A 576,716-nucleotide genomic window follows, 5' to 3' on the forward strand; every position below is an offset into this window, starting at 1 on the left:
CAGGAGCTTCATGGTATGGGTTTCCACGGCTCAGCGGCTCCTGTAGGTGTTATGATTAGACAGGCCAGTATTTTTTGTCTTTTATAGCAGCAGATATTGGCAGATCAGCCGAAAAGAGATCATGTTTATAGGTTTGAGGTTTGAGCATGAGTATTTAGAATTCTGTAGAGTACAAAAGAATGGGAGCATGAATGAATACAATAACATTGTGCATTTCTATTTGTACTCTATCCTTATATTTTACCCCACCTCCTTTGTTTTGTCTCTTGGCTGTATTGCCTTAGACATCGTCATACTATAGCACTTATAATTCAATACTTGAAATAACACAAATAGAAATGAAAAAATAAACAGATAAAAGATTTGCATGAAAAAGAGGAGCCTGTAGAGATGTAGCTGTTCTTGCAAAAGCAAAATGTGTGGCACCACAATGCATTTAGATCACAATCCTGATTGCAAAAGCGGCCAGACAGGATGGGATTAAAAAATAAATAAATACATTACATGTTGTCAAAAAGGCTGATTTATTTAGAGAAAGTAAAGCAGTCAGCAGACTGAGGAGAAAACTGCAGATACATTCTGTGGAGCCGATTGGTGTGAAGAAGTCTGCTGCGCTCAACCCTTTGGTTAGAAGTCAGGGTGAGGGTGTCGCCTCACACCAGGACAGATGGGTTTCCATGGAGGGATGAACATGTCTGGCCAAATCCACTTTTCCCCCTTATTAAAATGGATATTTCCGAGCTGTCAGAGGGTGAAGTCTGGTTTTGCAGAGTATCTTGCTTACTTCTCGCTGACAGTGGGCTTCCTTTCCCCATACGTTCAGCATCTCCTGAGGCTCTCGCTCCCATTATGTAGCACAGCAGCTTCCCTATGGGTCCCAAGCCAACACAGATCTGGCAAGTGGTTCACTTTTCACTTAGCGGCACACACTAATTTACTGAGACTCGACACTGTTTTGGGTCCGCGGTGCAATTCCCACGTTCCAGCTGAGAAAATATATCATTAGTCCCTCATCGTGTAATGCTTGCCACGTTACGTTATAAAAGCTGGGGTGTAAAGCGACATGGATAAAACAGGAGCAATTTCCAGTGTGCCTCATTTCGACCGCCTGCTTGGAATAAGTGGTAGGCGTTAAGAAATTTGAAAAGGGGACAAGATGCGGTGTTGAAAAGGCCATTTTGCTTACTAAATACTCCTGGGTGGCTGGAAGACTAAACATTTCCATTGCAAAAGTCTCCAATAACGTATTACAGCCATATGAGCGCAGGTCTTTACGAGCCTTCCTTGAAAGTTATGTGGATTAATTAACTTTCCAGCCAAATTAAGATTCCATGCTAATTTTAGTCGAAGTCATTTTAATGAGATCTGCACAGAAGATGGCCAATTCACAATTCCTTCCCTCAGTTATACACACTCGCTGTTCCAAGGGTTAATAAATAAATAATGAAAAGAAGTTTGTTTATGTGGCACCCCTGTGAGGGAATGACCACATTAATGTTATTTTGTGTAAAACACTCATGTAACGGGACATTTTTCATTGCTATATGTATTTATCTTCAGTTCTTTAAGAGGATAGAAAATCCATGTAATAGGGATTCATTTTATGTTAGAAAGCACTTTGGTGCTTGCTCCGGGGTTTGGGGGTGCAGTAAGTGGAGCCCACCTTCCGCTGCTTCCTCAGACACGTTCTGGAGGAAAGCAGAGACGCATCGTGTCTTCCTTACTCCGCTCTTCACCTGCTTTTACAGGTCGGTAAATGGTGCTCGCACCGAAAATGTTGTTTATTGTTACCATGGTTACCCACGTTAACGTGAATGAGAGAGTTAAGGCGGTCCGCCCGAGTTAATTACATGTAAACGCGGGAGAAAACCAGAGGAGTGTCCCGTGCGACCGCACCGCGAGCCCGCTCGTTAGGTGGAGCGCTCGTGAAGCAGAGTCAGTGCGCTCCTATGCTCGGTGCAAACGTGTTGTAATGCTCCAATCGAATCAGTTCTGTGAGATGTGAATGTTAATAGTTATGTTGAAAGTGACTGAGTAGATTAGCTAGTGTAACACAAGCACTCTGAGCAACTCTGTGTAGCTAACAGAGGCATTCACGGGTTAATTAAACAAGCTGTGTTTCATGATGCACTAAATAGTGATTTTGCCAGTAAATTACTGGAGGGAACAAATGTAATGTATTTACCAATGCTGTTATTGAATATAACTGTTTAGCCAGTAAGACACTGCAGAAGACAATGTGATGTGTTTATTGATATGATAAAAGAATGTAGTTGTTATGGAAAGAAGTGTGAACTTAAGAAACTGAACCAGTTAAAAAGAGTATATTTCACTGATGTTGTGAAATAAGTAAATGTAATTGATGTGAATGAGGAACCAGCTGAACAGTATATTGAAAGCTCATGTTTAGTGTTTTATAGCATTTATTTGTGTGAAATAAATCAGACTCAGACACGTTCTGGAGGAAAGCAGAGACGCATCGTGTCTTCCTTACTCCGCTCTTCACCTGCTTTTACAGGTAACATATTGTCATCGTGGTCTTCATCCTTGGGACCCGTAACAAATCTTGGGGGCTCGTCCGGGATCGGCGCCACCTTGTGGTCGGGGCTGATCCATAAATGACATCTGGGACCAGGACGCGAGCTGATGCTGGCTGAGCGAGCTGAGAGTTGGAGCCGAGACTGATCCATCGTCGTGCTGAGTGGCCCATTGAGAGGGACAGCAAGGAGTTGCAGCCATGGCCGAGGGAGGGAGGAAGAGCCTAGTGTGGGACATTAGGAGAAGCCTACTCACCCTGTCAGTGGGAGAACTCTACAAGATCGCTAAGAAGGTGGGTCCAGCGGACCCGGGTCAGCCAGAGCTCGACGCAACAGACCAGGAGGGCTGCTTTGACCACATCAGTTCTTTCAGACTGAGATTACCGAAAAGCACCACTGAACGACACAGGAAATCATTCCTGCCTGTGGCCATCTCCCTGTACAACGCATCCACTTAACACACTGTTTGCTGCTACAACTACACATGTTTCTTTTCCAAATATTTATTTATAAGTGACTTATGTATGTATGTATGTATATATATGTATATATTGTACTATTCTTAGTTAGCGTATTGTCTGTCTTGTCTTAATGTTGGTTTAAAATGGAGCACTGTAACAAAAAATAATTTCCCCAGGGATCAATAAAGTATTCTGATTCTGATTCTGATTCTGATTCATGTACAGTAAGCCACTGCTTGAGGCAGAAGATGGTGGGATGGTGGACTTGTTAATGTTAAAGGACTTCATTGATGATGTGATTGAAAATCGACAAGTATGTGATGATAGTGTGTACGCAGATTCACCTGTTACACAGACACTTACACAAACTCTGCAACCAGCTCACCCCTCAAGTGGCATGGGTGATAGTCCTACGCAACCACTTACACAAACTCTGCAACCAGCTCACCCCTCAAGTGGCATGGGTGATAGTCCTACGCAACCTGTTCCGGTGACCACGATAGCTAACATGGTTAACCGGCCGCCAGTTGCAGGTACAACTAGTCTTACTGGCCTAGCTAGCTCTATCTCTGATATCACTAACACTGAGCTGCAGAAGATGTTAAATAGCTATGAGGCGCTTGGTAAAAAACTGAGACAAAGTGTAATGGTCCCCACTGAACAGTCACCTCGACAGCCAACAGGTTTGCTAGTTCAAGCTAACCTAACACAGAGCGACCCATTTCAACCCAACCCACCCGGGCAGTCACGGGCCCAGCCCACTCGTGAGGGGATGATCTCTCTGAGAGACCTCTCTTATCTCCAGAGAAGAGAATTTAGAGTACAAGGGGGTCAAGTTGGTGACCATTCATCCGACATTAGCTACAACAACATTTGCAAACAGATGGATGAGGGGATTAGAGAAGGCTTCCCTGACGCAGAGATAGTTCGTGGAGTGCTCAGGATAATAAAGCCTGGAACTTTTAAAGATATGCTAATCAATAAAGACGATTTGACTGTACTTGAACTGAAGGGGTTCCTCCAGGCCCACCTGAGAGAGAAAAATAGTACAGAACTCTTTCAGGAATTAATGTGTGCCAGACAAGACGAGAGTGAGACACCACAGCAGTTTCTCTACCGGGTGATAGGGTTGAAGCAGCGGGTCCTCTTCACCTCCAAAATGTCTGATGCAGGCATAAAGTACAGTCCAGCTACTGTTCAGGATGTTTTCTTGCACTCAGTCTACCAGGGGCTTGGGTATAAGCACAGTGACATTAGGCGAGAGTTAAAACCTCTGTTGTCAAGCGGAGAGGTGAGTGATGAAACAATTTTGCGCCACATAATGAGAATCACTAGTGAGGAAAGTGAGAGGCAAAAGAGAATAGGCTCGTCCCGTCGACAGAACACAACTAACGCACATAGTGCTCAGTCTGAGATCAACACCATCCAGGAATGTAGTAAGCAAGACCGACCAGTTGACATAACTAAGACTGACCCGATTAAAGAACTCACAGCTAAAGTTAATGAGCTCGCTGGGCTGGTGGAGGCAATGAGACAACAGACTCTAGCACGAGCCTCAGACCTAGCGAACCCATACTCACAAAACAGGTCAAGAAACAGAAAAGACAAAACCTTTGGGTGTCCAAACTGTGTTGAACAGGACCGTCCAGATTGTTGCCATTGCTTCATCTGTGGGGAAGAGGGTCACAGGGCGGTTGGCTGCTTAAAAAAATCTAAGAACCAGGGAAACGTGAACCGGTCTCTGCAGCGGGGCGCCCAGTGACCGAGTCCAAAAGAGAGCCCCACAGTGAGCGCTTAAGGGAGGTGAGGACCCAACCTAGCCTTAACAGTAGCAAACCCAGTCTCCCCTCACCAGTCACATCAGGAGTTAACCGGCAGCAGGGTGAGGCACTCGCTACGTCTGGTGTTATGACACCCCACACTAAACGTGGGGCAGTTGCTAAGCTAATCGGTAAGAAAGCTCTCATACAGTGTAATTTGAATGGCTTAGCAGTGAAAGCACTACTTGACACAGGTGCTCAAGTTAGCATCATAAGTCGAGATTGGAAAGACAGATACTTGCCTGACTTAGTCATGCGACCTCTGTCAGAGATCATCGAGGAAATTGATGAGTTGAAAGTGTGCGCAGTCAATGGGGAAACCATACCATTTGATGGCTGGGTACCCATCATGATCAACTTACCGGGGGGTGAAGACCCCAGCCTCTCCGTCAGTACTCCGGTCCTCGTCAGTACTTTGCCAATGGACAAACCATTGATCGGTTTCAATGTCTTGGAACAGATCATTGAGGGGCAACCAGAGCGGTTGATACCTACTCTTGTTACCTTGCTGTGCAATGCCATCTGTCTTCCCCCTGAGAAAGCTGAGGTGGTCGTAAGCTTCATCCAGACAGCAGAGCCAAACATGAAGCAAGGGCGCTTGAGAACAGGTGAAAGGGATGTGATTATCCCTGCTGGACAGGTCACCTGGGTAAAGTGCCGGGTTCCATCATTCATGAATCCACCTGATTGTTTGGTGCTGTTTGAGGCTGATGAGGGTAATCAGGCCCTAGAGCAGTTGGATGTTTGGACGGGGTTAGTTGAAATACAGAATCCAGCTAAGCCGTACGTCGCCATTGCACTGAGTAACGACACCAAACATGATATCACCTTGACGAGGAAGACTGCCCTGGGCACCCTACAGCCGGTTGAACGTATTGTGGAGGCCGAGGCCCCAAACGAGTCCCAACCTACCGTAACAGTTCGCGAGGTAACGGTGGAGCCAGCTGAACCTCTCCCAACGTCATGGCATCCGCCAGTGAACCTTGAACATTTGGAGGAGGAACAAAAAGAGATTGTGGAGAGAATGTTGTTCGACGAGTGCAGGGCCTTTGCGAGGGATGGGAATGATATTGGTTGTAATCCTGATCTGAAAATGGTGATAAACCTAAAGGATGACATACCAGTGCAGAGAGCATATACTTCCATACCTAAGCCGCTGCTACGGGAGGTTAAAGAGTACGTGCAAGACCTCCTGGTGAAGGGATGGATAGTAAGATCCAAGTCCTCTTATGCTGCTCCCATCGTGTGTGTACGGAAGAAAGACGGTTCACTCCGTCTTTGCATAGACTACCGTCTATTGAACCAGAAAACTGTTCCGGACCGACACCCACTACCTCGGATACGCGACCTGCTTGACACCTTAGGGGGATACTCCTGGTTCAGCATCCTTGATCAAGGCAAGGCTTACCACCAGGGGTTTGTGGATGAAGGCTCCCGCCATCTCACCGCCTTCACCACACCCTGGGGCCTATACGAATGGGTGAGAATCCCGTTTGGGCTCACTAATGCACCCGCCGCCTTCCAGAGAAGTATGGAAGAGATCTTAGGTTCGCTGAGGGATGACTGTTGCGTACCATACCTTGACGACATCCTCTGTTACTCACAGTCTTTTGAAGCCCATGTCGAGGTGGTCCGCAAAGTTCTTCAGGTCCTACAGGTCCACGGTGTGAAGCTGCGGCCTGAGAAGTGTGAGCTTTTTAAAGCAGAAGTTCGTTACGTGGGGCGCTTAGTTAGCGCTGAGGGCGTCAGGATTGACCCAAAGGATCTGGAGGCTGTCTTGGCCCTGAAGACCAAGTCACCGCAGACGGTGGGTGATCTGAGGCGAGTCCTGGGCTTCCTTAGCTACTATCGCTCTTTCATACAGAACTTTTCGAGGATAGCTCAGCCACTGTACGAGCTACTCCAGAGCAAGTCTTCAGAACGGCACACTCGTAGCCATCAGAGTAAAACCAAAGGGCCTCAAATGCCATCAAGGGCGCCCATAGACTGGACTCCTGAGCATCAGAGGGTACTGGAACAACTGGTCGACATGCTAGTCCATCCTCCAGTGCTAGCATATCCAGACTTTGACCAACCCTTTGTTTTGCACACTGATGCATCCGAGCAGGGACTGGGCGCTGTACTCTACCAACAGCAGGGCGGGAAGTTGCGCGCCATTGGCTATGGGTCACGAACCCTGTCGCCTGCTGAACGGAACTACCACCTGCACAGTGGCAAGTTGGAGTTCCTGGCTCTTAAATGGGCGGTGTGTGAAAAGTTCAGAGATTATCTGTTCTATGCACCACACTTCACCATTTACACAGACAATAACCCGCTTACGTATATCATGAGCACAGCTAAGCTGAACGCAGTTGGTCATCGATGGGTTGGGGAATTGTCTGATTTCCGATTTAGCATCAAATACAGGCCAGGAAAAACAAACATAGATGCCGACACGCTGTCCCGCGTTCCTCTGGATGTGAACAACCTTGCGTCAGTGTGCACCGAAGAGTTGTCACATGAGGTGGTGAGAGCGGCTTGGGAGGGAGCAAGAGTAGCCCAGCAGAAAGAAGTTGCGTGGGCGGCTGTCCTTTTAGCTTCCTCCCAGGATGTCATGCTGCAGCCAGGCGCGGCTCTCCAGGAAGTCAAACCTGATGACCTGATGCAGGCACAAAGGGATGACCCCACGATGAAGGAGGTCATCAGACTTAAAGAGTCTAATGTCAGACTCAGTGAGAGTATCAGGAGGTCGTTAGAAGGATCTGCTTGTAAACTCCTCCGCGAGTGGGACCGATTACACCTCGAAAGTGGAATCTTGTACAGACGAACACCCGAACGGAAACAACTAGTCCTACCTCTCCTGTACCAGCCTATGGTCTTGAAACATCTTCATGACCAGATGGGTCATGTCGGTACTGAGAGGGTCCTTCATCTCGCACGAGAGAGGTTCTATTGGCCTCACATGAAGAGGTGCATAGAGGACTACGTCACTAAGAAATGCTGTTGCATTAAACAAAAGAAACCCACAGTTCATGTGCGTGCACCCATGGGCAACCTGAAGTCCAACTCACCACTTGAACTTGTCTGTATAGACTACCTACATCTTGAGAAAAGCAAAGGCGGGTATGAATACATTTTGGTGGTGGTCGACCACTTTACACGGTTCGCTCAGGCCTACCCGACCAAGAACAAATCCGGGCGGACTGCAGCCGAGCGGATCTACAATGATTTTATACCTCGCTTCGGGTTCCCCAACAAACTCCATCACGATCAGGGGCGAGAGTTCGAAAATGAGCTCTTCCGAACTCTTGGGCAGCTCTCAGGGGTTGGTCATTCTCGGACATCCCCATACCACCCCCAGGGTAATCCTGCAGAACGATTCAACCGCACCTTGCTGCAGATGTTGCGTACCCTGACAGACAAAGAAAAGGAAACATGGAAAGATCATCTCCCACAGGTTGTACACGCATATAACTGTACTCGTCATGAGTCCACTGGTTATTCCCCACATTTCTTGCTTTTTGGCTGTCACCCCCGCCTTCCGGTCGATCTGCTGTTCGGCCTGGTTGAGGAAACTGAACCAGTGTCGCACGGGGGGTATGCTGAAAAGTGGCGTAAGAGAATGACAGAGGCCTATCAGGTTGCCACCAAAAATAGCCTTTCGGCTAGTGCTAAGGGGAAGTCGTACTATGATCAGAAGGTGAGGGGAGTGGTACTGAAACCAGGGGACAGAGTGTTGGTGAGGAACTTAGGCGAGCGGGGTGGACCTGGCAAATTACGCTCCTACTGGGAGAACAGGATATATGTGGTCAAGGAACAGGCTTCGGATAACCCAGTGTATGTCGTCCATCCAGAGGGTAATGACCAGGGAAGGACTCGGACCCTGCACCGGAACTTGCTCCTCTTGGTCAATGATTTGCCAGTAGAGTTCCCACCACAACCAACTAAACTAACCTTAAGATCGACTCACAAACAGACCAATGCTCGAGTGAGGGGTAAAGACAGGGAAGGACGGATAGAAAATGCTGAGACCTCTGATTCAGATGATGACCCGGGTAGTGGCTACTGGCTGAGGGTACCACCAATCCAGGCTGAGTTCAGAACAACCGTCCCTTCCGGGAAACAGGCTGTCAGCCAGGACAGATTGGAACCGGGTAGGCAGACGCAGGCTCAGTTTGAAGGAGGATCTGTTCTGAGCCCGAGAGATCTTGAAGAGCCAGGACGAAGGACACCTGTGATAGATGCCGAGGACATTGTTGAGAATCTGTCAGAGGTGGCTGGAGCCCACGAAGGAGGTCCATTAGGAAGAGGGGGTCCCATGGCACCTGAGAATGGAGATGAAGTTGAGACTCACCAGTGTGACCGCGAGGGGAGTAACAGTTCGGCAGCCCTTAGCTTGCCTCAGTCAGAAGTGGAACCTGAGTTACCTCGACATGAGTGCTGTGATGAGCAGGTAGGAGACTCTCAGTCTAGCTCACCTGCCCCACTGAGGCGATCCACCCGACAGAGGCGTCCAGGCCAAATGCTCACCTATTCATCTCTAGGTCATCCAACATACCAGTCACGGCCCACTGTAAACATGGTAGATACTTACCTCGTGCCTTCGGCCACCCTGTGGCCCCCACAACCAAGCCTATCTTCATTCCAAGGCCCACCGGTCGTCCAGGTCCCATATATCTCTCTTCTCTACCCCATATGTAGTTATTAGGAAGAAGCCCTAAACTATGGTGGTTGCTTAATCCTAGAGAACCAAACATTCCTAAGTGCTTGAAGTTTTAATTTAAGGGTTTGATTATTCACTGTCCGAGATTTGACGAGAATACAGAGATTGGGAGTGTAAATTTGTTTCAAGTGTCAGGAGCCACTTTTGTTGTAGGGGAGTGTGTGGCACCCCTGTGAGGGAATGACCACATTAATGTTATTTTGTGTAAAACACTCATGTAACGGGACATTTTTCATTGCTATATGTATTTATCTTCAGTTCTTTAAGAGGATAGAAAATCCATGTAATAGGGATTCATTTTATGTTAGAAAGCAGTGAGGGCGGAACTTTGGTGCTTGCTCCGGGGTTTGGGGGTGCAGTAAGTGGAGCCCACCTTCCGCTGCTTCCTCAGACACGTTCTGGAGGAAAGCAGAGACGCATCGTGTCTTCCTTACTCCGCTCTTCACCTGCTTTTACAGGTCGGTAAATGGTGCTCGCACCGAAAATGTTGTTTATTGTTACCATGGTTACCCACGTTAACGTGAATGAGAGAGTTAAGGCGGTCCGCCCGAGTTAATTACATGTAAACGCGGGAGAAAACCAGAGGAGTGTCCCGTGCGACCGCACCGCGAGCCCGCTCGTTAGGTGGAGCGCTCGTGAAGCAGAGTCAGTGCGCTCCTATGCTCGGTGCAAACGTGTTGTAATGCTCCAATCGAATCAGTTCTGTGAGATGTGAATGTTAATAGTTATGTTGAAAGTGACTGAGTAGATTAGCTAGTGTAACACAAGCACTCTGAGCAACTCTGTGTAGCTAACAGAGGCATTCACGGGTTAATTAAACAAGCTGTGTTTCATGATGCACTAAATAGTGATTTTGCCAGTAAATTACTGGAGGGAACAAATGTAATGTATTTACCAATGCTGTTATTGAATATAACTGTTTAGCCAGTAAGACACTGCAGAAGACAATGTGATGTGTTTATTGATATGATAAAAGAATGTAGTTGTTATGGAAAGAAGTGTGAACTTAAGAAACTGAACCAGTTAAAAAGAGTATATTTCACTGATGTTGTGAAATAAGTAAATGTAATTGATGTGAATGAGGAACCAGCTGAACAGTATATTGAAAGCTCATGTTTAGTGTTTTATAGCATTTATTTGTGTGAAATAAATCAGACTCAGACACGTTCTGGAGGAAAGCAGAGATGCATCGTGTCTTCCTTACTCCGCTCTTCACCTGCTTTTACAGGTAACATATTGTCATCGTGGTCTTCATCCTTGGGACCCGTAACATTTACAACACTGAGGCCAAGTTACTTCATAGTAGACCAACATCCACAGGACTGTCACCAAGTGCAACCTTGCTCTGTCATTACATACTCAGTGAATGAAGACCCGTTTTTGGCACAAGACCACAGCTTTCTGGGCTTTTCGCTTCACAAACATTTTTACAGGCGTAACAGGCTGCGACCGAGCACGCCGCAACAGACCTGTCACCTCAAGGCCACCCCGCAGGGCCACACGAGACAGCTAAATATATCGCCTCCCAGGAAGCACCAGAGAAACTCTTGGTTCTGACCGGCTATCGTTCGGCTTAATTAACAAACACAGGTCAGAGCCAAAGCAAATTAGAGGCCAGGGCATGCTTTGTAGGCACTACCACACTGAAACCACAATACAAACCAGCTCCTCATATCGTATCAATCATCGATGCCCTTTTGTACACCCAGCTACCTCACTTCATATTTGCTCCCTGTTTACCCTTCTACTTTGTGCTTCTACCTATCCAGACCAGTTAGAAACCCTCTTCTACATCTTCGTCCTTCTATTTTCTTTTTAATCACACATGCACAACTCATTCATGTGGCAATGGTTTAGGTCGGCCGACACCCAGTGGCAAATGTGCCTGACCCCCTTTCTGCCCCCTCGAGCCTCCCTCCCCAACACCCTCTGGAAAAGCCACATCTATCGCTGGAGCTTTGTGGGCCCTGACTGGGAGCCTGAGCCCATTAAAGCCACGCTGAACTGTGTGTGTCTGCATCTCCGAAGTGAAGGGATTACAGCTTACAAAATGTTGTTCTGGGCCTCTCTGGGACGAGTAATGAGCGTGGCAGTCTCCTGTGCTGTATTAAACACTTCAGAAGCTCTGTTATCCTGTTTAACCAGCCTCACTGAGCAATTTATGGAAGTTTCTAACAAGCATCAGAGATTTAATGAAAGTTATAAGCATCCGTGTTATTTAGCAGATAATTAAAGAAAATTAAACGAGAATGTCACTGCAGTGGAATTCTGTTATTTATATCGTTTATAAGTGCGAGTGAAACATGATGAAAAGAACTTAAATTTAAGCGCAATTCATCAATAAATTTATTGCATCCTCACGTTAGGAAATAGCGATGCCGTTTCACTTCCTTTTTTCTCTCTCTCTTCTACGGTAGCAGAACATAGGGTTTTGTTGGTGCAAAGGCTCCTGTTAAATTGTTTCACTGGCACAGAAAAGCAGCGCCCTTTGACTCTGTGCAGAAGACATCATCCGCTTACAAGCTCTCGCTATTAAACCCATGCGTGTCGTAATAAGCCCCGCTTTGTTTCTAATACATCCGAGTGAAAACATTTATTGGACTAATTACAATGGTCTCGCGTTGGATTTTCTTCCTGTGTTACACATGCTTTGGCACAGTTCCCAGCATTGTATTGAAATGTCTCACTACTCATGAATGTGGTATTAACTGCCAGGCAGGCAGCAGAAAGGAAAGAGGGAAAAGCACCTTGGAGGGAAACAAGGAGTAGGGGACTACATTTTTTGACCAAGACATCCTCTCTGATGGCGTTTCTTAAGACTCGCAAAGTCCATTTGCTTTATGATGGATTATGTTGCAGTCGAGGATGTATGAAATTACATTTACATGGGAAAGTTGATGAGACGTGGTTAGAGTCAGAAAAACAATGATAAAGTGGCAAACATGGTAAAGTTAAAATGGACCAATCTGTCAGCTGAGGCTCCAGTATCTTTGTTTAGCCAAAATTCTGTTAGGACTCTAAGGTCGAAGTTCTTTCCAGCATTTTTGCTGCGAAAACATGAGCCAGTTTTTGTGGCCTACTAGAAGGGAGTAGTGTTCCATCCTTGCAGGAGTCCACTCTGCAGGTGGGGGAGAGTTATAGGAGAGGTGGAGAATAAACTTAACCTGGTTGTCTACTGTCTTGTGCAGTCTGGGAGATGATTGAATGTTAGGGTGGGTACAGTTTCCTCTGTGGTGGGGTCGGGTGGGCTGTTCTGGGTCCTGTGGGGCTGGTCGGTCGTGCTGCCATAGGCCCCCAGTCTGGATGAGCCTGGGCTCCCTTGCCTTGGTGGGTGCCGAAGGACAGGGGTGCCTACTGGGGTCAGCGGGGGAGCTGGCCCCAGGGAGGGGCATCTTGCTCCTTCCTTCTTTTCCTCCCCATCCCCGGCTGCCTCCCTCTTCCCGCTCAACACACCCACCCACACAAGTAGGACCTTGGGGTGCGGGTGTGTCACCAGGGTGCAGGGGAGGCTTCCCCCCCCCTCTGTCCCCTTCTGGCCACCTGTGCCTCAATTTTATTCCACAACTTAGACATCCACATTACTCACACTCTCATAACACATACATGTAGGGCCTTGAGGGTGGGCACGTTAACGGCGTCCAGTGTATTCAACCCCACCTCTGGCGCCGGTGCCCACCTCTCAATTTTAAATCCATGTAGACATTGAGGGTTCTCGGGAGGGGCCGTGCTAACACCTGCTGCTCTCTGGCAGCAGCACCATGCTGTCCCATGTTTTAAATGCACCTTAGAACAACACGCAGCAACACTACACAATAGCAAGAGGAGGGAGGTTTGGGGTCTTCACACACCCCTGTTCTCTGCTTGCCATCAGGGCGGGGGGCTGGAAGGTGTTGGCCGTCCGATTGGGATCTGGGATGCGGGGCCTCCCTGCTGCTGCGGAGCCTGGGGCGGTCTGCTTGCCTCCACCCCGGGGGAAAGGGTAACATCCCCTGGGTCTAGGTGCCGTTTCCCCCTCCAGGGGCGAGGGTACCTGGACCCGGGGTATAGAGTTTGTTTGGGGAGTGTGATTGTGTGTACAGTGTCCATGTATATCTATCCCTACATGGGGTGAGTGCTGAGTATTTGTATATGTGTGCATGAGGGTGGGAATGCATGTTTGTGTCTGTGTCTATATGTCAGGTCGGGTCTTGCACTCCACCTCTCTGGGAACTCCCAGGCCCTCCCTGCTTGCTAAACAACAACGTTCAATATTTAGTATTTACTGCTGTTTACACTTAGCTAGATTAATGTGATTTTGTTATGTTTAGTATGTTGCTCTGGGTTTTTTTTGCTTGTTTTCTCTTCTTTTTCTCTCAACAGGTGATCCAGGAGATTTTTTTTTCTTCTTTCTCTTTTTAAGTGCCCTTTCTCACTGTCCCTCTTCCGTTCTGTTTTTCTTTTCCTTCATCTTTCTTTCTACCTTTCCTATCCCCCAGTCATGTCTGTCCCGTCTGTAACAACTGAAAATAAAATAAAATAAATAATAACAACAAAGGTCGATCAAATGGACCAATACGGCAAGGCCGTGATGATCCATTTGGCAAAGTAAATCCATTGGGTATCCTTGTTGGTCTTCAGACAACAATTTTGACGACTAAAGAACCAAATGGGACAGGCAAAAAAAAAGAAGGGAAAAATGACATTATAATCACTTTTTTCATAAGCAGTATTATAAGACTAGAAATGGAACACTGTTCCACCAAAGATTAGCAGAATTGCACAATCGTGCGATAGTGGCAGGATGATGTAAAACTGGAAAAAACAAAACAAACAAGCAAACAAAAATCCCTGTTGATTTAAACCCTGTGGGAGTATTACCCTCAAGAGGGACAAAAGGACCCCCTAATGATCCTCTACCTAAGCACATGAGCCAAGGTGTGAAAATGGGTCTAGGTCACAATCAGCCACCTTGGCTCATGTGCTTAGGTAGAGGATCATTAGGGGGTCATTTTGTCCCTCTTTGGGGGATACTCCCACAGGGTTTAAATCTGGGACTCTCCACCATTTGACCCTAGAAATGAAGAAGCTTCTTGGATAAGAGGTGAAACGTCTTCAAGCAACTTTAACCCTCTCGAGGCAGGCGTTGCCGATTTGCAACAGTTAAAAACTAACAACCTGATTACCCCACATACATATTTTATGATTTTTTTTTTTACTCAGAAGTACCACTGCAGGACTTGGTTGTGCATTAACAACAAAAAGTTTAATTTGAGAGTGAGAGGGTTAAGAAGTCCAGACGCTTTTCTAAGCTCCTTAGACTACCATGAGCTGGATGACTGAGAACCTTCACAGACGGATGGATGGAAGCCATTTTTAAACAGTTTCCTGTTTTCAGACTCAAACATGATTGTGCAATTGATTGACAAGCAGTTCTGTGGCCAGCCGAGGCGGATCCCCTGATTACTCCATAACAAATTAAGCAGATAAACGAGCTGTGATTGATTCCAAGTGTTGAGCTTTCATTTAATATCTTTTCTCTGGAGCTTTCAATATGAAGTCCAAAGAGATGTCAGTACTAGCGAACGAAGCCATTGTTAGGTTTATTTGGGCTTTGCAGACTATCAGACAAGCAGCAAAAACTGTGGCCAAATCAATAATCTGGTGCATCCTTAACAATGCAACGACCAGGTCAACAACACCAAAAGGCTTGAAAGACCACATAAGACAAATACAGCAGATTACTGGTCAAGAAAAACCCTTTCACAACATCTGTCTAAGTCAAGGACAGTCTGAAAGATATAGTCTAGGTTAGACTTAAACAATATAATTATTGTAAATACAGAGAGTTTACTGAGCAAGAATTGTGTCACTACCCAAATACCATTGCACCAACACTGTAGCAGTCCCTCGGACCAAGGAAGAAATAGAGAGAGCCTCGACGGGTGCAGTAATTTTTACTTTGAGATTCATTCAGAATCTAACAGTGCTGAGGTGCACCAATGCACCGTGAAAACTAAACAGAAACACAAAATACATTTTCTTAGACGCTTATTACAAATATGAACTCAAATAATGCAGAAAATACAACAAAATATCAGTTAAGCAAACAAATACAACTTAAAACATGTACCTCGCTCCGCATTCCAAGGGCTGCAAATTGTTAATTTTGCTAGAGTCCGGTATCACGCTGCTTCACGCTTCATTGAGAGCTGCCTACTGGGACATGTGCGCCACAAAAACCGGTCTGAGCTGGAAGTGCAGCTTGCCGCTAACTAAACAACAGAGCCCTCTACTGGACACTACGCGTAGCTGTTCAGGCTTAGATCAATAAACAAAACTGGACATTTACACTCCCACCAAATCATGTATAGCAAACAACATTCTTTACATGATTTCCAGCTTTAACATATGGACATTACTACAAGAACGAACACAATTTCAAATACATCATCAATAAACTTTCGCAAAATACGCCTGATGTGAAAGTATTGATTGAAACATCAATTAGTTATTTTCTAATAGAACTACAAGCTTTTGAACAGGTCGCTCAACTACGTGAGGTTTGTGTGCTGTTCCCTGCTTCTTTATTAAGCCTCGATCGCCAACTTGAAGCTTGACTCTGCGGACCAAACCGTCATCTTCTTCTGGTGCTTCAACCACTCGAGCCAGTTGCCACTGATTTCTGGGAAGCATGTCTTCTTTGATAATGACTATGTCATTGACTTTAAGATTTCGACGTGGTAGGTGCCATTTCTGTCTCATAGATATGTTCAGAAGGTACTCTCTTTTCCATCTACTCCAAAACTGCTCAGTGAGATACTGGACTCTGCGCCAACGTTTCCTTGCATATAAGTCCTCTTTCACAAACTTTCCTGGTGGAGGCAGTGCAACCTTTGATTTCATCAATATGAGGTGATTTGGAGTTAGAGGTTCAGGAGATTTAGGATCATTGATTCCATCGACGCTCAGTGGTCGACCATTAACTATAAACATCGCCTCATAGAATAGAGTTCTTAGAGAGCTGTCATCCAGCCTGCCTTGGCATTGAGCAATGGTGGCATTGAGAACATTGCGGATGGTTCGAATCTGTCGTTCCCACACACCTCCGGCATGGCTAGCAGATGGGGCATTGAAGACGAACTCACACTGTTTATTGGCAAGGAATGCTTCTAAGGCATCCATGTCACATTGTTTAAGAGACTCTCTTAGCTCATTTTTGGCTCCAATAAAGTTTGTACCCTGGTCACTGTACAACTTACAAACAGCTCCTCTTAAGCTGATGAAACATCTCAGAGCGTTGATGAAAGAGTCAGTAGAAAGATCCTCAAGCATCTCAATGTGGACTGCACGTGAGGAAAGACACGTAAAGAGGAGTCCGTATCTTTTATGCTCTTTGCGACCTTGTTTTGTGACAAATGGTCCGAAACAGTCCATTCCACAATACATGAAAGGATCTGAGATTTCAACTCGTTCCTTTGGAAGTTCAGACATGCGTTGTTCTTCTGGTGAACGTCTTAGTTTTCGACATTGAACACATTTACTTATTAGTTTTGCAACTTCCTTGCTCCCACCAATCACCCAAAATCCGTTCGATCTGATTTCCATGAGAGTTTGGCTTCTACCTTGATGACAAATCTGTGCATGAAAATGAGCAATGATCAACTTTGTAATGTGATGGTCTTTTGGGAGGATGATGGGGTGCTTAAGTCCCTGACAGAGTGTTGACTTCTTCAGTCTTCCTCCAACACGGAGAAGTCCTTGATCTAGTACTGGATCTACTCTAAACAGGGGACTTGAACTCGGAAGGTTATCTCCCACCTTCAACACTTCCATCTCTTGAGAAAAGGCCTGCTGCTGAAGGAGCTTTATTACTGTGTCAGCAGCTGTTTTCCGTTCATCTACTGTTACAAAGTTTCCATACTGGGCTTTGTTGGATCTCAATCTTTTTATCCTTGCAACCACTTTAAGGAGCATTGACCAGCTTGAAAACCTTGACAAACGGCTGAGGATATTGTCTTGTTCATTTGTTTGAGTTGTGAGAGCTTTGACTGCTTTGACTTCTGGATCCCCTACTAACAACACAGCTGAGGGGCTGGGTGCATATGAAATGTCATGTTCCCACAGAAACTTTGGACCAGACAACCAACATGTTGACATGATTTCTGATGCACTGAGCCCTCTAGAGGCGTAATCTGCAGGATTCTGAGCTGTGTCAATGTAGTGCCACTGTCTGGGATCTGTAGTTTGCCTAATTAACTGAACACGGTTGGCAACGAAGACGTGGAACCGTCGTGCCTCATTGTTAATATAAGCTAAGACTACTTGGGAGTCAGTCCAAAAGAACTCTTCATTAATGCACATCTGAAGCTCTGCTTTTAGCATGCTGCTCATTCTAGCTGATGTGACTGCGGCTGAGAGTTCTAATCGCGGGATACTTGTGACCTTGGTAGGTGCGACTCTTGCCTTAGCCATAACAAGACTACAGTGGACCTTCTCGTTGCTGAGGTACCTAATATAGGAGCATGCACCATATCCTAAATCACTAGCATCACAAAAGTGGTGCAGTTCCACCTTTACAATGTCTGTTAGTTCTGGTGGGTGGTAACATCTAGGCACTGCAACCGATTTTAGTCTTTCCAACCCATCTTTCCAGTCCTCCCACCGTGAACGTAAGTTGTCAGGAAGGGGGTCATCCCATTCAATGCCTCTGCGACACAGTTCCTGTAGGATACCTTTGCCTCTTAAGGTGAAGGGAGCTACGAACCCTAGTGGGTCGTACAGGGATGAGATCACTGACAGTATGCTCCGGCGAGTAGGAGGTTGGTCCTTAGTGTTTATTTTGAAACTGAAAGTGTCATTTTTGATTGACCACTGGATGCCGAGCACATGGCCTTCAGCTGTTGTGTCAGGTTTGAAATCGAGCGGTTCTGTGGTGTCTGCTCTGTCTGAGGGTTCCAGCTGGGAAAGCGCATCACTTTGGTTTGAGTTGAACTTGTGCAGATGTAGACCGCCAAGTCTACAAAGTGCTTGTGTTTCGGTGATGAGTTCTTGTGCCTCTTTAACTGATGGGACACTAGTTAGACCATCGTCTACATAAAAGTTCTGTTCAACAAACTCTGAGGCCTTAGGATAGTCTGCTCTGTACTGTTGTGCCAAATATTTCAGGCCGAAATTAGCACATCCAGGGGATGAACTGGCACCGAATAGATGTACAGCCATTCTGTATTCTCTGGGTTCTTTGTCTAATTGTCCATCCTGCCACCACAGAAATCTCAGATAGTTGCGCATGTCTGGACAAACAGAGAACTGGTGGAACATTCTCTCGATATCACAGATTATGGCTACATTTTCCTTTCTGAAACGACAGAGTACCCCCACCAATGAGTTGATCATATCTGGACCTGTGAGAAGAGTGTCGTTTAATGAGACACCGAGAAATTTTGCTGAACAGTCAAAGACGACTCTTAGCTTGGCTGGTTTTTTCGGGTGATATACCCCATGGTGTGGGATGTACCATGCAGTCTTGCCTTCAGACAAAGGAGGTGCTAATTCTGCATCACCACTGCTGATAATGTCTCTCATAAAGGAACAGTAATGTTCATGATACTGTTTATCAGCCTTTAGCTTTTTCTTCAGGTGTTGCAGTCGGACTGTGGCTAGCTTCTTATTGTTGGGAAGCGCTGGTGGATCATTGCCCTTGAAGGGAAGCGGCATCTCATAGTGCCCATCTGGTCTTTGTTTTATTGTATCACTGAGGATTTGTATGAAGCGAACATCATCCTGTGATACATACTTATCCTCATAGTTTCTCTCATTAAAGTCAGTCTCTAGGACTTTGAGTACTTCTGTGGCTGATGGTATGGGCATTTCTTTGACTGTGATCCTGTGCACATAACTCTGGTTACCTTCTCTGTCTAGGTGAGGATTACCAGAACCAATAATACTCCATCCTAGTAGGGTTCTTTGTGCGAAAGGTTCGTTTATTTTGCCTGTGACGATCTCTAGGGGGGCTAGTGCTGATGGGCAGTCATAACCAATCAATAGACCTACTTCACAGTTCTGTAATGGCTGTAACTTGTTAGCTAAGCCTTCAAGGTGTGGCCACTGAAGTGCCGTTTCCTTGGTAGGGATATGAGACTTGTCAACTGGGATAAAGTCACGAGAGTAGGCTTGTTCTATTTGGACACGAGTCTCAGAATCAAACCCACGCACCTGTAAGTTGTTGGCAAGTTTACTTGCAACGACTGTGTCGACGGAAGTCATGGTGCTAAGCTTTAACTGCACTGGTTGGGCGTCTACATTTAGTTCTGAGGCCAAATCCTCTAAAATAAAGGATGAGTCACTCTGGGTATCAAGCAGGGCATATGTAAGTATTTCTTTCTCAGGCTCAGATGCAACTGACACAAATACTGGTACTATGCTGGATGTGGAAGATGGTTTCCTTGTTAGTACATGAGTCATAACATTATGCACTTCCTTGTTTGCACCTTCATCTGGGGATTTAGAATCCTCAGTTTTCCTTTCTTTAGGTTCATTCACTCTTTCTGTGTGTAGACAGGTGGGGTGACGCCGACCACACTTACTACAGGAGTGACGTCCTCTGCATTCTTTGGTTACATGACCCCTTCTCAAACACCCGAAGCAGAGACGATTTTCTTGAATGAAAACTTTCTTGTCATCACTAGTTTTCGCTGCAAAAGCAGGACACTTAGCTATGCCGTGCGATTCTTCTTTGCAAAACAAACATGGGGGTTTAGGTCTAGAAATAGATACTGGGATTGGTGGAGACTTTGGTTGGATGGTAGTACTGAGTGCCTTCGCTCTTTTAACGTGCCGCTCTTCTGATGCCCTTTCGTTTATTAGGAATGGTGAGGCAACAGGATTGCAAACTACTTTAGCTTCATTTTGTATGAACTTTGTAAAGCGAGCGAAGTTGGGGTAGTCTTGGCTTTTGTCTAGCTCCTCCACCACAATGCGGCTCCATCTCTGCACTATCCACTCAGGCAGTTTTCTTAGAAGCTTGTGATTTTCCTCACAATCATTAAGGATCTCTAGGCCTTTGACTTGAGGGATAGCCTCTGCACAGCTTTGGAGAAAATCTGCAAACTCCCTCAGTGCTTTAGGATCATTGGCAGCTATTTTAGGCCATTTTGTGAGTTTAGCCCTAAAGGCTCTTTGAATAACAAATGGGCTGCCATACCTTTCCTCTAAAACGCTCCAAATGCCTGCGTATGCCTGCTCACTGTTGCGGAAGAAATATCCCTCTACTGCCTTTCGTGCTTCACCTGCAAGATAGCTCTTTAGATACAACATTTTCTCACACACAGGTAAAGGTTTGTCACCAATTAGTGCCATAAAGGATACCTTCCAATCCATAAACTTTAGGGGGTCGCCACTAAAGATGGTGGGCTCAGGTACAGGAAGCCTGTTTAGGGTAAGAGAGCTGGCGAGGGCTTGAACTAAGCTAAGTTCTTCACGTTCTGGAGTAGTATTGTGAGGTCTAAATGTTGGTGCTTGTGGATTTAAAGAGAGCCGTGGTGCGATGTTGGGGAGATTTGCGGAATTTTCTAAGTTGTAGCAGGACACTTGATCATGGCTTTCAATGTCATTTTGAGCGCTAAGGGCTCTTACTCGTGCAGCTGCTACTTTCACTTCGCTGTCTGCCTTTAACTGTTGAAGTTTAGTCTTTTCCTCCTCCAACTTTGCCTTTGTTTCCACTTCCTTTATTTTCCACTCATTTTCCATTTGGCTGATCTTGGTTTCCTGTGCCAATATTTCTTGTGTGGCCTTTGCTTGTTCCACTTTGGCTGCAAGTTCAGCTTCTGCTTCCACCTCACGACTGCCAGTAGAATCTGCCTTTGAGCGTGCAACTGAACCCTCTGGGAACGACGTTTCAGTTTTTGTATCACCAAACACAGAACCATAGTCCCTTTTGTTTAACATCACTCGTACTCTTTCCTTTTCAAGGCGATCGTTAAAGAGCTGATCGATATTTTCCTGTCGTTTAGCAACAACTTCACAAATGTCAGTTGTAAGCACTGCACAAGCATCCATTCGCTTAACAATGTCTGGCGTCATGGATTGGCTGCGGCGAATGGGTTCATAATGCTGTTGTACTACAGCGTGCTTGTCTCTTATGTCATGACTGGCATTGTTTAGCTCTTCAGGTGAGCAGAAAGTTTTCAGCTTTGTTCTGATTTCTTTAGCTGCCTTCTTCCAAGTGTCATAAGCTTTGTTAAATGCCTTCTCATTTTTCTTTGCCTCATATTCCTGCATTTCTTTACCCTTTTCAGTTAAATGCCTTTCACGATTGCTGGATCTTACTCCTTGTTGCTCTGAGTCGTCGGCTTCTTCAGCAGGGTTCAACATTTTGTTACTGCAATGTGTATGTTGCTCTATGCGATAACGTCTGGACTTAAACTTACGTGAGTGTTACTTTTGGAAACAATGCTCACATCAGACGTTTACATCACATAAATAAACAGATTAGCACCCACATATTAGACAAAATGTAACTGTAAATACCGCTGATATACGTTACTTTCAAGAAGAATAAACCCATACAATTTAAAGATTGTAATTACTCAGTGCAATGCAGTATACCTTTAAGGCTGTAACCACAAAAATATTTAAGGCAAGTAACTCTGAATTAGTGTGCAGACATTTTAACTTTGTTATCAGCAAAGTCCTTAATGGGCATAATACCTGCACCTTCGTAAAGTAACCATCAGAGTTCAAAGGGGAGGTAGGCGACGAAGCAAAGATGATCTTGACTGGTGTAGAAATATCTCACAGCTGACACACGGACCCACCTCGTGGCACGGACTGCACTCATCTGGCATGGGAGCTAGCAAGTAGCCTTCACTCAGCGATCGAGTTTTCACTGTAGCAGTCCCTCGGACCAAGGAAGAAATAGAGAGAGCCTCGACGGGTGCAGTAATTTTTACTTTGAGATTCATTCAGAATCTAACAGTGCTGAGGTGCACCAATGCACCGTGAAAACTAAACAGAAACACAAAATACATTTTCTTAGACGCTTATTACAAATATGAACTCAAATAATGCAGAAAATACAACAAAATATCAGTTAAGCAAACAAATACAACTTAAAACATGTACCTCGCTCCGCATTCCAAGGGCTGCAAATTGTTAATTTTGCTAGAGTCCGGTATCACGCTGCTTCACGCTTCATTGAGAGCTGCCTACTGGGACATGTGCGCCACAAAAACCGGTCTGAGCTGGAAGTGCAGCTTGCCGCTAACTAAACAACAGAGCCCTCTACTGGACACTACGCGTAGCTGTTCAGGCTTAGATCAATAAACAAAACTGGACATTTACAAACACTAAATTGGCTGTGTGAATAGGTGTCTCGGAGTGTTGGCCATTTGATGGGCTGGTGACCTGATTTCACCTCATACCCCACGCCAGCTGCACCACTGAATTACACAAACAATTAAGAATTAAGTTAAATAGAAATTTCTGTCTCAAGGTGATTTTTGTGATTTATCTGTAGGTAATATGCAAAGGTGGTGAAAATTCTGTTCCATTTTAGTGCCTGTAAAGCCCCCTTTTCCTAAGCAAAAGATATTACCTTTCTCTGGAGCAGGACTTTCCATTGACTGTATAGTGACAAAACCATACAATCCGGTCACCATACTGTGGAGTTTAGCTCTTTTTGTCACAGGTAAACACGCAGTTACTGAAAATAAATGTCATGGTTGATGTAGTGGAATAGGAAATATAGCCAAAAGTCAAAAGCATCAGTGTCATTCGGGAAGCATGCAGGTTCTGCCAGTGATGACGCAGCATGAACTTAACAGACCAGCTGTTTGTTTGAAACAAACAGGCAGAACTCAAAACTGCTCTGAAAATAAAGACGTTCAGGGTTGCAGCTGCAGTGGCTGCCATCCTAACATTTGTCTACAATTAGAAGGGTTCTGCTTTTCCATTTCTTGGAGTGAGATTACATTACATTACAAAGTTTTTTTTACAATGCTAAAAGGAAAATTATGTTTCGGCTGTGGTAGCCCATTAGCAGTCCGCTGGCAGCTTCAGACCGTCCATCTACCTGCAGAGAGTATCTGTTGTCAAATGGGGGCAGTGTCCAAAATAAGTGCTTGCGTTGTTGTAAATTAGCCAGCCATGGAGAACAACTAATTTATAACATACAAAGAACTGAAGTGAAACCGAGTGTGCACTGCAGCTACTGTCTGTACTTTTCATGTCGTATTCTTGGTCTTTGCCGCTGTCACTCCTTTCCTTGTTCCAGCTCGATTGTTAACCAATTAGCATTTGGCTAATGCACCACATCATACACGTTGTGCAGGAGTCTCTGTAGGCAAAACTACAACTGCAGTACCATAAATACAAAATATTGGGTATATGCAAAATTGTTTGATGGACACATGAGGGGGAACCAGTGAAACCTTCAAAGGTACATACAAGTAGCTTGGAGAAAGCACGAGAGCTGAAATAGTTCATGGTGTTTCTGTTAATCTGAGATTATTTAATATTGCATCTGAACGATATGAACCTCCAGTGAAAAACTGGAGCAATAAAAAAATAGAAAACTGTAGTAGGTCAGCTTGATGAGGAATTTTTGCATCAGTGTAGAGCAGCTATGCAACACCTGATCTAGTGCTGGCTTGCTCTTTGCTGAGTTGTAACAGATGTGAACTTTATTCTTTATGTCATGCTGTTAATGTCAGAGATGTGGTAAAAGCTTTATTATGTGGCTGATAGTATATTCAGCAGAGGTTCAAAGATAAGTCAAGCTCCTGCTTTATCAAAAAACATTTCATCATTTGTTGACCATGACATTGTAGTCAAGCACACAGGTCAAAAGGCTTTGACACAGTGAAGCCAGGGATTTTAATCATTGCAAAAACTGCAGTAATTGTTAAGATAGCAGTCCAATGAACAGAGTCTGCAGTTAGGTTCATTTTTCACAGACATGACAGTCAGAAAGAAGTTAATGATTGAGCAGACACGAGTAAAACATGAAGAAATTCCAAATTTACCAGTCTTTGGAAATTTTTCACCCATTTTCCCGAGCGTCTCGTGTATGGTGCCAGTTATGAGGCAACAAAAGCCTGAGGGGATATAAATACTGGCACTTTTTCTATACTCAGCCATCGGATCAGAAAATCTCAAAGAGCTGACAACAAGAGACATCAAAACATCAGAGAAGAGCAAGAAGTTTAAGCTAAAACCTCTTAAGATGAAGACACTGACAGCTGCAGTTACAGTAGCCATTGTGGTCACAATTATGTGTATTCTGAGGAGCTCTGCTGTCCCTGTTGTTGAAGTAAGAAATTAACCTTTACTATTACAGTATTAATAACTCTATTGTGTAGTAAATTTTCTCGCTCTAAACATGACAACTCATTAATAGGAGCAATTGCTGGTGGAGCTAATGAACACTGACAATCCAGCTGCAGAACCTGAAGAGATATCAGTGAACTCGTGGAAGGTGAGCAGGGATATTTGAATGAATCATTGGGCTAATTTAAAAGTGCCCAGCAGGGAGCTACAGAGCACAAACAAGAGTGAGCTGTAAGGCTGAAGATGAACACTGTGCTCATGTTTCTTGTCTTTTACATAGATGCTGCATAATGGAAGACAAAAGCGTGGTATCTTTTGCGGCAGGTGCTGTAATGGCAAAGTCTGCTGGAGGTGCTGCTATGCCTAACTTGATTTGGTTTTACTCCTTTTATCAGCTGACAACTTTAAATTGTTAAAAAAAAATGCAGCTGTTTTTACCCATGCACAACTGTCTATCTATGCACAACTGTGTAACATGAATTGCTTGCAAAAATAAATGCCTGAATAATAAAATGTAGCATTACTATAATACATTTCAGTGTTATTTTGTATGTCTACAGAATTTTTTCTATAACGTATATGTTAAAAAAAAAGAGTTACCTCACTGATAAACACCTTAAATAAATTAGTTAAATATTTAAACTCCAGTTAAGGTACGTAGTTTGGAATAATTGGAAAAATATAGCAGCTATAGCTAAAAACAAAATTATATAAGCAATAGCTTAACAAAGCATCTTCAGCTAGCTATACTTCTCCAAGTCTCGCAGAAAGTCAGTTATACAGTAATTAATTGATCTGTTTGTTTTTGTATTAGTCAGCTCGAGCTTGTAGTACAAAATAATATATAATTTCAGGAACACTAGCTTAAAGCAAACTCTGTATTAACTAATTAGCAAGCTAGCATGCTAAGCAAGCAGGTAATATCAGAATATCAGACTATCAAAACAATATCAGTATCAGTTAGATTCAAAACAAATTTGCTACACCAAATTGAAACAACTACCTGAACGTACTTTTTTCAGGTCACTACTGCTGAATGCTGATAAAAACTGTTTTATTTTTCAGCAAAAGAAGAATTAGCATTGGTGTAATGGCTCTTGGTGACAGTTATTTGACTAATAAGGTATGTAAGGGTGAACGTGTAACCCAGGGTATTTTCTGCAAAACACAGCAAATTTACAGATACCCCATAAAAAACTCACATGCAGACATTCAACTGTAAGAGTACAGTCACTGCAAGCATGACTGCTCATAAAAATAGCACACATAAAGGGAACCTGAGCAGCAGCTAATGCTAACTAAGGAAGTCTTTGCAGGAATGGAATGAACTAGGTCAATGAACATAGCACAAAGATAGTTCAACAAAGAGAGTGAACATGATTTTTTTGATATACAGAATTTAGACAGAGGTATTTGGCAGTCAGACTCCGATGGCCCGTCGCCACAGAACAGAACCCCAGCGGTAGTAGGAATTAGAGCAGGACCCCTGGAGTCTAGACCCTGGTAGTGGAGATTAAGATGGAGGCTTCAGAGGACCCTGAGTGATGAGAGGTGGGGATGAGGAGGAGGTGGACTGGACAAAGGCATCTGCCAATGAGAACGACTAACGCACAATGAGATTTAAAGTACGCGCCATGAATGCTGATTGGCCTGTGGATTGGAGTAGACCAGTTATGTCACAAACATCAGATACCATAAATCATCCTAAGGGAATTTATGCATAAGCTTCTTTAATACATACGTGTGTGTGTGTGTGTGTGTGTGTGTGTGTGTGTGTGTGTGTGTGTGTGTGTGTGTGTGTGTGTAAGGAAATTTGAGAAAAACAAAAAACCTTGATCCAAAATATGACACTAATGGTTCATTCCATCTCAAATTAACATGGAAAAAAGTACGAGCACAGTTTCACATATTTGAGATGAAAATGAAGACTGATAAATGACATGATAGTCCAAAAAAGAGTTATTTTGAAAATGTTGGAAAAAATATTTGTAGTCGGTAATGCAATGAGAGGTATAAAGGTATAAAGATAAAGATAAATTGTGAATGTATACATAGTACAGTTTGTTGTTTCTGAGACAAGCACAGAATTCAGAAGGCTTTTCAGTAAACGTGACTGTAGTTTGGGATTTGAGTTATTGCAAAAGATGCAATATTTGTAAGCACAGCAGTGAAACAGCTACAGTAAGAATGTAGAAAGCCCACAGTGCTTATAATCCTTTGTAGTGGTATGTGAAGGGGCATTTACAATGACAGATCAATTCATGCCACATTGTTAAAATTCTTTTAAAATAAAATTTTAAAAAAGCCAGTTGTCATTTTCTTTTGACGTGTAAAATGTACTTTCATAGACAAGAAATTAAAAAGTATGATTGAAGAGCCACTGTTCATGGTATGTAAACTTTTGCAGATGTTTCCGGCTTTGGTTAATTTTGCAGTCTGTGATCTATTTACAATCGTGTAACTGCATCATCCAAATATTTTCTTAATAAATGTGCAGATCTTTCCCGTCTATAAATAACAAACTTACTAACTAAACATTACTACAATATAATGCTTAAATATATTTGTGTTATTTGTGCTTGCTTTATATATAAATGTTATTTAACTTGAATAACTAAAATGTGGAGATAAACATATACCTGTGGCGACTGCAGGCCTAGTTAAGTTACTAAATAATATTTCAGTCATCATCATTAGGCCAAAAACAATTTAGGCCCGTTCCTCATGTACAAGGTATTTTGGAAAACATAATGAAAGCAGAAAATCTTCATTTTAAAGAAAGGCCGATGTACAAAGTCTAATAAGCATATCTTACCATTGGACTGCACACTGAATTCCCCATTCAAGCATTGGCACTTAAGTACATCAGCAGATCTTGCTGAAAGTAAGTCATATACTAATTAATTAGTAGTGCACATGTTTAAACCCAACAGTAGCTATAGCAACTAACAAATTATCATTAAATAGCAAGTAAACTGAATGAAATTAGCTAACAATTATCATAGTGATAAACAACAGAATATGGTTATATGGTCCCATCTCGTCATTGCTGATGGAAATACACGTGAAGGCAATTTTGCCCTGCACAACAGGACTTCCTGAGCAGTAACAAACTTGGTTTGGTGGGTTTCCTTGACATTTATATACTCAAAAGTCTGTGGTCCTTCAGAAAATACTAGAATTTTTATCATGATTTGACTCAAACTAATAATAATCTTTCAGACTTTGCTATCTTAAAGAACCTTAAGCAGACCTGCAGATCTTTGGCATTCTAGCTGTCAGTTTGTTGAGGTCATCTGGAGAAATTCTACTCCATGCATCCTGAACCAGCTCTGACCCCTCCCCCACATTGGACAATCGGACCATCTCTCCCTGTTCCTCACACCTCGGTATTCATCAGGAGATGCACACGCCTACAGCACAGCCAGGGCTAATCTAAAGAAGGGCATCAAAAAAGCCAAACACCATTACAAAAAGAAGGTAGAAGAACACTTCTCCAACTCCAACCCCCGACGCATGTGGCAAGGACTCCAGACCATCACAGACTACAGGACCACCAAACCCTCCCCTGCATCCTCTGATGTCTCCTTCCTCAACGAGCTCAACAACTTTTATGCTCGTTTTGAGCGAGGGAACCCCACAACCACAACCAAAGCAGACATGACGCCAGACCACCAACCTCTGACTCTCTCCCCCACCGATGTAGGAGCGGTGCTGAGCAGGATCAATGTCCACAAGGCTGCAGGCCCTGATGGCATCCCCGGGCGTGTTCTCAGAGCGTGTTCTGGGGAGCTTGCAGGAATGCTCACAGACATATTCAATCTGTCCTTGGCCCACGCTGTGGTACCGGCCTGCTTCAAATCCACCTCCATCGTCCCGATACCCAAAAACTCCAACCCATCTTGCCTCAATGATTACCGCCCAGTAGCACTCACCCCCATCATCACTAAGTGCTTAGAGCGACTGGTCCTAGCACACTTCAAATCCTGTCTCCCCCCCACCCTGGACCCCCACCAATTCGCATACCGCCAGAACAGGAGCACAGAGGATGCAGTCTCCATCGCAATGCACTCTGTCCTCTCACACCTGGACAACAACAACACCTACGCCAGAATGCTGTTTATAGACTTCAGTTCAGCATTCAATACAATCCACCCCTCACAACTCATCAGGAAACTGACAGACCTGGGCATCAGTTCCCTCATCTGCAAATGGTTACTGGACTTCCTGACCAACCGCCCCCAACATGTCCGGCTGGATAACCGCTGCTCATCTACCATCACAATGAACACCGGTGTACCACAAGGCTGTGTGATGAGCCCTTTCCTCTACTCCCTCTTCACCCACGACTGCAGACCTGCTGATGGTTCCAACACCATCATTAAGTTTGCAGATGACACCACGGTGATTGGCCTCATCAGTGACAACGATGAGGCCGCCTACAGGGAGGAGGTGGATCGTCTGGCTGAGTGGTGCGACAGAAACAACCTGCTGCTTAACACCGAGAAGACCAAGGAGCTCATCGTGGACTACAGGAGGAATGCTGACCCACATCCACCCATCCACATTAAGGGGACGGCTGTGGAGCGTGTGAGCAGCTTCAAGTTCCTGGGAGTCCACATCTCCGAGGATCTCACCTGGACGACCAACTGCTCCAAGCTGGTCAAGAAGGCTCACCAGCGCCTCTTCTTCTTGAGGACTCTGAGGAAGAACCACCTGTCCTCAGACATCCTGGTGAACTTCTATCGCTGCACCATCGAGAGCATCCTGACCAACTGTATAACAGTCTGGTACGGGAACTGCTCTGCCTCGGACCGGAAGGGGTTGCAGAGGGTCGTGAAAACTGCCCAGCGCATCGCCGGAGCACCACTTCCTGCCATAAAAGACATCTACAGGAAGCGGTGTCTGAAAAGGGCTGGGAAAATCATCAAAGACCCCAGTCACCCATCGCATGGACTCTTCACCCTCCTGCCCTCTGGGAGGCGCCACAGGAGCCTCCGGACTAAGACCACCAGGTACCGGAACAGCTTCTTCCCCACAGCTGTCAGACTCCTGAACTCTGCCTCCTGACATCTGACCCACGTTAAACTCATGGACTGAACATACACACACCCACAATGGACAACTGTACCCTCAAACACACAATAATAACATGGACTGAACCACCACTCACAACCACTAGCACTTTATATAGCCTCTGTAGAAACTATCTACACCCTCACTTATCTTAACTGCACTACTGTATAGCTCTGTGTAAACAATCATTCTGTACATTCGATAATCTTTAATCCTACAACTGTTTACAACTTGCATAGTTCCCATTCTGTATAGCTGTATATCTCAGATTCTGTAAAGTTATTTATTTCATATTCTGTATAGTTTTTCATATTTATATCCTGTTCATAGCCTGTACATAGCTTGTACTCACTACAGCCTGTACATACTTATAGTTATAGAATATTCACAACATACTTCATACCGTGTACATTATAACATACCATAATAGACCCATTTCTGTAATATACTCACATATCTATATTATTGCTAATATATATTGTAATATATCTATATCACTAAAGCACTTCTGGATGGATGCAAACTGCATTTCGTTGCCCTGTACCTGTGCATGTGCAATGACAATAAAGTTGAATTCTATTCTATTCTATTCTATAAGTTGGACAGCTTTGATTGACATGTTTTGGTTACCTTATCATTCTGTTCCCACAACAGCTCAAGAGGGATGAGATCCAGTCGCAGTCCAGTCATGTTAGCTAAACGCTTCTTTTCTAAACATGTCTTATATTTTTAGTTTTTCTGTGATGTCACGTCATTAGACTAACAAGACTTTCCTTTGGTGCTTCTCATGTATTTTTAACATTTTTGTTTATCCAAAATTACAAAATATAAAACAGGTGCACGAAGGAATATCTATCTTTTGCTTTTTTTTCACTTCCCTGCTTCACAGGGTTCAGATGACCAACCACTGTCCAGGTTGTCAGTAGTTGGTCATCTGAACTAGGATGAGAAATAAGTTTTAAATTGATTAATATAATTAAAAAATTGTAAACATTTCAATTTTCAAAATATTAGGGCCTGCCTAATACTGTCCCAAAAACTGAGAATCTAATGATAGATTTCTTAGCTAGCTAAAATCAATTATTTGAATATTACTTTTGCTTTAAAAATAAGTTTCTTGTCCTTCACTTCCTAAGCAGTAGCATTAGGGACAAAGCTACACTTTAATTCTGGAGGCAGTGTATAAGGAGAGATTACCCTCAACAAAATGCATTGTGTTAGCTAGTTGGTGAAACAACTTGATCAGCTGTCTTATTGTGTCCTGTGATACTTTCTCTTTATTGCACGTGGATGTAACCATCAGTATCCTTGCATATGTCCACTTCCAGCTGTTTCATTTTGTACAAATCCAGCCAACATTTCCGAGTTTGTGTGGTTTATCCGTCTGACTTGATGCACCTCTCTGCACCATCTTTTCAACAACCTTATACTTATCACCACACTGTGTTTATGTGCTAAGAGAGAAATCATTTAATTGCAACTCAAACTGATTCTAAAGTACGATTTCTCTAACTCATCTATGCAAGACATTTTATATAGGGTATAGTGTTGGAGAAAGTGGCATGGTGAAATATGTCTGCCAGCTATTTGGAGTTGAGTACAGGGAGTAGTTGATTGATGATGATTTGAGCCCTTCTCTATAAAGGGGAGAGAAAGAGGAACTGAGAGAGAGAAACAGGAAGGGAGAAGGTTGTAGGACACAGTTGTAGCAGGGAAGCTGGTTAAACTTGGAGACTCTGGTGAGGGAAAATGACATTTTAAAAGAAAATAGTTTTAACCTGGCCCGAATGGTTTTGCTTTTGAAGTTGTACCGGAAGGAGGATTCATTTTAATTAAGATTTACGTGGATTTGTTGTACTTAAAGCCTGGATTGGAAACTGTTGGACCGGTGGATTTAGGGAGTTGTAATGGAAAGTCTCAAGCGCAGCCATTCGGAGCAAACTCACATGTTACTACAGTCATAAAAGAACAAAAACAAAGCTATCCTTTTTCTGGTTTCTTATTCCACCCCCGTATCCATGTCTAAGCTTTCTCCTGAACGCCGCACAGCGACATCTGCAGATTGGAATGAAGACTGCACATCACAGGATTTTAAGGAGGAAAAGCCTACTTGGTAATTAGGAAGTGAGCAACCAGAAGAAGTCACTTGAATCTGGAGAGGAAGAGCTCTAGAGTGGTATTCGCAGGATCTGGTGTAGAATCACTCCGTACTGACGCAAGGCAGGTTAAGGTGGGTGAAAAGCCTTTCTCGGGAAGATGCAAGACTGATATGTGATTGCCTGCTTGTTCTTCTGAGTGACCACCTTTTCCTGTTTGTAACCAAGTACATTACTTTGACTGTGGTGGCTTCAGAACTACGCCTTCAGCCCACTAGTCTGCTTCAAAGAAAAATAAGGCTTGTGTAGCCTATTTTCAGTGTGAGTGTGGTGGTTTTCTACTGGTCACTATTAGAACTTATTTCTTGCACTGAGGCCGTTTGTTTCCCACTTTCAAACAACAACTTTGATCTCCACATTTCGACTTATTTTTCAAAATAGTATTGAGCTTAATATCATAATTTTGACTTTATTTGCAAACTGAACAAATACATTTTTTTCTTAATGTGGCCCTAATACTTCTTCATAGAAAGAATGTCTGTAACACACCGATATTTAACCAATCAATCACTCACCTCAGCACTCTGACATTCACTTAACTTATTGTGGTCTGACCTGTGTGATATGCAGCAATAATAAACACCAGCTGTAAATGTTGTATCAGTTATGATCTTGATAGGCACTTGAATTTTGTCTAACTTCCAACAAACACAGAACATTTATTGAAGTATTTTTCTTACAGATGGATCAAATTAGAAGTCTGGCGTTAAGTCAAAGAATACACTCTTTAGTAAGCTAATGGCTTTCTTCCAATAGGCTATTAAAATTGGATCGACATCGTTTAGAAAATAACCAAGAAGCTAATGTGATCGTTGAAAAAACACTTTCTTTCTTTCTGTTTTTCCAATTTTTAAATATTGTGGCTTTCGATCACAGCTAGAATTTGGCATACATAATGGCATGTAATCACTGTGACTGGTAAAGATGTTCTGGCGAACATGGCTGAAACCCTGATGTCAACTGGTCAAAACTAAAGTATGACTGCAAAAACTGAACCGCAGTTTGGACAGATGTTGATGTCTCCACAAACAACATAGGTCCTACAAAGTGAGAAGTCTAGATGTGGTTATTACAGTGAAGGGAATAATGCATCCGTCTTCATATAGTCTTTAAACAATGACAACTTAATTGGTTAGTATACCTTTGTGAACAGGAAACCACACACCATCTTCTCAGTGTTAACAAAGTTCAAAAAGAGTTCCATCAACCACTAAAATATAGTTGTACATGTGTTCTTTAATATGTTGTAATAAAAAAGCTGTTTAGCGATGACATTTATTTGTTATTATTTAAAAAAATCATCTGACTGCTACAGTCACCTGGAATAAAGTCATACAGTTGGTTTGTAGATAAGATAAGATAAGATAAGATAAGATAACTCTTTATTGTCATTGCACAGTCATACATAGTACAGTAGTACAATGAAATTGGAAAAACTGTCCTACGTCGGCACTACATATAACACAACACGACACGATATGACACATCACAACGTAACAAACAACACAACACAGTATATTAACTTAGTATAAAAAAGAAGAATAAGTGTATGTGTATTGCACACTGTTATTATTGCACATTAATTATTATTGCACCTTGTTATAAATATAAATATTATTGTTATCGTTTTAAACATTGTTACCTCCCCCTAAAAAGTCCAGGTAGGTATCCAGTCAGGTCAGCTAGTTACATTGATCAGGGCTATTGCCCTGTTGTAAAAGCTGTCCTTGAGTCTATTTGTTCGGGACCTCAGCAGCCTGAACCTCCTGCCAGACGGCAGCAGCTTAAACACCCGGTGTCCTGGGTGTGTGCAGTCCCGTAGGATGCTGCGTGCCCTCTTGAGACAGCGAGTGCTGTACAGGTCCTTCAGGGAGGGAAGAGGATGTCCAATGATTTTTTGGGCCATGTTGATGACCCTCTGGAGTGCCTTTCTGTGTGCTGTGGTGCAGCTGGAGAACCACACACCGATGCAATATGTCAGCACACTTTCAATGGAGCAGCGGTAGATGACGGTCAGCAGCTCCTTCTTCAGGTCCATTTTTCTGAGGATTCTCAGAAAGTGGAGACGCTGTTGGGCCTTCTTTAAGACCGCAGAGGTGTTAGAGCTCCATTGGAGGTCTGTGTCTATGTGCACACCCAGAAACTTGAAACTGGAGACCCTTTCCACGCACTCCCCGTTGATGCTGACAGGCTGCAGCTCGGACTTCCTCCTTCTGAAGTCAACTACCAGTTCTTTTGTTTTGGTGGTATTGAGGTCCAGGTTGTTGTCTGCACACCAATCTGACAGCCTCTGAACTTCAGCTCTGTATGCAGTCTCATCTCCCCCTGAGATGAGCCCCACCACAGTGGTATCATCTGCAAACTTGATGACTGTGTTGTCTGGGTGGGAACTAACACAGTCATGTGTGTACAGAGTGTACAGTAGGGGACTCAGTACACAGCCTTGTGGAGAGCCGGTGTTGAGGCTGAGGGCTGAGGAAAGATGAGGCCCCACTCTAACTCTCTGTACACGGTCTGAGAGGAAGTCTCTGATCCAGCGGCAGGTGGTGGAAGGAAGTCCAATTTCCAGCAGTTTATCTATTAGTCTGTCCGGGAGTATCGTATTGAAAGCAGAGCTAAAGTCAACAAAGAGCAGCCTGGCGTAACGGCCCTGCACTTCCAGGTGAGAGATGGTGGTGTGGAGCGTTGTAGCAATGGCATCTTCAGTTGATCTGTTAGCTCTGTATGCAAACTGGAGCGGGTCGAGTGTGGGTGGCAGGCAGGACATGATGTGACGTCGGACCAGTTTCTCAAAGCACTTCATTATAACAGGTGTTAGAGCAACTGGTCGGTAGTCGTTGAGGCTGCTAATGTTAGTACGCTTTGGCAGTGGGACAATTGTGGCTGACTTTAGGCACGGCGGGATGCAGGACTGGGACAGTGAAGTGTTGAAGATCTTAGTGAAGACCCCAGCCAGCTGGTCTGCACACTCTTTTAGGACCTTTGCGGTTACCCCATCTGGTCCGGTGGCCTTCCTGGGGTTCACTGCCCTCAGTGTGCGCCTCACCTCATATTCCTGCACTATGAGGCTTGGGCTGCTGCTGTCCGATGTTTTTGCTGCTGCTGCCTCAGTCAACGTGGTATTGCCAGGTTTGTAGTTGGTTAAGTGCTGAACTCCCTGCCATACCTGTCGTAAGTTGTTGGTGGTGAAGTGGTCTTCGATCCTTCTCTTGTACGCTGCCTTGGCCTCTCTGATGCCTCTTTTCAACTGAGATCTGGCTGCACTGTACTGCATACCATCACCGATGGTATGCCACTCAACATCCAAATGTCTTAGTTTTTAGTTAGCCAAGAAGCGCAGTCAATATCAGATCTCTGCTTTTCTTACAAAAACTTTTAAAAAATCAACATTAAAAAGGAAAAGTCTTAAAGCAAAATGCTGAAAGTGGTTCAGACATAGACATGTGGTCAGAGTGCTTTATTCTAATGTGCTATTTTCATGGAAATGCTTAATTTAGAAGCATCTACTGCTGAATAATTAGATGCTTGTAAATTAGATGTTAATTTTAACTCTAAATAAAACGTTTTGGGGGGTTTTTAACTGGAAGGACCTTAACAGGAACTTGATCTACTTGAGGTTTTAAAGTGGTGAATGACACTACTTATCATGAGAAAATCAAACGTCAGTAATATCAAGAGTGAGCATCACTGTCAACAGTGGTAGACTCAGTAATAATTCCCAGGTTACTATAATAACCTATACCAGGGAGAGAGGAGGGAAGCTTTTGATGTTACTGCATATGTGAATCTGTTAGGATCTATTTAGGTTCAAGTGATGCCAATTTTGTTATTGGATGCTGAACGCAAGGGTCGGGGAAGACATCTGCATACCAACCAAATGTTTGTGACTGTGCAGACTTGACTGCAGGGACTACATTACAATCCACTGACTGTGAATGTGCTCGAGACAGTGAACTTCAAATAGTATAACAGCAGTGACTAACAGGGTGTGGTGTCTTCTGCTGTTCGTGTCAACAACAGAGTAGAATCAACCTTATAGTGCCAGCTTAAACTCTAAGCTAAGGCAAAAGCAGGCTTGTTGAAATGACATGCTAAAATTCTGCCTTTTGTAGCACAAACTGTGGTCATAGTTAATGTTTTATATATGAATTTGAGCCAATGAGCATTTGAAATAGTCTTTTAGTCTTTTTTCTGCTGACATAAAAAAAATACTGGATAGCTCAGCTGAACTACCTTCTTCCCTATGTGCTCATGAACAGATGCAGACAGATCTTTGGATTTTAAAAGAAAAAAAAATTGTTCAATTTAAGCAGGAATTCCCTTCAGATGAATTCTGAGGAGACTTTTTTTTAAGAAGGGTCATCATTGTAAGGTTACAATAATTACAAAATTCATCATGTCAAAAACAGACACGGAATGATAAAAATACGGAAAGTCAAAACAAACAAGGAACATAATGCAAAGTCTAGTTTAGCAACAGAAGCTTTGCTCTAAAAGTATGAAGAGCGTTAAATTCTCCCAGAGAGACAAAAGCTTTCAGTTTTTTTCTGAAGGTTTTTTGTGACTGAGGTGCAAAATAACACGACTCTGTTCTACCTAGTTCAGAAAACATCCTGGGTACCCCAAAAGAGGAACCACCTGGAGGAGTGAATGTCATACCAGCTGTTGGAGAGCGATAAGAGATCACACACATAAGTTGCTGGGTTCACAGTATGCCCTGGTGGATAAAAATATATCAACGCTTTTGTGTCCTTAGGCTAAATGAAGGCCACGAAATCACATCATAACATAAACAGCGATGTGTTCCGACTCTAATTTTACCTTCAGATTTACTGCTGACCCTCCAGTTCACATGCGTTTTTGCCCACAGACAGTCCAGTTTTTTCAAATGTTTAAACATGTTTCCAGAAACTGCAGCTTAGTTTGGTGAAGTTTTTAAAATGTTGTCTATTTCACACAATATGTAACAAAACTCTGTCATTTCAGCCTGGTAATTTAAGTACAGTAAAAGAAAGAAAATCAATGCAGAGATACAAAAAGGTAACAGGAAATATTTGTTTGTTACTGTAATACAAATGATGCAGTTGAACTGACAATGAATAAATATGTAATAACTACCTTCTGCCTCCTAAGCCCCCCCGTGCTCTTACTCTCACTTTTCTTCTTTCTCTCTGTTCTTGCTCACCCATCTTCTTGCCTAATATTACAAACTTTAGTGAAAAAAAAAAACATATGAAAACTGACAAAATGTGACTTGTTGACCTGTAGCAGCCAGTTTGAACAAAGCTTTTTTCATAGAAATGTTATTACTTTATGCAAATGCAAATGTTTCTTTACGATTATTTATCCTCTTTTTATCTGATATATCTGAATTAAGTGTAGTAAATGGTGCAGTAATTCTGCATGGTTTTCTTTGTTGAAATGGTTGCACAGATGCTCAAATATCTTCTGACTGCATTTTGAACAAACCTGATGGAAGTCGATGAAAGATCATGTCCTGATTTGTTGCAGTATTATTATTCTCTGACTCTCACTACATGTGCTAAAAAGACTTGTACTGTACTCCTTTCAAAAAAATTTACAGCCTCCTCCAGAGTAAATAGACGTGGACTCCAGCTAACACAGTACACCGACAGCATGCACTCATTATAGACAGTGTTGGGTAAGTTACTTTAAATTAGTAACTTAGTTACATTACTAGTTACTTCTATCAAAAGTAACTCAGTTACTTCAAGTTACTCGTTACTTTCAGAGTAACTAGTTACTAGGGAAAGTAACTTTGGTTTTACTCAGAATTCTCTTGTTAATGTGTTGCTTCCGTAACTGGATACCCAGCCAGACTGCCAGTATTCTAGCTTGCTTACTTGCCATAAGTGCACTGTGCCACTTACCAATAGAAAGGAAAAAATAATGTGCACATTTCCATAAGAGAAATCCCACGCCTGGACCGTCGTTGACCGCCGCATGATTCTAGCCTGCTTTTTACATCCAACACAAAAACTGCAGTCGTGGTGCTTTCGATGGTACTCAGAACTTGGAAATTCTGCCTTCTGAATAGGAAGATCTAGGTAACACCAGACTGCAGATGAGCTGCATACAGGGCTGGACTGGGACAAAAAAAAATCGTCCCGGGGGATTTGACTAGAGACCGGCCCACCATTATAGGAAAAATCATAAAGCCTTTGAATGAAAACAAACGCTGTTGTGACAGTGATGTACACTGTTCTGATGGTATATATGCATCAATTTATCAATCGTTTGTTGTAAGACTCAGATAATTATTTTTTTAAAAGCTAGACATTTTAAATGAGAATAAGAAAGAAAAGTATTTCCTTGTGCCCCCCTTTCCCTGTTAATGCCCTACCTGCCCCCCTGGCAACACTTTGCTAGACCCGCCCCTGCACAGTTACCAGCTATCAGCTAAGTAAAAAAAGGATCCTGGTGTTATTTGTCTCTCAGAAACAGTTCATAACTTCCCTTCAACTCATTCATGTCACCTAAAAGGTAAACCTGTTTCTCCATCACCTGTTCAGCTCTGATGATTCAGTAAGGACATCTCCTGGTTTCATCTTCATGTTTCCCTCTCACCACATATTCAAACCGACATCATGACCAGCAGGTTTACAGCTGTGGCTCCAGCAAACATCAGCTGATAGTAGAAAGTAATATTAAATAAATTCTAACAACAGCTGATCAAGCTTAAACGTACTGCTGTTGTTTAGCGCGACATCCGCTGGTTTCCTCTTTCTGGCGCAAAGTGAGCGATAAACAAACAAGAGAGAAAAGCCGATCAGCTGATCATTGATCAGTTTCATGATTGAAGTAGCAACAGGAGAGGGAGGGGGGAGAATGAGAAAAGAAGAGGCAGCTGTGCTTCCACCACTTGCTAATGTTATTGAATCTGTGGAAGCTCCGCGATAGCCACCACACGAAGTAACGAATAACGAGCCTATCTAAATCCCAGTAACGAGTAACGCGTTCCTGGTTTTGGCATAATAACTAGTTACCGTGCTCGTTACCACAATAATAACGTAGTTACTGTAACGCGTTACTTAATAACGCGTTAGTCCCAACACTGATTATAGATTAATGTGGTTGTTCTACAGCAACCACCAGAACTGGGATTATGCACTTGACTTGAGAGGAGTAAGAAAACAGAATTTAGTTGACTGCAATCTACAGTCTACTGACATCTAGTGGTGAGATTTTACAGACTGTGCCTTTAAACCCTGGAAAAATAAATAAATTTTTAAGACATGTTGCTAAAAAAGTCCAGCGTTCGTGTAGGTGAACAAAGCTTGCTAAATGATCCAGTCTGTGTTCAGAGATTAAACAGAATGATTTTTGAGTGAGACCAGTGGAAGTTGAATTGAAGTGTTACATTGACCATCATGCTTCCAGAATTGTGTTCACATTTCCACTTTCATTTCAGATCATTTTTTCTAATTTTTCTCTATTCTTAGTACACACCAAAGAGCAATGTTGTATTTATGTAGAAATATGTGCAAACCACCTCTTTACTGTTCCATGACTACAAGAGGAACATGAAGTATTCAAGGTGCTCCACCGAAAGATAAACATTTGCTTAATGACTGGGTGGATCAGTAAATTAAAACACACATTACACACATTTCCATTCACCTGCGCTGATGACAGATTAACTGTTTTAAATGAAACACACACTGGCAGTTTGGGTGAAATTTTATCGCATAATTGTTGAGTGTGTAAAGAGGCGTCCTGCTCTGACGTCTCCACTCCGCTGCAGATATAAGCAGTTACTCTGCAAGACTCTGACAGACCTTTTCCTCCATCCTCAGAGGAACCAAACTGCATCTTTTCTTTCAAAGCATGTTCAGTTCGACCTGCAGGTGAGTCCACACAGGTGAGTCTGCGACATCTCACGCAGCTCCTAAAGGCTATGTCGTTTTCATCTCAGTCTGAGTCTGTGGTATATTAAAGTAAGTGCCAGTAACATGTAAACTATTATCAAATAAATAATAAAACAAATGTAATCAATTGAACTCTATGTATTCTGTATATATATATATATATATATATATATATATATATATATATATATATATATATATATATATATATATATATATATTAGGGGTGCAACGATACACAAAATTCACGGTTCGGTTCGGTTCGATACTTTGGTGTCACGGTTCGATATTTTTTCGATACAAAAAAATGTTCATGCATTTTTAATTTGTCATTTATTAAAATTATAAATATATATTTTAACTCAAAAGTACAGTTTTTAAATTTAACCCTAACCCTTGTGCGTGTTTTTTATTTTGACAGCGAATGCGCACCTGCGGACCACTTATGTGCAGCCCGAATATCGTTGCACCCCTAGGGTGCAACGATATTCGTATCGATATTGAACCGTTCGATACAGTGCTTTCGGTTCGGTACGCATATGTATCGAACAATACAACATTTGTAATTTATTTTATCAATTTTCCTTCTGACGATGCTGTCTGTGTTGAGCGCTCAGTGAATCTGCGTTCGACTACTCCGCCTAGGCTGCACTGTCGAGCGCAGATCCACTGAGCGCTCAACACAGACAGCATAGTCAGAAGGAAGAGCGCAGGGCAAGCTAGCGAGACAGAAGTTAAGCTCTACTTGCAACAGGCAAATTGAACGTCATTCAGATCTGGTGTTTGGAATTATTTTGGTTTTCATGTGACGTATGACCCTGAAGGTAAGCGAGTCATGGACTAAAGTAAAACAGTATGTTGAATGTGCCATGCAATGCTCAATTACATTGGTGTGAACTAGTGTGTTAGCGCAGTTAGCTCGTTAACGTGTTGGCCGTCTAGCCCCATGCATGGAGTGATCGGCGGTAGCTCGTTAACGGAGATTTGCCGTGTTGTGGGGTTAAGGTCATTTCAACGAGATTAACCTGAAAGCACTAGTGGGAACACAACGAATATGACTGCACATTTACGCCGACATCATCGTAGTGCAAAGACAAGTGGAAGCAGACAAAAAAAAGCAAGCATGCTACTAACTTTAGCCGAGTCATTTAGACAGCTGTTAGCACATGATTCTCCTTATGCTGCTGAGAATATAGCCCAGAAGAAGCGGATAGTATAGCTTTTATTTTGGAAAGAGACATTTCTCTGTAATAAACTCTCTTTTCCAAAGATGAGTGATTCCTCAATCAGATACAGGGCTTGCAATATCGCTAGCCCGACGTCCCGGAGCTAGCGATTTTTTCAGTCGGGCTACCAAAATCTATCTCTTCCCTGCCCGTCGGGCTATTGTAGGAAAAATATATGTCAATGCTTTTGCATTCTTTCAGAAATGTAGCTGGGTAATTATGTCATTGGCATCGGTGAGCCACTGTCAATATGTGACATATTGAAATCGCGTTTGAATTTGCGCTTGTTTTTTTGCTTTCACTTTGCAATCGTGCGAACTGTGTATAGAGAGCGACAGCACTGATCTGTGAGTGATGATAATTTGTGCACCAATTCCTCTGACATCGTCTTATTAATCGTTAGCTTACTATGCAAACACGACAAGTGAAATCTCCCGCAGCAAGCTTAAACATGTGAGAGGTTGATCGCGCAGAGAATCGCTGAGCTTATGTGAGTGAGCGTGTAAAAGCAGCAGGATATATATTTCAGTTCTGCTGAGCCAAATAAGACAGGTCAGGGTGAAGAAGTGACAGCCAAAGAAAAGCTTACCACAAAACGGAGAAGTTATGACAAATCAGACTATAAGGCAAAAAGAAAGTGCAGCTTTATGGTTTCATGGACAAAAGAATTTCTGTGGCTGCGATATGATGAGCTAAATAACCAGGGCTGCACATAAGTGGTCCGCAGGTGCGCATTCGCTGTCAAAATAAAAAACACGCACAAGGGTTAGGGTTAAATTTAAAAACTGTACTTTTGAGTTAAAATATATATTTATAATTTTAATAAATGACAAATTAAAAAGGCATGAACATTTTTTTTGTATCGAAAAAATATCGAACCGTGACACCAAAGTATCGAACCGAACCGAACCGTGAATTTTGTGTATCGTTGCACCCCTAATATTTAATGTTAAAAAAAGTGAAACTTATAATCATCTGTCTGCTTCTGTCTGAAAGGTAACAGCAGCGCTTCAGTGTCAGATCAGAGGTGAGAGGAAAATTTAAAAAAAACCAAAGTTACATATCTCCAAAGTCATTAATATGTGTATCAATTTCTAACATCAATAAGTCATTGTTTTAAAGGTGCTTAGAAATATAGATTAAATAAATATAATTAACACACAAATTTATATTTGTGTGTCTTAATTCAATTCAGTTTTATTTAAACAGTGCCACAATCACAATAACAGTCGCATCTTTCTAGCATCGTTGTAAGGAAGAATGTAAGATACAATAATAATAATGCAGAGAAAAACCCAACAATCATATGACCCCCTTATGAGCAAGCATGTTGGCGACAGTGGAAGGAAAAACTCTCTTTTAACAGGAAGAAACCTCAAACAGAACCAGGCTCAGGGAGGGGCGGCCATCTGTTGGGGTGAGAGAAAGAAGACAGGACAAAAGGCATGTTGTCTCAGACATGTAGCACATTGTACAACAAGTGTTTAGAAATCATCGAGTACTAAAGATGCTAAGAAACTCTCCATTAATGTTACTGGAGTGGAGATATCAGGGATAGGCACGGTTGTGGCACTGATTCACTCTTTAAAAATATGGTCACCCCGGTGTGTCGGCCAGAACACCACCTAAGGCCAAATTGTCAAAAAGTATGGAAGAAGGAACTTGAGGTTTGGTTTGAAGCACTTTATACTTACAGCTCAATTCCTGTGGTTGTAATCACAGGGGGGGTGTGTGTGGCTTTTTATCATTCACGCACACATCACATCCCACAGGAATCAGTGCACCCCCACCGGACCAACACTGCTCGTCCGACATGAAACTGGCCATCTTACTAACTGGATGATGTCACCAGACAGTGGGCTGGATCAAACTAACAGAAGGTTAAATATTAAATGAACAGTTTATAAACTTATATAAACTTACAAACACCTGTATCAGAATTTAAATAGAATTGTCCTGTGAACTTTGGGCCCTTTTATACAGTTACAGATATATGAACATCATAAGAGGTGAAAAGGCTGTTATCTATTCAGTTTAAATTCTTTTTTTTCTTTTTAGAATATATATATATATTTTATAGCCAACGTAGACAGCTGAATGAAATTATACCACCCTGTTAGGTCAGACCTGAGCACTGCACAGCCTCCTGTACAACACTGCTGAAGGATACATGCTTTCAGAGCAAAACACTGCGCAGTTTAAGAGTACTGCTGATGTAAGCTGGTCGTGAAATGCTACACTGTGACTAATGAGGCACCTTGGACCAAATGAGTATAAATACCAGCACCTTTTACCGCAGCCAAGCATCACAAAGGAGCTGACAGAAGCCAGTCAGAGGATCTGACCAACATAAACCATTCAACCTTCCTGAAAATGAAGACATAACATGTTGCAGTTGCAGGGGCCCTTCAGGAGAGCTCTGCTACATTTGCCGAAACAGGCCGACTTAAATTCATGAATGAGCAGCCAAGACACTAACATCTGGTTTTCTTTAAGCAGCCACAAGAGCTATCGGGGGCAACAAGCAATGACAGTCCAGTTGTAACTGTGAGTCAGCTAACATAAGGAGATGTTAGCTGACTCACAGTTGGTGTGCTCAATTCATTCAATTAAAACAATGACTGTAAAATCACTCAAATATAAGTGTGTGCGTGCGTGTGTGTGTGTGTGTGTGTGTATGTGTGGTTCTTTTAAAACATATTTTCCCAATGCCTCTCTCCACAGGAGAAAAGGGGGGGCGGGGGAGGGGGGGTATGCTAAGGGATCGGATCATACTGCAGGCTCTTGACATTTTGCTCTTGTCTTTCGCACAAAATCAAACAGAATCCTGTTAGGTGTCAGGTGTTACTTTTGCTTCAGACAGTAGATTGTTTTATCCGTGCTTTTACTGACTACTGAAACTTATGGAAGCCAGTTTCTGCCACAAAAAAAAAAGTATCCATAACTTGGAATTTCAAGTTATCTTTCTCAAGATTTCGACTTATTAACTCAAAATTTTGACTCATTTTCTTGAAATTTCGACTTATAAATTCAAAATTTCAATGTATTAATTCCAAATTTTGAGAAAAGTAAGTCAAAATTTCGAGTTAGCTCTGCCAATCAACAATCTACGTGGAATGCACACTCAAAACCGGATCACAACTAATTGGCGCTTTCAGGAGTACGTTTGCTGATCGAAACGCCATGTGATTCCGCTAATAACTCAAGGATTTCATCATTTGTGAAGTCACGCTGAAAATAATCAGCAATTTGTGCATTCACGACTGGCTGTAACACTGGTAGCTTAGCTGTAGCATTTGTAGCTGAGGGCTTCAGCTTCCAGGTAACAAGGAAAAGACGTCATTCACGTAGATTACTGATTTCGACTTATTAATTAAAAATTTTGAGCTACATTTCGAGTTAATGAGTCGAAATTTTGAGTTATGAATACTTTATTTTTTGGCAGAAATGGGCTTCCATAGCACTAGCTTCTGTGGGGGTGAAAAAGTTGTAAACAGGAAAATAAACAAAGCGGGTGGCTTATGAATGCTCATATGATTTATCACATCATTGGACACTGCACTAGTACTGCTACTTTACAGTATACAGTATACACAAAAACACACACACAGATTCTTGGATTTATTCGCAAGGTGTTTCAGCACATAAATGAGCTGCTCCACTCACGGTTTGCAGGTGCACAGACCCCGAACCAAAAGGCAAAAGCCCTAAAATGAAACCCATTACACAGTAGTTACACAGCTATTCACAATGAATGGTCAACAATAAGCTAAATATAGGAACACCATAAGAGGGTGGATCGATTAATAGATGGAGGGATGGACTCAATAGTGAGCAACTGCAATACAAACAACTGCAGCACCATTATATATCCATCTTCTTTAAAAAAAATAATTTTGTGTGTTATGCGTGTTTGTCATTATATCTCAAAGAATCAGCATTACTTTCCTTTTGCTTTGGTATTTGAGGACAAACTATGGTGAACAAGCAAATGCAGGCTTGCCTTTCACTTGGAATTTCCAAGCTGCAGGCTCAAGCATAGATGCTGGGAATACAGAGTGTTGGAAGTTCACCCGTGAGAGCAGGCTGAACCATTGTGAGTTATGAGCGACAAAACGTGTCCTAGCTGCTTAAACAACATTGAGCAGCACACCAGACAGGTTTCAGAAAATAAATACAGCAGCCAAGGAAGAGTTAAGAGATAATAATTCTGTTTAGATGTAGGCCTTCTTTTGTTTTATGTACAGTAACTAAATGTTGCTTACACTATGGTTCTATGAGGCACTTTTACTGTGAGTCTGACAGGTTTTAGAAATTAGAACCAGCAACTAAGACAGAGTTAAGATGTAATATAACAACTTAGTTTATGCAAATGTAAGCCTGTCTTTGCTGGTTCACACACAGCTGTAAATCCAGTAGTAGTCCAGTGCCTAATACAAATCCAGTGCTTGTATTAGGCACTTTATACTGTGTATGAAATCTAAACATAGAAGAAAGAGTTTATAGCTTTTCTTTAACTCAACTACAGAAGCGCATTTTCTACAGGACTCAACACGTCATGCAGTGCTTTCAGAATATTGGTTATATGCTTATCTCATCATTCTTAAATGAACTCACAAATGACATCCACAGTTTGACGGATTGAATCTGAGCATTTAAAAAGTTATTATCTGCAGCAAATAAACATTCGAGATCCTGATCTGTTTTCATCCGTTTGGTTGGTTTAAAGAATTCTTTCATGAGCCATTAAAATTTTTGAAGTTATTATAGGGAAACAACGTATCAATGATAATGATATAAATAGTACATATTTTGGTTCTTCAATAAAAGTATCAGAATGATGCTTGAAAAAAGAAACTTGGAGTTGTAGAGCAAAGAAACAAACATGGATAATTTCCCATTTCCGATGCAGTGGAATTTCCCAGTCCCACTGATGCAAGACTGCTCCAGACATAGCTTTTGTACTTTGAGTGCTTGTTTCTCTGTGTGTGAACACTCTCCAGCCCACCCCACAAGAAAGTGGTTATGTAAATGGATAGATGGATGGATGGCCATTTTTAAAGGTCTAATAAAGGAAAAAGCTACATTTAAAATGACAACAAAAATGCACATTGCACTTAAATTAAAAGTTTATTGTGATAAACTGTGCAATACAAGCACGTGGTTGAGGCAGTAACTGAGGACACAATGTTACTAAAACAGTAGAATCTCACACATTAACTGTGACATACAGTTTGTTAATACTGAGTGGTTGTTGGAGCAGGAATCCTCAGAACCTGCAGCAAACTCCACAGATACCGGGGGTGCAGCAGCCACAGCAAAAGCAACACTTGATGCCACGCTTGTGTCTGCTGTTATACAGCGTCTGTGGGAAACACAAGAGACATGAGCACAGAGTTCATCTGCAGCAGCATCACTGCTCTTTATATTCACCTGCTCTAACAAACACTTTCATTTAGCTGAAGTAATTTGGCCACCTTCACTCAGTTAGTGTTACTTACCTTCCATGAGTCCACTGATGCCTCCTCATGTGCTGCTGCTGGATAGTCCATGCTCATTGGCTCCTCCAGCTCCTGCTCCTGTTAATGAATTGAGTGCAGTAGAAACCACATTGTAGCACTGAAACAAACATTTGCAGCTTGTAAGCTAATACACTTGGTTAAAGTCAAGTTCTTACTTCAGTGACTGGGACAGCAGAGCTCTGCTGAACACAAATGAATGTGAGCACGACGGCCACTGCAACTGCAACACTGAACGTCTTCATCTTAGGAAGCTTTGAGAGGCTCAAGTTCGACTCTTTCTCCTGGTCCGGATGATTGTTGTGAGCTGAGTCCTTCTGTCTGATGGTTAATGTGTGCAGAAGTGCTGATATTTATACTGATTTGGGCCCCTGCTGCCTCGTCACTCACAGCTCTTACTCTACCTGATTTCAGGAACATTGCAAAACTCCATATTTTCCTGTGCTATGAAATTGTAGGAATGGAAAATTCCTGAGGAAGGAGAAAATCTGTACTTTTCTCAGTCGGCATGAACTTTGACCTTCGGATGTTTAACTATATGGGTTTTCCCTGTCCTATTGATGCAAGCCTGTTCCCGACAATAGTTTCTGTACTTAATGATGTCACAAGACTTTAAACTTAACTATAACATAGATCATAGGTGTCAAACTCTGGCCCGCGGGATATTATCTGAAACAGCATTACACAGTGTTACACCTACTTTACTTTACTTGGTTTAACTTTCAAATAACCAATGAACCAGTCCATCAGCTCAAAGCTATTGTACATTACTGCATTTTTGTCATAATTAGTGGTAAAATTGATTGATGATGAGATGCTCCCTACAAATATGGGAAAATTCCACCAGATGTAAAACTCACTGTGGTTCTGTCCTCCTATTCAAAAATATTGTCGTCTTGAGTAACATATCTATAGAAATCTGAATAATGCTGTGAGTGTAAAACCTTAGCTTTTCATGAAAATGGTGAAATAATGAAAAAATGGTGAAAAACTTCATGAAACAACATCAGTTTAGAAAAACACCAAAGGATGTCTTCATGATGACTTAATTAAAGAGCACTAGTAATAATTGTTTTGACAGTTTTTGACAGTTTTGGACAGTTACTGTAAAGCTGCTCACTTTACTTTTGCTATCAATGGCTTGGCTCTATTAACAGGTTGTACCACATACGACATGGGCAAGAGTATGAGGCAACAACTCTTAACTGACATCAGCACAAAAACTGTACATCAGGAGCTTCATGTCACTGGTTTCCATTAATGTTTAATTCTTGTCAGACAGAAACAGAAACAGACAGCACATGTTGTAGTATAGTGACTCTGAACTTTTTAATATAATAACATACTGTAGTTCCAAATGCTTGGTACACTGTTCACTGATACAGCAGGATGACCAGATGAAGAAACACTGTCAGACTTTAACAAATGCTAAGCAGTCAAATCATTTCATGTATAACAGTCTATACTTAGTGGTTGATGTGAGAATCGCAGGTAGATATTCTCAGAATCTGCAGCACAATCCACAGACACCAGCATTGCAGCAGCCGCAGCAAAAGCGACACTTCATGCCACGCTTCTGTCTGTGGTACGGCATCTGTGTGAAAGAGGAGAAGAGCAGAGAGTTTATCTTCAGCTGCAAGTCACTTCATTGTTTCTAATTTTATGAAAAGTTGTGAGTGCACAGTTTATTTTAAACATCTCCCTGCATTTGAGAGATCTCACAATTACTGTCTTCATTCATTTATTGAAGTAAACTCACCACCCATGAGTCAGCTGATACCTCCTGATGTTCAGCAGCTGGACTGTCAGTGCTCACAGCCTCTTGTAGCTCTTGCAGTTCTCGTATCTGTAGAGAAAGAAAACAGATCTTAGCATCTTCACAACAAATTCGTGATCAAACACTGTCCAATAGAGACACATGAATGAAATGCAGTGTCGTTAAAAACACTGATGATTTTTTTTCATATTCTTCATTTTAAGAATTTAATATATTTACATCTGAATAAACTTTTAGGCATTACGCTGACTGATTGATGCAGAATTCCCATTGGACTGTTCCCATCACGACCCAGGTGATCAGTCTCTCGATAGCTTTTCCTCTGGTTCCTGCTCTCTGCTGACACTCCTAGCTGCAGCCACGTTCTCCATTCCATCTCTTTAAACAAATTCTTATAAATAGTTTAACCATGTGCATTTAGTTCAGTATTACCTGTTGCCTGTGTCCTTGTCTTTTGGGAAAATACTTTACACAAATAATGGCTCAAAAAGGATTCCTTTTTTTTACTGTGCTGCAATTGATTACTGGATTATTTGTACCATTAATTAGTGTCAACTAATTTTTATTCAGTCTCCACATAGGATATGCTTGTGAAGATGGAATATGGGGGAGAGCAGAAGTGCGTTGAAGTTCCACAAAGGGATGAATGAAGGACATGCATATTGTATTGAAGAAATAAGTAATGAGAATGCTGTTATTTGCATTTACCAGCTCACCTATGTCAGACCTTTTAATAAACAAAATTCTAATGAAAGTGAGAACATGTATACTGTTACATCTTTCAGAAAATGTTTTGAAATTGTGGTGCACAATTCAGAATAAATGTTTTTCAAAAACCATTGCGTCTTTTTAGTAAATGTTTATTTCCAAAAGAAATTTCTAGAAGTTCAGAACAGTAAAATTCCCGCTTTTTAGAATGAATTAGAAGATAACTCTTACGTAGTTAAACTAAAATACTCTTTTGAGAGTTAATATATAAACTCTTAACACCAAGTGTTAAATTATCAACTCCAGACAGATTTGGTGTTTAACACTAAATCAGAGTTAACGTACCAACTCTCCAAAAAGAGTTAAATTAACACTCTCTGGTGTGGACCCATATAGACACTTTAATAGTGTTGAAATCAAATCCGACAGTGTTAATTTGGACATGCTGGATTTGGAATCTACACAGTCACATCCATTCAAATTTTAAATTCAATTCAATTTTTTTATATAGTGCCAAATCACAGTAACAGTCACCTCAAGGTGCTTTATATTGTAAGGTATACTTACAAAGAAAAACCCAACAATCAAATGACCCCCTATGAGCAAGCACTTTGGCGACAGTGGGAAGGAAAAACTCCCTTTTAACAGGAAGAAACCTCCAGCAGAACCAGGCTCAGGGAGGGGCGGCCATCTGCTGCGACCGGTTGGGGAGGGGGAAGGAAAACAGGATAAAGACATTCTGTGGAAGAGAGCCAGAGGTTAACAACAAGTACAATTCAGTGCAGAGAGGTCTATTAACACATAGTGGGTGAAGAAGAAACACCCAGTGCATCATGGGAATCCCCCAGCAGCCTACGCCTAATGCTGGACATACACTGTGCGATTTTTGGCCCATTTTGAGCCGATTTTTCAGTCGTGCAACTGTTTTGGGGATCGACCCGAGTTTGGCCTTAATCGTGTGTCGTGCATCGTATACATGGGGTAACGAGAAGTGATTAACACCTCACGATCAGCTCCTGATCATCAGTCATTTGGTCGTAAGAAAATCAAACCTGTTTGAAATCCTGTCGGCCGTCGTGAGGGTGTCAACGCAGCGTCTCTCACTGCGCACGCGCAAACACAGAGATGAAAGCGAAAAGACAGAACAGCACGGCAGTGCAGCGTGTGATCCGGACACAAGCGATGGAGGCACAACTTGTAGAACTGCCAAGCTCATCCGAGCCTTTTCGATGTGACTTCACAAAATTATCGCGACCACAACAACCGTGAAAATAGTGTAAAATTTTGTGTCATAACCTTCATGCTATGGACGAACAGTGTGAGCACTCAGGTTGCACAGAGCATCGGGCCGTATAGTATGAGACCCTGTATCGTGACCTACGAACTTCTAACCCCTACGAGTCAATCGGACAGTTTGAACAGGAGCTGAATAACGCGACTGAAAAAATTGCACAGTGTATGCCCAACTTCTGGCAGCAAAACCAAGGGAGGATTCAGGGTCACCTGAGTAGGCCATCAGCCTACTAAAAGGATACAGAAAAATCCCGTTGAAATAGTGTTAGTTGTCATCACGGGTGCTGGTGGACTCATTTGAACACCTCCGAAATTTGCAAACGCGCAAGCATTCCTCTTCTTCTTCCAAATCCTCTCGGGACCTTTTCCTCGAGCCTCCAGTTTCATGGTTGTCAGTCTCTTCATGGGCATCTTCAAAGAGTTCATCACTACTGCTCTCAGAGTGATCATACACAATTGAGCTGGTCCCCGAATCAGAGTTTGCGAGCCTGGATCCTTTGCTATTAGGCTCTTCTTCATCTCCATCTTCCTTTCTGGACCTTTTCGTGGATCCAACAGACAGCGGTACCTCATCAGCAATATTACCAAGATGAGGACAGCCCTCGCTATCAGTATCACAGGCAGAGATGAAGTCAGAGTCATCATCAGAAAACTCCTCGCTCCATCTGATTCTTTTGTTGGGCTCCACATCTTCCACATCCATCTCTCTAGACCTCTTCCTGGATACACCTGGCTGAGGATCCTCTTCTGGGATGTACGGGTGAACATCCTCACAGTCTTCAAATGCCTCATCAGAATCGTCATTTTCAATGCCGACAACAACAACAGCATTATGATCATCATGCAGTTCATTGTTGTCAACATTGGCATCATTGTCTCTCACATTAATATTGTGATTGTTTACATTGTTGACATTGCCGTCATTGACATTGTGAAAGTCAATATATAAGACATCATATCGATCCTCTAATTCATCTAGTAGCTCAATCAGCCTCCAAAAAAAGATATCATAGAGAGTAACATAAAGTCTTTCCAGTAAACCCCAGATTCCACCAACAGGTTCGTAAGCTGGCTCCTGATCTCCTCTTGGAAACATTTCTGGGTTAACCTGTCGGCCTGCAAGATCATTTTATCTTTTAATTAGCATTCATAAACATCTGCTGAAAATCAGTTTTTCATCAATTTTACGACTGAGTGCATGTGCTTACCATTACGGTTATTTTGTGATCCATCTCCGCTTCCATTCATTTTGACTACAAGGAACAGAAAACAACAATGATCACTAAACAACTCAGAATGTTCAGCGAATTTGCTTTTTTTGTGATAACTTTAGGCTACGTCCACACGTACACGGGCACTTTTGTAAACGGAAATTTTCCTTTTTCGTTTAAAAACAACCCCGTCCACATGTGCAGTTTTGAAAAAATATCTCCTTCCACATGTAAACCCTAAAAACAAAGTCAGGAACATGCCAAATCCTAACCGTGTAGAAATGTTGGCCAATCAGAAGTCTAGAAGCCTGGGAGGAAAACCTCACAAAACCTTACATACTATACTTCTGAAAGGTTTTTGTCTTTTTCTGGAAAGGCAGCTAATGTTGTGTTACTTTCAAGTGCCTTCATCATTTCAAATGTTAATAGCTAAAGACAGCATTTTGGCTGGTATAGACTCACAACTTTGGAATGGACAAAATGCATATAGCATACATGAATGTAAATTTTTTAAATTACATTTATTGCAAACCGACGTCAGGATTTGTGTTGTGAGAGCGTCTGTGTTGAATGATGCTCACTCTGATGCCTCTGTCTTTCTAAATGGAGGGACAGTAACTGCGTGTGTTTATGTAAGCGTGTAAAAACTGCAGATACTAAGATTAACAGCAGAGCTTCTGTCACTCTAAGATATGATTAAGAACATTTTCTAATTTATGTATAATTTGTCAAATATTACAACAGCTGACAAATAGTTAAGTCTTCATTTGTTTTCCTGAATAATAGAGCCACATCATCCTCTCTATGATGTAAAATATAGTCTAGACTTGCACAATGTAAAGTACAGAAATACTGTCCTGGCAGGCAGGAAAATCAGGCTTTATATTTAAGTAAATGATCTTAAGTCTATAAAATGAAATTTGAACTTACTTTAGTTCTTGGTAAGTTACAGAGCAGTTAATCCTCAGGGAAATGTAGAAATTTCACTAAATAGTCGTCTTCCTTCATACGGTTGCAGTGTCTCTTCAGTTTTGTTTTCATATGCTGATGTTTTCATTCAAAACATGTTTAAATGCTGCGATGCCATTCTAGCATCATAGACTGCGGAATGTACATAGATTCTTTTTACATCAAGTTGTATGCACAGATTTTGATATCTTATATGGAGACAAAAAATACTTAAGACAGAAGTGAATCTTAAAAACTAAAGCAGTCAATGTGTGTTTTTTTTTTTATTCTAATAGTTACTGTAAAGTTCTACTCTAAGAGATTCATCTTGGCCTTTATGCAGGGTTAAAGCTCAATAATGAGGACACACACAAAATATAATACATTTCTTTATGATTGTTAGGCAAAAACAAAGAGAACCCAAAGCTATCAAAACATATATCCACAGTCTTATTCTTGCTCTGCTCCCTAATTTTCCCCTGGAGGCATCACTATGGCAACAAAACAACATGCATTAAATGACGTTCCAAACAACAACAACCAAACTGTTTTCAGTGCTTAATATTTAACATGTCTTCATTATAAACTGTATTTGTGCAAATCAGTGAGGTTGATGTGCACAAGCTGGGATTCAGACTTCGGAGGGTTAATCCAAAAATTAGGTTTACATTGTTGTTCATGACAGTGCAGATTTCTGACGTTTTGTGTGCTTTAAGCATTTAACAATTTGATTATTTTCTAACAAAAAACAGTGTGAAACTCAAGTTACACTTGTGTTTGTAAATGAACTGCCCCATGTCGTGTAGCTTTCTGGATTTTATACTTATTGGGCTACATGTTTATTTATTACACAGGCTATACAGTACATAACATCAAAACTCACATGTTTTATCTAACTAAAGTGTTTAATTATGTGGGCTACAGACAATAATCAAGTTATGGACTCTATTTATATGAAAAATGTATATATTTACTGCATTTGAATCATTTTAACCATATATAACCAACTGCGTATGTGTTTGAAATAAAAATAGAATATTTTGGAGAGTCTCCCCTCAAATGTCAGAACACTTTGGTGTTTGGTTAAATTGTGATTTTGAATCAGTTACAGGGGTTACTGTGATCACGAATGCTTTTCTCTCTATGTGTTAACACTGTCCAGGATATACCCTGCCTGTAGCCCTATGGCAGCTTTGATGGATGAATTGATGGATGGACGGTGCATAGCAGTCAGTTTTACAAATGTAACAAAGGAAAATACGACATTTAAAATGACAACAAAAATCCACATTATATCTAAATGACCATAAAGTTTATTGTGATAAACTGTGTAATACAAGCATGTAGTTGATGCAGTAACTGAGGACACAATGTTACTAAAACAGTAGAATCTCACACATTAACTGTGACATACAGTTTGTTAATGCTGAGTGGTTGTGGGAGCAGGAATCCTCAGAACCTGCAGCAAACTCCACAGATACCGGGGGTGCAGCAGCCACAGCAAAAGCGACACTTGATGCCACGCTTGTGTCTGCTGTTATACAGCATCTGTAGGAAACACAAGAGACATGAGCACAGAGTTCATCTGCAGCAGCATCACTGCTCTTTATATTCACCTGCTCTAACAAACACTTTCATTTAGCTGAAGTAATTTGGCCACCTTCACTCAGTTAGTGTTACTTACCTTCCATGAGTCCACTGATGCCTCCTCATGTGCTGCTGCTGGATAGTCCATGCTCATTGGCTCCTCCAGCTCCTGCTCCTGTTAATGAATTGAGTGCAGTAGAAACCACATTGTAGCACTGAAACAAACATTTGCAGCTTGTAAGCTAATACACTTGGTTAAAGTCAAGTTCTTACTTCAGTGACTGGGACAGCAGAGCTCTGCTGAACACAAATGAATGTGAGCACGACGGCCACTGCAACTGCAACACTGAACGTCTTCATCTTAGGAAGCTTTGAGAGGGTCAAGTTCGACTCTTTCTCCTGGTCCGGATGATTGTTGTGAGCTGAGTCCTTCTGTCTGATGGTTAATGTGTGCAGAAGTGCTGATATTTATACTGATTTGGGCCCCTGCTGCCTCGTCACTCACAGCTCTTACTCTACCTGATTTCAGGAACATTGCAAAACTCCGTATTTTCCTGTGCTATGAAATTGTAGGAATGGAAAATTCCTGAGGAAGGAGAAAATCTGTACTTTTCTCAGTCGGCATGAACTTTGACCTTCGGATGTTTAACTATATGGGTTTTCCCTGTCCTATTGATGCAAGCCTGTTCCCGACAGTAGTTTCTGTACTCTAAGTGACGAGGCAGCAGTGGAGCAAATGAGTATAAATACCAGCAACTTTTCCCTCAGTCAACCATCACGAAGGCGCTGACAAGAGTCAACGAGAGAGTCAAAGGATCTGACCACCTTAAACCACTCAAACCTCCTGAAGATGGAGACGTTCAGCGTTGCAGTTGCAGTGGCCGTTGCACTCATGTGTATTTGCATTCAGCAGAGCTCTGCCACATTTGCTGAGGTTACAGACTGTGTTAAATTCATGTAATGTGCTTCTTCTGCATGAATTTGTTGTGAAGATGCTAAGATCTGTTTTCTTTCTCTACAGATACGAGAACTGCAAGAGCTACAAGAGGCTGTGAGCACTGACAGTCCAGCTGCTGAACATCAGGAGGTATCAGCTGACTCATGGGTGGTGAGTTTACTTCAATAAATGAATGAAGACAGTAATTGTGAGATCTTTCAAATGCAGGGAGATGTTTAAAATAAACTGTGCACTCACAACTTTTCATAAAATTAGAAACAATGAAGTGACTTGCAGCTGAAGATAAACTCTCTGCTCTTCTCCTCTTTCACACAGATGCCGTACCACAGACAGAAGCGTGGCATGAAGTGTCGCTTTTGCTGCGGCTGCTGCAATGCTGGTGTCTGTGGATTGTGCTGCAGATTCTGAGAATATCTACCTGCAATTCTCACATCAACCACTAAGTATAGACTGTTATACATGAAATGATTTGACTGCTTAGCATTTGTTAAAGTCTGACAGTGTTTCTTCATCTGGTCATCCTGCTGTATCAGTGAACAGTGTACCAAGCATTTGGAACTACAGTATGTTATTATATTAAAAAGTTCAGAGTCACTATACTACAACATGTGCTGTCTGTTTCTGTTTCTGTCTGACAAGAATTAAACATTAATGGAAACCAGTGACATGAAGCTCCTGATGTACAGTTTTTGTGCTGATGTCAGTTAAGAGTTGTTGCCTCATACTCTTGCCCATGTCGTATGTGGTACAACCTGTTAATAGAGCCAAGCCATTGATAGCAAAAGTAAAGTGAGCATATTTTCCCATATTTGTAATTATATGAGTGGGGAGCATCTCATCATCATTCAGTTTTACCACTAATTATGACAAAAATGCAGTAATGTACAATAGCTTTGAGCTGATGGACTGGTTCATTGGTTATTTGAAAGTTAAACCAAGCATACTTTTTTTAAAGAATGTAGAAGTGTTAGATAATGTTTCCTAGAAACACTTTCTATACAAGTTCATTCATAAATGTTTTAGACAACCTTATCTCGACAACCTTTCACTGAATTTATTTGGAGGTGTTTTCACGGTGTGCATATGAAGTTTCTAAGCTGCATGATTAATGCAGGAATCCCTCACACAGAAGAAAAAGAGAGAATAGAAAGATTTGCGTACAGCAGAAATTTGATACTGGACATAATAATAGAAAACATCTCAACAATACTGAGAGACGTTGCACTGTGGTGAAACTGTAAAGTAGGTGTAACACTGTGTAATGCTGTTTCAGATAATATCTGTACTGTATGTGCGCTGCATCCGTTCTGCAGAACATTTAAGCAAAATATTTCACGACACTTCAAAAAAAGCTAGAGTAGCTGTATCATGTGGATGTAGCGTATCACAAACAGGCTCAAAGCCAGTACAACCAAACGTGATCAAACGTCAGGCCAAGGTGGAACTGATTCCTATCTCCTGTAATTTCTACAACACTGTCCAATAGAGACACATGAATGAAATGCAGTGTCGTTAAAAACACTGATGATTTTTTTTCATATTCTTCATTTTAAGAATTTAATATATTTACATCTGAATAAACTTTTAGGCATTACGCTGACTGATTGATGCAGAATTCCCATTGGACTGTTCCCATCACGACCCAGGTGATCAGTCTCTCGATAGCTTTTCCTCTGGTTCCTGCTCTCTGCTGACACTCCTAGCTGCAGCCACGTTCTCCATTCCATCTCTTTAAACAAATTCTTATAAATAGTTTAACCATGTGCATTTAGTTCAGTATTACCTGTTGCCTGTGTCCTTGTCTTTTGGGAAAATACTTTACACAAATAATGGCTCAAAAAGGATTCCTTTTTTTTACTGTGCTGCAATTGATTACTGGATTATTTGTACCATTAATTAGTGTCAACTAATTTTTATTCAGTCTCCACATAGGATATGCTTGTGAAGATGGAATATGGGGGAGAGCAGAAATGCGTTGAAGTTCCACAAAGGGATGAATGAAGGACATGCATATTGTATTGAAGAAATAAGTAATGAGAATGCTGTTATTTGCATTTACCAGCTCACCTATGTCAGACCTTTTAATAAACAAAATTCTAATGAAAGTGAGAACATGTACACTGTTACATCTTTCAGACAATGTTTTGAAATTGTGGTGCACAATTCAGAATAAATGTTTTTCAAAAACCATTGCGTCTTTTTAGTAAATGTTTATTTCCAAAAGAAATTTCTAGAAGTTCAGAACAGTAAAATTCCCGCTTTTTAGAATGAATTAGAAGATAACTCTTACGTAGTTAAACTAAAATACTCTTTTGAGAGTTAATATATAAACTCTTAACACCAAGTGTTAAATTATCAACTCCAGACAGATTTGGTGTTTAACACTAAATCAGAGTTAACGTACCAACTCTCCAAAAAGAGTTAAATTAACACTCTCTGGTGTGGACCCATATAGACACTTTAATAGTGTTGAAATCAAATCCGACAGTGTTAATTTGGACATGCTGGATTTGGAATCTACACAGTCACATCCATTCAAATTTTAAATTCAATTCAATTTTTTTTATATAGTGCCAAATCACAGTAACAGTCACCTCAAGGTGCTTTATATTGTAAGGTATACTTACAAAGAAAAACCCAACAATCAAATGACCCCCTATGAGCAAGCACTTTGGCGACAGTGGGAAGGAAAAACTCCCTTTTAACAGGAAGAAACCTCCAGCAGAACCAGGCTCAGGGAGGGGTGGCCATCTGCTGCGACCGGTTGGGGAGGGGGAAGGAAAACAGGATAAAGACATTCTGTGGAAGAGAGCCAGAGGTTAACAACAAGTACAATTCAGTGCAGAGAGGTCTATTAACACATAGTGGGTGAAGAAGAAACACCCAGTGCATCATGGGAATCCCCCAGCAGCCTACGCCTAATGCTGGACATACACTGTGCGATTTTTGGCCCATTTTGAGCCGATTTTTCAGTCGTGCAACTGTTTTGGGGATCGACCCGAGTTTGCCTTAATCGTGTGTCGTGCATCGTATACATGGGGTAACGAGAAGTGATTAACACCTCACGATCAGCTCCTGATCATCAGTCATTTGGTCGTAAGAAAATCAAACCTGTTTGAAATCCTGTCGGCTGTTGTGAGGGTGTCAACGCAGCGTCTCTCACTGCGCACGCGCAAACACAGAGATGAAAGCGAAAAGACAGAACAGCACGGCAGTGCAGCGTGTGATCCGGACACAAGCGATGGAGGCACAACTTGTAGAACTGCCAAGCTCATCCGAGCCTTTTCGATGTGACTTCACAAAATTATCGCAACTACAACAACCGTGAAAATAGTGTAAAATTTTGTGTTATAACCTTCATGCTATGGACGAACAGTGTGAGCACTCAGGTTGCACAGAGCATCGGGCCGTATAGTATGAGACCCTGTATCGTGACCTATGGACTTCTAACCCCTACGAGTCAATCGGACAGTTTGAACAGGAGCTGAATAACGCGACTGAAAAAATTGCACAGTGTATGCCCAACTTATGGCAGCAAAACCAAGGGAGGATTCAGGGTCACCTGAGTAGGCCATCAGCCTACTAAAAGGATACAGAAAAATCCCGTTGAAATAGTGTTAGTTGTCATCACGGGTGCTGGTGGACTCATTTGAACACCTCCGAAATTTGCAAACGCGCAAGCATTCCTCTTCTTCTTCCAAATCCTCTCTGGACCTTTTCCTCGAGCCTCCAGTTTCATGGTTGTCAGTCTCTTCATGGGCATCTTCAAAGAGTTCATCACTACTGCTCTCAGAGTGATCATACACAATTGAGCTGGTCCCCGAATCAGAGTTTGCAAGCCTGGATCTTTTGCTATTAGGCTCTTCTTCATCTCCATCTTCCTTTCTGGACCTTTTCGTGGATCCAACAGACAGCGGTACCTCATCAGCAATATTACCAAGATGAGGACAGCCCTCGCTATCAGTATCACAGGCAGAGATGAAGTCAGAGTCATCATCAGAAAACTCCTCGCTCCATCTGATTCTTTTGTTGGGCTCCACATCTTCCACATCCATCTCTCTAGACCTCTTCCTGGATACACCTGGCTGAGGATCCTCTTCTGGGATGTACGGGTGAACATCCTCACAGTCTTCAAATGCCTCATCAGAATCGTCATTTTCAATGCCGACAACAACAACAGCATTATGATCATCATGCAGTTCATTGTTGTCAACATTGGCATCATTGTCTCTCACATTAATATTGTGATTGTTTACATTGTTGACATTGCCGTCATTGACATTGTGAAAGTCAATATATAAGACATCATATCGATCCTCTAATTCATCTAGTAGCTCAGTCAGCCTCCAAAAAAAGATATCATAGAGAGTAACATAAAGTCTTTCCAGTAAACCCCAGATTCCACCAACAGGTTCGTAAGCTGGCTCCTGATCTCCTCTTGGAAACATTTCTGGGTTAACCTGTCGGCCTGCAAGATCATTTTATCTTTTAATTAGCATTCATAAACATCTGCTGAAAATCAGTTTTTCATCAATTTTACGACTGAGTGCATGTGCTTACCATTACGGTTATTTTGTGATCCATCTCCGCTTCCATTCATTTTGACTACAAGGAACAGAAAACAACAATGATCACTAAACAACTCAGAATGTTCAGCGAATTTGCTTTTTTTGTGATAACTTTAGGCTACGTCCACACGTACACGGGCACTTTAAACGGAAATTTTCCTTTTTCGTTTAAAAAAAACCCCGTCCACATGTGCAGTTTTGAAAAAATATCTCCTTCCACATGTAAACCCTAAAAACAAAGTCAGGAACATGCCAAATCCTAACCGTGTAGAAATGTTGGCCAATCAGAAGTCTAGAAGCCTGGGAGGAAAACCTCACAAAACCTTACATACTATACTTCTGAAAGGTTTTTGTCTTTTTCTGGAAAGGCAGCTAATGTTGTGTTACTTTCAAGTGCCTTCATCATTTCAAATGTTAATAGCTAAAGACAGCATTTTGGCTGGTATAGACTCACAACTTTGGAATGGACAAAATGCATATAGCATACATGAATGTAAATTTTTTAAATTACATTTATTGCAAACCGACGTCAGGATTTGTGTTGTGAGAGCGTCTGTGTTGAATGATGCTCACTCTGATGCCTCTGTCTTTCTAAATGGAGGGACAGTAACTGCGTGTGTTTGTGTAAGCGTGTAAAAACTGCAGATACTAAGATTAACAGCAGAGCTTCTGTCACTCTAAGATATGATTAAGAACATTTTCTAATTTATGTATAATTTGTCAAATATTACAACAGCTGACAAATAGTTAAGTCTTCATTTGTTTTCCTGAATAATAGAGCCACATCATCCTCTCTATGATGTAAAATATAGTCTAGACTTGCACAATGTAAAGTACAGAAATACTGTCCTGGCAGGCAGGAAAATCAGGCTTTATATTTAAGTAAATGATCTTAAGTCTATAAAATGAAATTTGAACTTACTTTAGTTCTTGGTAAGTTACAGAGCAGTTAATCCTCAGGGAAATGTAGAAATTTCACTAAATAGTCGTCTTCCTTCATACGGTTGCAGTGTCTCTTCAGTTTTGTTTTCATATGCTGATGTTTTCATTCAAAACATGTTTAAATGCTGCGATGCCATTCTAGCATCATAGACTGCGGAATGTACATAGATTCTTTTTACATCAAGTTGTATGCACAGATTTTGATATCTTATATGGAGACAAAAAATACTTAAGACAGAAGTGAATCTTAAAAACTAAAGCAGTCAATGTGTGTTTTTTTTTTATTCTAATAGTTACTGTAAAGTTCTACTCTAAGAGATTCATCTTGGCCTTTATGCAGGGTTAAAGCTCAATAATGAGGACACACACAAAATATAATACATTTCTTTATGATTGTTAGGCAAAAACAAAGAGAACCCAAAGCTATCAAAACATATATCCACAGTCTTATTCTTGCTCTGCTCCCTAATTTTCCCCTGGAGGCATCACTATGGCAACAAAACAACATGCATTAAATGACGTTCCAAACAACAACAACCAAACTGTTTTCAGTGCTTAATATTTAACATGTCTTCATTATAAACTGTATTTGTGCAAATCAGTGAGGTTGATGTGCACAAGCTGGGATTCAGACTTCGGAGGGTTAATCCAAAAATTAGGTTTACATTGTTGTTCATGACAGTGCAGATTTCTGACGTTTTGTGTACTTTAAGCATTTAACAATTTGATTATTTTCTAACAAAAAACAGTGTGAAACTCAAGTTACACTTGTGTTTGTAAATGAACTGCCCCATGTCGTGTAGCTTTCTGGATTTTATACTTATTGGGCTACATGTTTATTTATTACACAGGCTATACAGTACATAACATCAAAACTCACATGTTTTATCTAACTAAAGTGTTTAATTATGTGGGCTACAGACAATAATCAAGTTATGGACTCTATTTATATGAAAAATGTATATATTTACTGCATTTGAATCATTTTAACCATATATAACCAACTGCGTATGTGTTTGAAATAAAAATAGAATATTTTGGAGAGTCTCCCCTCAAAGTCAGAACACTTTGGTGTTTGGTTAAATTGTGATTTTGAATCAGTTACAGGGGTTACTGTGATCATGAATGCTTTTCTCTCTATGTGTTAACACTGTCCAGGATATACCCTGCCTGTAGCCCTATGGCAGCTTTGATGGATGAATTGATGGATGGACGGTGCATAGCAGTCAGTTTTACAAATGTAACAAAGGAAAATACGACATTTAAAATGACAACAAAAATCCACATTATATCTAAATGACCATAAAGTTTATTGTGATAAACTGTGTAATACAAGCATGTAGTTGATGCAGTAACTGAGGACACAATGTTACTAAAACAGCTGTGAGTGACGAGGCAGCAGGGGCCCAAATCAGTATAAATATCAGCACTTCTGCACACATTAACCATCAGACAGAAGGACTCAGCTCACAACAATCATCCGGACCAGGAGAAAGAGTCGAACTTGAGCCTCTCAAAGCTTCCTAAGATGAAGACGTTCAGTGTTGCAGTTGCAGTGGCCGTCGTGCTCACATTCATTTGTGTTCAGCAGAGCTCTGCTGTCCCAGTCACTGAAGTAAGAACTTGACTTTAACCAAGTGTATTAGCTTACAAGCTGCAAATGTTTGTTTCAATGCTACAATGTGGTTTCTACTGCACTCAATTCATTAACAGGAGCAGGAGCTGGAGGAGCCAATGAGCATGGACTATCCAGCAGCAGCACATGAGGAGGCATCAGTGGACTCATGGAAGGTAAGTAACACTAACTGAGTGAAGGTGGCCAAATTACTTCAGCTAAATGAAAGTGTTTTTTTAGAGCAGGTGAATATAAAGAGCAGTGATGCTGCTGCAGATGAACTCTGTGCTCATGTCTCTGGTGTTTCCCACAGAAGTTGTATAACACCATACACAGGCCTGGCATCAAGTGTCGCTTTTGCTGTGGCTGCTGCACCCCCGGTATCTGTGGAGTTTGCTGCAGGTTCTGAGGATTCCTGCTCCCACAACCACTCAATATTAACTTATGAAGCTTTAAAATAGTCAGTTTTAACTGTGTTCATAGGATGAAACATTTTGATTTGGTAAGGTTGTATTTTCTATGTCTTCAATGATGTGACTGTATCAACATATTTAATCACATGTGTGTACTCATTAATCAAGTCTGTCAAATAATAACATTAAACGGTACTTCAGAATAATTCTTTTGCTCTGAAAAACAGATTTTATTACACTGCAGCCGATAAAGAGCAGCTTTAAGTTCAACAGTAGTTAGACTAAACGTGAAGTAGAACATTACTTCACGTTACATTTTTACATGGATGGCCTATAACTTGAAGTCATTATGTGGCACTACATAACATTTTATATAAATATAACATAGACAGTTCAATCGTTACTCAGTAGTACTTCTCACTGTATAAGGACCCAATGGTATATGACAGCAAATGTGCTATGAAGTGTTGATTCATCCACTTTATGCAGCTATAACTACATTTATATAGATGGCAACAGCTGAAAGCAGTAACCAGCTAAACTGGTTCCTGCCAAGTCTGTATTTGTGCGTCAGCACTTTAGACTTTGGCCTCTCCATGCTTGGGACCTTATATTTATGGCATTGTTGTTTGGGTTTTTTGATTTAGAAGTTAATTTGTAAATTTAACATGGAAGTCTACGGGGACTGGCTTGTTTTTCAAGCAGAAAAATAGTACCAGCTAGTGGTTTTTGGCACTAACATCTTAGCTTTATTTTTTAGCCCTGGAGTTTGTTTGTTTTTTGTCAAACATTTATATAGACTCATTATGGACATAAATTGAATTTATATATTTATATACACAGGCTCTAATATATCAATAAATTCAAGCTTTTGCAACTAATTCTTGTTTTAAGGATATTTTCTGTACAATCATTCCACCCTGGAAAAACAACAGTTCAAAGAAAGCATTAAAAGCCCAAAGTTACCACGACATTCATGCCCATGATGAGTGCATGTAAACTTTAGACCACATCTTAATTTCCCGTACAGATCTTTTGATCTGATGATGGATTAGACTTTCTCGTTTTGTTTCCATTTGTTGTTCTTAACAAGTTGGTTAACAATTCACAGTGTAGGTTTGGCTGTTATGTAGCTGATCATTTTCAGTGATCATTTATTGGTGTGAAGTGTTCAAACTAAACTTGATCACGTTAAGTAATGCATAGGAGGGAGAAGAGGGGGACTACTTTTATCAGGACTTAGAGGAAAAAGGTAAACAAATCCCAGCTGTGTGATCTCCATTAATGACAACACTGCAAGAAGCTCTTATTTTTCTGCACAGGTACTTTAACACTGCACTCATTACTCCAGTGCTGAAAGCATTACTCCTCAGGGGCTGGAATCTTTTTAAAAATAATGAAATCATCCATCAATTCATCAATATATTCGAGGTGGATTTGTAGCTGCAGTGGTCCTTACAGCTACTATAAATGAGACCAAAAAATGAAGTAATTATTCCTTATAGTCCTAAAAAAAACAGTTAAAAAGGCAGAATGTATTCCTACAGAGCCAATAATCCTACTGTTGTTGTTGACACAGATGTGCTCATTAAGCTAAAGCTAACAGGTCAGCGAGGTCACGGTACATGAGACAGAGTGGAGATAAGGGATTTTGGTTATTGCACAAGATGTTTAGTAAAATTCAAAAGACCCTTTCAACCTTTATCAGAGTAAACACACCGTGCACTCCTGTCATTATTGATTTTGGTATTTCCCTACAATTTATTTCCTTGAACAGATTTACATTATTAAAGTGGTTGTAATAGAGTGACAAAATTTAAAGATAAGCCGTTTGCTCTGTGTTTAAGTTGACAGTTACATGACATTTGATACTGATCCATTTGAAACCCACTCAGTCTAGCATCTTCTTATAAGAAAGTTCCAAGCACTGGACACGTTGATTTGAAATAATAATTAGTGTATTAGTAGCATAGTGCAGAATATAGGTGACAAACTGTGTGCTGTATTAAACTGTTGCACTCATGAAAATTCAATACTATGGCTGAATTAAGGAATTAAGATTATTGAACAAATACTGTTCGCACCAGTGCAAAATACTTAACATTTTGTTGTTTGGGAATTTCCTATTACAATACCCAGCATCATTTAAGTAGTGTTGCAAGTCTTTCCCAAGAAGGAATAAAGTACTGCCAGTGACAAGGTAACACTGTATAAATAACAGCATGATCAGCAAACAGAGCCATTATGCTCAAAAGCGCTGATAGCAGAAATGAAAAATTCAACCTCTTTGACAAGTTAAACTGCTGAAAATGAAACCATTCGCGTCTGCAGTCATCTTGGCTGTCGCACTAACTATTTACATTGAGGGGAACGCTGCCTTCCCATTCACAACCGTGAGTAGCCTGCTTGATGTAAATTAAGATTTATTCCTTTTTATTCAATGCTCATCAGCTCTGTGTGTTTTACTGTGTTTCTGAATGTATGCAACTAATCAACAGGTAGAAGACATGGAGGAAGAAAAGAGCACTGATGATCCTGCTGCAATGCAAGAAGAGACGTCAGTAGAAACATGGATGGTATGCTGAGTTGATCAAATACTTAAAATAAGTCATGAAGCTTGAGTTCATTCAATTTCTAGTCTACAGTGTTTTCAAGTAGCACTTCAAAATACAGCCGACAACCCATCCTGTAATTTTACAGGGCAATTTTTTTATATTTAGGGTGCATTTTCAGTACCCAAAAAATACTTCAAAGAAGCAGAACAAAGCAGTAGCAAACTGAAGTTTTAAAGGATAAAAAGACAAAGAAAATATACGTCAAGTGTATTTGAGGAATTAATAACTGAGATATTTTAGAGGAAAGGACAAACGGTGTTGCCCAATCTTACATTGCAATTTTAGGGGAGAGGGCTGTATTACTGTATCATTACCCCAACCACCCTATATTACACTGCAATTACTCATTATTTTGGTGTCCACATTGTTGCTAGAAATATGTGCCAGTAAACATTGGATTTAAAGCCACTCACACTACATAAAAACACAGTAGAATTTCGGCTTCTTCTTTCCTTTAAAACCTCTAGTTGTCACAGCCTTGACGTACTGTACCCACACCAGTATCTGGGGAAAATTAAACTCTAGGTCAGGAAAATTCAATTCAATTCAGTTTATATAATGACATATCACAGCAACTGTCACCTCAAGATGGTTTATATTGTAAGGTAAAGACGATACAATAAGACAGAGAAAACCCAAACAATCAAACAACACTCTGTGAGAAATCACTTGGCAACAGTGGGAAGCAAAACTCCCTTTTAACAGGAAGAAACCTCTTTGATGTATTTATTGTTCAGACGTATTTCAATTTTTTTTCACAGATGCCGTTTGACATCGGGGAGAATCGCAACACTAGCCCCGTCAGATGCCATCATTGCTGTGACTGCTGCCTGTTCAGTGGCTGTGGCATATGTTGCCAGTGAGGCTCAGATTTGAGTAGCTTCCATCAAAAGCAGCTTTACTTTCTCATCTTCAGCTAAAAAAATATGATGTATGTATTTATCCATGCTGTATTTACTATTATGTACAATAAACAACTGTGATGATCAGAAAGAGGGAGTGTCTAGGGACAAACAACAGAGGCGGCTATATTTTCCGAGGGTGGTCTGCTGTCCAAGTGCAAACCAGGCTCAGCTCTGCAGTGGTTCACTTATTATCCAGTACAGAACATGGAGGTATGGCATCCAGCCATGGTGGTGTGCATGCTATTGTGTAACTTTCAGCATGGCTGGATCGTGCCTCACTATTATAATGACCACAAAGGTCAAATAAATGATGCGGTGTTAAACCGGTGTAGAAATAATTAGGGAACACACAGACGCAGGCAGTCTATCTGACAGAGTTGTGAATGGATGGAACAATATGCAAAGAAGTCAACAGATTGCAAGTGACATGCAGAACAATGGCAAACCCTGTGGTTGCTGTTTAAGCCTGTGTGATTACAATTTAATTACCCCCAATACACACAGAAGTGCAGATACACAAAGAAAAACACACACATTCGCTTACACGCATGCACAGACTACCAGTCTGGAGCCTGGTAGACTCCTGCTCTGATCCCACCCTCATTCAGCCTTGCAGGGGGCTGAGAGGCATGCCAGGCTTGCCTCACGTCCAGACGGATGCCCGTTGTACGCCCCCATACCGACAAAGCTGCTGCCAAACCACACAAGGAGATAGTAAATGAGTGCACAGAGCTCTGTTCAGCTTCCTTACACACACAGAGACACGCACACACACCATGTGGTTTATTTTATCTGACTCATACCCACATACACATATGAGGCACAGTGCAGGCAGGTAGCAATTAGGGCCCTGTTCATCGGTAAATGCAGTACACTACGTCTATAAATCTTTTAAACTAGTGATATTTAAGTGTGTAAACTAAACTTCTCGGGTGGTAAGATGAGGAAATCACACAGTGCTGCTTTTTGTTGGTGATTTGATTTGCAGGGGAAGGCGTTTAGCCAGAAAAATAATAATAATCATACAAAAGAAAGCCACTTTAGATCTTTAAGACAAACACAACTGGAACAAAGAGCTTTATGTAGCACATAATTACTGGGCTACAAACTCTTGACCTGATGGCAGCACTTGCTGAAATGTCTGGAAATAAACATAGGCATCAGAATTCAAAGGGGATGCCAGCCCATCTGATAGTAAATGTAATTTACAAATAGTCAGTAATTGTTATTTGAAGGTTATTGACCTGCCCGTGAGTCAGAAAGCTCCGCTTTCTGTGTCTGCACTGTTTTGTGTCTGCATCATTCAGTCTGCTGTTGCACTGTTTTTGCAATTTTTGCACACTTGCACTTTATGTAGTCCTGTAGCATGATCTTGGAGGAACGCTGTCTCGTTTCAGACTCTTAACTGACAAATCAGTTATCACTTTCTCCAGTTAATCACTTAAACCAGCAAAGAGCAGAGTGTCAGCCACTGACTCCACTGCAGGTCACGCTCGACAGCAAAGGCACGCACACACGCACGCTCAATCTGGGCTGGAAATGTCTGCGATGAGGTCAAGACCTCCCCTATAGCTGAGTTGATTAAACACGTTTCTACAACCCACACACTGCCCAATAAAATTTGCTGTGCTGAAGATGATGACTGTGCTGCCCTCACTGGGGGCATCACTGGCTCCAGTCTTCCCAAAGAGCCCAGCCCAGGGACTTACCCTCAACACCCTGCTTCAGCGGCTCCACTTCCACCTACTCACCACGGGCCTTAAGGGAGCAATCAACCTGGCTTCTTATTAGAAGGATAACAACCATTTGCACGTGTGTGTATATGTATGAATGAATATTCCTTCCACAGACCCTCCAAGTGGAGCCAAAGGTTGCTTCTGAAGCATGCTACTGCATAATCCATCCCTGAATCAAGGAGGGGTTGGGGATAAACATTCCTGGACAATGAGAGCCTGCTTTACCCCCTGCTGTATTCATACCCACTTAAAATCTGCTTACCCACAATGCAATACCTGGCTTAAGCGAATAGCCCCCCAGGAAGGAATGCAGTGCCACTACAGAACAACATATCCCTACACGTAGAAGCCACTAGTGTCAGCTATGGCTCACATAAAGCCCCTCTGGGCTCTGACTGAGTACATTATATCCCATTCAACTGGTCTTAATATACTTTAATAAGACCTGTTTTTGATTAATTCTCCCTTGAAACCAGTAGTAACGCAGCTACTAGGCAGTGGGCACATATAAAAATTGAATGAATGGAGCAGGGCTGCCAGAGAGTCAGAAGAGGGAAAATAGGAATCCTTGTGGATTTGTCCTCACCAGCTGGCTCTTGAGTCCAATATAATGGTTATGCCCATGGCTCTCAAAGCACCAGTTAGAGGAAATGTTTGCCCAGCCTGTAATGCGTTTAAGGTGTGCAGTATGATTCATTTCAGGTCATAAAGCCCTTGCGTGTCACATCCTGAGTGGTATGAGCGAGTTGCTCTGCCTATGACTGAGCAGGGACAATGGCTTTGTGTTGCATTTGAATCCCAGTGAAAAAGAAACAGCTAGGTATTCCAGAAGAACGCGGGGTTGAATCGGCCAGGAAAAACAATAGTTACGGCACCCTTAGGAATCGCCACGCCGGGTAGGTATAGAAATGCCTGTCTGCTCCATGTAATGGATGGTGATAAAAATGTCCCATGTTCACTTCTGCACCTGCTGCAATGAAGCTCAACTGAAACACTACCAGCGCAAGTGACTCATAAATATCCCCATTTGTCATCCAGAAATTTAAACAAAAATATATGTGTGTCAAAGCATGGCAATATTAATGCACAAGGTGAGCATTATGACAAAGGGCCTACGTTTCCTGTCCCGCAGGTGAGGCCGACATAACGGGGCTACACGACTGCGATCATCCACGCAGGCTTAACTGGTGCACCGCTACTCCAACTTTGAATCTTTTTACAGTTTCCCATTTTGAATGTTTCTGCAGCAAAGCAAATGACTGTCACAGACAATTAGCTTTTATTGAAGACTGTATTTATTCTAGGGATTAACGTGTTCCCTAGCAACTCCAAATGAAGCGAGTTCCTGCTTTGAGAGTTGACTTTGGATTGCATTGTTGCAATTAGGAGCGAGTTTAGTAATAAAAGTCACCCATTAATGCCACCATTTCGCAGCCTTGTACACATCATGATGTCTAACATATGGCAAACTTGTTCAAAATATTAAGATCTGCTTGTCCTTTGACACCAGTATGTTCCTACTCAGTGCTGTTTCAGCCCGTGCCAAACACCATGGCTAACCCACCAGAAGATTAATGATTCCAGATTTCCGTCAACTCGCAGGGCAAAGCGATGGCTCATTATACAGTTATTAAAAACAGCAAATTATTGCAACATTTATTATCCAGGGCAATCTTATTTGCCCCACCAATGTCATAACTTCCACTTCTGCCATGCACATTGGAACAAATGTGTCACATATGCCACAACTGCTTACTCGCATTAAGCTGCAGCATGTTTAATATAGGGCAGAGGTCTCAGCACCCCTCCTGTTATCCTCCTACTGTCTTGTGAGCTCCATACATGGCCGACAGCAGATACGCTTAAACGCCATCCCAACCTGCTTTAAAAGCACTGATCTATCCGAATTCAAGCCCACTGGGTCATTTCCTGTTAGTGGTTTCACTTGTTGTGCCTTTGAAGCAGGCTTTAATAATAGGACCCAACAGAACTAATGAAAATGCTCTCTGTCAGATTAAAAGGGAGCTTCAGTCTCAGCCACCTAACCGCATTCAGCACAAACATTAAAAAAATGCGCACAAAGGAAGGCATACACACACTCACACACTTTACAGAAGTGGTTTGCACAGGGAGGACCATTCCTTCTGATGTGTGCATGACTGTTAACCTCCTCAACAATACTGAGAATTGCAGCAATGTCCTTTTTCTCACAGTCACAGAAAAACAAATGAGTGGAAAGGGACAGACCGATATTAAAGAATAACTATAAGAGTTTGATCGCATCGCATCAAATGTGCGATGTGATTCTTTGTACTTTCTTTTTTCCACTGTGGATGCTGCAATGTGTGCTTTAGTGGTGGTCTTGTGCTTAATGAATCCACTTCAGTGGAGTTCCTCTCCGTAAGCTGTAAGGTTTAATCCCCAAGTCTGGAGTAGTGATAGTCTGGCCCGGGAGATGACATCTGTGAATCGTTCATTAACTTGGAACCAGCAGCAGATGTCTTTAAAAACAACTTACTCAACCTCTATGACATGTTTAATTCCTTTCAAAAATTTATTTCATTTTTGCTTTGTTTCATTTATTCATTGGCCCAACTGGTTGTTTATGGGCTCCCTTTTGCCATCTTTAAATACATTTTTTAGAAAGTAAAATTTTACGACAGCTCTAGATGGAGGCCTAAAACTACTTAATACTACTTGTCTGTCAAATAAAGGCTTGCATCTGGGTAAGTTTGTTAGCTAGAGTTAAAGTTAGCTACCTTTAGACGTGCATTAAATTACATATAAGGTATTAAAGGCCATGGGTTGGCCATTGATGTTATTCCCCCCAAAATTTGGCTGCTTCCAAAAGCCCAAATAACAAGACAGAAAATGTGGATTTTAAAAAAAAAAAACTAAAGGAAAGATCTCAATGGGAAAAAAATCATGCTAGAAATCTATACTGATACGGACTGGGTAATGTCTTTGGAACAAAAGGATGCCACACTGTTTGCTTGAAATGAAAATAATCAAACTACAAAGTGCAGATTTGAAAGTCGCTCTTAAAATCAGAGTGAAAAAATGATGAGGCAGGCTAGTCCATTATACTGGAATTTCACTGCAGCAGCTCACTAGTTTGTATGGCTCCCTAATGTTCTTGTACACATGCTTGACAACATCAGGGCATGCTCCTAATGTAACGACAGGTTCCTGGAGATCTACTGCCAGATCTGGAACAGGCTCAGTGAGCCCTATCAGTGACCTGGCAGCACCTGATCTGGATCCTCTTTGTGAACTTAACATGCTAGCCAAAAATGATTTCTTTGCTATAGCCATACAGGGCTTATTTAAACAATTCTGACATTTTGTATTGCATTTGATTAAATGTTTCTATTCTCATTGTTCTAATGTCATGGTAACTAAAATAACCAAACGTGTTAGCTATTCTTTTGACTTGATAACCTTTTACTACATGTTGGTTTTGCGGCTCCACTGTTAAGCTTTGAAAAGCCTCCTGGGTAAAGTCTGCCGTGTCACTTGGAACACCTGTGAAAGATGTTCAGGCACTTAAAGCTGCATATTTGGCCTTAAGATAGACATGGAGCCCATAAACTGAGGGGTATTTCAACACTGACAGGCTCCCTGTGGAAATATCATTTGTGATTTCAGGGGAGGTTAAGCAGAGCAGGAAGACTGTGGTCTCTTTCTCCCAGGATGATATATGTATGTGACACAGCGCGATTCATCTGCTACTGGGCATCCATAAGCTGTCTGGCAGATTTGAATTTTTTTTTCTTTCCTTCATTTTTTGGGATGGTGATTACGCAGCGTGGACCTCGGGTTAAATTAGCCATGACTTGCATTAGAACATGCTCTCTTCACCCATATACCAGATAGATTTAGCATAAAGCTAAATTTCTCTGTGATTATTTAATGTTTTGAAGATCACAGAAGTAAGTGCGACGTGCATCACTTAAGTTGGTGATCGATTGTGTGTCGCATGACAAAAGACACAGCCAAACGCAAGTTGTTAGGAAATTATAGTGTAATGCTGGAGATGGATGAGCCACCAATGACATCCGCTGGTTTTGTAGCTTTCACGAGGCTACGTCATAGTGAATTACAAACCCTTAACGGTGCTGTCATGCCGTTAAGGCCTAGTGGACCATATCCAATCCTTTGGCTGGAGATACCACTTGTCTCATGCAGTATGACATGACGGATTTCACAAATGTTTTTGAAATCACTCAATGGTACTCGGAAAAAAAAGACAAGAAAACTACAGTTTCAGAGTTTAGCCACATATATTATAGCCACAGACAATAATGAAAGGCTTCATCATACAGTCACATGAAATGTTTTTTAATAAAACACAACGTACACATATGCAGTCCTATGACCATACATTTGCTGGATCCTAATCAATAAACCTAGAATATGTCAAAGCATAGTTTTATTAGTCTTGTTTTTTTTTTCTTCTTTAAAACATCAAAATCAGTAGATGAGGTCAAATGAAAGGAATACAACACCTGCGTGACAGACGAGAAAGCGTTTCCACGTGTTAAAGATATGCACTGTTATAAGGAACGCAAAGAATATTTCAGCATATAAGAGTAACAGTATGAGGCAAAAATTCTCACTGAACCAAAAAAAAGTACAAAACAGAATTAATAAATAAATCAAATATATACCATATAAATGAAATAGCTATATGGTGGCTATGTTTATTATTTGTTTTTAATCATTTTAATCTGTAGCTTGTATTACAACCTTTTTTTCTCTAAAACATTTAGAACGATAAACGAGTCAATACTGAAAATACAGTAATAAGCTTTCAATATTAGATCAACTATGTACACGAGTCTGTTGCCATGCTAGTTGAACAACTAAATTTATTCTTTTCTTCTTCTTCTTTTTTAGTTTTTTAACCACACTATACAGTTAGAGCATAAAGCGGTCTGAACGTAAACAGTTTGTGCTGAGAATAAAATACTTTGCAACTATGCATGGTAATTTCTTTTAATATTACTCTCAAAAATGTACATAACATAAAGGCCACAATGGGAACACTTGTCTCCATGAATAAGGAAGGTAAGGATAGCTTTGACATAAATATAGGGAACAAAAAAATAGTCTCTCTCTCAGGTCAAGATGCCATTTTCTTGTCCATCAGCATCATTTTGCTTCCTCGAGCGTATTTTTAAATCTCTCCCGAACAGTTTATGTCGCCAACTCCCTCACAACCTCACCGTCCCCTTCCTGGCTCCTCCGCCTCCGCGGTACCTCTGGTGGCTCCTCCGTCTTCCGTCACCCCAGACGTTGAATGACATGGTTAATGACGATGAAATGAGTTCGGTAATGTCAACTGTAAAGATCCACAAGGTAACAAGGCTGGGAGAACAGAGTCACCTGGCTGGTCACTGCAGCTCGGGGAGAATTAGCAGGAGGCAGAGGCATGAAAGCATGTGTTTGGTGTGGTTGTGGTTTAGTGTTGTACTTATATCACACATTATATGCTGTATATTGTTGGACTGGCAGATTTATGAGTCCTGGTTGGCAGGGCGAAGGTGGGATAGGGCTGGGCAGCAGGACGGGAGGTGGCGGGGTTCGTGATAGTCGTCAGTCAGAATATAGGTGCAGCAGCGGCTAGCAGCTTTGCGTTGGTTCTTTGTTCACTGGGTAGTTTCAGTCCTCACTGGCTGGAGCGTTTAGAGGCCAAGTGGTCACTGTGCTGGTTCTGAGCTCGAAACCGCAGCCTCTGCTTGTTCTTCTTCTTTGGCTCTTTGGATCGATGCTTTCCTGAACCACCTGAGCAGAAACAAGAGAGAGAAAAGATTTTTCATTTTAATCATTACCGTCAGGTGTGAGATTCTCTGAGTGAGAGCGATTTTGTATTTTACACTGCCTCATGTCAAACTCGTTCTCTTCTTTAGCCTAAGGTTGGCAGGTCATTTCAGTTAATTTTATTATTATTAACCTCCGGCTCTCTTCCACAATGTGTATTTTCTCTCGTGTTTGCTGACAATTGGCTTGTGAGGGCCTTAAAAAGGTACGTATGTGAACTTTTGCCAAAGCCTGCATTATGTAAAAAGTGAGTCCTACGTTAGGAAACATCACAAATGAGGTCTTAGCTTGCTCCAGCCCTCAGAACTGAACCCCAATTTTAAACAAACGTCTGTACAGCCCAACACTTCACTGTCACTGCAATAGAGAGCAGCAATAAGTATGGGAAGTTGCATAACTCTTTTCCAAGTTGGAAAGGTCCCCCAGCCCAAGGTTAATCCATCCCAGGTTTCACTGGGATGGGCAAAGCATGCTGGGAACTGACTTCCTGCTCTCATGGAAGCGTGTGTGGTGAAGGATCTGCACCCAAGGCTCTCTGTGACAGAGAAAACTGGCTACTGAACCACAAGGCAACCAATCTGGCTGCCAAGGCCACAAATAAGATAACGAGGTGTGTGTGCAAGATGTATGTGTGCAGAGGGAGGAGAGGGGAGGCGGGTGAGTGTGAGGGAATTTAGGGGGAAAGAAAATCTAATGGGGGGAAAAGTGGAGTAAGGCTTGGATGATGAGAAAGATATCTGGATCCTGATCTAGAACACAAAGAAACAAGCCACGCTCTGGTTCGCTGACATGGGAAACACAGGAGGAAAGTGCTACAGAAAAACAAGTCTCATATGGTGGCCTTCACCGCTTCGACATCTTATTACAGCAGTTGTTTAAGCTTTTGTCTTGAAAGGAAGGTAACGGTGTGTAAAATGTGGCCCCATCTCTAATTGCCTTCTCATACTGTATGTGCTGGTGTTGCGTTGGCCCTTCAACGCACCCATACAAAAGACTGTTTTCCCGTTCTCAGGGCTGCTCTGTGAGGTAGATTTGAAAATATTCACTCATTTAAGCTGACACGCATGAGAAAGCAAGATATTGCTCTAGTAACAGGGTTTCCCAATGAATAATACAGATGCATGCAAACATCAAACCATCTCTGAGTTATTTCCTGCAATTAATCTAATCTTGTTATTTTCAGTCACTTTGCCAATCTGAAACATGGCAATAAAGTTTCTTGCACACAGCTCCTAGTTAACATCACCCTTTGAAAACAACTTTCACATCTCTTCCATCAAACTCTCATGCCCTTCAATTGAAAATATTGCCAGGGGACTTTGTACACTTGCTTAGCTGATTCTACTCTAGATTTTCTGCGTGACTTAATGTAGAATAATATTAAAGTAAGTCTGGAGCTCAAAGGCATTTGGCCTATAGGTTCATTTTCCTAATTGCTCTTTAAAGAGGTAATTTTCATTCAAAACAGTGTTGCTAGGTGCCTGATAAACATGGCTTTCAGTGCAATCAAGTCAGGATAAATTACATTTGACAGCAATAAAGTACACGGTGCTGCATTAAACTCCTTCAGTAACGGGCAAAGCCCTCGTGGGCCATTCCTTGGACGCAAGGCTGCATTTAAACTGAAAAAGCCTGCATTTACAGCAATTGCTTAAAACAAATAAATATGTGAGAGTTAAGTTAAAAGGCTCTTTTCCTGGCTAGTTCAGGACTGGGCAGGGGATCTGTAATCCAAAGAGTTTTACGCTCACAAAACACACACACTGAAACAAACTCAGCAGCTGCACAAGCAGGCTGACTTATAGAAAATCAAAACAAAAATTCACAAATTAATAGTTACGCTAATTAATTACAACCTGAAATGCCTGATTAGTACCTCTTCTACATCATGCACTGCTACTATCACATATTTTATTGAGCAAACTTGAATTTTTTTATTGTTTTAAATGATTGTGAAGAGAATGAAAATTAAAATTTTTAGTGACAACAAAACTGAGCTACAATCAAAGGCAAAACAGAACCTGCAGTGTAATTCTACATGTAATGCCTAAAGCTAGTTTTCTTAGCATTATTTTTTCCGCTCGCTGTGCCCCTGACCACATTTTCACTTGCGCTTCTCTTGAGTGCTTATTGTTGCCTGGTTACAAAAAAACATCGCCTGCCCAGTTTTTCTTCTCCTCCTGCTTGATTTTGATTAGTTAGTGTGAACACTGGCATTGTTCTGAAAGTTTAAGTGTTGAGGCCAACTGAGTAAAGACAGTAAACACACACACAGACAGACAGACACTGATTGCATTTATTTCCCACAAAGAAACAGCTAACTAGCTAAACAATGGGAATGGTAGATACGGCGCTAAATAGGGCTAAAGCTAAGTTTGCTTATTACATTCCTGTTGCAAATTAGGAATTTGCCATCCTTAATATCATTATAAATTTTTACATGGTATAAAAAATGTCATATCACAATACCAATGATATTAGCAACACCATGCATTTACATTCCCAAGCTGGCACAACAGCACAAGCCCAGACATGTCTGACAGCGAGAGCCACATGTCAGTCTAGTAGTGATGGGTCGTTCGCGAACGAAATGGCTCTTAGAGCCGGCTCCTTATCGCGAGCCGTCACGTGGGTTTTTTTTTTTTTTCTTTCTCTCAGCCTCTCTCTCGCACTTTTTTTCCGCTTCACTCTGCACGCGAGCCTTGTGCTTTACCTGGGCAGAGGGGGGAGGGGCGGTAGTTACACTCAGTAGCACAGGAACAGAGCCAGAGAGAGAGAAAGAGAGGCAGGGACAACAACATTAGAAAGGTATAGTAATCATCCACAACTATTTTCAGTTGCAGATGATAAAGGATTGAGAAAGTTTATTCATGCAGGTCCATATGACAGAGAATATGCATGTTCTTTTAGTTTTCATATTATAATTTATATTTAATTGTGTTGTGGTTTGCAGTGTTTTGTGTTCTTTTCACTTTAAATTTGTGAAAGGAAAAAGCTGAAAATTTAAATAGTTAAAACTTGAAATGTGAATAGTTGATTTTTGTATTATATGATTTATTTATTACATTTTATGTGGAGTGAATAAATAAAAGTATATTTACGGTGGCCCCTAGAGACAAAGCACATACAAACTTCAAATCACGTACGAACTCTGAAGCATGTACAAACTCCAAAACACGCAAAAACACGTACAAACTCCAAAACACGTAAAAACTCCAAAACACGTAAAAACACGTACAAACTCCGAAGCACATAAAAACTCAGAAGCATATAAAAACTCAAAACACGTACAAAAGACAACAGAAGTGCTCCAGGATGCTGGGCGCAGTGTTGAGCCTTTGTTATCTTGTGGCTACACAAGCCAGCAAGTACCAACGACCGGATTTGGTGTGTGGTAATAACAGGTAAATGAACTTTTTTTTAAATTATTTGAATATATATATGAGTGCCTGTGTATAAATACACAAACAATACACACATGCTTTCAATTGTGTAATTTAAGTGATCTAGTAGCTCTGCTTTGGAAGTTCAGTTCATGCTAGAAATGTGTTTTGGAGTTTGTACGTGTTTTGTCTCTAGGGGCCACCGCATATATTTATATATAAACATATATAAATAAAACCACTTGTTTTTATGTTAGTAATTCCTTTTGTGCATAATTTTATATTATTGTTAATAATAAATTAATTAAAGCAACAAAACAACCTGAAGAGCCGGTTCGGAGCCGAAAGAGCCGGCTCTTTTTAGTGAGCCGAACCGAAAGAGCCGGATCTCTAAAAAGAGCCGGAAATCCCATCACTACAGTCTAGGGAGGAAAAGGGAGGTACTCCAATAAAGCTTTGCAAAATATGCAAGAAAACTGTTCTCGCTAAAGGAGGAAACAACAAATTGTTTTGCCACTTGAGGCACGCCATCAAGTACAACCACGCAGTAAAGGCAAGAGAGCTGGAGATATGCCACCCAGAAGTAAACAACTGGACCCCATATGACATGATGGAAATTACTGACTCGGTTACACGGTGGTAAAGGCAGGCTTTGAGCAAATGGTTAAAAAACCCGGCCCAGGTTACAGCATCCCAGATAGGAAATATTTTTTTAATTTCGATTTATTACGTGACATTGTGGCAGGTTCCTGAAGAGCTCCATTATTAGATCATTTCAGTCCCTGCTATTGTAAACTAAAGAGTTAAACAGTTGTGTTACAATTTTACTTAAAATTTACACAGAAAACACTATCTAGGCTACTTTACTGTGTCACTGGATATAATGCCGTGTCAGTATGGCTGCATTGCTAATGCTGGCACCTTGTTGCAATATGTTCAGACTTTGAATTAAATAGTCTATCATCAATGACAGTAGCTCGCAAAGGATGAAAAGAAAAGAAGGAAAAGAAGGATGGAAAATTCAATCCATTTTGTTTGCACTAATAAATGCTGCTACCTATAAGCTCCAATCACTGATATAATCACCAGTTGCACACTTCCAATATAACTTTGGATGAATTGACATTCACTGTGCGTTTATACACCACTGTGCACTGAATAATTAGTTATTATTAATCTGAATGCTTATTTAATAGAACTTATTCTTTATGGTTGGTAACCTTTGCATTCAAAGTCTCAAAACAGTGCCTCCATCGTTAGCACCCTCTTGCAACGTTGTTTCAAAAGCTTTTTTTCCTGTTCAGTCTTTTGGTGTGTGGCTGTGGCAAGTTGATGACAGCCATCAACAATGAGTACAAGCAAAATCATCATCCTCCATATGGAACACAGGAAGTAAAATAAACATGGGGGCCTTCACAGCAGAAACCAAATACACTGCCTTCTAGCCTGTTCCCTAGCTTTGGTACCCAAAAAACTTTACTTTAGCATTTGCATGAATCCTGACTCTGTCCACTGGCTCCTTGTTGTTTTTATTATTAATTGAAAGGCTCTCCTCTCACTTTCTTTGTTTTCAATATTTTACCTGTCTGTGTTCCCATGTTTTCATCCCAAATGTTTCTTTTGGGGGGTTTTTGGTTTTTATCTCGCAGATATTGACAAGTTCAGACTTTTCCAAGCCACTAGTGACTCCTTCCAATCATACTCCTTCACATCAACATTACCAGTACATTTCAAAGCTAAGCTCACACCCCCAAGCTAACTGATAGTGCTTCATAAACACACCTCAACAGAAAATTAGGACCATATTTCATAATCCAGTCTCAACGCTGACAGCTAGAGGGCAACCACTCCCCACATAAGCCCCTTCCCCCCTGCATCTGGTGCAGTCCCAGTGTGATGTTTTATCATATCTACCCTATGAACTCCCATTTAGCCTTTCCTCAGGGTACAGTGCACACTGAGCTTTCATCATCTCATATTTACGACCGATGTAATCACTTAAGCTGATTACTAGGGTTCACAGAGGAAACAGTTTAATTTGCATCAATTGCTTTCAAAACCAAAAACAATTCATAAATCTTACAGCATGTAAAGAAAATTTTCTCTTGGAAGGCACAGTGGCCTTCAAATCATTCTCCGTCTTTGTTTTGCATTGAAACTGGCACAGCAAGGATCAAATCAAAAGAACACGACTTTTATAAGAAAATTATCTCCATTTAAAAAAAAATAAAAAATTCTCTTTCCATTCTGGCTGCATTTACTATCAGTAGAGCAAAACCGCAACTTCACCAATGTTTGGTTCTCCTCCATAGATACAGTCTTCTTTGCCAACTTGACGTTCGCATTCGGGTTTGAACTGAAAAGTGAATCAAACAAACAAACAAAGCTCTCAAGAGCAAATCAAAATGTTTTTGCATTTCGGAATCAGAAGCAGAGCCTGCGGTGGGATTGTTATTTACCGCTGTCAAAAGTGACCTTTGTGGAATTCTTTTGTGTATCAGTCAGCATGCGAGCACATGTGCGAATGATGTGCGGCATATGCCCTGTACGCTTGCGAGTCCATGATCGTGAGCTTCTATATCACCTTTGTGAGCTTGAGAAATACTTTGCGTCATTTCCAATTTTTTCAGCTGCCAAACCAATGAGCAAAGAGATATTAAACCTCTCCACAAGCACCGTAGAGGACATTCCTCAATAACCTCTTAAAGCCATTGAGGATCTGCTACTTTTTCTTTTTCTTCCCTATCCTTGCTGTTTCCCCTCTCCATGTCCCCGACTTTCTATTTGAGGCTCTCAGTATGGTACAGCTCCAACTAAGAGTTAAGTGCTATTAGACGTATCATATTATTAGGATCACACTCCAGAATAATATCTTCTTGCGGAATGGCAATATGACTACTTGTCCAACTGATGCACTGAAAGATAATCAGTCAAATCCATATCCAAGGGGAAGGGGGCCAAAGCCAAAGCTCCCTTCATCTATGTCAAAGCCAATATGTTTGTTTTGGAAAGGGGAAGCAAATTGAAGAACATGTATAAGTTTACATGAGAGAAATCAGACTTTTGTTTACTTTTGTCACCATAAAGAGATTTTCCCGTTAAAGTAAAAAAAACAAACAAAAACTACTTTTTCACTGTTTGCTCACGCGTTATTGTGAGGCTACTGCTATCTTACCCTATCGTCACAGAGGCCGCAACCTCCTAAAAAGAAGCAACACACCAACCAATGGGCAGGCCAAGTGATTTCATCCACTCACGGCTCCGGCAGCAGTGCAGGAATCAAAGGCCTAATCTTATCTCCTTTGCTTTGCGGTTTGAGAACAAAAATCGATGGCTGACCTCGAGAAGGCATTAAGACATACGGTAAATGGGATCCTACGCTGCTGAAAACTTGCCCCTGCTCTTCTGTTACCCCATCCTTTCACTCGACACAGACGGTCAATTAATAAGTTTCGAAAAACATGGAATAGGGACTGGGGGCAGAACAAAGAAGAAAAACAACAACAAAACAACAACAAAAACATTCAAACAGTTTTGAAGAAGATTCAATGGGACTCAAGGAAGGTAAAGCCGGAATTTTTGGCGGCTCGTCTTTTTCATAAACAGGCCAAAGCGGAGGCCATTATTTGTGAGGGAAGGAGAGAACTACTGGCGCCAGTGAGATTTGATTTCAGTGGCAGAAATTGGATTAGCAGCCATTAAGGGCCTCCTCACACATACATTTATAATGCTGTGAAGGGGAAAGGATCTGCAGCCAGCCAGTACTCACACACCGACAACTCCTCTGTCTGGGAAAAGGTTACGGACTGACACTGCCCTATATTGCCACTGAACTCAGTTTGCAGTTGATTTATAGGTGGGACATAGCCATGTGACCTCAGCTGACCCGTGGTTCATTAAGGCGTGGGCCTGATAGGTAAGCCAAAACTTTTAATGGCGCTTTGTGCTGTTTGTGTCCGCCTGTGGGGGAAACGCTGCAGAAGGGTGATTTGACATTGGAAAACAAGGAGAGCGTGCTACAGGATGAAATTATGTATAAAAAGAGGCCACAGTTTGTAACAGATACAGATGCGAAAGGAGAAAAAGCTCCAGTATTTGAAGTACTGTGGCAGAGACACAGAAGTCAGATAGTAGGAAAAAAGAAATCAGCCCCTTGACAGAGAGGACAATCATTTACAAGATGCTCATCTTGCCAGCCAACTGACAAAAGGCCCTCTGCACAGCGTCACTTAGCCCTAACAAGGTTATTCTGGATCACACTCTTTCATTCACTTTCGTTCCGTCCTCCTTCCCTTTCACCCCATGCTCTGCTTACTATCACCACGCTGCTGGCAGAGAATGATTTAAAACATACGCATTCCGATTTAAAAAGCTAATGTTGGGATTAGGTCGCTCATTATTTTCTCATCCATGACCACGGCAGAGGATAAGCGCAGAGATTTTAAAAAGCAGGTTAGCTCTCTGCTCTGCTCTTTGATGCCTTATTTCACTGACAGTAAGTTAAAGCGAAAACCGGACTCGGAGATTAGCGTCTCTAAGCAGAGAAGTCCTGGCAAAATATGCATGACTGACACGGTGATTAATGCGCCCGATGGTCAGCACAGACAGTTTTGTTTTTCCCCCTTGGGAGATGAACGATAACACCAGCAAGATGCAGCCGCAACCTGCACAGGTCGGCTACAGAAGCAATGAAGTTCTCCTCCATCAGTCTACTCAGGGTTCAAAGTCATGCTCAACTTTGCCCAATACACTAACTGTTCCCCCGGGTTACGACTGCTGCTGGCTCGAGCACTCACAAACAAGTTATTAACAAGAGACCTTGACAGATGCTTAAATTAGACTATCTTCCAAAGAAACTCCAAAGTCAAATCTTGCCTTCCAGAGATCTTTCTTCACATTTACTCACTTAAAACATTCCAAAATGTTGGAAAGTCAGGAATTAGTTCTTCCTGCTGTACAAGAAAGCACACAGTGGATCGATTCCTTAGGCCAGATTTGAAAGTTGGAAAATTGGAGCACGTATCATTTCCCACGTTTCTGAGATACAGTTTACTGGCACAACATAACATGATAATCCTAGAGCTAAGGTAACTACTCAGGACAGAGAAATAACATGCCAATGAATATAATAGGAGCCAGCGTACAGTATATGCCCATATGAAATTTATCTTAAAAGATGTTTAGCTAATCATAGTAAAGTATGACTTTTCTAACTATTGTTTACGATGGAGGCTAATTACATTAGTTTACCAATTCATAAACAAATTGAATTAGATTTTTTACATTATGTGGCCCATTTACAAACAACTGCAAAGCCTTCAAAACTACACATCTTTATTCATTTGTAGAAAGAGAGGATGGGTGAAGTAGCCTGTTTAAAGCTGAAGGTGTTTTTATTACAGAAAATCAGCAGCTACTGTATCTCAGAGGCATGAGCCACCACCACCATTACTGTCTATTATGTCAAAATGTAATGTGTGTATATTTGTGTTCATCGTGTATTCATCATGCTGAGTGTGTAGCAGGGATTTATTAAATACAAGAGGATTATTTTGAAATGCATCAATTTGATCGATGTTTTGTTTGCTCTGTTAACTAGTCAGCTAAAGATGCCAAATACCACAACAGGAGCTGTTGACTGATGTATCCATGGTTTTATACAAAGGTTTCCCAATGTTGCACGACTGAGCACACCAAAAAAAAAACAAAAAAAAAAACGGTGGAACAAATGTATAATCTACAACCTTGAGAAGAATGCTATTTTCTCATCTGGCTACTGGGCTTAAGAACAGACATGATTTTGGCAGGTTGTGTTGACCGATAGAACATCAGTTCAAAAGAGGTTAAAGTGAACCACTAAAAGAGCAGGATGTTCTTTCACTTTAATACTGTATCACAAACACTCTTGATTGAAGAAAAGAGCCCCACGCAGGAGCAAGATGGTTCCTTACCAGTCCCTTTAAGAGCTAATTGTCTAAAGCTGATATTGAAAACTACACCTCGGTTCTTTGCCTCAGTTAGCATCCCGTCACTGGACAACAGGTCATATACACCGCACAAACACTTAACCTCAAACTATAAATGCTTCCTCTAAACTGCACTGAGCAGATGCCTCGTCAGTAGACAACCGAACACAGTGATACAGGGATAGATTTCCTCATCCTCAGTGGTAAAGCGGTTCAGTCATTATTTCTAATCGTTTGGTGAGCGTACCAGACACAGAAAAGGAGAAATTAGGTCTCAGGGGTTAAATTACATGACGTAATCTGGTTTCTGGTCTGTGACATCCTGCAAACTGTTACGGTTTTCCCACTTCCACTTGGGGTTGCCAAAATGTAACAACTTGGGAGCAGGGATCGTACGCACGCTGTCGCCCCCTGCAGCAATGAGAGGCTGTCTGAACATAGGCATGCCGCTAATGCGAATCAGCCTCCTCTCAACTCGGAAGACGTGCCTGCTAGAGAGGTACGATACTCACTCTTCATTTTTCTGTTTGAATTAGGGCTGTATAACTGATCATCATTGATTTTTTTTTTTCTTTTTCTTTCTGGTAAATGGAGCCTTGCTGTATTGCGGTAGCTTTACACGGCTCATGGTGTCATGAGGGTAACGTCAGCAGCCAGTCTGTGAACAGGCATTAAGACCAGCCTGCTGAGTCTGATGCCCCTGGAAACCGCAGGGCCCAGAGAGAAATGAGCAGCCCCCTCTGCGGTCTGCTATCTACCGACTGACTCATCGACACATCTGGGCCTAAGTATACGGGGGCTGCGCTGGCCCGTGGGCTCTTGGGTAAATGATGGATAATTAGCTCTAGTTGACTTTAATGAATGGCTTAATGTTGTGTTTCATTTCTGATGACAAAAATATAAAGCACAGCAGTTATCAAAGGGAGGCCCCTGCACCAATGTTCCTGAAGGCTTTGCCACTGGCGTGGTCTATTTGCTTTTGAATTTGTTGTGCGCATGGGGGAGTGAGCTAAAGCGAGCTACAGTGTTCAGCAGTGTAAAATATAAACATGGATCCAAAGATCGGGGAACTTGCTGGGATCTACAGTACAGTAGCAAATTCATTATTCTAGACAGTAAGCTATTACAGATGTCAACTCTGTTTGTCTTTACTCAAAGATAGGAAGAGCTACAGCACTCCAGTTTAATTTCCATGCCTTCTATATTAAGATGAGATCTCTATAGAGTCTTTGATCCGTCTTATAATTTCCACATGCGGTGATATAAAGCAGGAAATGTGCTGCAGAGTTATCATAGTCATCCATCTTAGTTTCCGATAAGTGCTTTACATCGAACTGATGAAATTAAGCTTTTTCAGCAAACACATGATCGAGCATGGATTCATTTATTCTACTGGACACTCGATAACAAGATTCTCAGAAGCTTGTGTAATATAACTGCCGTTTACATTTCTGTGTCTTTACAGTGATGTACTGCTGCTTGCTGCTGTAGCTCTTGATCTTATTTGACGGTTCGGTTTCATGCACTTGTACACCATCCACCTTGTCCTTGATACAGTTAATCAGACTTGCAATCCACAGGCAAAAGCAATAAAAAAACCACTCACTCCAAAGAACCTCAGCAATCTTCCTCTCTGTGCATAAACAGGCATGTCAGCAGAATTAAATGGGCACCTCTAAACGGATCTGGGCAAGAAAAGGAGATCAAACTATGGAGGTGATATAAGTATTTGGAGCATTTATTATTTGTCTGAGGGGGGGAATCTGCATCTCCAGGATTTGTTGAGAGTCTGGGGCTCATGTAACGCAGGGGGTCAACCCCCAATGAAGCATCCTGGCTGGGGGATTTACCTGGATCAGCCACCTCCTGTGAGCCTGGAAGGCCTGAGCAAGAATCTCTCTGCGTAACAGTTCCCCAGCCTCCTTTATAGACAGGAATAAAATGGGTGTTAGCATACGCACGAGGGGGCACACAATAAGGTGTATTAAGAGTGGAGAGGGCTTTCTGTATCCCTGTTTGCCAAGTAGCATTCATCCCAAGTGTTTCTAGGCTTAAACATGATAGCATAACCAGCTAACTAGCGTACGCTAAACAGCATTGCTTCCATCATAAAAATAAACAGTAATTTAAGGAATGTCTGATCTTGTATTTGTGCTTACTGTGCTTACAGTATTTATTGACTCTTTTCTTTATTTCTAAGTGTATCATCTGCTATTGAATTTGGCTTACAATCACCTTTTTAACAAGCCAGCTAATCATCTATGGTCAACTGTGTCATTGAGTGTTTTCCAATGTGTTTGAGTGCACATGCTCCTCTAATCAATACATCCTCCTGTCTCTCTAGGTCTGTAAGGGAATGGGGAAGGATATAGAAAGAAATTGTTCAGCAAGACTCCCTTTTTACATCTCAATTCTGCACAAGCCTTTTCATCCCCCACCCCTTCTCTCTACTGGGAAACTTCAGGAGGAAATCCCTCACATGTTTGGACATGGAGCACAACTGTCCCAAAAGAGGACCAGACCCTAACAAGCGGGGAGCCAAACTAAGTCAGATGGGCTTAGGCACAAAAACATAGACAGGGGCCATCAGGATCATGGTGCAATCCCTGTGCAATGGCCAGTGATGAGAGAATCAAGGCTGGCAGCCACTTTTTTGTTTTCCTTGATTGTTCACCTAACTCTCAAAGGGTGCTGTTGTTCAATCTCCTCCGGTGATCCCACAGACGGCACATATTTTTTGATAAAAATAGTTCATTAGTTCACAAAGGAAGGAAGGGGGGAGATGCGTTTGATGTTCGCTGAGCTCCTGTTGCACAGGGAGAGAGGTAAAGCCAATTCAGGAAGGGCTTGATCCTCTCTAAGGCCTGTGCTGCATCAAACACTTGTCAAACACCAGACAGACAGACAGCTGAGTGGCTCTGACAGATCCGATCACAGACACGAGCAATAAGAGTCACTGCCGGCTCAGCTCCTCTATCCAGGCACCACTCACTCCCTTGTCAATAATCCCCCTTAAATTCACAAGAACACAAACAGAGGGCTTTTAGGCATATGGCAGACATTTTCTTGTTGTTTTTAGCTGTGCGTGATTACAGTGCAATTTCAACGGTCGTTTCATGGTCTCACCTCACCAGGGAGAGAGAGTTGTGTACTCCAGCATCTGTCATAGATGCAGCAGGGGCAAGAGAAAGGAATCGAATCAAAGAAAGACTTAAGCGCTCTCTAATCTGAAAGAACTGTCTCAAGGCCTGCTGGGATCATGGTCCTGAACCTTGCCACCCAGTGAGAAGGAGCATTTACATTTGAGGGGATTTGATATGGTACCTGGAATAGGTTGACTTTCGTTGAATGGCCCATTCAGTCATTTCTTGACATTTTCTTTGGAGCGCTATCATATTCTGTGCACTAAACGGACCATTTTTAACATGACAGAATATTCAAACTCTGAGAAAATGCCCTTTGCGCCACTAAAGCCAGTGTGCTAACACAGTCTAAAAGAGGTCTGGATAAGCTCTTCTGTAACTTCTCCAAGTTTCAAGAAATTCAGCCAGATCATTTCTGTTGTGTAATTTCAGTGACAGACAAGCAGACTAAGAGGACTGAGAATGTATTATGTGCAATCAAAAATGTAAATTTGCCCGTTATTCTCACCAGGATTGTCTCTGTGAGCTTTCCAGCTCTTCTATTGCACTTGGGTTGCTGACTGATAGTCCCATTCTGACCATCTGCATGTATGCATTAGCAAATTCACCATCCTTAGACCTCAAACTTGAGCTGAGAACAAACCTCAAATAACGTGTCAAATTGGCCCAACTTTCATGTCAAGGATCATCACCGATGATGAGATCTGGGTCACTGGCTATGACCCAGAGACCACACAACAGTTTTCAGTGGAATAATCTGAAATGTCCAAGCCCGGAGGCGGTGAATCAGATCAGGAGTACAACCAGAAAACACGTTCATCTTTATTTTCGATTTTGGACTCTGGGGTCAAACTGTCAACACGGAGTGCTAGTTTAATGTCCTAAGTCATCTGAGGGGAAGAAATTTGGCGCATGCCATCGTCTGACCAACGGCATAGCACTGATTAGGAAGACGTTTTTCAGTCACACAGACATAATTGTCATTCAACACCCACCCTGCTTGCCCTTAAAATGAAATCCAAGCAGTAGGATTGCTGTTTTGACACACTGGAGAAGACCTTAAATAACCTTAAAGTGTAATTTATGGTCCTGCAAATGCGTCCGTCTGCGTCCGTTTCCTTTTGGGCAGCAAGCGGAGAGGGGGTTTTCACCCACCGCAGACGTGCTCGCGTGCAGTACTCCAAAATCACAACTGCACGTCGCTGGACGCGGATGTCGTACGCATGTGCCAAATGCTGATTAGTTGAAAAGTGGGCCGAAACATGGAAGGGAGCCATAGAGGAGTTCCGTGCAAATAGGAAAACCACGGAAAAAACTTCAAAGATCAAAAAAATAAAGCACGAAAAGTACGTTGTGTATTCATTTTCAGTTCAGCTTTCATCTGTTGCAACTTTAATAAGACACTACTTAGTCAGTATTAGCTTATATTAGCTTACAGCTAGATCTGTCCTGGACAAGTGGCTAAAAATCAATCAAGTTAAATACCCTACCTGCCACTCGCTCCAAACTAAAAGCATGTAAGAAGCTAATAACTTCAGATTGGCTCGTGGAAGCTACTTTGTGCTTGTGTTTTTTGTTCTTAGTCTGAGCATGTCAGGGTCACTAACATCCTGCATTCACTCATTTAAGCTGACATTGTTAACCTGTGACATTACCCTGGCATTTTGCTTTTAGTTGTGTGCTGATGAGAGTGCAGTGTTCTTCAATGCTGGTACGCTGGGCTTGGCCTCTACTTACCACCGTAATGGCTGTGCTTTTAGTCTGCACCCCCTGTATTTGTCACTTAGTTCACACAGACACATAGAAAAACACCCCAGACATACACGCAGCCAACGGCCAGCAGGTCTATACTTGTTCTTTGTTGTGTCTACATGTCTCTGCGCTGGGTCCACGTTCATGGACATGAGTGGGTCAGAAGCCACAGCCTCTCTCTCTGAATCACTAGCTGTAATTAAACGCTGTGATGGCTCTATACAGACACTCGGCAGCAATGGAGAAATAAAGTGAAGGCGATGGAAAGAGGAGGAGAGGAGTTGAGTGGTGTGGAGTGGAGCTGAGTGGAGAGGGGTTCTTGGAGGCTGAGCCAGTGCAACTGTGGACCAGATGTTTTCAGGCTGTCCCGTTCGGCTCCTCGCCTGCCTTCTATTCTCCTCAAGCCAGACCGCTTAGAGAGTGAGGACCACAGAGTGCCGCTTCAAAACAATGTGCGCCACGTGAACACGTCCTCCTCCGTGGCATGCACTTTATTCCCGCACTGTGATATGTGATACACGAGCACTAGCGTGTCATTCGAGTGCGAGACAGGAAAAGAGAATGGAAAGAGGGACGAGGGAAAGAGTAGATAATGCGGTGACTTGTTCTGCCTGTGAGGTCTGTTTTACTGTTTATCGGTGTCTATTACACGTTTCTCACACTCGGGCGGTGTAAACGGGTGTGCGCACGTGTGCATACGCATCCTCATCTGTCTGGCGTGTTGTGGATGTGGAGATGAAAGCGTTCGTGGGCCCCACAGGAGAGCTGGCAGCAGCGGCGGACTAGAGGTCTGGCAGACAGAGAGGCGTTGCAGGGATGGGGCGCGATCAGACAGATCACTGTTTGACCAGTTCGGGTTATTTAAATATGAGGTGACAAACCCCAACACGGGCCTGCTTCAAGCTATGGGTGCTTCATATTTTCAGACTGGAGAAGAAATGATGGCTTTACATTTTGCCTTGTTTCAGCTTTAAGAAATTACAATAAATAACAGAGTTGACTCTTATACTCCTATAATTTCATGCTGGAAAAGCCTCTAAAACCATAGTAACCTCCAAATACATAGCAATGAACTTCAATAAACATTTTTTTAGAGGGCAAACAGGTTCCATATAGTCACATATTTTACAAAAGGCCAAGGAGTGCTACATATATGATCCATCACAACTTCAAAGATCAAATCAGAAGCTGTTTCCATCTATCCTTGTAAAGACTGTCTTGTCTGCAGTTAAAAAAATAATAATAAAAAAAAAAATCACAGGGTGTAACGGCACCAATCAAGGGGTCGTTGGTCGTTTTATGGTCATGACCGTTTCATGGGTAATATCAGCCCATACACTGCACAACGGGGGGGGGGGGGGGGGCATGAGAACATGAAAACATTCCACTACTGTAGAACATTTCCCCTCCTCCCCCTCTTCTACCACCTCCTTCTCTCCCCCCACCAGTTTGCTGCCACTTTGTTTGTTTGTGTACGTCTGTTTTTGATGGGGTTGTTGATGTCGGCCCATATGCCTCATTTCCTCAGCCAGAAGACGACAACGGAAGACGACAACGGAAGCCGCGCAACCGACGCAGCGTCCCCTCGTCCCCGACAGAGTTCCTCTCTGAAAACAGTGTGATTGCAGTGAAATGCTGTCTGCAGTCACGGGTGAGCGCAAGCATCAACTTTTGGCTGTCGCCATCAGCTAGCTCGCATCAATGGGAATAAGGACAGCAGTAATGCACATTTCAATAAGCCCAGTCAAACAAATAAGAGGACGTCTGTATCTAATGTGCGTACACGAGTCTACAAAAGGCAGTTCAGCAAAACCACAACTTAACTGGGCCAAAGAGTGTGAAAAAAAACAACAAAAAACCCTCACACCCCTCCTCTTTCTTCCTGCTTGGAAAAGACCAGATGACAATAATGTGGAGCACGGAGCCCCAGTGAGTGCCACTGACCCCTCCTCTTCCAACGCCCTCCCCTCCCTCCATCCCCCCGGTCTTTGAAAGGCCTCCACATGTTTATGGTTCATGCCTGTGGTATGACGATGGATTCTCCATATAAAAGCCAGCAGGATCATGGGTGTTTCAAATATTGCTCTCTGAAGACAGTTGCAGACAAAATGACAGCAGCCATATTTATTTTGGTCAAAGAGCAGGGACACTTAGTGGGAAGTTAATCAGAGACACCCCTGTTTCCCCGCAGGGTTCCAGCATCACCCCCACATGCCCTATAAGGAATGTACCCAGGGAAGAGAAGTCTCTAAGAAGACTACCGGTAATGACTTTCTCCTGCAGTGGAAGATTTAACACCACCACGAGAGGCCAGAAAAACAAACCCAAAGGTTCGGTTTGAGACCATCGGCATAAAGCACGTGTTGATGGTCTGTCCAGACAAGAGCCTAGACAATCAATTTTAGGGAGATATGAAACACAAGCGGAGAGATGGGGAGAAAATCATGGCACAAATGCGCACACGTGATAGATGAAGTGTTAATTTGTGCGTGTGACCGTGGTGGTGACCGTAACTGCCATTGGCACTGAGATGCCGGAGACCTGGCCAAGGCAGTGACAGGTTGATGTGTCTGTCCTCTTCACCCACGCTCTTATTCACTCCAGCACAGCGCAAAACTTCCAAAACACGCTCACCTCAGTTTTACAGAGCCACAGCAATGTGTGCAACACATGGAATTTGTCATGTTTAAATTAATTCGCTTTTTTTTTTTCTCGTCTTTCGTCTGCCCCAGATTTGGTAAGAATTTAATTAAATCAATGATTGATGAGTGTTTGTGCAGTGGGTGGTGGTGGCAGGTGGGCGTCATCACAGTCAGACACCAACTCAAGCCCATGTGACCGCAGCCAAACCATCAATGCTTTCCAAAGGAGGCAGAGTGCTCCTGAGGCCCCCTCACCAGCTACTGTGTCAGCCCCTATGGAGCAGCCTTATTAAATGTAGATTAAGCCGTGGCTCCATCAGTCACAACAGGCTGCACTGAGAGGCACAAATAATCACTATGACAGGGTGGCTGCCAATTAGGGCTCTCCTTCTGTCCTGGGAAAGCGCTCCTCACTCCACTCCCGCTGGCGGGAAGAACTGATCCAGATTGTCCGTGATGTTACCCGGGCCAGAGATCGCCATTAATCACCACCTGCCATTGTAGTGCGGTAGAAATCAGAGCGAAACTTGTCATCTGTGCACCAGCTCCACTGACTTCCTGTAGCGCACACCCGGCGAACATTAATTGGAATAATGAGATAAGTACACAAAGGGAGAGGAGTGCAAACCTTTACTGTTGAGAGCTTTGGGTAGAGTTTAGAGCGGTGTCTCGAGCAGAGCTCTGTCGTTGTTTGGCTTGGACCCACTGCGCTGTGAGCTTTTCTGCTGAGCCGAGAAGACCACGCTCCATCAATTAGGCTCAAGTTGAAAGTGTGCATCTGTTTTAGAAGCAAAAAAAAAAAAACAGGAAAAAAAAAAACTGGCCTCATAGTCGAAGGCTACATCCGACAAAAACACACACAGAAATGTGTTTGGATGTCGGGTTTCCAAGCCAAACACAGGCCAGACTCAGATGTGATCATGCTGAGTGCGTAACTCAAATACTCAGAAGTGAGTGGCATCTTTCGCCAGAGCTTAAACCCCTTGGCTCGGTGAGTATAAACACCAAAATTGTGTCTCACACGCTCATAGGCATACATATAAACTGCTCGCTTAAATGCGAGCGCTGGCAGAATCCAGAATTGTTTGGGGTCGTGAGCGGTGTTTGCCACAGACAAAGCAGGCTGAGCTGAGCTTCCTCCAGATTGGATTTAAGGCAATCACCATCCCTCTGTGCATCATTTTACAGGAGCAGAGACTTTCGAGCAGATGGTTCGCAGACGGTGAGGACTAGGGGGGTCCGCAGTACTGTGGATTCACCGCAGAACCAGACTGGGTTCAGACAGAACCTGGCATAAAATCCCACCAGTCAACCAAATCTTCCTGGAGTCTGGTCTATCCAGGGCGGATCTGCGTTCCTTTTAGTCTCGTACATCAGACTGTTGGTAGTGTGCCACTGCTCTGTCACGTCCAATGGCTTAAATGGAGACAAAGGACCTCAAAGGCCTAGAGATGTCACACTGCAGAGGAGTGATGAGGTGATACACTGATTCTAAGTGGGTTTATCCTCTTCTACACCCCTGCCTCAGAATGTATTAAAAAAAAACAACCCTCAAGGTTCAAATTGATGGCATTGGGAATGGACTGAGCAGCAGGAGCAGAAGAAGTAGTTATCACAGTTACAGTATAAACATAAACTGCACAGTTAAGTTATGACAGGCAGTATTAGTGGTGGCTGGATCCAAGCACTTAAATGACTGATGGGATGGAGGGCTTGGCCTCAGCTGAGCCCTACAGCAGAAAGGGTTTCTCTGGTTACACATACGAGAGATCAATACTCTCACTAAGGCCTGCAGCTCTCCCAAGTGCAGGTACATAATCCAATGGCCAAAGATAATCATTATATGCTCCTTCTCTCTTAGTCTTCCTCTCTCTGCCTCTTTCTGTTCCTCTCTTTTTCTTTCCATGAGGTCAGCGATGTGCCTGCGAGTCTTCACGGGCTCAGAGTAGCAGTCGTAGAAGCGTAACTGTACACTGAAGCACATTGTTCTAAAAAGCCAGATCCTAAATGTCTTTTGGTTATCACTTCCAAATATTTGCAAAGCTGTAAATTTTTACTATTTCATAATTTCATATTGTAAATTTTTTGTGCTTGTTCGCTTAACTTTGGCCTTGGCCGCAAATATCTACCTTTACCTAGAAACCTAATAAACACCTATGGAAATACAGCTCTGAGAGCTGATTTGCAGAAACGGTTGGACATGAGCCCGAATTACAATGGGCCATTTGTGTTGGATTTTACTCCCTCTTAAATGCCAAATCGGGGATAAGAGTTTTGAAGGCTTTAATACTTTATGTTGTTTACACAACATTTAATGTCACTGCCATCGCCGAAGCAGCCATTGTTCAAAGATTACAGTAACATGACTGGGGAAAGAGAGAAAGCTGAGGCAACTCCAAAGATGGTTTGATAGGCAGAAGGAAAATGAACTTCAAATGGGCATCAAACTCATCGCACACATCTGCTTGTAAACCAGTGAATCTGATGACAGGGGGCTGCTGGGAAATCTCTGTAGGGAATTCCTTAAAGACATCACCTATCCTCTATTCCCATCAACACACAAGTCAGGGAATGGGAGGAAGCCAGTGCTGATAGTGTCAGAGCTGCTATTAATAATGTCTCTTTATTGTTTCTAGCCTGGTCAGAGCAATGCTCCAGGGATCCAGGGGCTATAAGAGCATTTTACCATCTCAAAGGTACAATGCGTTGCCATGGTGGTCCAAATGTAGGTTATTTTTGCAACTTTTTTCCGTCATTCCCACCTGGAAATGACAGGATTTCACTGTTATTTCTTGTAAGTTTGGAGAACTACGTGAACGACAACCAAAATGTTCCTGGCTAAACAACGTGGCTCCGGATGCTGAAAATATACACTAATTATCTGTCTACTCATTCTATGTGTTGTCATGTATGCAGTACAGTTGTAATGCTGCAATAGCGTTTTCTTTAACAGAACCCTTCACCGCATGTTTTGTCTGTCCGTGCGCCACAAACCTGCGTAATCAGGATCCTGCTTTCCTAGCAAACACTGGCCCAAATGGATCCCAGCAGTGCGAATGATATACGGTGTTTACACTGATCGGCAACACGCACTGAAGACATCAGACGGTGCGTCATGTTCAATGTGAAAACTCACCTCTTCACTTTATCTGGGCTTTACTTTTTCCTCTTGTGCACATTTTACAGTGGGATTAAATCTCTGCAGACACAGAAAGGGAACGAAGATCGCTCGTGTAGCGTCTGTTTGTGCCCTGCCTGAGCTGGGAGACAGGGATCTGTCTGTGACGTCCAGTGTAATTTAAATACGTGGCTGTGTTGAAATGCATCCATAAATAGCATATAGATACATGCTTCCTATTATTTTCTGTCTCCATTTAATCCATAGCATCTTTACAATGTGCAGTTATACAATCCTGTGCTGATGTCTATGTGCTTTACGTATAAATAAAACATTGATTCCTGCATTGCAAGGTTTATCATGTGCATGTTTCTGACTAAACTGTCAGAGACATCCTTTAGTGGGACCTGTGACCAATTCTGGTATTCTTTGGTGAATGCCAATTGAGCTACATGGTGCTAAACTGACAGCACAGGTCCCACTGAAGGACATCACGCCCCCCTGTACATGAGTAGCCCAGGACACACTGGAAGTCATTTTGTTGGGCTCTGGCAGCCCTCCACTTGAGAACAAGAGAACAGATACTGGTCCTGTTTTTGATCGATGCCCTGTGCAGCTTTCTTTCTGCATCCTCCAAAATTTAGAGACTGCTGAAAGACAGCAAATCTTCTTGCAGCAGCACATATACAATGTGTTGTCCTGAAGGAGCTGGACTACCTGTGCTAACTGAATGTACTGGAGGTATTGTCTCACGCCACCAGTAGTGATAAGGATGCCAACAAAAAGAAGAACTTAAGAAAATTAGTCTGAAGAATGGAGAGAACAATGGACTGTTGTCACCATCTGTATTCAAGCAAGGTGAAATGATTTCAAAATTCTTTATGCTTCTTTACTGTACAGATTTATATCAATGATCATTAACAGACTTTTTGTTACACTTTGATGATCGAGTATCATTTTCTGAGCAATGTATTTTCTCAGATAATTGCATTAAAATCAGGCCAAGAAGAACAGGCACCATAAACTCTCTAAAGGTCCAAGTTCAGTGATTGAATCAATTTCAAGCATCCTCTGCCAGCACTGGTGAATGTGGCCGTGCCCTTAACTTTAAGCACTGATGCAGTTTAAAAGCGTTAGCTGAAACAGTCCGAAGATGTTTGGCAGTAAAAATTCTCTTTTTACGCCTGTAATGTTAGCTATTTTAACATGGGAAGCTATGTGGACTGAGCTGTATTTGGAGCCCCCCTCAAGTGGACACTTAAAAAACTGCAGTTTCCGCCTTCTTTTTCAGTCCCGGATGTCGCTGCTTGGATTTCACTCACGGACGTGATTATTTGCCGGCGTCTGTCGGCTGAGCTCCCAGGCAACAGTTCTAGATGTGTGCACTACTTCTCCTCCCATTTACTTCAGCAGCTTCCATTTTCACATTGTATTTATTTGAATTGTAGAGTGTTGCATTTCACCGGCCTTTGCCAAGAAGGGATTTTTCACAAGCAGTGAGGAATTAACAACACATGCCTAAGTCTGAAATTTGCCTTTATTTAACGGGCCACCGCAGCACTTCACAAGCCCAGAGAGCCCCAAGATGCACACACAGTGACACTTTAACACACGTTTTGTAACCACTAGAGATGTAACTCAAGTCACTGGAAAGGGAACTGTACTGAGAGGTTTACAAAGACTGGATCATCAGGGAGCAGTAACTAAGATGGACATGGGCAAGTCTGGTGTCGAGTTTTTAAAGAATCCAAAGGGGGGAAAAAAGCTTCTGCTACGCACTCCGCTCATAATTAACAACTCTCCATCACTGACTTCATGCTTGAGATAACTGACGACAGTAACCATGTACAAAAATGCCACATTTTAATTAAAGGAGGTCATAAAATTTCTTGGAAAAGGTCAAGCAGGCATGGCAAAGTCATGAAGAGGTGCGTGGGGGTTGGGAAGAATTTCCCTGACAAACAGCAGAGTGCTTTAGGAACTAAATGTGCCATGGAATCACAGTTTCCAACCCAGACAGCAGCAACCGCCTCGGTACTGCTGAAATATGAGAAACTATCAGGGTTTATTTCAAGTTTATTTACTCTTTCACCACTTCGCTAAATGACCCTCCCATTCAACGGTCTAGGCCAAAAATGGAGAAAAATCCTCAAGGTTAGAATATTTTCCTCTTTCTGTTAAACACTGTTTTGACAGGCTGAATGATATCTGCCACTATTTGGTGAATTAAATATTTACACTTGGCCTATTCTAATCCAAAGTTTATGAGAGACGTAAAAGCACATTAAGGGAAAAGACATTTATTTTAAAAGCACTACTAACTGAGGCCGTCACCCCAAATGGTGTGTTTGGACCATCTAAGAGAAAATGGTTTACTTTTTGAAAAAAAAATATTTCCTTTAGCTCTATTTGCACACTGAGAATTTCCAGATTTGACTTCTCATTTAATGGCCTGACATGCATGCAGCACGCACCGCAAATATCTCTCAAGTTGACGGGAGGAAACAGAGACGGCCATTGAGGAAACCTGCAGTTTGTACTTTGAAGAGTTCCACTGAGGAGATGGAAGAGAGGGGCGAGGAAATATACCCAAGAAAAAGAGCAGGCTATCTTATGGCCGCCATGGAAAAACTGTGATATTTCACGCAAGGAAATGTGACGGCACACCTCAAAAAAAAAACAGATTCTGAAAACACAGGTACAGGAGTTACATGAGACAGGTGGAACTCTGACAGGATGGGAAGAATTCTCCTTTGGGATAAGTGCACTGTTTTCTTTAATATTGGCCCGAGTAGAGCAAACCTTAAAGTGAGTGTGGATAAAATCGGGACTGACTGACAGAAAGCCTTTCTCATACACAAAAAGCAACACATGGCTGTGTAACTTCCTCACCGTTCCTGCAGTGCCGCTTGGCCATTTTGCACATCCTGGACTCGGCGATGGTGGGACAGGGTATTGTGTCCTTGGGTGGTTTCTTTACAATGTGCCGCGTTCGGGTCTCCAGACCCCACTTAAAGCCACAGGTTTTGTTTCTCCTGGTGCAGGCTCCCCATTCGCTCCACTGACCCACCTCGCAGCCCTCTGCAGAGAAAGACAGAAAAAAGTGATGTGCCGTGAAACCACAGCGCTATTAGGGGTCAACACAGATACCCCGGGGTCAAGATTAATGCAAGCTGAAGGAGCTTTTACTTGGATGCCATAACTTCTTTGTGTGTGGTCCCATTGTTTTTTCTTTAATAAGCAACTCACACTGAGAAGTTATAGAATACTGTTTACAGATAAAGAAAGGTGTAAAAGAGAAGGAGGCATTTCCATTTTTTTCTACATATTTGTTTCGCTTCACATACCTCCACACTCCATGGTATCTTCCAGCGGGGCAAAGCCCTCGGGGCACTTATCAAAGCAGCGCCCTTTGTGTAGGTAAAAACCCGATTTGCACTTGGTGCAGAAGTCTTTACTGAAGCAGGACTCGCAGTTCTCTATCCTGCACCCTGGAGGGAGAAGCAAAGAAAGAGGGAGAGTCATCAGCAAGCCTCTCATCTGGAGCTGATCGAGAGCTAAGGGGTTTTGGGGAAAGGGGGAGGCCTTGAAGGAATTATACTGTCTCTCCCACAAAAAAAAGAAAAAGTCGATAATGCTTTGTGATTCATTTCTCTACGGAGCTCTAGTCTATATCATAGGACTTGTTTTCCCTGACATCAATGTGTTTTCACCTTCGTGTTCTTGTTGCGCAGTGAGCGAGCAAACAGTGTGAAAACGCAGCAGCAGAGCCGGTGAGGAATTATGTCACGCTGACCTCTTTCAACAGGATGAACTGACATCCAGCACATGAGCGCACATGTTTTCAACTAATGCTCGTGCTGAAACAGGAAGAACACATCCCGCCGGAGCTCTGAACCTCTGAGTCCTTAATATGCTGTCGTATCACTTCACACGCTTCCGATCCGCGTGCGTTTCCATAGCTAAAGATCATTCGGAACTCGGGTTTTCATTAAACGGCGAATAGTGGCTCTTGATCACAAAAGCGGACGACTCTGTGTGGATGCTTTGGCTACAATATGAAAGGGTGGCAGTGCGTTTTTTGTTTTTATTTTTGGAGTGGAAGGTGGGACGGGGACGACAAGATTTTCTATTGCACAGCTAAATAAATGCTGAATCCTTTAGTCAGCAAAACCAACAGCGCACTTATCCTCCCACGCCACACCCTGGTGCTGCACATGACACCCTGTGCCGCGCTTGCAAAGAAAGGCAACGGCAATGTGTCATCAAGCTCTCTGCAAATAACACATCAGGCAGGGCGAAATTACAACAACCACACCAACGGGGCGACACACAGGCCCACATGATTAGTAGGAGCCTCCCCGGGGCTGTCTAATTTATGTTGCTACTCAGAAACATTATGTGGCTCTTTTGCCCAGTAAATTCAGAGTGAACCAAACCTTTAACCTGCAGGCACCATCCACCTCAGACTGGAAGGCTGGGTTCTTGTGTAGGGTGTCGTCTGCTCTGCTGATTGTGTCCTGTATGAGGATGCATAAGCTTACATGCTTTTTCTCTCACGTGTTAGTGGTGGAGGCTGAGGGCTGCTCTTTTATCTGTGACCCTTGCAGGGCCCAGAGATGGGAAGGTTCTCACAATCACACCCCTTAATTACACCATCTTCAGCTAACCATCAGGCCTCCTCCTCGACATTCCTCCAAAACAAGGGGGTCCCTCCCGCTCCACTTTGAACCCTAAAGTATGGCCTCTGCCCACTCACTCTGGTCTCACGCTTTCCCGACCAGTCTAAACAAACCATGGACACACACACACACACACATATGCACAAACACACACATACCAATAAGATAAGGCTAGTTATAAATGCGATTCCACAATAAAGCTGCACTCCACATTCTGAAAAATGAAGGTGGACTCATCATCAATCACTCGCTCCTTGAGCTATTTCCTGCTTTCACACATCGCTTTTGCTTTAATAATTCAATCATCTGATATTATTGTATTATTATTATTATTCATCTACATATTTTCTAGTTTCATTACGGATTTTCTGGCGTTGACCAGGCCAAGCGGTTCTGTTATAAATGCACTCTGCTGTTCTTTTTAAGTATCCTGCCTCTGTCTGGATAAGGAAGTTAAATCAGCAACGCTTGGGTCTGATACAAAACAAGCCCAATACAGGGAGCGAGCAAATAAATCACAGCGCTAATTGGAAAGCACAAAGCTGTCTTTTTACCCCTCACACTTCCCAGGCCTGTCATCACCTGAGAGACTTTTAGCTTTTGGACCAAAAAATAAAAGAGGGAGCGGGAGAACAAGAACATCTGGCAGCACTCTGAAGCACTGGGGCTGTTGTGCAATCCTTGGTTATTGACAGTAAATATGAGCAACCCAGATGTGCGGAGGTTTATGTCCTTGCAGAAGCAGCATAAGCACTTGACAAGGTTTTTGATTAAAACATCACTCTTGGTTTCAGTTTTTCAGATGTAGCCAGGCAAAGGCTCAAACACCCGGGTATCTAGTTTTCTAAATAGCAGATAAGCAATGATGTCATGCTGGGAAATGGATGAGGTGGACGACAACATCAATGCAACTGCATGGGAGTTAGAAATGAAAGTAGGCAAAGCCGGAGGGTCAGAGGTCATCGGCATGAGGGGCAGGTTAGGAAGGGAATCCCTGTGACAGACATTCAGAGTCCAGCTATCAGCCAAAAGGCTATCTGGAACAGCGTGGGCTATCTGAGGCACCGGAGAAGCCCCTATACTGACCACCGACCAGCTCAGCAGTGAGAAGGCTAGTCCAGCAGCTCCAGAAACAGATACAGGGGAGTGGGTTCACTCTCCCAGCGGGATTAACCTCTGGACCACCTTTAAAGTCTTCATCTAGGTGCCACAGGGAAACTAATGAGAAATAATGAGGTCATCAGATCCCAGAGAAGGCCCGGTGTTCCTGTGACTTAAACTTATTATCATCATTATCTCCCAGCCTGGTTCTGGCTGTGACTTATATGATGAACACTGGAAAGTGTGTGTGTGTGTGTGGTGGGGGGCAGTGGCTGAGGATGCTCAGTTTTGAAGAGATTTCGTCAGTGCTTCACCACTGTTACAATGTCACTGCTTCACTTTTCTTTTTTCTTTTTCATCTGATTTTGCACTTCAGTTGTACGCGGTTTGCACGCCAAGTGCTTTTGAAGTCAAGACATGAGTCACCGAGTGTCCCTTGTCATCTAATAGCACATGCTTGGCAGAAGGAAGTCCCTCAGCTGTGGTCTGGATGGGGAACCCACTGATTTGATCATGGACACTTGAAGCTCCGTGTCAGATTCTGTCAACTTGCTCCACTGGCTCACAGCAACATGTGTAATCACTTCATTTATTGACACGAATCCTCGCTGTGCAGAGAGAGATGGTGTTAAATCATATTGTTCCTCACAGGCTTATAGCTGAGCCCGGAGTTGGGCTGTCAGGCCAGTCATCAGTCTACTGAGAGAGCCACCTCCACAAAACTAACCAGACTTGATGATGCACAGCAGGAGTGTCCATGTTATAAAAAGGGCCTGGCAGAGTGAGGGGGAAAACAAGCCCTCTTTTTCCATCTTTCTTATCCAGCCTAAGTCGAACAGCTCTAACCTACTGTAGGGGCCCTGAATTTGGCTGACATGGAAGCTTTGGCTTGCCCGCTGCCACCCAGCCATGTCGTGTGGGGCTGCGGACGGCAGATGTTCGTGGCAACAGCCAGCGCTGCCATGTTCTTCCCGACACTCTCCGTGCGTTTTTTTCCCCACATGGCTGCACCTCCGCACACAAGCGCAGAGCAAGGTGGAGCAGAGGTGATGTTTCTGTCAGTCAGTATCTCCCAAAGAGAGATCAGGGATGACAGACATGTCAGCAGGTCCTCGTAGTTTCACTCCAAAAGGCACAATCTTGTGATATGCTAGGCTCCTATATTCCAGCATGTACTCGCAGACAGCTCAAGCTTCAGACGGTGGTCAAGCGTAGACAGCCCTTCCACTCTTGCACTTTGGCATGCATAATTATGCAGGTCTCTGAGAACAAACCCAATTCAACTCTGTGTCTGGGTGTAAGGTCCTGGGAGCGGGCTTGGTTTGGTGGGCCCGTTGTATTGTCTGGCAAATCTGAAAGTGCGGTTAGTAAAGCTGTGATGATTAAATGTCCCTTGGTGAAGCTCAAAGGCCAAAAGCAACTGGTCTTTTTGTTGGTTAGACTGCAATGGAAATACCCACATGCTCAGAAGCAGAGCGAGGAAAGGGGAGCTTAAAGGAAAGACTCCTGCCACTGTTGCCAGCTAAAGGCAGCAAAAACTTAAGTACCTTTACGCACACTTGTGCCCATATGGTTAACGATCATGATGCATAACGGATCTGCAACCCAACAAATTCCCAAAATGCACTTTAAAATTCAAATGATCTTGGAGAGGTTACATCCAATGAGCTTTTATTTTGACCCATAACAAAAAAGAAAGAAGTCTCTAGAGCACAACAGACTGGCACTAAATTAGGGGCAATTTTTAAATCACATTTCCAGGATACTGGATCTCAGGCCTTGATTTGACTGGTTGGTGGTTGGCAGTGAACGCAGCGTGGGGTTTTTAAAGCTGCTGCATTGGGGTAAGGCAACTGTGCTGGCAGCTAGAGTATGTCTAGCAGTGGGGGGTCTGTAATACACCCCGAGGGAGGAAGTCTTCAATGCAGCCCTGCACTCATGCTGACTCTCTCAACACTTTGTCTCATACAGAAGACAGCTCTGATAGTCGCCTTTCAGCTCATAATTCTTTCAGCCAGTGAGCTTGCTTGTGATAGCAAATGACAGAATATGCTTTGGATGAGGATTGTATATTAAAAGCAAAGTGATATGAAATGTGACTTTGCAGAGAGCGTGACTTCTCTACATTCATGCAGATTTGGCTGTACACAAAGCAGCGCACTGTGTGTCCGTTGCTACAAATCTTCCCTGCAGAGCGGTGGGCTGACACTCACAGACACCGGTGTGGGGCCTGTTCTGGGCGACTGATAAGAACTCCCGTGGATAACACTGGAGTTATAGCATATGGTTTATGGCTCATATCAACCCATTCATTAGCTGCTGAAAGGAATTTCAGGGGAGCAGAGGTCCAAGAACATAAAATATGGTCACACAGAAAGATATTATGCAACAAAAAGACATTACTGACGAACCAGCTCCATCTCCGTGATGGCAGTAAACACTGTGGCTCCCATGTCTCAAGCCTCTTTGGAACCTAGCTGAAGTGTAGCTGCAAATGGGCTTCCAGTTACGTTACGCCACAGAAAGCAGAGCTCCCATTGTTTCAGTCTCTAATTATGGTGTTATCTTCCCTGCAGTGAATGGGAAACCCCCCAGAAAAGTGTGCATTAAATTTAAAATTCATCATACGGCACAGTTTCTCAAGGTATTCAGAGGAAATTCAAGGAAACATTTTAGTAACAAGGAGCAGCAGTCAACGTTGAGTTCTTTGCGGATTTGCAAAGAGCAAAGATTTAAATGATCATACGTTAACCCTTTAAGACCTACCATAGAACCAAGTTCGCCAGAGCTTATATTATATTTTTACATGCTGTGGAGCCATTTTTGGGAGCATTTCAAGTTGCTATACATCAATACAACCATTATAGCCCAAACTTTAATAATATGTCTGCATTAGGTGCATAGTAATTACATAAATTGCAAAAAAGTGCAATAAACTACAAAAAAATTGAAAATCGTTTTTGTTTTTTTAACATATATTTCTAGTTAGAGAAATTTAAGAGGCTTATCCCTCAAAACTGTAAATACAAAAAAGTTACACAAACTAGTTTCCCACCACAGGAAATTTATTTTGAGTGTCTTCATAGTTTTATTTTTGAAATACACCAATTTTTATACACTGCAGGAAAAACGAAAATAAATATTATAGTGCAAATTTGCAAAATAACAGCATATGCATCAAAATAAACTATTTCCAGCAGTGCAATATGAGTCTTAAGCATCCCAGAAACGACACAGAAAGTCATAAAGTCAAACATAACTTTTTAAAACACATAACAAGTAAAACACAAGCTCATAAGGCCCCGATCGTAAAAAAACTACATTTCCGCAAAAAGACGTCACTTCCGGTTTCGGGCAGGTCATGCGGTCATGTGATAGTTCGCGCTGATGGACGTAGGAAGTGTTACAAACAGCTGATGGATCGGCGAAGCGTGTTTCTGGAATATCATGTTTTTGTTGCTGCAAGTGATTTTTATGCAGTTTTTGCAAAGCTATATGTGGAAGGAAACTGTGACCTAGGACAAGCTGATGGCATAAGATGTAAGTACAACTCCTCCCATTTCATATGCAAAAAAAATTATTGCGCTAGCTTACTTGGTTGCAGAGCTACCGGGATTTAAAAATAGTTACGCAAAACAGAGCGTGCCCGCTCCGATCGGCTGTAAAGGGTTAAAGTATTGCTGTTGGCTTCAATTTTAGTAGAACCGCATTATCACAGTTTTTGGCGAGCACTTTCCCAAGACATGCTAGTCAGGTGGACCAGACTGTCTGCAGTGCACAGAAGCTGGGTGAGAATGTGATCCTCTAAAGAATGAAACGCGTGAATGACGACCTGTTAGAAGACCAGAAAGCCACAAGAAACCTGCTTTCCAGATGAGCCAGCTGACCCTAATAGAGATCAACCATAATAGTGCATTTGGAGGATCTTTAACTAACAGTTGTAGTCAAGGATCTCTATATTTATGACCAGGAGCTTGACCCTGAACAGCAGAGAAAGTACATCTGACATCTAAATTTACAGTCTGAACCATGACTTGTTCAACATAACAGTATACATACGATTTTTGTATTTGTCTTAGATTCCATACCAGTGAAACTACATATTGCATAACAATGTCAGTTTACGGTTTTCCTTTAGAAAAAGTGAACATTAGATTTCAGAGAGAGTCCCCAATCCTATCGACCTCTTGCTTAGTAGAAGAATTTCAGAACAGCCCTCAAAAAAATTCTTGAATGTGATAAGATCACACAGACAAACTCGGATTTAATAATAAACAGCTGTCCTCTAAGTGATTTCAGAGGCAGTGCTTAAAAAACACCAAAGAAATAGGGCACAGAGAACCCCTCATCATCGCCCTTCATGTCCACTGTGTCTGAGTTCCAGTTGCCTGCATTAGCTCACAAATATTACCTTCCAAGTCGATAAAATGTCCGCAATAAAATGATCGGATGCCAGCTGTTTAGTGGAAATGACACACAGAGCGCAGTTGAGAGTGAGACTCGAATAGGAAACCGGATTAGAGAGCCACAGCTGAAGCAGCGATCACATCAAAGTAGTTCTCGCATTAAAGTCTGATGCTACATGACAATACAAGATGTTGTTCTATGAGCAGTTTGCATGGCCAGTGATCCAGATTAACTTCCCACACATCAGGATCCGTTAAAGTCAAAATTCAGCCTGTGTGGGGCGGTGCAGTCAGGAAAGCAGGGTTAAAAAGTAACGTTTTAAAAGACTTTTTTTTTCTCTTCGACCAAAAAACAAGATGTCTTTCACTTCTAGCTTTCTCTGAGTAATGAAAATGGGATAAAGTGACTTTGGAGCCTTTAGGATTTTGCCTCTAATGTGGGAAAACTGATGAACTATGAGCATGCAAAGAGCAAGGGTTTTGTTTGTGGGTATCCAATTGATACCAGCAGTCTGCTAAAAGAGACGTTCAAAGTTTCAAACTGCACTACAGGATATTTCTGCAAACCTTTTGTGATCTTGTTATCCTAAATCCAAAAAAACATCCTACAAAAAGGAAAAACCGCCCATTTCGAATAATCTCAATCTCAATGTATTTCCTCAATATTTTTAATTTTATTTAGTTAGTAAAGGTTTAGCTTTATGTTTGGTAAGAATGGGAACAGGCTGACCCACAAAACACTGTTAGTAATTAAGAAAAACGTTATTTTAAATTCATTCATGAATTTATATTTTGAACCTTTTATAGTACTAATTTCTGAACAGAGCCTCAAAGACTGATGAAGAATCACAACCTGACCAGGTAAAAATGAACATGCGCTGATGTTCCACTGCCAGATTTCTGGACACTGAAGTTTCACTTTCAATAGAGGCCGTTTATGGCTTGAAGAAAAAAGAAATTGGTAGTTTGGCTGTAATATGCTTTTATTTTAATATCAAAATGAGCCAATCTATATATTTGCATCTAGATGGGCTACGGTTGCTGCATGTCAGAGGCAAAGGTACGGACATCCTCATCTGGGACTTAATTTCAGTACGCCTGTCAGAAGTTTGGCCTAGGATTTAAGTTCCACTGTTTTTATATGAAACACTCAGCCAACACCTATAAAGGTCCTCTCTATTTCTCTCCGGCCATATTTCACGTTCGTAAAGGTTAAGTTACGAAAGTGAAACATGAAGAGGAGAAGGACATATTTGATTGACGAGCTATTGTTAATAGTATAATCTAGAGTATGTAAGACCAAAGGTGTGGTCCAAAACACTAATATGCCTAATGATGAGGGGATATTTAATATGGTTTCATTACTCAAACAGTAAATAAAAGTAAGTCAAGTTCTGAATTATATTGCCTTTCTCTAAATACTAAATACAATATTAGTCTAAGGTGTAGTGCCACTTTTATTGCTTTACTTTTCTTAATCAAACTCTCCAGTCAATGCACAATATATTGGTGGGTGGCCTGCTTTCTGTTCACAGGCAAAAAAAATTTCTTTGACTTCCAAGAAATTACACTGTCTAATGAAAACCTCAATCCACAAGCTCCGGCAATCAGTCGTTAAAACAAGTAAGTTTCCTTCCCTTATTCTAACATATAAACATCTTTCTCCATATTGCATAGTATCTCGAAAAGGACTGCTTTACCGTACTGCTGTTTAATGTGGCCCTAAAGCTAGTTTTGGCCTAATTGCATTTGCATTTTGGTTGCATTTGTGGTTCGATTTCATGCCTTCAGACAACCTCGCGTGACAGAGGCTGCTAAGACAAGGCTTCACCAGTTACATCCACCTGTGTGAACGGATGAGCCATTCAAATTGTCAGGCATGTGCGTCTCCTCTGAGTAAGTCGCAATAAATCATTCGCTGTGGGAAAATGGGAGGTGGTATTGTATGTCTGGCTAGGGAGCCAAGGGTGGAAGGAGATTTTGGGGAGTGAAGGTGGAGTGTATGAGGGATGCTGGGTAGGTTAAACTCGATAGGATCTTACTGGAGCACATGTTGAGTTCGGGGCTGCGCATGCCGTAGTATCCGGCCGGACAGTCGTGAAGACACTCCCCATACTGCCTCATCCTCTCCCTCCGCAGAAACAGGAACAGTTTGGGCTGGCAGTTCACACAGCCGTTATCCCTGGAGCACACCGAGCAGCCTTTACAGATGGGGTACGCACCATAGCTAGCTGCAGGAAGGACAAACGGGGGGGTGGGGGGAAGAAAGAGGGTGACATAGGAGCAAGAGTTGATTAGAATCCGGAAGAATCTGTCACTTTTTTTCGATCAAAGATTTTGTTCACACAAAACACACAGATTTATATTTCCTAAAAACTTTCTGAAATCAGCATTTGTGATCGATCCTTTATTGAACAGTGAATTTACCATCATCAATCAATGATCATCAGACACAAAAAATAATTTTTATTTTCAGTGCATGTGTGTGTGTGTGAGGTCAGTGCTTCTGTTAGCTCGACTACCGCTGGAAGATGTAACTTCCACGGTGGTTCAGATGGCTGTTTATTCTGAACCAGCAACAAAGAAGCAGGATTCCTTCAGATCCTTGTATCATTACTCATCTGCGGATGACCGTAAGTTCACCCTGTGACAGGGACGAGGTGAACAAGAGGCAACACACTCAACTGTGGGAGGGCTGACCGTTAGAATAATACCTAAGTACAAGAGTAAAAACCCAAACAACCATAATAGATATATCAGCAGGATATCCTTCAATTCATAGTAAATATGTCCAATTCAACAATTTGTCATTCATGCAAACTCTAGTTCGCCTCTCAGCGTTCGAATGCTGATTGGTTATGAATGTGAATATTGCATTAATTCTGGTCAGAGCTGGCCTCCTAAACGATTGTGTTGAGACAGCCGATGAAAGCCCCCAGAACCGCAGCAGCTCTAGCCTCAGCTCGAGTTGCCTGTGGAAGACAAAGGAGCCAGTAAAAAGACAGTCCTTTCTACAATAAGTGGCTTTCAATCTAAACTCCTTAGCATCCCGTTTACAGGAAAATATCCTCGGGCCATTCCAAACGAGAGACACTTCAGATGTTCTTCAAGCCAAGTCTTGAATATCACAGGCAGGGACTGGGTAACAGCGGTGCTTATACTGTGCGACCTACCACAACGCTTAATAAAACACTGTGTAGCAAGCTGGACAGCCTGAGAGACAGAGCAGAGCATGCCTGCATTACTGGCCATAGATCCACATATTAGATTTCTCTGAAGGGATTCAACCAGAAAAAGTGAGAGCTAAGTGGGCCCATTGCAAGCATCAGTTTGTAATCATGTAAAAAATAAGTCAGCGCATGTTTTTCATCTTTTTTTCATTTGTTTTGTTGGAGCGCTGGGAGACAGTCTTTAGAGAGGTATGCTGGCTCTGCCAAACTGTGCTCGTATTCCTGAAGCCAGAGTGGATGGAAGTAAGATTAAGTGCTAATCAGAATGTGTCTCTGATGGTCTTTAGGGATGAGGTTTACAGCGACACTCCATCGATCACAGCAGCGCCGTGATGTGCGCTCCAACTCCATTCATCACACAGACTGGGGATGGTTCATCTCCAGTCAGCACTTGCTCAGTAAGACATGAATGAAAACCCCAAATTAATACTAGCGTTGGCTCTTCCAATTCTCAGATGGAAAATCGTGTCTTATATTCAACTGTCAATCCAACGTTTTAGTTGTGCCAATGCAGCTCCAAGATGGCATCCTCAAAGTCATCTGGCGGATACAGGTGCGCCTTACCTAGCATCTAGTACAACTGGACAAATGTCAAGTGCTTTCCTTACCTTACAGAAAGTGCTATAATAACGTGCAGGAACTTAAAGCCGACTTCTATTTCCCGTCAGGTAACGCTATCGCTATCACGAGAATCACTCCCCCGAATATATCTCATATTTCATTCTGTCAATCCTTCCATTCTGTAAGACTAAACTGCATCATTAGACCCAACCTCAATACTCAACCATATATTCCTGTAGAATACACAATCTGGGTGCATTTACAGCAAACTGACATTCGCATTAAACCAGTCACATGTACTCCCGTCTGCCCTTGCTAAATCTGAGCATAGCACTGACAGAAAAGGAAAGCCAACTTGGCAAAGGTAAACCTGTCAGGCTGGAAAAAGTTTATTTCTGCAGCGCGTTTCAAGCGGGCTCAAACCTCTTAACACTATGCTAACAAAACTATCCTAACAAGAATGAAAGAAAAACACTATCCGGGCCTGTGGTCATCCCAGACCATTGGCAGGTCAATCAACAGAGAAATTATAGTTATTGAAAGGCCTTTTGATGAGCCTGGCTCAAAGTTCCCGCTCATTCTTTGCTCTCCGTTGTTTCTGCTTGCTGCTAATCTCACGGTGTCGGCAAGTGAGGACAGCGCAGTATACGTTGTTTGAATGAAGCATTTCCCGTGTCCTGGAATTACCATATGACTATGGGGAAAGTAGGGAAGGAAAGGCTGAAGGCAGTGGAGAGAAACTCTTTTGGTCCAGATCTTGGGGAGATTAGCTTGTGTGTGTGCGTTTGTGGAAAGGTTTGGAGGTTTAGGCCACAGGTATGTCAGGAAAGAGGCCACAATTCACAGTGTCTGGAGCTACGCTGTCCAACTCACGTCCCACACTACCGGCATAATGTCTAGTGCACTTTACATCAATCTGCCGACTGCCAGCAGGTTTCAGCCATTCTTAAGAAAAACATCCAAATGTACTTAGAGCAGAAGAAAAGATACTGAAAAGTAAATTAACAGACATCTCCATATATTACAGCAGTTTAATTTAATTTGGGAGGACCGTATAGTTAGTTTGCTAGAGAATATGTTCCAAATTGTAAATGTGGTCCCTTTTTCTTTTGGCATATTATGTCTTTCCTATTTTCAGACACCAGGTCTACTTAAACCCAGTCTATCTTAATGCTAAGTGTGTTCAGACACATGTTCCATGTTCTTCTTCTGTTCTTCACGCCCATGCTCTTCTTCTGTCAGTCACTTTGAAATTAAACTGACCCACAGATGTAGAACAAATGGACCGAGTGGTCAACATCTCATTATGGATACCAGGTTTAACGTATACGGTATGTATTTTGAGACTTCGGGAGAGGACTGCACATCATTAAAAGCACCACTCCTTTCACATGATAAAGTGATGTCGTTTACGATTTCAACCACAAAGTGCTTATTACGTGAAACAAAACAAATCCGCAGTTCCCACTTCTGACAGCTGAGTAAAGATCCCCCTGGGCTTCAAGTACTCTATTTACAAAAGCCCAAATCCATACGAACATCGCTGAAAAAGCCTCCACAAGGACATTTTAATACAAAAACTTAATAAGTGCCTCAATGTGTCATGTCTACAAGGCAGAGCGCTGTGCAAAGTTGCTGTTCTCATACAGGAACCACATGAAGGACCCCTCACATATCGTCTACCTCAGCCTTCACAAATGTACTGTGACAGCTAAACCCTGGTAAGTCCCGAGGGAGGAAAATACCTTGAAATCATTTGCATTTATAAAGAGAATTTACATAATGGGTACATTTTTAAAAGAAAATGCTGGCAGTTTGGAGAAGATTACGTCTGTGTGCAAGTTTAAAGCAGAAGCCAGTTAGCTTAGCAAGATCTAACTTTCCTCATTACAAAAACTGTCCAAAGTTTAAACACAGTACATGGCAAGTTAATTTATAAGTTTCTGGACAGATTATTGATATGGCTAGATTATGATTATGCTGTTTCCCTATGCCCCAATATTTATACTAAATTAAGTTAAAGACCTGCTAATTATAGCTACATATGTAGCTTACAATATGAGCGCAAGACTGGCCCAAACCTTATTTAACCTTTGTCAGAAAGTGTACTTTCCAGTGTGCCACTAAGCAGTGTCCTTTCAGCTAATTTACAGAGGATTTTCTTTTTCTTCATGCTTCATGCTTCTGTCCAACTAACTATCCAAAAACCCAACTGCACCTGGCATCTTGTGGGCTGTCTTCTCTAGAGTGAGATGGCAGCCAGTTTGGAAATACTCTCATGTTATAAAAATATAATAATCACCAAAATTAAAATTGATCATGTTACAGTGAAATATGCCATGCAGTTCCAACACCTGTTTTATTTTAGATCAATAGCAGGCAGTTAGCTTAAAGGTTTCTGAGAGTGACAAAGGCAGGGTGTTATTCTGGAATCCCCTTGAATTGCATTACTTAGACATCAACCTTCTCCAAATGAGGAATGACCAACTTGATGCCCCAACACAAAAATACAGTGCTGTGAAAATGTATTGAATGGTTGGTTACAATTACAGTGGAGATGACAGATCTTGTAACGCAAGTTTACATGTTTGGCTAGCATTAGCGCTGTCAATTTGCTCTAAAATCTGCCAAATCTATCTTTTAAATCTCATGTCAAAGTAGAAGAATCCACAAGATCAAGATTACCCTTCATTAAGATCCCATACAGGAAGTTTGGCCATAAAAGTAAATACATAGGAGTAGAAGCAGTAACAGCTAACTAGCGCAACTGACTCTTGACTTCATCCATCAGTTATGCATCTACTATAGGATGCCACTCACATATTCGACTGGGAAAGTACCCAGTCAAGAGTCATAGCTATGCTAATCAAGTGGTCAAGGCTGCAAGAGAACATGTTTTATAAACCTGCTATTAAGTATGTATGCTGTTCATCTTAAGTTTGTCGAACAACAGTTAGAGTCACAGCATAAGAATGACAGCGTGTTTGGAGCGCGGCAGCTTTCGTTTTGCAGCCTGGGAAATTTAACTGCATGCAGCTCAAGAGTAATTAGGGCTGCTTTAAGATCAAGTTGAAAAAAAAAAAAACACAAACTCCATTGCAGGTAGATTTTTATGAGTCCAAAGCCAGCGTGACAGATTATGCTCATGGCTGCCAAAACCATCAGCATACGCCATGAGGTTCCACCCACGGTCAGCTAACTTCCTGCCTTGCACTCACCTACCTACTGTTACCCATGAATACATTCATATTGAAAGATTCCAACTTTCTGCACTCCAAACCCCTAACAAGGCAAACTGCATATAATTTTTGTGTTTCTTCAAGAGCGGTGAACTTCACAAAAAGAACAAAAGACATGTTTTAGTAGGCTTCAGTGATGTAGGTCTTTTTTTTAGATTGACTTTGTTAACAAATCTTAGGTCATTACTGATGAAGACTGATTCTCTGTAACCATTTTCAGGCCCTTAAAGATATACATTTTATTTTCATTTCCTTTAATTTTCATAGGATCCTTGTATTTATGTTTTTTGGGATGTCATTTTCAGATGCAAGGATTTTTTTTGTTGTCTGTGGCCAACAACATTTAGAACAAAGCAGTAACATGATTCTGTTTCATGCCTCGGCTCCTCAGTTCAAGTCACAGTGTCATTCACTCAGCAAAAAGTAACAGACCATAGTTTACCTTGACACCTGTCATTTTAACCAAGCACTAAATAAAAAACTAGAGTGGGCTAGCAAAAAGCGTGTCCCGGTTAACTGCTGAGGTGATGCAGAAATGCTGCAGACTTGTATCGGTATCATAACACGGTGGTGAATTCCGAACTCAGCAAAACTGAAGACTGGTGCTTATATTAAAACACAACTCTTTCTATTCTCATAGTTCTGCTTCATTTCTCCAAGGGCCCCTGGTATGTAAATCTAATAATGCAGACTGTGAATGCAGCTATCCAGCACACTGTCCATTATTTGGAAAAGGCACTTTACAGTGCAGGACACATATATACATACGGGGAATCTTGACATCATCCAGTAACACGGCAAAAATATATCAGCCGCTTCATCTATATTATCCATAAATGTCACATGGTCAAGAGGCAGTGATGGAAAACCTCAGCTTTTGGAGTAGCAGCAGGTCACAAAGACTTGCACTCTCATGTGGAAAGCGCCACATTCACCAACAGAATTATACGCTTTCCTCGTGGCACTGGGACTATTATTGTTTATTGTCTACCTCACTTGTTCCCCTTAAATGCTGGTATAAGCTTACTGCTGTTCCACTTAAGGGGAAAAAAGAGAAAGCATGGGACAAGGAAAGGGCATATACAGGACAGCGCAGCAGCCTCCAGCTGACTGGCGGCGAATCGTACCAGAAGGAGCAAAGCAGCCACTTTCTGGATCTCTTCAAACCACCAAACTATCGAGGATTACGCTCCATAGCTGTAGCAGTGTCAACCCTCACAAGCGGTTGTAACATCTCAACATTGTTCGAGCATGGAAAATGACATCAAACGACCTGCTTTTCGGGCCCGTGACTTTGTCATGAATTTGGAAGTCGCACTTAGCTAAAAAATTGCGGAGTAAAAGCAGAAGGGGTAAAAGAGGGGGGTACTTTGGGCCTGTGTGCTGAAGGCGCATTTCTGTTCCAATTTAGCAGAAAATATATTGGACTTGCCTCTGACTCTGTTCCAGCTGGAAACAGTCAGGTTTTAGGATCTATGCCTTTTTCCCCCCGGTTTACTTTAACAGATCATACTGTAAGCACATGTTTATAATTTGGGACAGTCCTGCTGCTTATAATGATTTTGCAGCATGAGACTGAGCAAACACATTTTGCTGTCAGACATATTAGCCCCAGCCAAAGTGTTCTTGTGACACAGATCCACCGTGCGACGCAGGCAGCTCGGGGATTTGAACCCTCACTTAAAAGCGTGGTTGTTAATGTAATGGCGAATGGGTAAAACAGGCAGCTATGGTTCAAACAGGCAAGTGGAAAAATGGCAACATGAAGGCAACACTTTTTAGTGCGTAATAAAACAAAAAGTCAAACTAATTTAATTTGGTGTGACTCAACAGGTCGGGCCACAGTGCCATGCAGGTGAGAAAAATAGATTTGACTCACTGGATAACCACGGATGCAAATGAATGGAAGGAATAGTTTGACATTTTAACAATTTTTTGGAGTTTTTTTTTTCTGTTTGTGTTTTTTCTGAGAGTTAAATAACAAGATTGATACTGGTAGGGTTAATGTGTACATGAGAACTAACATGTTAGAGTCTCTGGTGGTTTCCCTATTTACTGCGCTCAGCCAAGACATACATAAGTTTCAAACTTCCCATAAAAAGACAATTTATTTGCTGTACACGCATAGATTCAACATGATTACACAAGATAAAACACATTAAATAGCCTAGTGAGCTTTCAAGGGAATGTTGGTTGTTTTGCAGCTTTAAAATTCAATGTGGCCTAGCTCTATGTCTCTATGTCTCTGTCACGTCAGAGTAAAAACAGGACAACAACCTCTTTGTGACTAGGAAAACTTGGTGGTTGATTTTTTTCTGCTGTTTGCAACCAAATGAGAGTATGAACAACAGGTCACCCAGAGATTGAGCAGTCAACATCCTCAAACATCATTTAACGACAAGTTGCCTGATGGGAGGCAACCTGTCTACAAACCATTGCGGCTCAACACAGACTAATTGCAACCACTCTTAGACTCTAAGTGAAGGTTTTGGTGAAGGGTTGCAAATAACTAACATCTAATTTATAAATGCAGATAGACAGAAACATGCTGTAATCAGTCTGAGTGAGTCTGCGTCAATGAGTTTAACTCCCCTGCAACACAACCCTTTGCAAAAGGAAGCTCAACACCTGCTGTTGTTCTGGTTATATTTCTACCGGTATATAAAAGCAAGGCTGCCAAGAATCTATGACTCCATCTACTACTGTTTTATCACCATTATTATGCACCAAAGTCACTGTGAACACAGTCTTCAAAGCAACATTTTTAATGCAACAAGGTTGCAAGTTCATTCAAAGTGTGATTTGAATGTCCTTCCTGATTTTGCAGCTGGTCAAATAGAGATACATTGAGAGTGCTTCCAAGATTATCTGGAAACACTCTGCACCTTTAGCCCATCTGTCCAGTCGAACTCTCAACCTTGCACTCCTTTCAAGTCTGTATGAAGACCCCAAGTTAGTTCACTTCCTAATATCTTTAAGACTTAAGTCCCTTATTCGGGTCAGACACAACATCTGGATTCCTTGATGTGAAAGAGACCTTGTAATTCCTGTTTGGAAATTCGTAATAAAAGATGAATCACTAACCTGCCTCTCGCAGTGTTTTCACACTTTCAACCACAGTGATGGACACTTACACCCTTCAGCCAGTGGAAAGCTGCTCAAAAGCTGGTCATATATGAGAGGGGGAAAAAACAGAATGACCTTGATGTGGTGGTCAACTAACGGCATCGCCTCTTCATTGTGGGTTGCGGTCCCATAAATGTTTTACAATTTTGCCTTGCCATGAAAACAGCAGAATATCTGTTTGCAGTCCGTGTCAGCATTATTTAAACAATGCAGTGAAACAATGCAAACCTCTAATCATGTTAAACTTTTGTTCCAGTGGAGTAAGAAAACAAAAAAAGTCAATTCTAAAAGAGTTGTGACACTTTAAAAAGCATTTGTTAGGAACGCTGCATTTATGGGCCTATTTTATTTTTGGTATATTTTATAGATTTACAGCACAGCTTTAAAGTGGTTTAGAAAAAAATGAACCAAAAACAACAGTGTTAATTGTAGCACTTTGACACTATTAAATGCACAAAATATTCCCTATTTAATGCACATGAAATCTGTTCTCTTTCTTGCCATTGTTTCAGTAAAAATGGACAAAAAAAAATAAAAAGTCAACCTGTCTGCTGCCTGTGATGGGTCATCATCTGTTTTTCATTCTCTTGGTGGTTAATACTTGTTTTATACATTTACACTAGGACTGGCCAGTGCAGGTGCAAAAGGATCTTGTCATATTTAATCACTGGGGCACTGCAGGAGTTAATTGATGAGTCACGAAGATGGACTTTATCACCCCCTAAACAGGCACCATGAGATGAACATGTGGTTTGCATTTCTTGCTGGCTCCATTGCTTCTTCTTGTCTATCTTTTTTCAAAATTTCAACAAAAGGTGATGATGTTCTTGTGAAACACCAGAGTTATTTCAACCCATTTTCAGTAACTCACACCAGACTAACGATGGTGCCAAGTGAAATCGACAGGTTCAGAGCACATTAACAAACAAGCAGTTGGATATTGGAGATTTTATCAATAGCAAACATGTTGTTTAAACCAGTGAGGTGATGGAATGTGGACATTTTTATGCTTTTTTTTTAAAAGGACTGGCCTGGATGAATTATGGACCTCTACGTAAATTTGTGCCAACACATTGACCTTTAGTTGCAAAACTACATGGAGTATAATAAATTGTTTTATGGTTTTTTATTCGTGAGACTCCAGAGGTGATGCATAGCACATTTGGAAAGGATTAGATCAATTGTCCAGGATGTGGTTGCAAAATACAGTTAAAAAAAAAAAATCTGCATCATTCAAACACGGCAAGGTATGTAGTAAGCTAATTGCAGATGATGGTCCATTTTCAGCCCTTGTACCAGATAATTCTCAGATCTGGTTTTTGCTTTTTGCGAAGCTACTTAACAATGACAAATTATTCGAGCATAAAAAAAACGCACCTAAATCAAGCGAGTGTGTCGATACATAACAGACAACTTAGCCAGGCGACAGTTTTAATAGTGTCCTTAAGGACTTTGTTACTAGCAGCTTGTCACAAAAACATATAATTTTTGTCCCACTTCTAAAGTAAAATCCAGAAATAAAACAGTATTTTTGATTCCCAAAGAGATTATAGCTGAAAATCTGGCATATCTCAGCATGGTGTGCAGAGATGCACTGGGCCCTTGAGTTGATCCATGTACTGTCCACTGAAGCCTCATCAGAAATGGTGTCAGTGGAAGTGTGGCTGTCAAGAAGCCATTATTAAAGAAGGCAAACAGAGAGGAAAAATCTGATTTTTTTTTTTTTTTTTTGCCAAATTAGAAAAGAACTGGACTGATAATCAGTGGAAACAGGTTTTTTGTAGTGATGATGTAGTGTTTTGATCAAATCATTGTATCAAATCACATCTATGGAGGACATCGGGAGAGAGGTACAACAGTGAGTGTCTACAGCCATCTGTCATGGTTTTGGGCTGCAGTTAAGCCAGTGATGTTTATCAAAATTGTTGGAATTATACATGCAGAAAAGTACAGTCGAACTTTGATCCACTATGCAAAAATCATCTGACAAGTGTCTGATTGGCAGCAAATCCCAAACACACTGCCAATGCAACACAAGCATACATGGATGGTAAAACATACAATGGTACACTATCAGTCATTGACTGGCCTCCCCAGAGCCCAGACCTAAACGTTAGTGAAGCAGTGAGAGATCCAAAGAAGAGCTTTGAATGTCTTTCAAGATCCCTGGGGAGTTATTCCTGAAGACTGCTTAAAGAAGTTCTAAGAAAGCTTGCCTAAGAGAGTTCAGGCTGTGCTGAAGAATAAAGATGGTCATACCATTGACTTTCAGGCTTGTTAGAACTGTACAAACTTTGTTTTTGTTTTACATTTCAGTGAATCACGGCACCCATTCCCCATTTTCCTAACAAAATATAAAGAAATGAGGAGAAGCTGATAACTGATAACCTAGTGTATATCTAGGCAGTCTGATATCAGGAATGTCAGTACATTAACAGTTTTTGACACTGACTGAAAGAGCATAAACTACTTATGAAGTATAAGACATGCAAAATAAGAAGTAATTCCCAAAAGAAAGAAACCCATTTGGAATTTGTATAGTTCAGTATTTACACTCCCTCAAATTCACTCAAGCTGTGGGAAAAATGTGTTCTCAGAACAGAAGGAAGAAATGGCTGAGGGGAAAAAGCTGGGTGGAGGGAAAGGTGGAGTGGCTGTGATTAGGCCACATGTTGGTAATTTATCACACATAAACCTCACACCTAATTTTCACACCTGTAGCTCACCGTGTGGGTAGTCTAGTAATTCACTCACACACGCACCTCCACACACAAATACACACTCTTACACCGCTGGGTGGGACTTGGCTGTGGGTTTTCCCAGTGCAGGAGGCGACCGAGGACATCACAGGGATCAGCAAAGTCATCGGGCATATTTGGCATATTTGCACCCCATGTAGCTTCTGCTCCATCTCTCCCGCCCTAACCCGTGCACACGCTCCCCTCCCCATGTGTCATCACCTTGACTAAACTCATCTCCACTTCTAGCTCACACATCTGAAAAACAAAAAAACTTGGACGTGACTTTTTCGTACTTGCCAGAAACATATTTTTGGAGCTCCAGATGGAAGATAATCATCTTTTGCTGAAGTGTCACGCAAAAACAGACCGTAAACTTAAGGTTTTGTTACTTCCTATCACTGGCTCACAAAGCTGGGAAAATAAATTATTTTTTTAAGTAGAAAAAGCTGGATGGATCACAATGAACTGCTAAACGTGGAACTCTGAAATAAAAATATAAGAAATTGCCATCAATGCTGTATTAAAAGCTCAGATTTTTACTTGAAAAAATTAGCTTACTTTCACGCTTTTTAAATGTTTAGCAATTACAGTAAATTGTGGAATTAGTGTTAGTGAATAGTAGCTGAAGGTAGGGCAAATTCCATCATTGTAAAATTTGATTACTTGGCTTTACTTTAAATTATACAAACTTACTCTCTCTCAAAAACATTTATTAGCCTCAACTTAAGATGGTCAAGATATGCTAACTTGGTTTTTTTTTGTGACCATTACTCAAGGTCAAAGGTGTAAAATAAAAGTTCTCCTATCAAGTTAAACACACTCTATGCAACTTCAGTTGGATATGAAATATTGATCAGATAATGATGACGATGACTTTAATATAAATGACGCACTGTGCCCCATACACCGCACAGTTTAAGAAATGCTGGTTATACGAAGATAAAGTACAAAAGTCACATATTCAGATTATAACAAAACAGGAGTTTTGTTTCCTCATGGATAATTGTGACTTTGTTTTAGTGTCAGAGCAGGTCGCAGGAGGGGTCATCTTAATATTCTATACAAATATAGGTTTTAATATTAAATTCTATACAGTGGAATCCCGACTTACGAAATGAATTCGTTCCCGAGGGTCTTCCGTAAGTCAAAAAGTTTCGTAAGTCGAAGCACCCATTGCGCCTTTTGAGTGAGGTGATGCTGAACGATAGGCTATAGGCTAATTGCTAACTAGAATAACAATATGTCGTTCAAGTGGAACAGCGAAGCGCAATTACGAAAGCCAAGGGGTTGTCACATCATTCGGAAGGCATTCTGGGCATTCTGGGCTCGGCCAATCAGAGCCAGCGGATTTCGTAACACGGACATTTTGCTGTAACACGGGCAGAAATATTGCCATTCAGTGCCTTCGTAACTTGAATTATTTCGTTCAATGGGGTATTCGTAAGTCGGGGTTCCACTGTATTGTGTAACTTAATCATGTTTTATATACAATTATTCTGCTAAGGAACTTTAAAAAAAAAAAAAACATACAGTATGTTTTATCTTAAATGAAAAAGAATGAAAGTTTAAAGGAACAGTGAAAAGAAACATACTGGTTTCTTTTCACTGGTTTTGGACGTTAAGAAAACACACTGAATGTTAGATCCAGGAAAAGACTGCCAATTGTGAGGACTCGCATAAATCAGCCAGTTACTAAAAGCTTTGACATTTTCTGTTCGCCTCACAGAGTTTCATTATTTATTTTCTTAGGGGTAGCCAAATTTTGGGAGACGGGAGCAGGAGCAAAGAGCTGCCACCTGATGGAATCTTCATTTTCACAGAATGTGTTTGAATCAAGTCATTTATCATTAAAAAAAAAAAGAGAAAAAAACGAAAAGAACATGAACAGCTGTTGAAAAATTATTCCTTATTAAGTGCTTAACAAGATACTACTTCACACTCGCACTTCACCCACTGAGGCCAAAAGGGAGATCTGACGTGCTTACCGGGGTCAAAAGTGGAGAGCACCACAGGGGGCAAATGGCAAAGACCTGGTCTCGCTTTCAGTTGTGGTGCCTGACACTGAAAAAAAAACCTAAAACTCCTAAACATCAAAGCCACACTTTTCTCTCTCTGTCAAAAAAAGAAAAACTGGACTGGATCCAATATCGACTTTTTCACGGGAAAATACCGCAACCTTGTTTGTTTTCTCACTTAACTGCCTGCTGCCAGCTTTTCGACGAGAGAAATGGTCACAGCACAGGTCATTAGAAGGCTGAGACTTATATTTCTTTCACTAAAGCTGCCATTATTTTGTTAAGTTCTCTTTAACTTAATTACCAGAAAGCGCACACATACACAAAGAATCTTTAAAGAGAAGTTCATCTGAGGTACTTCTCAAGTCTGCGATGTACAGTTTTGCGTAGAGCCGCCTGCTCCTGTAGCAGGTGCCTGGGTCACATCTGGCCTCGTGTTTTCACACCACCACAAACCGGCACCTGAATGGTTGGCACTGCCCAGATTTCTTAACAGAAACCGGCTTGTGTTGGCTCTGAGAGGCCAGGACTCAGCCCGCGGGAGGACATGTTTCTTTTCTTATATTGCCTTTTGAGAGAACCTTGGAATAAATGCTTTCATAACGCATGAAGGAGGGGGGCATTTTGCTGTAGCTGAATTTTCTTTCAGCCCGAATACTGCACGTGCTCTTCAGTATTTGACTACTGCACCCAAAAAAAAACAAAACAAAAAAAAGAACACAGGCTTCCAAGGTATGTGTTAGATGTTTCAATAAGATTTAAGAAGCCGATACTCGCATCCAAAACCCTCTGGGTGGTAGGAGGGTTGTCAAGTCTATCATTACATGCAATGGAGACAGATGAATGGATTGAATGGCTGTGCCCGCCTTTTACCTGCACGCCGCTGCGTTTGCTGCTACAGCTATGAGCAAATCAACTCAATAAAGATTCAGTATCTTCTTTGTTACATATATCAAATAAATGTTGAGGTGAGATCATTTATTTTTCTTATTCTATTTCACTAAGGCTTTCACCCTTTGAATACAAATGTGTGCACTCATCGTCATTGCTGATGCTAAGCAGCCCCATGCTGTCCATTACACTTCACTAGTGTTCATTACCGCACCAAGGCGGTACCATCTCTGAAGCCATTAGCTGGTAAACATATAAACTACACATGACCCTTGTCCACAGATACCTATTAGTTATGACTCCTGCTGGTGACAGCTGTTTACACAGCTAAGGCCGCATGCTCCTGAGCCCTGGCACTACTCCAAATCAAATAATATCCAGTTAAGGAGAAGTCAGCCAAGATGTAACACAAGTGCATAACTAGAAGGGGGTGGGGGGAGGGTGAAGGAATTTGACAAATGTTAATGGACCTCTTTCTTTCTTTTTTTTTTTTTTGTTCTTTTGAAGCTTATACTTCTCTGTCTAGCATTTGTCTCTACCACAGTCATGTCTCATTGTCTGCATCCTAAAACAAGATTAGTGAGAAACCCTAATGGAGAAAGAAAAGTCAAAGGGCAGTCACCACAATTGATGTGCTGTTTGACAAGGCGCAACATAAAAATGCGCTGCATTAAAATCATAACAGCTTAAAAATTTTCTCCCGCAATTAGACTTTCACTCGTGTGTGTGCGTGTGCATTTGTGTCCAAAGCCCATGTGGCATGCAGCCAGAGGAAAAAACAACAACAAGACAAACAGCGACAAAAATGTCCCCGACCACAAAATACAACGCTGCATACAATACAACAAAATGAACTGTATTACAGTGAACACAGCTGTGCCCATTCTGTGAAACAAATGGGACTGCATCTCATTCAGTGACGGACAGCGTTACCCAAAGTGTAGATTTGACTGAGAGGGGAGGAAACTACACCTAACTTGTCGTTCTCATATTAGTTCGGGGATAATCGAGAGCGCGCTCCAACAAACTGCTTCAAAATCTCAGAGACTTCACAATTTGCTCTAGTCATTTAAAGCATCAACCTATTCTGTGAGTCCCACATGGATGCATTTTCATTTGTTAATTTGTCAGTCATTCAGCCAGGTTTTTCCTAATATTTGTAAGCAATATCTAGGCCAATCACAGGAGGACATCCGGTCCAAGTGTAGCCCACTTAGACTGTCAGAAATAAACCTTACTGCTGCAGTGCTTACAATGAAGCGGCTTTAAGCAATATCTTTTAGACTAACAATGGACTGAATTGGTATTTGATGAAACAATCCCTATTTTTAAGCAAAGCGAAGAAGTAAACAACTAGAAACTTAGTGCGTAAAATCTGCCTGGCTTAAAAAATTTACAAGGACTGACATTAGCAGCTTAAGTGTTGCATATATTCTGTAGAAGTTTGCAGAGACCCCAGCACAGTAAAAAGAACTTGCTACTCTGGTATTTGTCACACGGTCAAAAACAAATCTCAAACGGATCACTAATGATTTAACCGGACAGCTGGAAAGTCTAGATAGCAAAAGTTAGTTTTGGTACTTCGATTGTTCAATCACACCTTAAACCAGATTTGTTCTGCACACGTGGGAAAATGCACATGCTTCCTCTTACTGCTTCAGTTTAAAATTAATTTGTTTTCTTTCTCACACTGGGTTAAAGTGTGTATGTCAATGACTTTTATTGTGAAATGCATGAAGAGGAAGAAGCCCACAACAGAGAGCATTTACAGAGAGCCTGTTGATTGCTAGTACTGGTGTTTCATGAAAAGCGGCAACTACTCGTGCTCGAAGGATAGTCAGTGAAAATGAGTGAATGAAGCTACAAGGCTAACATAATTATTTATATCTGCTTCTAGAGAAAACAGCTAAAAAATACTGTCGTTACATGACATCACACTATTACATTAGTGTAATATTTAGTGTAACTTTCTTTGTCTTTGGGCGTCATTCATAGACAGTTTAAAGGATGGATATCATCCACTGGTTTCTGAAGTCTTGTTTTAAAGCCTCAAGATTAGCATTTTCACTGTCATCGTCTTGGTTTAAAGAAATAAAAATCAGATGTGTTGAGGAGGTGCACACCTGACTGTGAAACTACTCTTTGGCATGTGAGTTGTCAATAATGAGTTGGCAGCCAATGAGCATGGATAATCCTTTTTTTTTAAACAAAGTATGACAAAGATTTGCAAATGAGACAGTTTTCTATTCAATACGCCCCAAAATGAGTGACTGAGCCCATAAACCCACCAGGAAAGTGTTTGCAGAGGTAAAGACAGAAAACGTAATTAAACTTAATTGTGACTGGAAGTCGTTTTGCAACCACAGCTATTGCCATCTTGTGGCCTTTAGATGGAATAAAAGTTTATGCTTCATTTAACCAAACCAATGTCTAGGGTTACTTTTACAGTAAAATACTAAATAAATAAATAAACAAATAAATAGTTTAATTATTGATTAAACCAATTTCATTCATTTTTATAGTTAATGAAAGTTTCTTTTTTCATTTTGTTTTCTTATTTTTCTTATTTTTTTTTCTTTTCACCAAAACAGTGTATAAGCAGAATTTTCTATGTAATTTGACATTCTTAATACAAATAAGGATCAAATTTATTCAGAAAAAATATTTTTCATAACTAGTCAAATAAAATATAAATTTTAATCCTAAAATGTTAAATGAGAGTGTAGCAATTTTATGTACATCAGTCACACAGTGTACGTGTTGGTGACTTTTATTGTGAAATTCACAGGAAGAAGCCAACTACAGATCCCATCTATAAAGAGCCCATTCATTGCTAGTATCACATGCTGCATGTTCCAAACCTGTCAATTCTGATAAAATAAGCACATATAAAAATAATAAAACACTGTTATTTGGGAAGGCTCGGGGGGATTTTATGTCGAAAACACATCCTTTTTCCAACAAATAACCAGCTCCCCATGGAGAGTCACACCTGCGGCACCAAAGAAACTCATTGAGCGAAAACTTAAAAAAAGCCAACACAGATGTTTTGTTTTTCCAAGCTCAAGGTTGGGAATGAGCTCAGATACTGAGCGTACATACTTTGACAGCTAGGATGCTAGCCGTTTAGCGAGGAGTTTAAAGACACACAGAGGTGCTCTGTTATCTCGGATATAATCTCACAGCTCATCAAGCTGAGTGACAAGTATTGGGGTGTGAGACTGAATAAATCTGACAGGAGAAGAAGTACACTTCACTGCCTTGAGGCTAATGTTGCTGTTACTATAGCTTCCATTACAAGATTGACCTACAATCTTGTTGCTTTGCTCTGATAAGAGACAGACCAGATCTTATCCAATCCTTCCTCTATCGTGCACTCTCTGTTCCCATCACTCCTTTTTGCTCCTTCTACCCCGACCTCATAAGTCTACAGGGTATGACCCTCTAAGACCTTTTTAAATCCGACACGCAGGCTACGTTGCTGTTGGTCTGTTTCCTCCTCCTCGTCCTCTGCCTTCCTTTCTCTCCACAGAGGGAGTCAAAGAGACAATGAGCTAAGCATCAAGGCCCAGTAATGACTCCCAGCCCTGTTTCTGATTAAAAACACACCGGGTGCTTCTGCACTCCACAGGCAGCTATGAGGCCTTCCTCTCCTCACACCATGAGGCTTGAGAGTTAGATGACAGAAGCACAGGCCAGCCTCAACACAGCTCCATGGCCAGGAACACAAAACCAAAAAATAAAATAAAAAATCCGGTCTAAGCATGACACGTTGTATCATTCAAAGCTCTTGTCTCAACTAGTCCAAGCCTAATTCCACAGGCAAGTCCTTATTTAGTCTGAGGGTGCCCAATTACCAACATTAACCTCAACCTCAGCCAAAACCATAACAAAGCCATAACAGAGGGTGCTTACAGTCCCCGCCAACGATGCATCAAGGGTGGGGGTAAAATATCTTGTCACGGTTATATGTAATTGAAAGTGCGTTGGTTTTGTCTTTCACACAGTATACAATGATACTGGCAAACCAAGATGGCAAGAAAAGCGGATTTTGTTGAGCGTTCTTCAATAAAGCACCTCAGTGCCACTCCATAGATGGCTGTACCGCACCACGCACTCAGCAGGCGGCAGTGGGGACTTCCCTACCTTTACCTCTCCGTGTCCATACTCAGGCCACCAAATTACAGACGTGCCGCAGAGAGACGCTTTATTGCATCTGACCAGCTCACTTCCTCTCCATACCAAAGGCATTACATGCTGAGCTTTATTTTGATGTGGCATGTAAGCATAATTAGAGGTCCCATAAAAGAAGGGAGGGGGGAGAAAAAAAAAGAAGGAGTCTTGTCCATCTGTCGAGTGTTAAGGGGTGGGCTGGGCACGGGGGTAGCAATCAGAGAGCCCCATGCCTCCTTCTTGTTAGAGCCATTCTAACAGGCATTGAAGCAGACCTTAGCACCAAACTCGAGTCAGTGTGTGTGTGTTTGTTTCTGTACATGCTGGTGTATTTTCTCAAGGGGCCTCCTTGAGTTTCAGATTTCCGGGCTTTGCAGATCAATGCAAAGTAGGTACTAGTCAACACGCACACAAAGGATCATATCAATATGGTAAACAAGAGCACATACTGAGTGTGGCTTTTTCTAGAAACACTATACATTAGCCTTCCTTCCAAAGGCTCTTGGGCTCTAAATGATCCACTAAACATTTAGAGCCAGCCGGCTATAAAGAAATGGAATATTCATAAAATATCTTAAGGAAAATTACATGTTATGTGTTGTGAAAACACATTTTTTGCTTTCTGGTTGTCATTTTATGCTGTGTAGTGTTGACTAAGGGCACCCTAACCCTGACCATTTCACATATTGGAGTGATAAAAGCACACGATGTGATAAATGTGCTCAATATTCTATTATGTATGCTATGTACGTTTTCCAAAAGTGACGATTTCTATCGATATACTTTTGATATCTGGACGTTTAACATAAAACTTATCATCAGACTCAAGCTAGCTTAAAGCTAGCTTGAAGCTAGCCTAATTCAATGGTTCTCAAAGTGTGTGTCGCACCCAGCTGGTGGGACCCACAGTTCTGGCAGGTGGGGCGCAAGTTACCTGGCAGAAAAGTCAGGTTTAACATCGGAATCCCTTTTACTGCGGAACAAAGAAATTTGCGGCAGTTACGTTAATAATATGCGCATCCGCTGAAAATCTGCACCCGCGTGTGTAAGTCGACAGCCGCAATAAAGAAGTGTACTGAAAAGTGCGAACATGTGGTCAGGTCTGTCGTGCATCATTTACAGTGGTGCCGAAACCCAGGATTGGAGCACAACAGACCCGGCCACATGTTCGCACTTTTCAGTACGCTTCTTTATTGCGGCTGTCGCCTTACGCACACAGCTGAAGCGTTTCGGCTACAGCCTACATACAACAACAACAGGACCCACTTAATTCTGTTTTAAGCCGCTCAGGTGCGTCTGCCTCCCCCGCAGCCGTGCCGCAGACCACGCCCCGCCACAGCTCTGCAGTCAAAAACAGGCTCACTGCAGCCACTAAGAGTGAAAAGTATTAAACTCTCACTAAATCCTTTATTTTTCATCTCTGTTCACAAGTTTCTGGATTTCTTTTTTATAAGGCTAAGACCCAACTTTATTTTTCCATGTTTGGGAATGTTGACATTCTGTTTAACTTGTTGCTTTTTTGAAGAAGTGGTGCAGACGAATGAAGCAGTCTAGTGACAAAAGTTACAGTTGTTTGTTTAAAACAAAAGTTACTGAAGGATTCATTGTGAATGAGTTGATCTTATGAATAAAGCTGCTTTTCTGTCATTGTTTTGTTTAGATGGGGCGTGAAAGTATTTCTTCCTGCCGTGTGAGGAATGATGTAAAAGTTCGAGCACCACTGGCCTAATTTCATGTAATAACTAGAAGAAGGAAAATAGGAAAATAATCAACATGTAAAGAAGGAAATGTATGTTTTTATACAAGTTTTTATACTTCTTAAAATGTGAAAGGACAGCTCAACACTCAACCTATTCCTTTTTTTCGTGGAGGTCATGAGAACATTAGGTATCACTGCTATGTGTATTATGTGAACATACAGCAGCAGTCTGTCAGCTAATAAAACAGTACATAAATATTTACACCATTTTACAATTTTATAATAATAATTACATTGTTGTAGAAACCTTAAAGAATACTGTATATACATATGTAATTGTAATAAACTAGAATAACTGCAAATAGCGAATCCAAGTGCAGTAGTTTACTGCAGTTTAACACAAACCGATGTGACAGGGAAAATATAAAATCCCACTAGTGTAAGTGTAGTTTTTACACTTTCTGTAGTGTGTTAAATTACATTGTGTTAATTAGTGAGCTTTGCGTGTGGTTTTGTTGCCTTTGGACAGAGTCAGACTGACTGTTTTCAGCGCTTACACTAAACTAAGCGAACTGGCTGCTGGCATAAGCATGATCTAACTCATGTGAATGAACACATTTCTTAAAATGTCCAGCTTTAAGCCTAATTTTAATGCTTTGTTTTGTGTAAAGCGAAAGGGGAAATGGCTCATTTTAACAATTCCCATGATTAGATTCATTGAGGAAAAAAAAAACACAATAGATGCCTATTGTGTTCACATCATTACCTCTAAACAGCTCTTCACTGGATTCTTTTAGAGGTGTGTATTAGTAACGTGAGAGGTAAGCAGCCTGGAAATGCATTCTGGTGTAAGCTCGAGGGGCTCCATCCCCAGCTCTGGGCAGCTCTCCCACCTGGAAGGACCTTGTATGTGTTTTTTTTTTTAAATACTCTTTTTGTTTTGTTGTTTTATGTGTGGCACTTAGAAATGATTCCCAACATTAGAATCTTTTATGGCCCAATAAACTTGAGAGAATTGGACCAAATTGGCTGCTCATATTTAGAAGCTTTATAAGGAAACGTATTAAGGTGTAATTGCTGCGAAGGAACAGGCATAGGTGAGGGATGCAAAAAAAAAAAAAAAAAGTCTTCACACTCTGGACAGACACTGTAGTTTTTGTCTGCTGCTGAGAGATTCCAGTCACCATGAGGAAACATGGAGTGTGTTCTAAGATTTTATATAATAGCTTTATTTTATTTCACATTTCCGAAAAAAAAAAAGAAAAAAAATTTACAGCGTGGTAACACATCGCCTAAAATTGAAAACATCTGTTTGGCATTTAGCTTTGCCAGTATATGGGATCCTCAGATGACAATAGTTGAAAGTTGGAAAGGAACATCCCCATGCGTATCCCCCTCCTAACCCTCCAACCCAGCCTCCCTATCAAAAAAAAAAAAAAAAAGCCAAAAAAGGTGGGGAGAGAATTTATGAAAGAGAGCCCGAATCTGGAGATGGAAGAAGTTGATAGACGAATATGAGTACATCTCCTACCTCACGATCACACGCTCATAAATAAAAAGGTTATTCAGCAAACTCAATTCATTCATTGGGATTTACTGAATTTTTCAGATGGTAAAACAGTGGAGAAAAAGCAGATCGGATCATCCTACTTTGTCGTGGAGCCCAATAAAGAATCCAGATCTGTGTCTCCCTACAGAAGAAAGTTCATGCCACTGCATGTTTTTTTCCTCTTGCTGGGGGTTTTTCAGCAGTGTAGCATGGCACGAACGCACTGAGGAGCCTTTCACCGGCTTCACCTGATACCGCTGGGACTTGAAGTGGGAGCTGCACTACAGGCCGGGATCGACGTGCAGGTCAGACGAGGAGCTAGTCTTTCGACAGAGTTCGGAGGCTGGGTCAGACTAATGTGATTTATCAATATAGTGCATAAGTGAATCATTGTCCTTAATGGCCACGATAATCCCCAAGACAGACCGTGAACATGATTAGTTGAAGAAGTTGGGGTGGGTGAAGGGAGAGGATGTGTGTTGTGGACCCTTGATCATCGGTAACATGCACCTGCAGGGTGTCCATGTATCTGCCAGTACTCTTCCTCTCTCGCTCACTCTCTCTCTCAGACACACACAAACACACACACACACACACACACACACACACAAAGATTTACACTTCTCGAAGCTTAGCTGACAGGGCCTGGGAGAAAAAAGACAGAGCTCTGTTCCTTGACGCTGGAGCTCGAGCTCAGGTCAAGACTCAGCCCGCTGTAATCCCTCTCAGGTGATGCTGTTCACATTCAGCCGCTTCCAAATACGCTTTTAAATATGCCTTCCTCATCCCCTAAAAAGCCCCCTCCTCTCTCTCCTTAGCACAACCTCCAAGGATGGTGGGTGAGAAGGACGGATCTCTGCTGAGATCAGATCCGATGGCTTTTCAGCATTTTCCGGAGACCAATCCCGTGCTTCACACGAATAAAACAAACACACTTTCAAGTGTTAGCTATGGAATAAGAAAGAAAAAAAAACAGACGAGTGAGGCTGCAGTGCTAACATCACCTGGAGTAGAGTGGCATCATGTGAGAAGGTCTTGTTAACAGACGTGCCATCAGGCTTTTTCCCTCCACACACACTTTTTTTCCAGACTAGCGAGGGTTGGTTTAAAAGCAGCTTCTTGGAGCGTTCCCTGTCATTCCCCTTAAACACTTAATCAACAGATTATATTGCGCTGAAGTGCTGTGTTCCAACATTAACACTTACACCCACAAACCTGGGACTTTGTGCAAGCTTTCAGCACACACAGGTCCACAGGCTGATGTGCAGGGCTCAGAAAAGAGAGCGCACTATGTGCAAGTAGCTAAGCTGCATCTAAAAAGAAAATCCACCAAACTTTTGCTGTATTATCAAAGTAAACCATAGAATCAGTTAAGAAGAGTCCACTACCTGAGAGTATCACGTTTTCACTCATTTTCAGTAACATCTTGTGATTTTTAGCACTAAAACCATATTCCCCCCCCACACACACACAAACACATCCATGCTGCAAGTGTCATGCATCTCTAGCCTCGCCCCCTCCAACTCTGCATTGGTTTAATCTAATCACTTTGGTCCTTCAACAGAAAACACGCAAAAAAACAAGCATCTGGGAACCCAGGTAACACAGTTGAGTAACAGATTCCACAGCTGAATCTGATCTGAACCATGCTATGACCTGCAGGGAATTCAAATTTGGGATTTCTGGCTTGATGCACAAAGGGTTAACAGTATCACATGGCAACTTTTCACCACTCTCGACTGCCATTACCTATTCATTACCAGTTAAAACGGCTTAGGGCCCCACTGTGTATCCCTGTTCCTTCAGGCAGCGCTCCTACTCGAGCCTGATTTTATGGAGTCAGCAGGTGGCATCATTAGCCAGAGAATAAAAATGAAAAGTAATACCCTTGTGTCTAGCTATGATATCATAGCAGGGCTCATTGGCATCATTTTCCTATTTCTAGTGGGCACGATAGGGGGTAAGGAGGTGTAAATTTAATATATTCTGTCATCTGTTTTACTTCTTTTTTTTTTTTTTTAAGTGTATATGCACAATTGCCACAGTCAAAACAAGAGGCTGGTTCATGCCATGCAGTGTGTGAGCAACACCAGACCAGCCCAGAAAACCACACAAAGATCCCAATCTTGACCGCGCGCCGGGGGTCACATGCAACGGCAGCGTTACTCCTTGACAAACCCGCCCGCCCCCATTCCCCTCATTATGATGGCATCTCCATTCCTTACACCTCGCTCAGTTATGCGGCTACGTGTGCCATAGCATGTCAGTGGCAAAAAAACTCTCTTTTCTTTTGTTTATACTCATCAGTGTTTGGTAAATTAAGCAGGATGTCTTTCATTCCACGTTACAGCAGTTTCGCCTGGGGGAGCCGAGCACGGCCAAACTGAGTTTTAAACGTGCCTGGGTCTCAACACTCCTGAAAGCTTTGGATAGCTTCCCCGTGCATGCCAGACAGGCTGTATATAAAACTGTCACAGGAACCTTGAGGGCTAGAAAAATATTCAAGCATTTCTAGGCCTATTGGACAATGATCTCTTACACATGCTTCTTTCAATATAACCGTGATAAATAAAGGAAGGAAACAAATACTGAAGACTTGGCTGACTGCCCACTGCTTGCTAGGATGGCAGTTTTGGCCCAAAGTGCTGTATATCCACCCCCCTCAATACAGACGCACACACAAACACACACGTATACTTTAAACATTACAATAAAGGCCAAACCTGTGCATATTTGCACGGGGTTAGCATGACAAGTGTAACATCCGCTCTGAGAGTGAGCGGTAACAGTGTGTAGCTTATCGTCCTCAGCCTGAAGCTGTTCTTGAGGTCAAATGTGTAAGTTAACCTTTTGATCTCGTCCCTGCTGGTTAGGCCACCCCCCAGCTCTCTTCCTTCTTTCTCTCTCCGAACTCTCCCTCACACACAAACAGACAGCAGCACAGATAAAGAGGCACCTAAAGACAAATGTGCACCGCTGGATTTGCTGCTTGACCATCCAACCCTGCAGATTACAGGCGCTCTTAAGGGCGAAACACTGCTCTTACCACATAAATGGCACTCCATATCTTGTGTGCTATCTAAAAGTTGCACGGTGCAATGAGAGAGAGAGATGCAGAGAGAAAGAGAGGGGCTGAAAAACGTGTGTGTGCCAGTACCCCGCAGTGATTGCCTGATTATTTGCAGATGGGCAGTGGAGGGCTTGCAGAGTGTGGAGGTTCCCCCTGGCACGCAGCGCATATGATTAAATATGTGATTGCCTTACAATTTACATGAACCCACCCCCCCACCACCACCACCCCCCTTTGACTTTAAATGAGTTTTTCAAGTGTCCTACCTTTAGACGTGGGTTGTTAGCGCCATGCGCAAACTGGACCACATTTCCTCTCACGGTCACCCTAAAAAGGATCTCGGCAATGTGTTATGTCACAGGTCTGAGGAGGGCTCCGCAGGGGCCACTTTCCTAATCCGGCTGGCTCCTCATTCATACAGAGTAGAGAGTGGTATTTACGAAGGTGCTGCTCTCCCCCTCCTGCCCCCGACCCCTCCTCACAGCTCCTGCGCCTCTGCAGGGTGATTGTTATGCGCTTTTCCTACCAACTGTTTAAAGTGGTTATGAGATCAATTAAAACCAGCTTAAGAGGTGGTAGGTGGGAGGGAGGGTGGAGTTGAGATGTGGCATCCATAAGTGTGAGGACGGGGATTCCGTATCTGTCCACTGAATAAGTCACCTCCTGCTCGCTACAGACCCAAAGCGCTATTTATTTATGTAGCGCTTTACGATTTATGTAGCGCTTTACGTGCCTCCAACACACTGCACCTTTTCTGGTACCAGAACATCCACAGATAGCCTGAATTAACGCTAATCCAGTTCGCTCTTTGTCATTTTGGATGCGCGTGGCCCATTTTGCGCACATTTTACGCACCAGTTACCGGCTCTGAAATCATTAAACAATGTGGAAAATCTTATTTTAGAGAGGTCAGTAGGTTACATGAGATGCTGTAAGAATGAGCTGTAGCTCAAACAACTATTCATTTTTTCTCCTTTTTGCATGGATTTCTGGAATGTTCTGGTTTGGATCGACGGCACTAAGTTACGTGCGTTGAAAACAAAATTCAGATTTAATTTCATTTTCTAAAAGAAAAACAACAACAACAAAACCCAACAACTTTCCGCCCGCGTTTAGTGCGCACAAAACAGGGGCTACAAGTAGGAGCGAAGAGGACTTTTTACAGAGTGTGTGAACAACCTTGTTTAGGCTAGTTACCTCCCCGGACACACACAAACTCTTTGCGAACCCTTAAAAGTGATGCTCCTGTAATACTGGAAGGTTTTAACCTTCTAGTTACCTCTTTTGTTTCTCCTCCAGCGGTGCGACGGCGCCTGACAGTTGCTGTACTCCATACAGTTCAATATGATCAGGGCAAATGAGAAGAGTCGAAACTGCATCTGGACGGCGGTGTGTAGCTCGGACTCCAGTTAAAATCTCGAAATCTGTGAAACGTCCTCCTCCACGTTTCTTTAGCTGGTCATCGGATGTGTCAAACATAAGACGAGATGTGACATCGTATCAAGTCGCCGACTGGGATCATTTTATGGAGCGCGCTGATCCTCACTGAGTAAAAGTGTCCGTGCGCTGAGGGGGAGAATGACAAAGGAGGTTACTGTGATAACAGTGTAACGAAATCAACACCTTCCCTAAACACTGATGCGTGGGGATGATAGAGGAGTGCACTGAAGCCCCCCCCAAAAAAACAAAAAAGCAGAGAAGCTTCTGTGTGTTAATGTGTCGGAACAATCGCAAATGTAAAGCTCAAAGGGCACCCCTCTCTAAAAATAAAAATAAAGGCAACTGTGCGTAGTGGTCGCCAAAAAATAAAAATAATAATAATAAATAATAATAACGCTCCGTGAGTAACGTGATGTTGTGTACCTTTCACAAGATTAAGTGCAATTCCGCTCCGGTTCCACTTTCAGCTTCCCACCTCTGAGTGCAAGTGCGAATGGGGAACGTGCAGCATCCCTCTGTGTGTGTGTGTGTGTGTGTGTGAGTGAGAGAGAGAGAGAGAGAGAAACTTGTGTCTCCAGAAGAGAACAGAGGTCCGAGGAGGAGGAAAAAGGTGGTAGCGGTAAAGAAGGGGAGGTGGTGGAGGAGAAAGAGGAGGAGGGGGTCCTTTCCTCCTCTCTGTAAAGAAAGGGGAAAAATTGGGGTGCTTAGATTCCGTTTACCTGCGTTTCCTCTCTCAGGCTCGTCCACTTGGCTTCCAGCAGAAACACATGTGTTGCTTGTTTGAGAGCGTAAAACGAGAGCCGGTGAAGTGAGTCTGCGTTTTGCGCGCTGCTCAGACTGAGCGGTGACTTGGAACTCCCGATCGGTCCTGATGCTCGCTGCTGCCTTTTGCCAGATATAAGCGCCGTGTCGCTGTCACGTGTGGAGACTCTTCGCGTTGTGTGTTGCTCCTTATTTCAGATGTTCGAGATGACATTTCTTGTATTCCCCCCACCCTCCCTCCTCTCCCCTCCTTCCCCTCCTTCCCCTAGCCCCCTAGCGCAAACTCGGCCACACTGGCCGATCAGAGGCTGCCTCTGGGTCCTAGTGAGCATTAAGAAAAAAGCTGGATCGTCATTCAAGAAGAAAAGAAAAAAGTTGATGTATTCGTTTCTGGATAATGGGATTGCAGTCCGTATACAATGGACTTTTTTTCTGCCAAACGACAAGATTATTTAGGACCCAAATCATCATCCAAACACGCCCCTTTGCCCTTCGGCAGAAGTTTCAAATCAAAGTTTTTGACTCCTCTCAACTGGAGATGTAATTGTTGCACAGCCAGTCTATCTCGGTTGAGCTTTATTCCACTGACGATGGCCCTATTTAATAATTAGAGGTTCACCCCACGAAAAAGAAAAATTATCTGCATAATTTATGGTAATAGCATGGGTAAAGTCAACCATATGGTCACGCCTATTTTACTCCAACCCCCACCCCCTCTCTGAAATTAATGCTAATCGTCGGAGAGGCTGTAATTGTGGAACTTGGATCAATCATTCAATCGTTTCTGGGAGTTTTTCCGCTTTTCCCCTCATGCCGGGCCTTCCAGGGTGACCCACGTGACCCCAAAGAAAGGACATATCCAAGTCGGTGAGCCTTCTCCTTCAGTCAGGAGCGTCTCACCTCGTGGGGAAAAGCTGGAGCTCGTCCACTACCCCCCCTCCCCCGACATTCAGACTGCCGGCTGACCTGCAGATGAGTGATTACAAAGGGCAATGAACGTATTAAAGTTGATGACGGAGGGCTTCAGGTAAAACAGCCACACACATAAACGTGGCCGTGTGCAGAATACCATTTTCTCCTGATGTTTTCTGACCCAGTGGAATCCAAGTTGTAAATGCTCTACCCCTTTCAGCCACTAGGTGTGGCACTTAATCTTTTATTTATTTCAGGAAATTATTTTCATGTGAGAGCAGCTCCGTTGTCCACGTCAGTGATCCTACAAGTGGGAGGTCAAGAAAAAGGAAAAAAACAAAACAAAACAGGGCAGATATATTTCTTACACTTCAACCAGCAGAGGAGCCAGGTAGTTTAAAAAAAAAAAAAAAAAAAAAAGAACACATTACTACTTAAAAACCCGGTGGTACAAGGCATGATTTGGTCACTAGAACCGAAAAAATGTGAGTGAGGGAAACCCTATGTTTAAAAAATAAATCCTGAAACTTATGGTGACCTTTGTCCTCACTTTGTTTATTTATTTATCCAGACATTGTGGTCAGGAGGCCTGTTAGCCACAGGCAGAGCTGCTGGTTTGGATTTGTCTCTAAAACAACATCTAAGAGTGCACGGTTAAGGTGAATGTGATAATTTAGGCCTCCGGCACTTTTATTTTCATGATGTGTCATGGAGAAGGGGGTCGGTAAACCAATCACTTTATTCTCTCCATCCCTCCCCTCCCGCTCCTTGCAGTGCACAGAAGTGGGGATGAGGGGGGGTGACGTCAGCATTTGGATGGTCTGGCTTAGAGCCCTCAGTGCCATAACAGCAATGAGGGGAGCTGCTGTTCACTCTGCTAATCAGAGATCCAGGCTAGATGGTCTCCATCGTGGGTTTTTTGTCACAGTTTATTTAGTTAGAAAAGGGAAAAAAAGCCACTCCACAGTGGTCATCTACAAATCGGAATATCCAAAATGTCCAGGGCAGGATGAGAGTGAGGCAAACTGAGAAAGTTCAATCTGTTTTTAGCAACTTTCCATGTTTGTGGCTCCAAATGGAAAGAGGGAAACTTCAATATCCCAAAATAATCCAACATGACATTCACAAACAGAGCTGAAACATTACAGTCCACTTGTGCAAACAGTTTTAGAATCACCATAAATCTAGAAAACAAAACCGTCTCCCCTCAGGGTTCACTTTAGGAGCTCTTCCATTAGATTTAACTGAAAACGTGAAATAATCTAAACAACTACAGTTCACCTGCTGGTGAAGATCGATGAAGTTTTGGAACAGCTGATAAACCTGACCTCTAAGGGAGACTGCGTTGAATAACATGATCCTATGTATGACAATGTGCCCACGTCTGATCAGACTTGTTTTGCATGTGTTTTATCTAGGGACGGATTGGTTTGTCATTAATCTTTTGTGTCCGTTTCTGTGGTGTTTCGAATTCCAGTTCCTTTTTTTAAATGAATAAACCCAAGCTCATTCAAAAACAATAATGAAGGGCTGAAATGCTTCAAAAGTGGGGGTTTTTCTGCAATGAAGACATTACATTTCCCTTTAATAAAATGGAAACAGACCAAAAATCCTTTTTTGAAAATCCCCCTGGCATCAGCTGTTGATTATCAACAGTCCTGTTAAAAATTAAGTGCATCCCTACTGTTTCCATAGGAAATGTGAGGGTTAGTAGCAGCCAGGTGCAACTAATCAGCTGCACCTAATTAACTGATCATCAGTTATAAAAGACGTTGTTGTGGCAGTTTGCCGGTCTGGTTTATTCTGTTGTGTTAATACAATGCCACAATCTTCACAGTAACGTCACCCAAAGGTGAGACTGTGCAGTGCTCATAGAAACATGTTAAATCTTACAATTCATGACACTACAATGGGAAAAAGACTGAACAAGTATGGCTTGTTTGCAAGGGTTGCAGGGAAAACCTCTTCTTTGTAAAAAGAACATGGCAGCATGACTTAGATTTTCAGATTTGCATGTGTTTGGAAAAAACTAAAAAAACTAAACAACCCCTCCAGCATATCAGCACATATACCTCATACCAACTGTCAAGCACAGTGGTGGAGGGGTGATGATTTGGGCTTGTTTTGCAGCCACAGGACCTGGACAGCCTGCAGTCATTGAATCAACGATACTAAATAGTGTCGTGAAGTAGACAATAATCCCGAGCACAGGAGAAAATCTACAACAGAACGACTACAAGAGGGGAAAAAAAAAAAAATCAAGGTGTTGCAATGGTCCAGTCAAAGTCCAGATGTCAACCTCAACGAAATCCTGTGGGGTGAGCCTGTGGCTCTGTATAAACAAATACCCACCGACCTCAATGAACTAAAGCAACACTGGAAAGAAGAGTGGGCCAAAATTCCTCCACCATGATATGAGAGAGCGATAAAGTCAGACAAAAATAATTAGTTCAAGTTATTCCTGCTAAAGGTGGTTCATGAGATTTTGTTTGTCTGCACGTACACATACATTAATACACACACACACACACACACACACACACACCTATCTATATATACAGACATGCAGACCCTTTCCAAAAAATTAGAATATCATGGAAAAGTTTATTTCCATACTTCCATTCAAAACATTAAATTTTCATTGATTATAGATTCATGACCCACAACTTAAATGATTTCAAGTACGTAGTTTTTTTATTGGTACATAATTTGGGCTTCCAGCTCATAAAACCCACAAAAACAGGAATTCAAAAAATTAGAAGCAAATTTTACAGGGCATGAATGTTTTAACAGTGTCACACACAAACTCATCTACTAAACTAAAAGCACCTGCACAGGTTTTCCCAGGTGTCATTAAATTGCTTCAGTTTATTTCAATTGTCTCAGTTAGGTTCAATATAGTGAAGACTGCAGACTTGACAACTGGCCAGAAGAGCATCACTGATACCCTCCATAGGATGGGTAAGCTACAAAAGTTCATAGCTAAGGAGGCTGGCTGTTCACAGAGTGCTGTGTCTGAGCATATCAATGGAAAGTCTAGTGGAAAAGCAAAATGTGGCAGAAGATGCACCAGCAGAAGAGATGACACTGGCCTTCGGCAGATTATCAAACAGAAGATTTAAGAATATGGCAGAGATCCAGCTTCAAAATCCACCACATTCAGATGCATCCAGGATATGGGCTATAACTGTCGGGTTCCTCGGGTCAAACCACTTCTGAGCCCGAGCCAACGTCGGAAGCGACTCAACTGGGCCAAGGAGGAGGACTGGACTGTTGGCCAGTGGTCCATGGTCCTCTTTTCCGATGAAAGTACAGTGTGCCTTTCATTTGGGAATCAAGGTCCAAGGGTTTGGAGGAAGACGGGTGAGGAACAGAACCCAAGCTGCTTGAGGTCCAGTGTGAAATATCCACAGTCAGTCATGATTTAGGGTGCAAAGTCCGGTGCAGGTGTTGGTAAACTCTTTTTTAAATCCAAGGTCACTGCAGCAGTCTACCAGGATGTTTTAGAAAACTTCACAATTCCTTCTGCTGAGGATCTGTACAGAGATGGAGATTTCATCTTCCAGCAGGACCTGGCCCCTGCCCATACCACCACAAGCTCCAAAACCTGGTTTGATGGCCATGCCATCACAGTCCTTCACTGGCCAGCCGGACCAAAACCCCATTGAGATCACCAGACCCAAAAACCTTTAGAGCTGACAGCAAGCATCAAGGAAATCTGGGCTTCCACGACTCCCAGGCAATGCCACGCCGCATCGAGGTAGTGATTAAGGCAAAGGGATTCCCAACCAAGTATTGAAGATTGACATATCATTTTGAAAGTACGCCATTTTTAATTGACTTGATGTGATCCTTTTTTTTTTTTTTTAAATGCAAAAACTGAGAAGTAAATGCTAATGTCTTCATGGTATTCTAATCTTTTGAATTCCGGTTTTTGTGGGTTTTATGAGCTGGAAGCCCAAATTATGTACAGATAAACAACTAAGTACTTGAAGTCATTTAAGCTGTGGGCCGTGAATCTATAATCAATGAAAATTTAACGTTTTGAATGGAATTATGGAAATAAACTTTTCCATGATATTCTAATTTTTTGGAAAGGGTCTGTATACATACACACACATACATATAGTTCAGTAGTCTTCACTTTACATGTTGGTGAATTTAAATGTGGCTTTAATAGACAGCTTTTTTTTTTATTTTATTTACCTTTTCATTTATTCTGTTTGTAACTGTGATAATCATTTCCAACCAAAGAAGATAAATCTACATTTTAGCAGATGTGTTTGTGTCTAAAACTTGAAGTATTTTTTAAATTCTGCTAGTTTTTTTTGTGTTTGTTTTGATGAGAACCATTTCAAAAGAAACAATTCAATCATAGTTAAATTCTGATATCACACCTTTTCCTGCAAAGCCCAGAAGGGATCTCAGTTAAAAATAGAACCGATTGTGAAACCCTGCTCCGATACCTATGTTTACAAAGCACGCTGAATAAATAAAATGGGACATGCTGTGTACTTTGAACAAACCCACTTAAAAAAAAAAAAGAACAAAAAAAGAAAAAACAGGTTTTCATATTTCACCTCTAAATGTACACAGTGCACTTGTGTTTGTCAACCGAGCTGGTCTGTGACGCATCATGAAAGAAAATAAAAAGAGGGAAAGCGCCTATTATCGGTCTGTCCTGCTGCTTCTTGGACAGGACAGTGTCACTCAAAAGGAGCACGTTTACGGGTGAAGCACACATACGGGTGATCAAACACTCGCTGCACTTTCTGGAAAGTGCAGGTGTATTTTTTTTTTCTTTTTAAACATAGAATTCCTTGTTTAGCAGTTCAGTTGCATGTAGGAAGAAAATTAAAGGCACATGAAGGATCGACACCCTGTTTGTGAGCAATAAAGAGGGAGTTAGGGAGAGTCAAAGGACTTGAGTTATGAGAAGGTCGAAAGCAGAGAAAAGTGGGGGTGGGGTGGGACATTAAAAAGATTGTGTCCGTCTGGCTAATGGTTCTTTATGGCTCCCTCATGTCCTCAGATGGACAGGATGACTGGCACACAGTATGACCACTGGTAACTGCACATCACCTCCATTGCCCCCCCCCCCCCCTCTTTCCTTCAGCTGACATCCCACTCAGGGAGGCTGCCTGCCACAGTGAAGTGAACCACTAAAAACACCATAAAACCAACAGACTAAACAGCCATTCATCATTACACACGCACTAGTCTTAACTGTCCCACTCGGTGACTCAATGCGAACATTAAAACTTCATCAAGTATTACCGGAGCAAAAAAAAAAAAAAAAACAAGGAAAGAGAGAGAGAAAAAAAACAAAGTTCTGACCACTCAAACCTCAAGTGCAGAATGTAATGTCCAGAAATAAGACAATCATGGGTGAAAATGGTTTTGTTGGTCACTTTTATTGAATTGGTGATGACTTGAACCAAGTGCAAAACAGTAATCTGCTCTTTGAGGGACAAGTGTGGGGGGAAAAAGATGCAACACCACAGGGCACGGGTGATCCATCAAAATCCGCTTTCCTGACCTGCCCAGCTCGGTGTCTGCAAGAGAAGCGTGAAGAAAACATCACATTTAGACCATTTGCACATCACTGTGAGCGATCAAAACAAATCTTTCTTGTTGACTGTGGGAAATGTAAAAAAAGTAACATACATGTGCAAGCAGTTATATGATGACGTTTTCCCCTTGTCGGGTGTGTGTAATGTGTGTGTTCTGTTGGTGAGTGCTGGGTGGCTGTGAGAGCTGACAGGGACCCTAAGCAGCTGGCCCACATGGTAGGGCTGTAAATGTTCCCTATATGCAAGTAATTTGTAGCCTTAAGGACAGCAGGATGCAATCGTGCTCTGTGAGTTGTTTGCAACCTCTCTTTTTTGGTCTAATTACAAAAACTCCTTAATGGGGGGGTGCTTTTTTTATAGGATAACTTTAGGGTTGCACTCCCGCTGCAGACATTCAAACAATAGGGAGGAGGCTAATTGAGCACATCAAAAAGATACTCAAGAGGCGCACGGTTATCATGAATGCTGTAACTGCCTGGTCTCGGTCGTGTCGGGCTGCCCGTCAATCCGCTCTGACAGATGTCAACTTTTCAGGGAGTTCGGAGCATCATTTTAGCATTGCGCGTAGTTGCAATGTTTGAACTGCCTACATAGCGCCATAACGTGCAAGGTCAACATCAAAAACAGACTTAAAGGGGATGACTGGACCCCGAGCCAGACATCTGTAACAGGTCCTAAGTGCAGAAAACTCCAGACTTTGACTAATGTTCACCAAAGCCAGAGTGAGGGTCCACCTTATTTACGCTGCTGAGCTGAGTCACTGAGCTCGGGCCTCGTTTTATGGTTGTTTGGAATCTACCTTGTCATTAGGCCTTTGAAGAGCAATGGAGGGATGAAAGCATTAGCTCTGTTAAACTTGCTCTTACTGACTTTATTCCGTGTAAAGAGAGCTTTTGTTGACGGTTGTTCATCAACATTCTTGAGCCTTGTTCTTCTGAGCTGATCATTTGAGGTGCTTTGAACTACCCTGAGTGCACGCTGACCTTCAGTCTGATCAGTTAAGTGAGTTTTGCTTCCCCTACAGCGACGAGCAGGGAGTGGAGATTTGTGTGAATTTTTTTTTAATGTACACTTTGTGCATTACTCACCTCGTTTCTGCTGCTCTGGGCCTGCTTTTTCTCAATGTTCATGGCCAGCATTTGGCTGCGGAACGAGAGGCTCTTAGTCTTCTCAATCACCTGCTGGTAAGGCGATATGGCGTTGTTCCCCATGACCACATGGCCCTAGAAGAATGGATAATAGCCTCACAATAATGCCAATAACTTTTAGTCTCACAGGCATGCTATTCTACAATGACCAACCAGAAGAATCACATAGGTCCTATTCGTTTCTACTGTAGGCACATCTAGATAATTCTATGTCATTCTGGTAGACTAAGCTATGATTTACTGATTACAGAGAACTGTTGCGATGGGTATGCCATAACATGTAGGATCAACATAGAGCCTCATAAGAGGATATGTAACAAGGCTCAGATACTGCGGTTACAATGTCCTTATAGCTACCCTTCCATTTTAAAAAAAAATAATAAAATTTTAAAAATGAGGATAGCGTTGGGCTCCTTTTCCCTCCTGAGGTTACACAGAAGTGGTTCTGAAACAGCCCCCAATTTGCTGAGATTTGTTTTAAAGGATTTGATTCATTACTTAAGCACAGAGCTGACTGATTGAGGAAGAAGACAGAGGGTCTCACCAGTTTGGAGTCTATCTTGGCATCCAGCCTGGCGTTGCGGATGAGGTTGACGATCCATCTCTCGGCTTCCTCGGGAGTCATGTTCAGTTTGTCTGCCAGCATGCTGTTGAGGAAAAGGAGACAGTGAGCTCTAACCTGGTTCGGTTGAAATAATTCAAAGTAACATTGATATTAAATGTTCTAGAGACATTAAAGAGTTCCCAGAGGATGTGTCTTTGGTCAGCAATCAAGTTAGAATTTTAATTTGACCAATACTTTTAGCCAATGACAGGATATCGGCAAAAATCAGCTGTTCTTGTACATTAGTGTACGTGTGTGGAATAGCACGTTCAATACCAATGTATGTAGATCGAACTGTCACGACTTCTGCATGAGTCTCAATTGTTGTAGCTTGAAGCACTATACTGAGCCACCAACAGTCTAGCAAAGTCTAAAAAACAGCTGATAAAATCTCACACTTTAAGAGGGATTTTAATATAAAGTCACGTGAAAAAGAACATTTTCACAGAATTCCAAGCAGACTTATATAGCAGTAAGTACACATTTACTGCTTCCATAGGAATTAAGAGGGTGCCAGGTGCTTCCGATCAAATACACTTGATTCAGCAAGTGTGAGCACCTCTATAAAAACAGAAGAAGAACACACGAGACTTCTGGAACAACATGCTTTGGACAGACGAGATCAAAGTGGAGATGTTCGTCCACACAGCTTGCACAGTGGCACCTTTAGCAAAAACCAAACACAGCATATCAGCACCAAGACCTCATGCCAACTGTCAAGCACAGTTGTGGAGCAGTGATGATTTGGGCTGATTTTCGGAGTCATGGGACTCATGGAGTTGAACATCAACAGTACAAAAGTATTGTAGAGTCAAATGTGAGGCCATCTGTCCAACAGCTAAAGCTTGGTCTGTATGGGGCCATGCAGCAAAAGAACGATTTCCTGCACTGCAGCAAATCTACAACAGAATGGCTGAAAAAGAAAAGAATCAAGGCGCTGCAATCGCCGAGTCAAAGTCCAGATCTCAACCTGATTGAAATGAGAGGACTTTAAGAGAGATGTGCATAAATGATTCCCCACAAAACTCAATGAAATGACGCAACGCTGTATAGAAGAGCAGGCCAAGACTACTATGCCAGAGACACAGACAATTTCATACAGAAAAGTGTTACTTCAAGTTACTTACACTAGGTGGTGAGTCTAATCTACTAAATCATGGCGCTATACTTAATTTTTGAAAACTGCCATTTTCAAATAAAATAAATAAAATACCCCAACTGAATTTTACTGTTAATTCTCAGGTAACATTTAGCTTCTGGAAACCCTGACTTCAATTAAATGTAGCTGCTGTGTGTGCTGATTCATGCATGAAATATGTTCTAGCACCCAGTAAATCGTATTTAATGCTACTCTATGTTATGACCGATGTTGCACATTAGGTCCCAAATGACTGGTTATTATTTCCATTTGACAAAGTTTATAAATGGCCAACACATTGCACTTCAGGCAAAAAATATATATAACACACCCAAACACTTCTAATGGTCCCCTGCTAATGGGAGCTTGATTTACAGACTTGTATGAACAACTCAATTTGAAGAATGGGTACTACCCCATGTTGTGAACCTCTGTAATTATTTAACTCTTTCTCTTTTTTGTCCAGGAAACACTCTTTGTCCACCTGACTGCTAAAGCTCATCAGACAACTCCAAACAGCAAATGTCCCCTGAAGTAAAAGCCAGGTAGGAGACCGGGCTGCTCTTTGATAGAGCTGGATGTAGATGTGTCACAGTATAAGGAGGGGGTTATGAGGGTGGCTGGCATTCTTTGATCCAAAGCTTTCCCCCATTGCAGCTGGCTTCCCTTGTGGCTTTCAAAATAACTAGACCCCCTCGATACCCCCTTCCCCCTACATTTCCTGCCTCTTTCCTCTTGTCTGACCCTCACCACCCTCCACGCCTACCACATTTCATATCAGGGCCCCAATAAATATTCCCGGCCGCTTTGAGCACTACTCAGAATGACTACAGCAACTCTCATCTCAAAACCATGAAACCAGCCCCTCCCTTGAGAAGCACAAATCCTGCTGGCACAAATGCGTGAAATCGGTATTCCTGCAAAAAAACAAAACAAAAAAAAAAGCAATAGCACAGGTTAAAAAGGCCTGTATTAAACAACTGACTTTGTTAATGATCGCTTCCTGGTCAATTAACCCCATTTCGCGAGACCCCTTCAATATAAGTAAGAATCTGCCCAGACAACACCACTTTTCACTCCATGCCTCAGCAAACAAATTCAACCACTAGTACAGATTTCAACTGTCTCTCAGAGGCTTATTTAAGACATTCTTTTAGTGGGAAGTAATCTTATTTTGTGATATGTCTGTCTTACCTCAAGGCTTAAAAACTTTAAAAAAAAGACTACCACTTTCTAACCCATGAATGTTGGTCAAATGGTGGCAAAACCACATAAAGAAGGGAAGTGAAATGATGTCAGTGTCTGGATGAGGCATTAAAAGCATAAACAACAAATAAAAGGCATTACCTCAGCATAATGAGAAAAATAGGGTTTGGTCTCCAAGTGACAGTGCACATCTCTCAACACTTACACCACAAGTGAAGTGATTGAGAAGGTGGATAACAGGACAGAAAAAAAGGCAGTTGCGAGGAGTTCCCAGCAGCCCAGAGGAGGGGAAAGGATATGAGGAGACTGATGAAGCTGTCACTCATAACAACAAACCTTGTAACATTAGCTCTGCCGGACAGCTGATTACACTTCAGCTCATCAAACCTGTGGAAAATGATCCATGACAGCAACATTGCTCTGATGGATCATTGTCTGGAACGTCACAAGTTTGTGTGTAGGCTGTCTAAAGACCCAAGTTTAGGTTTGATGGTTAACACATGTCGGTGATCGCACTGACACCATTTCACATCAGCAAGTGTTAATTTAAAGTAAATGATGCACTGATGAGTAGCTGCAGCTCACGCTGTCAACTCGGAAATTCAGGATTTCGATTTCATGCTCTGTGAGGCAATGTGTTGCAGGATCTTGAAGACAGTCCTTAATAACTCTGTATGTGGGATCATTAACGTGGTACAGGATGACTTATTCAGTAACATCAGGCAGGCAGACTGGAATATAAGGGGTACAACTGTAGGCATCAAAAGCACCTAAAACCTTTGAAGGGTACTATACATCGCACTCTATCAAGCTGACTGATATTAGTAACAATTCTTCAACTATTTATTTAACAATTAATCTAACGCAAATTCAAAAGTAAATTTGAAACTGGTTCTAATTTCACTCCAGTGAAGGTGATTGCTGCGCAGGAATAATGTGGGTGTTTTGTTTGACAATTCAGGAAAGTCGGGACGCATGTCAGTCAGGTCCAGGTCAGATATGGTGATCAAAACAAACATGATCTGGTTTCCTCGCTGGGGACTTGAGCTAATCCTTAACCCTTCTCGCTGTTGTCTTTGCAGTATAACACAGGAACACAAAGTGCCCCAAAAGGCCCAAGGCCTTGGCCTGTACGAGTCAAAGCCCTCTAATCTAATTTATAAAATAAAGTCTGGCAATGTTTTGCTCCCAGGAAGCACATTTGTATATCAGAGCAGGGTAACTTTATCTTATGTTCTAGTGACAGTGTTCTTCAACAGCTAGCCTTACTTATATCTCAGAGAGAAGGAAGATCAGAGGGAAGGGGAAAAAAGACAGAAAAGGACAGATGTGGGAGCATGCAGTGCGCAGGTCAGAGTTAACAACCCACACTATTGACATCTTTTGGCCTTAAAGCTGAACAGGCAGCTTCCACGCCTGGTTTTATTTTACACAACCATGATCCTGTTCCTTTGGGGAGAAGGATCACTTTCATTTCGACCCCTTACTCGCTCTGGCTCCTGAGCTTTCGACTTCAGGCTAGGGGACTCCTGTGAGTCTCAATACCAAGCTCACACTTGAACAGAGAGGTCAGGCATTGGGGTCTAATTCAGTTAAGGGAGAGAGGAGGATTTTGGGGGGGGGTTCTTCTCCAAAGTAGACCCCTTCTTAACATGGCTGGCCTAAAATGAATGCATTGTTAAACACTAACATATGATAGTGTTTAGGAGAGTCCAAGCCATTTGGAGCAACCTCGTTTTCGGCTTGGGGTAAAATTGATTTTTCGGAGAAACCGAAATGATTGTGTGGTCTTTTTAATGACTCACTTGTGAGGTGGAAAGCTCTTCAGTGTTACTTCCAAATACACACGACACCCCTTCCAAATACCAGTGAACTGTTGTGTACAACACAATCCAGTCATTGGGGGGGGGGGGGGGGGGGGGGGGACAAAACTTCCCCAAATGACCACGTCTCAAGCATTTACTCATAATGTCAAAGGACAAGTGTGCATTTGAGGTCACAGCAGGGTCTGAAACATTTATGGAAGGACTAAGGAAATAAAGCCTGTAAATCAAACAAGGAAAGCAAAGCTAAATTGGAAACACGCACGCACACGCACGCACTCTTGAGACACTGAAAAGTCTAGACAAAAAGACATGTGTGTGTGTGTGTGTGTGTGTGGGGGGGGGGGGGGGTTGCAAGTGTGGGCTAAATCACATTTTCAGTGCCTACAGTACACTTTACACAAGCATTTCTTGCATAAAAGAACTAAAATAAGCCAACTTCTGGTCTACTTTTGTATCTCAAGCTGTGGGCAAAAGGCAAGCTAAATATCTGTGAAACCATCATGGCCAGCAGCTATAAAAATGTCCTCATTAAAAACAGCCATCAAATTCATTTGAGTCCACGCTTGGGTGCAGAGGGCTTCTGGGTAGAGGACTAATGACTTGGAATTTAGTTGTCTGTCAAAAACAGACATGTTCTGTCCATCGTCACAACACCACCAAAAATAAACACGGAAATCCCTAAAACGACCCTTGGTTTGTGTTCCTGCTTCAGAAACCTCAACAAACAAGAGAGTTGAGGACACACAAAAAGGTGAAAAGTAGAAAAATCACTGTTCAACTTCCTCTTTCAATGTTACCACTAACCTTTTGTGGTCCTTAACAAGTAAATGGATCCAATTGCACTAAGTCTGCCAAAAAGAACCAGGACTCCTAATCAATTCCAGACAATCTGCAATTGGAGATTTCGACAGGGCCTGATCATGTTCCATAGTTCAACCTTGACTACAGACTTCCACAGCTCTATGTAGCAGTCAATGCAATCATTTTCGTGTCAGAAGAAGTAATTCATTCCCTCTTTCCACTGAGCATCACGTGTTTGTGAACCATACTTGGAAATGCAGCCTTTCCTTCAAATCTTTAGCAGTCACAATAGGCCTGAGGGACGGCATACTGCTGTGTGAAAGCAGTGGAAAATGTGTACTGTAAATTAGTCTGGAACAGTATGAACAACAGAATAACATATGCACTTCCTAACGTCAGAGATAACACTTACAAAGACAAGCGGGATTTCTCTTTATCTTTATAACTCTCTCAAATTGATGCCAAATCCTATAATTTTTCTTAATTACAAACAATTACTATAATCTTTTTTCTTTCTCGCCGCTAATGCTCACTATAATTAGCATTTACTAAATTTCTTGGTTTCGGGGATGGATCCAAGGTCAATTTTATTTTAATGTAACTAAATTGAATTTCAAGCTAACAGTCAAATTAAGACCTACAGAACCCCCTGACCTCCATTTACCCAGCCGAAGAGAGCTGAAATGTTTATGTGTACTGGAGCAGCTGGGAACATCTAAAGCAATCCAAACCCTGACCTCTTACTGGAAGACAACTTGTAGTGAACTGGCCTTGACAGGTGGTCTTAAAAGTTTAGTAAGCACAGCAACCTGTAGAGACCTGGAAGCAGTTAAACCCCATAATACTTATCCCCAAGATGTGTGGGGTTAGCATGGCTGTGCACGGAGAGGCCAATAAACACTCATTTCAGGAAAATTCCTTTAATCGCAAAGCAGCTGTTCTTACTTCCTGCATCTTGAAGTGTAGCGATATTAAACAGTATTTCCTGTTAATCATTAATGATGTCAGTCAGTTTTCCTGTCAAACATATTCTACGTAGCAGCACACAGGCATTCACAGCTTTCAAACCGGCCAGAAGTGGTTTTTGGTTACACATCCTCTTTGCAACTGACTTCATGTAGCAACTGCCAGCAACTTCCAGGAATTACTTGCCAACTAGTTGGGGAATACACATCCAATACAACAGACAACTATTGAGCAATGTGTGTTACTAACCTGATGCTAATGCACTGGTGAATTCTGCAGAAGGTCTCAAAGATGAAGAGCCGTGCGTTCTCGATGAAGTCCTCCAGGCAAGCAACCAGGAAGAAGTCATTCACAAGAACCTAAGAGACGGAAAGAAGTTCATGTTAGAGCACTGTACAACAGGTATGAAAGCAATGCTTATTTCTATCAATCTAGGACACTGGCCTAAAATACACACAACTCTGAGTTTGGACCAGACAGAGTGGAAAGTCATGAGTGCTTTGTCTGCCTCTTTTATTTAATGTCATATGTAATAAGGGGGAAAAGAATTCAGTTCACTTAAGCCCAATTCCAACTTGGTTTTTGCTGTAGTAAATAGGGTAGGAAGAACTACACTGTCTGCATTTTTGTTTCAGAATAAAGTTCCCTCTCTAAGTAATACACTTCAAAAACAACCACAAATCTTCAGATTCTACAACCACCACATTACACCATTCAGTAAGAACAGATGCAGCCACAGAGATGACCACCCTGTCAGCGACTTATCACCGGTCATCTAGGCTGTTGGTTCAGTGTCAACTCTCTCTCTCTCCTCTCTGTAGGATTGTCAAATTTCACAGCTACTGTCATCCAGCATCTGCAACACCACAAGCTAAATTCCATTCACAAATGACACTGATTTTTTTCAAAAATATGTACTGGGGGAAAAAAAAAAAAAAAAAAAAAAAAAAAAAATCACCTGTGGCCGGTTACAATAACAAATGCAGCCTCATTTTGACTCTTTCTTACTGCTGCATATGGCCTATTCATCCATTTATCTACTATAAATGTTCATGTTCCAACTACGGTCCCAGAGGTACTACTGTATGAAATGCTCCCATTTCCCAGTGCTTACTGCATTCCAATGCACCAGTGAGAGCTATTTCACATCACAGACCTCTATCATCAAAAGTTCTGTAAGGATTACCAGCTCTTTGTTTTCTTAAGCCTAGAAAGCTGCTATCTGCACAAAGTTCTGCTTGAATAAATCCCAACTACATGGCGCTATCAGGCAACACACGTTTTCAGCTATGACAATGCTTATCTAAGGCTGATAAACTTTGAACAGCTAAGTGCCCTAATTATTGTCATCTGGGATTCAGACCACAAAGCTTAAACAAATTCTGGAAGGGGCCCGAAGAGCCCATTTATGTGCAATCTGAGGGCCGGACTATAGGTAGCCCTATACTTTTCATTCTTTTGCCATGCAAGCATCTAACATCTGACAGCGATTCCAGATTTGGGTGGAGTGGGAAAGAAACAAATAACAACTTGTACAGCCTAACCAAGCTAAACTCCCTATTTGAAAGCACTTGGCTCATACTTTTGTACCGGCTGCAGTGAACTGAAGTTGGGAGAGCTGAAAACAATACGCATGTCGTGCTATTGTGGCAATCAGCAAATAAATGGGTGCCACTGTTCTCAGCGGATCAAATGTGAGGCACTACAAATGTTCATCAAGACAAAAACCAATTGCAGTGTGTAGTGGTTTACTTCAATCACTCCATGGTCTGTGAGATCCTTTAACCAATGAAACTATTCTCTTGCGTGTGACTTTTCTTTCCCCGCACAAATGTCTCACCGACTTCAAACAAGACCATTTTGGGAACAAACACATGTTTGCATAGCATCACAGTAATGCATTAGAGGTGCTGTTAAACACTTTGGAACCACCCAACTCGTTGTGAATTGGACAAGGTTAATAGAAGCCTTTTGTGCCAACTGGACATGCTCTGATAAGACTGACAGGTAAGCTAGTGTTAAAAGCACCTGGAATAACTTGGGCTCTGAGAGGAAATTGGGAGTGAGCATCTGTTTCAAGCACAGTCGAGTATGTAAACAAAACCCCACGAGGTGAGGTCAGGACCTACCCAGAGAGCTCCTAAAAAGAGCGTGCAAGTGTTTAACAAGGACGGCGGTGTCATATTTTAGTCAGTGTAGACCTTACAGAAAAAAAAATTTTTTCCCCACGTTGGATGTGTTCTTTTTTTTTAAGTACATAATCACATAAAAACAAATTTGGCTAATTAATTTCGTTTTAAATTTCTCTAAGTAGCGATATGGTGAGGCAGATGACTCCATATTAGAGAAAAGAGAATAAATCTAAATGAAACAGAACCTTAAGTATACCACTGACATGAGTTATAAACATTTTCTCCTAAGAAAGAGCCATTTGATCAGGCCACATGTTTTTCATTTATCTGCAAGAGGCAAAAGATGAAACGGGGGCCAAATAGCCCTAAGTTTAGTCTTTCAATCCTCTGCACCTCCAAATTAGCACGTCATCTGGGAAAGCCAAATTGCAGTGTGTATGCAGAGAATGAACTAAGAGATTAAGTTCTACTAAATAAACACACAATATGTACATAGCAAAACAATCAGGACACCTGCTCCGTCTTTAAATTTGATTACTTACCACAGAATGTGTCCAGAATATCCTTTAGAGTATCCATGTAGCTTATATACAAAGGTCACTAATGCAACAATCTTTGATAAACTGTGGCAACTGTCTAGTTTCAATGTACCTATTATTTTGTCTGTCACACACAAACCTGACAGAATTCAAATGTAAAAATTGCGCAAAATCTTGAATTAACCTTAAGAAAAAGAACACTGCTGGCAATATTTGAGATCAGAAGATACAAATTAAGCCAAATAACTCAATTATGCACCACAGTGCCCAAAATTAAATTAAATTGACCTTAAAGTGAAAAATGAGTCAGAAGAGCCATTATTTCTTATTCACCCAGTCTAATAACGCTTTCAAACAAAAACCTGTGGCATTTTTAAATCTCTAGTGGTAGAGTGGGGCCGTTTTTTAAGAGTGGGCTCCTGTTCTGCTCGTCTCACACTAAGCAGCAACCTCCAGAGCTAAAAAAAATGTAAACAATGCGAAAGTGCCCGAAAGAGAATTTCATGTTAAAACGATCAATTTTAAAGCGTTAGAACGCATGTTTACAATCTGGTGCTGGCCTCTATAGATGGTTTCCCCCTGTAAAAAATAAAAACAAAAAACAGGGGTGATTTTTTTTTTTTACTTTTTTGTTACTCCACCAGCCCAGACATTGGTGTGACCTCTTTGCATGACACGTGTCCCAGCAAAGGCAGCTGTAGCCAGTCTTTTGTATATAGTCAGTAATATAAAAAGACTGGACCAAGTTGTGTGCGTTTCTACTGCAAATTATTGAAATTGAGTGTATGACATGAAGGAGAACATGGACTAAATTAGCACTATTCTCTAGAAAAGACTGAACACAGACCTTGAATAGGTTTTGGGAAAAAAGAGGGCAGAATGTTATTTTTATTTTGCATCATGTCTTTGCGGGTTTCTTCCGCAAAGTGAGCTGTAAATCTTATCTTGTTCAAGGACAAGTTCTCAAATCATCATGCTGTTCAGTGTGTTAAGCTTTGTAGTCAACACACAAAGAAGACTTTTACTGTAAGCTACTCATATTTCATATTAAGTTACATTTCATCATTGCAAACCGAAATTGAAACAAATGCTCTGAACAGTGGTGTTATGACAGATCTCCCTCTTAAACCGAGTGTCTGCACGCCTCTGCAGAGACTTGTGCTTATAAAGCTTTTATTGTTAACGACTAGGCTGATGGGTCAATTACAGGACATAGCATAATCTGACTGAAGCCTGAGTCATACAGTGTCCAAGGAGACCTCTACATATCAGACAGTGAGATACAAGGCCCAGCCTATCACTGCTCTGCCTCACTGGACCCACGCAGAACTGTGGCGAAAAGAATCGCTGTGTGAACGTGCAGAAGGTCACACACAGATGACACGATTACTAACCATTAATACTATGATGCTCTGTGTGAAAGTTCAGGGGTCTGACCCACAAATCAGACGTCCTCAGAAGACCCCCATATTGTCACGCAGATGAACAAAAAAACCAAAACAACATTTCTTCTCCATTTGGGAGCAAAATGATGAATTTACTGTTGGTGAGATGACTGAAGTGGGTACTCACCGATTCACATTCCCTGAGCTTCTTCTGAGCACTGTCAAAGTCAAAGTTCACGTACAGGCACTCCACAAACTCTGTAATCGGATCTTTGTAGGTGTAAGATTCCTGAGAACATAAAAATCACAGGTACAAACATATTTGTGTGTCTAAGTTAGAAAGTTAGGGCTCATCGACAGTAAGGTGCAAGTAGTTTATACAGTTTATTTAGAAATAAATACGACAAATATAGCAAACGTAAATCACTATCTGTATATGAAGTTCAAGCGTTTTACAATGTAGTCAGAACCACCACCTGCTGGACACAATTGCTAAATAAATGAAACCATGCTCTGAACTCTGAAGGGCTCTAAATTTCTTAACTCACATAAGGCTATAGAGCAGACAGTACTGAGGACATCTTTTATTCATTACCAACAGCCAATCAAAACAGTGCTTAGATCTCTGAACCAGCTACTGTCATTGGTAGATAAGGCATGGGCACACAACAGTTAATCAGTTTACTGCCATTCATCAGGAGTTCAAGGCTTCTCTTGCTTGACTCAAACTATAATATATTTTGTGCTTAAAGTGAAGTGTTAGCAATGCTATTGGGTTACATGATCAGTTACCCACCCTTCAAAGCCAGTATGGCCAATAAGTAATGACCTAATAACTGTGCACTCTGTGACAGATTTTTTTGTGTGTTTTTTTTACCTGTTGTATGACCTTCACCAAATCCTTCAGAACTTGCCGACGTTTACGGACATCCTTGTTTGTAATGACCGCTGTAGTTAGGTAACGCAAGATGTGGGGGCACATAGTCTGGATAGCATTGAGGTATCTGGAGTGAGGTAGGATGAAAGCAATCACTTTTAAGACCAACGTAAGCATAGATGTGATCTTTACAAGGACACATAATATAACATTTTGGGATTCTTATCAGGCTCCTGGCATTTTCAACAGAGAAAATCCTTTTCAGCTAAACAGATAAATGTCCTAACGGGACCTTCATTGGGTCGGCCTGGGTTCAAGTTTTAGCCATTTCTTTCATTAGCATCTTAGGGGGGGATTCTGGCAAGAAGATACAGATCAGTGAGCAGGGACCTGCCCAGTAGCTGAAACTCAATCCAAGAGGGACTGATGCTCCAAGCACAGGTCAACTTGCTAAGGGCTGAACACGAGAGAGACAACACTGTTTCAGGCTCATTATAATCCCACACCAACTGTGGAGATACTGTTTCTGTAAAAACATGCTGCACGCACAACAACTGGACGCAATATTAAAACCACCTGCCTAGTATTTGTGACATCAAAACAAATCCAAATTAGAGACATGGACATTTAACTACACTTCTTTCTGATAGCACTTTGTGGTATTGAGGGAGTCGGGGGGGGGGGCTAGCATCAGGTCCTTTAAGTAATTTGAGTTGCAATGTTGAAACTACGTGGACTTGTTTTAACAACACAACCCACACATGAGATCAGGAGGGCTAGCTCTGTGGTCGGCATGAAGCTGGACACTCTGGTGACAGTGGCAGAGAAAAGGACATTAAAGAAACTGATGGACATTATGAACAATGCTGGGCATCCTCTGCACACGGCCATAAACAACCAGAAGAGTCTGTTCAGTGACAGGTTGCTTCTCCCCAAGACAAGAACTAACAGACTTAAAAACTCCTTTGTCCCACACGCCATCAAACTGTTTAACTCCTCTCTGGAGGGGAGAGGGAGGGGAAACAGGAGGACAAAGGAGGGGGGAACAACTAAGCTGTAGTGCCTCTTCACCTCACTGTACAATACCTTGTGCAATACTTTTTGTAAATAGTCAACAGTGCAATAGACTCAATACTTGAAATGTGCAATTCACTTGTATTTTTATTTTTTATTCCTATTTATTCTATTTATCCCCTTTGTATATTTTATTTATATTTGTCTCTGTATTTATATATATATATATATATATATATATATGTGTGTATGTGTGTGTGTGTGTGTGTGTGTATATATATATATATATAACAATTCTGTAACTGTAACTTCGGTCGTTGCTGTGCTTTTTGGAAGTCGAATTTCCCAGAGGAACCCACCCGAGGGATTAATAAAGTTCTATCTTATCTCTCTTATCTTAGATCTGGGAAATTTGGATGCCAAGACAACATGGTCATATTCCCAAAACCATTGTTGAAAAATGTTTGTGGCAGAATGTAATATCCTGCTGGAAGAGGCCATTTCCACCAGTGAATACCACTGCCATGAAGGGGTGAACATCTTCAGCAATGTTTAGGTAGGTGCTATGTGTCAAAGTAATCTTAACATGAGTTCCAGGACGCAAGGTTTCCCACCAAAACATTACTCCAAGCATCACACTACTTCTGCCAGCTTGTCAGCTTTCCATAGTGCATTGTGCTGCTGTCACTGCCTCAGGTTAAGGACCAGCAAGCTCTTTGCTGTTCACATGGTGTAAAAGTAAATTGTGATTTACCTTCTTTCATTACTCCATGGCTGAGTTCTGATCTGCTTGCATGCTCTTTATAAATAGTTTTGACAGTGGACTGGAGTCATCGTGTACTCTGCCCAGTCTGTGGCTATCCAAGAAAATATGCACCAAGTTGCAATTCACTGTGTGTTCTGACAGTTTTGTAATACCCAGTATTAAAATGCCCTTATCATGACTTTAAGAGGGTTTGCAATCCTTTAGTGTGCAGTTTAATTTTTTTTGTAAACGGTTAGCAGACTTTTGAAAGCCACGGTCCTTAGCCAACTGAATTCACCTAATTGTTTAGCCCAGGTAGGTTCCTTCAGTTCTCCATAGCTAAGGCCAAAGGAGCACATGTTACTCAGAGGAGCGGTTCTAAACCAGGCTTAATTATCAAAATCAATTAAAGGGACAGGGGAACCTGTGGCATTTGTGAAGTTCAGTCTAAAAATGGCAGTGGGCTACCTTTAAAAAGCCACTGTTGGCCTGGTTTTAGGAGAGCTCCCTTTCTTGCTTTGTAGTTGCTTGACTCCCGTGAAGAAGAAGGAGAAAAAAAAAAAACCCACAACGCTCCCTGCTGTGTTCCTGATTAACTTACACCTACTCATTCTCCTGGGGGCTCCAATAACAAGCAATCTTGCATGAATCACTGTACCATAGCCTTCTTGGTGCATTCACTCTAACCCACTTAGGAGACTTGTTTTTTTTTTTGAGTTTTCAGGCAACAAGCATCACTGCACTGGTTTACTGAAGATGCTACTGAGGCATGCAGCCAAGAAATCAACTATGAGTTCAGGTTTCCTCTATTTAAGAAGTCTGTGTGAGAACACAGGAACAGGTCCCGTTTTACAGCTTGTAGGAAAAAGAAAGTCATGTCAAACATCCCAAGGAGGGATTTCAACAATCAAGTAACACAGGGTGTACTACTGCAGTACTGTTTGACTATTTTGCACCAGTCTTATACTTTGTTACTGGATATTATTTCCCCTGAGGTCTGCGCACTCTGTCAATAGTACACAAACAAGGCTTTGGACCAACATTTGCTGACTGCAGGGGTAAGGGAGGTCAAATGTGGAGCTGAAGGCCAACCACTGGTCACCAACTTCAGCCAAAGGAAGTACTGGTCAAGAGATGGGAAACAAGAGCCAAGCCAAGCCTCAGCGGGGAAAACATGAGGTTTCAAGACTGTGAAACTGCAAAGCACACAAATCTACCTCAGTTTGTCCAAACAGATGGCTGGGTGAGCTTTTCATGAGTAATTATTGGGCAGGCCTCCTTAATCATCCACAATAAAATTAAAAACTGAGTAAAATTCAGGGAACCAGACATTTGAGTGTGCTGTGTTGTGGTCGCCTGTCATACTGTCTGTGGAGCCCAATCATCTGTACAATTATACAAGCCTGCAATCAGAACAGGGGAGGGAGCTAAGACATCAAAATAGGTGGTGTGCAAATTTTAACACAGTGTATAAAGTTTCCGATCTGCGATACATATGGCCTGGTTCTCGACTTGGAGAGTAAACAGACCACACGAAAACACACTTCAGAAACCACTTTGAAAAAACCAGCAGTGTTTCATGAGGAAGCCCACCACCAAAAAAAACGTGTCATGACAGAAAACAGTTTCCCTCTAAATCAAGTTCAGCGTGTAAAATGTTTTATGAAGCATTTTGATATATACAAGTCAGATAACACGTTAGAGGGTCAAAATATAACACTGTAACCACAGCATATCATTTTTTTTTAGTCACGGCCATTCTCAAAATGCAAAAAAAAAAAAAACAATTTCGAGACATTATCTCATTTTCATTTGCATTTGTAATGCTAAACCACAAAATGCCATTCTGAGTGTAGTTTAAACAGCCAACAGGGCCGAGTCTCAACCACACTGCAAAACTGTGCCTTTCTTCTTTTAGACATTGTTCAGGGGAAATGTATCTGATCTTTTCAACTACTTCCTGGGATTGTTTCAACAGTTTTCAAATTCCTCTCTAAAAGAATGATTGAAGTCAAAAGACTGAAAAAAAATATAATAAAAATGGTACTTACTGTGGCTGATACAGAAAGAGCTCAATGATATTGTCCCTGCCCTTGGGGTGGTTGAAGAAGACAAACAAAGACCAGTGAATGAGCCACGTCCTTTGCTGAAGAGACTGGAGAGGGGAGCTGACGGTCTGGACACAGCCAAGGCCAAGGCAGAAACCCAGTCGAGCATGAAGTCAGACACGAAAGAAGGTCCAAAAGAGACCACCAAAAGGCAAAGAGAAAAAAAAGAAAGTCATTTTATGTCACAAATATGTTTCAAGACAGTTCTATTAATGCTCTTCTCATCTTCAAAACAAAGAAATCACCTCGGCTTCCAAAGAAACACCGATAATGACTTAACACAAATCCAAGTTCTTAAGCAGTCAGATGAGTGTGTGTGGCAAGAAATAAAACGCCACAGCAGAGCTGTACTGCAAGTGAAATGTCAATACGGGAGTCTATGTAAGGGAATCTAAATGTGGTATCAAATTCTGAGAAGTGGGGCATTTACGTTGTTATCGATAGTCTCTCTCAGGCGGGTGAGATCCTCCATGGCTGCCTCCCAGTTCTGCATCAGGATCTCAGAGGCCAGTTTGCCCCACAGCGAGTTCAGGGCATTCCTGTCTGTAGATGGGACCTTGAAACGGACAACATGATACATTTGTTAAACTGATGACACAGTCCCACCTGCAAAACAAGTGTTTTTCCACATTACTTGACAGACCAAATACTAATTAAGGTTGTTCTCATACAGGCTGGCAGACCAAGCGGCAACATCTGCATCCATACGCAGCAAGCCAGGGCTTGTCACCATTTGCTTGGCTTCAGTAGCAGTGTTGTATGATACAGTAACTTTTCTCATTTATATCCTTCAAACCAATTAAATTATGTCATGGCAGGGGAATGGAGCTTGACAGACAAGAGAAATGAATTATGAAAGACTTTAATAGAACCACATTCAAAGCACTTTTGGGTAAATTGCCACATTAAGGACATATTTGAAGAATGTGTCACTGAAATTTCCTGAACAGTCCTACAGAATTATAGCATTTGGTTGGAGAGTTCATTTGACTGGGTAATGCCAATAAGGTCCTCAGGTTTAAAAACGCTTCAGCAAGATGAAACCATTGTTTAAAATTCGAATTGTATTTATTGCAAGGGGATACTTTTGACTTGTTTGCTATCAGAACTAATCCAAAGATTATATCTCATAGATTGATAAAATCAGGGCACAAATCGGAGACTGTTCTAAATGAATGTGGCACATAGGTCATGACTTTTTATTTGCTAGCATGGCTGTGTAGTTAGGATGTTGCTGAATCAAGATCGCACTGCCCAAGTCTGTGCAACAGAGCGGCACAGGAGTGATAAAATAAAGTCTTCATTAATATTTAAATGATCCAACTTCAAAATATCCAAGAAAATTGGAGTTGTTATTATTTCTTGCAAATATTGCTGCTCTTTAAACAAGAAATGAAAAGTGCCACCCATCACCTTCAATAAATCTGGACAACTCTGTCTTAATCACAAGGTAATTAGGCTGAAATATGAACCAAGGCTAACAAGACACATCTTTGAGAGGATAATTACTCTCAAACGTGTTGCAGGCTACAGTTTCTGATTCCCAGAACCCAGCTAAAACAAACAAACAAAAAAAAAGAAAGAAAGAAAAGAATCCTGTAATGAAACGCAGGTTGAGAATGCCTCTGAACCTCTGCGATGCAATCACTCTGTAGTGGACCACTGGACTACACCCTAGGGCTCATGGGAAACTGTGCGCCACAGTAGTCCACGATAACACCAAACACCAGACGCATTGACATGAGTCAAGCAGGAAGTCGGGGTGGGTGTCTGTGGAGCGTCCAGAGAAACCTAGATGCTAACCAAACGCCCCTGTACAACATCGGACAGCTGCTGTAGTAGACTGTGAGACACGACAGATGCACACACGCAGGAAACGCTTCAAACAAAAAGGAAAAATAAGAGAACAGGTTTCCGCTGAAACTGAAATTGGTGATTATTTGGCTATAAAGGGATTTCTTGCTTAGCAAAAAACAGCTACAGTCTGATAACATTTCATCAAGCTGTTATAATATGAGATGATGGCAGGTAAAGGGAAAATATTTGGAAAATCTCTTGTGGTATTCCCCCAAAGGAGAAAACAGTAAGATGCTGTGTGCATCCAACCAGTCGGAGCAGCGCTCTTTGATCACAGAGCACGTCTCTGGTCTATAATGAATGATTCTTTTGAAGGGGGGTTTGCAGAAGTCACAAGAAAGATCAGCATTGTAGCTCTGAGAAGAAACTGGCTATGCTGCCGATATAAAGGTCAGCGTTTCATCTGTTCTAGTGTTTTGTTTTGTTTGCTATTTTTTCTCTCTTGGAAGTCCCTGCCTGCTACGTTTGGCTGACCTCCAGGTCATTATGGCAGCTTTCTACACACACACACACAGTCTGGCTTTTCACTAGTCGCCACGCTAGAAAAGTTTCAATACCTGGGTTTTTCCAGCAGTTACCTTAAGTTTCCATTGGTTTGTGAAATGGGCACATTTTCGCTGACTGACCAGCAACAATAAATTTACTGTGCTGGGGATCCGTCGGGATACTCAATCTTTATTCTTAACATTCAATCCCTGCATTAAGTGATGATATGAATAAGTTGCTCTTTTCGGGCTAGGCCACACTGTAACAAGACCTGAGGCATGGATTTTGCAAGGCTGGCTTCTTTCGTTTAATTGACTGGGTTTCCCACGTTAAATGACTTTATGGAACCTCACCTCTCCCATACGGAAGGGGGGGGGCAGACAAGGGGCCTGTGAGGATGGGAGGTCCACAAAAACACAAAAAAAAGACAGGAGGAGGAGAGGGAGTAGTGCACAGAGTCTCACTAATGAAACCCATTTTTACCTATTCCCCTTTCTAAAAAGCCTCTCGCATTGTCAAGAGTAAGCAACAGATATCCAGTTACAGAGGCTGGAAATGAGGAAACTAACAATTTGAGGGTTAAAAAAAAAGGGACTCTGCTGGACTTTGAACAGCATACCTCAATTAGAGCAATTTTGGTTTATTTAGACTGAGTTGCAACGCCATAAACAACTGTTGTTGGGATAGTGGGTCATACGCCTTGCAAGCTTTTGAAGACTTTTCTTACACGCTATTGATTTGTCTCTTCCCTTAACAGATCTGAGCACATCAGTAAAATACCCAACTGTTTTGGGCTAAAAGAGTTGTTTGTAGGGAAGAATCGTTGCCAAGATTTTCAGGAGGGGAACAGAGATGTGCATGACTAGTAGGACTGCCACGATTAGTCGACTAGTCACGATTACGTCGACGAATGTAATAGTCGACGCGTCATTTGAAGCTTTGAAGCCAAGATCCCAAAAGACGCAGGAATAAGTAGTAGGATTTAAGAGTGTAATAACGGACTGAAACAGAAGACGGCAGCACTGCATGCACAAGGATGCCAGCTGCCGTTAAACCCCGAAGAAGAAGCCGTGTCCGGTATCGTAGCTGTGTCCAAATTCAGGAAGCGCATCTTCCTGTGCCTGCATTTGTAGGCCAATTACATTACAGCGACACAACGAAGACTGTCCAAATTCCAAGACTCCGACAAATGCGGCCTTCATTTCCCCAGATTGGGGATGGGTCGGGTGTATGCTTCATGGCCCAACCTATCGACCATCAAAATAATCGCTTGTGGCAGCCCTAATGACTAGGCAGAGTCACTGACATCCAAAAGACAGGATGCAGTGCCGTATCAAATGCTAATGAGGACAGAAACAACCAAAAATGGTCTTAATATTTTTCACTCTAATAAACAGACAAAATGTTGATATTATTCTGCCTGGCCTGCTTTAGCACAAGTCCTTGCTTTACCACACAGCTAAATGCTGAAACAAAAGAACAACAAAGCTAGAGGACAAGTGAGTGACACTGTGAAACCACCAACTATGCAGGCTGCTTCCATCGCTCATTATAGGACATTCAGCTCCAAGTTTAACTCACAAACACTTGATCTAAGATCACACACAAGGAGTAACAATAGAGTTTAATTTCTGCAGGGCATTTTGATTTATTCCAAATGACTTTAGTCAACAAATTGTACAAGCTTGGAGAGTCCCCTACGTGTCACAAAAACACCACGATCACTGATCATTGCACTTACCAAAACTTGGCAATTGTGATTTTTTTAATGCATCCAGGTGAGTCCACTCTCATTTTCTGATTCTATACACAATATGTCTTTGTGTTTGTAAAGTAGAGGCCACCCGATATGAGGTTGCTTTCTTTTTTTTTTTTTAAAGAAACAAGAGTGATACTAATATATCCTCCTGGGCATTTAAAAAAAATGTTTATGGATATTTTTTCTTTCAGACAAATTAAACATAATCAGATTTCCCAGGCATTTATTGGGTGTAGTTATAATTCCTTAATAAGATAACATGACATTGCCGTTTACCCCCCGCCTTTTTATTTTAATTGTCAGAACATCCAGTGGATTACTCATTTATGCTCTTGCCCAACTCAGCTAAGATCAACTGTTTGTGTTTCTGGCGTTCCAAACGTGTGTTGTGTTGCCAACAGGGAAGATGCAAAATTCCTTTCGCTGGACAAAATAAGCATCATCAAAATTCATAATATGGTTGAAGGGTGTTTCTCGTCTCTTTTTTACCTTTTTAATTTTCATTTATTAGCGGTTTTAAATACTGATACCACTACATTGGAAAAACAGCTAATATCAGCCAGTACATCAGCCTCACAAATATGTCAGTCAGGCTCCATTATAGAGAACATAGAGAGCGTGCATGTACATAAACTGAATACTGGCAGTGGTCTCGGTGAACAGTAATTATCTTTCTCTGCGAGACAATCACTGGACTTTGAAACATCTTGAAAACTACTTAATAAAACTTTGGCTTTGTCCTCCAGCTCATCACTCCAAATTCAAAATAGAAAGATAGCTGTATGATGAAGACAGCTATTAATTACGTACAGTTAATTTTCATCCCCCATGATAATCACACACCCTCTTAGAAACACCTTGCAAATTGCATGAAACCCTCTTAATGGTAACTGGGAGATGCCTTGCATAACTAAGTACATAAGCTCAGAAGTCGTGACTAGCGACTCTCTGGCCACAGCACTCAAATCAATAAGCTGTCTACTGAGTCCCGCCCCGTGAGAAGACTACAGACAGATTATGCAGTCCGCCACTGATCACTTGGCCCAGTAAAAGATCCTACTCAAGTCCTAGAGCAGCAGTCTCCTCCTAATACAGAAGACGTGCAGGGAATTGAACAGGCAATGACGTAAGCTTTTCACATTCAATTACTTCTAAGTGTTCTTTTCCTCTGCTATGCAAGCACTGGCATATGGAGGAATTAAAGCTATCTGGCAAACCTAATGTGACGTTCAATTTTAATATATCAGACGAACGCCTTGAGCTAGTATATAAATGAGGATAGAAAAATAGTACTGGCACTCTGTTAAGTGAAGGGGTACCGGTTATCAGCAAATGCCACCATTCATGTTCAATAGATTGTAAATGTGTTGAATGTGTGCGACCAAAGCTGAAAGCTTACCAAGACACGGAAGAAGTAGAGGTACTCTGCAGCACCAGAGTAGTTTCCACACTCGTACTGGAACTTGGCATACCTGTACAGGGTGTCCAAATACTCCTGACGAAACTGCAAGAGAAATACAGCATAAACACAAATGTTACAGAGACAACGTGAATTGCTGACAACGTGAAATGGTAAGACTAAAACTTTATAAATACCATTTCTAAAGGGGACATTGGTATGTATTGAGACCTTTTCTACAGTAAAAAAAAAGATGAAATCATTGAAATGTTGACCGATTATCAAAATTATATGATAATTCTTTACAGAACATTATTTGTACAGGCATTATACAGTTGTAAATTATGTTTATAAAGCTTTTGATCATATAAGTAAACAGGTGATGTGGTGATGGTGTCCCGTTTCACTCACTCGTTAGCATTTTCACCACTTGTTCTCTTTTACTTTCTCTAGTTGTTTGGTTCAACTGAGAAAACATTGTGGCTTGGGTTAAAATGAAACAAGTTAGGAGAGACCGTAGGCAAGGCCCCAGTTTCACTACTGCCACAAGCAGTGTGTCACAGGAATGTGCTCAAAGACAACTTCCATGTATCTCAGGTTTTAAAAAAATGGCCGCATTTCATGCTATTAGAATCATGATGTGAGCTTACGATCAGGAACAAAATAGCAATGTCAAGTTTTAAACCATCATTGCATTAAATAAAAAGTAAATAACATGAGCTGGTATCATCAGAATGTAATCAGCTGAAATACAATATATATATATATATATATTAACACATTATGGATAAAATTCTGATTTTGTTTTGTTAAAAGTAAAATAAACACAAAAGTTTAACAACAGTCATAACAAAAACTCCAGAGAAACACAAATGACCTATAAATTAAATCACAAATATGACAATATTCCATATTTATTTGTTGCATCTGAATAATTCCCTGCTGTGGTGGCACACTGCTAAGTCATTTTTTTCCCCCAATGAAAAGGAAGGGACTATTTAAATTAAAAAAAGCAAAACAAACCAAAACAAAATGCCTTCCAAGATGTGGTTATATGAACTATATATTATATATGGGGCTATCATTTCAAGCCTACATGTCTTCCTATATTTAAATGTCCTTCCTGTCCAGTATTTCAGAGCAGCGTGAGCTAACGTCAAGCCATTCAAGAAGATTCAGAACAACCGTGACAGGCAGCAAGCGCCTTTTGCCGCCCAAGCCTTTCCCAGTGCATACTGAGGGGCTCTGAGCTCGGGCTGTGTCGAGGTGCACTGAGGACAGCATGCAGGTCAGCGGGATACCGGAGTAGGAGGGGACCGATGGAGGGGAGGGTAAGAAGCCAAACATCACGGTAAATATAGAACCTCCGGCATTCTTGCGGCTCTATCCACGAGTCCCGAGCTACTCCGTTTATTCTTAACAATTCACCACAGAATGTAAATGTCCACAGAATTTGTGCAAGCCATACAAACCCCGAAAATGAGTTAAGGGTTTTGGGAAGTAATTTTGCATTTCCCTGCTCGGCCTGTCCCTCCCGCTTTGCCCCTAAAACAACCATGAGTTCACAAAAGAGCCATGGGAAATGCAGCGAAGAAGTGAGATGTCAGCAAATCAGGCCAACTTACGTTATGTTTCTCTGCCAAATAGTCAAAGAGCATTCGTCCATCTCTGGAAGACAGAAACAAAAAGAAGAAAGCAAGACAGTTCCTTTAGTTAGAGACCATTTAACTTGAGTTGCCGTTTGGCTAAGGAACTGGCATTTAGACCATCATTCAGGTATATTTTTCCACTTTTGGGCCAAATCAAGAACCATACATAAATGAAGACCATTTCACTTTTAAAATGGTGTGATAGGCTGTTTATTACATTTGGTTTGGCCAACATAAATCTATGTTAGCCATGTCAAACAAATGATGTCTGGTGAATAAAGTGAATACTGATTTTTCAGCACAGCCTCTGTGTCTCTATGGGTTTGCCAAAATAAAGGAATGCACTGGCTTCCCTTAACTGTTCTCTCCTGAATGCATTTTACAACTTTGCCTGTGACCTAAAATCTATTTATGTGAACACCACATAGAAACTATGCGTGTGCCTGGGTTGAGTTCGCTTTCACAGTGGGAATGAATGAGTGTGCATTTACTGGCACAAGTGTGATGTTTGTTAAATGAAGTTGATTTAGGCTCTGAAGCTAAAGATCCTTTATATCCACCCTCTACTGTGAAATTTCAGCCCGCTGTCCACGCTAGTAACACATATTGCGATCAATTAACACACCCACTAGCATGTGCAGTTCTTGCCACAAAACACAGTTTCTTAATAAGGTTCCACATAAGAAATATCCTGAGGCCAGAAAAGATTTACTCAGGTAAGACGACTGGCCAGTGGCTGGGGCTGATCAGGCTGAGGACAGTTATATCATTAGTGGGGATCCAGTTAACCCTCTATTAACCTTTATTTCCTGACAAGCAGTTTTCTTGTAGGGTTCTTGAAAAGACTGTTGTTGCTGTCAATTGGTGCGGCATAAATAAAATAGAAAACACAGTACACCTGAGTTGAGGACAGAGGCAAAGTAACAATTTCAATTTGCTGGTGATTAGAGTTATATAATTACCATGTACCAGGCAGACATCCTCCTACTCCCTGTCCAGTGGGCTACTTCACACTAACAAAACAGTCTGTGTTGACAAGTAGACATCTGAACAGCAGCTCAGATTGCATTTAAAAGCACATCCACAGCTTACTGATGGTTGCTTTTATACACTAATAACCCATGCTTGTATCATTTACTTAATTAAGTATGTCGTTTCTATATGCAACCCACGTGGGGGGAATAGACAGATCCATTTCTCCTACTACGTGTGATGTGATCTTACTAGATTTTTCCACATATTGCTCATGTTTGTGGTCTTACATGCAAAAGACTTGTTGCATATGTGGCAACAAGTGTGACTATACTCAAGTGTAACCACAGCTTTCCCAATCCTCACTAAGAGCAGGCTGTGTGTGTCTGTTGGATGGCGGTGCTGCTGCTCCTGCCCTTCACACAGAAGCTCCAAAAGAGAGATCTCTCTTCTGGATTGGGAACATGGAAAATGCATCATAGACAACCGTCTTAATCTTAACGTAAATTAGAAAAGAAATTGGTGAGATAAAATTTTCGAGATAAATTTAATGTAGTAAAGTTAAACAGGAAATGTCTTATTTATTTCTCCAGTATCAAGAGTAAAACTGACAACATTACAACTTCATGGCACTCCAGTGTTTAATCATTGAAACCCTAGGCTGTTTAACAGTGCTTAACAAACTGATGATGTAAAAGATCCAATCTGTCGCTTTGCACCCATCAGGAGATGTTAGCACACACACACAAAACCCCCCACCAAGCAATCAGTAGCTTGTCTACTCAAAAACCCCAAAGTGGTTTTCAGTGCTTTAACAACTCCAAACAAATGAGAACATAAATCACTGGTCATCCTAATGGTGATTATATTCCACAGAGTGTATCCAATAATGACAGATTGTTTATAGATATGGTAAAACATGATTTACTATGACAGCTGAGTTTGGATTACGGCTTCAGAAGAAGTCTTAAAAAAAAAAAAAAGCCTGGTAAGTGGTAACTTCAATACAAACTATAGGATGAGAGTTTTAATCTAACACACTTGGGGAAACTGTTTGATGTGAATCTTCTGTTAAACCATTTAACCCTTTATTTCCAGCACCAGGTGATCCTATAAACGAGGCATAACGTTAAAAACAAGCAACTGCATTAAGCAGAATTTAGTCCAGAATCGTGGGATAAAACTGTCATTTTTAATTAAAGACAACTAACCCCCGGTGAGTTTCCTATTGTTTTATAAACCAAGAAAAGATTGATGTAAAACATAAGACAGAAACTTTCTTCCTCACTTTGTGCTGACAGCAAACGAACAATAAAAAGACAAGCGCTAATACACTGTTGCCACTATCAGGCTTTGAATCTCACACAACAGTTTCTACAAGTATGTGGCTTAAATAAATAAGTGCAGCCAAAGCACAAACCAGAAAGACATTAAACTAGAAAATGATCTTGATAAACCCTACACACTCTTGCCAAGAAACAAATGAACAGATAAAGCTGGATATGACTGTTTTAATTGAAATTACCACAAAACAGTCCCGATAAAGTTAATCATAACATTATCCATCTGCCTTTTTTTTTTTTTAACTTATGTCTTCCTGAGAAGGCTAAGTACATTTTTTGTTCAATGTGCAGCTCCTTGGACTTCATAAAATCCATTAGCTATGCTGCTGTGCCGGTTTTACTAACCCAAGAGCCAGTAAATTTTACAAACTCCTCATGTTTGGCATAAAATCTGTTTTGGGACACTAATTAAATACAGCTGAATGATATGTTTAGAGTAGGAAATAACAGATTCTACCTGGTTGACTGCATCTGCCTTGTTGTCTCAGGGTCTTCAAACATCTTCACGATGGGTTCGGTCTCTGACTGCAGCTGCTTTAGCTGGGCCACAACCTCTGTCCTCTTCTCCTTCAGCGCTGACACAGGAAAGAGAAAGAAAGTCATTAGATGCAGCAACACTATAAACTAGCAATCAATACACCAGTACTAAAAATGGCTGTAAAACCAAGTTTACTGATAAATCAATTTTGAATAAGTGTGTAGAGTAGTGTATGTTTCAGCTCTGGAGAAACCGGGATAAGCCACTGAGCACCACCACTTACTATGGGGAATTTCCTTCTCAGCAAACAGGCTTCTGTACACATCCATAGCAAAGTCCACCATGTTTGTGTCACTGAGGAGGTCCAATTTCCCACGAAGTAATTCCTGCTCATTGTAGATCTAAAAAACATGTCAAATAATAGGAAACAGAACAGAGGACAGAGTGTTTTGTACATTAATTCAAACCCTGAGATTCAAAGTTACAAAGACTGATTTTCTTTTAAATTATTATAAAGCACAATGTACTGAATAAATTTAGCACATCTCCTCCATAACGTCGGGCAATACATTAACAAAAGCTGACAATTATTTTGTATTTGTAACAGCGCACTCTCTTTGTTGGCTATAGCCGATTCAACTAAAGGCGGCAACAGTTAAACCAATAACGTCTAGTATGCTATTTTCCGTAGATAAATAGTTTCAGACGACCGGGAAAAAACCTGCTCGTCTTATTAGCTTTCTGCATCAATCTGCTGGCCACAAACGTTGTATTAAGTGAACCAAAACGTCCAAACTAAATGACTATTTCAGCACTGGGCATGATTTTTTTTTCCAGTTGTTCGCTTTTTCAGGTTTTGGGGTTTAGCTTTACCGGAGAGAAAGAGGACTACAGTATGTTTCATCGCCCGGCACATTCACACGGCAATAACACTGAACCGAATAAGGACAAGTCTGGTACCACCGCCAAACAACTCTGTAAAACCAGCTGCTTCGAGTTTAGAAAACGTGGACTCATACACTTAGCTAAACTTAAAACTTGCATTTAAAACTTCAAAAAAAAAAGCGTGGTTTTACCAGTGTAAAGTGAATCACAGTCAAATGCACAACTTCCGACTCGGGTCTTTCAAATATGGAACAAATTGAATTCTTAAGTGTGACACTATAGCTCATAAAATCTTGTGTTATACGTTTTTCTTCAGCCATATACATAAATCTTTACGCTAAACGTTGATCTTCTCTTTTTAAAAACTCCTCGACGTTTACAGGCTTTGTTCAAACGGTAACTTTAACTTTATTTATTTATTTTACTTTGAATGTCGTTCCTACATTTCACACTTCCGGTTAAATGTCGTTTCTTTACAAAGCGGCAAACAATGTGGCTCGTGGAGTACATGGGTTTTTACAGCAGCTTAAACACCGACATCTGCTTGTTAAAACACCAAAAAAAATGTACCGAAATGTTAAAGTTTTCATCTACTTCGTACCTCTTTGACAGACAGGAATTCCAGCAGAGGAAAAACGAGATGTCGGTCTAAAAAGTGGGCAATTTTGGTAGTGAGGTCGTACTCCGCCATGTTTGCTCCGGGGGAAAGGGAAGTAGTAGAATGACGCAGCTGTTTGCTGAGAAACTAACCAATCAGCGATATCCTCACTGAGGGGGAAAAAATCTAGCAGTGGGTTTAGAAGTGTTTCCAAAGGCCAATATGATTTCGCGTAAAATTCTGTACATAGTATGAATTTATGTTACCAGTATACCATTTTGAGGAGAGATAGATAGACTGTTGAATTTTGTTGGTATTGTTTTACAGCAGCAGGATAAAGAATAAAAATAGTAGCTTATAATAATAATATTAATAATAATAATAATAATAATAATAATAATAATAATAATAATAATAAAACGTTAGAATGATATGTATGAATTTAAGACAAATCTTATTCCTGACAGGTGTGTTTACCTGTCACAGGAAGAAGCCTTATTATACAGTTTAATAAAGAATGGCAGGAATAAATTGCTGAAGCGTTCTTTATGGGTTGAATCAGTCTGAGGGAGAAGAAGTTCTGCTGCCTCAGAAGTGTGGAGTGGAGCAGCTGTGATGGATTGTTCATGATGGAGAGCAGTTGTCCTTCACTGACACAAACACCTCCACATACAGGCAAACGATGGTTCCTGCCTTGTGAATCCTTTTGTTGATCCTGCTGGCATCTCAGGCACTGATGCTTTATGATGATGAATAGCAAACAACAGGAAAGTAGATGGCACTTGCTACTACTGACAGGTAGTAGATCTCCAACATCTTGCTGCACAGATTAAAAGTTCTGAGCTTCCTTAGGAAATAGTCTACTCATCCCTTCTTGTACACTATACTGCCGGTCCTTCAGTCTGTCAGTCAGGTGAATGCCCAAATGTAAAGTCATGGTTCTCAACTATGTTCCCTAATGGCAAATACATTATTTCCAAGAAACGTGCATGATTTTTAAAGTGTAGTACTTCATTTTATTACTCCATGACAATATGGTTCTTTGTCATGGAGTATAGGACATGAGTTTTACATACATTTTTACCCTTTTACTGTGTTGTTGCTTATGTGTGGAAATGAGCAAGGTTTTTTTTTGTCTTTCCTTCACTGGTTTCTGAGAAGGATACATGACTGTGACCTGTAATACTTTCAGAATTCCAATAATTTCCTTGTGGTGTTTGTACAGTGAAACATTTCATTTATAAAGAGGGGTCCATGTGAACATATTGTTGAATGTGAAAACATGGGCTTTCCTCCAGACACCACCAATATTTCTGCTGTATGACTTCTTTATGGGACGAGAACGGTTTGAGGGCAAATAAAGTCATATTAACCACCACTTGCTTGCCGTCTAAATTTTAATGAAAACAACCGCATCATTTTCCAATTATTTTCCTTTTCCTAAAGGTTAGAATGTCTTCACTGTGCATCAAAACTATCCCTTGTCCACCTTCATTTCAGCAGCTGCCTCATAAAGGTGCCCATGTGTCTACCATACCCGGTCAACAACAGCCAATATCAGCTACTGAATGGCCCATCTCTAATGGGTTTCACTGCTACCTTGTTTTCCTGACAACCACACGGCGCTGTCTTGTATCCCCACACAATTCTCCCCTTGTTAGCGCCAGTCTCTCCCTCTTCCCCTTGCACTTCTCCCTGCCGCCTGACTGCAGGTAGAAATGAGTCATAAACAGACACCACTCACCGTGGCCAGTTTCTGTTTTACTGGGTGCTTCTGACACAGCCAGCTCTCGCTCAGTGGCAGCACGCTTTAAATGAAAAAGAAAAAAGAAAACACAGCTTCGACTCTCCTCAAACATCTTTTTTGTTGTCTGCTTGGTCTCACAAATGGTTGCAGTAAAAAAAAGGTATCCATGAAAATTATTCGGTCTGTTTGGCAAGTATGATTAGGGAATTTGTTACTGTTAGCTCATTCATAGATTTAATATGAGGCCAGTTTGGCTGCCACTTAGCTCGCTTTATAAGATCACAATAAAATACCTTCTGTGTTACAATATTCTTTACTAGATTTTGCTGATATAAGCAGGCAGCAATGCTTCTTTTCTTTTCTTTATTGCTGTATTCATATTTTTACATACTTCCGCTTGTACGCTTTTTTTTCTTGCAGGAGTTCTTCAGCTGTTTGAACTGATCTTTTGTTTAATCCTTAAGTCTATTTCACTTTTAGGAACAATAGACCTTACGCTTTTTTTAGAAACCACGCTTCCAGTAAATATTTTATTTTTCCTGTCAAAATGTTAGGGACTGCACACAAAAAGTGCAGGAGATGGGAGAACAGGTCATAAAGGGGGCAGGGGTAATTTTGGATCTTGAATTAATATTTTTATTTCAGCTTTCCTTTACATAGTAATGCTGCTATAAGTTCAATGTGAGGTACTCGATTAAACGTAATGTACCAGTATATGACAGAAGCAATATAGCATCATTATTCTGACATGTGAGAGTGGTTTTCTGTGTCTACAGGAGAGTTCAAAGAAGACCTTAATCGCCTCGAGAACAGGCTCACTTTTTCACAAAGTGAAGCGTGCCTTCTCACAGCCCTATTAATTTTCATCCAGTTACCGTGAAGGAAAAAACCTCCGTATGGTCTTCCAACCTAATTTATTGCAAAATGATCAAAACCCAGTAATTGCTCCTTCATTAAACATAAATATGTGGAATATATTGTCCATTTAAAGTGTAATGTGAGTTGTGTACTTGCATTTTATGTGCAGGCCATAATACTTGTTATTACACAATATTGAATTAGGAAGCAGTGGTGAAAAAAAAGTCTTCACTGGGGCAGACAAAGCCAATAAGCATTCTCGGATAGGTTAAATGATGTAGAAATGATGTATTTTAAACAGGGATTCAAGGGCCAAGTTGGATTGGTTTCTTTTGCTTCAACTAGCCAATCCTCACAAAAAAAGGTACTTGGGAGGTAGTATTTTGGGAAATGTGAAGGGGAATTCTCTTTCCTCTCTTTTGACTTTGTTTCAGTTTTCTTCTCCAAAGCCACAGTAATGTTATTTTGCTAATAACATATCGATCTCGCAAAAATATGTTAAACCGGTTCTTCCATCCAGACCTGAGAGTCTCTGAATGGTCATAGTATAGGGCATAAAAGAAAAAAAAGATTTTCTCTTTTACAGTGATCAGTTGCTATCATTTTTCTGTTGAACATAACCTCAACCATTGTTTTTTAATTTCAAACAGAAGTCTCAGAATACATAGCCGTGAGCATTAAACAGCCCAAGACAGTGAACACAGAGCTATGTTCAACTCATTTCTTTTCAAATGTCCACAAGTAATATCACCTTATAATGTGTGATCTACATCAGATGTACATCAGTCATAGGATAAGTAAACCTCAGTTAGACAACCAGAGACAATAGATGAAAATGTGCTGAAAAAGGGAGACAGGCATCAGATGTGAATCATAATCACAATCAGAAAGGGTTTTATTGCCAAATGTTGAGCAGGTTTAAGATAAGATAAGATAAGATAAGATAAAACGTTATTAATCCCTCGGGTGGGATAAATAAACTATACGAAGGGGATAAATAGAATAAATAGGAATAAAAATAAAAATACAAGTGAATTTCACATTTCAAGTATGGAGTCTATTGCACCGTTGACTATTAACAAAAGTATTGCACAAATGTTTACAACATTAGGAAATTGCTGCGGCACTTAGTGCGAAACGTGCTGTAAGACAAACACTTAAATAAACATGAAAATAAAAATTAAAAGTGCTAAGCAGATTGATGTATACATGTACGCAGGTGATGATCAGTGGAAAAATGGAACAGATGCAGAGAACACAGTGTAGGGTCATGTGTTTGTGGTGGGAATAAACTGTTCTTAAGGTGAGAGGTTCTGGTCCGAATGGACCAGAGCCTCCTGCCTGAGGGGAGCAGGTCCAACAGACTGTGTCCAGGGTGAGAAGGGTCAGCTGTGATCCGAGCTGCACGCCCCAGTGTCCTGGAGGTGTACAGGAGGTGTGAGCCACCGTCATGGCTGTCTACTGAATATTAAGCTGGAATTAGAGTTGACTATCTTAGCTTAGCTTAGTTTAAATGATCTTTGTTTCATTTAGCTCAACATGAGAACTACAAATGGGGAAAATGACTGTAATTGGCATAAATGATTATATCAAGCCACAGTTACTTCGCGGAAGTCATTGCTCAAGGAAAAAGGAAAATTCAACACAAACCGGTATGAAAGCTAGAGTTTTACACTTGAGCTCTGTATGAACTGAAGAAATAAGATACGTTGTGTTTATTGGTGGGACTTTAGCAGCTCTAGTAGGAAGATTTTATTACCTTGGCACAGAGGCTGGGTTGGCTAGGCGTTTCCCTGTTTTTTCCAATCATCAGCCAGAGCTAACCTAGCAGGCAGTTGGCCGTAGCTTCATATTTACCAAACAGATATTAGCCTGAATCTATAAAGCCTGAACCATGAAATAATTACCAAGAAATAAATCTAATCATTTTTAACCTTTAGTGTGTTTATTAATCTTTCTGATAAATAAAAAAATATATGAATTTACATTTATGAGTTTTAATTTCTATCATTTTTGCTACATCCACCACCTTTGTTCAATTTATGGTTTTAAAATTAAAAAACAGTGCAATTTATTTATTTATTTTCAGGAAAAAGGTCACAAAAACTAATTACAAAGTTAGAAATGTGTCATTCCCCTCATTGTTATTAACAAATGGAAAGGATTTCTTTTCTGAGGTTGAGGCTTGTTAATTGTTTTTGCACCCAGTCCTACTGTGATAGTTGTCTCTCAGATTTAATTCCGATCCTCTGTGTGGATATATTTCATGGTGGTCTGCTATCTAACTTAACTATGTCCTGCCAATGTTTCTTCAGCTTTGCCTTCTCCAAGCCAAGGTGCTTCACGGTCACCCCACCCAACAGAGTAACTAATGATTTTCTCCTGTCAGCTCTCAATGGTACACAACCAGGGGTAGTGAATGAAGAGGTCTGGGCTCAAAGGATTATCAAAACTTTAAACAAAGCCCATAAAATGTGGAGTAAATATAAACAGTCATCCACCATTTATGCCTCTGTAAATCAAAGCATGTGTGTTTTTGTAGGATGAAGCAGTTGCAGGCAGTGACGGGTTTGACCACACGTAACATCCAGGTTCAATACTGGGATGTTGTCAGGAACAGCAACACATTTCAGCATGCACACGTGCTATCTATCACTCTACATGTTTGTCTTGCAGAAAATACTTTTCGGCCTTAATGGGATAAACTCAAAGGGCGCTGGAGAGATGGGCCAAATATTCCATGAAAAACCTCAGCTCTTTGGTTCCCTGAAAGCTTTCTTGGTCAACAAATGAATCCAAGAGTGGGAGAGGAGATGACAGTGCCAAAGACACCCACCACTGGCCTCAGTCTAATATCTGTCAAAATATAAATCAATAAGATCTGAAGACAAATGACTCGGTGCTGGAGGTTGCAAAGCCAAGCATCCCTGAGCTGAATCTGAATTCCGGCATCTCATATGAATTTCAATGATTATTTTTGTAAACTTTTTAGATATGCATCACCTCGCTCTGTTTGCATGTCAGGTTATAAATCAGCAGCCCACACTCCTGATTCAGGGCCCAGTGCTGACTTCAGCACCGTCACACTCTATGGCAACGAGATGAAGGTTATCGACCAGGCCCATGGGCCAGAAAACGATACAAACTCCCAGTGTGCACCCAGTGGCACCGGGCAGAACATCTGTGCAACTGCACAAGTCACCTTGATTTGTTTTCAAAACACATCAGCAATAACACAGAGGATACACAAGGGAGCTGATCAGTTTTTGACCCGTGTAATCCTTCCTCAACAAGCACTGTTTCCATGTTTGCTCCTTTTGTTATGCACAGCTTCACTTTTCCTCTCTGTAATTTTCTTTGAAAACATGACATTAGAGAGAATGCGGCACTATCTCCAAATTTGCGGCCATGATTATTCTTACCAGAAAGAGAAAAAAGGGAAATCTGATAACTCCAGATTATGTTGTAAAGTTACAGGCATGTGCTGCACTTGGGCGATTTGAATTTCTTTTTTTTTTTCCGTGGATTTGAAATTCTGTAATAACTGCTATCATGTGTATTTGTGCACTAGACAAAAAAAATTCTCTTGCAGCCATGGAAAGAAAGTAATACTGGTGAACAATACCCGTGCCTTCCATGATTGGCAAACCTCAACTCATACCCCCTGGGAAGTTGTAGAAGTGCTTTATATTTCAAATTCTACCCACACACACAAAAAAAGAAAAGAAAATGCTGCTGGAATGGATGAGCTCCACCAGCTGCCGAGACTTAGAGTGAAGATGATGTGATTCTTGGATTGGACTGAGAAGACATTTTCAATATTTGGCTCGGAGGTGTCAAAATTGTCATGCCACTGCCAAATGCTCTCTTAGAGATCAAACATTCTCTTTAATAAGACTGCCCGAGGGTTATGTAAGCTTAAACTCAAATATAAAGTCTTCCAATATGACTTCTTTCATTATTATTATTACACATTTCAGGAGGAGCGGAGCTACATGCTCATTTGGAAGTGAATAGATGGAACTGTCAAGAGTTTGTAGAAATCACCTGCAGACTGAGTTGAAGTCTGCTGGAGGTAATCTCACGCACAGTAATGTGGATTTAGCAAGAAAGGATGATTGGATGTTAAACCAATCCAGCAATACATAATATACTACATGTGGTAATACTCCAATCCACAATGAGCAATCAGGCTACTACACAAGGTGTCAGGGGAGCAATACATCTTAAGGCCCGTGCTGTGTGAGCACCGTCAATTACCAGTGCAGTGCTGCTCTGACATGAGACTGAATATTGTTTTTGGCATCGAAGGCAAGAGGGAGAAGAGCAAGACAGTGAGCAAGCCTAATTGTGATGTGCCATAATTTCCCGCTCAGGGCCTCTCAGTCATATGGGTGAGGTCAAAGGTGCAATAGAGGGAGTCCATCAGAGGCAAGGCGTGCTGAAGTCATCTGTACAGAGTTATTCGGTGTGAGGTGAAGTCAACTTGGTCAGACAGGAGACCTAATCAGATTTCAAAGTAAATACAGTGCCGCCGGCTCCAGAAGACTGAGTCCAAACATTGCTGCTAATTGCATCTGTCTTCATTTTCCGCATCTCACTGTACAACAGCAGCGAAAGAGAAACCTAGATGGAACAGGGACTATTTCAAAACCGCAGAGAGCACCTCAACGTTACCTCAATTTTTAGGTCGTAACTGTTCATTTTAGAGATTGCCAACTCTGATTGCTTCTGTCAGAAATCAAAATATAATGCCTGTGAAGTGTTTCTACTGGAATATTTCTTTCTTCTTCTTCTTCTTCTTCTTTATACACGGAGACTGAAAAGGAAAATATATATAGTCTTGTCCCGTTTGCCTTATGTGGGACAGAGCATGGAAACCTACGTAAGCACAGTCAAGTAGCACAATTTGCTGCAACTGATCTCCTGTATTGTGACATTTCTGTACAGGAGAGCTGCTCCAAGTTAAACAGACGCCTTATGTCAAGAGGCTTTTTTTTTTTTTTACCATCACCACATCCAGCTGCATCTCAAAGTTATGGACGGCTTGTTCACAGAGTGCTTTTACCATCATGTCCTGAAAGTCCCAAGAGTTACGCCCGCCACATGGTGTTTATTGTAGGTCACCATTAGGGCCCTGGCCCTCAGTGACACCTTGGCAGACGGGGGAAGGCTTCCACCCCAGAGGAGCGTGAGTGACTGTTTTACTGTGGCGGTTTCGGTATTCTGTACTCCAGCAAAAACCCAACCACATATCAACTGACTGCCATATGCAGACTTGAAAATTACAAGTGCACAAATAGTCAGAGCTGAGTGTAATTTAAACTGTACATACAATGTTATTAATTGTGTCTCTGACAGGCATGATGACATTTCATTGTTGCCCTATACTGGTGAAGCCAGACTGTTTTTTTTTTTTAATCATATCAGTGTCCTACAAAAAAGAAGAAGTCATGGACAAATAATCATGTTGCCCTCTCACCGTTAGAGCATCGGCAAAGTATGCATAGCACTAGGCTATGGTCAGTGAGCAGCACTGGATATGACATCAAATCTCTGAAATGTCTCTGTAAGCAAGTTTGTGCTGAGTCCACATCAACAAGTGTGTAATGTGGTAAGAGAGAAGTGTGCGAGCAAGCATCCACAGCGAGGGGATGAGATTCACAGAGGCTCCTGAGGGAAATCAGAATAAAACGGTAGATTTGCTTGGAAAGCACATTTCATATTTTCAGAGGAAACCGAGATGCCGATTATCCTACCCGATACTTAAAAGGGAAACATAAAAACGGCAATGGAGCGCGAAAACGCCATCATCTGGATTGTAAATGCCTTCTGTACCTGCTATTTATTTTGGGATGTATTGCTGAATACTGCAATGCAAGAGAGGGACCTAATTTACGCTAAGGCTAAGTCTAGACAAAAACACTAAGGATTTTTTATTGTATGAATAAAAAATACGTAAGCTGTTTGGATGAATTATAGCACATCTCAAGCGTTATGAAAGACTTGGACTTAATAATAATAATGCATAATCGCAGCAGGCATGTCCATGACGTAAGCACGGCGTACGTTATCACAAAGGAAAAGATGGCGTCGGTAGCAGAAATGTACGATGTAGGATGGGAAGGTAAGATAAAATATAAAATAGCTACTCTTCAAGTGTCACACAGGCACGTGTTCTTACTTTTTGAAAGCTTCTGGCGTTATCTTGCGCACTGACATGACGTGGAGTCGTCGCTGTTCCAGACTTAATATACGAGCTCTCAAGCTACCCTTTAAAGTGGTTAGCTAAACATAGTTAGCAAAGTGTGCTACCCAGTCAGTTTTATGTTCGCAGTAGTCAGTAACCGCTTCATTGTCCCTAGCTTCAGCGTAATGATGGCGTGAAAGCACCGGGAGTGTGCAGTGGAAACCGACGTTTGTCTCTTTGAAGAAAAGACACAGGGCTTGTTATCATTTTAGCCCGGGTTGGCCTAATGCAGCGGCTAACGGTAGCCACCACAGACTACGCAGGTGTCGGGTCCTGTAAAAGAGCTGGAACACGGCGACAGTAACGCAGTACCGTACTAATGTTGATGCTGCCTTTTCTCCGCCTGCACTTGTGTGCATTCATAACGTCTCCTAGTTGCTCGAACATTTTCGTGTCATGCTGTCAAATCTGTTGAGCTAAATACATGCATAGTATATGAAGTTTGGTGTGTGTAATGGTCCTAATATCGTAAATCTCTTCAGCCACACCGGTTCAAATGCCGGACAGGTTTGAGTGCATTTATAGGTAATAAAGTGTGATTTAGAAAAGCTGTATGCCGCTCACACTTGACAATCGTGTGGTAGAGTGCTACAGAAGTGAAGGTCTTGAAATAGTGAATTGTGTTGCAATCTGTTAATTTTCTCATTTTGCAGTTGTCCTTATTTTTCATTGTCTCTGTCCAAAGAGATGAGAGATAAGCTGCGGAAATGGCGAGAAGATAACTACAGAAACAGTGAACAGATTGTGGATGTTGGTGAAGAACTCATCAGTGAACATGCATCTAAACTGGGAGATGACAGTAAGTGTGTCAAGGCTGAATAAATCTGAAGATTGTCATCTTATGTCATTATAGACATGTTTTTTGTGTGTATGGTTAGGTGGAGTGATAGACTTAAGAATACTGATTATATTATATTATTTGGTAGTATTAAAACAGGTAACAAAACATAAAAGCAGAGAAAATTTTGTCTTTGTATGACAAATTCAAAACAACAGGAAAAACTTTATACTTGTAATAAAACAGTGAGTTGTTTGTTCCTTTTCACTAGTGGCGACCTTCAAAACTGCAGTATTTAGGCAATAGTTTAGGATTTAGACTTTGTAGTGACTAAAACTACTTAATAACCCTCAGTAAAATTTGTCAGTAATAATTTTCTTGTTCTTAGAGAGAATCAAAACGTTGTGGACTTTTTAATTTCTGGACATGATCTTGAGCTTACTGTGATGTGGATCATGCAGATAAGCAAAGACAGTTCTGAGAATACAAGTCTGGACAGGGGATAATGCTTAAAATGAAAAAGGGTGAACAGAAACCAGTTCATATTTTAATGTCTTTGGTTTGATGAGTAAACGTCGATACAGAAATTAAATTGGTAGATTGTCAGGAAAAACACTAAAACATGATTATTTTCCAGAAATACAGTGAGCAGGAATACAGCCCTACACAGTTTAATAGTGTAAAGAAAAAAAGAATAAGGAGTGTATTCAGTTACCTTTCACAGTGCACACCATATTGTTATTCCTGCAGATTTTATTTATTGTTTTAGCTGCCCTGCTGCACTACTTCGTAAAACTCTCCCTTTTCCTCAAATCATAATGATTTACAAACCCCTTAAAAGAATCGGACGCACACTTGACATGCTATGCTTTTATTGAAACCAACTCCTAAATTGGCTGTGAAATGAGATGGCAATTATCAAAACATGAGTTGGAATCATTAAAGTGAAGAAAAACTAAGGGCATTTGTTTGTTTTGGCATAAAACCTTTTGGGTGGAGGCTGGGTGTATTTCATTTGGCTGAACATGTCTAGTTTATTTATCAAAGCTGCTGGCTTAACATGTTGCGCTGATTTCCATTAGTCGACTTGTGCAGGCACTCTGTTATGTGTTATAGAATGTTGTAATGTCACAGTTGACTTAAAGAAAAATTGTCAATAAACATTTCATATTTTTAAAGCTCACCACAGAGTTAAACATGTTAAAGGGTTAGTGCGTGTTATGTTGGTGAGGCTTAGCATGACTTGCTTCACAAGCAAATAAATATAACATGGAAGAAAATGCAGAAAGTGTTGTCATATAACCACCTATAACACCTATGTAAATTTCCATTAATAATTTTATTGGTGTTGAAAAGTGTTGCAATGTTTGGATTGTTTAAGAATTAGCGGTATAGTTATATAAATGTCACCCACTTATCAAAATAATTTTATATCTTATTTCTTTAGAAACTGATATGTACAATCTTTGTATTTGTAATGAAAACAGTCACAATATGTTGTTAACCCGACCACATTTAGCAGATCAAACTTGCTTTGGCACAAAAACTACAGTCTGTGTTATAACAGTCATACAACCCTGAGCGAAACATCTCAGCATGGAATCTACAGAATTGTTAGTTTAACTACTTTAGTTTCACAATGCGTCAGCACTGTTTTTAAGAATATTAGTAATATTTGCAGGATTTTTTCTTCAGAATATAGCTGCACCCTTACTAAACCGCCCAAATTGTGACTGTTGTTTTTTTCCCCTGATGCCTCAAGAGATAATTATATCCATACTAACACTTTGTATTGTATTATTAAAGTAGAATTTATTTGGAAACTGTAAACAGACTGGTTCTTATGTAGTGTTTTTCTACTTTACTTAAGCACTCAAAATGTTTTATGTCTCATTTCCCCATTCACAAATGCTTTTTCTATGCCTATGTGTTTTCTATCTAGCGTTCACACAGATTCACACTCTGTTAAATTGGAGTTCAATATTCTACCCGAGGATGCTTTTGGAATACAGATTTGAGCGGCTAGGGATTGAATCACTAACCTTATGATTAGTAGATGACCTGCTCTACCTCTTGAGCCATAGGCACCATTTCAACATAATGAGGAAAGCAAATTATGGGGTTGAGTGTAACTTTCAAACAGTCTAACTTAAGGACCACCCGGCACACAAAAATGAATTCACACAAAACCATATTAAGATGTTCCACCTGTGTTTATGGTTGTGTAAATGCTTTCAAAGTGATCTGCAAAGCTTCTGCATCTAATATGCATTTAAAATGATTGTTAGGACTAATAAAAACATAGTTTTAAATAAATATATTTATTTATATTTGTTGTACAGTCAAAGTTATTTTTAGGATCATTCCATCTAACATAGTAAAATCTGAGAAAATTCCCACTTGACCCCCATATAAGCTTTTTTCACTACTTGGAAATCTATAGTTCAGTTCCCGTCCAGATGTCAATTCCACATGTTGAAGTGTCCTTGAGCTAGATACTGAACCCCAAGTTGTCACTCTACTCACTGGAGTGTTGTGTGTCTGTGTGATAGTTATAAACCATGCAGTATAGTATAAACATAGGTAACATTTAGTACAAAGTACTTTTTTATGCTCAAAGTAAAAAAGCTGTTTAAGTAATAATCCATTCCCCACTTACTTACTTACAAAAATTAAATTCAAAATCTCACATTAAATCAGTGACATTTTTTGACACTCTGAAAATTGACTGAAATTGAATTAACTGAAACCAGTTGAATCCAGTTGTTATAAAAAAGTTTTATAATTTGAATGTACATGTGTGTTCCTGCTCTAAGAATCTTCCTTAAATGTAAAAGTAAAACTACTGAAATTGAATACATTTTATGACCAGTTCACTGCTAGCAAATCAATAGTATGCCTGTAAAATTTTTCAGAAGGGTGTTTATGGATGTTAGTAATACAGCATGGATGTTTTTAAGTAATAGTCAGTGTATGTCAAAAGGAAAATAATAAATGTTCCATGATGTATTAAATGAAACAGAACAGTTCTTTTAATAATAGTAATAATAATAAACTCTTGGTTCTCATTGTGGAAAGTGGGGAAAAAACATCCCATGCAGTTGTTGGGGACAGACTCTTAAGTCTCTATGTCAAGTGTATAGTTTAATATATCAAGTTTTAGATGTTATGACAGACAGTGGAATGGAAAGGGCGTCAACACTTTCTTCTTTGTCTGTGTGTTTTCTGCCCAGTATGGATTATTTATGAGCAGGTGATGATTGCAGCCCTGGACTGCAGTCGGGATGACTTGGCTCTGGTAAGTTTTCGTCGCACTTCCTCACACACCCAAAAGCTTCACTCTCTCACAACCATTACTACTTTGCAGCACCTGCGCTGCCAAATGTGAAAATCTGATTTTTATTTGGCCAAGTGGTCTTTACTTTGTCTGTACTTTGGAAAAACAGTTTAATAAGAACTGGAGTTAGTGGATGTAACAAATACATGGAGATGCACGCTTCAAGTGTTCACTGAACTTGGCATCTCTAACAAAGTTCCACCTTTTTTTTTCTCTTTAGGATTTATTTGTCACGTAGTGTCACGTAATTATTCAGAGTTTAGGTTCAGAAATATGAAAATGGTCAAATCTGCATGCAAAACTAGAAGGGGTGGGGGGGACAGTAATTCAAGTAGTTCATCTCCAATCAGTATGGATGTGACAGCTCCCTTTGGCTAAATGAGTGACTCACCGAGTACAGAGAAGGCTCGAACTCAATCATTAGAATTAGTTGTCTGTTGGCTATCCTCTCAGCACTTCTGCCAGAAAAAAAAAAGCAGAAGGACTAGACTTAAGCTGATGGATAGCAGATACGATCCAGGTCACACTGCAGACTTTTCCATCTCATTCATGATAATGCTGAATGCTATTGTTACTATTGTCTTCTCTTTCACAAATTCAAACTTTGTGTAGAAGAGGAAGAAAAGGTGGAAGTAGGAGAATCTGCACTTTTAAAAAATATATTTTTCTTTTTTTAAATATAGTGATGTGGCTGTCCCAATGTGTAACAGAGAAATAACAGTTCATTTAAGACAGTGAAGTTTGCCTTATGGGAGAATGTCTGTATTGTTGGTTGTTCAGTTAAGTCCCAAGACAGACCGTTTGTATCAAAGAAGCTTTGGTATTTGCGTGAGAGTCAGCGTAACATAAAGTTTAAATACTGCCATCTATAATTGGTCTCCCTTCTGCCCACATCCTTGCAGACCTGTCTACAGGAACTGAGGAAGCAGTTTCCAGATAGCCACAGAGTGAAGCGATTAACGGGCATGAGGCTGGAAGCTTTGGAAAGGTAAGCATTGGGAGAGAGGGCAGGCAGAAAAAAGCACGGCCTTACTGTTATGTATGGTACTTTGAGAGGCTTGGGGACAAGAAAATGTTAGCAGATCCTAAGTGGTACAATGGTCTGGGTATATGTAAGTACAGTGTGTGGGGTAATGTGTGTTTATGTTGGATCACCCAGCATTCCTTTTGGAGAAAGAAGGGAATGGAGTGGGGAAAGGTTCAGTGCTGGGTAGTCCTGTGGCCCTTTAGACTGAGGTAAGGATTCCCGGGAAGGAAGTGGTTAGATCCCACTGTTATTCTGGGGGTCTCTCAGCACTCTCTGGTTTCTATTCTGCTGTTGTTTCCTTATTTTGTTACTTCTTATTCGCCTCTTTTTTTTTTTTCTCTTTGCCTTCCCTGTTTTGATCTCAGTGCTTTAAGAGCGTCTTGGCTATGTAAATATTGAAATGCCACCACAATCAGAACAAGGAGTCTGAGGAAGGAAGATAAACAAGGGGGTATTTTAGTTTGTACTGATCTGAAGTCAGGGTAATTCAATCTGTTTACTACCTCACTCACATTCCCCACCCCGATTACCATTGCTGGTTTATCGGTTATGTCAGAGTTTATGTGATAATTGAGAGTGATTGCTTCAGCACTGTCAGATTAAATAAACTCCACACTGGGATCTAATTGGCAGCAGACAGAGCTACACTTCAATGACGCAGCTTCAAACAGTAAGGGCCTTCCCCTCCACACATGCATATGCTTGCCCACACATACACACACATGCTTGGTCCTTAAATAAATAAAGCAAATCAAAGTGGCTTGTGAGTGGTTGCCTGGTGCCATCTGAAGTCTCCCAAAGTGTGGCTGAGTAATAAAGTGAATGTGAGGGAAGCATCAGTGCTGGAAGTAGGGCTGCTCATTGCTAATGGGAACCAGAGGTGCTTCTGTCTGTTGCGGGATTAACCATTTGTGATCAAGGAACCATGCTGTTGTTTGCTAAAACATCAGTGCTGCAGATTACTCCTTACAAGCAAAAAAACATTCTTTGGCGCCTGGTTTCACATCATAAGTGAGGAGCACATGCATCCGATTGCAAGATTTTTATTTATTTGTAACCATGTATCCATTATTTATAGCTCATGTATTTGTTCTTGTTGGCCCTGTCCAACAGTCTGAAGCACACTCTTTGGGATGCAGCAGGCTATCAGGTTCATATGCATGTTTTGTGGTAATATGTGGGCCCAGAGAGAAAAAGACTGTTGCAGACACAGACAGATGTAAAGGCAGCATTTTAATTTTGTTTAAAGGTGAAAACAACTCTACACAATCAAATGAAAATACAATCTGAAAAACAGGGAGTTTTATTTGTATTGATGTCATGAGCCATTGTGAAATTATATAAGCCACCGTATGACCAATAACCTAAACTTAAATGAAGGTTTTTCTTTCTATAGATTAATACTGATTTCTGTACAGCCTCATTGTAATCCTAGAAACCTGCCATAATGTGTACAGAAACTTAATTGTTTTGAACTCTTTTTTTTTCCAAACCATCTAATTTTACTTGACTGGGAATAGGGATTGGTTTAATTTTTAATAAAATGTTTTTTCTTCCCCCCACTTTCCCATGCTGAAGGTACGATGAGGCCAACAAGCACTATGATGCCATTCTCCAAGACGACCCCACCAATACGGTAAGGAAAGAAAAAAAGAAAAGTCCCCTGCTTAGCGCTCTACTTTGCTTCACTTTGTGGTTTCAGCTTTTTGGAGGGCTTTAAATCTGTCGAGGCAATTCGGTGTTAGCAAGGGAGTAGCCAAGTTAAACTCCAGTTGGCCTCTGGCCTCAACCACACTGCTGATCAGCCTATCACCCACACAACTAAAAAGTGTTTAAGGGAGGGGGCTGGGTGGCTGGGGGGGTGATTCATAGTCTTAGTCAGTGGCGGACATGTTTGGTGGAAGTAAAGCGTAAATATAGCTCCGGTCTTTGAAGATGATGATTTACTGGGCCTTTTAGACCTCCACCCCAACTGAACAGGGATAAGCTCCCTTCCCTTCACCTTTGCTCTCTACTGGCTTCAGGTGCAAAGTGCTGCTGGATGTTAAGCTGGTAATACAAACAAGTCTGAAGTAATTCTCTGAAGCCCACTCCTTGCCATCTTTTCTTTTCAATTTACTATCCATCACTGTAAAATAACTTGCAGAAACTTGTCTAGCCAGTGTTCTGCCAAACCCACATACCTTAAACACAATGTACCTGCTGGTAATTGTTTCCATAAGGACATGTGGCCAAGCAAGAAAATAAATCTTTTAAAGGGTTTTCAGAAGAAAGCAGCTTGTTTATTTTGGCTGTAGCCTCCCCCCCCCCCCCCCCCCCAAAAAAAAAAAAAAAAAAAAAGATGTGCAAAAAGTCCTGTGCCATGGTGCCATATGGATTCCTTCAGATGCATTAGATATTTTCTTTCAGCAGGCAGTGTGCTAGAGACACATCATAGGTACTTTGGATTTCATTTCACAACATCAGCTTTGTGCTTTAAACAGGAATAAGCTTGTTCTCCGTGTGTCATGGAGAAATAGCCTCCCTATCTTTATCTTGCAAGAGCTGCTGCCTCCCATCAGTCTCTGTCTGTCTCGCACTCACTTTATAATTATTTGTCGCTGTTTTACACTGAGATTGTAAATCATTTTTGCTGGTTAGTATAAATATAATTTTGATTTCCATTACAATTATAAATATACATTTTTATTTATCCACCCTTATGCTGGATTCAGACTACATAACATTGACAGAAAAGCTACAGAAAAAATAACTTTAGCATTACATCTTCCTTTAAATCTTGCATAACAGTTCTGTAACTACTGTAAGGCTTACCAAGGTAAACATGGTGGATTCTGCCAGCTGCTGAGAACTTTTTACACCAGTCAGCTGTGTAGAGCTGTAAACATGACAAAACAAAAGAGAAATTATACTTCTGTTGCAATTGGTTTAACATTCTTTTCCTGGAAATTGTTAGCTGGCACCTCCTTCCTACCAGATGACATCATGCATATCAGAAACACTAGCTAGCATGATTGATTATGGAGCAGTGTGTTGTCTTTCAGTGTTCAGTGACTGACCGTGACTGTGTGTCATAACAGCTACTAGTTCAATGGTATTTTAACGAATACAAATTAAGCATCAGATCAAACGTCAAATTCAAAATGTTTTAGCTTTCATTAAGGCTAGAAATAACAAGAACTTGAAATTCAGTTTTTCCTCTCACTGTGATGATTTGTTGGTTGTTAGAAATAAAAATAAAAAAATGCAACTTTTTCAAGAGGTAGTGACAATTTATTTTAAAACCCGAAAACTACCCTGAAAATAAGACACTCAGCAGGAGTCATATAAGGTTTATTGTTGGATTGATAATAGTTTTGCCATACATAATGTAAAATATGGATATAGTGAAGTGCCTAAAATCCTGCATTCTATCTGAATGCCACCATATGGTGATAGCTGTGGTTGAGGAAAGAGAATTCAAGTCCAAGTCAAGTCTTTGGGAAAAATGTTTTTTGTTTTATTTTGTTTTGGGGTTTTTTTTTTGTCACGTGACATCTGTAAACATTTTATTGCTGAGTAAATCTTGGTCATACTATGTTTCAATTGAAGGATTATCTGTGGTATGAAGCTGCATGTTTACTGGCTAATGAGTTGTCAATCACAGGTCATTAGACAATCCCTCCTCCTTTTCAATACATCTGGTCTTTTGCAACCAAGATGGCAAAAAAAAAAAACTTATCACAAGGCTTCAGAACAGGACTTTATAAACCAATGGATGATGTTATGGTAGTGTTATACTGTCTATGGGTTGTTCTGAAAACAATGAAACAGATACACAGCTGTTGCTTGATTGAGCAGTAAGAAAGATAAAAAGTTTAATGAGAGGTTATTAGATTAGTGTCTGAGCTTAATGAGTGCAGTTATTGAACCAATCCGGAACCAGACCTGCTCTGGATCCAGCAATTGCAAGCATGGCTGCAACTAAAGCACAGAGCAAACATTTTAAAGATGGGTTACCAACAGTGATTAAATTTTTCAGTCATGATGCCTACCAATATTTGGTAGCACAAAAGTGTCATTGACATTTTTGTCATAGCCTGCTCTCCTGAATGACTCTGTCGGTCCGTTTCAAACAAGGAAATAAGACTCTGGTGATTGCAGTGAATATTCTGACACGCTAACGAAAATGAGATTCAAGTTGCAAATTCTGTGATTTTCTTCCAACGCTGTCATTGTCACGTACAGTGATTGGCACTCAGCCAACTTATGTTTGGTTATTAGAATGATCTGTAGTGAATTGTTTAAATATATCCACTGTTCTGATAATGTGAGTTGTAATTTCAGTGAGTCCCAGGACACCTCCCAGACATGGCACAGATCTAATGTAGATTGCAGGGACATACTCTGAAAGGGAATGGTCTGTTTCCTGGTCTCTGCGTGCTAGAGACTGCCACCCTTTCAAGCGTAGGCTGACATTCAAACCTGGGACTGGGAGTGGAACAAAACAGACAAATATGTCCTCTGTCTCTGAGATGTTAACCTTAAACCTTTTTCCCAAAATCCTTGTCCTCAATGGGTGTAGTGATGCAGGGTGGAGCGACGATTCAATGACATCACTTAGGTCACCTGTCTTATTGTGAGGGCTGCCTCCTCCCTACATGTTCTCCAACATGCTCTTAGGATTCGGGCAGGGGATGGGCCTGAGAAATGGCGGAAAATTGGCGACCACAAGGAAGACTTGCGAGGCATCCCAGCATGCGAAGCACAGATTGGAAACTGAGCTGTTGTAATTACAGGCTGTGGAATAGATGTGGTACCCATTAACCAAAATTGTTGAATCAACAAAAATTGCTCAAGGTTTTTTTTTTTTTGCCATGGCGCTGTCCAAAAAATGTTTCAAACTCTTAGCCCTTCCATTGCTTGCTATGTTCCAATACCTACAGCAATGAGCTGGCAAAATTCTTGTCTGCGTGCATAAATGCGATTTTTCCACCTTTTTATTTCTTCCTGTGAGTATTTTAGATTATGTGGTGCAAACAGCATTTGCAAAAAAGGATGTGCTAGTTTAGGATTTGTTTAAAAATGAGTGGACTTAGTGATTACGTTAATATTAAATTCCAACGCTCTCATTTCACCCTAATTGTTCAATATAAAAAGCTAGTATTTCTTAAATAAGCCGCTGAGGTCACACAGACGACTTCTGAGGTTGACCCACAATCATATGCAATTAGAGATTCATTGCTAGACAAGAGTTTATTTGTGCGGGAAAAGCAATGTGAAGTTTAAAGCCTCACGTCAATGTTTATTGACCACATAAATGTGAAGTATACTCTGAAAACTCTTGGAAGCGTTTGACTTTCAGACTTTAAAAAAGGATTCGATTGTAACTTAAACAATCTGCTGTGTATGGGTGCAAACATACCTGTGGGGAAAAAATAAATAAATAAATGCATAAAATACATTTTTAACCTGTTTCACACATGTCAAGTGTGCCACCTGTGTTGTGTGTTCATGTCTCATCATAGGGAACGAATGCTGTAGGTCAACTCATGGTGCAGTGTTGACACAAATATGCTAGTCTGTACTTTTTGAGTGTCCTCAGAGCATTAATTAAAAAAAAAAAAGTCATAACAACAGAGGGATCAGATAGTCAAATGCCAGGTTTTTGTTTTTTTTCTGGATCAGTAGCTAGAAAAGAACAGGGAGGAGTAGGTTGGAGTTACTTTATGTTTAATAAAGTGCTATGACATTTCAGAGCAACAAGTTCCATATGTTGTTTTGAGCCCAAAGATGTTCTTTATCCAAGAAAAAAAAAAAAAGGGGGGGGGGGGGAGGACAGAGAGAAGTGGGTGTGTGTTGAGGAAAGATCTTATTTGTGTCTTTAATTTGAAGTGAGTATAAATTCTAATTTCATGATAGACTGCAGATTAAATTGGCGCCCTCTTTGTTTTAATAGTCTGAATACAGGTAGGCAATAGAATTGTGATGTACAATGTTGCTGTATGGATACAAAGCGTGTCACTCCAACTCGAGAGAAGAGGCCCAGCCTTCTTATCTCTTCTCAGATTTTATTGGGAAAGTGCTGACCAGATGTAGTGAGCACATCTCTCTCCTTTGAAGAATTTCAGGACACTATTCTTCATCTGTCTTGTTAGCTTCTTGAACAATAAGTTGCAGCTCAAAGATGCGCAGTCCAGATCATCCAGGCTTATTAAAGAAGAAGGTATTAAAAGGAAATAATTAGCCATTCACGGTTCACTGCTGGTTGATAAATTCATGAAATGTTAATTTTCTCTCAACTTGCCTGCCTTCTGCTTATGTTAAAATATTCTTTCCTTTATGACGATGATGTCTTGTTGCACAGCGCTCCTTTTATTTATTTTTTTCGGTTAAAGCTGCTGTGTGTCAGCAGGTCTTTGTCCCAGCTTGATGGATAAGTGGATTTCTTACGATGGCATTGTCAGAGGAGACCCAGATTTACAGCCCCTAGACATGACTCATACACAGCCCTCAATGGCTTTGGTTATGAGAGGAAGCCCCACTCAATCAAGTGCCAGTCCATAAATAAAATAAGCTGTGGCAGGGCAGTGCACTCCTAATGGAGCAGCAGCCCCTGTTAAGGTTTTCACTTACTATCAAAAGAGAAGAAGGAGGTGGTCTGGGGGGAGTCTAACATTTGGAAAAGTCAGGGCAATACTTTCTAATTCAGATTGATGAGAATCTAATCCACCTTAAGGTCAATTCAACATCAAAATGAAGCGGAAAGCAATTTTCAGCTGATGTAAGTCAGGCTGGTGCAGCGCTAGATGCGTGCTGTGCCGGCAGGAAGACAGGCGTTGGGGTTTGGAGGAGTGTGCCATTTTCCCCACTTGGTTAGGGGATGACTCACCACTTTATCTCAGCCACTGAGCTCATTCCAACTTCCAAACATTGACTCATAATGTGTGTCCGTATCCCGTTGGACATGGTCGCTAACTATCTCCAATTATGATTAAAGTCCCGCAGTAATAATATGAATAAACTTAACAAAGTTAACTTGACAGAGTCTTGTCTTTTTGACTCTGTGGCTGTTACTTTGGAAAGAAAGTGCAGTTTTTTCTTATAGAAAATGATTCATTGTCATAATGGAACTTTAAGAAAGCTTGTGGTAAACTGAAAAGTGAAACACTTAGACTCACAACTCTTACACTCCCTCATGCTCTTTACCCTCTCAACCACTTGAGAAGCTGAGTTCCTAATCCTGTTTACACTCTGCTCTATAGGCAGCAAGGAAGCGCAAGATCTCCATACTGAAGGCCCAGGGGAAGAGCACTGAAGCCATCCGGGAGCTCAATGAGTATTTGGAGCAGTGAGTGTTTGTTACAAGGGGGGGATCAGCCACCCCTTCTCTTCATCTCCCCAGATTTTTATTTTAATTAAAAACGAACCTGCTTTCAAGAGTGCTGGCATGATTTGAGCATAAAATGCCAACAAATGCTGTCAGCTGCAAGACTGTCATTGTTATTATAATACACAGTGGTTGCTTAATCCTAATATTTTTTTTCTTTAATATGTTAGTTTCATTTATTGTTTTACTCCTCTGGAGGAAGAGAATTTAATGTCAGTATTTGTTTACAGGTTTGTTGGAGACCAGGAAGCATGGCATGAGCTGTCAGAGCTCTACATCAACGAACATGAGTAAATGCATTTTTATATTTTAACCAAAACTATTGTAGTATTCACTTCCCTGAAAGCAGAGCCAAATTTCCTTGTATATATACTTTTTCATCTGCCTGTTCTATGTACAGCTTTAAAAAGCTTGCATTCTTTGTGGTTATATTGGGACCCACCTTTGCAGTTACAATACCCAAATCCAAACACTATTCAAGTCAAACATTTGCTATGGTCATTATGATCAAACTGATGCATTGTTTTATACAGTTGGAGCATAAACAAACCCTTTTCTTTTAGATAAAGGATTCTCCAATATGTGATTTTGTAACAGTTAACACAGGGAACAGCATCACCATGTTCATCATAGTTTATTAACAAATGCACATGGATTGATCTAGACATCTTGTGTAGCAAAAATTTGGTATTTAATTGTTGTTTAAGTGTGAGTTGTCGTGTCAAGGTTATCAGACAAAAAGTGACTTGGTACAGCTGCTTCATGTTTAGGTTGCTTGTGTCAGGACTTCACATCATTCTGATGGCTTGATCTCCAAAGGGCCGTTGGATGGCCACAATGGAAGGCGTTGAGATGCCAAACTCAGCCAGGGGTCTGAATAGAACCCTGGCTGAGTTTGCCATATAAGACTGGTTTAATAGGATTTCAGGCTTAAGCCCCCACCCACTCCTACATATGAGAGCAGAAAGACTCCCCAGCCTGATATCTCAGTTGCCAGGGAGAACTGCCAGACAGACAAGAGCACTGTAAGACAAAAATAATTTTGTTTGTGTCACTGTTCATCCTTCCTTAATTGTCTGGGGCTCAGAAGTTAGTCAAGCGGTGTCTGTAGTTTAACAACATTTTTTTTAAAAAATATATATATATATGCGTGTGTGTGTGTGTGTGAGAGAGAGAGAGAGAGAGAGAGAGGGACTTGACTGTTGTTGCTCTGGTAGGAAGGCAGCAGCAGCAGGAATGTGTAGCACGGTGAGAAGGCTACTTATTGGATATTTCATGCTTTGTCTGGGAGGCTTTATTGCTGTAGTAGCCAGAGGAAATCCTAGGGTGAGCGGATTATCTCCAAGCTTATCCCAACACTTCTAATATCACACCATTCACTCCCACAGCCCTCTATCTACAGGCGTGTCAATTTCTTTTCTTTGTCTTCTTTATTTTGGGTTACAAACTCCCTGTTTCCCCTCCTCCTCCTCTTCCGGATAGTGAGGCATTATCACCACTCTTTTCCACAGGGATAGATCAGGAGGCAGAGGGAGAGGACACTTGCTGTGAAATTCCCAGGAGAAGGTGGTGGCACTTTAGCCGCCCCCCTGCCACTAGAGAAAACAGAAGTTGATGGAGAAGCAAAGCAAGAGAAATAAACTCTCCTCCTCTCACTGCACAACACCCTGGAAGCTTAAAATAAACAAAGCAGTCTGTCTCTGCCTTGCTGCTGTTAGGGTTGTAGTAGACAGCATTAACAGATTAAGAATGTAATTAATAGCCTCTGAGCTGACACTGTTAAAACAATCCGTATGCCGCTGATGTTTAGACAGGAGATTATTTTGTCTGTTGCAAGTATTGCTCATAGCCACTGTTGGAATCTGCTGCTGGCTCTCATTCTGACCCAAGTTATGAGCCTGTTCAACCAAATTGGACTGGTCATCCAAAATTGCAGGATAAATAGTAATAATTTTTTCAAGCATACTTTGAATCCAATTTTGTCCAATGCATAGTCAGAATGTGGTATTAAAATGGGGGGTACGCCACTGCTGATGGTTTTACTAACCTCCAAAAGAAATAAATACAGAGTCTCACACATGATGGTGACACTACCCTCGCTCAAGCACTGTGGTGTAGAGGGAGCTTAGAAGCTGCCATAAAGAGCACATTGGGTTAGAAGCTTTCGTTGAAGAGTAGAAGAGGTACAAATTTGGCTCCAGTACAAGACTGATGGAGCAGGCACTGGTGTAGGCCACAGCTATTGCACGAGCACATCTGAAAGTCTTTATAGAGAGGAAGTAGTAATTGTAAGCAGCCCCCAACCTCCCAAGCCCTCTGATCTCCCTTTCTACTCAGCCCCTTTTGCACTGTTTTTTTTTTCTTCTCCTTTCTGTGTCCCCACCTTTCTTTAGCTCCTATGCTCTTAATTTTTCAGCTAGTTACCATGGCAGACTTCAGGTATACTGATAAGTTTTTCATGTTATTTCAAGCATCAGTCGGATCATTTCATTTCTCACAAAAGCAATAAAAAAAGCAAAATGCGTCTTTGCATTTTGCTTTTTTTTTTATGAAGTGAGAAATTTGAGAAGTCTTTAACAGGGTAAAAGCCTGTTCACACAAGCAAGATTTTTGTTTTTCAGCTTATTCTTTGATAAAGTTTAAGTTATATGTAAAATCTTGAAAGGCAAATAAAAATACAGAATTCCTTAAGATATTAAGGCTTGACTACAAAACTTTGCCCATTTTCTGTTGATAGGTCTGCTCTCTGTCTCGGCTATGTGCCTATGTGCTAGCTTGCATTTGGTTAGGTGTGCAGACGTTTTATGGCTTTGTGTCCAATGATATACTGTATCTTAGCTTGTCTTGGCCTGGTCCTGTGAGGGGGGGGAAACTGTGTATTAGAAGTGGAGTGGCAGCAGATTAGTGTGAGGTCAACAGCTCAGCAGTCTGCTGCTGAGAAGTGATCTCATCTGAGTATAGGCACAGTGTGCCAGCTCTTACTGTAGTGCTGACCTCAGGAAGGTAGTTAACTACACATTAAAGACAGGAAAAACACACAGATGGACACAGTGTCCCCAGTGGAGAAAGAATCACCACACTAGATAGGCTTTTACCTTAGCAAGCTGTCTAGACCAAATACCCTTTATTGTAAGCGTCTGAATAAACCTCTCATCTGGTGGGCCTTTATATATTATAAGTCTGTCACCTGTGAAATGACGTGTACCCTGTGCAGTCTCATCTCAGACCTGTGAATTTACTGAGCGTACCCGTTGTGCTTCACAGTTGAACAACCTTAAGGATGACACATCCACAGCTGTATCAAGCTTACTGTTTTCTTTGTCGCTTCCACAGCTATGGAAAAGCTGCATTTTGCCTGGAGGAGCTGATGATGATCAATCCTCACAATCACTTGTACTGTGAGCAGTACGCTGAGGTAGGTAACCACCTGGATGTCTGTCACCAAATACAGAGCTGGTCATATGTTGTTTATTCAGATGTCATGTTGTCATTGCTTAAGCTGCCCTTTAACACAGCTTGTTGCTTGTGTTTAATGCCTCCTCACACAGGTGAAGTACACTCAGGGGGGGCTGGAAAACCTGGAGCTGTCCAGGAAGTATTTTGCCCAGGCGCTGAGGCTGAATAACCGAAACATGAGGGCATTGTTTGGTCTGTACATGGTGAGTGCTGCTTTGAATGAAGAGAAAGTGGGAAAGAAATACAACAGTGGTTGAGCCTTTTTTTGTAACGCTGTGGTTTTTCAAGGTTGAGGCTGGCCACAGTGTGTCAAGACTGTACTTTCTCTATCTGTATGTGTGTGTGTGTGTATGTTTTTGGGGAGAGCTCTCAGACGGGTCAGCTCGCTGCTGACTCAGACGGTGAACTCCAGCACTGGAAAAGCCTGCCCCTCTGGAGCCCTTTATTTTAGTAATAATACCCCCTTGGTGAGACTTTTTCATGTTTATGACTTGAATAAATAAAGTAGTTATGGGCTAAAAAGGAGAAAAGCATAAGGAAGAGAGCAGCACAGCTGTTGCCAGTATTTTGTGACTGCACTGGCAAATTATACAATCAGGTTCTAGTTTAATTGGAATATTGGCCAGATAGCCCATTCATCTACATATTTGTTTAAACAGGATATTGTGTGCTAGTGCCAGTGCATCATACGTAAGGGAGATCTGACATAAAAACACAAACAAAGCAATGCAGGGAGCAATAGGCAGAAAGTGGAAGCAGCTCTTTACGCAGCGAGCCCTGGTATTTTCCTGTTTTCTGGACTGGGATTCTTCATTTAGTCCAAACACCTCACAGCAACCCACACCCTCTGAAACATCACAGGTCTAGAAGAGGAGCAGTGAAGGTCAGATCCAAGACATTTAGTCCTGCTAATTCTCAAGTCTGACTGGCGAGAGAGCAGGTTTCTTTTTTCATGATTATTATTATTATTTTTTTTAATATATCGTCCAAAGACCCTTGGGTCTTTAAAGGATACTTCAGGTGGTTATTTATTATTGTAGTAGTTAAAGAACTGTCTTAATGTGTTTTGCACATTGTTAGCTAGCCTCGATGGTCCAAACAGTGACAGGTGCAAGTTCAACATAAGGGAAAACTTTCACCATCTTACACCATCTGAGTCAGTGTGGCACAAGACCTGGTAGCACTGACCACAGACTGGTTGTGGACTGGTAACTTACACCACTCACTTGGGGATTCCCCTCCACAGTTGTGCACACAGTTATTCAGGGATAGCCTGTCTGTGTTGACATCATCTAAATTGAGGTTTCTCTTGAGCTAAAAAAAATAGAAATAAAAAAAAAAGCTTACTAAAAAAATACAGAAGCCAAACCATTTTACAGAAAAAAAAATAGGGCCAGGTTGATTGGTGCGTAGCTAAAGTTTCAGCACACTGGTAGGTTGGGCTTTGAAGTGCAGGCAGGGTAAGCCCTCTGGGGTTTGCTGCGTGGAGATGATGGCAGGAACATGGGAAAGACATGGGATTTGTGGTTCGGAGGGGAGCTGTCGGGGCAGGCAGAGACCGTGATTCACATGGCGCTCCTTTCATTTCACGTCAGGCTTTTTTCAAAACATACAAGGTCCTTTCATCGGCGGGAATCAATGGTGTTGGAGAAATTAGGCCCTGTTAAGTGACAATTTACGTATGAAGCATTAAAATGCTCACTTTTTCCTCTCCGTAAATGATTTCCCCTGTGTCATCAGGCCAAGGTCTGTTTTTTCTCTTCATTCTGCCACAATGACTAGTGGAGTGGTAGATGGTAAGAGTGGTTGCACATTCATCTCCATTACGCTTTTATTGCTGTTTCACCAAGTTTTGATATAAGAACACCCCTTCCCCTGTTCTCTCCTTTGCATCTTCCTTCCATCTTGTTTTTTTCCTTCTAGTCTGCAAGTCACATCGCTGCCAGTCCTAAAGTTAGTGCCAAGGTGAAGAAGGACAACATGAAGTATGCTGCTTGGGCTGCCACTCAAATAAATAGAGCCTATAAGGTGAGTTACAAATAGACTTTAATCTAATGTGATGTGAGTGCACCTAGCTTTTAATTTTTCTTTCTTTGGTGTCTCTTTCCTGCTGAAAAACATTTTTCCCCCACATCAATCTTCACTCTACCAGACACTGAAAACCACCGATCAGAATTTTCTGCTATGTTGCAGCTTTCATGGAGTACTTGCACACAATATTCAGAGATCCTAAAATCCCCCTTATTTGCATAGAATGTGAAAAGTATTCCCTACCCAGTATTGACCCTTAAATGCACAGCAGTCCTGTAGGATGCCTTTGACTTGCATGGCTGTAATAACAGCCCTGACGTCTTTTACTGTGTCTGGGTACATTTACTGTTAATGTGTTGACTTAAGGCCACAGCGTCTGCTAAGACTTTATCCTGCAAACTGGCTTCACAGATGAGCTTCTTGCAGAGCCACAAGCTGATTCTCAGAGGACAACACTAAACTATAGCGTGAGAGTAGTCTACTTCAGTCTTTCTCAAAGTGGGATATAGTGACCCGTAGCTGGATTTGAGGAAAAATGTAGGAGGTTCATAGCAGTTCCAAAAACCGTTTACGTATGTTGTCTGATTTCTTCAGTTCCAGTGTTTAACTAGCTGCTGTTTTAATATTTTACAAACAGATTCAGTCTTCCCTGTGAGGCGGTCTTCCATTAAGTATTTGCTTTGCCCTATTACTGTAGAGAGCAAAATTTGGGAGAGAGAGAAAGATAAAAAGGAAGCCATAAATAAGGTTAATAAAGGATGGATGTGGACATGCATGCATGTATTTGCTGCTTTAGCAAGGAAGGGGCAAAAGTAAGGAGTTTGTCAGATGGTATCACTAAAATGGTTTACAGTGTCGTCCTGGCAACCAAAGTACGAAAGCATAAAGATTATTTGCCATACTTGCCAGATGTGTTGCTTATTTGGGCACCAAACGATTGTAATGTAATAAGTGGTTCCTCACTCAGCTTCTGTGGGTCCTACAGAAGCTGAGTGAGGCTTCCTGCTGAGCCTCTAAAGACCTTGTCTCACCACATTTGACTCTACTTGCCTTATAGGCACGTTTCACATGTTGAGCCCTCAGTCTGACAGTTCTGTTGGAAAAAGTGTGCATGTAACATGATGGTGAACTTTTTTGCAGAAGTGTCACAAAACGGCTCTAAGCTGTCACTTGCTCCTTTGATTTGAGTGAAAAAAGAATAGAAATAAAATAAAAATAGCAGAGCTGTCGTTGAAGTGGTACAGCTTATTTGGTTTAGATTAGCACTTTTATATTTGCAGAATGTCTTGATAAATTTAAAAAATGTTGAGCTGGCTTAGTCAATGCAGAATGTCTTCACTGAAGTCAAGTGCATACTACTTTTCACTTTGATTTTTGTGCCTACTGACCTTATCCTGTCTTAGAAAAGCTTTGATCTTAGCAGGGGAAAAGATGAATATCCCACACTGATAGCATTTTTTTCATATATCTAAGACTTAAAATAAGAAAACAGCCCTGATGGTTTTTTTGGTTAAAATAGTGAAACTGTATATTCTTGGAACTTCTCATTCCTAAGAAAAATAGCATCTTATTGGGCTTTACCAGAAAGTTTTTAAATGTTGTTACACAGTAGCATAACAGGGAGTGTGTTAAAGGCTTTAATCAGAGACAGAAAACACATCTGTAATATAACTAATGAAAGAAATTGATTGATACATGATACACTTTCATAGTGCCTAACTGTATAAAGTTTTTATTCTCATTAGTTTTATAGGAAGAAAAAAATCTTTGGTGTATTTTTTTCTGAATTGACCAGTTCTGCAACAATTTATATTTTTTCCCAGGGATTTAATGTGCTTGAAAAAATAATGGCCAAGATGAAAATACTCTGGGCCAAGTTGTAATAGCAGGCTAAAGTAGTAGCTACTCTTAAAGGCCATTGGACAAGTGTGTAAAAGCTAGATTATGTGTGATTTTGACCCTGTGCTGACGATAATGAAACACCTCAGTCAGTCACACCTTTATCCTCCAGGGAGCATGATGTGAGATTCATCGCAGCCCTCTGCTTCTGCCCTGCTCTGCAACCTCCTAGTATTTGTTTAGTTGCTTAGTGGAGTTGTGTGGATTTCAATTCAGCTGTGAGCGTGCGACCACATTACGGGTATGCATACCTGGCTGCCACCATGTGTCACGTGTGCTTCTTTTTTTCCCCCTTCTTCCCTTTGTTGTGTGAGATGAGTTAAATGACAAGGTGTGAGGTTGCCTCTTTTAGTTCTTCGATCTCACCTCGGGTAAAATGACTCTTGAGATGCCCTCCATCAGACAGCTGCTGGCTGCTGTGCGCTTGTGCTGGCTGATTGATTGCTCCTTTAAAGCGTCGCCCTTGTCAGTCGTCCACTTTTATTAGGCTCCGGTACCTGGTGATTGTCATACCTTTGTGTGAGGAAACTGTGGGCAGGTGAGTGTACGAGGGAGCAGACATTGGTGAGGGGTCATGACTGACAGGGTTGCATTTCAAAAGAGAAAAGAAAAAAAAGTAATTACTGTGGTGAAGTTGGATGTGCAGGAGACCTGGAGATGTGTGGGTTGTTGTTCCATCAGGGGTGAAAGTAGTACTACATAGCCTGGCCTCTTTTCCTAACTCTCTAAACAAATTCTCTGATTAGCTCTTCTGTCACGGACAGAGGCTCACACTGCGTCATGACTCCATTATCAGATGCTCTAAATAGATGTGGAGCTGTCTAGTCTGCTCCTACTTGTAGAGCAGAGCAGGAGTTAATGTGGTGGTCTCACCTCAGGCCGAGGAGATAATTGACTACTGGGCTCAGAGTAATGGCGCATTAGACAGCAAAGCAATGAAATGCACAGATCATTATAGCTACCCCACCACACAAACACACACACACACACACACACACCCTAAATCTAGAAGAATGAGTCACCCTTGGAAATTACACACCCAATTGTACACCTTAGCCAACTGCCCTCTCTAAGTTGGAGTTTGGCAAAAGGAGAAGGAAAAAGCTTTTACCATGGAAATACAGTATGGACTAGGTTAAGCCTACATTTATTTCCTGTTTGTAAAGGCTTGAGAAGGACCAAACGTTGAGTGACTAAATATGTCACAGCAATAAATCAGTGCTTTATGGTATATGTAGAATTTTAAATAATCTGCTTAGCGGTGTTATTCCTCAAACATCCCAAGCATCATTTTTTTTTGGTCACACCAGCCCTCTTCATGCCTTTCTTCACTACATCCATGAACCTCCTCTGTGGTCTTCCTTTTTTCCTCCTGCATGGCAGCACCATATTCACTGTTCTTTGTTCCTCCTCTGTACATATCCACACCATCTCAGGCTTACCTCTCTAACTTTGTTTTTAAACTGCTCAGACTGATTACAGCTGCATGTGTCAGCTCAACTGTCAGTAAAAGTGGCTTTGTGCTATTACCCAATGGATTAGCTATGAAAATATGAAATTAACCATCTTATAATTGTTATGAGACTGAGACCACCTCTAAACATGTTAATTTCATTACTGGAAACAAGACTCACTTTTAGGGATGGCGTTAAGTGGGCCCTTCAGGAACTGCAGTTCTTCAGCATGTGTTGGCATGCTAACATGCCAAATTTGATTGGCTGATTATTAGCATTTTGTTAATCTGATTTTGACTCTATTATTATGCTTTTACATTTTGCATGACCTCAACCTGCTGACTACATGAATATAGAGCCTTAGAACTGTTTACTCTGGATTTATTCACTGCATATATGTTGTAGTTTACTATACAGAATTGTCATAACATACAGTAACTACAATTAAGTGAAAATGAGCAGGGCACATAACTTTTATCAGCTGATATCATTTGCCATGTATGTCTTTCTTTAGACATGGTTACAGACAAAATTAAATCTATGCCTGTATAGGTAAAGTTAATTGAACTGACTCATTTTGGGCCCCTGGTTCCTTGCCGATGGTTAAGGAAGTCGCCTTCCGTAGTGGTATTTTTTGAGGGGGTGCCTTATCCATGGCAAAGTTAAATTGGGTAGAAAAAGTGTGTGCTTCTGTGTGTTTGCATGAGTAATCTGATACATGTCTGCGGATTATAATTTGCAGCACTTCCTGCAAAACCCTGTGGACACAGTGCAGAAATTAGAGTAGGGTGTTACATACTTCTATACTAGAGGCCATGGAAGAGGACTAATGTGGGCATCCTGTCTCGGAGCGCACTCAAAATGAAAATGGCACTTACGCAACAGTTGAGGAAAAATCCTGATTGGAGGTATTATTTTACTTTGCATGACCCATTTACCAATTCTATTTAATGACCACTGTTGCGTCTCTGATTATTTCTGCTTCTATGCTTCTCCATTCTAAATGGGGAAAAGGATGTTTTTGGTTAGTTGTTGAAGCATGCTACTGGGTGGATGAGGTTATCTCTGATTCTGTGAAGCTGTGTTTAAGTGTGTTTGGCTCTCCATTACGTTAGTTGGCAGAGAGATCTAATGAGTTGATGTCCTCTTATTCCCCCTTCTCTCCGCCCTTACTCTGTCTCTGCCACTCACCTTTGTTCTCTGACTTGCAGTTGGCTGGTCGTGGGACCAAGGAGAACAAATGCTCCATGAAGACGGTGGAGGAGATGCTGGAGTCGATGCAGATCACAATGTCCTAGACGCCCTTGTGTACATCGGTCCTTGGAGCAACATGGCAGCTCAAGTAGCCTTGCAATGTGACCAGAGTGGTTGTAGAAATTATTATTTTTTAATCAGGTTCGGTTCTGTAAGAGGACATTTGTTATGCTCAAACACATTGATTTTGCCACCTGCCTGGGAGTTAAATCCACATATTTCAAAATGACTAACAAACATACAAAGTGTCTCCTGGACTGTACTAACCCTCCCATTTCTAGGTTCTTTTAAGTTCAGCTAATATCACTAATTACTACATTTGCATTAATGATATGACTGTAACCAGGAGAAAAACAAGCTGTACAGTAAATGTTATTTTTAAGAGATCCCATGTCTGCACTGATGTCTGCTACTGTCTGTTTCCATTCTATCTGTAAATGAAAAAAAAAAAAACTAATTTAATAAACCAACTGTTCCCCCCCCTATTTTATTTGATTTTTGTTAAATCTTTTAACGTGTTTTCATAGAAGTTGAGTATAAATTTTCTACCCATCTGTGTCAGTTTAAGAGCAGGATACGTAGGTTGTTTTTGGATTTCTGTTTGTTGGCAAATTTGCACCTGCAATAATTGTCCTGGACGATTTAAGAAGGGCATCTGTCATTAAGGCAGCAGCAGGATCAGAGGTATGACATATTCCACTGCTTCTCAGTTACCCCTCTGAACAGCATTTGAAACAGCTTTAATACACTTGCGATTAACTCTGTCATTAACATGTGGCATCTTGTTAAAAACAAAAAACAAACTGTTCATAAAGAGAGTGCATTCATAAGAGGAAGGGAAGAAAAAACATCTTAGTTCTGGTAAGTTTTGTTACTTCTGCCGTTCACTCAGTTCACTCAGTTCACTCAGTTCTGTGATGGTTGAATGTGAATCCCATCCAAATGTGCACCTCAAGTTGTTGCTCACCCGTGCGGGGTCAGCTGTTACTTCCATTTCTTTTGTTTATTAAGTCAAGGCAATTGTCTCATAATTTCACTCTTCAGCGGATGGAAAACTTGAGTGTCGAGTTTATGGTCTTTTTTTGGACAGCGTTTAAGCTGAGAGAGTAACTAGCCCAGAGATGGGAGTGTGGAAAGCCATTTTCTCAAGTTTTTAATACTCTGACCTTGGTCAGTGGATGAACGTGTCTGCATTTGATTTTTCTCACCAATCTGATGGAATCGGTAAAAACCAAGGGACATTTGAGAAAATGCGGACATGAATTCTTTTTTACAGGAAAAGCACTGAGGCTAAATTGAACTCTTGTAGTTGCACAATTGGAGTAATTTGATTTGAAGCTCTGTGTGTGTGTGTGTGTGTGTGTGTGTGTGTGTGTGTGTGTGTGTGTGGGGTTTTTTTTTTTTTTTGGGGGGGGGGGTGTTATGTTTAATGCTCCCATGCACCCATGTAAATATTTCAGTACTTCAGAAGGTCATTTATGAACTTATAAAAGCTGAATAAAGGTTGTCAATCAGTGTGTTTGAAGTCATTATTATCATTATGAGATACAGGTCTTTAGGTCTAGCCACACTGAGGCAACAGTGCCATCTGTAGTCTAGATGAAGAATTTGGGTAAAGCCTTTGCAATACAGCAGTGAGTGACATACATTGGAAAGAGGCTGTGAATGTCATGCACTAACCTTAACCTGTATGTAATGTTATTTTTAGCCTGTCTGCAACCTTGATTTATAGAGGAAGAAAAACTGTGTTACACACCATTTAACAGTCTTGAATCTGATAAATCTTTTCCTTGTGTTCAGCTGTGCGGTCCAAACATATCCTTGTAGAGTCAAGGAAAACAGAATCTTGGCCTGTGCTTGTATTAAGTCAGACTAAATCTTAGCATCACTTCTACAGAAGCACCTGCTCATCAGTGTTTTCTCCCTGTGGTCTAGAGTCTAGGAGCATGACTTTAGTGCATACCTGATCCTAAAGCTTGAGGAGAGAACCTTCTAATCCCTCTAAGCTGCTGGCTCAGCCTGGTGTGTATAGTGAATTCACTGTTAGTGCTGCTCATAATCCTGGATTCTCTGGGAGATTAGCCCTTGGAAAGGGTTTGCTTGTCCTTGGCTGCTCTACAATGGTCAGGTTAGCTGAAAAAGGATGAGCCTGAGGATGAGGAGCTTATGAGGACTGGATAAGAACTGTGCCTGATCAGCCTATTCATCAAAAGCTGGGGTGATGACAGTGATTTACAATTAACACTTGCACTGAATGACAAAGATTGAATTAGGTTATTTCTCAAGTAATATTACTTTTATTACTGGACACGTTTTTTTATTTTGTGATCATCAAGTGCTTGGGCAAAGGCAAGATGCTTGCTGGTAAACCATTAAAGCACTGTCAGATATGAAAAATGTGCCCCCTAAGATTGAAAGATGCGCCTAAGAGTTTTAACAAAATTTCTTTTGGTAACCCAAGTGTATGACTCTGAATGGCAATGCTCATCAACTGCCCCCGCTTTGAACAATATATTTGTAAAACTCTTGGATGGATTTCAATGATAGACACTGGATGATTCCCACAAGTTTTTTTTAAAAACAAAAGCAGATAAAAATGTTGGGGTTTAGTTAGCTTTTTGGCTGTGACGTTTTCTTTTTCAAATATTCATCATACCCACACGATAAGCCCACTGACACAGGTGATCGCTGGCCTTTGCTACTGCAACACTGGGACTGACATAGTAACTGGCTGGAAGAACTGGAACAACATGTTGCAAAAACACGGAGAGTTCCCAGAGGATGAAGCTTAATGACATTGGGGATCCCTCGAGTTTTCCTGTAACACCATTATGAGGTTTACATTTTTGGTGTTTAGCCTGAGTCTTGACCACTTGAATGGATAGCCCCATTCATTTTGAAGTATCAGTTGTCACATACTTTCATTATAACTAAGCACTGATCTAATGATGTTCCCAACAGCTATACAATATATATGATGCTAACTAGCAAATGGAAATATGCCAGATAATGCTGCCAAATGTTCTTGATGCCATTCTTGTGCCCGTTGGCACAGGAGGCCACAGGCACACGTAGCAAGATTGACCCTTTTCTATTCTATTTTCAGTTGCAGTTTGGTTACGTTTACATAACAAAATTAAGTCAAAAAATGGTTTGAGCTAAAATGCAAGAATGTTAACTACATTTCTCTGGCAACAACCCGTAAAGAAAAGTTTTGACCATGCACAACTGTTTGAAGTTGTCTAGTATTTTAACAAGTTGAATAATATTATACTGCATCTAAAGGGCAAGGAGCTAGCCTGTGGAAAAGACCATGGGATTGGGACAAGAGTTTGTAAGAAGAGTGACTGTGCAAGATCAAAGTAGAGGAGACGAGAAAAAAATATGAGTGTAGGTAAGGGGCAGACAAATGCAAAAAGTGCAGCAGGGTAACTTCCCCAAGGTGAGGGAGTGAATGGAAAGAAGGAGTGAGGTTTCCTGAAAATTCATCCATCTTTGTCTGATTTAGGGAGAGAGACTGGAAGTGCCAAAGATGGATGAGGCATGCAGTGCTAAATCCAGCCCTGTCCAGTCACACAGCCGGGCTTGGCGATGAGATAGTGTTTTGGCCAAGAGCAGGGACGACCTGACCCGCTCCTTTTTTTCTTTTTGGGATGCAGAAGAAGTAAGTAGCTGGATTGCTTAAGATGGATCTGTCAAGTAGTACCTAACTTAAAGACCTGCAATGAGATGTCTTTCATGCAGTTGGCCCATCCGGGGCTCAGTTAGCAAATTTACAATAATCTGCAACTTTGAGCGCTTTGTTCCATCTCAGTTACCTTTGAATATTAACACGTGTACACTGCAATAAATGACTTTCCTTAATTCTGTGGTATTTGCATAGATCTGCTTGGCTTGTCATGTCAATATAATGCTGTTTTCGCAATGAAATTCATTTTGTGCACAATGTTTGACACGCGTATATTCATCAAAGCAGTTTTTATTTTTTTTACTTAGATCCAGCTGAAAGCATCTCATTCACCCATTTGCATAACATAGTCAAGAACTGCTTCAATACATGCTGATAAAGAGGTAAGATGGTTACATTTAAAACTGAAGGGATTGCAATACATAATACATTGCAAGCATTGCTTATGAACTAGTGGTGTAATCTGGAAAAACTTTTTTTCTCTGGCTCCTATTGCACAATGTCTCCTTGTTGGTTCTGTTTTATTTTTCCTGTACACAATTGCACAGGTATGAATGCAAAGTTAATTTTTTCTCCAAGGGCATCAATGCTGGGAAATAATTTCCTCTCAAGGCAAGAGAACATCCCTGAGAAAAGCATGTGAGTGTGTGAGAGAGGGAAAGAAGACGAGAATGTGTGGTTATGAAAGTGTAATTATGAATGTGTGGACAATGTGCAGGCATGCCTTTGTGTCAGCTTGAGTTTGCGCGCATATGCAAGCGAGACTATGTGGTAATTTCAACAATATGAGGAACTTTTGCCCGTGGAATTAAAACTATTGGCCTCAGGCGATGCTTGTACTCCAAAGCCTCTTGACCAGGAGGCTCCAGACTGCTGCTATCTTCTTCCAGAGGATATTCTGCGGCCTCCGCACTCCTTTCTGGTTGTTGCGCTGGCTTCTCAGCTCCAGGCTCTCTGGCAGAGGTCTCGACTGTGCACATGTTGAGGCTGTATCCTGTCTGCAAAGTCTGTCACAGTGTAGGGCATGTGTCAAATCGGAGAGGGGGCAAGTCGTTGGCTCCAGCAGACAGTTGTTCTTTCCAGCCCAGGCTTCCCAAACCACAAATCCCCTCTCAGCATGTCTTCTCAGCCAGAATGCACAAGCCTACCCCAAACAAGGCCTGGGGCCTAATTACAAAAAGGAGGGAAAACCAGAATTGGCTACTGATTGAGCTTCCTGGGTGAATGTTAATGGCAACCACAAAAGGATATTTTATACTCTGAGAGTGATGCAGCAGAGATTGGAAATATATGTGGAAGCTGGGGAGGCTGCACAGGCAAAGCTTTACATGCTTTTATGAATGCAAACAAGCAATAACATGTTCTTTGATTCCATAGGCATTGTGAGACATCATATTTGTGTCTGCGCTGCCATCCAGGAATGGTAAACATTACTGTGCTACAGTTCTGGTCTCAGAGGAGTTCCAAGGCACTTTGCCAAACCTCATTCCAACTGGGAACAATGGGACACACATATTCCTTCACATTGCAGCTTTAGTGGTGTTTGAGCACTTCCTTCTCTTGAGTTTGAGTACCTATATATCATGTCAACAGTGTAATGCCTGTCATTCAAATACTGCATTTTATCGCAGTCATGTATTGTATATTAGTAGAGCCTTAAACCAAACTTTATTGGACACTCATTGAAATACTTGGAAAGTTCAACCATATTACATATTACAAATTATTATCAAGAATTTATAGACTTTTTTCCAAAATGTTTCATTTTTATGTTGCAAATGGTTAGTTTGGGGGCAGGGAGGGGTTATATGCCATCTGTGACATAGCCTGATCTTCCCTAATTGCCTGTGAGAAACCCACGGGGCACTAGGAACTCATGGAAGCTGTTTTTTGTGTTTGTGCTAAGCTAGGATAACAGCCTTAGCTTTGCACAAACTTTAGGCTTCTATGGAGCACTATGGAAGTGGAATTCATGGCATATTAGCTTATAAATGACCCAGGTGCTTTCCTACTCATTGTAAATTAAGGACACAATAAATGATTTCTTCATGGGTCCTAAATGAATGCTCGACTGCTAACTGCTGTTACCTACCTACCTGTTGCATTATGATGCGCTAGGCCAAGGATCTTGCTTTAAGGCATGACCAGTAGTATCGTTCTTAATTACATCCATCTGAGCCCATAAGAGCTGCACTTGTGTGTGGTTTAATTTATTCTCATGATAGCTTGTCCATTCCACTGCTTATAGGGTGGCTGACCATCAGTCTTGGGGTCGTTACTCAAGAAATGTACTCTAATACGCAGTATTCATTACTTTTCTTAAAAGTAAATCCATATGTTGCTTACTCCTAAAATGACCTGAAATGCATTGTCAAATAATTACCAGTTAACAGTATAAACATTAGGCTACAGTTCCACACAATAAAACAAATGTGAATCCTAATGAGGACACACGTACAGTCTTTCTTTTAGTGTTTTTACATGTGAACACAAAGTTAAGCTGCAAACAAAGGAAATCAGATCTTGAACTTCTGAAACATGTAAAGGTAGAAATGGAGGCTACAAGCCTGACTACTCATCACTGCCTTTGTTACCTGTTGAAGATCAGGCTCTGCCCTGATGGCGCTTGCAGTTTCCTGATACATGCTATGCTAATTATGGCAGTGAGAAACTCAGAACCCCGACTGCAGGATATACTGATATGCAATGTGGTCCACTAACTCCCTTTGTATTATCTACTTCACACTATTTGCCTGAATCTCATTTTGTATTTTCTAAGGTTACAGTACATCTTCCTTTTACATCCATCCAGTCAAAACCCATCACACCCTTTCCCTGTGACAGGATTTGTAATAGACATGAAAACACACCAGTACACTCTTGTTTGTGGACAACAGGGGGAAATTTTGAGTAGGTTTTCACGATGAATAAAAATCAACTCTAGCATATTATTGCCGCGTACAATTTTATGTGTGGTCACGTACACATATGTACACCAATGGATACTTTGGTCACACAAACGCATTCTTGTCAGCACAAACTTGGCAGACTAGCAATGCTACCATCTGCTTGCAGAGAGAGAGGAGTATGGCAAATGGTTGACCTCAAACATTCAAGGTAATAGTGATGGGTTCCATTCAGTCTCTATCTCCCAGACAGCACTAGAAACCCTGTTCCACTGCAGTTGGATGTCATGCAACATGAGCCACAGCACAATGACAAAGTGCTTCTCCAGTTAGTTGGCAGTTACTGTGATATTTCTCAGACATTTACGTAGTTTTGTGTAAACCTGACAGACTCGTTTATTCATCCAGTTCTTACATATGTAAATTGTGGAGCCAGTTTCCAACAGTACTTTAAGGTAAGATTTTTTTTTAATGATAATTGGGAGTAAAGTTCTACTGGTGGAGGATTCTTTGTCCTTGAAAACAGCATAAAGTAAGTAACAGATCACAGAGAGAAAGCTTGAAGCAGTGGGGCGTTGCCAGCAGACTAATAGAAAAACTGAAAAACAAAATAAAAGTACTTGGTTTATGAGTTGGGTCCTCATCAAAAATGAATAGTTAGAATGCTTGCCAGAGTAAAAAAAAAAAAAATCCATTACCTATGGCAGCATTTTAATGGACTCTTTGTTCATCTGGACTTCGAACAGCCAAAAGTTTTAATTATGCATTTCTCCATTTCAGAAACACTAAAACATGCATATATTTTGGGAGTCACTAATAGTACTTGTTAAATCTGATTTCCAGTGGCCATGTTAAAGTTAAAAGTGTGCATGCAACTTTATGATTCTCCAAATCTAATAAACAGTAGGTGTAAATTCTTGCATATAAATCAGTACATTTCCTATATTAAATGACAAAGTTGATCAGCTAAATTGCACTTGCCCCCGTGACCTTCCCTCGGTATTAGTGTTGGCCAAAGTTTGAAGGTTTTTGGCAGAGCCAAACCACAGAGTCTAATTTCAGCACATATTCCTCTGAGGTCAAAGTGGGATCTTTCACATGAAAACAGATTATGGAGATACTTCTTCCACTGTCACATTTTACATTGCAAATTGTGTTGATCTGTGCAAAAAGCATAATGTATTTCAATCAGTACTGGCAGTGATCCGCTTTGTAAACTTTTAATTATTCATCAGTTATCAAACCTTGCAGAGGAAGTAACTCAACAAATATGCTGAAAGGCAACAAACAAACATAATAAACAATTGTTCTTGATCAAGAATGCTTCTATAGCTAGTAAGGCTGCGATGATGGTTTTAAGAACAACAGTTTATTCCACTAAATGCAATATAATTGTATAAATAATGTCAATAAACTCCCCAACATTTGTGAAACTATTGAAACTATTGTACTTTTGCATGTATCCACTATTACCTTTAAGATTGCACATTATAACCTTAACACAGCATTTGACAAACAAAAAAACATAGAAGAGGATTATGTTATGGCTTACTCACACTATATGAAAAATAGGACAGCAACCTCCCTGTCTATGACAAACTGGTGGTTGCCCAGTGATTGCGTTGAATTTTTTCCCATTTGGTGACTAGATTGTTTACATATTGCAATCAGTCTGAGCACAACCACAGCTCTGTTCTGGTTTTATTACTATATAAAAGCAAAGTACCTACACTGAAAAAAAAAAGACCATGTTGGATTTACTTAATTCAGTAGTACTCAGTTAAACTCGGTTAACTTATTCATATTCAATAAACCTGTGCATTTTGTGTTGATAAAACGTGATTGAAACATGTTTAGATGAAGTAAGTTGAGCTCTTGGAATATTTTAATCCTTCAATATTTTGTCATTTTATTCCAACACTATTCAATAACTTTTACCCCGATACTACTTGGTCATTTAAATACTACATACGTTCAACAAAGTCTAGGGTCTGGTTAACATAAAAATTGAATGGATTTACAACGACTACTATCTTTATCCAGGTTGCGGGGGCATAACCCTGAAGTGATCGGTTACGAGGCAGGGTACACTCTGGACAGCTCACCAGTCTATCACATAGAGACATACAACCATTTGCACTTACATTCATGGGCAATTTGGAATCACCAATTAACCTAACTCAAATAACTACATGACTTTTAACTGTGGGGAGAAGCCAGAATACCCACTGTCAACTAGCTAGATTGTGGATTTGAACCCAGGGCGTTCTTGCTGTGAGGCAACAGCACTAACCAACACGCCACCAATCCAGATGAAACTTGAGGCTTGAAATCTGTACGTTTTTGTCCTTGACAGGCTAAACCACATTAAAAGGCAAGGCGATAGCATACATGTGGTGTGTGTCTAGTTGTCTGCCTCTTATAACGCCAGTGATTTTCCTGCAGTTTGAAATCTCATGTGATCTTGTGAATTTCATGAGTCCAGCAACTAACCACTCTTACTAGATTGTATCATGTCATCTCAACAAGAACAAATTAAGTTGTTGAATTTCATATAGATCCTACATGATTTAATTACATTCAACATAGAAACATGAAATTATTTTGTTCAAATTACAAGTTAGACTTTTGTAAATGTAACAACCACCCAATTTTCTTTTTCTGGTATACCAAAAAAGTAAAGGCTGCTGCTCGAATTGACTGACATGGATGCCTTCCTCAAACCACGATCCAAAGCGTGAAATCATGTGCGGTGTTGCGAGATTTAACATTTCTATATTGTTGACTTACTTCACTCGAACATGATATGAACAATTTAATATTCCCTCTCTGCATATCATGTAGTTTCTGCACAATATAGTTACACTTAACTTTAAAGCATGAGGGAGTTGTGTTGAATACACGCAAGACGCTCACATAAATCCAAGAGATGGACAATCCCCTTTTTTTCAGTGTATGTCGCTATGCAGTTACTTCCCTGTCTTATAAATGCAGAATGTAACATCACACTCACAGTGGAATGATGTGTGTTCTTTGTGGATGAATGCATGCATTCAATGCATCGTTCCAGATGCTAACATGTGACTGGATCAGTGTTACAGCTGGAGAATTTATTGGTGAAATAATTCAGTTATAAAAGCCCCAAAACACACCAGCACCACCACTCATGTTTTAGCAGTTTGCTATTGCGAGTCAACGACAATCACACTATATCATCAAATAATGGTAAGCTAACATTTTGTGTAAGGCTTGAAGTGTGAAGATATTAAATTGTTACATTTTAATATAGTTGATCAACTTACTGTAAAATGTCTGGCATGTCCAATAATAGCTGACTGGCTCCTGCGACTAGCAACAAGCACTAATATTCAATATTTAAACTGAAATGTGACTCAGTATTTTATGATCAGATGGCATGTAACCCCTAACCCTGCCCCAAGCATAAATTATGCGTATGCTTATTTATGTATTGCCAGTCCATTTTTTGCAAAATGTCAGTTACTATTGTCATTGTTTTATCATTTCATATTGTCATATAATTTATAATTGATCAAGTCCAATTATAAGAGTATCCCTTTTTGCCTTTAACTGATTTTTTCTTGTTAAATTGCTGCTTTTCTGAGCAGTGGCTCTTTTTCCACCACTGAATAACACAGTGCAAAAGTTCAAACCACCTTCTTCAAATATCATCATCACACTGGCTTTAGGCAGAATTACTTAAATGACACCAGTCTGGATATTGTAGCTGTGTATCAGCATGTCCAGAGGAGCATCAACAACACCACAGCAGACAGAAAGGGCAGATCAAGTTCTTCTTTAAGCTATCAAATTTTGCAAGATCCAATAAAGTTTACCTTCTCTTTGGCAACTGAGACACTTTAGTACAGCTCAATAATCTCAATTGCCACTGCCTGCTCACATTAAGCCCACTGTATCATGCAGCAATGCAACACTCGTAAAGATTTGGATAAGTAATACATATCACATGCTGAACGCTGCATGCTCTTCAGAAGGGTTAGGTTACCTTTGTGGTGAAAGCTTGTCAATAATTGCTGTTTATACCTCTGGAAACTTTGTGCAAGAATTTTCTCTTCCCTTGGAAAATAATCATTGATGCAAATTTGATTTGTTGTGGAGGTAATGATTCAGTCCAAGATCAAGGCTGGTACGATTTCCTTTTAGCCCAAATTGGGCTATTTTTCCTTTTAGAGGTCTAAGCAACCGGGATAACAACCCAGAACTATTACGTTTCTCGACTCTTTTGCCCTCACGCCTCAACACTCTTATGGTTCTTATTTTGTTTTGATACATGGCTGGAATGGTATCAAATCCTTAAAGTAGCAGAGTCTGCAAGTCTACCTGAATGTTCTGAGGGTAAACCAGGAGAGACAAGAGGCCTGAATTACAATTAGACCAGTTGGTAGAAAAAAACTTGGACTGTGGTATATACATATTGGAAAAGCTGAGGTATTTGTAAGAAAAGGGGAAGTAAGTTGAACTTAATTGGTACAGAGGGAATGAGTAAGATTGTGGTTAATTTTCTTTCTTCCACCAATGAACCAAGCTCATATATGGTAAGTCATGAATGGACCCATTTCCATACCCAGATCCTTGTCCCTCAGGGCTAAGCATAGTCCCTGGAGATTAATAACCCTGGTTTGAGACTGCAGACATTAAACCACAGACACCACCATCATATAAGCTTCCAGATTGAGGGTTGGCACATTACATTTGAATAAATACCTATCCTTGGCGATACATTCCATCTCATTACCCATCCTCACTGTTACCACTGACGTCATTGCAAGCGTCATCCAATACTGCAGCCACAGCAAGGTCTACAGAGGTTAAATATGATGTCTTTAGGTTTGGATTGAACAGCTCCTGTCTGTTAGCAGTGGAATAAGGAAAGCAAATGGTCCGTCTTTAAAAAGGAGAGAAGCAGTGATTTGTTCGTGGCTGCAGAGTCGAGGCCTTTGCCTAAATCATCCAGAACAGATGCCCCGATCCAGCTAGCTGGCATCTCAGCCTGCACCCTCTTTTCCTCCTTGCTGGCCAGCTCTGGTGTCTGGGAATCTAGGATGCTGTAAGTCATCATCAGCCAGTCAAGTGGGAAGCCAGAGCTTTATATGGATGCCGAAGTGAGAGGGTTAGGATGATGTGCCAGCGCCTGTGAATTCAAAGCTGCTGGTAGTGTTATTTTTAGTAGTAGCAAAAAGTGCGCTGTGATGGTAGCAGCAGGAGTTGAGCCAGCAATAATGCTACTTCTGACAATATCAGGTTACAAGATCTTATTTACTACTGTGATTGTAAGCATATTTATGGTAATTTCATGTGCTTTCAAAAGTAGGGGCAAATAACACTATAATTTATTAAAGATTGAAGGCAGGATACATGGTGAGTTCCTGTGCTCTTTGGGACCGTGTGTACATAATTTCGTTCCACCTCATGTTAACATGTGATGCGAATGACAAATAAAGCTTCTTGAATCCTTGAATTCATAAAAACAAATGAAGCATAACCCTAGTAGTGCTTGATAACAACAACAGAACTAACTATATCCACCATGCTACTAGAATTACAGTTAGGTCCATAGATTTTTGGACAGAAACAACTTTTGTCTAATTTTGGTTCTGAACATTACCACAATGAATTTTAAATGAAACAACTCAGATGCAGCTGAAATGCAGACTTTCAGCTTTAATTCAGTGGGTTGAACAAAAGGACTGCATAAAAATGTGAAGAGCTAAAACATTTTTTAACAATCAATTTAACTGCATTTAGCTGGATTTGAGCTGACAGTATGTTTCCAAACACCTCAGAATTCATTCGGCTGCTTCTGTCCTGTGTCACACCACAGTAAACACTAGTGCCCACTGTGTCACACCACAGTAAACACTAGTGCCCAGTGCCACTGGCAGCCATCCACGCTCAAGCCAGCACACTGCCTCCGCCGTGTTTTACAGATGATGTGGTACACTTCGGATCATGAGCTGTTCCACACCTTCTTCATACTTTTTTCTTGCCATCATTCTGGAAGAGGTTGATCTTGGTTTCATCTGTCCAAAGAATGTATTTCCACAACTGTGCTGCCTTTTTAAAAAAAATGTTTTTAGCAAAGTCCAGTCTAGCCTTTCTATTCTTTGGTCGCACTGCACCTTGCAGAGAACCCTCTGTATTTATTTTCACGCAGTCTTCTCTTTATGGTAGACTTGAATATTGATATGCCTACATCCTGGAGAGTGTTGTTCACTTGGTTGGCTGTTGTGAACGGGTTTCTCTCCACCATGGAAATGATTCTGCAATCATCCACCACTGTTGTCTTCCGTGGACATCCAGGTGTGTTGCTGAGTTCACCTGTGCTCTATTTCTTTATCAGGATTTACCAAACTGTACATTTAAGGATGGCTTGTTTTACCTGCATGAAGATCTCCTTTGACTGGATGTTGTCTGTTCTCAGCAAAATCTTCCAAATTCAAACGCCACACCTCAAATCAATTCCAGGCCTTTATCTGCTGAACTGATAATGACATAATGAAGGAACTGCCCACACCTTCCCATGAAATAGCCTTTAAGTCATTCGACCATTTACTTTTGGTCCTTTTAACAAGAGGGTGGCACATGTTAAGTAGCTGAAACTCTTAAACTCTTCATTCAGTTTGAATGTGAATACCCTCATGTGACACACCATGGACCCACACAACATTCGGTTATAGTGCATCAGTTTATATTTACAGGGTGTCAACCACTAGATGCTTTTCTTCGTGGCAGCTCTGCCACAGAGCTTCCTGTTTGGCACCTTGACTGCTCTGGACAGCTTCCCAGCTGCCTCAGCAGACACACCCCTCCCTGGTCCTCAGCGTCACTTCAAAAAGAGGGACATTCCTTAGAGAAATCCCCTCCAATATTACTGTAAAATGTCCAATATATATGGACCTAACTGTATATAGTATAGCATATAGTATATAGTACAGTATAACTGAGTTTTCAAATGTTAAGATATTGAAAAGATCAATCGGTTACACCCAAAATAATATTTTAGATAATAGTAAGCTTATAAAATAAAAATTGCTTTCTCCAGTAATAATGTATTTTTTTAAAAATCGTATGAGGAATGTCACTACCAATCACTGATGTTCTGCACTTCAGCTAATTTGGTGAGCAAATTTAAAATGATCTAAAGTTGTGAATACAGGAAAAGCAATAATAAAAGAGTGACAAAGCGTTGTTTGTGACAAAACGGTTAGGTACAAGGACCTAAATTATAGTAAGTGAAAAAGCAGTCAATGTCCAAAAAAACTTTGAAAGACCTTCACATAATCTCTACAGCTATTGCTCAAGATCACTGGAAAATTTTAAGTCTGGCTTCTTGGAAACAAAATATAAAGAAATGAGGGATGGCTCAAGAACCTATTCCACAATAAAAATGTTTTTTTTTGGTAGTCAAAATTTTTCATGAGAGCCAAAAAAAGTGAAAAAAAAAAACCCAAAACAAAAATATACAAAAATATACAAATACAGATAAAAAAGATAAGATAAAAAACAAATAATAATATAAATTCTGAGTTGACTGTATAGCTACTTGAAACATTGCCCTGTGCATATTATGCTGAACAATTTTAGAATTTTTCAACAGAAGGGCAGATATAAAACTGCCACACACTTGACATAACAAGAAATAATTGATTAGGAGGTCCAGGCAGTGACTTAGGCTTGATGACTCCTGCATCACAAATTGTTTCTAATGACAATGAATATCACCATTTAGGTTACAGTTAGAATTAATGCATGTAAGCATTGCACAGTTCCTAGTAGAGATGGACCGATCCGATATTACGTATCGGTCCGATACTGACGTAAATTTTTTCTCAAAAATCGGCTCATATCCTAGTAAGCTGTAGTACTTTTTCCTTTGGGAAGGTACCATCTGTGCAGTCTGCAATTCTGTTGAAGAAAGATGTTGAATCTATTTAATTATTCTTGAAAAATAATTGATTTCTGTGCATTTTTTTCACACTGCATCAAATTATAGTTGATTATGTTGATTAAGCATCATGTTGATTATGTTGATTAAGCATCATGAGGTGGAGGGTGGGTGTTTCCCCATCTTTTTTTTTTTCTTTTGCTGGGAGTTTTAGAACCCTATTATTTAGGTTGCTTACTCTTTAAAATACCAGAATAGGGAGGATGGAGTAGGTTTGATCAGTATTGCTGAACTATGAAATATTTGGGTGCTGTGTATTTTTTGCATACAGGTATAACAGAATAGTTTTAGTGTTTTGTTTTGTTTTTTAACTTGAGTATGAACTTATACAAAAACAGCAAGATATTAAAAAAAAACAGTTTTATTGATTAAAAATACACTATATCGGCTTCATATCGGTATCGGCAGATATCCAAATTTATGGTATCGGTATCGGACATAAAAAAGTGGTATCGTGCCATCTCTAGTTCCTAGCACTAAATTCCTGGAGAGTGCCTGGACTCTTTTCAAGAATGGAACACATGAAGGTACAAGCTGGGTTTGGCCAGTAGTGTTCACAAACTCCCACTGTGTTTAGATACTTTCCTGAATATGAGAGAGTCATTTATGTGTGATTATATGGGGAGACTATGAATGCTGTATGTTCTTATAGACTGAACAGTACCTCAAAATATTTGGCCCCTGTGAAGTCTCGAGGCAGTGTTCTGGATGGAATTCAAAAAAGGAACTCTATTGTTCTGTTGAAAGACTTCAACACTTGTGGGTGATGACAGAAAAACCTGGAGTTGACTGAATAGGTGGAACAAGAAACAGAATGGTTCTCTCTAGCCTGTTAGAGTATTTATTGCTGGGGTCATTATGTGTACAAATGGGTTAAACTACTGTCAGCTTAAAAAAAAAATTAAACATGTGCTATAGTAGATTAAAAAAAAAACATACTGCTGTGATGACAAATTCTTTTTTCTGCAGCATGTAGTCTGCAGCATGTCGCTCCGCTTTTACTCCCGTCGGCAAATCTCCACACAGGAAATGAGGCTCTGTAGTGTGCTGGCAGGTGATGGTCAGGTTAGGATTAATGTTTTGAAACAGAAGTGTCTCTGTTCCTCTCTATCAGCTCATCGCAGCAGCTACAGTATTGGCAGCAAAGCCAGAAAACCATGTCTGTAACATTTCCTTGAAGAAATAGCAAGAGTTTCTGATTGCAGGATGCAAGACAGCAACCCTAAATAGCTGCAATTCTTAAGAAACTACAGATTGCATCTTTGAAGGGCATTCTGATGTAGGGTGATCAGCATATATACTCAGTAGGAGTGTTTTTGGTTAAAATCCTTTAAAATATGCTGATCTGACTCTGATCAATTTCTCTTGTTTGTTGGCTCGTTTGTTTTCATGTGGTGATGGTTTATTGAAAAGGTGGGTTGTAACTGAATCCAGGTCATCCCTTTAATGTAGTATCACCATTGGTGTAACTGGGCTGCAAACACTAAAAGTGTTGTTTGTGCTGTAGACAAGATGCAGTGCTGGCAGTCAGATGGGGCGAGTGTGTAGTGTAGTGTATATATTTTTCTTATCAATGAGGATACTTTTTTTTTTCCAAGTAAATCCAGCATGTCCAAATTAACACTGTCAGATTTGATTTCAACACTATTAAAGTGTCTATATGGGTCCACACCAGAGAGTGTTAATTTAACTCTTTTTGGAGAGTTGGTACGTTAACTCTGATTTAGTGTTAAACACGAAATCTGTCTGGAGTTGATAATTTAACACTTGGTGTTAAGAGTTTATATATTAACTCTCAAAGAGTATTTTAGTTTAACTACGTAAGAGTTATCTTCTAATTCATTCTAAAGAGCGGGAATTTTACTGTTCTGAACTTCTAGAAATTTCTTTTGGAAATAAACATTTACTAAAAGACGCAATGGTTTTTGAAAAACATTTATTCTGAACTGTGCACCACAATTTCAAAACATTTTCTGAAAGATGTAACAGTATACATGTTCTCACTTTCATTAGAATTTTGTTTATCAAAAGGTCTGACATAGGTGAGCTGGTAAATGCAAATAACAGCATTCTCAACACTTATTTCTTCAATACAATATGCATGTCCTTCATTCATCCCTTTGTGGAACTTCAACGCACTTCTGCTCTCCCCCATATTCCATCTTCACAAGCATATCCTGTGCGGCGATTGAATAAAAATTAGTTGACACTAATTAATGGCACAAATAATCCAGTAAACAATTGCAGCACAGTAAAAAAAAAAAAAAAGGAATCCTCTTTGAGCCATTACTTGTGTAAAGTATTTTCCCAAAAGACAAAGACACAGGCAACAGGTAATACTGAACTAAATGTAAAACCTCAACCTTTTTAATTTTTACCTAAACCGTGTGCACAAAACTCTGGAGGGATCTAAATGCTAACGTAGAATCCAGTCAGGACGTCTGCTACTGCTGTTTGCTCGTTTTTTTTTTTTGTTTTTTTTTTTTTAATGGGCGATCGTTTTCAGGCTTCAAGTAGCACCATTATACCAACATTTCACATTCTAGACATTGTTTTAGGTGTATTTGACCAAAGGTTTGACTGAAAATTCACATGCAAGCTTTTTTTCAAGGCTGTGGTATTTGCCCGCAAACAATACCTTTCAGCTAGCTAAGACAGAATATTATGCTATCACCAAGCAACATGGCTAATGCCTTTCACACAGCTTTGTCTCAACTCCAAAGAGCCACAGAAGTAAAAGCTCATAATAATAATTGAAACAATCTTTGAAAAAATGACTTACCAAGCATGGCAAACAACTCAAATATGTAGAGCAAAATGTTCTGAAACGGCTTCACTTCAGCTTCGATTGGAGCCTATGGTGCTGGGGGCGGAGTCTGTGAATTTACTCTGTTGGTGTCATAGCCCCTCTAGGAGTTCAGAGTTAAGAGGTCAAGAGTTAATGTTTCCATTGTAACACCTCCAGATTTGACAGAGAAACACTCATTTTTAACATTCGAGTTTAACTACTATCATTTTACACCTCAGAGTTACATTAAAAGAATGTGACTCTACTTAGAGTAAAATTAACTCTACTTTTGCAAGAAGACTATTAACACCAAAAAATTTAACACTTTTGAATTTGCTGTGATACATGCAAGTTTTTTTTGATGGGGGCAAAATTGTAATATTTTGTAATTTATTTATTTTTTAAATAGCAGAAGCATGGATGGTGGAATTTTCTTCATACCAGAAAACCACACCTTGTTTTGCTCATAGTAAGCTAAATCTTTGGTTACGATAAGGTGTGAGACAAGGCTGATAAAATCAGTGGCTGTCAGGGTCCTTCAGCAGATCTGTTGGCTCAAAACTGGAAGATATAAAGTTCTGTCTGTGGCTTCATTGTAGTTTTCCTGTAGTACTTTATGATGTCTTAATATAAAATCCCCAGTTATTCGTATTTGCACTCATCCTCAGAAAAGTATTTTATATTTCTAGGATTCAAAATATTGAGTTTTGCCCATATGAGCAAATATTTGCCTGCCTTAAGCAAGATATCAACTTGCTGGTATGTTGTACCAGAGAACAGTAGAGTTTAGCCGCATGTAAAAGTCTGTACAAAATTTTTGGGTTATCTATCCAGTGGACATCGAGATATTTACTTGCTAAGGAAAAACTTTGGGAGGAAAAAATAATCTGATCTCCAAAGTCAGATACCAATATACACGAATGCTTAGAAACATATAGATATCATGGCAGTTCAATCAATATGAACCATCCTTGAAAACAAACCTTGAAAATAAAACTATGCAAAAGTGAAATCAGCTGTTTTCAGCTCAACATCATGGTAAGAGCTAGTGGGAAACTACGGTTCATTTGAGTGGTCCCTGATTGTACCCCAGATCTACAGACCCCATATGAAGCCTTTTTAAGAACACAATGTATTTTAAGGTCCTACAAAACAATTAACTAGTGAATAAATAGAATGTGGTGGAGACAGATGCTGGTGTGATTTGACCTGTTGATGTTGTGGAATCTGTGAGAATGTGCTATGGGTCTCCATCAATGGCGTGTCCAGCGGGGTGGCCTGGGGGGGCACAGGCCACCCCCCAAACCAGACTGGCCACCCCAGGTGCCACCCCAAAGGCAAAACAATAAAATTCAATCAAATATCAAATGTCCGATTATGTTTTCACGGTGACGCTCAGATATGCGAGTGTAAGTGAATGCAGCATCGCTTCTGCGCTATGCGCATCACCTTAGCAAAGGTAGGAGAGCCAAGCACGAAAGATGGCACTGCAGGAAACAATTTTTCGGTGAAAGAAAATGAGGACAGAATAAATGTCCCGGTAAGTAATATCAAGTTTGCTGAATTTAGTAAACTTCGGTGAAATTAGAATACCAAGGAAAAAAATAACACTTAAAGAATTATTGCAGCTGTGGAATATTTCAGACAGTATGCTACTGAGGGCAGCTAACATAAGAGTTATGAGTTATAAGATATAATCTAAGTCGTAACATTGCTGTATGGAGCTGCAGATTTGGTTGCAGGTTAACATAGCTGGACTGGCCATCGGGCATACCGGGCATATCCCCAGTGACTTATTTTTTTTGTAATGGCATGAACAATGAGAGGTGGTGGATTGGCCAGATGCAGGTCGATGTGTAGAAATAACTCCGTTGTTTGGTGGTGGCTATGACGGGGCTTCCACAGAGGCAACAGGTGGATGAGGGAAGGGGAGGCAGGAGGAGAGACCCGAAGCAGCCGCCAGTCCGAGTGTCAGGTGAACTGAACTTCAGGTAAGAAGTTATGACCTGCAGTCTATCTGGGTCAGATATAAACCAAGTTTAGGTGGAGTTTATTTTCATGTTGCTGACTTTTTACTGTCAGTTGCAATAACTCATACTGCGTTCTAGCCAGTTTGACGGAGTTTTTATACAGCTGGGTGGGTGCTATGATGTTACTAATAGTGAACTTTATTTTATTCATAAGGTTAGTAGAGTTGCCAACGGCTCCTTAAAAATGGAATGGTCCCTCATTCAGAGAAAATATTACGCGTTTCGTATTGAGCTGAGAAGAGACGCAGTTTGTCCCGGACTTTAGCTAGAATGGAAAAAAGACACAAAGCTGGATTTATTCTGTCCTTACGCTGCACAGCTGGCTCTTCTTCTCTCATTCTCTCCCCTCCCTCTCCTGTTGCTACTTCAATCATGAAACTGATCAATGATCAGCTGATCGGCTTTTCTCTCTTGTTTGTTTATCGCTCACTTTGCGCCAGAAAGAGGAAACCAGCGGATATTGCGCTAAACAACAGCAGCACGTTTAAGCTTGATCAGCTGTTGTTAGAATGTATTTAATATTAATTTCTAGTATCAGCTGATGTTTGCTGGAGCCACAGCTGTAAAGCTGCTGGTCATGATGTCGGTTTAGATATGTGGTGAGAGGGAAACATGAAGATGAAACCAGGAGATGTCCTTACTGAACCATCAGAGCTGAACAGGTGATGGAGAAACAGGTTTACCTTTTAGGTGACATGAATGAGTTGAAGTTATGAACTGTTTCTGAGAGATAAATAACACCAGGATCCTTTTTTATGTAGCTGACAGCTGGTAACTGTGCAGGGGCGGGTCTAGCAAAGTTTTGCCAGGGGGCCAGGTAGGGCATTAACAGGGAAAGGTGGGCACAAAGAAATACTTTTCTTTCTTATTCTCATTTAAAATACCTAGTCTTTATTAAATAATTATCTAAATCTTACAACCAAAGTTTTTATCTGACGTAAAATGTATAGAAATCATACATATACCAACAAGACTGTACATCACTGTCACAACAGCATTTGTTTTCATTCAAAGGCTTTATGGCTTTAATACCTGGTGGGCCGGTCTGTAGTAAAAATGCCCAATTTTTTTGTCCCAGTCCAGCCCTGCAGGTTAATACTGGCAGTGTCACCATGCCAGCTGACTGTATTTTATCATCAGCCAGTGTTGTTCTTTATCAATATTACCAAAGTTTATCATAAGGCAGCATAGAAAGTATTTACTTGCTTTCAGGTTTTATTCAAATGTTAGTCTTTTCATTTGTTTCCCCACTTTTTTCCTGTTTCAAAATCAAACACCAGTTTGTGAGAAGATTATCTTCTTTTTTTAACAGGCAGATAAAGTTTTGCATTGGCATTGGCTAATTTGTCAATTGTTTGTTACAAATGTTCGTATTTTAATTTTCAAAAATGTTTTTGCCCAAAACATATGTGCACTATATGTCAGTAAAAATACTATGCAAATATTGCTGTCCTTGAATGCTGAGTAAACACTGACAAAGCACTGATTGTATCTCTTGTACTTTATCAACGCAGTATCTAAAAACTTTGCACCGTAGTGGTTAAAATCTCATTCTAATAAGAGTTAAAAGTGCATTTGGTTATTAGGTTTATAGGATTATTGAATTATGGTTAAGGGTTGGTAGAATTTTTTTTTTAAACATTATCTGCCAATTAAATCTGCCACCCTTCTCCAAATCTGTGCCCCTACCTGGCCCCCCCAACAAAAATTTTTTAGACACGCCACTGGTCTCCATGTCAAATTTGACTCCTGGAGAGTGCTTGGCAGAATAGCAAAAGGCTCTGAGTTACTAAACAGAGCCATTAGTGTTGGGTAGACCAGTGGTCTGGCCTGAGGGCCTGGTTGAGCGGCAGGGGTCCTGTGGTAGGAAGTTGTGGTCTGTAGAAGGCAGGCAAAGGGATTTGGAAGCGTGAAGCCCAATTCACATGGCCTACTGGCTGGACCAGGGTATGAAAGAGATAGGGTGTCTGGGAAAATATGTGGATATTTTGGATTCATCACATTTGGAGACCACAGAAGACACTGAATCTTACTATCTATCTTCATCCAGGCATCTTGTGACAAGCATAACCCTAGTATTACTTTTGTATAATATGCAAATGTTATTTCATCCCCAAACAACAGTAAATGTAGGTTGATACTGCAGATAATGTATGTACTGTGGTTCATCCACAGTACTGGGGAGTAACGGAATACATGTACCATTGTTACGTATTTAAAATACAAAAGACAAGTAACTGTATTCGGTTAAAGTTACCAGTTAAAAGGGTGATAATTAGAATACAGTTGCTTTGTTGAAATAAATGGATTACATGGTCTTTTACTGTTTATGTTAGGCTATCCCCTCTCTAATTTTGGTAATTTCACACATTGCTGGAGACCCAAACAAAACACGAAATAAGAGGCTCTAATGTAAGCGCCTTGTTAATGTTGGTGTCATCAGTTACACAATGGACCTGAAGCCAGCACAACAGAGCCAGCAGTGCATGGGCAGGAATACATTCCTTACTTGGAAATTCCACTTCGTATTTAAACAACAAAGGGATGGGCGAAATTTGACCGTTCAATGCGAACTCTGTTTGCCAGCAACCAAGCTGCTGTCAGCGTCAAAAAACTCCACCTCCAACCTAAGGGAAGTAAGTTATTTTTTTAAAAAAAAACTAATGTTAGCCTACTGCAACTACCTTGTTTTAGTTGTGGTAGCTACCTGGGTTATGTGCCACTTCAGTATCTTTGATGTACTATTGCTGTGTGATTTATTACTATTACTGAAGGCTACTTGCCACCAAGCTAACATTGTTAGCTGCCATTAACTGAGGTTAGTTCATAGACTGCAGACTGTTATACTTGATGGATAGCATTAACAACCTCCTACCCACAAATAATCATGTGCAATTCTGAAAGCAAAGTCTACAAACTTACCTCAGCTAACGCCAGCTTGGTGGCGAGCAGAGATGGACAGTAACGCGTAACGCGTTACTGTAATCTGATTACTTTTTTCAAGTAACGAGTAAAGTAAGGGATTACTATTGCAAAAACGGTAATTAGATTACCGTTACTTCCCGTAGGAACGCTGCGTTACTGCGTTACTAAAACCGTGATTTTTTTGCGAGAATGTCTCATGACAGTGACGTAAGCGAGTGCGCCGTTAGTGACAACAGCTGTGTGCAGATCAACAATGGATCACATATCGATTGTGAGAGAGAGTATGAGCGTGCAGCGTTTAAAGCGTGGAAGTACTGACCTTACTTTGAGTTTGATTCCATAAAAAGTGAAAAAAACATTAGCGTCCATTGTGCGTGGGAAGAAAACGTATTTTTACAGCGAAAAAAACCCCTAAACTTCCAAGCAAGCACCGAGTGCGCAACGACGTAATGCGCAACTGACCGCTGCACACCTGCACCAAGGTAAACCTCCGCCTACTGCAGTCCTGCTTTACAGGTGAAAATAGAGCAACAGGACCGCTGAGTCTTTGACTTTATTTATTTTCTGCTGTGTTTTACTTGCATCTATTTGAAAGAGTGAGTGTAAACACAAAAAGTATTTTATTTTATGTGCTGGAATGTGTAGAAAATAGGTTTAAATGTTAAACTAATTTATTCAAGTCAGAGAATGTTGCATATAATTAAATTTTTGCTTGATGCATAGAGTTAAAAGATTAAAACTGATAAAACAAGTTAAAAAAAGAGACTTTTCCATTTGATTACATTTTGTATGATGGATTATGCAGAAAAAGTAGAATTGGGCTAAAAGATTTATCGCTTTATCACCTATTCAGGTTGTAAATCGTGTTTTTAAAAAGTAACTAAGTAACTAAGTAATTAATTACTTTTGAAAATAAGTAATCAGTAAAGTAACGGGATTACTTTTTTGGGGAAGTAATCAGTAATTAGTTACTGATTACTTTTTTCAAGTAACTTGACCAACACTGGTGGCGAGTAGCCTTCAGTAATAGTAATAAATCACACAGAAATAGTATATTCATGTAGTTGTAAAAAGCATGACAATATATCCAAAGTATTCAGATTACGTAGGCACTTAACGGCAATATTTCTGCCCGTGTTACGTGTAACAAAATCCACTGGCTCTGATTTCCTGGGCCCAGAATACCTACAATGCCCACAATGCCTTCCGAATCATGTGACAACCCCTTTGGCTTTTGTACTTGCGCTTCGCTGTTCCACTTGAACGACGTACTGTTGTTGCAGTTAGCAATTAGCCTATAGCCTATTGTTCACTCAAAAGGCGCGATGGATGCTTCGACTTACGAAAATGTTCGACTTGCGAAAGAACCTCGGGAACAAATTAATTTTGTAAGTCGGGGTTCCACTGTATTAGTGTTACTAATTACTAATTACTAACTACTTAATCAATATTGTATTTAAAATACTTATCTAATTACTGTGTCTGAAAAGTAACTTAATTACTCAATAAGTTATTTAACTAAATACTTCTTAAAATCCCTATAAACCTTGAGTGGACAAACAATAGAAATTAAACTCTTTAAATAATAAATAAATTTTTTTTAAAGACGGAGACTCTACAGTACGCAGCGATAGCATCTCTTCCACAATGTAGTCTGCAATCATTTTTTAAGCTCACCTTCAGACGCTTTCTGTGCTGCTGAAGTAAAATCAGGTTTTGCCTGCTTAGCAGGAGTTGCCGCGGTGTTATCCATGGATGATGAGCAAGGATCACTCAGAAGTGTTCGTCTCTGCTTTCGTGTCAGGCGCTTCAGTAGATTACTTGTGCTATTAACAGCAGCCGATATTTTTTTCTCCCCAGGACATAGCTTACATATTACTGTAATGTTCTTGTCTGCTTGTTTCAGAAAAGTGAAGAGACGGGAATATGTCCATTTCATAAAACAGGCATCCGACATCTTCTGCTTTAGAATACGACTATGCAGCACCTGCACTACAGCGATGTTAAAGCGGCAGAGTTTACTTTTACCTTTAAGATAAATTATTGAAATTAAATAATGATATTCAGCGAGTTTAATTATTTTACAATGTAACGCAAGTACATTGTAAGTAACTGTAATTAAAATACCTAAAAATGAACAGTAATCAGTTACTCTACTTTTTCAGTGGAAAAGTAATTTAATTACTGTAGTAACGCGTTACACCCAACACTCCTCGAATGTGGGTTAAAGCTTTTATTTTAAATGTTGTTTTGGTCTCCAGTGTAGTGAATGTATGTCTGTCTCTCTAAAGCTGCTTTCAGTATAGCCCTTATTGACAAGAGATCAACACAGCAGATGGCTCCCCATGTTTAATTTGGCCAGTTTTTTATTTCTGTCTCCTGACAGAACTGCATGGATCACTACACTATGAAACCATTTGTTTTCTCTTCCTGTCTTTTACTCAGTAAAAACGTTATAAATAAATAAAAAAAAATTAAAATAAGGCTTTTAATCAATTCTGAGATATTGTTCTGGTCAGTTAAGTAGCACAGAGGGCTGTTAATAGGTTTGAGGTGCACTAGAGGGGCAACAATGACAAAACCCCTAAAACAGGAATGGTTTTATAGGTGGAGATTACTATATTTTTCCCTTTTTCTTTTTTGATTGTTTTTTCACTAGTTTTGCATTTGGCTAGGCTCAATGTCACTACTGGTAGCACGAAATCATACCTGGACCCTACAGAGGTTACACAGGTAGTCCAACTCCTCCACAAAGAAATCCTTGGACCCATTGTCAGACCCTTCACTGGTACAGTGGTTCCCGGGTGCCTCTTACTGTATGACAACATCTGGCTTCATGTAGTGAGAGTATGGAGGCAGTTCCTGAATGATCAAGAAATTTATACCATTGACTGACCCTCAAGCTTTCCCGACCTAAACCCAACAGAACACCTCTAAGACATCCATCCAATGCTCCCAGGTTGCACCTCAGACTGTCCAGGAGCTCAATAATGCCCTGGTCCATATCTGGGAGGAGATCCCCTGAGACACTATTCATCATCTTATTATGGTAAATGGTAAATGGCCTGTATTTATATAGCGCTTTACTAGTCCCTAAGGACCCCAAAGCACTTTACACATCCAGTCATCTACCCATTCACACACACATTCACACACTGGTGATGGCAAGCTACATTGTAGCCTGGGGCGCACTGACAGAGGCGAGGCTGCCAGACACTGGCGCCACCGGGCCTTCTTACCACCACCAGTAGGCAACTGGTGAAGTGTCTTGCCCAAGGACACAACGACCGAGACTGTCCAAGCCGGAGCTCGAACCAGCAACCTTCCGATTACAAGGCGAACTCCCAACTCTTGAGCCACAATAGCCCCACTTATGAGCATGTTCCACATTGTTCGGCATGTATAAAAGCACATGGGGACCATACAAACAACAGAGTACCATTTTGAGTTGCTGCTCATGACTTTATCAAGGCTTAAGACTTTTGCACAGTATACTAACTATATTCTGAGTAATTTTAAGAATGTAAATTTGACCCTTTGGGTTACACTTTAACAAAGCCACAGGGACAATGGGAATCCCATTTTGCTAGTAGACTATCCCATTCTTTGTGTTTGAGCTGTGGGTCTGGACATAGTGAGTTCTTGCTTTGCAGAGGGCCAGTGGTTATCACTTCAAACACATACCACATCATTCTCTATCCAGGACCCTTTTTACCTGTGGTTGCATGTTCTTCCAATACTAATTAAACTCCACAAACCTAAGGGCAACACAAAAAGCCAACTGCTAATTTGTTTACTTTCAACAGCTCCACTCCCTTTCATGTGATATGTGTCTTGGGGAGCTTCTGGCACCTGCCAGGGGCTTTCTTTAACGTAAGGGTGAGCCAGACTGTCCTCATGAACCCAGCAGCTCGTTTCAGTTGCAGTAGACTTGACGAGGAAAAAGAACTCAAACTGTGGTTGTGTTCAAGTCTTGAAGCACTGACACAGTGATATCTTTGAAATACTGGCTGTGGTGAGCAGAGAGATGGTGCTATCTGTCAAATCCTGATTGATTTTATGATTACATCAGTCTTCCTGATTGTCCATTGTCTTCTCAACCATTCACTCATACTCCCAAAGCGTGTACACACACACACACACACACACACACACACACACACACACACACACACACACACACACACACACACACACACACACACACATTTTTGCAATGATTCAAACTTTCTGAATAAAACAGTGCTAAAGAGAATCTCTACCTGAGACAAATTTTAATCAAATAAACTCAGGAAGTAGTGTATAAAGTGAATGACCCAGAGACTTTGATAGTTTCTGATTCTACTGGTTTCTTTTTCCATTCTCCACCCTTATTCTGCTGTCTCACTGTCTCCAGGGAAAGGGAAGAACATCTGAAGATGATCACAGAGGGCATGTTCATACGTAGTCTTTCAGGGCCCCAACTATTGAGAATATAGTGAAGCAGAGAAGGTCATCATATCTGTGGGCGCTTGGCAGGATGACTCATGCCGGGTTATATATTGGTCACAGCGGGGCTTCCGTTCTGGAGTTTACACACTTTTCACAGGATCATCTTTCCAACCACCATGGGGCTAAATTCCACATGTGCATGCTAACTTCTGTTACTTTTGCCTAAAGCAGGGGGTAAAGTGGACACGGACCAGCAGGTGTGATCTTTTACTTAAAAATGAAGGTAACATTCCCTCGCCACATGATGTAGGTAAATGATTTGGATCAGAAAGACAGCATTTACCAGGGTATAAACATTTGTGAGCTGGTCTATATGAAGAGGTTGAGAAGATAATTGTATACAAATGCATGCTAAATTGAAAACTTCAATATAACCCCAAGAATGTTTTTTTGCTGTTATGATTCAGCCAAACCCTGCACACATATTGATAACCATAAGCAAAGCTCACCCTTGTGGGTATTTTTTATTTCCAGTATGAGCATCAACTTTAACTGAGCTTTTGCTCTACTTCAAACTTCAGTTAGTTCTTGGATAGTATTAGTACAACTTTTTTCTTCTCAAGGGGAAGCACTTGCTTAAATCACGTCTAATTAGTTGATGCACCCCTTATGAATGTAATACAGAGATGTACTTTGGTCTGGTGTCCTCACTGCTGGAAAAGACTGCAGCCGATCGGATGAGTCACCCGTCAATAAAATCAATGGAACCTTCATTTTCCTAGTGGCATCAATGCGGCTGTTATTGCACGCATGCAAAAGAGATATTAGTTGTTACAGGACGTACTATGACTATAGCAACAAGGACATTTAGTTAGTGCATTGAATAGTAACAAAGATATCATACATATGTTTAAGTCAAATCTGAATAAGATAAGAATAAGATACTATATACAATAGAATGAAATACAATGTTGTCAGAAAAAGAGAATTGCAATTAGTGTTATTGCACATGTGTGGATGTGTGTGTTAGATCCTTGTTGTGGAGTCTGAGAGCAGCAGGAAGGAAAGACCTGCGGAATCTCTCTGTCCCACCATGCCTTGTAAACCTGCAGTCTCTCTCTTGCTATTACACATAGCCCTGACTCAGACCTGCGTAATGCAAATGTGTAACTTGAAATAACATATTTGCATTACTAGATCAGTAATTAGCAAAATAGCACCTTTGTTGTTATTTTTATTTCTCCCCTCTTTTCACCTCTTGTGATTAGACGCATCTCCTTTCTTATCTTCACCCTCTGTGAACTCTGTGTTGACTTTTGATCCATTTAGCAGCTCATTAGTTGACTGGTACTGCAGGCCAGGAGTGGAACCAATATGTATCAGGTTCCTGCAAGCCCCCAAATTGGAAGAAAATTAGATTTTACCTTTATAAAACTGATAAAGTTGATAACAGGTGCTCTTCAAACTCAAATTGATTGGGTTTGACATTAGGACTTTAACAGTATTGAACTGAGGTAGAGTTACTTACAGTTACTGGGTTTTAAAATGGAGTGAGGCTCTGGCTCCATTGATCTGGATACAAGTGCTTGGTGATGGAACATACAGTGTGATGTCATGACAGTGGGGTTGACAGCCTTTATCCTTGTGTCCCCTCTTGTGGCTAGTTGCACATGGACACATATTTTTGTCATTAGTTCTGGGTCTGCCATGAATGCATTCAGCACTTTGAATAATTTCTCTCCTGATGTTCTTTGATGCAGTTCTTTGGAGAAGACAAAGTCTCCCAGTATTTTAGCATCTCATATTAAATTATATAGTGAAAAAATGGTATGTACAGGACTGCATAAAGTCCTGTGAAAAACTAAGTACACCCTTACTAATCCCATAGAAATTTAGAGTATAACTAGCACCAGGTCCTAATAATCAAATGCACTTGATTGATTTTCTGCAAGTGTGATCACTTCTATAAAAGAAGAGGTTTAGCAGTTTGCTGGCAAAGGTGTTCGTTACCACAATGCCACAATCTTACCAGGAGTGAACATCCCAGCAAATTTACCCAAAGGTCAGATCATGCAATTCTCAGAGAAATTGCCCAAAACCCAAGAACTACGTGTCAGATAATCATTCCACTATACTACGTGTCAGTTAGCATGTTAAATGTTAAAATTCATGACAGTACAATAAGAAAAAGACTGAACAAGTATGACGTGTCTGAAAGGGTAGCAAGGAAAAAGCATCTAAAAAACATGGCGCATGACTTAGATTTAGAAAATTGCATCTGAACAAACAACAGGATTCCTGGAATAATGTCCTTTGGACAGACAAGACTGTTACACATTTGCAAAAACCAAACACAAAATATCAGCACAAACACCTCATACTGTAACAAAACACAGGTCCCATGTCTGTGTTTTGCAGCCACAGGACCTGCACTCATTGAAGCTTTCACTGAGTTGACCATGAACTCCTCTGTATGCCACTATGTTTTAGATTCAAATGTGAGGACATCTGTCTGAGAGCTAAAGCTTGGCCTGCATGGGGTCAACCGAACCAGATAATGATCCCAAGAACAGCAACAAATCTACAACAGAATGGCTGAAAAAAGAAAAGAGTCAAGGTGCTGCAATGACCCAGTCAAGGTCCAGACCTCAGCCTTATTGAAATGGCAGGATCTTAAAAGAGCTGTCCATAAACGAATGCCCACAAACCTCAATAAAGGCTGTAAAGCAAAGTGTGCCAAAATTCTTCCACAATGATGTGAGAGATTGATAGAATCATACTGAAAATGATTACTTCAATTCATTGCTGCTAAAGGTAGTTCTCAAGCCTCTGAATCATGTGTTTTAGTTTCACGGGACTACAAAGAGACGTGTGGAAACTCTCTTTTCACATCACTGTAGATAATGGTTCAGCTACATCTGTTAGTACAGTTTTGCTCTTAATCAAGTCAAGCCTTTCCTCCTTCCTCTTCCTTCTTCCTCTTTATTACAAATTTAAACAAATAAACACTAAAAACATGCTTTTTACTGGTACATATTTCACATTAAGAATTAATTTTGAGTTACAATTTAATATTCAAGATGTAAAGTAAACTGGACTGAAGAGAATTTCAGGCAATGATTTTGTCCTCACTTCGTTACAGACTGTAGTATATAGCATCATTCACACTCATTGACCTTTAGTTGCTTTAAAAATTGCCCGTACAGTTAAATCTCCAGCATGTGCAGGAGATTCCTCTGAACCTCTGCAGTTCCATACATTTTGTCACTCTTGTAGCTTTCACTTTAACGTCTGCCTTCAACACTTTAGGATTTATGGAGGAACCATTCTAACATCCATGAGAGGTTTATGAACCCCAGTAAAATGTTATTTTGTTCCGTCTCCCAAATGGTCAGACCACAAACCATTCAGTCGTGGCATTAACAGTCAGTATTGACCTGTTTTTCTGCTGCGGCCTGCTCCCATGGCATCCAGTCAAGACTGTGAAGACAGGCCTCCAGCCCAATCCTTTGCTCAGATGGAGAGAGCAAACTGAGCCAAGCACTTCTTATTCTACAATAGTCGGGAAAATTTGGATACTGTCCACAGCCTTTTATTGGTTCAGGCCCTCTGGGCTCTCGCCTTGATCACAGCATCAGACTTTTTCTGGGATGTTTTCGTGTGAACCAAGGATCACACAGGGTCAGACATTTTAAAGCATTGCATGTGGTGTTTGTCATTTGTGTTTGTCTGTGATCAAAATCAATGTTCAATATGGTTGCGCTGAATGGTTGTTTATTCTGACTGAAGTGAATATGGATGCCGACAGCCATCTTGGCTAACCCACTGTATTTTATGATTTTGACATTGAACAGAAGATTGAACTCTATAAAGTTCTCAGAATATTAGATTTCAGTAAGTATTAACTTCTGAATTGTCTATCATTATTTAATTATAATTCTGTGTTCTATCAGATTGGACAAAAGAAAATATTTAACTTGTCAGCTTCAAGTCCTGTGTGAGTTTTGTAGCTAAAGATCATTACTATTGGTCCATTATTTCTGCTTTACTGTCTCAGGTGATGTTTACTTTGAAACCACACATAATAATATCTTTACTCAACTGTGGCTCGTTCTTGTTATTCAAAACTGTATGACTGGAGACAAGCTAGTAATGCGCCCCCACTGAAACACATTCATTCATTCAGTTCATGTAGTTACTGACATATTTGACATTCCCCTTCAGATCATTGACATCTAACATGTCTATTGTAATTGTTTCATCATATTTTAGGACTGAGATTTGCTTTAACCCCAAGCCTATTTGGCTGTTTCAGATGCCACTGAGAGTGTCCAGCCTACCTATCTATTCCAATGAGCAATAAATCCTGTGACGAACCTATGAATGTGGTTTCCTGAAATTTGGTGGAAAGAGTGCATCTTAAACTGTACAAGGGAAAAATACATTTTCCCACCACAAAAGAATTACATGAAGGAGACATGACTAAAAACAGGCGGTGGTTTGACATAGGAATAGCACAGTGGAAAGTAAGGCTGTTGTGGTTGGAGCAGTGGAGAGCTAGGTACTATGCTATGTACTTTTGCCTGTAAACCAAAGGCTAAATTCACAACTCGTTATCATGGGGTGGGGTGGGGAGTGTGTGTTTGTGTGGTGGTGGTATGAGGGTCGACCATAAGTTTTAAAAAAGTTACTAGCCTTTTAGAGAAGCAGGTTCACCTTTACGAAATTATTATATGACTAACAGCATGTCATAGGTTTTATTTAAAGCGTTTTGCACAATTCTGACCTTAAATCTGTAGCTTCACTCACGTTTTTTTCACTCTCTCTGTTTTTATATTGCACTCCATATCCCTCCCCTCCCTGAGCCTGGTTCTGTCAGAGGTTTCTTCCTGTTAAAAGGTATTTTTTTCTTTCACACTGTCACCGAGTGTTGGTCATAGGGGGCTGTATCAACAGCAGATCAAATAACTGGACAATGTCAAAGGAGTCTTTCACATGAGGAATTCACGTCTTTGCAGTTTCTCACAGAATCAAAGATTTTAAAAGAAGCTGTCATTACCATGTAAAATCTGAATTGTGTAAGTAAAGTAAAGTAAAATTTTATTTATATAGCATCTTTCTAGATAAAAAGATCACAAAGTGCTTGTTGGAATTTAGCAAGAACACAGCCTTAAGGCACTTTGGATTCAAGCTCCAGCCTCCTTATGACAGTGCTAACAGCGCATCACCGTGCCGCTAACTCAGATAATATATAGTCAAAATGCAAGTTTAAAAAGGTGGAAAGATAGTATGTACAACTGGATGTAACTATGCAACTCGATCGCTATTGCTAGATTATTTACTTGATCATATTTAAGTTATTATTGTGACATTCATCGATTTACTTTGTTGAATATTACCACTGATTACCATCATTATTTGCATGTCACTAGACCTGTTGATAATATGTTTATCTTGTATATGTTCAGCTTTCCTGTCCTGCCCTCTGGCAATACGAATAAACGCCACTTTGACACTGGTCAGAGATTATGAATGTTAATACTGATAGAAACACTACATACTGGAAAACAAGCCTCAGCCCTCTATTTGTCAAAGTTGAATGTTTTGTCTTCTTTTTCTAATGCGATTGGATGCCTTGAGCATTTTTTCCTCATTCATTTCAGTTGACGTACATGTTAAATCTTTACATGATAGCTAGATATACGAGTCGCCTTTCTCGCTCGCTGTGTGTTAATAGACCTCTTTGCATTCAGTCATTACTTGTTATTAATCTCTGGCTCGCTTCCACAGCATGTCTTTTGTCCTGTCTTCCTTCTGTCACCCCAGCCAGTTGCAGCAGATGGCCCCTAGTTGACCCTGGTTCTGCTGGAGGTTTCTTCCTGTTAAAAGGGAGTTTTTCCTTCCCACGGTCGCCAAAGTGCTTGCTCATATGATTGTTGGATTTCTCTCTGTATGTATTACTGTATTACTGCCTTGAGGCAACTGTTGTTGTGATTTGGCTCTGTATAACTAAAACTGAATTGAATTGAACTAAATATATACTAATTCGAACAACAGAAAGGATAAATGTTGCCTTTTAACACAGTTGTTACATGCTGTGATGCCACTTGGCTGAATAAAAATGCGTGTTGTGTTTACTTGTGCACTTGTTATCCTGGTTATGATTTTTGAGGGACATGCACATATAAAATTACATCTTAATTCCTGTTACCTACTGGACTGATTTTGTGTCATAATGTCAGCTCAAAGCTATAACACAGGAATCTATATGTGAGCAGCCTCTGTGAAAAAGCTACCCAGCCGCTATGCAATCACAAATTTAAAATGCATGACATTTTAATACAAACTAAAAAAAAAATCACAGTAAGCTATATGCAGTCATTGTATACAATTTGCACCATCGGTACTACAACTTTTACCTCAATCTTAACCAAAATGCACATGTGGTACAGCAAGATGGAGGTTAATCTGTGGAAACTGTGCTGCCACAGTCACCAGCGCTGTGACAGGTATATTTCCACGTGTCCTCTTCTCAGGGCAGTTAATCAATCAAACCTACATGCAATAAAAGCAAAAAGGGGGTGTGATTATTATTCTACTAAATGTGATGCTGTCAGGGTGCCATTTTTTTCCTCCTTTGCTTCATTGCTTTTTTTTTTTTACAGCTGGTCATAGATGAATGTTTTATGGCCCCCCCAGCTCCTAGCACACGGGCGATTCGGTAATGGGGGCCTCATATTCCCGTAAGACTACTTTTTAAACAGACTGACATTGTAATTATTGCTGGAAAAGGGCTGTGATACAGCAAAAAAAAGGAGAGCGTATCTTTGTGTGGCCTGTGCAAAAAAGCTCTCCTGGAAGCCTGGGGCCATATGACTGCATGAAAAGACCTCGGCACCAAAAGCTCGCACGACCCTCACTGATGGCTCAGCCTGTGGAAACCATCCTGAATGTCTTATTTATTTATTTTTTGGGGTTCTGAAATAACAATGAGGAACAATGGAGGCGCCAGCCCGTAACCCATGCTAATCTCGACACACCTAGTTTAGTGTTTAACTGACGCTCGACGCACCACTCGGTATTAATGCAGCTATGTAGCGTTTTTGTGCTAAAGAGAGAAGGTTGACAAATAAAAAGAGTGTTAGAGAGTTATGGGGTGGCTTATTGGACCCAGGCTGAGGACCCTGGCCTGAGCAGAGGTCTGAGCTGTGAGGTCATCCAGACAGAAGATTAAGATTTTACACGTTAGCGGTTGTCGCTCTGTGGGTGGTGCGCAGCAAGGACAGGGGCCAACGTATTAGCTGTCATACTTGTACCCACATATTGGATTTCTGTGAAATAATATTTGGGTTTCTGGACTCCTCTGCCCCACATTTAGTCCAGACTGTTCACATAGCCTCAAAACCCCCGGAGAAGCATGTGAAAATCTAAAAGATAGCACTTCAAAACCAAGAAGAATGTGTAATAATACCCAGAGGCCAAACTCGTGTTTCCTTCCATATCATTCACTGCATTTCTCGTGTAGTCTGATTTATTTGTGTTTTTTTTTCTGAAATGACAGAAGTAAAATAAACCACATAAGACTGTCATGAAACTTTTGAATAAATTTCACAAAGAAGTTGTCTTGATAACATTTTAAAGTATGTCTGACTGCAGCGCTAATACAATTCTGAAAGACTCTCTCCATTTACGTTTAAAATTTTAATATGATACTCAGCTATGGCGTTCAGTTGTCTCTTAGCTTGGCTGAAGAATGTGGAGGGACTTGTCTGAAATACGTTTTCCTTTTTACTGCTTCCTAGAAACCACGGTGCATATCTTGTGGTCATTCTTTAATTAAGACAATTCAAAGAAAACTTTAAACTTTTTATTCTTCGTGCATCTGTCAGAGTAGCATCCCTCATGTGCCTGTTCTGAAAAAAAAAAAGTTAAATGGACAAATGTTAAATGCTATGAATGCAAGTACATGATATCGATTTTGTTCATTTTGGTTGAGTGAATTTAGTTTTTAGGTTATAATTATTATTATTATTATTATTATTGTTGTTGTTGTTGTTGTTGTTGTTGTTGTTGTTGTTGTTGTTGTTGTTGTTGTTAATAATATCGTTATTAATATTATATAATTAATTGAATATAATTATGCTCATATGCTTCCAAGTCAATCATTCCATCCTGCCTTTTATGCATAGGGCATCCTAATATAAAAGATGATGATTTCAGAACGAAGCTGATTGCTAATGCAAAAAAAGGGGGAAAAAAGAAAAAAATCATGAAAAAGTTATTTTTTTGTAATTAAATTCAAAAAGTTATATTTCAAATGTTTCAAGTCTTTTAAAAAAAAAGTTGTTCATAATTATGGCATATACCTCATAAAATCAGAAATCCACTGTCTCAATGTCTCAATGTATAGCTCTTAATCTAGTTTACTGCACATGAATACAGTCAGTGAAAAAGTGTTTTTTCTGCAAAGTCTGGCTGCTCACAGAGTGCCGTATCAAAGCATATCAAAAGAAAGAAAGATGACTGGAAAAACGTGAAGAGAAGAGGCGTAAAAACAGAAGGGATGACTACTGCCTGCAGACATCTTTAGGAAAGGGGCTACAAGGGACGATTATTGACTTGCCTTTCAGAACTCTGACCTTTCTGTGCTGTACTGTAAAAGTCTTTGTCATTGATCTTAGGAAATGTTCTAATCATTTAATTTGAGATGTTTCTGTAAGACAGAATCATAAAAAATGAAAGCAAAGAAAAGACTTGAAATATTTAAGTTAAGTCTGATGCACTAGCACATCAGTCTCTCACACCTTAGTTTAGAGGTTGCAGGCCCAGATAAGTTGATGGTGTTTCCTTTAGGTCTTTTTTAATGCACTGTTTTAACTTTGTGTTTGTGAATGCAGCAGTGACTGCAATGTTCTAGGTGTGTTTGCTGACATGAACTTCATAATGGATTCATATTCGTTTTTGATGAATTGCCAGCTGGGAGCTGAAAATCACAGGGGTTAACTGACTTTTTACAGATCTTTGGATTTCTCTGCAAGATTTCTCTGATAATTTGAATGTTCTCTAAATGATGAAAAAACCCAAATCTTTGCATTTTTAGGCTGAGATATGTTACTACTTTTTTGAACTATTTGTTCTCTTTGTCATTCTTAAAGGCTTATTGTAACAGGCTTTGTTTTTACCCAGTCATGTCACTCAATTGTTGCTAAACAGTGCTAAATAATTTTCGAGTGAGCAGCTGGGTCTTTCTTTAAGCATCACAAAACTCTTTCACATCCTTTCCTGAGTTTTAACATTAGTTCTCTTTGTATTACTTGCTAATAAATAGGTTATTTTATGATTTGCAAACTACAGTTACGTTCCACACATTCCACAATTGTAGGGATTTGGACAGACAGAATGGAGAATTCATACATTTTTTAGAAGCAAAAATGAAATAAGATACAGCCATCTTTCTACATATAAGATGTTTTTCCATCTTATTCTTAGGATCACATAGAACTGAAAGACAGGTAGAAACAGTGAAGCTTCACAGAGGAATTGCATAGACATTTTCTAGATTGCATGAACTTTAATGACAGATTTCATTTAGTTATTCACAATAGGGCTGCCACAATTAGTCGACTATCAAAATTGTCGACGACTAATTTAATAGTCGACGCGTCATGTGAAGCTTTGTAAGATCCCAAAAGGCGCAGGAATTAAGTATTAGGATTTAAGAGTGTAATAACGGATGTACAAGGATTCCAGCTGCCGTTAAACCCCGAAGAAGAAGAAGAAGAAGCTGTGTCCCAGATTTCATAGCGCGGCCCTGCTCAGTTTCCAGCAGCTAGTTAGTTTTAATATTACTGTTATTATTCTTCCTGGGTCACAAAATAAACGTTTAACATGTTTTCAGGCAAGAATGTAGCTGTGTAAACCTCAAATATCTGCTCAGTTTATCAAGACACCACATATTTTCAAAAGCGCTCCGATGTTTTTGGATACGTCTGTTACCCACTAGCTCGATAGCTAGCAAGGCTCACTGAAGCCCGTGAGAACACCGGACTCCGGGCAAATCGTTTTCAAACCCACCGCCGTCTTTTGCTATCCAGGTTAAACATGATATATAAGTCACTTAGATAACTTAAAAATTATATTGTTTGGCTTTTTTTTAGTGTTTTATTTGTTCCTGAGTAAATTGGTTTGGCTGAAATTAAAGTTATCGTTTTTACACAGCTGAATAAACGTCAAGCAGACAGCTGATTATCAGAAGTGTGAGCTGCTCAAGAATATACTCCGGTGTCCTGTTATATTTTAGATAGCAAGGAGCAGACGGCTGAGTTTATTAAACTTCACCGAAACAAACTGCAAATTTCATTAAAATTTAATAAACTATCATCTTGTCTTTATTTTTAGTTAGCACATACCTTAAACACTTAAAGCTGTAAGCTAATTATAGTTATAGAAGAGCAGGTGCATGCTGGTGCAATAAGCTGTATGTTTTACGTCCAATGGATGCATGATCTGATTAGCCGACTAATCGCAAAAATAATCGGTGACTAGTCGACTATCAAAATAATCGTTTGTGGCAGCCCTAATTCACAAAGGTGTAACAAAGTACACTCTAAAGAGAGCCAAAGACTGTTAGAATCAGTGGTTAAATCAGATGTCTGAGCCGTTTCCCTTTAATTATAGCTTCAGTTTTGATGAAAATTTCTGGTAGAAAGTCTGAAGCTGCCAGTAAGATGTACATTTTTAATGCCTTCTACTTTGAATCCTAGAGAACAATCCGGGTCTTGGAGAGCATGAATACATCCATGACTGGAGCCAACAGTAAGCTCCTGAATATTTTAACATATTTTCAGTCAATTTTCTGTTAATGCAGGCTAATTAGGAATTGCTTATTCGTTGCAAAAAAGAAAAGAAGTCACTCATTTGGACCACAACACCGTTGATAGACCTCACATTCCACCTAGTAATGATATAATGGGAATTACCACATTTTTGACTGCCTGACTGTGAAAACAGTCATGGTTAGCAGTCATAACAGAACAAGAGCAAACCTCCGCAGTCATAATTCTGCCTCAGAGGCAACGGAGTCACTGGCACGAACACAGCCACTGACGTTGAATAAAAACTGAACACCGTCAAGGTCACAGTGCCACAATCCTCTCAAGCACATTGCTTTGGGAAGTGGGAGATGTTGAAACACATGTTTTTCATATTGGCTTTGTGGCGTGGAGTTGATGAGTGCTCTGTTACATTAGCACAGCATGCAGCGCTGCTGTAGGAATCGCATTCAATTTCATCTCTCCCTAATTACTCGCAATAAGCTCTCACTCGATTTACACGAATCCCTCTCAGGAGCCGCACTGCCGTAAGAGTCATCAGCGACCTGGTATCCTTTTCAGTGGTAATATTAGTGTGTTTCAGTACCCTCGAAAGGTCCATTAAAAAGGCCCTTCAACAACATCATTAAGACAATTTACATTTGAGGATCAAGCAAAAGCAGCATGTGTTTCTTTTTTTTTTTAAAGCTTAAAGTTTTCCCATGAGAAATGGAAATGGAAACCAAACATTAAAGCCCTAAAACAAATAGCCTTTTATGATTTACTTTATTGACCTGAAGCAGAGGTGGGAATATTAAGGACTTTCCGACCTGGACACTGTCATAATCTCTCAGCCTTTGCTCGCCAGGATATTTTATATTTGCCCTGCCTTGCCCTCAGTGCACCTGGCTGTGTAAATAAGATGGGATTTGTGCTGGGCTTGTTAATGATGTTTGGAAGTATGTTATGGTCATGAAAGTAGTAGTAAAGTAATAAATAATGAGCAGATCTCGTCCAAAGTATGCACGCTCTCATGTGGATGGATTTGACATTGTTCAGAGCTGTCAGATTAATTTGTGTTTGTCCTGTCTCCTTTTCCTACCCTTTTCCCCGTACACACATGCACACACACACTGTACTATCCTCTTCTAGGAACAAATGAAAATGGACACATAGTTAATAATATTAAATATTAAAAGGAGTCCAACATTGGCTATCTTCAGTGCCCTATACCTCAGTCTCCTGCTTCGTCCGACCCATTGGTTTCAGTGATAAAGCAGGTCGTTTCCCAATTACACCGCTGCTGTCACTGCAGAGTAGCCAGAGAGCAGTTTCATGCACCCTCCTTCATTTGTCTCCATCAGAGTCAAGGGCACATATGTGTAACATTGCAGCATTTCACTGGCTCTTGATTCTAAAGTTCATGGCAAATGTCTGCTGTATGTACAGAAAGCAGTGCACCTATGCATTTGTCACATTTTATTCATTAAAAAAGCCCTTTGGCATTTCATGATACATGCATACACCTACTTGTCATGGCATATCGCCACTTTCTAGGGATTACCATGATCCATCGAAAGTGGAACAGTGAACCTAATCCTGTCCAGAGATAAGTAAACAATGCTAATCACCATTTAATATATTATCTCTTAAGTTGCACAATAACTGTGTATATTTATACACCCTGAAGAGTTTTATGCTGGTTATGTAGAAACTTTGTTCTATAACGCTGAGGCAAAAGGGAAAGACCCTGCATCCTTCCAAGTTATAGTCATACATAAACCCCTCTGACCTACTATAAAAGCCATAATAAATCACTTTTACATGTTGGTTGTTTTTGTAGATTTAACCAACACTTAGTGAACTTTAACTGTACTGGTTGGCGGATTTTTTTTCTTCTGCTTTCCTCTGTTTCTGGTTCTTGTATGGAGGATCAGAGCTGTGTCTTCAACTATAATGCAGCAGATTGTAGTTGAAGAGTCTGCAGTTTCCAAGCTCAAAGGCTTTGCATCAGGTCTGCAGTAGAATCGGTTCTGGAGTAGTCAATGTTTAGACCAGTGAGTGATCTCAAAAATAGCCTCGCTGGAAACCATCCAGACATGCATGAGAAGATGAGCTTCAACAGGAGATCAGCCAAATTTAAGAGATGAAGAGAAAATAATAATGGGAACAAACTAAAGAAAATAAAGGAAATAAAGGACAAATAAAGCAAATTTCCAATAACAACTTTGAGAGGTGCAGTGGAAAATGTGCTGTCTTTGGTATCATTTTCTGCAAACTCTCTGGCCAGTTTTTGGAGGGCCAATGGAAATAAGTGCTAGACTGGACTCCCAGAGATCACAATATTGCTGTGTTTTTCAAAATAAAACATGCCAAAGCTGCAACCAGCTACCCCATTATCTTCATATAAAGTTACACATTCTCTTTATCACATGCATTTTGCAGTAGTTGTGACTGACTCATCATTTTTATGGAAAGCATCCCCTGCAAACGTCAGAGTCCTCCTCTCCTGCCTCTCACCCTTTCACCCCAGAAGAGAGTTTATATTCTTGTTTACAGCAACATGCCAGCAGCCCTCTAGCCACACAAATGCTTCTTATTTTCACTGCAACCCTCTCTCTGTCTCTTTTTGTGAGGCTTTTGCCAGAGCAGGACGGCTCTTTGGGTTTAGGAAAGAAAAGGCCTGACAGCTGCCAACAACCATCGGTGGTTGAGAAACAATGGCACGCCCTGTGTGATTCTCACTGCTCCTCGAACCTAAGACGTCCTCCCTGCTGTAATCCTCTGTTTCTTTTATTCGTCAGATCACGGTTGCCTCCTCTGATTGGTTGTGTCAGCTTTGGCCCAGGAACACTGAGACGACCTGACCAACATGGTCAAGCCCCTTGCCAAGAGGACAGAAAAGAAAGAAAGGGGGAATGAGAGAAATGCTTTAATTGCTGCAAGAATCTAGACAGTTTGGGAGAATTTCCTTAAGAAATGTGTGGTTAATAAGACAGGCGAAAAGTGGCGGTGCGATCCAGCGGACTCGAATTTGCTCCACTTCCTGTTCTGCAACTTGTGTGGCAGATGCTCTTGGTTTTGGCCCGGCTGGGACAACGGCTGAAGAGTCATGAGCAATTTTTAAAGTGCGGCTGGGTGGGTGGGGTTAGGGGAGGGTTGTGTTTGTCACAGCAACAGAGGTGGTAGTGGTTATAGCGATGTAGGGGAAAGCCATGGGTAATAGATGTTGACAGATGCGGAATGGGTCGACATGTTCAAGATGCAAAGGGAAACAACTGAGGAAAGATGACTGAGCATGGGCGGTCCCCAAGTCCACACTTTGCAGCCGGCTGATAACAACTGCAATTCTGACATGTGTTTTTTCATCGATTTGAGATTTTTCTGAAATACCTCTACTATTTCCCGATATTGGAAGATTTGTTCACACAGTAGCTATTAGTCATTTCTGTGGATATGTGTAAAGCTTCTTCGAGCCCATTGCTTTGGCCTGATGCTTAGAACTGTGAAAGTGATCAGCGCTGCGGTTTCTGTCTGCATTTCAAACATCTCCGGCAGTTTAATTCAGTGTTTGATCCTGACAGAAAATATTTAAATAAAGCCCAAAATTGTGTCATCAAATACCAACACACACACAGTTCACTTTGGAGAGGTTTGGAGCAAAGACACGTTTAGGCCCATTTTAGTGAGTTTATTGGAGTGGACGCATGGGGAGAACAAGATTAATGGCTTCAGCTTTATCTTGGCAAATCAAATTCCAATAAAGCTTAAAGAAAAATTAAAATCTGGCCAGTGCGAGCACTAAACTGCCACTTGATTGATGCATGAGGCTAAAAGTAGTTCCAAAAAATCTGCAGGTGATTCTTTTACAGCCCAGACATCCAATCCAAACGCAGGAGTTTTTATTAGCGGCCGATTGTTGATACAGGGATGCTCATTTCCTAAATGAAATGCAGCTCATCTGTGCGTGCCTGTCAGAGAGAAAGATTTATAATGACCTGGTTGAACATTTAATTGCTGGACATTTAATTAGAACTCCTTATTCTTTGTTTAAAACCAATAATTCAAGTAAAATGAGTCCAACAACCTGCACTAAGGATCATATTCAGAGCTTCCTTTTGGCTGCCTATTACAATTCTTTTATGCTGTTACTTGAGATTGAGTCAGTCATACAAACCGAAATCCCGACGTGCTTTTGAGGAAAATGAAACAGTTTCTTATTCTAGATCGCTGCAGTCAAATAACATTTTTTCCCCTCACAGAGTTCACACAGTTCAGAGAAATTGAGAGACACTTCAACAGGGAGAATGCAAAAATACCATTGTGGGACTGGAGCTACAAGTTGGGTCTAACCAAACAGGACTTTGTTCCAAGGACTCGAGCTTTTCACAAAGAGAAGGCTTTGTTTTTATACTTTGATAGTTTGAAAAATCAGACATCTCTGAGTGAAGAAATTATCTCTTGCCATTGTGCAGAATCTCTGAGGGCAATTCTCCAGCAGAAGAATTTTAGAGATTCTCACTCTATAGCTGTTTTCACGGGTGAACTTCAGACAGTAATGGGAGGATATGTTGCAGCGTTTTCTGAAGTTGCCCTTTCTTATATGTAGCAAACAGCTGAAAATGGTACACTTTCAACTAAACATGTGTCCTTGTCCTTTGATTTAACCTCCTTTGGTTTACAACCACAAATCAAAAAAGTTGGGCCTCTATGTAACATATAAAATAACAACAAAGTGCAAAGATTTGCAAATGTATCAAACACATATCTCATTCACAATAAAACATAGAAAATATATCAAGTGTTTAAACTGAGTCATTTTACTATTTCAGGAAAAACAGTGACTCATTTTGACTGTAATGTCAGTAACACATTTCAATGAAGTAAAGGAGAGGAACATGTTTACTACTCTGTAGCATGCCCCCCTTGACAGTCCCTAAATACCTGGGAGACCATCTGTTGGACTTTTGGGAGAGGAATATTGTCCCATTCTCGTTGCTCAACAGTCCTGGGTCTTCTTTGCCATGTTTTCCATTTCACGATGCTCCAAATGTTGCAGCTGATGAATGGTCTACACTGAAGGCAGGTCAATTCAGTACCTGGACTGTTCCATTATGAAGCCGTGTTGTTTTAATAGATGCAGTGTCCAAGGCCACCCCTGAAAGCGCTGTTGTCTGGATGGGAGCATATGTTGCTCCAAAACCTGTGTATTCCTTTCAGCACCAGTAGCACCATTCTAGGTGTGCAAGTGCCCATTCTTTAGGCACCACCACACCATCAGAGATGCAGACTTTTGATAACACTGGTAACAAGCTGGATAGTCCCTCCCTTCCTTAGTTTAGGTGATGCAGTGCCCACTTTGTCTCAGTACATTTGAAATGAGTTTGGTCCAGAGTAGCCGGCAGCGTTCCTGGATCATGCTCACATACAGCTTCTTCTTTACATAATAGAGCTTTAACCTGGGACTCTCTGGCAATTTTCCTTATATGCAGTGTTTTCTGAAAACATTCTTGAACCCAAGCAGTGAAAACAGGGATGAGATCAAGGGCAATATTACTTTTCTGCCTTGTCCCTTGCACACAGACAGTTTTTTGATGATACTATGTAGCTGATGAGATATTCAAAGTCTTTTACCCTGAGAAACATCTGATAATGTCGCACAATTTGTAGACACAGTTTATTTTGTAGATTTGTCTGCTTCTTCACATCTTTACTTTCGAGAAACTGAGTGCCTAAACGCCTCAGTTAGATGTTTTTTCCTACACTTTATGCAGGATCCCAACCATGCTATCCTTACCTTGTCGCTAATGGCCATCACATCCAGTTTATACTTGGCTGGTTAGACGCAGCTGAATTTCCAACTGTGCTGCATCAGACATTTGCGTTCTCACATGAAACCCCTTTGGGAAATGAAACAAAACTTCAGGACTGCTGTGGATGTGGGAAAACAACTTATTTTTATTGCTGTGACTGTCTCATTTATTCTCTGCTCTCACTTTCATTCCTGCTGCCCTCCTAATATCAGTGCTGTCTAACATCCATCATTTGCATTTTGTACAATCATACAATAGATTAACTTCAGGCTATATCTCCTGTACCTCATTCACCGTAGGATACCCTCCTGACCTCAGGGTTCAGCATAGGGCCAACATATGGCGCTCTTACAGGTACTGAGAGCTGAGGCTGCTAGAGGGAGGCAAGATGGATGGAAACTATTATGGGTCAAGCGCTCCTTGAGGCCTGTGTCATAAAGCCTATCTGACTATCAGACTAGATATATATGGGTGACAGGACAGGAAAACATGATATCGTCTTCTGATATTTTGGACTCATTACACATTTTTTGCCACAATACAGGGCAAAAATGTGATACTTAAGCAAAGATTTGTAAAAAGAAGAACAAAGACACACACAACCACCCACACAAAACTTTTTTCTCTTTTAAATAAACATGACAATATTTTCTCGCTTCATACCATTAACTGTACTCCAGGATAATGCACATTAACACCAGTGTAGGGTCATGAGACAGAGCCAGGGGAATGTATGGGGCTGGTGTGGTGGCCTGTGGTCGTGTGCCAGTCAGGCCATCATCGAGAGAAGGCCATCCCCGCGAGAGAAGATATCACCATAGCCTGGTTGGCTGACAGTTTCAGGGCCCTTATTGAAAAATCAATGTCCATTTGTGCGTCCAGCTCACCTGGCCGTCTGCCAGCTCGGCTGAAGTCACCTAATGAAGCCTGATCCCGTTACCTGATTCCTGATTCACTGAGTCAAAGTGACTTTGCAGCTGAAGTCATCCACCCATCAGAGACCTCGGGGATGAGTTCAACGTGAACCAGGCAGCATGCTGTTGTTGTTGTTGTTTCAGTTTGTATCCTCCTGTTCTTTTTGGTGTAGAGCAGCGGGCAGACCTGCATATCTGCAGGCGACATGAATCATTCATAGTGAAAGCTGATGGTTAGCTTAATGCTTGTTAGAGCTTATCAGAGCATATTTTCATTAAATTAACACAAACATACTTTAAAATCACTTATCATTTACAGACATGAAAATATTCTTTTTCACAAAGTGAAAAGAAAAATTGATGTTTCAAACATCCACTCTTATGCTGCATCAATGGCATCTTGAAGTGACCATAATCACCAGTTTTCTGACTTGTAAATAGCATACACATCATGTGAGTTGAAATCATGAGCAGAAAATTCTTCTGAAAGTTCCACTTTTCTGACTTAATGATATAGTAACAATGCAGAAGTGCCCGAAAAAGCAGATGATGTCTCACATCAGCCAAATCCTGTCGTATGAGGTAATTAAACACAAATCTAATAGACAGAGCAGTATTATTGCGCATTATTCATGTCAGGAAACAACTTTACTGTACTGCCTTGATGTGAATACCGATGGGAATTTTACCAAACTTTACAATCCAACCTATATACCATGAATTTTAATGCTCATGCGTGAGCCAAATACTGCAAGAAATCAAATTCTTCTCATTCCTGCTTCTTTACAAGGCAGGAATCCTGGCTGCCCACTCACTGGCTACAAATACACTTAACAAACTTTCAGATCAGTTTATAGTTTAGAGGCAAGTGCGAGAACAGTTAGAAGGTGTTTAATTCGCCTATATTTGACCACATTTACAAATATTTGTAGGGATGAACGTAAGTGTGTTGTATATGGAGGGAGAGAAGCTGAGTACTAAATTATTAAACTGTTTCCTCAAAATAGATAAGGTAGGATGAGATACATTCCTGTAATCATCCTGCAATCATTCCTGTTTTAGCATTTGGAAAACTTGGGTAACCCTCTCTCTAATAGCATACCGTAAATGACTCACACCAGGATGGATGGCTAAAACCAAAATGCAGCCTGTTTCCTAGACTATACACTGTACAGTAGATTGTAGCTGTGGTCATCTTTTCAAACTCTGTGGATAGACCACTGTAATATCACAGCTGAGACTGAGGCTTTTCTTCCAGTCACTCCACTCACAGTTTACCATTAGATGGATAGAAGGACTACACTATGGTATTGTGCATTGTGATTCATTTTTAGCCCATGCAAGGACTGTGGTCTAATTGTGTCCGGGAAACCTTTCCTGTGTGTAAACGCTCGGCCACTCTGACTGATCATTATGTTAAATGTCAGCTGGCTCTAAAGTTGTGGCTGTGGCAGCTGAGCAGCAAAGCCACCCTACTTCGGTGGATTACTGCTCTCTGAAGTTTCATCTATCCGCGGATGAGTGGCCAACAGCGGCAGCAGGCTGTAATCCTTTGGGCCACAACAGCAGTGCCTGATCTAAGGTGGAATGAAACATCCAATCGTAAAACTCCAATCAGCAGGCTGGGGGCAGCAAGCTGATCTTGCAGCCGGTGACGCAGATGTACAATCCCTCCCCATTTGACTGGGCCCTGCGCTACTCTGTCCAACAATGGAGAAAAAAAAAACAAGCTGGGGGGGTTGATGATTAAGTGTTTCGAAGAGCATTCGTGATGTACCTTCGTGAAAGGTTGACTCGTGTTGGGCAGGACGAACGGCGGGAGGAGGAGTAAGGTCAGTGAGGATGGGGAGACGAGAATGATGAGGAGGAAGTTGTTGGAGTAGGAAAGGAGGAAGAGAAAGAGGGGAGGAAGGCACTGCCGAGGGCATTGCACATGATAAGAGACAACATCGTCCAGGAAGGAGAGTGCTCTGCCTTTAAAGCAGCCGATGCTCTCAATGTTGAGCTGGCATTCATTACCAGAATGACGTAGTCTGTCTGTGCGCCATGTCTGTCCCCAGTCTGACCCTGAATTCACACTGGCCCCTTCCTCCTCTCACTGAGTGGGAACCGACACTGCCTGGGCCTGTGCTGCACCAATTCTTTAACATACATGCATCAGAAGGTTTTCTCTAAAATTCCTTTAGATTTTGGGAATGCCCCCTCTTGGTAGTTCCACCACCCCAGATCAGCCACCCTCCAGTCCCCCTTTCTTCTGCGCCGCGGAGCCTCGTGGAGGAGGCAGTGTGTAATGCAATTTGGTTGATTAAAAGAAAACATTAAAGCACTACCTTATTGAATTTGACGGCACGTACGGATCCGGATCTCACCGGCCACTCTGTTTTATTGGCCGGAATAAAGGGGATCACGTCATTCCTTGTTGCCCCCCCTCCCTCCCTCCCACCTCCACACCGCCCTCCCCACCCTGTGGCCCCGCCTTCCCAGACAAACCTTGGCAGGAGGACGTCCTGGCAGGACAGAGATTTGTTTAGACCTCGTCTCCCTCTTTCCTAACTCCCCACCCTTTTCTCATTGCACCTTTCTAACCTTGCCACCGCGACAGAGAGAGTGGTGGTGGGAGTGGTGGAGGAGGGGGGTGATGGAGCTGGAGAGAAACACAGAAATGGAAAGACAAAGTGAGAGAAAGACCCTTGGCGTAAGCGAAGAGGAGTGATTTCATTTCTGTCAGTTCACAGGCTGATAGGTCATCAATCTCATGAGTGGCATGGGTTAGAGGTATTCACCTCCTTATCTCTCGGTGCAAGATGTCTTATTTGCTGTTCCTAACAAGTTACAAGTACTGTAGTCTATCATTTAGACTCTGAAGTGCAATTGTGTTAGGGAGATGGGATGGGTGGTGGTGGTAGGGGACAGAGATGCATGGGGTAAGCCTTCCGTGAATATCAAACACCTGCCAATCTCCTCAGTAAAGGCCAAGTACACTCTCAGCTTGCCATATCCAGTCCATTTATTAGAGTTATGGTGATGGGGCTAGTCTACCCGATCGTGTATGGGAGCAACAAAACAACTTCTGAATGGAAGTCCTCTGTTTAGATGACATCATCTGTGGCTGCTTCAATTACGCTGCAAGAAATGAATAACAGCACACAAGGGATGATGTAATGCATCGGCCCTGTGTGCAGCCACTGAATTTAGACTTTTAATCTATATCGGTCTCGATGCATTGTTGACTCCAAAACCCTTATTACATCATCCACAGTCTGTCTTCAGCAGAACACAAGAAAGAAACTTTTTTTAATCCAATAATGGTGCGACAGCATACTTAAATGAGCAGAATTTGGTGTCCACTGTAAACAAAGATGATGAATATATTGTTGCGTGAAGGTGATTCAGGCAAGTGCTTGTTGGATACCCCCTCTGCCCACGCCTTCGAGGAGTCACAACTAGAAGGGCAGCATCCAACAGTTTTTGCAAATTTAGTACTGGGACCTCAGCGGCAGAGCTGATATCAACCTCTGGATGCACAATACACAAACAGACTTATAACTTTTAAAGACATGAGTTTGTTTTAGATTCAGCGTTTGGCAGATTATCAAACAGCGTCTGGAACCCTCACCCCCAAACCACTCCAAAATTTGATCTGGATAGGCTGCTTCCTATAATTACAATGGACTAATTCCAGTAATTTTCCAACCCCCCTCAGTCCAGCAAGCATCCCCTCCTTTATGTAGCCATTAGCAAGGTAAGTAAGTGACTGCCCTTCCCCACGGAACTAATTCTGCATATATTTGTGTATCACCATGCCTTGCGCTTTATTCTAGGCTAATGTTGTTAGTGTCCAAACTTGATAAATCTGTCCTGTTTGAAACAACCAGTCTGTTGCCTTGTCTTTTCATAGTAGAGGGTATGTGAGGGGAATTGTGTCATTTTTTTTAAACAAAAACTAATCAAAAAGCAGAAACAGTGCAGGAAAAACTAAGCACACCCTAATATTCAGTAACATGTAGCTCCACCTTTAGCAGCAATTACTTGAAGTAATGGTTTTCTGTATGACTTTATCAGTCTCTCACATTGTTGTGGAGGAATTTTGGCCCCCTCTTCTTTAGAACCTCGTTTAAATTCATTGAGGTTTTCGTTCATGCACAGCTCTCTTAGGGTCCTGCTTCAGGAATTCGATCAGGTTGAGGTCTGGTTTTAACTGATTCTTTTCTTTTTCAGCCACTCTGCTGTAGATTTGGTGCTGTGCATGACCCAGTTTGGGCCAAACATTACCTGACAGCAGAGATGGGCAGTAACGCGTTACTGCAATCTGATTACTTTTTTCAAGTAACGAGTAAAGTAAGGGATTACTATTGCAAAAACGGTAATTAGATTACCGTTACTTTCCCGTAGGAACGCTGCGTTACTGCGTTACTAAAACCATGATTTTTTGCGAGAATGTCTCACGACAGTGACGTAAGCGAGTGCGCCGTTAGTGACAACAGCTGTGTGCAGATCAACAATGGATCACATATCTATTGTGGGAGAGAGTATGAGCGTGCAGCGTTTAAAGCGTGGAAGTACTGACCTTACTTTGAGTTTGATTCCATAAAAAGTGACAAAAACATTAGTGTCCATCGTGCGTGGGAAGAAAACTTCTTTTTACAGCGAAAAAAACCCCTAAACTTCCAAGCAAGCACCGAGTGCGCAACGACGTAATGGGAAACTCACAGAGACACTGCCGTATCCTTCCACTGACCGCTGCACACCTGCACCAGGGTAAACCTCCGCCTACCGCGGTCCTGCTTTACAGGTGAAAATAGAGCAACAGGACCGCTGAGTCTTTGACTTTATTTATTTTCTGCTGTATTTTACTTGGATCTATTTGAAAGAGTGAGTGTAAACACAAAAAGTATTTTATTTTATGTGCTGGAATGTGTAGAAAATAGCTTTAAATGTTAAACTAATTTATTCAAGTCAGAGAATGTTGGATATAATTAAATTTTTGCTTGATGCATAAAGTTAAAAGATTAAAACTGATAAAACAAGTTAAAAAAAGAGACTTTTCCATTTGATTACATTTTGTATGATGGATTATGTAGAAAAAGTAGAATTGGGCTAAAAGATCTATCGCTTTATCACCTATTCAGGTTGTAAATCGTGTTTTTAAAAAGTAACTAAGTAAGTAACTAAGTAACTAAGTAATTAATTACTTTTGAAAATAAGTAATTAGTAAAGTAACGGGATTACTTTTTTGGGGAAGTAATCAGTAATTAGTTACTGATCAGTAATTAGTTACTGATTACTTTTTTCAAGTAACTTGACCAACTGCCTGACAGACAGATAATTGATTTCAGGTGTTCCAATAATTTCCATGGTCACAGGTGCATAAAATCAAGCATCCAAGCCAAACATCACCAACCACAATGCAAAGTGTTGGATGCAGTGGCGCAAAGCACTCCAACACTGGACTCTAGAACACTTCTCCGTCTGGCAATCCAATGGAGGAATCTGGGTTTGTAGGTTCCCAAGACAACAGTACATGTCGGACTGCACTGTGCCAAGTGTAAAGTTTGGTGGAGGAGGGATTATGGTGTAAGGAACTCTTAATGTTTCAGCATATGAAGACATTTTGGACAATTTCATGCTCCCAACTTTGTGGAATAACTTTGCAGATGTCATCTTCTTGTTCCCACATGGCTGTGCACCAGTTCACAAAGCAAGCTCCATAAAAACAGTCAGCTTGGTGTGGAAGAACTTGACTGGCCTGCACAGAGTCCTGAGCTCAACCTGACAGAGCACCTTCAAGAGGAATTAAAGCAGAGCCTGTGAGACAGACCTTCTCATCTAACATCGGTGAATGACCTCAAAAATGTGCTTCTGGAAGAATGGTCAAAAATTCCCATAAACACTTAAACCTAAACCTGTGGAAAGCTTTCGCAGAGATTTGAAGCTGTTATAGCCAGGGCTGCACATAAGTGGTCCGCAGGTGAGCATTTGCTGTCAAAATAAAAGACGCGCACCAGATAAGAAGTTGGAACGCGCGTTTGCGTACATAAGTTGTTCTGGAGGAGGACAGACATTTGTTCAGAACTCTTAAAGATGTCGAAGAAGCAAGCTCCGTAAGCAATTACTTTGGTGTCCCTCCACCGCAAAAGAAGCTGGCCGACATCATATTAAACCCTATGGATTAAAAATGGGATGTCAATGAAGGCAGACGAGCAAATACTTTTGGCAACATATATCATTTGTCAATATAGATCAGTCTGTCTTACAGTATCTTGTTCTTTTCATCTAGCAAACCCCTGGTAAATTCAGAACTCTGCAGTGTGAATGCATGTAAACCTGCTCCTGACAGTTAAAGGCAGGAGTGCTAAAGAAGTGCAGGACTTGCTGGGATAAGCTAGCGGTTGGCCTACGGATGTTCCCAATGGTTGACTGGAAGCTTATTAGTCATCATACTAATAATCAAAATCACATTTCTTCTTCAGTGTTACACTCAGTCCTCCCCTGAATAGTTGCTTTTACTTGAATCACAAATTGATTGTTACAGGAACTTTGGATGTTGAGGCATTTCAGTATTAAACTTTGTCAGTGAGATATTTTCTGTTATGTAAAACAGGACTAACATCTGCTTCTCACTAAACCCACATGTTTTGAATTGACAAGAGTAAAAGAGAGGATGAAGCATTAATTAGCAAAGGATGAAAACTTTATAAAAGCAAAATTCCAAAGTCATAAGCACCACCTAGGAGTGGTTCACTCCTAGGTTTATATACCAGTTTTTAATGCATTTACTGGCCGTTTCTTAGGTCAGACCTGCGCATGCATGATTTCAAACTCTGGCTGTCACTTTTCACCATTTCAGCTGCATCATTGCAAGGTGGACCATGAAGTAGACAAATACAGGGAAGGGAAACATGAGAGGAAGAGAGAGGAGAGTTCCAGAAAAAGAGGGGGAGGATGAGATTGCAGTGGCGGTGAATGTAGAGGAGAAAAGCAAATTTGAAGGTTAGGATGATGAGAATGCACTGACTCACATCGGTGCGATGTGCCACTGAGAAACTCGAGATGCGAGCAGATACGATTGAATGCTAGAGTTTCCCGCAAAGAGCCCCCTTCACAGCAGAGCATTGAGGGAGGTGGGGGGGGGGGGGGGAGGTTAGGAGGGTGGAGGTATTATTGCGTTAAGACATCAGATCCAAGGCATCTTCATCTGTGTATCAGTTGCATCAAACTTTGAAATTGAAAAATGAGAGACATGGGAGATAGAAGAAGGAAAAAGGTGGATTAAAGTGAGGAAGTGCAAAGGGGTTGGAATCTTTACAGTGAGGTAGCAAAAAGCCATGAGCTTAAAATGGGAAAGACAATAAAAAAAAATGTAAGATCTTTGGGAGGTAAAGGAGCATTTTATAACCTCTCACCATTTCAGACTCGTGGTATTCTGAGGAGCCACAGGCCTGGATGAATTATTCAGTTTCTGGCTGGAGGATCTCCTCTGGGACTGCCGTTAGCTCTCCTCTAACGTTAGAGCACCACTTGACGGTAAATGCTCGCTGGGACAAACAAGAGGTCCTTAAAAAAAGACCTATGCACTTAACTCACACTACAGCAACCCTCCTCCCCCACAACACACACACACACACACTCACCCCCTCGTCTTGACCTCAGCCAAGATCAATACGCAGCCGGAGCCAGATGTTGCACAATACCTCGGCGGGGAAGGAAGGTTTCTAAGAGGAATCCTCCAGAGGAAGTTGTGTGCCTGCATTTATAAATGTACCGACGGGCATGCCAGTAGATTGTAGCGCTGTGAGAAAAGGTAGGGTGGCTCGCATTCAATTTTCACGTCACTTTTTATTTATTTATTTATTTATTTTTACAGAACAGCAGTGATTTGCAGAGCTCAGCGCTGTAATCCAGGGATTTCACACAGCCTATCCTCAGAAAGTCAGACCTTCGGTGCTGACAGGGCAATAAGTGCATGGGCTTTGGATTTCATTGAGAGGTCCAATGCTGCCATCTTCAGGCAATAAGGTGAAGCATCATCATCACTGACGGCAATATTACTGTATATGGGTGATTGTAATTCTAGCACAGCGATCCTTTTCTTGGTGCATGTAACTGATATCGCTCTGAGGACTCTATACTTATACTGGTACAAATGAACAAGATAAGCAGAAGTGACTGTTCATGAAGATAAACGTTTCCTCTGCTGTAACATCCTCCAACGATTTCCCCATCATAATGTTAATAATATTATTGGTAAATTGGTTCGCTGTTGAGCATTGGGTTTCAAACCAGCTGTATATTTTTTTCATGATGTCCAGTTTCAATAGGTTGCACAAACATTTTACTGTTCACAGGTTTCTCCAAACCTTTTTTGAGTTTGAACAGGTTCAGCCTAAAGTGCTCACATCATATCAGATCTGCTCGTGAAGTCCCAGCTCTGGCCTTCTTCGGCCTTTTAGGATAAATGTTTAAAATAAACAAAAATATAATAAATAAAAAGAAATGTTTAACTTTTTAACTTCCACACATGCACATGGTGTTTGGGATATTGGAATATTGGAATTTGGAGTTCAATTACCATGCCCATATATATAATTTTCACCAAGCATGTGGTTAAAAAATCTAAACGTACTTGTGGCATTGGTGACCTGGTGGAAAAAAGTGATACCACAAAAGTTATATCTTAGTAAAGGTTATATATTAGTAAAGAATTAGCATTGAGCTTGCAGCCAACTACTGAAGTTATATGACACAAGATATCCCCTCTAATGTCTTAAAGTATAGTATCAATCTCAATTTGAAGACAGAAAGATCGATTGTGGATTTGGAGTGTCAAACTATATATATATTCTCCTCTCACCCGCCACTGCAGGCAGTTTTTCTCTTTCAAGCTCGGGTCCTCTACCAGAGGCCTGGGAGCTTGAGGGTCCTGCGCGGTAACTTTGCTATTCCTAGGACTGCGCTCTTCTGGACAGAGAGCTCTGATGTTGTTCCTGTGATCTGCTGGAGCCACTCGCCTTGCTTGGGAGTCACTGCACCGAGACATTGCCATTCAATAATGGTAATATGGTAATGTCTGTTCTCCCCCCCACAGCCCCCCCTTTTTTGCCTTTTTAACTGTTTTCATTTTCTTTGTCCTCACAAGAAATAAATGAAAACAACAAGCTCATTATTTGGTCCTCTCTGTGTTTCAGTTTATCAAGCTGTCCTTTCTTTACATTTTGTTCAGCTTTGGAGAGCTTGTTGGCTGTGGATTCAAGCTAAGGCTCAATTCATTGGAAAGCTACCACTCATGCAATATTTGTTTTATAATTCTTTGAAAGCTTGTAATGCATAATTAACCCAGAGTAAGGCATTTTCACATAAGGCTTTTTAGTTTTTAATGTAATATATTTACTTACAAATTTGTAGCTTCACATTTATGTTATTGCAAATTCACTTAAAGTAAAGACTCTGAATACCTCTTGAAAAAAAAGGGAGCTCTTTTTATTATTTAGATTCTCTCTTTTTTTCTGGACCCGATCTATTTGCTGTTGAAATGACCGACTTTGCACAACATAATCAATAAAAGAGGTCTTATTTTAAGATTTCAAGGTGTATTCACCCTATCGACAACCTCCCTCCCTCCACCAGTCAGTATCATCTCTCAGCAGACTGATACCAATCAGTAACACAACACTGCAGGGAAAATGAAATGCAGTGCTGCAGTCAGCTTTGCATCGCCTGCTTTTGGTCTGGGCCTCAGACCAAACACTGCTGCTGACTCCCTCCAGAGTCTATCCTCTATCTGCTGCTGAATTCCAGATAATGCTGATTTCTGTTTTTCAAGCGGCATGTAGGAAGAGCTGAAACTGCAAATGAACAAATGAACACAAGGAGACTGGATTTATTCCTGGAGGTGGAAACAGTATTATTCTTTGAGTTAAACATCTGTGGATGTATCAGCAAGCTGCAGTTTTCATCCAAACATGGAAATGTAATTATATTGGCAGGCTTTTATGGCAATAGTTTTGCTGTCAGTAGAAGCAAAGACAACAAGCTTGCTGATTTGATCTTGAAAGGTCAGCTTCCTGATTTTTTTTCTTGCGATACTAGTCACTATGCTCTAGGGATAGACTGATTTTATGCACATACACATGCTCACCAGATCCTATTTCCATATCTTCTTGAGTTGCGTTTTATGTTTAACCCAAGCAGAATGCATGCTATCATAAGTATAATAAACACGATACTAGTTACACATCAGCATACATAGTAACTGTGCACATGCTAGAACTGGCATTTAGCTTAAAGCACAGCTGAAAAAATAGAAACACACAATCATTCGAGGCAGTATAGATGTAAATGTGCTGAATATTTCCATTGCATTGTTCCAACGTCGTAGAAGAAAAACAAACCGCTTTCTTGGCTTGGTGAAATTGTTCTCAAGGACACACTCTGCGCCACCTAGAAAATTTACTGCAGCAAACTTGCAAGCAATCATTATTTTCTATAATTAGAGGTAAATGCATAGGCATAATAGGGGGAAACAAGCATACATGGAGGCCATGCATGACAAATAACCACATTAGTAATTTGATACAAATTAAATCAATAGATCCCAGCAGTACTGTGTGATTTACAACAGAAGGGGCTAAACAGCGAGGTGATCAAGAGGTGAACAAATCCTATGATTTGTTGTGCAATACGTCTGCATTACAGGCATCTGCTAAGCTGAGGAGGCATTGAGCGCAATGCAAATCTCATGGTAATGGTATTGTTAAAGCAGCCACTGTGTAACCACATCACTGGCAGGGGCACAGCCTCTGCCATTGCAAACAGCGCATTAAAAATTCACTGTAGTGGATGATCAGAGAGGCTGAGAGAGACACAGGGAGAGAGATGTAACCTGCATTGCCTCCTTGCAGCGGCTGAGTGGTTTTACTGTAAGATTGATCTAACCGATCACCTCATTTCCTCTCTCATCCACCATAGCAGCCAAAGCACTGATAGTTTATCCGTCTGAGAAAGTGATTTTAAGGTGCCAAGTACAACACAGGAAATGGCCCTGCAGACGTTCTTGTATCTGGTTATGGCAAGCCTTATTGCCGACTGTGGGATGAGGCAGCTAAAGAGGCATCACTGAGGTTTGCCAGCGAGGGAGTGACAGAGCAATTCTGAGGACTGTTTCAGTGTCAGCCATGCAGAACACGGCTGACCAGAGACGTAAATCGATTTGACATGGAGCAGTAGTTGTGGTATTTTCTTGTAAGAATAGGGTTTTGTTCAGTCTTACTACACAGCATAGGAAACTGCTGAACCGCTGAGGCTTACAAAATGGTATGGCACAGGCGAAAGAAAGACAAGACAGTACTGAGTAGGAGGGACCATATGGTAATAAAGTTAGCTCAAGAAAAAACACACACAGGCAGCATAAAAGTATTTTTCAAAAGCTTTGATGTCATCTAAAAGTGAAACCGCGGGAAGGGGCTTGGATGAGCCTGAACAAGGATGTTCTTGGAGTCTAAATGTAAAACAGCCCAGCTAAGTGCATCCATAGCAGTGAGCTTTGCGGACAATGAGCTTTCCAAAAAATCCAATATGCATATTGACTAAAAATATCCTGTCTTAGTACGGTGGTGGAGGGAAGAACCAAGAATGAAGTCATATCCCCGAAGAGTTTGGCTTTAGCTTTCTCCTCCAAAGCAATCAATCAGAATGGAAATTTTTTTTGTGGGCCTCACTCTCCACTGATAGACAGAGAGCAGACACAGGATAGCCATGAATGTACAGTATCTAATATGTATGACCAATGAGAGCCAGTTGTTTCTGTTTTTTCGTTAAAAGACACAGAAACCACCAAAAATTTACACAGCCAACAATTGAAGAAGAATTAAACATTTTAGGAATTAGCAGTTTGATCACCAAGTTCTGTGACTTTGCCCATAAAAATCCCAAATCATATCCAATTTAAAGTTGGCTAATCTCCCCTTGTCCTTGTGGCCCTCTGGTCCGCTTCCAGTGCGGTGGGTGTGTTCTGATTGCTCAAACTTGCACACAAAACTGACCTCTCGTGCACGTTCTGTGTGGAGAATCTGATGTGTGGAGAGGCCAAAGAGCAGTCTTCAATGGAAAAGTCTCCAATACTGGAAGCTAGAGAAGGGGCATCGAGGCAGCGGGTGCATGCTTGTCATTTTGTTGACATTTACGATGTTTTATGGTGTTGTGCAGCATGAATTTGACCCTGCAGTTCAGACTGGTAAAATGTATTTCCACTATGACATCCTAATACATCTAAAGGAGAACATTTGATGATGGACAGACATAACCGAATATATATGTATACATAATATAGCTTTCTCATCCACTGCCTGCATTTAAAACCTCTGTAGACCATCTTTGGACTCTGTGTCCACAGAAACAGTTTGAAATGAAATTTTCAGGTCAGCAACTCTTTAATCTAGAAAAGGTGACATGTAACACCTATGCCAACTCATATAAATACACCCATACTCACACACATACGTGTAGTCTTAGCAATGACAGGATGGGGAGTGTAATATCACCTTTGGGAAATTAGCTGATGGCAGCAGTTTGACTGCACCTCAGCCTTACCCGAAAGGATCGACTTACGGAGAAGTCAACCAAATATCAATAAGGGTGATTTAGCTGTGCACTGCTGAAGGATAAAGAGCTTATGCATGAAACCTCTGGAAATACACTTGAGCTTGGCGTGTAAAATGCTGTCGCTTCAAGCAAATCCCCTGATTAAATCCCCCGAACACATTTAGTTGGCTGTATGAGGGGAAGCCCGGTGTTGGCTGTGAGGAGGAGGACAGAAAGAAGAATGGGAGATACAGAGGAAAAATGGGAGCAGGAAAAGAATAGTATGTGAAAACCTACAGCATAATGCATTATATACCACACATGATGCTCTTTGATGTGAGTTTGATGTGTGCCCCCCTCTGGGATTTATGGCCTTCTGTGTGTTACAAGAGTGACATTGTCACAGATGTTGCAACATTTGTAAATTAAAGGCAGTGCAGTGTTATATTTCTGGATTTTGATCCAATTGCTCAATAGTATCATTCAGAATTTTTGGCAGTGGCTCCGTTGGTGTTGACCTATCAGTGATGAACAGGTTTCATTTTATGTGGAATTACTGGGGAGTGTGAAAGAAAGAGGAAGTGGGAAGAAATGAGAATCTAGCAACCCAACTTGGATGTTGCACTTCACCTCCTCAGCCAACGAGACCAGGAAAGCCCTCTCATTGAAATATGATTAAGATTTACAGCTCCTATGAAGAGAACAGGACAATTTGCCTTATTTGGATCATTAATTTTTATTACCTTTCCTGGAAATGTCTGCATTTAGTGTTTTATTGCAATTTTGAAATGTAATGGTTGCTCTTCAGGGATGTACACACAGGAAATTAAATGCTCTAATAACAAAAACTTGCATTAGTCCATTGTTGACAAAATCCGGGCTCATACATAAATGTCTTTTGCTTAATCTTACCATCTCAGGCCATTTTTCCATCATCTCCCATCTTCCATCAACTGAATGTCATTCAGAATGCATGTATATGCTCTGACAGTATATAGAAGCAATACAACCGAACAAAAGCACAGCAACAGCCCCGAGCTGTTTACCATCGACTAATAAGCCTCCGCATCTCATTAATAGAGGCTGACTCATGTCGTTTTGAATGTAAGCCTTGAAATAGGGTCACACAGCCCGAGAAAAGAAAGGACAAGAAACTAAGGTAACAGTAAGAGTCACTTGAACTCGTCTTGCAGAATGCAACATTTGGCTGTTCATAAGAATATATGCAAATAAGAATTAGCGCTTCATGCATGATTTATGAGCCTTAAGTGCAAAAAATGACTTTTTTTTTTAAAGACAATTGTGTGAGATTTTTAATAGGTTTTTTTTCAGCCTGCATTAAAAACCATCAAGGAGAAACATAAGGTTATTTTAACTCAGACTAAGCCTAGACCAAAGTGAATTCCTCCTTAACCAAGAGACAGAAGCAGGTCTTCACCTTGTCAGGTCACTAGAGCATTAACATTTTTAGCAAGTCTGCACAGGATAAACCTCTTTTCCTAAGCTCTATGTGCTCACCTGCATTTCTTTTCTCTCTCTCTTTTTTAACTCAGCAAATCAGTGTGATAACATCAAACATAACCTTTTAAAAAAGAGTGAGACATCACTTAAGAGAGGTAATTAGCTCTTTGAAGTAGCGACAGCTTTCCGTTTGGGAAATAGGGCAGCGCTTTCATCTGTGATTAGCTGTTCTTAAGTCCATCCTCAGGTAGCAGAAGATGGAAAGAGACTGGTAAGCACAGGCTTGCTCAACCTTGAAACGTAACAGGCACTTGGGTTGTGGTCTTTTGGGACCCCTCCCGCAGGCGTGTAAGTCTAAAATATGCTGAAGGTCTGCAGGGGGAGGGGAAGTCTGCTGTGGCAGCGAGAAGGTGAGGCAAGAAGCTGAGAAAGAGGAGCAGGGCAGATCAACAGAGAGCAGAGGAAGGTGCAGAGTGGATGTGATGGCTGTCAACTGCAGTCAAATTTGTCATAACTATCAAATCAATGTGCAGCTTTGGCTTAGATGCATGAAGCCAGCCTTACTGGCTTACCTCAGCACTGCACCAGAGAGGGACTGTCACTGGATATTACCATGTGGACTGCTGAGCCTATTCGCCCATGTGACAGTAAACAGGGACAACGATACATCCCGTCTTACTCCCACTTTCCTGCTCTGGGGACACAAGCATCCCCCTACTTCCTGAAATGTGCCTATGTGCAATTTTGGTGTTTGCATTATATATGAATAACCAACGGAATAACCTTAGTAATAAATGGAAGCTCTCAGGGATTGTATCTTGAGCCAAAAATAAATAAATAAATACAATGTTTGTGGCACAAAGCTCTTAATGCTCTCCCTGCACTTTTTTTTCTAATAGTTTAGTCATAAAAAGATCATTTGGGAATAATTTAATTCCAAATAATAGATTTCTGGTAATAACTGCTTTGGATGCTTTTCTTGTTCACTCTTTTTGCCACGTGGAAATGTAACTGGAGGCTTGATCTGTTGCTACACTATTAGATAAAAATGTTGCAAACTTACAGTTTGAAATTATAAGTACAGTATATGTTAGAGAATGACAATGTGAATGGTATTATATCCCAGTTAATCACAATTATTTTATATGCAGAGCAGCAGCTTAGGTAATAGTTTCCTCCACTTCATCTTCTAAGGAATACTGCCCGGATGAGTGGCTGGGACTGGATCTAGTTTTCAGGTTGATCGAGCCGTACAGTTTGGCCGAACGCTTGGAATAAGCGATGACCTTTCTTCTATACATCTCTCCCTTCCACATGGAGATCATCAGCAGCGTGGAGAGCACCACGCCGCCCAGCGTGAGCAAGCAGAGTCCCGCGATGACGCAGCGATCCAGGTGGGCACCTATCCGGGCGCTTTCCATCTCCAGCTTCTCCATCTCTCTCGCCGACACGCTATCGCGGTCCACCACCACATCCCTGGGTACAGCGTAGGAGATGATCACCAACGAGATCCCGGTTACCAGGAACGTGACTGCACTGATAAAGCCGTAGTCAATAGAATTCCCGGAGCCCTCCCCGAAGGAGAGATCATCCTCGGACATAAAAGAAAACTCGGGGAGAGTCTCAGAGCAGGGCTCGCCGTTGCGCACGGCTCTGTGAGTACTTTTGCAACTAGACTCCGGGCTGGCCAGTCGCAGGTTGACATTCTCGTCGATATAGGTGAAAGATGTCTCTAATTCCTCGTCGCAACAAACTCGAATTTTTTCCTCACCGAGGTGACCAAGTTTAATCTCCGCGCCCGCCTTGCGCTGCGCTGTCCTTGGTGTTGAAAGACACCGGCCATGGCAGCTGCGGACCGGGTTACAGGCGCCCTCCCCCGGGATCGCTCCTCCTGTTGATCCACTCGACTTGCGGGCATGCAGCTTGGCCGAAACGCGGTCAAGGGCGTCGGAAATGTCGGGCTGTTTTCCTCCCTCCTTTGCGGGAAGCAGCTCTGGGGAAGCCATTCGTGTTTCACCACCCGCTGGTTCACTCTGAGCCTTCCTCCCACGATGTTTTCACTCCACAGCATCCCTATTAAGAACACACACCACGTCTAAGTTTAACGGTGCTTATAAATGAGATTCGTGTCATTGTAGATAGCATTCTTCTTTTTCTCATATTTCATAATTCACGAATGCGCTAAAACTTGTGCGTAAAATGAAGAATACACATATAGTTAAAATAGAGTAATGCTGACGAAAAAACCACTTTAAAGTTGATGAGATGGTTTAAGAATGGACCTTAAAAGGCGCTTATATGCCAGTGCTTAGCCAAATGACTCTTAATCCAATTAGGTAAGCAAAACGTACAAATCGAGATTAAGCTATCTATTTTAATTCTGTTTTAAAATATACAGTGCTTGATCCATAAACACCTTTGTGAAACTGAGCTATAACTAATCCCTGCAAGCAGAGAGATTCATAACCACTATCAGCCCGAGTGCATATACTTACAGTAAAAAAGCATCAGTAGCTTTAAATAAAAGCACCACTAAGATATACCCTAATCGTCCTGCACACTTAATTTGGATTCAGCGTAAGATATGAGATGCTCCTCTGCATAAGGGTTGGACCAGCGATGCATATTTTTTCTAATCCCTGACTAAAAAAAACACACACAAAAAAACCCTCAATCCTCCTCAAGCTGCATTAATAAACAGAAATAAACTCACCGCGTTACTTAAGCATCCCTTTCGACTTCTCTCCGTCACAGCGGATGATACCACACAACGGAGGCAGACAAAAAAAGCCTTATCGGTAGATATGCTTTGAATATATTCTGAGCTTGCTCAGTGCTTTGGCAGACCGGCTGCACTGAGGGGAGCTCTCCCCTTAGTCCCTCCCACACACACACAGCCTGCGACGCCCACGATGTGGCGCTGAAAGGAGCGCTGCTATCTGTGAGTCGATTGCGATCGCTGTCCGTCAACAGAAACCAAGACTTGAAGGGCTGAGGGAAATCCTTATGAATGGCACCGAAATGCCAGTTAATAGTTGTAAAGCGCACTATACTTGGAAATATCGTAAATAATGTATAAGCTCAAATGCCATCAACAAATTGAAAAAGAAAAGTCTCTTGGTGAAATTAGGAGTTTAGGAAAGATTCCCAAGGTCTCTATGAAGGCAATGTTAAACCCCCACAGAGACAATTCATACAGAGATGCTAATGCAGTAGAGATAAGGGAATTAAATTAGTTTACAGTGGGGACTCCTCGGCTTACTGGGATAGGTCTGGGCACTGGGTCAGTACTCTGGGCTTCTTGTTGTTGTTCTGCTGAGGGGAGCTGCTGTCTTTGGAAATAGCCTTTGCTGTGATGTGTGTATAACTGTTCTGCAAACAAAGGCTGGGAGGGTCAGACTTTTCAAAGTGTTACTGTTTTGTAACAATGATTGATGTCATTCATGTCACCTGCCAGTGCTTTTAATGTTGTGGGTGACCACTAATGATTTATATAAAAACAAAAGTTTTTTCTGTTTGCTTTGCTTTGGCAATAAGGCTCTAGTGATATTTCAGCTGATGTTCTGTCTGCTAATCATCTTTGCTTTCCAGCAGTGATGCATCCTTTTGCCAGGACATCTCTTTTTAAACCACACATTTCATGTGTTGACTTTTTTAAACTAGTGGCAGGCGAAATGTGGGATGGAAAGAGGGGGAATAAAATGCTGTAGAGTCCCACATAAGGTGGGGCACCTGGTCACTCTAGATCCCATGTAGCCTACTCTACAGGAAAAATACAGTACAGCATTTTAATATTTCTGTAGCCACACAACTGAAGATCATAGACAAACATAGAGTAATCTCTTCTGTATGTCAATTAATGGCATCATCATGCCAGAAAAAGCTATCCAGCTGTGTTTTGTATATCCATCTGTTCTTTTGAGCTCTCTCAGAAGATTACTGGTCACTATTTCAAAGCGCTCCTAATCCATGTTTAATCTAGACATATAATAGGTCCTCTGATCTGTGACCCTATGTAAATGTTTTGAAAGGTTTATGTCATTCATTCTACATCTTCCACGTACTCGTCTTGGTACCATACTCAAGGATTCATATTAATCAAATGACTCTTTGAGAGTGTCACTTTGTAAACGAAATGCTAAGTACGAACTACCAGCAACTGTTTAAGTGCCTAATCCTATTTTAAAACATATATTAATTTGCTGACTGTTCCACCTTATTTGGTGCAAGCAGACAGCAGCTATAAATATAGTTGCCACATTTTCCTTGGGTCCTGGTGGCTGGGTGAATCGCTTTGGCTCATTTCCCAACAAGACTTCCATTTAACAGATGAGTAAGGAGAAAGGGACAGGAGTGGGAGGGGGGGAGAAAGAATGGCAGGAAGAGGCAAAGATTTACTTTACCCTTTTTGTTCCAGAAATTAGTTTTCAGAGGGATGTGAAGCACAAATCCTCCCAGGTCACTGACTGATAGATCATAATGGTTTATCATAATGGTAGTCAGAGCCAGTCCTGTGCAGAGAATCAGAGGCAGCAAGCTGAAATCTGTAACACCAGCCAACATGAGATGCTATCTGTCTGCAACAGTGCACCACTTTTCCTGCTGGCAAGGACATCACGCCTGCAAGAGGAGGGGCAGCAGGGGATTCAGTGCTCCTAAAGGGTGCATATCCATATATCCTTGTAGCCTCTTCTACCAAAGGCACAGACCCGCACACAAGAGTAAAGACTATGAAAGATGGATGTTCTTTTCCTTTAGTCAGTAGTGGATGTCATGGTTGGGATAGAGGGGGCAGCAAGAGGGACAAGAAGAGCTAGACACATGTGGGTGTGTGAATTATGAAATGAATTCATGAATGAGAAAATAACTGAGTTCACCTTACTTGCAGCTGCTCCGGGAGCTCCTGGAGTTATTTAGTGTCCAGGAGCAGCAGACTGCAAAGCAACATAGTTAACAAAATCGCATGAGATGTGAAATAAGCTGCTACCAGAAAAAATGCCCAGAGGGTCTTTGTACCTTCTTGCAGGTTTAATCTAACAACGTTCTGCATAATGAAGTTAAAACAGACTAAAAAACAAACACGTTCCTAAAGAGAAATCATTTATTGCTGTATAATGATATAGGCTGTAGTGCAGCTTTTGTAGTTTACGCTCCAACACAGTACATGTCATCAGGAGTTGTCCAGGGCTGAGCTCGGGCATACTCTTCAAGAAATGTTCAGCCAAATGAGATTCCAAATAATAATTAAATGATTAGATTCAATCAGTCTAATACACTCACCTTTACACACCACTTGATTCAATTCAATAAGATACTATTTATACAGCTCCAAATCACAACATCCTCTGCCACAAGGCGTTTTATACTGTAAGGTTATTACCATGCAATAATACAGAGAAAACAGAGAAAACCCCAGCAATCAGATGACCCCCTATGAGCAAGAACTTGGTGACAATGGAAAGGAAAAACTCTTAAAAAACTGTTGAAAGTAAGAAACGTCTGGCAGAACCAGGCGCAGTGAGGGGCAGCCATCTGCTGTGACCGGTTGGGGGTGAGGAGAAGAAGACACTGTGTGGAAGAGAGACAGAAAATTATATTAACTAATGATTAAATGCAGAGTGGTACATAAACACACAGGGAGTGGAAAAGGTGAGTAAAGAAGAAATAGTGCATCATAGGAAGCCCCCAGCAGTCTAAACCTATTGCTCCCTAAGGGAGGGTTCAGGGTTACCTGATCCAGCCCTAGCTATAAAACAAAGTTTTAAGCCTAATCTTAAAAACAGACAGGGTGCTCCTCTCCTAAATCCAAACATGGAGCTGGTTCCACAGAAGAGGTGCCTGAGCCGAAGGCTCTGCCTCTCATTCCACTTCTAAATATCCTAGGAACCACAAGCCTGCAGACTGACAAAGAAGTGCTCTATTTGGGTGATATGGTACAATGAGGTCTTTAAGAAAAGATGAAGTCTGATTATTTAGGATCTTGTATGAGAGAGCTGTGAGCAAGGCCCACCACTTCAGCTGCTTTTTAATGCATATATCTTCTCAGCCAATCACGTGACAGCAAATCAGCGCATTTAGACGCTCAGACAAGATGACTTGTTGAAGTTCAAAGTAAACATCAGAATAGGAAAGAAAGCTGCCAGATGGACTGGACTAAGTATTTCAAAAACTGTTGATCTACTGGGAATTTCCCAGTACAAAACACAACATTTCAAACCTTGAAGCAGACAAGTCATAGCAGCAGAAGAACATATTGAACAGAAATGGGATGACAGTGGACTGGTCTGATGTGCCTTGATTTCTGGTGATGGTAGGGTCAGAATTTGGTGTAAAGAGCACGAAAGTATGGAAACATCTTGCCTTGTATCAACAGTTTAGATTGCTGTTGGTGGTGTAATGTTGTGGGAAATATTTTCTTGGCACATTTTGGGTCTCTTGGTGCCATCTAAGCATTGTTTAAATGCCGGAGCTTACCTGAGTTTTGTTACTGACCATGTTCATCTCTCTGTGATCACAGTGTGCCCATGTTCTGATTTCCAGCATTGCTTTGACTAAGGTGTACCGATAATATAGTCTCCATTAAGTGCATATAAAATATGTGAAACAAAGCAATTTGCTAGCATTAGCTTGCTAGCTTTAGCATGCTTTAAAAAAAAGTAGGCTTTCTCACAAATAATGATGGAAAGAAGATTGCCTTATAAATTACTTTTGCAGGCTGAAAATTTTTCCTGCTTTGTTTGACTTTAAATATTTTCCATAAATGTAACTTGTGTTGTGGCTGATGTTGTCTTGGAACAGTGACAGTCACAGTCGTATAAAGAAATTGTTAAAACTATAAAATGTTTAGAGATGGTTCTGATTATGGAAATATAATGTCAAGACTAACAAACTGGGTATTTTAGCTCTAGCCATCTGGACAAAAACATATTATTAATTTGATGCACCCTCATTAAATTATTTCCACTGAACTGCTCGAGTGTTACCGTGGGGCACAGCAGTTTGGCTCAACATGCAATCATTTGTGATGGGGAAGCGTTCAGCTGTTTGACAAATGTTTTACCTTTTCTGAGTAAAGTTCATTTTTATTTGTTAGCTTTATTGTATGATGGTAGTACTTCTTTACTCTTAACTGTAAGAAATAATATGAGTGCTGTATGTTGACCAGCAGTTGAGTATTTTTTGTTTTTGGTATTACTACATAATACTAAAAAAGAAAGAAAAAGCACAGTAAAGATGTAGAAACTGTGAACAGAGGAGAAGTTAGTGCAGTTTATGGAGGTGAGATCACAGGAGTTTGTTCCCAGAGTTCAAAACAGATTCAATGGTCGGAATCACAAGAACTGGAAAACCAAAATGCTCAGCTCTCTGCTGGGATATGAGCGCTCCTTACTTCATGGTTTATCTTTTGTTTTACTTTTTCTGCACATGATATCCAATGGAAAGTTCAATACCACCAGGAATTTATTCTACCAGCAAAGGGGTAACTTGGGCTAGGGCTATCCCTGGTTAAGCATGAGTAGATTCATTCTTAATAGACATTAGGTTGAATCTCAGACTACTTCTTTTTCATCATCATCTTGGTCATGAAACTTTTTCCAGTGAATTCGTCAATTACTTTTGAGCTTCTGAAAATCTGAGCTAATATAATACTTTTGTTAAACCCTTTGAATTAAAGCTGAAAGTCTGCACTTCAATCACATCCTAATTGTTTCGTTTAAAATCATCTCTGATGATGCACAGAGGCAAAATAATCAAAACAAAACCAAAAAAATAAATGTGTCTTCTCCCACTAGCTCTAGCCTTTCTGCATATGTATTTGAAGGTGTTTCTGTGTGTTTTTGTCAGATGGAGTTGTTAGCAGAACGACTGTTGGTGCAGGTGAACTTCTCACAGCTGTGAGCGCTGCACCAAATCTTTGGCCCCATCCTACTGCTCTTCACTGAGTCCTCACCCTGAAAAAAATTCTGGTAAGCTTTGCTACTATTTCTTATCTAACAAAACAGAGGTTAACTTGGGGAGTCGAGGATAGTTGCCCAACACAAGATCCTTTTACAGTGATCAGAGTGATCAAAACATTTATTAAAAACATTTATCTAAATACAAAGTTTCTATAGAGACAGCGTCCCATAATGAAAACTGCAGAGAGCACGAGAGCCTGTCTGTGTTTCGCTCAGCAGTACACACACAGAGCTCTGTAACATTACAAAATTGACTAATTTGCATCATTTTTAATCAACTTTTCTCCCATATTCCAAATATTCCAAATAGTATGTATAATATAATTCACCGGAGAAGTATGTCTGATTTAGTTATTCCTGTTTTAAGCTATTGTACTCTGATAAGGACTTGTGTTTCATGAAAGCTCCTGTAGTGTGTCTGATGTGAGATTTAGGGTTGTCTGTAGTTATAAAGTTTTCTGTTTAAGTGTTGATGTTGTTCATTGTTTTGGTTACCAGTGAATACTGGTAATAAAAAACCCCAACTCGGTTTAGACAGCAAGTCAGCATGAGGCATCATGGTTACATGTGTGATCAAGCACTTGTCACACTGCTTCTCAGTCTGATGGATAACTGAAGTATAAGCTGAAGAAAGATCTGGAGATATGGATTATTAAGGTAGATTATAAGTCCTGAATTTCTTAAGCTCAATACACTTTCTTTAACTGCATGAGGATTTGCCAGTAAATTAGCAAGGACAGCAACACACTCCCACTGCCTGCAGTGAAAACTTTGTTCCTGTAAGTGCAGAGAAAGGCATTGAAGTCTCTGTTCTCATATCAGCAAGGCCTGGAGGACTGGAGGGCTGCCCCAGCCTCAAGCAAAGACAGTTTTCCTGGAAACCTAGAGGGACTTGCAGGTGTCTGCTCTCAGAGTCAAGTGGCCCCCTCTATCCCACATCCTGTGGAAGACATGTTTTCCCCTCTCATGGGGGATCTGCTAGAGCTGAGAGCCTTTAAGCTTATCTTTCATACAGCCATGCTTTATAAAATCCCAGGGGGTAATGAGTAGAGCAGCATAAAACAGATTTGGCATAGATGAAATTACCGTTTTGAAATTGGTTGGCTGATTTATAACTGTTGAATGAAACTTCTGAAAAAAGTTAAAGAAAGCAGAACTTTCCTATAAATGTATGACCTACACTTAAAGTAAAACTCCAGTATTTATTGTATTTAACTCAAAGTCGTCTTTAAATTACAGTGTCCTCTCTCAACCATGTAAAAATGCAGATCACGCGATCCTAAACAACATCTTTCGTTTTCTAATCTGTTGTCCTTAGAATCAGAAACTAACATGTTCTTTGCAGTACAAGTATATTTACAGCCTAAAGCTATCCGGCAACTAAGATCTTACAAACGTCCTACAATTCAATCTTTAAGTTTATTAGAATCTTGCACTATTTAATAATCAGACAAGCTGGTCACACCGCTGAATTGGGCCCCTAAACTCCGGCTCCTAGAGTCAAAAATCACTAATGTATTCTGTCATATTGAACATATTCTGCAGGCCCTTCAGCACACCTCCGCTGACCTGTTTAGTGCAGTTCTTGTTCAGACCATAGCTCTTGGAGATGACGAGTCGCTCCATTATCTGAGCTACCCGACATCTGATGTGGGTGACACACTCGTCCTGCAGGCAGGCGTTGATACTGTGACACTTGGTCAGCACTCTCATCATGCCCTGGAATGTGCAGGGCTGGTTGAACTGATCCCTCCCGGCTGTGGCTTCAAAATTGTGGTCAGGCTGGTCATCAGTAGCTGTAATCTGTAAAACCACAATATTCAACATGCTTTACTGTGTTATGATTTCTACTTTTTGGTATGTGTCTGTCACTGAATGTTCACTGACTGTTCGTGGAGACAGCTTGAACTGTAAGAGCGATACAGCTCAGTGAGCCGTTGCTCATAAAAAACATATTTACATACAAGGAATATGGATGTTTATCTGCACTTATTTGTGAACTTTTTCCCCTCATCGATTGTATATTATTTTATATTCTTTTGTAGATTCATCGCCCCATGAATGCATGAGAACAATAAAGATCAATGAGCAAATACTGAGGCGGGGAATATTACGGTATATGAATCACACAATATGGTTCTGCAGCAGACAATCTTCTGCAAATTGCACCATTATTTAACACTCACAGAAAAGGATGTCTTTAATCATCTGCACCTGACGTCACTAGTGGGAGAGTATTTCACTCAACTAGTAATTGCTGCAGGTGGACGTCTCACAGCGTTGAGCAAAGTGCTAAGACAATGAATCCAACCTGTAGCTTATCACTGAGTCATCTCACCGTAGGATCACACATATGTCTGGGCTTTTACTGTTATATTAATGTTACAGAAGTTGAGTTGATGCATCTGATAGAGGGGAAGACTAGTTTCCCAATGCAAGACATATTCAAGTAATCCACGTATCACATGCAGTAAGTTACATTTTTGCAGTATGCTGAGCAGTTTTTCAGTTATTTAATCACATTTTTGCATAAAGATTGACCATCATATACTGCAGCTTAATGTGACTCACACAGAACTGAAGTGTCTTCCATTCATGCATGAATGTAGCAATACTGTTGTGTCAGTGAATGTAATTAGATTTAAAAAAAAAAAAAACCGTAAGTAGACCTACTGATGGCATGTTTGCTGTCCACAGCCGGATGGGTCATAGGTTTTTCCTTTGACTTTGATAAATACCTGCAGCATCAAAAATCAGTGTGGCATGCATGTTTATCCACATGTTTGCCTTGTTATCGGCTCTCAATTCCAAAGTCTGCATCTCTGATGGCATGGAGGTGCATCAGTGTGTATGGAACTGGCAGCTTGTACATATAGAAAGGTATCTACAGGTTTTAAAGCAACACGTTCTCATCCAGATTACAGCTTTTTCAGAGAAGGCTTTGCACATTTCAGCAAGACTGCTAACATGGCTTAGTAGTGGATGACTCGGGTGCTGAGCTGACCTGGCTGCAGGCGACACCTTTCATCAGTTGGAAACATTTGATAAATCATGAAAAATGCAAAATATGACAAAGAAGACACAGGAGTGTTGGCAAATGAGAATCTGATATCAACGAAAGACTGGGACAAGATATCTCTCCCAAAATTCCAGCAGCTGGTGTCCTCATTTCCCAGATGTTTAGGGTCTGTTGTTTAAAAACGAAGGGATGCTGCATAGTGGTAAACATGGCCAAGTGGGTCCAGGCGATGTGGGAAAGCAACAAAAAGTGTCCAGGTCGGAAAAAGGAGACAGGGAGGCAAAAGGGTTAAATAAAAGAGTTTTATTAAAGTTTCTATTAATAACTCAGCTAAAAGAGACGGGCAAGCCGCTATCACCATTTGAAGAAACAAACAAAGACTCAGGCATCGGTCAGTAAACTGAAAAGTAAGTTAAAAAAAGTTTAGTCAAGAAACACTCCTCTCCACAGAGCAGGAGTAAACCATCACCGAACACAGCTCACTAGCTGCAACCACCAACATGACTCTCTGGCACCAGAGCTCACTTTTCTCTGGCCTTAAATACCTTTAACTGCTGATGTGAGTCAGCTGTACAAAAGAAAAGGGTGGTAAATGGCCTGCATTTGTATAGCGCTTTTCTAGTCCTTAAGGACCCCAAAGCGCTTTACACTACATTCAGTCATTCACACACTGGCAATGGTAAGCTACGTTGTAGCCTAGGGCGCACTGACAGAGGCGAGGCTGCCGGACACTGACGCCACCAGGCCCTCTGACCACCACCAGTAGGCAAACATGGGGTTAGTATCTTGCCCAAGGATATTTGGCATGCAGCCAGGAGGAAGCCTGGGATCGAACCACCGACCTTCTGGTTAGTGGCTTTTTTTTTGGATCCGCGCTTGTAGGTTTTAAAGGTGCTGCAATAACAACCTTGAAAGATTCCCAATACATTTTCTGAAACAGTGGACAGAAATACAATTCACCCATGACAGAGGAAAGACATAAGTTTGAAAAAATGTTCATACTTTTTGTTTTCTTTCTTGTATTTCAACCCCATTCAGTAAATCACTGGTTTCAATGTCCACGTACATTTAGTAACCAGTTTAGGAAGAGCTCTTTCAGGCCATGTCCACACATTTCAAATATAAATGGCAGGAAAATCTTCTCAGTTATTGTGGGTGATTTTAGGAGCTGCCTCACAGCTTGAAAATAACAAGTACAGTCAAGTTGTAGGTCAAACTAAGCCATGAGTACCATATGCTTCCTGCAGCTAGAGGTCATGCTAAGGTCTCTTATGATGAAGTGTGCCACATGGCAGGGAACAGTAGATTATTAATAAGCAGGTGTACACAAGAGTTTGTTTGGGAAATCTGGCACGCAAACCCTCGAGCAGCTCTTAAAAGGCCTTCCAGAGAGGAGAGTGCTGGCAGACAGCGGGGTGACGAGGGAATTAAGTGGAAGGCCGACTGGGTTAGTTGGGATATTTTTTTATTTTATTTTGAATACTCGATGTAGTGGTGGCAGCAGACACTGTTATAAATTATTTAGCACTTTAGACCTTAAAGTAAATTTGCAGTGACTTTCTTAAATGACGCGGTGTGTCTGGTTTCAAGACAGACACTGTGGGATAATGGAAGGATAATAATGGCTTTCCTACTGGCTTGTATGTGTTTGTGTGTGTGTGTAGGCAAAGATTTATACTACATGCAAAGATTAGCCTTCATACACACACACACACACACACACACACACACACAAACAGCCTTTGTAATTAAGAAAGGCAACTCAGATAATTCATTAAATCCACCATTTCATCGACCCCTCTTCTCTTTATCGTCTCTTTATCATAATTAATGCGATGTTATCCCTTCACGCCACAGCTGCTTTTGCATTATAAAGCTCTCAGTGCTCTTGATGATAATGGTCTCTCCTGTCTTCTGCCTCTGTGTCTCCATCTGCGACACTGATTATCTCTCACAGCTATTATGCTGTGGCCTAATTAAAACACAACAAACCGCATGTTTTAGCGTCCGGATCGCATATTTCTTTTAACAAATACATAGTCAACGTCAGTTAAGCTCTGGGATCTCTGTGTGCAGGCAAAGTCACAATTGCTATTTAGTATGGGCAAGGCAAACATTTTTGAGAAAATTGAATGAGTTTTATTCATCGGGCAAATGGGAAAGCCTTGTGTTTGAGCCAAAGAACTCATTTATATTTGGTGAATACAGTGAGCCAAGCACTGAGTAGTCTACTGGCACCACTACCATCAGTACCGATTTTTGCTTCTCAAGTTTACCTTGAATTTTCGAGTTGGAACAAAAGGACCTCTTTCTTAAAAGCTGCAGCACATGAATAATGGATTGCATTAACACAGAAGCGATTGATGTGAATTTGCGAATGTGCCCAGTGATAAGATATTCAGATATCCGTAGCCACTCGCATAACAGTTCTTTTACCTCCTGGGCAAAAGTAGATAGAGAGACCCCTTTCACAGCATCAGATGGCTGGCTCTCCATCACGATTTGTTTTGTGTCCTGTAATCTTTCAGCAACAGCTATTCCTGGAGGTGAAACATCAACCCAAAGAAACACTGAAGGGATGCGTTTCATAAATATGAATTATGGAGACAAAGGAAAGAAAAGCATTTCTATGTAACCCAAAGGAAACTGTTAAAGGACTCTATAGCACAAAAACTGAATAGATATCAAATTCAAACAACATTAGGCCTTTGAACTTCTTTTAAAAAAACAAACAAATAATACAAAACTAGATAGCAGCCACTTGCTCACACTTTCAAGCATCCAAAATGCACTCACAGACCCTAAGTACATGTGCATAGATCTCTCTTATCTTTAGTTAATAGTCAGTCATCACACATTTCTGGCAGCTTAGCTCATCTTGTTCATTTAAAGGCAGTAGCACACTTTAACCACCAGGTGGCATTGCAGACCCACAATAAATGATGGTGAGAGTTGGAAACAGCATCAGGACATAGGTGAAAGTTATGAACTGGTTAGCTGTGAAAAGTACAGTTTGTTCAAGTACTGAACAATGTTTATTTCTATTTATGCCTTTATGGTATTTTCAGAGAAAAACTCTTTGACTTAGATTTATTTTTGAGTGAATGTGAATCATGATCACATGATCATATGATGCACAGAGCTGATGAACATGAACTTCACACTGTTATGACATTGTGCAGTAAAGAAAACAAACATCATTAGCCTGCTTTTACTTGAAGGGATAGTTTAAGATTTTGTTTGGCAATGAGTTATTGTTATTGTTTGTGTCTAATATGATGTTATGATCGTGAGAGGATTGTTGTTGTAGTTGGATGGCTATCTTCAGACTCTCTCTCCCATGGCCACCAGCTCATTCTTTGCATCAGAAATCAAATTCTCTAAAATGTCAAACCGTTGTTGCAAATAAGAAAGGGACTGACAGTAACATTTCCACTTCAGTGATAAATAAATAATCTCCCAGTTATGATCCTGAAATACCTACAACAGAAAACAAAAACAATGATCAGATTTGATTCACACATGCCTGACTAATGATGATTTGGTACGCAGTCAGCAGAATGCAGCTACATCACAGCGAGCATGATCTTGCACATTACTAGAATCAATATTCGTTAAATGCAAGCTTGTAGGCCTGGATGTGTTCTTCAGGGGAGTAATTACAAATTTTTTTTGCCCACCTGCAAATTGTGTGATTTTACCTCTTGACCCCTCTGCCGTGATGAGTGATGATCTGTCGCGGTCTCCCACCTGAACCGAAACACTTCACTTACCCGGTGGTGCAGCGTAATAGCACAGAGAAAATCAATACAGAGGTGACAGTGAATTAAAGCCACTGGATAAGGACACTGATATAAAACCTTTGCAAGGATGCTGGGATTATCCCAAGAAAGCCAACTGGCTAAAGACTGCGACAACTCAGGAAGCCTAAAACCAAGATAACTGCTGATCCTTTTACACTGTCTTGCTTTTTATCCATACATCCTGTGGACAATCTAGCCACGGTGTGGAAAGTAGCTCTTTTCCTACACGCCTTTCAGCTCTTGTTGCTGAACAGGCCTTCTGGGAAGGTTATCCACACAGTGATATAAACAGCTGCATTGCCTACTCTGCTAATATCTGAGTAATCCATCCTTCTTTTACTCAAGCCTGTGCAGCTTTCCTGGGAAAACAATCAGTATCACTGTAATCTGGACTAGTGATGAGCAACTGCCTCAGCTGGTTTGCTCATCCTTTTTTGTCTGCGGGGCCTAAAAACACCACAGGGATGAGAGGAAGAGCGCTAATCAAAAAGAGTTAAATCATGCCTGCGTCAGTTTGATAATCCACAGTGGATTTCCATGCAGATGGAGATAGAAGTAGACAGTAGAGGACTTTTTTCCCCCTCCTCTCCCTCTGAGAGGCACTTCACACACACGCACATACAACTCCACCTCAGCTCATGTTACAGGTGTTATCCCCTAGGAAAATTGTTGCTGGTGGGTTCCCGCCTTTCTCTCTGTCTACGTAGCAATGTAGACAGAGAGGTATAATGGAAAAGCAATGCTGAACAGCGTGAACCTTCAGCTCCTTTCCTTCTTGATGAGAAAATCATGTTGATGCAGGTAGACAACAGAGAGTGAGAAGGAAGCAGCGACAGCCCTTTCCCCTGCTACGCTGATCACAGAGTTCACCTGCAAGTCAATTTGAATAGAGACGCACTGTGTAATGCAAATCTCAGAGACATAAATGAGCTTAAAAACATGTAATATGGTACAGATATGCTGCTGTCAGACATTAGATAGCTCCGAGTCATGCTGCCAGTATTTTTGGAACTACCACAGATGACACAATATTGCACAATATTGCACTACGGAGATATTAAAGTCACCTTTTATATATTTGAAAATTTTATATCCTTATACTGCCATAACAGGTTTTCTTTGGTGCCTGCAGGACTCAATAACATGTTTAGTATTATCTTATTGCACTTTATGGGATTATGTTTTATCTTTTATTACATTACTATGTTCACGTGGTTCCAGGTATCTGGATATTGACACTCTGTGTAGCTTTTTTTACCCTCTCTCTTTATGAATATTACTAGGCGTAAGGAAAGGTAAGGCATAAATGAATAATGTGCTGCATGTATGTGTCAGTTTTCTGGTGGTGGTACTGATTGGCACTTGGCTTGTTCAATGATATACTGGGGTTTTTCCTGCACAAACACCTCTAAGATTAAGAGAGAAAATATATTTCCCAATGGGAATCAATTCCTTGGGCAAAAAGTGTATTCAGAAGTAAAGATGTCATCAGAGTATTGTCCCTGACTATGCCCATCCCTTTATGACCACAGTATACCCATCTTTTTTGGCTGCTTCCAGCAGGCTTACATCCCATGTCACACAGCTCAGATCATCTCAAGCTGGTGTCTTGAACATTGTGGTTTGTTCACTGTACTCAAATGATCCCCACACTCACCAGCTCTCACCACATCCCAAAGGTGCTCTTTGGGATGTGGTGTAATGGGAGTGTTTAATGAGAAACAAATCTGCAACAAGTATTTGATGCTGTCATGTCAATATGGAGCAAAATCTCGGAGTAATGTTTACAGCACCTTTCTTAAGCTACACCATTAATTAAGGCAGTCCTGAAGGCAAAAAGGGGGTTCAACCCACAAATTATCAAGGCATACCCAATAAAGTCCCTGGCAAACTTATATTTAATATGTAAAACCTCCAACGTTTCTGTACAAGGCTTAGCAGAAGCATTAAAATATTGTGAAATGCAAAAATGACACATTTCTCACTGAAATAATGAAATCAATTTGTTAATTACAGTAAATTTGCCGGTTTTCTTTTCATTTTTATGCAATTGCTGGTTGATTCAATATAGAACACTTACAGTGTAAAATGGGAGTTTAAAGGTGAAAAGGAGCTATTTATGAAAGAAACAAGGCTTTAGAGTATTAATGTATTAATGGCTTATAAGTGTGCTTTCCTCCTAATCATTAACAGTCAGGGTTATCTGTTCACTTGTTTAACTTTCTTTATTATATGCATTTTAAGGAGTACATAATTATAACACAGTACAATAATATTACAATTAGATATGACGGCATAAATAACTCTAGCAAATGAGTGCCTAACACAACTTGATCTTTATTATTATTAGATATAATAAATACATTTCAGTTCAATGTATCCCGTGAATGAGGTGTTTTATTTAAAAAAAAATCTGACTCTTCACTATGATTTGTTCATGTGCGAGAGCATTGATTGGCTGTTAGCTAATCAGCGGTACAAACATATAATAAACAGAAAATACATTAAACAAAGATGAAAAAGCATCATTGGCTTCTGGGCTTTAAAGAATAAAAAATATAAAAGAAAATTTACATGAGATTTGTGTGTGTGATGGGCCTAAGTTTGCCACATTAGGTTCAACATAGATGGGAATAATTAATTAGGCTTAAGAATATGGGGATTTTTCTCTCAGGTTAAAACTCTGGATATGTTAAAATAGCATAATTAAAACAAATTAAAAAACAAAACAAAAAATAACTGCGTCACATACACAGCAGAACACTTATTGTGGAGGTGATGATGAAACTGATCTAGTAAAGCAAAATCCGAGTTTAACTGGAAATCACTCTAAAACCTTTATTGGTTTTCCCTCTTATTAGAACTTTTGTCTTAGTTTTACTTTTTCTTGGAATATTACTTTCAAAATTAGCATGTATTTTTAGAACGGCCCCACGGGAGTCCCTGGTTTGAAAAAAAAAAATGTTCGTGGCTCCGGTGCGTCAGCCTGTGACTTCACTGGGCTGGAAGGAGCAGAGATGCTCTGCAGGAAGCTCCCAGTCATGACTGTGTGAGCGGTGAGACGAGAGCGAAGCGTGGAGCCTGCAGCACCTCCTCTCCTCTGGCTGCAAACTTCAGACCTCTTTATGATGTGTGAAGGGAAAAGCGCGCTGGAGTTTGATTTGATGGCTTTTCGATATCACAAAGTGGAATGGATTTCGCTGAGAAGAACAGACAATTTGACTGGATCCTGTGCGGATGAAATTAAGTTTTTAAAGGATTTATAGAAAGGGGCTCTTGGTGGATACAGTTCGTACTGTGGCCCTGCAGAGATTTTTCACTGTGTAATGCATGTTTCTGAAAGCTCGGTGTAATTTTCTTAAAACTCCAAAGAGCGACAGCTTCCTCTTGTCATGAAAAATCTCACCATGGATAACATGACTGTGGAAAATGACACTTCGGTGCACGACAACCAGACCCTTGGAGTGTGGACTGACTATTCATTTGAATACAAGGTGGCCAGCGTGTTTTTGGTGACTCTAATATGTGGGGTTGGGATCGTGGGGAATGTGATGGTCATACTGGTAGTCCTGACCACCAAACACATGCGGACTCCCACTAACTGTTACCTTGTGAGCCTGGCGGCGGCTGACCTAATGGTCCTTACGGCCGCCGGGCTGCCCAACATCACCGACGCCCTGCACGGGCAGTGGGTGTACGGCTACGCGGGCTGCTTGGGCATCACTTATTTCCAGTACCTGGGGATAAACGCGTCCTCCTGCTCCATAACCGCCTTCACAGTGGAGCGCTACATCGCCATCTGCCACCCTATTAAAGCGCAATTCTTGTGCACTCTATCCAGGGCTAAGAAAATCATCATGCTGGTGTGGGCGCTCACCTCTGTTTACTGCATCATGTGGCTCTTTCTGTCAGACACTAAAAAGTTGATCTATGACAACGTGGTGCTGCTCACCTGCGCCTACAAGGTGTCCAGGAGTCACTACCTGCCCATCTACTTCACGGATTTCACGGTGTTTTACGTGCTCCCTCTCATGCTGGCCACGGTTCTGTACGGACTGATCGCCAGGATACTTTTCATCAATCCACTGCCTTCGGATCCGAAGGACAGCACCAAGAAGTGGAAGAAGGAGACGACTCAGGGAGGGAGGATGATTAGCACCAGCTCCTCCAGCAGCACCACGGCTGCCTCCCGCAGACAGGTAGCTCATTATCGTCACCATCATCCCCGTAGCACTTTTCTGCGTGAGTTGGGTTGCGGAGGGACTGTATTTCGTTCCAATTAAAAACAAGTTAAATGTTTCATTTCCAGCAGATTTATTCTGCTTCTCTGCTTTTTCTTCTTCTTTTTAAATCCAGATAGATATTCTGACAATGAAATGTAGCCCTGCGTTCAGTTATGCTAGTCTAAGTTTATGGTGACAGGAAAAAACCTGTCTGTTTGGGATTTGGAAGATTTTGTACCGCATGAAACAGAATGAGAACACCCAACCTGGGTTCCTTGGCTTATAAGCGTTTCTTTAAAAAGAAAGAACGCTTTTTAAAAAGCCGTTTCTTTAGTGAAAGATCCACAGCTTCGTGGATTACAGACATTGAGAGAAATTAGACTATGTCTTCTCGTCCTTATCTCCGTGTGAGGGGGTAAAATTTTAAAAATCCTGCAAAAAACAAAAAAATCTCAAAAATCCTCAACTGCAATTCCATCAATGCTGCACCCATATCAGAGGCGGGGCTACATTCTTAATGGTTGTATTTCAGGCCGACATTGCAGGCACACACGTGTCTGCAGTCACGGTGCATGAGTAGTTGGTGGATTGTTGCGTTTCAGACACGTCTGCAGGGTGAGACCTCACCCTCTCCTGACGAATTTTCACTCGGACCCAAGCAGACCATGCAAATGCCTAAACTATACTGTCCCTCTAGCACAACAGGGAGGGCCTGTCTTAGTAAGGGGGTTTATGGAGGGGTTTAGGACAAATTCATATACCTAAACGCAGCTTCTGTTAATCTTATTTTATTCTGAAAACTTTCCATTAATCTTTAGTTCCTAAAGTACTGGTAACTGAGCCTGGTGGAGTGTAAAACCAGCCAGTTCATTTCCCTTTCTTTCTTTCTTTCTTTCTTTCTTTCTTTCTTTCTTTCTTTCTTTCTTTCTTTCTTCCTTCCTTCCTTCCTTCCTTCCTTCGTGGAACAGAGGAGATTCTATAGCTTAGGACTGAATAAGAAGCAGAAATTTTGAGATAGTCCATCCTAAATATAGGCCAAAAAATGAATTATCTTATCTTATCTATGTCTTTTGTTAAACACACGGCCACATGCAGTACTGCTAAACAGTCTAAAACAATTTCACTATCTATCTTCTGTTTAGTTTTTTCTTTTTAACATTTTAAAAACAGTTTTATGAATAAAACTGAATCCTCTAAAGGTAAGGACACCATGCCAGACACCTAGGTAGGCTGCAGGGAGAGATGTTTGTTTATCAGATCAGGGGAAGAAGCCTTCCTGGAATGACAAGGGGGTGTGGTAACCCTGAGGGAGCTCCATGCTCTGCTGGGTAGTCAGATCAGTTAACCCTAACTCAAATAGACTTTTAGTCCTTTTCTCCATCAGTGGGGTTTTTATTCTAACACATTTCTGCCAAAGCACAGCCAGATTTGCTTGTTATCGTCAGCATTCACAACTCAACACAGACACAACCAACAACCCCTCCCTCCTACCACATACCTTACCGAGTTACCTAAATGTCAACAGCAGCTAAGATTAGGCACTCCACTTGCTGATGGCACTTGCTCTGCCCCTATCCAAGTCAATTAGACTCACCTCACTGCAGCTGAGACAACATGTCATGAATATGGATACGGGTTGATTACATGCACGTTTAAACATCAAGATTTTTACCCGGCAACTAAATTAATAAATCCAATCTTTGTAAAGTTGTGATTAACGATTTGATCCAGTTACTTAATAAATTATATAAACATTAAATAGGTGTTCAAATAGGTCACTAATATTGACGAGAGACTTTCAAGCTGGAAAGATTTTTATCTCATCAAATCTTTTCATTTTTTTAACTGGATAGTTTGGTATGAGCCACTGATGTGTAGCATCAATGTTGCTTTGATTAAGTGATGCACCAATTGAGCAACAAGCTGATCAGCAGTATACTTGTCCCTCTTTCCCATGTTAGAATCATGGTAAAAACTATCCAGTCCCTGAGGGGTGTGCTTATGTAGCACACCCAAATTTTGTATAAATCCGCTGTAAAAAGGACCCATTTTCACTTTTGTTTTTTCTGATGTCATTATCCTCGGGTGACATAGGAACACACTGTACATGTAAACCTAATAAGCTTGCTTCACAGTACACCCATCTGGTGTGTGCTGCTAATTCAGGTGATTTTTGTACAATGCGAGTGACTCCACCCTAAAACACTTACCAGATAAATAATTGGCAAAACCCCAGTGCAGCAGTAAAAAGGTCAATCCACGCCTCGGTGCATGTGTAGCCATGTTATTTGTTGCAATGTTCGAGCAGACCTGCTGGCATTTTCACAGCTTTTACGATCAACAAAGTTCTCAATTCAAATTATACCCCTAGTATATACAAGTGCAATCAGGTGAACGAAGAAGAGTTTTTGGCTTGAAACAGGTGATTTTCTGGTACTATAGCATGCTGTATTATAAGTTAGACCATTTTTGGCAACCTTTTCATGAAAATGTCCAAAGGTTGTGACAGTGTCTTGGTTTGCTGGTTCCAGATGATCAAAGTTGAGCACAAAGGTCTAAAGACAAAAGCAGAGTTCTGTATTTGATAGGGACTCAGAATTTCCAATCACCAAACTGGAAAAGTCGAAGAAAACACCCACTTGATAACTTGGACACATTTACTCAGCTCTGACATTCAAATTTTGTTCATAACCACTATGGTCAAAGGAAACTCTTATTACTGTCCACAGTAATCCATGTTTGACAGTAAGGCTCAGCGCTGGCACCTTCCTGCCTTTGCATTTGCATGCGTGAAAAGCTTTAGGCTGAGAGGTGCAGCATGACCCCTAAGAACACAGATCCGAGCAGGCATCAATGGCATGACATTGATGAAGTCAGACACAGCATAAAAATGAGGAGCTAAGCTGGAGGTGGGTCACGTTGTATATGAGATTTGCAAGTGGGAAACACAGAAGTGTATCAGCTGAACCACCAGCTGTTTGCTTAGCTGTTATCAGCTCATATTGATACTGATATAAATAAATGGTCGTGACAAGTTTAAAATTTTTTAAAACAAGGTTTTTTGAAATTTAGTGTGGGGCAGCTTTCCTCTTCTGAGCTCAATATTGTTGTCTTTAAATATTGTAGTAACGCTCCACCATGTGGGAGCAGGTGAATGATGACCCCATATATGCTGCAGTTTTAAATCTTTGAACCCTGGTCAGAAGTTTTGTCATGAGTTTTTAAATCATGGCGTGCTGTTTTTAAGGACATTTTTTGTGCCATGAAAGCACATGTTGAGCTTTTTGTTTGCCATTTCAGGCTGTACCCATTGTAAAGAGATTAAATAACCAACACAGTGGCTGGGTGGAGGTGGCTTAAAGGCGGGAGAACAAAGGTTCATAAGGTCAGGAGGTAAACTGCTTATCCCCGCCTCAGGATTTGATTTTACCTTTTTTTTTCTTTAGAATTTTACATTTTGCCTATTCAATTTGGCAACACCACCAATTTTCAAATTATCCCAGTGCCTTCACATGAACCTTGAAATTAAAAAAACAACAACTTAGATTATCTGGTCAGTTGGTGACACCTGTGGTCACTAATAAGGATTTGTTTTGTTGTTGTTGTTGTTTTGTGTAGAGGTATTTTTAACACATTGTACTGTGCTCTGACATCTGAAACAAATAGGCTGTTTCACAGGAAAAGCCACTTCACCAGCTGAATGTTTCCAATGAGAAGCAGAAGTGTTTGATGTTCTGCAGCTGTATAATAGGGATGTTGATAGGCTGACCACACTGAGAACAAATTTGTAGATGAACTACAGAGTTGCATACATTAAATAAATTAAATCCCAAAGGAATCACAGTCAAAACTATGCAGAGTGTTAGTTACAGACAAAAACTAATATTAGCAAAAAAAAAAGTTAGGGGTGAAATTTCATACACCACATAAAGATGTTTTTTCATTTAACTGTGGGGAAGGCGCAGCTGCATGTAAAGACAATGTCGATGCATGATAGGGTGTTGGTTTTGTGCATGCTGGCTCATAGCTTACTGGGTAAAAAGCTGTTGAACAACCCTGTGCAGTAGTGCAATGTGTTGGGCTTCATTTACACCTGATGAGCATTTAAAAACTTTTTATTATGCTGTCCGAAACAGGTTCGTCTTGTAAATGAGTTATTGAATCTCAGTGAGATTACCTGTAAAAATAAAAGTTAAATAAAAAAAAAAGCTTCTTTAACACATGAATGAATTTTTTTCCCAGGTGACAAAGATGCTCGCTGTGGTGGTGATCCTGTTCGCCTTACTTTGGATGCCCTATCGTACCTTGGTGGTGGTCAACTCTTTCCTGGACAAGCCCTACCTTGACACCTGGTTCCTGCTCTTCTGCCGTCTCTGCATCTACCTAAACAGTGCCATCAACCCCATCATCTACAACGCCATGTCTCAGAAGTTTCGTGCCGCTTTTAAGAAATTGTGTCACTGTGGCCCTCAGCGCATGGAGAAGCCTGCTTCCTACAGCGTGGCCCTCACCTACAGTGTCATCAAGGAAACGTCCAACGGGGAAAGTCCTGACCACTTCACCACAGTTATGGATGAGCTCCACACACCGTCTGCTCAGTACCTACCTGCCAGCATCCTGCCAAATGCCAAAAAGATGGTATATGAAGAGCCTTCTCCGTCGAGCAGGGATGTCAAGGCCTGACTAGAAACAACCTTTCCACCTGAAGGTGGTATCAGAGATTCTGACAGCTCCAGTATTGATTCTGACATGTATTGAATATACAGGTTCCAGCTTTATTTCTCAAGATTTTTTCCTCTTGTAAATGTTTGTTTTATTTGACATCAACATTTGCCAGAAGACAAATAGGATGAGCTGCCCTGTGCTGTAGGCTTTCTTGCATTTTTGTGTGAAATGCAAGAAGAGAGAAAATATCATAAAATAGGAAGTCTTAATTATTAATGCAGGAAGTGATCCTCCTCAGCCCTATGATGTAATACAAAATCACCTTTTCTATTAACTTTACCATAAGCTTTATAGTATAAACTTGCATGGCACCGATTTGTTATAAGTTACTGTATAGCTGTATGACAAATTTGTCGGAAGTAGGGTGCCTTCTCATCTCATCTTTCTCCCACTAAACAAAACCAGACTGTTGAATAAGACATTAAAGTAGTAGTCACACTCAAAAGGAAATTTCATTAGTGGATGTCATAGGTCTTTGTGATAATAGCCTTGCCGTTAGAGACCTTTACGGCAAGTTTAAAATGATTTAGCTGTCTCGCTTAACTCTTTGTTTGTTCCCATTAGTCTGATAGTGCCACTCTCAGCTACAGCAGGCAGCTGTTTTCAACAAACAGCTCTCGCTCCATCCAGTACGAAACAGCAGACAGACAGATTTAGCAAACACTGCTGTGGATGTTGAGCAGATCAGATATTCCCCCGGGAGTCCCCATTTGGTCGAACATTTCATATTTAAATTCAATTTGCCAGCTAATCAGAAACATTTTCACTGCAAGTGAACAAAAAAAGGAGAAACTCCAGAGTGTGCCTGAAACACAGCTTAATCCCTAGTCCATTCCCTCATTATCAAACAATACTTAAATAGTCAGCTTCAGACAGAAGTATATACTAAATGGACGTTCACTCATTTTCATTTCATTTTCTTAACCGCTTGTTAACTTGGGTTTGCAAGCAGCTGGCGCCTATCCTAGCTATCATATGGTGAAAGGCAGGGTGCACCCTGGGAAGTTCGCCAGTCTCTTGCAAAGCAATCACACGGAGACAGACCACCATCCACGCTCACCTTTACAGCTAAGAGTAATTTAGAATCACCTGTTAGCACAACACACGTCCTAGAGGAGTACCCACAGTGACTCCATAGAGGCACAGCGAGAACATACAGTGGATTCAAACCTAGGAACTGGCTGTGTGATGAGACCTTGTTTATGTACAACTGTTCTTCATATTTATGGCTGATGTGACTGTTGAGCGATCACTTTCTATTCGCTTGACTCTGCCCAGCTTCCTCTCCCTGTTCTGGGAATGGAGCTCTTATTTTCCTTTGACCTAAAGTGGTTAGTAACAGTCAGACGATTACTTTTATCACCACAAGTATGCCATAAGCATACCACATTGCACACTGACAACTAATCATAGTAGTATTCTGTTACATCGACAGTTCGGTTGATGACTTTCTGTCAGTCTAAGGCAAGGCAAGGCAAGTTTATTTGTATAGCACAATTCAACAACAAGGTGATTCAAAGTGCTTTACAGAGACATTAGAAACAAGAACAAATAAAAAGCATGATTTAAAATTGATTAAAACAAGCAAATAACCTAACTAACTAATTAACAAACAAACAAACAAACAAACAAACAAACAAACAAACAAACAAACAAACAAACAAACAAACAAACAAACAAACAAACAAACAAAACAGTATATAAAATCAAAACAGATAAAATCAGAACAGTAGATAAAATCAGTAGTTAAATGTAAGTTTTGAAATTTAAGCTTAAAGTGTGGATTTGGTGCTTTATTCAAATGCAGCTGAGAACAGGTGAGTCTTCAACCTGGATTTAAATAAACTGAGTGTTTCAGCTGATCTGAGGCTTTCTGGGAGTTTGTTCCAGATATAAGGAGCATAAAAGCTGAATGCAGCTTCTCCGTGTCTGGTTCTGACTCTGGGAACTGATAAAAGACCGGATCCAGATGACCTGAGGGATCTGGATGGTTCATACTGGGTCAGGAGGTCATTGATGTATTTTGGTCCTAAACCATTCAGAGCTTTATAGGCCAGCATCAGAACTTTAAAGTCTATCCTCTGACGGACAGGCAGCCAGTGTAAGAACCTCAGAGCTGGACTGATGTGGTCCACTTTTTTGGTCTTAGTGAGGACTCGAGCAGCAGAGTTCTGAATGAGCTGTAGTTGTCTGACTGATTTTTTAGGTAGACCTGTAAAGATGCTGTTACAGTAATCAAGCCTACTAAAGATGAATGCATGGACTAGTTTTTCCAGGTCCTGTTGAGACATCAGATCTTTTATCCTTGATATATTCTTGAGGTGATAGTAAGCTGACTTTGTTATTGTCTTAATGTGTTTTTCTAAGTTTAGGTCTGCATCCATCACTACACCCAAATTTCTCGCCTGGTTTGTGGTTTTTAGATGTATAGATTGAAGTTCTCTGGTGACCTGTAATCGTTTTTCTTTGGCGCCAAAGACTATTACCTCAGTTTTGTTTTTGTTTAGCTGGAGAAAATTGTGGCACAACCAGTCAATGATTTCCTCAATGCATTTACCAAGAGCCTGTACAGGGCCTCGGTCTCCTGGTGACATTGTGATATATATTTGTGTGTCATCTGCATAGCTGTGATAGTTTATTTTGTTGTTGTTTATAATCTGTGCCAGTGGGAGCATGTAGATGTTAAACAGAAGGGGTCCCAAGATGGAACCTTGGGGAACTCCACATGTGATACTTGTCTGCTCAGATGTGAAGTTACCTATTGATACAAAGTATTTCCTGTTTTCTACGTATGTTTTGAACCAGTTTAGTACAGTTCCTGAAAGACCTGTCCAGTTCTCCAGTCGTTTGAGTAATATGTTGTGGTCAACTGTATCAAATGCTGCACTGAGATCCAGTAAAACTAGGACTGACATTTTTCCACTGTCTGTATTCAGACATATGTCATTAAACACTTTGGTCAGAGCGGTTTCAGTGCTGTGGTTCTGTCTAAAACCTGACTGGAAGGCATCGTAGCAATTATTCTGTTTTAAGAAGTAACTAATGACATTTTGATATAATTTCATTCTCTGGCCAGGTGTGTGTTAGCATGGAGCAGGTGCCCATGTTGTATTATTCCTTTTGTTAATCTTATTCACAGCACACGGCAACATTCATGAGTAGACCAAGAGGATGTGAACCCTCTACCATGACATGCTGTCACACTGGACTATAGTTGAAATAGCAACACACTAAACACACTAAAATAAAGATAAATTATTTCAGTGGGGTGGACAACTAGATGCTAGCGCAGGTGTTCAAGAGTTTACAGTGAACCTATAAATGAGGTTCATTTAGATGCGTCCCAGCAGATTCCTGGGTTCAAGTTTTCATTTTATTTATCATCAAGCATTTTATAAAGTTTATCTGTAATGTAACTAAGTGCTTTTGCTGTAAAGTAACATTTTACTTTCTTTTATGTTTACATTTTTGAGTGTTCTGTACAATATTAGACTTTTGTTTTGTTTCTGTGCTTGGACTGCATACACTGTATCACCTGTACATCAAAGCCTCTCATTTCTCAGTCGTTAAAATGTTCTGTCATGATAAATATTTATATTGTCTGCATTACGCAGCCCCATAGGATATCGTTTTACCAACCCTACCATACACAAAAGCAAATACAAAACTCTTTTTCCGTTGCTAATGTACCACTAGAAGGCTAGTACAGGATTTTACATAAATCCAATGCACATGACATTTTAGTCTTGCTACAGCACTACAGGGAAAACACAGATGTGGAATTATGTGACCTTTTAAAAATAGGTCTAAATATGAGAACAACTTTATCTTGCTTTCTCAATTTAAAATCCACTGATGTCTAACGATTTCTCTGTGGATTTCAAACTAAACAGTGACAAACACTAAAGTCTTCTGTTGGCTACTGTGACTATGACAGCTGTGGAATCAGAGCCCGTGGGGGGGGGGGGGGAGTGGCCGGTGTATCATAATGATAAGAGAAGAATGTGTAGCTCTGATGTGCAGAAAGAGAGGCTGTTTGTTAAAGGGTCTGGTAACAGTCGTGACAGTAATTCACTGAAACTGCAGATTGCAGCACTTTTGTGGGATTTATCCGCTCAGCAAAACCCAACAGAGCAATGATGGAAGGTGTAAATAGATCGCAACGACGTGCCATACTTGAGCTGGCGCAATCCACACTGTGTATATTGCTCACACCCCACTATTAAAGGATGAATTTTCTAGTGTTTCTTTGAGCTACATGTACAGTGTGTGTAAACTGAAGACGGCTCAAGGGGATAAATAAGTAAGGAGCTCAGTGAGAAGGGCCTTTTTTGTGTTAATCTAAAGGCTTTTTTCTGTCAATATTGTGAAGTTGCTTGAAATTGATTGTGCAGTGCAATGTGAAATTCAATTGGTATTGTGTTTTCAAACATGTGGCAGCAAAATGGAATTTGTATTTTTCATTTTTAAAAAAAATAATAGCTCATTTTGATCTATTGTTCCATCAGTGTGTTTACCATCATTTCACAACAGCGGGTGGGGGCTGAACTCCAAAGTGGAAGAAAAAGACCGTGGTTTGTAGTAGTTGTAGCGTAAAGTACCTCTTATTCGTACAAGTTTCAATTTCTTCCTTTGTTCTCGGTTGAAACATATTTCTTTGACAAACAGCTGCGATGGAGATTTTTTGTTCTGCACGGTGCACTGTCTGCAGCATGAACTCAGGCTTTTGTGAAGTACTACCTGATGAGTTTCCATCTGATGCAGTGTGGGGTTTTTTGTGCACTTTTCTTTCTGCAGGTGGCTTTTCTCTGCTTTATCAGTTTGATGGCTTGTTTTGTATTTTGTAACCTTCTTTGTCAATAATAAACACAGATGATAATTACACGACGCTGGAGATGGTGCATTATTGCTACGTCGATATACGCTCTTTTGTTCCCGATTCTCTACAGCTCCACCACTTCTGATCTATTACCAGCAGCCATTGAAGAAACTGCCTCATCCAAGATACCCTTATGAATCAGGCACAGATAGCTCTGCGAGCTGCGATCACACCGAGGACATCAATCACAGGTGTTGATTGCTTCGTTCTGAAACCACTCAGCATGTGGTGGCCTCGTCTCCTCTCGCTGAAAACTATCAGAACCCAAATGTGCTCAAAACAAATAATGTGACAACCGTGTGAAATTTATGTTTACTGTAGGTAATGTCACTAAATATCTGATCCGTCAAAGCTCCCTCAATTTTGTTAAGTGATAATGCCACCACTGGAGTCACACAGTAATTTCCCATGCACTGTGATGGAGCTGGAAAGAGCTTAATGTGCCAGGAGAGAATGTCCCTGGAACACGGAGGCATTGTTTGCCGACTGCATTTCATCAGCTGCACGCACTCTAGCTGTAATCTGACTGGCACACAATTGTTTTCACAAATGCATGTGAAGACACAGATTTTATTTTAATCCCCCTACTGTTTGTTGCTCTGTGTCTAATTTGTAAACTTATTTGGAAAGCTTTCCGCTTGTGGTGGAACTTGAATAATGAAAAAAAAAGGTCTTTTCAGCAACTCCCTTATTCAGAAAGCTCTGCATATTTGAGTTGGCAGGTTTTATACTGGATGCCATTCCTGAAGCAACCTTAAAGGGATTTGCGTCTTCTCAAAATAGCGATCTTTCACATCTTAAGTGAATGTGAAAAATGCTAAACTATGGAGCTACTAAAAGTAAGAATAATATTATCCATCAAATTCATCTGTAGCTTTCATTATTGTATCTTTTTTGATGAATGAAATTACATTCTGGTGGAAGCAGAGAGTGTTCTAACTGGACAAGCAGGAGGATGACAACTGATGCGTGAATTTTGAGATGTCTACCAGCTCATCCCTGCTTGTTATTTTATCACTGCTCCAGCTGGCTGTTCTTGTCAGGCTAAAATGACCCTCTGGCCACTGGTAAATGTCCCAGTGCTCCAGATAGGCAGTCTGCCACAGAATGTTTTAAACTATGGACTCAGGCTCACGTTCTTCAGTATGCAGATCTATTCCTTTTTAGCCTGACTTGTCAAACTGACTTGCTTTTCTTTTTTGATTGTTACCTGCAACGTGTTCTAACTAGAAACTGCAACTAAATATTTTTGGAAATGGGAGTATAAATATAAGCTAATCAGAATCAAACAAAGTGTGTCTCAAAGCTAAATGGTAAAATGGTAAATGGCCTGTATTTATATAGCGCTTTACTAGTCCCTAAGGACCCCAAAGTGCTTTACATATCCAGTCATCCACCCATTCACACACACATTCACACACTGGTGATGGCAAGCTACATTGTAGCCACAGCCACCCTGGGGCGCACTGACAGAGGCGAGGCTGCCGGACACTGGCGCCACCGGGCCCTCTGACCACCACCAGTAGGCAACGGGTGAAGTGTCTTGCCCAAGGACACAACGACCAAGGCTGTCCAAGCTGGGGCTCGAACCGGCAACCTTCCGATTACAAGGCGAACTCCCAACTCTTGAGCCACAATCGCCCCCCTACTCCAATGAGTGAACATGGCAAATAATTGCCAAACATTAGCATGTTAAAGATGAGAACATGCCACACAGATTTGAAGAGTTGTCTGTACCTAAGTATGGCTTAATAGCACAACCTTTAATCTTTACTCCTGCTTCTTTTTTTATGCTTGACACTCGTAGAACTTGTTCTTGCGCAATCAAAAACACGGTGATGGGAAAGCCGAATGTTTCACAAAATTTCAGTGAGTTCGTCATCTGTCGGGTTCAGATTTGAGGGTCGGGAGTATTATAACAGAGCTGATTACATATTCACACTGCCCACCCATTCGCCTAGTTTCTTTGAACTGGAATAAAAATGCAAAGCCCACCTTCACTGCCAAGTGATGGTGAAAGGTTCAGTTGTCATTTGTAAAACCATTTCAGCCATTGCTGCAGCTGAAAAGAAGAAACCATTGAACAGCACCTTCAGGGCTCTAACACAGGTCAAGGTGAAACCTGGAAAGTCAAAGAAACATGCAAACAAATAATTCCAAGAATATATGCACATAATCAGTGACCTCCTCAAAGAAGGAACACATACATAACTACCACGCAAAAAGGATGAAGCGCTAAAGAACTTGTCTGTCTTCTCATTCCCTCATTCAAACTCAAAGAGTTTGGGGAGTTTGCAAGTGAATTTCCAGTTTAGAATAAGCTTTCTGGCATAGAGGACAACCTAGATGTCTGTGAGGTGAGTCCAGTGGCAGAACCCCAAGCCAGGCAATGCAATGAGAGTGTGAGGTATTAATTCTGAGTCTATCTGACAGACATTTAATTTCCGTGGCTCAAACCTTTTCCATTACAAAACAAAGACCAAAAACTGATGATCAGCCAAGTTTGCAACTCATGCAGGTAGCACCACCAGCTGCAAAGTGACTTACTCTGCTCAGTGAACTCAGTGTACAGTTTTGAACTGCATTAAATTGTTTCTAATGAGAATACATTAAATCCGGTGCCCCAGTACCCAGATGCTGCTGTCTTTGAGTGCTTTCCACCTCATTTACATCACAATAATAGTAATTATGTTACAAGAAGGTCAGGATAATATTTCCATATTCATGGAGTTCAAATGTGAATGAATCTTACGGTGATTGAAATATCAACTGACATTAATTGGTGCTACCTTTTATACAGTTAGTCCCTAAGCATATTTCTCATGTGTGACCACTAAATCAAAGCTTCATTAGAGAAACAGCTGAGTAAACCCCAGCAGTTGATATACTGACATGCAACTAATTCAAGCTTGCCAAGACACCTGCCTTTGATTATACTCCTGTCAGAGTATTACACTACTAAATAGGAGTAAAAGCCACAGAGGTACCAGCTTTTTCCACCGACTGTTTCTAAACACATTTATTCAGTGAAAAGGAGTAATGATAATAAAGATGCACTGGCCTGGGAGAGCCACATTGCTTTGACAGAGTTTCAAACTATTGAAAAGTAGACAGGAAGTCAGACTGAAGTAGCCAAGAGGATTAAACGCCTCAGCAGTGGGCAGCTACACCGATGGCATGTTCCTGGCTTATTCCCTGCTCAGCTTTCTAGCCCTATTACATATTCAGTGCCGGGTAATTTTCATGTCCATTTTGAATATGAGGAGCAAGACGGGAAATTATGTTTCAACCCTGAGTAGAATGCCAAGAAAGAAATTTTAATGGGCAAAGAACACTGTTGTGATAATTTAGCTCTTATTCAAATTAGAAGAATAGAATAGAATAGAATAATCCTTTAATTGTCCCACAAGGGGAAATTTGGTTGTAACAGCAGCCAAAAAGACAAATATATAAACAAACAGTACACAGGACACGGAACAGAAACATACACAATTTTTCTTACATATTTACATTAAGATGTAAATACAATTACCATTGTAGGCTGGATGTGAAAGGATGTGAAATATTGTAAAAGTAAAAATAGTTGAAATACAACAGCACAAGTGTGCACATAGAAATATTGCTTTGACCACAGACAATATGAGAGAGTCAGAGTCAGATTGATTTCTAATTGAAATGAAAGGTTTTTTTTCATTTTCATCTTAATAATAATTTAAAAATAACTGTGCAAATATGTGTCCTGAGGCACTTCAAAAACATTTGCTTCTAGAAAGGCGTTGCTTTGACTTAAAGAGGAATTCACTGAGATGTATATGCTACTGCTAACTAGCTAGCAACAGTAGTTAGCCAAGACAAACTACACCTTATGTGATCCTGATCAAACTGTCAATAAGGATATTAATATAATAGAATAAAAGCAGAATTATAAATTCACTAATTTGTGTGTATCAACATTTTGAGATATGTGCACATAAATATTTGTTCTCACTTTAATTTACCTCTCATTTTCAGAGTGCAAATGATTAGCAAAACAACTATGGTGGCATTTTGAAAAAAAATAGGGATTCATCACATCACAACCAGGAATTAATTCCAAAAACATAAAAATACAAAGTTAAAGTGAAAAAAAAAGAGAACTATACAACTCAAATAGCAGACAGCAGTAGGATGGTCAAAGAGGTTGGAATTATGGCTGTTCTTTCCAATCCAGTAACTCCGCAAGTGGCAGTCATTATGTATCTGCTAATTGACTTTAAGAAACAAACTTTAACTGGTCCGTACACTGACTTTGTCTGACATCACACATTTGCCTCCTACTGATTCTGATGATCATCTTGGAAATTAGTAAAGGCTAAAAAAGTGGAAGAGCTTATCTGTTGCCATATGTGTCATGGTCCTGGGTTGTGTGACCCAGTGTTTGAGGGTTTTTTTTATATATCTTTGGTATTCATTTGTGCCCTAGTTTAGTTCATCTAGTTAATTTCTAGGTTGCTGTTTACTCCTTTGTTTCTTAGTTGTTTATGTCATCTCCTCCTGTACTCAGTCTCCCTGGTTCGTGCGTCTACCTGTCATGTGTCATGTCTGTGTGGTTATGTTAAGTTCATGTCATGTCTAATCTCCATGTTTCCTGTTTTACTTTGAAAGTCTGTGTCCAATGTCAGTGTATTTAGTTTCACTTCTCCTGTCCTGTCTTTAGGTTCATGTGTGTCAGCTGTGCTCCCATGTGTGGCCACTTCCCTTGATCATCCCTTGTGTGCATTTAGTCTCTGTGTTTCATTCAATCTGTGTTGCGTCGTCTGTGTTCCACACCCTATGTCATGTCAGATTCCAGGTTTAAAGTTTATTTTTCTGCTCATCTGTGTCCGCACCTGGGTCCCCCAAACACTCTCCACACGGTCAGCCACTGCGGACCATGACCCATATCTATGATATTGCTGATAAACAAACATCAGATTGCCTCTTGTCTTTCTGGTTTTTCTCTGAAGACTTTTAAAAACACACATTGCTTCTTGGAGTATTTATTAATGTCAAAGTATTTATTAATGTCACCTGTCTTTATCCTGCATGCAAATGACCAAATACATTCTAAAACCTATGTTAATATGTCCTCTGATGGGAGTCTATTTCCCCCTTGCAGACACCTTTTCAACACCACAATAAGATGGGCAACTTTATCAAACAGTGTGAGACTTAGTGCCTCACTCTGAATGTCTCTAAATGAAATGCTCCTTGATGCAGGGCAAGCTGTTGACTATACGCAAGAAGTTATGACAAGAAGTTATCAAAAAACAAATTGCCCCGAGATAATCCACACTTATACGGAGATAACATGCAAACTCCACCCCATCTAATGCTTTTTTCTTATTTTAGCCATATTGTATGTTTAAGCTTCTGGGTTGGATTATTATATGAAACACTGGTAAGGTTTCAAATTGCTCAGGCTTCAGACTGCTTTGAATTCCCCCTTTTTAATGTTTCTTTTCTACTGAAGCTGATTTACCTGTATGGTCATCTGTTCCCACAGCTGTTTAACCTTTAATCATTTCTTCTTAGCTTCCAGAGTGAGTTTGCTCATTTTGGTTTAGCTTTTACTGTTTAAAAATGTTTGATTTTAGTATCGTCAGTGTTTTAGTCTTTTTCATTATTAGGATATAATTTGTTTGAGTTGGGGGGGAGATACAGGGAGGGTTTTTTTTCCCTGCAAATCAAATACTAGAATAAAGATACAAAGGAGCACAAAAAACCCCAAACAGACAACATGCTTTTAAATTTAGTGGTCCTCATCTTAATGCTCTGACATTCAGAAAAAAACATCCACAGCATGCACAAAAAATGCAACAAAATGTTTCATTTTGTTTTAAGACACTTGAGGCTGTATGGGGTTAGGAGTTACATCATGTTGATGTGCTGTTGCAGAGTCCTAGAGGGCGACATCAGAGAAAGTAACCCGACAAAGCAAATGAAAAGCAGGACCACCAGCACAAAACAGCAATAAAGGTAATTGAAATGAAGGAACATAACCACTTATAGAGGCTGTTTTTGTTTGTTTTTATTTTGTCCCTTCATTAAGCTCCTGAACTCCAATGTTAAAGATTAGTAGAATATGGAAAGGCATATATGCTGGAACAATAAAGCAATTTGCAACACTACAAAAAATCCTTCTTTTCATCTTTCATGTTTTCATCTTTCCATGTATGTTTTCTATGATTTCTGTGGTTTTATTTATAGTCAGATACCAGATGTAAAGCAAGGAGTGGTGCCATACAGACTATAACTTTCTCAATATGCTGTTACTAAAAACCTTTATGGTATTTTGATGTGAAGTTTTGAGACAATATTTCCTAAGCTGGTGTAAAGTGGAAAGAGATTAGATAAGATTAGATTAAGATATAATAAAGTTGTGAATAAAATATACATGTTGCCGTTTTGTGAGAGCTAAGATCCTGTAGAATTTGTTTGTGGTTAAAATGAATCCCAGTGCTCCCTATTCGTCAGTAGCGCAGCTTCTGCAAAACTGCTCTAAGGCGTAAGCTACAAACCTTGATGGTGCATACAAGCATCAAGCGAGGCATGAAAAATCTGGACTGAAGAGGGGAAAATAAGACCATGCTGGCTAATGTTTCCATTACCTCAGCCAATCAAAATGTGAAGAGAAAGAGAATGACTGTGGTATGAAAGAAGCTGTGTAATCACAGCTAGGCGCCTCAGGAAATCTCTCAGGAGTGCAGCCTTTATGAAACAAGTCAGTGGACAATAAAAGTAGAGGGAGGATGCTGAAAACAATTTGCGACAGATGAGCTGGTCACCTGTAAGGTAGACTTCGTAGAAGACGACTTTACGCACTGTTATTCAGCACTTTTACACATATCTGTGAAATTAGCATTGGGATATGGAGTCTTTCCTCAAATTTAACGAACCCTTTCTACTTCAATTGCTAATTTCAATATCGTGTCAAGTCAGCCAATTTTACCTGTGTTTTAACTGTTTCCTCAGGTTAAAAATGTAGTGTTGGGTGTTTAACTGATCTGCATGCAGAGAGTCAGAGGATTAGGGCGGGATCCCCTGAGCACCTCACACGAGAGCTAGCTAGGGAGGATTCTTGGTTTGCTTCCCCCCCCCCCCCCCCCCCCCCCCCCCCGTGGAATTAGAAGGGACTGTTTTTGTTTGCAAATTGACTAGTCATACACTCACCGACCACCTTTTTAAGTAAACCTGTTCAACTGCCAATCAACCAATCACATGGAAGCAACCCAATGCATTTAGGCATGTAGACCTAGTCAAGACAACATCCTGAAGTTCAAAATGAGCCTCAAGAGTGGACAAGAAGTGATTTCAGTAACTTTGAACATGGCATGGTTGGTGATGCCAGATGGGCTGACCTGCTGCTGCTATCTGCTAGGATTTTCCTTCACAATCAGGTTCTCTATGGTCTAGACTCTAGACCATAGAGAACCTCTCTAGACTCTAGAGAGAATGAGCCAAAAAAGAGAGAAACTATTCAGTTCATGGATGACAATGTCTTGTTGAAGCTAGAAGTCAGAGTGAAATTGCTAGACTGCTCTGAGCACACTTTGGGCCCCTTAGTACCACCTGAGCATTGATTGAAAGCTAAGGTAAGGTATTCCCAGACCAGCTGAGAGATATAATCTCTCCAGTGTGTCCTAGGTCGGCCCCGGGGCCTCCTATATTTTTTACAATTTAAATTATTATTTTATAATGAAATTCTACAGAGATGACCCTACATAGTGCTTTCTGCCACCTGTTTGGGTGCATTAGCTGTTTTTGGGGCCAGCTGTGACCTGCCATTGGGCTGTTTCTGGCATACACACAAACCGTGTTAGCCAAACTTGAACAGAAAGCTGCATTTGTTAGACTAAAAGTTACACTTTAACAATAAAAACATACAGGTGTGTGTAGTATTTACAAATCAAAATACAGTTTGTCAAGCATGATCAACTGACGGTGTTTCCTGCCATGTAAAAACATACAATCCAATTGTGTAACAGATGACAGTATTGCAGTAATGATGACTAAAATCTGCCTAATTCACCATCACCTCATTAAATTGGAAATGTACTAATATTTCCAGTTTGATGGCATTTATATTACACATTTCTAGCCTGATTAATCACTGGACAAGCTACACACTGTGAGCCACGTTCAGTCATTTAGGCTTTCATACAGCTCTTTAGCAATTTTCTTTAATCACAGACATTGTAATCTAGGGTTGAAAATGGATAGATGGATACTACGACATTTAAATAAGGAGCTTGGGACTGAACCAGCAACTTACTAAATAATGATCATTCCCATCCACTGTCAATCTCCACCTGTGGAACTAGCAACAAGCATACATCACTGCTATCATTACCTCGCCAGGCACCAAGATCTCATGGAGCCACTATGATAAGGCCTAAATCTTCTCACGATTATCATAAACCCGCCGAGAGAGAGGAGGAGAAGATAGATGGAGAGCTTGCTAAAGTGATTGCCAGTGACCTCCAGACATTCAAAACTGTGGAAGGAATGGATTAAAGCAATACAGCAAGACTCTCAAAACTTTTCCATCAAAAGAATCATGGAAAGAAGGGCATCTGAAGTGTCTGCAGTTTGAACATCAAGGGCTAAAACATCATTTCAGTCAGTGCCTCTATTGTCAAAAGAAAATGTATATGTTGTGCAATAATTTGTATGGCTTTAATATGCACTGCACTGTTACAGACCTTCCTGCACTTCCATGTGCAAACATGGAACATCAGAGCTGGTGAACAGAGAACCCAGTCGTGATATTTGCTAAGTCTGAAAAAGCATGAAAGGATGAGTTGGGTTGGAAGTGGGTTGCAAAGCGACTTGCAGAAACTGGTGGTGGGATGTCTCTTACAGCCAAACTTTTTAGCCAACTCCCTGTCCCTCTGTGTGTGTGTGTGTGTGTGTGTGTTTAAGGATATATTCAATCTTCAGTGATGCAAAATACTGAAAAGCTCAGAGTGCCAATTAAACAATAGCTGGACAACATGCATCAACATTATGTTTACAGTCAGCATGAATCAGCAGATAAGATGCTTATATTTTTAGCTTTTTAAAATGGGTTTTCTTTTACAAAGAGGGCTGAAGTGTTTCCTCAGCTGGTGCTCCAGTTTCTTTCTTGTGTGTGAAAAGTTCCATATGGATGCGTATTGAGCTTAGGGTCATTTAGCTCATGTTTGCTGTGGGGTGGGGGGTTGTACAATTCAAACACCACAGACCTGAATGTAGTGCTTTGTAGTTATTTGCTCAAATTGTTGCTAACACTGTGTGTTAACACACACAGTGTTTGAAGGAAATCAGCCAGTTTGCTAAACAAAGAAAGATAATTGATTTAACTTTTTGTAGCAATCACTGAACATAAGAAAGGCAAAGAATAAATGATTTAAAAAGCAATGTGAACAGAAAAAAAATCTGAGAAAATATTTTGGTCAGTTGATGGGAACAAGGTCAGGTGTGTGTGTAAAGCGCAGCACATTTAATTTCCAGTTCGCATTCCCGTCACATTGCTGACGAGGTGAGCAACATGTAGCCTTGCTGACCTTGGTCCTGCCTTTCTTCTTCTGACAGATGATAGCAACGTTGCTGAGCAACAATGGCTAGCTGTACCTTCCAGCCAGGACATAAAACTGATTTTAGGAATTTAAATGACCATTTTGTTGAACTTTGTATTCATATCCTATACACCGTGCTAATAAAGAACACATTTTTTTCTAAACTTGTCAGAATAACTTTTTGTGAATCCCAACTCAGTGAATGCATAAAGCAGATTACATTTACCCTAACTTATTTATAAACTTTCCATTTAATCCAAAGGTTATTTCATCTTTTTTCCAAAGCACCGTCCAGTATTCAGAAACTAACAGTAAATGGTTTTGTAAATTTATAGCATATTGCTTCTATCTCTTTTTTAAATTATGATGATTGTGCATGCCATTTTGTTTACAGTTCCAGCTGAAGGTTTGCATACTATGCATATCTCTTGAGCTAGCACTGTTAAATTGTATCCCCAAAGGAGTGAAAATTAAGGGAGTGTACAGAAAAGGAAAGGGAATGTAATTTCATCAGTCAAGGTTGTCTAAAATATTCCAGATTAATTTCTGTTGTATTCTTACCTCGTGAAATTCACAGTAAAAGCTCAGATAAAGACAAACTTTTCCATAATATTGAGTTGCCCTGTTGTTGAAGCCACTTCAAGCAGCATAGGTTCTTAAAATGAAAAGACAGCAGTTGTTTACGGTCCATGCCTGAATCAAAGTACCAACAGGAGAATCATGACCCTGTCATGGCTCACCTTCACAGAAGAGCACCAGCACTGAGCTGAAGGAAGAAAGAAAAAAAACTTGGACCAATAACAGGTACACAGATATGACCTCCACCCTGCATCTTTATAGATTCAAAACCACATACCAGGTTCAATAAACCTTTTTGTGCATGCTGACATAAAAAGGACTTTAAAGATAAGGTTTGAAGTCACTCCTGGACATACGGATTTATGGAAGAGAGGGACATTTCCTTTTTGTGGTTAATTTTTACACTACTTGTGTTGGTAGGATTGTATTTTTTTTTATCAACTTTGGAGTAGAGAGTGTGCTTCAAATCTAGGCGCTGTCAGTAAAAATGATCAAGAAGCCAAAATGTTGCCAGGCAGTGCTTCTTTTTAAAACAAAAAGACAACCTTCACACAACCTCACAGTCAAAACCAGTAGATTTTTCTAAGCGCCTCACACATCTAAGCAGATTATAAAGACTACGCAAAGCCCCATCCTGGTTACAATTACAATGTCGGAAATGCATTGCAATTGTAGAAAGTGGTATTACTACTGTTTTCAGGGTAATCTTGTCTAAAAAAAAAAAAAGAAAAAGAAAAAAAAAGATTATGTTTTATATTTGGATTCTACTGAATATCAAGAATAGAAAACCTTTCAGGTCAGAGGCTAGACCTGAAAGTCCTAAGGTCATGCCTTTAGCATTTTAAGACTTAGTTGGGAAGTTGGTCTAATAGGTGGCTCATTGTGTAGTAGTTTACACATTTGCTTGGCAAGCAAAGAGATGCTGGTTGGGTTTTTGCTGAAGACACAAATCCCTTGAGGCCTATATATGGAAGGGCATCTGATGTAAAACTCTGCCAAGTCAAAACATGTGGGCCTACCTGCTGTGGCAACCATTGTGACAAGGGAGCAGCTAAAAGCTGCAAATTATTATCCAGTTAAAACTTCAACCCACAAGCCCACTACTTAAAGTCATCCATCCATCCATCCATCCATCCATCCGTCCAATTCAGGGTCAAGGTGGCTGTGAGACTATCCCAGCTACCATAGAGTAAGAGGAAGAGCAAACCCTGAACAGGTCATGTATCTGTCACAGGGCCAAACAGACAGAGAACCATTCACACTCACACTCATGAGCAATTTACAATCACTATATTAATCTAACCCCACAAACTGCCAACGCAGAAAAAACCCAGCCAAATGGTGGATTCAAATGCTACAGGACATCTTATTTCAGTGAATACAAAAGTCTTCTCTTTTTTTCAGTTTTAACACAGAAATTAACATTAACATTTTTCCAAAGAACATTTCTGTTTTCAGACAGAAAACAGACCTAATTTTCATGATTTGTACGTGTGTGTATTTTAACCTTATTTTGTATAAACCAGTTAAACTGTTACCTTTCCCTTTTCACAAATACATTTGAGCTGACATTTGGAGTATTTGCAATACTTCTACAAGGCTGTAACATTATCAAAACCCTGATATCTGTATGTGTGTAACAACACAAACAGTAGTACTTAATGGTCAAACAAAGACATGTTCTTTCATGAATCTTCTAAAACCTGCACGCTGGACACTTTATTAAAAAGGACAGGAGCTGGATCAAGTCTTTACATGCTGAATGCTGTCCAACACAAACTAAACCTGATATACCATCACCACCACCAGCAAGCACACACACACACACACACACACACACACACACACACACACACACACACACACACACACACACACTTCCAGAATAGCTTCCAATCATGCACTGAATTGGCAGATAATTGCATGGATGTCTGGAAGTCAGGCAGGTGGTGTCTCATCCAGAGTAATGTAAATAGCACTGAGAAGTGAATTTGGCTAGCTCTCCTGAAACCAAATCATTGATAGGGTTACTTCATGATATTCACATAGTGTTTGTCATTGCATGTGAGATGTAAATGGTAAATGGAGTTGGTCGTATATAGTACTCTTCTAGAGCATGGCTTATTCACCCAATCGCAAGAACTTTTTCTATGCTTAAGTGCTTTCTATCTAACATCCACAGTCCTATACATGAATCAGAGAGTAACTTGGGGTTAGTATCTTGCTGAAGGCATGCCCACTGGAGCATCCAGGAGTCAAACTACCAACATAATGATGAGAAGATGACCTGCACCACCTCCTGAGCTACAGCCATCCCCTATTTTTAATATGTGATTGAATCAGCCTTACACTATCATAGCAGTACTCTACATAGAGTTAATTTAAAGAAAACACACTCTGAGCCATGAATAAGGCAAAACTTATTAAACACTAATATTACATTTACAGTAGTTGGACCATCATAACAGATGAAATTTCATCTCAGAAATGACCTAGTCACGCTCCCAACATGAACTTTGGCTGAAATCTTTCTCATTTTTTTTAAGGATTTATAGCACGATCTGTTCAGAAAGTACTTACAGTTCTTCCTTGACTACAATTGATTACCTTTATAAAAGAGCTGGCATCTCTTAGTCTGTGGAGAGATTCACTTTTCCCATAAGCTGCTGCCTTCTTATTCAGCAGTAAAACAGGATGTGAAGGGAAATAGTGGCTGATTTGTGAGCCTTGTTACAGTTGGCGGGTAGCAGCTTCTGCCTGCCATGGAGCGCAATTAAAGCTGAAGGGAGAACTGGTCTGTCTAACTGGCTTTGCCCATAAATCACAAACTATATCTTGTATAATTGCATATATTACCAATGCAGACTGCATGCTTTCTGCACAGTATTATGAATTAGACAGCTTCATCGGAGACGCTGTAATAACTATTTGTTTTAATAGGATTCTCATGGACTCAACTACTCGCACAGTCAATGGATCTTTAAAGTTGCACCAATAGATGTTTTAAATAAAACATGAGCTGGAAATACCCTGTAAGGTTTCTTAAGTCTAAAATAGAGCACAGAGGAGAGGGTGTAAAGGATTTGGATCCATCTCATGGCCTGAAACATCTGTTTAAAATTTTAAAAATGTTTGCCAAAAAAAAAAAAAAGTGTACTACTTGCTAGACAAATATCTAATCAGCCACATGGCAGCATTTTTGCAAATAGACATGGTCCAGATGACCTGATGAAGTCCAAACCGAGAATCAGAATCAGGAAGAATAGTGATTTAAGTGCCTTTGAATGTGCCATGATGTTGCTGGCAGATGGGCTGGTCTGAGTGTTTCAGAAACTGCTGATATACTGGGATTTTTCCAAACAACCAACTGATAGGTTTACAGAGAATGGTCTAAGAAAAACACCCAAGAAACGGAAGTTCTCAGGCCGAAAATGCCTTGTTGAAGTCAGAGGTCAGAGAAGAATAGCCAGACTGCGTTGAGCTGATAGGAAGGCAACAACCAAGGTATGCAGAAGAGCATCTCTGCATGCCAAGCCATGAAGCGTATGGACTACAGAAGCAGAAGACCACACCAGATGCCAGTCTTGTTAGCTAAGAACAGGAAACTGAGAGTAGATAATCTCATATTGTGGTTAATTAAAACTTTGTGTCACTTTACCATCTAGCTGCCACAGTGCTGACCTTTATCCATTATATCCACAGTATACAAATCTTCTGATATCTGTTTCCAGCAGGATGCCATGTCACGAAGTTCAAATCATCTCAAGCTTGTTTCGTACACATTACACTTTGTTCTCAGATAGCCTCTACAGTCACCACATATCAATCCAATAGACCAAAAGGCCTTTGGGTTGCTGTGGAACTGGAGATTCTCATGAGAGCCAAATGTGCACCAACTCTATGAGCCTCTCATGTCAATATGGATCACTGAGAAATATTTCTATCACCTTTTTGGAATCTGTGCCATGAGGAAGCAAGACAGCCCTGGCAACTGGTAAATGGGATCAACCTGATACTAACAGGGTATACTTAATGAAGCGGCCAGTGAGTGTAGAACTGCAGTTAATTAGAAAACAAATTTGGTCCAAAATTACGCGTTGATGGTAAATAGGAGCAATTTTATTACAAACATTGCCTTTAGGGCAGCCTTATGAGTCATAAGGCCTGCGTGGTCACTTTGTAAACATTAAGTGTAACATCTAACATTGTACTGAACCTCACAGATGATGTGTAACTGAAAATGTAATTTCACAAACATGTTACGCAACATTACAATAATTGCCAACAATTCTTCCAATAGCATTTACGTATTCAGCATGGTGTCACTACAAAATCATGCCCGGTGTAGGCTTATTACCATGTCTGAATATGGCCCTGCCATTTCCTTTGGTGTTAAGGACCTTTTTTTTTCAATGACATCAAAGTAATAATTACCTAAGGAGAAGCCAGAGGAAAGGTCATATAAGTATGCAGCTCCGGACACGATTCTCCTAATCACGCTGTTTTTCTGTGAGTTGGCCAAGGCAACTTTGGAGTCGTTTTCCTCTTTTTTACTATTTCAAAAGCTAATTTATTTAATGATACTCATCACCCCATCACCATGGTGATGCCTGGGGACAATAGATACTCACCAATTTCTATGTTTTTCTGGAAAACAGGCAAACATAAGTGTCTTAATTCAGCCGTAACTCATCAATATGCTATTTTAATTTCAGTTATTTACATTTTTTGTTTTCTAACAACCTTTTCATTTTATTTTTACTTTTTTAATGCCTCTTATTTACATTGCTTTTGTGTCTTAAATGGTGCTCCTCAGTTTGTGACTTACCGTCTGGCATTTTATGTTACTGTCTTGCTCCGAGACATCGGAAGTTCTTTGTCTGATAAATGAGGCATTCACGCCTTTATACCAAACTTCATTTGAAATGATTAAGAGCTTCTCACACAAGCAAAATGCAATCCTTTCAATTTAAGGATTCAGCCACTGCATCACCGCTTTTCTCTCTGTTCCAGCTTCCCAGAGGAGTCGCCTGTCAGCTGCTCAGCACTGGCTCTTTTTCAGTATCTGGATGGGGGTGGGGAAGTCATTTGATAGCACAGTAACTGTTTTTTTTAGAGGAATTTTAAAAACCACACAGTTCAGTTAAAGCTACACTGTAATTCATCCTATGTCAAAAAAGCTATTTTGCACAAAACAAAAAGCTTAAATTCTCTTTCACTTTTATGTGGCATAAGGAAAGAATTCATCGTATAATCAAATCATTTTATAGATATGTGTGCTTGTTTATGTGTGCTTTTACATAAAAGCACAATGGTGAAAGCACATTTCAAGTATTTTAAATTAACACAGGTAAATGTCGGGGGTTTTATTGTTTTGTATAATTTAAATGTGGGAAAAACATTAGATTACATAAATGATCAGATTTGGACTTTTTCTTCAAACTGCAGTAAAGTTACAACATGAAGGGAAAAAAAGTCTTAAACACAGTGGTGCAGCCTGAACTAAAGGCATGCATTTCCTCACTCATATTGGCCAATGTACTCTGAACAAAATACGCTTTTATAGCAGTATTTTATGAACAGTTACATAAAAAATAGCACATCCAGGCTTGAACATTACCTGAAGAAAGTAGATCTGTGCTTAAAGGATAACAAATTTACCATCTGCTTGATAGTTCTCACTCACACCAATAAAGAAAATCTCTAGTCACCTATAATTAAACAAATGAGCTGGAGCCTGAAGCAACAGGTCACCAAATCTATAATCAGTTTAAATTCAGGTTGTTGTTTTTTCTGTCCACCATATACAACTATTTTAGGATGTGGATCCAATACTTTATATTTCTGAGCAGCATAGCAGATTTGACAGCCTGGTTACTAGTCGGTACAGGTAGCCCATCTGGGCTGTAGATAGAGAAGACTGACAGCTAGGATATGAAATAAATATCTTTTTCATTTTCCTTTTTAAAATGTGAGACTATACTATGATATTATTTATTTTTTCATTAAGGAAGCTTCTTTGTTTTTCAAATGACAAGCAGGTTCTTCCTAGATCTGACTGTTCCAAGTGGTGATTTTGATATAAGCTACAGCTACACAGAATGAATCAGTTTGCTCAGAGATCTCAGAGGCCTGCTATTGTGAAACAAGGCATCAGCATGAGCGCTGAGAAAAATGTCCTGACCTTTTTGAAAACCACTCACTTAACAGGCACCTGTGGCTTCATACAGAAACCTCTTAGTGGAGACTCAATATTTCTTGTTGCGATTAGAGAAAACCTCCTCCAATGAGAGCTCGACTGTGTCTGCATTAAGGTCAGTATTTAAGTGCATTTTCTATACTAAAAGAAAACTTCACAAACTAAACTTCATGTGGCTCTGTAAGAAGGTAGCATCACTCACTATATATGGGGAAAATTTATAAGGCTTTCCTATGATCTAAAAATTTTCCGTGACAAACAGCATGGTAACCTCAGGGGGAAATGCTACTCTCTTTTAATACAGAGACCAACATATAGAGGTGTGATCTGCCTTGACAGCCAGGAAAGGAAAATAACCTCAAACTCTCAGGTCTGTGGTTTACTCTCCGTGCTTCACCTGAGTCGTTATGCCCAGAGCAGCTTTCACTTACCTCACCCATCCATTCTCTTCAGTGGCTGAAGTGGTACCTGAAGGGATGAGACGAGTTATTTTGGGTTCATGCTGGCTTCTATTGGAGGAATGTGAGGCTCTCAGTTTGATTTCATACATTTAATTTGGACAAGCTCAGGCATGTCATTAGCCCCTCTGACACCTAATAAATGATTCCACAACTTATCATTTTATGGATTACACATGATTTTATTGCTTTCCAAGTTTCATGAGCTTGTTGTTTTCGATTAGCAGAAGTGACCAAGCAAAAGACCAAAGCTGAGATCAAATTGTTTGTCCTCAGACAGGAGGAGCGACTGAGGCAAGACCCCAGAGAAAGGTTGCACTTGTGTTCGCAGGTCTGACGTAAATGGACAGCAAAGCTCCATGTCAAAACCTCTGTCCTTTATGGCTCATTAAACCCTGCTGGTCTGTGGCCACCTACAGTCAAACTGGCAGACAGGAGGGGAGGCTTGCAGGTAGAAAGACGAGTAACCAGGCAGGCAAGCATGAGCACAGTGCAGCAGGCTCCTGACAGAGAACATTAACATACCCTTGTTCTTCATGCTGCCTACACGCTTGATTAATGAGGACAAACCCGATGGATGGCTGAGTGAGGTGGTGAGCATAGGCAGAAGGGGATAAGGAGACAAAGAGAGGGGGATAACTGAGAGGCAGAGGTAAAGAGAGTGAGGCAGTAAGAGGAGTTTGGAAATAGCAGACAGAAAATCAATTACAGAGCTTAGACACAGTGATCTTTCTTTCAGAGCTTCTCACTTCAGAAGTTTGAATACTCTAAGCTTTATTGTAGACAAGGTTTCTGTACCTAATGCCATCATAGATTCATTCATCAAAAAGCTTTTCCCCTTTTAATAATGGTGCTTTTAGCCTGAGTGATGGTGAAATGTTCATCCTTATTATACACGCCGGTCACACTGAAAAAGTATCACTGTCACCACACAATTACATGTCAGATCATTCCATAATTTAATTTTACACAATAACAGTGCGTGCGCTGAATTAGCTAAAAAAAAAGGGCTGAGGGGAAATCAGTCATGTATGCATTGTCATATGCTCTAACCTCGATGTCTGTAAAGTAAGGTGAACGATTAAGCAAAGATGTAGTTATGCATACTTGATGCTTAACATTTAGTATTCATTACCATATCTGTTACTGACGTCAAGTCCCATATGGAAATGATGCAGATCAATTTTCAGTCTTTCAAATGAAACTTGTAATAATAATCAAATTTGTGTAACATGAAACTTAATTCACAAACTTATGTCTACTACATCTGACACCAAAGCCACATCCCATTATACTAAATTATATGTTTATAGTAGATTTGTGTTGTATGAAAGTTAAAATTTTCTGACTTCTGCGTGTTATACTTGTATAACTATGCATGTGACGAATAAAGAATCTTGAATCTTGAAGGAGGCCTATGGTTTGAAGGCCCACATCTGGATCCTGGAATGGCTAGAATCTTACAAGATCAACAGGACCCTAAGAGGCTTCATCAGGAACTCAGTGGGGATGTGGCGTTCAACACTAGAGGCCAACTTCAAGCCCATGGCACAGGCCATCATCAAGTGTGGGGTCTAAAAAGGAGATGCTCAAGCAGTGTGCCAAGGGTAAATGAGACATCAATTCACTGATCCACACCACCAGAATCTACATCCTATAACTTTAATTGAAACCAGCTAACAGTTTTCTTTCATATTTCTGATGGAACAACACGGTTATACAGTCGAATGGAGGAGACTAACATCACGTAGCTAGCGCACAAACGTTACTAGTGGTACCCATGGATAACGTGAAAAAACTCTCATATTCGGTCACATTAAACATCTTATAAACAAGAATTACACTCCAAACATGTTAAATAAGTATCAGTTTTACATAAATGTACGTAGTGCTTGTATACTGCTCTCTGAGACTTGAACACATCTGAGACTTGTTCTTGATGCTCAAAATACTCAGGGTGCCACACAACTACCAAGTACCTCTGCAGGTACTTGGTAGTTGGAGCTTTCCTTGAAGCCTCTTTATGGTTCCGATTTGCCTGTGGGATCCCCAGGTATCTGTAGCTGTCTTCTATGTCTGCAGTGTTGCCTTTTGGTAGTTTGATATATACAGAAATGACTACCTTCCCTCTCTCCATTATCATCTGACTACACTTCTCTAGTCCGAACGACATTCCGATGTCATTGCTGTATATCCTGGTGGTGTGGATCAGTAAATCGATGTCTCGTTCACTCTTGGCATACAGCTTGATGTCATCCATGTACAGGAGCTGGCTGGCAACTGATCCATTCTGTAGTCAGTATCCGTAGCCAGTCTTGTTAAAGATCTCACCGAGGGGGTTCAAGCCTATGCAGAACAGCAGTAGGGACAGAGCATCTCCTTTGTAGATCCCGCACTTGATGGTAACGTGTGCTATGGGCTTGAAGTTGGCCTCTAGTGTTGTCCACCACATCCCCAATGATTTCCAGATGAAGGCTCTTAGGGTCCTGTTGATCTTCTATAGTTCTAGGCATTCCAGGATCCAGGTGTGGGGCATCGAGTCATAGGCCTTCTTGAAATCAATGCAGGCAATGCACAGGTTAGTCAGCAAGTAAGTCAGGAAGCTGGTCTGCAAGACTAGGCTGCTCAGTAGCTGGTGTTTTGCGCCTCTGGTATTCCTGCCAATCCCTTTCTGTCTCCCACTCATGTATTGAGCCATATGCCTGTTCATCTTAGCCACTATGATGCCTGACAGGAGCTTCCATGTGGTACTGAGGCAGGTTATTGGCCAGTAGTTGGATCGGACCGGTCCCTTCTGGGGGTACTTGAGGATCAGGACTGTCCGACCTTCAGTTAGCCATTCCGGGTGTCTCTCGTCAACTAGCAGCTGGTTCAGTTGTGCTGCCAGACACTCATGGAGTACAGTCAGCTTCTTCAGCCAGTAGGCATGAATTATGTTGGGGACTGGTGCTGTCCAAGTCTTCATACTGGAGACCAACTCTATACTGTGATGGTTACTGGACCCTGTTCAGGGAGGTTACTGCGGTCTGCCCTCAGATCCACTAGCCACTGAGCATTGCTTTTATGGGTTGCGTCGTTCACCCATATGCCCTTCCAGTATTGCTCCGTCTCCAGCCTTGGTGTTGCCCTTCTCATATTGTTCCCCTGCCACTGACAGTACACCTTGGCTGGTTCCGGGGAGAACCACTGTCTTATTCTACTGCCTTCGATCTCTCTGGTGTATCTTACACTGGAACTCCTTCCACCAGGGTTACTTGCGTAGTAGCATTCAAACAACGCCCTATTTTTGTCTCTTGCCCAACGATGCCTTCTTGTTCCAGTAGCCCATTTCTCATCAGGGTGAGGGAAAGGGAAAGTGAGAAAGCTAATCATACTCTTTTATTAGGTGGGTTGTATATTTTTGACTATAGAAATTTCATATTAAATTGTATACATTTGACCAAAAAATTGAAACTTTAGCATTAAAATGTAGAAAAAATCAATTCAAATTAGACACACTTAACATAAAAATGTAATGGCAGATATTTTTACTGAAAAATGGTCTTTAGTTATGAGTTATAAGCAGACATTTTTATGTATTGTAGTCAGGTCAGCTGTAATTTAAGAGGGAGGGCAGCTTGTCCACTAATTGCAGGGTTAGTCACTCCCTGACACCTCTGCTGCCACGAGTGTATGAATGAATAGGGGTGGTTAAAACATTGTAAAGTGCGTTACCATGGTGATAGCTGTATGTAAAAACATCATTTAAATATTTAATCAAAAAGTACAACTACTATATGGAAAATATATGGAAAAGATCATTTGCCTAATTTGCACTTACTCTCTAAACAGCATACATAACGTTTACTTAATTCTTGTTTACAGGTTTCTTTGATGACTGTGATGCTGGTCTGACATGAGAAACGTCATTCTCAAAACTCTTAATGCAGTTCTCAAATCAGTAACGCATTTCCTCTCCCACATTAAGATTTCTCATTATGTTTGTACACACTGCTTGTAAATGACCCAGATTATTTGTTTATTTGATATTTTTCAAACAGTTAAATCCCTGAACGAATTATACCTTATAATATAGATTAGACTCTTATTTTGAAATTCGGAACGGGCAACTTCCGGGAAGGAAGATCGTACCGCAACTGCTTGCCGTAGAAAGGATTAATGAGAAGGTTATCATTTTCCATCCATCTTAAAATTAGCATCTAGCTGGAAGGCGAACAGGTATGTTTGTGTGTTGTGCTTGTTGTTTACATTTCGGACAATTTGTAAATGTATTACTTGATTGTTAATAAGTTTATGAGCGATCTAGCAGGCTGATGCTAGCACCTCCTGTGCCTTTTCTGTGAATTGATTAGCATAACAGAAACGTGGTTATATCAAGTGAATGTTTATTTGTTTTATGTTATGATTACAGCTCTTACGATGTGTCTATGGCAATTTGTGAATAAATGGGTTGGAATACCCCACCATGGTCCATCCGTAATGATCATTGAGTGCATCGTCTGAATAAAGTCCGGCTGGAATGCTACAGTAAGAGCTGATCCCCCGCATCATCCTGCTGCCATCCTGCACCACGGAACCACGAGGACGAGTCACGGAGCTGTGTTGCTATTCGTCTGGGATTGACAAGACATTTCATGGAGCAACTCAGTGCCATTCTATGGGTCTTCTAGACAGAGACTTTATAATCATCATGCAGCTGGCTTAATGGTTTGATGTGACGGTCAGAAAAGGTATGGAACATTTCATTCTAATCGACAAGGAAAGGACATTCATTCTCATCAGTGGTGGTTAAAGGGAGAGAGAAGGTCGTCAACTACTGTGGACATCTGCTGCATTAAGACACAACGGACATGAAGTAATAACAAGTGAAGTAATTTTGTTTATTGGTATTTACCACCACTACTGTATATTTATCATTCTTTCTACTGACCAAAAAGGGGGTGAAAGTGTCACGGTCCTGGGTCTCCTGACCCAGCGTTTTTAGTTCTTTGTGATTTTCGTATTATTGTACTTGTGTGTGATTTATTCTATGGCTTCTAGTTTTGATCCCTTGCCCTTCATGTCTCCCTGTGTGCCCCTCTGTGTATCTGTGAGCCCTCGCCTCTCCTTATGTTTTATTCCATGCTTCCCCTGCCCATTATGTCTAAGTTCTCCCCGTGTTCTCTCTTCCCCCTGTGTGCCCTCTATGTATTTATGAGCCCTCGTCCCCTTTCGTGTTTATTCCGTGTCTCCCCTGCCCGTTACGTTGGTGTTCTACTCGTGCTCTCTCTCCTCTGTACTTCCTGTTTCACCTCTCCCGTCAGCGTTCAGTTCACCCCGCCCTGTCTCGTTATGATTATCAGTGTCACCTGTGTTCCCACTTCCCTCGTTAACCCTCTGTGTATTTCTGTCTGCGTCTCCCTCTGTTCAGTGTGACGTCGTCCCTCATGTTGTGTGGATCTCCCTGTGTCTCTTCGCGTATGTTAGTTTACTTTTCCCAGTTTAGTTTTGTATTTCCTATGTTCGGCCATTCCAGCATTAAAGCTGTGATTTTGAGTTCATCCCCGTGTCTGTGAGTTTTGCGTTTGGGTCCTCCTCCTGCCTGCCACACAGCCGAGCCTTGACAGTACGACGTCACCAGTAATGGACCCAGCAACTCACAACCCCTCCGCTGAGCTCCGGGAGGATTTGATCTATACGGTGGAGTACCACTGTCAGGAGTGGGAGGCGCTGCCAGGAGACGAACACCGGGAGGTCGTAGCTGCCCGTCTACAGCGGATGGTGTCCGGACTCCCGTGGCTGTTCGGCGCGCTGCACCCCCACATCCGGGACTTCCTTGTTTCCACCGTAGGCGTCCGCCCGGAGCTGCCTCTCCAGTGTGAGGGGTCGGAGGACGTTCAGCCCGGTCCGCTGGAGGATTCGCGGCCCGGCTCATCTCCTCCCCCCTCTCGGCGAAAACGGCGCTCACGCCGCCGCCGCCCTAACGTTTCTGAGCAAACTCCGGTGGTGAGTGACACTAACTGTTTCTTCCATACCACTTCCAAGTCGGACCAACTCGGACAATATTCTGCTCCTGAGTCCGCTGTTTTTCAGGTCCGTAACACATCAGAAACGAATAGCGAGTTTGAATATGACTGTGTTTCCAGGGCTCATAATGTTTCTAAGTTCACCTCCGCACCTTTTAAGCACGAGACTGAGTTCATTACCCCCCCAGAGACTGCTGTTCATGCTGAATTAAAGAATCCTGGCACTGTAAGCTCCATGCGCGTCATCCCAGAGGCCATTAACTCCGTGTCTGGTAATTCTGGGTCGGTTAATCCTGAACCTGCATTGCCTACCCTCACGCCCATGTTTCAGTGTGACTATTTTTCCTGTACTCCTCCCAGGTCAGCAGCAATTAACACACAGACTGATAATCTCACCTTAGAGAAGCAAAAGACTATTGTTGAGCTGCATACTCATGAACAACACCGTGAAGTTAGCAGTTCTGAGGTCCCTGTACCTGCTGAGTATAAGACTGTGAATGGTGTTTCTACACTCCTGGACTATGCTGCTCTCCAACCTATATATTTAGAAACCGTTTGTGTGAATGCTCCTGTGTCCGCAACGGATCCCTTTGTGCTCGGTATTACTGACTCTGCTAAACCTGGATCTTCCTGTGCTGAGACTGTTTTAGAGACTGCTACTCCTAACATGGACAGCGTAAGGCCTACAGAGTTGCCAGGAGTGACTCGCCATGAATCTCTGTTAGCCGCCCGGCCCGAAGCTCAGTCGCCACCTCCACCACATTCAGCCTCGCTTCCCATAGCACAGTCACATCCACAGCCTGACTTACTACAAACCTTATTTCAATCCTTAGCCCAGTCAATAGCTCAGTTGGTAGAGGAATCATCGGCCTTATCGTCAGCTCGGTTTCCAACTTTACAACCATCACTGCAGTCTCCAGTGTCCCCAGTGCAGTCTCCAGTGTCCCCAGTGCAGTCTCCAGTGTCCCCAGTGCAGTCTCCAGTGTCCCCAGTGCAGCCTCCTTTAGCACAGTCACCCACTCAACCACCAGCACCACAACCGTCACCACCTACTCCACTCTCACCACCACCGTTACAACAGACATCAGTTCAGTCCCCTGTGCCAGTGCAGACGCCCTCAGTTCAGTCCTCCGTGCAGTTATCCACTTCACCACCATCAGTAGCTCAGCTCCCACTCTCATCCGCCTCTCCAGTAGCTCAGCTCGCACCTGAACCATTGGCCCAGTCCCCGATAGCAATACGGTCTTCTGTTCGGCTTAACATTCAGCCAGGGGTCCCAAACCTCTCTGGCTCTACATCAGCTCCTGCTGGAAGCTCGGATGAGCTCATCCAGGACTCCGTGGCTCCCACGCCGCCATCTGCCTCATCCGCTGGGGGTTCCAGTGAGCCCGGCCAGCACCTCCTCGTCCCCGCTGGAGGGTCCGAGAGGCCCGTTCAGCCTCCTGTCTCCGCTGGAGGGTCCGAGAGGCCCGTTCAGCCTCCTGTCTCCGCTGGAGGGTCCGAGGGGCCCGTTCAGCCTCCTGTCTCCGCTGGAGGGTCCGAGGGGCCCGTTCAGCCTCCTGTCTCCGCTGGAGGGTCCGAGGGGCCCGTTCAGCCTCCTGTCTCCGCTGGAGGGTCCGAGGGGCCCGTTCAGCCTCCTGTCTCCGCTGGAGAGTCCGAAGGGCCTGTCCAGCCTCACGCCGCATCAGCTGGAGGGCCCGAGGAGCCTGTCCAGCCGCCATCTGCGACCGCTTCGTCATCGCCTGGGCCAGCCTCTGCCTGTGCTTCTGCTACGCCTGGTCCGGCCTCAGCCTCTGCAGCTCCGCCTGGTCCGGCCTCAGCCTCTGCAGCTCCGCCTGGTCCGGCCTCAGCCTCTGCAGCTCCGCCTGGCCCGGCCTCAGAGTCTTCGTCCTCGTCTGGCCCGGCCTCAGAGTCTTCGTCCTCGTCTGGCCCGGCCTCAGAGTCTTCGTCCTCGTCTGGCCCGGCCTCCTCAGAGTCTTCGTCCTCGTCTGGCCCGGCCTCCTCAGAGTCTTCGTCCTCGTCTGGCCCGGCCTCCTCAGAGTCTTCGTCCTCGTCTGGCCCGGCCTCCTCAGAGTCTTCGTCTGCTGCAGCCTCCTCAGAGTCTTCGTCTGCTGCAGCCTCCTCAGAGTCTTCGTCTGCTGCAGCCTCCTCAGAGTCTTCGTCTGCTGCAGCCTCCTCAGCCTGTGCTTCGCCTGGTCCTGTGCCCTCCGGGCCTCGGCCGGTGCGCCTGACACTGGAGAGCCGCCGCCGCTGCCTTCCGCGCGGCCGGCCCCCTGAACTGCACCGTCATCGCCTGAGTGGCCGCCGTCGCCTTCGGCACGGCCGGCCCCCGGACCAGCGCTGTCATCGTCGCCGCCGCCTCCCGCGCGGTCGGCCTCCTGAACTGCTCCGTCGTCTCCTTCACCGCCGCCGTTGCCTTGCGCACGGCCGGCCTCCTGAACTGTTTCCACGTCGCCGCCGTTGCCTTGCGCACGGCCGGCCTCCTGAACTGTTTCCACGTCTCCGCCGTTGCCTTCCGCATGGTCGGCCCCCTGAACTGCTCTGTGTTTGGGTTATTTTCTTGGGCTCCGGTGTTTGCTGTGCTCTTCTTTTGTTTTCTGTTCCGGGCCCTCCGTCCTGGGCCCCCGCCGCCCGCCCTGGGTTGTTTTCTGTTTGGTTTTGTTTTTCTGTGTTTGGGCTGTCTGGAGCCAGCCCTTGAGGGGGGGGTACTGTCACGGTCCTGGGTCTCCTGACCCAGCGTTTTTAGTTCTTTGTGATTTTCGTATTATTGTACTTGTGTGTGATTTATTCTATGGCTTCTAGTTTTGATCCCTTGCCCTTCATGTCTCCCTGTGTGCCCCTCTGTGTATCTGTGAGCCCTCGCCTCTCCTTATGTTTTATTCCATGCTTCCCCTGCCCATTATGTCTAAGTTCTCCCCGTGTTCTCTCTTCCCCCTGTGTGCCCTCTATGTATTTATGAGCCCTCGTCCCCTTTCGTGTTTATTCCGTGTCTCCCCTGCCCGTTACGTTGGTGTTCTACTCGTGCTCTCTCTCCTCTGTACTTCCTGTTTCACCTCTCCCGTCAGCGTTCAGTTCACCCCGCCCTGTCTCGTTATGATTATCAGTGTCACCTGTGTTCCCACTTCCCTCGTTAACCCTCTGTGTATTTCTGTCTGCGTCTCCCTCTGTTCAGTGTGACGTCGTCCCTCATGTTGTGTGGATCTCCCTGTGTCTCTTCGCGTATGTTAGTTTACTTTTCCCAGTTTAGTTTTGTATTTCCTATGTTCGGCCATTCCAGCATTAAAGCTGTGATTTTGAGTTCATCCCCGTGTCTGTGAGTTTTGCGTTTGGGTCCTCCTCCTGCCTGCCACACAGCCGAGCCTTGACAGAAAGAGGGGCATTTAGTTCAATTTGTAACTGTACAATAGTAATGGTGTATTGATCTGTGTTTAGCATAAGAGGTTTACTTTACCACATCAGTTTGCAACAGCTAGCAGGTTGCATTTATTATTTTATACATTTCTTCTCAATGTTGTGTTGGTTATCCGCTTCTATTTCAACTTGGTTTAAAGTGCAAAGATTCTCCTCCCTTCTGTTAATGCAGCCTGTAAGTTATAGTAACCACAAGCAGCTCATTAACTAAAGCCTGCAAATTAGATAAGTAAATAACATAAACATGAAGGAAATGGAGACTCCCTCCTCACAAACAGAACTAGAGCATCAGATAGTCGACCTGCAGAATAAAATCAAAGGGCTTAAGGCGTCTCTTGAAGACACATCAGAAACTACGGAAATAGAACTTTTGGAGAAGGAAATTCAACGCAGAGAAGAAACGTTGAACAACTTACAAGGTGAGCTTAAGGAAGGCCTCCGACGTTCCACTCGAACAAAAATCCCAACTCCAAAGGCGCTCGAAATGCAGCAGGAGGAAGCAAGAAAAAGGGAAAGAAAGTTCATCTCAACGTACGAAAGATGGAAGATTCGAGCCCGAGAGTCAAGAGAGCAGCTCAAGTCAGACATTAGTAAAGGCGAGCTGGCATCTTTGATGGATTCTTTGGAGAAAGAGAAAGAAACTGTGTTAAACACTTACCTTGAAATACGAAGTCACATTACACCTTCTCCAGAATTAAGACGTCACGTTGACAGTTGTGAGGCAGTTACAGCCGAAATTATGAAAGTTACCTACGAGAGAATGTCAGATCTCGATGGTGATTATGATGCAGAACAAGTACATTGCCGTCTCAGGGAGCTGCTTAAGAACAGCTACGCACGCTCCATCTATGGATCCACTGCATCTAGAGTGACAAAGTCAATCCGTAGTCACAAAGGCACTACTCTAACACTCAAACAGGCGGATGCAGCAGCAGAGCTAGCTGCTAAGGAAGTCGAATTTGAAGGGTTGCTGGAAGAAGAGAGACAAATGGAGAAGACAGAGGAACAGCACAGAAAAATGGAAGTAGAAAAGCGCAGACTTGAACGCCTTCAAGCAGAAAGGAATCTGAGGGCTGCTCGGGCCAAACTGCAAGTCTACAGCCAGGTAGCCTCGCAGGAAGGCAGTCCCCATTCCTCTAATAGTTCAGTGGGAAATCATCATGTTCCCCCTGCTATCAACCCTCCAACTCCCACCGTCACAGCATCGCCACCCGACCTAAACGTGTCATCCCTTGCCCAAGCCCTACAAGACAGTATGGCTCTAAATAGACTTCCAGTTCCAGAGCCGTCTGTATTTAGTGGGGACCCCATTCAGTTCATTGAGTGGAAAACTTCATTCATGTCACTTATTGACAAAAAGGCCATCTCCCCAGCAGACAAACTTTATTACTTGAGGAAGTATGTAGGCGGCCCAGCTCGTAAAACATTAGAAGGAACTTTCTATAGGAATGACAGCGACGCTTATAAGGATGCGTGGAACAAACTGGATAACAGATATGGCCAAACCTTTATTATACAGAAAGCCTTCAGAGATAAGCTCACAGATTGGCCAAAGATCCAACCAAGAGATGCAGAAGGATTAAGAGACTTCTCAGATTTCTTAAACGCTTGCCAAGATGCAATGACACATGTGAAGAGCCTCGAAATACTGAACGACTGTGAAGAGAATAAGAAGCTAATCCTTAAACTACCAGAGTGGATAGCATCTCACTGGAACAGGAAGGTTACTGAAGCCTTAAAGGGCAATAAGGAATTCCCCAGTTTTAAGGACTTCGCCGCATTTATGGCGACAGAGGCAGAGATTGCTTGCAATCCAATCACCTCAGCTTATGCCCTCCGCAGCTCTGAGTCGAGCACTGCAAAACAAGGCAGCAGAGACCCTAAGAGGAACAAGGCAAGCGTTCTAAACACACAGACTGAGGCTGACACCGAGAGGCTCAAGCCAGTTAAAGGAAAGGAAAGGTCTCCTTGTGCCTTCTGTCAAAATAATCAACACAGACTACATGGATGTCCCAAGTTTATTGCTAAAACTCTGGAGGAGCGTCGAGATTTTGTCAGAGAACATAAGCTCTGCTATGGCTGCACCAAACCTGGACATAGTGCAAAAGACTGTCGACATCGACACTCATGCAACACGTGCAAGGGTAAACATCCCACTTGTTTACACGATGACAACTATTTAAAGAAGGAAAGAGTTCTGCCACAGGAAACCACTATCCTGAGCAATGCCGGCCAAACGGAGGCTGCTGCAACTTCAATGTCAGTGATTACCGGACAGCCAACTAACACATCAATGATTGTGCCTGTGTGGGTGTCAAAAAAGGATACAGGAACTGAGAAACTGGTTTACGCCTTGCTGGACACGCAAAGCGACACGACGTTTGTTGACCAGGAACTGAGTGATGTATTAAAGGCAGATTCCTGTCCAGTTAAGCTGAAGTTAACTACTATGATTGGACGCGACGTGATCGTAAAGAGCCAAAGAGTCTCAGGGCTTTGTGTTCGGGGTTATCGCTCTTCCCTCCTCATCGACCTTCCTCCTGCTTATACCAAGGATTGCATACCAGTAAACAGAGCCCATATCCCAACATGCGAGACAGCTAAAAGGTGGAATCATCTCTCCAAGGTCATAGAAGAGATTCCACCTCTACAGGACTGTGAGGTTGGTTTATTGATAGGCTATAACTGCGCACGAGCAATGGCACCAAGAGACGTCATATCAGGAGGAGACGATGAGCCTTATGCAATTCGTACCGACTTAGGATGGAGCATAGTTGGTGGTACGTCGACATGCCCCGACACCTCAAGTACGGCGGGACAGTGCTTCCGAGTTGCAGTCAGGGAGCTCCCACCAGTCACTCCGGCAGATGCCATTCGCATTCTAGAGTCTGACTTTAAGGATGCTAAGGAAGACGGCAAGCCAGTGTCTCAGGAGGACATCCTGTTCCTGGACAAACTCAAGAACCACATCGAAAAGAACAGTCTAGGTCACTACGAGATGCCGTTGCCCTTTAAGGAGAGACCTACCTTACCTGACAACAAACAGCTTGCAGTCATACGTCTGAGCCATCTAAAGAGGAAGCTGTTAAAGGATGAAGGGTACAAAGAACAGTATATCAAGTTCATGGAGGAGGTCATAGAAAGGGGTGATGCAGAGGAAGTCCACGATGATGGGAAAGAGGGCGAAAAATGGTACATACCTCATCACGGTGTATTCCACGACAAGAAGCCAGGCAAACTGCGCGTGGTGTTCGACTGCTCTGCCAAGTACCAGGGAACCAGTTTGAATGATCATCTGCTCACTGGACCTGACCTGATGAACAATCTCAACGGTGTACTTCTTCGCTTCCGGTTGCACTCTACTGCATTGATGTGCGACATAGAGAAAATGTTTCACCAATTTCATGTGAAGAAGTCAGACCAGGATTACCTGCGCTTCCTTTGGTGGAAGAAAGGAGATCTCGGTGCACAGCCCCAAGAATACCGTATGAGGGTGCATATCTTTGGTGCAGCCTCATCGCCTGGCTGTGCGAACTACGGATTGAAGCATTTGGCTACAGAAAATAAGGACCGATACCCATTAGGCTCTCAGTTCATTCTGAGAAATTTCTATGTCGACGATGGAGTCACAAGTACAGACAGCTCAGAGAAGGCTATCAAGTTAGCAGAAGAAGCCAGAAAACTTTGTGCCCTGGGTGGTCTTAGGCTCCACAAGTTTGTGTCCAATGACAAAGCTGTCCTGGTAAGCATACCAGCAACTGAACGTGCATCAGACATTAAAGACCTCAACCTTGCCTTTGATAACTTACCTTCAGAGAGAGCGTTGGGTATCCAATGGCACGTCGAATCAGACTGCCTGAAGATCAGCACCAACCTTAAGGAACAGCCTGCAACACGTCGAGGCATATTGTCCATTGTTGCATCCCTGTACGATCCCTTGGGTCTCATAGCCCCCTTTTTGCTCATTGGAAAGGAAGTGCTGCAGCAGATGTGCTGCCATGGAACAGGTTGGGACGACCCTCTAACCAACGAACTTCGTCCACGGTGGGAGAAATGGAAAAACGACCTCAACAACTTGGAGAGGATAAATATACCCCGAAGTTATGCCCCGGCAGATTTCGGAAGGGTTATTAAACGTGAGTTACATCACTTCTCCGACGCAAGCACTACTGGCTATGGACAGTGTTCATATCTAAGGCTTAGCAATGAAGAAGGAGACATCCACTGTGCTTTAGTCATGGCCAAATCTCGCGTCGCCCCAACAAAGGTCACCACGATCCCAAGATTAGAGTTGACGGCTGCAGTCATCTCTGTGAAAACCAGCAATGTTTTGAAGGAAGAACTTGGATATGCGGACATTGAAGAGCATTTTTGGACCGATTCCAAGGTTGTACTAGGGTACATCAATAATGAGGCTCGACGTTTTCATACATTCGTAGCCAACCGTATCCAGAAGATACATCTCTACACGAATCAAAGGCAATGGAGATACGTCCCTACTGACCAGAATCCTGCGGATCGTGCTTCTAGAGGTTGTTTTGTCCATGAGCTAATATCATCGGACTGGTTTACCGGCCCTGCATTTCTATGGGAAAAGGGAGTTGACCTCTCAGAAGAGGTGGCTCCGGAACTGTCAGTCGGAGATCCAGAAGTTAAGGAAACACGGACTCTAAACACGGAAACTGTAGAACAAGATTCTCTTACTTATCGGCTGGCAAAGTTCTCATCCTGGACTCGCGCCATCGGTGCAGTGGCTCGCATTCTTCGAAGGATCAACAAGGATAAGTCAATCGGCCTCTCTACAGTGCAGGAAAGAGATGGCGCCACGTACAATATTTGGCCGAGCAGTTCTGGAGCCGTTGGCAGAAAGAGTACTTAGCCAACATTGCCTTTAGACAACGCTGGCACACCCCAAAGAGAAACCTGCAGATCGGGGATATAGTCATAATGAAGGATGAAGACTTGCCCAGAAATGAATGGAGGTTGGGAAGAGTCGTAGAGACTACAATGGACAGAGATGGACTGGTTAGGAGAGTGAAGCTCTGTCTAGGTGACAGGAAACTTGGCAAAAATGGTGAACGTCTTACTAAGCGGTCAGTGCTCGAACGGCCAGTTCAAAAACTAGTCTTATTGTTGGAAGGTGACTAGTCCATTCCTTGCATACTATGCTTCTGTTGTTTGGTCATTATTTGTATTATGAAATCATTGTGTTCTTTCTTCCTATGTTTATGGAGTTATGTTTTTGAACACTAATGATTTGGTGGGAGTGTAAATGACCCAGATTATTTGTTTATTTGATATTTTTCAAACAGTTAAATCCCTGAACGAATTATACCTTATAATATAGATTAGACTCTTATTTTGAAATTCGGAACGGGCAACTTCCGGGAAGGAAGATCGTACCGCAACTGCTTGCCGTAGAAAGGATTAATGAGAAGGTTATCATTTTCCATCCATCTTAAAATTAGCATCTAGCTGGAAGGCGAACAGGTATGTTTGTGTGTTGTACTTGTTGTTTACATTTCGGACAATTTGTAAATGTATTACTTGATTGTTAATAAGTTTATGAGCGATCTAGCAGGCTGATGCTAGCACCTCCTGTGCCTTTTCTGTGAATTGATTAGCATAACAGAAACGTGGTTATATCAAGTGAATGTTTATTTGTTTTATGTTATGATTACAGCTCTTACGATGTGTCTATGGCAATTTGTGAATAAATGGGTTGGAATACCCCACCATGGTCCATCCGTAATGATCATTGAGTGCATCGTCTGAATAAAGTCCGGCTGGAATGCTACACTGCTATTGTTTCTACACAGCACTACTAAAGATTTTTTCATCATTGTGTTGGTGCATTTCTCATCCTTCTCTGACAACTCATGAAAACAGTTTGTGCTTTTGTCAGTCAGAACTCTAAACTCTCAATTACCTTTATACTCTCCCATATTGCATCACTGTTTTCAGTCAATTCACTTTCTTTTTTTTTTAATATGCATAAAATAACAAGGCATCTAACACATTGTTAGTGCCAGTCTTGAAATTGTCCTTCAGTTGAAAACAAATAGACATGCTATCAGCCTTGTTTTATAGGTGCATATCATGACACTGCTAATTACACTGAAGCATATACTATACATTTACTATGCAGTGTGACTTTCCTGTACTATACTGTTGTTTGTGATATGTTCTACAGCAGGTTGTAAGTTTGTATACTTTGTTCTGATTTCTGATAGTGTGCACAGATAGTGTAAAAAATGGAAACCACTTGCTCTTTGGCTAACAATTTCAATCACAAGTTGATAGCCAATTAGTAGACCATAGATTATACTCCTTTTTGACTAATAGTATGACCACAATTTACAAAATAAACTTAAACTCTGTTTTCAATGTATAGAAACAAAAATGAATTCATTTAATGAGTTCAGTCACTCATTTTGTCTCACGTGTTATGTTTTTCTCAATCGCTTTGGCGCATTTCTCACAGAATAAAAATCATTCTGACTACTTGTAATGCAGTTCTCAAAACACAGAAACAGAAATCAAATTGGCCTTTCTCATTGTTTCATACACACTGCCATTATAATCTCTTTTGTTTACAGTAAATGTTCTGATAAAGAGAAAACATCCAGTGAGCAGCAGTTCTCCGGGTGTAAGTGCTTTGGTGATGTCGGTGGTCAGAGTAGGATGGCCAGACTTTTTTGAGCTGATAGGCAGACAACAGTATGCAGAACAGCTGTCAGCTAAAAATACGAAACCTAGGCTACATTTTGCACGGTTCACCATAATTGGGCAACAGAAGATTAGAAAAATGGTGTACTCCAGCAGCCTTCAAGCCACCACATCTCAGTCCAGTAGAGTACCTCTGGGATGTGGTGGAAGGGGAAATTTGGATGAGCAGATGATAAATCTGCAGCAACTGTGAGACGCTATCATGTCAATATGGATCATCTCAGGAGAATATTTCCAGCACAATGTTAAATCAGTGCAATGAGGAATTATGGGAGTTCTGAAGGCTATAGGCCTGTTTGTATGTAACTAGCATTGTCATGACGTGCACATGTGAAACAGTAGGATGTGTTTTCATTTGTTTCAACTTAACCTCTTCAAAGAACATGTGTTTAGATTTGCTTTCCATTGAAGAGCAGTTTCACTGCTACCACTGACAGTGTGTTACTGATCTTACTGTTCTTTCATACATATTTGAAAACATTTTTGAAGTAATTTCACTGAAAACACTAGTGCAATACTGGACAGTATTCAGGAAAGTGAGAGAACTAGAGTTCTGAGTGACAAAAGTGTAAGCTATTGTGATGACTGAGATGAATAGTGGATCAATACAACACCAAATACCAAATCTCCTCTACCAAATGTGGTAGGAAAATACATGTTTGAGAACTGCAATAGGATTAGTGAGACTGATGTTTCAGATGTGAAACCCGATCAGAAAGTGATTGCCCATTAACTGTAAAGCAAAGGCTAGGTCAAGAAGCTGTTGCTGTTCCTGTTGACTACCATAGAACTTTTTGCAATCACAGCTATTGCCATCTGGTGACCTTCAGATACAATGCAGCTTTAACAGTTTTCCAGATTTTATACACTCGTTAGCAAAAGTATCACTCACCCCTCCAAATTATTGAATTTAAGTGTTTCGGTCGCTTTCATGGTCACAGGTGAAAGCACCTAGGCATGGAGACTGCTACTGCAAACATTTGTGAAAGAATGGGTCGCTCTCAGGATGTCAATGAATTCCAGTGTGGTACTGTCATAAGATGCCCCCTGTGCAACAAGTCCAGTCATGAAATTTCCTTTCTGCTAAATATTCCCCAATCCACTGTTCCATTACAACAAAGTAGAAGTGATTGGGAACAACAGCAGTTCAGCCAGAAAGTGGTAGATAAAATCACACATAAACACATAAAATCACAGAGTAGGGCCAACGGAAGCTGAGGCACATAGTGCACAGAGGTCACCAACTTTCTATGGAGTCAGTTGCTTCAGACTTCCAAACTTCATGTGGTCTTGAGATTAGCTCAAGAACAGATGTCTTCTCTGGAGTGACAAATCCTGTTTCTCCATCCTGCAATCTTACTGATGATTCTGTGTTTGGTGGTTGCAAGGAGAACAGTCCTTGTCTGACTGCTTTGTGCCAAGTATAACATTTGGTGGATGGGGAATTATACTGTGGGGTTGTTTTTCAGGAGTTGGGCTCGGCCCCTTAGTTCCAGTGAAAAGAACTCCTAATGCTTCAGTACACCGAGACATTTTGGACAATTTCATGCTCACAACTTTGTAGGAGCAGTTTGGGGATGGCCCCTTCCTGTTCCAACATGACTGCACACCAGTGCAAAAAGCAAGGTCCATAAAAACATTGATGAGCAAGTTTGGTGTGGAAGAACTTGACTGGCCTGTGCAGAGTCCTGATTTCAACCTGATAGAAGACCTTTGGGATGAATTAGAGTGGAGACTGCAAGCCAGGCCTTCTCGTCCAGCAAACCTTGTGGAAAGCCGTCCCAGAAGAATTTAAGCTGTTATAGCTGCTAAGGATGGCTAGTATCATATTAAACCCTATGGAGTAAGAATGGGATGTCGCTCAAGTTCATATGTGTGTGAAGGCAGACAAGCAATTCATTTTGACAGTATAGTGTATCACCTTCCTTTATAATGTCTGCAAGTTTCACACCTATCATTTTTCAGCTTCAGCAACATATTGTGTAAGGTTTGATTGAAATTTAAATTATTTAAATAAGTGAGTAAATGTTTGATAAAAATATAAAAACATTAACCCTCTGATGCATAGTGGTCACTGGAGTGGACAGCTACTAAAACGTACATATCTCTTTAATGCATTGGTTTCTATGGTGGAACTGCATATTAGCCTCTAGAGTGCTCTCTGCTGCCATGCTCCATTGAGGTCAATTCAGTGTTCAGTTAGTGCAACTGCAAGTAAATTTCCTCTGAATCAAAGATGGCAGACAAACTGTCACCCCTGCCGACCACTGCTGGCATATCCTGTCAATCCTTCTATGCTAAAAGAGCCCAACAGGTAAAAAAAATATGATGATATGCAGTAACATCTAGGGAAGGATATTATCTGTTTGGAATAAGAAATTGTTATGTCTAATATGTAGAAAACTACGATTAACCATGTGTCCACTGTAGTGGACATCATGCATTACCCACTATATTTTTTTAACATAAGTCATAAATTGTCTCACTGTTTTTTGGGACTGTTTTGGTTATAAGTAAGCATATAATTGTTACATTTATAAGCTACTCATTTAAAATATATATTTCTGTGCAGATCAGCTGTAGTTTGAGTTACTATAATAATTATTTTATCATATTTTGTAGACTTCAAATGCAGCAAAGAATAAGGCAGCGTACAGAATAGTCCAGGAAATTCCATCCAGCTCCAGTGATGATGATTTCATTGATGAGTGCAGTGATGATGAGTTCAGTGATAAGTCCAGTGATGATGAGAGTGGCTGCCAGAGCAGAACAGAGACATAGGAACTACAGACAGCCTAGGTGTGATGAACACAGAAGTGTTTGGAGATGCAGAGACTAAGATGTCAGTTTGTGTTTTCTTCCAGCATGCTACTAAGGGCTTGGTAATACTGTCCTGCATCGTTATAGAACTGTGTAGACTCAAAAATGTTTCTCTTGTTGGAGATAGTTTGCCATATTCAGGTGTAGGATTCACAGCTAGGACTGTTGATTGGTTTTGTTATTTACGTCTAAACATTGGGGCCTTATGAGTTGAAAGTTCCAAAAAAATTGCTGAGATGTTTTTCAAAGGATACAAGCAAACAAGTGTTTGTATATTTACAATAGAACACAAGGTAATTAATTTTTATAGTAAATTCACAGTATTTCATGCTAAGTGCTCAGGCGCATGTAGTCCACTGGAGTGGACAAGTTTATAACTTTATAAAAAAACATATTTTTGGGAAAAAAAAGAGTTGAACATTTTTTTTCATGTCCTGAGAAGAATAAAAGCACTTAAGAAAAAAATCTTGACCAAGGCTTTCATAATTCATGCATCAGAGGGTTAATAAATGAACTGGTACTCCTCTACTAAGTGCTAAAAGCAATTACTACTACAAGTCTCATACAGCCTTTCATCCTCTCCTAAGCACTATATGTAACAGTCACATGCACACTCATGCTCTGATGAATCCATCATGGGCATCTCAGGGATTGGTATGTTGCCCAAGGACACGTCAACACCTGGACATAAATTGATTGGGAATTGGGCCACCGACCTTCTGATTGATGGACAACCTGCTCTAGCACCTGAGCCACAGCCACTTGCCTGCTTGTGTCACAATATTGTAACAACTTTTAGCACACTGCACTAGTCTGACTATCACCTTTTTATAAAAGGCATAGACATTTACACATCTTACATTCCTATTCAAATGTAGTGAGCAAACATTTTAAGGTAACCAAAAAGCAACCCTGTGTTGTGCACTTAATTTAAGACAAAGAGTGAATAAAGCAGTCAGGAGGGAATGCTTTCACATCTAGAACATAACCTATCTAATTCTAATAAAAGATGTAACACAGTGTCCCACCTGCCAGCGAGGCTTTCCAGCTGTGGATGGCGCTGGCATGTCTCAGCAGGTGGTGGCTGGATGTGGACTGCTTCCTCAGGCTCAGTTTAGACCAAACTACATAGCGTGACAGGAGAAATGTCAGCCACCGTTGAATCCCAGTGTGCTCACTGGCTGCAGTAGAAAAATATAGATCTCTAGTCACTACTATGAGAACAGACAATGGTCAAATGTTCATATCCCAAAGCTCTGAGCAAATGGAAAGACTGATCAATATGTGACCACCCATACAGAAAAAATTAACTTTTTTTTCTTGCGAAATATCAATATAGAGTAATACTGTAGTACATCCACTCCAAAACACACTCCAGTGTGTGAATGACGGTTTTTCAAAGCTTTTCAGGCCTATTTGCCATTACTATGTGAGGCACGCATTAACAAATACACATCTACATCTTAAGCAAATGTTTTCAAAAGAAGAAAATATGGCATTTAGTTTCTACATAACAAGAGCACATACACTACCACATGTAGTCCACCTGTTTGCCACGTACCATTTTTGCTGCAAATGAGCCGTCAGCCTCTTTCACCTGCACTTGAGAAGACATGGGCTTATCACAACAGTGCATGACAGAATAAAATGTTAATGGAGGGCAGGCCATGCAAAGGGAGGCTGCTGGAGCACTGATGAGCCTCTTGACGCTCCCTCACCGGGCAGAGCTGTCACGGTTAAGGCACAGTGTTGACAGAAATGTGCCTACTGACATTATCGCTCTTCTTTTGGCTTTCATAAGGATTATGAAAATGAACTCAGCAATCATAGCAACAGCTTTTCTCTGTTTACGTACTGATGGGCGGACTTAATGCAAGTCCTTCAGGGACTTGTAAAACAGTAGTTGCCAACAGTTTATAGCAGCTGGCAGTAGCTTTTGTTATTAAGAAGTAGCAGCAGTGGGATATTTTAGGTTGTTACTGCAAAAAGAGTAAATCGAGTAATACTTTGACATTATGGGGTACCGGTATATGCGGCAGCAGCAAACCTTTTTTTGAAAAATCAAATACTCTTCTATAATAAGATATGACAGATATAAAAATTTTAAGGAAATTTAGTGACCAGATAACAGAACTAACCTGGGCAAATTGGATCTTGATCAGCAGTGTTGAGATTTTGGGTTAAATCTAATCCGTCCGTGTTAAAGTAAATATTTCTAACTCTCTAATTGAACACAGAGTTCATGAATGTAAAACCAGAGTGAGTTTTTTGGTCACTTACAATTCTTTTTTTTTGTTTTTTTACCAATTTTATAAACATGCACAAGATTGCACAAAAATATGGAAAGTGTGATATGTAAGTGTGATGTGTAAACTAATTGTAACCTTTTGACCTACTCATGATGGGGGTGGGTTGCTTAGGGAATGTGGAACAGTCCACCTGTGTGGATGTCAAGGGTTACTTTGTCTTTTCCAAAACATTGCTAAGCCACCTTTTGTGGGATTCATATAGACTATCCTGTCTGTTTTTTCCCCCTTTTTGTTTAGTTTTTTTCTGTCATTTGCACCTTCTGAATACAACTTACTGTGCATTGTTGGCGGCACAGCTGAGGTCCATTATACTTTTCAAAAATTGATATTCCCCATTGGGCAACAACTACCTTTTCATACTCTGTCACAGTGGGAGCAAAAAACTGCAAAGGAAACTGATAATTGAAATTTCATGCTCTTGATTAAAATTTGGTTTGATTTATAAAAATATATTCAAAAGAGGCAAAATTTAAAAGAATTGTCTCCAACGCTTTATCTGGCGTGAAAACAACTCTATTGTAGTCCTTTGTCAACCTTACTTATCACTCAAAACCATTTTGACAGCAGTTGCATGCAAGCTGGATTACCCAAAGAAAACCACACAAAAGGGACAGGAAAAAATGCAAACAAGAGAGGTGACAAAGCTAGACAGGAAAGTCACACTGCAAAGAGGTGACAGTGAAGACACACCTACAGTCAACACCATAACTATTAATGTGAACATGTGTAACTGCTCCTGTATTCTCTGTGTACGGATGGCAGAGACAAAAAATGAAAGACCCAAGTTCCACGCAGCCCCAAGACCCACTGAGGTAACCTTACCAATAGAAACCAACCAAAATACAGCAACATACCTCCTTAACTAATATAAAATAGAGAAAGGTGTTCAAATTGAATGACAGCCTGCCACACAGCAATATATCATAGTTATTGGTGGCTGGAATGCCAAGTGAATAAATCCTCTGAAGAACTTGCTTCTTTAAGTACGGTGTGGTCATCAGTTTGGAGCCAATCATCTTCAAGCTGTATATTGCAGAGGGTAATTAACACTGCCCATCATCATCATTGGCTGCACTCTGCCAGCCCTGCCAAATCATCCTGTGTCAGGAAACACTCGCTGCGTGAATTCAATCACAAAGAGGGTGTTGCAGCCAAAACGTCCTTCAGATTCTTTGGTTACTAGCAGTTTGCTCATAGTTTGCAATAAAGATGCTGACTTGTCTGCAAACACCTGTAGTTTAACTTAAAAAAGTGAAATGAAACCCGAAGCTGAAAATGTTTGCCCTGAAGGTAAAAGCTGCAACCAACACATTTAAAACATCCAGTTTTTACTTTAAAGGCAACACGGTTTCTGGTTTGCGTCACACTTTATACGGTCCTGGTGAGTTGTTGCAATCACCCACCAACTGGTCATAGAATATACACTTTTCCCTGGCAGTTGGGTCACTGACTGTGTGAATGGGGCTTTAACATTTGCTTTCACAGCAACCTCCCGCAACCACTCTCTCAACCAGTGGTTGGCTGATGGTTGCCAAGAGGTCTCTGGGCCTTAAGCAAAACATCCAGACCTTTTTATGAGAATAAAAGAAAAATGCACTAATTATGAAATACAACAGCAGTTGCAACACCGGCCATAATAATAATAAAAAATTACCAGGAATGTGAACTAAATGGCTGTGTAAATGTGTTTGTTAGAGCTCAAAGATTGAAAAGTTTGGGGAAGAGGTCAGGGTTAAAAGATTATAAGAAAAAGAAATAACCCCAATAAACCCAAAGATATTCTTACATGTGTTTGTTTTGTTATTATCTTGTTTTTTTTTTTTTTATTAATGTTTTCTATCCACAAGGGCACAATTATAATCAAACTGCACAAACATTAATCATAAATGGTTTGACGTTCTGGATCAGACAGAGCGGTCTGAATAGTTTTCTCTATTATGTTTTTTTAGTCAATAAAAAATGTGAAAAGAACACATGTCTGTGTGTGCGTGTGAAAGGAAGCTGTTTTATGTTTATTTTTCTGTTTGTCTCTTGGTTTTTCCTTTTTGTTAAAAAACAAAACAAACAAAAAAAAAACATAGTGTTGGGAAAATTGCCATTCTTTTTCTTCTCTTCCCTTTCACCCTCCGTTATCTTACCCATCAATCCTGCTCTTTAAAGATGCATGAATTATATTTTTTGTTATTGCTAAAAAAGAAAAAAAAGTACAAAAAATTGACATTTTTGACGCAGAAATGACAAAGCATTCTGGATGGATCTGTGATCCACAGCTGCTTAATAAGGCAGATATGATAGAGCTTTTCCTTCAACATTTCCCCGGTCAACATGTTTCAGTGTCCCTGTGTTGCTGTGAAAGCACCGTGAAAGTGCTGTACAAATGTGTGCGTGTGAGTGGATGAATGTGGCTTGAAGTGTATTAACAATGAGCCATGGTCAACGATTGTAGAAGAGTGGAAAGGAGCAGGATGCAAGTGCTAGTAAATCTGCATCCTCTCTATCCTTAGATGTACTACATTGAAGGACAGTATATACCCAGATGCAACAATTTCACATTAAACCATATGCAAATGACACCATTCAGTTAAAACCTAGCCATATTCAATACTACACATATCACAGCGGCTCATTATTCATTACCCTGCATTCTGCATGAATAGCACATTATTAGCACATTATTGCTGTGTACCACTGCCTATTATTTCTCGAAAAAGTAGCATTATGTTCTTGAACTGCATAACACTGCAAATGCTGTTGTTATATATAATGTAACATTTTGATAGGCAAAAGCATCACAAATGCAACTGAAATAACCTAATCTTTCTACGTAGCACTCATAATTCTTATTCTCATGTATATATCTCATGTATATCTCATGCACATATCTTTCTTTCTACATAGCACTTTAATTCTTATTGTCTGCACTGAAGCACCGCAGCAATTTCCTAATGTTGTAAACCTCAACATCTGGCAATAAACCCATTCTGATTCTGATTCTGATTCTGATTCTAACTGGTTATGTAAAATATTTACTCCTATCATCATTGTGACAGTTCAATAAAACCCTGTAACATCTGCCTCTGGATGTGGATTTGAGGTGGTGGTGTGTGTTCAGGTCATGGTGTTCCACAACAGCACATTTTAGTTGAGACGCCCCTTTTCATGTGCTTACGTCACTCATACAGCTGTTGCACTGCAAAGAGACCAGCGATGCGATTGTGTGAGGGTGAATGTATTAATCACCAAACCATCCAATTTAAGGTCCACTTCATCCAGTTCTTTTTGCACTTTGCACTGCTGCACCTTCATTAGCCAAAATAGCAGCTGTACTTGGAGACGCCCACGCAGTCCATTCACCCGGTCCACTTTGAGCTTGTCGTTGAGCTTGCGTGGTTAACATCGAGCCCTACAATTTGCGCAGTTCGTGAGAGCCACTGCTTGGCAAAATTTGTTACATTTGGACAGAGGCAGGGTATCTGTTTATATATTTTCCCTCTATTTATATTGAGCTGAGCTTCAGACTGTATGCAAAGAATAAGAGCCGTATGATTCTCTTTTTGTTGTGCTCAGCAAGAAAGCAAAAAATTTCCCCAAATGTTCTTTATTTAAACATTGAAGTTTTCTCAAAATGAGACTGCTCTGAGAGAGTAAACACAAATGTGTTGAAGACTGATTTATTACAGCTAATATTTGTATTATTAACATTAGATATCATATAACAACCCTTGTTGACCCCCCGGCTACAAACCTGGTAGCAGACTGACTGCATCTTATTGACATTTTATTACCATCTTGTTGAAACAACATTGCTTTGCAATATTGTACTTGTACTCTGCAGTACATTATCTTGGCTCCACACACTTAAACACTGAGGATGATATTCATTCTTTTTTTTTTCTTTTTAAATCAAGACTGGAAAAGGCTATGAATGCCAGACGAGAGCAGCAAAGGAGGATCAAGAGTGTTATCAGCAGCAGAGGGAAATGAGATGCAAGAGAGGTGAATGTGGGTGATCTGCTGGAGTGGTGAAAAACAGCTGGCCATTGGGGATACTATCCTCTTTCTATGTAAACAAGACAGTTCCATCCCAATCCGTGTGACATATCAAAATCCTACTGGACAGCTTAAAAAAATGTTGTTTTAAGAGTGAAAGTGTGGCAGACATGCTTTTATGTGGGAGGTAAATTGCGCTCTCTGTGTGTAGCTGGACTACAGAATCTGGTTATTGGCCCGAGAGCTTCATCAGTGCTGCAGTGCCTTTTGCAGATGATAATTTTGTCCCAGCGTGTTATCTTGCAGAATTAGTAGTGATATACTTTAAAAGGCTTTAGACAGGGACATACAAATGGAAAATGTTTTTGGAGAGGGCAGACAGAGAACCAAAAATCAATGAGAAATGTCACACTGATACATTTTTTAGAAACCTTGGATCCCCAGCAGCTTTAATCTATCAGATTTCATCTCAGTCCTGGAGTTAAACACAGGCGGTGACACATATGAAACCATGTAAGAGAGCCACATTTTCCATCTTCAACTGCTTTTCTTTGATGGAAGACTTAAGATTAGAGAAAAGGGCAGTATGCACAGTGAGAGCACAGTAAGTAAGATCATTGTGTAGGAGTTGATCATTATGACAGCCATAAATGCTATTCCATAAACAGTGTGCCCTACTATCTCCTAATGCATTATTCATCAGTAAATTGACTCCCCTGTGATGCGTTATTAGGATTCCGTGAATGAAATGTCACCAGCAATATGCTTACATACTAACATTAGATGACACTATCAAATAAGGATATCATGCTTTTTAATGCGCAGGTAGTTTGCAGCTCAGATTGAGTTGGCACCATAAAATGATGTACTGCAGCTTAGCTGACAGTCGTCCAAATGAATTTCAAGAAGCTGAGATCAATATCAAGCGAGCTCAAGAAGTGAGCATCTAATCAGAGTCTTTAAGAGAGGCATAGTGGGATTTTATCACATCATAACAAGCGACAGAAATTGACTCAGTGCCAACTGGGATCACCTTATGCCTGAATGCAAACACATGGACACACACACAGTATATTATCAGATCCTGTGTAAGCAACCCTAGATTAACTCTGTCCACAGTCTGAAGAGCAGCTTCCATCCTACCACCTCACTACAAAACAGATGGGCCTCAGGCCACAACACAGACTGCTCTCTTTAACAATTTACCTGATTTACAACCTCTTATACCAGCTGCAGTTCAGGCTGAATAAACAAGGAGCAGATGGCCACTTGTAGGCACAAGTGTCAATCAAGGGAGATGGAGCCAACAGGGGATGCTGGAGAATCTTAAGACACCCATGTGTGAACATGCAAATGTATGCATGCACATACACACATGCTCAAATATTGTGAAGCATGCACGCACAAGGGTCATGCAAGTATTTCACACCTCTCGTAGCGAGCCAGCCTTCAGTGTTAGTATTTTTCTTTGTCACTTTAACTAGTTACTCACATTTAAATATGAGGGTACAAACTCTTGTTTTGATATCATCGTTTTCCAAGGCAGATGTTTTCTAATATGGGTATACACATTTAGTTGACAGTTCTGTCTTATTTTTCCCTCCCTTTTTTGTTAATAATGTACTTTTTGGGTTTCCCCCAGCTCCAAAGAACCAGTCAGCTGTGCGAGAGAACCTTTTATACAAGCAGGAAATGGAAGGATTCAACAAGCAGGGGACATGGCATTAAGTTAACCTTAATGGGGTTTTTGTTTAGTTGACCTTATCTTGACATGAGGCCTGTTTAGTAACTAATTTGGATTTTTTAACACTATTTTGGATTACATGGACACTGTTAATTATCTTTCATTCAATTAAAGTTTAAAAAAAAGAAGCTTTTTATTGTACACATTTGTCCTTGTGCCTTACTGCTTGGTCTCTGACACCACTCATTTAATAAATACAAACATAAATAAATACATAAAATAGAATAAAATCAATCCCACTATTTTTGGTTTTGAAGAAATGTCTTTCACTGGATTTACTGATCAAACAGTTTTGTTTTGTTTTTTGTTTACTTGAGTCATTTGTGTCTTTTAATTAAATACTGTGCACATTAAAAAAATTATGTGTTTTTTCCCTTGTGTTTTTTCCAAAATCTACTTTAAATATCAGGTGGTTCCAATCAATTGTGGTAAGCAACGTCTAAAAAATTAATAGTTTTTTTACTCTAAAATGTTCAACAAAAAGCCATTAACCCTCTCAAGGCAGGCGTTGCAGATTTGCAACAGTTAAAAACTAACAACCTGATTACCCCACATACATATTTTATGAGGTTTTTTTTTACTCAGAAGTACCACTGCAGGTATTCTTTTGTGCATTAGCAACAAAAACTTAATTTGAGCCTGAGAGGGTTAACTTAACCCACCAAAACACAAATGACACACATAATTCAAGTCAACTTAAATGTTTTTACAAATTGTGTGGAACCACTTGACTTAAGTTTTTTTTAACACTTTAAAGCCTGAAGATCTGAATAATAGCGAGAAAATGCACATTTTTTTAAGTGTTTATTGAACCTTCTGATACATTAAAATAAAAATTTGAGAGTTTACATTTTTAAATAACAATTGCTACATCTGCCTATTTTTTAAAAAAATGTATTGCTTAAATATGTATTGTACAATTTTTTTTTTAGTTTTTTGGGTGGAATGTACTGTTACATATTAACTGTACGAATGCATTGTTTTTAGGTAGCTATGCTGCCTGAAAACTCCCTTCCCTTCAAATCTCAACTGCATCATCAGTTAATTAAGCTAAAGTAAACATTACTTTCTCTTATAAAACACAGTACTATTAGAAAAAAGTCTTTCTAAGGACACTGGTGATGGATAAGGCAGAAGACCTTTATCAATCGGATCATGGTTGTGGGTTGAACAGCAAAATTTAAAAAAAAAAGTAAATTATATTTTAATGTTCTGTGTCTTTTCCTAAACACTTTATTTTGAGCTTAGCAGAAAAGGAAATGAAATGTGAAATTAAATTCAAAAGGAAAAAAAATCTCGAAGGATAGTGCTGAGGGAATCCAGCTGCAGTTACACTAGGCTGCATTATAATGCAATGGTTGATGTTGTTGAAATGTGCTTCTCAAAGTCAGACCAAACAGTATGTTCACTGCAAAACGAACAATCAACATGAAGAAAAGGGCAGTTCCTTTCTTCATCAGTTGCTCGAAGCTCTAAATAATTAACAACAGTCAAAGCTTCTCCACAGTTTTCTGGGTTACCAGGGTGACAGGTAGCTTCCTGTCTAATGCATCTACTGTAAGATAGATGATCAGAGAAAGACAGATGGCAGGAAAGCATGAAAATGAACTGTAAACACATTTTTGAAATGTATTTGTATTTACTTTCATATTTAAATTGTAGAAAGAAAATTCTTTGGAGACAGGGTTCTTTGGACATAATGTCCAAATGAAGCTGGTCAATAACATCTGTGATGCGGATCTGTAGCAGCTGTAGCAACGACTGTGTATCCTAAAATACTGACTCATTTATGATTGTTAGCTTCTTATTCCCTGTCAACGTTAAAGGATTTTTTTATTTGTTACTACAGCCAGAGGGTGATCAACAAGTCAGCGTGGATTCAGAAGTATTTGTATGCACGCATGATGACGCAAACCATCATAAAACGGCTGCTTTATAACACTGCTAGCATTCAAAATCTCTGCAGGGCATCTCTAATATTAAATTGTGTTAGATTTATTCTCTGGGCCCATTATTCTAATGCAACAGTGCCGCAATTAAAATTTCTGTATTTCATTATGGCTGAACTCCAAATTTAAAAAAAACAAACAAACAAGTTAATGACATTAAGGCATCGACTCACTGCCCAACCCTTTCCAATTCCTCTCCAAGATCTGCAAGATCTGACAAAAACAAAATGTTCAGTAATCCTTTAAAACTTTAGGTTTTCATATGAATACTAACTCCACACAGATAGCATTTGTTGATTAAAGGCTGAAAAAAGTAGGTCAATGTCAGTATCACTGGATGGTATGAGTTCTGTAAGTGGTGTTAATGATATTTCCTGTGCAGCTTCTCTGTGCTGCTCTTGTAACCTGTTTCATTGCAGTTATAATGTTTTTTTAATGCTCCTTAAGGAGAAAAGCATACATACACAAGGTGGACAATCACTATAGCACACAATGAATGGCTTGCCACAGCTCAGTCCAGTTCACACAGGTCACAGAGCCACCTAAATTATTTAAGGAAAACAAGCAGTTCATACATCATTAAAATGCACTTGTCACACTAGTCAACAGTTTTTTTCCTTTTATTGAATGTATTCTGACAGAAACATACACACACTGCCTTTGTAGACAGAAGAAGAAGGACAAAAAAGAAAAAAGTAGATTGTGTCCAGAGGGACTGCAGGCACTCAGGCAGTAACATAAATATATATATATATAAAAATACAAAGATAGTTGTGCATGGGGTGACAGTGAAATTAAAGCAATGGTTTTTACTTTACTGGCCTACTCTTCACTTTCTCTTTCTCTTTAATCTTCACTTTGTCATTTTCAAGTGTAAAACCTTCAGTCAGACCCCAAAAAAAGTAGCTGGTGTCGCTGGGCGGATCCTCACAACCTGGAGGTTAATTCTAAGTGCAAAATAGAAATAATAAACCCAGTATCAATCTGACAGTGAGCAATGTGTGGTCATTATTATGTCCATTTTTCTTCCACTAACTAACCATTAACATTCAAGTGCAACAAAGTTATAACTGTGTTTACAAAATAAATATTTTTATTCATGTTTTAATTTCTATTTTTCTTAGAAACTACTGAAACCCAAAACATAAAAAAATATACATTTATGATGGCAGCTCACTCATTTGAATTGTATTGAAAACATAAAAAAGAGGTCTTTACCTTTGGCGCTATATAAATAGAATTAAACTCAATTGAACTGAGAATGCAGAAATGAAGAAATTAAAAATGCAGAAGAAAATGAACACATGAACTATGCATAAATGAATTTAAAACATGAATGCATTCATACTACTTAGTAACAACAAATACAGAAGCAAATAAATAACAGAAATATGACTTGCCACATTTGTCTTTTGGGGGGGGTGTCCTCCATATTTTGCAGTAATGAACTGACTGTATCGACAAATTGTTTGATTTGCTTTGGAGACTTTGGGTTTACACACTAAGTTGGACAAAAAGTGTACATTTTTTGTCTTTTCCTAGGAAACATTTTGACATGTTATAGTATGAAAGACACAAGGGGAAATAATTACATTAACGGTGACATCCCAGTAGGTTGCAGTATTAATAATAATAATAATACATTTTATTTGAAAGCGCCTTTCAAAACACTCATGGTCACTGTACACAGTAGAATAAAAGCAACATAAAAGCAAGCAGTTTACAGAATCATAAAAGCACAAGACATAAACAAATAAAATAGCAGATATGGAGGAGAGAGATGATGAATAGCCTTTAATGTGTACAAGAGTATTTTGAAATTGATGCGACCGGGAGCCAATGAAGCTGCTGCAAGGCAGGAGTGATGTGGTGGACAGAAGGGGTCCTGGTGATGATACGGGCAGCAGAGTTCTGGACGCGTTGGAGCTTGTGGATGGATTTTTGAGTAAGGCCAAAAAGAAGTGAATTACAATAATCAATCTGGGAAGTAACAAGGCTACGGACAAGAATGGCAGTGGCATTGTAACAAACCTTTTGGGTTATAGCACCACTAGAGGGGGTTGCCCAACTATTGTAGTAGCTATGGGGGTCTCCTAGTGGGTGTGTGAGTTGTTAGCGGCAGCCATTCCATGCTGCTCATGTTCCATGCTCCAAGAAAACACCTTACTTACTGTTGTGACAAGCTGGCGCTGGCGGTACGAATCCCCGCACATGTAGGTTCGGACGAGTACAGCCGAGGAGACCTGGCTTATAAAGTGTAATGTTGCTGACGGCGAATAAAGGTCTGTTATTGGATTTAACTGACTGGCTCCGTGTTATCCGGCTAACCTCCAAACCACATGCCCGCTGGACCTGCTAACCGCTCCTTCCTCGCCAGACTGCTGTTACAGCATGTGGGGTGAGAAAAGGATGGAGACGATTAATGTTGCTTGGTTATTGGTTATTTTTTATAAGTGCTGTTTCAGTGCTATGGGAGGGACAAAAACCAGACTGGAACTGTTCATACAGATTATTATTAGTTAAATGTGAGTGGAGTTGTGTGGCAACTATTTTCTCAAGAATTTTTGAAAGGAATGGTAGATTGGAAATAGGCCGAAAATTCTCAAAAATATTGGGATCTAGACCAGTTTTTTTGAATCATTATGCTGAATGCAGACCTGCAGATCACACATTACCTGCATCTTTTTGTCCTCCCTCACAACACCAATGAATCCTTCACTTCTTTAAAGCATGTCTCAGGGCAGTCCTTCACGTTTTGGTTTCCGTCACTGTTGCTGTTGTTCCATCACGTTAATCTCTCACAAAAAAACACTTCTGTTGTGTTTGAGATTTTGTTGTTGTTGTTTTTCTACTTTTATTTAAATTTTATTCAACTTTTGCCTTTATTTATGTGCTTTTGCAGCGTTCTACTTGCTGATGTTCTTTTAAGTTACAGTGCATTTGACCTCTCAGGTCTACCATACATTCATTATCACACCAACCTTTAAAAAACATGGTTGTGTGGGAAAATGCCAGTATTTCAGTGGTTTGTAAAATACTCAGATCAGCCCATCTAGAATGAGAAATCATGGCATTTTCAAAGATACTTAAATCACCTTTCTTCACCAGTCTGTTGATCATCATGAACTTCAGCAGGCTGGTTACTGAAGGGTCTCTTTTGGACTCTTAACTAGAAAGTACAAATAGCCTTTTTCACATTTCAAGTGTTTGTTTTTATTATTTCTGGCTCTGCAGCTGTCTGCTGCTGCAGCCATTATGCTAATGACTGAATGTATAAATTCACTGAGATTTAGAAATAGAAGGGGCTGCTTAATTAATATGAACAGGTAAATTTTTTTAAAAGTATATAACATCCTTAAAGTGCAGCATAAAGTAGTGTTTGGTATTTCAGTCGTTTTAAAACACCTGTTTTTCCCCCCATAAAATGGAGACTGAAGTAATGACTTCATCACGTAGCCTTCTTAACTCTGCTTTAGCTGTTTTGTTTGTCATTTCTTTTCACATTGTTTTTAAATGCTGCTCTTAAGAGAATGTGTTAAAAGCTAGTCCATTAGAGTAAAAGAACAAAAGAGCAGAGCAATAATGATGTGTTGTGCACTGCAGTCTTGAGGTGAGGTAGCCTCTCTCCCTAAAATTCATTTTGTCTGTGTCCTGGTAAGGTTTAGTGGTTTTTGCCTTTTACAACTCATACTTTAAAGAAATATAAAGCTGTATGCTTTTCGGTCTATAGAGCTTTGGAAATGCTCCAGCGTATAGGCAGAATTGATGAGGAAGGCCACGTTTCATTAACAGAAAGGAAATCAGGGCAGTGGTAGAAAACGAAATGAGCCATAACAGCTCTGTTTGTTTGTGACATTAAAACCAGTCTCTTCAGCTCTCATGGCATAATAGGTCACTAAATGAAGATAAAGCGCGCGCTGGAAAAAGCTGGGGGAGGAGAATTATTAAGGCAGTACATTAACCTTTTCAGGGAATCCGAATAATGACAGATACTCACTGACCTCATTTCAGCGAGTGTACAATGCGCTGCACTGTACAACTTCCGGCACACCGCCATTTACAATCATACACTTGGCTGTAACTGTGGCAACCTGGTATACAGAGTAGTTAGACAGTTTTAAAGTGGCATGTTGTGGTTAAACAGGATGGTATTTGTGTATGGGTGCAGAGCTCAGTCTCTAAGCTTTGAGATAAGGAGGAGGAAATTTAGAAAATGTACTGACTGTAAAGGCTGTCTGCACCGGTGCTGTGATTAAATGTCATATTTCATACAGTTAAAAACATTAATCTCCTTTTTGCAAATTTCAGAAGGGGCACTGATTTGGGAAGCAATTACAATTACGTTTTCATCCACACATGGTGAAAAACTACGATGAAATGCAAAGCAGCAAGCTCACAGATGTCATCAGACTGGTCGAGCTGCCTAACTTAAAGTGAAGCAAGTCCTCTTTAATCAGACAATCACACTGTTTTGTTATGTTAAAACAGCATGTAAGCCACTGTTTACTTTTTGGGCTGATTGTGTCCTGCTGATTGTGTCAGAAACAGAGACTCGGGTTTGTTAAGAGGGTGTGCTAAACAAGATTACCTTTATCACAGTGAGCAGACACAAAAACTGTGTTCACACCAGTGTCAACTGTTATAATAATACCCAAATACTGCACGAAGTGGGCAAGAGCGTTCAGCCAAAAATAAACAAATTCTAAAATAATAAACACAGCAAGTTAGAAACTCTTCAAGGGAAACTTTCATCTCCTTGGGACCTTAATAGTTTCTCTAGATTTCATGGTAACTCATCAAGTGGTTATTTTTAGAGATATTATTGATGATTTTTAAGAGAGAGATATTTTAATCTGAACCAAACTAAGCTGCAACGCCAGAGACTGGCAAAAAGGAGAAACAATACTAATTAAGTGTCTAATTAATAGATTGTAAAACAAATAAACTGCTGAATCAAAATGAATAGATACTATACATACAGGACTGGGCCACCTACATATTATATCCTTAACTCTTTACTTTCTATGCTAGACTAATCAAATTATTAGGTGTGTTTTATTGCATGATTTGATGTTGTAGACATCAAATAAAATGATGTGTCATCTTTTTAAAAGTCTTGATGCCTAAACTGTCGTGCTAATGGCATGGGTACTATCCAGTGCTGGGGTAGCAATGTTCTTACCCAGATGTTTTTACCTGGTCTCTGTTTCTTAAAAATTAGAAGACACTGATGGTGCACAAACTACTCTCATGTTCATAAAGCTGAAATGTAACAGCAAGGCAAAACACAAAAGATCTCAGTCTCATTTTATAATTTTTTAATTTTAATAAATAACATGCCAGCTGAGTCGTGTAAAGTCTTAAAGGGCAGGTGTGTAGGAATGGATATGTATCAGCTAAACTGGAATGAAAGTGAAAGTGTTCATAATGCTATGTAATAATAGGATTGCTTAATAAGAGCCCTTTGTGTTTACTTGGTAGATGTACAGATAAATCAAACACTTTCTGTAGGGACTTTTACATTTTAATGTTGACACGAAATCTGACCTATACCATAGACCCATCCGTCAGTCCATCCATCAATTTTCTTCTGGTATTCCAGTTCAAGGTTAGAGTTTGTCCCAAGCTGTCATAGGGTGAGAGGCAGCGTACATCCTGCACACGTCGCCCTATAGTCTCATCTAAATGATTAAAAACAGCGAAGGAGGTACATTTAATTGGTCTCAGCCTGTAGCTTTACCAGATGTCACTGAATTCTACACAGCAGTTGTTTAAAGTGATCAGAACGTTTCGGGTGAAGAAATGTAAAAGGCTTTTACAGCACCAAGTTTGAGGGCACAGAATTCCAGGAGATGACCAGGTTGTCTTTATATTTTTAATTCAGTCTGTTCCTTATGTTGGATATCAACCTTTTCAGTTTCAGGGTGAATACCTCTGAACCCATGACCCAGCTCACAGAACAGCTCGGATATAGTATTTCAAGGAGAAGTGATTCTGAGCCCAATTCTGAAATGCACTCAAGTAGAAATCTGACCTATACCAAGAAGAAGGAGGGAATTAGATAAGGCTGACTGCACTTTTTAAATCACTAGTTATTCTTTAAAACCTCTACACAGCTGCGATCTCTGATGACGTTACATTTATATTTATAGTCACATGTCGCACGTTTTAGTGAAACAGGTGGCGTGAATTAAGAACATAATTTTCACTTAGAGTTCCCTGCAGCTTTCATCGTTATTTCTGCTCTTATGCAATTAGCTGCGTAAACAATTTCCTCATTCAAGAGGCTGTGATTACCACAAATACAGTGAGGAATCTTGTTTGGAAAGGAGAGTAGGAGCATTTTGATAAATATATAAGGGAGATGAGATTTTTGTTGCAATGATGAAATTTCTGTTTGCCAGGCATAATTTGAATATACTCTGTCTTTGCTGTGTCTTCCCATAAATCCACATCCAGGCATCCTAGACTTTAGCCTATCACATCAGATCTATTATGTCTGTCTCGAGGGAGATTTCCCAAACTTGTTACCAGCTACTGGCTAAAGATGGATATATTTCATGAAACTGTAATACTGCAGAAGAATATAGTAGACTATTAAGACTGAAATTTTCATCATCCTTGACAAAACAAAAGTGCTATTGACATTTAATTATTGAAGGAAAAGTGTTGATTCCATGTGATGGACTGGCAATATATCCAGTGTGTAGCCTGCATCTTGATGCAGGGAGGCCATGTGCCCGGCCCCCCACAAGGCTAAGGCGGATTAGCTGTTAAGAAAATGATGGATGGCCACATGTAAAAAATGCTGACGCACTCTAAAGTAAAAAAGCAATGCGACTGATCCTTATTTTTCATCCTCACACACATAGTGGTGTCGAAACGCTGAAGCACATCAATATGCAGTGATGAATACTGAGTTGTGACAACAAGTCCAAATACTTCAGCACTGCTCGTCCATCCCTGACACCATGATAACTGCTTCTGTCTCCCTGCAACAGTGATCATGACAGAACTGCTCTGTCAAAGCTCTGACTGCAGGTGATTGTTTTTCTTTACTCACCAGAAACAACATGAAGCCACATATCTGTGTGTCTGCATACATGTGTGTGTTAAGCCATGACTCCTTGACTGTGTGTTATATTGTAAGGTGACGAATGTTTCTCACAAAGCGAACAATCTATTAAGTGCGGCTGCCCTTCTGGTTAATGAAGTCAGGGAGCTTCAGAGCACACAGAGCACTCTTCACCACCAACAAGAACAAACAGGAACGCCTGAGCGATCACATCACTGTGACTGCTACCCCTCCCCCACCCCACCATACCAGTTCACCAAATACAACTAAAACTCAGCACCACATCATTTCGAAGAAGCACCTGTGCCGCACGCTGGCAGTTCAGTCGCTTCCAGATACAGCTGCTCAGTATAAACTCAATTTAGGGTTTTCTGAGCTCATTAAGGAGGAGAAAATAAGTACACCTTTGCAACATGAGTCACACTTCAGGGAAATGATTGGAGAAGTGGAGTCCAAGATTTAAAAAAAAAAAAAGACCTCCTGCCTTAATGCCCTGATCTGGAAATAATTACAAATGAGTTGAAGTTAGGTCTGTAGAGGCTATTAAGATTAATACATTTTAAAAAATGTGCATTAAGTGTTAGAAGTTGTGAGTTATTTCTTAATTTCTCTCAATATTTCTGTCTGACATATCAAAAATGTAAACAGGTGTTGGGCAGTAGCACATTGCAGAGCAATGTAATGACTTTTCCCAGTGCTGACTGGTCCAGGCAGGCTACGATGCGTCAAAGGTGTCCAGGTGTCCTGTGGTTTGCCATCTTACCAAACGATGAGATGCTTAACAAGGGTTCTTGTCTCCTGTCCATTGCACGGTTTATCGGTTACGCCCTCTGGCAGCTCCCCTTTGCAGCGCAGCTCAGCTGTAATTCACTTAGTGAAACTGGGCCTGGCTGCATGTGGTAATTTAACCATTGTCAACCTCAGCTCAGAGAAGAATCTAGTTTGGAAGAAAAAGAAGGGGTTCCATTGTAGGTAGAATTCTATTTTCTACTTACCTCCTCCCACATGGCAAAACCATCTGAGGGCACATGTCTTTCCCTGAAAATGCTTAGCTGCTTTCACAGGGATATGAGCATTTTCTTCCACTTCTAAACTGAAAATCAGAAATTTACAGGACGAGTCTCACTGGTCTGCAGATGTGAAACCTGCTTGTATTTTCAAATACTGTTCGAAGTTTTAGAACCACTCCCATTTCCTTCAAAGAAGAGTCATCTCCAGAACAAAACGATGCCCTTGCATGGCAACTAAACAGAGTCAGTTATACTTTTTTTGACACAAATCAAAGGTCACACTTCTGTTAAAAAGCTTTTAATAGTTTGTGTTCATCATGTCCTGACTATCCTTCGCTGCCCATATGGAAAAGATATATATAAATCTTATAAAGTTTGTATCTGTCTTGTGTGAAACTTGTATGAAAAGCATATAAGAGTGAAAACAGATATAAGATCCCTTGAAAAATTATATAAATGAAACTTGTATGTTTTGGATACTTACTAAAACAATGTATGAAAGTAATGAGAAAGTGGCCACTTGCATGAGTAAATCATGTAAGTTTTTACTATTTCTTTTCCATGTGGGTGGCTACCTTACTTTAGAATGAATTTACAAGATTTTCCACTTCACGCCTGAGTACGGCCCCAAACTATATAGCAGAAATTCTGACCCCATATAAGGCAGTTTAGCTTTAGATCCTCAGCCCTTCTGGCTGTTATAAAGTCAAGGGTTCAAGGGCCCTTTGTCACGGTTCTGGGTCATGTTGACCCAGCTTTTCTAGATTATGATTTATGTTCTGATTGATCAGTGATACTGTTTTGATTATGATTATTATTCAGTAGGTTTTGGTCAGTGTCAAGTCTGTCTCTGTCTAGTCCGTGTCTTAGTAAAGTGTGTTTTGTTTCCTGTTTTACTTTGAAGGTTTTTGTTCCTGTCTGATGTCAGTGTTCCAGCTCCCTGTCTCTTTAGGTCTTATTCCTCCCAGCTGTGTTCCCTTTCTGTCTCCAATTCCTTGATGACTCCCTCAGTGTATTTAAGCCCAGTGTGTTTCTGTGTCAGTGTTGCATCGTTAACGTCTACTCACCCTCACGTTAATTGTGCCGCCTGCCTGCCTAATTTCTGTATTCCCAGTTTAGTTAAGTTTATGTTCCTTTTCTGCCCAGCAATAAAGCTGAGTGTTTTGAGTTTACATCTGCCTCTGAGTCCTGCATTTTGGGTCCTTTCTCCCTGCCTGCCTGCACATAGCCATGACACCCTTAGGCTTTAGGAACTTGAGGATACAAAGCGTGACATATTTTTTTAAGTGTTCCTTAAAATTCACTTTCATAGGGTTGCATTTATGTGATGTTTTAAGGAGCTCGGAAAGAAAAGTGTCTGGACTTGTTTAAGTTGCTTGAAGACGTTTCACCTCTCATCCGAGAAGCTTCTTCAGTTCAAATGGTGGGGAGTCCCAGATTTAAGCCCTATGGGAGTGTCCCCAAAGAGGGATATGGACCCCTTAATGATCACACAAGGTGTGAGCCAAGGTTTTTCACACCTTGGCTCGTGTTTGAAACACAATCAGGAACAACTAATAATGAAATTGGGGAGATCATTAACTAGATGAAAAGATTAGCCAAGTACTTATGGCCTGTATTTATATAGCGCTTTACTAGTCCCTAAGGACCCCAAAGCGCTTTACATATCCAGTCATCCACCCATTCACGCACACATTCACACACTGGTGATGGCAAGCTACATTGTAGCCACAGCCACCCTGGGGCGCACTGACAGAGGCAACTTATGGAGTTGTTGTTAAGTGCCTGATTTGTTCACTGCTCATTTTTAGAGGAACATCAAAACCATGTGGTTTTAGCATATAGGTTTTGTGTAAAAAGTAGCAGTCTTACTATGTGAGATTGCATAAAATGAAAAAAAAATCCAGCAAAGTACATGTACCTCTAATTTTTGCGTACTTGAATATTTAAGGAAATGCATTTAGTTACATTCCAACACTTTTAATCAGTAAAAACATCAACATTCATGCCACAAAAGAAATAGCTGCTAAAAACCAGGATTTTAGAAGAGGATGCTGACTAAACATAAGCACCAGCACCGTATAGGCATAGAGCAATCTCTGATGTGATCAGTGGGCAGCACAGTGGAGCAGTGATTTGCACCATCACCTCATAGCTCATCCCACGATCCAAAGACATGCATGGGATTAGGTTAATTAGGGATTTTAAACTGGCCATATGTGTGAATATGTTTGTACATGGGTGTCTGTCTCTATCTGCGATAGACTGGTGTCATCCTGTGACAGCTGGGATGGTTTTCTCATTTTGGCTAGCCAAAATGAACATCATTAGCCACTCTGGTGGAAATCATAAATTCAATAATCAGCACGATGAAGTGAGTTCTCAATAAAGTTGTGTTGATATCCTAAGTAACAAATTTATGTATCTTACCTAGCTTGTGGGTTTTCTTTTGCAACAGTGAGTTACTTTTGCAAAACTACAGAAGAAAACTGCTTATTATGACAGACAGAAGTAGTGAAGGCCCTGGGAAATCACTGAGATGATGGAGCCCTGTCTCTCTCTAGACCTGACGCAGCACCAGCACAAACCCTCTTTTTGTTCTTTTGTTCTTTTGCATTAAAAAAACACTATTGGGATTTACTGAGGGTGCATAGTAACAACACAGTTAAATTTTTGTGGTGGGCTTATTTAATATCGATTTGTATGTCTTTCAAGATGTCAAACCCTTGGGGAGGAAAATCACCCCCCATCGGTGGGGGGCCCCCCACCGATTTAGGGCTGAAGATGCTGAAATATCACAGCAGCAAAATTCACTAACATCTGCATACATGAACATACAGCATGGGCGAGAAACGAAAAAGTAAGATAGTGACAAGTCAGTGTGAGCCAAGGACCATGGGGTCATTTTAATTTCCTATGTCACTGGCGTCAGTTGGAAGGAACGCAAAGTCCTAACGCATGAAAAATGAAATCACTTGTTATCATTATGTGTTTAGCTGCCTGACACTTAATAACTCGTTAACTGAACGTTGCAATGCAGTTCTGGTCCACTTTAACCCCTGAGGAGAACATGAATCATGCAAGGTGATTAACTATGGCTTGGGTAACCAGTTTTGTGCTGATTGCAACTGTTACTAATTGCTGAAAACTGTGAGTCATCACTGTGTCATCACCACACCTGTTTCAGGCTAAGTCACGTGTATTTCTGGTTTTCAGAGGGTGGTTTCAGGTAGTTTTGCTTATTTGAAGAGGTATGCTGGATTCAGATGAATAACAGGCATTTTTTAGAGAATGAAGTCGTTAGCTGTGTTCAGATTGTTCTGCAGAGTAAACCAAAGCCTCTATTTGGGTGTCTTTACTCAGTAACAGTACGCTCACACATATCTCCAGCATCTCAAATCAGCTTTCTCGTATTTTGTCTCTTTCACTTCTCTTATCAAACACTGACTCGTATCTTGTTGATCACATACTGTATCATGCTAAAATGTGTGTCAAAATACAGATATTATTCTTACCCAGGCAGATATTAAACATATTACATTACTGTCTGATTCTTACAGTGCTGTCATGCAGGTTTAATGAATGAAATTAAGAGTCTCACAGCAGTACTGATGCAGCTGGCTGTGTGGAAGATTCTTTTATTTGACTTTAATAAATGCATGCAGCATCACACAACATGCAGAAACAATAAGTACCTCTTTAAACTGATGCTGATGTGCATATTCAAGCATCTGGCACAGCTGCAACGGTTTATTAAAACTTTAATTGTGAAGTAACTATTTTTAAACATAACTTTATTGGGTCGTGATTTGACAGAAATAATGTTCTTTATTCTTCTACACATTCAAGAAGGTTTATATAAGTGAGCAGTTTGGATTGAAGTTAAAGCATTGTGGAAAAATCCCGAGCTCCATCATAACTGTCGGAATGAAGAGTTTGCCGGATTTTGGGACAAATGGATAAGATAAAGTGGTCAAAACAGCGATGATCCTCCGGGTTCAGAGACATGCAAAAGCAAGAGCAATTATGGCAGTTAATCTGCAACTGATGTGCCACCATGGGTGCTGAAAAAAACACAAGAGTCCACACACAGAACAGAGAAGATGACGTAAAAGAGACATTGGTGAGCAGAAGGAACATTAACCTGGAAATTTCTTTGATGCCTGTGCAGAAGAGTGACGAGGGGTACCGAACTGTAAGAGAGCTGTCATCTAGACTGTGCTGATGCTTGCTGTATGTCTTGGAAAATGTCTGAGAAGCAGATGGCAGCAGGAAATGATCTCTCGGAACTTGGGTCACACCAGAGGTGATTCGGTGAGTGATGGGAACAACGGAGACACTTCTGGCATCACTGCAAACGTCGAAAGACATTTTTATGAGTTCATCATTAAATTGGTTGTTCTGACTCTCTTACTACAGTTGTTCCCCCAATGCACTACTTTGCATTCCAAGCTAAAAGGACATCACAGAAAAAGACAGTCATGGTTCTCCTAGTCAAACTCAATATTCCACATAACATTTTGAACTTATTTTTAGTGGGCAAATGCAGATGGTTTCCACCCCTTTATTTCCTGTTGCATCTCGCAGCCTCTCCTTATGCCAAGCATGAAGTGCAGTACAACTATTATTAGCACACCCAACACTGAATTGACTTCTTGCGGTGGTGCAGGGTTGTCAGCTAGAAGGCAAAGCCATATAAACAGCTAATTTAATTCTGCACGCACAATTTTAGAGTTCTAGGACAGAGTCACGGGGCTTATGACCAGTAGCAGAGCTCAGGGAAGTATCTTCAGCTTTTCATTTAAAGAATTATCCAGTTTTAATGCCTTCTCTCCTGTGTGTCTGTGTAGATTCAGTGACCCAGGTCATGATAGTCTTGAGAGCTTGATAAAAGAAGGCTAGTGGACTTTGTTAGGTTTGCGAAGACATTTCCCATCTTATCCAAGAGGCTTCTTCAGTTCTAAAAATGACAGAGAGTCCCAGGTATTTTCCCCCAGGGGGAGGAGTCATCCCATTTGGAAGTGGTTCTGAGGGTCATTGGCTAGCATAGCACCTAGCCATTGTGGATGACACTGGGGTCTCACACACCCTTATGTAGCAGGTTTCCCAGAGAAACTCAGGAGACTTTTCTCCAAGCATGGCATCCCAGTGCCCCTATCAGCCACTTATACTACAGTCTTGAGATCTCTTCCCAGCTGCCTCAACCCCCACTCACGTCTTGCCTCAGGTGGCCTCAATAGGTCACATAATAAGGTGGGGCAAGGTTTCACAGTGGTTTCACCTTTAACCCCCGGTGATTGTAATGACCCATGCTTTTTTTTCACACCTTGGTTCATGTGGTGACTCACATGATCAGTAGTGGGTCAGTGACCCTCAGGATGCAGCACAATCATGTAGCGGGAGTTCTGACAACCAAGAAAATAATTATAGAATCACAATAAACTGAGCAAAGAACTATAAGTTCTTCAAAAAAGCCCAATACTGAACCACATCTTCTGACTTATGGTACCCAATTTAAAAAAAACAACAACTTTAAATCCCTGTAGGTCCTGTGCGTTGCTAGAAGCGAAGCACATCTCTTCAGCTACCTGTCCAGCGGCCCCAGGCTGCTCCAGCAGAGATAAGTGTGGTAATAGACCAACACTATGTCAGTATTAGAGGTGAGGAGGGAGAGAAGATAAAGAGTCTGAAAATCTCTGATTGGAAGGGAAAAAAAGTTATAACCAAGCTGTGGAGACTGGAGCTCTCCCCCTCTCAAGCTAAAGGCACATGTGCTTGTCTACAAACATAAACAGTAGTATGAACTCCTTATAGTGTCTTTGGGATGAAAAAAGGTCAACAGCAGCAATGAAACCCTCTCTATCTTTTCATTTTCTTTTCATCTCACTGACCAAATGTCAGCAGAGAAGAAGATAGTTAACCAAGGCTCCCCACACAGACAGACAGACAGACAGAGAGGTTTTCTCTGTCATGCAGTCCTGCATGCACACAGAAGACCATTACTCATCCCAAAGCAGGTACTGCATCAATCAGTCTGACATAAGGCAATGCAGGGGGAGGAATTTCCCACTCAAACAAGTAAGGGAGTCCTGCTAAATTCTCCCCTTAGACAGTTCTTGGTCAGAACTCAAAAGGCAGTCTCCCTCTGGGGCATAAGATTTCTACAGTCCTGCTCAGCCTTTGACATGAGGTCCTGTAGCTACCCTGTCATTTTATTAAAAAGGTTTCCAGACTTCTCACACCGTCTATCCTGCAATGAGAGTCTATCAGTTGTGGCTGAGTGTGACTCCCCTAAATTTGAGGAAACAGCAGCAGCAGTTAAACTTATGCAAGCAACTGAGCAGAACTGGAGTGGTAGCTGTGGTACAGTCTTTTATAATCATAAAGGAAAGAAAAATCTTTTTTTTTTTTTTTTTTTACATTTATCAGTTATTTTGAAGACATATCCTGACTAAAGTTCCAGCTTATTGACTGGGTAGGACAAGAACTGGTAACATCTTATCAGATTTGTGCAGTCTTCTTTTGGCATGAATCATGACCTTTGAATTTGCTTTATTTTCCTGTTTCTCCTCTCCCTCTCCATCCCCTGCCTTATTAAAAGACTTTGTATTCTACAAGTCTGCTTCATTAGCGTTGGAAAGTTAGATTTCTTCACTCATCTGTGCAAGGCATTTTGTGCCCTTAAAACTTCACTTTTACATTTCTTCTCAGTGGAGCTATATCTGCAGGCTTCTACTAACTTTTACATTAATAAAGCTAAATCCATTTATCATTCCTCTCTCATACAAAGAACTCTGGAGGTGGGGAGCACAGAAAAATGGCTGCAAAAGATTGAACTGCTTAGGAAAAGGAGCACTGCTTGTTGCAAATGAAGATGCTTTTCACTCCTGCATTAAAATGATTATCAAAAATAGAAGCTAGAGGTCTTTATGTGAGACAGAAAACTGAACATTTCTGCAGAAGTCTCTGGGGGAACCAAAAAAAAAGGTTTTCAAAGGCAATGCTTTTTTTTTTTTTTTTTTACAAATTATGAGAAGAAAAGGCAACACTGGATGCCCAGACCTTTAAAAAAAGTGTCATGTACCAGCCAAGTCACAGGTGGCTTTATTGCAATAGACAGATGCCCTATGTGCTAGTGTTTTGGGGGTATTTGGAGCACCACTTGTGCTCAGCAGAAAGAACGAACTAGGTATTCATTTTCGTTTTCAACTCTCTGCATGAAAGCATTTTTCTAGGCCCCACCATCTGAACTCTGATGTGTGCTCTCCAGGACACCAGTATTATTGCTTCCACGCCACTCCTGTGCAGCGCCAGCTTTGTTTCGCATTGTCATTTTACAGTGGCTGTTTCTGACTAACTCTCCAACTATTTTTTCCTTTTTCCCCCTTTTTAATATTACTCTTCGTCTCGCAAAGTAGAGGCAGTTTAATGTGAAGCTCAAAAAACTCAATTTGGCTGTTATCAAACCTTCATCTAGTTTTCAGAGTCTCTCAGGTGTTATCAAAGATGTAACAGCAGGCGAATATGTTCACTGTGGTATGTAATGAGTATATGAACAACATCAGACATGAATAAACAACCACCAGGCATCACTTACTGGGCTTCTGTGCACCATAAAAAAGCTGATCTGGAGAAGCCTCGTTCATTTTGCATCAAGTCACATTATCGAGCCCAAACTGAGAACACTCAGGCTTTGCTTTTGTTTACTATCCAGACCCTCCATCATCTGCATGCACCATTTTCCCTTAGATACTTTTCATTACTTGTTAATATGAATTTGATTAAGAATTGTATTTTTAATTTGCCCTGCTTAACATTAGCTCGTAGCTGGATGCACTTTCATCTGTAATCTAAAATCTGAACACTTGCACTTAGTATTTAAGCTTTAATATTTTCTATATATTGTATATATAGAAAAATATTGACTTTTTGTCTACTTTTTTAACTAATATGTATACACAAAACACACTGACATACAAAATAGTACTTGCAATGTTGAGTAGAGCCTATTTTGGAACTTTTGTTTACTACCATATCAGAACGTATACAGTGATAAAGATGTAGTGGGTTTTACAATTTCTGGATGTGTGATGTGACACGTGCAAACTCAGACCAGTAGTGTCTGAGTAGTGTGTGTGCTGTCTCTCACACACACATGAAAAAGCATCTAACTGCAGAGCATTAAAGCTTCTTTCTTTCTTTCTTTGGCATCCAATTTGAGACTGCTTTCCAGCAGCAGACCTCTTCTACAAGACCTGTGCTGAAGAGATGTTGTGGAAGAGTTAATGCTGCTCATAGAAACTAAATGAATAATACTTTATTTGCCCCATCTCAAAATACCACTGATTGTGCTTGCTTCAAACAATACTTTTAACTGCATTTCCAATACAACTACGAACTACAGTCAACCAGCTATCATGTTTTTAAGATAAACAGATGCTTAACTAAATTCCTTAAACTTGTAAATTCTTTTAGTGCTATTTCTTAAATTTGTAAATTCTGTAACTTATTGTATTATTTACTTAGTTTAGTCTGTTAATGTTACTGTCTTGGAGCAACTGTAACACACATAATTTCCTTCGGGAATAAAGTATTCTCATTCTGATTCTAATTAACCCATCCAAGTCATGTCTTGAAAAGCTGGTGACCAGGTCAAGCTAATAAAATGCATGTAAGGCACAGTATACAGCAGCAGGGACCAATAGCTGAGGAGCTCTAAAGGTCAAAGTGAGCTGCAGATTTCGATTAGAGTACATATCGTAATCAACACCGCCGCCGCGTGACCTATTAGAGTATTGCACTGCATGGTCTGCGAAGCGTAGGAACCATTGAACGCAGCTGTGTTTCCTCTCGGAGTGTAATACGTGATGGTTAAATCCGCGAAGTAAAAACAACTTGTGATTCTTTTCGTGGATCTCTTGTGGAATCGGATATTTGTTACTTAAAGCACAGCTTGTTAGCGCCGTATAGCGCCATTTCTATTTTTGATGTAGCGTATGCTTACCGAATCTGGTAAAGACTGAGACCTCTGTCATTCAACTTTCTCCGGAGTGTAAGTAAATGTTGACTTTTGACTTCGGTTGTGAAGCTCACATTTTTACTGGCTTTAAAGACCTGAATGCTGGGAATGGGAACTAATGTGGTTTAAAGTACTTTAGTAACGTGGGTGTAACGTGGTAACGCGCGCGCGCACACATTCACGTTCGGGTTACTGTTGTTAATGAACTAACATGGCTACATTAGCCCGATTTTCCTCTGGATTCACTATACGGTGTGTTCTTTGTTGTTCTTAGGAAATCAAAGATTATGAGTAGGGAGTCCAGAATGAGAGCAACAATAAACCAAAAGTTGACCGAGATGGGAGAAAGAGAGAGGTGAGTCGGTTATAGCCCTTTCTTAATAATGATATATTCGTATTTGTTCACTGTAACTAGCTGAATCCATGCATGTGTGACTGTAAAGCTTCTATAAAGCACAAGCTCTGTCACGTTTCAGTACGTCAGTAGTGCTCAGTGCATCAGTTGAGTTAAAGACATTACCAGCTATTGTAAAGCAAACATGTGGCTGCTACATGTTCACTAGGCACACATTTCATATAACAGTAAATACTCAACTCCGGTTGATGCTTCAAACTAGAAAGTATCTGCACTTATCACATCTTCATTTCAGTGGCACGCATCACTCTGAATAACATGTTTGTAAAGCTGACGGTGTTTATATGAAACAGTGGGATTTCCAGCTGTTATTCATAACTTCATAACATTAGGAGATAAGGGCGCAGTGTGATATGTGCTTGTATCTTATGGACAGATTGAAAGAGATACTGAGGGCTAGGCTCACTGAGTGCGGATGGAAGGACCAGATGAAGGCTCACTGCAAAGGTAAAGAGAACAGTGGTGTTGTTATCATAAATGTCACATCAATATGGTCAGGTTATAGGATTAAAAAAACAAAAACTGAACTTCAGGCGGTGTGATGTGGTTTTAAAGAGGCTGATATATTAACAAATGTAGATTACTGTATGAAAGTTGGAGCATATTTAAATATAGTTTTTCTGTAAATCTGACTGGTTAAACTATATTAATATGTAACCAGTGCCATCTCTACTATATTGACATTAAAGTGACCTTTAATGTCTGTTTTGAAGTTATTAAAGAAACCCTAAAATAACAGCGCCCAACAGCATGTGGTAATAAAGTTGCTAAATGTCAGCATTAGAATAAACATTTTATACCTGAGGTGGAAGCACCTGGGGTCGCTGCACAACCCAGCCAAAGCCCAGGCTTCACTGTGCCCAGCCTTAATGATGCACAGTAGTGCATGCCCTGTCTTAACAATTTATCCTTCTTAATTTGAAGCAGTTATGGATTATCGTATCAAAAGAAAAGACACATTAACTGAAATGAGATCATTGGATGTTGTCAATCTGCATGAAAACATCCTTCGTTCATAAAACAATGTGAGGAAAAGTCGAAAGACTTGATGAGATGAGCATAGAAATGTGTTCCCCTAGGCGAGACTAGCACCCTTGTCCTGTTGAAGCCAGTTGAAGACATGAAGACAGTGCACTCTTGGCATGCACATGGTTAGCTGCTGAAGCTAAAGTTTGACTGTAGAAACTCCTTTCATTAACTAGATGTTGGAACGAAGCTTGCGGTTGTGTTTTGTTGTAGACTGATGTGAGACTGACTCATCTTTTGCTTTTGTTCAATATGCAGAAGTCATCAAAGAAAAGGGCTTGGAGCACGTGACTGTGGACGACCTGGTTGTAGAAATCACTCCCAAAGGCAGAGGTACCTCACTTTCTCTATTCAAATGAAACCGTGTGTACTATAAGTATCAGTTCCTGTCTAGGCTCTCCTTTTTTCCCGTATTGTTTATATATGAAAACATAATAGTTTAGATGATCTAAATTGGCAAGGTTGTGTTTGTGTGAGTTTAGACACAGAGATCGTTCACAGCAACGGATATAATTTTTTTTGTCTTGCAGCCTTGGTGCCAGACAGCGTGAAGAAAGACCTTCTACACAGAATAAGAGGCTTCTTGGCTCAGCATGCCACATAATTTGGATTAATGTTTCATTACACCACTTGTCTATACTACCCTAATACAGATTTATATTTCTCATGAGTTTAATGCATTTCAGAGACAAATACCAGTCAGCCACAACATTAAAGCTACCTCCTTAATATTCTGCTTTGACAGCAGCCCACAGACACAGAACCTGCCTGTCTTGTCTGGCCCCAGGATGTTGGCAGTGCATACTTTTAAATCCTGTGCGTTGCGGGATTTGGCCTCGGGATTGTCCCAGCTCATTCCGAGGATGCTCTGTCAGATTGGCCGTTCTGTGCCTTGGTCAATGCCGTGGGCTTTCTGTCATTTTGTCAATCAGTGTTTGCAGTGTGGCAGAGTGGGGAGTAATGCTTGGTTTTCCACAATGTTTGGATGGCAACAAATGCATGCTGGGATTAAAGGGTTCCCATTAGAACATGGTAATGTCATGTAATGAAGTAATCAATGTTATATACGTCTCCTGTGAGTGGTTCTAATGTTGTGGCTGATCACACAAAGTACTGACAGATCTAGTTGTTTCTACCAATCCTATGCCTCCCGCTATTACAGTTATGTAAATACACCTACCTTGCTTATGTAGTCATCCTTTGTACATGAGATGTGCTGTTTAAATAAAGGTTTTTCTTCTTTGAACTGGAGAAAGTCATTTTTAGAACAAATTCCTTCAGATTGAAGCAGTTACTGTCCAGACTTGTTTTATGGGCACAAGGTGGAAACAGTTGCTGATATCATGATTGTATTTTATATCATGATGATGTAAACCATGAAGAAAATCATATCCACTCACTTTGATAACTTTGATTTAAAAAATTTTTTAAATCGAATTCTTGCATATTATCATTCCAACATCCAATTTTCATCTATGCCAGTGGTAAATGTATAACGCAATTTATCCTACTACTTTTATGTTATTATTTTAATACACAAAACGTCTGATATTTCTATTTCAGGCTTCTTGTGCAGTGGGATAAGTAAGAAGGCTTATGTACAGGCCCATCTGAAAGTTTGCCAGTGAATATGTAAACGACTCCAAAATTGAGCTCTTTGGGATCAACTCAACTGGCCGTGTTTAGAGAAAGAGAAATGCTGATTATGATCCAAAGAACACCACAGCCAAGCACGGAGGTGGAAGCATTATGTTTTTCTGTACAGGACAGCTTTACTGACTTGAGGGGCTCACGAACAGGGCCATATACCATAAAATGCTGGACGAGAACCTTCTCTCAGCCAGAGCACTGAAGATGGGTTATTGCTGGGTCTTCTAGCAAAACATACCACCAAAATAACAAAGCAGTGGCTAAAGAAGAAGAACATTAGAGTCACAAAATTCAATAGCAAGTCTCCAGACCAATAGAAAATCTGAGGAGGGAGTTGAAGCTTTGAGTGGCCGAGCAGCAGACAAGAAACCTGAAGGATTCAGAGAGTTTCTGTAAAGAGGAGTGGAACAAAATCCCTCCTTAGACATGAAAACCTGGTGACCAACTACAAGAAACATCTTACCGCTGTGCTTACCATCATGAGTTTCTCCTTCAAGTATTAAATCATGTTTTGCTGGGCAATCAAATACTTATTTCACTCAGTGAGATGCAAGTCAATTTCAAACTTTTATCTAATGTGTTATTTTCTATATTTTTGATTGATATTCTGTCCATCTCCATTAAAATTAAACTACCATAGAAATTAGAGAGTTTCTTTCTTTGTTCATGAGCAAACTTAACAAATTAAACAGGGGATCAAATAATGCTTTTCCCCACTGTACATTATAAATTAAACGTGACTGATGCAATGTCTTTATGTACCAAATCATTTCCTGACTTAAAGCCCATTGTTAACTTCAAATACACCTGCTATGCAGAGTCAAAGCCTGTCAGCCAGGTCTTGGTAAAGCTGCAGATTGTTCCTCTCATGCCCATTTTTAAGGTAGAAACAGGACATTTATCCAGATTTCTGTGTGAATGAACTAGATTTTGACTACATTTACATACGTTTATGGCCGAAACTAAGGTTTAAGTTTGGGTGGTACAACTGGTGACTGCTAGCCTAGCCTAGCACTCTTGTCTTCTACATGTAGGCACTTTATGAAGGAAATAAAATCAGTTTTTCAACCTATAAGATCACTGGACCTTCCAAAAAAATTGAGTTATGCTGCAAAAATAGTTTTGTGCTGTGAATTTCAGAAATCTTTTAACTTATATGGATGACATTTGATGTCGAGATGCTACCCATATCCCCAAAGAAGGTCAGGAGTTCTGTTTAATTGTTCAATTGTTTTTATAGTTTTTTCCCTCTGATTTTTGATTGCATTTTATAAGAGTGAAAGAATGACTTTTTTGCCTTTGGTATTCTGTCTGTATTTACTCTGTAGACAGTTATGCGAGAACAAAATGATATGCATTCCTAGGACATGTGCTTTCCATTGTATTCCAGTGTAAATGAGGGCCCAATTGTATGTGCAGTGTGTAATCCTTGGTATCAACACAGCAGGCAGCTTCACACCTGGCCCTTCAAAGATGGAACCAGAACAAAAATGTGACAAATGAGAGAACAGCTTGAAAATAGTTGACGGGGGAAAGAAAAAAGTTATTTCCCACAGCCGCACGAATCACACCCAGCTGGTGCTGTGAATTAACATTGTCCTTTGATTAAATGGACTTGGATGCGAAGAAGAGCCATGATCCTGTAATGACAAGCCTGGTGCTGCTTTACTTCCCAGAATAACAAACTGTTCCCAGCAGAGGGGAGAGATCCTGGAAGGATGAACAGGGGTGACCTTCTTCATGGAGGGGACATGTTTCCTTTACTAAAAACCTGGTTGTCAGGTCATTTCAAGGTCCTCGGAGGGTACCGGACAAAATGAACAAGTGTGCTCAAGTGTTTCAATGAGAGCTGGGGGGTGGGGGTATCCATAAAACATAAATTACCACAGTCTAAAAGAGAGCTCATTTCTGTTTTAGTTTAGATGTTGTCTTTGTTTTGTGGTTTTCCATCCACCGTATACTAAACCTTATCACGAGGGTTATTAAAATGCTTCTCTAGTTACACATGCACGACACCTAATTGGTTATGGATGCACTGTTGCACTGACATAGGCCATGAACTCCAAATGACCCGCCCCTAGTAGCACATTAGCGGGTGGAGAGTGACTCTGCGCTCGTCGCCCACGCAAGACAGAGAGTGTGTTTTCTTAGCCAAAGGACCTGCTGTGACATCAGCTCAGGTGACAACATGCTGATATACAGTGGTGCTGCAGAGGCCAAATGTAACGCACCCCTTCAACCCAGCACACACGCTCCGTTTTAATGGCCGGCATTAATCCCAATGTTATCAGCAGATCTCTCCGGGCCCTTGCATATACAGTAAAAGGGGGGTTAGGTGCACTGTGGCGCACTGCAGGCTGACATTGGACTGAATTCCCAATGATGCAATTTATTATCATATAGTTTTTTGTTTTTCAAATTTACATTCTCACCCTCTGTTCTCGGCTCAGGACCCAAACTGCTCTGCAGAGGAGCTGTACAGTAACCAGATGACTCTGCACATCAATAAAAAGAAGTTAAAGTTGTGAAAAACAATGAGTGAAACATGATTTAACAACTACCTCTTCTCATTCGCTGGTTCAGGTGGACGCATCTGTGGATATGGCAGAGATTTTTGCAGGTGCTGATGGTCAGAATGATTCGTGGCATCCTCCGAATGAGCCACAATCAGTCAGGCAACAACAAAGAGCAAAGTCAATATCAATCTGTGCACTTGACATTTGAAAGGAGAAGACAAACGTGTTATAGGTCTGTGTGTGTGTGTTACCATGTGCACTTATGTGCATGAAGGTTAAGTGTGTGCAGATACGTTCACCACTCCCAGAATCAGACCGCTACAGCACGACAGCAGCTGTGTCAATAGGTGAAAGAGCCAAATGTGTAGCCCCGTATGCTGAGCCCCAGTACTCGGCAGTGCTCGGCAGTGCTCGGCAGTACTCGGCAGTGCTCGGCAGTACTCAGCAGTGCTCTCTCGTTCTCTCTCTCTCCAGTGAAATTGGCAACATTCAAAGACCATAAACACTTCTCATACTGTACAAACTATCTGAAGAAAAGGGCAGCTCAGGGTGGAAACATGCGGCAGAAATGTGCTTGTATTATAAACACAATGTTGGGAAATGATGATGTTACAGTGCATCTCCTTATTTGGGATAACAGTGCACCTGCTTCAGTGGGGAACAGTTTAAGAAGTGCCCACGAAATCTTCCGTGCCAAGCAGTGTTCATAAATGACTCTCATGTTTACAACAGGATATCTAACCTTTCTTACGTATACAACACAGCTATAGGACTTTTTCTTAACGGAAAGGGCAAAGACAGTGCATAAAAGGCAAACGGTCAAAAAGGGTGTTTCAAAACCAAGAGAGAGAAAGGGAGAATGTGCACCTCCAAATTCTCAAGACCCGATGTGCAGTTGGCCCTCTTTACTGTCAACACATGTGAATGCCACGCTCGATAAATTTCTCTTTGAATTCCCCCACTAGAATTTATGAGACGTGCAACATGGGGTTGCAACTCTTTTGAAGCCTACACACTTGCAGCGCTTGGTGCTGTCTGCATTCACGTTTCGAGCGAGCCCAGAGGAGCAGAAATACGGAGGCGCTGGCATGCAGCATCCTGCGGCGAGAAGGGTTTTAAATGTATTTACATTCTGTTGAGTCTCCTGGGAACTGCACTGCTACAAGCTAATGAGGCTGCAGAGCAAGTTTCTTTCTGTTATTCCTGGCATCAGTGCGCCAGTCACAGGCATACCACTCTCACCCACCTCCCCTCCCTTTTCCCTCTCAGTAGCCCAGTGCAAATAATAAATAAGAGGAAATACATCATCCCCCTTTTTCAGTCCCAGAGCCAGAGTGGGTCTGCCAAAGTTAACACAAAGCAATCGTAGGTAATGATCAGCAAATGTGTATAAAGTTTCATAGAGCTTGACTTCACATAATTCTTGTTTAGATCATGTTGGCTGGCTGAAGCTCAACTGTGATGCTGGTGCAGTAGGAGCCACACATTCAAACCCAAGCACACACACACAAGCAATCGCTCGCACGGTTTTCTCTCATCATGCTTGTTTGTGTGTGATGCTTCGAAGCAGCACTTCTGTTTTATAAGTCGCTGTAACTGATTTGATATGGTATAACGCTGTGGCATGAATTAGCTACCAGTCATAAAATTGCAGAATTTTAACAGAGGCTTTGTGACACGCTCATACACATTCATTCTGCGCACGTGTTGTCAGATTTTCCATTCATTTACACACGTCGGTGGCTCGCGTACAAAACATTTCATCATGGCTCAATTGATGAAAATTATTTGCTCATTGTAAGAAAAAGAAGAAAAAAGAAGGGGGAAGAAAAAAAAGCTTTATTGAGTTGGTTTAGTGCTTTACCTACAGCACAGCCAGTGTGTAGAGGGAAAGCCGGGGGGTCTCTGTGCAACAACACGGAGGAAAGAAGCGAAACACAATCCAGACATTGTTTATCCTGTTTCTGATGTAAAGGCCACTTACTGTCGTGTCCAATGCCTAACCCTTAATTTGCTGCTCCAGCCTTTGAAGTGTGTGCATTTTTCTGTTTCCTGACACTACCTTTCCCCCTCTTGCGCTCTCTCTCTCTCTCTCTCTCTCTCTTGCTCTCGCACGCTCTCTCTCCTCCAAGCCCCAGCAGTTGATATTGCAACAGGATAGGCCATGTTTCCATGTAGGGGCTCCTTTTAGCCCTGCTCTGATGATAGAAAACACAAGTGGGGCAGGAGGGGGAGAAAGAAAAAGAGTGCTGGGCGCACAGATCCACAGAGAGGCCCCAGCCCCTGCCCCGGCCCAGACAACGCTGCAGGGGATTAGAGCACACCCTGGCAGCAGAATGGTTTCACTTAAGAATTTCAGTAATCACTTTTAGGAGTGTAATATATAGCTGACCTTCGGCAGTGCCACACGACCCCCCGCTCCCCCAGCCATTTGATCAAAGGAAGCGGCAGTGGCTGTGCAAACAGGCGCTATCAGTGGACTCCAATGGATTTACTGCCTGCTTCTTCTCTCTTGTCTCCCCTGAGTCGTGTGCTGATACAAGCCGAAACCCAGTTTCATCTTACAGAACCTATTTTTCTCCCAGCACTAATTTACGGGCCAGATCATGACTTAAGGGAACTTAAAGGAGGCAGAGGATGGAGGGAGGAAAGAGGGTGGCTCAGGAGGCCTCGGGGAAGGGGAGAGAGTGGATGTAGGAGCAGCTCGGGGCCCTTATCCATTGCCTGCTGGCTGGGCTGAGAAGAGTGGGGTTCTCATCATCATGGGAAAAGCCCAGTAGGGGTTCTCGTCTCAGCTGGAGCAACCAAACAGCATGGCTTGTGCACTGCAACAATAACTGCAAGCAAAAAGAAGCCAGAAGGCCAGCCCAGTAGGTTTTATATAGTGCCCTAAACCACAGGAGGCTCTGACAAAGAAATGAGAATAGAGGATGTGGGTATCATAGCAACTAATAATAATCTAGCACAGCCAAAGTGTTAAGATGGGTTTTTTTTATCTGCAGCTTAGCCTTTCCTTATTTTTAATTAAACTCATGTACACCTTTCCTCTTAACATACCAGGGCACATTCTGGCATTTTAATGGGCTATTTTATTGCTACAAGATTTCCATCAATCATAAACAGGTAATTACTGCAAACATTCCTCGATAAGGAGCAGACTATCAGCGAACAATGTCAACATGTTGACCTTTACGCTTTTATAAGGAAATATCTTTCAGCTGGTTAAATCTCCAGCAATTTGTAATTTGTGACTCAAACGCGCCCATTCGGTTTCATGCTCTTGTTAAAATGTTTCTCGGGGGCCTTTCTGGTTTCTGTTCATTTCAAAGCGGTTGTTTTTATTTTGACTCAGTTTAGCAGTGATTTATCTGCTCTCTTCGTTTCTATTTCGGCACGAACGCCGTGGTTTTTGCAGAGCAGCAAGTACCAATTGCGACCAGCTGAGGGAGCCGAAGAACAGATGACAGAGGGGGAAGTACAGTGAGCACTCTGCATGAGAAGACATAGCAGGTCATTTAAACTGCTGCTGATTCATTAAGAAAATTGGAAATACACATGGAATGTTTTGCTTTGATTTGAATTTTCTGTGTCCTTTGGATAAACTCTCTGTGGGACATCATTATAAGTCCCCTCCTTGCCTGTACTTATACGATCTCAATTTTCCCCACAGTTTTTCGGGTGCATAAAAGCACTTCATTCATAAAGAATTTAAAGCTAACGATAAACAGACATATCTTCTTTGGTTGGCATGTCATGGAGCATTTATGTGACTCAGCTGATGACAATGCATGCCATGTTATTACCTGACCACAGAAAGTCCTGTCCTTTTATGAGTTTCTCAGGCAAGCACTGGGAGTGAAATAAAGAAGAATGTTCCTTATTTTGAGCACCTGAAAGCAACTCAGCTGTATGTTTTGTTTGTCCCAGAAACAGCAGGGGAAGACCCAAGGAAAACCTGCTATGGCAAAGAGACATTACTCCTCATTTTCAAAGGCTGTGAGATATATAAAGACACAGATATTCGACTTCTTCAGTCTATACTGATGTGAATCTAGCCTGGTAGTTATGTAATTGCGGTATATAACAAGAAGTGATGAGAAGTAAGTGCAGGTGTAGCACATTTGTCCTGAAATGGTCCTGGATTCCACTCATTAGCTGATAAAGTTTGTTTGGAGAGCAAACAGGAGGAAAAAGTAAGTATTTTATGGTGTGACGCAGCTATGAGCAGACTGATAAGTGCAACGCCTGAGTGCTTGCCATTTCATTACCGTAATGCAGCTGGTTATTTTGATGCTAATTGGTGGTGAGTCAGTTTCAGTAAGAAATAATAACTCCTGGCTTTGCTTCATAGAAGTCATTTCGGACTGTGATAATGCAATCGCCTTATTAGTTTTGAGTTCAGAGCTAGCTACGTCAACATGTGGTCAACAGTTGCTTTTGGGAAAATGGGAGAACTCTGCTGACCTTCATGATTATTGCTAATTTTGTGGAAGACTGTGCAGCTTGCTGGGTGGGCAGATGTCATCCAGGGAAGGACGGATGTTGTTTTGCTGTGCTGTATTTTAATGTGAAGTGTACTTATTATTTTTTATATTGCATGTATTGGTTATATTTTGTGCAGTGTTTTATTTAGTTTGCATGTTTTAGTTATCGTCAAATTGTCCTGGAGAGACTCCGCCCTTTTCCCCGTTTTGACTAATTGGACACACCTGAAGAGGAAAGGAAAGGTAATTTACAGAGTGCTCAATGACACATAAAAGGGTTGGAGCCGGTGTTCAACAGAGGATGCAACACGAAGAATGCGAGACAGACTGAGGAAAGACACAGACGATCAGAGGGGAGAGCGAGAGACGATCAGAGAGTAGAGATGATCAGATGAAGCAGATGACCAGCGACTGGGGAGGAAAAGAGATTACCAGCGACTGGAGAGCGAGAGATGACCAGCGACTGGGGAGGAAAAGAGATTACCAGTGACTAGGGACGCGTAGCGGCAGTCAAGTGGCAATAACGACAAGAGCCAGCTCGTGCACTGCGGGAGAACAGAAGCAGTGAGACCGCGGTGCCGATTGCAGTTTAAGGAAGCGGCGGGCGGAGTTGAGAGCTCTGCCCTCCCAGGTAAGTCTTTGACTTATCCTTTTTTATAAAGTAAACTGCCAAAGGAATAGTGACTGCCGCTCCCTCCCTTTCTTCAGTGCACCAGGACGTGGAATGCGAGGAGGAAGGCGAGGACTCTGCTGGGTTTCCCTCTTTTATTACTACGCTGGATTTCTTAGTTTTTCTGTGACTTTTAGGCCGTGGTGGATTCCACTGGACTTTTAATGTTGTGTGTTATTGATTTTTATTGTGTCTTCCCTTGGCCAAGGTTGTTTTAATTCATTTTACCTTTTTAACTATTTAAATATAATAAATTATATTTTTAATTCTACAGTTTTTGTATCGTGTGCTTTTCCCTCGGCGGCTCCACTGCTCTGCCCGCTTTGAGGAAGGTTTCCTTCCTTTTAAAAAACACAAACCATCTTGGAAACATAATCAGCCTTTCCGCTCCGTTACACAAATAAGCTTTCAGGCTTAAAGATGATTAACAACAAGTCTATTCTAATTAGCATCAAGTTGTTAAAACCATTCCATCGGCTCTGTGCTTTATAATCATTATCATCCAGCCCCATCTATTTCACACACATTGTGTTTTGTCCCTCTGATCTTACTATAGATATGTATGGACAGGGAGGCCAGGCTGCCTGTGTGAATCAGTTGTGGGTGTGTGAATCAGCTGAGCCTCATGTGGCTGCTGTGGCCTTGCTCCCTTGCGACCCAGCAGGGCTCAGCCACCAGCTGCCTTTCACCCACTGCACATTCCTGCTTTATTCCCAAGCTCACCTCACTTCTACTGATAGGTTTGTAGCTTGTACCTATCCGCTGGAACGTTGAAGACAATATAATTACACTGCAAAGCAAGACACAAGCAGGCTGGTTTACTCATGCATGAGGGAAATCTGGCTGGGGCCGAGTGTCGTCCCACCACCTAGCCTCCGTCAGACTCTCAGCCAGGCTCCCCATAGCACTCCTTTTATTGTGGTTACATGAATATGCATAGGGTCATTAACATATGACATCTTACATAGGTGTGTGTGTGTGTGTGTGGTCCAGATGTGACCCTGTGAAGACTCCCCAAAGCTGGTGCCAGGAGTCTAGCGGTCCATCTGAACAAAGGGCTCTTATACTTAAACAGATATACGTGTGCTTGCTATACCATAAATCAACAAGAAAAGACACTTCTAAGCATATATGAGTAAATATTTCTAAGCATAAATGACAATCAACAATACAAATCTAACATCTACTACACCAGTCAGGACAAAATGTATACCAGCTGCAACATAATTAAGTAAATAGGATTCTTGCACAGTTGTTTAAGCCACCTTTATTGAAAAGGTAGCTGTGTAACATACAGGTGTATCTGCACCCAGGCACATGCACATAAATTCAGGCACTCAAAGGCTATGGCTATGGCTTTAAGCTGCACTAAAAGGACTCCAGGAATGTCAGTATTGATCTGTCACTTTGAGCACAGGTGTCAAAACATAAGGAACAGGGGCCAGAACTGGCCCAGCAAAGACTCAAATATGGCTCGCTAAACGGCCTTGGAAGTGTGAAGGAGGGCATAAATTTAGGACTTTTAACTGTAATTTTATGGTTTTTACTGCTTTTCCTAATATTAAAGAGCTACCCCATGGGCATCCATACCCCACCAAAGTAATTAAGTAACAGACAAAAAATTAATGACAGAAAGGCTTATTTTTACAGTAAGCCCACAAAAATAATAATTTAAATTTTTTAAAAAAAAAGCTCAAACAGTCATGCTGACACATTTCTGTCACTAACTACAGCAGCATTTTTTTTTATCATGTATATAAACGTCATGGTAAAATTCCTCTTCTTTTTTTACATTATGACATCACAGGGATCAAATGTGTAGTTAAACCTCTTTACACTGACAGAAAGTTTCACTAGTTTTGCCCACAGTGCATGGCCGCAGCCTAAAAAGTAACTTACTATTGGATGGATTGAGAGGAGCTTGTTTTCAAGGCATCCACTGTCCCGAGAGGATGAATTCTATGGTGACTGGTGACTCCCTTCCTTAAAATGAGGGTGAAAGACCTGCTCCGTTCTCCATCGGTGTAAATTGAATTGTATAATGTTAAGTAACACCAGATTTTAAAAAAACTACTTCAAACACCCCTGAGGTGAGTAGGCCAGTATTTCAGCAATTTCACTTATTATTTGCAGCCTTTGTCAAGACCAAATGTCACACAAGGTGTTTGTATGACAGTAGTTTATTATTTCTTATTCAACTAGCATGCTGAAAGTAGGTTGCGTAAAAAGCAAACAAACCCTGAGCTGCTCCTCTGCTTCAGTGAAGTGCAAGCACGCCTGGGGACTCTTTCTTTACAATTTGATTCTCTTCTGGCTGCATAATTACATCACATATCAAACTGGCGTTTAAAAAGCAAACTGAGCTGCATTATAGGTCCACAAGGTACTTCATAAATCAGATTTATTCTCTATCATCATCGCGTCTTCATCCAAAAGGATTACCCTCTAGAGATATACAAACACACACACACCAGTATTTGTGTACCAAGAAGCTGCACACTAGAGTGTCCGCATCCACTATAACTATCAGACACACACAGCTAGACATACACACCCTTCCCTCCAGACTGCTGTTACAGCACTCCAAGCACAGCTGTCAAAACTCAAGGACTTCCAACACAACAATAGCGAGATGGCTTGGGAGGACCAGAGACTGACAGAGAGAGATGAGAGGAAAAGAGATGTTGAAATGACACCTGTGGACAACTCAGGTCGGGCCCCCAGCCCCCACTGTTCCCTCTTTTCTGTCACTCATGTGATCCACCTCCTTCTCTTTCCGATCCCTCCCTCTAAATACACCTCCCTTTTGCTCCAGGCACGAACCACTGTTGTCTCACATCAGCTCTCATAACAGCTCCGGGAAGACCTCCCTCAACCTCACGCCTCGCATGTGAGTCCATACGTCCGAGAGGAGTAATAACACTGAAATCCTCCAAATCAGGTCATGTCAAATTAAGGGAGGTATTTCGGGAGCCCACCCAAGTCTCCGAAGGGGTCAGCTGAAAGCTTGCTCAGGGCCATATTTGCATGTCAAAATATGCTGAATGACTTACACTGCATCACAAACTGAGACTGGAACGTGGTCTCTGAGTGTCGTACAGTCTCTGAGATTTGTTTTTGCGAAGTCAGGTGCAGACACGGGTGAGAAATCCTCATGGCATGCAGGGACTGGCAAATCAAAACTTTTGACTTAATTGCAGCAAGCAAGTGCTTCTCGGTTGAATTGGCTGCAATAATATTTTTTCTCCATTTACATTCCAAATCCTTGGTAAGAAGAATAACTTGAGCGCTGTGTTTATTTTCACTGGTGATGCCACTTTTGGACACCAAAAACATGTGTTTCCTGAAGTTGAATCAAATGCAAAAATGCACACCTGGTGTTACAGCATGCAACAGGGGTGATTCCAGGAGTAGGTCATGAAAGTGACCTAAAACACTTTGCATGCATCCTGTGCACTACACTAGAGGGGTCATATTTAAGACACACACTAGTGGCATACAAGTTAACAATCATAACCAGAGCAGAACGCTTAGATATTTTTTTGCTGGGACAGCAACTGCCTATAGCAATCTATGTGACTAAGGTGGGATTCTCAAAGTTTTGATGCCTGACCATCATCTGAAGAGGGCCAACCTAAAAAATGTACAGAACTCAAGCACTATTAATTGTCAACCTGTTTCAGTCAGCTATAATAATAATAACTTCAACAGAAGAGTCCAAATGAAAGAGAAGTGCTCCCTTAGTTAAAGCTGATTTGCACCATAAATAGGTAGTATAGCGTGACGTAAACTCGATACGATACATAAAAGCATAAATTCTTTCCTTGTTACATCACTGGTCACACAAAATGTTACCGAGGGGTGCCATTGGCCCATGGGCCGTATTTTGAGAACCAGGGCTCTAGGAAAATTGCTTTTATCTCTGCTTCATTTGTGATTACACAGAGACGTGTTGGACACTGATAAGGTTTGGACCTTGCTTGGACTTACAATCATCTGCAGTCAACAAGCATTCCAAGGAAGTCCAGCTAACCCACTGATTTATTGCCGAGTGCAGAGTGCGTGGATTCCAGTTTTGAAGTAGCTGGTTGCACGGTAGTTCAGCGAGATAGCTGAGCTACATAGCAGTCTGGGACTTATTCAGGAAAACTCCCAAGGGGGCTGTTGACTGGAAGGAGGTGGTAAATTCCCAGTCTGAGGACTTTGTTTCTGCTGCTATTGTGCAGCAACTTGAGAGGAAATTTGAGCTCATCTAACTTCACAGTCTGCTGTGTGGAGTTTGGAAATGGAGGAAAGCATAAATGGTTGTAATTAGTATCTGTATACACAAACAAAACTGACACTTCTAATTTGCCCTTTTACTTCAAACTTACTTACTAAATGCTTTCTGTTATCACCAATTTATTAGATTTGGACAATGAATTTTTAGTGTAATTTGTGCACCCAGCACCTAAAATATCTTTGTTCTCTTTTTCATTAAATTTAATTGATCTAAAAATGTTTAAAAACACTACACGGACCATGAGTTCATGAGTTCAAATGGTTTTACTGTGGTAACATTTCTTACAGTGAGAACAAAGCCAGGGGCAGAACAGTGAGTCTCCATTCAAAGACAGCAGGTTCTGTCCATAATGCACAGAAAAATAACCAAAAAAACAGTTTATTGTATCCCAGCTCACCCAGCTTTGTTAACAGGACAAATATATAAACATGAAAATAAGAAACACTACAGATTCCAGTGGCTTCTGGTCAAGCAAACCTCCAGATATTGTAGATAAGGAATACTTTCACTTTGGTATGTTTGAACTGATGTGTTTTTAAATTATGCAGGACAAGCACTGCTTGCCTTGCTTGTCCTGACAAAATGGCACTTCAGTACAGTAGGTTTATAAGATCTTTTTAAAAAGATAAACCTTTTTGTTTCTGTTGAAATCAGGTTCCCCAGAACACTGACAGTGGCCAAACATTAAAGTTAGACTACATTAAAAAATGGGAAGATTAGCTGAAAAAACCCCAGCTTTGCCCAAGCCCCGCTACGACTATGTATTAAATAAGCAGAAGAAAATGAATTCAGTGCAGACAGGCAATGCAGAGTCCAGCAATAATTATCTGCGGGTTCGTCACATGAATTCATTATCCTGTCATTACTGGCAATAACGTTGATAAGTGCAGCTTTAGAATTCGAGTGTTAGCCTCCTCAAAGTGACAAACCATACATTATACTAAAAAGAACTGTTTATTCAGAGAAACCTGGACTTAACATTACATCTTTCAGTAGCTCTCTTTGGTGTTTGGCTTTGCTTTGAGAAAGTTAAGAGCCACCGCTCTTTGCTATTGACACAGCAGATAAAAAATGAAAAGCTACAACCACAATAACCTTTTTATCATCATCACTGCTTTCACATATTTACCACAGTGAAATAAAATAAGCATACTTTGTAAACTCATCTGCATGATTCATGTGAGCTGGTGTATACAGGCCCTTTGCAGCTGAAAAAGATGCCAAGCGCTTTTCAAGTGCAAGGAAACAGTGTGGTTTCACAATTCCTAGATTAGGACTGAAATCTGAACAACAGCAGTCCCCCCCCCCCCCCCACCTCTTTAAGTGGCTGTGGTGCACACACAAACCCACTGAGACCATAGAAACATACACAGTGGTTTAGTGTTGGGCACTGGCCAAGATAAATGACTACTTCAGGTGAAAACAAACTATGGCCCCAGCAGATTCTTTTTTCTTTTTTTTTCCATTTGAAGGTTTTGGGGCAGTTTTCTTTGTGTGCCAACTGTTCTTTCACATATGCTCTAGTTTGGCTCTTCAACCTTCTAACACTCTTCGGGCTTGTGAATTATTCAGAATGAAGAATTAAAGTTTAAATGGTGTTCTGCAGGCACAATGTTTCACATGTGGAGATGTGGTCAGAACTGAAGGTGGAGCAACCCTTTCAAATCGAAATTCAGGAAAATAAAGAGAAGTTGCAAATCTGTCATTCATGTGGTAGGTTGATAGCTGGAGAATAACTGATGCATGTTATGACCCACTGTAACAATGACTTAAATGCGGTCATTTCATGGATTGCACTATGCCAGAACAGCTGAATATGCAAACTGGATATTTAGGGGAGGACTGTTTTACACGCAAGTATAAATGATTTTCCCAGCTATTCGGTTACTCTTAAACCACTGCTGTTTTGAATTTACGGTGCTGTTTGTTGCTCTAAAAACATGAGCACAGTCTTGATTAACAATATAAAAACATCTTCTCTTTCAGTGCCTTATCACCTGAGTCCCACCTGAGGGTAGGGGGGGGGAGGACGCCACAGAAGACCCGAATGGCTTTAATTAAGAGAACAATTGCTTTAGTCACACTATTATGAGCTCAGGGTGACTAAATGCAAAAGGCCCTGAAGGAGCATTTCAGAAGATCTCTGGCATCCTATTCAATGTTGACCACCCACCCCCCATTGCTCATTACTAGGACCACCAGCTGGGAGCAACATTACCAAAATGAACAACAGCAAATGTCATGAGTGATTCAGCTTTAACTGTCACCCACGTTAGAAATGAGATACAGAAGTCACTAATTAATTACTATACAAAAACCCAGATTTATCCAAAAAAAAACCAACAACAACAACAACTCATGGATTAAATCAAAAAGTCCAGGATTTTGACCTGATCACCAAACAACTCAGAAGATCAAAAAGGATCTGAGGCTAGAGTCTATACCAGCAGAGAGACAGCCAATCAAGTACAGTCATATTCACAGCTACAGCCAAATTATAGTCACCAATCAACCTAACATGCAAGTCTTTGCACTTTGGGAGGAAGGAGAGGTACGCATGGAGAAACGCTCTCCATACAAAGGCCCCAGAGTTGATTGTCTCAAGTAACTAGTTGCCTAGATTTGAACACAGAACATTTTTGCAGTGAGGCGACTATGCTAACGATCGCACCACCATACAGTCCTACCATATATGTGTCAGATTAAAAAAACAAATATATATATTGTCAGCAAAAAAAATTATTTTGAGAAAAATCTTGATGCATGCTCAATCATCCAGGTAACTTAATCCCAAAAGGTTGATTCTGTTTGTCTGGACGTAACATTTCCAGTGGAGAAAATGTTTCATCACTCAGCCAAGTGACTCAACCTTATGGTTATATGGTTTCCTCAATATTATAAATGGTACATTTGCACAATAACTGAGTTTACTCCTAGTCTTGAATCAAATTGAATTAACCTGGCTAACATACTTTTATATGTGTGCCATCAGACAACTGATTTGAAAACTGTATTTTGTTTTAACAGTTCATAACATTACAATATATTATACAAAGGCCTCACTTTGATTTTCTTAAAGATGTATGAATCATCCCCAAACCCCTCAGAAGAATCTTTCTTCTGAGAAGAAGGATTCTTCTGAGGGGTTTAGGGAAGACGTACACACAGGAATATGTGCAGAGGCTACTGAGGTATTAGACTGAGATAATGGAAAAGTCCTAGATGAATGGCCTAATTATCATCTAAGATACTGGTATGTATACAGTTTGTGAAGAGCTTACCCATCAAATGAATCATTTGATGTATTCATGTTAGTGAAATCCCTGGGTCTCTCTCTGACATTCCAAAGGCCTCTCTTTTACCTTCCCTCTCCTGTTTCCTGGACGTAGCGTAAATGTTAATGTATACAAATATATAGATTTCATACATGAACTCCAAAGTCATCAGGTTCTAAATGAATCAGCAGCCATCTTGGGTACACTATTTAGATTTGTAACTCAGCAGAGCTGCACACTTCCACTGCGCTCAGGCTTTGCTTTGGCAACAGGATTTCTCCTTGGAGAGGAATGAATGTGCAAATGTGTTACAGGTGGGATTCATTAAACCGAGACCTGCACAGTTACCACGTTACAAAACCAAGAAGAGGCGAAACGCTAACATACAGCTGTAGCGTACAGAAGTGTGCGCTTCATGCACAAAAAGCTAGCAATGGAAAAATATATAAACACGAGCATATTGTGCATTAATAAGCACATCCATACACATTTGACATCCACAGCTGAGATTTAATAGCCTGATTTCATTGCTCTCCAATGAGCTCTTCAAAACAAAATAACCCATTAATAGAGCTGTTTGTGCCAGCATTATTTCACAGAGGATGAAAAAAGAAAACGTTTTGGGTTAATCCCTGTTCTGCTTCCATTTCCCTCGTCTCTGAGATAAAGATTAAACCTGTCAATACACCATATTTTCTGGATAAATACCATGTGTTCCAAAACTTAACACATGATGAGAAGCTTATCCTTCATCTTCTTCTCAATGTCAAAGCTGTGATATTAATTTCTATGAATAATGTATTTGAGCTGTGGTCACATCACAGAGCATGCTTACAGATTGTAACTTCCTTTGCCATATTTTTTTTTCTGTTGCACAGGGACCATTAAAGAACTAAAGGCATTTACTGAGCAGCGATACTGAATATGTAAGAGAGAGCTGGGTGGAAACTGAAGGTGTTCAACAGATCCTAATTATCACTGACTACTACAATGCGTGGAATTCGTTTACAGTGTTGGAAGCAATAAAGTCTTGGGTCTTACAGCACTAATGGGAACTGGCTTGCATAGTTGTGTGCTTTTGATTTGATTTCAGGCGTATTTGAAATTTTCTCTTGTAAACTCGTTGGCTGGCAGCTGTTTCTTGTCTCTCCACACATACGGTTCGTGCATTCTCTTTAATGTGTGTATATTTAAATGTCTTAAAAACTTCAGTGTGTATAGGTATTATATTACAACCAAGACTTTCTTACTTCTTGAAGGAAATAGCAGTCCTATTACAAATGAAAAATGGACTTTGTCAATTAGCTATAACAAAGAAGTTATGGTGTCTAATGTTGACTAGCGTTTAACAGATATTACTCTAGTGAGGTTCTGCAGTCATGGGACTGCTATCCACATGACGTTACCTTGTCCACCAGTTTGGATGTGTGATACAGGGTCAAGTGGTTAAGGTTACAGTTACACAAGCCTAGACATCATTTGGCAACCATCTGCCAGCCATAGTTCACTATGGAAAAAAGTATATTCCCCAGGTTACTTGAATTCTCTTCTCACAGATAGGTATATGTTGCTGCACTAAAAACCCTCCTTGCAGTTGCTTTGATTGCTAGCAGATTGCCCCCGGTCACCCATAGTTTGCATAGAAGATGCTGACTTGTCTGCAAACACTTGCAAATAATTCTTCGAGCTGTAATGAAACTGTGAAAAGTGAGACAAAAAGCGGAGAATCTTCTGTTCTGAACGGTGAACAAGATTAAAGAAAATCTGTTGATCAACACAGAAACCGTTTGCCTTTAGCATAAAAGTTGCACCTTTTAAAATGTACTGGATACAGCAGTAAGACAAATTTTGTTTAATCTTGCTTTTCATGTAAGTACATTTAGCTTTAAGTTTAATTTTTACAAGCCAAAATTAGCATCCAATTTAACATCACACTGAATCACACATAGAGCTTGCAAACTAAGCTAGCTAGTGCTAGCGTTAGCGTAAGAGCGCTAAACCCCAAAATCACAAAGTTAAGGTTTTCTACTGCTATCTGGCATATTTAGATTTATCTGTGAAGTTTGTTAGACCATTTCAAGTATTTTTGTCAATTGTTGGTCATTTCTAGAATAATACGGATTGGACTATGATGGCAATTCACAAATCCATTAAATGCATGTTTAAAGCAAAGAAAATATAATACATAGATATACAGCATCTTCTGGATTGGAAAAACACAGAAAGTGCAACTTTATGTGAAAGCCACCAGATGGCGAAAGCTGTGGTTGCTAAAAGAAATTCTAGCCATATAGAAGTCTATGAGAAAACAGCTTTCTCTCTTGACCTCTGTACACATCTTCCTGCTGACTTTATAGGTTCAGACAGTCATTTTAGGGCCGTATTTAATAAAATAATTAATCTGTTTTGTAAAGTTTGGTTATACTATGTTTCAAAAGGGAGTGATTATCTGTGGTGTGAGACCACATTGGTTAGTTGTTGCTTGTCAATCACAAATAATTGGCCAACAGGCGTGTGGTTTCACGTCACACCTTCACCATTGTTGCAACCAAAGATGGTGACTGCAGAAACCCTCAACTTGAGGTTTCAAAAGAGGACTTCAGCAAGCAGTGGGTGATGCAATGGTAGCTATGTCCATCTTTTATACTGTCTATGGTTTGAAATCTTACCTCAGTTATAACTGATAGTACAAACTCAATTTTAAAGAAGTGAGCAAATTGGATATCATCATAATTGAAATATACATGAAGTATTACCTTCTTGTAAATCTTGTAGATCTTATTAAGTTCAAACAAATGGCGACAGAACTTCCAGAGGCAACAGTTTTAATACAAACTCAGCTGCTCTTTATAAATGTAGGTGCTATCTCTGAATATTGAGGAATATTTAGATAATGTAACATTGTGATATATTTATCAAAATGCAATGTGGCATCTTTGCAGGTTACATTATTATTATATAGCATTTTGATCAGGCTTCATGTGGCAAATTTGTTAATTTTCAACTTACAAGTAATTTAAGTATTTTTCATCAAGTATCACTTCTAACACATTAATTTCACATATACACAGTTGTAGCTATAGGAATTCAGGTTTCTCTGCACTTGGACAGCCATGAATCAGTCACAACCACCCACCAACCATTTACACCTGGTGATCAGGGCAGGGTGCGTTCAAGTGACCCTCTGTACAAAGTCCACAGCCAGATAATTATTTCCAGTTGCAATTAGAATAACCGCAAGATTTTTTCTGTGTGAGCAAAGGGGATCAGCAAATATCCTTTTCCCTAGTTTTTGCTTTTTTGACATGCTTATATAAATACCCTCCACCTGGTCATGGGAGTGCCTTTAGGGGAGCTATCAAAGCATTCATAAAAATCAAGATGTATGTGACATCCAGTGGTTTTCCCCTGCGCTGCACACGGCAGGCCAACTCAGGAGGGCCAGAGTTGGGGTAAAGTTTCCCCTCTTTTACTCCCTGACTAGCAGCTGATCCCTGATTGACTGTGATGGGCTTTTTTAGGCCCTGCATGTATTTGTTTCACAACTCAGCCCTCACTTCGTCATCTCTCTTCTCAGCATGGTGTTTCAGTGGCCTCTGCTGCTGCTGTGTCTGTCAGTCCAGAACCTAACCTGAAATCATTTGCTTGGTTGTCCACTTCACATTTTGCTCTTAAACAACTCTTTCACCACAGAGCTCTCATTCCTCCCATGCTTCATTTACAGATTAGGGTCTGCCTTGGCATATGTAAAAGCATAAGAGGAGGCGGATATTAGGACTGCGAATGACTGCATCTGCATATGTACATCCGTCAGTATCAGTGAGCGCCATGACGTGCGTATAAAACGTTTACAAAATTGGGACTGATGACATGCACACTCATATCTTGTGATCAGAAACTCTGGGAAGGCAGCCATGATGGAGGTCTGCCTGACTTCTGTGTGTTCAGCTCTGTGAAGACTGATTGTTCTGTCTGAAAAAGGTTAATACGGGATGGAAAAGCTGAATGAAAAGCAAACAGATTTGTGGGGGGAATGGTGCAAAGCAGGGTCTCAGATGTGTTTGAATGGCTTAAAGAAAAACAGAAATACCTCAGATTTTCTGCAATGATTGACGAATGATGAAATGTGGTGTTAAAGCTGAGAAAACCCTTATTTGTATTAGTCATGCCAGGGTGTAGCTTTAAGCGTGGTGACATTTACCACTTTGGTCAAAAAAAGAAAGGAATTAAAAACCATCTGCTCTCTTACATCTTGTTTCCTTTCATTTTTATTGCAATGGTACTAACAAACCCGTAGGGGGCAGTGTTTATTTTACTCAGCTGGGTTGAACTCTGGCCATAACTGGGCATATATGGTGCAGGTGAGTGCTGTGGCCAGCCTGCAGAGATGGCCACATACTTTCCATTCTTTAATGAAGCCCTTCAATGACTGCTGGGCTACAGCACTTAAGACACACACATGCATTTGCACGTTCCACTGGTGGAAGGCCCCTGATGCTAGACTCTACATAGGGATGCTTACTGTATGAAGTATTCTGAAACATCAAACAGCCAACAGAATGTAGATGTCTGAAGGACAGTAAGACAAAAGCCGAGCCCTGACATAAACAGCATTATTCACATAAAAGGAATGGCCGCAATCACTGGGACATTTTTGGAGAGATGGCACTTTCCATTGTTGCCCTAACGCCTTTGGTTGTTTAACCATGCAGATCTGTTTAAATGCCTATTCCTTTGTAATCTCTCTCTTCAAACCAACCACTGTGGTGGTTATTATTATTATTCTGTCCAAGTCTTTATCAAAACCTTCAAACTTTTTTAAAAATATGTTCTTCTATATGGCTGTTATCCCGCATTAGCCATCAGAATTCTGCTGAAAAGAAACTATAGCAGCTGTTCAAATAGACTCCTCTCCATTGTGAAACTCACAATTACACCTTTTTTTTTCCATTTTGGATTCCTGTAACTTACAACCGCCTGGAGACTACAGCTGGCCAGCGCATCGGTTTCTCACAAAATTATTAATCCGAAAGACACGTCGGCCCACCATAAAGCTGCTCCACTCCAACATCTTGTGCGGCAAATGCACCAGACCCGACCACTGTCAGCAGCAGTATAACATGGCCATCCCACCGGCAGCAGATTGTAACACGAAGCAGAACAAAACATCCTTGTAATCTTTGAGGAAGATCCAATCGGACGAAGTGGGAAGGAACATACAGTAAAGGGGAGGCAAAGAGGATGAATAACACATTTCTTTTTTGGCTGCAATAGCCCACTCAGTAGGATATTAAACAAATGAGAGTTGTTTTTTTTTTCAAAGTCAAAGACAAAGAAGATCAATTAGATTTGAATTGCTCTCAGTAGACAGAAGAAATCAGCTGTCGTGACTTTTAGTCGCATGGTTTTGATCAGCGAGAGAGATGAGACAGCCAATTTGGTTGTTGTTCAGCTGGTCTTTCTTTCCACTCCACATACACCTTGTCAACACATTTACCCGCTTCCTCCTACAATGATGCATTTGCCAATATTTAGAGTCTAAACTGACAGGACACACATTTGAAGTCTTTGTTTGTTTCTTTATTTTACTCTGTTGTAAACCCAGTAAACATCACTCACAATGCAGCCAGTGCAGTCTTGCTTGCTTGCTTTTCTGCAGAAGTTCATACAATGTTATACCCCAGAAATATTCAAATCATGTTCATTTCAGGGTTTTTTTTGGCATGTTTGCCCTGTATAAAACCTAACACAGTTTTTAAAATCCTTTTCTCAGTACCACCCCGTGACCCAACCACTGGCCAGACCCATCAGAGATTAAAGGTGAATTCAGGGGCAAATCAGTTTTCAAGTCTGAAACACTCATCGTCAGCTTCCCACTGTGCCATTACTGCACAGGCATACACACACACGTATATATGCACACACATGGTCAACCCTCATCCTTCCTGCTATGGAGGTCATGACCCCATGTAACAGCACCACAAAAGGAATGAAGGAGCGGATGCATGACCCTTAAAGAGTAAGATGATCATTTTCAGAAGGCCAAGGATGACGTATGGGAAGTTTTACATATATGGATGAGGTATTTACAGGAAGAACTTTACCTTCTGTAACTGTTAAATGTGCGCAACATAAGTGGCAGCTCTGCCTAGTAAATTGTGAGATATTAAATGTAAGATTAACACTCCAAATGTTTTTTGCATTCTAACTTTTCCATGTCACAGGATATAATATTATTATGAGTCAGAAATATACACACACAGGCAGACACACAAAAAATCCTTTACTTTTGAATTGTTGCTTACAAAATTCTCTCGAAACAGATTAGACCAGTTATTTTTCCTTTGCAGCTTACCAGCTCAGTCTCAACACAATTACCTGCTTAATCTGTGTAATCTTGCTTGTTAGTCTGTGTGTGGTTTAGGACTGTATGTCCATGTCACCCAGGCACATTTGCAAAAATGAAAGGCATAAGCATTTAAAGTTTTTTTTTCTTTTTCTGAAAGCTAGATGAAAAGATTGACCGTGCTCATGAGCGTAAGCTCAAAGTATAAATTAGCTTAGTTAAAACACTATAAACAAGCAGTAAGAGCAAGCTTCATTTTCCCCAGATATTAGAGTGCCGGTGACTTAAAATCAGAACTGTCCAACAAAAAGAGTCCCATTTTTTCCTTTTCTTTTTTCCTTTTTTTGGTGAGCGTCTTTCAGCACTGCAAACACCACGAAATGTAGAGAAAAGAGGCCCAGTGAAACTGTAGGAGGCTAAACATGGATGGCCCATAATTGGATACTGACGAGTGACAATATGTATAAGTCTGATTTAGTCAGTGAGAAAAAGGAGGAAAGACAGAAACATAAAAGAACTCTGGCCTTTGTTTGACCAATAGGGAGTAGATGCTAGTGATTGACTGTGCAAGCTACTCACATCACCATCTTGTCACCATCTTGTTTTCATTCTTAAAACTTTATTTTTACACTTATATTACAAGAAGTATTTACATACTATGGTGATGTGATAAAGAGACTGTGGTATTTGTTTTGTTCTTGTTGAAGTGCTAAATCTGAAATGTCATTCACTGCGTATTCTGCCAGATGGACAGTACGGCTCTCCTGACGTGAGTTTTCACAGCAGTTGAAATGACAGATTGCTCTTTTTTCCTTTTAAAGTTCAGCTTAAATCACCCATGGAAGCACTGTAAACACTGGCTGTGTATTTGATCCAAGTATCCCAGTTTCCTGCTAATGCTAAGTTTGGCTAGTGAAAACCTTTTTTTTTTTTAGAAAAAGAAAAAAAAAACATATATGAACCACGCCAATAAATGCCAAAGCTTCTTGTCTACTGGATGTATAAACAGAGATATTTTGACATACACAAAATCCTGGCTTGAAATCTATGTGAAAATTTCACATTATTAAAGGTTTGGAATAAAGTAAAAACTTCCAGGTGTTAAAAAGCTTTTAGAAACTTATATTGGCATGACAGTAATGCAGTTTTTATGTTCCTGTGAGCACTGAAATACAAATTTATTTAGATAATTCTTTCAAACAACAGCACAAAAAGTCCCTATACTGCCAAAACAGGTGGCCATATTTCCTTTAAGAAGATCACTGAAGTTTCTGCTATGTTGACTGCTGCTTGCTGCTTGGTTTGCCCAAAATTACTCAATATATGGCTGATTTATTTACATTTATGAGGCAGTTTGATTAATGAGCTATGTATTAAGATACCTTTAGTTGTTGGCTATAACTGGCTTCTTCTTCATTTGAAATAGTCTATTATAATGTTTAGATTTTTAAGACAACATTTAGTCTATAGTTATGTATATAGTGTGTAAATAATCGTCTTATTACTGTCTTCCAATAACTTTAATGACTCCAAAGCAATCTTGATGACTTTAAAAAGTCACAGAGGGGCTTAGTTTATCTTAGCAATAAGTGGAAAAAACACAGCTGTAAAGACCTAATACAGCATTAGCTCAAATCGCCTCTACCCCCACTGTCATCCCCTGATAGTCCAGGCATCTCGTCAGTTATCTTTCTGTGAACCTGTTGCTCCTCAGTGTCTCAGGCCAACCACTGCAGCTTCCCCTTGCAGCGAATTTTCATACACACCGCTGACAGCTATCTCCCAGAGCAGTTGTTGGTAAACACAAATGAACTGCTTACCCCAACAACAGGTTTCCTCTAACCCCTAATCCAAGCCAGAGGAGACCCCCCTCTTACCCTTTTGACCTTTTCCTCAGACCAAGCTCCCTCCACTCCTCCTCATCCTCCTCTGTGGTGGTGGTGGCAGTCGATGGGCCGGTGAGATAAGCCTGAGTGGAATTCCTGTCTGGGTGTTCTTGGGAGTAGTCTGGGTGGCAAAGGAGCATCAGGGAAAATCACTCACCACTCTAGTCAATAAGGAACCAGTTTGAGCCACGGCTGCGTTTCACGTCGAGGTTTTTTCTGTCTCTCTTCTGACTGTGTTTGAAGTTTTACAGTAGCAAGGATAGATTTTTAGAGAGGAAACAGTGCTATATTAGTTGTGAGTCTGTGTGAACTTTTCACAACCTCTAACCTGAGGTAAAACAGCCATAAAAAGCCTTGGTGTGCATGAATCAAAGAATCAGCTTAGCACTGAAAAAGAGCACCAGGAATGTGATCTTATACAAATCGGATTTCTTAGAATTATGAAAGAAAAAAACATTTAGGTCATAGTTATTCTATCACCAGACATGTTTTTTTGTGTTTGGTTTTTTCGGTACAATGACATACGCAGAGTGATTTGTCAATATCTAAATGTAATATACTACTGCAGACCGGGGTCATATCGGCCATATTAACCATGCATCTAGCACTTCCTTAGAGACTGTAGGTCCATGGTAGGGGGCCACTCGTCTGGGAAAGAATGCTGGTGTCTAGAGTGGCCTGGGCTAGGCAGCGGCGTGGCCATTGTGCCCCAGGAGAAGGTAATTAGGAAGTGAAACCTTGACCAGTTGACAGCAGGCTTTGTTCAGGGGCGAGTGGGCCAAGAGAAATGCTTTTGAAAGCTTTTTCACTTTCTTTGCAGTGGCGACCTCAACTCCTTCCTCCAGACACATGCTGGGGGAGATCATATATGTTTATATATGTGGAATATATATATATGAGGGGGAGGGGGGTTAAGTGGTGGTATTTATTGAAAGAGAAGAAATCTATAGGCAGTCCGTTGTTTGACATGGGCAGCAAAACAAATATACAGAGTACAGTACCTGTTTAACAAAAATGTCACTCCTAATCCGAGTTGAAATATGGTTCAATTATTTGTTTCCTTACTTATCATACCCGCAATATATGTTACATTTGAAAGATTATTACAATTATGCTAATAACAGCCACATCCTGGGCAGAACAGCAGTCCATCCAGTTCAGGATGTTTCTGAGCTGCAGCTGCAGCTGGAGCCCATAATCAACTCTGCTGTTTACTTTTCCTGTACTGTACACTTGCTGTCCAGCATTAAACTTGTGGATGAGCCAAACAACCAGCATCACTCTAGTGAGGGCATCCAGCACTAGGAGCCCACGCCTGTCCTGTCCCTGTTGACCCCGGCATTTTGCTCTGGGCTCCTAATGTGACAGCAGAAGTGTGAACATAGCTTTGGCAAAGAGTAAGTTGCAGTAAGAGGAAACTACACACAGCTGGTATACAAGATCCTGGACTGTGTACTTGTATATATAGTCCTTAGCTCTATGTGCCTGGTTTTTATAACGATTTCGATTTCATACAGTACAAAGTGGAACTATCACATGTTTAACCTGAAAAGCCCTTGACCACAACAAACACATTCCTCTGTGCTTGAAATTGAGCACTAGCCCCGCAGCTAGTCTATAAACCACAAGAAGAATACGTGAGGAATCTCCCAAGTCCTTTGTTATCCTCTTTGTTCTCTACTTTATTATGGCAAGTCTTTCAGCAGGGTCCCTTTGTTACACAGTGGTCTCATTCAGCTCAGCCTCATGACTCGATTTCTGCCCCTCCACACCGGCTCCAACGGGTTAAATGATGCGTAGCTGCTGCCTGAGTAACTAAACCACGGTAGATGAACGTGAAGCCATCAAACAAACAGATCATTAAACTGTGTGCTGCGATCCTTATGATCCAAACAGCTTGAAGATTCAAAGACAAATAAGTTGATGCAAATTTGTCAAAAGCCCCCGTGTTTGCTTATTTAAACATTAAAATAGCCCCAAACATTTACAGTTTACAGTTTATAACTGTACAAACTCTGGTGTGGATCTTCAAGCACACCTCACCGTTGTGTTTTGGAAAAAAGTACATCACCTACTTAAAGTGGTTATTCTTACCATCACTCAGCTTTTATGAAGTTCTTAGGGAAAAGCTGCAACTTTATGGGTGGTTCTTGCGCTGCTTTTGTGCATTTACAGTGCTTACGTCTCTTAGCACAGGTGTCACAAACAGGCTTTTCCAAGTAAATGAAGTCAACTGATTGCTCTTGACTTTCTCCTGGAGACTGTGGAGCTCAGCTGGGACAGGGATCAGTCCTCTGTGACTGCAGTGATTAAAGTTTTATGTAGTTGACAGAGGAGTTAGAAAATGCCAGAGGACATTTTGCTTAATGATGCCATCCCCGAGGCCAGTATTATGTCACTCTGAATGAGGACTGAAGAGACAGAGGGATGACATTTTTACAGGTCGGGTTCTTATAAACACACTTGTGTGTGTCTGCAAAAGAAAGATGTGCCAAACACACACAAACACACACACAAACCTGCATGAACCACCACACAAACACACACATACAGGCACCTAAGTACATGCATACGCTTCTCAAGTGCGACACCATAACACAGTCACTCTGCTGCTGTTGTATCCCGTAAGTGTGTGTATACGTGTGTGGTGAGTGCCATAGTTGGCTGGTGGGCCAGTGTTTGATGATGAAGTCATCAGTTTAAGTAAACTCCAGATGGCCAGGCAAGAAAGTAAAACAAGTGCCATCTGCTTAGATTCAACTGCTGCTCAACTTCTCCCCTCCCCGTCTCCCCGTTTCCCCCTCCCCTTTAGTTGGCACAGCTAAGGACCCGAGCACTCAGAACATTAATGCCATTAGTGAAATGTTTCAGAAGAGGCAGCCAAGCACAATGCATTACACTAGCACTACATTACCACCAAGGCCCACGCTCGCTGCTGGCTCACTCGGTCACAAGGTAATGCACAACCTGTAAATCAACTGCGGTATTGTGCCTTGATTAAATGAACGTGTATCACATCGTGCATATTGTTAACACAGAAGACAGCACAAAGGAGCGTATTTTAGTGACTTTAGTCTGACTTACCGTGCACGTCAAGTGCTTGACCTTCAGATTTTAGCTCATAATTCAAAGAACGTTAGCAATAAATTTTCATTTTGTCGACAAAAAATAACAAAAGGAGTAAAAAGAAAAAAAAACTTGTAGGTGTTTAAAATGTAAATTCTTTCACCTTCAGGGGACCGTGGATCTGCTTGGGAAATTCCACAAGAACTGATCTGTAAGATTAGGACACATTTTGTATGCAAAGTTGCCATTTTTGCCTGAAGCTGGTTAGAGAGATCATTTGACTGGAACTACAATGCATACTTTGTGGTTTGTCATGCTAACGCAGTTGCTTATTTTTTAGGCCATTCATTCTAATGGTGAACACTAATTTAATATATACAAATATATACTTGTTAAATACAAATATTTAACAAGTATATACTGCAGTCTGTTTTTTCTAATACCTGATCAAATTACAGTTTCTGTGCACTAACCTTACTGCACAAAATATGTCCTGCCTTTCTACACAACTTCATTTTTCGTGAATAGATCTCATCTCGCCAAAACATTTTTATCTTATTTTTATTCATTGAAAAAATGTCAGTACATTTCATCATAGCTTTTTGGTGCTGGTACAGTAGTATGTCACTCAACAGATTGAAGGTGTGTATACCTTCAATCTACATGCAGAAATATAGACATACATATAGAAATATAGCATTTGTCTTATCATATTTAACAAGTGAATTTGTAGCCTTTTCATGAATTATTTCATCTGAATTACAACTACTTTGATGGTGTTGTTTTGCACCTAGCTACTTACCTATTGGGTCACCCAAAAAGTTGGGGACTTATGATGGCTTTACCAGTTATTTGATTGGCTTGTGTTGCAGTTATTGCCCTGTGTGATGAATAAGCTCAGGCAGGTTTGTTTTCTGTCCTCTCATTGATGCAGAACTCTCAGCGATGCCCTTCATCTGGTTTAACAACATTGGAGTCTACACATCGGTTAAGCTGTGAGTCCTAGAAGAAAAACAGGACCAATCTCCTTCACCACTCTGTGCTGTAATTAAGGCCACAGCTGGCAGTTCCCATTACGCCATCAGAGCACGTAGACTGACTATGTTCTGTGGCACTGCAGAGCCTTACCTCTCCATTTTCCCCCCTCTCCTCAGCACCTGTATATTGTAAAGAAGTGGGTCGGCCCAAACAGCCCTGCAGCGAACAGCCTGATGGCTTCGAGAGTGTTTGTTGTGAAACACTTTGGTGTAGCACATCATCTCTCCCCTGCTTCAGTGCACATTTTAGCATTCCGCCCCAGTTTAGCTGCGCCAGGTGGGGAAAAATGTCCACACGTGTTTTTAGGTTGAGTAAAATTCACACCAGCCTTTTTTTATATATTTGACAGGAAACTACATGGAATTGTGGCATAATGGAGAACAGGCAAGCGCCCTGACAATTGCTGTGGGGGCGACAACAATGAGGGCCACGAACAGCAACAAGCGAGGGTTTCATCACATCGGGCTACCCCCGAAGCCCCCCACCTCCTCTGTTCTCTCTCTCTCACTCACTCATTCTCGCCTCTTTCACGTCACTTTCGAGCAGGAATTTTAATGCTGTGCCGTCTTGAGTTTGCCCACACCAAATGCAGGCCTGTCCCCGTAGACCAGCTCTCTCCTGCCCAAGATCAGCTGTCTGACCGCAAAGCAGCCTGCTGCAAACACTAGCCAGACAACACAATCACACACACAAAGCGCTCCAAGAATTATCACACTGACAAAATTACAAGCAAACATTGTCAACAAAATAATTTGCTTCCAGCTGCATACCATATTGGTTTAGATGGAGGCAGTTAGAAAGATTACAACTGGATCAAGTAAAAACAGAACATTACCGTCCAAATCCATTTCAGATTGTGGGAAGTCTTATGTAACATGTAAGGGGAGGGAGGGGAAAAAAACGAATGATGTGCACATGATTGGCAATAGTTGGCTATTAAAATTCCCTTCCCCCTCAAAAAAACCTACTGCAGGTGCTGCAGCAGGACGATTAGAAGTAAAACTGAAAAACTAGAACCGACCAAAACACAGCGGCCCAAGGTCACTGCTGTTATTGTTCCAAGTGGCGCTGTCAAACATAAAAATGACCATGCATTTTTTTTGGTCAGTCTCTGCTTTGTTGATGTATGTTTATGTAAGAGTTTCTGTCAAAACACTGAAAAAAAAGATGAATGTGGCTAATTAAAAGAACATTTCTTTGGTAGTTGCTGTAATAGATACCTCATTGTGAGGTCCAGGGGCAAAAGCTCCCCTTTAACCAATCACGACCTCAGCTCATATTGAATTTGACTCTTGCAGAAGTACTTGATTTCTGGAGTCTTGCTTACCTACAACCCTCCCGTGCCTACACACACACACAAAGTCATATATGAGAAGTATATGTGCACACGCTATACTAGGGGAAAAAAAAGTCTTTGGTGTGTCACATCAGATTTGTACAAAGGTGAGATTGAGGTTCACACTTCGTATTAAAAAATATGAACTGGTGGAAAGACTGAGTCCCTGTGAGTCACGGCTCTGAAGCGAATTGGACCGAGATGCTACAACATGAGCACACCTGCTGCACCTTCACGCTGCCCTCAGAATGTCCTCTGAGTCCTGCTCTGCCGTGTCAGAAAGCAACATGTTCCAGCTGACTGCAATTAAACGGTAAACTGGAAATACTTACCATTGATTTAGTTGTACATAAATTGGTCGAAATGTGTTCCAGGGAGGAGACGCTTACCTCACCGCTCACCACCCAGGGCGGACACACATCTACCAAACCAGGGGGTTTCACAATTAAAGCCTCCACCGACCTCCTCCCTCTTATCTTACCTGTTTGGATTTTCGTTTGTGTGTGCTTGTGTCTGTGTGTTTCAAGGAAACATGAAGATCATCTGGGGGGGGGAGCGCACAGAAATTGCAGGCTTCACAATCAATCAAGGAAGAAAGCTGCTAGACAAAAAAAAACAATTTCATGAATTGTTTTTTTTCCTCTCTCTTTCTTTATTATTTGAGTCTGTTAAACATCATAAATCCTCTGGATGGGAGATAGACTGGAGAGCCTCTGTGAGAGATTTATATCCCTTGCCTTTTTCTAATCCAATATCCCCTCCTCTCCAGCCATTCCCAAAATGGTTTGGCTGTGAGGACGCTGTGGAGGCTCTGCTGAGGGGAAACACACACACACATGTTCACACACCCCGAGTGACCAGAGCAACAAGAGGAATGTAGCGAGTTGCGCCACATCCCAGCTGGACTGACAGTGTGCGCTAGTGGTGTCCTCCTTTCCACCGAGGAGGATGAAAGGACATCGGCTCGTCTAAGACGCTGAAGGAACGCCTGGAATTAAGAAAAGGGGAAGCTCTCCAACAGGGGCTTGCCTGGGAGACGACCTCGGTTCACTGCTAAAGCAAAGAAGAGGAAGAAGATGCGGGGGAGCAGGAGAAAGGGAGAAAGAAGAGAACTTCAAAAACAGTCCCCACGACACACCTGTGATCAATTATGATCTGCAAAATTAGAGAGTTACTAACAAAAACCCCAGCCTGTAATAATTCATAATTATCAAAAGAGCAGAGAGGGAGGGAGCCTGCAGGGTTCACAGGGACTTTGGAATATTTTTGGAGGATGGGGGGGTAAATTGTACAATGTCCTCAGTGTGGCGTCCCACCTTAGGCCCCTTTCAACCAAAGGGTCAAACGAATCTAATTGCGATTCAGTCCTATGCTCGCATGCCTGTTGTCAGTAAAAATATTTGCTTTGAGCAGTGCAACCAGAGTCATATTATTGTAGAACATCAATGTTAATCTCCTGTTCCAAAAGCTCTTTTGGATTTCCAACTTCTAAAACAAAACTGCACGGTAAAATAAATAGAGCGGCAATAAACACCTACTCCACCAGTTTGAGCCGTGCTGTTTGTGTAGCTGCAAGGAGCTGCTCTGTAACACATTTGTGAGTTAATCCTGCACATTATCCACTGATATGAAACAAGTGAGCAGAGCTATTGGGGTCCAAGAACTGTCGAGCGAGGCCATGACAAAGAGGATGACTCAGTAAGGTGAGAACCTGCTCATAAAGAGCGCTATAAAATGCGATCCTTTATCTCTATCTCTGGTTGTTATATTTGCAGACACTGCTCTTATCTTAACGAGGGATTAAGCGAGATAAATGCACACAACCCTCGTAACTGCCTTTTTTTTTTTTTTAGCACAATCATCGAGGCGAAATTTCTGCGAAATCTAAAACACAAGTGTGTAGATACTTCACTCAGAGGATTAAGGCAGGAAGAGATAGTATCAGTGTGAACTGCGATGCTCTAAACCAGGGGTGCTCAATCCCAGTCCTCGAGAGCTACTGTCCTGCAGCTTTTAGATGCATCCTTGTTCCGACACAGCTGAATCAAATGAATGGCTTGTTATCAGGCCTTCTCCAAACTTGATGGCATGCTGAAGAGGTGATCAAACATTTGATTCAGCTGTGTTGGAGTAGGGATGCATCTAAAAGCTGCAGGACAGTAGCTCTCGAGGACTGGGATTGAGCACCCCTGCTCTAAACCCATCCCTTGCTTATCACTGCTGCTGCTAAACCTGTCAGAGAATCCCAGCAGTAGGAATCAGATACCAGCAGACACTTCTGGGAGGAGTGTGGGTGTGGTGGAGGGAGGAGGAGGAGAGGGGAGCCAAATGACACTCCTTTCCAAACAATCCCAGTGCCAGTGAATATCCCAGAGAATACACTCCCCCTGAAAGAAAATAAATGGAATCTCCTGTTTGGGTTAGATCGCTGAGAAAAAAAAGAGAGAAAGAAAAAAAAAAGAGGCCAATTTGCTGAAACTGCTCAACATGCTGTGTTTTAGTCACTGGACTTAACTGGAGGAAAAATGTGACATGCGAGCCAAAATGGACAAGAATGATTGCTGTTCACTACGAGCTGGTAGTACACAGTGTTATCTTTTAAATTAAAGTTTAATTTGAACAAAGATCACTGCTGATGTGCTTATTTTAGATACATATAGCAGTTTGGGATGTTAAATTACAAGACTAAAAGTCTGAAAGGAGCAACAAAGTAAAACAGCTCAAGTCAAAACGTCAGCGAAACTGAACACCAAGTTTTCTCAGCTGCAGATATCCACAGTACGTATGTATCCACATCCATACATCACACTTGTGTTCAGTTTTAATTCTGTGAAAACATCAAACATTAAACATTTACACCGAGCATGTAAAGTGACGCTTATTAGCTGTTACGTGTTTGGCACAATAGACAGATAAGTGTAGGAGGCAGATACTGGAGGCAAACGATGTAATTAGATCACATTTAGTAGTCAAAAATTGTTTTTGTAAAGTGGTTGCGTGCATTTGAATAGGGAAAAGCTGATAAGGATGGATATTTTTCTAAATAATGCATGTCAGCAGTGGCTGCTGGGACAAAAATTATTACACTGCCATCAAGGGTAGGACGATTGATCAGTCTCTCCATTTAATTTGCAGTATTTGCAAAGAGTTTGCAAGTTTTTGACTGGTTTTCTGTGTATTTGTTTGAGTCTGTTGTGTCATGCGCCAAGGCAAATGGTGATGCCGTCAGATAAGAACCATGTTCAGTGATGGAAACTGAAAAATATTTTATTGAAATCACAAAGGGGCTCTGATATTACTCTACAGAGTACAGCTTGTTTGCCAGCAGTAAAAATGCTGTCGGAATGAGTGTTAACTATGATGAAAGATCTACAGTTAGTAACAGACAACTCTGCTTTATTCTCCAGTTCCTTTATAGGTTAAAAGAATCAGCAATACTAAAATAATTTTCTTGGTATCAGATTAATACCAAAATTTGTAGTATTGTACAGCACTAGTCTGTAACTCATCACATTCTCAAGGTTGGGTATTACAAAATAAAGCAAACCCTGTGACATGTGACATTTGTACATGTCTAGGATCTGGGATCATTTAATCAAAAACTACTGAGAGCTTGAAAAAGGAAATTGTGGTGATGGCAACCAAAAGACCAGAAGTGTAATAGCATTTCACGGTGAAATAGCATGGCTCTGCATGGCCTACAGCCCTGGGAACCACATCAAAGCCTCATCCATTTCCCCCACTCCCCTATTTCAGAACCACTGCTCTCCTTTACTATGTACACTATTTTTAAAAATCCTGATTAATTGTAATGAACCTTTTTAATACACATTCCTTTACTGAAAATGAATGGTCATCTTTAATTATTTAATCTACTGTATTTAGGGGTCACATTGCTCAAATGGTTTCCCTGGAGGGCTGCCTGGTGAGGTCCATGGTGTACCCAGTTAGCAGGAGGCCAAGTCGGTCTCCCAAAAACCTTCTGCGCTAGCATGCACCTCATTACGTTAACAGCTCGCTGTCAGCACGGAGACAGGAAGTCAGACTGTTGTGCCATGATGAATGCTCTCGTAAGCAATGCATGTCAGGATGGCAGTTCAACTGAGGTATTCAGATAAAGGGGAGGTGGAGTCATTGTGTTGTTAAGTTGTGAGAATCCAAATCTATTCTCGTAACGTTCACACACCTTTGTTATTTTCCCAGCTACCTCTGCAGTAAATTGCATAATAGTAAAGTTAATTTTTAGCTGGGCATTTTAAGATGAATACACTCGAAAAGTCATATAATCGATGTGATTTTTAAAATCATCGCCATCAACAAATTTCGAATCTCAGATATCTCAATCTTCTTCAGATTCCTCTGCTTCTGGCACTGTTGTATATCTTTGACACCTAAGGTAAACATTTAAGATATGATGAAGCAAATCTTGTCTGTCTCAAAAAAAGTGCATTCAAAAGATTTGTTAAATCAAATTGATCCGTGTTCGCTCAGAGTCTGCAGAAATGAGTGATGAATATCAGGTTGGCATTCATTTCAAACTTACTAACCCTGATTCCTGCAGTTTCAGACACTTATTTCCAATCGAGGCTCGCGATTAAGGTCTTGCCAATTTGTTGCATCAGTCACTGGACGTATGCGATTCCTACACAATGGATCTGAAGAAACACCGGTGAGTCTCCTTTAATATACGGAAGTCAACAAGAAGACATGAAGGTGTGAGAAATAAGGCTAATGGTTATCTTGTGCTAACTCCTAGCTATAATAGCTGCTAGCTTAGAGAAAAGATTGGCCTCTGCATGTTCATTAGCAACTGACTGAGACCCTAAGTGAACAGAGGAATGAACAAATAATTACAGGAGATGATTCGGTACAATCCATTTAGCAGGAAAACTCTTCATTTTGAAAATTAGCAAACACTTAGATTCCTGCCCCACATGTTTGAATACAAGCTGTTTGAAAACTGAACACAAGGCCAAATGTAAACAGTTTGACAAACAGCAGAGTTATGCCTGACAATGTAACTGACTCCATAATTATTTTAAAGCCCTAAAAGCCCATTTGTGATTGGCTTACCCAGCCCTAAATGGCCTGGAAGTCTTTAGTCCATGGCAGCCGTGTTTTAATGGGAATTGAGGCATAAAACACTCGCCTGACACACACGTATGCTTTTTTTTTTTTTTTTTTTTTTTTATTGATTTGCAAATAATACCCCAAGCACTTCATCTATAATAATTTTCTGGGAATAATTTGATTGCTCAGATGCTTGTTTGGGTCCCCTGTGTCAAACCCTCTTGCCCCAGTGTGCAATGTACACTATTTCAGCAATGAAAATAAACCTTGTAAATTCTGGGGTCTTTGCCAACAAGTACCCAGATGGTTCATTTAAAAACCATGAAAACAACACTACATGTTTCTACCCCCCTCAAACATATAATTCATATGTAATGTGTGTTGCAAATGCATCAGAATAGTATGTGTGTGTTTACATTAAAATTCATGGGCACCTACCTTCCATATGGTCATAGCCTTTAAAAAAAGGGGGGGGGAAATATTATACAAGCGGATGTGAGAACCAGAGCAACACTTAATTTTGGTTAAGTGTGTGGGGCGCCAAGGACTGCTGACTGATGCAAGTGCATAGATGTTGACAGTTAGATTTCATATAATCAGATAAAGTGTATGATTGCCCCCAAAATCAATCATGATCAGTTTTAAAATCTTCTTACATATAAAAATACAAGATAAATGAAAAAAAAAAGATTCATTATGTTATTGATCAGTAGCCCAGGTATATTATTTAGACAAAAAAAAAGCTAAAGACTGTCTAAATAACTTTTTAATACTACTATAAAAATATATTTAAAAATTGTATAAAAAGGATTTAATATTGTGCAAAACTCTTGAGCCACCCTTCATTTCTTCATATTGTTCCAGGAAAGTGAGAAGTAGGTGCAGTGAATTATTGAAACTTCTACTGAAATAAATGGTAAACTGATTCTTATATTGTCAAATTGAACACTCAAGGCACTTTATACAACATGCCATCACTTTTTTCTACCTAAGTGTTTCTAACATTGACACTGCAATGGCTGCATTGGAGAGCGACTTGAGGTTCAGTATCTTGCCCAAACATACTTTGGAATACAAGCTGGAACAGTCAGGAATCGAACCACCAGCCTTATGATGTAGTAGATGACCTGCTCTACTTCCTGAGATACAGCCACCCAGATTATACTGTATATGAGGCGAAAAGGAGAAGCTACTATTGGTGTATAAAAACCTTTTCTATGTTCATAATTGCGTCAATTTTGACAAGATCCCCAACACCACTGGCTGAAATGAAACCCCAAACCATGACAGAGCCTTTACTATGATATATACATGGCTGTAGACACCCACTGTTGTATCCATCTCCTGATCTTTTCCATACGTAATGATAACAATTTGAACAAAAATGCCAAATTTAGATTAATCTCTCAGACCTGTTGCCACTGATTTTCAGTCTACTTCTTGTATAGTTTGGCATTCCTCAGCCTTCTCTACTTCGAAATGACTTTCAGAAAATGTTGAGCTGCTGCAGATAGTTTTTTTGTGACTTCTTCTTTTGTCCTTTGTCCTTTGTTTTACTCCGTGGAGGCAAAATATAAAGAAATGGGGGGGTTTCTCAAGACTATTGCACATTGCTCTGCATTTCTGAGGTCATAAATTGCGCCACACATTTTTCCAATATACTTGGCATACCAATGGGCCAATTCCTGTAAAAAAAAAAATGCATGTAAAGTGCATATGTGAAAAGTTGTAGGGAATGTAGAAAAAAGACACCAGATATATGGCTGTCCTGTAAACCACAAACCTGATCATTTGAGTAGGAAATCCAGCTACGTCATCACGCTCTTATCAAGTGGTGGCAATAACTCACCTTTTCATGTAACCTAAATGAAGGGGAAAAACAGCTTGTCTGTTAAAGTGTTTCGGTGATGGCAATAAATCATCCAAAAAATGCTACATGTAAGTCACAGTGCAACATGTCGTTCCTGCCGAGCTTTGGTTTTTATAGCTGGGGACAAAAATGCCTGTCTATGGGGTGCCATTTCTATATGATATTTTTCACGTCAGTGTTATCATCTGCTTACAGTTGATTGTATTTGGTTTTGAAAACCAATTTAGGTGTTTATTTAACCCAACTACACTGTAACAGAAAAGAGTAAGTTTTCTAATAAATTCCATGGTGACAGGGCACTCCCAAAATGATGATCCCTCCTTCTTTCACCATCTCAAACCAAACCAACCCCCATCTTTGCTCCTCCGGCATCATTCCCGACCCCTGCCAGTCTCTGGGAAACTCCCAGCGTGCTCTCTGCTCCACCAGTAACCGCAGGAAATGAGTCTCGGAGAGTGCTGAAGTTTAATAAAAAATAAATGAATGGGGTGTCCCGGGGATCGACTGAATGAAGAGTGGGAAACAGAGAAAGAGTGAAGTTGCAGTGGGTGCCCTGCAGTGGAGAACAGACAAGGCAGGATACAGAGAAGGAAAAACAACGTATAAATTTGAGCCTTTTTACTCTGTACAGTCAAACACGGAAACCAAAACCAGCTGCAACGAGAGGTTCTCGCGGACAAGAATGGAAACTCGGATCAACTAGCGGATCATTTAAAACCATCTAACCTTCTCTTTACCCTTCTGTACAACAACCAGCGGGCATTGGGCCTACAAACATGGCACAAACACATACTCAAACACAAATACCTTGTGCATGTGTGCACGCAGACTTAGCTGCATAGATCCTTTTCTTCCCTCTCCTGACACAATAACTCTCATGCTCTGAATGGAGGGACAAACATTCCAGACATGCCACATGTCGGGCTGCTGGCGAATCATTAAACTGTGGAAGAGAAACTGCAGGATACCCTCTTTTTCTCCCATGTCTTCTCTAATTACCCTTATACCTTTAATTGATGTTAAACATGAAACAGGTATTAACTTAAAGAGAAGGAGTAAAATGGAAATCCGCTGGGCACTTGGAGGCAACCGGATGCACTTTATGCGCCGGTGAGGATATGTGATAACTCTATAAATTAGGAGTGGGTGTTATCTCCCTTCGGCTGCTGGTTGCTCCCAGGATTGCAGCTTACCTCTGGGCCTCCTGAGGGAAAGAAAGAAAGAAAAAACAGGCTTGCCACAACAAGGGAGTGAAGTGGAGAAGTGGAGAAACAGCTACAGTAATATACGTTTGTTCAGCAAATCCAACTCTGAGCTGGACAAAAAAGGGGATTCGGAAGTGCTAGTTGTTGGATATCCACTCAGAGCTCGCATATCCTCGGGGCCCCGCTTTGAAAGCGTGGCCCTCTAAGTGCCTGAAGTGTAACACCAAGCAGTCTATTGAGAGGCAGGTGATGTGCAGAACAAAGGCAGGATTCAGCACCTCAGTGACACAGTGGGAAAGAGATGAGTGATTATTAGCCCCACTGAGGGCCTTGACAGACCATTTAAAGGCAGCTTCCTTTGATTGTGACAGTGTAATTGTTTCACAGATACAATCACGTTGAGCACTTACCTGGGGCAGTGGAAACTGGACTTTCATTAAAGTGCGGGATTGTCTCCAGGCTGCTTTGTAATTGTGCCTGTTGTCTTGTTTTGTGCTGTTGCCCAGACTCCGTCCCCCGCTTCTGCACTGAGGTAATCCAAAGGTGTGTGGGTGTGAATGCGTGGGGATTTGACTGGAGGCTGTCAAGAATCTACGGCAGCCATGAATATGGCATTTTAAGACAATTGAATTCACTCTGCAGATTTAAAAGATTGCCAGCAACTAAGGAAACATTACAAAACTGCAAAAAAAAACTAGTCGGACTTGCATGAAACAGTGACAAGACATAGGAATAAATCAAACTCAAGGAGTGTAAACATGCTAAATAAACAGTGGAGGAGGGTGGGAAGGCCTCTCGCTTAATCCTGGTCTCCTCAAAACAGCGAGCAAGCCCCTGTGTTTGTTTTTGATTCAGCAGGCTGAGATGACACAGTCTGTTGGGTGCTCTATTGGCCATGTGGTCTGGGTCCATTGAGCGTGGCTGTGTGTCCAAGGGCCAAGCTGATTAGATAATAAACTGCAGAACGAAGAGAGAGGACGGAACGTTTGGGATGGTCACTCTGCGTTTTTTGAGGGCAGGGGGGGGTTAGCTCTTGCAGCTGCATCATCTGTCAGGACGCTAAAGAGCTTGATTACTGATAAAAACCTAAAAAAACAAAAAGGAAAACAGTGCTGCATAAACATTTTTAAAGATCTTTAATGTGTTGACATCCAGCATTCGCTGCCAGCTATTATTCTGTATCAGGAGTGGAATGAACAACTTTAAGACATTTATCTGCTTTGTAAACACAGGATGTTTACCCGTTAGCTTAAGAAATTACACAAGTTGAGAGCTGGCCATGGTTTGCAGATTTTGCAACTTGATAAGAACAACATACAAATCATTGGCGCTTTGATATTTCGTGGATGTTTGATTTGAGAAGATTAGTTCCGGGGTAATAACAGGGCCCCAGCATGCTGCCAACCATGATTTGGCAAGAAGAAATACACAAATGCAGAGCTGAGGGCTCGACATGAGAGCTCTCCCTCGCTTGTTTATTCCCCATGTCAAAAAGCGGTGTGAAGAATTTTTCATTAAAGAAAAATAAATTGATGTTATTATTAGTTGAATCAGTCACGCTTTCCACAGCGCATGTAACACAATCCCACTCCCCTTCCTCTTGGTTTTGTGTTCACGGCTCAATTTAAGTAATGCATTTTTGTTGTCAAATGACAAATGTACACTAACTAACATGGTGCAAGCCCCACTGACCCTTGTCCTCCATTTACATTTATGCGTGGATGGCCCACGGCTAATTTGAAATCTGTTGCTAGGCATTCAACCCATCCAGAGGAATTTAAGAGCTAGGCAAAATGTCTGCGAGGACACATGAGAGCAAGAGAAAAAAATGTGCGGAATCAAGTGAAGCAAAGACGCAAAGCAGGTTCAAAAAATGCCTACAACTGCCAAGGTTAAACACAAGAATTTGCAACTTTCATCACTCTGTGTAGATCATTACTAATCTAAAAAATGGATGCAAAATAGAAAACCAGAAAACAATTGAGAGAGGCAAGTGGAGGTCACAGTTAAATGACGTTTGAAATTTTTCTATTGACACAGCGGTGGACCAAAACTCGTAACTCGTTTTACTGTCATTGAAAAACATAAATAAAAATTCACTAATAGATATGATGCAATATTTTGCAATGTGGACTGCAGGAGTATTTGTTCTGTTGATTGTTTTATGTATATTTTAGAGCACATGATTCATTAGGTTTATTCATTTTTTTAAAATAGAGCTTTTCTCCCTTTTCTGTTTGTTTTATGCCAATCTCTTGTCATCCTTACTCCTTTCCTGCTAACTTCTTATTTATTCGTTTTTTACTTTAGAGGTGGCCTATTCGTTAGCTAAAGCATAGCTAACCTTATGCCAGGTTAGCTACAGTTTAATTTAGCATGCTAGACAACAGCCATTAATATAATGCTCATTTAAAGCAAAGTCTATTCACACTTTAGTGCATTAGATGATAAGCAGCAATGCAATGTTGCTAAAAATTTAAGAAAGAAATCAAACAGTGATCATAATGGATGACTTAATTAAAAAAAAAAAAAGAAAGCTCCACTTGTGGATTTGCTCTCATTTATTCTAATCACTGAGCGTCATGTGAACATCATGTGACTTGTGGTTCTAGCTGTGGCCTGTGTGTAGCACTCTTCCTTGGCAGGACATTTGCATAAAATATAAAAAATATTTATATGTATCGAATACACAAAAGTAAGATGCATATTAATGTTGCATATATGAATTTAGCTTTAGCCTTTATACTAATAAGGCCAGAAAAAGAATAACAAATCAGGGACATTTTATTTTTGCCATTGTAATTTTTTCCTGCTTTCTAGCCCCTTCCTTTTCTTTCTGTAACTGCCCTTTATTGTAGTCTCTTAGTATTGCTATTGCTAGCAACAATCTGCTCACCTGCAGCTCCATAGAGCCACTTAATCCATCTGTCATTATATTTATATCTGTATGTTAATATTTTTTTAATACGTTCCTGTAAAGTGACAGTTGACACCAATATTGCATCCCTTAGTGGTTTGGCGTGTGTCCACGAGTCCCAGCGCTATGCGTTCCACACAAGAGACTCATTTCTTAAGCCAGATCTCATTCCAAAGGGCTTAGGGGAGTGCTGTTAACGGGGCCCCCAGGAACAGAACCATAATGGGGATCCGATGGGCCCCGATCTCTGTGGAAAGATCAGTTCCTCTGCTTAATGAGACTCGGGGCCCCTTCATGCAGTCGACCTACCTCTCCTCATCATTTCTCACGTCTGTGAGATCAGATTCGCTTCTTTCTCACCATAAATCTGGAGAGCAGCGGCCCTGATCGACGTTAATTACCTGCACTCCTCCTCGAGGAAGTTCCCTCACTCGTCAGGTGACTGGATGGACCGTTAATGCGCGATGGAGTTTCTACGCACATGTCCGTGCATGTGTGAAACGGGGAAATTGAGTTATGATAACAGGAGATGAGCAAATTGAATTCTCACACCATATATCCACACAGTGGGACAGCCCGATCCCTCCCTCCCTCCTCTCCACCCGACCCCACATCCACCTACCCCCCCACCGCCTCCCTCCCTCCAACTGCGAGAGTCCCCAGCTCTCAGTTTTTAAGTGCCTGAGCTCCCAGAATTTAAAATAATACGATCAGGTTTCCAGGCAGGTAAGTGCATCCAGACTTGTTATCTGTGATATCACCCGTGCTTCAGCCTTCTTCCTCCTGCTCTCTCGTTTTCTCCCCGTCTTCCCCTCCATCTCTCTCTCTCTCTTTCTAAGGTATCTCCTGGTTTTCTTAAACTGTACAGTGAAACCCAATACTTTGCATTATATACTTTGTGAAAAGCGGTTTCTGCAGCATCTTGTCATCGTTTGGGTGACCGGCTGCTGTTTGAAGTGCTCTCAGGTTCAGGGCTCGGCGCATAACAGTGACGGCTCGGCTGCACAACAGCGTATTATTTACCCAGATGGGGTTAATTGCTGAATAAAAGAATGGTTCTTTTCAGTTGACCATTGTAAAGCTTCACCCACCCCTCTTCCAAGCCTTCTTCTACACAGACACACACACACACACACACACACGCACAACTGCACAGAAATATGAGCTAATATACTGAAAACACACACACAGGGATGTATACATGCGCATAGACTCTTAGACACAAACATGTGCACAGCAAGAAAACTATTACAAGGATGTAAGCAACTAAACGAAGCACCATTCTAAAGATGTGTATCTATTGTGTGAAGGGTAGAGGCAAAGGGGAAAGTGCAGGTCTGCACTGATGGGTGATTATCCACCAGCTTCCAGCATCAGATCAGAACTGAAGGCGATGGCATCATTCCACAAAAATGCACGCCTCCCTCTGATCACATACAGTACAGTTACTTATCTAAATAAAACTCACATTGCCTGCCTAATCAGATGACATATGATGGCATGCAGTAAGTATGAGAGGTAAAATTCATAATGCGTGAGACGGAAGAAAGAGAGAGAGGGAAAAAAAGAGCTAATGGAGGAACAGGAGGGGTGGGAGGCAGAAACAGGGAAAATGTGAGAAAGAGAGAGGAGGAGAGGTTAAATAGCTCCCACACTTCAGGGCAGGATGGCAGGTTGGACAGGGCTTGACAAGTCCCAGAACAGTAGCCTCTCCTGATCCCCATTAGCAACAGCCTGACAGTATTTCTCCTTTGAAGACCAGAAAGTCAACACTCCATTTGTGGAGATAAGGGGCAGGTGAAGGAGTGAGCAAGGCGGCGAGGAAAACAGTCTAAGCTATACTGACTTAGAAAAAAAAAAAGGTTAAATCATTTGAACTTCTGCGCTGTTTCGCTGAAACACCGTGCACATTACTCCAGTGCCCTTCATCTTTCTTCCAAAACTGTTTATCAACGCATTAAACTGCCTTCCTTCCTACATATTATACACAGATGTAGCGAGCCAAAGCCATTAGCGTTCTCGCTCTCTGTCTCGGTGACCTGCGCGTCTCTTACAGGGCTCACACTCTCATAGCCAAGACATCCCCCACCCACACCACCACCACCCCTTTTAGAAAAGCCAGTGTCCCATCTTAGCCCCGCTCTTCAAACAGGTCTGCATTGATTAACTCAGGGGGCTTTCTCGCCTATCCACCTATTAATTATATGGCCTTCATTAACACCGGGCTGATGAATGGGCTCTGCTGGAAAGGCAAGTTAAGAGGAGGTGTTAACACAGCACCTGCCTGCACTCATGTGGCCACTTATTAACCAACAATGACCTTCCACATCATAAACCCACTGGCCGGCTATTTGCTGTCTAATAAACAGAGCCCCTCTCTCGCTCTCGCTCTCTCTGCCTTCCCTCTTCCATGCACAGACCCCTTTGCTTTAGGCCTCTCAGAGTTTATTGTTCTGGAGGGGGAAAAAATAGATGCCTGTAAACTTTGGACACCTGGAATCAACTAAAATACAGATCCATGGGACCAAAAAGGAGTTAAGTAGCATAGGTGGTTAATGGACTGATGAAGAGCCTCTCCACAAGCCCTCTGAAGAGAAGACAGACGTAGCTATACATGTCTGAGCTTTTTCTCTCTCGACAATGTAGCTAATGGTAGCAGCTAGGCAGCACTCCAATGCTAATCTGTCATAATAGCAGGTCAGTATACAATGATCATACGCTGGGTAGATATAAGCCTATATATATGTGTGTGTATATATATAAGACACATTTGTCTTCCACATACAAGTTCATCAGGATTAATTCAGACATGACAGGAACATATGGACAATAACAATATCTCCCAATATTTGGACAGAAGGAAGAAACAAGAATTGTCTGCTATGGTGCCTCATTTTGTTTTGAAACCTTAATAAATCTCAACCTTTACTGCAGCAGGCACTGCACCATTACTCATACAGTGTATTCACTGATACAGTTCACACAAATGCGGCTAACTGGGACTCTTAATCTGTATTTGCTTGTATGCCGTAAAATGATTTTTCTTTCACAGTTTCATTCCTTAATAATCCCCTTTGACTCAACGCTGTACACTTTACAAAAACCACCTTACAGGGCTGGTGGATGGTTAATGCTAGTTTAGTGATTCTGTGCAGGTGCATGTTGGATGAGTAAAGGACCAAGAAGTGAGTCGATGCTTCTATAAGAAACTGGTTTGTATCTGAACCAGTCAACCTGTGTGAGCAGAAGCCTTCTCCGGGTGAACGTCTGTCTGATGAATATTGATTTTCAAATCAGTCTGACTGGATGTTGTTTTAATGTTTGTAGTAATAATAAATTTAATTTTACTTGTGGTTTGGTTAGGTTTAGCTCACTATTGTAGCTTGGATTAAAGTATGCTCTCTTGATTACCTCAACAGAAAGCATCTATATGCACACCTTGACACTATAACTCGAGGCCATGATATAACAGCTCGCATAAATGACCTCTCCAGATGTTTCAGGAAGATGGTCTCAAAAATGCTTTGGGTGATAAATGTTAAAATTGAAAGCGGGCTCTGATCTGATCCATGGTTTAACTGAACTGGTTCTAACTTTTTGATGTTGGCAGCCCACTTAGCAATACATGAGCACATCAGTTTAAATAGTGGTTTAAAAAAGACTGATGTAACCCCAGTAGATTGAGTTGGCTCTTGAATTGTGTCACAAAGCATCTGCTAGACTTGCCATTGGGATTTCCATGGTTATAGACAACATGTAGTAATCAAAATTTTGAAATATGCTTTTTGTTATTAAATGTTTAGCTGAGGAATGAATGAATAAAATAAGTTTAAATTCAGCCAAGTTAATAGTAAAGTTTAAAAAAAACTCTTCCATATAAATCAGTGATGACTGAGACTGTTGCAGGGATATATTTCTGTCAGTGTCAGAGTGAGTAGTTTTGGCCATTTACTCCGAGGTTAGAGTGCTTCATAGTGGTTGTGTGGATGGAGACCTCTCAACGGAGGCTATAGTTTGGTGCATGTCAGACAGACATAATGGTCTGGGGGCTGAGCCACCCGCTCAGTCCCTCTGCAGACCGGGGGAGAAATGGGAGAGAGAGTCCTGGTAATGGGCCCTAATGTGAGGACGTATTTATTTCATCCACTGGCCCAAGTAATTGGCTGTCTTTCAGTGTGGCCGAGGTTAAAACGCCGAGTGATGGATGGCAGTTTTGACAGAGGTTAGCTGGCTTCCGCTTTCACTGCTATTCTTCTCTCTGAGAGATGGATCCTGTCGCTGACTTTGGTGGAGCGATTCACTCTGAAGCCCTTTATCTCGGACCAAAACCTCAAGGCCAATTTTAGCCAAAACGCTAACTGTACATTGAATAAAACAAGAATTAAGGAAAACAAAAAAGCTATTAGCAATGAACAGAAACCTCATATTTACTCTGGACTGGAACATAATTCTCCCAGTTTGGGTTATAATGTCACATTGAAATTCCTTCATGTAGTACCAAAGTCACTATGGGAGTATGGGATAAATGGGCATGCCAGAGCTTTTAGCAACTAATCTTAATGAACGTAATGATGAGGGATGAATTTAGTGGGTAAAGCACAAACTGAACCAATTATAGAAAGCCACTGCTATGTTGGCATGAGAATATTTCCCTATTAGTACAGTAAATGTATCGTACAATAAACTCAAGCAATTCCCCAGTTGGGGAAAATAACAGAAAGAAACTGTGCAGACGGCTCTGATAATGTTTCAGTCGTTTATAGCCATTAGTGTTGAGACTTCATCTCTTTATTTATGTCAAAACTACACCAATGTTGATTGCCGAATGGATACACTTTGGACTTATCATCCACTGAAGTGTTTTTATTTGAACATTTCATCTGTTCTGAGGTCTGCCAAACCCGCAAAGAGCTAAATGTGTGAACTGATTCTTAAAAAATGGCTCCAAAAGAGACAGAAGCAAGTTTTCTTTTGTATTGTGAGAAACTATAAAAATATTTTAATGAAAGAGAAGCAAATACTTTGTACAATAATACCAAGAAAATACATGAATATAGACTAGCATGTGGTTACCTCACCTTTTGTATCTACCCATTTGCAGGTTTTAGCACCTGGCAGGTGTATTCAACCATCACAGGAAAATGGGTGGGGTGGGCATATTGAAATACCACAGAGTTTTCACTGGTGACTTCCAACTAAGCAAAAGTCATTTAATGCATCCTATAAATCTATTTTTTGTTATTGTTGTTCTTACCCCCCCTCTCATTAGTCCATGTGATTTAGCGTCCCTCTCTCATGCCATGTGTAGAGCACCATGCCAGGACAGCTGAAACCCCTGAAATGCAAAAACAAAATACAACAAAATACAACGATGAGGACACTTTAAAACCAGACGTGGACATGGTGCATGTTTTGCTTTTTCACTCTGAGGAGACTTGAAGAGTTATGTTCTCTGTTATCCTTCAGTTGATCCCTTGATTATAGTCATGCAGGTTATGCTGAAATTCTTAAGCAAGCTGGGAAAAGGGCTTTGTGCATGCAAAACATACTGCTTTATGGGAATGAATCAACCATGTGACAGCTTTTAAATTCCTCAGAGTCTCCCAAACAAATGTTACTCCTGATAGTCGGAAAGGAAGTCTTTGCCTCATCCAAAAGTAAATCAAATACATACTTACGTCTCTATTTTCTGTCTCACACACTTTTCTTGCCCCCTCCCTTCCTTCTGTGAAGCAGAGCCTGAAAAGAGAAGTTTCCCTGCTTCAGCAGACTAGGCCATAGGGATATTAGTCAAGACAGGCAATAGTGTTGATTACTCATTGGCCATTAGATTGCTTTCACTGCAGTGGCTAAGCCTCCTGCATCATGAGATCGCTTGGCTGAGTGCAAGATTAGAGAGCGTGCTTTGCTCAAATCCCCCCGCTCACCCCCCGCCCTCATGCCCACCACCCCTTCACCCCTTTAAGCCACCCTTCCCTTTCCTTTCCCTACCCTGAAAAAAAAGCTCATCTGGCTCCCCTCAGGTCAGCAAGGCAGTGCAGCAGCAAGACAGGTTGACTAGCTGTGCAGTCCTTATTACCTCATTTCCTGTGACCACAGTTTTACCCCCTTTTCTTTTTCTGCTGCTGGAACATGTTTTATGATGGTTATACATAGTTAATGGTCCCTATGACTTAATTGTTTTTAGGGTCAATTTAGAGTGACAAATTTAACTGAACCCAATTGTTTCGCTGGCTCCTCGGAACGCATATGGTGAGTGAGGAGGGAGCGGTAATGTTTATGATCTTTGCGAGACCTGTCATACACACATACAAAAAGCCAGGAAAAGTCCCTGTATGCTTAAAACACATGGATAAACATACTGCCACACATACTTGTACTTATGACACCCATGTGGACAGAATGAGGGATGGTAAGAGCTCGGCATTAAATAAAAGTCGTCTGACCTGTTTCAACCTGAGTTTTATCCCTCGGTCTCTAATGTTGGCTTCTAAAGCTCTGACGGGATTCAGTAAAAGCAACAAAAGATTTCCTTCTTAAAACAGAACAAGAAGGTGCGGGGGGGGGGGTCCATACGCGGCACTCCGCTGTCCAAAAGTTCTGTCAGAGTCGTTTGGCAAAGTGAAGCTAAAACTTACTATGAGGGTTTATAACTTTTGAGCCTCCTCTTCAAAATAAGCTTGGACTTGAAAGCTGGTGAAAGAAAAGCAGGGAAAGGCATAGCAGTGCAGCTTAAAGCTCATTACCTTCTCTCCCTGGCACCTTGCTGAGTTGAAAAGGCTTGGTTGCCTCTCATAGACACATCCACTGGTCGCTAATCAGGTCAACAACGGAATTAACCAATCTTTTAGATTTGGTCACTGATGCTTGCAGGTTGTAAAAATACTTGCTTTTGAGTGTCATTGTGGTTTACTGTGATATAGCTCTTGTCTGTCACTTAGAACAAAGAGGGATAGAGAGTTAAAAGATCAGGCTAAGGCTGAGGGAGTTTTTTGGGTACAAGAACTCAAAAACTCATGTCATGAATCACAGAGCCCCTGTAGTAGTGGAAAGTATCCGAGCACATTTAAATAGAGGGTGCTGTTGTGTTTTTTCTAACCTAATTCTACTCCATTGCAGTGGCTTAAGTGACAGCCACTGCACTTTTTCTCCTCTACATTTACCAACAGCTGTGACTATCTTCTAAATATAATGCTTGCATATCAAACTCATGAACAGTTATCTGGAAATAGCTTAGACTCAATCAGCTCCATTATTTATTTATTTTTAAAAGTTGCCTGTGTTTATGAATAATAATTCATTAAAAGCAGTTTTTGTTAGAGTTTTGCAGATATTAAATGCAGAGATGATGCATGCTGCAAATCATGACCCTGTGGATTTGAAAAAAAGTCACTCTTGCAAGATAGTAACCTATTAAGATTAACTGTTAGGTTGTGTCCTCTTGTAGCCACCCCCCAGCTATATCACTAAAAGTTAAAGTGGACTAGAAAATCAAGTTATATTGTTTTATATCTTTAATGATATTAATTTCTCTTTGAGGTTAAGTCAAAGGTGCTTGCTATACTGAAGCTTGTAAATTTATCCTGTCTTCCTCCTCTAACCCCCGATCCCAGCAGATGGCTGCCCCTCCCTGAGCCTGGCTCTGCCAGGGGTTTCTTCCTGTTAAAAGAGAGTTTTTCCTTCCCACTGTCACCAAGTGCTCACTCATAAGGAGTCACCTGATTCTTGGGTTTTCTCTCTATTATTGTAGGGTCTATACCTTACAAGGCTGTTGTTGGGATTTGCCACTTTAAATAAAATAAATTAGATTGAAGTTTCTAGTAAACAGATATAGGTAGCTAACATAACAGCTCAATTAAGCTTTTATAATTTTTTTCACAGTGAAGCACCTGCTAGATAGAAAATGGTAAAAGAAAATAGTTCCTATAAGCAAGTTCACAAAAGGACTTGTGGATTTTTTTAAGTGAATATATTATGATCCTTAATTTTTCTTTTTTTCTTTTTTCTTCTTTTTTGCAATCTTGGTATTATTTTGCTATTTGACCAGAAATGCTGTGCTGCACAAACAGAAACACTGCATTTCAGACCTAATTAACAAATAAATAAATAAAATGATTTTACTTCAAAGTATAACATTAAGTGTAATATTTGTCAATCAAAGTAGATTTTGTCTACTTGTTTTACCACTATACTACATTATAATATCAGTAAAATATCTGTAGCCTGTCTCAGGGGTTAATTTATTGTGGTTAATTTACAACTAGCTTTTATTACACATTTAAAGGACCAAACAACCCAAAAGATAGTAAGTGTTCAGAATCTTTATCTCTGCATTTCATCACTCACTACAGTTTCTGCTCTGCTGTTTGACACATGCACACACTTTAGGCCAGCTGGAGTGCACTAGCAGCCCTCCCTGACACAGACAGTTACCCGGCACATTGTCCTTGCTGAGAGGTACATCAATCACTCTGATGCAGCATGGTGCTAAACCTGGACCATAAAACTGCTAAAGCTGAGAGTGGCATGTGTGTGTTTTTCATTCAAAGAATTTTTACTGAGCTTTCTTTCTGAAATAACCCATCCTAACTTATTCTCTTTTCATTGCCACTTGTCCTCTCAACACCAACACAGAAACACACACACTGATAAACACTTCAATTTTAGACGGAAATAGGCTGAAGTTCAACTGGATGTTTTATCAAGTCTTTATTCAATGTGACAAAACAGCACCCGAAAATATTGAGGTTAAAATATGAGGTCGCACAGCTTTGACAGTTCCCACATTAAAGGTTATTGATCTCTCTTAGGGGACAGATGTAAATCTAAATGCAGTGAACCTCTGCAGCTGGCCCCCCTACACCTTAATCCTGTCTGCTGCTTCTCCCCTGCAGTCATGCTGCTTCTGGGAGCCAAGCGGGAGGATCATGAAGGAGGCTGGGAGGGTGAAGGGTTGGGTGGAAAGTGCTATAGCGGTGGAAGAGACCTGGGGTGAGGGCTACTGAGCTATGGGAATGTTACATCTCTGGTTAGATTACGGCTCCCAGATGTCCCTTCCCTACGTAGCCATGCACAAGGGCCTTTGCAGGACCAGGACTGGCCTTGTTCAACAGTGTTAGCATACATACATTGTTATTTAGTCACCGGTATTGCTAGTACGTAAGCTAGCATTTTAGCTTTAGCTCATTAGTGTTAATATGTTGAACATTTATATCTATCAAAAAAGGGGGGAAATGACAGAAGAAGTGATCTTCCAATCTAAGATAAAAAGGGTTTGCTTTCTTTGGAGAGAATAGCTGTCATCCAGTTCATTCCTCAGATTCCAGTGAGAAGCAAGAGCGAGACTCACCAGCAGCTCATTTGGCGTGATTGACATTATTTGCTACCATTAGCCACTAGTATGCAGTTGCCCTTTGACCCGCCAGCAACCATGTTGTTTGAAACAACTTTAAGCTGTACGATTTAATCTGCATGGGAAAAAAAGCTTGAGGAACCCACCTTTCCAGGGCCTCTCAGATCAATCAACAATTAGAGGTGAGATAATGGTGACCATATCTCCAGGGTCAGTGATCATATACTCTCCTCCCTGCCCAGCCTGCCTCAGCCGAATCCCTCCCACTCCATCACCAGAGTCAGAATAACAACCATGAAGGTTGCAGGTGTAGTGAGCTGTGCGTGTTTCTTTAACCACGGCAGTTTGACGTTAAGAAAAGCAGAAACTGACTTTTTTCACTTCTAAATGACAGTCACGGCGTGGAGGCAAAGAAACTGATGCCCTTGCCTAACCACACTGATGTTAAGTGTGAATCAGGCTGTGCGAGACAGAGGCAAAGCAGAACTGGTTTGTGCTGTGAGCTCTGTGTTGGAGCATTTTGACTGACAGTTTGATCGAGCAGTTGAAAGCTTGTTTACCATCTACTGTGCATGGTCTATGGCAGCGCTGAGACATTTATGCCCAATAAAATAAGTTACAGTAAGGCAATGGTATACAGTCCAATGAAAGATATGCCAGTGACTGTAACAAATTTACTCAGCCACAGTCAAAAGGTTTTATTACAGAAAGAACTTGTTTTTATATTTTGAAATAGGAGTAAGATTCATGATATGGTTTTGACTAACTGTGCAGCTTTGCTTCCAACAATAATTCAGTGTTTCAGGTAAAAAGTTATAAATGTGACCACATCTACGCTCAGCACCACTGCAGGAACTTAATGGTCATAGTGTTGCTAGTGTACGTCCACGTTAAAAAGGGCCAGTGGTGTTGAAAAATGAAGAACACCTGATGTATATTAAGTTTGCAACAGGCTGAACTGTGACCCTCCCATATTGAGCAGCTGGTGTGAAACAAGGGTTAACAACATCTACACCCAGTCCCCCCATTTCATACTCCCAGTGCCTCATCTTCAGCCCCCTCCCCAAAAAGACTGCAGGCCACGTGAGGCAAGGAAGGGGGAACTAAAAGCAGGGCAAAGAGGACCATGGGAGGCTTAAAAGCAAGCTAGATGCTTGCCGCTACTATTTATGCCATTTAAAAGTAACAAGCGGTGACTTCTCAAAATGTTCAAGTGTTTAAACTCAGGTGAAAAAGAATCAAAACAAAACAAAAAAAGAAAAAAACTACCAAGGTGAGCACTTGCTGTAATAGGACTTTCTCTGACATGTGATATTGATTTGCTCTTGCCTGTCAGTAAAGTGAGTCATTGTTTAACTTCCTCTTCAACACCCAAAACCATCACCTCTCTCCACGGGATGAGGAATGTTTGGATGTCGAAGGATCAGAGTTCTACTGTTGGTAATAATCCTGCTCGCTGTGTTGGGCTGCGCTAACACATTGGGTTTACACATGCATTGATTGCACCAATGACAGCTCAAAGCCAGAACTGAGAGTAAACACAAGATGGTTCGGTGCAAAAATTCAAACTATGTACTTGGATATTTTTAAATGTCTGAAGCAATTAGGGCATAGCAGTGCTTGATTGTAACAAAGGACATCTGCCTGAGTACTAGGCTGAAATGTAGTTTGTAGCTCCTCTTTTTGTGTTATTTTACAATTTTTCTCGACTACATTTAAGAGGCTGAATTATGTATGTACTTCACAGCCTCATATAGTTTGATTAATGACTGCACTAATACGTTTATAAAGATGTTCAATGCACTATGGTAAGCCTACAACAATTATATTGATATATATTTACTGTACTCTGATCCATAAAACAGACATGCTGCTCACTATTGTCAGAAACAAATCTGCGTGCATCTGTGTGACTTTTACAGTATTGTAATTGTCTGGGCTTTCTTTAGAAATTAACATATTTTCTCTAGGAGTTTGAACCAAACAGTGTACCATGTGTCTTTATGCTCCGTGGTAGCCTGTTAATTGCTTAAATGTGTTTGTTCTTTGCCTTCTGGTGTGTGTTTGACTACAAGGAGGTTAATAAAATAATGTTTCCTTACTTGGGGCAAAATTCCCCATCTAAGGAAGTGTTAAAACCATTGTGCTTTTACCAAGCAACGCCAACCAGTCGTTTAAGCCTTTGTGGTTACTTTTTGTTTATTAAAGAATGTCTGACATAGAAAATGTTTTTTAAGGAACTCTTCCCCCCCCAAAAAAGGAAAGCATCATCCTGACGCATGCAGCTGACATAAGGACTTGTGTACAGTAGTGGTTAGTTGTTGTGAACACACACGTGTCTGCCGGAGACCTGTTTGTCTCTTCTCTCTGCGCTGCCAGATGCTGCACTGGTGTGTTCTTCCATATGGAACCACTCGGTTGAACAAACATAGAGGAGCCTGATCACCGCAGTGGGAAGGGAACCATCCCTTTGAGTAATAATACTAAAAAGTAGGCTAACTATGCATCAGCTATCCCACTTTTACAGGAGTCTACTTGTCCCTAATCCTCTATCCTTCACTCACCTTCTGAAAATGTGTTTTTCACTGCTCATTTTGGTCCCATTTACACCTCAGGGGGCCCTGACCCTGTGCCAGTGACTAGCCTGTGACCATCTGGTAGCCATTGGCCACTATGGAAATAAAATGCATGTGCATAGTTTGCATGAAAGATACCAACTTGTCTGCAAACACTTGCCAACTATTCTCAGAATGGTCAGCTCCTGTGCTTAGCTGACTGAAGTGACACAGTGTGTTCTTCTGCTGCTGTAGCCCAGCTGCTTCAAGGTAAATAGTAAATGGACTGATTCTTATATAGCGTTTTTCTACTCTACATCAGAACGTAAAGTGCTCATGATGTCTAAAACTCATGATTTCTAAATTCGATTAAAAGAACAGTAAACAAAAAAAAAAGGTTTAGCTGCACTTCAGCTAATTTTCACACAATTGAAGTTAACAAGAAAGACAGGATAAAAAACACAAGTGGCTGAATGCTAACATCGCCACGTTGCCATGCTTATCCATCATTATCAAGAGGCAAATTTTCATAGAGGTTCCCCTTGCATAGCTAAAATCAACAATAGATAACTGTGTGATAACAATGAGGTTGAATGCAGTGACATCCAGCCTACAAACACAAATGCCTGCATGCATGTCTTCAAACATGTGAAAAATCTTAACACACTTTAATGGACCAGGTCACTCCCTTGGATGTCATTTTTCAGGAGGCAGGGTAGTCCAGCAGACTTTACCAAATGTTCTCTGCTGTGATACCAAAAATTGATGAAGAAGTGCTAAACTTTCCCAGTTACTTTTGTTACATGAATCTAATCATCCGGTGAGAGAAAAATAAACCAAAAAATCCTACACCGTTTAAAATCAGTCAAGTCAGCTGTTTCAGCTTCTTGTCAGTTATTATATTTATTATATAAATATTATATAAAGCCACAATATGACAGCTTAGAATTGGACATGCTTTAACTTGAATATCAGTTTTTTTCATTTTTTGTTGTTGTTTTATTTCTTGCTACAGGAACATTTAATCTTTTAACTGGTGTTAACATTCAAAAATCCTCTGAATCAGAGCTTTGATATTTAACATACACTAGACGTACGCCAGCGCACCACCAGCTATATCATAATGTCTGAAAACCTTATTCCCCATAGAAGCCCGTCTTTGATCATAGGATTGGCTTCTTTCAGCCCCTGATGACACATACTTTTGTGCGTGTGTGTGTGTGCGTCAGTCTGCCTTGGGATCCCCTGGGGTGAAAATGAGCCAGCCAGTGTCATATCAAGACACGCACGCCACTACACACCTCACCAGTGGTCCCCCTATCTGCCTAAATTACAAGATATGGTTTATAGCCACTAAAAACAGCCATGAGTTTCTTAAATAAGACAGTGAGCTTATAAAGACAGACGTGCAATTAAAAGAAAATCCCAGATCCTTCTGGGTCTATAAGGAGCATATCATGTTGTCAGGGATTGTGATTAGGGCTGGATGTGATAAGGACAGATGTACACTGGACCTGAAGGTATGGCAGTGAGATCCTTTGAGCTGTTGGAAACAATCCAGCCTGAACTGGAACCCTGCAGTGATCGTCCTCTAAGGGAGAAGATATTACAAAATAGAAAAGGAATTCTCCTTTTTCATCTCTGTTGTACGATTAAAGTGGTAGTATTTATTTACTGCTGTAATGAAAAAAGACATAGAATAATGCACATGGTCATGGTTTTCAACTAGACCGCTGAGAAATAACTAAAGCCTTTCTGCACGGCCCCTCGTGACAGAGCTGTTTAGAAACCGAGGCTGCGTTACTCTTCAGCAATTACATACCCTGCATGTGATGTGATCCAGGCTGCTCTTGCACTAATTGTGGCATTTTAGTCAAAGGGTGGGGTCTCTGGGATCCTCTGCAAGGCAAGAAATACATGCACACATTCATCTATTCGCTCCTCCTGCTCTATACCTTCATGGAACACAGTCGACTCTGGCTAGCGTGACAAAACCTGGTGGTCAAAGTTGTTGTAAAAGACAACAAACAGTTCAATCTCTGTAACTTAAATATACACCTTTTCAAAGTAGTTAACTGAAAAAAGAATAAAGATGTTATTATTTAGATTTACAGGACCTAAGTGTATATTTTGGTGTTTTAATAAATACGAATGCTGAAGTAGTAGAGTGGTTAAATGTACGGCTCTTTAAAAAACACGAGTAACGGCACATGTTTTCAGACAAAGAAAAAGGAGTGCTTATCATCCCCACACACCTAGCTAATGGGATTGTTGGTATCCCAAAGTTGCTGTAAATGGTTGGAACAGACGGTCCCTTTCCATTGTGTGGAGGCAACAACATCAAACCATTCAACATGCACTTTCTGAGCACTGCAATCAATTTCACCCAATAGAACAAGACCGTGTTTCTAGCAAATTTTTTAGGCTCACAGCCTTCTCTGAAAGGGTTTAAATAATGTATCTCATGCTGCAATGTTCTATTCTATTCACAAGTTTAGGACTGCAGTCATCTTGCATTTTTTATCAAAGAGCCCGATGCTAACACTTTAGGCTGTATATAAAGGATGGAAGTATCAAACATGGCATCACATATTTGTCTCTGGAGTCTATATGTTGATGCATCAACATCTTAATGCGTCAAAAGTGATGCACCAGTCAAACAAGTGTTGTTGTTTTGTTTTGTTTTTTAATTATTTGTTTTTGAGCCAAAAGGAGGAATCTATGGCGACCGACTCACCTTTGGAATCAGTTTCAAGTAGCCACTCCAGGGACTGCAGCTTTTGGCACCTCTGCAGTGACTTTAGGTTGGAGCTACAATTTAACTTGTAGCAGTGAAGGCAGGCAGTTTTACCTCATCATCCAGTCTCAGAGCGCTTTGTTTAATAACCTCTGCAAAAAGCTAGCACTTCTGAAGCCATCCAGTGGCACTCCAGTACATTTTGCAGATGTTTGACAGTGGGAGGACAGCAGTAATTTTTGACGTTTTCTCCTCTTTTTCAAACTATATAAGCAGAAAAAGGAGCTGTCATATTAAATAGGCCAGAGGGTTCTATGGTCAGCCATAACACGAATTAAACACAGTATCTATAATGTAAAGTCATCTATGCAGTGACACTTGCTTCTGCGCAAAAACAGCTCAGTTATGCCAATGTGAGAATTCACTGAAGTAATGACAAAAAGCATATCTGTAAAGCATTGTTCTACATGGGAGATTCTGTGAAATGAAAGATTATTATATGATGAGGATTTCACCAATTCACTTTAATCAATCAATTTAATCAATTTAATATTAAAATTTAGTCATGTAAAGATGTTGAAAACTGTTACCACAAAGCAAAATTTGAATTGCTCTGCTTCAGCTACTTTTTTAACTGCACGATCTGTCCTAGTTAAGCGCAGTCTGAGACTGTCCCTGCAGATCAGCTGTGAAACTGGGGAAGCCATTAGCATCAGCAAGACATCCCTCCAGGTCTGAGGGCTGCTGCAGTCCAGCCTTCGATTTGGAGTCAGCTGAGGCGTGTGGCGAGCGAGCAAGGTCTCATCATCACCACCACTCACAACCTCTCTCTCTCTCTGTGCGGGCCAAAGTGTTGACCATCTGGGAGAGATGGAGGAGGAAGACAGGGTCCCAATCCAACTAACTCTGTCAGCGAGGCAATGCATTTTCCTCCCGTCTGTGTGTGCAAAGGACAGAGCAAGTAACAGAGCAATATTAGAGAGGCAGAAACACACATAGCAGGAGAGAGGGAGAGAGCCTGTCCTCACTTCGACTAGTGTCTGCTCACTGCTAACCTCCCCAGGTTCTGCATTGCCTCATCCTATATGAGCTCAAAATGGGCTGGGACCCATGTGTCAGGGGTCGCACTGTGGGGACTAGGCTTGGCCTAAAAGCCTGGGAAACGTGTAGATATTTGGCCATATACATTGTCGCTGCCAAGAGCAAATACTGCATGCATGTTAGCTTTTGCACAAACATGGAAATAGACATATACACACATTTAAAAAACACACGGGCAAGTAAGTGGGTGTAAAGCTGTGAAAGAAAGAGAAGGAGGGACACTCTGTAGGTGAACAGGTTGAGAGCATCATGACTGTGCAGTAGGGAAAATCCCCCTGCAGGCTCCCATCCCCCTGTTGTCCTTCCACCACACACACACACGCGCACACACACCTCACAAATCATAGCAGCTTCTCACCAAAGTCCACATTCCTCAAGATTCAACTTCATGAGAAACATATGGCTGACGTGAATCACATTATTCCTGATTAAGTGAGTATTGGAGAAAAGCATCCATAATAAACATTTTGGATATTAGACATGAGTTCATTAGATTGCTGCAGTGCACTGTAGTGAAAATAATGCCCTGCCATGATTGGGAGTTTACATTTCTTGGCATTGTGTCAACGCAGCCTTCCAAAGATGGCTAAATAAATGCAAACACAACCATAATGAGCTATTTTCAACTCATTTCCTCATCATTCAAAATAAGCGAAGATCCTTTTTTTTCAAAACACCAGTGAAAGAAATGATTGTATTATTGTATATCCTTGTATTTAAACACATAAAGATGTGGTGACATTAGATTTCAGGTGCCATAGTCACGCTGCACTGCATTACAGGATATTTATGGCAGTGTAATGTTCTGTAGTTGCATACTCTTATATTCCCTTGGTGATTGTGTACATGTTTTTTAAAAAACAAATACCAGCTATTTTTGCACTCTGGTTATATACCTATATAAAGGCAAGGTTGCTGACCACCTATGCCACTTTGCAATAAGATTCCTGAAGTAACTATGTAACTTTTCTTTTCTAAGTGGACTCTGGATCTGAGTACTTAATGTGAATTTCTGTTTAATGAGAATTTATGTGTTTGTATATAAAAATAAATGTATAATAGAGGGCAATACATTTCAGAATTTTCCTTTTTATCATAGTTAATCATTGTATTATCACACTGTGTGACTATTGCACATAAATGCAAACTCAATCTTGCTATTTTATCACCTTAATCTTGATGCAGCACAGTCATTTTGAATCAAAGCAAATACTTCAAAGGCAACAAGAAGTCTGCAAGTTCACTGCACACGGTCGCAATGATTTTGGACATGCCAACCACAGTTTTCCTTCATTTGACTGTGGAAATATTGAAAACCAGTTGTTAACAATAGATGAATATCTTCTTTAAAGGAAACTTTACCGTAAAAACTTTAATACAAGATCAACAGCAATTTTAGAATATTTAAATCGTTGGTTAAGCCGATGGTTTGGGAAAGATGAAATAATTAAGATGAAACTGGTGCTCAGTTTTTTTTTTTTCTTCTGAAAACACAAACCAATGTAAGCTTTTCTCAGTTTTAGTTTGAATGAAACAGCTAACTACGTTACTATTCAAGGCTTGGAGTTCACTTGACTGTAAATTCTTCGTGTAGTGTTTAAAAGGTGAGTGCTTATGTTTTGACTTGTCAGATATGAATCACAGAGATTAAACAGTTTGAGGGCATAGGGTACAGTCTGGCCTGTGGGGACATGGCTGGAAGCTTTAAGAGTCATTACGTGAAGAAGAGAGTGGCGTGTCAGTGATGGTATGTCATTTGGTCATTGGATGCGCTGTACCCTCCAATTCACTCCATCCCACAATCAGCTGAGGACCCAGATGAAAGGAGCAAGACAGTGACAGCACAGCAAAGAGAGGGAAAATGTATAGAAAGAAAATAGACTGTAGGAGAAAAAAAAAGTGCTCCAGCAAACATTGGCGAGGGATAATTAAAGGGCAGGATCTAGTCATGCCATGCGATTACTCAATTCCTGCGATATCCTTGAGAAGTTCCAGACAGCTTGCTCTATAATCTAAAGCTCAACTGAAGATGCTGCAGAGGTGGAAGCGAAGGGCTAAGGTCACAGTGTCATGGCAAGGAGAGGCTTAAGGAAGATGCCATTCCTCTTATTTTCATGGATCTTGCAAAGTCTTGCATATTGCCATAAAAGATATAGAGTATGTGTATGATAGTGAGGAAATAAAACACTCAACAAAGGAGAAAATGAAGCCTGCAATGATAAAAAACAAAAAACCTGTTCACTGCGTGAGTCATTCTGCTCGAGGGAGTACGGGAGTATGAAACTTTATTAAGAGCCCTCCAAATCCAGGGCACCTAAATTACAGCTTTGATTATTAATTACCCAAAAAGAAGCCATCTATTACTGCAGCACGTCATCATGTTGTTGGCAAAGAAGCCAGCCAGTGATTCATAACTATGAAGCACAGGAAACTACTCTGGTAAATTACACACAGGGCAGGAAGAGTGTGAAGCATGCACCATAGAGGAAATGCTGAACAGCCTGCAGTCATAATGACTGGGGGGAAAGAATTGTCTGAAGAGTTCATCCCACAGTAAAATTGAGATTGATTTTAATTGATCTAATGAATGTTTCCCATATACACTGAACAAAAATATAAACGCAACACTATTGTTTTTGCTCCCATTCTCCATGGGATGGATGTAGAGACCTAAAATTCATTCCAGATACACAATATAACCATCCCTCCCAAACAGTGGTCACAAATCAGTCCAAATGTGTGGTAGTGGGCACATCTGCTATATTGAGATAATCCATCCCACGTCACAGGTGTGCCACATCAGGATGCTGATCTGACATCATGAGTAGTGCACAGGTGTACCTCAGACTGCCCACAACAAAAGGCCACCCTGGAATGTGCAGTTTTTTGCGCTATTGGGGGTCTGGGGACCCAGAACCGGTCAGTATCTGGTGTGACCACCATTTGCCTCATGCAGTGCAACACATCGTCGCGTGGAGTCTATCAGATTGTCAATTGTGGCCTGTGGAATGTTGGTCCACTCCACTTCAATGGCTGTGCGAGGTTGTTGGATATTCGTGGGAACTGGTACACGCTGTCGTATACGCCGGTCAAGCACATCCCGAACATGCTCAATGGGTGACATGAGTATGCTGGCCATGCAAGAACTGGGACATTCTCAGCTGCCATCTGCCCTGAACAATGTGAACCATGATTCATCCGTGAAGCGCACACCTCCCCAACGTGCCAGACGCCATCGAATGTGAGCATTTGCCCACACAAGTCTGTTACGGCGACGAGCTGGAGTCAGGTCAAGACCCCGATGAGGACGACGGGCATGCAGTTGAGCGTCCCTGAGACGGTTTCTGACAGTTTGTGCAGAAATTGTTTGGTTGTGCAAACCAATTGTTCCAGCAGCTGTCTGGGTGGCTGGTCTCAGACGATCTTGGAGGTGAACCTGCTGGATGTGGAGGTCCTGGGCTGGTGTGGTTACACGAGGTCTGCGGTTGTGAGGCCGGTTGGATGTGCTGCCATATTCTCTGAAACGCCTGTGGAGACGGCTTATGGTTGAGAAATGAACATTCAATGCACGGGCGACAGATCTGGTTGACATTCCTGCTGTCAGCATGCCAATTGCACGCTCCCTCATTGCTTGTGGCATCTGTGGCATTTTGCTGTGAGACAAAACTGCACATTCCAGGGTGGCCTTTTGTTGTGGGCAGTCTGAGGTACACCTGTGCACTACTCATGATGTCAGATCAGCATCCTGATGTGGCACACCTGTGAGGTGGGATGGATTATCTCAATATAGCAGATGTGCCCACTACCACACATTTGGACTGATTTGTGACCACTGTTTGGGAGGGATGGTTATATTGTGTATCTGGAATGAATTTTAGGTCTCTACGTCCATCCCATGGGGAATGGGAGCAGTAACAAAGGTGTTGCGTTTATATTTTTGTTGAGTGTATGTGACAAAGGAAGCATTTAATAATCTTGATCAGGAGTCTCTATATAAAATTATGGACAATGTTCTCCTGTGCATGCAGTGGTTCTCTCTGAGTACTCCGGGTCACACAATCCAAAAGTTATGCAAGTATGCAAGGTGATTCTCGATTTGCTATGGATGTGAATGTGATGTGTGTGGATGTATGGGATGTGCAAAAGTGTCAAGCCACCCCTTGTTTCTTTATATTTTCCTAGGAAAAATGGAAATAGGTGCAGTTATTCATTGTAGCATGGAGACGTGAATGGAATAACAGAACAAACAAAGATTATGCAATTCTAACTAACCTAAAAGTCAAAATTAGTTCTGAACACCTTTATTCTTCAACACATCTTTATCATGGTCTGGGCGGGTCTGAGTAACTTTCCACTGCATCGGTGCCCCTCCTTTAGGTGGAGTCCTTGTTGTTCCTCACCTGATGGCAATCACTTCGGCAGTATTTATGACCAGCGTGCACAACCAGTCTTGGCCAGATTGTCTGCTAGCCTTAGTTAGTTCCCGCCCTCTCGTCGTTTCCTTGGTGTATCATAGTGTGTTGCTTACTTCATTCTTCTGTCTTTTAGTTGGCATCTGGAGCTCACCTACCAAGCCTCACCGTTACAAGCTCTCCTGGATTCTGGTTGCAGCTACTGGTAACTTCTATCCTTCCAAACTGCCAGTCTCTCCTGCCTGCCTCCCTGCATCGCACTCTGTACTCACCTGGACCTTTGGCTCACGCCTTCCCCTCCAAACAGTCTCCACCTGCAAGCACATAGGGCGGCTCAGTGTTATAATTCTTGGATTAACTCACAACTTTCTTTTGGACCCCTCTGACAATTCGTTTTAGTGCCCTGGTCTGCCATATTTCTTCCCGCCCAGTCCCTGTGATCCGTCATATTTTAGTTATTGTCTCAGACGTCTAGTTTATGTTCCTCACTAAATATAGTCTGAGTTTTCAATTTGCTTAAGACTACAGACATTGTGAATAAAGATTTTTTGTTACACTGCACTTCAAGCCTCCGGTTTTGAATCTGAGCTTCAGCCCATCCCATTTTCACGGGCCACTGTGCCATTTTGAATTCTTTCAAACAGGTTTCTTATCATTTTCTGTGTAGTCTTCAGGAATAGTTTTCCAGACTTCTTGAAGGACATTCAAATCTCTTATTTGGATGTTGGCTGCCTTTTGATCCATTCCCTGTCAACATGATCCCGTACTGCTTCAATAACGCAGAGGTCTGGACCATATCGAGGCCAAGCCACGATTTATGCTGTTCCGTTCTGTGTTTTTCAATCCAGGTATTCTATCCATTGGCTGAATTGTAGCCCCAAACCATGACAGAACCTCCACCATGTCTTACAAATGACCACACACACTCACTGTTGAGCCTCTCTCCTGACCTCCCCTATATATACTGCTGACAATTTAAACCAAAATGTTCCCATTTGGATTCATCACTCCAATAAGCCCTGTTGTCCTTTTCAGTTCCGTTCTTGTGTAATTTGCCAAACCTCAGCTTTCCCCCCGTTTCTCGTCCTTAAAAATTGCTTCTTGACAGCCAGACTTCCACTGAGACCATTTTTCATTAGGTGATGATGATGTTTGATGATGTGTTTTTGTGACAGGCTGGTAGTAACAAAGGTAAAAAGACCCTAAAGATACAGTTTAAAATGTATTCTGTGCTAGGTTGTGTATATACAAACAGTTTCTCTTTCTTTTTTTGGTGTATTTATATTTGAGGGAAAACAACAGACATTCAGCAGCATCTTTGCTTGTGAAAACATTTTATATAAATCTGCCAGATTGGCCCAGAACTTTTTGACCTCAGTCGATTAATTAGCACTGCAGTAGCTGCATCCGCTCCGTCTGCCTGAAGATTTATGCCTGAAAGAAGGAGAGTGAAAAAAGAACACTCTCTGATTTCAACCTCTTATTTTTTTCCTTTTCTTGTCCTTCACACAGACCGTATCCCACCTTTTCTACCCACCTACCACCCTGCATAACAGCACTGATCTATAAAAACACACAAACATGACACTGAAACTATGATAAACACCAGGTCTGTATTTAGAGAGGAGAGGAAATCAACTCCAGTTCAGGATGTGACCACTACCTCTGCCCAGATCAATCATGCTCATGCTCCACATGCAGACATGCATGTGGGGGGCAACTCTATCAGTTGGGCTTTACCTTCACACACACACACACACACACACACACACACACACAAACTTAGAAATATGCACATACACACAAAGAAAAGCCGTTGTATACAAGTCTCAGTGCAATGCAACACACAGCACACAGAAAGTTAACAAGTCTCCCAAGCAGACAGGTAAAGAATGAGCCCACTGCAACTGGATTCCAGGGCCGTGGTGCTGGGTTTACACTTTCAACTCCCCCCTTCTTATCTCCCAGATTAGTTCGATAAGAGAATTATGAAGCCAGACGGACATCTAAAGCTTCCTGGGGGGTCAACGGTGTGATGAGAGACAGCATGGGAGGGGAGACGGCCACCTCTGAAACACTTAACCCTCCCAATACATATATATATATATATATATATATATACACACACACACACACAGTTGTGCGTGTGCATGCACAGTCCCCTCAACACAAGGGTTTTCCTTATTCCTTTGCTCCATCATCCCTTCTCTCCTTTATCAGAAAGAGAACAAGCGCGAAACAAAGGAGGAGGGAAGTGAAGGAAAGCGCTGAGTACAGATAGCCTTGCTTCTGCAACTTCCTTCCTTCTGTGCATTCCAGGTTTTGTGACCCTCCTTCAAGGACAAAGAGCTTCCCTCCTTTTCTTAAAATTCAGGGTTGGGGGGGAGACTCCTGTGCAAGTCGCAGGATGTAAAGGATGATAAATTATAGAGGTCAGCAAGTCACCTGGTTACAAGAGTGACTCAGCACTGTGCAGGTACAAACATCTGGACTTGGAATGTCTCTGAAATATATGCAACACAATGAGAAAAATGCCTTTAGTTTGAAAATTTTGAGGTTTTTTTTAAATATAGTAAGAACAAATGAAAGCAAATAAAAGAGATATGGATTGTAAAAGACTTTAAAATACCAACAACCTTCATAACATAAAATATATCTGCAAAGCTAGTCTGCAAAGTATTATGTGTCACAGCATCAATGAGAGCACCAAAAAAGCATCAATGGAGCTAAAACACTAACTAATTTGAAGTGACAGGTGAAGGTTTCAGTTCATAGCGTGTACACATTGATAGCTAGCTCTGTCTCAAACTGAACATTTTTGAACATTTACACCCTCTGAATATGAACTGAGCAACTGAGTTGTAGGTGCTTTTCTACACTGTGCAATTTTTACAATATTTGTTTTTTTTTGTTGTTGTTTTTTTGTTTTGTCTTTTTTCTTATATTTGACTGTGCAATAATCACTGTGCAATATACTCACTCAAATGAGCAATCCTATTTATCCATATTGTATATTCTGTATCTATATATATGTATATATGATGTATTTATGCTTATATCCTTACTCTCATTCCCCTTAATGTATCTGTAACATGCAACTTCTTTTGGTGCTTTGCTACTGGAAACTGAATTTCCCGGAGGAACCCACCCGAGGGATTAATAAAGTTTCATCTAATCTAATCTATATGAATGTAAAGGTACATTTTTATATTCAACATTTAATTCAATGTTCAGAAACTCAGCCCCTGTTCTCAGTTCAGAACTGAGAACAGGGGCTTTTTTCTGAATGGCGACACCTATCATTCAGGAGAAGATTGCAGTGATTCCAGTGCACCTCAAGCTTTAATATAAAAACGTTATAGGGCTGTGATGATGTCACAGCTGGCACACGCAACAGTCAAAGCTAGAAGAATAAACTAAGCTTTAGCTAACTTGCTAGCTATCTAACTAGCTTTAGCTCTTTCTCTCAGGTTTTGATTGTGACCCCTTAGAGGTAATCAGGTTGTGAACTACTTCTGTAGAATCAGCCTAACCAGAAGCTACATGCTCCCTGAGAAAAAGAAAGAAAAAAAAGTCTGGTGTTTTCACTACTACAAACTCGTTTGAGAACAACATCTCCTGCTGGGTTTTCTGTTGGCAGTGAAAAATCTACCCCCTCACACATCCTCATTTGGATGAGCACCTACTTGATGCCAGTACCTAAGAGTTTTAAAGAGGCTTTAAAGGAACAACAAGCACTACCCCGCCCATACACCAAGTCTCTCCACGGTTCCCCGGCACCTCAAAACCGGCAAGTCTCGGCCTCCATCCATCCCATGATTCATCCTCCAGCTCTGTCATCTGTGACTGGTGACGCACCCTGCTGCCCAGGGCATAATTAAGCTCTCACAGAGATCGCAGCTGCACGACACCTTCACCCTCTGTGTTCCTCCACTTTGGTATCATCTTCACCTATGATCAGGGCAAAATAGCTCCTCTGAACCTCCATAACTCCAACATTGCTCACACTTGTGCCCTCACCCCCGATCCAGACCGGCCAACTTCTAATGCCAAGCTAATTTAATCCAAAAACACTTCCTATAGCAGCCTGTTAATGTCAGAATAGATTTCCTCTACGTTCTCTGTGACCCAGAAAAGAGCACCACCCTGCCACTTTGCCAGGAACCTTCCACGGTTTTGTGTTTCCCAACAAATGGCAAATATGCTTCAAAACCAATAAACCTACCCCTGATATTTATTAGGCTGTTATTCAAGTATTCCTACCCTGCCTGGCCAAATAGAGATGCACATCCATGGATTCATGCATGTGTGCGCACACACTAATGCAAACACGCACATGCAAGCGGTCACACACCTTTCGTCAGCTGCAGACACATTAGTAATTCTAATGAGGAGCAGAAGATTAAAGAGCTGTGTTGTCTTGGGTGTTACAGTACACGTCTAACTTTACTTTGAGGACCAGAGGTCAAGAAGAGGAACACGGAGGGAGGAAATTGAGAACATTTCTTGATTAAAGGCCTCTGGAACATCTAACCTTTGACTGTGCACATACTCAGACGGCATATGCTACCCAGCCTGGGTCCTTTCACTATGTTAAACCTCCAATAGCACCTGGAAATAAGCTAGGCAAATAGGCAGATGCTTAAGGATTCACATCACTTGCCCAGCCATCTTAGCAGAAGCAGTTAAAGTTTGGGTAATGTAAGTATAGAGAATGACACTAGCATATTTTAGTATGTACATAACATGCACACATCGAAGCTTACTCTCTTCTTTCTTCTTTCTTCCCTCTACATGCTTTGATATCTTCTTTAGTATTTGGTCAGTTTGGGTTTGTTAGAGTAAAAAAGAAGTGAAAAAACACCAGGTTAATCTGAAAAGTTAGAATTCAGTCTAGAACTCAATCCTGTTGTGAGCAGACAAAGGTGTAAAAATTTTTCACACTTTAAACAACTTTATGGGGCTCATCTCCACCCCTTCCTTTCATTCAGTAAAGCCGGTTTCCTCATGTCCCCTGACCTCGCAGTTCTTCTCTCCAACCAGGCAGTTTGCTTATCAATCCTCTCTCAGCTCCGTCATCAGTCTCTCAGTAAAAATCTGGTCCTTTCTTCCAGTTGTTTCCTCCACAACCAGCGTGTTTGCTAGGACCCTGCAACGGCTGCCCTTTTCCTGCTGACTTGGTTGGAGGCTAATAAAACTGTCTTGGTCAGTCATAAGACACCCTGAAAGAGAGAGAAAAGGGTGGGGTTGTTGGGTGGGTAGCTGGGTCACAGCTAAGAACAGGCTCAGTTCTACCTGACTGGCTCAGCTTAGGGGAGGGTTCTTGCTCTAGGACCTCCAAACCTGCAGGATGATAACTGGCATTTAAAAGAGACAGTAAAACACAAATATTGCATAAAGTCCTCAGGTCAAGTTAATTACAGAATATATGGGGATTTGATTGAATGGGTCTCTGGGGTGTGATCAGGCAGAGAAGCTGCAGGCAAGTCTTAGAACGTCGTCCGATGAGCGGCAGTGACTCACACACATTCCTTGTGCTGGGACCTGGTCTGTGTAAAGGACTTCAGTAGACGCAGATGATTCATCCTCCAGCCAGCATAAAGGCAGAATCCATGAGCCAATGTTGGGCACTGCCATATTTGAGTCTTGATTTTGGAAACATTCAGGCAAGCCATTTAAAGACATGTAGCTTCAAACTGAAAGCTGTGCTGATCTGTATTTTTATGTGAATTACAAGAAAGATATGCTAAACATTAATGAACAAATGTTAAAATAACACCACCCCGATTAAAGGAATCCCTGATCCAAATGCTAACTGCACAGCCAACGGTGCTGCATTTTTTTTTTCAGGTATTTATATCACATCTATTTTTATGTGGTTTGATGTTTATAGGAAGGTGTGATCTCAGATTTTAAAGAATTCAGTCTTAGTTATGGCACCTAGTAAAACAGTGATAACTCAAAGACTGCTGAGAATTAATTTAAGATGAGGGGGTTGTTTTATCTGAAACAACACTTAAACTGTCAAAATTCATGCATAACACAAGCATGGCCATAGTGTACACAATGCACTACCTGTAATGTCTTGTTTATACTCTACTGTGGATATGCACACAGATAGCTGTCACTCATGTTATACTTTTTTGAAGACTGCTTGAAGTCCACTGCAGGGAGCACATGTGTAGTTGGAGCATTGTTAAAAATTTTATAGTGAAAAGTCCGCAGGTGTCATGATGGACAGGTATGTATGCACGCTAGCCGTCTGACAAAACTGAGCAGACTATAGCAGACTTGCATACTTGGGAGGTATAATAGAGGCTTAAGAGTGTTAGTGGAGGTATACAGGAAAAAAAATAAATATAAACAAAATACAATGCAATATTTTAAAATAAAAGAATTGTCCATATTAATTTTTATGGATTTTTTTCCACATTTGTAACCATGAATGGAAGTTTACATGCCCATAAACTTCCATAAAAAAAGATAATATACTCACAAAAAGCTACCAGGCCATTTTCCTTTTCATTTATTTATTTGTTTGTTTATTTTAAACAGTGTAGGCCTAGCTGACACTGTTTAAAAGGACAGAATTACTTATAAATGGTTGTAATTCCCAGTTTCAAGTCCATTCACAAACTTCAAAATCTCACAATATGATCAACCGCGATTCCAACATTTTTTAAAGCTGTATTCTGTCAGGGTTCCTGGGTCGTTGACCCAGTGTTTTCTGTTTTGTCATGTTGTTTATTTTCATATCTGTGTCTTCTGTGCCAGCATACCGCCTGCGTATTGTGTTCCAGTTATTTCCATGTATCATTAGTCAGACTAAGTTCAGCTGCGTACTCACCGGTTTCTAATCATTCATCACCCAGCAGGTATTTAAGTCCTCAGTTCCATCCGATCCTTGTCGTGTCATTGATGTACGTCTGATGTTAGTGTCGTCTGTATGTTCAGTTAGCCAGCCAGTCCTTTGCTCATTCATTCATTCATTCATTCAGCCAGCTAGCCAGCCAGCCAGCCTTTTCCTCCCTCTGTACTGTTTGCTCACTCCTTCTGCAATAAACATCCACCTTCACCTACCTGCCTGTGAGTCCAGCGATTGGGTCTTCCTTCTCTCGTCCACGACACTACTCCTGACATATTCACTGTATTTGTTTCATTGGGATACACTTAAAGTAACAAAAGTTTAAAGTTATGACAATTCAATTATGATACACTTGGCTAATGTTAGGTTGATGCACTTATAAAGGACAAAATAAATTGCAGGTCTGCGACGACCAGTGAACACCACTCACCTGCCTGAAAGTCTAACATAATACCTTGTTGCACTGCTGCTGATTAGAGGCCCTGAATGTAAATGGACAGATGCTGAATTGTGCAACATGGATGAAATTGGATGTTACCCTGCTGCATAAATTTGGACACAGAGAATTATGTGCAAAGTTATATCACAAACAATGTTCCCTCTAAGCTGCGCGTGTGCGCAATTGCGCACTGCTGGCACGGTCTCTGCGCACAGAAAATCTGCATTGCGCGCAAAAAAAAAAAAAATCTAACCTGAATTGAAATTAAAATGAATAATTTAACAATTCTGTTTTGCAGTGTTAGTCAGTAAGTGACTGGCTGCTCCCATATGGGATTAGAACGATGCCACCTTATCCCATAGTCCAGCCAATAATGTGATTCACATTCATATATACGCAGCTAATCAACGTTGTTGAAAGGTTATGACAGCGTCCTTATGTGCCAACACCGGTGTTTTAGCTAGCAAAGCGGCGTGGTTGATGTGGAGTGAAGCCACATTAATGACAACGTGAACAACCATTGGAGATGTGAGCAGGACAGACGGAACAATTGACGGGAAAAGTGTGGACTTTATACCAGTTTTTAAATTGTGTTGATCGGCCACGTAAAACCAGAGTTATGATTAAAAAAACAATATGCACTGTTTGGTTTTCTTCCTGAATACTATTGTTGTTTATATTTACTGCTGTAAGAAACGGTAAAAACAGCGTTTTTTAAGTAAAGCGCTTGAAAGCACTCTCCACCTGTGAGCAAAAACAAAACCAAATAAACCCCCACCCTTTCCTATTGGTGGAAAAATGTACCATGTCAACCAATCAAAAAATGATATGGCAACATGGTATTTAGTTGTTTAGGAAGGGGGAAGTTTTAGGAGTGACGGCGGTGTTTTGAGATGTGAGAGATTTGCGACATTTAGTGCAAATCTTGTGTAGTTAGTGTGTAGTGTAGTCAATAGTTTTGTTGTGTGTGTAAGAACAATGAGGCAACTGCTGAATGTTACAGGTGTTACAGCAGTGACACATCTCCTGTTGTCAGGCCTGCAGGTATCAGGCTGTTGTTCTCCTTTATCTCATAGTGGACAGAAATTCTTTTTTGGAGTGGCACAAATAATTTGTGTGGCATTAAATTTGACGCAGAACAGCTGATTGTTCTGTAAATAGTTTGAAATATTTATTTAAAAAAACGCCTTGGCTGCATTTTTAGGTAAACAGCTGCAAAAAACTTTGTTGTTTGCATAACTCAGTTACTTTTCTGAAGAAGTAACTATATAATTAATTGCCCAACACTGGTCTTTATATACTGTATTTTGCAGACAGAGAGTTACAGGACTCTCTCCCAGACCACAGACTCATACTCATAATACAAGTCAGAGCTTCATAAAAAAGAAAGAAAGAAAGTTGTGTTTTCAAATTGGAGTTCAAGTTATTTTTACTTCCAATAGTGTTAACATACTACACAGGTCGTGAACAAGTTTTTTTAAATTTTCATTGTAAGTGGGCTAAAGCAGTTAATTAAAAGTAGTCTAACATAAATGCTGTCATTTGATTATTTTAATAAACCATGTAACTTGGATGGATTCGATGCTGGCGTGTCCACAGTGCACATGTCTAATGTTGCTCACAGTGGTCCAAGGGACCGCTCAGGGAGTTTGTGTGTTCGCTCAGACACATGAAAAATTAGAGGGAACATTGATCACAAAGCTTTATATTTGACAAAAAAACAGAATTCCATTGCAAAGCCAGTGTTGTTCATTCTTCTGGAAGTTGAAATTCAAGTTTCTGTGTAATCAGTGTTGGTCAAGTTACTTGAAAATAGTAATTAGTTACTCATTACTTCTACAAGAAAGTAATCCCGTTACTTTACTGATTACTTATTTTCAAAAGTAGAAAGTTACTTTATTCCTTAGTTACTTTTTTAAAACATGATACACAACCTAAATACACTATAAAGCAATAGACCTTTCGCCCAATTCTATTTTTCTCTATAATCCATCAAATGTCTCTTTATGAAACTTGTTTTATTAGTTTTAATCTTTTAACTTTATGCACATTGTATCAGGCAACAATTAAACTATATGCATCAGTCTATGACTTGAATACATTTGTTTAACAATTAAACCTATTTTATGCATATTCCAGCAAATAAAATAAATAATTGTTTGTTTTTGCACTCACTCTTTCAAATAGATGCAAGTAAAAATAAATAAATAAATAAATAAAATCAAAGATTCAGCAGAACTGAGTCCTGTCGCTGTTAAATCTATTTCACCTGTTTAGCTGGAGCAGGGCCGGTGGAGGTTTGCCCGGTGCCGCAGCGGTCATGTAGGTGGAGGGATCCGGGGGTTTCTCTGTGAATTTCACATTCCCGTGGTGGCGTGCTCGGTGCTTGCTCAGATTTAAGTTTAATTTTCATTGTAGAAAGTTTTCTTCCTACGCAGAGTGCAGCAGATGCTAATGTTTTTGTCACTTTTTACGGACTAAAACTACATCTCTGTATGTAACACAAATAGAAATTTCATCACACTGGATTGTTTGTGTGTTTGGATAGCTGGAGCGTGAAGAGCAATGGAAACAAGAGATTCTGAGATCTACTGAAAGTCTAAAAAATAAAAAATAAAATACACATGGAAAACATGATAAGAATACGGCAGAGGGTAGTATGCATGCTTTGTGTATGTGCTCACGTCTGTGTTTGTGTGTAGGTGTGTGTATGCATGTTTAAGGGGATCTGTTACGTTTCAGACAGGGGGTTACGTTACCGTTTCTGAGTGTCGGGGTGCAGCCGTGCATGCAATCAGTCTTTTTCTTTATAATTTTCAATGTCTGTTTTTTTGGACTCTATAACTCAGCACCAATTCACCAACACAATCGCAGCAATCCCAAACACACACATGTGAACATTTCCAAGCTAAATGATTTAAACCCCTTCCTCATCTAACTAGCACACGCCATGTGTTTCTCATGTTGCCCTGACAGTCCCTTTTCATGAGATCTTCATGTTTTATTTCAGAGTAAAAGGGACAGAAAGTGTGTTCTCCGTGTATCATGTTATAAAGTACAAATCACAGTGAGAGGGAGAGAAAAGCTGCAAAAGAGAAGAATGAAAGGTGGGGGGAAGCAGGCATGGTGGTGGTGTATAAATCTTCATGAGGTTTGCAGGGAAGGAAACTCTTATGCTGACGAACAAGAAGCACATGTAGCAAGCAAGCTACCAGGAAATTGGTATAGTCTTGTATGATTTTATAGGGATCTTGGGCATGCCCTTCACATTAATTAGGATGTGGAGTGCTGAGGTATTTTTTACAGGAAACTAAGTATGGAACCCCTGCTGTCTGCCTCAGGGCTCCAGCTCCTGAATGAAAAAAAAAACTCTGAGGACTCTGTAACCAAAGTAAAGCAGGATAATGCAGGTCATATGCACACTAACATGCTGACACACTACAAGAGGCTTAAACAAAGAAACATACCTATGAAAGCATGAAAGGAACATTATTTGATGAGTGCAAACAAATTACATTTTTTTCCTTAACCTTGCATTGGCATTGGTAAGGAAAGTAGGCTAATGACTCTTTCTGATGCCTTCGTTTCAACTAACGAGACACTACAGGGACTCATTTTCTATTTGGGGACACAAACCTGATCCCCCACAAGTTAAATTTCCGTTGTAAAGATGAAACACTTGCATTCTTACCTCAGATCTGCATTTCAGCTCTGGTCCCCACCTCATCTTTTTTTTTTTTAAACCAGCGTAAGTGTGTGTTGACTCCCTATTTGCAAACGCCTTCTTCTTTCTGCCCACCCAGGTTGCTCTTCAGAAGTACACAGCAGTAACTTCATCCTCCTTTGCCTTAAATATAGCACTCTTTGAAATGGCTGGTGCTCTGTCACCAGCCTGAACCGGCACCAAATGAACCTCAAAAAGATGATGTCAAACTGAATTGAACACCTCATCCTCACATGGGCACGCATTACGTATTTTGAGTGTGTGCTGCAAAAAGTCAAAAAACACTCTGACTCAGGACAGATTTTTTAACCCCTGGGATTCAATTTCTACTGATACTGCTTTACAATATTTTTTTATTAAACAAAAAAACTCGCTTATATCGTACCCTGGATTGTGAGGGTAACCGCAATTACAATACCGATATGTATATATATATATATATATATATATATATATATATATATATATATATATATATATATATACATATATATTAGGGGTGCAACGATACACAAAATTCACGGTTCGGTTCAGTTCGATACTTTGGTGTCACGGTTCGATATTTTTTCGATACAAAAAAAATGTTCATGCCTTTTTAATTTGTCATTTATTAAAATTATAAATATATATTTTAACTCAAAAGTACAGTTTTTAAATTTAACCCTAACCCTTGTGCGTGTTTTTTATTTTGACAGCGAATGCGCACCTGCGGACCACTTATGTGCAGCCCTGGTTATTTAGCTCGTCATATTGCAGCCACAGAAATTCTTTTGTCCATGAAACCATAAAGCTGCACTTTCTTTTTGCCTTATAGTCTGATTTGTCATAACTTCTCCGTTTTGTGGTAAGCTTTTCTTTGGCTGTCACTTCTTCACCCTGACCTGTCTTATTTGGCTCAGCAGAACTAAAATATATATCCTGCTGCTTTTACACACGCACTCACATAACGCTCAGCAATTCTCTGCTCGATCAACCTCTCACATATTTAAGCTTGCTGCGGGAGATTTCACTTGTCATCTTTGCATAGTAAGCTAACGATTGATAAGACGATGTCAGAGGAATTGGTGCACAAATTATCATCACTCACCAATCAGTGCTGTCGCTCTCTATACACAGTTCGCGCAATTGCAAAGTGAAGGCAAAAAACAAGTGCAAATTCAAACGCGATTTCAATATGTCACATATTGACAGTGGCTCACCGATGCCAATGACATAATTACCCAGCTACATTTCCGAAAGAATGCAAAATCATTGACATATATTTTTCCTTCCTACGATAGCCTGACGGGCAGGGCAGAGATAGATTTTGGTAGCCCAACTGGAAAAATCGCTAGACGTCGGTCTAGCGATTTTGCGAGCCCTGTATCTGATTGAGGAATCACTCATCTTTGGAAAAGAGAGTTTATTACAGAGAAATGGCTCTTTCCAAAATAAAAGCTATACTATACGCTTCTTCTGGGCTATATTCTCAGCAGCATATTAAACATATCAGGACCCCATAAGGAGAATCATGTGCTAACGGCTGTCTAAATGACTCGGGTAAAGTTTATAGCATGCGTGCTTGTTGTTTTTGTCTGCTTCCACTTGTCTTTGCACTAGGATGATGTCCGCGTAAATGTGCAGTCATATTCGTTGTGTTCCCACTAGTGCTGTCAGCGTAAATCCCGTTGAAATGACGTTAACGCCACAACACGGCAAATCTCCGTTAACGAACTACCGTGGATCGCCCCGTGCATGGGGCTGGACGGCCAACACGTTAACGAGCTAACTGCGCTAACACACTAGCTCCCACCCATGTAATTGAGCATTGCGTGGCACATCCAACATACTGTTTTACTTTAGTCCATGACGCGCTTACCTTCAGGGTCATACTTCACATGAAAACCAAAATAATTCCAAACGCCAGATCTGAATGAGGGTGGGGGGGGTTAAATTTGCCATGTTGCAAGGAGAGCTTAACTTCTGTCTCACTAGCTTGCCCTGCGCTCAGTGAATCTGCGTTCGACTACTCCGCCTAGGCTGCACTGTCGAGCGCAGATCCACTGAGCGCTCAACACAGACAGCGTCGTCAGAAGGAAAGTTGATCAAATAAATTAAAAATGTTGTATTGTTCGATACATATGCGTACCGAACCGAAAGCACTGTATCGAACGGTTCAATATCGATACGAGTATCGTTGCACCCCTAACATATATATATATATATATATATATATACATCCTATAGTGGGGGGCCTTGGTGCAGCTCCTCAGTTCATGCAAAATCGAGCTCCCTTCCTCCTTCGTTTAACCCAACTTTCTTTTGATTGGCTGCCTCTGGTAAACAAAAAGGTTTAAATTGCAAATGGGTGGGGCTCATTAATTGCTTCTAACATGGATTTTTATTTATTTATTTATTTTGCTGCACATGCAATAATGTGTACTTCAGAATGTCCAGGTAACACTGTGGTTGAATAATTAGTAAATAATGTTAGTAAGAATTATGCTGTTGTTTTGTTTAGTCTTTGATGGTTTTGTGCAAGGACAGTACAGTGAGGAAAAGCTCTTTTTAGGTCAAATAGACACAGCTGAAAGTATGGAACTGCAAACAGACATAGCTTTGTTGAGCGCTAGTAATCCAGTGTGCATTGGCAGGCTCTTCATATTTCATTTCACTAAATAAAAAACATATAATAGTCAGTGCTGCTTTTATTTCTGATTCTTTGCACTCCACGCAGACAAGCCTGTGGGTAGACCCTGCTGTTGCAGAGGAGGAAGAGCAGTCGGAGTGTGTAGCGCTGCGTCAGAGCACGCTATGTCCAAATGTCGTGATGTATGTTTACATAATCTAATGCACAAGTTCAAAGGTGAAGGGGAAAAGGGCTTTTAATGTTTCCGGGTTTATTTATTCAGCCTAGTGTCTGGCTAAGAACTAACTCCCACCCACGCAACCCCTCCCTCCGCTCCACCACCACCTCCACTACCACTCACCCACACACCCTCACTTCGAACCCTCCTAGAAGGGCTCCCACCTCAAATGACACTGCGAGGCCTGGGATGTGATTGGTGAAGAGCACAGTGGTGGTGGTGGTTGCAACAACTTCAATCCACATGTTTTCCAAGCCAAGTTAAGTACACACGGTAGTATGTAAAGCTAATAATTCAGCAAACAGCAGTCGTTTATTTCTGAAAGGGGGGCAGAGGAGTGGGGGTGTTATCAATTTCAAATACCTCGTGATTTTTTCTGTGCAGGAAAAGATCAGGTTCTTTAATGACAAGTTGTTTCTTTTTGAGACGTGAAATTGGAATTATGCGTGGAAACCTGCGCATCTGTATCACATATGTATAAAACACTGACTGTGAACAATCCTTTTCACAGCAGATGGTCAGAATAGTATTAAATGCACACACACACACACACACACACACACACACACACACACACACACACACACAATAAAAAATTCCTTTAGGTAGGCAAACACAGTATGCCAGACTTTAACTGTTGTTCTTGTGAGCACAGTCAATCATAAATAGTTGAGCCATTTTATTTGGCCAACTAGCTGTTAGTGGATAGCGTTGGCACTCCAGCCAGAGGCTCATAAAATTGACATGTCTGTAAATTCATGCATTTATTGACACAAACTAATAGATGCAATGCCTTTTCTGCTCTTTCATTCAGTGTTTTCTCGCCATCTTTTTCAGCCATCTGGACACTTTTTGGATGAGGTTTGAAGTCTGAGGGAAGTGCATTTTTTTCTTTTCCTTTTTTTTCAGAGAAAAGGGCAGCTTCAAAATCCTTTAGCAGAATGTTGCAGCCAGACGAAGTACACAACAGAAAGGTTTACTGTGCACAGATGCATTCATATTCAGTTTGACTCCAGGAACCGAAGCCAGAGAGTCATGGCTGGCTGTATGTTATAGCTATCAGTCGAATCGTGTCTTCAGACAAAGACAAACCATTACATTATGCATTGCAGTTTGAATCCAATTTTAGTGACCCTAAACAGGAATAAGCAGGTGTAAGAACAATAATAATGTACATTTTAAAAAAAAACATGTACAACTGTAGATAATTCCTCAATGTGTTCACAAATGTGCAAAGCAGAAAAAAAAACCCTTCTGCAATCCAATCTATAATAGTAAGTCTACTGTAGACATACAGACAGATGTTTCCTGACCGATTTCCTTGAATGCTATTGTACTGTTTGGGTTCTCAATGTACAATTTAATAAACCATACAAAAATATTGTTTTAACACTTCAAAAATCATAGTTGACATCATGCTTCAGAAATCATGCTTATCTATTTGTCTGTCCACATCTGGTCTGATATATCTGGACTATAGGGTGGCTGTACGGTGCACCCATGCACTCTATTGGCTGCCACTTGCTAACCAAGCTGGCTAGCATTAGCATTAACTTTGCCTCTTACATCCACAGACGATCACTTCTGCTTCCAAAATAAACTGGAAATGAAAGTAAAGCTTGGACTAGGCTGTGTTGATCTTTCTATACAGTCTGGTTTACTTGTGATCGGTGGCGGATGTTTTGTGTTTTTATGTAGCACAAACCCTTGAAGAGCCCAAACAAATCTGTTTCTTTATTTTCTATTAGTGGAGATTTATATTTTAATATCACTGAGAGGAAACTGATAAATTGCACTTTTTTTCGTTTTCTTTTTTTTTTTTTCTTTTTTTTTTTGGTCTGTAAATAACTTACTAAACAGTCGACCACAATGCACATTATGTGCATTAAAATGCATTATAAAGTATCGCAATCACATGCTCAGTTTAAGGTTCAGTACTTATCTACACACTGGCTTTAATGAAATCAGAACGAAAAGCAAAAATTATTATTATTATTATTATTATTAAAAAAAACATGGATCTCATTGAGACCCCATAAAAAAAACTAAAGTTAACATGGAAAATCAGGGTAAGAGTTGCAGCTAATTTGACTGATTATGCTGTAGAAGCTGAACTGACGTTGCTAAGAATCTGCTTCCTGATCCATCCCCTGTCCCACCCAGCAAAAGGAAGCACTGTACATTATGGATTAAACGTGCCATGAATTATGGGGTGTTTTCCCCCTGTAGAAGGTCCTTTCATGCGCCAAATGGCTCGGCAGTGAAAGAAGAATGAATGGCTCTCCTGTGGCTTTGCTTGTGATGTTATATGTATTCAAATGATGCATTTATGCAACCTATCCCCAATTTAAGCTAAAGCAAACGAGCAGCAAGCTTGAGAACAAGCTATCCCTGCTTTCCCAGTCTCATTTTCTCAGTTTCACCCTCGCTCATCCCTTCCTCCTCATGCTAACAAGATGTGCCAGGCACAGGACACCCTGCAGGCTCCAGAGAGCATTGCCTCTGTGGGACAGATGAGGAGCAGGCTTTTGCCGATCAGCCTGGCTGGAAATCAGGAATGCTCTCCTTCTCCACCTCCTCATCCTTTGCCACTACCTCCTCTCTGCCTCCTCCTTCCTTTCCTAATAGCTCATACCAAACTCACCAGGAGATCTGTGACCACACCATCCAGAGACCATGAGAAGACTGCCACCAACTTCCCCAGAGGTGCAGGATTATGAGCACAAATGCTTTGCATCTGTGCACTGTCTGTCTGTGCATGTCGCAATGGTATTTGTGCTATATGTAATGACAGGCAGTCTCATGTCCCCGTGAGGTGAAAGTGTCATTCAACGAGCACAGATATTTTTGGTCTTGCAAACAAAAAACAAAGTCTGTATTATTTTTTATTTTATTCATGAGCCTGTAAGGAAGCACTGGTGCAATTTAAATAGGTTCACAGACAAATGAATGGCACTCCATCATGAGAATGTACTAATGCACAAGCTTGTTAAGAGACTTCGTTTTGAAAATGATGAAAAGACGTTTCTCCCGTTCTGGTATTTTTATTATTTTATTTTTATGAGAACTTTGTTCCTCCCTTTCCGTTTTGCTTCTTTGCCTCAGTTTAGTCTCTTTACTGCCCTTTCTCTGGGGTTCAGCTGGAAGCGCTCTGTTTTCTCCACAAGAATTTTATGACTGTGTAACAGAGTGTTGAGACACAAAACACTTCAGCAGCACTGGAGAAGACGGCGGGACGGGACTGACAAACAGGGACACAAAGCCTCACAGACCGGAAGAGAATGTGTGTGTGTAGATAGTTAAAGTCAGTGTGTTGACTAAGCATTATTTATGGTATTTAAAGTTTTTTCCAATTGCTCACACCAAGTGTCTTTAACTTCCAGAGGACACATGGTGTTAAATGTACCTGCGTTATCCAGTTGTGCTACGATCGCACAGTGATGAGCCACTCTGCATGCTTGTAGCATCTGTTCTATGTCTGTCTGAGGGTGAATGTGCATTTTTTGGGCCAATAAGTGCACAAGTGACAGGTTTGGATGGAACAGTTTGCCTCTGATTAATCAGATTCAGTGCAATAACCCTGCAATCCTAGAAGTTTGAAGCAAGACCCCAGATCTTAATTCAGACTTTCATTTCGAACCCCTCTGAAGTAGACAAAGAGGTAATTTGCAAAAGCATCTGGATCCGGTGGCAAAGCAGACCAGGCAGCAGAGCAAGTTCCCATCCGCAGCCCCTCTCCCGAAACTCCCTCCACCCAGCACCCCAACCACCACCCTCGTCTGTTTATCATAGGATCTCCAACACACAATCAAACATGAAAGGATGAGTGCTCGCAAGAGCCTTTCTAGATTTTGTGGAAATGTGACATCTCTGGAAACGTTTAGCCTGTCATAGCTGCCGCTGCTCTTCAAAGAGCGCCGAGAGGAATAGATTAATGTTGCTTCTGTAACAAACCTTCTTCCTGTCTGTTCGCCTTTCCTACTAAACATGTTGGCTCCCCATATCTACTGTAAGCATAAACAGAGATTACCGACTGTAGAACGATAAGAAGACAACAAATCATTCTAAGATGTGTACATGCATATCGGCAGCGTACTGGTCACGATTTTAACTCGATAAAGCATTTAGGCTTATTTTTTTTATATCGCAAAATGTTTGCATCTAAATTTCATTATGTCATCTAGATTTAAATAGGTTTATGCCTTTGAGTTAGGCTGACCAAATGGGAAAGGCATGGGGACACATACAATACAGCTGAATGTAACAGAGATTTTAAATATGTTATATGATTTATTTATTTTTTTGTTATAGATGAGTACAGGTTAGTAGGAATTAATGAATGTATGAAAATGAGGATACTCAGCATTAGATGAACACCAACTTTCTTTTACTCATACATATAAATGAGTGTTTCTTTCATCTTATCATCACTGCATGTGGTGCAAGTTCTACACTTTTTTCATATTTTTTTAAGGTGAGTTCAGATTGAACCCACACAGATTTTAGCAGTTGCTGGATACAAAGCCAAAGGGAGGATACAGATAGCTGCAAATCTATTAGCTGTAAATTCATCTGAAAAAGCTTGAAACTATGAAAATATGAAAAAAAAAAAAAAACACATTCTAGAACAACTAACTACTTAAGTGTAAAGGGAAGGGGGGGGGGGACATAAAATAGACCCGCACATACACACACACACAAATACAGTTGTGCTCCCATCACTTACAGTGTCTTACACTGATCTAAACTTCTTAGCCTCACAACGAACTCCAATTTATCTTCAACCTTAAATCAAGCCTCCATATTAAATATTTGTGTCCTGAACTAAGGAGCAAGTTGTTCTGTTCTTATGGTGTGTTTTGGTTGGGCTCCAAGTTATTGTGTTAGTAGCCTTGAGTCAAATAAATAAATACATGAACGAATCCCAAACAACTCCAGCACTGCCATTCCACAGTCGTTCCTGACCTTTGACCTGTGAGGAAGTTCAAACTGAATAAACGTAACTGTTATTTTGACTTTTTCCTCTATCGTGCTGATGATCTGCGTTCTTAAACAGTATTGCTTCAACTTAACATGACTGCTTTATATTTCAGTCACATTAGACCAAATTTAAAAAAAGAATGAGTTCATGTGAAGGAGACCAAAGTGCAGATGCAGTCTTGATAGACCTGTAGAGAGCAATTAGACTCATACGTCATAGTGAGAGAATAACAGCGATGGCAAAAGCATGGTGCATTTAACAAAGAGTTACTGTGAAAAAGAACAGCACTACAATATACGGTATATAAATACACATGGCATAATAGGTCATAGCAACAAGCTCGAAGTGAGTCATTTTTATAATAGCTGATAGCTGTCACAGGACAAAAGGCAGGACAGCCTGGACAGGTCGCCAGTCTGTCATGGGGATGACACAATGAAACAGACAAGCATTCACACCTAAAGCCAATTTAAAACCTCCAATTAACCTAACGTGCTAATCTTTGGACTGCAGCAAGCTGGACTATCCAGACATCAGGAGAGCATGCATATTCCCCACAGAAAGACGCCAACCAGTGAAATCAAACCCAGGACTTTCAGCAACTGCACTTCTGTGTGCCACCACTGAGAAACAACTTGGGCGGTACAGGGGTGGCTGATAAGAAATTGGACATGCAGCTAACATTTGCAGTAGCCAACTAGACAGCAGTTTTTGAATGACGATAAGTAGTCATTGTTTAATGGAGCATTTTTTTGCATGAGATATTGACTTCTTAAATCACGTGTTTAATGGTCTTACAAGTTAAAGGTTGATAGTGCTAAATATTAATAGCGTGCACTTCCTTCCACCTGCTCCTAGAGTTTCATCATTGCAGATCGTCCGATTGTTGGGCTTTTTGAGGGGCTTCTTGCCCTGAACTCTAACAGGTCTCAAGTAGCAGGAGTTGCTGCTCTATTCTGTATTGGAAGCCTTTTTCTGGGGGGGGTGCATTATGTGAAGGACAGACATATAGGGACAGAGAGGGTCAGACAGAGAAAGGAATGCTGTTTACTCATTGCACTCATCCATAAGAGGCCCCCCCAGCAGCCAGTCAGCCGGACACTGCCTCGAGTTCAGCGCCACACCCACCCAATATCCCCCCACCCCAAACCTTCCGACCTTAAACCACCACCACTTTACCAACACAAAAAGATGCAGCACGGCACTTTCCTCTTCACCCTAGCATGCAACTCCCCCCCACCACCGCCACCACTACACCACCCAACACACACACACACACCCCTGGCCTCCCCCTTTCCCACCTTTGTATCAGTTGAAAGGCATATGGTTACTGCCATCCGATTCCCCCCGGCTGAAAGTGCCTTTCACTTTACCGCAGTTCACAAAGAGGTCAGACTACGGCAAACAGAAATATTGTGTGAGAGCTCCCTTTTTTTGTGCCTGAGCTAAGAGATGTGAGAGACACAAGAATAGCGGGGGGAAAGAGAGAGAGATAGAGAGAGAGCCGCTGATAAAGTTACATCTGGTCAAACAAACCTCACTCCATTCCTCATGCCAGAAAAGGAGAATTTATGTTGCAGTGAATAAAAAGCAGTATTTGAGAGTACTGACAGAAACTAACGTCGGACGTGGTCAGCCATACATCATTCACTCAGCTCCGCGTCCACGTCCCACATTTTCGAGCCAGGTGGGATTTCCGTATGTAGTCGAAACAGCTGCATTTTTGGAAGCTTGCTGTTTTTTAGGCCACAGTGGTGCGATTTTCAGCAAAGGGCTTTGTTTCTAACTATCTATCTCGCAGGGAGAAAAATCAATCATCAGTGGGCAGGTAGGGCTGATAGGAGCGAGGTGTCGGAAGTGTCACAGTGACTGGTGTGTGTGCAACACGATGAGGCTGCGTTTCAGTCACAAACCCCTGGGTCCTCAGGGCTATCTAGTCTCTCCAGTCTCTCTTTGTGCTATCCTAGTAAATGATTAATAATGAGTGTTCCTCTGGTGACTTTGTTTGTTAAAAGACTTGTACCTGACAACTCTCGGCAGCTTGTGCACGAAGAGGAGATGGTTTCTAAGAAAGAGCAGGACCTGCTCCTATTTCAGAACATATCCCTGCGTCGGTTAAGCGGGTCGTAAAATAAGCCGAGTTTTTTTGAAGCTATGCAATCTCTACCCCACTGTCCCTATTGTTAACCTTAATAATTGCAGCCATGAGTTGCAGAGTAAATTTTCAATCCACAGCCCTGTAATTAGGCTGCCAATTCAGGCACCAATTTACGACCAATATTTTTCTTGGCATTAAAAAGCTACTGAGCTAAAAGATTTGATTTCCAAACGGGAACTCTGGGGAACCACACCAAAACAGCCTCTGGAAAGAAACCACGCAGCCAAAGAGTCTTCAGCACTTCAAACACTTCACTGGAAGCTAAAAGAGATTAATTCTGAAAATCTAACTGCTGTTTACTTTGCCCTTTATGAGGGTTTTTTTTTTTTGGTAGGATAACATTTGGTGAGAAAGTGTCAGAGTCGGTTTTACTCGAGGCCTGTTGTTTCCCCACAGACCAGGGACTCTTCGAGGAGGTCTTCCCCCAGCAAACCTCCCTCCCGCTCTTCTAACTTGAGCAACAGATTGACGACCAGCCATGAAGTGCACCCTGTTCCACGAGGCCATCAAACATTTATTCATCTCTTAAGCTCCTGCCAGCAACTTCATTCACAGACCCTGGGCACTGCACTGCGCTGGGTTGGGGCAGAACATGTTAGGTTAACATAAAGACAATGCAGTGAATTTACACATATAAACTCAAGCCAGTGTGTGTGTTTTCATATTAAGAAACGCACTTGTGAGGGTTTTATTTTATTTTTTTACCACTGAATGGAAGACTGTCTTGCACCATAAATCTGTCCCTCACTGGGAAGACAAAATGAAAATGGCCCCCGTCATAAAACATCTGTAATGGCTCCATCTACCACCAACACATAATGGGGCAATTACCAAGAAGGGGGCTGGGACAGCATGAAGCCCTTAGCTCTCTTTGGTAAACCACACAGCGCTTTGGTGTATGTGTTTGTGTCTCACATGCATATGTCTCTGCATATGCTTATGCTTTATCCTGGCTTGAGGCCTCTGCGTGTAGATGTTCGCTTGAGGCCCAGAGAAAACTATGTTGCAATGTTCCATTTTTAACCTGTTCACTGACCCCTGGATGCTTCTCCCCTATGAAGCCCCACTGTCCATTCCCACAGCTAATATAAAATTGCATTATTGATGCCTGATCTTATGCAAGACCCGGCTCGGGCCTTGCATCTTCCACACCTCGTAATCAAGCGTAATTGAGGTTAACTGTACCACACGGTTGAAACGTTAGACAGGTAAGCCGCAACCTCTCATGATTAATGTAGTGTGTTAGTGTTCTGGGCTCTGACCTTTTGAGATAGGCCAGGCACCATTTTTAAGTGAAAGCTCTGCCTCTGCCGAGCTGTGGAGTTGTCCATCAAGTCCTCCTGCTACACCCCCTCCCTCCAAAGTCAGATTCATGTCTTGCTGCCTCATTGCCCCTGACCCATGTTTGTTTGCCTCTATGTCTTGTTTTACAATGCAGAACCAACACCTTTTTCGATACCACCCATTTTCAAATCATTTTTAAACCTATGTAGAGCAGTAAAAAAGTTAATCGACACTGAGTCGGTGTCAATCAGGACAGAAAGAATGGCACAGCTGGCACATCAGATTCTTTTCTAAGCCATAAACGGTTTTTCCAGCATAATCTGGGGTCACTTTGCTGATTAGTTCTTGTTTTTTCCTTAAAGGTTGCTACCACAAAACATAAACTTTAGACCTAACACATACTCGAGTGGCCCAAGCATGTAGGCCAGTGAAAGCTATGAGTCAGGCGCCCGCTGGTCAGTGACCTTCCCTCTGCTCTCGAGCCGCTGCACGGATGTAAACTGGCAGCGAGGTTACGTCCTTACCGTGCTCCCAAACATAAGCATTGTCACTGCGAACTGAGTAAATTTACTTTTCACTTGAGCTCATTCAGACACTCACACATGCGCTCTCGTAAAGACAAAAAGATGGACTCTGAGCACACAAGAAGACAAGCTGCCTTTATGCAGAGATCCACAGGAGAACCTAAAAGGTGCGCTTGTTAATCAAGGATGGCGAAGACCTGGGTCACCATCTGTAACATAGACCAGGGGCAGTGAATGGATGAGGAGGGGTGAAAGGGCACCCTCAGACATTCCTTTAGAAAATAAACAGAACACAAACTGGTTTCTCTGGACAGGTATTCAACGCAGATCCATCAGCCTGAGCTTTTGCTGTTTCTTGAAGGTTCTAAATGTGTTTTAATGTGACGCTACAAAGTAGACTTTCATGCTCGGGAAAACAATGCTCTATTGCTTGAAACATTTAAGTGGCATTCGACTGCAACTGCAATAAGATACACTTCCTTCATCCTCACATTTCAAAAGCCCAGTTGGGAGTGTGTTTAATGCAATTAGCAGGTTATCTGTGGTGAAGCGGAGGTGTCTGCTGTCTTCCTGTTACCGTATGGCCTGGCAGGAGGCAGGGATAGCTTTCTTTTGTACCTTGGAGGAACACAAGGCAGATGCCCTGTTAGAAGAGAGCAGCCCAGTCTCTTTTGTTACATCATAGCTGTTTAGGGTTTGGGGGTGTTTGTCCAGACTTTATTAAATTTCTCTGCTCAGACAATGTCTGCTAACCTGAGCAGTTTGGGTTGTCTTTTTGCAAAAAAAAAAAAAAAAGAAAAGAAAAGAAAAGAAAAGAAAAGAAAAGAAAAATTAAGAAAGAAGAAGAAGGAAACCTTACAAATACATTTTTACTTTTTTATGACTCACTGCAAAGACAAAAAAAAAGTGACCTCTGGCATTAAAGCAGAGGCAAGTGCATTAAATGTTTAGGGGCCAGCCCCCGCCTTTGTGTTTGAGCCAGTGGTTCAATGAAAGGCAGCAGTAGGGGTCACTTCAGGCATCTGCTCCTCTCCTGCACCACTCATCTGCCCATCTGTGTGTGCCGTTGCCCTTCTGTCCACTCAGACACGCTCACAGATACACAGATACGTCTAGAGGCTCACACTCGCTGAATAATGTGGGGTAAGTCTGTGAGAGTCAATTTATTCTGCGTCTGTTTGAACCCAGAGAAGCACCACCTTGCACTGCCTTGGAAAGAAATGTCTGGCTTTATTATTGAAGGGACGACACTATCTGGGAAACTGGAAATGGAGGTCAAATAAATAAATTATATGTGAGGAAAGAAAACTGTTAAATAAATTGACTGTATTCTTACTGGAGTGTATCAGTAGCAGTTTAAAAGTCAGACCTCGGCCAAATCTAAGCATTCTCATCTGTGTTTTCATGTCTCCAGTGAGCAAGTCAAAGCACAGCATCTAAGCCTTCGCAGAGCATTTTCTAATGCTTCTTAATGCCGGTTTAATACGTTTCTGTACTCGCTTAGAGGTCCCTGCTGTCTGGACGATCAGTGTGATTTATGCCTTTCCTGTCGCTGCTGAGGGCATCACTGATAAGAGAGCCGTTAAGTATGAGGTGCATTTATGTCTCCAGAAGAGCCGAGACATTTTCTAAACTCTTGGAGACGCTCCCGGGCTTTCACTGAGTACAGCACCTTGTAGATCTTCACTTGGGCAGCCTTACAGTTCTCTCAAGAGGAGCCTCCATGCACAGATGTGGGGTGTCAAGACTATTTGTGTTATACATTCTCCACATTTCTGATGAAAAGGACCCCTCTCTTTGCCAGTTTTGGTTTGCTTAGACTAATGTATTAGGACCGAGTTTCAAATAAACACAACTCTGGTTTTGTGCTCTCTCGCTCTCTCTCTCTGTGCTCGGTGTGGATGAAGGGACAATAACGCAGTTGTGATGGAGAACTTTATAGGAACGTTCAACTTAAGAGTGAGGGATTGAAGCGGGGTAAACAAAGCATTCCTTTCCCTTTCATCGCCATTTAACTGTTCCCTTAAAATCCCGTCTCACCTCCAGGCCAGTGCCCACCAGACCGAGGGACTTGTCAAATAAATATAAATCAAACAGCAAAGGTTTACTGCACGAGTTAATACGCAATAGCTTAGAAATTTCAACTTGATTGAGCAACTTTACAGTTTCTCTAATCCACAATCAGCTGCAAAGTCTTCATCTCTGGTGCGGAAAAGAGTCCTGTGGTGGTGCACCATATCTCTCACAGTAGCGCCCCGTTGATGGTTCTCCAGACATGTTTTGTGCATTTTATGTTCAATATAGGTATTTGTTGTGCCTGAAAATGAACAAATAACTGAAATGAATGAAATGATGAAATGTGGCCTGTTTGGGGTGGGGGGCATTTGGTTATACTCAGGGGAATGCTTGTTGTGTCAGTCATTTGCAGCGGCCGCTAAACACTTAGCATCCTCTGTTTCCGCGTAGCAAACATGTGGGGAGTGACATGATACTGTACAAGAGCCTGGACAACATATAACATTTCAAAGCAATTTCCTAATTGTTTCCAGGCCAAGGTCGATAGCACTCTATGGAAGCTATCCCTTCTTTCAAACTTTTTTATTTTCCTTCTTTTGCTTTCTTTTTTTTTCCTGTTTTCATCCACAGATTGGAAAACATTAAAGTATTAAGTAAACTTGACCCAGGCAGGACTAATTCATTGAGAAATAGCTGCATTCAGTGTCATATCAGCGACAGTCAAGTCAGTGGATTCCCCTCGCTGTGGATGGTCACCATGTGGGGCAATTCTGACACATCCAGTCAGTGCACACTTACATTTGTGGTCTGTGATGAGAACGTGTTCACTAAGACCAGATCTGACCTGCCAGGAAACGTGTATGTGGACCGGATGCACTTTGTACATCTCATTCAGGGAATAAAAGTAAAACTACTCAGAGAGACTCTAATGAAGTAGTATCAGGTGATTCTTTTTTTCTTCAGGTAATGAGAGGAAGGATTTTATTAAGATAAATATAGAATATAGATAGAATATTGCGAGAGTGGGAAAATGAATGAAAATGAAGGGTGGAAAATGCAAGGGATTAAGAATCAGTAATGCAAGCAATTTAGTGTATCAACAGATTAAAAAGACATCTTATTGCCTTCCCATAGCTTCCCCAGAAACTAATCCCCTGCAAAGTTCTTACTGGACTTAAAAACACATCAAATTAATGCAAAAGAATTTTTCTTAAAAGAATAGTTGGCATCAATCATCAGAAGGCCAGACTGGTGGGCTTTCTTTTGAATTTTATTTGTACAGTAATGGTGTGGAATATTAGCCAGTAATATATGTAAATAAATGATCTTATATATCATTGTAAAAGCTCTTTACACTCTAACTGAATGCACCTCCTATATGCAATTATGAGGTAGACATTAATAATGGTATTTTCCACCCTCTGCAAAATATCAATACACCTTAAATTACTCTTATCCACGTAAGAAATATATGATTATCATGAAAACTCTGTACATCACAAATAATAAAATAATTATAGAATAGAAATTATACCGATTTGAGTGCATTTTTGTACATTTACAAAGAAATGCCGTTTTCTCATTTCTTCATTCGTTGCACTTTGTAGAGTTCTTTTGGGGCGGGGGACTGTACAAGTATTTACAACTCAAACAAACAAAAAGAAAACGAACAGCAGTGCATTCAAAGCTAATGTGCATTTAAATAACGTCTCGTTTGCGAGTCCTTTTTCTTTTTCTTGTCTTTTTTTAATATTTTGTTTTTTCGTCATCAGAGAAGACGAATTCAGCTGACCACATGTCCTTGGCGCAGTCAGTTGTGGAAGTGCATTTTGTAAAGATGCCGACTTTTGAGCTTGAAATTACGCCTCAGTTATGTGTTCTTTCTTTCTTTTTTTCTTTCATTCACGCATTAAGTCTGATTTTGTGTCCTTTCTGTCCGTAAATGCGCCCTCTCCCAGCGCCTTTCAGATGGTCTCCAGTAAGGAAAAACAAGAAATCTCTTTGAAGGCATTGCCACCACCACCACCATCACGACCACCGTCTTATCACCTCTCCTCAGACCAGTCTGTGTTTGTGTTTGGTAGATTAGATCAACCCCTTCATTTTTTTTTTTTTATTTGTTTTTTTTTTACAACGGGCACTTGCTCGGGCCTGTAATGACTCCAGCTGGACAGTTACATTTGAGGCCTGGATGCACATACCCAAAAGAGTCCGGCCAGGCTGCCAGGATCACACGCTACAACAAAGCGCTGCTTAAAGGCAAAGCCCGCTGTCCTCGGCACGCACATGTGCGCAGTCGGACTTAATAGTTCCCCCCATCTCAATCAGAACGCCCTTCTCCTCGTGCCATGTGGACACATCGCACTTTTTGGGAAAAAAACAACAAGAAAAATCTATTTTATGATACTTGACGCCTAGTTGGGAAATATTGTGCTTAACACTTTAAGGCAGAGAGTGAAATTTAATGCGACTGAGTCTGAATAAATAAAAGATATGGCCTCGTGTGTGTGTGTGTGTGTGTGTGTGTGTGTGTGTGTGTGTGTGTGTGTGTGTGTGTGTGTGCGCGCGCGCGCGCGCGCGCGCATCCCTTTTGAATAAAAACAAGGCGCATCATGCGTCAAAACGCTTTGAGACCCATGAGGACTTTCTACCTTCAGCCTTGAACCCACTGAGAGTATCTTTAACAATCTTCTGTTGTTGTTTTTTGTTTTGTTTTTTCACAATAATGGCCGCTACCTGCACCCACACTGCTCCACCACCATATCCTCGTACTGTTTGTACACCACGTTATTGCCCGAGTCTATGTACAGGATGCTGATAGGGCTGAGTTTGGTGGGCACGCAGCAGCTGGGCGGGGTGCTGTTGGGGTCCATGGAGTTCATGAGCGTCTGTATGATGGCGTGGTTGGTCGGCTCCAGGTGCGACCTCAGGGGGAAGTCGCACACCCCCTCGCAGTGGTAAGCCTCGTAATCCAGGGGTGCAATGATCCAGTCGTCCCAGCCAAGCTCTTTGAAATTCACGTGCAGAGCCTTTTTGCTGCACCTGGATTTGGATTTCTTCCCGTGCCGCTTCCCGTGCCGGTTGCCCAGCGCCGTCCTCCTCCGCCGCCTGGGCCCTTCTCCTTTGGCCCCAGTCAGCGGAGATACCCCCTCCTCCTTTGCCACCTTCACTTCCTTCTCACTGACCGACCTCCGCGACTTGATCTGCTCCTTCATCTCGTTGAACAGGTTCTCCCTCTTCTTGGAGCGGGTGTAGGCCACCAAGATGGCCTTCTCCTGCTGGGACCGGCCGCTCCTGTCCAGCCCCAGCTGCCTCAGGTCGACCTCGGTGTCCGATTTGCCCAGTGTGACCCTTAGCTGGAGGCAAAGCTGGTTCTCCTGCTGATAGTGACGAGAGCGATGGGGGTGGTGATAATGATGCTGGCGCGCTTTAAACACTTCCCACACGTCCAGCACTTCCCAGCCGGCTTTCGTGGAATCCAGCAGGTCCAGGGACCTGGAGTCCAGCAGCTTGTCTGAGCGACAGGGGTAGAGCTGAATGTCGTAGAGGCCCGTCTTCTGCAGGGAAGTCTGCAAATCCCCGGGCGCTCTCCTAAATATCCTTAATTCCGCCCCGACCAGCTCCTCTTTTTCTGAAAGGGTTGAGACATCAAACAGATACTTTTGTCTTCGCAGAGGAGAGTGCAAAAGATCGTCTGCGGGGATAAAAGGAGAAAATAATTGCAGTCAGATTCACTTAGGGTGTACAGTGTTCAGAGGGAGGACGGGAGGGGTGAGAGGAAGGAGGGGGTCGGGGGGTGGGGGGCTCACATTCTCCCACAGAGGCCTTCTCTCTCTTTCTTGTTGTTCAAATGTCCACCCTGGACCTGACTGAAACAAACTGCAGCTGACAAGTCCCCAGTCTGGAGGGGAATTGAAAAAAGAAAACAACTCATACCATTATATGGAACTTAAAACAATTGTTTTTCTCGAAATGACGCCTTTTTAAAACTTTTATAGGGCTAAAGGCGGGATGAAGGTTAAGCTCACAGAGTTTATTTGAAAGCTTCCTTATATAAAATTTGCGGTTTCTTAATTTAATTTCCTGCAAAACGTGCACGTATTTTGAGATGAATTATAAATTCTGTCTTTTTTTTCCCACTTGATATCACATTTCTCCGAAAATCACGGGAATGACGTGAACACTTTTTATAAATATTTTTTTTTCGAACAAAACTCCAGAACAACCTGCCAATATTTGCATTCCGTGCCACTTTTAATCAAAGCCAGTGTATTTTCGCAAAAATACCCACGCTTTCGTTCAACATGCTGACAGACCGATCATTAATTTCCACTTCTCTGGCTGAGCAGAAGAAGCCTGAAACTATTATTTCCCTAAAAGTCTGAGAAGCAGCCAGAGCACCAGAAAAAAATGTATTTAGTTTTCTCTTCTTTTTTCTTTTTTGGAGGAGGGGGAGAGAGATTTATTGCTGAGTCTTGTTTGTAAGAAACCCCCCCCCCCCCCCCCCCCCCAAAAAAAAAAACAAAAAAAAACAAGGGGCTTTGTGATGCGAAGGGTCCTCAGCGCTGCCAGACACTAACGGACCAAGCGACATACTGTACACTCAGCTGAACAATACACAATTAATGCATTATTCCCCACTGGAGACCCAGGAGGTCAACAAATATTTCATCAAGGCGAAGCAATGAGACTGGAATTTAACACCGAGACAGGCTGCATGAGAAGGTGTTAGCACGTATTCAATTTCTCATTTAATGGAAGCATTTTATTTAATTTTGTGTGTGTGTGTGTGTGTGTGTGTGTGTGTGTGTGTGTGTGTGTGTGTGTGTGTGTGTGTGTGTGTGTGTGTGTGTGTGTGTGTGTGTGTTGAAAGGGGGAAAAACTGCATCTATGGCGAATTTTTTCGCCCTCACCGGTGCTTTTTACTGTTTTCGAATTTTACCCCAAAGGAGCTTCAACAGTTTCAGTAAAACACAAAAAAGTAATTTAAAAAAAAAGACGAAAAAATGAATTTAGATTTAATATATGAAATGTTAAAGTTTTATTATACAAATATCTCAACATGTTTCAACTGTTTGTGATTTACTGCGCACTTTTTTAGTCAAATCAGTATTTTATCGTGATTCTTTTTATTATTATTATTCATTCATATTATTAAAGTGACTTGGCTAGATCGAAAAGCCCTCGTGGTCTGATTTGTAAAAGTTACTCCATAGAGATATTTAAATGCGGTTGTCAGTTTCCCCTGTGATCTCAGCCGAGTCAGACAGTAAAAGCAGATTGAAACCTTGTGCTCCTTTCAGTGACTTTGCACGTCTGGTTTGCATTACTTTTTTTTATAAGACCTCAAACAAATCGAATACAAGTTCACCAAATAATTAACAGTTCTCAATTCCCATATTCCTCATTAAAGTACTTTCCCTCTTATATTTAATCTCATCCCTGCCAACGACAACATCCCCCTTAAAACGGGAAGGGGACTGTCAGTGACTGACTGCAGGAATTATTTTGTTATTTTTGTAGACAGTTAAAAAAGAAAGTTACAAACTTTTCTTCATTTGAGTATTATACACAAAGCCAATTTTTTCCATTATGCGTAACACGCTTGACGGCGGATAATTGGGGGAGAGTGCGGTAGATTTTATTGCGTGGTTAAAGCCTGCATCCTGTGCACTTTTTTGTGACCTTGTTGGTTGTATCTGAGCAAATGCAAACCATGTTTTTGTCATCTATGCCTGTTTAGAGAGAGAGGGGGATAGAGAGAGGGGGGATAGAGAAAGAGAGCGAGAGAGAGAGGCCAGGCTGCACCATCTGCGCTTTAATGAGTTACCCCAAGTGCCAAAAGTAATTTTCAGAATCGGGTTATTCTTTTCTGATCTTGCCTTTTCTGACCTCCAGGAAACACCGCCTGGTTAATAAGCAAATTTCATCTACCTAAAAAAAATGTAAAAAGTGTGAAAGCAAAAGAAGCTACAGGTCTTTTTTTAAAAAAGCTATCTCTGCACGCATGAGTCATGCGCAAAAGTTACTACTTTCCGCGTCAAAAAGCCTTCCCCCGTGTTTCCTGATGGAGGTGATTCAAATAGGGAAATGTCCCAGCTGAGGTTCATTGTGCAGGTTAATTCAGTGCAACACTTTAGGGATGCTGGGAGGAATCCCAGAAGTAACCGAAGGTACTTGAGCTGAAAGAACGGAAAGAAAAATAATTTTCCGTAATTAAAGTGGCGGTGGCAAAAAAAAAGAATACAAACCACTTCACAGCGACGAAACTTCCCTTTCGATTTTTTCCTCTCTCGTCATTTTTTTTGGTGATGTGCCCATTGTGGCCGAGTTGGGTCATTATGGGAGAATAGACAGTGTTTGATATGTTATGACATGAACACTCAATTAGATCACCGAGTTCAAATACTCCAGTCAGCCGTTCGATGCCAAGCAGCTCTCAGAGGGTCCAGCTCGGGGTCACAGCTAGTGACACATCACATCAAAATCACAGGAGAGAGTGAGGCGTTTTTCCTATCAAACCAGCTCACACTGCAAGAAATGGCTGCACGGACGAGCAAAACAAATTTACAATCACCCCAACAAAGTCTCTCTCTTTTTTTGTTTTTTTCTGTCTTAAAAAGAACACGAGCGTGAGAGAACCGCTTTTATTTTCATTGCGCATTTTTGGTTGCTTTCTATGAACTTGAAATACATCTATTTAAAAATCAATTTTCTTGACAAGCGAAGAAAAACATTTGATTATTAGTTAAATCATTTCAATTGCGCATCATTGGGGCTGATATGCTTCCACGGAACAGCTCAGGATGGACATTTTTTGCAGCGCGCAGTCTGCGTCCTGGAGCCGAGGCTCGGAGTGTTTCAGACAGGAGGGGACGCAAACAAAGATAGCTTTTATTTCTCCCTCAAAGATTAACTCGGCGTATGTCCCCTTGTGTGTGTTGGATGTGTTAGTGTTTATCAGATTGTGTTTGTTCTCGCGGGCCGGTCAAATCACTTGGTTACACACGTTAACTGAGCCAAACACCTGCTTCTCACACCGACCCGCTTCTTCCCCCGGCCCTCCCAGCCCCTCTTTGTCAGAACAAGTTGGTCAAACTGGGCACCATGAAGGCAACAGATTCCACGCTTTAATATATGTGGGACTGAGGTGCTTGCGTTTGAAACTCGGATAATTATTTAAGGATTCTTGGGTAAAAGAACCGAACACGAAACTCACAGCAAGTGTTTTAAGTTGGGGGGGGCAAAAGTTCTCTGTGTTCACGTGGAGGTTGGGAGCGGGGATAGCTTTTGCTACAGCCTGCATTGACAGTGATTTACAGCTTTCATCTAGAGAGCGCCTCAATTAGTGTTTTACTGTCGTGTTGCCCAGAGGTTAATTTAAGTGTAATATAATACTCGAAAGAAAAGTTACATGTTTCAGTCAACGGTGGGGAAAACACATCCAAAAATAAATAAATAAATAACCACGAAAATCAGCGCAGTGTTCAGGAGCAATGAATAAACCTGCAACTTTCAAATCTTTGCTTTTGTTCAGCACATTTTTTAAGAATCTCACTGGATACTGTGTGCGTAAAAGTCCGCCTGCACGGTGCTTTAAAGTGTGCGTAAAAGCAGCTTGTTCTTCACTCGTTATGCGTTACTGTCATTTCTTAGCAACATTTTAACAACCTCTACAAGGAGAATATTAAACCCGTCTGAAGGTGGGTGGGGGAGTGGGGGGGGGGGGGACTGTGCCACAAAATTATGCAAGACTGAGCTGATGGAGACAGCAGCTGAAAGAAACCAACCTGTTCCTCTGTCCACAAAACTTGTTATGGTGTTGGCAGATTTAGAAGAGCGGAAAAAGCTGGCGTTTAGTCCGAGTTTCTCTGCAGCAGAGTATGTCCTGTATATGGAGAGCATGTACTCATGCGGAACAATAGCGTCCTTTAGATCTTCTTTGTGGTGTCCCGCGACAGGATGAGAGGACGCGAAGATGTCTTTTAGGAATTTGGAAGAGCTTTGTCCATCCTGGTGTGGGATCCTGGCACCCCTGTTCCTCCTCGGCGCAGAGGGAGAGATGATAGCAGCAGACTGGAAACACGGTATATTCCCAAGGAAAACAAGGAGGAGGCCCAGATATATCGTAATGACTCGAAATGCGTCCATGGCTGGAACATTCACCGGGAGATGTTAATAAACTCAATTTTTTCCCTCCCCCGCGCAGTGAAGTTAAATTCGAGGAGCTGCGTGAGCCAGAGATGGTGTGCGCTTCAGGGTCTGAGAGCAGCTAACTTTTGCGCTCTCCGGCCGCACCAGAAGAAGTGCGTTTTTCGCTCTGGACTCCACACAAGAGCGGAGACTGTTGGGCCGAAAAGAAACACGCCCACATGGTGGCTCAGTGCAGGGCTTCCCAAACAATTTTATGTCACAGACGTACTATAAAGCGTGCATGCTAGAGGACAGAGTGAAAGGGGGAAATAACAGTGTGGGAAGGTTTGGAATGTTTTTTGATTTATCAGTGAGTAAAATGCGTGCACGTGATAAATCTGATTTACTGTGAATGGCAAAAACTCGAGTTGTAACATTTTTGACATTTCTGTCTGTAGCTTGGAGCTCTTTTAAGGTAGTGGATTCAAAATGTAACGCAAAGTATTTACACGTCTCTGCTATTAAATAGTGCAGCTATTTTCTCTGCAGCACAATTACCCATTGCATGGTATGGTCTCAAACACAGAGAGTGAAATGTTACAATTAACCCCATAGTCTGGGTTAGTTGTAACATATCCTGGGGGTGAAATGTAACGCAATGAAATAAGGGTACTGACAAAATCTTAAAATGTAATCTTTTTTATTCAACACCTGAATGCGCTTAGATCTAGTTATGTAGCTATGTGTGTGTGTGACAGAATGCAGAAATCTAGCGTTTGAACATATACCAACCCCTAAAAAAAAGACAAATTATGGAATTTTCAACAACTGAAAATTTGATTAATTGTGGTTGGTCTTTCTTGAGTTTGGCCTCATTGGCTCAGTGGGCATTGTAACCTACAACTCTTGCACCAACCTTTGAACATAACAATGAAGCTGAATTACCGTTTTCATGGCTTACCTTGGTGTGGTTTGCAAAGTGCTTCAGAGAGATGAAGAAGTCTGTTTCTTGGACCCATCCTGATTTATTTCCACTACCAGTACTTCCTACTGGCCCATCTCTGACAAAGTGTTCTGCATAACGTATGCGTGGGAACACAAACATCGGAGGAATTGTGTTGCCAATGGCATTAACCGCATATACAAAGGTGACCAGTGAACCTCTCTGCTGATGTCATTACCCCAACTTGTTTAATATAAGTTAAAGTAATAGTGTGGTAAGTTGTAAAATCTGCATTATTGTTACAACTGACCCAGACTCCTATAGCCATGAACTAGCTAACATTACAGCCAACGGCTAAAACATTAGCACTAAAGACCTACACAGAATATATCCCCATAGACATACAAATAACATAATTTAAGTTTGATGAGTTTAACTGCAAAGCAGACAATGCTATTAGAAATTGAAATAAACTTGCTTTTTGGCATACAAATTACTTTTTTTCTTCTTAAATTGTCCGTGTTTGCCAAAATGTGCTAATTTTTCACATGTGATAGAAGAACTGAATTGGGCATGTACAGGATGAGTCACATCATTTGAAACTTAGCCCTGACTGGAGAAATTGAAAGTGTTACAACTGACCGACGTTACAACTATCCCCGGTCTCCCCTATCTAATTTTGTGGATGAAATTATATGAGACATTTCACTGTTTCCTCTTATTAGCCTGTGTTTTTTCACTGGCAAGTTTGAAAAATTAAGCGTAGGCCTTGTCAAATTTGAGAAACACTGGAAGGGACTAACAGCCCTCCTTATCGGTAAGTCTGACAGCGTGAAAGCTTCCAAGGACGATGACGTTAGATTAGAGTTTAAGCGCAGATACGCTGAAGACACAAACGAAGTGATCGTAAAGTTGCGACATTTTTTAAAGAAATCTTTAAAGATTATTCATATTTTACAAAAAATATACCAAATGTAGGGAAAACTAACTTTCAGGATAAATATCATTTGATGATTTCTTTCTTTTTCCGTTTTTACTTTAATGACTGAGTAGGCGTAGGTTTTCAGAGGCAGAAATGTCATTAAATAACCAGAGCCGAAAAGGTTCCTGGGTTTAAATGTAACTCAGTGGTGTGAACATTGTAAAGTTAAAACGCTCAGCCTCGGCGTAGAGCCCTTCAAATGATTTCGTCGAGACTCTGCTGACCTCCAATGGCCTCTAGCGTACATTACAAGAGGGAGGGAAGACGTTTCCCACGTCCGCGAACAGAACAGAGACCAACGTGGGAGCAGCTAAGGGTTAAAATGTAATTGGTGTTGAAACTTTTATTCGTGATTAGCTTTCACTCAAACCTAGCCACTTGTTTTAAAGCAGAGCAGACTGTGAGACAGAGTTTGGTGATGGAGGGGATTTTTTTTCCTACTCTGGTCAGTAAGAGTAGATATCCTTACTGTGGTCATCTCGGGTGCGCAGTTCTTGTCATGAGCAGCTGCTTTTCAAGATTTTTGTTGGCAAGAGGCAACTATCAGAAAAAAGCAGTTGTCCTCAAAGGAACTTTTAGCAGACAGTGAGAGGACTGCATCATGGTCCAGTTAAAATAAACAAGGATTATTTTGAACTGTGAATCATGCAAAGCTACTCTAGTAGAGTCTGGGAACAAAAATATGTCAGTGGAGATGAGCACAATTGCCCCCCCTTTAAAGAGATCATTCCAGATATTTGTGTAAATGTATTTACAACACATAAGGTCAGAAGCATCATAGTTTTGATTCAGATTTTGCATTGAGTTTCCCAGGCCTTATCTTGTCTGTCTCTTTGCATTAGTAGCAAACAGAAGAAAATTATCATAATGGCGAAAGACTCCAGTGTTATCCCAAACATCAGAATCAGACAGCTAATGATGATCAGAACAAATAAACTTATCAACAAAGGAAGGAGATGTGTGTTTGGTTAATGATTTCTCTGTTGTAACAATGCTTCTTAGCAAACAGTTCTACACTGTTGGAAAACCTGTTTATTTCCTTAAATGGTGCCACATTTGTAAGTACAATGAATTTGTGGGTTTTGTCCGTTAAAAACTTGACAAATCTTCTCTGTCATTGCTAAACAGCTTATTCTGTTGTTGACGACAATCAGGTGATTAGCATCTGATTAGCAACACCTGTGAGTATGGATCCTGCCACAGTATCAGTTGGTGTTTGTTCTGATAAGTGTTGGTTCTGAGCATATTATGTTTGATATGGTCTACACCATGGGGCAACTTCAAGCCAGTGTTTCACAAAACCAAGTTTCAGCATTTTCTGGTACCATCTTGAGACTGAAGGCCACGTTCCATTTAACAGGAGATGTCAGAGACAGACGGACCAGACGATCTGGAACAGACTGCACACAGTCAATCTCCAGGCTCATAGGCCTGCCAGGAGACCTGCCATGACTGTCCTTCACTGTTAGGTCCATTTGTGGTGGACCTTGTGAAACTTGAGCTTGTGGAGGAATGTTATGTTCAGTGATGAGTCCTAATTCTGTTTACAGCGGTTGGATAATCAGGTAGTATGGAGAAGATCCGGAGAACGCTATGCTGATTGCTGCACTGATAGGGTAACAGCTTTTCGTTAGGCAGCGTGATGATGTGGAGCAGCATCTCCCTCACTAAAAAAAAAAACAAGGCTTATCATCACTGGAGATGATCTCAATGCCGCGAGATGAGATTCTACAATCAGTGTCAGTCCCATATCTCCACAGTCTGTAAACAAACTCTGTCCTCCAGGATGACAATGCTTACCCCCACAGATTGGGGTTTATCAGAGACTACCTCCAGAATTTTGGAGTGCCCGCCTGCAGTCCTGACCTCAACCTTATTGAACACTTTTGACCAAACACAAATTCCTTTGTTTTGTGCTTAGTTTGTTTAGTCTCGGCTGTCTGGCTTCCATATACATTGATAAACTATGCTAATGGTAGTTACTGTTCTGAAAATACTGAATATTGCCCCCTTAGTCTTGTTGATTTAATGATTTATTGATAGTAACTATTGCAATGGCAGGTCTCTGTAAGGTCACAAGTGTTGTTCGCAGGATCCTATATGCTTCAGTTCAAAATAGATCCTAATAAAAACCTGCCCATATCTGTGCTCCCTTTAAATCATTAAAAAAAAAAAAATCTTTTTTTTAATTTAGAATTTACCACAAACAAAAATATACATTTTTTTTGATAAGGAACATAAAGTAAGACACAACCTATAAAAACACAAGTAAACAAACAGGTGTACCATCTAGTTAACACACACACACACACACATACATACATATATATCTATCTATCTAGCTATATAGCAGTTCAAAAATATGACATACAGGATTACAGAGGTTCAAACAAATTCGGGTCGCCTTGACAAAATGTAATGTTTCCATTTGTCCCAAATCTCAACAAACGTGTCATACTGAAATCTGTGAGAGAAGGTAATTTTTTTACATTTTAAACAACCCATAGACCGTCTCGTGCCAGTCATTTAGTGATGGAATTTTCACACTTAGCCATTTCTGAGTGATAGTCTTTCGGGCAGCCAGACTCAAAATGCCATATAACAGCTTGGTCACTTTATCCACATTTACTGAGTATAAAAATCCGTATTGCTTAACTGGTATTGATCTTTTACTGATTGGAAGTCCCTAAGAGTTCCCTTATCATAAAACATACAGTATGCCGTTAAGCCTTGTCCTACCCAGTTTTTATATCTCGCATCTATTTTATTGGGTAAAAAAATCAAGATCATAAGAGCACCATCTTAAGATCCTGGTCTCTTCATTCCAATCATTCTTGTTAAGAAATTGTAACCAAAGCTTTAAAGGCAAGTTAATCCATTGGTTTCCTTGATTAATTTGTTTTTTAATAAGTGTCACATCCCCTAAGTTTGCCTGAATTGGAAAATCTCTTGAGGCAACTATTTCTATTTCTTTCCATCTTGCTTGGTAGTCTACATTGCACCAACACACTAGGGTCCTCAGTTGAGCTGAAACATAGTAATCTTTCAAACATGGGAACCCCAACCCCCCCTTTATCTTTATAGCCAGCTAGTTTGGTACTTGATTCATGATCTTTTCCCCTGTCATATGAACCTGGAAATTATTTTGTCCCACTCCTGAAATTGTTAAGTTCCATCTTTTAATAGCCTCATTTATTTTATAGCACAAAGGTTTCAAATTTGCATGATATATTTTTGAGAGATCTTTAGGGATACTTACTCCAAGATACTTAATTTGCTCCAAATCCCAATTCAAGTTAGCTTTGGACTTAATTTCCTGATTTGACTTATAATTAAAAGTTAAAATCTGAGTCTTCGATATATTAAGTTTATAACCTGATATTGAGCTAAAGGTCTCCAGAAGTGATAACAGCTTGGGGAAGGTAACATTTGACCCTTTAAATCATTTTAAATCACATTTATAGCAGGACGGTGAACAAAACGTTAGGACACTGAAACTGCTTCAGCTACATTAAAGTGCTACTATTACTTTCCCTCCTGTTTCATGTCGAGCTGCTCTTTGTGGAGTAGGCCTGTGAGGACAAAAATGGTAGTTGATTTTAAACGCGCATACGCTCAGCTGTTCTGTTTACCATCTTTAAATAAAGCATCACTGCCCACCGAGCTTCAGTGTCTTCTTGTTCCAGCAGAGGTCCTCCGTGATACAAGACAAACTCCTGCTTAGAGGTGGCACGCTGGCATCTTAGTCACTGTGCTGTGTTTCCATTTAGAATCCACTTTAAAACGACTGGAATTAGCTGATGAAAATCCAAATAAATGAGGTAAGACAAAAACATTAACAGTCGAGTTATTTCACCGCGCTCAAAGTTTTATTTTTATGTCTGTCACTCTGATTTCAGCACATTTGCCAGTCAGCGGCGTGACAAAAACACTGTTTTATGTATGTGTGTGTTTGCAGAATCTGTAAACGTTACGGCATGAATGGCATTTAAAGCGCCAGCGTCGTATTTCAATCGGCCTCAGTTTCAGCACCATGGAGAGCCAACAGGCCCCGACAGCAAGTCAGCAGACAGTGTTTACCTTCATGTACATATTCGAGAAAGAAAAAAAAACAACCTTCTGTATGTGTACAGCAGATGACATTTTTATATCTGGTATTTAAACGGTTCTAACTTGTATCCGTTGGGATGGTTTTAAGGAATGCCGCAAATCCGTGCAGGGAATGTAAAATCTTAGATGATATGGTTTCGATCAATGTTAAATCCTGTTAAATCTAGTTTTGCAGTGTCGGGGGGACGTGGTATTATAATATAGCATACTATTGCATCATGTGCATTTCTAAGAATAATGTATAGACTAAAGTGTATGTAAAATTGAAACGTGGACAGCACGCAGTGTACTGCTGTACAAAGTCCATATCGCTACACGGTGGGGGGGCTTCGGTGGTTAAGTAACGCCCCGCTCGTTATGTAACACACTTGGGATGGCGGGCACTTTATTGCGCGCGCACAGTCAGTGGTCTCACTTCTTGCCCAATCGCGTGCGTCGTCAGTCTGCACTCAGCTCTCATCCGCACAACATCCACACAGCAGCGCGCAGGCTGGCACCACCAGCAGAGGAACGACCCTTTGTGCTTCACCCAAACTGACGCGCATCCTTCTGAGAGACATCACCGTTTAACGTCACCGTCCACCATCCAGGCAGGTGTTGTTGTGTTTTGATCCTCTTATTGAAAACCATGTCGCATCAAATACGTGTTAGCCTCTAAAAATCTTCCCTTAAAACTATTTTAGGAATGGCAGCAGGTGGGGAGGGGTGGAGCTGTTTACAAGTTCAGGAGCGAGTCTTCTTTAGATTTTTTTCTCCAATCATGATATTTTTGCCTATGCGCATAAATATGACATGTTGGATGAAATCTGTCCACCCCATGCTTGAAGTTGTTTACAGCCAGAGACGTCCTGTAGCTGACTCCGCACATCGTTATCATGGAGACATGTCAGCGCCTAAGGTAAACATTCCCAGAAACTGCGGGGGCGCCACATGAAACAAAACAAAAATCCCACGGCTGGATGCGATAGGATAAAAATGTAAATCGAGCAACTATTAAATGGTTATATGAAAAGAACCGCTTTCTTTGTTGGTACGATATTATCTAAATAGGCTTTATAGTACTCGGTTTAAAAAAAGAAAAGGAAAAATGGATTTTGAAGGGAGCTGTGGTAAACAAAGGGAGGCATGTAAACACATGGTGCGCTGTCCGAGGGTTTATTAATGATGGTTTAAATGGCTGCTCAAATTCTCTTTTATTTTGGGTGTGTTGACAGCACTGGAAAGACATGCAAACGAAAATGATCGCCACTATATGGAGAATAATTCTGTTGACTGTGGTTTTCTTTTGCATAAACACATCTTCTGTACTGGCTGGAAGCTATTTTACCAAAAGTCACTTTTAGTTTCAGAATGCTTCATGCTGAAAGTGAAAGTCACTTCCAAGCACTGACATCATGCATTTATGATGCAGTCTGTTTAAGGGTTGGTGGGCTTAAAATAAAAGTGGCAGGTATGACATGTGACTCAGCAGAGAGATTGAAATCATTCAATTGAATCTTTCCTTTTTTTAATTTCAGCAAAGGGAGGGGGAACAAGAGTCAACACCAGCTGGTTTTCACAGAAATCAAGCAATTTTAATGCCTCAGTAATAAACACAGCAAATGTACCGACTGCATTATGACGTTAATGTCAAAGTGGAATGAGAAGCTTCGCATTAGTTCATGTGTGTCACCACCATTATGAAAAAACACATACTCTGGGATGGATTAAGGGAATTATTATTGACGCCCACTCCATGCTGTTTTAAAACAACACCATCTGGATGAGGGGAGTAGCTCCAGTGGAGGCTTAAAGACTTGTTTACTTGTATCCCACTGACAGTTCTTATAAAACATCCTTTCCCAGTTCATCTTCTTACTAAATCAGCAACCTCCCATGAAGTTTGTTTGGAATACAGTTTTTTAAATTATTATTTATTTATTTTTGGATTGATTATTGTTCATATATGCAGGCAATTTGGCTGTTTGTTGCTTAAAGGGAGTCTTTGCACCTTAGGCAGTTCTTAGCCTCTTACTCAGCAGGTAGCCAATCAACTTTGTCTAGAGACAAGTAAAGGATCGAATGTATGGGTGCGAGTGGAAAGACTTGGCCGCAGTCAAATCATCAAATATGGGTATACCACAGATGGATGGGCAGGAATCAGTGTCAACACAATGTAACACAATACTACAAAACCAAGGTGCGTACAGTTCAAATAAAAACAACCTCAAGCAAAGCTAAGTAGAAAAAAGGAACCAGCAAATCTCTTTAGTTCATTTAACCAGGTAGTTTCAGTGCATAGGCTTATTCTGACTGAGACGTTTGACAGGAGCTATATATTTACAATGAAAGTCATTATAGCCAATCATAAAGCTAAAACACCCAGCATCATCAGCAGACTGTCAGAATCCACTGAGACCACTCTTTTTCCAGCCAATTGTTATTAAGACACTACATTCAAAACTGAAAACCTCAGCCTCTGAGAGATACTAGAAAGGAAGTCAAAAGATCAATAAAGTCATGTCGAGTCAGGGAACCATGGATGCCTTTGCTTTGCATAACGTCAGTCCATTCGGTGGCATCACCTCCAAAATTTGTCATCCTGGTAGCGGTGCTTCCTAATAGTTGTTTAGACACCACATTTCAGTCAGCACCAAAACTGTCAGACAGGCTGACACCACCATCCACATTTCCTCTTGACCACACCCTTTTTGATTGAAAAATCACACATCTCATCTTCTCTGCTCAGCTCTTGTTTCAGTTTATCCACATCCAGGTTTGTCTTTTAGTTGTTTGTTTTACCTTTAAAACCCATTAATGAGAGCCACAGTTAAAAGAAAATCCATTAAAAATATAAAAATATAAATATTCATTGATCTCATCAAATCAGTGGCACGATGCTCCGTAAACACGCTGGCTAGAGTACACAATGTTCATTCAGTCTGAGGAAAGCATCGAGCAGCTGAATGGTACCTCCCCTTCAACACTTCCAGATATTTCATCAGCGAAGGGCTGAGTAGGATGAGCAGCAGAAGCCTTCACTCTGTGCACATTCATACATAACTGGTTCCTTCTAGCTCGACTCTTTCGCACAGCTTATCCCCTTCAGTTGCTATGACTGTTGCTAGGGCACGGCAGCAGTCGCCCGGCCCTGCTTGGTGCCTATAATCTGATTCTGCCATGCTATTGCACCGGGCTTTTGTGTATTACTACAGCGAAGGATGAAATTGTGGATGCCTGAAAACCAAAAGAATAAAAGTGTAAGATAAAGTGGTGCAGTACAATTCAGAACACGTCAGTCTATTTTTGAAGAAGATGAAAGTGGAGTTTGAGTCCTGAGACTCTGTGTTCTAATTTTGCAGTTCAGTTTGGTCCTTTGTGGGTTGGAAAGGAGGATTTTGCACACTTCTGGGCTACTCATTAATGGATAATAGGTCGTATTGGGTCCTTAGTTTTGCAAAGGCAGGTGATCGAAGTACTTTTCTTTTTAATGTAGGAGGGGGGAAGGTGAGATCAGAGCCAAAGGATGCGACAGCAGCACACAGGCCCTGGGGTCAATGACATAATTCCCAATGCCACCCCCAAAAAAGAATCTGTATGTACTTATGCAACTGACCCCCTTACTCGAGGGTGCTGAGAGGCAATCAACAGGCAAGAGGAACTAAAGTAATTTTGTAAAGTTTATTCAAGCGTGAGAGAAGATCTGCATTATTTAGCTATGGAGCATCAATAAAAAATGCTTCTCTCTTGTTTAAATGTGCATGTACAAAAAAAAGTTCAGCGTTAGACCAGAGTTCCCTCTGCTTTGGCTTCTATTTCAAACCCTTTTATAGAAAAAGAAGCTACAGCATTGCTCCAGCATCCATTAGATTTCATTGATTGAAGCACTTTGTGGCATTTGGCAGGCAGCCCTTCACTTTTTGCACAGACAGCTGATAAGCAGAGTTAGCATGGCCTCATCTACTGTATTACTGTGCTTTATATCTATCATTTTAATCTGGGATAACTTTGATGAATAAGCTGAACATGAAGAGATTGCTCTTTGTATCTGCATCTGCACAAAGACCGAACTGTTCCAAAACCACAAGCAAACTGAGTTAAAGGTCCAGTGTGTAGAATTTAGAGGTATTATCACGTCCAACTACAGATGTAAGTACGTTTAGAACGAGCCCTTTATAGGCAGCACATCTTATAATAATTCTGCCATGCTGCTGAGCAGAACAAGCAAACCGAATATGGTTTCTAGAAAGGACATTTCACATTTAGACTGAATCAACACGATTATGAGCTCTCCATCATGCTTGGAAATGAAAGGATTAATTTTGTTCCATTTTACAATGTGATGCCATTAAATCTCACACAGTGTTCCTTTAATTGATTTAAAATTCATTTCTGCCATATGTTTTTTGTTTGTTTTTTTGTCCAGGGTTAGGGTTAAAACTTAGATTTTCTGAACTTTTGATTAGCATCATTATGTAATAGTTTTCCTGCAAAGGTAAAGACATTTCAGCCCATGCTCTTCATGTCTTTATTGCTCATTGGCAAACTTCAGCATGCTAAGACAGTAAAGAGAAATGCCAAACCTCTGTACGTTAACATCAGCATGCTTGTACAATGAAGCTCTGCAACTATTAAGAGTCTTACATAGATGTAGACTCATAATTATTTTTACATAATCTCCTTTCATTTGGATTTTCTCTGTAATTCCTTGGCTTCATTTGATTGTTTATAGGCCGACTGATCCTGATATGAAAAGGTAGCCCACTGTTTATTTTTAGCATTTTTTTTTATTTATTTCCTGTGTTGTGCCAAGTCCGCCTTCAGGCTTCTAGTGCCAGCTGTACCAGACGGCATTTGTCTGTGTGTGTGTGTGGGGGGGGGGGGGGGGGGGGATTCAGTGGTGTAACAGGGTTCAGATAGAGGGCTTTTGTTTATTATGAGTTTGACTTCCACATCAAAATTCTTATCTATATATGGTCCACAGGAATGTGACTTACCTGTTTATCTTTTTTTCTTCTTTCACACTGATCAGAGGAGAAAGCGTGAGGCACGATGGGACCATTCCAAGAATATGAGGTGAGTCTTAACTGAATGCAAAATACTCTTTTTTACCCATAAAAACAAAGATAAAACAAAAATATCTGCAACCTTGCAGTTATTATCATAAGATAATTAATGATAAATATGACCTGAACTAAATCGTTTGGTAATTCAAGAGAAAAAAAAAAAGAAAATCATAGTTATCATACATGCACTACATCAGTGCCTCCTGCTCTGATAAACAGGAAAACAAATCACCACAGAAAGGGAGCCCCCGCAGCCGCATCCCACGTCTGGTCCTCCATCCTTTCCGACCAAAAGACAAGGGATCGCCTCTGTCTGATTCCCCTTTCTCAGAGGAGGAGGGCAGGGAGTGTGACATCAGCTCCGAGCACTCCAAGAGGACCATCAGCACCAACAGTTTTTGTTCTGGTAAGAAGCTCAGCTCCAGGGCAAGGGCAGGACATGCCTAATATGAAATGAACGTGACTGGTGGTCAGCTGAAAAATCTTATGACAATACTACAATGCAAACATTTTTAAAAATTTAAGCAAAGGTTATGCACGCTCAAAAAGAAATAGCATCTTTATTTGGTTTTCTCCCAAACTAGCCTCTATTAAGAAACAGAGCAAAAAATGCAAAGAGTGAATGTGTGTGACCACAGAAACTACTTGACAGCTACTTTCTGGTGGTGATGAGCCATTGTAAAAGCTGTTGTGCTATCTGCCAGAGAGCAAACTTAGGTTGCGATTGACTGCCTGCCCTGCGCTGCCCATTCTTGGCTATTACTGTCTGTGTGCCTGTCTACAATAGATGACACCGGCTGCCCCACTAGTCAGTCTGTGTCCCCCTCCAAAACCCCGTCAGGCTCAGAGCAGAGTGCCCACGGATCGCCGATACTCCCAGAGCGCAAGACCAAAGTGAAGAGGGTGAGGGTGATGGCCGAGTGGAGCGGTGAAGCACGGAGCGCGCCGAGGCACAAGAGGGAGCTGAGGTCGGCCATGAAAGCCAGAGGTACAAAAAAAGAGTACTGAGAAAAATACAAAAACAAAATTTCAGATAAAGCAAAAAATCTCAAAATCTTCAGCTTAGCCCTGCTGTATTATCATCTGATCCTAAGGTTTGATTCTGTTACCACTCATGAGTTTTGTTTTGTTTCTACTCACAGACTTCTGTAGTGCAGCATGGTTATCACATAACAATTTCCCACTCTGGGATGCAGCTGCTTACTAAAAAGAAAATTGTGAATGGGAGAAGAGCCATTTGTGTATCTGTGCATTTTTTTTAATCAGAAAATTAATTTTTTTCTCTTATAATCTGAGGCAAAGGGGGGAAATGCTTGATTAATAATCAGACTGAACAAGGGGCACTGATTGGTGGGGAGAAATGTTTGGGAGCTTAACCAATTAGGCTGATTAGCAGGAGGTCAGCTCACTGAAGGTGCACAGACTCTTAGTTGACTCACAAAGTGGTGGAGGATCACTGAGATTTGAGCAGTTTTAATTGCTGTTGTCACTGGAAACAGTAATATGGTTTTGTTTAATGGAAAAAGACACTACTCAGGTATGACTCTGATTTCAGTTTTGAATCACTGAAACTCTAAAATGATGACCTGCTTTTGTTCTGCTTACATCTCTGTGCCCAGGCCTCAAGCCTTTGTCCTGCTGCAACAGGACAACAGCAGAGAGAGATTGCATAAGGCTGGATAGCATTGGCTAATTGTGACGTTCCAGTGATATTTATGATGATATGGTTCATTTTTGGCTAAGCATTAGTATAGATTGCTTATAAATCTTATTGGAAATCCTGTTTAGAGATATAAACACCATAATCCTGCAGTGGTTGCTGAATGAAGGATTGTTTGTGATTTTTTTTTTTAAAAAAAGAAAATGGTTTTCTAATGCACAACAAAACTCAATCTAAAGCGGTTTCGGTTTCTAATGTGGCACGTTGGGAAAATGAATTGCTCTCATGCATTAAACTCAAATTAACTTGGGCTGTGGTTTAAAGGCAGGAGCTATATGTCTAGCTGGTAACTTTTGGCTTCTTTTAGCAGGAATTTTAAGTAGGATTCTTTTTTTAATTTTTATATTGACCCTCATTAAATTATGTAGAACCCAGAGTGTTGCTGGAGAAGTATAGCGGTGATCAAAAGTTGCACTGCGTCTTTGTGGATCCAGAGGAAGTATATAATGGTGTACCAAGAGAGGAACTGTGTGACTGCATGAGGAAGTCAGGAGTGGCAGAAAAATATGTAAGAAGACAGAGAGACAGTGGTGAGTTGTGTCGTAGGAGTGACAGATGAGTTCAAGGCAAGGATGGGATTGAGTCAGGATTTGGCTCTGAGCCCCTTCTTGTTTGCACTGGTGAGGGATGGGTTGACAGATGAGGTCAGGCAGGAGTCTCCGTGGAGACAACACTGTGCCACGTAGTGAGAGTAGGGAGCAGGTTTGAAGAGAGTCTGGAGAAAAAAGGAATAAAAGTCAGTAGAAGAAAGACGGACTACATGCGTGTGAATGAGAGGGAGGTGGGTGAAACGGCCAAGATGCAAGGAGCAGAGGGAGTAAAGGTGGATGAAGTTAAATACCTGGGGTCAACGAGCCAAAGCAATGGATGGTGCACAGGAGAGGTGAAGAAGAGTGTGGGTGGAGATGAGTGTTTGGGATAATATGTGACAGAATCATGCAGCAACAGTGAAAGGGAAGGTTTACCAGATTGTAATGAGACTTACTATTATGTATGGATTGCAGAGCTGGACATGTTAAGATTTTCTCAGTGGGGGTGACCAGAATGGATAAGATTAGAAAGGAGTATGTCAGAGGGGCAGCTTGGGTCATGCAGTTTGGAGACAAAGAAAGAGAGACAAGGCTGAGATAGTTTGGGCATACGTAGAGGGGGGATAGTGGATATATTGGACAGAGGGTGTCGAAGATGCAGCAGCCCGGTGGACATGGAGAGGGTTGGTGTGACAGGAAGATGCAAGGGATAAGCTGAGATGGAAGCGGATGATCTGCTGTGCTGACCTCTACAGGGAGCGGCCAAAAAAAGGAGACATAATTTTGTAGAACCCACATTTTTACACTTGCAGGAATCAGTCAGTGTTTCTGCATCACTAAAGATGACTGTTCAACAGTTTGTTTTATCCTGTTGGGACATTGTGCTTTTTTTCCTTCCTTCAGGTAGTGAGGCAGACTTCAGCTCTTCCAGCAGCACAGGCAGCCTAAAGACCAGGGAGGTTCTCAGTTCCAATTCAGTTGGAAAAAAAGCTCCTTCACGCAGGTATGAGGTTTAATATGTGCATCATAAATCACTAACAGATTTGAACTTAAGTTTTCAAGACATGCATTATCCAGCAAGACTGCAGTGTGCATATACACACTTAAAAAAAAAAAAAAATTAATGAACACCCATATTTATTTGTTCTCATTAATTTTTATTTTTTTCTTTCATCTTAAGTCGCAGCACTCACATCAGGCCACTTCCGGTGTTCAAACCAGCCGGGAACCCAGCAGCCAACAGAGATGCAGAACTCTACGCTCCCTACCGAACTCCTCCAAGAGCTGCCTCCTCAACCAACAGCAGCAGCTGCACCTCCAGCCCCACTTCTAGGTAATAAATATAGATTTCATGCTTATTTGCCGTTTTCTCTTTATTTCCTGTTAAATGTGTTTGAAGTGTAACCTTTTTTGTAAGAGAAGCAGGTACATTTTGGAGACTGTAGAGGTTTAGGCTGTGGCTCGGGCCATGTGCAGTGACCACTAGTGAGTGGGTGGCTGGATTAGGCTCAGACAGTTATCATTTCCTCTCTTGCAGCTGGCTAGGATTATATTGGTCATGATGTGGCTGTAGCTGGGATTAATGGGGATTTAATATAGCAAATGTCTGAATATGGTACCCAGACAGTGACCTTTCTGACTGGGTCTCATCTGCAACTAGAGCGAAAGCAGTTTGCTTTGGCAAAGAGAACAGGGTCATAAAATTTTTCATACAACAGAATACAGTTGCCTGAGTCTTAAATATTGCTAAAACTGAATTTCTAACATGGTGCTTAAGGCAGCAGATTATTTGAAAGGCTCCGCTAGTTTGCATCTCAGCCCTGCATAAGCCTTCACTTTAAAAATCCACTCTCAGGAGCAGTCCAAACGATAGACACTCAACCCTTTTAGTTTCTGTGCAGACACAGAATCTGCCCTGTTTTCCATGCTCACAGCTTCCATAAGTGCATCATAATCCTCCAGTCCTGTCACTCCAAGACGTGCGGTTTGTCAGCATTCCTCTGCCTGGCTAAGTGTCATGTGACATTGCTTCCCCCTCACATGCTGCTTTCTCCAGGGCTGTATCTATTTCTGGCAGGGATGCAGCATATTTGCATCAAAGCCTAGAGTAACCCAGGTTGCTAGGATATCGTGCTGGTGAAAGAGAGCGTCTTAAATGCTGCTTTGCATATCATCCAAATCCGCTAGCTTTTTTGGGGGGGTGACAGGAATCCTTTTATTAGTTTTCTCTGAGCATGATGACACACCTATTTGAGGACATGTAGGGGACATTTGCCAAGGCTTTTTCCACTAAGGTGATTTCTTTGCTAGCTAACGCTGCTTGTATTCAGCATTTTAGGATTTTAAGTCTGTTGCCTGCATGTCAGTAATCCTGTGTCAGACAGTAATTCCAGGCTTCAGGGAGCATCTGCCCTGACAGCACTCTGAATCCGACTAATTACATTCTGTGGGGAGAATTTAGCTGAAGTTTTAAATTGGTTTGTTTTCTGCAGCTGTTTAAAAATGTCTGCTTGATGAATGACAGATAATCACTTTCCGAGGTGTAAACATCCACCGGCAACCTCATTTCCCTTTCTCCCTCTCTTTGTCTGCCCAACAGAAGGGCAGGTCTGGGCTGCTACCATTCATGTGGTGACAACCACGGAATCAGGCCTCCGAACCCTGAGCAGTACCTCACCCCTCTGCAGCAGAAGGAAGTGGCCATCAGACACCTGAAGACCAAACTGCTGGAGTCTGAGAACAGAGTCCATGACAGGTTGGCAGCCTCATGTCCAGCTGTTCAGTTTTAAGACAGGATGACAGCAAAAATGTACTGCTGTGCTGATGTAATGCTTGCATGCTGCAGTTCTGCTCCTCAGTAACATCTTGTGAAGTCTAAACCCCCTGGAAAAGGAGTGTTGCATGAGACTGCGCATAGCAAAGCATATTTTTAAAGTGTTTCTTTATTCGTATGCTGCGCTTAACAGTGATGGATTAAATAATGTCCTTGTCATTCATTAAATATGGGACTGTGGTTTAGCATGAAGACTCAAACAGGAGCATCTGGGCAAATGGCAAAATATGCCATTTTTATTTTGGGTGAAAATTTGAGTTATTTATTTTACTTTACTACAATTTCTTTGAATGTGTACTAAGACAAAAAGGAGGCATAGTAAGAAATCAACAGGAATGGCATTGCTGGGGCTAGATGGATTAATAGATGGGGCGACCGTGGCTCAGGGGGTTGGGAAGCTCATCTGTAACCGAAAGGTTGCCGGTTCGATCGTTGTGTCCTTGGGCAAGACACTTGTCTCCTCTGGCCTACTGGTGTTGGCCAGTGGGGCTGATGGCGCCTCGCTTCGATATGGCAGCCTCGCTTCTGTCAGTCTGCCCCAGGGCAGCTGTGGCTACAACTGTAGCTTGCCTCCACCAGTGTGTGAATGTGAGAGTGAATGAATAGTGGAATTGTAAAGCGCTTTGGGTGCCTTGAAAAGCGCTATATAAATGCAATCCATTATTAAAAGTGTGGTAGCTAGGTTACACCAGCCATTCGTAGGTGGCCCACTTAAAAACCCAGGAATCCCATGGTGCCCACTCAATTTTAAATTTTCACTCTAATCAAAATACAAGACAAAAGTTTCTTAAATTTTATTCAAAAACCATAAACAACACAGGTTGTTGGCTTTAAATTGATAATGCTACCCAGTCATATGTCAAGTGTTAAGGCCCATGTGTGGCCCACCTGCCACTTCGACACAAAATTCAAGACATGAGCAGTAATTTTAGGTCAGAGTAATATTGCAAACTAATGACCTCCTATTTGATTACGTTTTTTTTTTTTACATAAATGTGTAACTGTACATACTTTCATACATTTCAAACTGAATAGTTATTCACTCCCCCCTTTGAATTCAGGCCATGAACCTTCACAGACATTTGTATTAAAGTGGCAGAAAACACAGTTACAAACTCAATAAGTGCAGTGTTTTTGTTTTGTTTTTTGTTTAAAAAAAAAAAACTCCCGGCATTTGTAAGTGGCCTAGGACTTCTGTCCATATGGTGTATTTCTCTCTTCTAACAGTAAATGTTTAGCCACCTAAACCCACACACAGTGGGTTGTCACAGCCATCCCCCAGAACATCCAGTCTTTAACTAAACTATGTATAGCTTCAGACTTGGCATATAAGTGGCTCTTTTTTTTTTTTTTTCCAAACTTTACAAATTACATGGTAAAGTTCACAAGTGTGTATTCAAAAACTGTTCCTTTAAGTTACTTGGATGTTTTCCTCCCTCTTTATTAGAGAGACAGAGATTGAGGAGCTTAAAGCCCAGCTTAGCAGAATGAGGGAGGACTGGATTGAAGAGGAGTGCCACCGGGTGGAGGCTCAGCTGTCCCTCAAAGAAGCACGCAAAGAGATCAAGCAGCTGCGTCAGGTGGTGGAAACCATGAAGAGCAGTCTGATGGAAAAAGATAAAGGAATTCAGAAATACTTCATTGACATCAACATCCAAAACAGGAAGTTGGAGTCCCTGCTGCAAAGCATGGAGCTCGCCCAGAGTGGTGCCAACCTCCAAGATGAAAACACCCTGGACTTTATGTACGACAGCTCTGATGGCAGCGGGAAGAAGATGGTGGTGGATGAGGAAGGTGCAATGGAGCTGGGATACCAAGGAGCAGAGGCAATGGCAGACAGCGGGCTGCTGGCAAATGATGAGATGGCGAACAGAGCGGACATTTTGGAGAAGGTCTTCATGTCCACTGCAATGGACTTCAGTCAGGACTGTAGCAGCAAGCTGAGGGCCAGTGCAGAGTCTGGGCCCAGAGTGTCTGCGCTGTCAGGAGAGAGACAGTCAACCGATTCATCCACTGGAACCCAGCCCACTCTACCAGATATGGTTGCCACCTCAGGCACACTTCCACATGAGGACAAAGAAGTCCAGGCCGACATCATGCCCATGCCTCCAGACCTGCAGGCTCTGCTCTTTCAGCTTCTAAAGTTCCATGGAGTTGCAGCAGGAGATGCAGCTCTATCAGCCCCAGTTAGTCTTCTAGGGTTCCCAAACCTACCTGGCTCCATTTGCGCCACCACCAAACAGCCTGACTCAACACCTTCCCAACCCAGCACATTTACAGAGAGCCCCGACACCTCCGCCGATTCCGGCACATGTTGCTCAGAGCCTTCCGAGAACAGACGATTCATGGAGGAGCTGGACTTTACTGTCGGCGAGGAGGATTCTCATCTGTCATCAGGACTGGATGTGGTCGGCAAGCGTTACTGGAGCAACAGCTTCCTCGTGGATCTGGTGGCAGTAGCGGCACCAGTATTGCCTACAGTGGCTTGGCTGTACTCACGGCATGGCTTGGACGGAAGCACTCCGGTGTACAACATTGCTGCCCTGATTAGGGGCTGCTGCATCATGGGATTGCACTCTCTTCGTCACATCACTCATAGGCCTGATGCGTAATGGCTTCCAATCCGCATGCAAAACCCCTGACCTTGAACTAAAGCACTTAAGCATCTTTCCAAGAGTATTTGTGACATCGTTGAACACTTGATATCAATGCAGTCATTTTGGTTTGAGCACTGTTATTTTTTTGCACTGTAGTTACCAAGAGGTGACATGGAAGGGATTATTTATAACAAAGTTTATTTATGTATTTATTTATGATTTACATGTATAAGCAGATCATCTGGGTAGATGGTTGTGTGTTATCATAGTCCTGTGGTGTCCCTAGCTGTTTAAAGCAAAAGTTCTTTGTGTTAAGAGATTTTCAGGAGGTGAAAGACTGACTGCTGCTTTCTGTTTGATGGGTGGTGGGTTCTGGAATGTTTCCTTTCTTCATAAAGTAACCTTAAACCTTCAGCCAAAGCTTTAATGTAAGTTCACCGTTTTGTGAATTTTTATTTTTTTTTCTTTTTCCTCCCCTCATTCTGGGTGTAGAGCTTTACTTGGTACTGCCTGTGTATTGTTCATAGAAGCTAATGCTTCAAAGCAACTGACACTTGTAATGTGCCTGAGCAATGTGCAATACTGGTAGTAACATCAATGTCCTTGCATCTTTATTATTAAAGCATGATAATTCTGGCTATGTTGTAGTGTTTTGTTTATTTGTTTTTTTTACATTTGCTTTTGGGTTTATTAAAATTCATGGAAATCTTTTTCCAAGTTTGACTTGTGTAAGGGTCCTGTTTGAGACAAAAACAATGGGAGGTTTTTTTTTTTTTTTTTTCTTCCCATAAATAAACGGGGGTGGGGTATCTCATCAGAACCCAAGTTCCAGCAAGCAACATGCTCTCGTGATGGTTCATCTTACGTAAAAGCTTTCTCGACCTGTCTACAGATGTCCCCTGGGTTGTGGTTCTGACTGTGGAGTGCATTAGATCCACTTTACTGGGATCTCTCAGAAGCTGTTAAACCTGCCCTTACACCAGTAAAAACTGGGTCAGTGCAGCTCTGAGTCTGCTCACATAAGCCTTTAGTGATTGCATAATACCCATCACATTCAGTGAAAATTAAAGCAAAAAGCTGATTAAATCTACATGAGCTAACACTTACATCTTTGCTACAATGGGTCCATTTCCGCTCTAGCTGTAAGGAGAAATGCTATGTTGACATTGCATAACCATGACTCCTCGGTTCATAAGGCATCTGAATCATCAGATGCTGTAATCCTCATATCAGTGTAGGGATGCTAGATTAAATGAGTGGGCAAGCATTGGTTTGAGCATGAGTGCACGCCAGTTTTGTTTTTTTTGTTTTTTTAAAAGAACACTGGATGTGACTGCACCCACTTAGCTTATCCCCTTTCTGAAGACTGATGACTGCACTTTCCCTTTCTGAAAGTGGGTCAGTCTCTGAGAGGTTTGGCAGGCAGGCCGGCAGAGTCCCCAGGTAGATGGGACTGACATCATTATGATGGAGGTCAGATGTGTGATGACAATAGTCCGTCAGTACCTTCTACAGGCCAGTTTAGCATCAGACAGTTTTGATACTGGAATCTTCATGCATGCTGACGCTTGACTCTAATGCGTAAATGATTGATCATGAAAAGAAATGCTTTACAACATGGTAACCATCCTACATTAGCCTATTAGCCACATTGCTAACATTTATGGACTTGAGAAAGTATTATGATACAATAAATTCTCCACTTCTTTATTTCAATAGCTGGGCCCATGTCCTCATTTTAGGTTTGACAGCGTTTTAGTAGGTAAAAATGAATGCTTTGACATGAATTGAGCTGCGGTTTGGGGAAGGCCTCGAAGGGGACTAGCAACGGCTCCCGGGCCTGGCAGATCTCCATGCACTAAATAGAAGTGAAGAAGTTAAAGAATTGAGAACAAGGAGGGTGGGGCACGTAAACGAGAATGAACAGCTTGCAGAACTGGGGGAACCTATATAGATGACAACCAGAACGAGTGTTTGGAGGCGTGGTCCTGCTCCTGAAATTCCGATACATAATCTCCAACTAAGTGCAATCGTTAACACAATCTTTAAGTTTGTGTCACTCCATCAAGGTTTTGTCGCATTTTCTCCCCTTATTCACTTCTGTAGTTTGCAGCATTTTTCATGAGGCTGGTTTGCAGGTAGGAGATTAAAAAATAGAAAGTTCTAGGTCAATTTTATTTTAACATGATGATGTCAAGGGAAGAGTCTATACATATTTCTGTTTTGCGGGAATGTAATGGCAATTCCACCAATAGCTTGACAAATTTCAATAAAAACCAGAGTGAGATATTGGTAAGGTTCATCCTCTGGGGACCATCACTGATGGTAACATTTTACAGAGCTCTTTCCAATAGAGTTTTATTTCACTGTAGAAACAAGATGTTTGCCAAGTGGCCGACACCTAAAAAACACTCATAGACAGTGAAAAAGCCTGAACATAAAGGTTGTATTCATGAAAAATTATTACCTTTCCCACAATGGTTGCTGGAGTTATTTTACTATTTACATATCAGGCGTAGCCAGATTGTCTTCAGTCAAAGATATGAATCAAAATTTATTAAAAACCCGTGTAGGTCTAATACAGCAGAGATACAATTTGTCAACTCTGGACTCATTACTTTATATTAGTCCTATGTTGTGCTCAACCACTGCTATTTTTACCATTAAGCATGTGTGAAAACAGGATTTTAATGATTAATTTCTGAAAAAAAGAAATCACGACGTGCAAAATTTAAAAAGGAAAACATGACATGCAGCCTTTCTCAGTGAAAATAACGGGGAAAGGGCATTTCCAAAGAAAATAAATCCACACCTGCTTTTAATTTCATTCTTGAATCTATTCATGCTCTAATTATTTTCATATTCATTTTATCATTGAAATTTTAACAGAAAATTTGTCAGTAAATCATTGAATAATATTAACCCAGATATGTCTTCTTTGACTTGCTTTGCACCATTTATCACAAGTCATGGATGAACACATGCTGTATCTGCACTTGCCAATGTTTCCATGACAACACTGACTGGGAATTTCATTACAATGATGCATAACAAGATGCTCAGTCAGAAGCACTTACTTAAAATGATGTGCTAGGAAACGTTTATCCATCAGCCTATTATTTGCCAAGATTACTGTATGAGTGTCCATTGTGATGATGACCCATGTATTTTAAGTACTGGGTCTCTGCAGACAATTCATCAACTATTTAACAGCAGAGTAAGATTTCCTCCCCCAAGATAAAAGGGGAAAAAAAAGACGCATCGATCACTGGAAATTCTCCTTCAATATTAAGGGCTGACAAAAATGAGTGAATGGCAGAGAGATGCAGTGAGATTACCATGGGAACCCACAGGTAACATCTGCATTGGCTACGTTCTAGTCTACCATCATGTATCCACACGCACTTTGAAAATTTCCAGCCTTCATTTTAATGCAGATTTCCAGCAAAATAAGGGCCATACAGCACAGGGAGATAATGTGAAATATAAAAGCATCATTCATTTAAAAAAAAAAAAAACAAAAGAAAAGAAACAGCAAACAGATCAGTTGTCAGACAAAGACATAAATATTTAAAAAAAAAAAAAATCAAGCAAACCAAGGGATTTCACTGGTATTCAATGATGCATAAAATAAATTAGACGTCCTTGCCTTTTGAGGTTGTAAAAATTACAAAAAAAGAGAGAAATGTACTCCCTGTGTATGTTTCAACAGGTAGCACAAGTACCGGTTTATTTACAAATGTTCCTGGAAAATCCAAAATGGAAGATTTTCCAACAGATTTAATCATTATCTCAGAAAGCCACTTCTGACCTTTAACCTAAAATGATCTGGATGGTATTAACAAAATCTCCCTTAAATCTCCCTTAAAGACCAAAATGACCCTGCCACATGAAGAGTGAGAATACCCGCTGCCCTCAACATTGCCATGTTTTATGCCGCTGCAGATGGAAAACACACTAAAATGCTGCTGGTGGAAAAAAGGAGGAGGACAATCTGCTAACATGTGAGTAGTGTACAGTAAGAATCCTGGTAGGTTTGGTGACTTTAAAGACAGAGCTAGCATCTTTGCCCCTCCCCCACCCCCAATTGCTCAAAAGTGAGCCTCTTTAAAATGTTATGAGAGCTTGACGGCAATTTTCTGCTCCTTCTTCATCATTCTCTGGGCTTCTTTCTCCATCTTTTTCCTCTGCTGCTCCATGAAGCGCTTCTCTCTCTCAGCCATCTTCTGTTGTCTGTTTAAAAAACAAAAGCAAAACACAAAATTATAGTATAAAAAAAATAATAAAAATAATAGGTGACAGGAAGTGATGTCACACCAAAGCATGTCACCAAAAGCTAGGTCAGCTGAGAATGGGGGAAAACAAAACCCTGCTTTTTGTGCCACTGCTGACAAAGTATTATCAAACACTGCCATCTGGTGGCCATGAAATGAACATACACATTTAGAAAAGTGATGACTGCAAGAAGAAATATAATGGGCCCATTATTCTCGCTGTATTGATGTTGTGTGCAAACAGTGATGTCGCCACAGTTCGGTATCATTTTATACCAGCACTGAGGGTGCGAGTACCGGCTGGCGTATTCTACTCAATGATAGGTCATCACTCAGACAAATCTTCCACATCAGTGCAAGCATAGGAAGAGAAGTCAAAACCAGAAGCAAAGAAATAGTTTTTTTTTGTTTGGGGTTTCCCACAAAGTCATCTGTATCTGTATAATCTGTGAATACCTGAACATCTGTAGTGATCATCAAATAGCAGTACAAAAACAAAAAACTAACTAACAACAATAACCCCCTGCCCCTCCCAAAAGAACAAAACAAAAAAACCCAACATTGTACACTCGTGTTCTAACTACAAAGACGTGAGGTGCACAAACAACCGAAATGCCAAAGTGCAGCTTTCGGCAGCGGATGCGAGACCACTGTTGACGTGCAGTGCCGTTCACAAGGACAAGAGACGGCGAGCATAATGGGCTCACGAGACTTCTTTGAGTTGTGTGAGATAAAAACAAATGAAAAATTAAAATACTTTTATAGAGCTATGTTGTTGTTTGTTTTTTTAATCTGAACAAATAACACCATCTATTAGAGCAGGGGTGTCAAACTTATATGAGCTGTGGGCCACTGCTGGCACTGTCATCTCATTGGCAATCCACTTTAGTGTTCAAGTAGTACAAAAAACCCCAAACAAACAAGAAAACACCCAAAAATATTTCTGAAAATACAGTGGGGTTTTTTTTTTTCCTTTTAATATATTGTATAACAAGACAAAATTGCAAACGTGAACGCAATTCTTTTTCCTCACTCTTAACTAACTGAAGCCATTCATTGAACTACCACATAATGGTACTCTGGTACTCTCTTTCTGGCTCATCTGCAACTAGAGCGAAAGCAGTTTGCTTTGGCAAAGAGAACAGGGTCATAAAATTTTTCATACAACAGAATACAGTTGCCTGAGTCTTAAATATTGCTAAAACTGAATTTCTAACATGGTGCTTAAGGCAGCAGATTATTTGAAAGGCTCCGCTAGTTTGCATCTCAGCCCTGCATAAGCCTTCACTTTAAAAATCCACTCTCAGGAGCAGTCCAAACGATAGACACTCAACCCTTTTAGTTTCTGTGCAGACACAGAATCTGCCCTGTTTTCCATGCTCACAGCTTCCATAAGTGCATCATAATCCTCCAGTCCTGTCACTCCAAGACGTGCGGTTTGTCAGCATTCCTCTGCCTGGCTAAGTGTCATGTGACATTGCTTCCCCCTCACATGCTGCTTTCTCCAGGGCTGTATCTATTTCTGGCAGGGATGCAGCATATTTGCATCAAAGCCTAGAGTAACCCAGGTTGCTAGGATATCGTGCTGGTGAAAGAGAGCGTCTTAAATGCTGCTTTGCATATCATCCAAATCCGCTAGCTTTTTTGGGGGGGTGACAGGAATCCTTTTATTAGTTTTCTCTGAGCATGATGACACACCTATTTGAGGACATGTAGGGGACATTTGCCAAGGCTTTTTCCACTAAGGTGATTTCTTTGCTAGCTAACGCTGCTTGTATTCAGCATTTTAGGATTTTAAGTCTGTTGCCTGCATGTCAGTAATCCTGTGTCAGACAGTAATTCCAGGCTTCAGGGAGCATCTGCCCTGACAGCACTCTGAATCCGACTAATTACATTCTGTGGGGAGAATTTAGCTGAAGTTTTAAATTGGTTTGTTTTCTGCAGCTGTTTAAAAATGTCTGCTTGATGAATGACAGATAATCACTTTCCGAGGTGTAAACATCCACCGGCAACCTCATTTCCCTTTCTCCCTCTCTTTGTCTGCCCAACAGAAGGGCAGGTCTGGGCTGCTACCATTCATGTGGTGACAACCACGGAATCAGGCCTCCGAACCCTGAGCAGTACCTCACCCCTCTGCAGCAGAAGGAAGTGGCCATCAGACACCTGATCAGACACAGTGGGTTTTTTTTTTTTCCTTTTAATATATTGTATAACAAGACAAAATTGCAAACGTGAACGCAATTCTTTTTCCTCACTCTTAACTAACTGAAGCCATTCATTGAACTACCACATAATGGTACTCTGGTACTCTCTTTCTGGCCACACGCGTGAAAGGTCTTCTGCTATAATTTTATTCATATTTAACAAAATAAAAATGCAGGCATAAGTGTACACATTAGTTTTTGACTGCTAGCGAAAATTTTTCTCTTTACAAATAACTCTCTTACTGAACTAACATATGTTTGTACTCTCCGCCCATATTGCCTTCATATTAGATAATTTCCTGCTTATAAAAGAACTTATTTTAACATTGCACTCAGCAACAAATAAATACTCCCCAACAAAAAAAGTAACTTCAAGGACCAAACTGTATTATATTTCTAAGTCAATATAAGGGCCGCAAACACCGGTGACGTGTGCCGCAAGTGGTCCCCGGGCCGCGAGTTTGAGACCCCTGTAATAGAGGATAAGCTAAAGGAAACTAGAGGAACTAAATATGAATTAACTGCTAATAACCAGCTATGTTAACAATCTATGTTTTTTACACCAAGATTAAGAAATTCTGTTGTAAGACTGGAAGCAAAGATTTCTTATTTTTCAGTTTAGACACCTCTGTCCTCACTGGTAGGAGGTGTGAGGAAGAGATGCAAGGGACCCATGTGTTTGCATAATAAAAGGTTTGATCACTCTCTTGTTTAACATAATTTCCCCCTAGTCTGCAAAAAATTACAATTAAAAATAAAATAAAAAATAAAAAACAGCATTTCACAGGAGGCATCTACTTGGGGTCATTTAGATGACAGCTAAGAAATCCAACTATAACCTGGTGTGCATTAACACAAGGATTGTGAATAATAATCTTTTACAACTGTGTTGTGTTGTAAAAAATGTTTTTCTGTGTAAATACAGACAGATTGTTGTATGTGGCCATGAAACCTGTTGTTGTGCATTCCTCAGTCTTTACTGCAATCAAATCTGGGTTCAATGACAATGTGTTGGAATTGTATATTAACATGGTTAATAACATAAAAAACACTCCTTGTTCCTGTTGTTGTGTCATAACTGGTTAGTTAAGGTAGCAAACTGGTATTTGCTGTATATAGAAGCAGATGAACTCTTGACCCATTTACCTGAGCACCTCCTCTGCCTCCCAGGCAGCATCAGACTCATCCTCCCAGGCATTTGTGTCCTCCTGCCAGGTGTCCATTTCACCCAGTTCAGCCTGTGGAAATTAACAGTTTGCAGTCTTATATACAGAGATAACACTATGATAACATTTTAGTCGGGAGCCTTTGATGTCTAATACATCATAAACGTCAGTTCACACAAGAGTGTTGCAAACTGCATCAAAATTTACTGAATCAGTGGAATAAGAGAAGGGGATTGGTGCATTCTTTTGAAGGCTTACTGAGTCATTCTGACATTTGGGTTTTCTAAGATTCAAGTCCTGCAGCTTTAATAATTTTTTTCACAAGCCTATTTACTGATAAAAACAAGTTTTGCTTTCCTTTGATGGCCAACAACTTCTCCTGCATAATTATACAATTATTAGCATACAGAGTGTAAAACATAAACAGTCTTCCAACAATAGTGTAACTTACTGAGGGGGGAATGAAAGTCATCATATCCTGAGAGGCTGCCAACCTGCTGGAGAAGCCTGCTGAGCCATCAGGCACCAGATAGTTCAAAGGTTCCCTTTTCTTCAACACAATCTTCAATATGAAAACCAGAAAAAAAGAAGAGGAGCTTAGAGTCAAAGTAAAAGGAGTTAATGTTGAATCGCTGCTCAACTATTAATAGGAAGGACAAGCTGAGAATGGGAGATTTTCAAGCAATCACACTGTTACACTACAAAAATTGTATGTCTAGAAATGACAAACCCAACATTTTAAAAGCACTTTACTTCTGCACTCAAACAACTTCTAATCAGTGGCTGCAGGAATTATCAGGCTATGTATCAAAAGAAGACGTTTCAATCAAAAGCCATGGGTTTGGATCACAAGAAACATTTGATCGCATTCAAAGCATTAATAGCAAAACCTTTACTCTTTACTGTATCTGGATGCCTACAGAATATTTATGTCATGCTTCTTGGTTTAGACAACAGTTAAGAATTTGCTAAAAATAAACAAATAGATTTGCTAAAAACAAACAAATAGAGTTATATATTAGATGCCATTTCTTGTTATTACAGGAAATCAAAGCTAAAGTTTTAATATTGCAATGGAATACATAATTGAAACTCTGCACTGCGTGTCTCTTGTTTTACATCTGCCCATTTCTAAACTGAGTAAAAAACAAAGACTAAGATCGACACTGTTTGTGCAAATTACTTCTAGATGCTACTCTTAAGTTTCTAATAGAATATACATTTTATTAACAGCCCCTCGTAAGTAGCCTGACACCAGCTACAGTTATAATATTATTCTTAGAATTTTCTGTGGCATGGATCCATTTAAAACAGTTGGAAAACAAATAGTAGCCTTTCCCTTTGAAGCGGCAACTTTTTTCCGCATCTTCATTGTATTTTGTATCATGTTTGCTTAAGTCAAACACAATAGTCACGGCTTCTTTTTTTTTTGCTATTACAGTTTTTCCTCATTTACAAAAATAACCGCTTTTCCATCTCTGACATTGTAATGACACCTACGACTCTTCAGTTAAAAAAAGCCAACCACATAAACAAACTATAAATTCCATGACATAGAGTGGCCCTATTACACTTCACCTTATTTTCTGTCATATTTACACTGGTATAATTGTGTATACTCAGCAAACATTGTCAAAGTTCACCACAATTAAGGAGCTGAGCCTCACAGGTGAAGTTTACTTAATAAAAGACAAATTTAAAGGGGTTATACACTTTCATAGACACGGCACAAACTGCTTTGACTTGTTGCAGACATACCTTCTGTGTTTTTCTGATGGTGGGAGCCATGTCTTTGAAGTAGTCCGGCTCTTCATCTACATCGTTGGGTGGAGGGGAGACATTGCCGTTGCCACCTTCAATCTTAATACTTGTAGGAGCCTCTTCATCCCAAGAGCTCCATTCCTCAATCTCTGGCTGTGCAGACAAAAATAAACTAATAAAAACACAATAGTGCCTGAAAGTTATTTGTTTATGAAAACAAGAAAATTGTGTCTCCCGTATGGCAGCCTCTTCTCAAAGCAGTTGCTGATGACTGCTGCAGTACATGCCTGTTTTGGTACAGATGATGAAAAATCCACTGTTGTTGGGAGAGTTATTTGATCACCACTGAGTTTGCGGCCCCTTCCAGTCCTGTGTTACACAATGAAATTAAACTCTCCATTATTATAAAAAGCAGAAACTGCACATTACAGAACACCACAATCAAATCTCTTTACTGTGCATTGTGACAACCTTGCATCCAGCACATGCACAAAAAAGGATCTCTAGTTGTGGTGCTGATGCATGCAAAAATCGTGGTAAATGCTGTGAGTTGCTGTGAGTTTCATAAAGCTAGAACAATATTTTTTAAATCCATATCTCCTATTTTATTTTCAAAAATATCGTAGTAGTGTAAAGATAAAGGTCTCATACATGCTGTAATGGACAATGCATTTGTGCTTACCTGCATATTAACCTTTTAAAGAAAGAAAGAAAGCTGGCTAGGCATGTGCAGATCTTAAAAAGACGGAACTGAGAGATGGCCATGATGAAATTGAGCTGGTGGGAAAGAAAAGGAAAGATTTCTGCATCTGATTTTGCAAGTACGGACATGACTTGTATGCTCCACTTGCAGCAAAGCAGACGAATATTTACACAGGACTGCGCGAAAACAAAATCTGTAAGCGTTTATAAACGCTTAATCTCGAGAGCCGTGCCACGAGCACCTCACTGAAATACGAACCCGTATTTATTCACCATAGAATAAGACCGAGCTTAAGGCTAACGTTAACAATGCAAGTTCTTTACTCATGAAAACAACCGAGCTGTACCTACTAATAAAACATGCGTCTCTACAATCATAAAAAAGATACAAACTCACCTTATAAGATGCCAATAGACTGTATGAAAGGCAACTGCTTCCTTCTTGTGTGGCAGAAGAGACAAGTTCATTTATTTGCTAACCTCTGCTTGCTAGCTTAGCCCACAGGAAAACATATTTCTGAACCCTTTTAAACTATTCCTACGACGACACATTGGCGGTGACAGTTTAATTCACTGTTATGTCAAAACAATAGCGGTATCAGCTCCGCAACCCAGTTTTGTTTCATGACAAAAGTCCTAAATTTGTGTCGTCTCTCGTCTCTGTCCCATGGCTGCCATCTTTGAACTGGGAGGAGCAGAAACACAGGAAGCGTGATTGTGCTGTATTCAAGTGCTGTTGGAAAAAAAAGGGAGAGTATGTAATACAGGAGAGAATGGAGAAGACATGCACTGTATGGCTTTATGGCGAAGAACCTGCACTACAGATTTTATGCTGGCTTTGAGAGAGTTGATGGTCACATATAGAGAAGGTCAGTGTCTTTGTGGAGCTACAGAAAGCATATACAGCATCATAGGGTGCCAAGAAAGGAACTGTGGTATTGCATGAGGAAGTCAAAAGTGGTAGACAAGTATTTGAGGGTGATACAGGACACGTATGAGGACAGCGAGATTACATCAGACATCGGCTCTGAGCCCCTTCTTGAAAAATATTTGCATATTTCAATTTATACACGTTCAAAATACAAACTAGAAGTATTTATAAAAATTACAACGCGCTGGTAAATATCTATAGATACTTCTCAAAAAACGTTTAGAGAGACACGCGTCTCCCTTATATTTATCCTTTATTATTGTCGTCTTGCTTGTTTGTAAACTGAACGCATCGTGACGTCATCACAAAGACCCAATCAATACACAACGCCAACGGAAGCGGCATATTTGAAATCTGGCAGTTGAAGTCGAGCCTTTTTCCCTGTGTATTGTGCTGTAATTCCCGTCGCAAGAGACTTTTTTGTGGCAGGCCTAAACACGGTGAGATGGTTTTCGCTTTACTGCACTTTAACGTCATGTTTTTAAAAGTGTTCTAATGCGTGTTTAACTTCACTTGAGTGCGCGAGTCTTCGGCACAGTGGGGAGATTTGATGAGCAAGTTATCTTGAGCAAAATTGCTACATGCTACCTAGCCGGAAAATGAGCTAGCCCCGATTGTAAACACGAAGCTATCCAGGTTTATAAGGAAAGCATTTGTTCAGTAACTTGTCTTCAACTTGTTATCTAGGTTATTTCTTGCTGCTCACCAAGTCAGCATATAGTACCTTCTAGGTATTCCTCACCTTAGAATGAGAAATCACACAAAACTGGTAACTTAATGTTAATTAAATACTGAGAATTGTCTCAGTGTTGGTTACTCCTTTAACAACAGCTCTGGATTTCTTTTTAAATGTCTGCAGTCCTAGCTCCCCATTATTAATAACTGTTAATAAACGCGTCATATTAACATTAAATTGCATTTTTCTGTGCTGGATTTTGTGTTCTTGTTATTCAAGCAAAATGCTTATATTCATTTGGGCTCATTTGTTATTTGTGTTGACTGAACTCATCATTTCAGATGGAGGAAGAGGAGCACACAGACAGAAAGCAGAAACTTGCCATGCTTTATCAAAAGCTTAACAAAATTAAAAAGTATCTCAATGAAGGTAACAAAGGATTAACAAGTAGTCATGTATGCCAGATGTCTACATTGCCGTGCATAACTGTGACACTTTGTGCTTGTTACAGATGACACAGACAATATTAACCAGGTCATTGGCTCAAACTCACCCGAATCATGTCTTTCATATTTGATGGACTTGGAGAAAAAAGGAGACCCTCACTTGGATAGTAATCACCTCACCAGGCTCATTGACTTTTATACCAGGGTGTTCTCCAATATGCCACTGGGAAAACACTGTCATAATGAGAGCTACGCAAGGATGTTGGTCAGATTTGCAGAGCTGAAAGCGTGAGTAGAAATGCTGTTCTTGGTTTAATTATATTTTCATCTGTGCATTCACTGGGTCATTTATTTATTTTTTTTCTATTAGAATTCAAGATGTCAGTGAGGCAGAGCCTAACTTCAACGTGGCAAGGTCCCACAGCCAGAATTTTGCATTTGTCCACATTGCACATGCACAGTTTGAGATTTCTCAAGGTAGACATGTGATGTTTGTCCTTCAAAACATGTGCCAGTTCTCAAGAAATGCTATGTAGAATATTTAATTTAATCTCTAACACTTTACCAGGCAACGCAAAGAGAGGCATCTACATATTGCAGAATGCTGTTCAGGTGGGTGCCCAACCGAAAGAACAGCTGGAGGCTGCTTTGCGAAGAATTCAGAATGGAAAAGCACAACTATGGAGTTCAGAGGATAAGGAAAATTTACCAGGTGAGCATTCATGTTTATCTTGTGTCATTATATACATGTTGCTGTTTGACTTGACTGTCCAGCAGTAGAAAGTCACAATAGAGCTCAAATGTAATAATGCCCTTTTCCCAATCATGCTTTTCTCTTCTAAATATTTTGTGTTTTCTTTCTGTCAGTACCAAACAGTGATGCACAGGACTCTGTCAAAAAAGGCTCAGAGTTACAAAAAGTAAGCAGAACGTCAGATGGGACAGGTGACTTGCAGCTCTCAAGTATTTTTAGTTCGGGGTAAGAATAAAGTGGTTCTCAACCTCCCAGAAGGCTTTTTCTAAGGGGGAACATCTGACATTTTTTGTTCTCTGTCCTTCAGGAGGGACTCCCTTGGTGGAGCACCAGATGACCAACTACCAGGCTGGAGGACAGGATCTCAGCGCAAGAGAGCAGTTGGAATGGTCTGTGGGGTTTGTTTGTTTGTTTGTTTGTTTGTTTTTTTACTTGAAACTGTTCTGTGTTACCCATTACCAAAAGGTCTTTGAGGATCCCAAGTTCTGCTCTTACATTTTTGCTTTGTAGCCAGCAAGAGTTCCCATAGTACCTTTCTCTATCCCAGAAAAGGATGATGATGATGACTACAATAATAGCAGGGTCTCCAAAGGAAGCGATGCATCAATCCCCACAAGTTTGTCCAGGTATGTTTATGTTTATTTATTTTGGTTAAAATGTAGTGAATGTAGGCAGGGGGTGGGATGATCTGAGAAATACAATTGAAATATATGTAATTAAGTGAATTTACTTTGCGTGTAATGTCCTGCAGTGTCAATGAAACCTATATCAGGTTTGTTCATGCTTAATTTGTGTCACTGTCTTAGGCAAACATCTGGTTCAAATATGAACCCAATATTTGGGCTATCCTCCTCAAAGAACAGTGCTGTGGATCGGGATATAGTGTGTGTTCAAGTGAGTACAAATAAACGTATTTGTACCTCTCAAATTCCACACTTGGTGGCTTTCGTTTCTAATGATCTGTTGTGTGAAGAACCTTAGCTTGAGCCAAAGAAAGAAATGTTGAATCCTTTTTTGTGTGTGTGTGTGTGTGTGTGTGTGTGTGTGTGTGTGTGTGTGTGTGTGTGTGTGTGTGTGTGTGTGTGTGTGTGTGTGTGTGTGTGTGTGTGTGTGTGTGTGTGTGTGTGTTCTCAGCAACCAGCTCTTAGTCCAGAGAAATCCACCTGGGAGGACCAGGCAGCCATAGACTCAACCACAACTCTCCTTCACACATGTTACACAAAGAACGCCTCAAGAATGGAAGGTACTACATTACATATTTCCATGTGGAATCTTATTTTCTATAGTTGTGTGAATGAAAGACACTGTGTCCCCTTCTCTGTTTTCCTTTCTAGCAGATGTAACTTACAATTTCGATCAGGTCGTCAATTCCAACTCTCCCGAGTCATGTTGGGCATACCTGACTAACCTGGAGAAGAGAGGGAACCCTCACACAGACATCAACCTTCTGAATAAGCTCAAGGACTGTTACTCTAAAGTCTTCTTCAAGCTGCCAGTCAGACAATACAGCAAAAATGCCACCTATGCCAGAATACTAGTCCGATATGCAGAACTAAAAGGGTGAGTGCCCCATCATATCATTCACAATAATACCAATATAAATTGTTATAAAAGTGTTAAATCATGATATCAATGATTCGTTGGAGCCATGCGTTTATGTTTCTCAGTGGGCAAAACAATGAGACAAAGCCAAGCATGTCTCAGCCACATGCCAGCCTCCTAATTTAACAGCTTTCAACAAAGCACAGTACTCTGCTAAATTTCTGCTAAAGGTGGGAACAAGATTTTTAGATTTGAATCTTATTATGTGGCTCCTAAAGAGTTGCAAGGTTGTTATTTATTTTTTTTTATGTTAAATTAAAAATTGTTAAGTTATACTTTTACTTGGAGTTACAAGGAATACACTACCTGGGCTGCTTTTGCACTTACATTTGACTTATCCTCTGGATATAATGCTGTCGTTATGGTTGCATTGGTACTGCTAGCACCTTGTGGCAATAAATTCACACTTTGAATTAGGTTATCACTGGAAAAACAAAGATGGAAAAGGCAATGCATTTTGTTTTAACTAATAAATCTTCTGCCTGCAAGCTGCAATCACTGATAAAACATAATATAATTTATATCTTTATTGCAAGTTTCCTTGAAATGTTGTGAAATGATCGGTAGTCACCTGAAATGGTTTTCCAACAGTCTTGAAGGAGTTCCCAGAGATGCTGAACATGTGTTGGCCCTTTTGCCTTCAGTCTGCGGTCCATTTCATCCCAAACCATCTTAATTGGTTTAGATCAGCTGGTCCTACCAAATGTAAACCAGATGGGATGGAATGTCGCTGCAGGATGCTGTGGTGGCCAAGTTGGTTCAGTGTGCCTTCATTTTGGAGCAAATCCCCAACAGTGTCACCAGCAAAGCACCCACACACCATCACACCACCTCCTCCGTACTTCACGATGGAAACCATGCATGTGGAGATGATCTGTTCACCTTTTCTGCGTCACCCAAAGGTGGAACCAAAGATCTTGAATTTGGATCTCAAATTTGGACTCACCAGACCAAGCACAGATTTCCACTAGTCTAATGTCCATTCCCTATGTTTCTTGGCCCAAACTAATCTCTTCTGCTTGTTGCTTTTCTTAGTAGCTGTTTGACCCTAAAGACCTGATTGAGTCTTGCCTGAACAGTTGACGTAGAAATGTGTCTAGTAGAACTCTATGTGGCATTTATCTGCTCTAATCTGTTGTGCTGTTAACTTGTGGTTTCTGAGGCTAGTGACTCGAATGACTTTATCCTCAGCAGCAGAGGTGAATCTTGGTCTTCCTTTCCTGGGGCGGTCCTTGTGTGAGCCAGTTTCATCATAGCGCTTGATAATTTTTGCGACTGTACTTGAGGACACAGTCAAAGTTTAAGCAATTTTCCAGACTGACTGACCGTCAGTTCTTAAAGTAATGATGGACTGTCATTTCTCTTTACTTAGCTGATTTGTCCTTGCCATAATATGAATTCTAACAGTTGTCAAATAGAGCTGTCAGCTGTGTACCGACCTGACTTCTGCACAGCACAACAGATGGTCCCAACCCCATTAAGAGGGAAAGAAATTACACAGTGAAACGCTGACAAGGCACAACTGTGAAGTGAAAACCATTTCAGGTGACTACATCATGAAACCCACTGACAGAAGACCAAGGTTTTGCAGTGCTGTCAACTGTCCACATAGCCTTTCAGTCCCACCAAAAAAAAGCATTGGCACAACCAAATGATAGCTATCAGTACTGCTCTTTAAGTGTATCATTGTTTCCTTTTTCTTCTGGAGGATCGAGGATCCAGATGAAGCACAGGACCACTTCATAGTTGCAAGATCCAACTGCAAAGCCTTTGCCTTTGTCCACATAGCACATGCCCAGTTTGAGGTCTCTCAAGGTATGTAATTTTCTGGAACCACATTCTCAAAACAAAAAGCTGAAAATAAGGAGCAACTCGTACAAATAAGGACATTGTTTTGCACAACTTCAAGACTCCTCCTTGAAGAATTTAAATTTAAAGGTGGCACCACTTTGGAAAAATAATAGGTAGTCCAGAGCGGCAATGTACTGCTGTAAAAGCAACTAATTAAGTCGGTGCTTTAGAAAAACAGTATTGCCATAACTGAAGCCAGTTGCTGTAGTGTAACTTTATTACAGAAAGATCATTGTAATCAGTAATCACAATGTCTTTAATAAATGTCTATCTCAGTGTAATCTGTTACAATAAGGTCCCATATACACCTGGAAGGAACATGATTTTTGTCTAGATCTGATCGATGGATCACTATGTCTGCATAGTTTATTCAAAATGCATGCCAAACATTTGCTAGCGAGTGAAAAGTTTTGTCTGTATTTTGTGTTGTTTAGCCATAAGAATGTCTACTAATCAATCAATCGTTCATTAAAACATAATTGAAGTGCCATTTATTTATGCCCCTACTATCCTCTTTTTAGGTAATGTCAACAAAGCAACTTCAATTCTGCACAAAGCCCACACTTTAAATGCGAAGCCAGCCGAGCTCCTGGACATGGCCATACATAACCTTAAAGCTGGAGAGAAACGGCTACTGCCCACCAGTGAGGAGGACCCTCCCACAGGTAGAGATCTAAGTCAGTTCATTGTATGGGTCAAAACTTGAACATGCATTTAAATTAAATTTAAATACATTGTTATTTTTTAAATGCATTATATATTTTCCAAATTTCTTTTAGATTTGCAAGCAAGTGCTCCCGTAATGTCTGCATGTGGTGGAATCCAGGAAGTACAGCTTCCTGCTCGGGTCCCTGTCAGACGTTCGGTAGAGCAGCCTAAACCTGCGAGCAGGGAGCCTTTATCGGAGTGGAAGATCCCAACTTCCATCAACCGGCATGTTTCTCCTGAGGTCTGATGGCCCTTTTTAAATCTACTGCTAAATTTTTAGATACACTGATTTTAGTTTGTTTTTTTTCTACATGCAAGCTGGTGTTAGCTTATGTCTTCCCTGTGAAATATCCAAAGACTTGGTGGGTGTTTATTATCTTCACTTAGAACATGTATGTAAACATTTATTTTGATTATGTCTCAAAACCTTAAACGTTTTTTTTGTTGTTGTTTTTTTTCCCCCTTATAAGGTTAAACAGACAACACCCCCTGAACCTAGACCCATTCCTCGTCTGGCAGAATCTTTCCTTACACCATCCCTCCAACTTCCATCCAAAGCTAACTCACAAACAGTCTGCGAAACGCCTAACAGCAATAGATATCCAGCTGCTAACAGGTAATACTCTGACTTGGGTATTTGTGAAATCTCTCTTTAAATATGCAGCATAAGCAAAAGTGTTTTTTCATATCTGTAATTCTGCTCTTTAGTTTCCATTGGGAACGGTATTTAAATATATGCTTTATTGTAGGGTGCTAAAAAGTTGCGCTAAAAGTCAATTCTACTTCAAATCAATAAGCTAATACTTTTGTATTCTAGAATATTTCTATTGAAATAAAATGTCACACTCTGCATGCCTGTATTTGTCCCCTCTCAGCTTCATTACTCCTGTTGTAAAGAGAGGCCCTGAAGTGTCTTCCTCTGCAGCAGCGGCACACAGAGCTGGGCCTGCTCAGCAGCCATGCACACCTCTAAATCAAACGTTGTGTGCCCAGACACCACAGGTATATGTTCATGCCCTCCTTTTGGTTTTGTCTTATACATTAAAAAAAACCAACAACATACTGTGGAGTTTTTTGTTGCTGTTTTGTTTTGTTTGTTTTTAATTAAAGATTTTAGATGTGTGTGGGGAAAAGCACTTGATAGTATAAACATTTTTTTTCCCAGCTTGACTGAACAGTAAACAGTTACTTGAATGCCAAGTAGACAGAGTTCAGTCAGTTGGAAATATCAGCAGTAATTTAAATACTACTCTCAACTTTAATGGGAAACTGTATCTTTGTTTGGATCTCATTTTAGGCTTCCCTCAGTGCGTTGTCCAATGAATCCATTACGATTAAGGGGAAGCAGTTCTTCATTCTGAAGATGATTGGACGCGGGGGATCGAGTAAGGTAACAACAGTGTTAAGGAGTTCCCATAATGCCAAAAACATTTCACCACAGTCTGACAGTCCAGTCGGCCTCTAATCTTGTATTTTAAACAACTGCTTGTTTTCCCCCTCCAGGTTTACCAGGTGCTCGATCATAAAAAGCAGCTGTATGCAGTGAAATATGTGAACCTCGAGGAGGCCGACGCCCAGACTATAGAGAGTTACAAAAATGAAATTGAACATCTGAACCACCTGCAGCAGTACAGCGACCAGATTATAAAGCTCTATGACTAGTGAGTGCACAGCCTATCCAGAAATTATTTTTTAAATTAGGCAGCCTTTTTTCTATTGTTTACCTGAAGTATACATCTCTGCCTCAATAAATGTCCTGATGGTTGTGTTTTTTGTGGGTTGTGTTTGTTTCTTTCAGTGAAATAACCAACAGCTACATCTACATGTTGATGGAGTGTGGAAACTTGGATCTGAACACTTGGTTGCGAAAGCGCAAAACTGTGAACCCTCTAGAGAGGAAGTTCTACTGGAAGAACATGCTGGAGGCCGTCCACACCATCCACAAACACGGTTCATTTCTCTTGTGCCTCCCACTATCAGTTGACTACCACTTTCAGTGTTGTTCAAATGTCATAAATGTCATAGTAACTGATGGTCACTTCTAACCACTGCATGTGTGTTCTGTATAGGAATTATCCACAGCGACTTGAAACCAGCTAACTTCGTCATAGTGAATGCTTCGCTGAAACTGATCGATTTTGGCATCGCAAACAGAATCCAACCAGATGTAACGAGCATCATGAAGGATTCACAAGTAAGTCATACTAATTAATACACTGAACCTCTCGTGTGTCATGTCAGCTTGGGTCCCAAGCAATCAAACTACAAAGGAATGAAATTGCTGGAAAACAATCTGGTGGACTCTAGAGGGGTGATGATATCTGTGCTAGACTGTCCAGTATAGCCTGATAGTCAGACATTTTCTGGTTAGCATGGTCAATGTCTGCATACTTCCAGTCCCAGGCTACAAATGGTATCTGTTCCAGAGTCTTTCAGATAAGATAGATGGAGGGCCACGGTCATTTCTTCCAATAGACCAGCAGATGTTTTGACATCGCAGGAAAAAGCACATTGAATTAATAACACAGATGTATGAATGAGTGCATTCCACTAAGGTGCGGCCCAGATGCTTGTCGGCCTGTGATCATGGCCTACTGGGAAAGTTACAGCAACAGAGCCATTGTTAAAGAAATTTATTTCACCTGTGTGGGTTTTTTTTTTTTTTTTTTTTGAGGATTTTTTTCTTCTTCTTCTTTTGCTTTAATAAATCAAAATCTCTGCAGGGGTGGTGTCCTAAGTATATTGTAGCATCTTTGAAACGACCTGCTGAAGTTCAAAAAACAGAATGGTCTTTAAAGGAAAGAGAGAGAGAATATCTAGTGAGCGGCTTTTCACTGGGTAAAAATGCTAATCAGAGGAAGGCTGAAGCAGAGCTAAAACGGCAACTCTTCAGACACTGGATGAAGTCAGGGATTGCACCAAGATACAGAAGAATGATTTTGAACTTCAAACCATGCAAAGCAACTCTAAATGAGCATACTGTGAGGGACAACAGAAAATGACAGTTTTCTAATTTAAGTTCTGTTAAATAAGTTGAAGCTGCAGCTCAGCTTAAGGATGTCAATCAGTTGGGAAAAATGGCTTAACATGTGTAACACGTAATCATTTGTCAACACAGGTAGGAACTCTGAACTATATGCCCCCTGAAGCCATCAAAGACACGTCATCCCAGACAGGAAAAGCACGCTCAAAGGTGTGTTACTTTCGTTTTTACTGATTTGACAGAGTCACTAACCAAACCGAGAATGCAACAGTAGGTAAGACACCTTCTGCTAATTTTGTTCAACAGATCAGCCCCAAAGGTGATGTGTGGTCCCTCGGATGTATTCTGTACTGTATGACTTACGGGAAGACTCCGTTCCAAAGCATCACCAACCAGATCAGCAAGCTGCACGCCATCATCGATCCCTCCCATAAAATAGAGTTTCCTGACATCTCGGAGAAGGATTTGCTCGATGTGTTGAAGGTGAAACGATGCCATAGATGGGACTTCTGTGTTACAGTTTTACACACATTAAAATGAGAATCTGTCCAATCAATTGTTGATGAGTCTTTATTAGAAGTGTTACTGAGGTCATGTAAAATAAAAATATTCAGCTTTTGTTTTGTTTGTTTTTTGTTTTTTTTCCTTTTACCAGAGATGCTTGGTACGAAACCCCAGAGAGAGAATTGCCATTGCAGAACTGCTGGAGCATCCGTATCTGCAGCTCAAACCACAAGCATCACCTGAACACGGTACATGTACATCAATCAGTAACAAGTTTGTGTACTAAGAAGATGCCAGGTTAACGTTAGAAATTCACCTGTACTCTGTTCCAGAATATCCTTCTAACAACGATCTTAAGAAGATCCTGACAGACCTCGCAGCCCTCCAGTCTCCAAACAGCATCATTCGAGCTGCTAATGTAAGAATAACTTCCCAAAATTTCTTCTCAGACTTCTTAAACAAGTTTCTGAAGCGCTAACTTTGCTCTCTCATCGTCACAGAATTTGGCAAGAATGTGCAGCAGTGGCAGGAAGCTGGATGTTGCAGAGTGTGCAAAGTCATCATCTTAACTGCCCTGGAAAATGTGTTGTGGCTGATTTGGTTCTTTTAAACCACTCATAACCACTAAAGTTTCCCTTTTTTGTGAGATAAACAAAGCAATATCTTTGTTTTTCTTGAAACAAAATAGCACATTGTTTCATTTTTACTCATTAGTAAATATAAGCACAAGCCATTTAGCCATCATTAAAACTACTTGTTTAGTATTGTGTTGTTTAAATCACCAAAAGAACCCCCCAAAAGCTCTGACCTGTAGTCAGAGATGCCAGACATTTGGCAGTGGCTCATTTGGATCCTGTCGGTTGCAGGATGGACTTTCAGTCCCATGGGAATTGACTGGCTTGTTTCAGTGCATCCTGTGAATGCTGTTTCAGATTCTGAGGAGATCAGGAAAAAACTTTGTGTCTGTGTGTTTTTGAACCCTTCCTGAGCAGTTTCAGGGAGTGCTGTTGCCATTACAGGATGTGCTTGGTCTGCAACAGAATTTATGTGGGTAGTACCTTTCAGAAATCCACACGAATGGTAGAATCTCTAAGTGTTACTCACTTAAGTTTGTTTTAATGTTTTGGCTTATCAGTTTGTGCAGTATAGTATAATACAATAAACATACTATATTGTACCATAAGAGTTTGTGCTTTGTTTTTTTCCATTGACATGTAGAAACTTTTTTTCTTGAACCTGAAGCTTCTTCCTGTGAGGGCAGTAATACTATCGAGTTGTAATACAAATGCTTTACACACAAATGTAGAAATTTTCATATACTATTGTAAAAAATACTTATACATTTGTACCGTGAGTTGATAAATAAAATAATATATGAAATACATATGAATATATATAAATGAATTACATCACAGGGAACTGTACGGAAGAGGATTAGGGCCACTGGGGAAAAAAGATCTGAGAAAAAAGTAAGAATTAAATTCTGAGATCAAAGTCAGAATTCTGACTTTTTTCTCAGAATTCAGGAAAAGAAGAAAAAAAAAAGACGTGCCCACTTTTTTTTTTCCCCAGTGGCCCTAATCCTCTTCCGTAGAACTGAAACTGCGTCTAGTGAACGATTTTAGACACCTGTACGTACTGCGCACACCACCCTCCCTTTTGACCAATCACGGCCTCACTCGCTGAGGCTGAGGCAGGAAGAAAAGAGCTCTCACTCCGCCACCATTCCCAGAAATCACAAAGAGTGGGGTCTCTCCTACTCGTATTCTAATGAGTATAGCAATATTTGTTTTAAACAAGCTAGCATGAAATCTCTCAGCGTCGTTTACTGAAGCTTTTGGGAAAGTCCCGGAAGTTGATCGGGAGCGAAACAATTCCCTCCGCTAGAATTGGGAGCTTGCTCTAATAGACGATCTTTAGTCGTAGGTTCATCTTGCCCTCCCTGTTCACTTATAACAACAGTGATGGCGGCTGCTGCTCGGCTCTTCCTTCGAGGTGCAAACTCGAAACTTTCCATCGCTCCCGGCTCCCTGGGGACCACGCTGCTAAAACTGTCGCCGAACTGCAGCTCCCGCACAAAAACACAACGAAGGCATGCGGCACACTTTACCTTTCAGCCTGACCCCGTCCCGTCTCAGTACGGTGAGTGTTTGGCTAACCGGCTAACATGGGGGAGCGGGTCGTGTTGATACCGCTGGAATGTCCTCAGTTCAACCGAGAAATGAGCTGTCACCGTGAATTACACCGTGTATGGTTAAAGGGCGTGAAACAGCTGCACGTGGGGTCTTCTGTTTACTTGTTAAGTCAGAGCAAAAACATTTCTGGCACAACTTCACCTACTTCCAAGGTGCATGGAGAGAATGAAAGAATTCACAATGCAGGAACTCCGGCAACACTTAAGGGAAGACTTTAAGTCTTGTGGCCTTCATCAGGGTCTTGTGACATACTGTCATGTTGTTCATCTTCCCGTAAGTGTTGCTGGAGTTCCACCTTCATCGTCCTTTTGTGAAGCTGTCGTGAAGCTGTCCTCATCATGGAAAGGATCCTACAGTATTATCCTCAACTCTTGACGGCAAGGCTCACCAGTGTGTTGTTGGTGGTGTTTTTTTAAATTATTATTATTATTATCATTATTTTATTCTAGAATAAACCAAAATGGGGATTTGGACATTTTATGTTTAACCTCCTAAGACCCGAACTCTTCCACAACATACATTTTAATTTCTCTTTGATATTTGGGCATATTGGGGCCCGATGAATGTAAAAACAAAGAATTACCAGATTTTCTTTTTTTTTTTACCTTATTTTTGTTTTTAAGGAAAATAAGAGCCACGTATGAGGATATTCGTTTAAATTTTTTGATAGAACAGTAGCAGTATAATGTCCTCGTAAGTGGATATCAGGCCCTTGTAGAGCAAAATTGAGTATTTTGGTCTAAATAACCCAAAATGTGATGTCCACATATGTGGACGCCAGGTCCAAGGAGGTTAATGCAGTGTCTTTGTTTAGGCCCCCCAAAGGATGCTCTGTTTCACTTACATGAAAAGCTCGTGCATCTTGTGGGTTCATAGCCACAGCGTTCATACGACTTCTTGTAAATGGGTCCAGTCTTTTTACCTGGTTAATGAATGCTGAAATAACAAAGCAATAGCACACACCATTGCAGAAAACAGCCCTCGACTTACTTGTTGCCAGACAAGTAGGGCTGAACGATTATGGAAAATAATCTAATTGCGATTTTTTGCCCCAATATTGCGATTGCGATGCGATATGCGATTATTTTTTAAGGTCTTTGTCTTCTGTATTATTAAACAAAGACAAGCAATACATCATATAGTATGGCCAATACTATATTACATTAATTTTAAACTGTTCTTTCCTGGAAGACAGACCTCTGTTATGATGACATGAGGTGATGCATGAATTGATGACTGACATTTTTATTTAACTTCTTCAATCACAACAGTATATTTGAACATACACAATAGTTTATTTTTAGCTTACAAACATCTGAGCATAAAGTGCTGACAAGGAACCCTGGTGTAAACATTAAAATGAAAGTCAGTACAATGTGCAGATTGCAGAAATATACATAAACAAAATCAGTGGCTTTACCACACTCAGTTTTTCGACATCTGTGAACTACTAGACAGTCATTCAATTAAAAAATAATATTAAATAAATAAAACTAATAAATAAAAAATACACACATCTTACTGATCTCTGCAGTCAGTAACATTACACATAAAGTGCAAACATAATAGCAATTGTATAAACACACACACAAACACGCCTTTAAAGTTTAAAGGCGTGAAATTGGACGGTCTAGCCTTCTGATTAGCGTCACCGCTGTCTCGGTGGAGTTTAATAAACTCGGCCGTCTGCTTCTTGCTATCTAAAATATAACCAGACACTGGCGTAAATTCTCGACTGTCTCATACTTCTGTTTAATAAGTTTTCTGTTTGACGTTTAGTCAGCTGTGTGAAAACCAAGGAGGAACCCACCCGGGGGATTAATAAAGTTTTATTTTATCTAATCTAATAACTTTAATCTCAGCCAAACCGATTTACTCACGAACAAACAAAACACTGAAAAAAGCCCAACAATAACATTTTTAGGTTGTCTAAGTGACTTATATATTACGTTTAACCCGAGCAGCGAAACTCCGCGGTGATCTGAAAATGATGTGCCGGGAGTTGTGCCGTTCTCGGCCGCATCAGTAACCCTCGAGCTCCCGGCTAGCTGTCGAGCTGGTGGGTAGCAGACGCCTCTGAAAACGTCGAAGCACTTTTGCAAATGTGGGATATCTTGATAAACCGAGCAGATATTTGATGTTTACACAGCTACTTTCTCGCCTGAAAATATGTTAAAAGTTTATTTTGTGACCCAGAAAGATTAGTATGAGTAATTTTAAAACTTAGTAGCGGCCGCCATTGCTGGAAACTGGAGTTTGGCTGGGCCGCGCTATGAATTCTGGGATATGGTAGTAATTTGGACAGCCTTCGGCGCGTCGCTGTGACGTAATCGGTCTACAAATGCGGCCTCAGGAGGATGCAGCCCATGAATTTGGACATGTCCAGAGTATAATCGCAGCCTTTGCGGTTAGAAAATTGCACTTGATCATGTCGCGATATTATCGCAAATGCGATATATCGTTCAGCCCTACAGACAAGTGAAAGATTTCTGGTTTGATGCTGGGAGGAGACACTGTCTCTTGGCTCAGGAAGGGCACCTGGTGTAAAACTGAGAAAATAAAACATTCAAAGCTACCTGCTGCTACTAAGGAAGTAACTAAAAATGTATTTAATTTTTCCTTGTAGTGTGATCTAGTCCCAGGCTCTAAGCCGATTGCTTATTCTATAATATACTTTTACTTGATCCAGAATCACAACATGGTACTGAAAATTGTAGGTGGGAATCACCTGACACCCCACAATACAATATTATCACAATACTTTAATCCAAATTTTTAACATTTTGCAATAAGCTGAGTATTTCAAAACATAAAGTTCAATTTCAAATTGTTTCAACTGCAAATTATGTACTCAGAGTTAAACTTTTTCAATATCTGTCTTATCCAATAAAATAATGTTATCAGATTTTAGTTATTTTGTTTTTTGTTGTTGGAAAAAAAAAGATGGTGTCAGTCTACTATCAGTCTGCAATTCAGTGAAGTCAAGTTGCCAACTCTTGAACATGTTTTTAAAAATACAGCAATTAACTGCTATAAATCCTCATAAATCACATATCTGTTGTTGTCTGTATGGACAGAAAGTCACATTTCACTACTCCATTTGTGCTCATCAGCCTTCCTGTTGGAAATGTGCTATATAAATAAATCTGACCTTGACCTTGACCTTGACCTTCCTGTTCTGTAGGAATATAACCAGAATACAACCAGCTGGTAGCCAGTTGGCTCAGGTCCTATCGAGTTGTGCTCATTGATAAATATTCATCCAGATTGATGGCAACATGGTGGCAATCTGTATGCGTTTATAAATTAAACAGCAGTTATTTGCAAACCTTCGACAACCTGTCTGAGAATGATTGCAAAAAGGTTGCCTTCTTTCAAGCGAGTTGAGCCCTCTTTTTTGTTGTGCTTTAATTTATTTATTAAAATATCCATATTTGGCATGCCTGCGTCAATACAATATCGCAATGTTGTAATATAAAATATACAATAAATTGCAAAAATATATTGTAATCAAATATTGTAAAACCATGCTGTATCATTTTTTCTTTGCTTTTTTTCCTTTCCTGCCCTTGTTGAAAACATGCTATTCTTTTGTGTTCTTTAATTTGTAACACAGTGTGTACTCCATTGAAAACAGGAAATCAAATCACAGTTGATGTGTTTTTCCTGCAGTACCTGTTCAGTTGAGGCCTAGTTGTGTAAAACCATTAAGACATACGTATTTTTTTATGTGTGAAGTTCTTCATTTTTTTTAAATTAAGTGTTTCACCTTAAGGTCCTACCCAGAAGATGAACTTGTTCCAGTCCATTACGAGTGCCTTGGACAACACTCTGGCCAGCGATCCTACCGCAGGTAAAAGGCACGCAGACACACTCTGTAAACCTCCAGGCTGCCTAACAATCATGAAAGTATGAATCAAGCTGTCCAAGTTATTGAAATCTAAAACATTCAAAGTGGCTTAATCTAAGGAGTTTTCAGTATTTTTCACTCTTGCGTACTTGAGCACTAACGGTGCTGACTGTATTGTACTCTTGTTTCTCTGCAGTCATCTTTGGGGAAGATGTCGCCTTCGGTGGAGTGTTCCGATGCACAGTGGGGCTGAGGGACAAATATGGTAAGATGCTGCTTTCTATTTTAACGCTGACCTTAAAACAAACGAGGTTTACCTGATTTCAGCGATGCGTACCAATGCACGGCATCACAAAAAAATCATAAAAATTTTTCCCTCCTAATTTAAGTTGTTCTTGGTTGGTATATTGGTGGTAAGGAACATAATTTTGAGCTGTCTTAAGTCAGCCTTTTTCCTCATTGACGTTTGCTTGTTTTGGCTCATGGAAGGTGAAGTTCAGGCAGCTGAACAATGGGTGCTCTGTCAGCATTGTGAAGTATTGAGTAACCATTCTGTTTCCCTCTGTTTCTTTTCCATTGTTTAAAGGTTTTTCACCTTGACTATTACAATTACGAGCATCATGGAAAATAATCTCAAAAAGAGCCCCGTTGTAGTCTTGGAAATAGTGCAAAGTCCGCTAAATCTTACACTGTGACCAAAGACTGACTTGTCTTTAGGTTCTTCAAATGCACGGTAGACATTAAGAATCCCTCTCAAAAGTGACACCTGAATAGTTGAAAGGAAAAAAAATGTTAGTAACCTGTTGTCGGTGTGATTTTTTTTTTTTTTGCCACTAGATGGCAGCAAAACACTGCTGAGAATCTCACCACCCACTGCTCTGGGAAGGGCCAGGTACTGCCTAGCCTTCACCCAGAGGACCAGCATGAGCTACTGGCACACGTGTCAGTCGTTGTAGGGGAAGCCTTACAATGAGCTGATATAGTATGAAGCTCACTGTTATAAGTTTTGTTTTTGGGGCTCATTATTTTCTCTGAAGTTTTCTGATATTCTTAAATAGCACACTCAGAATCCTGCAGGTCGTTCAGACAGATCCTGGTGAAGAGGATCTGGCCTGTATGCAGTCTCAGTGACAGCCGGAGAAGCACAGGTGTAATGTATAATGCAGTCAGTGGACAAGATATACTGAAACTTTTGGCACTGAAATGCAGAGCTCCACAGACATAAATACTGTTTTGTGACATCCACTATTATATTTGTTTAAGCAGTTAAAAAATCGTTTTTATCACAACTATTGAATTCATTAACAGTATATTGTTAAAGTTTTGAAAATTGTAATTTTAATCTTGCCTGATCATTGAGATCCAAATCCTTAAAGAGTGTAATGCTGCAGCTGCTGCTCTACAGCTCTGACAGTCAACATTTTAACTTGTAATAGTCAGAAAATATCGGGTGTCAATAATAATGTTAATGATGCCTCTGTTCCATTTCTAATCAAGTGTCCATATAACCTGTGACAGACTGCCAGGCAATGTGAGGACTGGGTTTTTTCTGTTTTTGTTTCCACACTTGTTGTCTGTTCAGCTTTAATCCTGCAACCTCTCTGGTAACAGTGTACTCACACTGGACTTTTGTCATGACCTGACTCCTCACTTTGAATAGGATCGGCTCACCTTTATATTGGACAGACTATGAGCTGTGGCTTTTATATCAGCTCAGCGTATTAGGGACCTGATAGGGACCTTATTGATGTCATAGAAAGCCAAGAGTAGGAAACAAAAATACTAAAATAGAGCATTTACAGCAGAGCTAAGCCTAAGCTTCCAGCAGTCAAGGGTTGCTTGCACAGATGCTGACCTCTTGATTTGAAATTTTGGCCATATTTACAAACACCACTGCAACATAATATACAGTATGTGACGGAAAATGAGCAATAGCTTAATAAGTCTGCTATAATACCCATAATTCATAGATGCCTTGTGGCACATTGCTGTCTAAAACGAGGGTCAGAACAGGTCCGTTCATTGAGATCAATCTGATTCACAAGAATTTACATCAGTAACTGTCTCAAAGTACTGTATTAAAGAGACAGCCAGGTTCCTCTGGTTCTGCCGGAGGTCTCTTCCTTGAAAAAGAAGAGACCTCCGGCGGAACCACTCTTACGGACGGTGAGTATAACCTTGATGCATCCCATTGATGTTATTACAGCTCATTAGGGTTAATTAATGCTGAATTGTGGGAAAACTGAGATAGGGAGCCCCCTGCAGACTGTGTTGAATGACAAATCGAATTTGAGCCTGCAGAGTCTAAGTTCTGTGACTAATTCGTGGTTAAAATGAGGCAATGTCTGCCTGGTCTTAAACTGAAGAAGCTGCTGAGCTTGTTTTTTGTTTTGTTTTGTTTTTTATTCTTGTGCTTTTCAGGCTGTGGTCAAGTTTCCAACCAAAAGCAGTACATATTTTAATTAAATATCAAGAAAATCTTCAAAGGCCAACACTAATTAATATGTCTTCCCTGAATTTGAGTTGAATGACTATTAAGAGTTGGCCACACAGAGAAACAGTTGGTGGAGCTAATTCTCCACACAGATGCTGTTCGTGGGCCACCGCAGAACAAGACATGACTTAATTAAAAGAGTGCCAATCAAACCTCAAGCGAATAAATTGAAGCAATGTGGGAAACTTGGCGTTTCTGTTTTGTTTAAAGCACTGATTTTAGGAAGGTTAGAATCACCTCGCAGGCCCCCTTTGACTCTTTTTTTTTTTTTTTTTTCCCTCCCCCCTGCCATTACGTTTTGCGACTCCACTGGAGCAGTTCGAGTTTCAGTGGACAGTTAGGCCACATGCTTCGTGACTTAGCATGTTTGCATTTGTTTCTGGTTTTGATGACAAGTATTAAAATTATTTACTTGTGTTCTAGAATAAAAGGCACATTAATAAAAAACAGCTTGGTGGAAATGCTCTGTATTTGGCTGTCCTGCATGGTAAAGTTTAATTTTTTTTTTCAGTTTCAACCTGTGGAGAAAAATGTAGTTTGGCATTTAAAAAGGAGGAAAAAAAGTTGTTTTTTTTTTTTTTTTTTTGTCTCCACAGTGTCATTCAGTTATGACGTATTATTTAAAAGAAGATGACCACTTTGGTTTGGTTGTATCATTGACCACCATAGTAGTAAATCTGTTTGGGTACACAAATGTCTAATGACATGGCAACAGCACCCAAATAGCAACTCACACTGTCTTCCATTAAACTCTGCCACTCCATAACACAAGCGTGGAGACTGACTGTGTGTGTGCAGCAACAGAATTTAATTGTTTTCCTCGTTTCTCACAAGGCTGATTGGCTAATTGGATGTCAATAGATTTCCTTTCTTGTTTACATTTTCGGTGGATATTTGTATGCAGCCTGGAAATGGCGAGAAGTCTCAAACGCACCCTACAGCGCTGCCTTTTTGTTTTCATTGACGTCACAAGTGTTGACCTTTTGGAAGGGGATCATTATTTTCCATCTCATCCTTGTGTACAGTGACGAGAGCAAAGCTGTTTTTATTCCTCTCTGTACTGAAAAGGATGGCACACACCTCTGCCCCGCTGCCATTACACACAACAGAGGGGTAATGCAGGGCGGACTCCATATGAATGGCTTTTTACGAGACCGATGCATTCACCTCAGTGATCACTCCTTCCACCTCTGGCTGCCTGTGCTTGATTGCTGTGAGAGCTACAGCGCACTAGCTCTCCTCTCACTCCCGTTTAGCCCGTTGCACTGAATGCAGTGTGGGTGTCAGACAGCTGACTATAAAAGTTCCATGTCGTCTATTTAAAATTGCATTCTAGACTCACGAAGCACAAACAGCAACACAACAGAGTTATTTTGGCATCACTTGATGTGTGTTTGTGTGTGTGTGGAGGCTTTTTTGTGTTATTACTTACTACTGATTGCTTTGATGACACAGAAGCTCACACACGTTATTTACTGTCACTTTCACATGAGGCTGCTTTTTTTTTTTTAATTTTTGAGGTCGGCCTCAGTCTGAGCAGCGAGGCACTAAATTTTGATCACTTAATTGTGTGTTCCTCCGAGGGGTGGGGGTGGGGGTTTGGTTGTGGTGCCGCGGTTGCTAATTGAACTTTGTGAGTCCAGAGGGCACATAAGGGCAGAGTTTCGCTGCTGAGAAGCACACTTCCCAGAGAAACAGAAAAAGCACTGGGCTGGCAAATACACAAAGATGAGAGCAAAAAATAACATTCTCAGCCCAAATTTAGTGCAACACTCTTGCGGTTCTTTCTCAGATTATAGGGTGGAGATTGCAAAATAGTATTTTTTTTTTCTTTCCTGTTTTTACTCCATGGGGGTTGTGTGTTTGTTGCAGGTTTGGTTAGTTACAGCTCAGGAGAAGTCATCAGCTTCTCAGTTCATTTATTTTAGGACCACATGGCATTGTAACGGTGGGTTTCTCTGGGATCTCCTCAGTCAGGTGTGAAAAGTCTCAGAAATTTCTCTGAATCAATGCATTATCCAGCAAACCTGAAACCTTAAAAGCTCAGTGAGAACTTATTTTTTTTCTGTGTGTGTGTGTGTGTGTGTGTGTGTGTGTGTGTGTGTGTGTGTGTGTGTGTTACCTTCCTAATTTTTTCTTGTCACCAGGTAAGGACCGAGTCTTCAACACTCCTCTTTGTGAGCAGGGGATTGTGGGATTTGGCATTGGTGTAGCTGTCGCTGGTGCCACAGCCATCGCTGAGATCCAGTTTGCTGACTACATCTTTCCTGCTTTTGACCAGGTATGGCGCTGCCTTGCTCTGTGACAAAGTAATGTGAGTATTCGTACAGGTCCAGAAATATCAACATGTCCATGAAGGAACTGTCTGTTTTTTAAAAATCTGCTGTATTTTTTTTTTTTTTTTTTTTTTTTTCCAGTATTTTTTAAGCTCTCGTGATTTCATACGTACTGGGGGAAAAAAGCACATGAAATTTTCAGACTGCTACCAAAATAATTTTAAACCCATTCCAATGGTTACAGTCTGAAGCCTGAGTTGTTTTTGGCTTAGCATGAATTTTTAAAAAGTGTAAGTGATGTCTGTGATGCTGAGCAGAAATCTCACATTCATTTTACATTGTGGCCTGCATGCAGTCTGTAGTGTGAAAAAAAGAGTTTACATTTAAATTAAAAAAGTTTTTGCTAAATCATGAAAAATGGACCCACTGTAAATAAATAAATATATAGATTATATAGAAATTAGACCTTTTTTAGAGTAGATGGTGGGAAAATAAGAACTTTTCTGTCATTTCCATGTACAGTATTGGATTGTTTGCAATTCTGTAAGTAACCAAAATAAGTTTTCTGTATTTTATTTACTGCCATAACAGTCAAGACAATGTTTGTATATGTATTCCTGTTGTTTGCATATAGGTGTTTTTTTTTTAATGACTTTTTTGTAGTTGTTTTTATTACTGTTTTTTTTTTTTTAACTACATTAATCCACCAACAAATGTCATTAAATCTTTCTACAAGGACAAATAAAGAATCTTAATTGTTAATTTATAACTTAATTAGTATTTAGTATGAATGGCAGTGAGGAGCTCTTTATCTGTCGGAAAAGCTGTGAAACTTCAATATCAAAAAGTTGAAAAACTATGCACTTCTTCACAATTTCCCAAGCCATCCAGTGGGCCGGATTGGAGTCTTTACCAGACCGATTCTGGCCCCCGTGCCTTATGTTTGACACCCGTGATGTAGAGTAACAGAAACAAGTACCTGCTTGCTTGATCTGTTTTCTGGTGTTCAGATGTTCTGTATAGTAGTTTGGATGTACAATAGATCCTGAAGAAGCTTTTTTTTTTTTTTTTTTTTTTTTTTTAAATCCTTGTAACACAAGAGAAACCTGGGTTACAGGAGGTCTCTGAATCAAGCCTGTAACTTGTTCAGGTTAGAAAACCTGTTAATGGGTAAATATCCATGTGCTGAATTTGATGTGAGGTTTAAATTTTTATCTATCTTGGCAGCTAAAATTTGAAATTAGAAGGCTGTTTACAGATAAGCAGTTGATATACCTTCTTGTGGTACGGGTACATGCTGTGTTTACCTTTTGCAGGTCTCAGCTCTGCTGTTGTCACAGACAAAGTGTTGCTGAATCTTCAAATTGATGCCTAAAAGTCTTGGATGTGATCATGTTTGCGTGTGCATTTGCATTTGCATTCCTAGTGGTATTCTCAGTGTTCCTAGTGGCACCCATATTTCTCCCATATTAACTTCCCTTCATTAGCTCTGAATCCAGAACATAATTTAAAGTCCTTCTCATCACATGTAAGGTCTTGGATAACGAGGCCTCATCTTAACTTAAAGAATTCATATAAATCAAATAGAGTACCTTACTTACTTTACTTTCTTTGTTTTACTTTACTTTACAATATAAAACACCTCGAAGTAACTGTTGTTGTGATTGACAGTCAGCATCCTCGCATACGTCTCTCACTCAATATCTTTAGAAGCTTCAAGCAAAGACAGACAGAATGGGGGGAAAAATGAACCTTTTACTCGTTGCTTTTCATATTTAGCTTCTATCTCCTTTGTTCTGCATATTTCTTGCAGCAGACCTTGAATGTGTGTTATTTAATATTTCTACAGCCTTGTACAGAAACATCAGCAGAACAAAAGAAGCCCTTTAAACAACCCCCTGCTTCAAAGCTTTGCTACAGAAGATTAATGTGACGTTAACACACTTAGCAGCACGTTGGGCAGTGCTGCTGTTTAACCATGCATATATGTTGACACCAGTGTCATCCTGTGTATTCTTGCCCTCCACAAGATAAATGCGAATCTCGCTGCTATGTCAAGGCGACATGAAACAAAATATGCGATTGTGGAGCCAGTTTTTAAGACCCTCCTATTGTGACGCAGACAAACAGTAGATTAAATCTGGTGTCGGGCCTTGACTGGGATCCCTCTCGCCTTCTGCGCTCTCACTTAACACGATGGAGTCCAAACTGACCTTAGAGAGTAGTAAAAGGCGAATTAACAGTCCACCTGAGCTTCGGGGAGGGAAAATTTGGGACACCTTTTTGGTGGAAGCCCAGTGTCTGAAACTGTAGATGTAAAAGAAACCAAAGACACTTGAGGTGATGGCGCTCGTTAAAAATTAAGTGACGTTTTAATATCTTTAAGGGGAATAGCAGAGAGAATGCCTCCACACATGAAGCCAGGTCTTTATTCACAGAAACCAAAGAAAGTGCTCTGTTTTTGTTGGGATGTTTTTGCAAAGTAGTTTCCCTTATGTTTACATGACTATGTTCTGGACTAATTTGCTGGTGCATTAATCTAAATTATTATTATCACTTTCCAGATAGTCAACGAAGCAGCCAAGTACCGCTACCGTTCAGGGAACATGTTCGATTGCGGCAACCTCACTATTCGGGCTCCGTGGGGGTGCGTCGGCCATGGATCCCTTTACCACTCTCAAAGTCCCGAAGCCTTCTTTGCTCACTGCCCGGGCCTCAAGGTCAGTCCACTGCTTCACTGTATATGCATTTCCTTTAGACATTTGTGGGCGTTTAATCTGAATTTCATCTCTCACCTGAAAGCAGAATTTGAAAGTCTACTAGCAAAACCATATAGAAGTTGTAAATAGGCTGATCATTACTCTTTGTATTTTTAGTTATTTCATTATTTTTATAACTTTTCCTGCACCATCATCAGTGGTGATGCAATTAAAAATTATTTCCAAATTTTTCACAACAGTCAAAACAGTATAAGTTAAACTGTCCAGTTTAGATTACTTACACTAGAAGTGCTGAGATGGAGGGGGATATGAACTGGCCTGAGGAAAACCAACAATAAGGTTGTGATCCTGCCTCAAGTGCAGTCGAAGAGTTACGGTGTTCCAAAGAAATGGTGCTCAGAACAGAGCACCCACATTTTTGCTTTGAATTGCACCTCTTCTTTACCCTCTCTACTAATGTTTTTGAGTTTCTGCTGCCATTTTTGAACTGTTTGAATTTGGCATATCTGATGCAGGTAGTGATGCAGTTTTCAGTAGAACCTCTAGTTCATCTCAGCTCTGCCACCTCCTAACTCCACTTGAAAACATTTGCACACATCACTTTTTTGGGTTTCTTTCTTCTTCAGTCAGCTAAATGAAAGTAAGCAGCATAAGAGGCAAGGCTCATCACTGAGGCTAGCATCTCTGCCATTCAGAATTATATGACTGGCAGCTATGGGCATTTAAAGAAAGCAAAAACTATAGAAACAGATCACTACAACAGTGGAGGAGTAGAATAAAGGGGATGTCTTACAGTGGATCCGGAAAGTATTCACAATGCTGCATTTGTTCCACGTTTTGTCATGTTAAAGCCTTATTCCAAAATGGATTAAATTCATTTTTCACCTCAAACTATAACACGCCATAATGACAAAGGGAAACAAGTTTACTTGAAATTCTTGTGTGTTCTTGTAGAGAACAAAGCATCTGTATGTGTGTGTGAAAAGGGCCTGAGGAATGAAATTATTCATCAGTCCTGTGATACTGTCAGTGCAACTACTTTTAATCCAGGAGTTTTCTCATATACTTCCATCTGAGGTCTGTAAAGTTTACAGCTGCAGTTCATCCCCTGTGAGTAATAAATGGGTCTTCCAGTATAAGGTCACAAACTGATAAATCCTTGTGCATAATCAGCCCGGTTCCCTCCCTCTGAGGGTCGGTCTCAATACACAGAAATGATTTAGCTCTGGTAAATACACAGTGCTGCAGTTAAACCTGGATTTTGCCTTAAGTACAGCAGAACCACTGTAGTGTGCAGTAGCATGCATTGGGCGGCATGGCTCGGTTGTGGGATGCAACTACACTTTCAAGCACACGTGTAGAATGCATACAGTGGGTTGAGCATACTTGCCTGTGAGCCAGAGGCAGCAAGAACAGCAAGACCCAACCCAAAACAAAACAAAGCAGATGTCAATATCAGCAGATGTGATACTGATTAAATCAGATCCAGAATGAAAAAGAGGAGTAGGTGAGTTGCAAAGTGGCTTGTCGATACAGGGCGTCAGTAGGCAGGCTAAAGCAGCACGCCTGAAATAAAAGTGAGACAATTGGATCTTTTAGTATAAAACATCTGGAACCTTACAATTCTCGATTAGAGAATGGGCAAAACACCGCAATTCATTTGAAACCACTTTTTGTATGCGTTTAAGTTTGTATAGTTGGGTATCAGTTTAAAGCATGTTGGACTATATGATGATATTCTCTACAGTCGAAATGTGAAACCGATTTAAACGTTTAAATATTCCATTCTGTTTAATAGGGAACATTAAGGTCAGTTCATTATATTCTTTGGCCTAACAGATGTCATTTATTTCTCAGGTTGTAATACCTCGTAGTCCAATTCAGGCCAAAGGGCTGCTCCTCTCCTGCATTGCTGACAAGAACCCATGCATTTTCTTTGAGCCGAAGATTCTGTACAGAGCAGCAGGTAAGCTGGTTTGTGTGTAAATGTTACTGTAAAATCAACACACGACTGAAGCTTTGTTGATGTTTGTTCAGTTGTCCTCTCAGCTTTTTTTTTTTTTTTCCCCCCTCAACCTTCTGCTTGGATTCTTTATGAAAAGCAAATGTTCTCCCTCTTTAGAGGTGCGAAGCTAGACAAACAAACAATGTGCCTGACTACAAACAATGTGACTGAGATCAGCTGGGCCACAAGTGTGAAGCAGGCCGTCTAAATGGTCTGTGAAGTGTTGACAGTGGCGAGCTGAACTCGCTCCCCCCTCCGCTCCTTGGGTGCAGTGTTTAGGGGTAGCATGAAAAAGCCCCAAGGCCAGCGTGGCCTTGGGAACACTGCCGGGGTAAACAGTGTCCAGCATTACCAGCAATACCATAATAAACTGTTAACAGTTGTTGAAAGCTGCTGTAAAACAGCACTGCCTCGTCCACATGTTGGTCATTTGATTTCCAAGAATTAAGACAGATGAATTTTTAAAGACTTGACTTGTACCGACAGACTTTAAGAAAAGTGGTGTAGAACCACCGATACCAACTAGTGCAGAACCAGCCTGCCGAAGAGTCCAGTTGGGGCTTGATGGCTTTGTTAAGTGTGGCGGTGGGAGAAATTGAATGGCTCACTGGTTGTCTAAAGGGTTTGTTTCATTCGACGTACAGACCAGAATTATTGTTAGTCTCACAGCCTTCTTAATGACAAAGACATCACCCACAGCTGCCATACCACACTGAAGTAAGGAGTCATGTCGTTGAGTTACGACAGCAGTGTTTCTTTGTAATGAGCGTAAACCGAGTGAATGTGGAAAAACTGAAACATACTGTTGAAACTGCACTCTTTCTCTTCAAGGAAAAAAAGGGGGTGAATTAGTTACTAGATCTTCAATAACATGTGATTTATTTCAACAATGTGCTTGTATGGGCAGTTTTATTGGCCTTGTCCACTTGTGATAGAGCTGATTGTTGTCTGAGCGTCAGCTGTGGTGGCATGTCAATTTTTCATAAATTAGGATTTACTGTTACTAGTTTAAGTTGTGTTTAAAAGTATACATACATTTTCTTTAAAGCAGTGCAGTTTTTTATTACAAAGTCAGTGGCCTATTATGACCATGAGATAGATTATCAGTCTGTCTATTTGTAACTGCTTATCCAGTTCAGGGTCATGGGGAGCTGAAGCTCGTCCCAGCTATTACAGAGAATAAAGCAGGATACACCCTGGACAGGTCGCTAGTCCATCACAGAGTTAACACAGACTGAAAGATAACAACTAACACGTTTATTCAAACATACAGACAATTTAAAATAATCAGTTAATCTAAGGAGAACAAATGATAAGAACTTACAACATGATTATGCCCTTAAAGTAAAATACAGAGTTGTGGTGGACTTGAAATCTTTTGCCCTAGTAAACTCTGTTTCTTAATTTATGTTTATCCTTGATTTTATACAAAATGCACAAAACAAAATGTATAAAAGCAGATTCAAGCTTACTTTCATCATTATTGATGGCTTTAATACCTCAGAGCTATAGCTACTTACTGACAAATGACTGATAAGGGATATAAGAGTGTAATACATGTCATGTTTCAGATTTATGTAGTTAATAAAATCAGTTATCATCAATAACTGTAGCCAGGAAGAAGGCAGGTGTTTTTGTTTGCATTATTTCACTGTTGATGCTGTCTGCCTCTTGTGGGATTGACGAAATAGTAGATCGGTGAGATAGTGTATGGAAAAAGAGAGATATTGCCGAGCCTTCCGCAGATCATTTTTACAAGAGCGATTTATTTATTTATGTGCCCATGAGTAATTTTGCTAATAATGTTGGTTGAAGCTAAGAGAAGCGTTGTGTTAAGGGCACCCTCTTCCAACTGCGAGCAAATGGACCCTCCTCAGACTGTGCCCAAATGAAGCCATTCATTTACTCAAACTCATAACAGAAACAAAGACAGTAGCTCCCCCCCCCCCCAAAAAAAAACCCCCACCCCATTTTGTTTAAATATAAAAAAAACCATAATGGGTGGGGCAGAAAACAAAGAGAAACTGGCTTCTTTTTTCCATTATACCCATGTTTAAAGGCCTGTCCAGTGTTTATCTGTCTTATACATTCGACCAAACAACAAATACAAAATTAAACAAAAAGTAAGTTAAAAATCAAAATGTCTCTTCCAGCCAACATTTAAAAAAATTTCAGATATAATCTTTGTGCGATTTGGCGCATCTCAAATAAATAAATTAATTAATAATCCAAACAGTAGCTATTTTAATACTGAAACAAACAAGAAAAGAAGGTAAAATATTCCCTCCAAACAAAACGTATAAATTCTAAATGCGCAAATCAGTCCAAGCATAATCACATTGCTCCGCCCATCAAAAAGTCTGCGCCTGTGCGAATAATATCGCCTATCATTGGTTATTGGACTGTAGTGATGGGATTTCCGGCTCTTTTTAGAGAACCGGCTCTTTCGGTTCGGCTCACTAAAAAGAGCCGGCTGTTTTGGCTCCGAACCGGCTCTTCAGGTTGTTTTGTTGCTTTAATTAATTTATTATTAACAATAATATAAAATTATGCACAAAAGGAATTACCAATGTAAAAAAAATTTGCGGTTTTATTTATATATGTTTATATATAAATAAATATATGCGGTGGCCCCTAGAGACAAAACACGTACAAATTCCAAAAAGCACATACAAACTCCAAAACACATTTCTAGCATGAACTGAACTTCCAAAATAGAGCTACCTAGATCACTTAAATTACACAATTGAAAGCATGAAAGCATATGTGTATTGTTTGTGTATTTATACACAAGCATTCGTATCTAGTCAAATAATTAAAAAAAAAATAATAATAATTTACCTGTTATTACCACACACCAAATCCGGTCGTTGGTACTTGCTGGCTAGCACTTCTGTTGTCTTTTGTACGTGTTTTGGAGTTTGTATGTGCTTCGGAGTTTGTACGTGTTTTTACGTGTTTTGGAGTTTGTACGTGCTTCAGGGTTTGTACGTGCTTCAGAGTTCGTACGTGATTTGAAGTTTGTATGTGCTTTGTCTGTAGGGGCCATCGTAAATATACTTTTATTTATTCACTCCACATAAAATGTAATAAATAAATCATATAATACAAAAAATCAACTATTCACATTTCAACTTAACTATTTAAATTTTCAGCTTTTTCCTTTTACAAATTTAAAGTGAAACAACACAAAACACTGGAAACCACAACACAATTAAATATAAATTATAATATTAAAACAAAAAGAACATGCATATTCTCTGTCATATGGGCCTGCATGAATAAACTTCCTGAATCCTTTATCATCTGCATGTAAGAGGCACTTAAAAATCAGCTGTACCATCATTTAGGGCTGGGCGATATATCGAGTTTTAAAAAAAAATATCCATATGTTTTTATACGCGATATAAGATGTGGCAATAGCCTTTATATCGATATAGTCTATGTTACGTTATAATTATAATTGTGGGGCCACAAGTTTGCCCCTCTTTCGTCCACTTTTGTCTTTACGCAACGTTACTCGACCTCGCCTCTCTCCTTAACTGAACACAACTCCCCCATCGCTTCACCTGCAGCCACAAGATGGACACGGCAAATCTCCGTTAACGAGTTACTGTGCATCGCCCCGTGCGTGGGGCTGGACGGCGTCAACGTGCTAACGAGCTAACCACGCTAACGCCATGCACGGCTTAAAATCCTTTCATTTTCTCAAAAGTTGACAGCGCGCCTTTTGTATGAATTCTGGTTGTGATTGATGACCGCGAACCGATTTAATGTGGTACACGGCGCTCAGCAATCTGTCAAAAAATGTTTTAGTACGACTTTGGCAAGCTACGGAGCTGCACCGCTTGATGGATTGTCGGAGCATTACGGGTACCGAGGAGCCTCGCGTAGTAATACGTACTGTGCTTCAACGTAATATTACCGTATTGTGTGTGTATAAGGACCATAAATGGCACCTGTTAAGAGACATGGTTACGAAGCAGATTTCAAACTCCAGGCTGTCAGTCACGCAGTAGAAGTTGGGAACAGTATGCACAATTGTGAGCTCTTTGTTATGCACAAAAACAACATAGTTTTCTTTTATTTATGGAGCATTATTATTTAATAAATGCTCATAATTTATTTTTGAGTATTTTTTTTTTTCATGTACGTCTATGCTGTATGTTAATAGAAGTGCCTGTGTGACATCTGGGACACAGATTTGACTAAGAACTCTCTTTTTGTTCTTACTTTATGGCTTTAAAAAAATATCAAGATATATATCTTATATCGCCATCCAGCTAAAAAATATCGAGATATGAATTTTGGGTCATATCGCCCAGCCCTACCATCATTGCATGCACCATAGTTTTAGCTAATAGTTTTCTACCCCTTCTCTGTCCTGAATGCAGGACATTGCTGCTGTCAAAGTGATCTTAAAGTAAAGTGGCCTTTACTTTAATATTATTTACAGCTGTTTTCAGACATGCCTAGGCCATTACACATGAAGCCATAGTGCATGTGGGTATTTGGAATTCATCGTGCAGGAGTGTAGACAGTGTATCAAGCTGCACATAGCAAATCAGACCTTTTTTTTTACATTCACATTGAGATGCCTGGTTATTGCATCCCAGAGTTAGGGTTAAACATGCAGGAAAAACTCTGGGGTGTTGCACTGGGAGTGACCTAGTAAGGCCGCCGTTGTGACTGACACATCAAACCGCCTCATGTTACATTGTGACAAATCCATTGTCGGCTTCACACTGAGGGGTATTTTAGCTGTAGCATGTGCAGGGTTATTTTCATTTCCTACAGGAGCAGAGCAAACCAGCTTCTCGTGCAACATGCCTCTAATGATCTCTGCTCGATTATGAAGTCATGTTTTTTGATTGCTGGGGCCTCTAATTTTTTGCTTCCAATAGGACAAAAACCACTCATTTGCCCCATTGAGGTTATACTGGTTTGCAAGGACCTAAGATTCCACTTGTTAAACCGTAACCCAGTTTTCATAATTCAGGTTTAACTTTCTGAAAAAGGCTATTTTTCCACTCAATTGGCCAATTTTCTGTCTCGTCTGGAAGCCTAAACAGGAGAGTCGCACATAATTCATCAAAGTCGTTGGGATGGGCAGCCTTTCTTTCCTTTAACAACTCGTAGGCTCTAAAGGATCATGGAAGCCGTTCAAGGTTTCCAGAAAGGTCTCAAACTCAGCATCTCCTTAGAGCACAATTACTCCGCCTAATTGCAATTTTAACTTTTTGTGTTGCCTTTGAGGAACGCTTTTTAGTAGTTCACGTTCTCCAAGATCCACTCACACTTTAAGATCCTGTACGCTGTGCAAACTTTGGAGCCAAAACCAAGATGGTGAATGAGATTCAAAGACCGTAAATGCTACATTTAGAGGTTCAATGTTTGCATCTGTGCAGTATAAATACTGCTAATAAGCCGCTTGTTTGAAAGTGATGGCAGTTCTGAGTTTATGATAAGTTTTTGCGTTATAATAAATTCCATGACTGTGCTAATGTTTTCCACGACTTTAATAGCTTTTATTCAAACCATATACTTACATGCACTTTGTCTTGGACTTGAGTTCAAAGAGGGCCTGGCTGCGAGGCTCCCTCTTTTGGGCTGATATTCCGTTTGTGGCCCCTTTTCTGATTGATACCCCATCCCAATGTGTTGTTGTCAAGATTAATCAGAGTTACAAGCCCATAGCTGGCAGAGGATCTCATTAGCTCATGCATTAGATTGTGCTGATAAAAGCACACTGGCTGTGGTGAGAGATGAGGTTCTGGAAAAAGCCTAAAGAAGCATTTGAAGTGAGCCAGATAAAATGTTCAAGAGCAGGGATCTTTTTTTTGTTTTGTTTTTGAAGGTCTGTTATTTGATCAGTTTGTCATCTGGTCTGTCATTTAGAGGCACGCTTAGTTCGAGTTGGAGTATTTTAGCTAAAAATCTCAGACTTCATAGTGAAATGATGAATTAATGTTTTTTTTGTTGTTGTTGCTCATTTTACATTTTGTAGAGGTTTTGAATGTGTATGTTTTGTTTTTTCTCAGTGGAGCAGGTTCCCGAGGACCCTTACACCATCCCACTCTCACAGGCTGAGGTCCTACAGGAAGGAAGTGATGTCACTCTGGTTGCCTGGGGAACGCAGGTAGGCAATCACACTCATCATTGACACACTCTCAGCAGGTTACCCGAGCAGTTTCAATGTTATAGTCTATCTTTGACTCATTTTCCATGGCCACAGGAATATAGGAGGGTCCAAGTTTCATTTTCACTAAATGACATTTAAACCCGGGGAGGGTAGCAGTGGATTAACTCTAAGTCTCTCCCTAGCCCCCCTTTGTGTCCCAGCAAGGTCTCTCAGCAGGCAGCCTGAGAGACCATATCTGCCCAGACTTCTCCACGACATCAAGGCTGTCGATGATTCTCTATTAACACTACATGTCTGCTGCACACTTTCCATTGTGGCCTTTTTCTTTTCACATGTGAGATTTTATGTTCCTCAGCTTGATATAAAGATGCCTGTAACTCAACAGGAGTCATCCCTGACTTCGATTGTACCCAGCCACTTTAACAGGCTTATCCAGGGCATCATGTACTTTCAAGCGTGGCAGGGGGAGGGTCGGACAGTGCTGAAGGAAACTGTCTAACTATTAATACTGAAGGGTGGATAGGGAGGAAAGAGGATCTAGTAAAGTAGAGGAAAACATGATTCTCCTTTCTCTAAACAGCATCCTTTACCACCCTCATTCATCCGTCTCGCTTATTTAAATGATAATAAGCAAACAATGTAACTTTTTATTCTTTAGAATTGCATTATTGAGTATTATGCTTGTTTATAAGTTTGAAGTTGTGTTTTTGTTTTTATTTTTTCAAACTGGCACATCTGCTGACAACTATTGTAGTTGCGATCATTCAGATTTATCACAGCAATTCTTGTTTGGAAGCAATCGGGGGAAAAAATGGCTGCCAGTAAACACAGACTCAGTGAACCCAGACACTACAGTGATGAATTGATGAGGCAGGACGATTTCTACGCCTATTTTTCTTTTTCTTGTGACTTTTCACATTCAGCTTTCTTTTTGTTAGTCTGTTCTGAATCGGGTGCAATATTGGTTTAGCTGAAAGTAAAATAAAAGGCAATTCTTAAATTATTGTCATTATTATGAAATTGCATTTTTACTACCTGTAAACCAGCATAGTAGCACTTACAAAGATGTGAATATGAATGTTAAGTTACAAACTATTAGTCAAGCGCTGGCTTTTAGTTGGGATGGGTCAAAAGAGCGGTAAACAAGTTCCTAAACATTCCGAATTGTGGTGGGAAAGGAACAAGCTTTTGTTTTTCCATTCAGAAACCAACAGTGTTTTCAGCATCTGGAGATAATATAAAAATATGCCTTTTTATTGTCACATTATTTTAAGTGTAAGACTTAGTGTTACCAAATTTAAGGCAGACTGAAAAGTCTTTTTCATTTCCTGTTTAGATTCATGTGCTGAAGGAGGTGGCGTCCATGGCTCAAGAAAAACTGGGAGTATCCTGCGAGGTCATTGATCTACAGACCATCCTACCCTGGGATATCGAAACCGTTTGCAAGGTAACAGAGATGCATTCACACAGCACAAACAGAGCAAACTGAAAAAAAGTACCACAAACATTTATTTTGGTGCCACTTGTTTTTTGTAAGTAAGTGAATAAATGCATTATATATAATAGTGGAGCAATAGATGTAAAACACAGTCCACAGTCCTGCACAAAGAATGCCAGTTAAATGAAAGCTGTAATGATTAAAGTTGTTGAATAACAGGAAATAATCAGATTTGAAGAATCATATCGTTTGAGTTTCAAGCTGAATACTTTGACATCTGTTATTCATTTAGATGGTCATTTGCCATAAATACTGCTGGTCAGAGGAACCGTCTTCCTACTGGATCTTTGTTTATTGTGGTACAAAGTTGGGCAACGTTCATCTGGGCAGTGTGGTTCTCTTTGGTTCCTGATAAACAGGATCCCTTCTACCGCTGGAAAGACGCGACTGCTAGTTTATGTTGCCTCAGCCTTACACAGGCTATGGCACTCACTAAAATAAAATATTTAATTTGGGCGGGCTTTGAGAAGGGAGCTTTCTTTCCAGTGGGTATTCCATCCTTATTTACTTTTAAATACAGGAAGGAGCATGACACAAGACAGTTTGGAGAATTGTGGCCTAGAAAGATTCTTTCCTGCTCACCAAGGGCAAAGCGCCTGTAGACTAAACCACCAGGAGACCAGCTGGGGAGGGTCTGATGTTATGAAGAGACAAAAAGGCATGTCTGTCAAGTCAAACCTTAAGGAGGCTTGCAGTGAGACACGACTCATAATCATGCATCCTCTTGACACTCGGATTGCTGCCTTTTGCAATGGTCCTTGAATACATCACAAACCATCTTTGTTTGTCACCAGCTGTTTAATTTCGCATGTTTATTATCCAAGTTTCATGCTCCTCTGCTGAAAGATACACCTTCATCAGCAAGCACCAGGCTGCGCCTGCTGCCAAGCATATCTTATAACCAGCATTTAAAAGGCAGGAAGAAACTGTGGTAGGAGGGTAGTAATTTAATAGGGAGTCAATTTGAACTGATGGCAGAGACTGCAGCATTGTGTTGGCACGGAAATACTCGGAGTGAGCCGCAGTCAGTTACAGTTTGTTCAAGGGGGCTTCTCAAGTCCATGCAATCTTTCTTTCATTTTTCTTTTTTTCCTTTTTTGTTGTTGTTGTAATTTGTGCCCCATTAAAACAACTGCCATGAAATTGAATAGTGTGTTTATGTGCTGCTTAACAGGCCTGATGCCAAGCCTGCCACCTCGAGCTTGTCAACAACATCTCTGCTTGTCATTTCCTCCAACCCAATATTCCTTAAACATCTGTCAAACCCATAAACCAATTTCCCCACACACACACACACACACAGGGCCTGTTCCTTCTTTCATATTTGGCAGTAAAGTCACTGTTGCATTAAACTAATCACTCTAGGGATACAAGTCTCTTTTTCAAGCCTCTTCTGCTGGATGAGCAGTGAAACAGCCTTTTAATCAGGCTATTATCAAATTTCAGCGAAGGCACAGAATTAATTTCAGTGCAAATCACGATTATTATCACCCAGACTAATGCACAGGAATACGCATTAACGGCTTTTATTTTATCTTTTAATTAATCAGAAACAAGCAAGCAAATAGCCAGATGTACATTATTCACAACTAAAACAAATGGAAGTAGCTTACGCAACACCTGCCATCACAAATAAAAGGTGGCAGATGCAACGCTGCGGAGACATCCAAATGCTACGGCTTGTTCATTTCAAGCATAAAAGGAGCCAAAGGCACAATGCTGAGATGACCTTTGGTTATCCAGAGGTAGACATGTCTGCCATTATTTTCATTTGGAATGGGAGACGTGTTAACAGATAGATTTTAGCATTTAAATTAAAGCTGTGTTTGTCTGCCTTTTGTGCATATATTTAAAATGCTTTACATTTCATTGGACTGGCTAGAGCTGAAACAATTAGCCGACTCATTAGTGCGCTAACGGAACAAATGATCTTTTGATATTACAAAAGATTACTTAGCTTTATTTTAAAGCCTTTAGCTTTCAATCAACTTTTAAAGGCAAAGTATCTTTAGCATTAAAATTAAGCTAAAGTTACTTTCAGCATCTGCTTTACCACAAGGGGTCACCACAGCTGGTAGTTCTGCATGTTTGATTTGGCAGATTTCCTGATACCAACCTCAGAGGGAATTTGGATGCAAACCAGTGACTTTTTTTACTCACCAAGCAAATGTGTAAAAGAGCTTATGTGGAAAATAATTAGCAACATATACAGAATAATGAAATTTTCAGCTTTCTTAAAACTATGTTTTATGAAAAATCAACTAACTTCAGCAGTCTTGAGACAATACTACAAAGCAGAGTGACACTATAGATAGAAATCTTCAAAGTTTCATACACTTTGTTGCTTATTTATGTTATAAAATGCACAAAAAGAAACACACCCCACAGTTGAAAGCTTTCACTGTTGTGGCAGTGACAGCAGGCAGTAGTACAGTTCCCTGAGTGTCCTCAGTAACCCCTCACAAGTGGTGCCCTAAAAACTGGGCGCTGTGCAGCTGCTCTGGGCTGGCAGGAGTTTAAATGCCTGAGAATCCGCAGAGATGCAATCCACACAACCATCTAAGTTTCGTCACACTGCAACCCACCCATGCAGAACTAGTTTAAGTATAATATCTATAAATGGCTCTTTGATGCTGAATCTTTGATCAGTCCATTTGTTGTTGACTCCAAATTTTTTTTTTTAAAGAAAGTCACATTGGTTAAAAACCTGTTTTGTCTATGTGAGTTTAAATCCCAGAAATGCACTATATGGACAAAAGTAGTGGGCCTATATATGACACCTACAGTAGCTACTTAGCCATGGAAACATGTCCTATGAAGCTGCTGGTGCACAGTTTCTGTGCTGATGTTAATACTGAGGAGGTTTGAAACTGTGTAGTTATTGAGTCGGTAGAGCATCGAAGACATTTGTGCACTCTACAACCCTGCTGTGGTTCCTAAATGCTTCCACTTTGCAGTAATATAACTTGCAGTCAATCGTGAAATATCTTGGAGGAAAGAAATTTGACCAACTGACAGCATTATGCTGTTGCTGTTACAGCACTATGCTCAAATTCAATGACAATTTTAGAATATCCTATTCTTTCATTATTATTTTTAAAGGCAAACTCCATGGATAGGTGCTTGGTTTTATACATACAGTGGCTTGCAAAAGTATTCGGCCCCCTTGAACTTTTCCACATTTTGTCACATTACAGCCACAAACATGAATCAATTTTATTGTAATTCCACGTGAAAGACAAATACAAAGTTGTGTACACGTGAGAAGTGGAATGAAAATTATACATGATTCCAAACATTTTTTACAAATAAATAACTGAAAAGTGGGATGTGCGTAATTATTCAGCCCCCTGAGTCAATACTTTGTAGAACCACCTTTTGCTGCAATTACAGCTGCCAGTCTTTTAGGGTATGTGTCTTCTAGCTTTGCACATCTACAGACTGAAATCTTTGCCCATTCTTCTTTGCAAAACAGCTCCAGCTCAGTCAGATTAGATGGACAGCATTTGTGAACAGCAGTTTTCAGATCGTGCCACAGATTCTCGAGTGGATTTAGATCTGGACTTTGACTGGGCCATTCTAACACATGGATATGTTTTGTTTAAACCATCCCATTGTTGCCCTGGCTTTATGTTTAGGGTCGTTGTCCTGCTGGAAGGTGAACCTCCGCCCCAGTCTCACGTCTTTTGCAGACTCCAAGAGGTTTTCTTCCAAGATTGCCCTGTATTTGGCTCCATCCATCTTCCCATCAACTCTGACCAGCTTCCTTGTCCCTGCTGAAGAGAAGCACCCCAGAGCATGATGCTGCCACCACCATATTTGACAGTGGGGATGGTGTGTTCAGAGTGATGAGCAGTGTTAGTTTTTCCGCCACACATAGCGTTTTGCATTTTGGCCAAAAAGTTCCATTTTGGTCTCATCTGACCAGAGCACCTTCTTCCACATGTTTGCTGTGCCCCCCACATGGCTTGTGGCAAACTGCAAACGGGACTTCTTATGGTTTTCTGTTAACAATGGCTTTCTTCTTGCCACTCTTCCATAAAGGCCAACTTTGTGCAGTGCACAACTAATAGTTGTCCTATGGACAGATTCCCCCACCTGAGCTGTAGATCTCTGCAGCCATGTCACCATGGGCCTCTTGGCTGCATTTCTGATCAGCGCTCTCCTTGTTCGGCCTGTGAGTTTAGGTGGACAGCCTTGTCTTGGTAGGTTTGGTAGGTAACTTGAAACGGTCTCCTCCTGACTTAGCTTGGCTGGCCATCAGTGACCCAGGTGGGAAGCCTTTGACTGACCTCCCCTGCACCCTCTCAGTAAAAGCATAAAAAAACTGATTGAGCCACACACTAGACAGCACTCCTATAAGAACTCTATTGTCTGCGTAGCTTTTTTGGAAAAGGTGAGTTACACAAAAGTAATACAAAAAGAGATACCCCCACAATAATTTGCACTCCATAAAGGACATCATTTGGGCTGAGTAGCTATCATATATGCTACCCATTAGAGGTTTCTCTCCCTAATTATGTAGAGTTGTAAGTTGAAAAAGTAATATATACGATATACGTTAAATAGTAAAGCATGGAGAACAGTGTGTTCTGTATATGATATGCAACTAGGCTTTTAGTTGTTATTTCTTACGAGATTCACATTTCTCAACACATTTGAGAAACCCCCACGGGTAAATCACACTAACAAAACATGACTCTAAAAGATAAACTCTACTACACAAGGGATGTCTTAAAATACATTTTTATCATTTCATTGACCGAGGCACTGTGAGATGGAACCGTTTTCAGTTCAGTAAATAAACAGTTAAGATTCGTTGGAGCCTTTTGAAACGGGTGTTCTCTTCTGATAAATAAATTTTCAGGACAAGTTGTGTTCTTCAGTTTAGAGAGGAAGTAGCCAAGACATTGTTAATTCAAAAGATTGTACACCTGGTGTCCAGCTTTTCCGGCAGCCTCGCGTCTCCGTAAAGCCAGCCCTTTTGTGCTGCTTATTAACTGGACGTGAGAAGCGGCGAATGTGCAGGCAGTGAGATAGGCTGCAGACACACATCCAGCTGTTGGCAGCCAATTAAAATTTCTCATGTCCGATGAGTCACATTTCCCCCCCTGTATCCTTTGAGTGGAGGATTTGTGCATGCATGTGCAGTCTGTGGTTAGCTGGTTTATTTATATATATATATATATATATATAGCCCGTGAGTCGTTTTTTGAGTGTGCACGTATATAGTGAAGCACGATGTGTCTTCAAAGTAGAAATTTTTAAAGCTATACTATAAGAGAAACATGCCTTTTTCTTCCCGAGGGATCTGTTGAGGCAGCCACCAGCTACACTCAGATATAAATATATTCACGCCTCTTGTTGACAAAAGGAATCATGGGTAGAAATTACTATGAAAATACAGAAAAAGTGAGTGTATTTAATTTTGTCCCAGTGTCTCAAGCGTTCCAGTAAATGTAATAGTCGTTCTTTAAGGGATAAACAAAATGGCTGGTTTATGTCTGCCAGACCCACGGCTCAGATGATACTCTGTGGAAAGTCTTCCTGCCGTGCTTGGGCAGCGTACGTGTGGAGTTGTGTAAAGATGCTACATAAGAGCTTGCTGATTCCTTGCTAAGTGGACCGCTTTACTCCCTACTGATTAACAGCTTTTCTTGTTGAGCTGATGAGCATTTTGCCAACATTTTCATCTGTTCTTACACGGGCCTACATTTGTTTGAATTGGCCACTTGGGAGGCTTACAAAATATCTCTGCTACTCCCATTATTCTTTTGGTCCGCCGTTGGTGATTCAGCCTCATTCTCAGGTTTTCCAGACTCCGAATCCGGCCAGTGAAGAACTGACCGAGGCCAGTTTATAATTCAGTCTTCGGTTCACGCACAGGTCCTTATAGGAAACAGCCTGTACACCTAGGATGCCCCAAGGACCTCCACAAGGGTTTTTTTCCCCCTCTCTCTTCTGTTTTCCAGTGGCTCTTCCTTAACTTCCCAATCTTTAGTACTGCCAGAATGTCAGAGTTTTAAGACATGATTATGGCGAAAAGAATTCAGAATAGCAATAATCGATAGAGGTTCAGGAAATGCTTTTCGTTAAAATCATAGTTAACCTGTGATGTGAACAAATCTCGACACGGTGGATGCAGGGTGAGAGTGAAAGAAGAATTTGGGTGGGGAAAAAACAACAAAAAAGAAAACAGTACCAACTATATTGTCCCCAGTGAGGCAAAAAGGAAAACTAAAATGCACAGTACCCAGTTTGCACAGGTAATGAAGAGCATCAAACTACAAAGACTATCAGGCTATCCACAAACTGCAAATGCATCAGTGAGGCAAGATGCTGGGGACAATAGCACCTTTTACAGAGCGCCTAGCTTTAGCTTCAAGTTGGAAAAGCAGAGAGGAGCAAGGGCAAGTGCAGACAACGAAACGGTAATTAAAGAAAGAATTCAGTCCTTATTAGTTCACCCCCATCTCCAGTGCTGCCGTCAACATGTACCGTAGCCTGAGGATAACACCAAGTAACTCTGTTGCCTTGTGAGAACCCAGTCTCTCCTGGTTTGTGAGAGGAGTATCTGCAGCAACAGCCAGTCAGCCATAAAATGTGTAGACAAACTGAGGCTGCGGTGCAGTAGTTACTTATTAATAGTCTACTACTAAAATGGAAGCGAGCTATGAACTGGAAAGTGGGTCTCTAACTGTGATTGTATTGGTGCTGGGTTGTTTGCAATACTATCTATGCTATTCATTTTTTATTTTTTATTTATTTATTTTTTGGCCTGTCCCGTTTGGCTCTTTTGCCATCAGAATTGTTGTCTAAAGGCAAAGAAAGATGCCCAACGGATTTACTTTACCAAATTGACCATCCCAGCTTTGCCGTAATGGTCCATTTGATTCACCTTTTATTGCTTGTTTTATTTTCACTTGCTGAATATGGGACAGACTTGACTGGGGGAAAGAAGGGGAGAAAGAAAGAGGGAAAGAGAAACAGCTGAGAAGAGGGACGGGGGAGAAGGGCAAAAGACAAAAACCAACAGAACGGGCAGAGAAAAAAAATGCATATATCGATCACCTGGATCACCTGCTGAGAAAGAAAAAAAGAAAACAAGCAGAAGAGAACAAGAGTAATAGAATAAACAACATCACAATGATATATGGGAATATGACAGTAAATACTAAATATTAAACATTATTGTGCAGCACATAAGATCAACAGAACACAGTGTGCTTTGAGGTAGGAGCCAAAAAGGGTGTAGTTTGTTGCTGTGATCACCCGTGTGTACACCTGTGAGCATGGACGCGCTTGTTTTGTTTTTTTTGTTTTTTTAAAGGTTCCTTCATGTAATGATCTGCTAGAGGGTGTGGGGGGGGGGGGCCACAGCCCCGTCCTCCAGGGTATGAAGCAGGTATGGAGGAGATCAAAACTCCAGACATCCAGAGGCCCCCAGAACACAAGAGACCAAGGAAGACCAACAGAGGGGCAGCTGCGCCACTGTCCCAGTAAGAGCTGAGGAGAGTCCCAGATGAGGGCTCACTCAGCAGCCGCGGAGCAGAAGCCAGGGGGAGTTGCAGTGACGCACCCGTGAGCTCCGCCGGCAGCCAGCCGTGCCTGAGTGAACGAGCCCGAGGCCGGGGGCACCCCACCTCCGAAGTGGCCCGAGCGAGCCCCAGGCTCCAGGCCCCGATAAGCGGCCGCCAAGGAGTGAGCCGGTGTGTAACTGGACGCCCATCCCCAGACACAAAGAACCACCAACGCACCGATGTCTGAGGGAGTCCGCCACTGGCAGGGGAAGTGGTGGTAGGGGGAGATAGGCCTCCAAACCTTGGAGGGCCTGAGATGTCCCCAGAGAGGTGGCGCCTGACACCCAACCTGACATATAGACACAGAAATACAGGCACACACATATACAAACATCCATTCCCACCCTCATGCTCTCATATGCACTTACTCCACACTCAACCAACGTGGAGACAGACATAAAGAGACGCTGTACACACGATCACACTCCCCAAGCGTACTCTACAAACCGGGTCTAGGTACCCTTGCCCCTGGAGGGGGGAACTGCACCCAGACCCAGGTGGTGTTACCCTTTTCCCTGCGGTGGGGGGAGGCAGACCGCCCCGACTCCGCAGCAGCAGGGAGTCCCCACACTCCAGACCGCAGTCGGACGGCCAACTCCTCCTCCTAGCCCCCCCGCTCCAGCAGGTCGCAGAGAATGGGGGTGAGAGAAGACTCCAAACCTCCCTCCACCCGCTCATTGTAGTGTTGATGCATGTGTGTTCTAAGGTGCATTTAAAACCCAGGAGGGCATGGAGCTACCTGCCAGAGAGCAGCAGGTAAGCGCATGGTCCCTCCTGCTGGCCCTCAATGTCTACGTGTATTTAACATTGAGAGGTGGGCAACGACGCCAGGGGTGAGGTGTACACCCTGATGGTACTTTGGATTCTGTGTATCGTGCCCACCCCCAAGATCCTATATGTATGTGTAATGAGAGTGTGAGTAATGTGAATGTCTAAGTTGTGGGATAAAATTGAGGCAGAGGCAGCCAGAAGGGGACGGGGGGGGGGGTAGCCTCCTCTGCACCCTGGTGACATACCCCTACTCCAAGGTCCTGCATGTGTGGGTGGTTGTGGTGGAGCGGGAAGAGGGAGGCAGCTGGAGATGGGGAGGGAAGGAAGGGAGGGGCACGTGACCCCTCCCTGGGGCCAGCTCCCCCGCTGACCCCAGTAGGCACCCCCATACTCCGCGACCCGCCAGGGAAAGGGGGCCCAGGCCCATCCAGACCGGGGCCCAGCGCAGCAGCGCCTCCCGGCCCCACAGAGCCCGGGACAGTCCACCCAACCCCACCACAGAGAAAACTGCACCCACCCCACCATCCACTCTTCTTCCAGACTACATAAGACAATAAACACCCAGGCTGAGATCTTCCTCCACCTCTCCTGTATCTCCCCCTCCTGTAGAGAGAGCCCCTGAGGAGAGGAAAGCTCCTGCAAGATGTGACAATCTTCCCCACCAGTTGAAGAGCCCCCCAGGTGGCTCGATGCACCGGCGGCACCCTGCTCCAGGGCTGGGCCCCCATGCACCCACCCGCCCACAACCCCGGCAACACACCAACCAGGACCCAAGCCCCCGAGGCCCGGCCCGGGCCCCAGCCCAGAGACGGAGCGCCCCCAGAACCTCACGCCCATCCCGGACCCACCCAGGGGCAGCCAGGCTACCAGGTCAGTAACCCACGTCCGTCAGCACAGACCCTCCCCTAGCCCCGCTGCACGCAGCCGCGAGGAAACAGTCACCTGAGAGCCAACAGAGCCCCTAACCGGACATGACCGCTACCCCGGGTTGAGCCCCCCAAGGAAGATGCCTCCGGGGAACCCCCCGACGCCCTAAGCCTGTCCCTACCCCCACACCAATCACAACAGTGAAGGCGGGACCAAACTATGACCCCCCACCCCCACTAGGTGATGGAGCTGATCAAAGGAGCCCAGAGCAATTGATCTGATGTGGTGGCAGAGGCTGTATCAAGACTAATGTAATCTAATAGATAATTTCTATATTGGTTAGAATTAAGATTATTTTTATTTTTCCAGTTCATGAGGACTGTTTTCTTGGCTATGCATAGGGCAGTGAAAACCATATGGGCGATATTCTTTTCTGAAGTGACATTATCTAAGCTGCCCAACAAACACACTAAGGGGGAAGTTGGAATGTTACATTTCAGACACTTCGATAAGTGTATTTTTTATTTTTTAAAGTTTTGTAGTTATCGGCGCAGCATGTATAAAATGCTTAGATTTAGCACCAGCAAAAACACAAGATCCACTGATATTAATGTCCTGCTTTTAGCCAAAATGAAGTTTCGTTTCATAGGAAACCCACACAGAAGAGTTCTACACTTGTCATCAATAAAACTCCTAAGTCATGTGAAAGTATGCTTCTTCTGTTTAAATGGGCTCTTGAGAAGAGAGAGCTTTCTTTCCCCTTTTATTCCTCCCGATCAGTGTTTAACAACGCTGAAAGCAAGCTGTAAATGCTAAACTTGTGCATTATCATACATAAAACTATCAGCAGACAGTCGGAGTGCTTGTTGCATTTCTTCATAACTTTTACATCACTTCTTAACAAAATTAACATTTTGCAAATGGCAAACTGCAGAAATACAGTGGGCCAAAAAGCTGTCTGTGCAATATCACCTCGGGAAGAAAGTTGTTTATAGCCTGTGTTGTGTTGGTATCTCTTTGTGTTATGCACTGCAAGTAACTATCTTTCATCTTCCTGTCTTTATCTCTTGTATGTCGTAGTGTTATTAGATTGACCCTTTGTTCTTTTTTTTCTTTTTCTTTTTTGTCTTTTTCCGCATTGTGCCAGTAAACAATTGCAGTTTGGCAGTCACAGTTTCAGTCATTTCCACTGAGTGCTCATCATCATATGCTTCAAAGTGTTGTAGTTGAAACACTGTACTGTCTTCTATATCCTGTTTACACGAAAAACCATACACACAGAAGAAACATGCAAAGCCAAAGACTTGATCTGTGTGACACTTCCAGAAAATACCACGCTGGTAGCGGTCCTTTAAGGGGTCTTCTCAGATGTAGGAAGAATATATCAGGTATAATTTTTTTTTTTATGTTGAGAATCCCAAACCTTTTATGATCACGGTTTGATTTTCATTGGCAACGTGTTTTTACAGCTGGTTAAAATATCAAACAACTTTGTGTGCGGCCTTGTTTATGCAGCGTGGATCTATCTGGCCGGTGAAGGAGGTCAGCATTTAGTTTTGTGATTTAGAGACCATTGAGGAAGAATTGGATGGGCTGTGGTAAAACTGTCTTACAATTGGGTCTATCTTCAATGACATGGCATTAAAGACAACAGTGAGGAGTCGTAAGCGGTGAGCAGGGTGAAAGCGCAGCCTGACTCTATGTTAGGAACTGTAGGACTACGTGACTTCAAGCGAGTGTCCCTACACCACAGTACAGCTATAAACATGTGGTCTGCAAACCTAAGCCTCCGCTTGTGTTAAGTGAAGAATTTGAATCCTCTACTACAGACAACAGAGGGATATTATAATAGCTTAGCACAGCCTATTAAAGAACTTAACAGGCACTGTTCTGCATCGTGTGTTGCTCAAACCTGTCGCGGCTGTGACTTGTCTTTTGACATAAAACCTGCTTTGACAAGTTATTTAAAGTAATTCACATTTTCTGGCATGAAACCTTTGATAAAAGACATGTTAAGTTGCTGGACTGACTGCAGTTTGTGTATGTCTGGCAGCCGTGCTGCCTGTGTTGCTTTTCTTTTGGGACGTGAGATAACTTGTAGGTCTCTGGCATACCTGGTAACTGCTTTCTCCAGCTCACGATCCTCTCTATAATATGCATAGCTTTCTTCCTTAATAGATGTCTCTTGGCCTGCTCTCCAGTTGAAGTCTCTGTGACTGTAGCGCTGCCTGGATCTCAACCCTTGTAGTGATGCAACCAGTTTGGCTGAACCTGTTAAACCCTCTCTAACACATGCAGGAGGAGTCACTTAGGGATACACAGTGCACGAATGCACCAATATCTCAGGTCTTATAAAATATAAATAACATTATGTCAGAGTCCCAAACAAAGGCAGAATTTACTGGATGCTTAATAGAGGGGGAAGATTTGCAGCGAGCCGTACTTGGAGCGATGTGCATCAGCATCTGTTCTGATTCTTGGAACTGATGCGGGTTATGATGAGTGCTCTGAGTGCGCTGGAGTCTGTTGACTCACTGTAGCAGATAAGACCTTCTTATCACATCTACGCTCAACTTGCACTCTCTCTTAATGGCTTCAGGCTGTAAATGTATGTCCTAAGGCAAAGACTGCAGGTAAACACAGTGTGTGTGTGGAAGCAGCCGGGGAGCCAGCCGGTACGCTGACATCAGTTTGTTTGCCATTCACTCAAGTGGAAAGAGATGCAAGCAAATAGAAGCCACCACCAAGCTCTGCTTGGCTTCAAGTTCAGCGTGTTGTCCCCATCTCTGCAGCTGCGGTTGCTATTGTTTTTAATACTACCTACCATAATTACAAAGGGGGAAAATGTGTCATTTGAGGTCGACTTCAACCAAGCAGAACACAATTGGACCAATGGAAAATTTTCAAAAATTTTGACCACATATTAAAGACATGTTGCTTCAAAAAATATTTTAATGTCCGGCCGTGGAAAAGTGATCACGGCTTTCTCAGATGGAAACAGTTTTCTGATAATGAATAAAAACACGATTAAGGACATGAAACCAAAGCTTTTAGAACATTTATGGTAAATAAAGGAGCGTGATGTGTGTTTCCAGTGGGGGGTGGGGGTGAGAGTCAATATCAGTGCATTGATTTTTTTTTTTTCCCGCCATACTCCTCAACCTCTTCTAAACATGTTTTGGAAAACCTGATTGAAATGCGTGAGTGCTAGAACTGTTGTGGTTAAGTGAGCTTTTGATTGAATGATTATTTTTCCTCATGGAGCAAAACCTTTAAATTGAGGCTCTCCATGTTTGAGTCAGTTGGTCTGCCACATCTGGCTGCAGCTTTTTTTTAATAACTCAATGACAAACATCAAGAGTTGTTCTCCATTCACCCTGATCTCAGTTACGGAGGTAAATAAATAAATAAATGATGATGATGTCAGTTTATAAATGATTCCACATTGCCAAGCATTGATTTGAGGTCAGGTGGTCAGTTTAAAGAAAGGCCTCGAGTCTGTCAGCAAAAGCTTATTCAGAGCATTCGTACTTGGTTTTAATTTTCCTGTTGCATGTGTTTGATTTTAGTTTGTCACTCCAGTAATGCAGATGAAACCCAACCTTAAATCATGTTCACGGCCCTCCAGTTATTCCCAGCTAAGTCTCTTCTTCTTGGTGTAGATATGGAAACGGCTCACTTCTAACAAACTGAAGAAAGTCCCCATCTAAGCCAGAGACATCTCTTTTCATTTGAAGTAATTTGACGTGGCCTTGTTCCAGCCGCACCCACTGCCACCTACGCGCTTTGAATTTCAATGAAACTTCCAGTAGAAGTGACCCATCCATGCTTAATTTTAAAATATGATCATACTTGGCTAAAGACTCATTATGATAATCATGTGGACAGACAACTGTGGATAGAAACAGTTGGCCTCCAGATACAGAGATGGAGAGCCAGGATGAGTATGTTCAGTGCGTGCGTGTATGTGTGTGTGTGTGTGTGTGTGTGTGTACGGGTTCTTACTATCTTGGTGGGGACCAAAATCTGAAATTTACTATACTGGTGGGGACCAACAGCCCCCGCGGGGACCAAAATCCAGGTCCCTATGAGGTTGAATGCATTTATCACACTCAAAATGTGGTTTTGGTATCAGGGTTGCAATTCGTTTATGGTTAGGTTTAGTGTTGGGCATTCATTTTTGAGGGTTAGGGTAAGCAGCATTATGTCAATGGCAAGTCCCCACGAGGATAGATGGATGGATAGATTGGAGAGCTGGACAGGGCCATAGAAAGTCCTGAACCCATCAGCAGGACTGGTATCAGCTCCTTTGTCCAAGGAGGAACAGGGTAAGTATTGCCAGAGCTGCAAAATGACCTCCAGCAGGACACTGGTATGAATGTTTCTGACTAGAAAATCAGAAACAGACATCATAATTGTGGCCTGATGTCCCAACATCCTTTTGTGGACCCTGTGCTCACCCTGCAGCCCGATTGGCATTTGCCATAAAATACCAGAATTGACAGCTCCACCACTGGCAGCCTGTGCTTTTCACACAGTGCTGCCTGTAACATCGTTCAGCATGACAGGGTTGATGGTGGGTCAATCCTTGGACCCATTGTCAGACCCTATGCTGATGCAGTGGGTCCTCTGTTCCACCTGGTGCACAACAATGGCCAGCCTCAATTGGCAAGAGGATGTATGCAGTTCCTGGAGGATGAAGGACTTGATACCAATGACTGTCCTTCATGCTCTCCTGACTGCTAAATACAGTAGAACACCACTGGGACATTGTTTCAGTCTGTTTGACACTGCTAGGTTGCACCTCAGATTGTCCAGGACCTCACTGATACTGTTATCCAGATCTGGTAGAATATTCCTCCGGACACCATCCGTAGTCTCATTAGGAGCATGCTATGTAGTTTAAGTATTTTCCTTAGGCTGCAGCTAAAATCTGTCTTGAGTGCACCAACAATTTTTATATGCAGGAAAAATATAGCTGCCAGCTAATTTGAATCTTGAATATATGAGGTAAAATCACCATATCAATAATGTGTTTTTAATAACGCGTGTAAATGGAGAGGCCCATTGGTTTAGTCATTAATCAGATACATTAAATTCATTCATATATTACGCTACATTACATGAGATTCATGTCAATCTGGTTCTTTTAATATACCATCCTTTTTTCTTTTTTTTTCTTTTTTAAATTGAAAATAATTGTAAGCCCCAATTTTCTGTCAAAGGAAAAAACCTTTCAGCTGGCTGTGTATTCAGCCACTATTGTATAATCCAAGATACATTTTGACTTTAAAGAAGTTCAAATCTAGATATATTTGGATTCACGTCTGGATCTGTTGTAGTGTCTTGGTGCCCACTTTCAGCACTCATCTCAGTGAGCAAGCAGAGCCTGCTTTTATCTGACTGTGGTCTGGAGCTGGGCCAGAGAAGGGGCAAGCAGCCTGCTGGCGATTAGCTCACAGACAAGCCGGGGCTCATGCCTCTGTTTCCCTTTCAGGCGAGGGGTTTTCTGCCAGTATCTGCTTACTGGCCCACCACAGCATCCCTAATGTCTTTGGCCCGCTGTCACACATGCACTGGAATCAATCAAACGAGAAGAAAAATGGCGCATGAAGAAAGTGGACAGAAGTTTGGGCCCCACGTTCTTATTATTGTACCCTGTGTCTATAATTACAATGTTAACACTGAGCTCTGTAGACCCAAGCAAGCAGGACTGCTACACCAGTGTTTCGGTGGTTATATCAGTGGAAAACTACTCATGCTAGTTTTTCGGTGATGGATCCAGCTCCTTCCTCGTTTTCTCCACCGACGGTGATGCTCAAAATATTGCGTAATGCAGTGGAACAGAAGAAACCAGCACTTGACTTCATAGCAGTTGGATAATTTTATCTGGATTAGACGTGTAAATCACAAAATTTGTGATTAATTTGTGGTTTACCAGACTATTCAAGGTATAGTAATCTCCCCTGGTTGTCTCCTCCAATGTCTCCCCCCCTCCACTTTCGTCTGTCTGCTACTGACCACTTTTCCAGCCTTCCTCCTGGCAGTACCGAGCATTCACATTCCACAGCTAGGCACTGGAGATTTCTCAAATTCTTCCCAGTGTCACTCACTGGAGAAATGTGGCCTTTAAATTTGGCAAATGCACATCAAGGCACATTGAAAAGTCATATACACTCACAGTCCTGAAAATTGAAAACCTTGAAAATTAGTCATAGTTGTTCTGTAGCCAGTGATTACGACAATTCAGCCCCACACACCCTCCTCCAAATTGTATTGTAACAGGTTAATTGCCTTATTGTGTTGACGGCAGATGCAAATATCCAAATCGGGTATGGGAATCGGCTGCTGAAGGAAAATGATAAATGAAGTGGCCCTTTTCATTACGAAATAAGTCCTCTAAAATCAGTCTGCACTATAAATTGGACTGCCTGTTGCTTCTTTGGGCCAGGTTGTAGGCTTTCCACTGGAGAGGACGGTTCAGTTAAGTAGCTTTGGACTGAGGTGTGGGCAGATTGAGATCATCGAGGTCAGCCTGCAGGCCGATAACAAGACCGAGCGGAAAACACAGAACGTCTGAAGTCACAAGGACAGAAAGACATCCAAGAGGTCTGCTCAGATACAACACACACTACTATATTGTCCTTTGCCGAGTGATTTTCCAGCTCCTTTTAAAAGTCAGCTGTAAATCATCAAGTCAGTTACATAAACCGAAACCAAAAAGTAATAATTTGTCATTAATCTTAACTGTTTTTATGTTTTGCTTTTCACATCAGCTCTCTTCTAACTATTAAATATGTTCATGTTTTTCTTTTCTTTTTTACTTTTATCTTTTCAGAACTTTTATCGGCTTTGTTAACTTTTGAAGTGTTGGCAACTTTTTTTTGACTGCACGTCATGGAGTTCAGTCAGAATTGTTATGTCCTCCGTACTGAAGCTAGAATTTTTTTTAATTTTTAATTATTTATTTATTTGTTTTTCATAGTCTGACGGCAACTTGGATTCTCAGAACGTTTTGTGGCAGGAAGCAAACTCCAAAGATAGATTTGTTTGGTTGAAACGCACGTTTTTGAGATGTGCTATTAGCCTCTTGTGCAGACAAATATACAAATCTTTGCTCCTTTTTAAAGCATTGTTACCATTTAAGCCATCCAAAGACAGAAGGATAGTTCCTTTTTGCTGAGCTATTATTGGCTGTAGACACTGTGGTGCTTGTCTTGCATTATGCTGACAGCTCATGACCCAAACTTTGAATCTCAAAGGAAAAGGAAGCTCTATAACCTGTTTTGTGTATAAATAATAAGCGTAACTTTTTTTCAAGGCTCTCGGCCAGTAGGTGGTTTTAAGCATTTTGTGTAAATTTCCACGGTTGATCTCGGTGGATTTAGCCTGTCTCTTTGTGTTGTGTGTTTTAATATAAATCCCAGACTCTGACTACTTGTTGCTGCTAAAGATGATTCTTTTTGACTGTGGCTGGATGCTTGGACTTGGTGTTAGGCTATAAAACAAAGAGAGTACATTTAAGACTAATCAGCTGCCTCTTCAGTGGTATTGTGTATCTCATATAAAAGATGTCAGAACATATTAGAACATGCCTGTTCTGTGGCATGTAGTGAAGCATTGTTATATGATAACAAGATTATTTTTAAAAGAAAAAGCTGCTAAAGTTAAAAAAAGATGAAACCATTGCTGTCATGTAAATGCTACACATCTTTGAGGAAGGCTGCACGTTTGAAAAACATCTTCAGACCATTTCTGCAGTTTTTATGTCCAGTAGCAGTTGACAAAAAATTAATTCTTTCAAGAAATTGATGATGAGGCTCACATTGTCTACAACACAACAAAAAGAGAGAATAGATTTAGGGCAGATTTTTTTTTTTCTTTGTGTGTAGAGTCTTGATGTGAGCCAGATGTCATGGCCACTGAGATGCTCTTGTGCTTCTGTAGGAATGTCACTGGGACACCTTAAGCCAACATCCTTTTGTGGAAGTGTGTGAAGCACTGAAGCAGGAGTTCTTCTTTTTGTTGATTAATCCTGTTTTATTTTTGCCTTGTAGCAGCTTTCAAGATTTCTGCCATCACCAGGTTTGCAGAGTATTTTTTTTAATTGCTTTTTATTGTTGTCTATGTATCTGTTCAATTTTATGGAAAAAATGGAATGAGGCATCTTTCCCTCCATTATTCAGTGATGTGTCTGGAAGTTTCTTTGGTCACATTATTTGTTAAGAAGGTCTGACTCTTGATAACATTATACTCATTTAGTCCTGAAGGTATTTTGTTGTAGTAGTAGTAGTACCAGTAGTAATTGTAGTAGTAAGTCACAAGCTAAAAGTGGCAGTTTTTATTTAGAGCACAATAAAAGTTGAATGTCTCTACTGGGCTGTTTCCTTGGCAAACTATAGTCTAACACAAACTTGCACTGCAGCATATCCTATACTGCCCCAATGAAAAAAGAAAGATTGAAACTATGATTTTTTTTTAAACTGCTTAAAGCACATTAGTGTATGGGATACATGACAGTCTGCTTTTTAGTTGGACTTTTGGTATAAACTGTTTTGATTTAGCAGGTTTTTTTACGCTTTGATAAGAACTGGGGTGTGAAATCAAAATAATACAATTTGTTAATCATCTTATTAGCATTATTTCTCTGAAATGAGTCTCCCTCAGTACTCGGCTATTGCCATTACAAACTTTGCAGCACTGATGTCTCACAGCAAGACGGTTGTGGGTTTGAACCTTGTTGTCTGTGAAGGTTCTCAGTCATCCAGGTCATCGTAGTCAAAGGAGCTTGCAAAGAAAAGCGTCTGGACTTCTTTAAGTTACTTGAAGACGTCTCACCTCTCATCCGAGAAGCTTCTTCAGTTCTGAGGTCAAATGGTGGAGAGTCCCAGATATAAACCTAGTGGGAGTTTCCCCCCACAGAGGGACAAAAGGACCCCCTGATGATCCTCTAATCGCCTGAGCCAAGGTGTGAAACTGGGTGTGGGTCCCAATCAGCCAGAGTTTCGGGTGCGTTCATTGTGAAACCTGGCCCCACCTTATCATGCGAATTCCTGAGATCAGATGGCCCAGGATGTGAGTGGGCGTTAAGGCGTCTGGGAAGGGATCTCAAAACTGGATTATAGATGGCAGAGAGTTGGTGTCGTAAACCACCGCCTCTGTTCAAAGATGGTCGCTCACAGTGGACATAGATGGCTTCTTTCACTCCTCTTTCAAACCATCTGTCCTCTCTGTCCAAAATGTGAACATTGGCATCCTCGAAAGAGTGACCTTTATCCTTAAGATGCAGATGGACAGCTGAGTCTTGTCCTGTGGAGGTGGCTCTTCTGTGTTGTGCCATGCGCTTGTGAAGTGGCTGTTTGGTCTCTCCAATGTAGAGGTCTGGGTATTCCAACAACAACCTTGTTGTTGGCTTTGATGTTTTTCTGTGGACTTTTCTCCTTGTGCATTTATGTCCGTACACTTGCATATTAGGTTCATCAGTGATTCTAAATTTACCCTATCTGTGGTTGTAAGTGTGAATGGTTCTCTGTCTTTGTGTTAACCACCATGATGGTGGTATACCAGCATATCATCTTGGATATGCTCCAGCACACGATTTAACCCTCCACACTACTATAAACGGGATAAAATGGACGGATGCTTTAAACTGCTTTAAAGGAAACCCATTTTAAAGGACAACATGCACACCACCTCTACTTACTGCAGTTAGCAGACTTTCATTTATAGTTTTTAACCCTCATCCTACCAACATATTTAACATAAATGGATTATCAAGAATAATTTCCTTAAAGAAGCAATCATAAAATTTGCACGTTTTGTAAAATTAAAATCTGTACTTTTCTGTGATACAGCTTGCAGCTATTATTGACAATACAATCCATATTATAATTATTATTACTTTCTTCTCGGCTTGGGGCCTGCAGCGTAGGAGCATCAGTTCTCCTTCTTATGAATGACATGACTCGGGCATGCCCCAGCTGCCTCGGATAGATCTGGTGACATCAGTCCAAAGTTCTGATAACTTTAATTCTGGGAAGCTCCCCTTATAGAAGATGAATGCAGCAATTGAATCGTTCTCATTTAAAATTAGTGATATGACATTTTAATTTAGAACCCATGGCAAACATTAACTGGATAAACAGCTCCATTTAGTAGTAAAATTGCATATTGGGAAATTCCCCTCGGAACCCCAAAACATTTGTATTTTTAAGAGTAGAAATGGAAAACAACAATGTGACATCATTTGGAACAAATTCTTTGACAAAGAAAAAATATTGGAATGAAAAAGGAAAAAAATCCCTCTGAGGTATGACTAAAAATATATCTCCTGGGTATAATCTGTAACTAATCATCCAATAGTCTTCAGTGTCACCACATCAGTTGTTTGGTTTATAATTTTTTTTTTTTTACTGATTTATTTTCCTTTTTTAAGCCTTTATTTGACAGCGCAGCGCAGAAAGTAGACAGGAAAGCAGGAAGAGAGTGGCGTGCACATCCAGGGCCAACTCAAACCCGGGTCCCTGCAGTGGCCTTTGATACATGGGTTGCCCGCTCAACAAGGAGATGTGTAGCAGTGCCCCTGGTCTACTACACAGCACAGAAGATTTGCATTAAAACATTATAGAGCCCAAAGTTATGCTTTCAAAGTGCTTGTTTTGTCCCAACATTTCCATCCCAATTTGTAATATTGTAAAAACAGAGAAGTGTACTACATCCTTGTGTTGGAGAAGCTCCAATCTGAGAGCATTTGTGGTCTTGGCTCGAAACAGATTGGTTCCCTTTCCAGGTTACTTTTCTTTCAAAAGATTCTTGACTAATCACTTTTAATAAAATAGCTGTTGTATGAGCCTTGACAGACCCAAGCATTGTGAGCTTTGAACTGGTAGTGTTTATATCCTTTGGGGCCACATTATGCTTCACTGTTTGGTACCATTGTTCTGTCCACCACCTGCAGTATCGGTTGTAGTCTTAATGCCGAACAAGCTGCCTTGTGTAGTGTTGTCACTGCAGACTACAGCGTTGTCCTGGCTCTGACTTTGTGTTAAACATGCTTTCCTGCCCAAGTCAAAAATTCCAGCCAGTTTGTCTCAAACTCTATATAATTTCAGTTTATACAGGTTATCCTGCTGAGAAAGAACCCTACTTACAAGACGTTGTTGAGATGTTACATCCACAGAAAACCACCCCTGTGTTATGTTATACATTACTTTATAGGGCTCTTAAAAATGGTTGATTGATTTTTTTACTACCATACTGTCTGCTTATACACGCGTCAGCCTGTGGGATGCTCACAGAGAGCTGTCATCAAGTTGAAGTGTGCGCAGTCATGTGAGTGTGTGTGTGTGTGAACACTGACACACACAGTCAGCGGTACAGCGTGGTTACAGGGCAGAAAGGTAGAGTGAGTATGTGTGTCTGTGTGTGCACGTCAGGGAGTAATTGAGTTGAATTGGTTTTAATGGGTCTTTATGGGATGTTTGGAGTTATTTCTGTCTGAGGTCTCCTCTGGCGTCCTGGCTCCTCTGAAGGATGGCTTGGCCCTCTGCCCAGCATCGAGGCAGTTCTACACGTTCTCCTCTGTTGTTTCGTTGTTGCGCTCCCTCGCCCTCTCTCTTTCTTCCTCTCTTCTTCTCCCCTGGTGCTCACTTTCCCTCTCTCGGTCATGACAGAGAGCAAGTGATTTTGCGGCACCAGAAAGCGAACGAGTGTTTGTGTTTTCCTCCCGCCCTGCCTCCCCCTCAGAGTTGCGATTTTTAACGGTGGCCCCCTTTTCGCCGAGCACTCACCCCTCTCCGCTAATCGCTGAGCGCCACTTTAAAGGCCCCAGCGAGCAGTCGAGCCTCGTCCAGACTCTCATTTGTCACAGAGATCACATGGTGGCGCATGAGTTAGGACCCTGTGGTGGCGGCGCAATTACAGGGTCGGCGGAAGGGAGCAAAGCCAGCGGATCCAGTGGCAAGGACGACTCCTCGGTGGCGGCACTGAGCTAAACTTTCTGTTCCTGTCTTTTTGATGGACGGCCTGAGGAAAGAGGAGGCACATTATATGGGAAGACGGGGAGTTACTTATAGTGTGTGTGTGTGTGTGTGTGTGTGTGTGTGTGTGTGTAGGCATACAGTGAAAGCACAGCACATCGCCACTCTTTTTAAATTATTCTCAGCCAATTTAGTGGCGCAAAAAAAAATAAAGATCCAACAAATAAGTGTTGGCAACGACTTCTGGAAACATTCTCACATGTGTTTTGAGAACTTTGAAGGCACATTATGTGATTCTGCACCAGTCAAACCACATCCCAGTTTAGCTCCAAGTATGGACTGTTTTTATTCACTTCTGCCTGAACACTCTCCTTTTAGAATGAGTTACTGCTCTGTGATAACTACATACTGTATAAATATGCTACTGTCTTTTTAGATGTCTTCTTTCTGCTTAATGTAAATGTAAATAAATCAAATCTCATTAAGTAGTCTGTGGTACATAATTTATAATTATGTGTGTGTATTTGTTCACGTCTTTGTGGCCCCCACCGTGTGTGTGTGTGTGTGTGTGTGTGTGTGTATGTATGTCTCTGTGTGTGTTTGAGTTTATGTGCCATGGGAGAGTGACAGTTCTGACCTTAGCCTCTGAGGCCATGCCAGGTCATTGGCCGCCAGCCTCAGAGTGGTGAGGCCACATACTGGGGTGAGCGCTGCGACTGAGAAAACAGGCTTCATGAAAACAGAGTAGGATAAATAGATGGTTTGAAGGCTGGATCGTGGGAGGAATGAAGAAAAAAAAAAAAGATGGGTGACGAGAATGAGACAGACCGACCACAGTACAGAGGAGCAAGAGTCAGGAAGGAGCCTGGTGGAGGAAAAGGCAAATCCTTGTAGCGAGGATGGAGAAAATGCTGAAGATGGGCTCCATGCTGCTCATTAGGTTTGGGTGTGTATGGGAATGGCAGCAAACATGACATTTCCTCTGCAGCCAGCGGAACGACTCCGGCATCAAATAACAGCCCTGCTGCACAATGAGTAGTAAAGCTGTAGCCACCAGAGCTGTCGCCCAGCCCAACTACCACCAGCCACCAGGAGCCAGGAGCCTTCACTTTGACTCAGGGCCAGGGCAGGGAGCAGGATGTAACAAACAAGCTTCATACAGATTTGAGACTCTGGCTTGGTAGCAGCATCAAGCATCCAGTTAACTAGACAGGGATACCTGAGCACTGCATTTATTTATTTATTTAATTATTTTATTTTTTATTTTATTTTTTCCAAATTGAGTCTTTAACCTAAAGGGAAACTACTGTCAGTGACCAAGCTGGCACTTAAATCAAGCATGGCCCTGGGTGTGTATCCTTGTTTGGACATGTAATTATTGTCTGGGAAAATTCTCATAGTAAATGACAAGTTTACTGATTTATAGCACAACTTAAAGTTTGTTGGTTTTTCTCAGAAGCCAGACTGTTTAAGGACAGATTCAGAGTTTAATCAGTCCGAGAATGTTGTGCAATAGAACAAATTAAAGATGAAGCAGATCAACATTTTTAAAAAGACTAATACATTAAAACCACTGCACATAATCATTTGAATGTATTCCATTTGTTGTTGTTTTTTCATCATTCACCACCCTATAAAATAGATTTTCACAATTAAGTTTTGTTTTGAATGCACTCTTCTTCACCAGAACAAGATCTCCTCTAAACACAAATGTGCTTAAAACAACAGGTTTAAGAACATTTTCGGTCTCCGTTCCGAACTCGTGTTTTCAACTTGCCTTTTCTCACTTCCACTCTCATCCTCCCAATTAATATTGCTGCAGTCTTCTGTTCTTCTGCTTTTATTTTGGTAAGTAAAGGCTCTTTGATTCAGTAGATATGAGCCGCAGAGTAATAAACCCATCAGGCACGTGTCCATGATGTAATCATAACAAAGGGATCCCCCTGCCAGAATGTCTTCCTGAGGTTATATTGAAAGATTCATGACATGTTTAACAGTCTTTTGCACACTGAAGACATATAATTTCTTGCATTGGACACATCTAACTGGTCATCTTCTTACAGTGTCTGATGTATTTCCCCTGGCTCCACAGCTGTCTTGAAAGTAGCAGCTTTGCTCCCAGTTTTACCGACATGGAAGGTGGCTGTTATGGGCAAATAAGAGGACAGGACGAGTTTAGAGAAAAGGGTCAAACCGCATGATGAGAGCGCATGGTTCTGTCTCCTGAAAGCCCTTCCAGCAACCGGAAGCAACCAAGTTAAAGGCCACAGCCACAATTACTGTGTTGGTGCGCTGCAACAGGGTCCTGTCAGAGATGTAAAAAAAACAACTGAGTTTGTGTGTGTGTCCTCCTTTTTTTTTTTTTTTTTTAAATGTAATGTAATTGAACCTCTGGTGGTGAGGTGAGGTGAATGACTCTGACAGCTGAGGTGTAAATCCAGCCATGGATAGGCTGGAATAAGACTACCAAACCAATTACATTTGGCCTTCTGTAGATGCTGAATAGAGTATATTGAAAGACAGAGGGGAAAATTTGTTAATAGTAGGTCCTTATAGACATGAATAAAATGGTTCTTGTGTTTTATTTTTCCTTCTTTAACAGACGTTGGTGGATGACTGGTTGGGCTATCTTTGTCCCAGATTGAAATGTATTTAATGGATTATCTTAAAATCTTGTCCATGGTCCCCCGAGGATAAATCCTGAGGACTGGAAACTAAGTTTGAATTTGACTATGTTTTAGTCACTAACAGGGTGGCTCAAGGGATGTTGTCAGTCTAAAAGACACGTCTGTGTCCAGACTGGAAAAAAAACATAAAGGGAGCAGGTCACTGTTAAATTTCGTACGGATGATGTGATCGTCTGTTTTTTTTCTCCACTGACACAGTGAAGGTGGTTTAGATTCAAATCTATAGACTGTTATTAAATGGAGTAATTCCTAAAAGACTTTGGTGATTCCCTTTCTTTTTCTGTAGCAAAATTATCCATTTTGTTTGACCTGGAATTGGTTTACTACCAAAGTACTTGTAAAACTAATGACATTCCCAGCATGGGCTGCTTGTGTTTTCTCCTACACGTTTCTTTTGCCAGTACAGTAAAATGCAAGAGTAAGACAACAGGAAGCCTTTTACTGCCACCCTTGCTCTGCACCAAATGAAACAACTTAAATACAGCAAATGCAAAGCCAAGTCTCATATTCAGGAACTAACCCAAGGCAAGGTTGCAGTTTGAACAAGATATAGCCTGATCATATCCAGCATAGGCATGTATCAATTCAAACTCATACATCAGTCAGTCAATGCAGTCAGCAACAGGGTACCAAAACGTTTCTTGGTTTTAATCTGTCGGTGCAGCTTTGACTGTTTCTCTTAAATGCAGTAACTTCAACCCATCTTATAAATTGCATTAACTACTGTAGCAGCACACCGGCTGCCACTTAGCTGCCCCAGACATTACTGCATTTTGCCATTTTCCAAACATATTGTCATATTGTGCGCTGGCATCCAGCACAGCTTCTAAAGTAGCTCTAACTAACTTAGCTTATGCCAGCTAGCTGACACACTGCCAGTAACTGTCTCTGTGCATTTAAGCTGCATGGGTTTTGCACAAGTCTATTAAATAGGTCACAAGTTTTTTTGTTTTTTTTTCCCTGAGCCTCTAGTGTCTGAAATTCTATCCCACGATATTGTATAAACAGTGGCAGGCTCCTTTTGTGTCATAAGCATCTGAAGAATGCACTGGTGCAGCGAGTACTATGAGGGGTGTTCCCTCGGGGACATGGCCCACAAGAGGGGATCGATCAAGGCGATGCTGGCGTCACAGTGTAAATTGGAACTTATGTTAGCATTGTCTTCGTGGGTGTGTGTTTGCATAAGCTGAGCAATGGGTTCACCATCGGGGCGGGGAAAAAGATTGGACAGCGGCTCTGTTTATTCACCAGACCTGGATGAGTCATTTCGCCAAGGCAATGCTGACAGCAACATGTCACATCAAGACATCGCCCAGCTCTCAGCTCCTCGCTTGATTCCTCCTTCTAGTGTAGATCGCCAACTGTTGTTATTGTCTTCCAGTGCTGTTATTAACTTCCACATTCCTGAGCATAGTGTCATATCATCAGTGAATTTTGCACACTGAACTCATTTACCTCAGCTGGTTATGGATTGCTAAAAACAGCACTCAGCCTCAGTGAATTGACTTGAAATTAGGTTTCTACTGTGTTAAGTTTAACTTCTATAAGCCCAGCCTGCAACACAATATTTCCAGTGTACCCTGTGGCATGTTGACATTAGTGACACAGCCCTGACTCATTTAGCCTCCAATAAGTGAGTGATAGTGGCACAAGTTTGCCACGGTTATTTAGTCCTTCACAGCCAAAACCCCGGACCTCAGCAATGTAAACATTGCCTCTGTGCGCGTATGTGAATCCCAGGCTTAACTTACAGTGCCGTATGGACATGTGATGCTTATTTTCAGCAGGTTATTTGGTTACAACGGCTGTTTGGTTTGTGGTTTTTAAGGATGGAAAAGTATGTGATGTTCTCCCAGCCATGCCTAAATGAAGAGCGTATTGTGCGGTACAGTTATTTCAGTGGAAAACAAATGCACAGAGCCCATGAGTGGAAACGCTGGTCATATACACTGCTCAAAAGCACTAAAGGAACACTTTGAAAAAACATCAGATCTTAGTGTTGGGAGCAAAAAATCATGCTAAATATCTATACTGATACGGACTGGGTAATGTGTTAAGAATGAAAGCTTGCCACATCATTGGTTGATCAATTACATTTCTATCAATCAACAGTGCTAAATTCAACGACACCCCAAAAATCAAAGTGAAAAGATGACACAGGGGGTCAGTCTTTTTTGCCAAAATTTAATTGCAGGATCTCCAAATGGTACTCAGAAGTTTGTAAGGCCCCCCACATGCTTGTATGCATGCCTGACAATGTCGTAGGTGCAACCTAGCAGCGAAACATAATGTTCCAGCGGTGTGCCGTTAGATTTAGTTCAGTGGAGTTCAGGGGCCAGTCAATGGTATCAGTTCCTTCATCCTTCAGGAACTGCCTGCATACTCCTAACATGAGGCCGGGCATTGTGGTGCACTAGTGAGAAATCGGGACCCATGGCACCAGAGTAGGGTGTGACAATAAGTTCAAATATTTCATCTCAACACCTAATGATTGTCAGGGTGCAGTTTTCTGTGCATTGCTCTATGGATATGCCTCCCCAGATCATCACTGACCCAGCACCAAATCAGTCTTGCTGAATGGTCTTACAGGCAGTACATCTGTCACATGTGCTCAGAGTGAACCTGCTTTTATATGTGAGAGCATGGGGCACCAGTGGTGGCGCTGCCAGTTCTGGTATTTTATTGCAAATGCCAATCGAGCTGCACAGTAAGGACAGGGCCCACATTGACACCACTGTCCTGCTATAGATCATTTTGTATTTCTGGCAGTGCTCATCCTGTACCTCCTTGCAGAAAGGAGCAGATACCGCTCCTGCTGATGGGTTCAGGACCTTCCTCGACCCTGTCCAGCTCTCCTAGAGTAACTGCCCGTCTCCTGGAATCTCCTCCATGCTCTTGAGATTGTGTGTCTTAACACCAAAGCAGCTGAAACTGAATAATAGCCCCCTCTGCTACTTCACTGACCAGATCAATATCCCACAAGTTGAATTGACTTGATAATATACTATTATTAAAAAGTGTTCTAATTTTTTTGATTACTCTTCTTGTAACTCCATGAAAGTTGCACATCTTAAAACAATGCTGGCAAAAAATATGCTCAACACTGGTATCAGAGGTGTTTTTCTTAACTTTATTGATGGAAACAAACTGGTGAGGGTAAAAGAAAAGGCTTGCTGAAGTTGCAGAGAACAGACATAGCTTTGGTCTGGGCAAGTGGATAAGATTATAGTATAGTACTGGTTTTATGTTGTGGTAGATAACGGGTGGAGCAGAGGCATCCTTGTGCAGTAATGTCAGGTTTCAGAAAACCCAAATGCAAATGCCTGGGAGGCTGAGACCTCTAATGTCCATGATTGTCCCATTGGCCCAGTGTACCAGCCTAAATCAGCCCTCCAGCTCGTACGGTTGTGTCATATCCATTTTATAAATGCACTCACACACATGCACAGTGAGGGAAGGAAGCAGATATAGCTGACCACAGCAGGCCGCATGTGAATCGTTCTGACTCTGTAACACCAGTCTCCCTGCCCACATACAGCTGAAGGAGTAGCACCTCCAGTAGTTAAGCTTTCACCTCTACACAGTGTCTCACACATCCAAAAATCACACAGTTATTAAACTGCCTGCATGAGTTTAACTCTTCATTTAGTGTTGTAGATTTTCGATGGAACTTTTCATTTTGGAAGTGTTCTCAGTCATAATCCTACATATCTGCCATCTATAAGGCTTGTTCAAGTTTAGAGATGGCTCACTGATTTATTTATGTGTTTTTTGTTTTTCAGTCGGTGGTCAAAACAGGACGCTTGCTTATCAGTCATGAGGCACCGGTAACAGGAGGCTTTGCTTCTGAAATCAGCTCTACAGTACAGGTGAGTGGAGGCCATGAGTGTATGCATTCATGCATGTCACTGATTGTGTGTCCATGCTGATAGTGTGCTATAGTTGACTTTTATTTGACAATCTGTCTCCCAGGGGTAGATATAAAACTCCTAAAAACTTCTAACTGATTTCCCCAGAGCTGTGGTTTTGAAAACTGAGAGGCCTGCCTCCGAGCTGGGTTTACAGTAGAGCTGAGAAGAGGCACCGATCTTTGCACCATGAAGCAAAGATTATGAGTAAGGTCAAAGGAGAGGTGCTTGCCAGCTAATCTGGCTGCTAACCAGCACGCTCAGCAGCTGGAGCTGCAGCAGTGGCTTTGACACACAGCTCACAGAGGCAATCAATTAAGGCACTTTAGAAACCTCTAGTGCTTCACCACTGCAGTTTGCATCAGAAATGATATTCCTTCTATGAGTCAACAGAAACTCAGACATATTCTCTAGCCCGAGTGAAAATTAATCTCCATAAAATAGCTTAGAATGGATAAAGAGACATTTCCTATGTCAAAGAGATTCACTGATAAATGTGGACTGCTAATAGTTGACTCTGTATTTCTAGAGGAACTATGCTGCCAGTCATTGTGCGGTAAAATATAATCATGGTTGGCTTGAATGTTGAATGTGCAGTTGTGTTGATGTGATTTCCCGAAAAATGAGCATATATAGAATTAATTCAAAATCAATTTTGTCAGATGTGCATAAATATATCTTATACTTTATAGTGCCAATGGCAGTATGATTTTTTTTTTTTTAACTTATAAACCACTATAACATACACCAGAAAAATTGCTCCACCAACCTGGCTAGGAGAGATTCGTGAACTACACACTAGGGCTGCTCAATTAATCGAATTTTAATCACGATTACGATCTGGGCTTTCAACGATAATTAAAAATGACTGAGCCGATTATTAGCCCCTCCCTCATTTATCCGCGACACCTTAAAGGCCGTCTGTGAAAATATTGTCGGGCATAAACCGGTCCGTGGCACAAAAAAGGTTGGAGACCGCTGATTAAGAGGACCCGAGGGAAGCTCGGAAAGCTAAGCAGAAGTTATTTGGAGAGTGACTGCCGTTGGTTGAAAAGAGAGTTTAAAAAAAAAAAAAACTTCAGTGGTGTTGCACACCATTTTATATTATTTTTTTAAAGTTATTGTTAACCCTTTAAAGCCGGTCAGAGCAGCACGCTCCGTTTTGCGTAACTATTTTTAAATCCCTGTAGAATCTGAACCGTGTAAGCTAGCGCAATAATTTGTTTTGCATATGAAACCGGAGGAGTTGTACTTACATCTGATGCCATCAGCTTGTCCTCGGTCACGGTTTCGTTCCACATATAGCTTTGCAAAAATTGCATAAAAAGCGCTTGCAGGAACAAAAACATAATATTCCAGAAACACGCTTTGCCGTTACTATCAGCTGTTCGTAACACTTCCCACAGTAAAATGATGCACATGCTGTTTTCTTTGCAAATTTGCATCATAGGATTGTTTTTTGTTTTTCCTGCAGTATATAAAAATTGCTGTATCTCCAAAATAAAACTATGAAGACACTCAAAATAAATTTCCTGTGGTGGGAAACTATTTTTTGCAACTTTATTGTATTTAAAGTTTTGAGGGATAAACCTCTTAAATTTCTCCAAGTAGAAATATATGTAAACAAAACAAAAGCGATTTTCAATTTTTTTTGTAGTTTATTGCACTTTTTTGCAATTTATGTAGTTACTATGGACTTAATGCATACATATTATTAAAATATGGGCTATAACAGTTGTATTGATGTATAGCAACTTGAAATGCTCCCACAAATGGCACTACAGCATGTAAAAAAAAAAAATAATAATATAAGCTCTGGTGGACTTGGTTCTATGGTAGGTCTTAAAGGGTTAAATAAATATCGTCAAATAATCGTGATCTCAATTTCAGTGAAAATAATCGTGATTATCATTTTTGCCATAATCGAGCAGCCCTACTACACACCCAGGCATGGTTTCAAGAGAGGTACACTCTTGGCTCAATCTTCAAACTGATCAATCACACACTCTGTGTTTATATATCACTTTTTATTTGATTATTAGTTATTAATCTCTGGCACTCTTCCACAGTGTGTCTTTGTCCTGTCTTCCTCCCCTCACCTAAAGATTGTGCCATTGTATTAACACACCTGAATGTTCCAGACTACCAAAACGTTATAGAGGTGGTCACACTTGCTGATCTTCACTTAGTCAAATTAATTTGGTCAGCTATTTGCATTCGTAATTCTTATAAAACACTTTAAATGCTAACTAGTGTTAGTGTTTGTCCTCTCTTCCTACCCAGCCATGTGCCACATGGCCACCCCTCCCTGAGCCTAGTTCTGCCAGAGGTTTCTTCCTGTTAAAAGGGAGGTTTTCCTTCCCACTGTCACCAAATCTTGCTCATCGGGGAGTAGTTTGATTGTTGGGGTTTTCTCTCTAGTATTGTTGGGTCTTTACCTGATAATATAAAGCTATAGTTCTTGTAATTTGGTACTATATAAATAACTTTCAACTGATTTCACTGAAGCTTGATTCATATATCCACCCCTACTCCAAAAAAGTTCCAGACTTTTAAAGATATCCTCAGGGATCCCATGTGGATCCTCCAGCAAACAGAGCTAACTGATTACTTAAAATTCCTGATATTGTGGGATTTCACAAAATAATAAAGCAAACTTCCAGCTCTGGCATATAGTCAGCTCATTTGGAACTTTCTTCTGTCAGTGTCACAAGTGATTCAGTTGCTTCAGTAACATTTAATGCGTCTTTTAAAATCTAGCCCACAGCTAACTCACAGACTGAGCGGCATGATTATATTTCTTGCTGGCATCCACTTTAGTACTATATCAACTACAGTTCCCAAACTTGGAGCATTATCAGCTTAGATAGCAGTAGAAACGTAGGAGTAACATGGGCAGAATCTATTAATATTAACTTTTTGTTTGACATTGTTTGGTTCTCCTTAAGTATATTGGAATTTCCATTTTTTTGCTTGGAACCTGTGGGCATACAGGCCAAGACATCAAACCGTTCAATCAAATTTTAATAAACACTGTTCACTGAACATATAAATTAACCACTGATATGACATGATAGCATATACAACATTTTTAACCTGATTTCTAATTTGGCCCATCTCCCATTTCATGTTCTCAGGTATGCCCAGACAGCTTCCAGCACAGCTGCTGTTCTAACTACTTGCACTGGTGCCCTTTGTGGGCTGTTTCCTGGAACATTATCACGCCTCCTATTAGGGCTGCACGATTTTGCATAAAATGAGAATCACGATTTTTTTGGCTTAGAATTGAGATCACGATTCTCTCACGATTTTCTTTTCCAGTATAAATGCACTTATTAACTGCACATCAACTTCGTAACAGTTGAGACTGAACATAAAAACAATAAATAAACATAAAAACAACAAATGTCTCACGTTTTGTTGTTGCCGCAAAATGTTGTACTGCTTGAAATTCCGTCTCCACCGTTGCTCGACACTGCGTGTATAGAGCAGGTAGTGCAACAATAGAAAAATAGTTGCGGGACGGCACTGTGTAGCGTTTGTCTAGGGTGTTGATCATTTTCCTAAATCCCTCGTTTTGCACAGTGTTGATGGGAGCCATATCTTTGGTCAGGTGATAAGTGATAGCCTCCGTAATTTCTTTGTGCCTGCGGGAGTTCGACGTGTATAGGGAAGCGCTGTATAAGGTTCCCGTTATTGATGTTTGGGTGGTTGACCGGGACGGATTTTCTCCTGTCACTTTCTCGTCATCCCTGACGTGCTCTCCGCTGTTTTTTCCCTGCTAATTTTAGCATCACACGGCACAGCTTCTGTATCACGTGGTATAAGGCTCCGCCCTTGTCATTTGTTGAGCAGGAAGAGTGAGCACTTATTTTCATGCAGATTACGTCCCGGATCAAAATGCGGTACAATCGTCGTCGTCTTTTTTTTTTTCTCTCTTTTTTTTTTTTAAATCGTTGTCATTTGGAAATGAGATCGCACATAAGTATGTATCGAGATCGCAATTTTCTAACGATTAATCGTGCAGCCCTACCTCTTATACAGTAATAACAATTTTGGCACAAGAGTGTAAACAAAATAGACTAAAACTCAGCAAAAATACTGTTAGCTGCACAGATAATACGATGCTACTCATCTAAGGGTTGTGAATCCAGCTGAGCTGTCTGCTCGTATTGGATTTCTGAAATATTGCTTGCTGCTGGTAATGCAAAAGGTCTGCACACCGTAACCACAACATGCCAGAGACAGTCGATGCCAAATTCTGAGCTAAGTACGATGCATGACTAAATGAAAAGCCCTCCCTTTCCCTTCATCCTAATTGCATCTACTCTTGTGTTCTGGGGTAATTATCTTCAGTGTGTGGGGTGTTTTCTCTCTCTGAGACACTCACTGTAGCAGCGACTAGCACTCCCATCTAGATGAGCAATTAGTGTCTTAACAAATGACACATCTCCCCTTTTATGACCACCTCCTCAAAAGTCATCAGCCTAATTGTATGCATGACACACTATGCATTACCTGGAGCAGTTTCCTTGTTAATGCTCGTGAGTTGGAGCTGTCAAATGAAAAAATCGATCCCATGCTCATTTACTGTCAGTCAGATGTTGCCTTCTCCCCCTCCCCTGTTTGCTAGGGCTTAAATGGCCAGTGAGTCATCCACCTCATTCCCATGTTTTCACATTGTGTACAGATGATGTAAACTGTTGGTGTATTCACTGATTGCATCGATCTGCAGTTTTTGCCTGGCCTCGGGAGATTTGGATGCTCTTGTCGGAAAATAAATCTTTACGGTTGCTGATTGTTGTACTTCAACAGGATGCAACTTGACCGACTGGCATCTGTTGCACTCTTAAAACCATGAATTATATCAAAGATATCCCTTCATCAGAGAGAACGTAATGGGCTCGTTGAAGATCTTCTAAAAGGCAGTCTCACTAAAAAAAAAAAGTGTGATGGCTTTACAACAAGCCATTCCGCTTAAAAATAAATGAGCACAGCGCCATTGACACTTTAAAGACTGCAGCCAGTTACAAGCCCGTGGCATGACAGCATAATAAACGATCGGCATTACCTAGCGCAGCATGTCAAACTTTGCCTTGTGCCGGAGTGATCCAGATGTACTTGCCTGGCTACATGACAGCACCTTTCTCAGCTCTGCTTGACAGTTTTGACCAAAAACATGCTTATATGTTGCCTAAAAGGGCTGTGAGTCATGATTCGAGCTGAACTCATGTGTTCAGCAGATTTGTAAAGGAAAAGGTGACACACTTTCAGATTTAGCTTGGTCAGGTAGAAGAATCAAACCTGCAATTATATCAGACTAGTCACTAGTTGTAGGGATGTTGTGCCACGTTAAGCACGGTCCTTTTTTTTGCCAGAACATTGAGTTTGTTTTCCTTCCACTCGCTCACCACTGAGGTTTCCTCAGTTCTAATGTGTTTTTACTAGAAATATTTGTTCTTCGCACACAGTGTTAATCCGTCTTTGTTTGACGCAGCTTGAAAAGTCACAAAGCGATTGGTTTGTTGTAACTTTTGTTGCTCACTTGAATGCAGAGTAAATGCTGTCATGTGTGTTCCCTTTGAGTTGTAAAATAAAATGGCCATTTAAATGTGATTGTGCAGTCCCACTCAGCTTTGATAATAATAAGAACAATAAATAAAGCTTCTAAAAATACAGCTTTTAGGGAGATTGTGAGTCAGAGGTCCCCGTCAACAACAATAACATCCTGGAGAGTTTCTGAATATTGGAGACAGATTAGTGGTATTGTGGAAAATCGAGGTCCTAACATATACCACAGTTCTTTGTTTACTTGTGTGGTCTCGCAACTGTGAAATCAAGTGAAGAAAAAGATACGCTGGTTGTCAGTAAAGCTTGTATAGTCTGGACTTAGTTGCCTGGGAGCACTGTTTAAACTAAAGTCTGTTATTTTGAAGACAGCGTGGATTCAACTACTATCTACTTCAGACTTTTGGGCTCTTACAGAAAGATCCTCAGATGGAGTCGATCTTCTGTTTTGTGTTATGAACAGAAGAGTGTTTGGTAGGACTTGGCAAGTTTCCTTTATCAGGCTTTGGATCTCACCGCCATGATTTAATGATGTGTCATTTTGGCCCTTTTCGAAGTGTTTTACTGATGTCTGGATCAGACGCAGTAGGGCAGAAAGATGAGGCTCAGGACAATGCTTTTGTGGACCTCAGGGATGCACAGAGAGAAATGGTGAATCATCCTACAAAAGCGTTGCAGACATGACTAAAGTAGCTTCAGGTTCCAAAAAAGTACTTGCTTTGGCTGATCATTTGAAAATAATAAAATGCTGCATAATTGTGACCACGCTGGACGACAATAGCTCTTGGCAGCTTCAAGCAATTTGACTGGAGTGTACTTAACATAACCTATGTAGGGTATCAAATATGGTAGTTTTCTAACTTATGCTTGGTGTTCTCCAGTTTCTGCTTCACTCTCTAACCACAAATGACATTGCACTGAGTCATGTGGCACTGTCACGGTGGGGGTTTAACAGTTATTCACTGGCCCCTTTGATTCCCTGCTTATTGTTCCACTGCTAGTGGTTTCGATTATTCTTGTGTAATTAAACCTAACAGAATCAAACATCCAGCTTAGGATGTCCTGTTGAGTTGTGGTCCTCTGCTATGATACAATTCAAAAGCTGGCGTCTCCACTCTGGCCCACTTGTTATTAGCCGAGGATGAAGGCCTTGCCATCTCCTGCCATAAATGCCTTCTAAATCAGAATCAGGTTCCTGGTTGCCGGTCAGACGCATCTGAATGAGAAGCAGCCCAAGGCCCTGGGCGCTGTTCTCCACAGTGGTAGGCCCCCCGCCTCCAACTTGTCGTTCTCCATCAGGGGATACACTAAACTGCCTTTAAAGTTCAATGTGTAAACAAGAAAGCTCCTTCAGGAGATTTGATTGGATACATGTAGTGCACTGGCTAAGAAGGTCTCCTTCCGCTCATTATCATCACTTGCTTAACAGCAGGAAGCCCACACCAGGCCAGTAATGTAAGTTAATGGCTTACCTATATGAAATAAAACCAGAAGTCTAAAGCAACAGCAGCCGCAACAATTCTCAGATAAAGAAGCTGACTGATGACAGATGAAATTTTTTTTTTTTCTTTTTAAAAAAAATGTTATTTATAGTTGGCATTTTTCATGATCCAATCTATTTATTTTCTCTAGCGGCCTCACTGTATAGTTGTTCTTATTGTTAGAAGAACTGCAATTCCCACACATATTGTTCTCACACCCACTAACTTTAGAAAGAGGCCTCCTTTTTTTTTCTTTACAGTGGATCCTTTCTGAGCTCAATGGTTTTTCCACAGGTCTAATATCAACAGTACAACAACAAAACAATGTCACATTCACAGCTCTGACACGAAAGCCTTTCTGTTGTATTTCTTAGTTTTATTTCATTTCTTCTTTGCTGCACATCCGATAAGTAGCAACTTGCCTTATCATTAACTCAGCATAACACGATGAACTATCTGTGCTTTACTTTGCAAACTTATTCAAAACATTAAATTGACTTTGCATAGCATCATCTTACAATTACTATGCGAGTAAAGATCAGAACAGAGATGTTGCATACATGCTGTATCTGTCCTTCCATCTCATTATCATTGGGAGAGCTTTAAAAACACGTTTAGAAGTCATGAACTTAACACTAACTGAAATCTAGCCGGTTTGGCTTGGGACTTTCTTAACTGATATAGCATGTGATACTGGCTCTTTTCTACCCCTGTCTGACTGCAACCTCCAATCTGCGGGTGTTTCTGACAATCTAAATATCATCATTTTGATTCTAAGCCCCCGCTGTGTAGTATTTTTAAATCCTGCACCACTGCAGGACTCGAGCTTTTTTGCAACTGCCCTGTTGACATATTTTTATTCTGACATTTAAGTATATTACATATAATGATGCACCTCTCATAAGATAAACACAGATTTAAATGAAATCTGAGATGCATGGCCGTCCCCCATCCAGCTGGGATGGCAGGCAGTCAAACTGCTGTACTTTTCTCCCACTTCCAGTAGATGTATTTAAAGGAGATTACAGCTCTGATCCAGACAAAAAGACCAAACTCCCTGGTACCGTCTGACTAGTTTTCTGTAGTCGGACAGGGAATAGATCTCAATGTTGTAATCTCAGTGGACAAGGGTCATCACATTGTTGCTTCCACTAATACCCTGAGATGAAGAGAAAGCATCATGTGGTGTGGTATTTTTCCCCTCTTCAGTCTTCAACAGAAATTCATCATTTTCACCTTGGACAAAAGCTCATTCACTACATATCCTGCTGTCAAATGAATACTGTAAAAAAGCAGGGCTTTGCAGTCAAGGCTGCACAGGAGCAAAAAGACTGATCCAGATCCAACAAAATACAATCTTATTATGAGTGCCAGAGCTTTGCTCCAGGCTGTCTATTCAAGCACACTCCTGTTCAACGCTGAGATTTGACATTACAAAGTTTACAGGTTTTTCAGTAAATGAGTATGAGAGCCACAGTTATCTGCTAATAAAAGCCATTAATGGTGTTTAAATTCTATGTGCAAGGCTAAAGAACTAGTCTTTTAATTCATCTGCATCTCCAAAGAAACAGCCCAGATTCCAAGAAGCTGGTATATTTTGTAAAATGTAGATTGAAACTAGAACAAAAAATGAACAAATCACTGAAACTATTCATTTATTTATTTATTTTAAAAAGTAACAGCACAAAAAGAACATATCAGATGCCATCCTTGCAAAATTTTACACACCTTGAAAGCATTTTGGAACTGAGGAGACCAGCTGCTGAACTTTGAAAAGCCAATGTCTGCCCTTTTTTGTCTGATATACAATTTCAGCTGCTCAGCAATTCAAGATCTCTTTTGTTAACCAAATTTTTTAAATTGGTGATAAGTCAGTGCCCGTTGACAGTCTTGGATTGCATACAGAATGTGGATTGGCACTGTCCTGCTTAAATAAGACATTGTCTGTTTAACAGCACATGTTGCTCTAAAAGTTGTAGTCGTCTTCAAGCATCAGTGATGCCTTCACAGATACGGACATTGCATTTCAACGTCATGTCAACAAAATCTAGTTTTTAAATGGTTTACAAATCATCTCATTCTGTGTTAGCAGAGGTAAAACATGTCTGCCGTCTGCAGCAGTTGTACAGTAGCACCACTGTTCAGTGAAAGCTTCAGACTTTACAAAACGGTTCAGAACAAGTGTGTTTTTTCTTCTTTTGTTCCCTCCTACTTCTCACGTTCTCTTTTCAATCTCCTTCATAGACCCTAAGGCCATGGACATTTGTCAGCACATGAAAGTAGCGCGCTCAAGCAAACTTGTAAAGAAATGGAAAAATATCTGCCACAGCCTGTTGGAGCAAATCAGTCACAGGTTATTCTGGAGTTCACAAGAAAAGGAGGAAACAGAACAGTGAAGTGGAAAGGAAGGTTTGTTGAACTAGTTGTCTCCATTCACTGTACATTCATTAAAGCTAATCACAGTAAATTAGTTGGGTGGAGCAGATTGCCAGTTGTAGAGCACTGTGTCCAGATGTTGGACAAATAATGGTGCCAGCAGCAGGGAAAGAAAATACTTTATGGTAAATCAGGTGGAGCTCCCTGTGGGGTTTAGGTTTTAATTTTTACTGTAACCAAAATGAGAGGCCACAATGACCACTAAACAGGTCTTCATTTGCCGATCCGGTCTTCTGATTTTAGGTCTCAGAATAAATGGTCCTTTCTAAACCTATTTCCATGCAAATAGTGATGTTAGAACAAATTTCCAGTAGTTGCATAACTTGTTTGAAGTACAAAAATAAGCTCATATACACTTTTGCAGTCTGTTGGTTTAAAATTTGAAGCCCCAGTTTAAATGGTGAATAAATAAGGTGATAGTCCCCATTCTTTACATTGACCAAGACTGCATGACCCTGCAGTTAAATGAGACTTCTCTGTTGTGATGTACCGCTTCTCTAAATGGAAATAGTTTTAGTAGCTTTGAGAAAGCTTCATGAGTACTTTAGTGGTTTTTTGAGGTTTCTAAAAAGTGTGGTGAAGTTGCAGAGCACAGTAGTGCAGAGCAGCAGTTGGCCTTCACTTGCAGCTCTTGTCTTGTCAAATTAGGAGGAGGGAGAAATACATACATGTATGTATTTCTCCTGGAATGGGGGCCGTTGAATATGACGGGAAAATTAGTTTGTTGGTGTAAATATCATATGATTGGATATTTCTTAGTATTTCATGGTTTATGTGAATCCAGACCATTTGAATAATGTGAAACAGCAATCATCCATCACCACCACAGTCACACTGCTTTTCTGTATGTTCATTAAGAAGTGATGAGAGTACACTCCTCTTTTTTAACTCTTTAAAGTTTGCTGAAACATGACAATTTGTTTTATTAATAAATATTAATTTGCCTATATTTTACTTTGTATCATATCTGCCACATCCAGTTTAAAAAAATATGGCTTAAAAAAGCATTGTGCAATTTAATGGTAATGTGGAAGTGTCAAACTCACAAAAACATATACAAATACACTATATTTTCAAAAGGGTTCACTCGTCTGCCTTCACATTCATATGAACTTGACATCCCATTCCATTTTGATGTCAGCCCTATGCAGTTTTAATAGCTTACACTCTTTTGAGAAGGCCTTCCACAAGGTTTAGGAGTACCAGTCCAGACTTGTTCATTGGATTGCCTAATGGAGAAGCTTGATACATGTCCACTGCGGTGTTGCTATCAGTGTGTGAAGAGTGGGAGAATTGTTGCATTGACAATCCAACACAATGGGCAGCACATTGAACACATTTTATAAGTGGTCAGAAACTTGTAAATAACTCATGAAAGAATAAAGTTACATTGAAACCAAGCACACCATTGTTTTTCTTGTGACATTACCAATAAGTTTGATGTGTCACATGGCCCTCTTCCTATTAAAAAAACAAAGGTTGTATCTAAGATGGCCGACTTCTAAATGGCCACCATGGTCACCACCCATCTAGAGGAGTTTGCCCCCTCACATATACTAATGTGCCACAAACAGGACTTTAATATCACCAACCATTCCCATGTTATTGCGGTGTATCCATATAAATGGCCCACCCTGTAGTAATTAAGGGGACTTTTGACACCCCTGGTATCAAAGTCCTATTTGACGGTCGCAGACGTGGATTGGAAACCTCCACTGTACTAACAGGGTGTTCGTGGCTCAAGAGTTGGGAGTTCGCCTTGTAATCAGAAGGTTGCCGGTTCGAGCCCCAGCTTGGACAGTCTCGGTTGTTGTGTCCTTGGGCAAAACACTTCACCCATTGCCTACTGGTGGTGGTGGTGGTCAGAGGGCCCGACGGCGCCAGTGTCCAGCAGCCTCGCCTCTGTCAGTGCGCCCCAGGGTGGCTGTGGCTACAATGTAGCTTGCCATCACCAGTGTGTGAATGTGTGTGTGAATGGGGTGATGACTGGATGTGTAAAGCGCTTTGGGGTCCTTAGGGACTAGTAAAGCTCTATACAAATACAGGCCATTTACCATTTAACATAAGCTCCACACACATCAGCAATCTACTGCTGCTGGAGTCGTCTTTCTTTTGTCTTAGTTTCTCTTGTTGCACTTTTACAGGCTGCAAAATCACTGTAGCATAAAAGATCTCCTCATCAAGTCTGACATTCCTCATTCCATAAGAAATGAAGAACATAGTGTGAAACATTCAAGTCCTGCCTTGCCGACTATCAGAGTGCTCCAATGGCAGCCAGTTGATGGGTTCATAATGCAGAATTACATGCATGGCTAGGTTACTGATGGTGTTGGTGACATAAGACAAACAGCAAAGACAACGGCATTCATTCGGTATCAGACTGTAACTTCAGATAATGTTTTGTTGTTGTTTTGTTTTTTTCTTTGAGTTGTTCGCAGCTCAGTTTAATCTGAAAGGTTAATCGGAAAGAGTGCACTTCAGGTCTGTTTCTGCAAATCTGCGCACAGGCTTCCTAGTGTGTTCGTGTAACTCATCAGGGGGTTTGTCCCATTCAGTGTGTTTTGGTCAGCTTCATTCTGCTTTGTCTCCACAGGAAGAGGTCAAAAGCCACTATGGAGACACGAGTCATGGCTTGTTTTGTACTCTGTCCAAATTGTCCCAGTAATACTTTGCTCTGAGCAGTCTGAATGAGCCACGTTAGATCATATTATACATATTAATCAAAGTAAAGTTTGTTTAACTCTCAAATACCATTTTGCTGTTGCCCTAAATTTATCTTTATTACAACGTGTAGTTTGTTTCTCTGCTGTCAGTAGTTCTGTGAATATAAATTTGAAGGCGAGAACAAATCACCAAGGTCAAAGTGCTGAGTTGAGGAAGTACCAGTGATGATGATCTTGCTTTGGTGGAAAAGTCTGAAAGAGATTCATGCCCTCTCAACTGTCAAAAAACCCTTCAAATCAAATACACGCTGTCCATTTCTGAATTTTAGAAATAGTGTTTCTGTCAAATAAAATCATTTTTATTTTACCCACATCTGTTTTATCTGTACTACATGATCAGGAGGAGCACACAATTCATAGCAAAAGTTTTGACGCTATTGCACAGTTAGCTAAAAATGTGTATGTCATGCTCTAGCCTTGATAACAAACTGTGGGTCTGCAAAGAAGATTTGTCGATGTTTTGGTCATTTATCTATACAGCTCATTAAGAAAAGCTGGGATCTTTGCCTTACTGAACATTTTCATTTACGCCATTTAATCTCTTTATATTTGAATCAATAACAGGTTGGCCTCAGTCACATTGCACATCATTTATAAGACTACTGGATTATCGTGGCTTTAAGGTTTCTGCTGGCCTAACCTTTGTCAATCCGTAATTTGACTCAGTGTATGTGTGACACGCAGGAGTAAGACTGTTTTCCATAGTTGTTGCAGTCTGAACATGTTAACGTTCCTGTCTGAATGAATGATGAATTGCAATAAGAACTAGAAAAATTTGCATTTCCTGCGAAAATGCTGTGTGGATGCCTTAACGCTAAAGATGTCTGCTGAAAAAAGCTGAAAAAGTTGAAAAGCAATAATTAGCAGAAAGAGCAGAATTTTTCAAAGTTATTAATTATCTGCTGAAAAGAGGTGTAGAAGCAGAAGTGCTTGCTGAAGATGGCTGTATGTGTAATGATACACTGGAGAGTGTCAAGAAAGCAGAGTGCATGCAAGCAGGGAACATGTGTAGCAACTGTCACAGGTAGGATTCGAACCTCTGCCAACCTCTGAGTTCTGGTCACAAACAAAGATATGATGAAAATGTGCACTGTGGAGCAGAAGCTCAAATTAGCAGAAAAGAGGTGAAGAGGAAGAACTTTGTTGTGAAATGAGGTAAAGAAACTGAAATGTGTGCTTAAAACAAGTGAAAAAGCTGAACTCTGAAATCCTGCTAAAACAGCAGAAGAGGCTGATATTTTTCAGCTACTCATTGAGCCAAACTGGTTCTCACGTAACTGACAAAAGGTGAAAAAGCTAATGAAAACAGCAGAAGAGGCTGAGATTTGTGCTGATAAGAGGTGAAAATGCTGAACCAATCAGAGGTACTGCTTCTGTCTGCTTCATCAGGCTGTGTACTTGTATGCATTTCTGCCATGGACTGTTAACAAGAATCTGAGGTCCATATTAGAAAAGCTGGTAAAATCATAAAAGTTTGCAGAATTGTAATAAATGATGAATATGAATTACTGGTCTGTGATAGTGTATTAATTTGTAGTGGAAGAAAACATGTGGACAAGGTGGAATTGAACCCACGACCTTTGGGCTTCAGACCCGTATCATTACCAACTGCGCCACTGAGAAGAGAGCGAGCACCTGTAAAACAGGGTGATGAGCAGTCAGAATTAGATCGCGTTAAGAGGCGAAAAATTTGAAAAATTTGCATTTCCTGCGAAAATGCAGTGTGGATGCTTTAAAGCTGAAGCTGTCTGCAACAATTAGCTGAAAAAGCTGAAAAGTTGCAGAAATTGTAAAAACTTTGCAGAAGCAAAGGAACTTTGCTAAAATGGAATAACTTAGCAGAACTGCAATATCTTAGAGGAAACATAATACTTGGCAGAAATACAATAGCATAGCAGAACTTAGCAGAAATATTGTAACTTACCAGAAACATGATAACTTCTCAAAAATACAAGAATTTAGGAGAAATATTATAAGATAACAGAAAGAATATATTTAGCCAAAAATACTTAAGCATTACAGAAACACTATGATTTAGAAAAATAGTACAACAGAGCAGAAATACTGTGATTTACCAGAGACACTGTGATGAACTATGAATATTGTAATTTTAAATCAATACTATGTTTTAGCACAAATACTATAATTTGACAGAAATACTATCATTTGGCAGAAATACTATGTTACACACACACACACACACACACACACACACACACACACACACACACACACACACACAGGGAGAGAGAAGCATGTTTTGGTAAATGGCCTGTATTTATATAGCGCTTTACTAGTCCCTAAGGACCCCAAAGCGCTTTACAAGCTACATTGTAGCCACAGCCACCCTGGGGCGCACTGACAGAGGCAGTGTTTTCAGTCAGGCTGTTTTCAGTCAAGCAGCCTGGGAGCTGCTAAATTTGAATCCACAGAGGCTGTGTACTTTTTCCCGCCAAAACAGGTGCACACACGCAGCACAGAGACAGGATTTTTGTAGTCTATTTCTCATAGTAAGGATTCCCCTCAAACAAATGACCATAATTTCCTAACCGTAGGGGCTAGAGCGGTCATTCTTACACCGTTTTGTTCAGAAGAGATGGGGGAATCTTAAAGTGTTGACAATTTATCATTAAAATATGTATTATTAAAGATATTTGACTTCTAATGCACCATAACTGAGTAGAGCAAAGCAAAAACTGCCTTGACTTGCCCTCAAACAACGCTTTCTAACTCTAAATCTATTTGGAGTATCGATATCATTCTTTCACCGTAAGAGACAGCAGGCTTTGGTGAACAATCATGAAAATTTTCAGGTCTCTGTGGAAATCCATTAAAAAGATATGACGAGAGAAAAAAGTGGTTCATTTCCAGAGTTTGAAATCTGAAGAAATCTGAGCGAAGGACGAATTTCCTACCCTCAAACAAGTCTAACTCATTTCAGAACGGTAATAGGGGAGAAAATAATTCTTGAATTGTGAGCGTCAGGAGTGTCTGAAGATATACTGGGACAAGTCTCATGTCTTAACTTCGCTTCGTTAAGGAGATATGACGATTCGAATATGCCTCTCATTACAGAGATCAAGCGGTGACTTTGAACAAGCTCTCCATCGACTTTCTATGGAGAGTTTTAAAACTTTGTGTTGGTCTGAGGAGATTTGCCAAAATTCTATAAATCCCACAACAATGATAGTGACCTTTTCGGAATCCAGCAAAAATACCTACGTTTTGATGTATAATTTGTGGAAGTTGAGTGAAAATTGAGCAAGTAGCAAGAAGTTGTTCGGACATGAAGAGAAGACTGCAAAACCTTCTGTGGCACACTGGAAGCCAAGTGCATAGCAACCATAACAACGCATGTATTTTGTGAAAAATCACAATTTTGCAACTGAAAACTTTAAGAGGCATAAAAGTAAAACGGTAAAAGATTTGAAAAAGTTGAATCATACCTGAATAGCCCAATAATTTGAGAACATTTTAAAGTTTGAATGGTTGTTCTACGTGAAAATATGAGGAAGTAGTTAAGTTTCAAAAACAAGAAAATTTTAGCAGAATTGCAGAAGTTTCCCATTCATTTCAATGGGACAAATTAAGCTTAATATTTTAAAAAGTATAATAGTGAAAAATACCAAAAGACAGAGCACACATTAGTAGAAATAGCAGAATAGTTTAAAATTTGAACGGTGAAAATCGGCTGAAAATTGTGGAAGTAGTTAAGTGCCAAAAAGTGTACGGAAGTCCCAAGAGGAACTCAATAGTGTGGATGCTTAAAGCATCCACACAAATAACGATGGTGGCTTTTGTTCTAATCATGCAGGAGGAGTGCTTTCTTAACCTGGAGGCTCCAATCAGCAGGGTCTGCGGTTACGACACCCCCTTCCCGCACATCTTTGAGCCCTTCTACATCCCAGACAAGTGGAAGTGCTTTGAAGCAATCAAGAAGATGATCAACTACTGAACCACCCCCATCAGGTAGGAGAGAGCTGACAGCTTCTTTTTGAAGCAAATTTATGATGGGACATTATGTAATTTTCTAACTCTTATTCTATATTAAAGCCTGCCAACAGCTACCCTGTAATATGTATTATTTATATCAGTAATGCAAACATGAGAAGGTGTCTTAACTACGGCCTGCCTTCAGGAGCAAGAAGCATCATTATAGGAAATCTGATTGCCTCTTCTCTTAAACACTCAGATTGTTTCATATAAGCCGTCACTGCACATGTAGAGGATTTTTATCAAGACTTACAAATGTTGTTGCCATGCAAAACTGCATTTTATTTATCTGTTGGTAGTTGCCACTGTTGGATATATTGTGCATTTGAACGGTTTTGTGCAAATTTTGGTAATTACAAACATTACAGGTTGCTAGTTGTAACTACAATGACTAATACAGTCTTAGTTTCTGGGAGTCATACAACATACAGTATTGTTTTTAAACCAACACCAAATTTTTCAATTTATTTAAGAGGGAACAATTTAACAGTGTTTTATAAGTAAGAAAAAAAATGAAGGCATCTGGTTTTCATGTAACTGTGTAATACAGCGCTCCAACTATTAAATAGTGTTCGCCCATAAAGTTACTGGAGTTGAGATGAGAAAAATAAAGTTGACCTCTTGCATGGGTAAGCTTCAGTAGAGCTAGAGTGTTCATGGTCCATCTTTGTTGTATCTGTTTTTAGAGCTTAGCTGAGTGTGCGTGATCGTATCTAGTCCTAATTGTTACTGTGTATCTAATATTGTCTAGTAACATTTAACAGGTTCTCCAAATGTTCTGCATGGTACAGAATACAGATGTTTGAAGTCATCTTATGTGAGGTATTGGGATGATGACATCATCTTATTACTTCCAGTGAAGACAGGGTTTTTCCTGGCTCATGCAGGGCGGTTAGGGGGTAATTGCACATGTGTCTGCATACAGTAAGGACGATCATTCTCTATAGCTTAGTTTGTGAGAAATACGTTTCTTTTTCTTTTTTCAACCATTTCTTAACAGAAACCATCCTTTAGTAAGAAAAACAAAACATTTAAAAACTAGAAAAATTTGCATTTCCTGCGAAAATGCAGTGTGGATGCCTTAACGCTGAAGATGTCTGTTGAAAAAAGCTGAAAAAATTGAAAGTTGAAAGGGAAAAAAAATGCTGCCCTGAGCAGGAATTGAACCTGGCCCTCCTGGTTTGAGGGCGGCTATTTAGCTCACTGAGCCAAACTCATACTCAAAAAGAAGAGGTGGAGAGATTGACAATTGTGCTGAAATGAGCCAGAAGCTGCTGAGAATTGTGCTGATATGAGGTGGAAAGGCTGAAAATTTTTCAGAAGAGCTGAATAAGCAGAATTTTGGCAAAAAAAGAGGTGAAAATTCTGAAAATTCTGCTGAAAAGAGTTCAATCAGCAGAATTTCTGCTGAAAAGAGTTCAATTAGCAGAATTTCTGTTGAAAACAGCTGAAAAGTGGTGAAAAAGCTGAAATTTGTGTTGAAAAGAGTTAAAAAAGTTTAACTGTTAACTGAAAGAAACGTTGCCATAAGTGGGATTTGAACCCGGACCTCCCAGTCCGAGAACGGATGCTCATCTCACTGAGCTAAAACACAGGTCAACCCGGCAAGGAAAATCAGTGAGGCCACTGATAATATTCAGAAATGGGCAAAAAACATTGCAAAAAAAAAAAAAAAATTCAATATCTGAAAAACTATAGAAGTTATGAGCACCAAAAGTCATAGCCAGAAAGAGCAGAATTTTTTAAGATTTGAACGGTGAAAATAGCACAAAAACTGAGGGAGTAGTTGAGTGCCAAAAAGTGTACGGAAGCAACTAGTAAATAGTGGAATAAAGAATAAAGAGAAACAGGAACTCAACAGTGTGGATGCCTTTGGCATCCACACAATAAATCGCTTTTTTAATGATACGTCTGATTTTCTTGTGACTTTGTATTTTTTAGAGGGTTTTGTAAGATTCAGTATGGGTGGTATGGTAGTGTAGTGCTTCTGAGCACTGTTTTCTCACCCGCCCCTGAATTTAATAAGCAATTAAGAAAATGGCTGGACAGGAGATCCAGTATGTAACTTGGGGGGGAGGGGGGTGTTACGGATTCAAATATTGAGGATGGATACAAGAGGAAAACCACAATAACAACACTGGTCCGGCCGGGTTGAGTCAAACGATGATTTTAATGATCACACGCGTGGGAGATGGACACCGTACGCAGACAGCATCAGATCTCAAAATGGTGGAGCATTGATCAAACTCTTATAGCCTCTAGTGGCCCCCACCTAATCATAAAAGCCTAAACATTCACATGCTTTCTCTCACACAGCGCCTAAGCTATGACCTTGGCTCCCTGTTTATCTGCTCCTGCTGAGATGGGGCAGAAAACTCCAGTATGTTCTGTTCTCTTCTAATCAGACAAATAAGGCGGTGACTTTCTGCGAACAGTATTTCTTATAACTCAGCAGTATAATGCATCATAAAACAATATCATTCATTCACAATAAATCAGCAGTCTAACGTAATGCAAATCAGTTTAACAAATGTAATAGTTATCACCTTCTTCTAATCCAGGAGAATAATGCAAACTAAAACTACATAATAATTCACAATCTTTAATTAGGGGTCTAACATGGCATAAAATAATATTATAATCCATCATTCCCCCTGATGAGCTCTTTAGAATAAAGAGCTCACCTACACCCTGTAATCCAGTGTGGCCAGGTTCATTTCTTCTCACTCCTGAGGTCCTTTGTCCCCCTGTTGATGACATATGTGAGATGACCTCTGTGTTTGCGCAGTTTAGATGCAAGAAAACTATTATTACAACAATAGCAGGTACAGATGACACTCCCCAGTTCTTCCACAGCTTTATTTTGGTGCTACCTTATACCCTTCAGACGTACTCAGACTAGAACCTCTGTCCGAGGAACCTTTAGCCTTTAGCCTAAGTTTTACCATACCTAAGTTATTAAAAACACAAATGAAGTCATAAAAATGTTCATATAACCCTTGTTTGATGTTAAAACTCAACTCCCCCCCCCCCCCCTTTTTTGACACATTCCCATGTGTCAAATCAACGGAGCTAGAAAATGAAAAGAAGAGGTTAGTGACCTCATATCTTAGAAAGTATGAGACCTTCTCCTATCCAGTGTCGGTGCTCCAGTCCTGTCATCCTGTGCCAGGGAATGAAATCAATTTAATTGTCATGTTAGATCTGTTCAACTCCTGGCTCCGCCCAGAGCCTGCATCCGCAGAATTGCCAAGAAACAAAACCTTTATTAATATGAACTTCACTTGAATATGAACTTGTTGACTACTTCTGACACAGCAAAGGAACATTCTCTCCTTCTCGAGGACAGGCACTGACTCCCACTTATCTCCTGGAGCCAACTGTCCCTTATGGAGACACAACATTGCAGCTACAAGGTTTTGCAGATTGTTAAGTTGATCTGTGTGTAATGCTCTGAATCAGGTATGTAATATTAAATGAATCAGAATCGTGTTTATTGGCCAAGTATATGTGCAGACACATACAGGGAATTTGGTTCCGGTAGATGGTGGCTCTCAAGCACAGCAATGTAAATCACACACACACACACACACACACACACACACACACACACACACACACACGTACGTCTCTATATATACACACATTACACATACATACACAAAGCTGTGTAAACCAACTATAAATAACGAATCTAACTTATATACATAAGATACAGAAATGAATGAGGTGGAATGAATACTACAAAATGTACATAAGGTGCAGCTGCAGTCTGGCAGTGGGAGCAGTGTGACAGGTCAACTGTTAAGAAGGGAGATGGCGAGGGGAAAGAAACTGTTCCTGTGTCGGGTGGTCCTGGTCTGCAGGCTTCTGTACCGTCTGCTAGAGGGCAGCAGATCAAAAAGTCTGTGTGCAGGGTGTGAGGGGTCTGTGATGATTTTCCCTGCCCGTTTCCTGGTTCTTGAGAGGTACAGATCCTGGATGGAGGGCAGGGGGGCGTCGATGATCCTTTCTGCTGTCCGTACAGTCCGCTGCAGTCTGCTCCTGTCCTGTTTAGTGGCTGCTCCATACCAGACTGTGATGGAGGAGCACAGGACAGACTCAATGACCGCAGTGTAGAACTGGATCAGCAGCTCCTGTGGGAGACTGTACTTCCCCAGTTGTCTCAGGAAGTACATCCTCTGGTGGGTCTTTTTGAGGATGGAGTTGATGTTGGTCTCCCACTTCAGGTCCTGGGAGATGGTTGTACCCAGGAACTTGAAGGTCTTCACAGTTGACACAGGGCTGTCTGATATGGTGAGGGGGAGCAGAGTTGAGGGATGTCTCCTGAAGTCCACTGTCATCTCTACAGTCTTAAGAGTGTTCAGCTCCAGATTGTGCTGTCTGCACCAGGGTACCAGCCGCTCAACTTCTTGCCGGTATGCAGATTCATCACCATCTTGAATGAGGCCAATGACAGTGGTGTCATCTGCAAACTTTAGGAGTTTGAATGTTGTCTAATCAACTGCCACTACTTAAAACTTAGCAAAAGATATAACTGAATAAAAGATCACAAAGAAAAGCATGACATCGGTGTTATGTAAGCGCGTGCGGCCTTCTATGCTCGAAGTCACTCCAGTCCATAGATCAGCCAAACATCGCGTTGACTGTAGCTTTTAACCCTTATTAACTCGAGCACAACTCTATAATGAGCAACAAACTGGAATATGTATAAAAATGATCATGGTTACACCTGCAATGAAAGATCATATGATTACCCCGACACCTGTATATAGGAGATTAACCTGAGGTTATAACCATCAATGGAACACAAATGTTAGTACAATGTCAAAAGCTTCAATAAATGATTAATCAGGGCTCTAGACTAACTTTTTGCCATGGGCGTACCGGCACAAAAGTTAGGTGCACACAAATTTTATAATAATTTATATAATATAATGTGTTTTTCTGGATACACCGTGCTTTTTCAGCATTCAAAGATTGATGACACCGTGTCAGAGCACTGCCTATGAATTTCAGAAGGATCAGGCCTTAACTTAACAGAAAAGTTAGCAATAGTTCTTTTCCTATTATAGCTACATCCACTTCTGTCGTGCCTAGGCTGCTCACTAGAGCTGGGTATCATCACTGATTTCTATAATCCATTCGATTCCGGTTTTCAAAGTCCCGATTCGATTCAACATAGCCAGAAGAGTCAGAAATATTATAATTCTGATCATTTATCAGTACTGACTTCATCAGAATTGTGAACATCACAGCAGATGCCTTTGTGTGAAAGTAACTAAGAATAAAACACAGAAAAACATGAAAGATTTTCCTGGTCTGGCTTTTTATAGCAGATAACCTTAAAAATATTCTACAATGTTCTACATATAATGTTTAAATTTCTTCAGTATTGAACAACAGAAAAAAATAGGCTTTTTTTTTCCGAGGTCATTTAAGTGAAAAAAGAAAAAAAGACAGCAGCCGACAGCGCTGTAAACAACGGTAGACTGGTGGGTAATAAGCGAATGAATAATACAGAAAACAGAGATTGGAGACGGGAAACTGTTCTTGAAGTACAGAGAGAGATAGAGAGAGAGCTAGCTGTGCATGAAGTGTGATTTTAATAGTCGTGGAAGCAAAACAGCAAAATTAATGATGACATTGATCAAAGTGAAGCGCAGTTTGCTGCTTCTTTTGCTGCTGGCTCGGTGAATTTTGGTTGGAGAGAGACAAAACCTGCAGCTCAGAATCGGCGCAAAAAGACGTAAACACAGCGCGGACCGGACGCATCAGGATCGCTAAGCTCCGACAGCGTGTCCGTCTACGAGCCGTCGGGTGAGAAAGCCGAGAATGAAAAAGTTGATTCTGATGCGTCGGTCCGCTCTGTGTTTACGTCTTTGTGTGGAATCCGTGTACCTGCTCTCATTTGCTGTTTGGTTGTTGTTGAAATGGTTTTGTGAGCTTTAATCTGAGAATCTGGCGTTTCTGGCAAAACACAGTTATATTTAAAAGTCGATTCAGGATTTAATGAATTGATATCGCTTTATTCAAGCTACTCACCTCCCACTTCCACCTGCACTTTCAACTGGACCACGGCCAATCAGAGAGGTCCCGCCCCTTACTATCTCTGATTGGTTTATTCTACGATAGGGGCAAAATGTGTGTCTGTTGTTGACCACAGGGAAGGTTGCAGATTTATTTTATTTTATTTTTTTTTTTTTTTGCTACCCGAACATTTGGTCGCACAGGTGCAACCAAATATTTTTCTTTTAGTCGCACCACTGAAAAATTTGGTCGCATTTGCGACCAAATTGGTCGCACTCTAGAGCCCTGTTAATGCAATGCTTGTTATATGATTCTGATGCAATAATAATGCTGATGTTAAAATAACAGTAAAACACCCCCTTTATCCCGTTTATAAACTTCACACATAAACATTTATCCATGCCTCTTCTAATTTTATTTCCCCCTGTTTTCCCCTTACTGACCACAGCAGGGGAATCTATGTTTTGATTCAGCCATGAATCCGGCTCACCTGATTAATCACTGAGCCCCACCGTCACTGGCATCTGACAGGGTGGCGCTGCATACTCTTCCTCTAATGTCACTATTTTCAATCTGTTAATTAGAGTGCTTAAACATGAAGTAGACTGCGTCCACAACAAGTCAATACAGCTGTAAATGTGGCCAATCATCAATCTATTACCAATCAATAATGAAAAATAGCTTTTATTTTATGTATGCTTTTAGTCAACCACTCACCCAGAGGATCTCCAATCCCAGAAAATTCCTTCTCCTCATTTAATGAGTCTGTCCTCCTTCCATGCCCTGGTAACTGGTCCATCCAGAGCCATATCATCTCGAAATATACATACAACAAGCCAAACCACACCTTGGTCACACCAACCCTTTTCCGCCCTGAAGATGTCCAACGCCATCTCAGTCTGGACCAGGGTTTTAACAGTTTTGCAATTTTCATTAGTTTTTATTTTTATTTAGTTTTGACTTCAGATTTTCAATTTTATATCAGTTTTAATTAGTTTTTACCAATTGTTTGCTAGTTTAGTCTAGTTTTTTTTTTTCTGAAAATCCTTCGTTTCAGTTTAGTTTTGATTAGTTTCAGTTATAGTTTTAGTTGTGTTTGCAAAAATTAAGTGTAACAAAATCCCAGTTTCATCATATCAGTCATGCTCTTCTGCTTATCCTTGGGTGTTGAGACTATTAACTATTAACTCTTGCAGCACCGTGTGTTCGTAATTTTGGTTCAAGTGAATTGATAAACTTTTTGAAGGCAATTGACTCACACAGTTATGTAGATGTCCCAGTCCTGTTGTCTCGGGATGCATCACGCTGCCTTGCATGGGGTTAGCTTCTGTTTTCTGGGGATGAGGGTTGAGTGTGCTCCCTTACCTTCTCAAGGTAAGCTAGGTTAGCCTTCTGGTGTGAGCTTTTCAAATGCACTTTAAGGTTTGTGGGTGGGATTTTTTCCCTTTAGAAATGTCCCTCCTAATTTGTCTCTTTCCACTACAAGACACTTGCTTTATCCAAAACACAGTCATATTCAAAGTAATCCCAAATTGGACTCTGGCGCTTTCTCCCGACTTTTCCTGACATGATTCTGCGCGTGGACAGAGCAGCAACACAGACGACTCGACTAACGTACTTGCCACCTGCTGGCATAATGAGACAGCAAGAAAAAATCTGGAAACTAAACTTCATTTTCACCCTTGACTATTGTAGGACACGCACACATCAATGAAAACTAAACACATTTTTGCTATAAATTCAGTTAATTTTAGTTAGTTTTGTGAACACTCATTACAGTTTTAGTTGGTTTTCCTTTTTTTAAAATTTTATTTCCGTTAACAAAAATGTTTTTTCAACAATCAATGGCTTCTTGTTGTTGTAACAGATTCTGAATTTGGATGTTTGTGTGCAGCATTTTGCGTGTCAGCATAAGCATTTGTTAGTAAAGCATTCTTCATTGCATCAGCGTGTGTGTGTGTATCACTCTTCATTGCACAAGCGTGTGCGTGTGTGTGTGTGTGTATCACTTCTCAGTGAATTGAATCAGCATTTCGATTTGTGTGCGTGTGTGTATGTCATTTCTCAGTGAATTGACTCAGCGCGCGCGCATGTGTGTGTGTCAGTTCTCACTCAATCAACGAGTGCATATGTGCTCATATGTGTGTTTCTCTTCATTCTGAATCAGTGCATGTAGATGTGTGTGTTTGTGTTCATCACTTTCCTGTTCTGGTGTTCTGGGTAAACCACGGCCTGAAGCGTGCCCTGGGGTCCTGCCCTCCTCCATTTCAGTCTGTTTGCATCCATTGATGCTGCTGCTCAAAGTTCTGTCCATACTGGTTCTGGCCCCAATTGAGGCAGTCCTTTTCTCCAGTGTCCTGCATCTTCTCCTTGTTCCGCTCCTCCTTAACTTGACCCTTTTGCTTCTGTAGCTCCTTCAGGGTTTGCTCCTGCTGTTGAAGCTTCTGGTCAGGTTTGGCGACCTCCTGCTCCAGCAAGCTCCGGCCTGATTTCAAGTCCTGTGTCTGGGACTCCAAGCCTGACTGATGGGTTCGATTAGCAGCCAGCTCCTCCTGAGCCATGCTCAGTTTCTGCTCTGATGCCTTGAGCTCTTACTGAGGGCAGAAACCTCAGTCTTTTCCGTACACGTCAGATTGAAGTTTATTGATGTTTTCCTTGCTTTGCTCCACGGCCTTCTGCGGCTCTGCTGTTCGGCTCTTCTCAGAGGTCAGCTCCTGGCCGAGCCCCGACACCTGTGCCTTCAGCTTATTTTCTTCTTGTGCTTTTGTCCATTCTGAGGTGCCTCCTGACCTCAGTTACTCCTCTTGTCTCTTACACGCCCTTTTTGCTGCCCGATCATCCGTGTTGGTCTGTCACTGTCCTGCACAGTTTTAATGCAGAGTTGTTAAGGTCAGCATTCTTTTGCTCGGCCTCACTTTTCATCCGGGCTTAATGGGCATCTCGTCACAGCTCTTTCAGCTGAAGCTGTCTGGAAATCTCCCCCGTGTAGTGAAACGGGCCTTGGGTTTAACGCTCTCTGTCTCCACTGCATGAGATTGTTTTCCTGCAGCACTGTTGACATTTGCAGGTTGTTGTTGTGGGTCCAGCTGCTGTAGCATTTGGTCAGGGTCACATCAAAGATGGTAGAGGAGTGAGCAAAGATGGTAGAGGGGAGAGCAGGAGTCCAGGTCAGCCTCAGCTTTCCAGGCCGACAAAGCAGCCTGTAATCAAACATAAAGAGAAAAAACAAAACAAACAAAACAAAAACAGACGAACAGGAAAATGATGTTGTGTTGACTGTGTTATTCAGAGAGGGGAGAAACAACGGGGCCAGGCCCTGTGTCATTCTTCTCTCCCCCTTTTTTTGTTTTTTCTCACCATATAACCAACTCATAACCCACCAAGCTTACAGAACAACACAGGTACATGTTAAAATTCTTAAGATCATGTTTAAAAGCCCAAAAAAGGAATTTTCTTTCATTCAGTAATCACTTGTATTAATCAATCAGCAGAAAACATGTCACAATGTGAATCTTTTTACCACTAAACTTGTCGTGTCATCACTGGTTGGTCAGACCAGTGTCTTTTTTTTGAAACACTTGAGCCTCTAACTCAATTTCTTAGCAGCCTCTAACTGCTTTAACTCATGAGATTTTTTCATCAAAATCAAAACAGACATCTACCAGTAATTTCAGTGAGTAGACTTTAATTTTATCGTGTCCAATTTGGCACACTTTGGAAATAATTCAACAGGTAGTGCCTTACCTTTTGTATAAGCCGGCTTATGCCCACTCACGTCAGACCACTGGCTTGTGCCTGTCCATTCGACAACCTCGGACCGTCCAAACCTCCAACTTCCACCCCCATACCACAGGACGAGCCCCCAAACTGTTACGGATTCAAATATTGGGGATGGATACAAGAGGAAAACCACAATAACAACACTGGTCCGGCCGGGTTGAGTCAAACGATGATTTTAATGATCACACGCGTGGGAGATGGACACCGTACGCAGACAGCATCAGATCTCAAAATGGTGGAGCATTGATCAAACTCTTATAGCCTCTAGTGGCCCCCACCTAATCATAAAAGCCTAAACATTCACATGCTTTCTCTCACACAGCGCCTAAGCTATGACCTTGGCTCCCTGTTTATCTGCTCCTGCTGAGATGGGGCAGAAAACTCCAGTATGTTCTGTTCTCTTCTAATCAGACAAATAAGGCGATGACTTTCTGCGAACAAAATAATATTATAATCCAACAGGGGGAAGAGTACTTACTGTCAAATACAGTCAGCCTCATTTTACTTTTATTTCTTGCAAAGTTTCATATCCATAAATGTAATTTTTCCCATGTTAAACTTCATGTTATTGCTTTCAAAAAGGGAAGTGGCACTAAAGATCAGGCACATATTTTCCTGTATCTTTGTTGTTACCAATAATGTGATTACCAATATCTCTAACTGTAACATTTACTGTTCTATTTGCACTTGTATCTTTTGCTGTGCTCCAACATAAAAATTACATTTGACAAACTGTAAACGTTGTAACCCTGATTGGAAGCAAATACCAAAACTGTTTATGTACAAATTTCTCAGTAAAAAAATTTGTAAATGTTGTAGTAACACCTGTCTGGATTTGCTAATCTAACTGTAAATTAATCAAAATAAATTGCCATAGATTTGTCATTGTAGTTGAGGACGTGCATGTGGTCACTCTGCATAAAGTGTATGTACCTGATGTGAAGCTGGAGAGTTCTGAAAATGCCATAGCATTTATTATGTGTGTTTAAATACCTACCACCTTGTAATCAGACCACCCAAGGCTCATTTTAATGCCAAGCGTTAACAGGACATAGATGACAGGGGTATGCCCCTGGATTTGTGGAACTTCATCCTGGGAATCTAATACTAACAGTTTGATTCTGGTCCTTTGATTGTTTCCAGAAATGTTGAATAATGTATTGAGAGCTCTTATGCAATTCCTTTTTAATTATTACTGTCACCTTGAGTTATAGCCTTTTAAATGTTGGCCTGTAAGTCTGAAGGAGGCATTTATTACATCTCTAATCGCATCCAACACATGTCACCTCTCATCCTCACTCTTCACTATCTCCATCCAGATCTGTTTTCCTCCTCATCTGCCATCTACAGCACACTGCCAAGTTCTTCACTCATTGAATCTTTCTCCTTTTCCAGAGCCAACTCCTGGTAGCCCTGAACTTGATCGCCTCTCCTTCTTCCTCTTCTTTCATCCAGACAGTGGAGAGCAGCCAGGAAAAGACACTTTGTTGACCATCCAATCAGAAAGCGGTAACCAGATGGGTTCCATGTTGTTCTGTGTCCTCAAACTAAAAGACTGTTACCATATCTCTGAATTAGAGAGCCTTGTTCTTCTGCAAGACATAAGTGACTTCATTTGCTCGATGAAACTCCATGTAAAACTAATGTGATTTAGTTATCTCTTAGGTCAAAGTTGGATACTGTGGGGAAAAGTGTATTTGGTTTCATTTGTGACTGTCTGCCTCTCTGTGTTGTTACTTTTGATTTGAATGTGTCCAACTGTGCTCTAATCTTAATTTAGTTTGACATGAACTGAACCTTGTTGTACTAATAAAGGTGGATCTGTGGATTTTAAGGAAAATAAAAGATGCTGATTTGGTGAAAGCATTTGGTTTTGGTGTTTTGGATTTGTAGGGATTTACTTTGTCATGTTAGAAACAGAAAACAATTTCTGCTCAAGCGGTCTGGTAAAATATTTTACAGCTATATTTTATTGCTCATTCAATATATTTTGTTGTATTTATTGCACCACTTTTGATTTTTCAGCCATCTGCTCATCTTGTTCAGCCTGCGAGGAGTCTAAAGATGATGGGTTTTCTGTTATCGCAGCTTTGATTTAAAGATGTAAAATTGTGAAACGATGGAAAAAGTTGTAGAATTTTATCAAATGGCCATTACTGGGATGTTTTAAGGCTTTTCCATCTTATCAGCGCTTCCATAAGGAAATCAGTTTTCTTGTTAAACCTCTTGTCCATGTTTGCCATTTTAGATTTCAACATGGAATCAATCATGATCGTGGTTGGGAGCCTTTGCCCATTTACTGCATGTTTCTGTCCATTGAGTTATGGTTTCTCAATGGACAATAAAAGCAGTAGTTGAAAACCTGCCCTCAATTCCATTAATAAACACTGACAAGAAGCAATCGTGCCCTCAACTAGTGCTTAATGTGCCACATATATGTGCTGATCATTTAAGTATCTGGGTATGACTGTAAAGTTTTGGTCAGGTAATCATTAGGTCAAAAAAAACAAATCGTTCAAAAGTGCTCGGCAAATATCTTTGCATGTCCGTTAGACACTTCAAACCCTGTATACAAGTGGAAATGGGTACAGTTTCTCTTTAGGATTATATAGTAGACTGTAAATCATTCAGTATTGTGCAAAAGTCACCCCTCCTGTCTTGACATTTCATCATCATCATCACCATCGTTTATTTACATAGCACTTTGGCAAGCCTGGTGTGTTTTGTTTTGTTTTGTTTTTTTGCCTGTCCCGTTTGGTTCTTTTGCCATCAGAATTATTGTCTAAAGGCGAGGAAAGATGCCCAACGGATTTACTTTACCAAATTGACCATCCCAGCCTTGCCGAAATGGTCTATTTGATTCACCTTTTATTGTTTATTTTATTTATTTATTTTATTTTCACTTGCTAGATACGGGACAGACTTAAATGAGGAAAAGAAAAGGGAGAAAGGAAGAGGGGGGAAAACAGCGGAGAAGAGGGACGGGGATAAAGGGCAAAAAAACAAAAACCAACTAAATAAGCAGACACACAAAAAATGCATATATCAATCACCTGGATCACCTGTTGAGAAAGAAAAAAGAAAACAAGCAGAAGAAAACGAGAGCAATACAATAAACAACATCACAATGATATATGGGAATATAACAGTAAATACTAAATACTAAACATTATTGTGCAGCACGTAAAATCGACAGCGCACAGTGTGCTTTGAGGTAGGAGCCAAAAATGGTGTAGTTTGTGTGTGTGAGCACCCGTGTGTACACCTGTGAGCATGAGCACGCTTGTATTTAAAAGGTTCCTTCATGTAATGATCTGCTAGAGGGTGTGGGGGGCCACAGCCCCGTCCACCAGGGCATGAAGCAGGTATGGAGGAGATCAAGACTCCAGACATCCAGAGGCCCCCAGAACACAAGAGACCAAGGAAGACCAACAGAGGGGCAGCTGTGCCACTATCCCAGAAGGAGCTGAGGAGAGCCCCAGATGAGGGGTCATCCAGCAGCCGCGGAGCAGAAGCCAGGGGGGGTTGCAGTGACGTGCCCGTGAGCTCCGCCGGCAGCCAGCTGTGCCAGAGTGAGCGAGCCCCAGGCAGAGAGGCCGAGGGCACCCCACCCCCGAAGTGGCCCGAGCGAGCCCCAGGCTCCAGGCCCCGATAAGCAGCCACCAAGGAGTGAGCCGGTGTGTACCTGGGCGCCCACCCCCGGACACAAAGAACCACCAACGCACCGATGTCTGAGGGCGTCTGCCACTGGCAGGGGAAGTGGTGGGGGGAGATAGGCCTCCATACCTTAGAGCAGCGGTCCCCAACCTTTTTTGCGCCACGGACCGGTTTATGCCCGACAATATTTTCATGGACTGGCCTTTAAGGTGTCGTGGATAAATACAACAAAATAAAACTAGTACCGGTACTGAAAAAAAGAAAATTTATTCATAACACACGTGAAAAGACCCAGGAAAACCGAGTAAACGATAAAAATGATAACAAAATAACGCTGAAAACCGATAAAAACTCTGAAAACTATACATTTCACACCTGAGCCTCAACTCTCGCAGCCCGGTACCAAACGACTCACGGACCGGTACCGGTCCAAGGCCCGGGGATGGGGGACCGCTGCCTTAGAGGGCCTGAGATGTTCTCAGAGAGGTGGCATCTGATACCCAACCTGACATATAGACACAGACATACAGGCACACACCGATACAAGCATCCATTCCCACCCTCATGCTCTCGTATGCAATTACTCAACACTCAACCAACGTGGAGACAGACATAGAGAGGCACTGTACACACAATCACACTCCCCAAGCGTACTCTGGAGGGGGAAACTGCACCCAGACCCAGGTGGTGTTACCCTTTTTCCCTGCGGTGGGGAGGAGCAGACTCCGCAGCAGCAGGGAGGCCCCACACTCCAGACCCCAGTTGGACGGCCAACTCCTCCTCCCGGCCCCCCGCTCCAGCAGGTCGCAGAGAACGGGGGTGTGAGAAGACTCCAAAACCTCCCTCCGCCCTGGTGTGTTTTTAAAGTGCTGAACAACACAAAAACAAAGAGAAACAAAATATAGTATAAAATAATAGGAGGGATGTCAGTTTCCCAACAACATTTTGCTAAGAAAATGGGAAATAAGTGCATCGATTTACTGAAACTTGCAAACATAAATAGAAATGTAGTATATACTGTAAGGCAAAAACTATTCTGACTAGCATGAAAGTCGATATCGAGTGTGTGAACAGTCTTGGGTAAGCTTTGCTTTAAGTAGTCTTCGTGAATAGTTCTAGCCGGAACCCTGCTTCCCAGTTTGTTCATTCTTGTAAATATAACTGAATGATTTGACCACTCAGTGGGCTCAGCAGACTCAGCTGCTGTTCATATGATGATATTTCCTAGTAAAAAAGCAGCAGGCCAACAATATATCCTTAGATCTGCTGAGTAATGCAATTCAAAAGATAAATGCCAGACTCCTTCAGTCCTCACCCTTTCGTTCCTCCTCACTTGCCAGAGGCTTCAGTAAGTGTGATCCCTCCCACTCAGGCTTTTCCAATTCCTGATATCTTTGAAGACAGGCAAACCTCTGTCAAAGCTTTCTTCTCCAGTGTTCTTTAGCCTTTAGTCATACTCCTTATTAATTTACTTCAGTCTAAGATTTCGTACATTTTCAGTTTACTCAAGAGCAGAATTTAAGAAAGTGTTAGACCATATTCTGCCACCACGACAAACTGCATATTAGATATGCTAGAGGAATTACTAATCAGATTAACGAATTCTGCATCCCAGTTGCTGAAACCAGTTGGAATGATGGAGCTCATAAGGGATTATTCTTTAACATTCTTCACATGAGCTGTGACAAAATGAGCTGCTCTCTTGTGAGGACTCCACAATTGGCTCGAAAGAAGTGCAAACCCATCATAGTAGTAGTCTGCTCAGCACCATCTTCCATTTTCTGTACCCCTGCTCCGAATACTTCCAACATACCTGGAATGGTATCAGGACCTGTGAAAATTCACCAGAACTTTCACGCCAGATACACCTTGGGATTTCCAGTCCTCCTTGGCAGGGTCAGGGCCTATGATCCTGAGGGGCGGTCTTTGGTTCATTGGGCTTACATCCTGGTTCCCCTTCTAATCTCTGACTTTTACAAGACAAACCCTGACCAAGCTTGCAGGCCACCTAGAAGCTTTTGTTTCTATCTTGTTCTCAGGTAGAGTGTACCCTGGGTCACTGTTCGGCCCTACTTTCTGGTCCACTGCACACCTGCTTCGCATTTCCTCAACACTCCTCTGGAACAAATGCCTAGCTGAAACCTCCACTCTTGGCCAGACCATTGCTTCAAACATTGTGATTTACCTAGTTTCCTGACCTTGTTTTGTCATCTCTGTTCCTAACTCCTACTGCTGTGTATTTTGGCTGGCCCCTGCAACCCGATGGAATGGCTTGATGTGTCCTTGGCTCCAGTTGAACTTGCAAACCAAGATCTGGCAATTCCTCAACAATACTCACCCTAGAATATTTATCTGCTTTCTCACCCTCTACCACTTCTTACCTCTAGAGCTGTCATCTGCCTTCCCCACCTGCAACTCAGAAAAGAGACCCAAGTTAGGTGTCCATTCACAGTTCATTCCTTAGATTCATTGGAAACACTTCTAACCTGTTCTTTCTTCTCCAAAAATCATCTGGCACAACAGTGTTTGGACCCTTCAAGCAAAACTTTTACCTGAAAGTATTGACCTGAATCCTGAGTGCATCTTTGCTTGTCTAAATGAATGTGTAATGTATGCACTGGTCTCTTTGGGTCATGCTTATTCTTGAAATAATAACACTCATTAACAGCCACCCATCCACCCTTGGTAGAAAAACTGGATTTAAAATCGATCGAGCCATTGTCCAACAATGAAAGCCTGGCTCCTTGGAAGTAAGATAAAAAGACATGTAACAAAACCGGACTATTACCAAACCCTTTATCTTCAAGAAAGCATGACAATGAATAATAATAATACTCATTTTTAACCTTCCCAATAAGCTTTTGGCTAAACTGTGAAAAATGTGTAAGCAGATAGTCTCTACATTTTTGTCTTATGAGGTCTACAAATACCCAAGAAAAAAAAGCTGCTAAAATGCTTCATAGAGCTTAGGGCACCTGCAATTGTGTGGCTTCCTGTGACCTTTTCAATACAAGTGACTCACATTCACATTACACTTCGTGTTACACTAAATCATTTGATGCAATAACGCTGTAAAAATATAACTGGGTGCAGCTTATACAGATCTAAATTGACATCAAATGATAACTAAATTTGCTAGATTCTCATCCTATGATTTGTTTTAAGAATACAGGTGCTTTCATTGTTTACAGATCATCATTTCAGAGGCATGTCTGAATTACATCAACACAAATGGAATTTATAGTGTTGATGTATAAATTTAAATTTTTATGGTATTGTATAAATGGGTGAAAGACACTATGAAAGCAATTTTGGCACTTACATACACTTTACTTTATTCCAAAGCAAATTAAAAAAAACACAAAAAAAACCCCATTTTGCCTTTGTAGTATGTTAAAACATAGCACTTTGATCTTCAAATCATTCTTTCATCTTCTCATTCCTTGCAGTTGCATGTGAAAACTGCAATTTAGTCAGATTCTTCCCCATATGCTCAGTTTAGAAACAGTCATGCTAAGTGATGTAAAAATGTCTTACTGCCTCTTGCCTTCAGTACGTACTGTTTCACCGAGTCTCATGCTGTGGGGAAAGAAAAATCAGCCTGCTAATGAAATGTACAGCCGAGGCATACGAAGGACCAGATGGCCCCATGCCTCAAGGCCTTTGCTTTTAATTTGTGCCTTAAATGCTGAGCTGAGTGGAGTTTAGGAGAAAGGTGAGAAGGACTTCAAAGTGTGAATAATAACTTAATAGAGTGATGTTTTCCCTGTGGCGCTGCCTGCCTGGGACTTTTAAAGGAAGGGCTATAAGGCCCAGAATTCTCAACAGGATGGCTTAAATTCAAATCTACACCCCCAGCGAAAGTCCCAACGCTTTAATGTAAAACAGCCATCTGGAAAATCTTCTGAATGTTACTCACTTTGCAGATTTGGCTATTTCTTTCAGTTGTTTTTAATTTTAATTTTTTCTTGTTAGGAGCATAGAAATCAAGATGTGTGTCACAGTGTGCGCCACTTGCCCATTTTCTTTTAATATTTTGGGAGCAAATGTACTCAATGTGTCACTTTGTAAACGATTTGTAAAACTAACATGAACAGCCTTGTGAACTGTACAAGAAACTCCATCAGTGATGTTTGCTGAGCTTCCAAGAAATCGACTCTGTTGCAAACAAAAAGAAAAGAAAAACATTTCAAAGCATGTAGCTCTGATCCTGGCTTGCAAAAACCATAAATTTAGGACAGCTGTATTAGAAGTGTACTGGTAGATTTCAGGGTTTTGTGTTTTTGTTTGCCCCCTGGCAGGGTCTCCCATGGCAAATTGGTCTTGGGTGAGGGACTAGACAAAAAGTGATTCAAAAACCCCTATGAGTTGAAGATCTAGGAAACAGTTCACCCTACCTGGCATAGGGTTACTGAGGCCCTGCCCTGGAGCCAAGCCCAGAAAAGGTGCCCACGGGCGAGTGCCTGGTGGCCAGGCCTTAGTCCATGAGGCCCAACCGAGCCTGAAAGGGATATGGGCCCACCTTCCGGTAAGCCCGCCAACCACAGAAGGAGTCGTAGGGGTCATGTACAGTGTGAGCTGGGTGGTGGCCAGGGACGTAGACCCTGGCTGATCTATTCTTGGTACTGAGATTACCAACTGGGACATCTGAACATCACTTCTCGGGTGGGGAAGGAGCCTGAGCTAGTGCGTTAGGGTTAACAGGTGCCGGCTAGGTATAGTCAGGCTCACCTCAATGCACAGCTTTTGCTTCTGGAACCCGTCTCCTGGTTCCAGGCTGGACTCTGTCTCAGTCTGGGGATGCTCTTGGTGAAAGGCGGAAGGCCGGGGTGGGTATCTTAGTATCCCCTCGACTTGCTGCCTGCACATTGAGTTTTTTCCCAGTAGATGAGAGGGTTTGTTCCCTGGGCCTTCGGGTCGGGAATGTTGTCTGCGCCATGACAGTTCAGAGTTACCAGCCTTCCTGGAGTCCCTGGGTGGGGTTTTTGAAGGAGGGTAGTCTTACTGGGAGACTTCTACGTTCATGAGAGATCTGCAAAAGAGAGATCTGCAAGGGGGTGTGATTTGGAGGAATGGGCTGCCAGATCTGAACCCAAGCAGTGCTCTATTACTAAACTTCTGTGCAAATCAAAGTTTGTCCATAACAAACATCATGTTTGAACATAAGGATGTCCCTAAGAGCATGTGGCACCAGGACACCCCAGGCCGCGGCCCAATGATCAATTTTGTTATTGTATCATCAGATCTATATGTCCATATGTTCTGGATGAACCCAGGTGAAGAGTGGTGCTGAGCTGTCAACTGATCACCATCTGGTATTGAGTTGGATCAGGTGGCAGGGAAGGATGCTTGACTGACCTGGGGTGCCTAAATGAATAGTGAGGGTGCGCTGAGAACGCGCCCCCTGTCCGTAAGACCTTCAACTCCCACCTCTGGCAGAGCTTCGACAGCAGCAGAGACTGGGGGCATTGAGTCCAAATGGACCATGTTCAGCACTATTATTGACGCTGCTGCTGCACTGAGCTGCAGCCACAAAGTGGTTGATAACCACTGAACCAGATGTCGAACACCAGAGGTGAAGGGAGCCATCAGGCTGAAGGAGGAGTGCTATTGGGCTTGGCTAGCCTGTGAGACTTTGGAGGCAGTCGATAGGTACTGACAGGCCAAGCAGAAAGCAGCTCGGGCAGTGGCTGAAGCAAAAACTCGGGTGTTGGAGGACTTTGAAGAGCCCATGGAAAACCCTCATAGTGTTCTGTGGGAGGTGCTTCAGGAGTATGGGGTGTGGCCTGCTGCTATAAGCCATTTGATCCTTATACAATTAGACAGTTACTGCCCCAAGTGGAGGAGTTTAAGTATCTTGGGGTCTTGTTCACAAGTGAGGGGAGTGAGCGATTGACAGATGGATTGGTGCTTCGGTTGCAGTCATGCAGACACTATACCAGTCCATTATTTTGAAGAGACAGCTAAGCGTAAAGCTGAGTTCTTAATTTACCACTTGATCTATGTTCACAAGCTTTGGATAGTGACCAAAAGAACAAGATCGTGGACACAAGCGGTAAAAATTAGCTTTCTTCATGGGGTGGATAGCATGTCCCTTAGAGATAAGGTGAGTAGTTCAGCCATCCGGGAAGGGCTCAGAGTAGAGCCGCTCCACATCTCCATACTCCACATCGAAAGTGGAGTATGGAGGTAGTGCAGACATCTGACAAGGATGCCTCCTGGGCGCCTCATGGGTGAGGTGTTCCGGGCATGTCACACCAGGAGAAGGCCCCGGCCGTAGACCCAGGACATGCTGGAGAGGTTTTACCTCTCAACTGGCCTGGGAACACCTTGGTCTTCCCCTGGACAAGCTGGAGGAGATGACTGGGCACCAGGACACCCCAGGTGTACTTAGGCTGCTGCACCCAGTCCTGGATAAACAGAAGAAAATGGATGGATGGATGGATGGATGGATGGATGGATGGATGGACTTGTCTGCATGCCAAATGCTCTCTTCCCTGTTTCTCATAATCTTAGAGACTTGGCTGGAGTACCTCCTACGTTTCCACTGTCCCAACCAAGAAACTGACCTCACAGCCGTTGTTTGTAAGTGGTGCTAGTTTCAGTCATTATGCTGTTTATAAGGTTGAGGAAAAGTGCATTTAGCTGAGCCTGAAAAATCACTTGAATGAGTGACAAAATGTTTCTCCCATTGTCCCATACGTCCAGATGAAGAGAATAAACTTTTGGGGGGGCACTTGTAATAGTGTTTCCCCAGTTTAAAGTCTCTTGACTCTAAATGAATCAAAAGAGAACAAAGAAATCTAAATTTTAGCACATATAAAAACCTGTAAAGAAAACTTCACTTAAGTATCTGTTTGGCCTGTACAGTTTCAGATAGGATTCTCAGCACTCTGCACCACAAACTCTTGCCAATATATAGATAAAATCATATGTCATTTTGGTCTGGGTGAAAGCAGGGCCTTTAACCATGTTGGCGCAGCGATCCCTCCTTTGGGTGGGGTGGCAAAAGATGACCTCTGCTTGGTAGGGATACCATAATAGCATCTGTGCGCTTGACAGTGTGTCATTACACACTAAATTTACATGAAACTCAAAAACCCAGGGTGGCAGGTCACGACGCAAAGCAACGGGGGGTGAAGATCCTCCGGTGCATGTCCAACTGTACAACCACAGATGAGTGGAGATTATAGAACTGCTCAGCCTGTAATGTGGCCCTTTGTACATTTCAGCGGTCGTAGAGGCATGTTTTACAACATTGGTACAAATTCACGAGATTGCTTTGTATTTATTCAGCGTGATATTTAATTATAACACAAACAGCCTGGGATAGTTTTCTGTGATTAACGCAGACAAAAAATGAAGATAGTGATAAAGTAAATGATCTGTTGTGGACAGAAAAAAGTACCAAATAACTTCATTTGTCGTTAACTTCATTGTTTCTTGCAGTGCTACATAAACTCTATAAATCGAATTAGAAACTAATTTCTGAGAAGCACGTTAATTTTTACTGATAAGAAAAACACTGCTGGTTTTATTAAAAACGTCAAATGAGCAGTACAGCATGTCATGACCGCTCACATCTGTGCAACAGAGATGTATTGAACATGCCTTCAGTAATGAGTGGTGGCAAGGCCTCTGTCAGTCAAATTAAAAGCCTCCAAGTGTTACCTTTGCATGAAAGTCCTTTAAAACATTATGGTCAGCAAAAAAGTAAATCTTAGCTGAGTTGTAACATTCTTGTTGGGAAAACTGTGATTTATGCATCACATAAAGGTCATAGATTGGAATAAAAGATTTACACAAAATATGCAAGCCCAGCTGACCCAAACCAGTTCAGTTCAGTTTCATTTATACAGAGCCAGTTCACAACAGCTGTTGTCTCAAGTCGCTTCATAAAGATCCTACAATGTTAAAGAGAGAACCAAAGGATTTGGCAAGCAAAGAGAAACTGTTTAAACTGGCGACTGTCAGTTAATACCGGTGGTGTCAAGCATAAGGCCCAAGGTCCAGAATTGGCCTGGCAAAGACTCCAATCCACCCCACAGGACAGCTTTGGAAAGTGTGACGAAGTGCATGGAGCATGTCGTTTTCAGGGTTAGCTTTTGCTATTCATACTGCACCAAAGTAATTAAGCAATAGATAAACAAGAAAATGACAGAAAAGCCATTTTCCACTGTCTGCTATAGAAATGTCGTTCCACATTTAAAATGATTTTTTTTAAATTGGCATTTTCTGTAAATTGAAACAAAAGGGATTGTTTGCAAAGAGATATATTTTGCTGCACTTGTGATTGATTTGCACACAATCATTAGTTGTTATTAAAATTCAGCTCTATTCCACAGTATGTCTTGTGTCCTGTCTTCCTCCCCTTATCCCCCAACCAACTGCAGCACATGTCTGCCCCAAACTTACTTGCCCCTGGTTCTGCCAAAGGTTTCTTCCTGTTAAAAAGGAGTTTTTCCTTCCCCACTGTCACTAAGTACTTGCTCATAGGGTGTTGTCTGTTTCTTGAGGTTTTCTCTGTATTATTGTAAAGTCTTTACCTTACAAATAGCAACTAGTTGTGATTTGGCACTATATAAATAAAATTGAGTTGAAGCTTAGTAATGGGTTTACTAACAGCTGCACAGCACAATAACTACACAGCGCAACCTTTTTGACACTGTAATTATGCCATCTGTCTGTTCTCAAGCTAAAAGTAAGCTATTGTGTTTTTGTTTTATAGTCTGTTTTATTTATAGAACAGGCTGTGTTATCTATCTTTGCCGGGATACTTTCCAATTGCTCTTTAGACCTGAAAGGATCCCTGACTTCAGAGGTTCATGGAGTTAGGGCACACTAATGCAGAACAGGATACAGCCTACATTTTATTACCTGTTGGTAATGGAGAGATAAAAAGCTAAGCCTTTTCTGAACTTTGACAGAGAGGCACGTGAACGCTGTTCCTTATAGGTCAGTCCTTCATATAGTGTTTGACAGGAAAGAAAATAACGAAGTGTTAAAAATTCTACCCTTTAAGGCAGAACTGAAATCTCTCTCAACTCTGTGGATTATATTATGTTCGATAATCACTCGGAGGATAAAATTACTGCCTATAAACTACTGTCCTTATGAGATAAGTGTATTTGCCTGTAAAAACCCAGACCATAGTGTTTACCTCCTAGAATAACACGGGACTGATGGAGAACACCAGCTGTTTTTGTTCCATTTATTCAAAGCTTCATTACCTAGTCAAACATTTACCTGCAAGCAGTGTGCTGTCACAAGTGCACACACAGACACAAAGCATGCACTGTACATTAGTTCACTAGTGCCATAAGACCTAAGAATTGACTCCACAGCAAATACTGTTCGCGTTTTCAAGTGTTGTCCACATGTCTCTTTAAAACCAAACAGGGCACTCTGAACGACTCTAAAACACAAAACACATGCACATTTGCCTGTCTTACGATCAGAGCTTCCCCTCTCATGCAGAACTGCTGGATATCATGAATGAGTCTTTCTTCATCATCACAGAGTTACAAAAGTTCTGGCCATTTTGTCTGACAGTTGGTTGCAATGGAGTTATTGGAAAGTGGTGGGGGGGATACTAAACACTCTTGGTTGAATGGATGTAATTTTGCCTGGCTGTTGGCTTGACAGTGTGTTTTAATGTGCCAGTGACGTCCTGTTAGAGACAGAGGGCAGTTCAGTGTCACCTGACGTAAGGGGCTCTAATTTGTTTAGCAATGAAATAATTTCCAGCCTAACTGCAGGAGTGTTGCATGTAAGGCTCTCTGTGGAAAGTTCTGTTTCTATGTGTTGCCCATTCGAGAAGGGCAGCGTTTTTGCACTTCACCTTGGTGGTAACAACACATTATTATGTCTGAAAACTGATACTGTACAAATGCATCCCATCTGCGCGAGTGGGGGAGCATGATGTTTGCAAAGAGAGAAGGTGAATTTAACAGACCCGAAAGGCTTTTGGTTAAGGTAACATCCTGATTATTGGTGAGATTATGTCATTGTTGTCTTCACAGTGGAAACAGAACAGGTCTCTATTTGGACTGGGTTATTTGGGACAGAAAATTGAAATCCCAATTGGTGAATTAGCTTAAACTGTTTGTACTGTGCCTACAAATGGAAACTCCAAGGGCCTTGGCATACTTCTCGAAAGTTATGTTTTCAGACAAAGTCAGCTTCCACCTCAATAGAGTTTCAGTCATTTTACTTGAAATTTTGTTAGAGCAGCCTTTGAGGTTTGTGCATTAGAAACAGAGAAGGAAAATGCTTGTCTAATATTTGTTCTAGGAAAAGTCATTATAAGAAAGTTGAAAAATTCTTCAACGGGAAGGCTGTTCTTGCCTATCAGTCTTCACATTGTGAAGAGGAATAATGAATAAAGCCTTGGTCTGGAGTTTAAAGAAGATTCTTTAAAACTGAACTCCCATTATTATTTTTTCTTAGCTTAACCATTTGACAAGCTTTTACACTTAAAGTGCTTAGAAAAAATTAAAAGAGCCACATGAGAAATTATCCAAACCTTACATACTATTTCATCTCTCACATGGCCTTTCTGCATTGTTATCCTTACTGAAAATGTTGTGTAAGCAGCATATTTAGCAGCAGCCTTGAATACTCTCAATGCAGTTACACAGAAGAGAAGTAAGAGTGTAGGTGATACCTGCATTTTGAAAGTGCCTAACATATAACAGTGATACAAGTATCAGCGTTACACAGTATGTTAGGCAGATGGATTAGAGTCGACACTGTTACAGTGCGCCACATTTAGACAATCTGTTTGATTAGAGATGAGGCAGACATCTAGAAAAACATCTTTTTTTTGTAGTCACAGCATTCTTCTTCTTTTTGTGTCTGCAAAGAACACACATGATAGCCACTTTTCCACCACACTCCTTTGCCTCCATGACATGTGTTTAGCAAATTCTGACCTCAACTCAGGACACGGTCTGTCATTTTTTTCGACTGTGTGGCATAGTTTTTACCACCTATGGAAGTATGAGTGTAACATGAAATCGACTGGACTGGCCATATATGTGTGTATGTGTGTGTGTGTGTGTGTGTGTGTGTGTGTGTGTGTGTGTGTGCGTGCGTGCGTGCGTGCGTGCGTGCGTGCGTGCGTGTGGCTAACAGTTTTCACTTAACAGGTTCAGCAACCAGTTTGTCACAATTTAGAAAACTCCATCATACCCCTTTGAATTTGAATAAAAATTCATTTGGTTACCACTAAAAAGCATTTCCACCACTTATTTGCAAATGTTGCAAATGAAATAAAAATATACTTGATTAGGTGTGAGTAAGTGTTCTCATAAGCATACACCAAATTGTGATATAAAAAATGCCATCAACCTGTGACTCTAAGGAAGTATTTCTAATATGCTGCCTGAGCAACTCTGGTTTCTGCTTTTATCAGAATATACTGATTGATTTCTGTTGACACAAAGATGTGATAATGCATTAAAATGATTTGCAGTCTTCTTGTATGTGAGAGTATCTGTGTTCTCCCTGTGACTGTATGGAGTTTCTCAGGGTGCTTTGGTTTCCCACCAAATTCCAAAGACATTCCTGTGAGGTTATTTGTGGATTATTAATCCAGTAGGTGTGCATGTGAGAGTATGTGGTTGTGTCTGTGTCGCTTAGCTCTGTGATGGACTGGTGGCATCTCGAGTGTGTACCCCGTCTCTCATCCTATGATAGCTGGGACAGGATCCAGCCCCCTCCCCTGACCCTAAGTTGGATGAGCGGTTAAGAGAATGGATGGATGAATTTCAGCGTTGTTTTGTTTTTTTTAATACTGCCTCTGAACTCATCCAGAGGGGGATTTCTTTCCAAATTCTCCGAATGGTGGCTTTAAATCTAGAAACTGTCACAAGAGTTTTTACTTTTCCATTGTGCTGGCGACATCCTCAGTTTTTCATGGCTACATAACTGCGCCAGACTATAAAGTGCAGACGTTCATTGCATTTCAGTTCTAAGCGATTGATGAGCTAAACTGCTAGAGAAGCGATATCTCCACATTATAGCCGATTATTGTTAAATTTTGGGTTTGTGGCATCTGAGGTAAATGTTGCCTGTTTTTAAGTATGCTATCTCACATTCTGTGAATATACTTACATCCAGTATCCTTTCAGCTGTAGGTGGTCAGATAGGGTCTGCTCAGCAGCTGGTCAGCAGGAATGTTAAAAATAGGTAAAAATGTCTGGGCACGCTTCATCAACAGCATCTGCCATGCAGCATTTCTGTCCAACACTTTGATGTCCCTCTGTACTTAAGCTCCCATCGAGAAGAACGAGTGTAAACCACTTGTATTGCTTATCACAAAATTATCTATTGATATCAGCTGCTTGTCCAAGAGTTGTATAAAGGCTGCATCTTCCTGCATTCCATGAGATAAATAGCTTCCTCTGGGATGTTTATAAGTATGCAG

The 576,716-nt window shown here is 41.1% G+C and overlaps 16 protein-coding genes and 6 long non-coding RNA genes across 39 annotated transcripts; 11 read left to right on the forward strand and 11 right to left on the reverse strand.

The window, feature by feature from the left end:
• The first annotated feature begins 40,431 nt into the window (after positions 1–40,431).
• LOC309717507 (hepcidin-like) lies at positions 40,432–55,827 on the forward strand. 2 transcript variants are annotated; one of them, XM_082552145.1, is made up of 3 exons: positions 54,998–55,147; positions 55,235–55,321; positions 55,487–55,827. In XM_082552145.1, exons 1-3 carry the CDS (start codon positions 55,064–55,066, stop codon positions 55,577–55,579), a joined length of 264 nt encoding a protein of 87 aa, XP_082408271.1. In that variant the 5' UTR covers positions 54,998–55,063; the 3' UTR covers positions 55,580–55,827. The 2 variants fall into 2 exon arrangements, 1 of the variants encoding a protein (XP_082408271.1); XR_014279706.1 differs by lacking the exons at positions 54,998–55,147; positions 55,487–55,827 and adding an exon at positions 40,432–40,768.
• On the reverse strand, positions 46,440–47,010 carry LOC309716453 (hepcidin-like; the record flags this gene model as incomplete). Its single annotated transcript, XM_082550251.1, has 3 exons — positions 46,848–47,010; positions 46,672–46,749; positions 46,440–46,535 (listed from the first exon to the last, which is right to left on the reverse strand). The coding sequence occupies exons 1-3, from the start codon at positions 46,932–46,934 to the stop codon at positions 46,440–46,442; spliced, it is 261 nt and encodes an 86-aa protein (XP_082406377.1). The 5' UTR covers positions 46,935–47,010.
• LOC309716454 lies at positions 51,496–52,757 on the reverse strand. Of its 2 annotated transcripts, none has more exons than XR_014279439.1 (3): positions 52,609–52,757; positions 51,676–51,720; positions 51,496–51,583 (listed from the first exon to the last, which is right to left on the reverse strand). It is a non-coding gene; the product is annotated as an uncharacterized lncRNA (long non-coding RNA). The 2 variants fall into 2 exon arrangements; XR_014279440.1 differs by lacking the exon at positions 52,609–52,757 and adding an exon at positions 51,951–52,030.
• Positions 53,969–54,673, reverse strand: LOC309716452 (hepcidin-like). Its single transcript, XM_082550250.1, has 3 exons — positions 54,487–54,673; positions 54,311–54,388; positions 53,969–54,174 (listed from the first exon to the last, which is right to left on the reverse strand). The coding sequence occupies exons 1-3, from the start codon at positions 54,571–54,573 to the stop codon at positions 54,079–54,081; spliced, it is 261 nt and encodes an 86-aa protein (XP_082406376.1). The 5' UTR covers positions 54,574–54,673; the 3' UTR covers positions 53,969–54,078.
• A 2,958-nt stretch (positions 55,828–58,785) lies between the features above and the next one.
• On the reverse strand, positions 58,786–60,810 carry LOC309716817 (uncharacterized protein). 2 transcript variants are annotated; one of them, XR_014279520.1, is made up of 3 exons: positions 60,662–60,810; positions 59,732–59,776; positions 58,786–59,639 (listed from the first exon to the last, which is right to left on the reverse strand). XR_014279520.1 is itself a non-coding variant. In XM_082550877.1 (3 exons), exons 2-3 carry the CDS (start codon positions 59,769–59,771, stop codon positions 58,789–58,791), a joined length of 891 nt encoding a protein of 296 aa, XP_082407003.1. In that variant the 5' UTR covers positions 59,772–59,776; positions 60,004–60,083; the 3' UTR covers positions 58,786–58,788. The 2 variants fall into 2 exon arrangements, 1 of the variants encoding a protein (XP_082407003.1); XM_082550877.1 differs by lacking the exon at positions 60,662–60,810 and adding an exon at positions 60,004–60,083.
• Positions 60,811–62,209: 1,399 nt separating this feature from the next.
• LOC309716824 (hepcidin-like) lies at positions 62,210–62,705 on the forward strand (the record flags this gene model as incomplete). Its single annotated transcript, XM_082550883.1, has 3 exons — positions 62,210–62,296; positions 62,395–62,472; positions 62,610–62,705. The coding sequence occupies 3 exons, from the start codon at positions 62,210–62,212 to the stop codon at positions 62,703–62,705; spliced, it is 261 nt and encodes an 86-aa protein (XP_082407009.1).
• Positions 62,706–72,229: 9,524 nt separating this feature from the next.
• rspo2 (R-spondin 2) lies at positions 72,230–132,691 on the reverse strand. 2 transcript variants are annotated; one of them, XM_082550572.1, is made up of 6 exons: positions 132,435–132,691; positions 131,555–131,841; positions 106,024–106,212; positions 97,140–97,283; positions 96,685–96,873; positions 72,230–73,752 (listed from the first exon to the last, which is right to left on the reverse strand). In XM_082550572.1, exons 2-6 carry the CDS (start codon positions 131,652–131,654, stop codon positions 73,637–73,639), a joined length of 738 nt encoding a protein of 245 aa, XP_082406698.1. In that variant the 5' UTR covers positions 131,655–131,841; positions 132,435–132,691; the 3' UTR covers positions 72,230–73,636. The 2 variants fall into 2 exon arrangements, with proteins under 2 accessions (XP_082406698.1, XP_082406697.1); XM_082550571.1 differs by lacking the exon at positions 132,435–132,691 and adding an exon at positions 132,139–132,401.
• On the forward strand, positions 102,388–144,975 carry LOC309716643. Its single transcript, XR_014279486.1, has 2 exons — positions 102,388–103,115; positions 142,319–144,975. It is a non-coding gene; the product is annotated as an uncharacterized lncRNA (long non-coding RNA).
• On the reverse strand, positions 138,785–167,007 carry eif3ea (eukaryotic translation initiation factor 3, subunit E, a). Of its 2 annotated transcripts, none has more exons than XM_082550569.1 (13): positions 166,881–167,007; positions 165,678–165,795; positions 165,374–165,491; positions 162,578–162,620; positions 160,953–161,057; positions 155,882–156,007; positions 155,395–155,519; positions 151,585–151,711; positions 150,895–150,996; positions 146,901–147,010; positions 140,655–140,757; positions 140,051–140,185; positions 138,785–138,944 (listed from the first exon to the last, which is right to left on the reverse strand). In XM_082550569.1, exons 1-13 carry the CDS (start codon positions 166,968–166,970, stop codon positions 138,909–138,911), a joined length of 1,338 nt encoding a protein of 445 aa, XP_082406695.1. In that variant the 5' UTR covers positions 166,971–167,007; the 3' UTR covers positions 138,785–138,908. The 2 variants fall into 2 exon arrangements, with proteins under 2 accessions (XP_082406695.1, XP_082406696.1); XM_082550570.1 differs by lacking the exon at positions 166,881–167,007 and adding an exon at positions 166,268–166,374.
• LOC309716642 lies at positions 146,989–162,504 on the forward strand. The gene is made up of 3 exons (XR_014279485.1): positions 146,989–147,053; positions 153,000–153,154; positions 162,084–162,504. It is a non-coding gene; the product is annotated as an uncharacterized lncRNA (long non-coding RNA).
• An 8,513-nt stretch (positions 167,008–175,520) lies between the features above and the next one.
• emc2 (ER membrane protein complex subunit 2) lies at positions 175,521–198,822 on the forward strand. The gene is made up of 11 exons (XM_082552140.1): positions 175,521–175,609; positions 176,418–176,531; positions 179,744–179,808; positions 180,750–180,835; positions 182,453–182,510; positions 188,119–188,204; positions 188,474–188,533; positions 191,577–191,658; positions 191,792–191,902; positions 193,623–193,727; positions 198,295–198,822. The coding sequence occupies exons 1-11, from the start codon at positions 175,570–175,572 to the stop codon at positions 198,379–198,381; spliced, it is 894 nt and encodes a 297-aa protein (XP_082408266.1). The 5' UTR covers positions 175,521–175,569; the 3' UTR covers positions 198,382–198,822.
• A 16,012-nt stretch (positions 198,823–214,834) lies between these two features.
• On the reverse strand, positions 214,835–215,902 carry LOC309718049. The gene is made up of 2 exons (XR_014279858.1): positions 215,698–215,902; positions 214,835–215,092 (listed from the first exon to the last, which is right to left on the reverse strand). It is a non-coding gene; the product is annotated as an uncharacterized lncRNA (long non-coding RNA).
• Positions 215,903–217,161: 1,259 nt separating this feature from the next.
• Positions 217,162–350,833, forward strand: eny2 (ENY2 transcription and export complex 2 subunit). 4 transcript variants are annotated; one of them, XM_082552144.1, is made up of 6 exons: positions 217,162–217,243; positions 217,609–217,694; positions 348,421–348,501; positions 348,938–349,008; positions 349,846–349,920; positions 350,118–350,833. In XM_082552144.1, the coding sequence occupies exons 3-6, from the start codon at positions 348,434–348,436 to the stop codon at positions 350,189–350,191; spliced, it is 288 nt and encodes a 95-aa protein (XP_082408270.1). In that variant the 5' UTR covers positions 217,162–217,243; positions 217,609–217,694; positions 348,421–348,433; the 3' UTR covers positions 350,192–350,833. The 4 variants fall into 4 exon arrangements, with proteins under 4 accessions (XP_082408270.1, XP_082408267.1, XP_082408268.1 ...); XM_082552141.1 differs by having other exon boundaries at positions 217,176–217,243; positions 217,530–217,694; XM_082552142.1 differs by lacking the exon at positions 217,609–217,694 and having other exon boundaries at positions 217,185–217,243.
• Positions 240,590–250,548, reverse strand: LOC309716439. 3 transcript variants are annotated; one of them, XR_014279433.1, is made up of 3 exons: positions 250,259–250,548; positions 245,118–245,271; positions 240,590–242,822 (listed from the first exon to the last, which is right to left on the reverse strand). It is a non-coding gene; the product is annotated as an uncharacterized lncRNA (long non-coding RNA). The 3 variants fall into 3 exon arrangements; XR_014279434.1 differs by lacking the exon at positions 250,259–250,548 and adding an exon at positions 250,031–250,227; XR_014279435.1 differs by lacking the exon at positions 250,259–250,548 and adding an exon at positions 247,195–247,398.
• On the reverse strand, positions 255,859–259,561 carry tmem74 (transmembrane protein 74). The gene is made up of 2 exons (XM_082552467.1): positions 259,378–259,561; positions 255,859–258,737 (listed from the first exon to the last, which is right to left on the reverse strand). The coding sequence occupies exon 2, from the start codon at positions 258,668–258,670 to the stop codon at positions 257,825–257,827; it is 846 nt and encodes a 281-aa protein (XP_082408593.1). The 5' UTR covers positions 258,671–258,737; positions 259,378–259,561; the 3' UTR covers positions 255,859–257,824.
• On the forward strand, positions 273,845–282,894 carry trhra (thyrotropin-releasing hormone receptor a). Its single transcript, XM_082550683.1, has 2 exons — positions 273,845–275,643; positions 279,910–282,894. Exons 1-2 carry the CDS (start codon positions 274,837–274,839, stop codon positions 280,348–280,350), a joined length of 1,248 nt encoding a protein of 415 aa, XP_082406809.1. The 5' UTR covers positions 273,845–274,836; the 3' UTR covers positions 280,351–282,894.
• Positions 350,834–357,289: 6,456 nt separating the features above from the next.
• Positions 357,290–359,178, forward strand: LOC309718022. The gene is made up of 2 exons (XR_014279856.1): positions 357,290–357,946; positions 358,401–359,178. It is a non-coding gene; the product is annotated as an uncharacterized lncRNA (long non-coding RNA).
• A 78,302-nt stretch (positions 359,179–437,480) lies between these two features.
• On the reverse strand, positions 437,481–444,863 carry gdf6a (growth differentiation factor 6a). 2 transcript variants are annotated; one of them, XM_082550444.1, is made up of 2 exons: positions 443,983–444,863; positions 437,481–439,823 (listed from the first exon to the last, which is right to left on the reverse strand). In XM_082550444.1, the coding sequence occupies exons 1-2, from the start codon at positions 444,341–444,343 to the stop codon at positions 438,925–438,927; spliced, it is 1,260 nt and encodes a 419-aa protein (XP_082406570.1). In that variant the 5' UTR covers positions 444,344–444,863; the 3' UTR covers positions 437,481–438,924. The 2 variants fall into 2 exon arrangements, with proteins under 2 accessions (XP_082406570.1, XP_082406569.1); XM_082550443.1 differs by having other exon boundaries at positions 437,481–439,886.
• A 5,107-nt stretch (positions 444,864–449,970) lies between these two features.
• Positions 449,971–463,721, forward strand: sybu (syntabulin (syntaxin-interacting)). Of its 6 annotated transcripts, XM_082550982.1 has the most exons (9): positions 450,750–450,950; positions 451,044–451,258; positions 455,372–455,415; positions 455,625–455,811; positions 456,193–456,393; positions 458,559–458,658; positions 458,836–458,988; positions 460,255–460,410; positions 461,936–463,721. In XM_082550982.1, exons 3-9 carry the CDS (start codon positions 455,392–455,394, stop codon positions 463,098–463,100), a joined length of 1,986 nt encoding a protein of 661 aa, XP_082407108.1. In that variant the 5' UTR covers positions 450,750–450,950; positions 451,044–451,258; positions 455,372–455,391; the 3' UTR covers positions 463,101–463,721. The 6 variants fall into 6 exon arrangements, with proteins under 6 accessions (XP_082407107.1, XP_082407108.1, XP_082407106.1 ...); XM_082550981.1 differs by lacking the exons at positions 450,750–450,950; positions 451,044–451,258 and adding an exon at positions 449,971–450,071; XM_082550980.1 differs by lacking the exon at positions 451,044–451,258 and having other exon boundaries at positions 450,750–450,954.
• Positions 463,722–466,490: 2,769 nt separating this feature from the next.
• ebag9 (estrogen receptor binding site associated antigen 9) lies at positions 466,491–473,905 on the reverse strand. The gene is made up of 7 exons (XM_082551460.1): positions 473,590–473,905; positions 473,173–473,267; positions 472,778–472,859; positions 472,488–472,643; positions 471,181–471,291; positions 470,710–470,801; positions 466,491–467,318 (listed from the first exon to the last, which is right to left on the reverse strand). The coding sequence occupies exons 2-7, from the start codon at positions 473,253–473,255 to the stop codon at positions 467,201–467,203; spliced, it is 642 nt and encodes a 213-aa protein (XP_082407586.1). The 5' UTR covers positions 473,256–473,267; positions 473,590–473,905; the 3' UTR covers positions 466,491–467,200.
• A 539-nt stretch (positions 473,906–474,444) lies between these two features.
• On the forward strand, positions 474,445–484,830 carry ttk (ttk protein kinase). Of its 2 annotated transcripts, none has more exons than XM_082551458.1 (25): positions 474,445–474,563; positions 475,141–475,228; positions 475,311–475,533; positions 475,616–475,722; positions 475,814–475,957; positions 476,113–476,224; positions 476,307–476,388; positions 476,510–476,625; positions 476,806–476,893; positions 477,134–477,242; positions 477,334–477,559; positions 479,310–479,416; positions 479,974–480,117; positions 480,232–480,401; positions 480,631–480,776; positions 481,036–481,162; positions 481,458–481,550; positions 481,664–481,821; positions 481,959–482,110; positions 482,230–482,354; positions 483,279–483,353; positions 483,450–483,626; positions 483,799–483,895; positions 483,980–484,065; positions 484,148–484,830. In XM_082551458.1, the coding sequence occupies exons 2-25, from the start codon at positions 475,141–475,143 to the stop codon at positions 484,214–484,216; spliced, it is 3,021 nt and encodes a 1,006-aa protein (XP_082407584.1). In that variant the 5' UTR covers positions 474,445–474,563; the 3' UTR covers positions 484,217–484,830. The 2 variants fall into 2 exon arrangements, with proteins under 2 accessions (XP_082407584.1, XP_082407585.1); XM_082551459.1 differs by having other exon boundaries at positions 477,337–477,559.
• Positions 484,831–485,403: 573 nt separating this feature from the next.
• On the forward strand, positions 485,404–562,492 carry bckdhb (branched chain keto acid dehydrogenase E1 subunit beta). The gene is made up of 11 exons (XM_082552139.1): positions 485,404–485,789; positions 489,618–489,695; positions 489,889–489,957; positions 494,334–494,467; positions 497,027–497,182; positions 499,040–499,148; positions 505,229–505,326; positions 506,666–506,776; positions 534,493–534,579; positions 550,641–550,795; positions 562,025–562,492. The coding sequence occupies exons 1-10, from the start codon at positions 485,612–485,614 to the stop codon at positions 550,779–550,781; spliced, it is 1,161 nt and encodes a 386-aa protein (XP_082408265.1). The 5' UTR covers positions 485,404–485,611; the 3' UTR covers positions 550,782–550,795; positions 562,025–562,492.
• Positions 562,493–576,716: the final 14,224 nt, after the last annotated feature.

The sequence above is a fragment of the Aulonocara stuartgranti genome (genome assembly GCF_965226115.1).
Source record: "Aulonocara stuartgranti genome assembly, chromosome: 11".
Classification (NCBI taxonomy): domain Eukaryota; kingdom Metazoa; phylum Chordata; class Actinopteri; order Cichliformes; family Cichlidae; genus Aulonocara; species Aulonocara stuartgranti.

Coding starts and splice junctions, on each gene's coding strand:
- LOC309716452 (XM_082550250.1), bottom strand. CDS start 54,573: ATGAAGACGTTCAGTGTTGCAGTTGCAGTGGCCGTCGTGCTCACATTC. Junction 54,389..54,486: donor CTGCTGTCCCAGTCACTGAA/GTAAGAACTTGA, acceptor ATTCATTAACAG/GAGCAGGAGCTGGAGGAGCC. Junction 54,175..54,310: donor CATCAGTGGACTCATGGAAG/GTAAGTAACACT, acceptor TGTTTCCTACAG/ATGCTGTATAACAGCAGACA.
- LOC309717507 (XM_082552145.1), top strand. CDS start 55,064: ATGGAGACGTTCAGCGTTGCAGTTGCAGTGGCCGTTGCACTCATGTGT. Junction 55,148..55,234: donor GCTCTGCCACATTTGCTGAG/GTTACAGACTGT, acceptor CTTTCTCTACAG/ATACGAGAACTGCAAGAGCT. Junction 55,322..55,486: donor TATCAGCTGACTCATGGGTG/GTGAGTTTACTT, acceptor TCTTTCACACAG/ATGCCGTACCACAGACAGAA.
- LOC309716817 (XM_082550877.1), bottom strand. CDS start 59,771: ATGAATGGAAGCGGAGATGGATCACAAAATAACCGTAATG. Junction 59,640..59,731: donor ATCACAAAATAACCGTAATG/GTAAGCACATGC, acceptor ATGATCTTGCAG/GCCGACAGGTTAACCCAGAA.
- rspo2 (XM_082550572.1), bottom strand. CDS start 131,654: ATGCAGTTTCGACTCTTCTCATTTGCCCTGATCATATTGAACTGTATG. Junction 106,213..131,554: donor CTGGAGGAGAAACAAAAGAG/GTAACTAGAAGG, acceptor TCCTTCCTGCAG/CTAGCTATGGTGCGTACCCC. Junction 97,284..106,023: donor CGAACTCAACATGTGCTCCA/GTAAGATCCTAT, acceptor TTCTCCCTCCAG/GGTGCAGGATAGAGAACTGC.
- eif3ea (XM_082550569.1), bottom strand. CDS start 166,970: ATGGCGGAGTACGACCTCACTACCAAAATTGCCCACTTTTTAGACCGA. Junction 161,058..162,577: donor ATTTGGCAGAGAAACATAAC/GTAAGTTGGCCT, acceptor TTTCTCTTGCAG/TTTCGTCAGGAGTATTTGGA. Junction 138,945..140,050: donor CCCAGAGCAGCAGAAACGAG/GTGAGTAATGCA, acceptor CTTCTCTTGCAG/ACACCGAGCTGGGCAGGTCA.
- emc2 (XM_082552140.1), top strand. CDS start 175,570: ATGGCGTCGGTAGCAGAAATGTACGATGTAGGATGGGAAG. Junction 175,610..176,417: donor GTACGATGTAGGATGGGAAG/GTAAGATAAAAT, acceptor CTCTGTCCAAAG/AGATGAGAGATAAGCTGCGG. Junction 191,903..193,622: donor CATTGTTTGGTCTGTACATG/GTGAGTGCTGCT, acceptor TTTTCCTTCTAG/TCTGCAAGTCACATCGCTGC.
- eny2 (XM_082552141.1), top strand. CDS start 217,591: ATGACGGGGCTTCCACAGAGGCAACAGGTGGATGAGGGAAGGGGAGGC. Junction 348,502..348,937: donor GAGATGGGAGAAAGAGAGAG/GTGAGTCGGTTA, acceptor TCTTATGGACAG/ATTGAAAGAGATACTGAGGG. Junction 349,009..349,845: donor GATGAAGGCTCACTGCAAAG/GTAAAGAGAACA, acceptor TTCAATATGCAG/AAGTCATCAAAGAAAAGGGC.
- tmem74 (XM_082552467.1), bottom strand. CDS start 258,670: ATGGCTTCCCCAGAGCTGCTTCCCGCAAAGGAGGGAGGAAAACAGCCC.
- trhra (XM_082550683.1), top strand. CDS start 274,837: ATGAAAAATCTCACCATGGATAACATGACTGTGGAAAATGACACTTCG. Junction 275,644..279,909: donor CGGCTGCCTCCCGCAGACAG/GTAGCTCATTAT, acceptor TTTTTTTCCCAG/GTGACAAAGATGCTCGCTGT.
- gdf6a (XM_082550443.1), bottom strand. CDS start 444,343: ATGGACGCATTTCGAGTCATTACGATATATCTGGGCCTCCTCCTTGTT. Junction 439,887..443,982: donor TTTTGTGGACAGAGGAACAG/GTTGGTTTCTTT, acceptor TTATCCCCGCAG/ACGATCTTTTGCACTCTCCT.
- sybu (XM_082550981.1), top strand. CDS start 455,392: ATGGGACCATTCCAAGAATATGAG. Junction 456,394..458,558: donor GTCGGCCATGAAAGCCAGAG/GTACAAAAAAAG, acceptor TCCTTCCTTCAG/GTAGTGAGGCAGACTTCAGC. Junction 460,411..461,935: donor GAGAACAGAGTCCATGACAG/GTTGGCAGCCTC, acceptor CCTCTTTATTAG/AGAGACAGAGATTGAGGAGC.
- ebag9 (XM_082551460.1), bottom strand. CDS start 473,255: ATGGCCATCTCTCAGTTCCGTCTTTTTAAGATCTGCACATGCCTAGCC. Junction 472,860..473,172: donor TTTAAAAGGTTAATATGCAG/GTAAGCACAAAT, acceptor TGTGTAACACAG/GACTGGAAGGGGCCGCAAAC. Junction 470,802..471,180: donor TGACTTTCATTCCCCCCTCA/GTAAGTTACACT, acceptor TAATTTCCACAG/GCTGAACTGGGTGAAATGGA.
- ttk (XM_082551458.1), top strand. CDS start 475,141: ATGGAGGAAGAGGAGCACACAGACAGAAAGCAGAAACTTGCCATGCTT. Junction 481,551..481,663: donor GACGCGGGGGATCGAGTAAG/GTAACAACAGTG, acceptor TTCCCCCTCCAG/GTTTACCAGGTGCTCGATCA. Junction 482,355..483,278: donor GCATCATGAAGGATTCACAA/GTAAGTCATACT, acceptor TTGTCAACACAG/GTAGGAACTCTGAACTATAT.
- bckdhb (XM_082552139.1), top strand. CDS start 485,612: ATGGCGGCTGCTGCTCGGCTCTTCCTTCGAGGTGCAAACTCGAAACTT. Junction 489,696..489,888: donor GGCCAGCGATCCTACCGCAG/GTAAAAGGCACG, acceptor GTTTCTCTGCAG/TCATCTTTGGGGAAGATGTC. Junction 499,149..505,228: donor GATTCTGTACAGAGCAGCAG/GTAAGCTGGTTT, acceptor GTTTTTTCTCAG/TGGAGCAGGTTCCCGAGGAC.